We start from the raw sequence: 576,716 nt of genomic DNA on the forward strand, positions 1-576,716 counted from the left end.
ACTCTCCATTAGTTTCTTCCATATCACCAGGTGGCTCTAAATGACGGTCTACGGACTTAATTGTTTTATATCAGTGTCCTATCTATCTCTAGTAGTACATGACATTAGTCTATAATACTGACTTTGACAAGAGAAAATGCTTTCTGTCTTCGTTTGCGGTTGTTCTTCGCAACCGCTCACAGCGCCTTACAACGGATACGATCCAAAACAATTATAGGTTTTGGCGGTAATCCGAGCATTCCAGTCTAAATTTATTTTATTTATCTATGGTTATTTACTTCAGAAAGTTACCAGATAGTTACCATTCAGAAAATATATATATATATTCTTTTTATTTTTAAAGTTATCTATGTATGTAAAATGATTCAGTTACTATTTTATTTTTTTTTGTTAACTCTTAATAATTCTCTTTAAAATTAGAGTAACGTTGGTGCTACCTACCATATAAGTGTACTGTGTTTTGTGATGAAAAGTTTTTGTTAAATTTTTAAATCATTCCACGGTTTAAATTATATTAAGTAAAGACATGAAAACTTTTGATGTGATAATTATTTTTTTGTGTTTTAGTTTTATTTTTCTGATATTTATTTGACTATCTTTTCTAGTTCATTGTGTACCTGTATTTTCATTCTATTAGTCTTTATAATCTTCCAATATAGTTAGTTTAAGACCAATTATATGCCTTATTTAGATAAATATATTATTCATAATAATTATCATTTTTTTGCATGTTTCTTGATCAGTTTCTATAGATTGTAGATTTTTATATATTATAGAATTTGTATATCGATACCAAAATATATATATATTTTTTTATAAAGTCTAGTTAAGTTCAGTATATTTGATATAATAATAGACATGTCTATATTTTAAAATGTGCAATAAACTGTGATAATCGTGATCTTTGTTTATTTTTGCAAATAAGAAATAGTATATTACATGATTGTTGTACACAGCGTCCCAACTAGCAAAATTGAATTGTAAAAGGATTAAATTATTCTACAATAGTCTAATAGTGTTGTCTTAAGTACTGCATGTCTTTATTAAGCGTTTTACTGCAATAATTTTGTTTTATAATGCAAATTTTATATGTCTTGAGGGAATGTAACTGAAGACGTATTTTTTATCAAACTATATAGAGAATCTATACTAATATATAAAATCCTTAAATGACTGACTCACTGATTAATCACGATCCTGCTCAAACCACTCAACGTAAGAAGCTCAATTTTGGCATACAGGTTGATTCTAGGGTGTAGAGGTTCGATAAGAAGGGCACTGTTCGGTTTTTATATGATTCAAAATAAAAAATATATAAATTGTAAAATTAGTAATTTTTTAATGGTCATAATGCATTCTTTCAAAATCATCGAACAACTAAATCATTTCCATAGATCCAGTGACGTACCGTGACTTTGAATTTTGAGACCAAAAACTGAAACAATAATTTGTCAAAAAAATCATATTACAGCTATATGTTTTATTTTGCATAAAAATGTTAACTAATAAGTTAGAATAATTATAATTCTTCTCTAACTAAGTGGTTTTATCGCTAAATTTAACTAAAGCTAAGTACAACACCAATCTTAAATACGTGGACTATTATAACAACAAATACATCGTAAAAGACTGTTTTGGTAGCATTCTGAACTAGAATTCAAGTTAAACATTGTAGAAAATAATTTAAAGAAAAAATATTAATTCAGTTAATATTAATTTTCGTATACTGCTCAGATTTATCTGGTCTTCTATCATATATTTTGGAAATTAGAGAATTACCTGAAGATTTTCATCTAAAAATTGGCATTGATAGTGGTGGTGGATCACTTAAAGTTTGTCTGAATGTGCTCCCTGAAAATGATCCCGAATATTTCAAGAAATATAAAAGTGCTGGAATTAATAAACTATTCATAATTGGCTTAGGACCAAAGTTGTCTGAATGTTATGCTAACATTAAAAGCCTCTTTGAGACGTTAGATTTGCAGTCCATATGTGGAATTTGTTCCTATACTTTTGCCGCTGACCTTAAGCTTATTATGATTCTCCTTGGTCTTCAGTCAAATTCATCCACTCACACTTGCCCATGGTGTGATGTAAATGTAAAGGAAATGGAAATTAAAGGATCATTCAGAACTATAAAAAGTATTACAGAAAATACAAATTTATGGCAACAATCTGGAGGAAATATAACAAAAGCCAAAGATTTTAGTAAGCGTTTTTCTTTGAAATACTTTTTATGTATTTTTTAAACTGTTGTTCAATGAACCATATAAAAAAGGGCAATTATTTTTTAGAAAACTGTATAAACATACCTTTAATCATTGGCGACGAAGAAACACTTGTCTTAAAGTATATTCCCCCTCCTAAGCTTCACCTTTTGTTAGGCGTGGTTCAAAAACTATTTGATTGTCTTGAATTGGAGAATACCAATGTTGCAACAGAATGGATAAAAAAAGCGGGATCGAAACTAGATCATTGTAGAAAATGTAACGGAAATAACGCCAGACAACTTTTAAAGAAAGTGGATATTTTGAAGACGATATCGCCCGGTAAAGAATCCTATTCAAAGTTTTTAGAAGCAAAAACCTAAACATCTTTTTTTAGGAAATAAATATATTGCAGTGTTTTCTGCATTCAATCAAGTAGTTTCGAGTTGTTTTGGTCAAGCACTAAACAAACATTTTGAACATGGCATCGAACAATTTAGATTGGAAATACTCAACTTAGGTATTAAGATAACTCCAAAGATTCATGCAACTCTGCATTATGTGCCAGAGTTTATAAAAGCAAATCATAGAGCTCTAGGATTTTACTCGGAACAAGCATCTGCGAGCAGGTTCATTTTTCCTTTAAATTATTTTCTAAAACGTTTAAATAGTCTTTTACGATGTATTTGTTGTTATAATAGTCCACGTATTTAAGATTTGTGTTGTACTTAGCTTTAGTTAAATTTAGCGATAAAACCACTTAGTTAGGGAAGAAATATAATTATTCTAACTTATTAGTTAACATTTTTATGCAAAATAAAACATATAGCTGTAATATGATTTTTTTGACAAATGATTTGTCAGTTTTTGGTCTCAAAATTCAAAGTCACGGTACGTCACTGGATCTATGGAAATGATTTAGTTGTTCGATGATTTTGAAAGAACGCATTATGGCCATTAAAAAATTACAAATTTTATAATTTATATATTTTTTATTTTGAATCATATAAAAACCGAACAGTGAGGGATTTTTCGAAATTCCAGTTCCAAGAGGGTGAAGCCACCGCTCAAATATTACGATATTTTTAAAAAACGGTCAAGTTTCCGAAAAAACGCTTAAACACGTATATTTTATTTTGTTTTTCTTACATATTTTAAGATTTTTTAAAAATATATATAGGGTGTTTCGAAAAATCTGGTCATTGATTAATCACGATCCTGCTTAAAGCGCTTGACGTAAGAAGCTAATTTTTGGAAAATGGATTGACTTTAGGGCGTAGAGGTTCGATTTCAGTAAACAGAGATATAAACCACATAAAAAATTCATTAATAAAAAACGACTATCCACCATATTTTATTGATAAAACATTAAACGAAATACAAGCCCCAAATCATAGACAATGATAACAATACACAATATATACAACTTACAATTCCATACATACGAAGAGTTTTGGAAAAAATAAGGATAGGAAAACAATATAACATACGAACATCTTTCAAAACACAAAATACTTACACTTAGATCCATTTTATCACATACTAAACCAATGAATACAAAACAACCGAGAACAACAAACAAAAAATGTAATTTATATATTATATACCATGTGAGTGCGATAAATTTTACATTGGTGAAATATCTAGACCCTTAAATGTTCGAATTAAAGAACATAAAGATTATTTAAGAAAGGGAAAGATTTGTTAGCATTCATGAGACACAGGACAAATAACGCCAAAATTGTAATGAAAGAAGCGATAGCCTCTAAAAGAAAAATAAAAGAGGCTTTTTAATACAATCTAATAAAAATAGATGTATTGCTCATGCATCTGTAGATGTTAGTAATGTATGGCAATGGCTTCTTTGGTTTTAAAGAACATAACATAAATAAACATAACATACGTAAAAATTAAAAATAATCATACAGAAAATCTGGGGCTTTTTGGTTTTACAATATTAAGTAATTTTTATCAGGTAGTAATTGTTAATTTTTTGAAGTTTAACTTGATATAATGTCATTTTAACAAAACGTCAACGTTTTTTTGTAGACGTATCTGTTTTAAAAAAGTAAGTGTTCTCGAATTGTTGAATTGAAATATTTTAAATAGTTTTTTTCTTTATTCTTTGTATTTTTTTTGCTTCCGACGACGGAAAGAGATAGTGTTCGTGCTTAATAAAAGAATATTCTACATTTACGAAAATCACCGTTTAAACACTTTTCTATACACAAAAAAACAATTTTATAAGACCAAACTTGGGATATGTTTTAAGAGCATGAATAAGTGCTTTATCGAGTAGATTTAAGGTCTTTAATTTAAATCTACTTGATAAAGAACGTGAGAAATTTGATTAAAGCTTCTAGTTAATATTTTCAACTGTTTTTATACTAGCATCTAATAAGATAAATTATACTTATTATTTATTCACCGTAGATTTCAGTAGCGCGAAAATAAAATATCAGGTAAAGTACCTAGTTTTTCAGTCAACATATGGCAAGTGTGAAAGCAGGCGAGACATTCCTCGCTTGCAGTGCTTGTAATATTTGTCTTAATTTTTAACCGATTTTTTTGTAATTATTCAATCTCGAGAGCGAGACGCTAGTCTGAGCCTGATGGATAATCATTAGGATAATGTTATGAGCTAAAGGCTTTTCAATACTTACTAGTTTGGTCTATAATTATGGTCTGTTATTAACTAAGTTGTCACAACTTCTAAGATAAAATTATTAACCTTAAAAAAAACTATTTGCTATAAATATGATTTTGACTCCTTATTCCATTTTAGCATTGGCAGTTATAAAAAAGATGTGTTTTTTTTTCTTGAGAATTACTATGCGATGGCGCTGTTTGCCGGTGATCAGTAGGTCATAGATTGATTAAACATAAAATACTACTTACCCTTTTATATTTTAGGCGCCATTCAGTTTTGAAAAACTTAAATTAAACTCAGAAAACAGCAGATATTTTTCTGAACTATCTTCTGAGTTTGATTTCACAGTTTTTAGATTAGAGGTTTTCCAAAACTGAGTGGCGCCCAAAATATTATTAAGGTGATGTAAGTAGTATTTAATTTTACATCAATTTCCGACCTATTGCTCACCGGCTAACAGCGCCGTCGCATAGTATTAGTTGTTATCAAAATATATTTCTAAAAGAAAATTCTGAAAAAAAAACACTCCATCTTTTTTATAACTGCTAATGCTTACAATGCTACTAATGCTAATACTATAAAAAGTATTAAACATCATTACAGAAACAGATAAAAAACTCTCAAGATGGAGGCAGTTCATGGAGGAACTCTTCAGAAACGAAAATAGCGACGACATAACTGCAGGAACTGGCAATATAGGGCCCACCATTACACCGGAAGAAGTGGAAGCAGCTATCAAACGTCTGAAAAACAACAAGACTTCCGGACCGGATCAGATACATGGAGAAGTTCTGAAACTGCTGGACTCGGAGCAAGTTCAACTACTGACCACCCTATTCAACAAAATTTATACGGGTGGTCCAATCCCAAACGACTGGCTGCTATCAACATTTATACCGCTTCCATGTGGTCGCAAGTCGTGAAAATGCTACTTGGGTTGATTAAAAATTAGTGTTTTTAACACAGCCACTCTAGATTGAATTTTAAAATATGATTTCTTTGAAGCGAGAATGTCAAAAATTGACATTATAATATGTCATTCTATCCAGAGTGTCATTTTCTATCGAATAAAGTAAAAAAATACCTAGGGTGCCATTAAAAATCGAAAGTTGTAGTCACTTCCGGTGAAGCAGGATGTTGCCGAGAACAATTGAATACGTCAATCAATCCTGATTTATGTCATATACTAACGTACTAAATCTCGTTGATTTATCAGAAAAAATAAAAAAATTATAGGGGTTAGCCACTTTTGAAAAACAATCTGCATAGTATATTATATTATTTTACAAGTTACAAGCAAATTAAATCAATCTTTTGAAGATAAAACAAATGGTAATTAATTACTTTAAGACATAGTGACGAACACGACAACCGTGTAAATACTCGATATGCGCCGATATTTTTCCTATTTAAATAATTTAACGCGTCGATTTTTAAATGGAACTACTGCTCTTTTAATTGCTATTAAAGAAAGGCCAAACACACTTAAATCACTTTAACTGATAAAGAACCAGGTGTAATCCTGATGTTGTTGAGGTGTCAAAGTAAATGTACCTGGCACTAAAGTATGTAAATACCTGTATTAGATACAGTTAGGCGTTATTTAAGTGTTAAGGCTATTTTAAATTAGATCGCGTTGGCATTTATTATCTACTATGTGGAATACGTCCTACTGTTTTAGTAGATATAGAAAAATATGTTTTCGTTAATAAGTTCATTCAATAAGTACAGGGTGTCCCACTAAGAATAGCTCTCGGCTGCATCTCGGAAAGTATAGTTGCGGAAAAAAATATTTATAACTAAAGAGGCTATGAGAAATTGCTGGAAATTATTTTTCAGTTGACCGCTAAGGGGCGCAACTGCAACAAAAAATAAGAAAATGGAGATTTTACATCATTTTGCCTAGCACATTTAGCCTGTGCCAAGATGTCAAGAAAAAAAATATATAAACTTTGAGTACTTTATTTTTTAAATGCCTATACCACTGGCTTCAAAAAAATATAAAAATTAAAATCGCCGACGTACACTTGGGGTCTCTACACAAATTTAAAAAAAAAACTTTTTCAACCAAAGTAAAAAGCGCGCAAAAAGTTTCGTTAATAATAAATAACGACCATCATCACCAAAAGGTATGCTTACTGTTGCCCCCCTCCCTGTTTCTAAATCCAGGAGGTTGGGTCTTGGCACAAATTTAAATAAAAATAGACTTTAATCTAATAGAAGAAGCACAAAAATATTTTCTTTTCTAATATTTTAGTGATAAAATTTTACTTTATGATCATAAGTATTAATAAACAAGTAAAACTACAAACAATTAAGGAAGTACAATTAATAACTTTAACACACACTAAATTTAGACTAAAAAGGAAGAAAACAATTAGGTACTAGCTATAAGTAAATAAATAAATTTTAAACATGGTTACTGTTGCAGGAAGCAACACTCCTAAGGAGATTTTTTTGATAGTTTTTTGTGATCTCGGATTTGAATTAAAGTTTTTTGAGAACAACTTAAAAGAATGATGCATCTGCTCTGAGGCTTGCTCAGAGTAAAAGCCCAATACTTTCTGTGAAATACTAACAAAATCCAGTATATGGTGAACAACAGCGTGAGTTTTTGGAGTAAAACTGATTTTCGTATCTCTTATTTTTTTTTAAACAGCTGGCTACCACATCATTGAAGGTACAAAATACCTTTATGTATTTGTTGTCTAAAAAAAAATAAGCAAAGGGCTTAGTGTCCAAATAACAATAATAAAATAAAGCTTTGTTACAAAGTAAGTACCAGGATCTAGTGCTTTAAGGACGTCAACTTTTTTAAGCAAGTGTCTGGCATTATTTCCATTAAATCTGCTGTAATGGTCTAATTGTATCCCAGAACTTCTTAGCCAGCTTTCAGCAATTTCCGGAAAATCCTTTTTTAGAGAATCGTATATTTTTTGTACAACTCCCATCTAAATAAATATATAGTTGATAATTGGAAGATTGTTATCACCAGTTATTAAAGGAATGTTGACGCAATTCTCTAAAAATTTTAATTAAAATTTGCAAAAAATAACTATTAAAAAAGTCAATAAAGTAAACTTAGCAGTACACTTACTGTACTTTTTTATTTCTTTTAAATTTCCACCTGTCTCCTCGTTCTATAATGTACTCCATTTGGAAATAGCTTTTATGGATCTTAGTTCTCCCTTTGACTGTAAATATTTTGAGTTAACATCACACCAGGCACATGGATGGCATGATGATAAAGATTGAAGGCCCAATATAATCATTATCAACTTTAAATCTGCGGCAAATGTGTAAGAACTGACTCCACAAATAGTATGGTGTTGCAAAATCTCAAACATTGCTCTGATATTTTTGTAGGTTTCTATTATTTTGGGAGTCAATCCTATTATAATGCGTTTGTTTATTCCGGTACTTTTATGTTTTTCTTGTTTTATTTCGGGATTTTCGTAACTACATAAAGACATACAAATTTTTAAAGATCCACTTCCACTATCTATGCTCAGTTTTAATAATACTTATAATCATAAAGTAAAATTTTATCACTAAAATCTTAGAAATAGCTTTTTTTTTGTTTATTTTTATTTAAATTTGTGCAGAGATCCAACCTCCTGGATTTAGAAACAGGGAGGGGGCAGGGGGCAAAAGTAAGCAAACCTTTTGGTGATGATGGTCGTTATTTATTAACAAAACTTTTTGCGCGCTTTTTAATTTGGTTGAAATTTTTTTTTAAATTTGTATAGAGACCCTAATTGTACGTCGGCGATTTTAATTTTTATATTTTTTTGAAGCCAGTGATATCGGCATTTAAAAAACAAAGTACTCAAAGTTTATATATTTTTTTTTCTTGACATCTGGGCCCAGGCTAACTGTGCTAGATAAGGTGTATTATAAGTAATAGCTTCATAATCTTCAGTAAATTTTGAATATTTTTTCTAAAGAGCCATTTTCCGCTATCTACCAAAATAAAGTGGTGGGGGAAGGTTAGATCTGTTTTTATTTAAATATTAATAACTCTGGCCTGGATGATCGGAATCCAACAAGCGAGGGCTCGGTTAAAAGAGCGTTTCTTACTTTATATTGTACCATATAAACCATAGACTTAAAATAAAATATAGACTGAGCATCTCATTCATAAATAGCTGGAAGATGCGGTCAGACAATGTCTTGTTATTGTTGTGTCATTGTTTTAGGCTCTAACGAGTGCGACACGAGCGATAGATAGGTTGTCTCCGTCGTAACGGTCGTTCCCTGACGACTCTGACGAGGAATGCAACACTGTTTTTCGTTCCTCAGTACACCTGAACTCTCCGTACCATAGCCGGGTAATTTTTTTAATTTAATGAAGCTATAATTCAATTAAATATATTTTATTAAGATTTAGGAGAGGTTTTTTAAATAAAAGTTTAGAAAAAAACGTCCAAAAGCGATAAAAATAATAAAATACATGTTATAGAAAAAATTTTAATAATCGAAATTACCTATTTAATTTTTGAAATTAATAAATTAATTATTAATTTTAGTCAAACATTTACAACCCTAATATTAATCAAAACAGGATCTATTCTATAGATATAATGGAATCGGCAACATGGAAAGAGAAAAAACTTCATGATTGTTGTTTTTTTTTCTGGTAAGTGATGTCTTATTATGTAAATTAGAGAAAACAGAGATCTGTTTCATTAAAGCAAGCTTTTAGAAAGTGGATAAAATGAAAACTACATTTATTTAACCCGGTACTGTCTTTATTATACCGGCTGCGTCCCAAAAGTGACTCACCCCCATAATTTTTTTATTTTTCTAATAAAAAACAAGATTTAGTATGTTAGTATATGACATAAATTAGGATTGATTGACGCCTTCAATTGTTTTTGGTCACTTCCTGTTTCATCGGAAATGACTATAACTTCTGATTTTTAAATGGCACCCTAGGTATATCTCTACTTTATTCGATAGAAAATGACACTCTGAATAGAATGACATATCATATGTCAACTTTTGACATTTTCGCATAAGGTTTCATATGGGTTTAATTGAAATTGTAACACGCGGTTCATAACGATAATTTGACTCGAAATACCAAGTATCAATATATTCATAACAAAATGCTTTTTCGAAATATGCTAATCAGTCACCCTTGTTCCATTTAAAAAATTGACATATGATTAAAAATACGATTTGTGCATCTTTTAACCGGCCTAGACAAGACACGAAAAACATTAGACGATCAAAACTGTTTTTCCAATGCTCCTTGATTAAAACTTAGTGTTTTTAACACCGCCGTGGCACCCTGGATTGAAATTTATAATACGATTTGTTTTTAAGCGACAATGCAATATACCAAGGGTGCCAATTAAAAATAAAAAATTTTAGTCATTTCCGGTGAAACAGGAAATAACCGAAAACAATTGAATGCGTCAGTCAATCCTAATTTATGTCATATACTAACATACAAATCTGTTTTTTTTTATCTGTTTTTTTTATAGATAGTCATAGGTGACTTTTGGGACGCACCCGGTATATTAAAAAATATTGTTCCATAATGTAATATCATTTTAAAATTCTTGTATGTTATTTTAGATTCTGAAGATAGTTTTAGGATAAACTGGAATATATTTTTAATAAAAACATGATTAATTTTTTAACCGATGCCTAATATAATTTATCTTGAATAATAACAGGGTTATAATTATGATTTTGTTACAAAAACTTTTATATAAATGATTATGTAATAGAAAAAATTGAGATTTTACATTTTACTAATATATTATCTAAGTAAGCGCCTTTCTACAACAACGCCACTGACTCCCAATTGGTAAATTGAGAGTTGCCTACCGGTCGAAAGTCGTTTCGAGACTCAAATGGATCATTTAAGTCAAATTTCTTGCAAATTTGGCACTGGCGAACCATATTTTATAGTTCTTGAAGACAAAAAGTAATTAAAATAAACATTTAAGGACTACAAACTAAGAAAATGCAATAATTCAGCTAGAGAGAAGTAGCGGCAACAATGCTTTACTACATACGTGCGGCGCGTACTATAAGATAATAGAAGAAAGAATAGGCGACCTCGCCTCTAATCGATGTTGCCATATTGTAAAGGATTTATCCTATTTACATAGTATTCGACTTATAATAAAGTAATATAAGGACTATTTAATACATCTATGGAATATTAAAACCTACTTTATTAAAATGCAGTATTAATATCTCAATATATGTGTATAATAAGAAAAAACATATTGAAAATATTAAAGACGTGACAACATAGGCTGGACGAGGAAGGTTTGGTCGGCTGCGGTCGAGTGTACCCAGAAGTAAACATGTGTACAAAAATGATTGTTTGACCGCGTGTAGATGTAAATAGTGTAGTCTATATTTTATTTTAAGTCTATGATATAAACAATAATAATAAGCTTTTGAACATAGACGCTAGGAGGCGTTATCTTACAATATATCAAACATTGCGCGTTTTTTTTTAATTAAATGCAATAGTATATGTAATTTTAGCTCTTAATAAAGAGAAGTAAAAGCTTAAAAAGTCAGCGAAAACCGCATCTTGATATCTTCTTCAAACCAAAGATATTAGTAAAATTATAATAAATACCAAAAAATAAGTCCTTAATTGCCTTATTTTTACAACACGGTATCAGTAGCTCTCTTGATTATGCCCATACTAACAAAAAAATAAGATGTTAGATTTCGGTGTTGTAAAAAATTGTCAGTGATGCCATTGTTTATGAAGTTAGACTACTACAATTTGGTAGGAGAGTTTTAAAGAGAAGAAGAAAAAAATATGTGTAAAAATGTTTTACTTAGATGCTACAGGGTGTTCGCAATCGATTTATGATTGAATGTGTGATCCATTGGGATTTGGAGGAGTGTAATTTTCCCTTTTGGGATTATTCCAAGCACCTGAGTTGACAGAAAAAATCAACATAATTAAACCAAAGTAAAAAAGTTGAAATATTAAACTGTTTTGTTACTGGCCAGGCTGAAACAGTTCAAATAAATCTTAGTTAATAAATTTCAGGTAAGAATAAAACATACTCTTTATATTGTTGTTGTTACATAAAAATATGCAGCTTTCTTCAATGGAAATACATGGAAAAAATAAATAAATATGATTCGTTCAACTTTTGCTTCACTTCGTAAGATTTCTTGTTATAATAGTATGTGTTCTTTTACACTTTGTCGTGTTATCTAGACGTGCTTTTATGAAAAGGCCATACAATTCTCATATGACTTTCGGGCAATTTGGTAATTTCACACTTAATTTTGTCTGAAGGAACGTATACATGACCAGATACGGTTGTATAATAATTGAATATGTAATCCAACAATATTAGATGTTATAAGTAATTAAATCGTTATAAGAGTGTATTGAATTTACTTTCAATGTAAAACAATGTTGGTACTTTATAATTAAAATACCGTATTCATAAATAGCTATTTTCATATCATATTTGCTTATTTTAAACGTTTTTAAATTACTTTTTATTTGTTTTAATTTTTTTTTATTTTTTTTTCAAATGCTAACTGAAATGACGTTTAGAGATTTACCACGCCAAAATGATCATCCATTTCTCTCTAGCCGTCTCCAGCCGTCTTTGATGCCGTTTTTTTCAATCACACGGTATAATAAACCCAGCTCATAATCTGCTATTTATATGACTTATAATTTTTTACTCAAGAATCTACTTTGCCAGATTTATAACTCTACAACTTATTTAGGTGTATACAGGGTTGTTCATGATCTTGTTAAACTTGTCACTCACGCGTAGGGGGCGCGCCTAGCTTGAATTGTATGCTTTTATTTCGGTTAGAATTTCTTCTGTTCTGTTCGCTTCGTTTCGTTTCCGACAAGCTTTAAGTTAAGCATTTATTGAGAACTACTTAGGCGCGATCCTCAGTTGGTTCTTTATTCGATAAAAAATGATACTCTGAGTAGAATGACGTATCATATGTCAACTTTTGAAATTTTTGTTTAAAAAAATCATATTTTAAATTTCAATCTAGAGTGCCATGGCTGTATTAGAAACACTAATTTTTAATCAAGGAGCCTTGGAAAAATACATTCCATCCTCTAGTGTTTTTCGTGTCTCGTCCTGACCGGTGTAAAAATGCCCAATTCGTATTTTTAATCATATCTTAATTTTTTTCAAATTAAAAGTTGGTTCATTAGTATATTTGGAAAAAGCATTTTTTACGAATAATTTGGTACTAAATACTTGGTATTTCGAGTCAAATTGTCGTTATGAACCATGAACCGCATGTTATAATTATTTCAAATAAACCATATACGAAAATGTCAAATGTTGACATATGTTATATCATTCTATTAAGAGTGTCATTTTCTATCGAATAAAGAAGAAATATACCGGGGGTGCTATTTAAAAATCAAAAGTTGTAGTCATTTCCGGTGAAACTGGAACTAACTAAAAGCAAAAACAATTGAATACGTCAATGAATTTTAATTTATGTCACATACTAACATACCAAATCTGTTTTTTTTTATCTGAAAAAACAAAAGTTATAGGGGGAGCCACTTTTGAGGCGCACCCGGTAGTTTTAAATTAAATTTGCATTGAATTTTTCTGACTGTGGAAAAAATATTCTTGGATTGGTCTGAATTTTCTATTTTCATTTATTAATAATTTCATTTATTATAGTTTTATTTTATACTACACTAGCGTGTACCAGCGACTTCGTTCGCGTCGAATTAATCATTTGTAATGGCGATGACAAAGTAAAGCAAAAATTTCCATTAACATACAAACTGGATAACATTTTCTCACATTTATGTCAGCATGAGAAAAAACAATATGGCGATATTATTATATAACTTGGTAATATTTGAGGGGTAGGTTCATCTCGTTGGAATTTGACTTTCGAAAAATCTGTTCGCCAAAAATAAGCTTTTTACGTCAAGCAGTTTAAGCAGAATCGTGGTTAAGAAATTACCAAACTTTTTGGAATACCCTGTATGATTTTTTAAAAAATTTCAAAATATGTAAAAAAAAACAAATAAATTATGCTTGTCCAAGCGTTTTCCCGAAAGACTAACCGTTTTTTAAATAACAAATATTGTAATATTTGAGTGGCGTTTTCACCCTCTTGGAATTTGAGATTCGATAAACCCCTCCTTATCGAACCTCTACACTCCACAGTCAATCCGTTTGCCAAAAATCAGCTTTAAACGTCGAGCAATTTAAGCAGAATCGTGATTACTCAATGGTCATATTTTTTGAAACACCCTGTATAAATTTATAAAAAATCTTAAAATATGTAAAACAACAAAATAAAATATACGTGTTTAAGAGTTTTTCCGAAAAACTTTTTAAATAAAAAATATTTTAATATTTGAGGGATAGTTTCACCCCCTTAGAATTCGAGTTTCGAGAAAAAAAATCAGCTTTTTCCAAAAATCAGTTTGTTACGTAAAGCGCTTTAAGCAGGATAGTGATTAATCAATGACCAGATTTTTCGAAACACCCTGTATACATTTTTAAAAAATCTTAAAATATGTAAAAAAACGAAATAAAATATACGTTTTTTTGGGAAACTTGACCGTTTTTTAAATAAAAAATATTGTAATATTTGAGGGGCGGTTTCACCCTCTTGGAACTGGAATTTCGAAAAATCCCTTCTTATCCAACCTCTACACCCTAGAATCAACCTGTATGCCAAAATTGAGCTTCTTACGTTGAGTGGTTTGAGCAGGATCGTGATTAATCAGTATGTCAGTCACTTAAGGATTTTATATATTAGTATAGATTTTATTTTATTTATAAATTTATTTCTGGGGGAGGGGGTAACACCCCCATTACCCTCCCATATATGCGCCCCTGTCCAGTATAATCATACTCGTTTACTTATTTACATCCAATTCACTGTTTCACATCTTGTACACTGTCGCTGCTCCCTATTTCGTATCTGTGAAAGGGTACAAAAACTACTTAGATATTTTAAATAGTTCTTTTTTGTGCTTTGTTTTTTTTCTTTGCTTTACGAATTTTTTGTCCGTTAGGCAAATTTTTATTATTAAAAATGGATGAAGAGACTTGATATGGACTTGAGCACAAAAACGAAACCAGTGTACCGAGTAATAATAATCCCCACCATCATGGGCGTAGTCAGGGTGGGGCAGGGTGGGGCGCCTGCCCCCTCCCCCCGTGGACGGACCCTATTAAAAAAAATATAATTATATAACTAAAAAAAAATAAATTCAAATGATCCTACCCTACTTACTTCCTTAACCTCTTAACTGGGTATGGTCAGATACATTCGCATCCTAAAAAGTTGACCTAATTAAACTCTAATCGAGGCTGGTGACGAAAATTTAAAAACACACCTTGAGAAGGGCGCAAAAAATGCCGCCTACCTGTCACCAGGGGGGTGACAGTGAAATAGGAAAATTGGAAACAGTCATTAGTGTCATTCCTGTCATCTCCTGACGACAAGTATGGCCGCCTAGACAAGGACATCAATGTTTCTGTCTAACTATTGTCTAACTTCACAGTTTAGAATTGACAGATTTGTTCTAGAACAAATCGAACAAATTTCGAAGCCATTTTAATTCTCCCCGTTTAGTTTTGTTTTGTAAATTCAATTTGATAATTCGCCTGAAATTTATAAATATAAAGGTAATAAAGCATATAAAATATATATTACATGAAAAATCCTGGAGAAAAAGACCTTTCTGCAGTACTAGGTATGTCCCATGTATATTAAAAATAGGTAGTAAATAAACACTATTTCCATATTTTTTAGATGCAAGAAAATTTTGTTATATGTTTATGATCGGCGATTTTATTGAAAATGGAAACAATTTACAGCAAGGTAAGATCATTTTTAACTATAGCCAATATTAGTTATCTCCAGTATGTGCGATTTATTGTCAATAATACAATAAATCTGTCTGATACAATCTGATTGTTATCCGATTAAAAGTCTCTTTTCTTTTTGGATTCATTCACTTTTGGGAATAATGGAGCTTTTTAATTACTATATTGATATTTTTACATTGTTAATTTTAGTATAAAAAATGTGTTTTTCTGTTTTCAGGTTTGGTTTGTTATGGTATAAGGCTCCCGTTTTCATGTTCCTGCCCCCTTTTTCTGTTTCTGAAGGCTGTGAATCCGTGTATTTATTTACAAATTACTGTAAGTCATGCTTATACCTTACTAATTTACGTTAAAACTGCATATAATTAAGTAATTGATATAGAAATCATTCAATTCTTTATTTTTTTATATTTATTTAGTCACGTTGTCTCACATTTCAAATAAATATGTTTGAATAAATTTTTATTTTGTTTTATTTATGATAAGAAAGAGTACAAAATACATTTAAACTGAAAGAGGTGCCCGCCATTGAATAACCGGAAACGGAAATAAAAATGAAGCCATCACTTTGAGCCATCATGTCAACCTGTCAATTGAAAATTAGTTCTCCAGACGACAACGAAGGCTTTCGGTGGCGTATCGTGTTTCCACGATTTAACACAGAGTTGACACTTCTTTCTAGTTAATTATTTTATGCTTGTCACCACAAATTCAGAATGAAATTATTGACCTTTGTGGTGAGGTCATAAGAGAGGATATCATTGTGGATATTAAGAAGGCATGCGCATACAGTATACTAGCCGATGAAAGCAGCGATATTTCCGGAAAAGAACAACTCTCTATTGGCACGAGGTTTTTTGATGAAGAACATATGATGATGCGAGAAGAATTTCTGGGGTTCGTGGAACTAAGTGCCATGGACGCTATTTCTATAGCCTCAGCCATTGATAGTTTCCTAGCCAACCCAGGCCTTAACCCTGAAAAGTGCGTCGGACAAGGGTACGATGGGTGTTCCACTATGGCTGGAAAGGACGGCGCACAGTGGGCAAAAATCCAGAAGTATGTTGCAAAAATTATTTTATTGTACGATTTCAATCAAATTTGGTAAAAACATTCTATGCTAGTAGCCCGTGAACCCAGTTAGTTTTGGCAGACTTGAGAGTGGTTGGGGTGGTGGGGGGATTCATAAAATGGAAAAATCATCTTTTGACTAATACAGCTACCAAAATGCGGTAAGAATATTTTACATTTAACTAAATTTTACGATTTTTGGCAGAGCCAAGATGAAACAGACAAATATTGAGCAATTATTACTCCTCCGGCATATACAGGGTTTGTTAGGTTAGATCCTCTGTATTTTTTTTAATCGACGTTTTCGAAAAAAGTGTCTTGGATTAAAGTTTAATGATCTCGAATACATTTTTAAAAACAGTCTTCTTTGCATATACAGGGTGCCTTAGAAATCCTGTACGTGGCCCAACTTTCTTATTTCAAATTACTACCCAATTTTTTATTTGATTTTTATTTTCTCCTAAATATCCTAACTACTTTTATGTAGCATAGCCTATACCTGATTTGAAATAAGACAGTTGAACCACGCCCAGACTTTTTGAAGCACTTTGGATATGCAAAATAGACTTTTTTTGGCAAATTTATTCAAAACCACTTTCATTTGAGACAGTTTTCGAAAACGTCAAATAAAAAAGATAAAGGGGGTTTCAATGTATAAAAGAAAACCCTAAGTATACTAATCCAATCGAACTTTTATTCAAGATTGTTTGTCATTTGAATAAGTTGGGTCTCTAATAATACCAGACAATATGTGAACAATATTTTATTATTATATTTTAAATAAGTAACAATATTCTGAGAATTAAACAATGACGATTTCGAAAATAACCGAACTATAATATACCTATTAAAAATATCTAAATTTTATTTTACCACCTACTATTTACTGATATTTTGTTTTATAACAGCTGGAAGGAATGGTCACGAAGTGCACATTTTTAAATCTGAAGAAAAATCAATTTCATTTAATTTAAAAATTAGGTACTGTCAAATTTGTCAATTTGTCAAAAAAATGTCATTTGACATTTATGACATACCTCTTTGGAAATTCTGAGAAAATTACGTAACTATATTTCAAGTTCTTCTAGCTACTATAACAATTAATTTATGAGAAGTATCCACATTAAAGGATCTTACTATACACATACGCATTAAGACATACGCTTCCAATAAGTTTAATGTTGCGATTTTTTTATGATTTTTTTTGACTTAACTTTTCTAAGATAGAATATATGCCACTATCAAAAAAACCTTAAATGATTATGTTCAACTTTGACCTTTACCTAGTTTTTATCCAAAAAAAACAAAATAAAAGATACTTTTTTACTTACCTTGACATTAAATTTACCGCAACCGGGAATCTACGTTAAACACATTATGACAATTTCACAATAATTATTGACAGCAAGCTAAGGTCGTCCGATTCAGTTGTTATAATACTGTATCACTTGAATGCAACGCCTACTATTTAAAAAATTGTAGAAAAAAGGCAGTTATTGGACACAAATTAACTGAAAATGTAGGTTTTGCGCAAAGTTCGTTTTACAGCCCCTCGAAAGACACTCCGAATATGTTTTTTTTTGTTAGTTTTATGTGGTTTCCTCTTAACTAATATGTTTCCAATCTAATGTTATTGCCATAAATGCTAACTGTGGATGTTATTTTTTGCAACTTGGTTTGGACATATTGCCTACTGTGCGGCGGTGTACAAAAAATTCTTCGGGAAAAGTACAAGCACGGGCTGTATTTTCATTGTGCTAGCCACAAACTTAGTTTAGTGGTGAACGATTTAAACCAGTTAGCAGTGAGTCGAAATACAGTGGCCACAATAAAAGAAATAATAAATGTTTTTCGAGAATCCCCACTTCGGCGAAAATTCGTTCCAAACGTGCCTATGTTCTGTGAGACCGGCTGGTCTCAAAAATACAGAAGCATCGCCATTTTTAGAGAGCATTATGTAAAAATCGTGGCTGCTTTAAAAACACTCTCAACAGATGGCAATGCAGCTACGAGAAAAGCTGCTTTTCAAATGCATTGTGCTGCTTCAAATTCTGAGTTTATTGTTAGTGTCTGCTTAATAGCAAAATATTCTGCATTTTTGCAACCAGTTGTAAATGTTTAGCAGTGAAAAAGTTTGGACTTGTTACAATGTATGAACCATATAAAAAGAATTACAACCCTTTTAAAAACACACCGGGAAAATGTTAATGACGAAAGCGTAAACATAATAAAAGAAGCCGAAAAAATTGCCGAGGACATTAATACGGATTTTAAAATGCCGAGGGTTACAAATCGACAAACGCTTCGTGCAAATCCTCCAGCAGCTTCTTCTTTCGAGTACTGGACGAGATCTTTCATAATTCCGTATCTGGATTCATTGATAATGTCTTTAGAACAGCGATTCTCTAATGAAAATCTGCCAGCCTACGAGTTACTTTCATTACACCCTAATATTTTTCTTGCTTTACCATTTGCTGAGTTTTTAAAAAAAGTTAAAATCTTTTGTGACTACTCAACTTAAACGAGATTTTGTCTGAAGTGGAACTATGGTATAATCTGTGGAAAGAAAAAAAAATGTCAGACTCGGAGTTAAAAGAAATTGACCTAGTTGAACCAGTTAAAGAGGCGCAATCTTTTTACCCAGGCATTAAAAAAGCGCTCCAAATTTTACTCGCGCAACCTTGCACTATCTGCACAATAGAAAGATCATTCAGCACCTTGCGTCGGGTAAAAACTTACGGTCAACAATGTCGGAACAACGACTTGTTGGACTTTGCATGATGAGCGTCCATCGAAAAAGAGTTTTAAACGCGAAGGATCACTATGAAAAAGAAATTTTGTCCAAGTTTAGCCAGAACTCGAGAAAGTTAATGCTAAAATAAAATACTTACAAATTATAAACCCAACATGCTTTTTTAATAAATTTTTTATGTTATGATGAATTTCCTTGTTTTCTTGCCCCACCCTGGGGAACACCCTGGCTACGCCCATGCCCACCATGTTATATGGACGCGAAACCTGGGTGCCCTACCGCCGACATATGAACGCATTAAACAAGTTGCTATAACGCCACCTTGGGTGAAAAAGTTTATAATGAGAACTCAGGTTCACCAGGTTCCGTTATAAGTGGGTTCCAGCTAGCTCAGTAAAGAATTAAGTAAAATATATATGCACAGAACAAGAGATATCAAAAGGGAGGTGTATGGAAAAAGTGTACTGATTGAAAAGTCTAAAATGTACTGGATTCGTTTAATAAATACTAAATTTAAAGTTAAAACAAATTGCCAAGATCTATTATAAAATGTAGCAAAAATATTTAAATACGAAATAATGAAATATATATATATATATATATATATATATATATATATATATATATATATATATATATATATATATATATATATATATATATATATATAGTATATACTAGTAAAAATGAACTATCCGTAAAATAAATTAAATCATGAATAGTATCACAAAATATTGTTGTGACTAAACTGTGAACAACCCTGATGCGTATTTGTGATTATGATTAAATGACTATAAAGAATAAAATGAAATTTAAATTTAAAAAATCCCCTGGTATACCAAGTTCACATACGATCGTATATTTAATGCAATAAATTTTAATCAATCATAAACGCAATAAAATAAGAGATGATTAAAGTCTTATCTGTCATCCAGTAGTCGTTCCAGTCAGTACATGAGAAAATCCAGATTGCCGGTCTTCAGTGTCACAGTGGCATTCCTCGTCACAGTGGCATTCACGTCACAGTAGCATTAGTTGCAGTACGCAGTACCCCAAATCCAGTACAAAAAATTGTAACAATCTTAAGCTAAATCATCTTAAACTCTAAAGGAGTACAGCCAAGGAAAAGAAAGAAGAAAGAAGAAGAACCCTAAATATGATCTATTTTAGTGACATGTTCTGGTTTGGACATAATAAAATACCTTTCCACCATGTGGACGTTCCAAAACAAAATAGCGTCGCCACACGTTACTCCATGGAAAAGGGTTTTTTAAAAGTCGTCGTACTCATCTCGTACGACCATCACACACAGTCCGTGTTGTAAAATCCTGTCCCCTAAAATAAATAGTTGTACAAAAGAACATTACACAGCTGTACATGTCTCTTACCAACTGACGAATATATCCCTCTACAAGGCTTCTCTGGAATTCTGAATCACACACAGGCCAAAATCGCCCACAACTAGTGCCAAAACTGCACAACCAGTCTTCTCGACCCACAATAGAATTCCAGACAACTCCAAAGAAACAATCCCAATTCGGAACGGCAAGGCAAGGCCAAAAACTTCAATGGAGTTTTTATCAGTCAGTCAGGATCAGAAATGCTGCGTTTACCACGGCGGTTCGAAGTAGAAGAAAAACAGGACTTACAGGACGCGTGTTTGCAAAATCCGCAAAAGACGCTGGACTCCAAGATACCAACCCAAAGTCTAACACAGGCAACCAGTAAAACAAAAGACCCAAAATAAAATTTGACATAAAATTTCATTTAATGCATACGGATTGAGTGAAACATTTTATTACATCATAATAAAATTATAATAATCCCTATACGAACATAATATCTTCGGAAAATCATTAATACATTTTCCGATCATATATAAAAACCGTTTAAAAAGATCGAAAACCTAATTTACAAAGATCCATCTGTCAAACTTCAACGCCGGTGTCACACGATCAGCTGACAAACAATTGAAACGTCAGTCTATAAATCGTAATATAAACAAGATGAAAATTAGGGAAAAATCAACCATAATCAGGTAAAATCAATTGATTACACACAGGAAAAATACATAATAAAATCCTTAACCCATATGCATATTGTAGACCCAACATTTCCACTTGTTGCGTTGAAACAGACAAAAGATAATCACATCAAGTCTATGTTCAAGAATCCTCCGAAGAAATATGCCAAGAAAATATCCTAACACAAGCATAAGTCTAAATAAAGAATTAGTAACCACTGTAGAAAGAAAGGTAGTTTTAAACAGACAAATTGATATTATATTAATGAGGTTTTATATTACAGTTATCGGAGACAACTCCATCCTAAGAAATTGCTGTGGTGAAGAGACTTAATAGATAAGATATTATTAGAAGTTATATGTACAGTTAAGAAGTAAGCTAATTAAACGTTATTTTTTACTCAAGTTATTCAAGTAAGTTTTAGTTTTATTCCTAAAAATAAGCAAAATAAGTAAAATAAGTTACGTCATAAACCATCTTCTGATGCGTGTCAAATATTCGTCAGCGAATAATGGCAATAAGTAAGTAAGTATTATTAAAACACCGCTGACAAATTGGTTTCCGTTGGATCATTGCCACGGTGTTTACAAAAAATAACTATTTTATTTTGTAAATTTCCTTCACATTTCCTTCTAGTGGCGAAATACCCAGAAGTCTCTTTTGAAGAAATGAAAAGGTAAATATAAAAAATATATTATATAATATTTCAATTATGATGTCCGACGAATCGATGCTTCGCGAGAACAAGTTTCTTCAATTTGTCGGAGAGAGATCTTATTCTGGCTCTGAGTTCCACGTGCAGAAAACAAGATCGTCCTTCGCTTCTTAGAATCCATAATATATCCAACGTATACGAGCCCAAATAAGTACATTTAATTAAAGCACAAACATAAGTCCAGCCTACATCTCGCATCTACACACTTAAATCTGAAAAGAACCTCGCCATTAGTAAACACGTAGTCTTGAGTCTTGAACGATGTAAAGATGCCCATACACTTTTCTAAATTATCGCAGGTGAGCAAAAAAAATATAGTGGACACATTATGACTACTGATCCATTATATGTGATTTTTGCATAAAAAAGTCCCAACAACCTTTAGAAAATATTTATTTAAGCTAAATTTAAAAATATACAGCTCTAATACATAAAACAATATTAAATTTAAATTAGCATCATCAACAAATAATGAGAACTAAGTTCTAAACGAATCATCTGCTGATGATTAGAGAAACGCGCGTATAGTTTTTAAAAATAAAGTGTTTTGGTGTATTGTAGTGAATTAGTGTTTTATTTTGCTGTTGTAACATCAAAGAGGTTCCAACCCCAACTGTAATTTTCGTCATTAAATAGTTATTCAAATTTATATATTTTTATTATAACCATCTTGATTGACAATCCGTCAGACTAGTTCGTACGTGTATGACCAGCTTGAAGATTGAGAGAAACCCGCCATGGGTAAACACGACTGGTCGGACAATAAGAAATAAACAGACGAGAGACAGTGGTGTTCTTCAATAAGTTCCTCACGTGAACAAATAATGAGAACTAAGTTCTAAACGAATCATCTGCTGATGATTAGAGAAACGCGCGTATAGTTTTTAAAAATAAAGTGTTTTGGTGTATTGTAGTGAATTAGTGTTTTATTTTGCTGTTGTAACATCAAAGAGGTTCCAACCCCAACTGTAATTTTCGTCATTAAATAGTTATTCAAATTTATATATTTTTATTATAACCATCTTGATTGACAATCCGTCAGACTAGTTCGTACGTGTATGACCAGCTTGAAGATTGAGAGAAACCCGCCATGGGTAAACACGACTGGTCGGACAATAAGAAATAAACAGACGAGAGACAGTGGTGTTCTTCAATAAGTTCCTCACGTGAACTCCAATTCTAATGCCTCTTTTTTAGAAAAAAAATGATTGTTTTTTCATTAATTTAATTTAGACGGGGTTTTAGTATTTTAATAAAATGAGATTCTTTAACTTGCAGCCTTAATAGGTCTAAAAGAGTATTTTTTGGGTGTGGTCACGTGACATTTTTTTTCATTGAACGCACTGTCATTGCTAGTTTACCATTTTTGTTGTCTATTTTTTTACTATCAGCTTTACTCCTTTTTATGTCAGTTGTTTGCACTGTTTCTTTTGCTAATGTTTCTCTATCTGTTTTATTTTTTGGCTCTTTCTATATACCTATAGCTTTTAATCTTTTTTTGGTAAATAGATGCCATTTTATTTCTTAAAAATATTATCCGCTAAATGTTGATTACTTTGCTTCCAGCATGAAGCAATCCCTATGCGGCGTTTTTGATGGTTAGGCTGTAATAATTGTGCCTTGGCTATCTTTTATTAGTATGTAAAGGCCGTAATGCTTTGCCTCATAGTCATAAATTTGAACCTTAAGGTACCTCTATTAAATAAATAGAACAGCTAGGATCGGGTGATTGAGGTGATAAGGCATCAAAACATCAAATTTCCTTAAGGGACTACAAAACTTTTGAAAACGGATTGCTTTATGCAAAACAAAATCTAGTTAAATTAAAATTAAAGCTTAGATTGATATACCGGGTGCGTCTCAATAGTGGCTCACCCCTGTAACTTTTTCATTTTTTCAGATAAAAAAACGAGATTTGGTATGTTAGTATATTTTTTAGAATTTAGAATGAGTGGGAGGGGGGTTAATCACTTCGACCTTACAGATCCATTGTGTCCCCCTTTCTTGAATCATAACTCATCATACAGTCCCAGGGCTTCGACAAAAGCCAGTATCTGGGACGGTTTTATAGAGGGTAGTTCTCCATCTCCAATATCAGTCGTACCAAAATTCATGGCACGAATGGTTGTCGTCTCGGCGCACTCAGTGATGAGGTGTACTGGTGTTTCACCATCTTCCCCACAGAATCTGCATTCGCCGTTTCTTCTTAGTTTCAATCTACTGAGGTGTTCATTGAGGAGACAGTGTCCTGTTAAAAACCCCTTGACAATCCGAAAATTGTTCTTACTCAGACCCAGGAAGATCTGTGATTTTCCTTGATCATAAGCCCTCAGAAACTTCTTCGAGTGTCTTAGACCATTGCAAGATTTCCATTCCAGGTTGCGGATGGAATCTTCCAAGTTCTTGAGTTCCGCCTTGAGTTGGTTACCACTTGGAAAGCAGAACGGTTCTGGTTCAGTTAGTGGAGTGTTCGCTCCTTTCCTAGCTAGATTATTTGCTTTTTCATTGCCTTCTATCCCTTGGTGAGCAGGCACCCAGTGTAGGAGGACTTTGTTTTCTTTGCCTAATTTATTCAGCTTCTCTATGCATTCTTTGACCAATTTCGAATTGATTGATACTGAGTTGATCGCCTTTAACGCTGCTTGACTATCAGATAAGATGGCTATTTCTTGTTTCCGATAGTTCCTATCTAAGATAAGTTGTACGCATCTTTTGATAGCGTAGATTTCTGCCTGTAGGATACTAGGGTAAGTGCCCATTGGTTCGGAATATTTAGTTCTCGACCCAAATACTCCGATCCCTGTTCCCGTATTGGTTTTGGAAGCATCAGTATATCAAGTTATGGTATGGTCGGTATGGTCTTTTAACTGCTGGGCAAGCGTTTCGCTCTTCCAATCCTTCTTATTGCTCAATACTACATTGACATGTTTGTCAAAGTTGTACGTTCTTGGCATATCGTCCACTGGGAGTTGCAGGAGTAGTATTTCCTTTTTGAGGGTGTTCCAAGCCCCTGATCTGACAATTCTCCCAGTACTAATTCCGTTAGTGACCATTCTAATCATTGTCGCATTGGCATATCTACCAATGACAATGTGCAGTGGTGTTAGATCTAGAATGACTTCCATTGCTGCTGTTGGACAGGTTCTCATGGCTCCTATGATGCAAACGCATGCTAGTCTCTGGACTTTGCACAGGTTTAGCCTTGCCGTCCGTTGCTCTAGATTTGTGTACCAGGCAACTGCTCCATAAGTAATCATGGGTCTTACTATCATGGTATACATCCAGCGCAAAATGTTAGGGGAGCAGCCCCATCTATTTCCGGCCAGTCTTCTGCATATCATGAGAGCCTTTATGGCTTTGCTGGTAGTGTTCTTAATATGCCTGTTCCACAGGAGTTTACTGTCCAGGGTTATTCCCAGGTATTTAACTTCCTGTGTTGGCAGTATTTCCTTTCCATCTAGTTGGATTCTTTTCAAGTTTATGCGGGAATGTCAAAAGATGACATATTATATCTTCCTTCAGTCATTCTATTCAGAGTCATATAAAAATCAAAAGTTGTAGTCATTTCTAGTGAAACAGGAAGGAACTACAACCAAAAACAATTGAATACATCAATCAATCCCAATTTATGTTATAAACTGACATACCAAGTCCCGTTTTTTTACCTGAAACAGTAAAAAGTTATAGGGGTGAGCCACTTTTGAGACGCATCCGGTAGATTCGGCAGAACTGGAACCTGGATGTAGGTCCATGAAGCTTGATTAACTCCGGATCAAGACTACCTTGTTCTTGGTCTTGGTCTTAGTCTTGCAGTTAATAAGTAGTCCTGGTTTTGGTATTGCTACAAGACCCTTGCAAGTTTTGCATTTTTTAATAGATTTTAATTAGGTGCACTTTGTACAGGGTGAGTCAACGATAGAGTAAAGTCCATTATCTCATTTGTTTCGAGGTTTACAAAAAAATATTAAATACAAAAGTTATAGGAAAGGTTAAGATACACATTTTAAAATTATTATTGAGTATACAGGATCCTTCAAAAATGTGTGGCGGATATAATATATGTTTTTTTAAATGCAACACCCTATTTTTTATTTTATTTTTAGATTCTGTGTAAAATTCTATAACTTTTTTATATATAACGTTATATACGTAAAATTAATAGTTTTTGTAATATTTAAATTTGTTTATACAAATGTTAAATTGCAGTGTGGTAAAAAATTGTCAGTTGTACCATTGTTTCTCAAGTTGGAATACCAAACTTTGGTATGAGAGTTCTATAGAGATTAAAAAGAAGATATATGTTAAGATATTTTAGTTAAATGCTACAGGGTGTTCAAAATATATTTATGAATTTCAACTACTTAAAATTAAAAAATCTCAAATTTTTTAAATGGTACACCCTATATATTTTCATTTTTTCTGATAGATTTTGCAAAGCTCTTCAACTTTTATTAAGTATGTCATATACCTATTTTTAATAGTTTGCGATTTATTCCAATTTTTTCTATTTTTACCCTAATTTTTAACTACGCTATAACATCATAGTTGCCGTGACAAAACAAACATATTTATTACCTATTTTTAACAAGTAGTTTAATAATTAGTTACAATTGTTATTATTAGTCCAAATTAACTAACTTTACTCAAAAAAAAACTAAAATCGTAGTCGTGAATTTCTTGGTGTATATTATGAAAGATGACATTTGGATTTTCCGTCGGGCTGAATAGCCACAGATTAGGGTAATACTAACTAGATTACCGAATTGTTGACGACTACTGATATTGAAATTTTCTCCGACATACAGTAAAGTTCTTTTCTCGTAGTAATTCTGGTTTATAATTCATTTCGTAAAGCCAATATTACTACTGCCACAAAACCGTCCCATTACACACTGAAAATATTATAATATGAAAATGTTTTCTAGATAATCTACATCTATACTTATAGTACTTAGCAAAGTACTATATAATATATAGTACTGAACCAAAAAATATGTGTATTTTGGCTTGTTCGTGTATATCATTCACATTGACTAATCCATTTTCATGAAAATCTGAAATTATTACCTCTACCTCTACCATTTATACTTATTACAACAAAATAAAATTAAAATTCACCTTTTATTCTTAACTTGCTTAACAGACATATGAAATTTTGATAATTATTATTATTTTTTATCATGGTAACTATGATGTTATAGCGTAATTGTATTAAAGATATGGGTAAAAATAGAAAAAAATGGAATAAATCGCAAATTATTAAGAATATGTATATGACATACTTAATAAAAGTTGAAGAGCTTTGCAAAATCTATCAGAAAAAATCAAAATATATAGGGTGTACCATTTAAAAAATGTTAATTTTTTTAATTTTAAGTAGTTGAAATTTAGAAATATATTTTGAACACCCTGTAGCATTCAACTAAAATATCTTAACATATATCTTCTTTTTAATCTCTATAGAACTCTCATACCAAATTTTGGTATACCAACTTCAGAAACAATGGTACAACTGACAATTTTTTATCACATTGCAATTTAACATTTGTATAAACAAATTTAAATATTACAAAAACTATTAATTTTAGGTATATAACGTTATATATAAAAAAGTTATAGAATTTTACGCAGAATCTAAAAATGAAATAAAAAATAGGGTGTTGGGCCTTTAAAAAAACATATGTTATATCCGCCACACTTTTTTGAAGCACCCCGTATACTCTATAATAATTTTAAAATGTGTATCTTAATCTTCCCTATAACTTTTATATTTAACATTTTTTTTGTAAATCTGGAAACAAATGAGATAATGGACTTTACTCTATCGTTGACTCACCCTGTACATAGAAAATCTTTAAATAAATAGTATTTTTAGTAATTTAATGCAAATAAAATTTTAAAGAAAGAGATTATTACCATTTTTAATTTTTTATATCATACGTGAAAAAAAATCCAAAACCGCAAGAGTTTTGTATGCTTGGTCTTGGTTCTGCGGAAGTCTTGCATTGGTCTTGCTTTTTGGACAAGACAAAGACCAAGACCAGACTCGCTCATCACTAGTTGTTGCTTCGTATGTATTGGGCTTTAATTGACAAATTTATAACCCAAAAAGAGTCCATTTTCGGCATGATCGCCTAATTTTTTTTAAGATTATGCACCCTTCCAGTATTGAACCACGCGCCGCCACTGACTGGAGGCCGACGACGACGTTCAAAGAAAACGCAACGCTGGAATCAAAGATAAATATCAATCAAGTTATAAGTGGTCATCTTGTGTGCATTAACCACATATCTGAGTAATTAACAGGTTGGTTCGAACCTATTTATGGAGTCCTACGTCCGGACTATAAATGCACTGTCAATATTGAACCATCGGTTTTCTTGAGAATATATCGCTGTCTCTCGGCGGACTCGACCAAATTATCAATATTAACTTTGTTTTACCATCAAACGCGCTCTTTGTTGTTGTTAAATATCGACGGGCCGTTCGTTTGTATTGCGGAGCGGGGCGGTGTTATTTTTTAATTTATATACTGGATATAGCGGCTCCTTATATAAATTGGCTTCGAGTGGGCCGCATCGGCGACGATGGCTTTTAATGGCAGGTATATTAAACCGGCTACTATTTGGATATCGGAGATGCTGGACAGATTGTAGTCGACTCTAAAACACTCTCAAAGAAGGCGTAAATCGTAATGACAATAGAAATGAAACTGCAACATTTTTTTAACTATTAGGGTTTAACAATGGTGTATCACATTTATCTGTAAGAAATTTGTTGGGTACTCCGAACTTTTTCATAATTGCCCGAAGTGCATCTCTGTTCACAGAGTCGAAGGCTTCTTTTGTTAGGTTGATGAATGCAACATAAAGTTTACACTGTTGCTCTTTTACTTTTTCCTGTAGTTAGCGGACGGAGAATGGTGATGAATGGAGATGGTGAACTTCTAAAAGAGGAAAAGCAAATCAAAAACCGCTGGAAAGATCATTACAGCCATATTCTTAATGGACATCTTCCTCTCATCAATCGAAGCCATGGGCAGATTTTGTCAATCTCAAGAAAAAACGATAGACGCATTTTATATCAGTGCTACCGCATGGAAAATGAGCGGTTCGGCAATGATAAGCCATTGGCAAAAAGCTTTATTCACTCTCCCAGTTGTTAGACTTTATTGAAAAAGATAGGACTGAAACCTATACATATATATACAGGGTGTCCGAGAAATAAGTGCAAATATTTTAACTGGTAGTATGGTTCAACCCCAGAAACACGCCTATGAGGTTTTTTTTGCAAAAAAAAATGTTGAAAATTTAAATTTTTTCTTGACATTTCACCTGAGATTTCCCTACGGTGTATCTAAACCTTGCAGTGTTGCAACCTCCTATGTTATCGACATTCTACATAGTTCGGCGGAACATAGTTCTACATTTATAAATTCATAGACAAATTTCTACTCAAAAAATTAGGAATGGTAAATTTAATCTTTTGTCAGTGCTCATTATTAATAATTATAGAAAAAAAACACATTAATTATTTTTAGTACTTACCCTTTCAATGAAAACTTAACAAAAACCACCGAAAATTAACTAAAACATTACGTTTATGACGTTTACGAAAATCTTTGTTATGCTGCAAAATAACTTTATTTTGGAATAAATTTAATAAAATTATTCATATTATTCACAATCAGGTCACAAAAAAGAAATTCCTAAAATGTTTATCGTAATTTAGAATTCAATTCAAGAAATTTAGAAAACAGCCCAACGAATAATCGATTCATTTTTGTTTGTTTTCTTTCATGTTTCTCTGTTTTATTTGAACCATTGTTTTATAAAACACCTTGAAAATCGCACATTACTTTGAATACCTTTCTGAACGAATAAATGTTGAGAATTATTGTCTCTTATCGCCACTTTAGGAACTACTTTCAATCTAAGAAAATACATGTTTCACTCAACAATTTTAAATAGGTATTTTGTTTTTTCGCTATTTTTTCGATGTATTTCGACAATTCCATCGACAGCCTAACCGTCAACCAAGAGCGCCGCATGTGAACTGGTCTTTTGAGTGGCTTTGAGTCGCCGGTCGCCGCGCCGTCGTGGCGGGCTTGCGTCAGACGACGATGTTAAGCAACGCGTTGCCGTAGTTACAACAATTTCACATTCAAGACATTCGAAGCAATCAAATTCATATTAAATTTTAAAAATAAAACAGAGAAACATGAAAGGAAACAAACAAAACAAAAATGAATTGATTATTCGTCGGGCTGTTTTCGATGTATTCAATTCTGAATTACGATAAACATTTTAGAAATTTCTTTTTTGTGACCTTATCAATAACCAATTCATTTGTTTTGTTTGTTTCCTTTCATGTTTTTCTGTTTTATTTTTAAAATTTAATAAGAATTTGATTTCTTCGAGTGTCTTGAATTTGAAATTCTTGAAACTGTGGCAACCTCGCATGACGTAAGCTCGACACGGCGGCGCGACAAAGGAGCAGTTACCAGTGATGCGCGGGTCTCTTGGCCGACGCGACGGTTGGGCTGTTGATGGAATTGTCGAAATACATAGAAAAAATAGCGAAAAAACAAAATACGTATTTAAAATTGTTGAGTGAAACAGGTATTTTCTTAGATTGAAAGTAGTTCGGAAAGTGGCGGTGAGAGACAATAATTCTCAACATTTAATCATTCAGAAAGGTATTCAAAGTAATGCGTGCTTTTCAAGGTGTTTTGTAAATCAGTGGTTCAAATTGTGATGAGGCCTATATGAAAATAATGTGTTAAAAATGGGGACTGTTATTTTAGTAGTTATTATAATAGCATGTACAAGTAAAGCAGCACAGTGAAGTGTATTTTAGTTAAGTGTATATCGAAAAAGAGAACTGTCACAGTTACATCGATCTGTCATAAGTATCTTTTTTTAATGTTGGGTAAGTTTTTTAATTTAACTTTTTTTAACACATTATTAAACATTTAACTTTTAATTTATTTTATGTAATAATATCACAATCTTAAAAATGTAATGCATCTCTGCAAACTCCTCAGGTGTTGTGATTATATGACTTACTTTTAACATATACTTTCTTGTCCAACACAGTGCGTCGAATTAACTGAAATCCGGGCTTGATCCGGGTAATTGGATGTAGTTGGCGATATTTGCCGGCGGTTCTCAAGATGTTGCGATTATTTTTTTAAATTTTCAAAGTTTAATTTTAAAAATGGTAAAGAGAAAATATGTTTATTTTGACCAGATCTACCACCCCTTAAAATATCTGCACTCATTTCTGGGACACCCTGTATAGATCAGAAGAGAAACAGGATAAATCTAAGAAGGTCTTAGTGGAACCTCAAAATTCAAATATAATCTATTATATTTAAAAAAAAAGTCTTTGTTATTTATCTATTTTGATTTTTTAGGTATCATTATTTAGCTAGGGAGAGAATTTTCTATTGACGGTAAGTAATAACGATTTCTTATAGTTAGTATGAAAAAATATCTATTACCCGCTTTCAAACCAGAAGTGAAACAAGTTCAAATTGACTTTGAAGGCATCCGGAGCCGAATTCTCCACGTAAAATTAAGCGGGAATATTAAATTCGAGCTGTCAATGGCTGCTCGTTTCGGCCGCATCATTTATCTGATCGAAATGCTGAAACGTCGGTCCCGCCAGCTCCGGATCTATTCAGGAAACTGTTTCACGTTTCCCAAAGCGGCGCTATATCTCGATAATTACATTCTGTGTAGGCAGTGTAAGATTAACGATGCCTTCGCCGACGCTGATATTAAACGTTCGCCGGGATCATCGGGAGGAAGGATGGTGCGCGAATGGTTGGTTTTATGCCTCTTGCGCGTCATATATACTCTCATCAAAGGTTATCTAGCCGTTGCAAATGATTGTGGAAGTGACGAGCCTATAAGCGAATTCCTGGTCGTTATAAAGTACTGTATTAACTGGCGTACCAATGAGTCGGACCTGCAATTGGATATAATATTGTCTAAGGATTATAGTATCTACAGGGTTGTTCACCACATACGACACGGAGTATTGTAGCTAAACGATTATATTTTTACAAATTTCAAGTTTTGGGTTCGATGTAGGACTATTAGAGGTACAATTCAAAAATAATTTTACAAGATACAGAGTATCCCAAATAAGTAAAAAATATCAAAGTTGTATTTTTTTAAATGGAACACCCTATATATTATTACATTTTTAGTTTCTACGATTAAAATAAAGGTAAATTTGATTAAGGTTTATTATACTTAAACTTTACCGTTTTTGAAATATTTTCAATTTTGTGAAATTGCAGTAAAAATTTTAAGGCTTCATTTCTCCAAGGGTATCAAAGTTTTTAATACTAAATATTTACTGAAGTTTATTTATTGATCAGTTATTGTGTTGCAATAATAAAAATAATACTACCTTATACAGAGTGTCTAAAATTTATTTTAAATAATTTCTAGCTTTAAACGCCAATAACTTCTTTAATTTAAATGGAATGCCCTGTATATTTTAGGAGAGTCAGATGCACAATTTAATTGTCTATCAAATTGTATTATACCATTTTTTACCTATCCCTACAAGTTTTCGTAGAAAATGCATTTTCTTATAATTTAGACCTCATTTATACCTATGGAATATTGACATTTGAGATTGTTTTTAAAGATGTACCAAATTTTTAAAGAGTACAGATACTAATATTGTCGATATAATTCGTTTATTTCATTAAAAAAATTAAAAAAAACTGTTTAAATATTTGTTAAAGAGGACCAATTAATATGATTCCAGTATTCAAACTACATGAACTGACTGTTTGCGTTGATTAATAATAATTGCTCCAAATACTAAAAAACTGAATTTTGTGTTGAGAGGAGAATGCTCTCTCTCTCTCTCTCTCTCTCTCTCTCTCTCTCTCTCTCTCTCTCTCTCTCTCTCTCTTGACGATTCCATATGTGAAAGGAAAATCGGAGAAGATGAAGCTATGCAAGCAAATAATATAAAATTAAGCAATATAAAATTAAAACTGTTTTTAAGTCTGGAACTATTCTAAGGAATGTGCAGTGATCCCTAAAATTAATTCCTGTTCTTGATTCTGAACAAAAAGCTAATTAACAGATTCGTTTTTTAATATCATATTCAATTTTAAAATGAAGACTTCCAACTTCCAAAGCAGCGAAAATTAAAAAAAATGAGAATCGCTAAAAAATAAATTTATACTAAAAATTTTCATACTTACGAAAAGAAAATGCTTTGAAAAATCTTTACCTTATGGATTCCGAATTGAAAATTTTCGGAGGTTTGACATAACTGCAGTGGCGGACTAAGGGGGCGGAAGGGGCGGACTAAGGGGGGGGGCGGCAAGGGGTAATTTTCTTTGTTTAGAATATCGAATAATAATTATTTTTTATATTCGAATAATTATTATTTATTCGTGGACCTATATAGGACCTATATAGGTAAATACCGCGATTTTGTGAACCTTGATACCGTGATTTTTTGACCCTTACAAAATCGCGGTATTTACCTGGAACGGTCGCGAAAGTAAAGCGGCTTATTTGTGGAACCGGTATTCCTATCACTTTGTCATCATCTATTGCCATTAAATATATGCAAACATTCGCGGATTCGGGGATTGTTTTTTTTACGTCAAATTGCATTCGTTTTTCAATTTAAATGTATTATTATAAGCTTTAAAACAATTGATGTTATCGTTTTTGAGGCCTTTTTGGAGCTGGGGCCCTTAATCCTCTGGTCGGGGCCCTTCGGGCCCATCCATAAAAACGGCACTGCCGATGAATAACATATTTATATCTACAGTATGTCCGCGGATTGTCTTCATAAAAATTTTTGCTTCTTCTAAAATGGTAATTCCTGTTTATACTTTTTCAAATTTCCATACCGTTTTAGACTTTGAGTTTTAGAGAAAAATAAAAAAAACATGAAAATGTAGTTGAATTTTTGAACTAGTAAAAATAAAACGCCTTTCTATGGTAATATAATGTCGTTCTCATTTTTTGATAGATTATTATTGACAGAATTTTAAGTAAAGTTATATTTATAACGTTAAAAAACTACATTTTTATGTTTTTTTTTTGTTTCTTGTTAATATGACAACATAGGTATTAGATTAAATTTACAAGAAAGAAAATCCAGAAAAGATCCAGTGGTTCTCAAAATTTTATCAAATTTTCGAAGTAAAATAACTCCGTTATTTTGGACTTATTTGATAAACGATAAAGAAAAAATATGTTTCTTTTATCTAACATCCCTTAAAATACTTGCACTTATTTCTGTGACACCGATTCGATTTTTATTACAATTATTACAGTATATAAATACTTGAAATTTGTCAACCATTATTCATACGTCATTCAATCTTTACAAAATGTGCAGACCGGGGGCCACATTTAGCTTTGCCGCCCCGGGCCCCCGACAGGCTTAGTCCGCCACTGCATAACTGTGTTAACTGTTTTTTGTAATTGTAACACACAATGTCATTGGCATTGAACCTTTATTTCACCATTCAGTAATCCACGTTTTTTGTTGTAAACGTTAGTAGGATAGATAAACAAACTAAAACATTATATACGCTATGATAAAAAGGTTTAAAATTAGAAAAGGCCTTGAACTTGTTTTCTGATTTTAGAATGATAGGTACCTAATCTGGAAAGGGTATCTAACTAAATTATATATTTTACGCGCATGAAAACGTCGAAAATTTAGAATAAATTGCTATTTATATTTTTCTACTAATTTATATACGTGAAAATTTTTTATTTTTGTTTGAAAAGAATTTACTGCACTTTAATATAGTAAATATTTAATACTTGGAAAATGCGAATACTTCGAACTAGCGGCGGCTGGTAGAGTTTCGATGTTAAAATTTGGTGTTCCATGCCCAAAACCAATTTTTCCAAAACCAGAGATATAGCTCTGGTTTTGGGCATGGAATACCAAATTTAAATGAGTTAACTTTGGGTCCACCAGAAACATTTTTGTATTAAAAAAAACTTTTTTTAAATCAACAATTTATTGTGTGTTTACTTTTTTTAAAATTTTTGTCACAATTTTGCCTTTTCGTTCCCCTTGTGAAAATTGTTTCTCGATACCTACCAAGGCTAAGGTAATGTTCTCAATTGCATATCCTTCTTACATTTTCGTGCATTGTTTTTTCATTTTTTGTGCTGTTTGAAGATACATTGTTCCTCCATGATTGTAGTAATCCCATCTTAGATAAAGCGCCGTCTTAGTCTTATCATACTTCCCAGGTAACTCTATCTATAACTGTTGTTTAATTTATTGGTCCATTTTTTAAGTCCTATTTGCTAGGTGATTAGCCCATTGCCATTTAAAAGATTTAATGCTGCAGATGACTTCTGTTACCTGAATCTTCTCTCTAATCTACTCTATTCTCTTGTGCGGTCACTCTCTTTTTACTCAAAGAATACTAAAATACTGTAGCTCCATAGATCTAAGTATGGTATAGTAACAACCATGGATGGCTCTTTGTTTTAATTGAAAGTTGCTCATTCTAACTTTTCTGTATCTGGAAATTGTTAACAATGTTGTATCTACTAACTAAAAAACATTATCTATGGTACGCCTATCCGTTCTGTAAGCTACGGGGCATCTGAAAGGGGGGAAATAAAATTATCTGTTAAAAAGCAATTCATGGGTGTGCTATAAATATTTTAAATAACATTATTTATGCAAAAATTTCAAAAATACCAAGTCTTCATCTTATTCAAATTCTCAGTATTCAATTTTTTCATCAAATTCTTTATTCAATTCTTTATCAAATAGTTTTCAGTATTGAGATTCATCTAAAGAAGAAAATATATCTAATAATCAACGATTATTTTTGAATATTCTTGATTGAATAAGATATTGTTCATAATATTAATGAACATTGATTATTAACTGTTCTTTCATTGGGACAATGATTTTTTTCATTATATTAATGATTTGTTAATCATAGATCGATGCCTGATTTATTAATAGTATGAATCTAATTTCATCAATATAATGAAATCGTTCATCGGCTCAAATAAATTAATGATTTAATTCATTATATTAATGAACTTTTTCATTATATTTATGTCGACTTTTGGTTCAGTGTAATATAAGGATATTCAAAAACCGAGTCAAAAACCAATTCCAGAACATTACAGACAAACTTTCCACCCAAACTCATTTAAGACGACCGATCTGTTTTTCATTCCGCGTAAAAAACGATGCAAAACCGCCATCGAACTTTCCTTCAGAAGGAAATTAATGGAAATTTCTCTATATCGTTTCCGCGGTGACAAGCACAACTATCAATCAGCGGCTCAAACCAAACCAAATTACAGAATTCCGGATACAAAAACGGACGCTCGTATTCTCCCACCATCTCTCTCTTTCTCTCCTTTTCTGACTATCGTAGTAGATGGCGCGTATCCAGATTCCAGAACAGAGACAGGAGTTTCATCTGATCCCTTTCGCGCGGGGTTGCGCCTTCTATATTACATCACCGGCCGAAATCCAGTATACTTAGGTAATGGACAATTTGCATGAATTTTTAAATTAATTGAAACGTAGTTCTCATAAAAATTTTCAAAATTTCTAATAATTAATTAATATAATAATTAATTATTAAAATATACTTGATTTCGTATATTTTTCATTTTATTGATTTTATGGAAAGCACTGTTCATTAAAATGTTGTATCCTATGTGGCTTGTTTCTCTCTACAATTTGCTGTCTCACAATGTACCGTTTGTGTCGGGGAAGGGATCATAGTTTCATAGTTGTCGATTTTCGAAAGAAATCAGTACATGTATTTTATTTCGTATATTTTTCATTTTATTGATTTTATGGAAAGCACTGTTCATTAAAATGTTGTATCCTATGTGGCTTGTTTCTCTCTACAATTTGCTGTCTCACAATGTACCGTTTGTGTCGGGGAAGGGATCATAGTTTCATAGTTGTCGATTTTCGAAAGAAATCAGTACATGTATTTTATTTCGTATATTTTTCATTTTATTGATTTTATGGAAAGCACTGTTCATTAAAATGTTGTATCCTATGTGGCTTGTTTCTCTCTACAATTTGCTGTCTCACAATGTACCGTTTGTGTCGGGGAAGGGATCATAGTTTCATAGTTGTCGATTTTCGAAAGAAATCAGTACATGTATTTTATTTCGTATATTTTTCATTTTATTGATTTTATGGAAAGCACTGTTCATTAAAATGTTGTATCCTATGTGGCTTGTTTCTCTCTACAATTTGCTGTCTCACAATGTACCGTTTGTGTCGGGGAAGGGATCATAGTTTCATAGTTGTCGATTTTCGAAAGAAATCAGTACATGTATTTTATTTCGTATATTTTTCATTTTATTGATTTTATGGAAAGCACTGTTCATTAAAATGTTGTATCCTATGTTATAGGGCTTGTTTCTCTCTACAATTTCCTGTCTCACAATATACCGTTTGTGTCAGGGAAGGGATCATATTTTCATAGTTGTCGATTTTAGAAAGAAATCAGTACCATGTATATTATTTCGTATATTTTTCATTTTATTCATTTTATGGAAAGCACTGTTCATTAAAATGTTGTATCCTATGTTATAGGGCTTGTTTCTCTCTACAATTTCCTGTCTCACAATGTAGCGTTTGTGTCAGGGAAGGGATCATATTTTCATAGTTGTCGATTTTCGAAAGAAATTAGTACCATGTATATTATTTCGTATATTTTTCATTTTATGGAAAGCACTGAGCACTGTTCATTAAAATGTTGTATCCTATGTTATAGGGCTTGTTTCTCTCTACAATTTCCTGTCTCACAATGTCCCGTTTGTGTCAGGGAAGGGATCATATTCTAATAGTTGTCGATTTTCGAAAGAAATCAGTACATGTAATGTATATTATTTCTTTTATTTCTCATTTTATTCATTTTATGGAAAGAACTGTTCATTAAAATGTTGTATCCTATGTTATAGGGCTTGTTTCTCTCTACAATTTCCTGTCTCACAATGTACCGTTTGTGTCACGGAAGGGATCATATTTTCATAGTTGTCGATTTTCGAAAGAAATCAATACCATGTATATTATTTCGTATATTTTTCATTTTATTCATTTTATGGAAAGAACTGTTCATTAAAATGTTGTATCCTATGTTATAGGGCTTGTTTCTCTCTATAATTTCCTGTCTCACATTGTACCTTTTGTGTCAGCGAAGGGATCATATTTTCATAGTTGTCGATTTTCGAAAGAAATCAGTACATGTATATTATTTCGTATATTTTTCATTTTATTCATTTTTTGAGTTGAGCCCAGGGGGTGCCTAGGCTTTTTTTTTAATTGAAGAATAGTTTTAAAAAACACATTTTCTGAATAAAACGTTTACATGAATTTCTCTGTTTATAAATTTTATAGACTTGGTTATCAAACCGTGTTCCCGTAGATTACTTAAATACCTACAAATTTTTTAAAAAACAAAAATTAACATATTTTAAACACTAAACACTAAACAAAACTAGAAAACGTCATTTTTAATACATCACAAGCAAATAAAAATTAATACGTAACCATGCAAGAGTCATAGTTCAAGATTTTTCTGGGAAGTGCCCAGCAGTACCTAGAGGGGAGCCGGCACCCCCGGGCATCCCTGTAGTTACACCAATGGGAACAGTCTGTAGGGCAAATGTGTGGTTCTTTACATTAGACAATGACAAGAAGCTATGGAGGGTTCAGTCTCCAAATTGATAGTTTTTGAAAAGGCTAGGACTGGAGAATGTAACCTAGAGATCAGAAGAGGACCACAATAGATCTTAGAAGGTCGTAGAGGAACAGACCGATACAAAAATATACTTGTTGTTGACGTTAATATAAAAATAAAAATTTTATTACTAAAAAATATATTTAATTACATGAGAAAGAAGTAATATTTTTATGACTTCCAGCCGGCAAGCTATATTTAGTGCAGAACGGCCATCGATTTAATTGCATTTTCTCGATGCGTCGGTTTAAAACCATCGCCTGTCACAATAAAACCGGTTCTATATGCCGACGTTTCCCCCCCGAACGCGCACGATAACACCATTGTTTCGTCCGGAATCGAGGTTTATTGTGATTAAGTTGCACCTTCGTAACGAAAACCGTAAAATAAAGTCCATAAATTAAAAAGAGACGCCAATATAATATCCCACACGTAAAATCCGACCGAAATTCACCTCGACTAATCGACATTGTATGCGACGCCGACCGATTGGATAATGTATGCAATAAAAACGTATTATTACACACGGTGCCGGCTTAAGATCCACCCCTCTCCACTTAGCCAGACTCCTCCTGGCGATCCCATTGGTCCGCCGGCGAGTCGATCAGACTTGCACGGTGGTGGGGGATTGAGCGGTATCGCGCTCGGCACGCTCCGCGCGCTCGGCCGATACGATACGAATCGTGACATTATTCGGCCACGCTGTGACTGGGTATATCGTAGTAGACCGGTAGTAGAGACGTAACCTCGAATTTTGTGCGCCGAGTTCGTTGTTTGTGATTGAATAGACAGGGATTGTTGTTGTTGTGCCGGGAGACAGTGCGTCGCGCGGGAGGATTTGAGTTTGATTGGGGACTGTTTGTGCACTGTGCGGGGTGCGTTCAGCGCATTCTGCGCTCTTTGTTGGCAAAATTCGCGTCAAAAATAGAGACCCAGTGCCCGTGTACGCTATGGAAATGGACCCGCAGGAACGCGAAGGGGATTTGAGAGACGACAGTCCAGTGGTGAGTGACGATATTTCATTTTGATTGGATACTTGTTAAATACAAAGAAATACTGGATCAAAATCTATATTTCGGTATAGAAATAGTACATGTTATTCATTATACCCGATATCGTCAGTAAATGATAAAAATTGTGTATTTCTTACTGAATTTTATAAGCTTCCCAACCTTTTATAGGTAACGACCATGAAATTAAATTTATTTACATCATTAATCAACAAAAAAAAACAACGCTTTATTGTACAAAAAGCCAAAACAGCTTCATCGACAAAGCAAAACAAAAAAAGCACAAAAATAAATATACAAATAATACAAAAAATGTCATACAATACAAATCAATTCAAAAAAAAAAATTTACGTCATAAAATTACAAATAAAACATATATGGACATTGCAGAACACAGGCGTATCTAGAAAATTTTACAAAAGGAAAACTGTAAATGGATAAAATCATGTTATAATAACATAAAATCAAGAGTTATAAAATATTAAATACTAGACCTTTAACCAGTGTGTGAGATGATCAAAATATTAAAATTAAAATTCTAAATTGTTCATGATTAAACATCAACAAAAAGTCGTTTACCGCACATAGGGCTCTCTCAGTAAGTATGATTTCAGAGCTTTGCGAAATGCGGGAAAGAATGAAAGTGACTTGATATTCGAAGGCAAATGATTGTACATTTTCTTGGCATTGTACAGTATTGAGCCCTTAACTAGTTCTGAGCTCGGGGTTGGCAGATAAATATCGTGCTCCGCATTCCTAAGTGGATAGTTGTGAGAAGGCCTTTCCGGAATAGAGAATATGTGCTTGCGGATTAAGTAAACGGATTCAAAAATGAATAAGGAAGGAAGAGTCAGTATTTTGAAATTTTTAAAAAAATTCTGGCAGAGAGTTCTACTGTTTAGTCCCAATAAGTATCGAACTGCTCTCTTTTGAAGTTTGAAAATACGATCAAATTTTGTCGCGCAGCAAGTACCCCAGAATGGAAGGGCATAACGAAGATGCGACTCAAAAAGGGCATAATAGACCATTCTAGAGGTTGATGAGTTAAGTTCCTTAGACAAAATAAAACACTAAATCACCACAATACACCAAAACACTTGGTGTAGAAACAAAAAAAGTGTAAAAATAGTAAAGTGTTTTGGTGTATTGTTGTCATTTAGTGTTTTATTTTGCTGTGTAACTCCAAAGGTTTCAACCCCTAACTGTAAACATCATTAATATCACAGATAATAAGTTTACAAAAGAACAGTTTCATTGACTTCCTCTGCTGCAAAATTTTTCTGTCCCAACCACTGAAGGAATTTGTTATATTCCTTTTGGTAAATTGATTCACTTTTAGATCGAAGTAACGCTTGTCGTGCTTCTTCAGCTTTTTTTAATATTTCCTCCATTTTAATGGAAACTTACTCGAACGTGTGCCGAATTCGTGCTAAAGGCGTTTGTTTTGACAAAAACTGAACTCGATTTACAACAACCGTAAATTTATTGAACAGGTCATTTAATTACAATAGATACCTGGCAATAAACAAAGTTTCTACCAGCAGCTTTAATACAAATATACCGGAATATTAATAAATGCAAAGCTTATGTCGTTTTAAAATAGAACAAAATATACTAAATTCAGTAAGAAATAAAATTATCTACCGCGGGAATTATAAAGCGTTAATTAGGCAATTATTGTCCATCGGGACAGAAACTTTGCCTTCGGTAGTTAACGCTCTTATTATTCCCTTGATACATAAATAACTATTTTTTTCATCTGCTTGGTGTCGCAAATTTGCATTCACACTCATCAGAGTGTTTCCTATGTGTGTGAACTAAAGTCTATGAATATAATAGTAAGCAGTCACAAGACTGCACAACTAAATTTTAATTAGGTACAATTATAGACTACTGAAAGTCTCCGAATTTATTGATTAGGTGTCAGAACAACTAAATATAATAAAGTAATATTACTATAATAAATCCTAGTAATTTCTGACCAAATCTCTATAATGCAGTTTGATTTATTTGTTATTTGATTAGATATAAATATCTGAAAAAGAATTCTTCCAATATTTCTTCTAGAATCGTTTCATAACGAATAGGTTGTCAGTACCAAGCATAAAGCTTAATAATAGCATCATCAAAATCTAACTGTAACTTTCTAATAATTATTAATGAAAAAAAAACATAATTTCGAATTACATGACTGAATTAATTTAACCAATGTACTTCAGAATGATTAACATAACTTTTCATCAATGTAATATACCTTGAGACAACAACGGAAACAAGTAAACAAACAAGTTATTGTTTACAATATTTGTTGACAACTGTATTGTATGAATCAATCTATTAAGAACTTAATATCTTCTTTTTGTAATTGCTTAACAAAATGTTGTATCTTGAAAGTGTTTAGTTTACTCATATACTAGATTGCATTTAAACCATGTTGAATACCCAAGCAGCATTTGGACGTCGGGACAACGTTGTGTCACGCGACCAAACGTCGGGGCGCAACGTCGGCACAACCTCGTGCCAACCCTAGTCTGCACTAGTTTGGAGAATAATTTTTGGGTCGAAACGACGTTGGATACCGACGTTGGCTAGAAGCCTAATTTAGTACAAACTGCAACGTTGTTTAAAATCCTAATTCACAGAAATACAAAACTAATATGGCGTCTAAGTCGCGTTTTATCCTAAATTGGGATAATTATAGTAGAAATATTATTTTTATGATTTAGTTAGAGACATATGTCAGATGGCAGTGAAGGAAAACAAAACAAAAGTATTTAAGTGTGGAGGATGTTTGAAGATCATAATTATTGAAACACTTTAACCGACTCTGTAACTCGTTACCCAAGGCAAAAAAGTTAAACGCAAACAACTTTATTGATAAATGTATTGTTTCTACTTTGAAAAATACTAATGGGCCTTAAAATTAAAGAAGTTTTAAGAAATTTTCTTGAATTTTTTTTTAGTAAAATGAGAATAATTTATTCGTAGTCGAAAAAATTGTTTCCGCGTGTTTTTTAGGTTCAAATATTTCAAGTTAATGTATTCAAAAAGCAGGAATTGCTATTTTAGGAACGAAACATTTTTTTATTTAACAACATGGCGGGTTTCACTTTGTTGTTTTGGAGATTAAGATGGAGTAGTTCGAGTAGTCGCATACTGGACTAATAAAGTCGCAGTTCGGCCTTAACAGGTAGTATACTAGTCGCAAGATTGCCTAATTTAGTCATCCTAGAGTCTAGCTTGTGCCGCCCTCTATAATCTAAATAAACGAGGGAGTGGATAAACTATCGGTAATATATGTCGATGTATATTTAAATTTAGTTTTATATGTACCTTTCTTATGTCCCATTTTAATTAAGTTTTTTTTATAAAAACAAAAACAGCACTGAACTGTATGACTGAACAGAACAATGAAGTGAAAATTTAAGATTTAAGGTTCAATACAGTTGCAAAAAGGTAGTGACTCGACATCCTACCAACGTAAGAATAAGGAAATCTAAACAACGTTGGAATTAGTAAAACAGACGACGTTTGCATAACGTTGGAATAGGTCCTGAAACTGACGTCGGAAAACTCTATATTGTCCAACGTTGTAACTACGTTGTCCGAATCACCTAAAGATCACTTAAGCAAAAAGGTTACAAGACAACGTTTATTCGACGTCGCAGAAGCTTCTACTTTGCTGTAGTACTAGTCCAACGTCGGCACAACGTTATAAAAACGTTTAAATTTATTTTAATACCCAAGGTAGGGAGCTAACTATTTTTTGTAACTAATCCAACGTTGTGTTTAGTAAACATGTGGTCGCAAGTCGTGAAAATGCTACTTGGGTATGCATAATAATATGTGTCAAAGCAAGGAAATATAAAAGACCGGCTTTTTGTGACTAATAATATATCAAAATAAAAATAAAATTACACTAAATCACCACAATACACCAAAACACTTTTACTTTTACACTGGACGCGCGTTTCGCTAACGATGTTAGCATCATCAGCAGATGATTATAAACTCAAGTAATAATATATACCCATTATACCGCTGTACCTTCTAGATAACCAACATTTCCCAAGTTATTATTTTTAATATGAATTAAAAACAATCTCTATATAACAGAATCATCATGAAATAATTAATAAATATTAAAAAAATACTAAGAGAAGAATGTGGTGTGTTAGTATGTATAAATGAAGAAATCTGTGGTATTATGAACGTTATATTGTGTCAAATAGTAAAATAATAATATTTAACATGTTTTAATAATTATAATGTCCATTAATAACTTGTATCTAATGTAGTCTAGAGACTTTATAAGAGAGTTATGTAAATTGGATATTAAGGTTAATTTTTTTTAGAATCTCATTCAGTGTGAAAACTAAATAATTGATGACAAAATTAATAATAAATCAAAAAGTAAAATTGATTTTCATAATTTGTGCACTTACGAATCGCCGTTCTTCTTTACAGATTAAATTTCTTTTCTTGTTCAGTCTTGTGTTTCTAACAACTTTATAATTGTACCAGATTGTTTATTTATACTTTTATTTTAAGATTTTATAGATAGTGATAATTTATTGATAACAGTAAAACGAGGAGATCATTTCTTATTACTTTATGACAATTAATTATATTATGAAAGTCAAAAACAAACAATCAACGCTAAATAAGTAGGTTTAGGTAATATTCCTTTCTTTATTTGGATTTATATTATGTCTACCTATGACTACTTAAAATAAGAAACAAGAAAACTATCCATATATTTAATAAATATATTTTTTATACAGAACCATGCATATGTTAGTTATAATTTTTATATATCAGGATTATAATCATTGTCATTAGGTACCGTTTGTTATAAATGATTGACAAATGTCAATTTATCTAGTGACAGTATGTAACTACTGTTATGTATTAAAGAACATACTAGATTTTTTAAAATATACTTCGACAATATATTGATAAAATTATCTAAAACCAAGTCAACGCTATTTCATATATTTTTTATAATTGTGGCCTTCTATTTGAGAATTACAAAACATAATATTATAATAACTACGTTAGGCTACTATTACACTATAAAATTTCTTTGTCAAAGAATTAGACAGTGTAATATGTGTGATTTTATAAAATTCTGTATATTAACAATGTCAAATTTTTCACCAAATATCTTTTATAAAAGATCTTTAACAAAGAAATTTGATAGTGTAATATCGGCTTTTTAGGGATTTAATAGTCCTTAGTAGTCCATTATAGTACTCTACTATATAGCAGGTAGTCTATTGTATTGGTATTAATATTAGTCTGTTAGAGTAAACGATTAAATAATTATTTTTTTTCGAAATACCTATACTTAGCGTATTATTAAATTTTAATTAATTGTTATTGATTATTTTTATTAATTGTGTGATTAAAATAATAGGTACTAGTTGATACCTGACATTGCTCGCGATTTAATTTTCCCACGTGTCACAATAATTAATAGCTGTTTATATTTTTAATGCGTGTTAGCAATTGATAAATTGCACTCGTACAGTGAAGTTATCTGCGCAATTGCAAGATCAAGACTCTCTTGATCTTGGTCTTGCAGTTTAATTTGAAGTCTTGATCTTGCAGCAAGACTTTTTTATTAGATTTTTACTAGGGACACTATCTACATAGAAAATCTTTAAATAAGTAGTATTTCCTGAAATTTAATGCAAACGAAAATTTACAGAAAGTAACAATATTTGTCTGATATATTTTGTTTATTTTTCAATGTATTTCAGTCAGCATTGTCTCGTTTAAAATGTTCTGCAGAAGTCGGAAAACATTATTTGCCATGAATTAAAATAATAATTTTGAACAAGAAAGTATCTTTTTATATCACACCTATTTATTTAAATGATTCAAAACATGAGCACATTAATTAAAAGAATGTAGAATGCTTACTAGAGGGGTTAATCACCGCGATCTTACAGCTCTATTGTGTATTCCCCTTTCTTGAGTTATGACGAGTTATAACTCATCATACAGTCTCAGAGCTTTAACAAAAGCCAGTATCTGAGACGGCTCCACAGAGGCCAGCTCTCCATCTCCGACATCGGCCATACCAATGTTTATGGCATGAACGGTTGTCGTCTCGGCGCACTAACTGATAAGGTGTTTTGGTGATTCTCCATTTTCTCCACAGAATCTGCATTCGCCGTTGTTTCTCAGCTTCAATCTACTGAGGTGTTTATTGAGAAGACAGTGTCCTGTTAACAGTGTCCTCCGTGACAATCCAAAGATTGCTTTTACTTAAATCAAGGAAAATCTTTGATTACGTTCTGCGAATTTTTTTCGTGTCTTTTAGGCCTTTGGAAGATTTCCATTCCAGGTTACGGATGGAGTCTTCTAGGTTAGTTATTCTTAGTTATGTTAGTATCATAAATTAAATTTGGCAATAACCTTCATAAAAAACTTAACAAAAATAATAAATTTTAAATTAATTAACTGTTCGGGTTTATTTTTGATTAATGCCCCCTTTTGATTGATTCAAAAAATACCTAGTTGTTCTATGTCCACGGAATATTGCAACTCAATGTATATTTTGTAGGTCCGCTTTGGAAAAATACATTCTCCAAAAAAAAATCTCAAAAACTATGCGATGTGGTGTTTTTTTAACTAACCTAACATAACCTAACCAAGAGACAAAAAATGTAGTAAATACTAGAGGGACCATTTTACGAAAAGAAAATCTGTCGTCGGTGGAGTTGGAAAACATTTATACAAAAATTTATGTAGGGGCGGGGGTAGTTTTCAATTTTCCTTCCCGAATTTTTTCGATTTTCGTGAAAGTCAAACCTTAAAGCACTTAGCAAAACATAGACACCCAAAATCTCATTCAAATCGGAATAACGGTTCTTAATCTGAAAAAATGTCTTAACTTTTTTTAAAGCCTGATGCCCTCTAGCGTAGGTCTGTTCCAAATACCGGAACACCGTTTTAACACCGGTGTTGGGCTGACACCGGTGGCCAAATATGGGCTATCCGGTGTTTCGGTGTCGACACTAACACCGGTGTTCATCTACAACACCGGTGGTCATCTCTACACCGGTGTTCATCTCGACACCGACACCGGTGTTGGTCTGGACACCGGTGTTCATCTCGATACCGGTTTTGACTACGACACCGGTATTTTGGTAAACGGGTTAAAGAAGAAATAATGTTAATTAATAAGTTCAAAATAAACCTGATAATAATAATGTCGTATCGGTGCTTATTTTTATCGTTTATTAAAGCGCACCGATTTTAACTTAAAGCCTTCAAATTTAAATATATTTTTTGCTAGACTAATCGCTAAAATAAAGTGGAAGTGTCAGATAAACAACTATAAAGTAAAAATTTGTTTAATAAAAAACAAACAGAAAACAAAACAAAACATAAAGAAACAACAATTCGTATCTGTAAAATAAACTAAAAAATATTAAATTAGAACAGAATCTACAACCTAACGAGACCATCAACATCGACACCGGTGTTCATCGCGATACCGGTGTTAAGATAAACACCGGTGTCGAGATAACCACCGGTGTTGAAATAAACACCGGTGTATATCTTGAACACCGGGATCGGTGTTGACACCGCTACACCGACTGAAACACTGGTGATAATCAACACCTAACACCGGTGTTCAAATCTCAACACCTAACCTAACAGATCTACTCTAGCGGACCAACGAAGTACTTTTGTATAGAGGTAAATGGTGTCCAATGACCTTATTTTGACTTCAACATACGTAGTAGGTCTATGTCTACGGAATATTGGGACACCCTGTATATAGGTTTTGTGGAAAAAACTAATAGTAGGTACTGTTTTTCTATAAAGTTGAAACGTATTATGTGACAAATAATATTAATTTAATCCTATGAGATGTACTTTTGTTCGTATCTGTAACGTTCGCAGTATACCTATAACAATGTCCGGCTGTATTTGACAAGTGAAGTTAAAACTAAATACTCTTGAGGTCGCTCTGGCTGGCAACTCCGCTGCGACGGGTAGACTGTAAATATTAATAGAGTCAGGTAGGCAAATGTTGATTTAATCCTCGAAGAAAGTTATAAAAGACTGTGTTTACTGCCGGTACCAGAAAATATGGATTTTATTATTTTTGACCTGCGGCGCAGTGACACTCTTTGAAGTTCTCTCTTGATTTCGGCCCTTTTTCTTCTGGGAATCGTGTAAAAAGATGACGATTTTCGAAATAGTAGATAGGTACTTTGAATATAATAAATGTTTAGGCACTGAGGACAGTGGCGGCACCTGGTGGCGAAATTAAAGTGGCTCACCGGCACGAAAAATAGGCATCACCTTAAAATTTTGATGTATTTTAAAGTTGAATATATTATGTTTTAATTGACCGATTTTGATGATTTTTTAACCAATATGTAGCTAAATTATTTGACTTTTTAATATATTTTTCTAAATTAAAAATGGAAGTTCCCATCTGTCAATTATACGAGGGAAAACAAAATGTTGATATTTTGGTGAAAGTTTGAAACACCCTGTAGTATTTATTAAGGCAGTAAGGAATTTAAAAATCATATTAACATCTAGATACATCCTTACTTGATAGTTTATTCTTTGGTTCATCTGAATAGGTTTATTTTTGTTGGAGATATTTGCTTTTGAAGAAGACACTAACATTTTTTGTAATTTTTACATTAAATCCATGCCACAAATTAACTACAACAGACTCAGCGAAAGAACACCGAATTGCGCGTTCAGGTTTCTGTGACCTTCAGAAAGAGTTCATAGACAATCCGCATCAATGTATAGTTTGGGTTATTATTTGTTTGGGTGAAAATAATCTGCACCAATATGTTATCGAGGCATATAATCTCACAGTAATTTAATAGATTGCTCGTCATATTATATCAGTTCGTAGGAGATTAGGAAAAAAAAAGATATTTATAGTATAAAAAATTAATTTATTTTGTTTATTTAATTAAAAATGTGACAAAATAGCTTTCTATAAGGTTCTATCGGACTTTTTGACTATATAAATCTTTATTTGGAAAACTTTAATACATCAAATATTTTCAATCTAATAAATCATTTAATGATGTAAATAAGAGGAAATTTAAACATATTTGGTCAAATTCTATAGTTTTCATTATATCAAACAGATATTCTGAGAAATGTTTTCAACTCAAAATAAACTTTAATTATGTTTGAGTCACATCAATTAAAAGGGTCTTCATATACATCAATGTGATATTTGTCTAAAATTTGCAAAAGAATCGAATCTCTGGATAAACCCATTTAAAAGCCTTTGATCATGAAAGTGGAAAAATTTGTTCATTTTATTTACTGGAAATGGAAAAAATTATTTATATTAAATTTTGATGAGTTTTGCACTGAAGAAAACATTCAGAGGCTGTTTGATATAATGAAAACTATAGAATTTGACCACCCATGTGAAAATTCCTCTTATTTACATCATTAAATGATTTATTAGATTGAAAATATTTGATGTATTAAAGTTTACAAATAAAGATTTATATGGTCAAAAAAAGTCCGATAGAACCAATAGAAATGTAACTATTTTGTCACTTTTTAATTAAATTTTGTTAAATAAATTAATTTTTTATACTATAAATATCTTTTTTTTTATAAAATAAACACATTTGTATCCCATTTTAAATAAGATTAAGCTTTACCAAAACTTAGAAATAACAGTTCAAAAGTTCAACAAAAATCGTTACACCCGTTTTTAAAAAGAAACATATAACCACGCACTATGTCATTCCAGCAAGCGAATACGACACAGCATAGGTTTCCGGACTAAACGACTGGTGTATTTACACCACTCAATAGGCGTGTGGGGTTTGCCGAGCGGTTTCCGATGCAGTCGCTTTCTTTCGCATCTGTTATAGGTAATTTGTGTCCATGCCTTTGCTTTTGGTCCTACTCAACAAACCTAGTAAGTTGTGGTCCCGAAGCAGGCCTTCTGATCTTCATACATAAGATTTGCTTAATTTTTTTCTTACAGTCTGTTCACTTAAATTTACGTTCCTTAGGTGCAATTCCATATAAATTTAAAAAACTGACAAACAACGGTTTCTTAGCGATAAAGTTACAACTATTCAATCGTCATCTGGATTCAAAGTTCTCAGACGAAGGTTCCTGGACGTCTAGCTTATGAACTTATCTCGAGGAACTGTACTGCACTGTACTTCGCGCATACCTAAAATCTTTCAGCGACATAATTTTGATCTCTATCATCTTCAATTAAAGCAAATATAGCGGATCCAACTTCTGGACTTAAAATCATCTCTTCTAGATTAACTGCTAACAGCCAACAGACCATAATAACTCGGTATGATCGAATAAAAACGGCGTCAGCGATGTCAATGAAATGACGATCGATGACATTTCTCATATAATTTTACATATAAAAGCGATCTTCATTTCATAACCATCGCTGACGCCGTTTTTATTCGATTATACGGTATAATTTTTCAGTAATAGTGACATGACATAAATCATAAACAATATTTCGTAGGTCTGTTAAAAGTACTGGGACCAAAAGCAAAGGCATGATTTTAATGTAAAAATTACGAAAAAATGTTAGTGTCTTCTTTAAAAGCGAATATCTCTAGAAAAAATAAAGCTATTGAGATGAACCAAAAAATAAACTGTAGAGAAAAGATGCACCTAGATGATAAAATGATTTTCAAATTCCTTGCTTTTTTAACATATTTCACAGGATGTTCCCAACTTTTACCGAAGTAACAACATTTTGTGTTCCTCGTATAATTGACAGATGGGAACTTTCATTTTTGATTTAGAACGAGATACTAAAAAGTCAAATAATTTACCTACAAATTGCTTAAAAGATTATCAAAATAGATCTACTAGAACACAATATAAAACTTTAAAATACATCAAAATATTAAAGTGCGCGTTTTTCGTGCCGGCGTGGTAGATATTTAGAAACCATACCTATTTGTTACAAATTATGATGGTACTATAACACGGTTAGCGAAACGAGCATCCAAGGCAAAAGTCAAGTGTTTTGGTGTATTGTGGTGAATTAGTGTTTTATTTTGCTACATATGACGCTCTTGTTAGTTTTACAAAATCAACAACTCTAGTGCTTCTACGAATTTCTATATTTTGTACGGTATCTCTTAGTGCAGACTAAGGAACAGCTTTATAAGAGAGGAACTAAAAGTAGATTCGATCCTGAATAAAATTGAGCAATGTCAGCTTAGGTGGTATGGACATTTGATCAGAACGAACAACGACATACCAGTCAAAGGCGTGTGGGAAGCTAAAATGCAGGGAAAGAGACCAAGGGGAAGACCAACTAATATACATATATACATATTTTAATAGTTTTTAAAAATGTATACAGGGTGTTTCATAAAATATGACCATTGAGTAATGACGATTCTGTTTAAACTGCTTGACGTTTAAAGGTGCTTTTCGGCAAACGGATTGACTGTGGGGTTCGATAAGGAGGGGTTTCTCGAATCTCAAATTCCAAGAGGGTGAAAACACCCCTCAAATATTACAATATTTGTTATTTTTAAAACGGTTACTCTTTCGGGAAAACGCTTGGACATGCATAATTTATTTTGTTTTTTACATATTTTGAAATTTTTTAAAAAATTATACAGGGTGTTCCAAAAACTTCCCCACAGAATCTGCATCTGCCGTTTCTTCTTAGTTTCAATCTACTGAGGTGTTCATTGAGGAGACAGTGTCCTGTTAAAACCCCGTGACAATCGAAGATTGTTCTTACTCAGACCCAGGAAGATCTGTAATTTTTCTTGATCATAAGCCCTCAGAAACTTCTTCGAGTGTCTTAGACCATTGCAAGATTTCCATTCCAGGTTGCGGATGGAATCTTCCAAGTTCTTGAGTTCCGCCTTGAGTTGGTTACCACTTGGAAAGCAGAACGGTTCTGGTCCAGTTAGTGGAGTGTTAGCTCCTTTCCTAGCTAGATTATTTGCTTTTTCATTGCCTTCTATCCCTTGGTGAGCAGGCACCCAGAGTAGGAGGACTTTGTTTTCTTTGCCTAATTTATTCAGCTTCTCTATGCATTCTTTGACCAATTTCGAATTGATCGATACTGAGTTGATCGCTTTTAACGCTGCTTGACTATCAGACAAGATGGCTGTTTCTTGTTTCCGATAGTTGCTATCTAAGATAAGTTGTACGCATCTTTCGATAGCGTAGATTTCTGCCTGTAGGATACTAGGGTAAGTGCCCATTGGTTCGGAGTATTTAGCTCTCGGTCCAAACACTCCGATCCCTGTTCCCGTATTGGTTTTGGAAGCATCAGTATACCAAGTTATGGTATGGTCTTTTAACTGCTGGGCAAGCGTTTCGCTCTTCCAATCCTTCTTATTGCTCAATACTACATTGACATGTTTGTCAAAGTTGTACGTTCTTGGCATATCGTCCACTGGGAGTTGCAGGAGTAGTATTTCCTTTTTGAGGGTGTTCCAAGCCCCTGATCTGACAATTCTCCCAGTACTAATTCCGTTAGTGACCATTCTAATCATTGTCGCATTGGCATATCTACCAATGACAATGTGCAGTGGTGTTAGATCTAGAATGACTTCCATTGCTGCTGTTGGACAGGTTCTCATGGCTCCTATGATGCAAACGCATGCTAGTCTCTGGACTTTGCACAGGTTTAGCCTTGCCGTCCGTTGCTCTAGATTTGTGTACCAGGCAACTGCTCCATAAGTAATCATGGGTCTTACTATCATGGTATACATCCAGCGCAAAATGTTAGGGGAGCAGCCCCATCTATTTCCGGCCAGTCTTCTGCATATCATGAGAGCCTTTATGGCTTTGCTGGTAGTGTTCTTAATATGCCTGTTCCACAGGAGTTTACTGTCCAGAGTTATTCCCAGGCATTTAACTTCCTGTGTTGGCAGTATTTCCTTTCCATCTAGTTGGATTCTTTTCAAGTTTTCAGACTTCGCCTTCTGGTAAATGGCACTATCGCGGTTTTGTCTGAGTTGATACTCAGCCCGACAGTCCTACACCATCTCTCAGTGATACGGAGTCCTCTTTGGATAATATCACACAAGGTGCCTTCATGTTTCCCCCGAGCGATCATGACTATGTCATCTGCATACCCAATGCAGTGTATTCCCGCTAGAGTTAATTCTAGGACTAACATTAAAAGAAGCCAAAAGTTTAGCAAGAGACAAAAATAAATGGAAACAATTTGTGTATAGTGTAGCAATTAAGTGAATTTATTTAATTTAGTATACCTTACACCTTCGGGTAGAAAGGTTTTTGATTATATATATATATATATCTCTTAGTGCAGCTTTTTAACCTTTTTCAGTTCGCGGACCCCTAAAAAATCAAGCACAATTTCAAGGACCCCCCTAATTAAAAAAAAACAGAAATTTTAGGACAAATTATTTTACTACAAAAAAAAAATACATTTTTATAAAAATTAAAAATGCTGTATTAATGTGAAGGTTGGTGTTGCTTCCTTGCAACTAAATTAGTAATATTCGGGTTAATGTTTTTACTGTCATAATCTCAAATAGCATTCCAATTGTAATCTGTTTCTGTATTTGTTTTTGATGTATATGTTACGGTTAAGGTCCGATGTCCGGTTAATGTCGACATTACCCGGTTAATCTCGAGAATAACGCACAACAAAACAACCAAAAACATAACCTAACCCAAACATTAACGTGTTAATGTCGACATGAACCGGACATCGGACTTTAACCGTAACATACATATAGTAGAGACGGCTTTTTCACAGAGGTAGGTATGTGGATGAGAAATGCACTAAATGTTTCAGTGCTTCTTCTGATATTTCTTTATAAACTTTTTTTTTTAATTCACCCAAAAATTTGTTAAAGAAGTTTCTTTGAAATTATGTTTTAAATCTGAATCACATGATATTTCTATTTATTGATTTTCCTGTACCGTTGTCAAGCCGTTGATATCTGAATCATCTGCGTTGAAAGGGTCTGCTATCCAGTTTTTATTTCTGTCGGGTTCTGAAAAATATTCCCGAAAAGCTGACCTCAAACCGTGGATCGTGGAGGTGGTTGATTGTTTCATTTTCTACTTGCGTTGGCAACATTTACCCACCACATGATTCCAAAAACGCTACCAGTGTAGAAAAATTCAAATTTTCATAGATAAGACGGCGGACCTCCATACATATACTCGCGGACCCCCAAGGGTCCGCTGATCACAGGTTAACAAACGCTGTCTTAGTGACAAACCTAACCTTTGTTTTTCTATTATGTGCTGCTTTACTTGATCTTTTGGTTAGGGTTAGTCTTTTTTTCTGGTAGGATCTTATCAAAAACATTTTCTCTGTTTCTCTCACATGAATTCTCATGGAAAATACCATTAATATAATTTTATGGAACAACACTGAAAAAAAGGGTCTCTCAGTCGAAATGAATATGACTTTGACCCAAAAGATTGGCGCTTTTCAATAGGGCCAAGAACGACGTTTTTTACCCAAAGCATTAACTCTCTTTTCTTAAGCTTTAAAAAATTACTTTAGAGAATAGAAGAATCTATCTGTCCAAAGTATTTCACTCTTGACCCAAAATTAATATGCAAAGAAGTTCTTGCTACAATAGTCTCTTTGATTCATGCAAAAATTCTTGATTGAAAAGGGACATTTCTTGATTAAAGAGACACTTTTCTTAAACCAATAGCGAATACCATTGACTCAACTAAAATTTATTTTGATCTAAGAGAAGTCTATACATCATATACAGGGATATTACGAGGTATATTATTTCCTGATAAATTTAGGTCTTCCTAATCTGTAGTAAGTAAAGTGATATTATTTTCCTCGATAGTAGGTAGTTATTTCTGCTTCTTCACTCCTTGGTATTTTTTGGGATGGTTCATCACTCTACAAATTACAAAAAAATGTTACATCACGATTAATCAAAGTAAAGCAAACAAATTATTAAAATTATAAGCTTTGGTCACATTTTGAATTTTTTAATACAACGACTTGAAATTCTAAAATTTTTGTAATTATTTGCAGAAAAAAATCGATACCTATATTCTATATTAGAGAGTTTATAATCATCTGCTGATGATGCTAACATTGTTAGCGAAACGCGCGTCCAGTGTAAAAGTAAAAGTGTTTTGGTGTATTGTGGTGATTTAGTGTTTTTATTTTGCTATATTCTATATTCTTATTCTATCTATAGTCACGCATGCATTATCTAAACAGGTGCATTAGGTAAATGTCTCTTACCTTCAAATATAGCAAATAAATGCTCTAATTTCCATTTTTTCAGAAACTCCTTTAAAGAATCCATATATCCTAAAATTTGTCAATAAAAAATGACAAATGCATGTTAATAATGATCACTAATTTGTTATACGACATGCGTTTAAAAAGCAAATTATGCAAAATTCCAAGTGGAAAATTCCAAGCAACAAAACCCGTGCGTACTATGATGTGCCTATGAAATGCGACGTGCGAATGATCGGACTGCCGACTGATTGTATATACCGTCCTTCGTCATCGTCTTTACGTGTTTTTATTTTTCATCAAAAGAGTATTTAGCTATTGGAGAAATGGCCATGTTTCTTGATTGAAGTACTTCCTAGCGTATTTTTGTTATTATCTTAAAACAAAGTAACTTGCACTTGGTTGAATGAAAATAGATTCAAGAGAAATTTTCGAATTTATCAAGAGACGAAGTTTTCTTGAGTTAAGAGAGTTTTTCTTCAGGCAAAATATTTTCTTTTACGCTAAAATAAATTCTCTTGCCACTAATTTTTTTTTCAAGAACGATGACGACTTTAGTTCAAGTCTATCTTTTTAATCAGTGAAGTGCGATACTTCTTTAGTTTTGGAAAGCTCTTAAATTTCTTAATAAAAATCTAGAGCAGTATTTAAAAAAAGAAAGTGGATGAAGCAATTGAACAATGATGATAACACTATCTTGTAGAACAGAAAAAGTAGCAATGATAATGTGAAATTTATTTCGTTTTATCTATTCAAAATTCAAATAGAGCCATAACAAAATAAATATAAAATTACGAATACTGGTATATTTTCAAAGATATTTTCAGTTTCTAAGTTTTTTCTCTCGAATTTGGTACATCCAGTACATCAAAATCTATTCAATAAAAAGAAGCTATTGTAATTATTTACCTACACAAGAGGGTATTTTTAAACTCGTGCTCTTTGAACCAGATTGTTCCATTCATTTCCATATTTATACCTACGAAATATACAACCAAAAGTCATAAATAACAACTGATATCAATTTAAATATATTCTTATTCTAATTCATACCGTTGTTGTTATTTGTTCGAATCTCTTGTTATGTGTGTTCTTTAAATCTATATAAGGAGAACCCGTATTCATATGCAAAATGATTTATTTTTATATTTCGATATATATTTTAAAAGCTTTTACTTATATCCCTTTACGTTATAAGTATAAATAATCGTATTTTTCTTATAAAATACAGAAAACAAACCAAATCTGAGCTACTTTCAGTAGGCATTTCAATAAAATTCAGATTATTTATGTTTATCTAAGCCTTTCGACGTAGGATACATATAAAATTGGCGAGCCATTGAAAAAGTCATTGAAGAAGATTTAACTATAACCATAAAAGAGGATCATTGACAACTGTTCAGTAAGGAAAATCGTCCGTTGGACATCCGCAAGTTATATGGTCATTTTATGGCCCTGTAACATCTCAGTTTCAACTAGGATCAAATAGGCTGACGAACAACACAATTCAATTACTCGGTACTCGCTGAGTAGTTTATTGGCTTCAGCGGCTGTCTGGTGCGTCGTACGATGGTCCAGTTTTTGGATTTTAATCTGCAATTAAAAGGATTATCATTATTAAAGTCTATTGTGAATTAAAATATTATAATTTGACTTACAATCGTACAATAATGGGAGTTTTTTCCACTTATATGTCAGTCCTTTTCTACGGAAATACCTAATCGCCTGGAGTATTTTAATACCCCAATTAAGGTAAGTGTACCCCAGTAATCGGCAAAGTCACTTTCTTTGTCACATCACAGTTTTTGTCAAAAATTAAGGATATTTTATATAGCACAAAAATGTATTTCACAGATTTGATATTATTTGATCGATTTTGCAGTAGTGAGTGCTATGTTTATTCATTTTTTAGCTATTTATTGTATTTCTTACACCGTCATTTAAGAGAAGCATGCGTTTCATCATCATCATCATTTTTAGCTTATTCATCCATTTCCAATTATGGTGTAGCCTACTCTCTTTGTAGTTGGGCCAATTCTTGTCTATTGTTGGCTATGCGGGCCCAAGTTATCCCTGTTAATTTCCTAATATCGTGGTCCCATCTCAGGTTCGGTCTTCCTCTAGGTCTCTTAATTCCTCGTTGGTACCATGCTGTTATTTTTGTGGTCCATCTGTTGTCCGTTCTTCTTACCAGGTGTCCTGCCCATTGCCATTTGAGAGATTTTACTCTGCGGATGACATGTATTACCTGTTTTTTTGTCTTATCCACTCTATTCTTTTAGAGTTGTTTTTGAGACCCACTTTATTGCTGGCTGTATTTAGTTAATTAATTCGTGCTTGTAGTTCTTCAGGACTATTGGCAATTAGGACTATGTTATCAGCGAACCTTAGATGGTTAAGATATTTTCCATCTATTTTTAATCCTTTGTTGGTCCAGTCCCTGGTGGGAACACTGGGGTTGTCCAAAGCTATTAAAATATAAGGTTATCTCGTGACTCCATCCGTCACTATCGGAAACGGCATCAACTACGTCACATGTATGCGGCTCATCCCCCCATATATAAAGGGATAAAAACTGCCGATAGTCCAACAGCGCATTTCCCAATCGATATTCATTGTGTATGGCGTCCATAGTTTTCAATTGTTTGATGTTTGTTTTCTTTATTACATTGCCCATTTTGTCCATTGAATTTTATCTTTTATTCCTTTATCTATGATTTTATACGTTCTGTAGCATACCTGTGACATACGTGTTTATACGACGCCGTATATAGGTATATATTTATCCGTTGCGTATCTCAGGGACAAAATTTTACGACCTACATAGACAATGCTTTGAAATAAATTAAATCAAAGCGATTAAGCGAGTCGCTTGCTACTTGCCATTCCTCACCGAAAGAATATGTGCCCTGCGCACGCAACTTACTGCTAGGCGCTTGGCCAACCAAACCGTATTTTTGAATGCGAGTGATATTTCGCTCAAGCGATCACTCGGTTATTGCAATCGCTTGAAACTCGAGTACTCGATTATTGAAATTAATCGGTTTTTCCCATCACTAATTAAAACCGATCGATTTAATGTAAAAATCAAAGAGATTCGCTAAAAAAACGACAGTTGAGAGGAGCACTGTTGTTGTTCTCGTTTGTTGCCGCTGGGTTTGCCGATTATTTCCCAGCATTGACTAGCGAATGTAGTGTTACATTACAACGATTGGCTCAAGTCAATCTTTAGGCACAAATTACCTATAACAGATGCGAAAGAAAGCGACTGCATCGGAAACCGCTCGGCAAATCCGACACGCCTATTGAGTGGTGTAAATACACCAGTCGTTTAGTCCGGAAACCTATGCTGTGTCGTATTCGCTTGCTGGAATGACATAGTGCGTGGTTATATGTTTCTTTTTAAAAACGCGTGTAGGATTTTTGTTGAACTTTTGAACTGTTATTTCTAAGTTTTGGTAATTTGTATATCTTATTTAAAATGGGATGCAAATGTGTTTATTTATAAGGAAAAAAAAAAGATATTTATAGTATAAAAAATTAATTTATTTAACAAAATTTAATTAAAAATGTGACAAAATAGTTACCTTTCTATTGGTTCTATCGGACTTTTTCGACTATATAAATCTTTATTTGTAAACTTTAATACATCAAATATTTTCAATCTAATAAATCATTTAATGATGTAAATAAGAGGAAATTTCTCACATGGGTGGTCAAATTTTATAGTTTTCATTATATCAAACAGCCTCTGAGAAATGTTTTCAACTCAAAATGCCTTTAATTATGTTTGACTACATCATTAAAAAGGGTTTTCAAATACATCAATGTGATATTTGTCTAAAATTTGCAAAAGACTCCGAATCTCTGGATAACTCGAAATTATTTACCCATTTAAAAGCCTTTGATCATGAAAGTGGAAAAATTTGTTCATTTTACTTACAGGCTGGAAAAATTATTTATATTAAATTTTGATGAGTTTTGCACTGAAGAAAACATTCAGAGGCTGTTTGATATAATGAAAACTATAGAATTTGACCACCCATGTGAGAAATTTTTGTTAAATAAATTAATTTTTTATACTATAAATATCTTTTTTTTCCTAATCTCCTACGAGCTGATGTAATATGTCGAGCAATCTATTAAATTACTGTGAGATTATACAGAAAAGTCCACAGACTTCGAGACATAGGCAAATTAAGTCCATTTAGCGTGTGTCCAAATTTTGACAAGTTTTCAAAAATGACAGTTTTGTTTAGACTGACGTTTAATTTCACCTGACTTCTCGGTGAATGCTTTCTTTTTATGGGGGTACATAAAATCTAAAATTTACGGCCATGAAGAAATTCAAAACTTGGAGCAGTTAAGGCAGAAAATATTTAATGCCTCTGACACTGTCACCCCTGATATGTTATCCAATGTGAGGAGGGGATTTTATGATCGTTTGGGTTATTGTTTAATGCAAGAGTTCAATTTCATTATCCTGTTTTTTTACCGTTTACCCATTACCTACCTTGACGAACATGGGAAAACGAAGGTCCTTTTCAGGACCACAAATATTTTGATTGAGAAAATTGGAAACTTTTTTTGGATTAAAAAACAAAAGTTGTTATTATAATACCAATTTAAAAGTGTTTTAGTAGTTTTAATACACACTATGATATAAAATTTATTATTATTATAATGTACATTATTAATACTATTGTTCATTCGAAATGGCATTAAGGCCCAATTGCAACAATGATTTAAATTTTTCTTAAAGATAAGTAGAGCTTAGAATGAGCTGTATTTATATTTACTTTAATATTCACCTTAAATGAGGGAATTTGACTGACAATTTTAGTTCAATTTTTAATAAAATTTATTTAATATTAATAGAAATCCAAGAGATTTGAAACCTCTTTTAGCGATTTATAACATTCTCAAATGAATTACAGGTGCCCTTATTTTCTATGAAAATCACACAGCTTTTTTCATAGTCGCTGCAGTTGCTATAGCTATAAAAAACTAATTTTTTAAGGTGTGAAAATTGCGACACACGCTAAATGGACTTGATTTTTCATATGTCTCGAAGTCTGCGGACCTTTTTGTATGCCTCGATAACATATTGGTGCAGATTATTTTCACCCAAACAAATAATAACCCAAACTATACATTGATGCGGATTGTCTATGAACTCTTTCTGAAGGTCACAGAAACCTGAACGCGTAATTCGGTGTTCTTTCGCATCTGTTATAGGTAATTTGTGCTTTAGGTTTCAAACAAGAACAAAGCGAACTTACTTCACTACTTATGATATTATAAGATCTAAGATATGGGCCTTGCGCAAAGGAATCCCCCTGCACAATAACAGCACGGCAGCGCCTAGTTGCCGCTCAATCCGTTGTTGCCGGGCCTGTACCGGAGCACCTCTTTGATATCACATTATTGGGAACGCGGTGTGTGCCACCGCAGCGGCTTTATCATTGGATCGCGCCTCTCGCTAGACTCCGCCCTTGCCTTATCTCTCTACCGTTTGTCGCTGCCGCGGCTCCCACAGTGCGTCTCTGTGCTTTTATATCGAACGGGAAGTGGAGAAGGGATTTTGATAGAGTCGGATCGACTGGCGTTCGCGTTTCCGCTTCATCCAATCCGGTGATGAAATGGAGCATCGAGAATGGACGGTATTACTTCAGGGAAGCAGGTATGTATAGTCAGGGTATATACAAGGCAAGTCTTAAAAAAGTGCAAATATTTTTAGGGGTAGTATATTTCGACCAGAAACACGATTTTTTTCGCAAAAAAAATTGGAATTTTTTGAAAAAATTTTGTATTTTTTAGTTAAAAAACATAATTTTCTGATAATATGGCAACATACAGTGTGACCCACTCAAGACCGGGCACCCTCCATAAAATCTGTGTTTATAGTCCGATTTTGATGATTTTTTTTTCAAATATAAAGTTTCAAAAAATGTACTTTAGGGCTCAATGTCATGTTATTTCACAAAAAAACAAGGCCTACTTAATAAAGTTTTTGTGGTGAAAAATTTGCAAAATCATATTAGCGATTTTTTTTCAAAAAATTTTAGTACACCCCTACATTCGGCATCCCCCAAAACAGTTCTGTACCAAATTTCGTTTAAAATTATTAATTATTAATAATTCTGCAGTTAAATTAAATAATTCCCTATTTTTGCCAATTTAACGATGAGTTATCAAGTAACCCTTGAAAAAAACAATCCAGGTCAACGAGTTTTATTACAAACAATGATAAAAATACTACAAGCAACACAATAACCGAATAATAAGTTAAACATATTCAAATAATTCTAGTTGCTTCTACCAGCCCTCCATTCAGTTCAATACATTTGTCGCATCTTTTTCTTAGATTAACAGTTACATTCCTAAGCTGCTGTGGTGTAATATTTGCAGAAGCCTCTGTAATTCTAATACGTAATTCATCTACAGATTGAGGTCTAGACTTGTAAACTTGTTGCTGTAAGAAACCCCAAAGAAAGAAATCAAGGGGTGTTAGGTCCGGGGATCTCGGTGGCCACTCAGTTAGCGGGCTATTTCGACCTATCCACTTATTTTCAAAATTTTCATTTAACCATTCCCTGACAACTGCCGCGTTATGCACAGGTGATCCGTCCAATTGAAATTTTAAATTCAAACAGGTTTGGCATGGTAAATTATGTATTGCATCCCAAAAGTCATTAATCAGAAAATTCAAAAACGTTGGACTATTCAAATTTCTCTCAAAAAAATATGGACCAATGATTCTATCATCAAGTATGCCACACCACACATTTAATTTCTGAGAATACTGTCTTCTTGTATTGATCACCCATTCAGGGTTTTCGACTGCCCAGAATCGCGAATTTTGAGAGGATACTACTCCGTTTGTACTAAATGTTGCCTCATCACTAAATAAAATTTCTTTTAAGAAATTTCTATTATTTAAATACTCTGCTTGAGCCCATAAGCAGAATTCAATCGTCTAACATCATCTCCGTTTTCCAAAGTGTGTAAAATCTTTGGTTTAAAGGGTTTAACTTTATTAGTTCGCAAACATCTCCTAATATTTTCCCTTGGTATATCCAAATCAACACTGGCGCCTCTAATGCTTGCACGAGGATTGTTACGAAAATATTCTAATATTTCCTCATTCCGCCTATTTATTCAATGTTCCGGCCTTCTGTTTTTTAGTAAGTATTTTGACACACAACCAGTTTCATTAAAAACTCTATTTATTCGTTGAACCGTGCTTCTACTTACTGCAGGTCTGTCGGGATGTCTGTTGTTAAATTCTCTGGCAGCTTCTCCTGCTTGAAGATAGTTATCACCCACTAAACGAATCATTTCAATTTTATCCCTAATATTTAATTGTTCCATAATGCAAATAATATTTCTTGATACAACACTTTTCTGCGTGCTATTAAATTAATATTCAATTCTACGCTGCAAGAATTGACAGCTAATAAAACCCATTGTTGTGGATTGTTTTTTTCAAGGGTTACGTTATAACTCATCGTTAAATTGGCAAAAATAGGGAATTATTTAATTTAACTGCAGAATTATTAATAATTAATATTTTTAAACGAAATTTGGTACAGAACTGTTTTGAGGGATGCCGAATGTAGGGGTGTACTCAAATTTTTTGAAAAAAAATCGCTAATATGATTTTGCAAATTTTTCACCACAAAAACTTTATTAAGTAGGCCTTGTTTTTTGTGAAATAACATGACATTGAGCCCTAAAGTACATTTTTTGAAACTTTATATTTGAAAAAAAAATCATCAAAATCGGACTATAAACACAGATTTTATGGAGGGTGCCCGGTCTTGAGTGGGTCACACTGTAGGTAAGTAGTAGATTAAATTTACAAGAAAGAAAGTCCAGAAAAAATCCGGTGGTTCTTAAAATTTTAGCAAAAAATCATTTTTTTGAAAATTTTCAAAATAAAATAACTCGGTTATTTTGGATTTATTTAAAAAACAGCAAGAGAAAATCTGTTTCTGTTATCGAGATCTACCAGCCCTGAAAGTATTTACACTTATTTAAGACTCACCCTGTATACAATTTAAAAAAAATAAATTTAAATATTAGGCAGGAAATCATACAAATACGAGTTAGGTACCTATTCTATTTTCAAAAGAAATTGAATTTACAAAAAAAATTCGGAATGCATTCTATTCTCAAAAGTGTTCAAATGCAAAAACATTTAAAACGTAGCTACTCGATTATTAAATGTAGATATTCGAATTCAAAATATTCGAAATGTATTCGAATGTGAGAAGTACCTATTCGTCTGCAATTCGTTTGCAAAAGGATTTTAATTTTATTCGATTCTCAATAGTATTCGAATTCGAAATGATTCGATATATTCGATTCTTAAAACTATTCGAATTTAAACAACAATCGATTGTGAAAAGTATTCGATTCCAAAAAAGATTCTAATTGTATTCGATTCTCAAAAGTATTCGAATTCAAAAAAAATACAGGTATTCGAATTCGGAAGGGTTCCCTGTATCCTGTATTCGATTTTTAAAACTATTCGAGTTAAAAAAAAATCAATTGTGAAAAGTATTCGATTCCAAAAAGATTCTAATTGTATTCGGTTCTCAAAAGTATTCGAATTCAAAAAGATGCGAAATGTATTCAATTATCAAAAATATCCGAATTCAAAAGATTGAAATGTATTCTATTTTCAAAAGAAATTGAAATTACAAAAAAATTCGGAATGAATTCTATTCTCAAAAGTGTTCAAATGCAAAAACATTTAAAACGTAGCTACTCGATTATTAAATGTAGATATTCGAATTCAAAATATTCGAAATGTATTCCTACCTATTCGTCTGCAATTCGTTTGCAAAAGGATTTTAATTTTATTCGATTTTCAATAGTATTCGAATTCGAAATGATTCGATATATTCGATTCTTAAAACTATTCGAATTTAAACAACAATCGATTGTGAAAAGTATTCGATTCCAAAAAAGATTCTAATTGTATTCGATTCTCAAAAGTATTCGAATTCAAAAAAAATCAATTGTAAAATGTATTCGATTCCAAAAAAGATTCTAATTGTATTCGGTTCTCAAAAGTATTCGAATTCAAAAAGATGCGAAATGTATTCGATTATCAAAAATATCCGAATTCAAAAGATTGAAATGTATTCTATTTTCAAAAGAAATTGAATTCACAAAAAAATTCGGAATGCATTCTATTCTCTAAGTATTCGAATGCAAAAACATTTAAAACGTAGGTACTCGATTATTATTAAATGTAGATATTCGAATTTAAAAATATTCGAATGTGAGAAGTATTCGTTTGCAAAATAATTTTAATTTTATTCGATTCTCAATAGTATTCGAATTCAAAAAGACTCGATGTATTCGATTCTTAAAACTATTCGAATTTAAAAATATTCGAATGTGAGAAGTATTCGTTTGCAAAATAACTTTAATTTTATTCGATTATCAATAGTATTCGAATTCAAAAAGATTCGATGTATTCGATTCTTAAAACTATTCGAATTTAAAAAAAATCGATTGTGAAAAGTATTCGATTGTAAAAAAGATTCTAATTGTATTCGATTCTCAAAAGTATTCGAATTCAGAAGGATTTCCTGTATCCTGTATTCGATTTTTAAAACTATTCGAATTATAAAAAATTCGAAATCTATTCGAATCTAAAAAGATTCGTAATGTATTCGGTTGTCAAAAGTCAAAAGTATTCGAATTCATTCGAATTCAATAAAATTCGAATGTATTTCGTTCTCATGAGTATTTGAATTGAAAAAGATTTTAAAATTAAATGTATTAGATTCTTAAAAGTATTTGAATTTAAAGGTATTCGATTCTAAAAATCATTCGATTCTTCCTTCGCTATAAATAAGAGTAGTCGCCGACACAAAATTATGAGATTTTACTAGACAACCGACATATCTGGTTTTGATCAAGATGGGATCAGTTCGAAAATGATACTTAAAATTAGAAGATCAAACGAACTTACCTTATGCATATAATACTTAATTACAGGTACCTACTGAGTTGTGAAGGCACCTAATGCTGCTTGGGAATGTAAAAAGTTTTTAATCAACAGCCTTTGGTAAAAATTGGCAAAAGTTTTGGATATATCACCCCAAACTGCTGCTAATCTGATTATATCAATACTTACGCCTTAAATACTTATTGTATGCTTACGGCGCTCACTGTAGCCGCAGAAGTTGACACATGTCTAGTGCATTGGGCAGTAAATATAGATATATCCAGTCCACCTTTAGCAAGAAAAACTTTAATCCCTCTACTAGGTGAATTCGTCCTAGCCAAAGTGGTCCTGGTGTTTCTATAAGATTTTTTATGAGTTATGAACCAGCACTAAGCTTTGAGTGTGTGTTAAAATAGTGCAGTATTTAAAATTTTTGTCAAGATCTGAACTCTCTATCCAGTAGCCAAAGCCAGTAGAACTACGAATTTAGAGTAATCTCTTTTAATGAAAAAATATTTGGAAACAACTTTTAGAGTCTTTTAGAATCACGATTGGGTCTCATGTGGTACTGTATTTGGATCTATCATGGGCGTAGGTTAGATATTCCTTTAAAAAACCTTCTTATTCTATAATCACAATATATCATAGTATCCATTATACTAATCTGAGCAATATCAGTTCTAAATGAATTAAGGGGGTCGCAAGATGTCCCCCCCCCCCTACAAAACACAAAGTTAGAAAATGAAAAGTACTTTCTATCAAGCCAGAAAATATAATTTTTCATTATCGAATGAAAGAAGCAGACTGATTAGATTTAAAAATGGTTCGCTAATGAGTAAGGGATTAAATACGCTCTATATGCTCTATCTTTCTTAATTTGATGTAGGCCTTGAAGATTAAGGAAATATGTGAGGGAAGAAAATGCACTCCCCTGAAAAGAAAGTAGGGACACTACAACCAGGCTCTCCGGGTTTCTTAACCATATGGGCGCCGGAGAGGGGGGGCAAGAGGGGGCATTTGCCCCCCCCCCCTGGACCACTGAAACAGTAAAAATAAAAGCTATCTTTTTACATCCATCTGTAAAAAAATAATCATTATTATGAAATTTTTAGGTGTAACCTGTAAAATAATAAACATGTGTTTCAATTTTTGATTCATTTTTACCTTGCCCCCCCCCCTAAATTTCATTCTTCCGGCGCCCATGCTTAACCATGAAAGGAACTTTTGCATTTCTTGTTTTTTCTAGTTATGAAAAGGTCAATGTCTGATCTTTTAAGTGTCTCTACAATCTTTGAAAAGGAATCGTCAATTATTTCCCCCTCCTTTCCAATTTTTAATTTTCTGGGCTCTCCGTCTATCTCGATATTATTAGTTTTCTTATATAATGTTTGGTTTGGATTTGTTGTATTTTCTATAAACCCAGCGAGCTTTCCCCTAACAATACTTCTCCAACTAGTTTGTGATGCATTTGAAAATATTTTTTATTTTTTGATGGTAAGTAATTTACATGTTATCTTAATTACGAGACGAGGCGGAATATAATTAAAATTAGCAAATCATGACAATATTGTGTTAATTTAATGTACTTAATGTTCATACTTTAACAATAGGTCAGTCAAGTTTAGCAATTCCAAGTAGCATTTGGACGTTATCTAACGTCGGGTATATGTCGCGTTCAATAAACCCGACGTCGGGTTCCAACGTTGGTTCGACCGCCTGACGACCCTTATTTGCACCTAAATGGGGAATACAGATTCGGGTCGCCTCGTATCTGACCTAATAGGGAATGTAATTCTACCAATTACCAACGTCATATTACGTTGGATTTCAGTCACTTAAAATTCGTCGCTAAGCACTTACGTTACGTTTGGTTTCAAATTCGCTACCAAGAATACATAAAAATTTTCCCAAAGAAACATGTATACCTAATTACAAATGGATTCATAATCACTCCTCAAATATAACTATAAGTGCCTACCTAATTTCATATTATAATAATTCTGAATCATTAATCCAGATATCAGTTTTGTAAACGGAAGTAACTTTTTTGATATACCTGATTAAAATACTCCGGAAAACAACGAGCGCCTTCAAAATTAGGTAGATTTATGAAATAAAAATATCTATAAAAAAGTAACTCGCAAAATATTTTTTTATTTTCTAGCTGGTTTAATCATAAAACTGTACTGTGGTTTCCCCCAAACTCAACCTTATCAATATTATTCTAATAGAAATCGGAATGTAAATATAAATTTTAAAAACAAAAAACGATTTTAAAATGGCTGACAATCGCATACTTGTTAAGAATGGCGGATTTCTGTGTCCGACTTAATATGAACTACCAATATACCAATTCCGACCGGGTCTCCAACATTAGTCGTCTCACACGACCAAAGTCATCAAACCGGACGACCGGCAATCGTATTATGACGTTTATAATTCCAACGTACGCCACGTAAAATTTGCGATCAACGGTTTCGTAGGCGTAACCTCACTTTGCGTATCAGTGGTGATTTGTGGATTTGTGCAATTATATTTTAGTTTTTGTTTTCTCCTTAAAAAAATGGACAGCCACTTTTTTAAGATAGTATATATACAAAACTTAAAAGAATTGGAACCAGTACCTCACATGTGGGAGGAAGATGAGGTCTGCTGGTTTCCTAAGCTAAAAAAAGAAATTAAGATGCACCAGTGTAATGCAGTATCTCTTCCGGATAAAAAGCATTCGTGGGTGGAGGAACATCACTACTACTATTATTATTTTGCTCAAGCCTCGACCTCTTTCGGTAAAATGTAGTAGAATGTGTAAATCCCAAGCAGCATTTGGACGTCGGGACAACGTTGTGTCACGCGACCAAACGTCGGGGCGCAACGTCGGCACAACCTCGTGCCAACCCTAGTCTGCACTAGTTTGGAGAATAATGTTTGCGTCGAAACGACGTTGGATACCGACGTTGGCTAGAAGTCTAATTTAGTACAAACTGCAACGTTGTTTAAAATCCTAATTCACAGAAATACAAAACTAATATGGCGTCTAAGTCGCGTTTTATCCTAAATTGGGATAATTATAGTAAAAATATTATTTTTATGATTTAGTTAGAGACATATGTCAGATGGCAGTGAAGGAAAACAAAAGAAAAGTATTTAAGTGTGGAGGATGTTTGAAGATCATAATTATTGAAACACTTTAACCGACTCTGTAACTCGTTACCCAAGGCAAAAAAATTAAACGCAAACAACTTTATTGATAAATATATTGTTTCTACTTTGAAAAATACTAATGGGCCTTAAAATTAAAGAAGTTTTAAAAATTTTCTTGAATTTTTTTTAGAAAATGAGAATAATTTATTCGCAGTCGAAAAAATTGTTTCCGCGTGTTTTTTAGGGTCAAATATTTCAAGTTAATGTATTCAAAAAGCAGGAATTGCTATTTTAGGAACGAAACATTTTCTTATTTAACAACATGGCGGCTTTCACTTTGTTGTTTTTGAGATTAAGATGGAGTAGTTCGAGTAGTCGCATACTGGACTAATAAAGTCGCAGTTCGGCCTTAACAGGTAGTATACTAGTCGCAAGATTGCCTAATTTAGTCATCCTAAAGTCTAGCTTGTGCCGACCTCTATAATATAAATAAACGAGGGAGTGGATAAACTATCGGTAATATATGTCGATGTATATTTAAATTTAGTTTTATATGTACCTTTCTTATGTCCCTTTTTAATTAAGTTTTTTTTATAAAAACAAAAACAGCACTGAACTGTCTGACTGAACAGAACAATGAAGTGAAAATTTAAAATTTAAGGTTATGGTTCAATACAGTTGCAAAAAGGTAGTGACTCGACGTCCTACCAACGTAAGAATAAGGAAATCTAAACAACGTTGGAATCAGTAAAACAGACGACGTTTGCATAACGTTGGGATAGGTCCTGAAACTGACGTCGGAAAACTCTATATTGTCCAACGTTGTAACTACGTTGTCCGAATCACCTAAAGATCACTTAAGCAAAAAAGGTTACAAGACAACGTTTATTCGACGTCGCAGAAGCTTCTACTTTGCTGTAGTACTAGTCCAACGTCGGCACAACGTTATAAAAACGTTTAAATTTATTTTAATACCCAAGGCAGGGAGCTAACTATTTTTTGTAACTAATCCAACGTTGTGTTTAGTAAACATGTGGTCGCAAGTCGTGAAAATGCTACTTGGGATGCCTTTTTAGTGTTTTTTTAGGCATAATAAAAAAAATTAAGTTTTTTTTACAAAAACTTTTTATTAGATTATGTTCATGATGTTCATTAGGCCGCAAATGTTACTTAATAGGTTGTATTTACGGACGTAAATAGAGATACGTAAATTAGGTTATAAATATGAACATAAAATACAACAAAATATAATTGGACGTTACTTTAGGGTTATCAGTGAGACGTATCCTATTCGGACAACGGGTAGACGTCGGGCTAGTTCAAGTATATGTACGTCGTGCAAGCCAACGTGGGAACGACGTTGGGAAATTGATAAAAATGGTACGTTGTTATTTTGTACGTCGACGGATTTACCGACTCGGATCCAACGATGTCGCTTTTAATAGGAAAGCGACGTCACCGGTCGTATCACCAGCACCGGACCTAAGTTTGCACAAAGTCTGACGTCGTTTCAGGTCAGATTTAGTTCGAAGTCAGATAGATGCTACTTGGGGTGTTCGTTGATGAGACAGTGTCCTGCCAAGAACAACAAGTGTACTGTCAAACCAACGAAAATCTTTGATTTTTCTCGGTCGTAACTTCTTGCTGTAGGCTTAAATACCATACTATTTTTTTGTATAGACTCTTTCCGAAAGCTCTATAATTACCCTTTATAAAAAGAAAATGATTTTCATCATTATGCGATGTCTTGTTTTACGATAGAAAATATATTTACATAATAATTGAAAGACTTTATTAATGTTTAAGCTAATTTATTAATTTAATTCTGTTACAGTAATAAAATCGTAATTCTGTTAGAGGGGGATCATAATTTTCCCATAAAACATAAATGAAATTGAATAAGTTTCTACACGAAATTATTATTTAATGCATAAAATGTAATTGTTTTTAAGTGCGCGTTTAACATCCCAATCTTTAATTATACAACACCATTTAATGGGTACTGCAATCTGCATTTAAATATATGACTTAAGTTTCGAATTTTCTTCTTTTTTGACCTTAAATTTTATATACATGGTCGCTGATATATATGGGAACAGTCGATTATTAGGTAAAATATAAGAGGTACCGCAAAAAGTTAAATATAAAAGTTATAGGTTTTCTTTACAGGTACAGTTTATAGAGTTTTTTTTACATCAAGTTATTTATTGGTACATAATCATAATACACATAATACACTTGATATAATCTCATTTTATACATATACTAGCGTGTATCAGCGACTTCGTTCGCGTCGAATTAATCATCTGTATATAGTGATTATAATGCAATCCAACAATTTCCATTAACATACAAACTGGATAAAATTTTCTCACATTTATGTCAACATGAGAAAAAACAATATGGCAATATTATTATTTAACTTGGTAATATTCGAGGGGTAGTTTCATCTCGTTGGAATTTGACTTTCGAAAAATCCGTTTGCCAAAAATAAGCTTTTTACGTCAAGCAGTTTAAGCAGAATCGTGGTTAAGAAATTACCTAACTTTTTGGAACACCCTGTATGATTTTTTAAAAAGTTTCAAAATATGTAAAAAAACCAAATAAATTATGCGTGTCCATGCGTTTTCCCGAAAGACTAAACCGTTTTTTAAATAACAAATATTGTAATATTTGAGTTGCGTTTTCACCCTCTTGGAATTTGAGATTCGAGAAACCCCTCCTTATCGAACCTCTACACTCCACAGTCAATCCGTTTGCCAAAAATCAGCTTTAAACGTCAAACAGTTTAAGCAGAATCGTGATTACTCTATGGTCATATTTTATGAAACACCCTGTATAAAGTTATAAAAAATCTTAAAATATATAAAAAAAACAAAATAAAATATACGTGTTTAAGCGTTTTTTGGGAAACTTGCTCGTTTTTTAAATAAAAAATATTGTAATATTTGAGGGGTGGGTTCACCCTCTTGGAACTGGATTTTCGAAAAATACCTTCTTATCGAACCTCTATACCCTGGAATCAACCTGTATGCCAAAATTGAGCTTCTTACGTTGAGTGGTTTGAGCAGGATCGTGATTAATCAGTGAATCAGTCACTTAAGGATTTTATATATTAGTAGTATAGATAGATAGATAGATATTGGTAATAATACAAATAATGCTCTTACACGTCAAAAAATTAAAATAAATACAGGTTTAATCACCCATGCTCATTGCAACAAAAATATATAGATTGACAACCAACAGATAAATGAAAAAATGACAACATATGAAAATTTGACTACTAAGAGAAAATATTAAGCTTAAAATGATCCAGAATAAATTTACTAATACATCATACAGTTACACAAACATTGTAATCAAACTAAAGCTAAGTAACAGAATAAGTATAAAGTAATATAAAGATAAAATATAATATAAACATGTCAACAAAACAGGTAGGAGTCGCACAGTCAAAATGGGTCATCAAAGCTATTATTAAGGTATTCCTCCAGAAGACTGGCGGAAAATAGGTGGGGCTGCGCCCCTAACATTTTGCGCGGGATGTATACCATGATAGTAAGACCCATGATTACTTATGGAGCAGTTGCTTGGTATACAAAACTAGAGCAACGTACAGCAAGGCAAAACCTGTGCCAAGTACAGAGACTGGCAAGTATCTGCATCACAGGTGCCATGAGAACATGTCCAACAGCAGCAATGGAGGTCATTCTAGACCTAACACCACTGCATATTGTCGTCGGTAGTTGTGCCAATGCGACAATGATTAGAATGGTTACTGACGGAAACAGTACTGGGAGAATTTTCAGGTCAGGGGCTTGGAACACCCTCAAAAAGAAAATTCCACTTCTGGAAATTCCACTTCTGAGAAACACCTCACTGTAGTATTGAGTAATAAAAAGGATTGGAAGAAAGAAACGCTTACTCAGCATATAAAAGACCATACCATCACGTGGTATACTGATGCTTCCAAAACTAAAGCAGGGACAGGGATAGGAGCATTTGGGCTGAAAACTGAATACTCCGAACCAATGGGCACCTACCCCAGTATCTTTCAGGCAGAAATTTGCGCTATCGAAAGATGCGTACAATTTATAACCTTATAAACAGAAAATTGCCATTCTATCCGATAGTCAAGCAGCACTTAACGCGATCAACTCAGTAACCATCAATTCGAAGTTGGTCAAAGAATGCCTAGAGAAGCTCAACAAGTTAGGCAAAGAAAATAAAGTCCTCCTACTCTGGGTGCCTGCTCACCAAGGGATGGAAGGCAATGAAAAAGCAAATGATCTAGCTAGAAAAGGAGCGAACACTCCACTAACTGGACCAGAACCGTTCTGTTTTCCAAACGGGAACCAACTGAAAGCGGAACTGAAGAATCTGGAAGACTCCATCCGTAACTTGGAATGGGTGTCCTCCAACGGTCTAAGACACTCGAAAAAGTTCCTTAGAACTTATGACCGAGAAAAATCAAAGGTTTTCCTTGATTTAAGTAAAAACAATCTTCGGATTGTCACGGGGTTTCTAACAGGACACTGTCTCCTCAACGAACACCTCAGTAAACTGAAACTGAGAAACAACGGCGAATGCAGATTTTGTGGGGAAAATGGGGAAACACCAGAACACCTTATCACTGAGTGCGCCGAGACGACGACCATTCGTGCCATGAACCTTGGTACGTCTGATGTCGAGGATGGAGAGCGGGCCTCTGTGGAGCCGTCTCAGATACTGGCTTTTCTTAAAGCCCTGAGACTGTATGATGAGTTATAACTCGTTATAACTCAAGAAAGGGGAACACACAATAGATCTATAAGGTCGCGGTGATTAACTCCCCTCCTCAACATTCTACATTCATTTTACAAGGTATTCCTCAATTGAATAAAAGGACTTTTGTAATAAATAGCCCTTAATTTTTGTACAAAATTGTTTTGCATCAGCTTCTCTAATGTGTGATGGAAGTACATTCAGAAATTTTATACCATGATAGTCAGTTCCTCTCCTGGTCCTTGAAAGTCTGTGAAAATCAGGGAGTATATTATCGCGACTGCGAGTTAGGTGGTCATGTATATCACCATGAGTGGAAAAAAGTGATAGGTTGGACTTGACATATTCAAGGCATCTTAATATGTACAAGGAGGGAAAGGTCAAGACCCTGAGTTCCCCAAAACACCAACGGCAGCAATCACGATACCCAAGTCCCGCAATAATACGTATAGTATACACCTACGTTGAAGTCTATAAACCTTACTAGAATGGGCACAGTGTCCCCAGTTAAGAATAGCATATGACATAAGCGAAGAGAAGTAACCGTGATAGGCCGATAATAGAGTTGAAAGAGACACACATCGCGACAACACCCTTATTAGATACGTTATTCGCGATAATTTACCACATAGCTGTGTTACATGCTCTTTCCAGGTAAGTTTAGAGTCAAGTGTAACCCCCAAAAATTTCACATGAGCATTAGAGGGCACGTCAATAGTGCTCTGCCTAAGTGTAAAATTCAGATTCTGGGTTTTAGCTCTATTCAGGCTCAACCGATTTGCCAGAAACCAGTTCTCTAAATTTGTTTGAGTGGCACTAATTATTCCCTCCAAGGGTTCAGAGGGATGGTATTTATGAATGTTGGTCGTATCATCGGCAAATAGTATTACCGTTATTCATAAAACCTATCGATGAAAATATACATGAAAATTTACTTCCTGGCACACGACTATAGGATATTGGTACACAGGTACAGTATCAAGTTTATTATAGTGATTTTCTTAGCCGCGTATGACACAGATCGATACCCAGAGCGAGTTAAATTATTTTACAAAGAGGTAGATCTGCCCCGAATGGGGTAGCTGTGGCAACATTGCCGTTACCGCTTTTCCTGACGCTAGCTCGTGTGTCACGGCCTTGAATTTTTACTCCCAACGCGCGTTTTATTTCAAAAATTCTCTCAAAACTGGTTAATAATGCAAATGAATACTTTTTCAAAGTCTTTTTGTAAAATTCGAATAGGTAAAACCAAATTATGGATAACTTTAAATATCAATTTATTATCCACATTTTACACTTAATAATAATACGTCAAAATATTTTTATATTAGGTATATCTATACAATATGTGATACAAGATACGAGGCGTAAGAATCTCTTTCTCCGTTTCTATCCTATTCGTCTTCGCCTGTCGATGCCAATATGGCTTTGCCGTCTCGCCAGCTTTGCGTTTTTAATGTTCCGTCATTAAAATAAGTTCCTCGAATTCTGAATATACATACATGTATATAAAGAAGGGAAAGAGAATATTAAAGCGCAACTCCTTAGAGTAACAAAAACTAAAACACAATATTAATCTATGTTTAACAAAATAATAATATTCTAAATTCGTAATTTTTGGTAACCAAACCTTGATGATGTTTCCTTATTCTTCTAGTAAATTTGGATAGATATAATACTATCCAAATTTAAAACCTATTATAGTATAGAGAGTTCTTATGGAGGAAACTCAATCACATTCAAATCTATATAGAATGTCACTTTGTCTAAAGAAGTGAAGAGACATTTGACCAATGTGTAGTACCAGTCATGACCTATACATGCGAAATCTGGACACTTAAAACGGATATTATAAGAAAACTGCAGGTCGCACAAGGCTCAATGGAACGAAATATCCCGGGAAAAACCAAGAGAGATCGTAAAAGAATAGAGTGGATACGACAAAAAACCCAGGTAATAGATGTCATCTACATAATCAAATCCCTCAAGTGGCAATAGGCAGGACACCTGGCAAGAAGGACAGACAATAGATGCGCTACAAAAATTACAGCATGGTACCCGGGTACCCACGAGGAATCAAGAGACCTAGAGGAAGATCAAATTTGAGAGGGAACCATGATATTAGAAAATTAACAGGGATAACTTGGGCCCGCATAGTCAACAATAGACAACAATGGATCCAACTAGAAAGAGCGTATTTAAATATGTGAGAGAGGCTACACCATAATTGGAAATGGTTAAATAAGTTGAAAATGATGATGATGAAACCATTAAGAAACAGACATAAAAAGTGAAAACTTACTCTCTTTCTAACCTTTAGTTTCGGTATTGCGATGTTTAATTGTCGAATTTGACTTGCTGTATTTTTCGGACAGTTTGTTATTTTCGTTTTTAAGATCCACCATTAGCTGTTCTGTTTCTATTCTGCTTTTTTCGTTTCGCTCTAGTTGGGAGAGGAGTTTTTCAATATTCACCACAGCCTCTTGAGACACCGTTAATCCTTAAAATGAATGATGGTTAGAAATATTTTTAAAACTGACATTTTGGGTTAATTCTTAGTGAAGGGAAAACCCGATGAATCTCGATAATCGTATACTCAGGGTTCGAGCGATTACAATAATCGAGTGATAATAATTGGGTACTATCGTATGTACTATGTATGGGTACTATTGTATGTACTATGTATGGGTACTATTGTATGTACTATCGTGGGTATTTTCGCTCGAGTTATCCCATCACTATTATTATTGATACTCGATATGAATTTCGACATAACATATAGTAATATTCCTATAACACTAGTAAATAATCTAAACACCAGCAAAGGAAGTCTGTTTTGGAAATGGTTGAATAAGCTAAAAATGATGATAGTAGGGATAATCAGTATTTCTGCAGTAGATGAAAAAGCATCACAATTGTTACGCGACCACGCCCAAAAGAACACTATTTGGACTATAAAATATTCAATCTAAAGCTGCAAATTACCTAAAATAATAAATTAATTTTATTTTTCAGAAACTATTAGGGACAGAGTTTACCAAAAATGCTTTTTATAACTACTGGTGGGTAAATGAATTTCTAGATATATTACGAATTTTTTTGGAACTTTAGTTTCGGAGATATTCATTTAATCGGACATTTTTAAAAAAAATAATTTTATTTTTCAGAAACTATTAGAGACAGACTTTACCAAAAATGCTTTTTATAACTACTAGTGGGTAAATGAATCTCTAGATATATTACGAATTTTTTTGGAACTTTAGTTTCGGAGATATTCATTTAATCGGACATTTTTAAATAAATTAATTTTATTTTTCAGAAACTATTAGGGACAGAGTTTACCAAAAATGCTTTTTATAACTACTAGTGGGTAAATGAATTTCTAGATATATTACGAATTTTTTTGGAACTTTAGTTTCGGAGATATTCATTTAATCGGACATTTTTAAATAAATTAATTTTATTTTTCAGAAACTATTAGGGCCAGAGTTTACCAAAAATGCTTTTTATAACTACTAGTGGGTAAATGAATTTCTAGATATATTACGAATTTTTTTGGAACTTTAGTTTCGGAGATATTCATTTAATCGGACCTTTTAAAAAAAAATAATTTTATTTTTCAGAAACTATTAGGGACAGAGTTTACCAAAAATGCTTTTTATTACTACTAGTGGGTAAATTCTCTTACATATTTTATTAAAAAAATAAAAATTCGAAATGACATTAGTTAATGACATTTTTTAATTCGTGAAATCAGATGTCCCAGTCCGACGCTGATAATACTGGGTTACATGTCCACTGGCGATGAGAAAATGCAAGACCAAGACCAAGGTTCCCTTTTTTTGGTCCCGAGATAAAGGGTGATGACTAGGGTTCAGAACCGGGACTCGAAATTATTAACTGCCGGTTCTTTCGGTACTTTCGGGATTCGGTAATAATAATTTAAAACATAGTTTTTGTTACTTGCGAAAGACTTTTGATACTTTCTAGCGGTCGAAATCAAACTCTCCTAAATAAGTAATGATGCTATCTACTGTTTTTAATTCTGAAGATATTTTGAAGTTTCTATATAATGTTTATTATTTATTAGCAATTATATTGAAATTTAAATATGTTATTTTATTATTTAGTTGAATATTGCTGAATGTATTAGTTATATTTTTTTGTATTATGTTTTTATAGGCATTTACATTTTTAATTGAATTTTTTTTCTAATTTAGTTAAGTTGGTTTCGAGGTTGGTTGATGTTGTTTGATGTAATTTTTAAGTTACCTATATGTTGTTTCTTTTTTTCGCTTGTGTTCATTATTTGTGTTCATATTTACTTCCTCATGACAATAATTTGATATTATTTTCATTTGAAACTAATTTTTTTATCGCTTTTACTTTTGAGAACCATCCCTTGCTTGCTAATTCACGAACTCCACAATCGTTGAATGAAAATATTTTAGTACGATTCTGGAAACTCTTAATAATATTATCAATTAGAGCTCAGATCTTTTTGGCCATCACAGAACCGGGGTTCGGTAACATTAATTAAAACTTATTTTTTTGATATACGTGAGAAAGTCCTTTGATACTTTCTAGCGGTCAAAATCAAACACTTCTAAATAAGTAATGATGCTATTTCGTATTGTTCTTGCTCTTTTTTTCTTTTGAAGTTCCTGTAATATTTATTATGTTACGTTTGAATAGATATTTGCATTTTTAATTTCATATTTTAGGGCTTTTGTCTCAAATTCAGTTAAGTTGGTTTATGTTGTTTGATGTAAAATTTAAGTTAGGTACCTATACTTACCTATAAGTTAGGTACCTCTTTACTTGTGTTCATGTTAATTTTTTTATGACTAATTACTTAATAATTTGATATTGTTTTCCTTGAAAATCTATTTTTTATATCCATTTTACTTTGAAAGGCCATCGCTTGCTTTCTGATTGATGAACTGCTTGAACCCTCGAACAAAAATTAGTCAGTACGTAACGAAAGTACCGAAAAAACGGCAAATCCCGGTTCCTAAGAGGCGCGGTACCGAAATTCCCTGTTCCGAAAAACAGCTCCGGTTCCGGAAACTCTAGTATCGACTGACGGATGGACGGATGGATAGACAACAAAGTGATAAGGGATCCTTTTAAGGGATGTTTTCCTTTTGAGGCATGCAAAGAAACTCTAAAAACTAAATAATGATCATAGAGTCGATAATCTATACGTTTCGTTACTCTGATGCGGCCCACAGAGTCTACCACTTGGGGTTAGAGAAAGGGCCAGGGGAGAGATCAAGCGGCGCGACCGGCAGCGATAAAACGGGGAACAATAAGGCGCGCGAGGGCGTGGCCGCTCGCAGACCAATGGGTGCCGCGCCCGCTTCGCTTTTGTTTTTTACGAGCGTGCCGGAATTAAATCGCCGAATTTAATTAGGAGTCGGCCGCTTTGTCGGGGTGCTTTCGACCAGCCGAAGCCGCCTTTGTGTTTTTCGATAATAACAATATCCAGGAAATATCGCGAGTTTTGCCGTTTGGCGCTCAAATGTGGCCCAGCGGTAACTGTCTCTACCAAAGATATCTAACTAAACGGTACACTGATAAAAAAGGACTTAAACTAAAGTCGTCATCGTTCTTGAAAAAAGAAATTAGTGGCAAGAGAATTTATTTTAGCGTAAAAGAAAATATTTTACCTGAAGAAAAACTCTATTAACTCAAGAAAATTGGTTCTCTTGAAAAATTCGAAAATTTCTCTTGAATCTATTTTCATTCAACCAAGTGCAAGTTACTTTGTTTTAAGATAATAAGAAAAATACGCTATAGGAAGTACTTCATTCAAGAAACATGGCCATTTTTCCAATAGCTAAATACTCTTTTGATGAAAAATAATATCGACACGCAAAGACGATGACGAGTCGTACGTCGCATTTCGTAGGTCGCACATCATAGTACGCACGGGTTTTGTTGCTTGGAATCACTTCACTTGGAATTTTGCATAATTTGCTTTTTAAACGCATATCGTATAGCCAATTAGTGATCGTTATTAACATGCATTTGTCATTTTTGGACAAATTTTAGGATATATGGACAAATTTTAGATATATCATCATGGACAAATTTTAGGATATATGGATTCTTTAAAGGAGTTTCTGAAAAAATGGAAATTAGAGCATTTATTTGCTATATTTGAAGGTAAGAGACATTTACCGAATGTACCTGTTTAGATAATGCATGCGTGACTATAGAATAAGAATATAGGTATCGATTTTTTTATGCAAATAATTACAACAATTTTAGAATTTCAAGTCGTCGTATTAAAAAATGTGACCAAAGCTTATAATTTTAATAATTTATTTGTTTTACTTTGATTAATCGTGATTTTTTCGTGAACATTTTTTGTAATTTGTAGAGTTTTAGCCCCTAAAAACTAACTAAACTAACCCCAAAAAATACCAAGGAGTGAAGAAGCAGAAATAACCTAAATTTATCAGAAAATAATATACCTCGTATCTAATATACCTGTATATGATGTATAGACTTCTCTTATATCAAAATAAATTTTAGCTGAGTCAATAGTATTCGCTATTGGTTTAAGAAAAGTGTCTTTTTAATCAAGAAATGTCCCTTTTCAATCAAGAATTTTTGCATGCATCAAAGAGACTTATTGTTCTTGTAGCAAGAACTTCTTTGCATATTCATTTTGGGTCAAGAGTGAAATACTTTGGACAGATAGATTCTTCTATTCTCTAAAGTAATTTTTTAAAGCTTTTGAAAAGATAGTTAATGCTTTGGACAAAGAAACGTCGTTCTTGGCCCTATTTCAGTGTAGATACAACATTCCATTTATAAAACACCCTTTGTTTACTATCATATACAGGATACAGGGTTTGACAATAGTGCGCCGGGCATATATACACGGTGGTCCGAATTGTATTCCGGAAATTTCGGCAGCATATTTTGCAGATAAAAATAAATAAAAAGGTTCGTATAAATGTACCTATGTCCAAAAATGCTTAGTTTCGGAGATACAGGTTGTAGACGTTTCATTTTTATTTCGATTTTTTCCAAATAATTTTTGAAGTAACGTAAATATTTGGATGAAAATTGGTGACTAGGAGTTTTTTAACATGAGAAATTTGATTTTGATATCAATATTACTCCTATTTGTAGGGGGCGCCACCTACATGTGTTCTAACTGTTTTGAAGAGTAAGAACACTTTTCGTCCGTACTTGTATAAAACTACTTAGTGAAAAAATATACATCTCCATATCATCTAAGTGAAATTTGTCAAGAAAGATAAAAATTGGCTATACTTAAATCTAACTTTTCTAACATGTCTTAAAACCCGTTCTCAACGGGTTTTAAGACATGTTAGAAAAGTTTTAAGACGGTTCTCTCTCTCTTAAAACCCGTTCCGTCAACGTATCCTCGAAAATGTATGGTCAAGAAAAGTTGAACCAATAACACGCTTTACTTCATTTGAAAAATTCATATTTATAATTTTTGTTTGTTTTAATTTACAAAGTTTGGACGCGACAACTTCACATTTATAAGAGCGAAGACGATTAAACTTGTTTCCATGGCTAACTAAGTGAAATTGTTTAAAAATGATAAAAATTGGCTATAACTCATATGAAGGGTCGGCCGTAACAACGTTGTATGTAACATTTTGCTGAAATGTGATGTTTCCCTAAAACAACGTTTTATAAGCATATTTGAATGTATTGGCGCAACTGGAACCGAAAAATTTTGCCCGATGTCTGGCAATAGGGCGACCTTCAGTCAGTGCCAGCCTTGCATTCCCGATAATAACGTTGTACGTGCATTTAAGCCCTTAGTTAGAGGGCGGTGCAACTTTCACCAGCGGATATTTCCCACTTAAATAGGGGAAAAAAAGGAAACCAAATATAGAAAACTGGAAACAAAACGCAAGAAAACGTTCAAGAGATGCTGGAGAGCAATATTCTAATTTATCTAGTACTAAGATTTTATTTTGTAAAACCAGTTTTTTGAAAATAATGTTTGCGTTATGTAATTTCTTTCTTTAAACCTTTATTAATAAAGTAAATTTATTAAAAAATAATTTGGGCTTTAATTTAATATATTATTGCTTACGTGTAACAACGTTGTAAGTTACATGAACATACAACGTTGTTACATGCAGTTTTTACAATAATGACCTCTATAGTTGGATATTTCGTAATAAGCATTTTTAAAAATTATAAATCAGTATAGTTATAGCAACTTTAGTAAACTATACTAAATACGAAGTTTTATCATCACCTAAATGACCTCTTATCGTTTTTCGTGATTTATTCCATTCACTTCTTTTGTTATATACAACGTTGTTACGGCCGACCCTTCATATACTATAACTAATTTTCTAAAATAACTTTATAATATAGATTAATAATATATTTTGTCTTTTTATAAGTAATAAATCATAACAAAATTAGACCACCATTGAAAATCGTTCTCTAAAAAAACGTAAATAACTTTCACTGGTCAACGTATCCTCGAAACTGTATGGCCAAAAAAAGTTGAACCAATAATCCTACACGCTTTTCTTCATTTGAAAAACTCTTATTTATAATTTTTGTTTATTTTAATTCAAAAAGATTGAATGTGACAATTTCATATTTCTGAGAGCAACGACGATTGAACTTGTTTCCATGGCTAACTAAGTGAAATTAGTCAAGAAAGATAAGAATTGGCTATAACTCAGTAATTTTTCGAAGAAAATATATTATATCTTATATCGCTAAAAAGCTTTAGAAATGGCGCTTTTTATGAAGTCATGGCCAACTATGGTTTCCATTTAAAAAAACATATGTTTGTGTCATATGTCAATAATGACAGGCTTTAGAAAAAACGGAGGACACAGTCTCGTTAAGGATGTGATTATCTACAACTTTTATCTGAAAACTTTTTGTCTAAAATAGCTTATAATGGAATTAGGGACAATTTTTAAAATAGCCAAAATTTTTTTTTTTCGAAATATCTAGTAAGCCATGAACTTTTTCAAAGATATGAAAGGCGCATATTTATGATCCCACAAAACTGCAATTCTTTCCCCATTTAACCGACTCTCTATCTCCAGTAGTTTCCGAGATACCCATAGTGTATCTCGGAGAGAGAGAGATATAGAGAACATCGTAGGAAACTCACGCTGTATAGCTCCTAACATAAAAAAACTTAAGAATTTTGTTTAAGTGAAAATTTAAAGTATGGATTAGGATGTGTTTCAGGAAAATAATTTATCCTCAACAGGGTGGCTCAAAAAAATGTGACTGGATAGCGATGATTTTTTTTTATGATATGATGATTATGATGTATATTATTGTATTTTTGGCATCCTTTCTGATCACTATACGTAGTTCTAATATATTTTTGGATATGTTTTGATAGGTTCAGAGATATTTTATTATTTATTTATATATTATTATTAATAAATAAATTAAAAAAAAACTATTTTTCACCCTCTTTTAAAAAAAATATTAAAAATGCAAGAACTGTCGAAAACTATATTATTATTTAAATTAGGTATTCTGTACTTACTTTGCTATAAAGATCATAATCTTAAATCATATAGGGTGTTCAAAATCCTACGCCAAACTTTCTAAAACATAAAATAATTATTCTTGTTTTTTTTTAATGGAACACCCTGTATATTATTTTTTAAAATGAACATTCTTTGTGTTTAGAATATTTCAAAAATGTATATATATATATATATATATATATATATATATATATATATATATATTATTTCATATTGCTCTTTCAATGGTAAAATACCAGAGAAAAATTATTGGGTGGCTTTGATAAAAGCATTGTATAAAAGTTTACTGTGGAAAATGCTATAAGAAATATAAAACCGCGAATATCTGCGAAACCGTTAAACATTTTGAAATATTCTAAATGCAGAAAAACCTATTATTTTTTTAATTCTCTGTCTATTAAAAAAATAATATACCATTTAAAAAAATTAAAAAAAAATTATGTTATATTTTACAAAGTTTGGCGTAGAATTCTGAACACCCTGGATAAAATTTAAGATTACGATATTTGTAGCAAAGTAAGTACAGAACATCTACAGTAAAAGCCTAATATAGTCTTGATTTCAGGACAGTTCTTGTATTTTTAGTATTTTTTTTAGAGAGGCCGAAAAATAACATATATTTTTATTTATTTATTAATATCTCTGAAAGTATCGAAATAGATTTACTCATATCTTAGGATTATGTAAAGTGATCTGAAACGAAGACAAAAATGCAATAATATACAGTGTGTTTTATTTTAAAAAAGTCATCCTGGTCCACTCACCCTTTTTTGAGTCACCCTCTGGAAGTTATTATATTTTCCTGAAATACTTTCTGGTACACAGTCCCCTTTTTTATCGAACCGCTACACCGGCTTACAAAGATATATGGATTCTGGCACACAGCTTTAAACGTCAAGCAGATTAAGCAGAATCGTGATTACTCAATGGTCATATTTTATGAGACACCCTGTATACATTTTTAGAAAATCTTTGTGAGTAATGTCTGTATAGGTAGTGGCTGTTGGATATAAACTATTATTTTACAGGTCAAACTTAAAAAACCTACTTTTCATATTATTGTCGCAACGCAGGTGCTGTATTTCATCAAACTAATTAAAAAACTAATTATAATCGATCTGGGAACATCAGTTGCGCGTCGTCAAATTCGAGATATTTAATTGCATTTTAATACTGAAAGCTATAGCGCAGCTATAAAATTTATGTCGCATAAATGCCTTTTATGCTATAAACAACACAAATTAGTCGTTAAAATCTGTATAAACATTCGTTTTCTTAATATAATCGTTGTGCCGTTTTACTGCTACGCTGTCCTTGTCGCGGACAAATGCGAAATTTATCGACGTGCGCTATTATGCGGCGAATTCATCACACGCAGAGACATTTACATCACAATCAATAACTACTTTTAATAGTCGAATGTTTCCTAAGAACGAGAGAGACGCATAAAAATGGCGGATGTGTCGTCGCTGTCCCATGTTTATCTCGATTCGTTATGGGTTGCACAACGTAATAATTACTAAATGTAATTAATTATTACAACAATGGCTACTTATTATTCTCAATAACTATTAGAAGTAAATACTTATAATTAAAGAAATGCAATCAAAATTATTTTTAAATATAAAGTAAGCTTTAAGTCACCAACTGTTATTAGAATTATTTCCCCTCGATATACAGGGTGGTCCGAACTGTATTCCGGAAACTTCAGCAGCATATTCTGCACACAAAAATTAGTAAAAAAAGTTCGTATAAATGTATGTTCTAAAATGCTTAGTTTCGGAGATACAGGGTGTAGAAATTTCATTTTTATTTCGATTTTTTTCAAATAATTTCTGAAGTCACGTCAAATTGGAGTTTGATTTTGATGTTAATATGATTCCTACTTAGAGAGGGCGCCATTTACTTATTTTTTAACTGTTTTAAAGAGTAGTAACTTTTCGTCCATTCCTGTATAAAATTACTAAGTAAAAAAATATACATTCACGACATTTTTTAGGTAAAAAAATCTCTTACAAGTAATGGTTCTCGAGATGTTTTAAATCGAAATTATCAATACCTGTCATCATTGACATAAATTAAACATGTTGTCTAAATAGTTATTAGACTGAAATTATAAATTCGTCGTATATAAAACAATATTCTTTTCCATAGCGAGTTACGTTTTAAAAAATATTCAGAAGTTATTATTTCAAGGAATTTATTACGAGTAGAAAAAATATTGTCCTGGGTTGGCGTTGGTTTCTATGTAATTTGACAAATAAATAAAGCTGTCTCTTTAGTTGTCAGTTTTGAGCATAGACAAACAAATAAAAAGAGACTGGCAAATTAAATGGCAAAGAGAGGGACAACGTTCCCGTAGCGCAACTCAGAACGCACAATTTCGTTCTATTTATGTTGACCTGCGCATTGCGTCTATTGGGCCCACTATCTCATTCTAATATAACAAGAGAGAAAGAAGCAGCCATATAAAAAGTAATTTCTAAATAGAAATTAGAACAATCGCCTTTCGTTTTGGTCATCATGACAACCAAGATGACAACATCATGACAATTCGTCGTGTTTGTTAATTTTTCTTTTGGTGATTTACCTTTTTTTCTAAACTCTCCATTTTATTGACTTATGAATATGGATAGGGAACAAATTCCTTTGTTCCATATAGGTATTTATATTTTGTTACTTATAATTTTAGGTTATACTATTTGTTATTTTATTTGCTGCAGGAGCCAGTATCATCTATTTTCTATATGTATTGGTGCTCCCTTTCTCTGATAGATATGTTAAAGACACCCGGTAAAATAAAAGTAAGTAGTTATACCGTATGATCGAATAAAAACGGCGTCAGGATGGCTATGAAATGAAGATCGCTATCATTTTATATGTAAAATTATATGGGAAATGTCATCGATGTTCATTTCCAAGCCAACTGGACGCCGTTTTTTTTCGATCATACGTTATTTATCATCTTATTAAGAAAAAAGTAGAAGTAGTAATGTCAAAAATATTTCGAACCTCTCTTAACATAACAAATTATGTAATACAATTATTTTTTTTCATTTTTTGGGTAGGTAGTTTATAGCTGGTTTAATAGTAACCAGAAACTTTATTAATATACCTATTTTACTTTTGTTTTAGGATTAAAACTGGACTTGAAAATGGTTCAGGATCATGATTCTCGTAAAGTCTTCTTTGCTGGATATTCCCTTTGTTATTACAATTAGGCAGTTTTTTCGAAAATGAGATTTTTAATGCCCTTTAAAGAAATTGGCCGATCATTTCCTGCAACAGTCAGTTCTTCTGCAGTTAAAATTGGTAGGTGGGTGGAATAAACACTGTTATTTTTTGTTATTATATTATAAAAAGTTTATTTATTTTTATGTATAAATAAATATGTTTATAAAACAGTACAGTAAATTTTTGCTTTTTTTGTAATTTGCCTTGTAATAGTGGTATTCTTTCGTTCTGAAAGAAACTGCAAATTTTCACTTAAGCTGATTTATTCCCTACACCACGTTCCCTTTACGTGGTATAGGGAATAAATCAGTTTAAGTGAAAATTTTCAGTTTCAGAATGAAAGAATACTACTAATAATGGCTAATTTAAATTTTCCGCCAGCCAGAATGTGCGATAATGTCTTATGATACGTTTTATACCTATCTCTCTCTCTTTCATATAAAGCACATATAATAAAGAAAGATAGCAATAAAGATGTACGTCCTGCCATGGTTCTGCTAATTGGTTTCAAAATTGTTATTCTGAGTTGCGCTACGGGAACGCGGTCCCACTCTTTACCATGAGATTAGTCAGTCTCTTTTTATTTGTTTGTCTATGGTTTTGAGTCAATATTTTTTAATTCTCTTTCGTGTCGATTGCCGTTTGAATTGGAGCCAGAAATGGCTCAAAACGAAATAAGTAAATTACCAACAGATATTCAGGCTGAGGCGACAAACGCCATATCCAAACTACTTCCATTTAAATCCCGAATAATTTATGAAAAGGAATACAAAAATTTTCAAAAAGGGAAGCAATAATTAAAAAACGTGCGAGAAGAAAAACCAAGTGAAAACATACTTTTAGAATATTTTTCTGAAAAATCAAAGAAAATGCAGCCGCCTAGTTTATGGTCGTACTATTCAATGCTAAAAAGTACTATACTGGTCAATGTAAACAATCATATTTCGGGTAATGTCAATTGCACCATAAAAATTTGCATGAATACAAATAATAATGATGATTCTTTATAATTTGAATATTTTTAATACAGGATTACATAATATAGTTTTTAACCTATCCTCGCTGTTAAAGTATCATTTAATCTACCCTTGGGGTTAAAGTACTATTTTATATCTACTATTTTTGATCATGGTACAAAGAATACAAGGTATGATCGATAGCGGCTCCAATTTCGTTCAGTTCGCGCATACCACCTGTGACGTCACTAGGAAAATAATGAATAAATAAAAAATAAAGAAAGTTGACAGGAGATCTGTATTTTTTGGGGTTATGGTTAAGAATTGTTTATTTTTAAGACTTTTTAGTTCGTTTAATTTAATAATTACTAAAACCATCAGTTCCAAAAATACATTTAAAAATAATAATTATCTATTAATATGGATTTGGACGATAATAGGTAAGAATATTAAATTTATTTCTATATTCGGTATAAAATTGTTTATTAGGTTTTTAGTTTGCGATGTTTATGGTAAATAATTTTCATGTTCATTGCCTCTGAATTCAAATGAGGACAGAGATGAGGATATCTATGTAAAAGTAACCACAAGAGGAATTGTTACATCATTTAAAAAATGTTGGGAAGTTGAAGTTTCCCATCGAAATGTAGAAAATGCCAATGCAAATGAATGTATTGTAATTGCGATAGAAGTAATTCCAAGGGTGAAGTTTATTATAATTAGTGGAAGTAATTCCAAGGGTGAAGAGTTTATTATAATTAGTGACCTGTGCTTCTTTTTATATGTAGATGTTTCAGGTTTTGAGAATAAATCGGTTGAACGAAACCCAAAATTTAGAGGAAGTATTTGCATACCCAGAAAATGCCCATCAAGTATTATATAGCTCAAATTTCCTTTAATGGTAGGCAATTATTCAATGCGAATTAACTTTTTAAGTGACTGAAATATTAAATAGTTTACAATATGGTATATCACTAAAAATATATTACTTTTAGGTACAATTAGGGCCCGATACATTTCAAAAAGTAGAATATTATTTTATATTAAATGAGGTATTGTACCAACAATCAATTTATATTAATACCGGAGATTAAAAAATAACAGAATAAATAGTTCTTTTTTTTATACTACCTTTTTTTCTAAACTCTCCATTTTATTGACTTATGAATATGGATAGGGAACAAATTCCTTTGTTCTATATAGGTATTTATATTTTGTTACTTATAATTTTAGGTTATACTATTTGTTATTTTATTTGCTGCAGGAGCCAGTATCATCTATTTTCTATATGTATTGGTGCCCCCTTTCTCTGATAGATATGTTAAAGACACCCGGTAAAATAAAAGTAAGTAGTTATATTTATCATCTTATTAAGAAAAAAGTAGAAGTAGTAATGTCAAAAATATTTCGAACCTCTCTTAATATAACAAATTATGTAATACAATTATTTTTTTTTATTTTTTGGGTAGGTAGTTTATAGCTGGTTTATAGTAACCAGAAACTTTATTAATATACCAATTTTACTTTTGTTTTAGGATTAAAACTGGACTTGAAAATGGTTCAGGATCATGATTCTCGTAAAGTCTTCTTTGCTTGGATATTCCCTTTGTTATTGCAATTAGACAGTTTTTTCGAAAATGAGATTTTTAATGCCCTTTAAAGAAATTGGCCGATCGTTTCCTGCAACAGTCAGTTCTTCTGCAGTTAAAATTGGTAGGTGGGTGGAATAAACACAGTTATTTTTTGTTATTATATTATAAAAAGTTTATTTATTTTTATGTATAAATAAATATGTTTATAAAACAGTACAATTTTTGCTTTTTTATAATTTGCCTTATAATAGTAGTATTCTTTCGTTCTGAAAGAAACTGCAAATTTTCACTTAAGCTGATTTATTCCCTACACCACGTTAAATCAGTTTAAGTGAAAATTTTCAGTTTCAGAATGAAAGAATACTACTAATAATGGTTAATTTAAATTTTCCGCCAGCCAGAATGTGCGATAATGTCTTACGATACGTTTTATACCTATCTCTTTTTCTTTCATATAAAGCACATATAATAAAGAAAGATAGCAATAAAGACGTACGTCCTGCCATGGTCCTGCTAATTGGTTTCAAAATTGTTATTCTGAGTTGCGCTACGGGAACGCGGTCCCACTCTTTACCATGAGATTTGTCAGTCTCTTTTTATTTGTTTGTCTATGGTTTTGAGTCAATATTTTTTAATTCTCTTTCGTGTCGATTGCTGTTTGAATTGGAGCCAGAAATGGCTCAAAACGAAATAAGTAAATTACCAACAGATATTCAGGCTGAGGCGACAAACGCCATATCCAAACTACTTTTAAATCCCGAATAATTTATGAAAAGGAATACAAAAAATTTCAAAAAGGGAAGCAATAATTAAAAAACGTGCGGGAAGAAAAACCAAGTGAAAACATACTTTTAGAATATTTTTCTGAAAAATCAAAGAAAATGTAGCCGCCTAGTTTATGGTCGTACTATTCAATGCTAAAAAGTACTATACTGGTCAATGTAAAAAATCATATTTCGGGTAATGTCAATTGCACCATAAAAATTTGCATGAATACAAATAATAATGATGATTCTTTGTAATTTGAATATTTTTAATACAGGATTACATAATATAGTTTTTAACCTATCCTCGCTGTTAAAGTATCATTTAATCTACCCTTGGGGTTAAAGTACTATTTTATATTATCTACTATTTTTGATAGATATAAGGCAATTTTAACAGTTGCTATGGAAACAATAATTGAAATTGAATTTAATTATTTGAATACATTTACTGAGAATTTTAATTTATTATAGGAGATAGGAGATCTCAGTGACTTTTTTATATAAAAACCTATAACAATATTTGAATGGATGCGACGCATCAATGGAAACATCGCTGATGATTATTATTGTTTGTTTTTTGTTGCCTCCACTTTTGTTGTCGATGTGCTCCATCTTTAATCTTTTTATTCAAATATGCGAACATTTTTACTAATGCAGTTCAATCTTCGTGTCACTTCATTCATCTGTCAGTGTAGCATAGCAACAACAGTCGCTCATTTCGAAAAATCGAGCCAAGCTGCAGGTCTTTTTCCACAAATTGGATAATTGCATCGAGTCGAGATTCTCCAACTGAATTATAACAAATCTTCGGCAATTATCGGCCGTGCAAAACGTATATCGTGCGAGTGAAATAAAACGATATTTTATAATATGCGGGGCCCACATCCATCTCTCGATACCCTACAACTGTAATTTAAACCGCTCGTAATACGAATGATATTTCAAATTGAAATAAAGCGAGTAAATTGACGAGGATCGGCGGCCATTTGCGGTGGTTAGTTTGGCAAGTTATCTTGTCGAAAACATTGTTATTAAGAGATTTTCTTGCACAGAAAGTAACATTAGGATGAATGAAACTGAACCAAAAAAAAATTGGTAGAATGAAACAGGTGGTATTACAAGTATTTATATATCTTATGGTTAAAGGTGGCTCCACATATTCTGGTATTTGTCACAAGCATTTGCTAAACAAGCAGACATGTCTATCCACAAACAAACTATTTTTATTTACTGCAGGTTGTACAATTCTTAATGAAACGAAATATGCTGGGAATATCCAAGAAAGACCTAAAATAGTTGAGTGGATACGACAAACGACCTAGGTAATAGATGTCATCCACAGAATCAAATCCCTGAAATGGCAATGGGCAGGAAACCTGGCAAGAAGAACCGGCAACAGATGGACCACAAAAATTATAGCATGGTGTCCACGAGGAATTGAGAGACCTAGAAGAAGACCGAACCTGAATGAGACCATGGTATTAGGAAATTAGCAGGGATTACTTGGGCCCGCATAGCCAACAATATGGGCCTAACTACAAATTACCTATAACAGATGCGAAAGAAAGCGACTGCATCGGAAACCGCTCGGCAAACCCGACACGCCTATTGAGTGGTGTAAATACATCAGTCGTTTAGTCCGGAAACCTATGCTGTGTCGTATTCGCTTGCTGGAATGACAGTGCGTGGTTATATGTTTCTTTTTAAAAACGCGTGTAGGATTTTTGTTGAACTTTTGAACTGTTATTTCTAAGTTTTGGTAATTTGTATATCTTATTTAAAATGGGATGCAAATGTGTTTATTTATAAGGAAAAAAGATATTTATGTATAAAAAATTAATTTATTTAACAAAATTTAATTAAAAATGTTACAAAATAGTTACCTTTCTATTGGTTCTATCGGACTTTTTTCGACTATATAAATCTTTATTTGTAAACTTTAATACATCAAATATTTTCAATCTAATTAATCATTTAATGATGTAAATAAGAGGAAATTTCTCACATGGGTGGTCAAATTTTATAGTTTTCATTATATCAAACAGCCTCTGAGAAATGTTTTCAACTCAAAATGCCTTTAATTATGTTTGACTACATCATTAAAAAGGGTGTTCAAATACATCAATGTGATATTTGTCTAAAATTTGCAAAAAAATCCGAATCTCTGGATAACTCGAAATTATTTACCCATTTAAAAGCCTTTGATCATGAAAGTGGAAAAATTTGTTCATTTTATTTACAGGCTGGAAAAATTATTTAAATTAAATTTTGATGAGTTTTGCACTGAAGAAAACGTTCAGAGGCTGTTTGATATAATGAAAACTATAGAATTTGACCACCCATGTGAGAAATTTCCTCTTATTTACATCATTAAATTATTTATTAGATTGAAAATATTTTATTCATTAAAGTTTACAAAAAATAAAGATTTATATAGTTGAAAAAAGTCCGATAGAACCAATAGAAATGTAACTATTTTGTCACATCTTTAATTAAATTTTGTTAAATAAATTAATTTTTTATACTATAAATATCTTTTTTTTCCTAATCACCTACGAGCTGATATAATATGACGAACAATCTATTAAATTACTGCGAGATTATACAGAAAAGTCCACAGACTTCGAGACATAGGAAAATCAAGTCCATTTAGCGTGTGTCCAAATTTTGACAAGTTTTCAAAAATTACAGTTTTGTTTAGACTGACGTTTAATTTCACCTGACTTCTCGGTGAATGATTTCTTTTTATGGGGGTACATAAAATCTAAAATTTACGGCCATGAAGAAATTCAAAACTTAGCAGTTAAGGCAGAAAATATTTAATGCCTTTGACACTGTCACCCCTGATATGTTATCCAATGTGAGGAGGGGATTTTATGATCGTTTGGGTTATTGTTTAATGCAAGAGGGAGGCACTTTTGAACAATTTTTGTAATTTTTTAAATTTCATTATCCTGTTTTTTTTACCGTTTACCCATTACCTACCTTGACGAACATGGGAAAACGAAGGTCCTTTTCAGGACCACAAATATTTTGATTGAGAAAATTGGTAACTTTTTTTGGATTAAAAAACAAAAGTTGTTAATATAATACCAATTTAAAAGTGTTTTAGTAGTTTTAATACACGCTATGATATAAAATTTATTATTATTATAATGTACATTATTAATACTATTGTTCATTCGAAATGGCATTAAGGCCCAATTGCAACAATGATTTAAATTTTTCTTAAAGATAAGTAGAGCTTCGAATGAGCTGTATTTATATTTACTTTAATATTCACCTTAAATGAGGGAATTTGACTGATACAATTTTTGAATTTGAATTGTTTTTAATGATACTAACAATTTTAGTTCAATTTTTAATAAAATTTATTTATTATTAATAGAAATCCAAGAGATTTGAAACCTCTTTTAGCGATTTATAACATTCTCAAATGAATTACAGGTGCCCTTATTTTCTATGAAAATCACACAGCTTTTTTCATAGTCGCTGCAGTTGCTATGGATATAAAAAACTAATTTTTTTAGATGTGAAAATTGCGACACACGCTAAATGGACTTGATTTTTCGTATGTCTCGAAGTCTGTGGACCTTTTTGTATGCCTCGATAACATATTGGTGCAGATTATTTTCACCCAAACAAATAATAACCCAAACTATACATTGATGCGGATTGTCTATGAACTCTTTCTGAAGGTCACAGAAACGTGAGCGCGTAATTCGGTGTTCTTTTGCATCTGTTATAGGTAATTTGTGGCCTAACTACAAAGAGAGTATGTAAAGGAGGCCAACCATAATTGGAAATGGTTGAATATGCTGAAAATGATGATGATGATGTTAATTCGATGATTAATGACAAACATTCATACAAGATATATTTGGCAAATAGAAATATTTCCCGCTAGAAGTAGGTAAAAATGACCACAAATCAAAGGTGTAAATATTTGAAAAACAATTAAAGACCTGTCTATCCACACAATCGGTGTGATCAGACAGTACAAGTGTACTGTAGCTGCGTCTTGTGTTTATTGTGTTAAAAATGGAGTTCTCGAACGGCACCACCAGGCGGATGAAACTGCCATTTGAATTTTGGAAACACGGCGGAGTTTCTGCCAGTAGCGGGATAGATGGCGCTGCGTAGAAATTTCATCTAAAGTCCCTAGATATTCATCTAGGGACTTTAATTTCATCATGATTTTATCAAGTTATCCATAGAGTATAGTTTAATTAACGAATTCGTTTGATTCTCTGTGGAGTAATTGGAGTAGTTGGAGTAGTTGAAAAATAGAAATATTTATATAAAATGTTGATAATTTAACAGTGATGTGCTTTGTTACCTTATCAACAAATATTGGTATGAAGTTGCTTTCGCCAGAAACAATTATAATTAAATAATTTAATAAAAATTTAATTTCTAAGTGACCCGGATCAGTTAGATTAATAAAATTAATTGAAAAGTAAACGTCATTCCGTATTTGGTCAGTCTGTCAGTTTCTAAAGTGAAAGTGAATTGTGATTTGTTTTTATGGGAATATTTTACGGATTGTCGCGAATTTAGAGTATTTTGGACGATAGGATTGTGAAATTTAAAAGCCAAGTAGTTCAATATATAAGATTAATTAATCCCTGTGATAATTTTTATGAAATTTCTCATAATCAAAACAAATTCTTCAACAAAATGGCTGTCTCAGTAATTTAAAATATCAATTTAAAGTTCTATTTAAATGAGGAGAAGAACTTGTATAACATTTCATATTAAAACCTTAATTTTTAAGGTTGTGCAGTAATTTTAAGGGAAGGGTACGGTTTTAAAAAATATGAAATATACAAATTTGCAAAGACAAACAAGTAATTTTAAAAAGATTGGTTATTTATTTAAACGAGTATAATCATTAATCATTTAGTTTGAAAATATATTTTTATTTACTTATTTATACATTTTCTATACACTTGTATTATTGATAAGCTTTATATGTCCTGTTTTGTTTGTAAAAAAATGTTTCGGGTCATCGAGAATAGATTTACTAACAAATTTGTCCCTTTACTTTCTGTATTATACAACGCGAATTTTAAGATGTTTCTATTTGAATAGGTCATTAAAGTTGAGATTAAAGTTATACCAAATTAGATACACGTTAACTAATATGCCTTTTATATAATGATTTATTTATTTATAATTTATAACTTTTTTTATAATTATTTATAACTGATTGTATAAATTCTGATAACTTTTATATATACTTGTATAGTATTGAATGTGTTATATGTATTTTTATTAACAAATGTTATAATAAAATAATCAAGTTACAAATTTTTCGTGTTTTATTCTAATTTCAGGGATAATTTCAATCTAGATTATTAATTTATTTGTATCAAAATACATTATTTTTATTTTGTAAATGTTTTGTTACAAATAAATTAATAATCAAGATTGAAATTACCAAATATAAGTAAAAAACTTATGAACTGGCAGTAAAGGTCCATTTAAAAATATGGCGCGAACCTTTAGTTCTGCCAGTAGCCCGCTTGGATAGCGGCGAGCGCGTGTTTCCAAGCTTTAACATAGGAGTTTTCATTTCTTTCAGTTAGTTATTCTATGGGCACCACTATTGGGTTTTTAGATAATGATGAGCAAGACCAAGACTCTCTTGGTCTTGCAGTAAAATATGTAGTTTTGGTATTTGTTTTACTGCAAGGCTCTAGCAGGGTTTGCAAGTTTGCACTTTTATAATTGTTTGCGACGGGCCATTTCCACATAAAAAGTCTTTAAATAAATAGGATTTTTAGTAATTTAATGAAACATTGTCTCATAATTTATTTGTTTTTTTGATATATAATATTGAATGTATTTTTTTAATGATATGCAGAAGTCGGGAAAAGACAATTTTCAATAAATTAAAATAATAATTTCGAACAAATGGTAACATTCTCTTTAAATGTAGTAGACAATGATGCAGTATTGAAACTAAAAGAATTTTGGACTTCTATTGTCTTTATTTATTTTTGCTTACACAACATTTCGGTCAGAAGAGTCAGAAGTATCAGTGACTGTTATCAATTGTGAACTAATCGATATTAGTAGTGGGAACTATCGAATGAATACTATCGAAACATTCGATAGTTGGAATTCATTCGAATAATTCGATAGCTAGTAAAAAAACATTCGTTGAAAACTATTCGAATAAAAATTATCGAATAGATGCGTCATCTGCCTTGAAATATTGTATTCTAGTAATTCGGCAGCAAAAACCAATCATTTATAAAATTCATTCATTATGAAATTCATTTATTTGTAAGGATCGATTATAATAAAATATTAACTGGATTTTAGTTGTCGCCCGGCGACGTAGGTTTCTTTCCGAGAAACCCGACAGCGGTCGGTGGCAATGGTATGAAAAAAGCCGGCATCTTTGATTTTTTGCGGAGTCATATAAAGATAAGGACACATTATTTTTTTTATTGAGGTGCTAGTATTTACACAGAAAATACATTATGAAGGGCGCTGTTGCCATATATTGGTATTAGTTGATATTAGCAAAGAATATTATTGTTTGGCTTTAGTTAGTTAGGGATAGTATGTCTATATATTTTGCATTTTTTTTATTAATATTCTGTTGTTACACTGCAATAATACTTGTTATTTTGGATGTAGGAAAATGATTTTTAATGTTTTTAAGCAAAGACTGGTTTAATAAAAATAATAATAACAGTAATAATTTGTTATACCTATTAACAACAAAATTTAAAATAATTTAATATAAACATTTTTTTACGTAGTAGCAAAATATAAACAACAAATTAGATGTCAAAATTATTTATATTAGATCCTATTTAAAAATAATATAGTCTTTAAATTTTTTGTGTGGCAACGTTGGTTTATTAAATAATAATAATTACAGAACTAATTTGTTATATTAACAACAAACTTTAAAATCATGAAATATAAACATTTATTAATTTTCTAAGCATGCAGTGTAATGGAAGGAAAATATAAATAAAAAATTAGAAATCAAAATTATTTATATTAGGTACTTTATATTACTATTTAAAAATAATATTTACTTTTACTGGCATTTACTTTAAAAAAATAAATGAAATATTTCTTCGCAAAAAACTACATGTAAGAGAATTAGCATAAACAAAATACAAACATCGTTAACTTTTTTTTTAAATTGGCACGTGTAAAACTTTCAATTTAATTTTCTCACCCCATAGTTTTAGTTCGATAACCCCCCATTTACTTAACCACATTACTTAAATATGATTATTAAGTTCAACTAATTCATATTATTTAAACATCTAAAATACAAATATGTATTTTTAGAATTAATTCTAAGTTCACATCATCTTTCTTAAAAATTGCTACTTCTCAAAATTTCCCATTAAAAAATAGACCATATAAACCATATAAAATAAAATAATTGAAAGATCGGGCTACGGAAAATCACACAAGTTTTCGGAAAAATTTTGACACCTGCACACGCACACAAGCGTCAATTAAAAAAAACTACTATTTTAGTATTTTAAATATTTTAATAAACCCAAAATTGGCACATTATTTATAAGGTGAAGTTATACAAATTTGGAAGAACTAATAATGCACTGACGCACACAAAAATCAAACGAATTCTCTGACTAAATTTCATTTATCAAAAGCATTCGATAGTCCTGGCTCAACGATAACCATTTAGTTGCACGGCGAGGTTGTCACATATGCTTTAGTATACAAATGAATGAATGATTTTATTCGAATAAAACCATTCGATAGTTGAAATCATTCATTCAGTAACCATTCGATAGTCTAATTCATTCGATAGTTCCCATCGCTAATCGATATCCTAAAATTACTGAGCTTATATACTAGAGCCGATCATTCACCCGTGAGGAAGATGTGTGCAGTCAAGCAATATGGAATGGTCCGAGACCAATGCTCTATTAGTACCGCAGTCATCAAACCCAAAATCTGGCTTCGATATGTTAACGATACCTTTACAATCTGGAATGAACCGATAAACAGTTGGATTCCTTTCTCAATCGTCTCAATTCGCAAAGTAATTCAATCAGATTTACGATTGAGAAAGAGGTAACAAAAATATTCTCTAAATTCGAAGTAATATAAAATATGATAAAAAAACCGCGTTTATATATCGATGTTCATTTCCAGGCCAACTTGACACCTTTTTTCTCGATCATACGGTACTAAAATAATTAAATTTTTAACCATAAGTCAATTGATTTAAGTCTAACCATTTCTGTGTTTTATCTATCTAAGAAACGGTATCAACGACATCTACTTCAGCATGAAGATACAAAAGAATGATCGGTTCCGTTCAAACTCCATTAATATAAACGATGCGACTTGCTCGAGAATGCTGTTTTGTGTGATTTATGTTACGGCTATGTTACAATTTTTTATTTGTATCAGTATTATTAGATATAATAACAGAGAATAAATTCCTTAGCTGGTCAGCTGTCAGATACGACATTGTTTAGATTACTATCGTTCTTCTAGCGAATTCATGGCTTTGATTTACTATAACAGAACATTATAGAACACCAAACATTATGTCATGTAAAAAAATGCTTTAAATTTTTCTTGTTGGGAGCTAAAAAAATATTGGATCAATATAGCTACATGATTGTTGTGAAATAGTGTGTGAATAAACTTCTAAGAAGAGACTTATTCTGACACTGTTGTATTTTACCCTCGGTTTATAAAGTAATCGGTATATATGTACAGGGTTGTCCAATAATAGAGGACGTCAACTGTAACTCAGGAACCATTAATGATATAACTTAAGGAAGTTCGCCACTAGAGGGGGTAACAACGTTTTCTTCTTCTTGCAGGTTACCAGTTGATAATTTGTTTTGGAATTTTTTATTTTTGTCATTCTTTGGACATGTCCATACCTATACACTATTGTATGTTTAACTTCCATAATCTCTCTTTTGCGTTCCTTAGTTATTCATTCGAGTTTTGATTTGCCTGCTGCTCTCCAAGAATCTCTCTAGCTTCTAGAATTCGTTTTGTTGTATCCATAATTGGCCACACTTCACAGCTGTATGTGATTATGCTCTTGACAATTGTATTATATATTAAAGTTATTTACCTCAAGTTCATGTTTTTTTTGGAGTTTGTTAAGTCTTACAAACATTTAGAGAACGTCTTTGTCTCTCCTCAATGCATCCTGCAACGCATTCACAAGATATCTGTAGGAATATTTTTCTTGTTTCGATGTTTCCAATCTTGTTTTTGTTGAGCTGCTTCTTAGAGTCATTCCAGACTTAAAACGGATTTAATCTTCTATGGTTTGGCCACCGAATATTTTTACTACCGCCATTTTTTCAAATGAAATGAGGGTAGCTCATTAGCATATTTGAAAAAAGCATTTTTATACGAATAATTTGATACCAAATACTTCGCATTTCGAGTCAAATTGTCATTACATTTATGGATTCTCGATTGAAATTTAAAGTGCTATTTTTTTGTTCTAAATGTCAAAATACTAATTTTATTTTCATATGAACATAATATATGATATGAATGAACAGAATGTCATGCTCTATTAAATAAAGTAAAAAAATACCTACAATACCTTCATTAATTAAAAGTTCCGGTGAAACAGGAAGTGAACGGACTAATTGAGTACGTTTATCAATCCTCATTTATGTCTTAACATACAAAATCTCGTTTTTTATTTGAAAAAATAAAAATGTTATAGGAGTGAGCCATTTTTGAAAAACACCTGTAACATCATCGTTAAACGTACAGTACGTCTGTCTGTTCTGTAGCTACGGGGTATCCGTGAGAGAGGAAACGATATTCTCTCGATGGTTTTCGTAAAAAAATAGACGACGCGTCCCATCAATAAAAATTCAACAAATTTGCAAGTAGCCAATAAAATGAGTGGGCGGAGCGATTTGCGGTGACGCACTCGTCAAATCGACGTATAAAATATATTGCTGTTTATTTAAATGTTTTTTGTTCGCATTCCTTTCATAGACACAGATCCAGCAGATGTACTGTAATTATTGATGTCTTTGGTTTTGTACAAAAAGCATGACCAAGGCTAGCGTTATATCTACAATGCCAAAACCAAAACCTCCATGCAAGACATGCTTTTTGCTTTAGTTTACACGATTTTAGTCTGTTTGACGTTTTTCCTGACTGTTGGAAAAAATAACGAAAGGAGAACGTTTCGTCTCCCTTCAACACATTCACAAGATCTGGTAGTAGAGCTGTTTCGATGTTTCCAGTCTTGTTTTTGTTAAGACTCTTCTTAGTGTCGTTCCGAACCTAAAACAGATTCTTCTTCTTATTTTCTATTCCCCTGATCTATTCCGATTTTCATTTTAGATATACATACGTCTGGGGCAGCCCGAATTCGAGGTTCTTATAGTAATAATACTGATTTATTATCTACCACATTCCAAGAGACAAATATTATCTTATTATACTTTTCTGTGAACTTAGATTCTTTAATTTTTGGTGGTATGAAATGTATGAATTCGAAACAATACCAACAACCCGCAATCTACAGTCACGCCACTGCGCGAGATATTAATTTCAAACAATAGATCCACATCTTCCGAGTTGCATTTTCTATCTGAAGACGTTATCAGTGACACAACACGAAGGAACTGGATTGAAGTCCCATTCACTCTCTCCGTCCGTCCATTAAATAAAAATAATGATATCTGCTTCGGAATGTTATGTCGTGTGATTTATGTTGAACAAGCGACGATCCTTTATTTGTATCGATATTATTATGTATAATGTCGGAGAAAGAAATCTATCAGCTGTCAGATTGGACGGTGGTTTACGCGGGAAAGCGACCCGGGCCCCGATTAAGATAATCTGGTCGAGGAATCGCGACTCGCCGTGGGTCCGATACCCATCGCCGCATTCAATACCGTCCGATTCAATCATCATTCATTCCGACTAATCGATTCTAGTCGGGGATTTGACAACACCACACCGGCGCTGCGGATTCGGTTTTGGTTTGGTGTACCTTTATTGTTTATTCGCACGGTTGTGCCACAGTATTTATGCCACAGGCACTTATTTACATAGTTCTTTATTAACACGTTTTATGCTTTTATTAACGTCACATACATACTACGGGCGGGCAAAGCTTAGTCTTGGGTCGAGATTTCCGTATGTTAGAAGAGTACAATGCGTTTATAATGTACTGAACAAAGAGAGAACAGTAAACACGTTGCCAAACGTATGAAATAAACCGAGAAACTGTGCACATTGCTAAGAGATGTGAAAGGGGATATAGCAGATTTGTCGCAGTCGACCGGTCGACCCAATCAGTACCTCTGTCAGTACTTAAAGTTCTAGGGAAAGGTGTACACCATGCGTTCAGCTTCACGATTTAATTTCGTCTCGTGATACTTTATTTGTTTATTTATAAGCGAGTGTAACGTTTTTAGTTCGTTACATGTTTTTTTATATATAATATATGATGTCTGGCCTATCATCACCGGATTCCCTCTCGTTCAGGCCGGATAGTTTATTTGACACGTAATTTTTACGTTCCCTGGTCGCCAACCCTGTGATCGTTCGACACAACCCTGTTACTATTCTGTGAAGGCGCGCGCTGTCAACATCGCTTCTGTCAACTCTCCGTGCTTAACCTCTCTTTGTTTTGACGCTCTGCTTTATCCCAGCTTTTAGAAATGGTGATTATTTAAATCTTGCTGTATAATCTGAATCAGCTGCTATTTCAAAGCAACAGGTAAAGATGAGATATTATCCTTTTAGATTCGATATTATTATTGAATATTTTTGGGGTAGAGTTACGGATGTCCCAACTTGTATTTGTGTTTTGCTGACACGTTGGCGTCCCTTTTCTTTTGTCCTCCAGAATGTCACATGGAAGAAAGGACATGTTGTTTATTATTTATTGAGCCCTCGGAAGTATTTCGAGGTAGGTTTATTTTGTTTATTAGACCTTGTTTGGTTTTAAACAAGAGTTTCATATTTTTAGGGTCCAAGGTACGGACTGCGTCCAAGGTACGGACTGCGTCCAAGGTACGGACTGTGTCCAAGATACGGACTGTGTCCAAGGTACGGACTGTGTCCAAGGTACGGACTGTGTCCAAGGTACGGACTGTGTCCAAGGTACGGATAGTGTCTTATGTACAGACATTATCTTATGTACAGATGTCCTGTGGACGAGTGTCCCCAGTAAGAATGATTTTTTTTCCTACATATAAGTGCCACAGCGTGGAGGTAGCTTTGAGTCCCATGCTGCTTCGTTCCCAGCTATAAGCTAGTTAGTTACGGGTGTATCAAGTCATGGTGTCCTCATTCTGGCCCCTTTGGTTGTGTTGGATGGTTGAGTACAGAGAAATGCGAGACCACCTCACGATGTTACTGTTTTAAGCAGGATTGCATAAAGAACAGCTAAGTGTAGATTTAAGTTATAGTTTTGCATTTAACATTTAAAACATTTACAGTCTTAAAAAATAATGTACATCTTAAATAATATCGTATAGACTATGTTGAGTTAGATTGTTAAAACATTCATTAAGAACATTCAAAATGTCGATTTAGTAGTTAAAATATAATTTAGATCTTAGGTTTCATTGCATTATGTCTTGTAATAGTATTACTTTTTATAGATATTATTATTGCACTCTAACATCATATAAAAATATATATCAAATTAATAAAGTAATGCTACATTTCATACATTCTCTTAAACTTTACATTTCTTGTATTTTATCATAGTCGTTTTCATAGATATTTAGTACAACTCTTACCACCACTTTCTTTGACATATAACCACTACATATTCACTAGAACTCTACAATGTCATGTATCAGCAACGAACATCATGAATGAATATAGTCATTAGTTTTAAGTAATATACAACTGTGTTTTCTTTCTCTGTACATGCCTGGCGCCCAATATCTATTTTTTTGTTTATTGTTATTAATTAGTTTTCTTTCCAGTGAAATACCTTATCCACGACTGCTCTCCGATGAAAAGCTGCCGTTCGCAGTGGTGGTTGTTTAAAAAACGCTACACGAGTCGTTGTAATTTTCCCTATAGTTTGAAAATTTTGAAGTGCAAGTTAGAAATATTTGCATTTTTGGTAAAAATAAGTAGTGGAATTGAGTTGATGTTCTACAGTGGTCGCGCTATTAGAACTCTGAATTCAGAAATCGATATCTCGAAATCTATTAGAAACAGTTGATGGTAGTTTTTCAAAAACTTTCTTAATATTTCTGCTATATTTTCTTCGCAGACAGTATGTGAAAATATTTATACATAAAAAATTACACGATTGCTGAACATTGCTATGCACTCTGTTTCTGCTGAACATTGCTATTACTGGAGTTTTGGAAAAATATATTTAATATTCTAATATTTTGTGTCTTTTCCTGGTCGGTTAAAAGTTTCCCAAATCGTATTTTTAATCATAACTTATTTTTTTTCAAATGGAACAAGGGTGGTTTATTAGCATATTTGAAAAAGGTATTTTTTACGAATAATTTGGTACCACATACTTGGTATTTGGAGTCAAATTTTCGTTACATTTATAGCCATGAGACACTCAATAACACTATTTTTTTTTATTGAAAATATCAAAAGTTGGCCTATGATATGTCATTCTATTCAGAATGCCATTTTCTAACAAATAAAATAAAAAAATACCGAGTATACCATTTAAAAATCATAGTCGAATAGTTTTCAAGACCTAGACCAAGACGAAGATTACTATTATATTGCAAGACCAAGACCAATACCATGGGAGTGTTGGTCTTGGTTATTTATCGGATTAGTCATTTGATCATCAATAAACGTAATTTTCACCCAATTTAAGACAGATTAAATTTAAACCTCGAACACTTTTGAAAAGAATACTATATTAGTGTCTGTCAATATCCTGACAAGGCTAATCAATTTTATACCGATTTAAAAATTTGGCTCTCATAATAGCACTACCTTTCTGAATTGGTACGAGCCACCACTGGCTTGAAGAACCTCACCAATAAGGAGTATAGTAATCTAAAACATATATATAATTCCAAGTAAAGACCTTTAATTACACATTAAATTACTTTGCATATTAAAACACATCCCTTATACTTATTACAATTATGGAAATTCTGAATTTGCCTTTTCAACTTCTAAATATATGACGTGTTAGCCAAGTGTCGTTAATAGAATACTATTACATACACCGTCTGCGACACCCAGTAGGTAGCTTTTTCAAACCATATGCCATTTAATAACAACCTTATTTAATTATGAACGGCAGAATATAATTACAGCGACACTAGAAAGTTTGATTCACTTTCAAAATAAACTATTATTTTCTGTTAAACTTTATTTACATCACGGATTCAGCGATATCTATGGTGAAAGTTGCTATTAAAATAGTAGCGCAATATGGTTAAGGCATAATGCAGTTGATTTGTTAGAGAGTGTGACTTATTAATGTTAGTTGCGGTGTTATAATTAATTCCATTAAACTGGAATGCTTGTTTATGATTGTTGTAAATCATGTTCTGAGTATACACAGTAGTTAATTATTAATTTTAATTATTCTTAGATAGCTGCTGTAAAGAAATATAATGAATTAAACAAGTTTCACTTGATGGACATCTGTTACATAATATGTTTAACTTTATCAATAACTACAGTATGTCCCCCAATTGTCTTTACAAGAAGAAAAGCTTTTTTATTATTGACATTTGGAGAAAAATGCATTCTTCATACAAAAAAAATACTTGTTCTAAAAGGGTTAATCCGTTTATACTTTTCCAAATTTCCGCACCGTTTTAGACAAAGTTAAAAAAATCATGAAAATATGGTTTAATTCAAGTCCTAAAAATCAAAAGTTGTTTCTATAGCAATATTCCTACTCACCAAGAGTGTGTTCCATTGGACCCTCCACTGCGGCCGCGAGAGCCTATTGTGGCTCAGTTTCTACAAGCTCTTTAATAGAAAAAGAGCATTAAAGTTCATCCTCAAGACCCAAAACCTTCTAACATAGGCTGTTATATCCGAGGATGGTATGTGTCCTAGGTCTGATAGGTTTAGCATCGTTTTGCCAAACACCTCAAACCTGGTCATCATCTTCCACACAGAGTCGGCATTCGGCGTCTTCCACCAGTCCCATCTTCTGTAGGTGTGATCTCAGCTGGCAGTGGCCCGTGTATACTGCAGTGAGCGTACGCGCTCCATTCCTACCAGCCTTTAAGAGTTTACCTGTTCTACGTTTGGATGGCCCTGCTAGGATTTTTTTGGCATGTTCCATTTCGGGACTGTCATTCCAGTCCCGAAACGTCGCACCCCTAACCCATTCACAGAGCTTGTTTCTTGCGAGATTTTTTGGAACGCCGGTCGGTTCTGGGCCCATGAATGGCGAACCTGCACCAGTTTTGGCGAGGGGCGAGCTTTGTTCCTATCTCCTAATGTATTGAGTAGATTCTTACAATGAAGAATCTTTATAGACGTGCTTATCGTTGTCTTAGGTGCTTTCACGCGGCTTGACTATCCGAAAATATTCTTATTGTTTTCCAGGTGTATTGCTGTTCTACCAGCAGTTGCACAGAGGTTTCAACAGCTTACAGCTCAGTTTGAAAAATTGTGATGTGTTTTCCAAGACTGTGGTAGATCTCAGTCTTGCAACTGGTTGGACTGCTGCACTAAAATTCTGCGCCAGATCCTTTTTCTTTCTTGGATCCGTACCAGCACATTTCCGCATGAAATATGCCATTTCTCAACTTATCCCATTCGTCCCTGTCCCACAACAGGATGCTATAGGTGCGTGTCAAGACTTAGATTGGTGGTGTGAGATTTGAGACCATTCCCAGAATCTCAACCGACTGTAGTTCGTCTACTACCCGATTTTGTTGGTAATATACCTAATTAAGGTTTCATTTTTTGATAGATTTGAATAGAAGAATAAGTGGGAGTGGGGTTAATCTCTGCGACCTTAGAGATCTACTGTGTCCCCCTTTCTTGAGTTATAACTCATCATACAGTCCCAGGACTTCCTACGGAGACCCGTGTCCCTCACAGTCGAGGAGCTACGACCCAGGCCGGGTAGACGAAACGGTAGCTTATGTCGCCTGTTGGGTTTAGAGGTAGGAGGTAGGCTCCCGACCCTTGGAGGAGGTGGTAGCTTGTATGTCATTTGCCGAGGATGATCTCACGCAAGTATCAGCCACCTCTCCTGTAGTTCTCTATGGGTTTGGCCCCTTGGAACTTTCATTGTTACTGTTCCCAGTGTCGCTAGGGGGTTTCCCCACAGCTTCACCGGTGATGTTTTTATTACTATTATTACCAGATCTCATAGTGTTCCTATGAGTCGCTAGAGACAGTCGGTCCACTTTTACAGAGCCCCGCATGTAGAAGTAAGGGGTAAAATACAATGGGGTGCCCCCCGGTGCCCCAAGGTTGAGGCTGTCCGTAGCCCCGCCCGGTATCGTTATATGTCTTGGTGCAATTCCCTGGCCACGACACTACAGTCAGGGACAAGAGGATGAGTGAGATGCTTCTTAGACCAAGCCAAGTGCTAGGGGGGATTCCCCCCAGCACCTGACCAGGAGCTTCCCCACCAACGACAAGGTCTTGCATCTCCTAGGGGAAGTTTTTGATAGATAGTTATTATTAATTTTGATTAACGTTATATTTTTTGTTGTTGTTAAAGTATCACATTTTCCGATAACAATTATCATCCTTTTCGTAGCATTGAACTAAATAAATTTTGTAGTTCTTCAACATTTTAAAACAGCAAAAAAATATGACGTCAATCAAAATTCTGTCCATCACATAATGAAAACGAAGTTATATTACCATAAAAATATGTTTTGATTGTTAGGACTTGATTTTTTAATTTGATGACGCTTAAATGTTATATATAAATGGATTTTGGGTGGTATTTGGTCAGTAGACGGAAATGTCTGCAAAGATGCTGATTTGAGGTTTAAGATAATCAAAGCCTGAGATCGTTGTGTTAACTAGGTACATGTTAAAATATTGATTGATAACTCTCTGCTCGAACACAACTATCCGTGGTATGATTTTATCACAGTAAACACATTCACATATAATAATTTACTAATTTTTGAAATAAAATCTTACATCTGAAGGTTGCGAATTTATTTGACAGCAAGAGACTGAGATGTTGTACACGCACAACTACAGAACTAAAAGCTTCCAAGAATTTATACTTAGGATTTTATGATATAAAAAGTTTATACATGTTACGTGTGTTTAAACTAAAATAATTAGACGGTTCTCGATTTATAAATCATCGGCATTTGAAATTAACAGCAAACATAATTTCTTTAATTTTATTATTCCGAGAAAACATCTTTACGACTGTATGTACAGTTCGACATTTATTTAGAACAGCATTAGACAAACGCGGTACGTAGGGGAGACCCGAGTAGAGTGCACTGTATCTTTACTTAAATTCACTGACGGACATACGAAAGAAGTCACTATAATTTTTGCTGTGTGTGTTTTCTAAAATTAAAAAAGTTTGTAATCTAAAATTTACACTGATTTCTTCAGATTCATCTAAGCGATTACTACGGGTGAGAGAGACTGGTGTTCATTAGCGTAACTAGGAATTTATTCTTGGAGGGGGCTAGGTCTTTTTTTTTAATGAAGAATAATTTAATAAACGCATTTTTTGAATAAAACTTTTACATAAATTTCTCTATCAGTAAATTTCATAGACTTGGTTATCAAATCGTGTTCCCGTAGATTACTTAAATACCCAGAAATTTTCTAAAAAATAAAAATTAACACCGTTTTTGAACGCAACAAAATAATATTAACTAAACACAACTAGAAAATGTTATTTTTACTACATCACAAGCAAATAAAAATTTAATACTCTGTAAAGAGTCATAATTCAAGATTTCCCTGGTGAGTGCCCAGCAGTATCTGGGGGGGGGGGGTGGAACCACCGGGCATCCCTGTAGTTACGCCAATGCTGGTCTTGGTTAGGCAACCAAGCATGAGTCTTATTTAAAAAAATTCAATTTAAATTAATGGAATATCCTAGCAAGGTAGTCAATTGTATCTATAGAGAAAGCCTCATAATAATAAGCTTATACAACAATACACTTTTATTTATTTCTAATTACAATTTCTTTTGGTGGATGATAATCAAAGGCCAAAATGACTTTGTTAACTCTTTCTACTATTTACCACCACTAATTTTGACGTTCTGAATGCTTAAGCTTCATTCAGAACATCGCAATTAGTGGAATAAATTAGTGGTTTCAATTAAACTTTACACTTTTTAGTTTACGATCATTCACAATGTTTAAAACAAACAATTAAAATTAATAGGATATCCTAGCAAGAGCTTGCGTTAGTCAGTTGTATCCATAGAGAAAGGCTAATGTTTAGCTTATAAAACAATGAACTTTTGTAGTCAGTTGTATCCATAGAGAAAGGCTAATGTTTAGCTTATAAAACAATGAACTTTTGATTTCTAACCTCAATTTCTCTTGATGGCAGATAATCAAAGGCCAAAATTTTGAAGTATCATTAGTGGAAAAGTCAAATGTTTGATAACTTTTTCTACTAATTGAAAATGTCTACCACTAATTTTGTCGTTCTGAATGCTTACATTGATTTAATAAACTTCTACGCTAATTGAAAGCACCAATTTATTCCACTAATTGCGATGTTCTGAATAACGCTTTGTAGCCTTTTTTTAAACAACTACCACTGCGAACGGCAGCTTTTCATCGGAGAGCAGTCGTGGATAAGGTATTTCACTAGAGATAAAATTAATCAGTAATAATTAACAAAAGATATATAGATATTGGGCGCCAGGCATGTACAGAGAAAGAAAACACAGTTGTATAATACTTAAAACTAATGACTATATTTATTCATGACGTTCTTTGCTGATACATGACATTGTAAAGTTCTAGTAAATATACAGTGGTTATATGTCAAAGAAAGTGGTGGTAAGAGTCGTACTAAATATCAATGAAAACAACTACGATAAAATATAGGACATGTAAAGTTTAAGAGAAAATATGAAATGTAGCATTACTTTAATTAATTTAATATATTCCATATGATGCTAAATCGAAGATGTTACAACCTGTAGATTCTAGAATCTATGTTTGATTATCCATCTATTAAAATAATGCAATAATATCTATAAAAGTAATACCACCACAAGACGTAATGCAATGAAACCTAAGATCTAAATTATATTTTAAAGATTATATCGACATGAATGTTCTTAACAATCTAACCACTGAACATAGTCTGTACGATATTACTTAAGATGTACGTTATTGTTCAAGACTGAAAATGTTTTAGATGTTAAATGCAAAACTAGAACTTAAATATACACTTAGCCGTTCTTTTATGCAACCTTGCTTCAAACAGTAGCAGCGTGAGGTGGTCTAGCATCTCTGTACTGTCTGTCGGCGATCCTGTTGGTCAAAACAACAAAAGGGGCCAGGTTGAGGACACCATGAATCCTTACAGCCGTAGCTACTGACTAGGCTTAGAAATGGGAGTGAAGCAGCATGGGACTCAAGCTACATCCACGCTGTGGCACTTAGATGTAAGAAAAAATCGTTCTTACTGGGGACACTCGTCCACAGGACATCTGTACATAAGATAATGTCTGTACATGAGGCACTACCCGTACCTTGGACACAGTCCGTACCTTGGAAATAGTCCGTACCTTGGAAATAGTCCGTACTTTGGACACAGTCCGTATCTTGGACACAGTCCGTATCTTGGAAATAGTCCGTACCTTGGAAATAGTCCGTACCTTGGACCCTAAAAATATGAAACTCTTGTTTAAAACCAAACAAGGTCTAATAAACAAAATAAACCTACCTCGAAATACTTCTGAGGGCTCAATAAATAATAAACAACATGTCCTTTCTTCCATGTGACATTCTGGAGGACAAAAGAAAAGGGACGCCAACGTGCCAGCAAAATACAAATACAAGTTGGGACATCCGTAACTCTACCCTAAAAATATTCAATAATAATATCGAATCTATAAAAGGCAATAACTATCTTTACCTGTAGCCTCGAAATAGCAGCTGATTCAAATTATACAGCAAGATTTAAATAATCACCATTTCTAAAAGCTGGGATACAACAGAGCGTCAAAACAAAGTGAGGTTAAGCACGGAGAGAGTTGACAGAAGCGATGTTGACAGCGCGCGCCTCCACAGAATAGTAACAGGGTTGTGTCGAACGATAACAGGGTTGGCGACTAGGGAACGTAAAAATTACGCCTCAAATAAACTATCCGGCCTGAACGAGAGGGAATCCGGTGATGATAGGCCAGACATCATATATTATATGTAAAAAAGACATGTAGCGAACTAAAAACGTTACAGCTTTACATTTCAAAATTAGAGGAACAATTTAGAAGTTCTGAATGAGGCTTCACACCTCATTTTTTAGATAAATATTAGATATCTTAGATCTATATTTCTTCTGTCAATATTATCTTATTTCTTTTAGATAATAACACCCCCCTCCTCCCACCTCTATTGGTCTTGCATTTGCTCATCACTAGCAATTACGCATCCATTCATTTCTATATTTTTTGATTGGTTACTTTTTATCTTTAAGATTTTCAGAATTATATATATATCACTTTATCCAAAACATTACATTACCTACCTGCTTAACTTAGTAGGAAGCGTTATTTATAAGTCATATACCTGATGCGGCATAAATATAAGTCAAAGATCATGGAAGAATTACTAAAAAAAATTTAAAAATCAAAATTAAAAAATTAAGAAATAAAAAAAACAAAAAATAAAAATTTAAACAATGCGAAACTTAAAATTAAAAATCCAAAATAAATAAATAAATTAAACATTTCATAACGTGATGCTCTTCCTCGTGATCAGACAGGGAAGACATGATAAATGGTATAAAGGAAAATTAAAACAACTTTCGTTGTACGTCATCAATGATACCATGCGTCGTCTTATGGAGTTTGCTGGTGGTCGTATTATGATGTGCAACCAAAATTATCACCGGGTTAATTACCGGGATCTTTGTGTCCCCCTTTCTTGGGTTATATTATATCTGTAACATTATTTTGTCCTTTTACCCTTCCTATACACAGTGGCGCATCTAGAGATTGAGTCTGGGAGGGGTAGTGAGAATATTCAAAAAAGTACTAAATTGGAATTAAATTTTTGCTGGAAGGTATTGTAACTGTGGAAAAAATCTACTTGGATTGGTTTGGATATTCTGTTTTAATTTGTATTATTAACTTTTTTGTAACAGTTTTATTTTATACCAAATTTTATCTTATTAATTAATTTCTTTCTGTTTAATTTTAATAATTTCCTGTTTCACAATGTACCGTTTGTATCCGGGACGGGTTCATAGTTTCATAGTTGTCGATTTTCGAAAGAAATCAGTACATGTATATATTATTTCGTATATATTTTTCATTATATTGATTTTATGGAAAGCACTGTTCATTAAAATGTTGTATCCTATGTTATAGGCCTTGTTTCTCTCTACAATTTCCGGTCTCACAATGTACCGTTTGTGTCCAGGAAGGGATGATAGTTTCATAGTTGTCGATTTTCGAAAGAAATCAGTACATGTATATATTATTTCGTATATATTTTTCATTATATTGATTTTATGGAAAGCACTGTTCATTAAAATGTTGTATCCTATGTTATAGGCCTTGTTTCTCTCTACAATTTCCGGTCTCACAATGTACCGTTTGTGTCCAGGAAGGGATGATAGTTTCATAGTTGTCGATTTTCGAAAGAAATCAGTACATGTATATTATTTCGTATATTTTTCATTTTATTGACTTTATGGAAAGGACTGTTCATTAAAATGTTGTATCCTATGTTATAGGGCTTGTTTCTCTCTACAATTTCTGTCTCATAATGTACCGTTTGTGTCCAGGAAGGGATGCTAGTTTCATAGTTGTCGATTTTCGAAAGAAATCAGTACATGTATATTATTTCGTATATTTTTCATTTTATTGACTTTATGGAAAGGACTGTTCATTAAAATGTTGTATCCTATGTTATAGGGCTTGTTTCTCTCTACAATTTCTGTCTCATAATGTACCGTTTGTGTCCAGGAAGGGATGATAGTTTCATAGTTGTCGATTTTCGAAAGAAATCAGTACATGTATATTATTTCGTATATTTTTCATTTTATTGACTTTATGGAAAGGACTGTTCATTAAAATGTTGTATCCTATGTTATAGGGCTTGTTTCTCTCTACAATTCCTATCTCACAATGTACCGTTTGTGTCCGGGAAGGGTTCATATTTTCATAGTTGTCGATTTTCGAAAGAAATAATTAAAATAAATTAATTTCTTTCTGGGTGGGGTAATTACCCCCATTACCCCTCCTGTATGCGCCCCTGCCTATACAACTCAACCTTCCACTACTAACATGCCCTGTTTTAATTAAAAATGTATTTAAAATGGAATTTAGCTAATTTGGCTGAGTGCCAGATAATTAAACGCTCTCAAATAAATTGCAACGAATGATATAAAAATGCACATTGCACGCTTGGCCGCCTTCCAGTCATTATTTACTTTTTGCGTTATGGGAGAGAGAGAACTATCGTAAATGAATTAGAAATGTTGTGAGGTCCGTTCCTAACAATGTAAACAGAATATCAACAAAATTATAAACACTGATTCTAATGCCGGGGTCCAGGCCAAGGCGACAAAAAGTAAACAAGATTTTGACACAAAAACAAGACAAACTTGCGACAAAAAATGGAGAATTCTGACAAGACAAACTTGAGACAAATTGTCCACACCGCAAAGACAAAAGTACAACAAAGTCAAAAGTTTAGTTGTTGCGAATGAGTTTTATTCACTGGTCACAATCACATGTTTCTGATCAGAATCTTTACATAATATTTCAACCAGATAAACACTACTGCGAGTAGTTGAATCAAAATTTGTAACATAAATTCGATAGAAATTACAAAAAAATTAATCATGATATTATGGAAATCTTTCTAAAGCTCTGAATTTTTCATACAAGATTGTTCAAATAATATTTTTTTAAACAGTTTTATAAAATTCTTATTTATTCTGACTTGGTAGAGCATACATTTTAAATGCGTGTTTACCAATCAATTAGCATCCAAATGTGAATAAAATATATTTTTAACATATAAAAGTTTTAATTATATTTAACGTTCTATTCTTTACAAGCGTTTCTCAATCATTTCATTTATTTCTATAATGGTTTACCGTAATTCTCAATTGACCTTTGTAAATTCAAGAAAAAGAAAGTTAATATCATTCATTGGTAGCTAATTGATTCTAGATAGTGTTTTCCATCTAAATTTGAGTTAAAACTTAATTATTTGTTAATTTAATAAAGCCAATCGATTACATTTAATTACGTCATTAATTGAATAAGTAACTTGTTGCATAACTTCTTAAATAGTCAAAGAATTCTATAAAGAATTTATGATAAATTTATGTTTGCATGTCACTGTTTTGAGACCTAACCTAACCTAATACAGTAACAATCAAAGTTTTCCCATTCTGCTAATTCTGCATCAATAAGCTGTGCAAGATTTTCTGGATTGTTTCGACGAGCTCTAATCCTTCTTTTGAGCTAGTCCCACAAGTGTTCGATAGGGTTTCGATCTGGTGAACATGTAGGCCAGTCCAAAACTATGACACCTGCCGTTTCAAGACATTCTCTAGTCAATCTGCTGGTATGGGGGGTGCACTATCGTAGATTAAAGAAGAAGTTAAAATTAGACCCAATTGCAGCTCTCCAAAAACTAACGATTGGTTCTAGCACCAAATCAACATATCTCCGACCCGTTGTAACAGTCAAGTTTCCTCGCAACGACCTCTGTGTGCTAGCTCATAAATTATCGCAAATAACTATTATTTTTGCATCATGTTTATTATAATTTTATTGTTAAATAGTATTTTATTTAAATTTTACAATTATGCAACCCGATATACACCGCGATATTATTCAGCTACACATTATTGTCACTGATGCCGACCAGCAGTAAGCTTTTTGTCCATCTCTCTATATCTTTGATCATCACCTCCGTCACTTGTCACTGTTAGATCAAATCAGATGTTTTTGGATTTATTTATCCTTTGTTTTGGTTATTGAAATTTTATAATTATCAGATAAAATTTCGTAGTTAAATTGGTTATTTTTGATGTGGAAATTTGTGAGTAATTGTGGGAATTTGTGAGTTTAGTTCGTTCATTTACCGGATATGGAATATGGCTGAGGAGAAAATATTCTAGAACATCATTTTTTATTTATGCCTTTTTGTGAGTTGGACTAGTCAAGATATATAGTTCTCTATCTATATCCTGGAGGGAGATTTCCGGTTGAAATCTGATTTTGTGAAGGAAATCGAATCCTTGCATCACTTCTTGTGTACTCCCCGACCGAGAATATCGTCGTGAAGAACTGGCTGCCGTTTCGTGAAGCATTCCCTGTTGGTGAATAGCAGGTCTTCGTAAAGAAGGATTAAGGCTTCCGAAACACCTTTGGTCAGGCAGAGACGTGGTTGGATTTTGATGACTTTTATGTACCGCCGACCAATTTCCGCAATGGGATTAAAATAGCCTAATTTTCCGACCGATATTCCGATTCCACGTGCCCAAGAAGTCCCCGAATAATTCCAAGAGCAAGAAGACCGATCCAGACCGTAGCACAGAACAGTCTAGAATTCCATCCGTTCCTGTTGTCCGTGTAGAGGTACCCGTTGGACATCATAAACCCTCGTTGAGGGTTTTTTATGTTCACCTTTTGAAGTCCTACACCTACCTTTCATCTGTACCCCTGCTGATATTCGTGGGCCCCAGTGACATTCATCGAGCTGCTGTGCACCGCCGTAGCCACTCTGTAGCTATACACCGTAGCTCAGCCGGAGGAAGTTTTCAAGTATATCACATCGAGTAGAGTAAGACTGTTTAGATATTTGTATAATTTTAGATTTGATTTATAGGTATAAACCACCCTGATTGTATCTAGTATTAAGTTAGATAAGGGGGTTTGACGTCATAGGTTTAGTCATTACATTTAATTACATTTAATTTCTTAACGTATTACATTTTACGTTTCATTCGTTTTTTTTATATATATATTTAACTTTTTAATATTTTAATAAATTGCTTAAATATTTTTAGTAGTATTATTTACAGTCTAGTCTCATAGTTAAGTTAGAGTCACTTAAGTACAAATAATTATAGAATATTTGAAGTTCATGATAGTTGCACTCAACAGTTCGAGGTTAGTGTTGAAGTCTACTTAATAGTTACATCTTTATTGCCGAGTTCATAGAGTATAATCTCGTGGCGCCCTTTTATTAATATCTTTGAACCCCGACCACCCGGCTGTTAAAATTAAAAAGCTAGTGGCCTCTATGCAACTCATTACCGATTAAGTAAACTTGTGTTTTATTGAACTTCAAATTAGAAAGGGCGTGGCAATTCTTGGCGCCCAACGTGGGGCCATTCTTGGCGCCCAACGCTTAAGGCAGTTCTTGGCACCCAACGCTTAGGGATGATTTAAAAGTTTGTTGAAGTGGCAACAATGGAGTTTTTGCTCCCAGTATAATACCTCCCCAGAACATTACAGTTCCTCCTTTCTATCTTGGTACAGATTTGGAAACTTGAAGTCTCGCTCATCCTCCTGGAGCTTCGAGAACCCGAATTCGATGGTTATCTGAACTTAGACTAATTCTGATCTCATCCGAAAAAAGAACATTTTGTCAATTCTCAGTTGTCGAGTTTTGATGTTGAAGGAATCAATTTAGTCGGTCAACTTTATTTTGCCGAGATAACTGTGGGATCCGTAACTCTCTCCTACTGTAATACCCTCGAGCACGAAGCTTTTTTCTTATGGTTTCAACTGAAACGTTCACACCTGTAGCTGTCAGAAGTTGTCTTTGTAGCTCTGGATGAGAAACAAATTGGATTTATTCTAGCAATTTGGCACACAAGGCGGTCTATGTTGTTCAGTTGTGACTCTTTGTCTGGGCCTATCCTTGGGTGTTCCTAATTCCAAGTACCTTGCATATGTTTTCAATACAACACCCTGGGTAACGCCTACTATCTCTGCTACGTCTCTTTGGAGCATTTCTTGTTCGGCGGTTCGAATAATTCTTCCCCTCTATACGTCTGTTAATCCAACTTAAGGCATTTTTTTTATTTTTGTAGATCGAATGAAAATTACCGGACAATCGTGATTTTACTACTGAACACAAAATTCAAAAGAAAATAAATCGCCGCAGTCCTTTATTTTTTATTATCATGTTTATAGACAACAAAAAGCCTTATCTTAAAGTTGTATACCAATTTTTATCCTTGCAAGAAATTTAGTCAGAAATACAGATTGATTCCATATTCCATATAAGTTTGGTTGTGTGCACGGAAAAAAATCATTTCTATATTCAAGAACAATCATACATTTAAAATTTTACACTTTCTTTAAGGATAGTATTCTTTCCATGAGTACAACAAATATTTTGAACTATTTTACTTTTACACTTGCTTTTTAAATATAGTTATAGTAACTTTAAGTAATTTTGAATCTTAGAAAAGAATAAAATGACTTATATTTAAGAAAAACTTATATTACTATCAAGTGAATAAATCCTTTAGCAACGAAGAAACTATTACTAAATGAAGTATAAATGCTTTTATATAATAATAAGTAGTATTCTTAACTTTTTTAAAACTTTTACTTGAAATCTGTGTATTAAGACTTTAAATAAGTATATTATTCTCGGCGCGAGAATAACACCCCATTTCCAAGAGTTACTATTCTTATATTAAGTGACCATCCATCCCCAACAGCAACAACGCAACAGTGCATTCCTGATTCCTATCTTCATTTCATTGGGTTTCTGTTTCTCTTCTACGACACGAGACGCGCGGGGTACTTTATATAAAGTTTTTTGTTATCGTTTGTGCTTGTGATATGTTAAAATGGAGGACCTTCTTCAGGCATGGGAGATGACGGATTTGATCCCATTTTAATATGCATTATTTCTTATACATTTGTGGTAAACTAGGTATGTACGGGTTTGGAATGATTCAATTATGTTTTAACAATTTTTATTAGCGTTTCTCGTTTTCAATTAGCGATGCCGCTGTTCAATATCTACCTATATTGGGAAATTACACAGTTTTATTGTATTTTCTTATTACGAAAAGCATATTATTTGGTAGGTGATGTTTGGCTAATCTAATTTAAAAAGTATTAACGATATTCGGGGTTATTCTGGTGATATTTCAATATTCCATAGCTATTGTAAATGGAAATTAAAATTTTTAGCATGTCCCAACTCTATTATATTCATGTATGTTACCGGGCAAACCCGATTTTAGGATAAACTAGTTTTTCTTAGGACGAATATTAACCGGGATCGAAAAACTATATGTATAGTTTATATTTTATATGTTCTCACAAAATTCGGTAACGTGTTTCCTATGCTTTCGGAGGTTCGGGTTCGATCTTGTTAGAAACTCTTGTTTTGGTAAAATCTTTTCTTAATTTCCATTTACAATAGGTATGGAATTTTGAAATATCACCAGAATAACCCCGAATATGGTTAATACTTTTTAAATTAGATTAGCCAAACATCATCTACCAAATTATATGCTTTTCGTAATAAGAAAATACAATAAAACTGTGTAATTTCCCAATATGGGTAGATATTGGACAGCGGCATAGCTAATTAAAGACGAGAGACAGTAATAAAAATTGTTAAAACATAATTGAATCATTCCAAACGCGTACATACCTATAGTTTTCCACCAGTTTATAAGAAATAATGCGTATTAAAATGGAGTCCCCCTAACCTCCTACCAATATCATCAAATAATGTAGGATTATTGCTAAACTAACCTTGAAATTTTGGGATCAAATCGTCATCTCCCATGTCTGAAGAAGGTATTTTCACATATCACAAGCACAAAACATAACAAAAAAACTTTATAATTTTATAAACTACCTATAGTAGTCGGCGCGTCTAGTAACTAACCTAAAAGTAAGAAGAGGCTTTATTTTATAGTAGGTGATATTACACTTGAATAAAGTAATTATTACATGTACACAAAGAATTTCTATACTTAATGCAATAATTTACTAATTTAAAAATAAGTATAAGTAGTACTCGAAACAAGCTTTTATCTAGAATTGTCTGGAGTGTAGTTATAATCTTAATTTCAATACTAGGTAAATCTTAAATAAAAGATAAATTTTCTTAGCTTCTAAGGATAAGGTTTTCTTGAAAAGAAGTATAACTAGATTTGCGGAATGGGGAAACTAGCATATCGTTGATTCAAGATTAATAATCACTAAGCCAGTTTAGCTTTTTTTCCGTGTGTATTTCAGGGAGGCTACTCCATAATTGAAAATGTTTGAATAAGCTGAAAATGTTGATTAAAAATACAATCTAAATGACCGGTCAAAATATTAATATCCTCTGATCTGTTTACACGAAATTATACAATTTAAACGTACACTTAGCGGTATCGATTTATTTTAATAGCACTTCCCAAGAAACGTGTTTGTCTGATAATTAGCTAGTCAATTTCACAGTTGACTCGCATGACATTTTAGATATTATTAGATCAAATTGACAAAAATTATTGAAAAATCGCGCAAGATCGCTTAAGCAAACAGCGATTATGGGTGTGTTTAGCGGATTCGAAAGCAAAATAAAATTAATAGCTATAAAAATTCCACGGCATATGCAGCTTAATTCAATTATGAGGCGTTTGATAAATCACATACGACTGACGCAATTTTGCGGTTTAGATTATTAGTTTTATAAATGAAATACAAACAATGATTTATTAACACATAAATATCGCGTTGAGATTTGATTTTTAAAGTTTAGTACATACAATGTCATTTTATATATCCATTTTTGATTAATCATCATTTAAAAGGTTACAAACATATTAGGTTAATTTACGAATCAATTCTGCATTGTTATATTACCGTATGATCGCAAAAAAACGGCGTCTAGTTGGCTTGGAAATGAACATCGATGACATTCCCCATATAATTTTACATATAAAATGACAGCGACCTTCATTTCATAGCCATCGCTGATGCCGTTTTTTTTTCGATTATACGGTATACTGCTCGTATCAAAGAAATTCTGCTATTAAGTATATCACAGTCCAAGCTTTGAAAAGTATAATTAACTATTTGTTCTCTTTTTCAGGTGAGTGAAATTACTTCAAAATATGAAGAAAATCTGAAAATTCATTATATTAATGGGTAAGATATATGTGTAATATGAAAATAAGCCATTAACACTCCATATACCTGCGGTGCGTCTCAAAGTGGCTCACCCCTATAACTTTTATTTTTTCGATTAAGAGAACGAGATTTTGTATATTAGTATATATATCAACTTTAGATTTTTAAATTACACCCTCGGTATTTTTCACTTTATTTGATAGAATGTCATTTTCTTCTGAAAATAATGTCAACTTTTGAGATTACCGCTTAAAAAAATCGTATCTTAAATTTGAATTCCGACTATCATGGCTGTGTCAAAAACATTAATTTTTAATCGAGGAGCCTTGGAAAAACAGATTTGATTGTCTGTTTTTTGGTGTCTTGTCCTGGCCGCTTAAAAGATGTCCAAATCGTATTTTTAATCATATCTCAATTTTTTCAAATGGAACGAGACTAGCTCATTAGCGTAATTGGAAAAAGCATTTTTTACGAATAATTTTGTACGAGACACTTGGTATTTCATATCAAATTGTCATTATGAACCGCATGTTACAATTTCAAATAAACCCAACCCAAATCAAAAGTTGACATATGATATGTCATTCTATTCAGAGTGTCATTTTTTATCGAATAAAGTAAAAAAATACCGAAGGGGCCATTTAAAAATCAAAAGTTGTAGTCATTTCCGGTCTAACAGAAAGTGATCGAAAACAATTAAATACGTCAATCAATCCTAATTTATGTCATATCATAGATAAATGCAACAAGTTTAGATAGGAAAGCCCGTAAAAATTTTAGGTCGCGAAATTATTTTGGGTCGCGACCGTTATATGCGATCTGGCGCTGCTATAGCGGTCGCTAAGAACAACGGCAAACAAAAACAGAAATAATTTTCTCTTGTCAAAGTCAGAATCTTCAAAAATCAAAAAATCTTTCAAAAAATCTAAACCGCTCTCATTAAAAAAATTCCGAAAAGTGTTTATAACGTCCATTTTCAAAGTAATTATTGCTATCTTGTGAGTTTAATTCAAGTTTTATTTACTCCAACTGGTGATAATTGTGAAAAAGTGGCACTAAAAACTTAAAAAGCTGTGTTGTGAACTGTGAAAACCATCGTGGATCGTGGCATAACGTCGGTTTCCAATGTTTCATAGGTATTTCATACATATCCTTATATAAAATAAAGTTTCTTGTATGCAACACACTGTATTTTATCTATAAAATTAAAAGCAAATAATAATAAATTTGAATAAACAATATTTGGCGATATAATTCCGGAAAAAGCCGAACCGCTTCGAACTTTTCAAATGTTTTGGGTCGCGACCGTTGCAAGAATAGCGCCAAATAGTGTTTACATTGTCCTTATGGGCACTTTCCAATCTAAACTTGTTTCATTTATCTATGTGTCATATAGTAACTTACCAAATCTGTTTTTTTATCTGAAAAACAAGTGACAAGGGTGAGCTAGTTATTTGGCCACTTCATCTGTCTTTTATTTACCCTTGTGACCCTCGTGCCCTAGTACCCAAGCTAATGTAACATTGCTACGCTCATCCAATGTATTTAAAACACACACACACACACACACAATCCCACACTAGTCTAGAATTGGCCTTCATGAAACCAAGTGCCTTTAGGCTGCTTGGATACATGGACATTGGAGAACACAAAAAAAGACATATCCATAAAATTTTACGATAGGAAAATTGTACATGGATATAATCATTTAAGAATTATAAAATATTAAATACTAGACTTTTAACCAGTGTGTGAGATGATCAAAATTTCAAAATTCAAAATTGTTCAAGATTAAACATCAACAAAAAAGTCGTTTACCGCATATCTCTCCGTATATCTCTCTCCAGTAAGTATGATTTCAGAGCTTTGCGAAATGCGGGAAAGAATGAAAGCGACTTGATATCCAAAGGCAGAAGATTGTACATTTTTTTGGCATGCTCTTTGGACTGCTCTTTTTTGAAGTTTGAAAATACGATCAAATTCTGTCGCGCAGCAAGCCCCACAGAATAGAAGGGCATAACGAAGATGCGAGTCAAAAAGGGCAAATAGACTATTCTAGAGGTTCTAAATAGGCAGTGCTTAGTTTTTTTCATAAAGCTTCGATGTGCAAGACCCATTTTAACGAGTTGTCTACAACAAATCCTAAGAATTTCACAGAGTCCACGACGTCAATAGTGGTGTTATTAAGTACAAAAGGTTGTATAGTACTTTTATATGACAAAACTCTCAAGATAGTTATGATTAGATAAGCTTACGTTGATAAATATTTTTTGTTTTGGCCCTAACACAATTAAATAACTAGAGTATGACACAAATCAATAAAGCGTTTTCTCTATTAATACTCGAAACGATAAATTGCCCGAATGTAAACTCTGAATGAATACCGGTCGGTCATTTATAATTTTCAGGAAGATTTAAGCCGAAACTAAAGAGCTTATTCGCAGCGCGACAGTGACTTAGCGTATCAAATAATTCACACCATCCTTCATGTTGTTGCAACGCGTCGCTCCTTCGTCGGTAATTTGATAGACGGTTGCATTCGTAGACTTAATAATAATGGGATCCCAGTGTCCCGAAATAGATCCGCTGCCTCTACTACAGACAAAGCTTTTTATAATCGCCATTAATCAAAACACCAGGCACCTACGCATTCCGTTTTCCCTCTTTCTCTAGCCAGTGCGAGAGGATCACTTCGCGATAAAGAGGAGACGCTGAAAATAGCGCGCCGATTATTCTTAGAATGCGAATAAAGTTAATTGCCGGTTTATACGGACAGACGGCAAAACGATTTAATTGGAAGTTTTATTTTGGATGTGCTCGGTCTTTGGCGCGCGGAGGAAAGATGTTGGTGACTTTTCTTTGAAATATTTGCCCGTTTAGTTCCAGATGTTCTAACTTAATTAATAGACGATAGATTCATTATTGAAATTATTCTGTATTTACAAAATAAGACATTAGCTTACCACAATACATCAAAACACTTTAGAGAAGAAGATAATTACCGGCGACTTTATAGATCTATTGTGTCCTTTTTTGAGTTATAACTCATCACACCCAGTCTCCGGGTTTTAACAAAAGCTAATACCAGAGACGGTTTTACAGAGGTTAGTTCTCCATCACCGATATCAGTCATACCAAAGTTTATGGCACGAATAGTTGTCGTCTCGACGCACTCAGTGATGAGGTGTTTTGGCTTACGTGGATAAATATTCCTTATTTGGCCCTAGCACAGTTAAATAACTAGGGTATGACACAAATCAATAAAGCGTTTTCTCTATTAATACTCGGAACGATAAATTGCCCGAATGTAAACTCTGAATGAATACCGGTCGGTCATTTATAATTTTCAGGAAGATTTAAGCCGAAACTAAAGAGCTTATTCGCAGCGCGACAGTGACTTAGCGTATCAAATAATTCACACCATCCTTCATGTTGTTGCAACGCGTCGCTCCTTCGTCGGCAATTTGATAGACGGTTGCATTCGTAGACTTAATAATAATGGGATCCCAGTGTCCCGAAATAGATCCGCTGCCTCTACTACAGACAAAGCTTTTTATAATCGCCATTAATCAAAACATATGCACCTACGCATTCCGTTTTCCCTCTTTCTCTAGCCAGTGAGAGAAGATCACTTCGCGATAAAGAGGAGACGCTGAAGATAGCGCGCCGATTATTCTTAGAATGCGAATAAAGTTTATTGCCGGTTTATACCGACAGACGGCAAAACGATTTAATTGGAAGTTTTATTTTGGATGTGCTTGGTCTTTGGCATGCGGAGGAAAGATGTTGGTGACTTTTCTTTGAAATATTCGCCCGTTCAGTTCCAGATGTTCTAACTTTATACATATAGACGATAGATTCATTATTGAAATTATTCTGTATTAAGAAACAACGACGAATTCAGATTCTGTGGGGAAAATGGGGAAACACCAGAAAACCTCATCATTGAGTGCGCCGAGACGACGACCATTTTTGCCTTAAATTTTGGTGTGACTGATATCGGAGATGGAGGACTAACCTCTGTATGTAATGTTGAAGAGATACGGCTTGAGAATGCAATCTAGAGATAACAAGGTAATCACGATAGATCAGTATAAAGTTTCTAGGCAATATTTGATTCTCTTTATCTCTTATACATATCAAATTTATAAATAATGTATGTATATATGTATTTATCCGAAATACAATCGCATTATAACGATAATTGACTAAACATTAAAATCGCTATCGTCTCAGACGCGTTGTTTTAGAAGTCCTCGATCGCAATTTTAGTCGGTGCCTCGAAGCCATCGATCTGCAGTTCTCGGAATGTCATTCGGTCGCACACAAATGCGAGTATTAATAAAACGCCTACCATAACTCTATACAGCACATTCGCCAGCGGATGCTGAATTTAATAAGAACTATTCCGAGAAATTAAGGCTCCAATTTAATTTTAGATTGTCCTTTTGATGTTCTCTTTGCTCTTCCCGCGCTCGGCGCTCTCTCCGCACTTTTTATTTCGTCTCGCGGATTCGCAACATTTCGAATTAGCTCAAACTGAGGAAGGAGCCGCCGTCGCCAGACGCGCTCCGTAAATTTTTTGGGTGGCAACATCATCCATCATACGGGAATACTGTCACTGGATCGATCTTTTTTATTTCTTTTGATAAAAGCACAAATTAGGTTATATCCCAGTCAAATTAGTTAAAAAAGGCCTATCGCATCGGTGGAAAAAAATCCCACAGTTTTGAAAATGGTTTTAAACGATTCCTCCAAACTTGGTATAATATGTGTCAAAAGTCCCCGAGAATAGACTATGAGCTCGAGAAGTGGGGAGAAGTTAAATGTAATTTTTTTCGCTTTTTTGTTTATATCTCGGCAACTATGACATCTACCGAAAAACGCTCTATACAGGGTCCGGCAATAGTGCGTCGGGCATCTGTAGCTCCTAGAATAAAAAACTTGAGAATTTTGTTTAAGTGCAAACCTAAAGTATGTACCAGGATGTATTTCAGGAAAATATTTTAACTTCTATAGGGTGGCTCAAAAAAGTGTGAGTGGACCTGGATGATTTTTTTTAAATGGAACACCTTGTATATTATTGCATTTTTGGCTTCCTTTCAGATCACTTTACATAACCTTAAGATATGAATAAATATATTTCGATAGTTTCAGAGATATTAAAAAATAAATCAAAAATATATATATTTCAGCCCTTCTTAAAAAAATTATTAAAAATACAGGAACTGTTCTCAAATCAAAACTATATTAGGTATTTACTTAAGATAGTCTGCACTTACTTTGCTATAAATATGAAAATCGTAAATTATACAGGATGTTCAAAATTCTACACCAAACCAAACCAAACCAAAACAATTTTTCTTCGTTTTTTTTCAATGGAACACCCTGTATATTATTTTATCAATAGACGGAGAATTAAAAAATGAAGATTTTTTGTATTTAGAGTATTTCAAAATTTTTAACGCTTTCGCAGATATTTGCAGTTTTATATTTCATATGGCATTTTCCACAGTAAATTTTTATCAAAGCCACCCAATGATTTTTCTCTCGTATTTTACCATTGAAAGCGCCATATGAAATAATACTGCGTATATCTGCGAAACCATTAAAAATTTTGAAATACTCTAAATACAAAAAATGTTAATTTTTTAATTCTCCGTCTAATAAAAAAATAATATACAGGGTGTTCCATTTAAAAAAACAAAGAAATAATATTTTATATTTTAGAAAGTTTGGCGTAGAATATTGAACATCCTGTATGATTTACGATTACCATATTTATAGCAAAGTAAGAACAGACCATCTAAAGTAAATACCTAATATAGTTTTAATGTCAAAACAGTTCTTGTATTTTTAATAATATTTTTAAGAAGGTCTGAAAAATATACATTTTTGATTTATTTTTTAATATCTCTGATACTATTGAAATATATTTATTCATATATTAGGGTTATGTAAAGTGATCTGAAAGGAAGCCAAAAATGCAATAATATACAGGGTGTTCCATTTAAAAAAATCATCCAGGTCCACTCACACTTTTTTGAGCCACCCTATAGTAGTTAAAATTTTTCCTGAAATACATCCTGGTACATACTTTAGGTTTGCACTTAAACAAAATTCTCAAGTTTTTTATTCTAGGAGCTACAGATGCCCGACGCACTATTGCCGGACCCTGTATATAAAAATAAAGCTGACAAAATCTATACTAATATAAAATCGTTAAGTGATTGACATACTGATCAATCACGATCCTGCTCAAACCAATCAACGTAAGAAGCTCAATTTTGGCATACAGGTTGCTTCTAGGGTGTAGAGGTTCGATAAGAAGGGATTTTTCGAAATTCCAGTTCCAAGAGGGTGAAACCACCCCTCAAATATTACAATATTTTTTATTTAAAAAACGGTCAAGTTTCCGAAAAAACGCTTAAATACGTATATTTTATTTTGTTTTTTTACATATTTTAAGATTTTTTAAAAATGTATACAGGGTGTTTCGAAAAATCTGGTCATTGATTAATCACGACCCTGACCTTATTTTTAATAACATAGATTTTTGTTATTTAAATTTTATCATATATTATACGATATTGTACAAAATTAAAAAAATAATTTTAAAGACCTACTAAATTAAAAAAGTAAGCCATACATGCATTATTATAAAAAGTGAATTAAAATCACTTTTTTTATTGAATACAAATTACTTGGCTAAAACGGATAATGTGGAATAATATAGATAATTTTAAAGTACGGGGATTTATGTTAAATGTATGTGGATAACATTATTGTATTCAATTATTGTAGGTTGAGAAGATTCAGAAATCATCACACTTTCATTTAAGACTCTTTGAAATTCTGCGAGGGAAGACTGATACTATATTGGCGAAATTAATTGGGTAGTGCAGATAGATATTACGCTTACGTTAACTGTACAGGGTGGGTCAAATTCGACGCTTTTAAATGGAAACACCCTTTACTATAGGAGATGGACAAAAACTAATATCGGTGTCTGGAGCTCAATTTTTGTCAAAAACATGATGGTGAAAACCGCATATCGATATCTGTTACCGTTTCGGAGTTACGGGGTGTTTTTCAAAAATATGCATTTTTAACAAATCGCTGTAACTTTTTTGCTATGGAAAATTTTGTATTTTTATGAAAACATTTCCAAAGCACCTTTTTACGTAGAATTTAATGGTTTATGGGGGGGGGGGGAGTTTCAACCATATTTTGCAGTTCTTTCCGATTGCACTTCCTTCTTCGACTAGAACTCACCAGTGTATTACTTAAATACCTAAATACAAAATTACTTAAAAGTTCCCGATTTTTAAGAGAATAATAAAATTTTATGGAAAATCGTAAAAATATAGCAAGACAAAAGTGGACGCACTGTCTGGCTTTGCCAGTCGAAATGGTCACGTCTATCACCATCACGTCCAGACGCACGCACATCCGTAACGACCGCAACACGGTCATTAAGTACGGCGTCCATCGAACGTAAAATTACGTTTCACACAGTTTGCCAATAAATATAATAATACGGATATCTCGGTATAAAATCAAGCTATTAGACAGAGCATTATACAGGGTGGCCCATCGAAAACGTTCCGCAAGGCATAACAGCCAGGGTAATTTTTTTTTCAGAAAATTCAAAAACACGTCAATTTTGTTTGTGAGGGGGACAACTTTTGCCCCAAAAATGATTGCAATATCTTCAACCCTCTAAGCGGGGGTGTCATCCGCCAATTTTTTTTAAATAGGAAGGGGTGTCAAGTTGTACCGCAATGAAAAGAGCTTTCTATCCTCTATATTTTCCGGCTTAATTTTTGAAAATCGGTCGAGTCATTGAGAAAATATAAAGGATTGAAATTTGAAAAGTTTATTTAAACATTTATCAGAGTAAATGATAAGGATAAATTCCTTCGACCAATTTGCTGTTTTTTTCTTATTATTTCTAGATGTTTACGCATTTTTTCATTTTGCCACAAGGTTGAACGATCAGGTGCGGTAGTTGCTGGATATGCGTTGAAGTTCTTCTCAATATCGTTAAATTTTTTAACAATTATTATGGTGTACTCACTTGCAGAAAAAGTGGAAATAATCGAACTTTATTTTAAAAATAATGAATGTGGCAATCGGGTTGAGCAGATATTCAATGAACGCCATCCTGACAACCACCTTTATGGCAAAATTGTTCGCGAGTTAGTAGCAAAATTTCGTGAAACTGGTTCCGTTATGACTAAAAAGAGGCAGAGGGAAAATCCTATAGTAAATGAATATTCGTATGGATAGTACGCTGAGTACAAGAAAATTAGCCAATGAAACCAGCGTGAATCGTACAAGTGTCCAAAGGATATTAAAAAAACGCAAGTTCCACCCGTACAAAATTCAGTTGGTACAAGAACTCAACGAAGACTATTTTGATCGTCGCTTGCAATTTTGTGAAACTATGAGTGAACGAGTGGCGAATGATAATAATTTCCTATTTATGTGTGTTTTCTGAATGAGTGTACTTTCTTTTTGAACGGTGTAGTTAATCGGCACAACTGTCGGTACTGGGCTGAAGACAACCCCAGGGTTTTTCACGAGGTGCACACACAAAACCCTCAGAAATTGAACGTGTGGGCTGGCATTTTTGGAAATTCTATTTTAGGTCAGTTTAACGATATTGAGAAGAACTTCAATGCACAAGTCATAGAACAGTTATCTAGCAACTACCGCACCTGATCGTTCAAACTTGTGGCAAGTGAAAAAATGCGTAAGCATCTAGAAACAATAAGAAAAAACCTCAAATTGTTCGAAGGAATTTATCCTTATCATTTACTCTGATAAATGTTTAAATAAACTTTTCAAATTTCAATCCTTCATATTTTCTCAATGACTCGACCGATTTTCAAAAACGAAGCGGGGAAATATAGAGGATAGAAAGCTCTTTTCATTATGGTGCCACTTGACCCCCCTTCCCATTTGAAAAAAGTTGGGGGATGACACCCCCGCTTAGAGGGTTGAAGATTTTGCAATCATTTTTGGGGCAAAAGTTGTCCCCCTCACAAACAAAATTGACGTGTTTTTGGATTTTTTGAAAAAGAGAAATACTCTGGCCGTTATGCCTTGCGGAACGTTTTCGATGGGCCACCCTGTATATATTATTAGCTACAATTAGGTGAAATGTTGTCTTATATTTTGATATTTTTATATTATGCATTCTTAGTTACGTAGACTGACACTAAACCAATGCATTTTTTTCGATTCGATATTGTACAGGGTGGTCCGATCTGTATTCCCGAAACTTCGGTAACATATTTTGCAAAATGCTTAATTTCGGAGATACAGGGTGAAGAAGTTTCATTTTTATTTCGATTTTTTTCAAATAATTTTTGAAGTAACGTCAATATTTGCATGAAAATTGGTGTCCGGGAGTCCTTTGACATGAGAAATTTGATTTTTATATCAATATGACTCCTATTTGTAGGGGGCGCTACCTACATGTGTTTTAACTGTTTTGAAGAGTAATAACTTTTCTTCCGTACTTGTATAAAACTACCAAGGGAAAAAATATACATTTTCGTGATTTTTTACGTAAAAAATGTCTCTTGGTAAAATCGCTACGACCAACCGTTCTCAAGATATTTAGACTGGAAATAGTCAATACATGTCATTATTGACAAAAAATAAACATGTTGAGTAGATATAGTTATTTTTGCTTAAAATTATAAATTTGGGAACTTTTTATTTTTTTAAATTAATGATATAACAGATGATAAAACAGTTTCTGTTGAACTTTTGGCACAAAAAATGTCAAATTTATGATTTTAGTTTAATAAATTAATATTTAGTCAACATGACGACAGGTATTGATAATTTCGATTCCAAGTATCTCGAAAACCATTACTCGTAGCGATTTTTACCAAGAGACCTTTTTTACGTAAAAAACGTCGTAAATGTATATTTTTTTACTCAGTAGTTTTATACAGGTATGAACGAAAAGTCATTACTCTTCAAACTAGTTAAAATATATGTAGGTGGCGTCCTATACAATTAGGAGTCATATTGACATCAAAATCAAATTTCTCATGTCAAAAAACTACTAGACGCCAATTTTCATCCAAATATTGACGTTACTTCAGAAATTATTTTGAAAAAATTGAAATAAAAATTAAACTTCTACTCCCTGTATCTCCGAAACTAAGCATTTTAGGATATACGAACTTTTTTACTTATTTTTATCTCCAGAATATGCTGCCAAAGTTTTCGGAGTACAGTTCGGACCACCCTGTATAGATCTTTTCTGGGAATTCACAATATTTAAAAGATATAAAATTATTGGTATTTTTTGAGAATTTTTTATTATTATTGTGGCAAGCAAATGTAATCTGTGGCTGTGGTTCCATAGTATTTTCCTTATAGGGTTCAATTTCCGTCAGATATAACATATTAAAATAATGTAGGCGTAATGAAGCGATATGATGGGTTTTTCCAACCAGCCTAGCCTCGTAAAACAAATGGTAGTTATGATACGGCAGTTTTTGATATACAAATCTTATCTGAATTTCTTATAACAATAATCTTAATTGTGAAAATAATTAGTACGTTGTACACATCCGATTAAAAAATATACAGGGTGACTTTTATGAAGTGTTACAAAGAACAAGCAAACATTTTTATGAAGAATGCATTTTTCTCAAAATGTCAATACAATGTCAAGATGTTTGCATCCTAACTTGATTTATTAGATATATGCTATTTTATTAAAATTAGGAAAGGATTTGAAATGAATAAGACATCAGTAGTAAAATTGTACTTGTGTAAAAAACTTATAAAAAAAGGCGGGATTTGTAACAATATGACAATAAAAAAGCATATACTAAGGGCTGGCAAAGGTTAGTCTTGGGTCGAGATTTCCGTATGTAAGAAGAGTAAAATGCGTTTATAATGTACTGAACAAAGAGAGAACAGTAAATATATGTGGCCAAACGTATAAAATAAACCGAGAAACTGTGCACATCGCTAAGAGACGTGGAAGGGGATAGAGCAGATTTGTCGCAGTTGACCGGTCGACCCAATCAATGTGCGCGTTCAGGGAACACAGCGGCTGATCGACCGCTGAGTATTTTGCTCAGCGGCTGACTGTTTTTGCATGTAAAAAGAGACCGTTTAGGGAAACCGCTTACTCAGCCACTCAGCCGCTGACCGTCCCTGAACGCGCCCAATACCTCTGTCAGTACTTAAAGTTCTAGGGAAAGGTGTACGTCATGCGTTCAGCTTCACGATTTAATTACGTCTCATGATACTTAATTTGTTTATTTATTAACGAGTCGTTGTAATTTTCCCTATAGCTCGAATTTTTTTAAGTGCAAGCTAGAAACACTTGCATTTTTGATAAAAATAAGTAAAATTGAGTGGGTGTTCGATAGTGGTCGCGCTATTAGAACTCTGAATTCAAAAATCGATATCTCGAAATCTATTAGAAATAATAGATTGTAGTTTTTTCAAGAACTTTGTTAATATTTCTGCTGTATTTTCTTTGTAGACAGTATGTGAAAATCTTTATCAATAAAAAAATTACACGATTGCTGAAAATTGCTATGCTCTAATAGTAAACGGATGGATTGTTTACAATTTTTGAATGGAAAAAACAACCTTATCGAATTTTTCTTATGTAAACATATTGTAATATATCCGATCTTGAAAATAAAAAAAAGTTTCAATATCTAAAGTGGTTCTTGAGTTATGGCCTGTTATGTGTTACAAACTTGAGTTTTTAAATTATCGCGATTACTGACGTTTTCTCGTTATAAAAAAAATGACACCTTAACGATATCCTTATAATTCCATTTCAGTTGATCAGAAACATGTCTAATGATTTTATCTAGTTATCTCTTGAAAAAAAAAGTCTTTTAAAAATAAGCGGTTTGCGATCGTGATTTTACTTTACTTGATTGGGAAAGGCGTATCGGCAACGCCGCAACAGCCCACCGTCGCGCGTCGCGTCGGTCGGTGGCATTTCTCTCACTCCGACTTAATAAGATCCCTATGCGATTTACTTCCACACATGTAAATGTCGACCCAAAAGTAACAGTTGCCAGCACGGTATAAGAGAATCAGACGGATTTTGCTGCAGTAACGTAACTTGTAATGAATATTATATAGGGATAGGCGACTTTTGCTGCAGTTTGGGACTATGTTTATGTTTATGTTTATGTAGATTTCACGGTCCACGATTAACAATAATATAATATCGTTAATAAACTTTTAATAAATAAATAAGCTACAACCTTAGCATTTTTCTGTTTACATTTATTTTTTATATCTTGAGTACCTTCGTCTTATGTAGCAATACTTATCGACCCAAGAGATTCCAACACTAAATATATCGAATATAGACCTTTTTTGATCTGACTTACTTGCTATCGACTTATTATCAACAGTTTTAAGTATTGCCATTAAAACCTCATTATGAAATCAGACCCAAAAAATTCCCATTAATCCTTGTTCCACTTACTCTTTCTTATATATTTATCAATACAGGATGTTGTTGATACCGTTTGATATAAAGAAAATTTGATGCTGAATCATAAGCAACGGGCGTCCATACTTTCCCAATTATCACCGTGACTTTAATGGCTTCTCGATTTAGATAAACCAAACCTGTTTTGAAAACAAATTTTTGTTAAATAAATTTCACTCTAAATGTTTAAATAATGTGTTATTGCATTAATAAATAATTTGAAATATCAATATAATTTCAGTTAAGAGGATGAATTACTTTTCCAAGAAATGTTCGAGTCTGACGTAGGATGATCGTGACTGTATTTTTTAAACGTTTTAAAACGAATATTTTTTTTTAGATAAATACTTTTTTTTAAATTGTATCGGGTGAATGACAAGTATTTTTCTAAGCATCGTGTTTCTGTATCAAAATACAGGTGGATTCAATTCAGACGTTTAAGAAGTTAAGCTTTTGGCTCGTGCTTCTCAAAACAAGTCACAATAACAATCAAGCGAACAAAAGTTCCCAACCTAAACACGGCATTTGAAAAAAAATGCCTATTCTCGTGGAGGCGTCTGCCACGAAATAGAAATACTATAGGCGTGAAAATAGATTACCCGCACCAAAAGATGAAGAAAAGAAAATATTTTTTTTTCGATAGCAACTGTTAAAATTGCCTTATATCTATCAAAAATAGTAGATAAAATACACACACCGGAAAAATCTAGGGATATCATTTTATTAAAGTTAAAAATAAATGTTTTGAATAAACAACCACATATTTGTAGGCCGATTCTTTCTACTTCGATTGAAACGAAGTAGTCACACTAGTTATTTCTAAATTTGGGATATTTGCAGAAGCGTTTGTGCATTTTTTGTCAAATGTATAAAAAGCACCTAGCATCAATTGTTCGAATTTAACCTGTACTGGCTATGTTTTTATGATAACTGGCCAGAATTCATTCAAATAACTCTGTTTAGTATTAAACGACATTATGGAGCGTAGACATCTTAACAGAGATGGGTATGCTCGAAGCTGGAATGCGCCAAATCGACGTAGCTAGAGCATTAAATACAACGCAAAGTGTAATATCGCGATGAAGTGCACGCTGCCGTGAAAGTGGCGATGTTGCTGAAAGGTACACAGGGCGACATCGCATTACTATCCCTCAGCAAGATCATTTTTTACAATTAAATGCTCGACGCTGACCGACTCTTACAGCACCAGAGCTTAGTTTAATTCTGCAGGAAACACATAATGTAACCGTTAGTCCGGACACTGTTCGCAATAGATTCAGAGAGGTCAACTTAAGAAGCAGGCGCTCTTGGAGAGTTCAACCTTTAACGAGAGGAAATCGAGAGGTACGATATTTGTGGGCTCAAGATCATGTTCAGTGGTCGAATGAACAATGGGCCAATGTACTTTTCACTATGAGTCACGCTTTGGAATTCATCCGGATTCGAGAAGGCTTACGGTATTGAGAGAACCGGGAAATCTTATTCGGTTGGATCATGTTCAGGAAGTGCACCCTTATCAAGGTGGAACAGTTATGGTCTGGGGAGGAGTCCAGTTAGGCCGAAAAACCGATCTCGTTTTTCTTGAAAGGTTTCTAACAGGAATCACATATCGTGATTTAATTCTTGAGCCTGTCGTGTTACCATATGCCAATGATTTTGGGAGAAACTTCATTCTCATGCATGACAATGCACGGCCTCATACAGCTAGAGTGGTAAGTGAGTTTATCAATGCTCATCAATTAAACATCTTACCTTGGCCGGCACAATCTCCTGACCTCAACCCCATCGAGCACGTATGGGACGCAGTCCAAAGAAGAATTTTGAGAATGGGTATGCCTCGTGAAACTCGTAGGGATCTGGTTCGGGCCGTGAATGCAGCGTGGCAGGCTGTACCTCAAGAAGAGATCGACAACCTGATCAGGAGCATGGAGAGACGATGTAGGGCTGTAATGAACAGTAGAGGAGGCCATACCCTTTATTAAGTAAAAATGGTTTTATTTATCTAATGGTAATTCACAGTTTAGAATAAAAAAAATAACACAATGATTGTCAGTGACTTTTATAGCATTAAAATATATAGCACTTATAGTAGCTTTTCTTCTTCTTCTTCGGGTTCCATCTCCTAATGGAGGTTGGAAATCATCATGGCAATTCTAACTTTGTTAACGGCTGCTCTGAATAACTGGTTTGAAGTCATTCCAAACCATTCTCTCAAATTCTTGAGCCATGATGTTCTTCTTCCTTGGCTCCTTCTGCCCTTTATCTTTCCTTCTATTATGTTCTGCAGCAGGGCATATTTAGGTCCTCTCATTATATGTCCAAAGTACTCAAGTTTTCTCTTTTTAAGGGTGTTAATCACCACTTCGTCCTTTTGAATTCTGCGTCGCAGTTCTACATTTGTAACCTTGTCAGTCCATGCAATCCTGAGCATACGCCGATAACACCATCTTTCGAATGCCTCAAGCTTCTCCATTTCGGCCTTTTTAAGTGTCCAAGCCTCTGAACGATAGAGTAGAGTTGCAAATATGTAACCCCTTAGTATACTTAATCTAAGCTTTAAGTTGATGTATCCACTGCTGCATATAGTAGCTTTTACCTTGGCTTAAAATCCCATTCGAATCGTCAAAGGCACTTGAAAGAATATTGTAATAAATCGAATCTATGTTGCAGATAGTCTGTGTCCATATCGAACATAAAACATCGATATGGGTACAGGAAAGATTTATAAATTTATCATAAATAATGCAGCGGAGCCCCAGGACGCCGAGGACACTATTAGTGGTGTGCGGTAGGAAATTGATTTATCATCGGGTACCCCGGGTCGCCTCCATAATATAACACGTTCCCGTATTAATAATATACGGTTCCATTTTAATATTGTCACCAAGTATTTATAGCAGCGCCATTTGAATATTTGTTTTGTCTCGGCGGACGATGCATGCGCCCGCCGCGGATTTGAATAATTGAATGGGTAAAATGAGGTGCGGTGTTTTATCGCGGCGGGGGGCGCCGGAACCCCGCGAGCCCCGTCGGTGGTCATCGAACCAAGAGGGGTGTAGGCTTGCATTGATGAATTTCGAAGGGTTATGATTGAAAATCATTCTAAAGGAGCTATAATACAGACAGATAGAATATGTCTCATCATATGATTTAATTCTAAAAACACAATGGACTTGATAATGCTCAGCAGGAATGAAATGTGGATTGCAACCTTTAACAGGGTTATTGACAGGACATTGATATCATAGACTAATATCATGTACTAGAGATAGATTGGACACTGATTTAAAACAAGTAGGTCCGTCGTTTACAGCCACCTGGTGATCTGGAAGAAACTAATGGAGAGTTTTGGCATAACATAATTTTAGCGTTCCGTTACTTATTAACGCTAACTAATAATAAATTGTACCTTGTAAAATATAAAATAATACATATAGACTTTTTTACAACCATTTTATATTTTATTAGATCATTAGAAGTATAACACAATCAAAACAAAAATAAAGTTAAGAATACATACATTTTAAACACCAACAATAGATCACATAACAACTATTTTTTTTATTTAACAAATAAATTATAATATACTAAAAATTATTATAAACTACTAATTAACTGTTACTAAAAATATTATATTATTGTACTACCAACTATGTACTTACTTATTTATGATTAAACTATTTTTTTTTGGTTCATAAATTTGATATTTCTAATATGTCAAAATGTCTTTAATAAAAAAGTTTAGTCATTTTCTTGTTAGAGAAAACGATGATCGACTGTAAAATATCAAAATGCACAAACTAATAAAACAACAAACTACAAATCACTGAACTTTCCGACAAACCAGGAATATCTGAATAAATAATTATTTAAAAAACGATTTAAAAATAACTTGACGGATCACCAACATTTTGTCAACTAAACCAAAACTAGACCATAGACGGTAGCCAATATAGAGGCTGTCATGTCATTTTCATATATACGGAAGCAACTAAATTTGTAGGTCTATAAAATTACCATTGAGTGTTTAGATTCTATGCCTGATTGACATCAAAACTCACCATATACAGTCTACAACCCATTATACTTGAGAATTTTCCTGTTGTAGGAGGGACAACAAAAAATGTTCTTTCTCCGATGGTATATCCTCTTTCACGGTTGGGGTTTGTCCCTCCAAACCTTCTTTGATTTGAGGTCAATTCCTGTTGTGAGAATCTGACCATGGCCCTCCTCCCTCGACGACTCGTTAACTCGATGTTATTACAGTTCTAGCAAAGATGGTGGTACACCGCAAGGGTTAGTAGGTCCACTTCTACAGAGCCCCGCATGTAGAAGTAAGGGGGACGAGAATACATTGGGATACACCCTGGTGCCCCAAGGTTGAGACCAGTAAAGACTAGTCTTCTATCTAGCAACGCATCCCTTTAACCTAGTCCCGCCATTCTAAGATTTAGGTTTTTGGTGAGGTTGTCTCCTCTTTTGTACATCCTCTGATACATGACCACAAACAGTAGAGGGTGCCTGGTAAGACGGACAGGGTATTCTCATCCGGCATTGTTATAAATCTTGGTGCAATTCCAAGGTCAAAACACTACAGCCAGGATCAAGACAGTGAGATGCTCCTCATATGGTCCAGTCAAAGTATCAGAGGGGATTCCCCTAGCACCTGACTAGGAGCTTCCTTACTAACGACAAGGGCTTGCATCATCTAGAGGATGATGCCAGAGTAACTATAGCCTTCATGGATCGACAATACATCAAACTTTTACCTTGGTACATGGTACTCAAGATCACGTAATTTTTCTCCTATTGAACATGTCTAGGACATGATTGGCCGCAAGCTGTTGAGCCTGCAGTACTTTCGACACCCTTTAGCAGCCCTTTCTGACATATGAGTGAGCCTATATTTGTATCAATGATTGGCATAAAAATTAGCGAGTCGCCAACAAAATATTGAACCAATTTTTTGCGCCAAGTTGTAAAATGACGCTCAAGTTCTTACTAGTAATCATTTAATAGAAAATAGGATCTGTGTGAACATGTATTCTAAAAATTATTAAAAGATTTAATACGTTTCTTGAAAAATCTTAAGTACTGTGTGCGCCTCCCGATGCAACTCGAGAATATCCTCGTGCTGAATTTAATGGTCTCGTCCGTTTCTCGGTACAGGCAAGAGGTGCAAAGTGCCAGCCACATAACATTTACATTCTTAAAACGACTTTGTTTTGAAGTCGCTCGTCCTCTTAAGCACAGATGTTCCCATCTTTGTGACCTTTGTTTTGCGCGCCGGCTTATAGTAAACTACTTTTGACAAAGCGAAGTGTCCGTTAAACATTTATTTACTTTAAATGAAGATCTTGGAGCTTGATGGCTTGGAAACAGTTACGTTCATTTACTAAAAATTTTACAATTTTTTTAAAGTGTCTAAATTTGGCGAAATGAAAAGTTCTTATAAGGAGTTTTGTAATGCTACTCCAATATCTACTAAGAAGTAGCGTACCTCATTCTCTTAAACTAATAGATTTTCCCACACTATTATTACCTTCGAAAGCATTAGAGAAAATAATAAAATATCTGAAATATCGACATTATTTTTTTGCGCTCTGTCTCTGTCATTGTTTGTCACGATTCGTCCAGCACGGCTCGAATGTCCGATGGGATGGGCGTGAATAGCACTCGGCCATTGTATCATAGCGTGTAATAAATAATTTCCAAAGGGAAAAAGTGAAGAGATTCAATCCGATAAAGTTGACTGGCGATGGCGGGGGGAGTCCAGTGCGTGGCCAACTGTAGAAACGTGAAGTGTACACAAAGAGAAATCTATACTAATAGATAAAATCCTTAAGTGACTGACATATTGATTAATCACGATCCTGCTCAAACCACTCAACGTAAGAAGGTCAATTTTGGCATACAGGTTGATTCTAGTGTGTAGAGGTTCGATAAGAAGGGATTTTTCGAAATTCCAGTTCCAAGAGGGTGAAACCACCCCTCAAATATTACAATATTTTTGATTTAAAAACGGTCAAGTTTCCGAAAAAAACGCTTAAACACGTATATTTTATTTTGTTTTTTTTTAAAAATGTATACAGGTTGTTTAGAAAAATCTGGTCAGCGCTTGACGTAAAAAGCTGATTTTTGGAAAACAGATTGACTTTAGGGTGTAGAGGTTCGATAAGAAGGGATTTTTCGAAACTCGAATTCTAAGGGGGTGAAATTATCCCTCAAATATTAAAATATTTGTTATTTAAAAACCGGTGAGTTTATCGGAAAAACTCTTAAACACGTATATTTTATTTTGTTGTTTTACATATTTTAAAATTTTTTATAAATATATATAGAGGGTGTTTCATAAAATATGACCAATGAGTAATCACGATTCTGCTTAAACGGCTTGACGTTTAAAGTTGATTTTTGGTAAACGGATTGACTGTGGGGTGTAGATGTTCAATAAGGAGGGGTTTCTTGAATCTCAAATTCCAAGAGGGTGAAAACGCTTGTTATTTAAAAAACGGTTAGTTTTTCGGGAAAACGCTTGGACAAGCATAATTTATTTGGTTTTTTTACCTATTTTGAAATTTTTTAAAAAATCATACAGGATGTTCCAAAAAGTTGTGTAATTTCTTAACCACGATTCTGCTTAAACTGCTTGACGTAAAAAGCTTATTTTTGGCAAACGGATTTTTTGAAAGTCAAATTCCAACGAGATGAAACTATCCCTCAAATATTACCAAGTTATATAAAAATATCGCCATATTGTTTTTTCTCATGCTGACGTAAATGTGAGAAAATTTTATCCAGTTTGTATGTTAATGGCAATTCTTGCTTTGCTTTATCATCACCATTACAAACGATTAATTCGACGCGAACGAAGTCGCTGGTACACGCTAGTATTATATAGTCCATATCAAATAAACTTTTGACTAAAAGCTTATTTTTGGACAAGTTTTGGACTGCACTATGTTTCATGTGGCAATAAAATTTGTATTTTTTGAAACCCGCGCCTTCACGTCAAATATTTACATATTAGTCATGGGAAAAACCGATTAATTTCAATAATCGAGTACTCGAGTTTCAATCGGTTGCAAAAACCGAGTGATCGCTCGAGCGAAATTTTGTCGAAGATACGCAATGGATAAATATATACAGGGTGTTTCAAAATAAATGCGAAAAACTTCAGGGGGTGATTTCTTGTTCAAAATAAAGGGTAGTTCGCTTCATAAACGTTGGGTCAAAAGTCAACCATTAGGGAGATATCGCGGTACAAAGATGGCGGAAAAATCATGTTCTTATTTTTTATCTTGAAAACGAAACGAGATAGACTAATGAAATTTTATGGAAGCATTACTGTTATGAAAACACACTTTCTGGTAATTTTTTCACTTTTTTAAAATGAGTGGAAGGGGTTGAAATAAACTACCCCTATCATTCTTGTTAACGAAATTTAAAGAAAAATCTTATGAAACACATGCAAAAAAATTAATTTGGATAGTTTAGTTTGTTTAGAAACTTTTTTATCTCTTGTATTTTTTTTTATAAAATTCACTGATTTGAAATTAAAAAATAAAATGTAAAGCATTACATGTCAGGACTAAAAATATTTTTAGATTAAGAATCTAGTGATAATAATGATAATAATAATAATCTAGATAATAACGTATTGCAGTAGGGTAATGTCAAATAAAACAATAATAGAAACAACCTAAAAAGTGACAGCGGCCGACTAGATTTTTTCCTAAAAAAATTACAGCTGCCCACTAGATTCTTTATCTAAAAATGTTTTTTGTCCTGACATGTAATGCTTTACATTTTATTTTTTAATTTTAAATCGGTGAGTTTTATCAAAAAACACAAGAGATAAAAAGTTTCTAAACAAACTAAACTATCAAAATTAATTTTTTTGCATGTGTTTGATAAGATTTTTCTTTAAATTTTATTAAGAAGAATGATAGGGGTAGTTTATTTCAACCCCTTCCACTCATTTTAAAAAGAGTGAAAAATTACCAGAAAGTGTGTTTTCATAACAGTAATGCTTCCGTGTAAAATTTCATTAGTCTATCTCTTTTCGTTTTCAAGATAAAAAATAAAAACATTATTTTTCCGCCACCTTTGTACCGCAATATCTCCCTAATGGTTGACTTTTGACCCAACGTTTATAAAGCAAACTACCCTTTATTTTGAACAAGGAATCACCCCCTGAAGTTTTTCGCATTTGTTTTGAAACACCCTGTTATACGGCGTCGTATAAATTTGCTACCTGCAATGTATGTAGAAAATTCGCTCGGCTTTTTATCGAGTATGTCACATTAAAATCGGATTTCAATTTATTTCATTCTACGATCGTTTGCGTTCGTCGTCGCTTGGCACTCGTCATTTGCATCGCTCGTTCATAATCGAGCGATGTCGGTTATTTCAACAATCGAGTACTCAAGCGAATTTTCGTTCGAGTTATCCCATCACTAACATTTTTCTCTTTTGAATAATTTCCCGTCCTAAACATCTTCAGCGCATATTTTAAATTTTAGGTTGCTATAGCAGCGCCAACTTAAATCTTCTTCTTTTTTTTTAAAGTTTATATACAAGATACACAATTTATGAATATAAAATTGCAGTTTTTTTCGTTTATTTTTTTAGGCAATTAAAGAAAATATCCTGTGATATTCCGATAATGCCTTGTGCGTTTATGGTAGATAACTACCATTGTTTTACTTCGGCAGTAATAAGCGACCGTATAAGTGCGGATAATTGCGGCAAAAGAAACAGGCAACCGCTGCTGGATCGTATATGTATATAGCGGCGTCGACCAATGAAATTTTCGACATTCCCATAAAACCGTCTTCTCTGTTATTATCGTATATATCAATGGTAAGATCTCTTTGGGCAGTCCGGTGGCCATTTTGAATATTCTTACTAATTGCATCCGTCAAATATACCGGTGATATTTAAAATTCACCTGAAATTATGGTTTTAGCATATACACACAAAACAAGTCATAATGTTATTAAAATATCTTTTTGGTTACTTTCATTTTTTGATTATATCGCTTCATAAATGATTATTGCGATGATAATTAACCACTATTATAAAAATTATCAGTGATATAATCGTCACATCACGATGAGTTTTGTTTTTTTAATTATAATTATACAGGCTGTTTCAAAAAACATGTGCCATCTCTCGTGGGGAGATTCCTCACGTAAACATAAGATTTATTTTTTATATCAACTAAGGTCCAATTCTGCTTTGTTTCCTAGCTACATGGGGTTATAGTCAGGTCAATCTAGACATTTGAAGGTACATACATTTACAACAAGCTGAAAATGCGTGTAATTGTTTAGAACATAATTAAAAACAACATTTTAAAATTCCGAATCGTTCTGGTGCCTGGAAAAAAAATGATGCGAGGTCAAATGTCAAAAAACTTGAAAAAAAAATGTTTTCGCGATTTTTAACAAAACGGTAAGTTTTATCATAAAATTACCTCAGACAAAAATTATAGATCATAAAATTCTTTATAAACACTGTTTCTGAGATATAACAACTCAAAGAGTTGTAATTTGTAATCGTCATAATATGCACACGTTTCCACGCCACCTATGAGGTAGTGTACTTAATAGTAGTGGGAACTATCGAATGAATACTATCGAACCATTCGATAGTTGCAATTCGTTCGAATAATTCGATAGCTAGTAAAAAAACATTCGTTGAAAACTATTCGAACAAAAATTATCGAATAGATGCGTCATCTGCCTTGAAATATTGTATTCTAGTAATTCGGCAGCAAAAACCATTCATTTATAAAATTCATTCATTTATGAAATTCATTTATTCGTCAGGATCGATTATAATAAAATATTAACTGGATTTTAGTTGTCGCCCGGCGACGTAGGTTTCTTTCCGAAAAACCCGGTCGGTGGCAATGCTATGAAAGAAGCCGGGATCTTTGATTTTTTGCGGAGTCATATAAAGATAAGGACACATTATTTTTTTTATTGAGGTGCTAGTATTTACACAGAAAATACATTATGAAGGGCGCTGTTGCCATATTTTGGTATTAGTTGATATTAGCAAAGAATATTATTGTTTGGCTTTAGTTAGTTAGGGATAGTATGTCTATATATTTTGCATTTTTTTATTAATATTTTGTTGTTATACTGCAATAATACTTGTTATTTTGGATGTAGGAAAATGATTTTTAATGTTTTAAAGGAAAGACTGGTATAATAAAAATAATAATAACAGTAATAATTTGTTATACCTATTAACAACAAAATTTTAAATAATTTAATATAAACATTTTTTTTTACGTAGTAGCAAAATATAAACAACAAATTAGATGTCAAAATTATTTATATTAGATCCTATTTAAAAATAATATAGTCTTTAAATTTTTGGCAAACGTTGGTTTATTAAATAATAATAATTACAGAACTAATTTGTTATATTAACAACAAACTTTAAAATCATGAAATATAAACATTTATTAATTTTCTAAGCATGCAGTGTAATGGAAGGAAAATATAAATAAAAAATTAGGAATCAAAATTATTTTTATTAGGTACTCTTATATTACTATTTAAAAATAATATTTACTTTTACTGGCATTTACTTTAAAAAATAAATGAAATATTTCTTCGCAAAAAACTACATGTAAGAGAATTAGCATAAACAAAATACAAACATCGTTATTTTTTTTTTAAATTGGCACGTGTAAAACTTTCAATTTAATTTTCTCACCCCATAGTTTGAGTTCGATAACCATTTACTTAATCACATTACTTAAATATAATTATTAAGTTCAACTAATTAATATTATTAAAACATCTAAAATACAAATATGTATTTTTAAAATTAATTCTAAGTTCATCTCATCTCTCTTAAAATTGCTACTTTCAAAATTTCCCATTAAAAAATAGACCATATATACCATATAAAATAAAATAATGAAAGATCGGGCTACGGAAAATCACACAAATTTTCGGAAAAATTTTGACATCTGCACAAGCACACAATCGCCAATTAAAAAAACTACTATTTTAGTATTTTAAATATTTTAATAAACGCAAAAATAGCACAGTATTTATAAGGTGAAGTTATAAAAATTTGGAAGAACTAATAATGCACTGACGCCTGACGCACACAAAAATCAAACGAATACTAAATTTCATTTATTAAAAGCATTCGATAGTCGTGGCTCAACGATAACCATTTAGTTGCACGGCGAGGTTGTCACATATGCTTTAGTATACAAATGAATGAATGATTTTATTCGAATAAAACCATTCGATAGTTGAAATCATTCATTCAGTAACCATTCGATAGTCTAATTCATTCGATAGTTCCCATCGCTAGTACTTAGCGCGTTTTTTAACGTGGTTTCCCCATTATGCCTATTCCACATGTCTATTGTGATTCTGTTTAATTGAAAACTATTGCATAATAAAAGATATTAATAAGAATAGGAAATTATAAAAGCGGTGGAAATAAAAATCTGATTCATAACCTTCAAATATGTCTTCTTGTTGTTCTTCTTGATCTTCGTCTTGTTCGTTTTCTGCATCCTGGATGTAAGTAAATTGTTTTTCAAACATTTTAAAAACTGTTGTTTTACCTCTCCTGTAAAATGCAGACGTCGTATCACAGCCAATTATTGCGTGTAAAAATAGTACATGATTTTGACTCTTTTGCAAAACTGGTTGGGCTGTTTTGTTCTCTGGCATGTACAAATTGTCGAGGCTGGTTAATGAATATTTTTGTACATATCATCATCATCATTCTCAGCTTATTCAACCATTTCCAATTATGGTGTAGTCTCTATATAGTTGGGTCCACTGCTGTCTATTGTTAGCTATGCGGGCCCAAGATATTCCTGGCAATTTCCTAATATCAAGGTCCTATCTCAGGTTTGGCCTTCCTTTAAGTCTCTTAATTCCTTGTGGGTACCATGTTGTAATTATTGTGGTCCATCTGTTATCAGTTCTTCTTGCCAGGTGCCCTGTCCATTACCATTTAAGGGATTTGACTCTGTGGATGACATCTATTACCTGGGTCTTTTGTTCTATCCACTCTATTCTTTTACGGTCTCTCTTGGATATTCCCAGCATATTTCGTTCCATTGAGCGTTGTGGGACCTGCAGTTTCCTTATGATGTCCGTTTTAAGTGTCCAGGTTTGGCATGCATAGGTCATGACTGGTAGTACACATTGGTCGAATATTTTCTTCTTTAGATAAAGTGGCATTCTAGATTCGATTCCATAAGTACTCCATGCTAACTTAATTCTTCTGTTGATTTCTAGTAGAAGAGATCCCGAGCTGTCAGTGGCGAATCCTCCTTGAATGCAAGGCCTCCTTAATTGTTTTGTTCTAGTCGCAGGTTGCAGATCGGGAAAGTTTTTCGCGTCTCTGTTTCGCTGACGAATAGTGTTGATTTTATTTCGAGTTTCGAGTTTTGGACTTCTGAATAGTTTTATGGATTTTTTTGTGAAAAAAACTAGAAGAATGGAGTTTAATCTATACTAATATCCTTCTAATATATAAAGTCCTTAAGACTGACTCGCTGATTAATCACGATCCTGCTCAAACCACTCAACGTAAGAAGCTCAATTTTGGCATACAGGTTGATTCTAGGGTGTAGAGGTTCGATAATAAGGGATTTTTCGAAATTCCAGTTCCAAGGGGGTGAAACCATCCCTCAAATATCACATTATTTTTAGTTAAAAAACGGTCAAGTTTCCGAAAAAACGCTTAAACAAGTATAGTTTATTTTGTTTTTTTTACATATTTTAAGATTTTTTAAAAATGTAGACAGGGTATTTTGAAAAATCTGGTCATTGATTAATCACGATCCTGCTTAAAAGCCTTGACGTAAAAAGCTGATTTTTGGAAAACGGATTGACTTTAGGGTGTAGGTTCGATAAGGAGGGATTTTAACTCGAATTCTAAGGGGGTGAAACTACCCGTCAAATATTAGAATTTTTTTTTAAAAACCGTTGAGTTTTTCGGAGAAACTTTTTAACACGTATATTTTATATTGTTGTTTTACATATTTTAAGATGTTTTAAAAATTTATACAGGGTGTTTCATAAAATATGACCATTGAGTAATCACGATTCTGCTTAAACTGCTTGACGTTTAAAGGTGATTTTTGGCAAAAGGATTGACTGTGGAGTGTAGAGGTTCGATAAGGAGGGCTTTCTCGAATTTCAAATTCCAAGAGAGTGAAAACGCCCCTCAAATATTACAATATTTGTTATTTAAAAAACGGTTAGTCTTTCGGGAAAACGCTTGGACACGCATAATTTATTTTGTTTTTTTACATATTTTGAAATTTTTTAAAAAATCGTACAGGGTGTTCCAAAAAGTTAGGTAATTTAGTAACTGCCAAAATATATTAATATCGCCATATTGTTTTTTCCCATGCTGACATAAATGTGAGAACATTTTATCCAGTTTGTATGTTAATGGGAATTCTTGTATTGCTTTATCATCACCATTACAAATGATTAATTCGACGCGAACAAAGTCGCGAGTACACGCTTTTGGAATCCATTAACTTTTAATTTTTTCTAAACCGTAACTTTAAATTGGCTTTTTAGAATAAGCTATTGTGGTCAATATTTTCATAACTTACACAACATTTCCTGAAGACGTATGCTTGCTATTACTCTCATAAACTAAATGTATTTCACCAAATTTACGATATTTTTTACAACTACCTACAGTCTACCTCTTTAATGTTCTCGATGTAAACGCATTTACCACTCTCATGGCACTTCATGCAAAGAAACGACGAAAATAAACTTATTTCTGGATCAAGCATATAATAAAATTAATATTATTTACGAGTCCAGTTATTCACAGCAAATATATAAACCAGACCGTGTATACGAATCCATTTATTATAAAATCTCTCTTTCTAAATATATTTTATTACTTCGCGACTATCGTCCACTAAAAGTTATTAATTTATAGATATTTTTAGGCGCGAAAATAATTTTACGGCCATAGTAAATAATTAATTTACATTCACGTTAATATTAAAGCGGACCAGTGCACACATGTGTGCAACACACTTGGCAGGCAAATGGTCATCATAAAAGTCTCCTTTATAATACTACTGAGAGTAGGTCTAATATCAGAAGAGCAGGCCTCAATTTTAACCCTCAAGTGGTGAATTTTTGTACCGCTTATTGGACTGTTCCATTGCGACCTTTTCAGATCTATTGCCACGCGTTTCCTTTGAAGGAAATTGATTTAAAAAAAAATGTTAAATTGTTAAATTTTAAAATTATTAAATTGACAAGAAAAATTATGAAATTAAAAATTTATAGAGAACCGAAAAAAAAAAACGTCTTATTAAACTGTGGTGTGTGCGTGCAAATAACACCCTAGCTCTGCCGAAGAGATGGGGTGGGTTTATACGCCACTGGCTTTGCACAGATAAATAGAAAACCCCAAGATATTCTTGGAATCTAACAAGACTTGTTATTAAAAAAAATATTAGAAAGATAAAAAATTAAGGGATGAAAAACACTAAGATAAATTAATAGAGTATTGTATAATGATATTAAATTAAAAAAAATGAACCAAATTTGATGACGTTGTTAATACTAAATTTAATTAAAAATTGAAAAACTGAACCGTATGTATGTACCTTGAACTCTGGAACCTTGAATCAATATAAGATAAAAAAAAGGTAAGAAAGTAATAGGAAAACAAATAATAGGGGAAGATAAAATCTAAATCACACTTTTACTACTGCATTGACATAAATATTCTTAAGTAATCAACCACTAAATATAGTCTGTACGCTATAGTTTAAATGTACGTTACTGTTTAAGACTGAAAACATTTTAGGTGTTAAATGCAATACTAGAACTTCAGTAAACGTTTACTTGTTTCTGCTTCAAACCTGATCCAGCGACGTAGTTGCCAAGCTCAGTGCTTCAGAAGGATACCACTTCCAGAGAGACGTACTGGAAAAAGTCTGTCAGAAAAAGCAAGCCAGAAAAATGCTTCGTAGAAAAATCCTCATATAAAAGAAAAATCCTGGTCCAAAAAAAAGTTCTGGTCTCAAAGCCTGGTGGAAAAATCCTGGTCTTAAAAGCCTGGTCCAAAAAAAAACCCTTGCTGGGCTTCACAAAAAATCTAGTTTTTTTTTCTAATAGATGGATGTTCAAATTGCTGGATTCAGAAAGCAGAAATTACTGGAACAGGTGGTGGTTTTAAGTTCCCTTTCCCAAGAAAATCGACGATGACGAAGAAATAAATCAAAAGGCTTTCCCAGCCACGAGCAGATTAAAATCCCGTATAAAACGGCTCAGAGATACTTTTAAAAGGTAAGGTACAGCTCAAATAGCAAAAGTATCCCTTATAGTTCTAGTCCTGATTATCCCCAACAAAACGAACCTAAAAGGAAAATAACTCAGCTTTACCTGTAGCTTCGAAATGGCAGCTGATTCAGATTACACAGCAAGATTTAAATAATCACCATTTCTCAAAAACTGGGACTAATGGCGTCTGACAGGTCAAACAGTCTAACCAAAAGTGAAGTTAGATCACAGAGAATTGACAGAAGCGATGTTGACAGCGCGCTCCCACAGAGCAACAACAGAGTTGTGCCAAACCATAACAGGGTTGTGCCAAACAGGAAAATTCCAACAAAGTGCACTGACTAAAACACCTGCTTTGAAGCTGAAGGGGAAAAATGTGGGAAACCTACATCGATCAGATAGAGTTCCGCTCCAGAAATTTGACTTATACTGCAAAGTTGCAATTTAATATTCTGGGAATTTAGAAACATTGCCAAAATAAACATTACTTAGAATTAAAGTAAATTCAATAACCATTCAAACACAAACATACAAACCTTATGCCGGTGACGATGCATACACAATAATACGGAAAGGATGACACGATTATGCAATCAATAGGAGCTATCAGAAAATACAAACATGGGAACCTAAAGGAAGTACTGCCCAACCTGACAACAGCGAGGAGTGTGCGCCGAATTCACGCATCTCAACTGATCTGACAAAAATTCAAATATAAATGACATTATTAATAATAATTATTAACCAAACAATTTGCAGAAATAAACAAATGATAAATTTCAAAAAATATGCAGGTAAATAACTTCAACGGAGAGCTATTGGCTGTAGAGATGGATTACTTACGTAGAAGCGCTAGAGTGTCCAGATTACAAAAAGAGTGAGAAACGAGGAAATCAGAAACAGAACATCGGCACAAGAAACAGTAATTCAACGAATAGAGAAAAGAGGTTTGAGATATAGGATCAAATAATATTTTAGAGACAATCCACACTTGATCGGAAATCTTCTAAGATAATACTCGGGCAAGCAGTACCGCAGAACTACTAGAAATTACGGCAAATAGGCTAACATTCAGAAACATAAAACAAGTCCAGAAATTAAAGGTAATATTTTGGTAAATTTGATTATATTAGCATTAGATAATAAATTTTAATTATATTTTTAGATTACTGATTGATTACTAGGACTTGAGATATGGCATGGAAAGCAAAATAAATTAAGCAAAGGAGAGTAAGAAAGATAATGAAATATAGCAGTAATGAATATTTGTTTATAAAAATTAAATGCAATAAATTTATTTATCAGCATAAATAAGAGTTTGATCTAACTTGTAAGAAAAATTGGTATATATTTTTAAACCTAGTTAAAGCTAAATTTGGACTGTTACACTATTGTGGTCTTCTTCTGATACTTAGGTTACATTCTCCAGGCCTGTCCATTTCACTAAGTTAAGCAACTTAGAGACTGAACCCTCCATATCGTTCTTTGTGTCAAATTTCTATCATTGCCTAGTACAAAGACCCGCACATTTGCCAGGTTGCCGAAAAGACGTAAAATGAGTCGTTTCTTCTTCAGATTGAAAAAAAAACTCCACTCCACATGGTTTCGTCCGTCAATCTCATCAGCTTTAGATGTCTATTCAGCTTACTTGACGTATACAGCTAGTACCTTGTTAGTAGACCACTACAGTTTTTGTCATGAATTTTGGCGAATATTCTACTATGAACTTCTTTGCATGATATTTTAATTGACGACAAGGCAGAAATACAACAGGTAGACACATTTAAATATGTAGGAGCTATAGTTGATAAAAATGGAATCGGTGGGACAGAGATACGACAGAGAATTCAGAACGCGAGGAGAGTGGTAGGGGCACTCAACAAAATCTTATTGGGACAAACCTATTAATATAAAAGAATAAAAACATATTGGTACCAAACAATGGTAGAATCGGTCTTATGCTATGGGAGTGAGATATGGGCCCTAAGAAGAAGATAAACGGAGAATATTGGCTGTAGAGATGGATTACTTACATTATATAGAAGCGCAAGAGTGTCCAGATTACAAAAAGAGTGAGAAACGAGGAAATCAGAAACAGAACATCGGCACAAGAAACAGTAATTCAACGAATAGAGAAAAGAGGTTTGAGATGGTTTGGTCATCTAATGAGGATGGAGGACACAAGATGGCCAAAACGTGTATTCAAATGGTCACCCACTGGAAGAAACAAAAGGGGACGCCCGCGTCGGTCCTGGAACGATGGTATACGACAGGCGATGAGAGATCGGAATATCGAAGAAGATCTCGTGTACGACAGAGATGCTTGCGATTGAGACTGGGAAGGCAACATATATATATATATATATGTATAGTATACGTATATATATATAGTATATATATATATATATATATATATATATATATATATATATATATGTATACGTATATATACAATATATATATATATATATATAAAGTTGATTAATATAATATTAATCCCAAATATATATATCTATATATATATATATATATATATATATATAATATATATATATATATATATATATATAACTTCTTTGCATGTCTCTACCCTGGTGAATTTCTCTGCCATTCTATAGATTTGTTGGCTACTCACTGTATTGTATATAGGTACTTTTGTAGAGATACAGGAAAGTCGCCTATACCGTATCGTCTTCTAAATCGTACCCCTCCATTATCTCGTTTATAGTTACATTGGCGAGACATATTGTGGTATATTATTTAGTAAGCTCAACAAGGGCGTCCAGTAATACTTACTACCTTTTTCAAGTAGCACGAGTGCTTAAAGAAATAATGCATATCAAGATTCTTTGTATTGATACTCTAATATTTTGATGACTTATAGCCTTGTTTATATATTCTCTTATGGTAATGATTTTTTTATGTCTTGAGGGAATGTAATTGAAGATGTGTATTTTTTCTCAAACTGGAGAATATTTCGTTTCATTCTACATAGCTATATATCATCTTACTTCTAAAACGACCGCTATATAAATTATTTTTATATATTCAATCATGTTGCTAAACAGTACCTCTGTATGGTGGCACAATTTGTACCAGTACGATTTAGGAAAGTAGCAGGTTTAGCAGAGAAATTTTACGGTAGAGCGGTAAGTATAGGAAATGTCACAAATGCATTTTGGAGGTGTAACATTTGGTCTGCAGGCAGAAATGTTTACACAGATGCTGATTTGAGGTACAAGATAAGCAGCAAACTGAATTGACAGTGGTAATCGCAGAAGCACAAATTACCTATAACAGATGCGAAAGAACACCGAATTACGCGTTCAGGTTTCTGTGACCTTCAGAAAGAGTTCATAGACAATCCGCATCAATGTATAGTTTGGGTTATTATTTGTTTGGGTGAAAATAATCTGCACCAATATGTTATCGAGGCATACAAAAAGGTCCACAGACTTCGAGACATACGAAAAATCAAGTCCATTTAGCGTGTATCGCAATTTTCAGACCTTAAAAATTAGTTTTTTATAGCTATAGCAACTGCAGCGACTATGAAAAAAACTGTGTGATTTTCATAGAAAATAAGGGCACCTGTAATTCATTTGAGAATGTTATAAATCGTTAAAAGAGGTTTCAAATCTCTTAGATTTCTATTAATATTAAATAAATTTTATTAAAAATTGAACTAAAATTGTTAGTATCATTAAAAAACTTCAAATTCAAAAATTGTATCAGTCAAATTCCCTCATTTAAGATGAATATTAAAGTAAGTATAAATACAGCTCATTCTAAGCTCTACTTATCTTTAAGAAACATTTAAATCATTGTTGCAATTGGGCCTTAATGCCATTTCGAATGAACAATAGTATTAATAATGTACATTATAATAATAATAAATTTGATATCATAGTGTGTATTAAAACTACTAAAACACTTTTAAATTGGTATTATATTAACAACTTTTGTTTTTTAATCCAAAAAAAAGTTACCAATTTTCTCAATCAAAATATTTGTGGTCCTGAAAAGGACCTTCGTTTTCCCATGTTCGTCTAGGTATAACCGTCATGGGTAAACGGTAAAAAAACAGGATAATGAAATTTAAAAAATTACAAAAATTGTTCAAAAGTGCCTCCCTCTTGCATTAAACAATAACCCAAACGATCATAAAATCCCCTCCTCACATTGGATAACATATCAGGGGTGACAGTGTCAAAGGCATTAAATATTTTCTGCCTTAACTGCTCCAAGTTTTGAATTTCTTCATGGCCGTAAATTTTAGATTTTATGTACCCCCATAAAAAGAAATCATTCACCGAGAAGTCAGGTGAAATTAAACGTCAGTCTAAACAAAACTGTAATTTTTGAAAACTTGTCAAAATTTGGACACACGCTAAATGGACTTGATTTTCCTATGTCTCGAAGTCTGTGGACTTTTCTGTATAATCTCGCAGTAATTTAATAGATTGTTCGTCATATTATATCAGCTCGTAGGTGATTAGGAAAAAAAAGATATTTATAGTATAAAAAATTAATTTATTTAACAAAATTTAATTAAAGATGTGACAAAATAGTTACATTTCTATTGGTTCTATCGGACTTTTTTCAACTATATAAATCTTTATTTTTTGTAAACTTTAATGAATAAAATATTTTCAATCTAATAAATAATTTAATGATGTAAATAAGAGGAAATTTCTCACATGGGTGGTCAAATTCTATAGTTTTCATTATATCAAACAGCCTCTGAACGTTTTCTTCAGTGCAAAACTCATCAAAATTTAATTTAAATAATTTTTCCAGCCTGTAAATAAAATGAACAAATTTTTCCACTTTCATGATCAAAGGCTTTTAAATGGGTAAATAATTTCGAGTTATCCAGAGATTCGAATTCTTTTGCAAATTTTAGACAAATATCACATCGATGTATTTGAAGACCCTTTTTAATGATGTAGTCAAACATAATTAAAGGCCATTTTGAGTTGAAAACATTTCTCAGAGGCAGTTTGATATAATGAAAACTATAAAACTTGACCACCCATGTGAGAAATTTCCTCTTATTTACATCATTAAATGATTTATTAGATTGAAAATATTTGATGCATTAAAGTTTACAAATAAAGATTTATATAGTCGAAAAAAGTCCGATAGAACCAATAGAAAGGTAACTATTTTGTCACATTTTTAATTAAATTTTGTTAAATAAATTAATTTTTTATACTATAAATATTTTATAAATAAACACATTTGCAACCCATTTTAAATAAGATATACAAATTACCAAAACTTAGAAATAACAGTTCAAAAGTTCAACAAAAATCCTACACGCGTTTTTAAAAAGAAACATATAACCACGCACTATGTCATTCCAGCAAGCGAATACGACACAGCATAGGTTTCCGGACTAAACGACTGGTGTATTTACACCACTCAGTAGGCGTGTCGGGTTTGCCGAGCGGTTTCCGATGCAGTCGCTTTCTTTCGCATCTGTTATAGGTAATTTGTGGCAGAAGGTTATAAAACACTGGTCAGGAAGTTTTCGATATTTATTAACAAGTTAAAGCCTGTGATTGTTTTAAACCATTCTAGAATTATCGTCACGTTAAGTATTAATATGTAGATATGATTCATTCATATTTCAGATGGTAAGTACGATATAGAAAGCCTAGTGGTACGACTTCGGCAACCGGTTTCCTGAATGGTACCGTTTGCAGGGCTTTTGAAAACCCAATATTTCTCTTGAAATAAGGCTAATAAAAATACGAAAAAAAATTATACAGGGTGAATCTTAAATAAGTGCAAATATGTTCAGACATAGCAGATCCTGACGAAAAGAACTATTTTCTCTTTATAGTTTTTCAAATAAGTTCAAAATATCCCAGTTATTTTACTTCGAAAGTTAAAAAAAATGATTAATTATGCAAAAAGCATAAATTATGAGAACCACTAGATCTTTTCTAGGTTTTCTTTCTTGTAAATTTAATCTACTACCTATGTTGTCATATTATCAAGAAATTATGTTTTTTACTAAAAACTAAAAAAAAATCTAAATTTTCGCGAATAAAAACTCATAATCGTGTTTCTGAGCTCGAAATACACTATCCACAAAAATATTTGCACTTATTTAACACTTACCCTGTATAAGATGTAGACAGACCAAATTAAATAGGTACTCGCAATCAATAATCATAATTACCCATTTCGAAAAATTAGGTAATTTTTTTAATCAGTCAATTAATTTTGTCTTTCAAATATGGTTTTGCCTATACTTCTCAATTTATCTCGAAACTACTATTGAAGATGTTATGAATATTCTTTTTGTAATTCTATTGATCAATTTATAAGGCACGTGAAACAATATTAAGAAGTTACATTTCTAGATCACATAACTGCTTTGGGACCTTTCAATGCTTTAAGGTGTTAAACCAAATTTATTTTTAGTATATTTATATACTTTACAGCTTTGTAAGAAATTCCACATTGCCAAATAAATTGTTCTTGTGTTATCCTGTTTTAGGACTTCAAAGGTTTCGTTATGACAGCTTTCCACAGCTTTGAAGCTTCTTCACAATACGCTTAAAAGGAAATTCAATTTATTGGAATCTGATTCAGATGGGTAGACATTCATACCAGGGCCTGTTCTTGGGTGGTAACTGACTCATAAAACACTTATTCTATTATGATTTCAGAGAATTCTTATGAAAATAGTGAGATCAAACAAATGTCTTAAAATACTGAATACATAAAGCTAGCAGGTATATACTTAGAATTTTAACAGACGTAAAAAGTTTTTTTTTCAGTTGATATTTAAAAAAATCATTGAAAATTATTTTTAAATTCTCTGCCAAAATGCCTCACAGAATATTACTTTTAATTATTGACATAATTTTTTGAAGTGTCCTTTTGTGTAGCCATTTTGAAATAGTCATGTCTGCCGTCTGCCGGCGCGATCCTAGGGCTTAAAGCGGGGGCGGCCAATCGAAAGGGTGAAATTCAGACACTAAAAATAATATAAGGTACAGAGACATCATTTTAAGTGTCTCACTCGATTTATAATTTTCCTGTTTGGTATTTAAAGATAGTAGAAAAATTTTCTAACGTAATTTTTCGCGAGGATGCCGATTCTCTATACCAACATTTTTTAAAACGTCAATTTTGACAGATACGACGCCATCTTGATTTTTTTTAAATGGAAACCCCATCATATTTTAGCATGGTCCGGTAGACATATTTTAGCTAATTTCAAAAATATATACTTTAGTATACTTTGCACTTACCGTTTTCTATATACAGTGGATTTAAAAATGAATTGTCCCAGAATCATTTTAAGTGTCCCACCCAATTTAAAATTTTCGTCTTTTCTATTTTAAGATAGTAAAAAGATATTTTAATGTAATTTTTCGCGAGGATACCGATTTTCTACATTAAAATTTTTTAAAACGTCAATTTTGACAGATACGACGCCATCTTGATTTTTTTTAAATGGAAACCCCATCATATTTTAGCATGGTCCGGTAGACATATTTTAGCTAATTTCAAAAATATATAGTTTAGTATACTTTACACTTACCGTTTTCGATATACAGTTGATTAAAAATTAATTGTCCCAGAATCATTTTAAGTGTCTCACCCAATTTAAAATTTTCCTCTTTTCTATTTTAAGATAGTAAAAAAATATTTTAATGTAATTTTCCACTTGAGGATGCCGATTTTCTACGTTAAAATTTTTTAAACGTCAATTTTGACAGATATGACGCCATCATGATTTTTTTAAATGGAAACCCCATCATATTTTAGCATGGTCCGGTAGACATATTTTAGCTAATTTCCAAAATATATAGTTTAGTATACTTTACACTTACCGTTTTCGATATACAGTTGATTAAAAATTAATTGTCCCAGAATCATTTTAAGTGTCTCACCCAATTTAAAATTTTCCTCTTTTCTATTTTAAGATAGTAAAAAAATATTTTAATGTAATTTTCCGCGAGGATGCCGATTTTCTACGTTAAAATTTTTTAAACGTCAATTTTGACAGATATGACGCCATCATGATTTTTTTAAATGGAAACCCCATCATATTTTAGCATGGTCCGGTAGACATATTTTAGCTAATTTTAAAAATATATAGTTTAGTATACTTTTGCACTTACCGTTTTCGATATACAGTGGATTTAAAAATGAATTGTCCCAGAATCATTTTAAGTGTCTCACCCAATTTAAAATTTTACTCTTTTCTATTTTAAGATAGTAAAAGATATTTTAATGTAATTTTTTCGCGAGGATGCCAATATTCTACATTAAAATTTTTTAAAACGTCAATTTTGACAGATACGACGCCATCTTGATTTTTTAAATGGAAACCCCATCATATTTTAGCATGGTCCGGTAGACATATTTTAGCTAATTTCAAAAATATATAGTTTAGTATACTTTACACTTACCGTTTTCGATATACAGTTGATTAAAAATTAATTGTCCCAGAATCATTTTAAGTGTCTCACCCAATTTAAAATTTTCCTCTTTTCTATTTTAAGATAGTAAAAAAATATTTTAATGTAATTTTCCGCGAGGATGCCGATTTTCTACGTTAAAATTTTTTAAACGTCAATTTTGACAGATATGACGCCATCATGATTTTTTTAAATGGAAACCCCATCATATTTTAGCATGGTCCGGTAGACATATTTTAGCTAATTTCAAAAATATATAGTTTAGTATACTTTACACTTACCGTTTTCGATATACAGTTGATTAAAAATTAATTGTCCCAGAATCATTTTAAGTGTCTCACCCAATTTAAAATTTTCCTCTCTTTTCTATTTTAAGATAGTAAAAAATATTTTAATGTAATTTTCCGCGAGGATGCCGATTTTCTACGTTAAAATTTTTTAAACGTCAATTTTGACAGATATGACGCCATCATGATTTTTTTAAATGGAAACCCCATCATATTTTAGCATGGTCCGGTAGACATATTTTAGCTAATTTTAAAAATATATAGTTTAGTATACTTTGCACTTACCGTTTTCGATATACAGTGGATTTAAAAATGAATTGTCCCAGAATCATTTTAAGTGTCTCACCCAATTTAAAATTTTACTCTTTTCTATTTTAAGATAGTAAAAAGATATTTTAATGTAATTTTTCGCGAGGATGCCAATATTCTACATTAAAATTTTTTTAAAACGTCAATTTTGACAGATACGACGCCATCTTGATTTTTTTTAAATGGAAACCCCATCATATTTTAGCATGGTCCGGTAGACATATTTTAGCTAATTTCAAAAATATATAGTTTAGTATACTTTACACTTACCGTTTTCGATATACAGTTGATTAAAAATTAATTGTCCCAGAATCATTTTAAGTGTCTCTCAATTTAAAATTTTCCTCTTTTCTATTTTTAAGATAGTAAAAAAAAAATATTTTAATGTAATTTTCCGCGAGGATGCCGATTTTCTACGTTAAAATTTTTAAACGTCAATTTTGACAGATATGACGCCATCATGATTTTTTAAATGGAAACCCCATCATATTTTTAGCATGGTCCGGTAGACATATTTTAGCTAATTTCCAAAATATATAGTTTAGTATACTTTTACACTTACCGTTTTCGGATATACAGTTGATTAAAATTAATTGTCCCAGAATCATTTTAAGTGTCTCACCCAATTTAAAAATTTTCCTCTTTTTCTATTTTAAGATAGTAAAAAAATATTTTAATGTAATTTTCCGCGAGGATGCCGATTTTCTACGTTAAAATTTTTTAAACGTCAATTTTGACAGATATGACGCCATCATGATTTTTTTAAATGGAAACCCCATCATATTTTAGCATGGTCCGGTAGACATATTTTAGCTAATTTTAAAAATATATAGTTTAGTATACTTTGCACTTACCGTTTTCGATATACAGTGGATTTAAAAATGAATTGTCCCAGAATCATTTTAAGTGTCTCACCCAATTTAAAATTTTACTCTTTTCTATTTTAAGATAGTAAAAAGATATTTTAATGTAATTTTTCGCGAGGATGCCAATATTCTACAGTAAAATTTTTTTAAAACGTCAATTTTGACAGATACGACGCCATCTTGATTTTTTTTAAATGGAAACCCTATCATATTTGAACATGGTCCGGTATACATATTTTAGCTAATTTCAAAAATATATAGTTTAGTATACTTTGCATTTACCATTTTCTATATACAGGGGGTTGAAATCAAGAATTCGTCTAATTTTGATGTATTTGAATACGTATGCCATTCACTTACAACTGAGTGGCATTCGTATCCAAATGCATGAAATTTACATAAATTGAGCTATCTTATGATAAATGACTAGCATTTTAAAACTAAATTTTCAAAAAAGTTTTTTATATACAGGGTGGACCGAACTGTATTCCGGAAACTTCGGCAGCATATTCTGCAGATAAAAATAAGTAAAAAAGTTCGTATAAATATATATGTCCTACAATGCTTAGTTTCGGAGATACACAGTGTAGAAGTTTCATTTTTATTTCGATTTTTTCCAATTAATTTCTGAAGTAACGTCAATATTTGGCTGAAAATTCGTGTCTGGGAGTTTTTTGACATGAGAAATTTGATTTTGATGTCAATATGACTCTTATTTGTAGGGGGCGGCACCTACGTGTGTCTTAACTGTTTTTTACTTATTTTTATCTGCAAGATATGCTGCCAAAGTTTCCGGAATACAGTTCGGACCACCCCGTATATAAAGGTCATATTGAAGAAGAATCAAAGTATAAATAAATAAAAAAATTTAAGCGTCGTAATTGTCAAATTTGACACTTTCACGAATTTTAAAATTCGAAAATTGTAAACTGGATGAGTCATTAAAATAATTCTAAAGATTTCATTTTTAAATGCACTGTATACCGAAAACGGTAAGTGCAAAGTATACTAAACTATATATTTTTGAAATTAGCTAAAATATGTCTACCGAACCATGCTAAAATATGAGGGGGTTTCCTTTAAAAAAAATCAAGATGGCGTCATATCTGTCAAAATTGACGTTTTAAAAAATTTTAATGCCGAAAATCGGCATCCTTGTGAAAAACTACATTAAATAATCTTTTTACTATCTTAAAATAGAAAAGAGGAAAATTTTAAATTGGGTGAGAAACTTAAAATGATTCTGGAACAATTCATTTTTAAATCCACTGTATATCGAAAACGGTAAGTGCAAAGTATACTAAACTATATATTTTTGAAATTAGCTAAAATTTGTCTACTGGGCGGTGTTAAAATTTGATGGGGTTTCCATTTAAAAAAAATCAAGATGGCGTCGTATCTGTCAAAATTGACGTTTTAAAAAATCTTGGTGTAGGGAATCGGCATTCTCTCAAAAAATTACATTAGAAAATCTTTCTATTATCTTTAAATACCAAACAGGAAAATTATAAATCGAGTGAGACACTTAAAATGATGTCCCTGTACATGAGTTATAATTGCCAAATAGCTTTCATTTATAACTAAGAAACGTGGAAAATTGTTAGCAAACATTTTTCCCGTGGCTAAAATGCCGGCAGACAACGCGAAGGAGGCATGAAATTTTGACAAAAAAATCATCGCATACATGCATGCCGATTGGCGGAATGTCATGTTTATTTATTTAAAAAGCCGTATCCAAAAGGGCGAACAAAAAAATCGTGGCCCAAGTGCGATATAACTCTCTACAGGGTGAGTCTTGAATAAGAATTGCAAATATTTTCAGAGGTGATAGATCTCGATAAAAGAAACATACTTTCTCTTTACTGTTTTCCAAGTAAGTCTGAAATAACCATTCAAGTTTGAAAATTTAAAAAGAAATTGATTTATTTTTAAATAATTTTGTGAGCCACCTGTTTTTTTTTCTGTATTTGCATCCATTCTTTTAGTGTCGTAACCATAGAGTAAAACCGTAATGGAAGGTTAAGAAATAATTATACCGTGGGTAAATTTGTCGTGAACAGGCAGTTCTAAAAAGTTTTCTAAAATATACATGAAAATTAAAAAAAAAATACACGATTTTCAACAATTTTTTTGCGAAAAAAAACTCGTGTTCCTGGGGTCGAAATATATCACCCCTAAAAGTATATTGCGTACTTATTGTATTTTATTTAAGACTCACCCTGTATCAGTGTTTTCAGGAACGAAGGATACCAGAATAAATTCGTGTAGAAAAATTTACTTTATCGTATACAGGATATTTTTTAAGGCGTCACCAAAATCGTAATATTTAAAATATTATATCTCCTTTTTTTTAAATGCAACACCTTGTATATTGTTTTTCTTTCAGATGTAGAATTAAGGTAAACATTTTTAAGGTAAACATTTTTTGTATTTAAAGTGTTCTTAAATTTTTAGCCGTTTTGCAAATATTTTCTGTATTTCATTATATATGGAATTTCCAACGATAACATATCAGACAAAGATTATATTAGGTGGCTTTCATAAAAATTTACTGTTTAAAGAGCCATATGTAATATAATACTGCGAATATCTGCGAAACCGTTAAAAATTTAGAAACCCTTTAAATAAAAAAATGTTCACTTTTTAATTCTGCATCTGACAGAAAAATAATCTACAGAATGTGGCATTTAAAAAAATTGAGATATACCATTTTAAGTATTCCGATTTTGGTGACGCCATATAAAATACCCTATACAGGGTGTCCCAGAAATGAGTGGGTAATAAATGAGGCTCCAACACAGCAGCTATGCTATCCGGTGAAATAATCCTCTTTCAACAATAAAATGAGTGCGAAATAGAATAATGTATATAGAATGATGTAAAATAATTAAAAAAAAATAAAACTAACTTTACCATAACTTTTTTGTGACACCCTGTATATAAGAAAATATTTTAGGATAGGCCCCTTTATAAACCTTGAAACATATGAATAAACCTTTTTTCACATCTTCGACAACGACGACGATATTGGACTTCCTCGCACTAATGGGCCCCCCTGTATATTTAAGGTGGTTTAAAGCTAGGTGTGGCACTTTTCTTCCCTCAAAAGACAAAAACTCAATATTTTGTCTATAATATTTTGAATATTGTTGTTTTACGACCACTTATAATAAAAAATAAATAAAAAAACATAATAAAATACAGTCCACTAAATTTATAAGAGATTATGCTATTATAAAATTCTTTCAATTAAAAAATATGAATAATTTGCGGAGACTTTAGATGTACAAAATATTTACTCTAAAATTGTTTCAAAAATAAATCTATATAAATTATCTCGTAAACTATTATTCGAATGAAAATTTAATGGCAAATCCCCTGACCAAAAAAAAATTTCATGCGCATATTTGAGACAACCTGTATATCTAAAAAACTATTTTTAAAATCTGCCCACATGCCAACAAAAATAATATTTAATTAATTACATAATATCTCAGCTTCTAAAATAACCAAATATAATTAAATGTTAATTGATAATTACTATCAGCTTGCCGATTTATATCCGATGGAAATCTAAAAAAACTCAAAGAACAATTTTTTGAATTATTACTACAATTAATAGCAGCCATAGACTTAAAATAAAATATAGACTGAGCATCTCATTCATAAATAGCTGGAACATGCGGTCAGACAATATCTTGTTATTGTTGTGTTATTGTTTTAAGTTATAACGAGTGCGACACGAGCGATAGATAGGTTGTCTCTGTCGTAACGGTCGTTCCCTGACGACTCTGCCGAGAAACAAAACACTGTCTTTCGTTTCTCAAGTACACCTGAACTCTCCGTCTCATAGCCGGGTAATTTTTTTATTTTAATGAAGCTATAATTAAATTAAAAATATATCGTATTTAAACTTTTTTATATTTTATTAAGATTTAGGACAGGTTTTTTAAATAAAAGTTTTAGAAAAAACGTCTTAGAGTCCAAAAAGGATAAAAATAATAAAATACACGTTATAGAAGAAATTTTATAATCGAAATTATGTAATTTTTGAAATTAATAATAAATTATTAATTTTAGTCAAACATTTACAACCCCTAATATTAATCAAAACAGGATCTATTCCACAGATATAATAGAGTCGGCGACAGGGAGAGAAAAAAAAATATGATTGTTGTAATGTTTTTTCTGGTTAAGTGATGTCTTATGTAAATTAGAGAAAACATAAATCTGTTCCATTAAAGCAAGGAAGATGATAGGAAGTGGATAAAATGAATACTACATTTATTTAACTCGGTACTGTCTTTATTATACGGGTGCGTCCCAAAAGTGGCTCAACCCCATAATTTTTTTATATTTTCAAATAAAAAAACAAGATTTAGTATGTTAGTATATGACATAAATTAGGATTGATTGACGCATTCAATTGTTTTTGGTCACTTTCTGTTTCACCGGAAATGACTATAACTTTTAATTTTTAAACGGCACCCTCGGTATATTTCTACTTTATTTGATAGAAAATGACACTCTGAATAGAATGACATATCATATGTCAACTTTTGACACTTTCGCATATGGTTTAATTGTAATTGTAACACGTGGTTCATAACGACAATTTGACTCGAAATACCAAGTGTGTGGTATCAATATATTCATAAAAAAATGCTTTTTCCAAATATGCTAACGAGTCACCCTTGTTCCATTTGAAAAAATTGACATATGTATGATTAAAAATATGATTTGTACATCTTTTAATCGGCCTAGACAAGACACGAAACCCATTAGACGATCAAAACTATTTTTCCAAGGCTCCTTGATTAAAACTTAGTGTTTTTAACAACACCATGGCACCCTGGATTGAAATTTATAATACGATTTGTTTTTAAGCGACAATGTCAAAAGTTGACATATGATATGTCATTCTATTCAGAATTCTATTATCATTTTCTATCGAATAAAGTAGAAATATACCGAGGGTGCCTTTAAAAATCAAAAGATGTAATCATTTCGGTGAAACAGAAAGAGACCAAAAACAATTGAATACGTCAATAAATCCTAATTTATGTCATATACCTACTAACATACAAATCTGTTTTTTTATCTGAAAAAATAAAAAAGTTATAGCGGTGAACCACTTTTGAGACGACCCGGTATATTAAAAAATATTGTCTCATAATGTAATATCATATTAAAATTCTTGTATGTTATTTTAGATTCTGAAGATAATTTTAGAATAAACCGGAATATATTTTTAATAAAAACATTATTAATTATTAACAGGGTTATAATTATGATTTTGTTACAATGTAAGTAAGTAAATAATGTAATATAAGAGAAAAAATTCAGATTTTACATTTTACTAAAATATTATCTAAATAAGCGCCTTTCTACAACAACGCCACTGACTCCCAATGGGTAAATTAGAGTTGTCTACCGGTCGAAAGTCGTTTCAAGACTTAAATGGATTATTTAAGTCAAATTTCTTGCAAATTTGGCACTGGCGAACCATATTTTATAGTTCTTGAACAGAAAAAGTCAATAAAATAAACACTTAAGGACTACAAACTAAGAAAATGCGTTAATACAGCCGGGGACATAGCGGCATCAAAGCTTTACCGCACACTTGCCACGCGTACTACAAGGTAATAAATGAATGAATAGGCTCCCTCGCCTCTAATCGGTGTTATCATATTGTAAAGAACTTATCCTTTTTAAACAGTATCCGACTTATAATTTAGTAGTATAAGGACTATTTAATACATCTATGGAATATTAAAACCTACTTTATTAAACTGTAGTATTAATATCTCAATATATGTGTATAACAAGAAAAAAAAAATTGATAATATTAAAGACGTGACAACATAGGCTGGATGAGGAAGGCTCGGTCGACTGTACCCAGAAGTAAACATGTGTACAAAAAAGGTTGTTTGTCCGCATTGAGATGTAAATAGTGTAGTCTATATTTTATTTTTAAGTCTATGATAGCAGAACACAGTAATGCACTCATTTTTTATCAATCCGTCTCTGTGCTGGAACGCAACGCTCGAACCTCGCAGCTCGACGGACGGAATTCAACTGAAACGCTTTGCAAGCTGCCGATATTCGACAGCTTGCAAAAACTGGCAGAAAATATTTGCGAGAGTGCAACTACTCTTTTTCTTAAACTATGGTAATATCGCGCCTTTGATAACTGTCTGTCGCTGATTTAGCCACGATATTTTTGTCTGCCCTTTTATATACGGCTTTTAAAATAAATAAATATGACATTCCACCAATCGGCATGCATGCATGTCATTATTTTTTTTTTAATTATGGCCTCTGGAAAAATTTTCATGCCTCTTTCGCGTTGTCTGCCGGCATTTTAGCGACGAGAAAAATATCTGCCAACAATTTTCCATGTTTCTTAATAATAAATAAAAGCTATTTTCGCAATTATAACTCATGTCCCACAAAATATTTTTAGTGTCAAAATTTCACCCTTTCGATTGGCCGCGCTCGCTTTAATTCATTGCTGGTCACAGAAAGGCTCATGAAAGAAAACGCCTTGCGTGACCATCTTCTGATGCGTGTCAAATACTCGTCAGCGAGTAATGGCAGTAGCAGTAGTCATTGCTGGTCATTTTGCTTTTACTCGGAAGTTAAGTTTGTCGTCAATAATATTTTCTTGCTTTTATTAATGTATTTTCTTAAGAAGTTTGTGGTTGTGTTTAAATAAAAACAGTTTTTCTCCAAAGAGTGTTTTTTTTCAAGTAGGGTTCCATCATGGTACAAAGAATACAAGGTCTGATCGATAGCGGCTCCAGTTTCGTTCAGTTCGCGCATACCATCTGTGACGTCACTAGGAAAATAATGAATAAATAAAAAATAGAGAAAGTTGACAGGAGATCTGCATTTTTGAGGTTATGGTTACGAATTGTTTATTTTTAAGACCTTTTAGTTCGTTTAATTTAATAATTACTAAAACCAGCAGTTCCAAAAATATATTTAAAAATAATAATTATCTATTAACATGGATTTGGACGATAATAGGTAAAAATACTAAATTTATTTCTATATTCCGTATAAAATTGTTTATTAGGTTTTTAGTTTGCGATGTTTATGGTAAATAATTTTCATTTTTATTGCCTTTGTTGCATTTAAAAAATGTTGGGAAGTTTATTGTTTCCCATCGAAAAGTAGAAAATGCCAATGCAGATGAACGTATTGTAATTGTGATAGAAGTAATTCCAATGGTGAAGTTTATTATAATTAGTGGAAGTAATACCAAGGGTGAAGTTTATTATAATTAGTGACCTGTGCTTCTTTTTATATGTAGATGTTTCTGGTTTTGAGAATAAATCGGTTTAACGACACCCAAAATTTAAAGGAAGTATTTGCATACCCAGAATATGCCCATGAAGGGTTATATAGCTCAAATTTCCTTTAATGGTAGGCAATTATTCAGTGCAAATTAACTTTTTAAGTGACTGAAATATTAAATAGTTTACAATATGGTATATCACTAAAAATATATTACTTTTAGGTACAATTAGGGCCCGATACATTTCAAAAAGTAGAATATTATTTTATATTAAATGAGGTATTGTACTAACAATCAATTTATATTAATAACGGAGATTAAAAAATAACAGAATAAATAGTTCTTTTTTTATACTACAAAAATAAACTATAGAATACAACAGTATTTAAAAAATAATTAAAAGTGATGTTCCGGCCGAGATTCGAACTCCGGTCTCTCGCTTCCCTAGCCCGACTCCTTATGCACTGCTCCACAGTAACTTGCTTAGCGATAATTCAATGACGGTATATAAACAAAAAAAAACAGGTTTATAACAATATCTTGACGATTTGAACTGGCGCGCGGAGCGTGCTGACCAATAGCGCCTGTTATCACCTGTGACGTAGCGACCAACCTGCGCAATATCATACCTTGTATTCTTTGTACCATGGGGTTCCATCTTATTAAAGGCTATATGCTACTAAGATTATATAATATTATTTTATTAATTTTTACTGAATATAGTACTGAATCATTCTTCAATTTCTCTTTTCAACAAAGTCTCTTACGTACCTAGTACCAACTTCCTCTTTCCTCTTTCAGGTTCGAGTCACCGCTTCTTCCTCATCAAGAGCTACATCAATCACAACTAGGCGTTGGCTATTTTTATAACCAGGCACCTGAGATATCCTTCGCCTTGATTTCGAAATTAAACCTAAAGCTTTATATAAAGAACGAGACATACCTGTAATTAAATAATCCATTTCGAAACTCTTCGTGACAATGAAAGATACCTCACAGGCTTGCCAATATAAACTTTTGGCATCGTACGAAGTCTGGATAATATTCTGAATTAATTGCCGTGTACATAACTGTTCCAATTAAATACCGGTACTTGTAATCCGTAATTTTACCAAATTAATTGATATCGCTGTTTCATAGTCACTATAATCATTTATAAATATGTACTTATAGGAATACCTGATGAATAAGTGAAATTACATGCCAGTTAGTGATAATTAGGTGCAAACGTTTGGAATTATTAGTAAAGTTGTCATGTTTTCATTTAATTTCGTTTGGATATGAACAGATTTATACTTAAGCCGAAAATACCTGAAAATATTGAACCACTGCGGTTTTTTTAGCTATTTGATTTTTTTGGTTCTATACTCTAGAACTTTTTGCATTTTTTTTCAGTGAAAACCAAACCAAAAAATACAGCAACAAATATTTGACGTTGGTGTTAAAGAATTAGTAAGAAAACAAAAAGAATTAGAAGAAAAGAATATCGAAGAATAAGAATTAGAAGAAAAAAAATCAAATTTGCAACAATACTTCACGTCCATTTAACACGACATCTCTACTCGAAGATTTCGTTAAAAAAGTCCTTGGAAAGAAAAGAAAGAAAAAATCACCCGGTACATACGTAGCCAATTAAACGAGGTAGCCGACCCAAAAGCATTTTTCAATGCAAGTCAAACATGAAACTTGCGGGGTTCTCAACAAATATTTGCTCACGTGTGCCGCTGCCGCCATACTTGATCGTCTTAACCTGCTTAACACTTACACGAAATAAGGCTCGATCCTTTTCCTATTGCGACTTTAAACATGGTTTGGGTTTTAAATGGTCGACACGGTGCCAGGTTGTAAGGTACTGCTGGTACGATCGCATCAAGAACAAGCCTACCTACAATACTACTATTAGGTACTACTACGCTACGATGCAAATTGAAAACGAAGTGACTCATAGCACAGCATAGAGATTTTAGGATGATCGAAATTGAGTAAAAACTTTTTTTAGAGATATTTAATGGTTATTCACTTATCTAAACAAAATTTATTCGAAAAATTAGATTGGTCCATTTCACGATGAGGGAAATAATCTCGAATATATTTATCCAAAAAAATCCTTATGGGTTTTTCGCCACTGCACTGCAAGAAAAATCTACAAAATAAAATAGTTATTTTTTGTAAACACTTCTGGCGTTAAACCTAAATGGACGCTGCTTGTCAGAAGTTGTGTTTACAGTAATAAAAATTTGCCTAACAAAGAAAAAAATGCTTAACGTTTCGGAAAGTTTTCTCTTTCCTTCGTCGGAAGCAAAAAAATATAAAGAATCAAGAAAAAAACTATTTAAAATATTTAAATTGAACTATTCGAGAACACTTTACTTTTTAAAACAGATACATCTACAAGAAATCGTTGACGTTCTGTTAAAATGACATTATATTAAGTTAAACTTCAAAATTAACAATTACTACCTGATAATTACTTAATAAGGTAAAGCCCAAACTTTCTGTATGATTATTTTTAAATTTCACGTATGTTACGTTTATTTATGTAATGTTCTTTAAAATCAAAGAAGCGATTGCCATACATTACTAACATCTACGGATGCATGAGCAATACATTTATTTTTATTAGATTGAATTAAAAAAGCCTCTTTTATTTTTCTTTTAGAGGCTATCGCTTCTTTCATTATAATTTTGGCGTTATCAAAATTTATTCTGTGCCCTGTGTCCCATGAAAGCTGACAAATCTTAGATTTGTGAAAATCTCCCTTTCTTAAATAATCTTTATGTTCTTTAATTCTAACATTTAAGGGTCTAGATGTTGCACCAATGTAAAATTTATCGCATTCACAGGGTATTTGGTATATTACATTTTTTGTTTGTTGTTCTGTATTCATTGGTTTAGTATGTGATAAAATTGATCTAAGTGTATTTTGTGTTTTGAAAGATGTTTGTATGTTATATTTATTTATGTTTTTTTTTTATTTTTTTTTATCCAGTTTCAGATATCCATTTTATTTTATAACTTAAAACACGATGACTGATGTCGTGATTTGGACCGATTATTCTCTCCACTCGCCTTTTATATTAAACGTAAAAAAGTGATGCAAATTTCATGCGCACCGTTCTCCCGGCACTCGGATACTCTTCCCATCTTGTGTGCTCATTATCCGACAATTATTCTGTCAATTCTGCAATCGCTCAACAGGTGAATATATATAGCGAAATAGCGAATATAATTTGAGCGAAAAAAGAACACCCCGACTCACCGTATCATTAAAAGAATTTATTTTTGGCAGTGGTATTAAAAAAATCGGCATTTCGGCTACTGCACTGAATATCGCGTGTCGATTCTGAAGGTTTCCTTTATTTTTCACTTTATAGTCTGCTGGACGGGGACCCTATAATCATGGTTATTAACTTTCTTGCGGCCCAGATAGTGCCGAGTATTAAGAGCGAACGAATTATTTTGCGAACTAATTTTATAAGAATGTTTAAGAATTTCTATTCTTACGTCGAAAAGAAATTCACTCGATTAATGTAACTTCATTGCGTATGCAACCGACTACACGATGGGTTCTGAAATAATGACAAAACTCTCAATCTTGTAACATGCTAATTGCATGCCTTTTGTCATCTTTTGGCCATATCATCCTCTCATCGGAATATTAGATCTAATTGGTTAAAAATTTGCTCTAGTATATAAGCTCAGTATACTTGGTAAATGATCAGTGTCATATATTGATATATCTGATCCAAACGTTGTGTAAGTAGTCAGAGTATTTCTCCAGTTTTAGATCGGTTTTCATATGACTCTTCATAGAAATAGGGCTATAAGTACCGCATTGGTATCATCACGTGTAGATGTGTTCTTCAGACTGCCTTCCTTATTCTTTCTACTCCTTTAAGGTACCATTTACCAAAGAGACGTTTCGTTTTACTTAATAATATTTCTTTTTAAAAGGATTATAATTATGTAAAAATGAAGCCTCTATCTAAAAATACAGAAATTTAAAATGTTTTAATTATTAAGGAGTTTAGTAAATTATGGTGTTTGTCTTAAACACTATAATGTTGGGTTCCAAATTTCGTTTTAGCTCGGCATCACAAATGTATAATTTACTACTTGGAAATTCTTTTCTCTAGTAACTTATGTAAAATATCTACTCTTCGTGAAATTAGATATACCCTAATATTACCACCTTTAAAAATTACTATAAATATGCAGTTTTTTCGTCCAGCTACTATGCTTAATAAATTAACATATTTAAAATAAATATGAGTATTATGGTGTGTGGTCAGATAATTCAATAATTTTCAAAAACAACTTTTTGAAGACTTTTTGGTTTTTGAAGGCTCATGGTTTGATTGGTTATATTTCTTCATTTGTTTCTCTCTTTCGCCTTTATTCTCCACCCATCCACTCTTATCCTTCTCAAGTCCTCTTCTACATCCTTTTTCCATCTGATTCTCGGTCTACCCCTTCTTCTGTTTCCACCTATTTCACGTTTCATTATCATACTAGGAATTCTTGGTTCCGCAATTCTTTCAATGTGCCCCAGCCATCTCAGTCTTTGTACTCTTCCTACTCCCGTTATACTCGGTGCCCGATATAGTTGCTTTAATCCTTCATTTGTTCTTCTGGTCCATATGCTGTCTATCTTCTTTCCTCCAAAAATCTTTCTCAGTATTTTTCTTTCCCAAATTTCTAGCCTTGAACTTTCCGTTGCATTGAACGTCTACGTTTCACATGCATACAGCACTATTGGTCGTATCATTGTTTGGTACACTCTGATTTTTAAATATAGAAATGTTTTGATGTAAATGCATGTCAATTTGTTGTCATATAAAATCATTATTGGAAACGTTATCATGGACCTATATCACAGCTTAAGTAAAAAACAGCTCGGACAGTGTAGCGTGCCGCTTTGATCTTTTTACGCTCGGATTTGCGATTCGAAAGAGGGAGAACACTAGAGCGGCGAGCTCTCTCGCCACAACCAATAGCCGCGTAAGCGGCAGTCAGCCCAGAGATGTCTTAAAAAAAATTTTACACGTGACGTAAAAAATTATTCGACTGGTGCTAGAACATAATTTAGATACACGTTTTTTAAATTGTTGACTTTAAGAAAATATGCATTCTCAAAGAAAAACATTTAAAAAACAAATTAATTAATTTATTTCTAGAAATAACAGCAAAATGTAATAGGTACATTGATTACTTATAGTTATTTACGAATGTTTCCAAATTAGGAGCTTTCGGTTTTTGTTTGATACATTTAAGTTCTTATTAATATTCTTTAAGGTATTAATAAATTAACTTTTGCGTATAATTTTAACAAAAAATACATTATAGGAAAATTTTGACAAGGATGGTTGAATTTAATTGTCTGAAATAATTTAACGAATTTACATAATATATTTTCATTTAAGGAAAGTTCTTCAAAATTGTTCTGATAAATTTTATAAAAAACTTTTTAAAAACAAGTTTTATTTAAATACACTAAAAAGAATAAAATAAACTTTTTCTTTAAAACTTTTATTATGAACATATAACGTCATTACACAATTTTAATATTAATATATAAAAGCTTGCCGCGAGATTTGAGTGTACAGTTGCACTCATAAAAATCTGGTACGACAACTTTATCTTGTAATTCCTGGTCTAGTGGTCTATCATAATACAAACTTTGAAAATGAGACAGGGTAGACACAGGTTTTAGTTAATTTACTTGTTTATCGATGTAGAGAAATCTCGCGACAAGCTTTTATATAAGATTAAAATTGTGTAGTGGCGTTATAAGTTCATAATAAAAGTTTTAAAGAAAAAGTTCATTTTATTCTTTTTAGTGTATTTAAATTTAAATAAAAGCTTGTTTTTAAAAAAAGTTTTTTTTTGTAAAATTTATTTTCTACTTTTTAGTTATGCTGGTTTCTCAGTGCCACACATTTAAACACAATTTTTTTCTTAAATAACTTTCTATGGGCATCCTAATAATATGTATATCGATTTTCATTAAAAAAGGAGAACTTAAAAAAAAACGACAGCTGTCAAATTTGACAGTTCAAATGTGAGACAAATAAAATGAAAACCGACTATGTGGTAGGGGGCATCCAATATATCGATTTTTATCAAAATCGGACAAATTTGAATTTTTTTTTACAGCTGTCAAGTTTGACAGCTCAAAATTTTTTTCTTTCATTTTAACCCATGGCCATCATCGATTTTTATCCAAATCGGACAACTTTGAAATTTTTTTGACAGCTGTCAAATTTGACAGCTCAAAATTTTTTTCTTTCATTTTCGCCCATGGCCGTCCTATATATCAATTTTTATCAAAATCGGACAACTTTGAAATTTTTTTGACAGCTGTCAAATTTGACAGCTCAAAATTTTTTTCTTTCACTTTACCCCTTGGCCATCCTATATGTATATCAATTTTTATGAAAATCGGTTGACTTTGAAATTTTGACATGTCATTAAACTGTCATTTTTTCAAGATGGCCGTCCATATATTTTTTTCATATGTATATACCCACAATATACCTATATATATAATTTTAGCCCGATCCATTCATAAATAGAATTTAAAAAAATCAAAAACCTCAAAAATGCCGCCATTTTGACAGCTGTCAAAAATTCGGGTCATGCCTTGCAAAAAATGTATTGTCATCGGGTCTGAACCTACATGCCAAATTTCAATCTCCTACAATCAAAGGAAGTGGTTCTAATTTAGCTTACAAGATTTGCCCCGCAAAAACATACATACATACATAGATAGTTACATACAAAGCTTATAAAAATAGTCTCCAATGAGGACACTAAATAAAAAAAATGGTCACTTGGCATTAGCAAGCCTCCAAATAAGTGGTCTTTATCGTTTTGAAAAGCTCTAAAGTGTGAATACTTTTGAATTGAACATTAATTTTGAATTGAATTGAAAATTAAACAGACTATATTTTGAATTATTTCCATAATTATTTGTGTAACCAGCAGCCGCACATCCCGGAAAACCTTTTCCCATTCCAACAATAAAAATAAAATTGAAATAAAAGCACAAATACCTATGGTTAAATATAAGAAAAAATCGAATTAAAATCTTCCGTAATACGGCCCTACTCGTCACCGGTGGAAGTTATGCATCGACTGAATGAGGCTGACTGTCGCTCGCTTAATTCAGTTAAGCATCGTCGGAGTGGGGCGTTTTAAATTCGAGCGTGGGAAAAATTGGCGAGTGTCCAAGCTATATTATTCTGTAAGCTGTGCCTATATTATGTTTCTAAAATTATGATCTCCATATCTCCATCTCCTTTATCTATCATATATCCAAAAATCAATATCTATCATAGATAAAGGAGTTACTTTGCATCGCATCCGTTATATGACAGACTGCATTTTCTTTTGTCAAATTGTGGAGCTCTAAAAAATAAAAAAAATTGCCCGCGTTGAAAAAGTTCTGAAAAGTGTTTAAAACGTTCTTTTTAAAAGTTATTGTTGCGAGATGTGAGTTTGATATAAATTTTATTTACGCAAACCCGCGATAATTGTAGAATAGCGCTATTAAAAAGCTTGAAAAAGAGCTGTAGGAAAAACTGCATAATCAACGTGGGGTAAAATCGATTTCCAAACAGTGTTCTAGAAAAATAATTCCAATGTTGACATTAATTCCGGAATAAGCCGAACCTCTTCGATATCACCAGAAACTTTGGATTTCATCCGCTGCTAGAACAGCGCCAAAGAGTGATTACATTTTCCTTTTTCCTTATGGACACTTTCCAATCTAAACTTGATACATTTCTATGGGTTATATTTTTTCCAGACTTTTTCTATTATATCATAAATTTCCTACTAAACTATGAAGTTTTTTTAACAAAAACAATAAACCATATGTTTCCTCACTTTATTTATCTAAATCATATTTATTATATGAAGTTTACATAATAAATATCCATCTCACTCACTTGAGAATTCTTTTTTCTCCATTAAACAATATTTATTAGCCTCAGACCAAATTTACACACAGACAGCGTGCCTTAAGATAAGGGACCCCATTAAATCTATCACCATAAACCATGATTCACGTTTTTTCATCTAACATCTTAACAGCGTTGCCACAATCCATTTGTTTTCATATTATTTAATGGTAATTTTAATATCTAATCAGTGAAAGCCAAATCAAGCCAATTTTTTTTCAAACTATTTGATTTTGTTGTAACATAAATCTTACAAATATTTGCCTGGAATTTGATATCTGTAGATTTATCTGCATCTATCGTCAAAGTTTAGAAAATTATAGTTCTGTAAACTTTCCTATCGTAGTATTCCACCACCATAGATATTTTTCCTAACTTTAATAGTTGCTTTATAGGGATAAAAAGTAATGAAAAACAAAGATTTATCTAGAAAATGAGCAAACGCTCCACTAATTGGACCGGAACCGTTCTGCTTCCCAAGTAGAACCCAAGTTATAGCAGAACTCAAGAACTTGGAACACTCCATCCGTAAGCTGGAATGGGAATCACCTAACTGTCTAAGACACTCGAATAAATTTCTATTAAGAACTTAGAATCGAGAAAACTCAAAGATTTTCCTTGATTTTAGAAAGAACGATCTTCGGATTGTCACGGGGTATATTGAAGATATGAAACAATGTTCTGTATATAGGGAAAATAAGAAAACACAAGAACACCTCATTAAAAACTAAATTACTAAACTTTGGTACGACTCTGATATCGGAGATGGAGAACTAACCTCTGTAAACCCTTTCAGAACAACCTGAAACAGTAATGATGAGTTAAAACTCAAAAAAGGAGGAAATAATAGAATATTTGCCAAAATTTATGTCAGATCTAATAAGCAATGACAGAAAGTCTTGAAAACTTAGAATCTATGTTGTGTCATGGTTTGGTCAGTTTTGTGGAAAGTTATCTTGGTTTTAAACTCCCTTTTAGTGACGGCAACACTGCAGAAGCCTGAAGAATTCACCGCCTTCATTATATAGGACGGCGACGCGTGCCCTACTGTTTTCCGTCGCACCAGACGGAGTTAAGGCAGGTCGGAAGTGACGTCACGGACTTAGTACCCACGCTCTCCACACGCACCCAAATAGCTTCAGACAGATTATGATGAATAAGATTGTCCTTTGTCCGGGCGTCTGCTTTATTTCAAAACCAGTCTATTGATTTAAAAAGAATGGAGAAAAAAAACTGTTACATTTTAATAGGGTTTGATGGGGATATTCGGACCTTGGTACTACAATGTCTCTCTGTAATTAATTCAAAAAGAAAGAAAATAGTTCTGATTTATTTATTAAACAATATAATAGAGCTTTATGAATACCTTTAATGTTCTTTGACTCAGTAAAGTAAAAATTTGGACTTCTTTCAGTCAAATCCTTCACGATATTATCACTGACCCTTATACCGTTATCAAGTAAACGGTCAGGGAAAAAAAGCAGGCATGTCAATTTCTCTCCAAACTGAGAAAAGCACGATTTAGTGTTTAAAACATTACAAAAATAGACTATAGGAACTTATAAAAATAGCGTAATAGGGATTTGTTGCTCAACAATGAGAGTTATAATTGGTTACTATATCAAGGTGATTTCTATACTTGGATTGCTAAAGAAGTTATTGCTGTTTGATATAAAAACGGCTTCTTTAAATTTATTTTTTTTTTTCTTTTTCCAATGAGGTTTCTTGTGGACGACCTGAGTTTGGTCTGTTTGGACCACACATGGTCTGCAATAGCTGATTTCATTATTTTACTTCTTTGTACATATTTTTTGTGCTCGCTAAGACATACAGTTAGAGGGCGTTTAGTCTCTCCAATATACGAGTCTCTCCATTCATAAGGTACCTGGTAGATGCACTCTATCTCTTGTTTCCATGATTCCGTTTTTTTTGTTAGGTCGCTTCTTAGAGTCGTTTCATCAGATTTGAAGACAGTTTTAATGTTACACTTTTATAATATCTTTTCTGATGTTTCTTTTACACATGGGATAATCAAGGAAGAGAGAAAGAGCATCTTCAAATTATGCATCAATGATTCAGTTTTACAATTCGAAATAACTTTGTTGGAACTTAAGTAAGTAAATCCGTTTTAATATTATTTAATTCAACTTTAAGTGGATGTTTGATCTCACAAGTTGATATATTTATATTCAGTTTGCTAAAGAAATCATGAAAATAGGGCTAACAGTAAAAAAATATAACACTTTTAACTTGATGAAAAAATGCTCCGTTGCATTTTTTGCATCTGAGAGTAGAAACGACAGACAAAAGTTTTTCTCTTTCTCAATCGTAGATTTGATGGAGTCATTTTGTGAATTTTGAGAAAGGTATCCAACTGTCTATCGTTTCTGTTTCAGATTATGAAGTTTGAGCAATGTCAAGCAGGTTCTAGACACTCAATAGTAAGTTTATGGGACTACAAATTTAGTTTCTTCCGCATCGCCAGACGGCGCAAAAGACATGAAAGTACAGGTTTCTAATTTATATACGAAGATGACATGACAGCCTCTATATTTACTACCATCTATGGTCTAGTTTTGGTCTAGTTGTCAAAATGTTGGTGATCCGTCAAGTTATTTTTAAATCATTTTTAAATAATTATTAATTCAGATATTTCTGATTTGCCGGAAAGTTCTGTGATTTGTGTTTATAGTTTGTGCATTTTGATATTAACGGTGGATCATTATTTTCGTGTTAGATACTAAACTTTTTATTAAAGACATTTTAAACATCTTAGAAATAATACATATATGAACGAAATAAAAAAATGTTTAATCATAAATTTAGTAAGTACATAGTTGGTAAAATAGTATTTTTAGTAACAGTTAATTAGTAGTCTATAATATTTTTACTATATTATATATTTATTTGTTAAAACAAAAAAAAGCGCTATGTGCTCTGTTGTTGGTGTTTAAAATGTATGTATTCATAATTTTATTTTTAGTTTTGAAAATGATACACTTCTAGTTATTTAATAAAACATAAGATAAGTCTATATTTATTATTCTATATTTTACAAGGAATAATTTTGCGCTTGAATAACGTTATCGTTTTAGTTAGCGTTAATAAATAACGGAACGCTAAAATTATGTCATGCCAAAACTCTCAATTAGTTTCTTCCGGATCACCAGGTGGCTCTAAATGCTGGACCCATTTGTTTTATATCAGTGTCCAATCTATCTCCAGTACGTGAAATTAGTCTATGATGTCAAATCGCAAAATATTGATGGATATAAGTTTAAAGAGATCTAAAATGAAGGATAGACATCACATAATGTCTCTTATTATGGTTAATTTCTGCGAGGGAGGTAAAATTTAAAAAATAAATGCAGGAATTTTTATTTGGAAAATTGACTTTATTAATATAATTTTATATAAAATATACCCTTTTGTAAATGACAGTATAAATTCATTAAAAAATATAGCGGACTGGGAACTTTTATGCATGAAATGATAAAAAATAAATTGAAGCACACAAATATTTTTCCATATTTCTATGAAAATATGAAACCAAATTAAGATGCCTACGAGATAATTACTTCTTTTTTTTCAATAACTTATGTCTTAAAATTAATAATGTTTTATTAATTAAAATTTAATTTTTTTTTCAGGTAAGTCCAAAGTCCAAAGTCCACTACTCCATTCATCCGGACCAATTTGTGAGTAATTAAAATATTTTCACTTAGGCACTAATTGCAATTAAGATTATACTAAGCAAATTCAATTTTAAATGTATTCTATAGATTCCTTTACAGAAATATCCTCACAGTAAAAAAATACAAACGACAATATGTCATCAAATCCAGAGGAATGTTGTAGAATACGTCGGGGTAGATAGAATACGTCGGCGTCGGTAGAATACGTAGCGGGGTTAATACCGCGACCTTACAGATCTATTGTCTGTTTCTCTTTCTTGAGTTATAAAGAGTTATAAGCTCATCATACAGTATTAGGGCTTGCAGAGGTTAATTTCGCATTTTTGATATCATACGAAAATTTATAGCATGAACAGTTGTCGTCTCGGCGCACTCAACGAAAAGGTGTTCTGGTGTTTCCCCATTTTCACCACAGAATCTGTATTCGCCGTTGTTTCTCAGTTTCAATCTACTGAGGTGTTCGTTGAGGAGACAGTGTCTTGTTAGAAACCCCGTGACAATCCGAAGATTGTTCTTACTTAAATCAAGAAAAACCTTTTATTTTTCTCGGTCGTAAGTTTTGAGAAATGTCTTCGAGTGTCTTAGACCGTTGGATTCCCATTCCAGGTTACGGATGGAGTCTTCCAGGTTCTTGAGTTCCGCTTAAAAAATTACTTACTTACCTAAATACAGAGAAAACAATAACAATACAATAACAATACAATAACAATACAATAACAATACAATAACAATACAATAACAATACAATAACAATACAATAACAATACAATAACAATACAATAACAATACAATAACAATACAATAACAATACAATAACAATACAATAACAATACAATAACAATACAATAACAATACAATAACAATACAATAACAATACAATAACAATACAATAACAATACAATAACAACACAATAACATAAATATAACACACAACTACATATGAATAGACAAACCAAAACAGCACAAATATTAAAAATGTTTAAAGAATTTAGGAAAAGTCGCTGCCTGACACAGCCATATACACTCATTAAATAAATTAAAAACATGAGCTAAAAATATTTCTGCTCTAAAGATAAAAACGAAGCAAGACACATAATAAAATAAATCAATTATATTAACTAGGTGGTAGAGTGTTGTATTACTTGTAAAACTGTTTTGAATAAAATCTTAAGCTGAAAAGTAAGTCAAACCAAAGGAAATGCACTTATCTGGATTCGATATAGATCCAATCAATAATAGGTAAGGTTTAGCTAAGAAATCTTATACGCCGTGATTCGGTTGTAATCCAATTTGATAAAATTGCATTATAACGTAATATTCCTTTTATAATTGAATATAATACATAATATTTGCAAATGGAAACCTCTTAAATTGAAAATCATATTAAGGAGCACGTATTATTAACAAGGAATAAATGTAGGTTTTATTTTATAAAAAGATTACTAGCTGTAGATTTAAAAATTATAATAAATAGTGTATATAGTTTTCAAATTTGTTTTATAAACTATTAGTGATGAAAAAATCTAAATCAAAGACCAAATCACCCTTGGCATGGGTCTTGCAGTTAATAAGTAGTTTTGGTCTTGCTGCAAGACTCTTGCAAGCCTTGCATTTTTTAATAGTATTTTTCGTAATTTAATGCAAATCAAACTTCAAAGAAGTCCGCAAAAGTTTTGCATGCTTGGTCTTGTTTTATGTGCAAAACCACCAGACCCAGACCAATCTATAAACTATACATTACACGTATTATTTTATATGCTATAAACTAATGAAAATGTTAAATCGTTCTTATTTTTGACATATCCTTTAAATATGTATCTTCTTCAGAGTGTCTTTTAGAGATTACAGTAATATTTTTGCATAGGTAGAAATTATTTTGAAAAAAAAGACATATTTTATTCCAATTATTTATGGTTGGGAAATCCATACAGTTGTATGAATGAAATAAATTAACAAGGGTGAATTGTAAGGTATCTTGGCTTTCAGATCATTTTCAAAACACTTGGCTATTTTATTATGTTCTATACGCAGTTGAGAGGTGTTGTTGTTGCTCAGCACTCTCGTATTGACAGCATTGCTAGTATTAGGATTAGTTAGATTCTTCGTAGTGGCTATCCATTCAATCCGTCTGTTTTCTTCTGATCCTTAGGGTTGTTCTTCTGATCCTTAGGTAACATTTTCCAGTTATATCCTTTTCCAAAATTTTAGGAACTTAGAGACTGGACCCTCCATATAGTTTTTTGCCAATAATAGCCTAAAATGTGTTTTGTTGTTTCTCCTTCTTCTTTTTCTTCTTGAGGTGCCTTTTCTCAGCGAAAATTGGCGATAATTACAGCGAATTCTTCTCGTCTTTCTGTTGTTCTAACGAGTGTTTAGAGATTCATTTCTGTCCAATCCCTTATACATATTTTTCATCCACTACATCTGTCTTCTGCCTGGACATCGCTTCCTTTCCATTTTACCTTTGATGATAAGGATTGTTTCTTCTTCTTCAGATTGAAAGGACCTCCACATGTGTTTTTCCGTCAATCTCATCAGCTTTAGATGCTGGATATTTAACTTACAATACCCTGTACATAGCAGACCAACTACTGCTTTAACTGTCTTTGCTTGTCAGGTCTGTCAATTTTGGCGAATGTTCTACTATGAACTTTTTCGCCTCTCTCTGCTTTGGTGAATTTCTTCACAATTTTAGGATGGCTATCCACCATTTTGTGGCAATTCTTGTGACTGTTAATGAGCCTGATTTGTACATTTTATCTGCCTTTTCGTTACCCTTGTGACCCGTTGTTAGTAGAAGAAGTTTTTCCCCAAATTTAGAAACCTTTGTAACGATATTTACTAGCCTGAAATTGTTTGAAATTTCTATAAAAAATATTAATTGATTATAAACACGTAAGCGCATTTACCTTGCACCAATTTCTCTACTAATACCTACGAAGCGAGCCGATCCTTATCACAAAAACTTTTTAATAGTTCTAACCTTGCCTGCGTATCGAAATGGGTATAATTTTAAATAATTTTAATATAACAATTAGAGTTTTCGCTTTATAAATAATTCATTTATTGAAATGGGTAAAAATTACTGATAGCGTGAATCGAGTAACAGCCGGGCAGACATTTTTAAATAATTTTACATTTCGTATTACGTCTCATTGCTATAATTCATATCGTCGAGTAAAAGAGTTAAGTTGAATTATTCATTCGCTCCAACTCTGTTTATATTATTAGGTATGTATTTGTTTTGGTTGTATTTATTTTTTTGTCAATTTGAACGCAAAATAGCATAACAAATATAGATGAAGATGTGAAAAAATTGAAAATGTGTTGAAACAAAAAAAAATGTCTTCGAAATTGAAGATGTGAAAAATTGAAAAAACATTATAAAATTATAAAGCTAGAATAGTATACGGTTTTATATTACCTAATTAAAAAATTTTTGAAGTTTATAAAAAACAACACATATTCATATAAATATATATGTTACCGTAAATGTCCAAAATGCGGTAAATCCTAGGATAAGCGCGGCAAAACCAAGGATAAGCGCGCTAAACCTAGGATTTACCACCCCCCAAATAACCACGTCAACCAACTCGAAATGCGGTAAAACCATAGACTTAAAATAAAATATAGACTACACTATTTACATCTCAACGCGGACAGACAATATTTTTTGTACACATGTTTACTTTTGGGTACAGTCGACCGAGCCTTCCTCATCCAGCCTATGTTGTCACGTCTTTAATATTATCAATATTTTTTTTCTTGTTATACACATATATTGAGATATTAATACTACAGTTTAATAAAGTAGGTTTTAATACTCCAGAGATGTATTAAATAGTCCTTATACTACTAAATTATAAGTCGAATACTGTTTAAAAAGGATAAGTTCTTTACAATATGACAACACCGATTAGAGGCGAGGGAGCCTATTCATTCATTTATTACCTTGTAGTACGTGTCGCACGTGTGCGGTAAAGCTTTGTTGCCGCTATCTCCCCGGTTGTATTAACTCATTTTCTTAGCTTGTAGTCCTTAAGTGTTTATTTTATTGACTTTTTCTGTTCAAGAACTATAAAATATGGTTCGCCAGTGCCAAATTTGCAAGAAATTTGATTTAAATAATCCATTTAAGTCTTGAAACGACTTTTGACCGGTAGGCAACTCTCAATTTACCCATTGGGAGTCAGTGGCGTTGTTGTAGAAAGGCGCTTATTTAGATAATATTTTAGTAAAATGTAAAATCTGAATTTTTTCTCTTACATTACATTATTTACTTACTTACATTGTAACAAAATCATAATTATAACCCTGTTAATAATTAATAATGTTTTTATTAAAAATATATTCCGGTTTATTCTAAAATTATCTTCAGAATCTAAAATAACATACAAGAATTTTAAAATGATATTACATTATGAAACAATATTTTTTAATATACCGGGTCGTCTCAAAAGTGGCTACCCTATAACTTTTTATTTTTTCAGATAAAAAAAACAGATTTGTATGTTAGTAGGTATATGACATAAATTAGGATTTATTGACGTATTCAATTGTTTTTGGTCTCTTCCTGTTTCACCGAAATGATTACATCTTTTGATTTTTAAAGGCACCCTCGGTATATTGCTACTTTATTCGATAAAAAATGATACTCTGAATAGAATGACATATCATATGTCAACTTTTGACATTGTTGCTTAGAAACAAATCCTATTTTAAATTTCAATCCAGGGTGCCATGGTGTTATTAAAAACACTAAGTTTTAATCAAGGAGCCTTGGAAAAATAGTTTTGATCGTCTAATGGGTTTCGTGTCCGGTTAAAAGATGTACAAATCGTATTTTTAATCATACATATGTCAATTTTTTCAAATGGAACAAGGGTGACTCATTAGCATATTTGGAAAAGGCATTTTTTTATGAATATATTGATACCACACACTTGGTATTTCGAGTCAAATTGTCGTTATGAACCGCGTGTTACAATTACAATTAAACCATATGCGAGAATGTCAAAAGTTGACATATGATATGTCATTCTATTCAGAGTGTCATTTTCTATCGAATAAAGTAGAAGTATACCAAGGGTGCCGTTTAAAAATTAAAAGTTATAGTCATTTCCGGTGAAACAGGAAGTGATCAGAAACAATTGAAGCGTCAATCAATCCTAATTTATGTCATGTACTAAATCTGTTTTTTTATTTAAAAATTTAAAAAAATTATGGGGATGAGCCACTTTTGGGACGCACCCGGTATAATAAAGACAGTACCGAGTTAAATAAATGTAGTTTTCATTTTATCCACTTCAGTTTTAATTTTATCACCTTCCTTGCTTTAATGGAACAGATTTATGTTTTCTCTAATCTACATAAGACATCACTTAACCAGAAAAAAAATTACAACAATCATTTTTTTCTCTCCTGTCGCCGATTCTATTATATCTGTGGAATAGATCCTGTTTTGATTAATATTAGGGGTTTAAATGTTTAACTAAAATTAATAATTTATTATTAATTTCAAAAATTAATAATTTCGATTATAAAATTTCTTCTATAACGTGTATTTTATTATTTTTATCCTATTTGGACTCTAAGACGTTTTTTCTAAACTCTTATTTAAAAACCTGTCGTAAATTTTAATAAAATATAAAAAAGTTTAAATACGATATATTTTTAATTTAATTATAGCTTCATTAAAATAAAAAAATTACCCGGCTATGATACGGAGAGTTCAGGTGTACTTGAGAAACGAAAGGCAGTGTTGTGTTTCTCGGCAGAGTCGGCAGGGAACGACCGTTACGACAGAGACAACCTATCTATCGCTCGTGTCGCACTCGTTATAACCTAAAACAGTAACACAATAATAACAAAACATTGTCTGACCGCCTGTTCCAGCTATTTATGAATGAGATGCTCAGTCTATATTTTATTTAAGTCTATGCAGTAGTAGTAAAAGCTCTCCACAATTCTCGAGAATTCTTGGCCACTCACCGTTTTGTCGCCAATCTTGTGACTGCTTTTGCAACGCTGCAGAGGCCTCTTTCCACTTTCTCATTTTAATATATTTTTTTATTCTTGTTTTAAGGTTACTGAGACAATTTATAAAAACCTATAATTATTGTTCTCCAGAAACATTTGTTCTGTAGCTACGGCCTTGTAACTACCTAGAGAGACTATAAAGTGCATCAGTATTTATTCTAGAAATACTTATAATATATATGATTAATAGCCGCTAATAAAAATTATATTTAATTAACCTTGTACGAAAATACACTAAGGACAAGTGTCAACATAATATAAACGCAATAATAGCATGTAGTGATTTGACTTCAACGACGAGTTTACTAATCGTTAGGCATATTTTGTAATATTCCGCGTTCAATTAAACAAATCCAATCGAGTGCTATTGACTAATTGATCTTCGCCGAGGAAAAACCATAGAACTTAAAAGTTAATTAAAGAATAATGCGTTTCCTTCCCACGGTTAAATTCAATTAGCAATAATAAAAATATTTTATTAATACCAGCTGGTGTTGATAAAATGACGAGTCGATTGCAGGTGATTGTTTGGGTTCAGGGAAATCGGCAGTAAAAACGAGACGAAATCCAATATTATTCATGTTGCAATTTAAAAATAAATTGATTATTGATTTTGCTTGCTTACGTGACATTTACACTTTATCAAAATAACAGTATTTTTATTTTAAATTAATTTCTGCAAGCTTGACGAAGAGCTAAATTTTGGAAATTTGGAACCATGGAAATTACTTATGTTCATTTGTGTTCATGTTAATTTTCTCGTAACTGATTAGTTAATAATTTTATATTATTTTCTTTAAAAACTCAATTTTTGATGGGTTCTACTTTTGAAAACCAGCTCTTGCTTAATGATTGATGAACTGCACAATCATTGAATAAAACTTTGCTAGTACCGAAAGTACCAACAAAAGTCCTGGTTCCTTAGTCCTGGTTATCTTTCCATGTCAATGTAGTATTGAGCGATAAGAAGGATTGGAAGAGCGAAACGCTTGCCCAGCAGTTAAAAGACCATACCATAACTTGGTATACTGATGCTTCCAAAACCAATACGGGAACAGGGATCGGAGTGTTTGGGCCGAGAGCTAATTACTCCGAACCAATGGGCACTTACCCTAGTATCCTACAGGCAGAAATCTACGCTATCGAGAGATGCGTACAACTTATCTTAGATAGGAACTATCGGAAACAAGAAATAGCCATCTTATCTGATAGTCAAGCAGCGTTAAAGGCGATCAACTCAGTCTCAATCAATTCGAAATTGGTCAAAGAATACATAGAGAAGCTGAATAAATTAGGCAAAGAAAACAAAGTCCTCCTACACTGGGTGCCTGCTCACCAAGGGATAAAAGGCAATGAAAAAGCAAATAATCTAGGTAGAAAAGGAGCGAACACTCCACTAACTGGACCAGAACCGTTCTGCTTTCCAAGTGGTAACCAACTCAAGGAGGAACTCAAGAACTTGGAAGATTCCATCCGCAACCTGGAATGGAAATCTTGCAATGGTCTAGGACACTCGAAGAAGTTTCTGAGGGCTTATGATCAATAAAAATCACAGATCTTCCTAGGTCTGAGTAAGAACAATCTTCGGATTGTCAGGGGTTTTTAACAGGACACTGTCTCCTCAATGAACACCTCAGTAGATTGAAACTAAGAAGAAACGGCGAATGCAGATTCTGTGGGGAAGATGGGGAAACACCAGTACACCTCATCACTGAGTGCGCCGAGACGACAACCATTCGTGCCATGAATTTTGGTACGACTGATATTGGAGATGGAGAACTACCCTCTATAAAACCGTCCCAGATACTGGCTTTTGTCAAAGCCCTGGGACTGTATGATGAGTTATGATTCAAGAAAGGGGGACACAATGGATCTGTAAAGTCGAAGTGATTAACCCCCCTCCCACTCATTCTAAATTCTAAAAAAAAATTCTGGTTCCTTAGAGGCGTGCTGCCGAAATTCCCGGTTCAGGACATTTTCCGATAACTATTATCACCCTTTTCCTAGCATTGAACGAAATAAATTTTGTGCTACTTTAACATTCTAAAACAGAAAAAATTATGACGTTAACCAAAATCCTATCAATAACAATCTACCAAAGAATGAAAATGAAATATAAATAGAAACACATTTTGATTTTTAGGACTTTGGAATAATTCAATTACCTATATTTTCATGTTTTTTTTTAATTTTCTCTAAAACGGTATGAAAATTTGGAAAAGTATAGACGGAAATAACAATTTTAGAAAAAGCAAAACATTTTATGAAGAATATATTTTTCTTAAAACGTATATAATGAAAGGGTTTTTTCTCTTTTAAAAAGTCAATCGGAGGACATACCTATAATAATATTTAAAAATTAGAAATATTTAAAAGATCCATGGAATAATTCTGTTAAAAATTATCTAAATTCAAAATTCAAAAGCTTTTAAGGGCTTCAAAACGACGTTCACTGGTAATAAACAGTTACTCTGGTAACCATTGCCGACCCTATTTCTTGGAATAAGATATCAAGACCTTAATAGAAAAATCGATTGAGTTTCTATTTGAAATCTTTTTCTTAAAATGCAGTGTCGCACCATTTTTTACCAATACTTTCTTTGTGTTTTTATTTTTAATTAAATAAGATAATGTTAATAGAAAAATAATATAAATAAGATTAATATTTGTTAAAAGCTATTCGTACGTACCTATCAGTCAAAAATTGACCTCCGATGTAGGTGTCGATGTAGATGTAGATGTAGAGAGGGGGGGGAAGTTTATCCTCGCGACCTAATATATCTATCTTGTTCCTCTTTCTTGAATATATGATATAACTCATTTGTATTCGCCGCTGTTTCTTAGCTTCAATCTACTGAGATGTTGATTGAGGAGACATTATAGACAGTTAGTGGAGTGTTTGCTTCTTTTCTAGCTAGATCGTCTGCTTTCTCATTACCTTCCATCCCAAAGTAGGAGGACTTTATTTTCTCGATGGCACTCAGTGATTAGTGTTCTAGTGTTTCCCCATTTTCTCCATAGAATTTGTATTCGCCGCTGTTTCTTAGCTTCAATCTACTGAGATGTTGATTGAGGAGACATTATAGACAGTTAGTGGAGTGTTTGCTTCTTTTCTAGCTAGATCGTCTGCTTTCTCATTACCTTCCATCCCAAAGTAGGAGGACTTTATTTTCTTACAGCCTAATTTGTTCAGCTTCTCTAGACATTCTTTAACAAACTTCAAATTGCGGTTACTGAGTTGTACCTCAGATTAAGTTAATTGCATTTAGTGGTGGTAGTCTCTGAAATTTTAGGAAAAAATGAGTAGTTTTACAAACAGCGACGATTACTGTTCCTCTTGATGTGTAAGATGAAGGTCCTCAAATCCGAAAAAGGAAGTTGGTACGACTTGGTTTAAAAATGAGGCTCAGGGAGAATTCAGTACTATTTTCAACGAATTAATCATAGTATGACAGATGTAATTATAAATCAGCATGTTTTGGTAATTGTATTCTATTGAAGTCATCCAGAACATAACACTATCTGTCTGTTCCACTGCGACTTTTTCAGATTTATTGCTGCCCTCTTAGGATCTCTAGATTACATTCTCTACTCCAATCCTTTTCAAAGAGTCTAATAACTTGGAAACTGAAACCTTCATATAGCTCTTTGTCAATAGTCTATCATTGTCTAGTACAAGAAACCGCACATTTGTCAGGCTATCGTACTGACATAAAATGTATTCTTTTGTCTCTTCTTGAAATTAAACAAATCTGCACTAATGGCTTCAATCTCTTTTTCTCAATCAGCTTTTGATGATTTTATCTTACAATACCCTGTTAATGGACCTGGAAATTGCTTATCAGGTCTGACATAAATTTTGGCGAATATTCTACCATGAACTTTTTTGCCTGTCTCTGCCCTAGAGAAATTCATCTCCACTATTCTAGAGATTTGTTGGTTTGGTCTGTATCCCTTGCTATTTTTGCCACATTTTCCTTGATTTAAGTAAGAACAATCTTCGGACTGTCACGGTTTTTTTAACAGGACACTGTCTCAATGAACACCTAGTAGATTGAAGCCAAGAAATAACGGTGAATGCAGAAACTGTGGACAAAATGCAGAAACAGCAGAACACCTCATCACCGAGTTTGCTGAGATAACAACTATTTGTGCCATAAACTTTGGTACGACTGATATCGGAGATCGAGAATTAACCTCTGCAATACCGTCTCAGATACTGCCTTTTGTCAAAGCCCTCATAAGTTATAACTCAAGAAACCGATAAATCTGTAAGGTCGCAGTGATTAACTCCCCTCCCGTACTTTCTACTTCCCTTAATAAAAAGGAACAAGTGACAAAATAATAAAGTTTGGAAACTACAAAAAATTCTCCGTCACTGACTTATTAAAAACATCCATGTAGACATCCAACCGAGCGAGTAACAGGTTTAGGCGCCAATAAGGTTCGTGGTTCGTTCGATTTCAATGGCACTACTTTCGAGAACCGCCACGTAATACGGGGAACCATCCGCCTAATTTATTACACTGATCCGATTTGTAGGAAGTGACGTTTCGTAAACGAGCCGACGACGCAGTCCGCTACTTCCTCAGGAATTTGATACCGAGGTGAGTCAACAACAACAACAACTGTAGACGCCAGAAGAAGAAAACAAATACGAGATTAGAAGAAGGAATCGAAAAATTCATTTTAACGAATTTATCTCTCGCTTTGTGATTTGATAGGAGGGTAGAGTTCCAATTATTTTCCATGTTTTGGGCTTTGTTAGATTACAAGTTGTGTATGTATTAACGATTAACTGATTAATTGATACAGTTACCAGACTTAATTTCACAATGGAAAAACAGCAGTTTATGAATCGTCTTAAAATATGTCTCAATATTTAGTATGTAGTATTAAAAAAAGAAATATACTACAAATGAAACTGTATTAGTTAAAATCAGAATCGGGGTGTAAAAAATCATGATTAAAAATAAATAAAAAATAAATATATTATTTTTATTTTAATCGGATTTTTATATATTTTATTCAATTTTCTATTTATATTGGATTTCCATCTAATTAAGGACTCATTTCCAGTTAAAGTCCGATTCTTACATGGAAAAATCAGGCAAAAGAGTTTTGTAAATTTCTTTTACCTTTTGGCGGTACCTTGTATATTTTATCTAATAATCGACCGTTCCCATACATATCAGCGACCCTGTATACGCAACAAGGGCACAGACATCAAGCCAATCATATAACTTTATAATACATAATACCCTTCTCATACCCCAAACCACATTTATATCCTCCTCCCCATTACATTCGAGTTCATAATAGCATATACAGGACTTAATATCACGCGGTAACACTACCGTGTATGCGGTTGGCCCTTATCTTCTGTCCCATCGCGCCCTACAACACACGGAGGCATGCCCATTGACGCTGCCGGTGCCGGAATAGTGGGCACAATACAAATTTAGGGTGTGTTTATGTTGGGTCGGATTGCATCGGACCACCCTTCGACCACTTTCAGATTTCAGTCGCCGGTTCGGGGTTGGATGCGAACAATCTTCTCGTTTTTGGCGCTAATTGTGATCTGTAAATAGATCGGTAGATCGGTAGTGTTTAATAGACACTGATTTGTGAAGTTTTAGTGATGTTTGTTAGTGTAAGTTTCTAAATATATTAATTATTATAGGGTTACGGAAAAAGTGTATGAGGAATAGATTTATTTATATAGGGTAAAGTCGGGTGAGATGGCCACTGTTTTAAATAGGAGGCGCGGAATGTTTAACATAGCTTAATTATCATCCGAACTGATAGGAAACTAATTACAATTCAAATACTTATAATTTATTTATTATTGTAAATTATTATTAATTTATTTATGTAAAATGGCAATACTTGAAAACGATAAACTTTTTATGAGAACGAAATAAAAAAAAGTTCTTAATACCTATTTTGATTCTCATAGTACCTCTTTTGAATTTTTACCTCAATTTTGGCAAGTCTTTAGATAGAAAGTGCAATTTTCATGAAACCATTCCTTACATTAAAACTAAAAGAGTTTCGGACTCCATTGTCTTTATTTATTTTGCTTATACAACGTTTCGTTTGGTTTGGTTTGTTTGGTTAGGTTTGATGATGATACCATGATAAATAAAGACAATGGAAGTCCGAAACTCTTTTAGTTTTAATACTGAATCATTGTCTACCACATTCAAAGTAACTCCTTACATTTTATACACTGTAACCAATCTTCTTTTTTCGGGTGTTGTAGCTTTCTCCACAACCTACACGTTTGGTTCATCCACTTCAGAAAAGATCACTATCTTCCTCGTATTGGACTTCCATATCCTCCTCATCTTCAAGTAAACAATATATGGCCATCCCTTCCTGCTATTTTGTGGCCATCTCTCCCAAAATGCTAGGAAGAGATGGCTCAGATGGCCAACGGGAAAAACAGAACTAACCGCATATTTTTAACTGTTTCTGATGGTTAAGATTATCTAATACACATTGTACTAGACAATACGTTCACAGTACACTGTAAAAAATCAGCCTGAGTGAACACATATTTCTCAGGGAGTGAATTTTTTGAGTGAAATAATTGAGTACATTTTTATCTAAAATAGAGTAAATTCATCATTTTACTCTAATATGATCTCTATTTAATCAATAGCTATTGAATAAGCTCATGTTCGAGTTATAACCCCTATCTTTGAGTAATGGAATAGAAAAATTCACTTAAAAACTCATGTTATAGTTTTACACAATAAAAATTTGAGTGAAATCACCCAGTTTAGAGTATTTTCGCTCATTACTAATCATACGTCATACGCGCTTCTTCGATACCGATAAGCTATTTCCCTGTTCCTCAGTTTTTAATTATCTGTTCGAGTCGTAGGTTGTCTTGTTCCTTCGAAGGTGCCCAGGTTACAAGTCCATAGTGTATGTGTGTGTGATGTAAAGTGTGACAGTGGCCGCGTGGCGTGGTGAAGCGAATACGAACTCATAACTCCTAAATATGTTTTATGTTAAGAACATTTTTTTTCACATCGCAGAAATCCGCCTAACATATATTCAAATTCGACTGCGTCTACTGATTGCCGCAATGCTCGGATGTTTCCTGGACTAATTAGCGTAGCGAAAATCTAGGTACTTTCCCTCAATCTGGAACTGGGAACTGGAACATTTGGCAGAATAACATTTTTTTTTAATTTTCAGGAGGAAAAGTATCTGGATTTTCCGGAGGATTTTCGTTATTAAAAGTTAGTTTAGAAATTAGAAATATTCGAGAATGTTGGTAGCCGAGCTGACGAATGCTCTTAATAAAGCGGATTTTTGCGATGTGATGCAACTTTTCTAGACATCTAGCTTAAAAAGTTCCTGTATTTTTTCCAAAAAGAGTTGAAAACTTTTTAAAATGTTTTTGATATTATAATAATAGTGTTATATTTGGTTTTATTTGTTTTTTTGTCAAATAAAAATGACAAATAAAAATATTTTTGAAGGTTCTACAGTTTTTTATTTGGTTTGTTAAAAAAAACGAAATATTCTAAATGATTTTTTTAAAAGCTATGTAAGCTAACTTGTTATTTTATTACAAGTGACCAGATGCCTCCCAAAAGTGAATTTTAGGAAATGGACATGTTCGAGACCATGTCCTAAACTGAAACTTACCTTTGAAAGGCACCTGCCCACCTGTTATAAAATAACAAGTTAGCTTACATATAGCTTTTAAAAAAATAATTTAGAATATATTTCTCAATACTGAGTGAAATTAATACTCAGATATGAGTACTAATCGAGTTAAGTGTAACACAAATTTGAGTAAAAGTCACTCAATAAAAGGTGTCTTGAACTCAACACTTAGTGAGTTCACTCATTTTAAAGTGAATAAATTATCAAAATCGATCAAAATCCTACTCAAGGTAAACAATAATGAGTAAAAAAGGAGTCTTTCGTCTAATCTCGATTGAGTGAAAACACTCAGTGCTTTTCACTCTGAGAATTGAAGATTCACTCGGTTCTGTAGAGTGGAAATTTCACTCAATCGGGTGTGGACAGAAATTGAGAAAGTATTGAGTGAAATCTGAGTGAAATTTCACTCATTTGTTTTTACAGTGTAGAATGTAAGACAAACCTATTGTATAATTTTATAAGGAAGAGAAAATGTTTTTTTGGTGTTTTTATATCACATTTATATAAGCTATAATACAGTGACTGTGCTTATACAATAATGCTCTTTATAGTTGACGTTGACGTCAGGCAGCTCCATCGGAAAACGCGTTTTTTGAGTATTAGCCGTTGGTCATCTCTCCCGGCTGACCATTTCACCCTACTTTACTCTATTCTTCTCGAAATTTTGATATTATGAATTAGGTCAGAATAAAGAGAATGACAAATCAAAACAACATTTCTAGTTCTCTGCATTAAATGTCAAATCCCAACTCTTGCCAAATGTAAAAATGACAATGCTATAGTACATATGTTAAAGGAATTCATCATCATCATTTTCAGCTTATTCAACCATTTCCAATTATGGTGTAGCCTCACTCACATATCTAGATAATTCTAAATATTGCCAATTGTTGACTATGTGGGCCCAAGCTCTTGTCTTCATTCTCTTGTCCTGCCCATAGCCACTTCAGGGATTTGATACTGTGGATGCTGTATTACTACTACACACATTACATACTATTACCTGAATCTTTTGTCGCATCCACTCTATTTTTTGCCGGCTTTCTTGGTTATTTCCAGCACATTTCGTTCCATTGAGCGTTGTGCGACCAGTTTTACACTCAGACAGTTTCTTTATAATGTCCGTTTTAAGTGTCTAGGTTTTGCATGCATAGGTCATGACTGGTAGTACACATTGGTCGAATGTTTTTTTTTTATTTAGATAAAGTGGCATTCTAGATTTAAACATGATTAAGATTCTAGCTGTGTATTAGTTGCCCCAAATATATATTCTTCGTTAAAATGATTATCTGATAATATAAAGAACGGTATACTTAATTTAGTAAAATAATAAAAAAATATTTGTATTATATTTAATAGCTTTACTGCATCTGCATTGGCCTGTTGTGGCTCAATTACACAAAATTATGTCGGTGTTTGAATCATATGTTGCTAATGTGATCATTTAAGTACTTAATTAACAATTTCATTAAAGGTTTTGGAAAAATTACTCGAATATGCATGCCATGGTAAAACGTATCTATATATTTCGTTATTATTTGGACAGGTTTTCAAATGACATTTCATTTTGATATTTAGTTCTATTTCTATATTATGAACCATATTTACTATAAATTTTTGCAAAATATATTTAGATTCAGCCTTGTGCTAAATGAGAATAGATATACATATTTTATAGTACCTAATATTTTAATGTTTATTGTGACATATTTTACGCATTTTGTGGAAAACTGAAGGATTTAGCGTATTATATTATAAATATATCAAATAGTGGGCTCTCCCACAAACTTATTGTTATCAATGTCATAGTAACTTTGAAAAATACTTATACTACAACTACTTAATCTGTTGTTTGAGATCATATAATTATTAAAAAATAACATTTTGTTCAATTGTTCTATTTTATAATTTAACATTTTTTACTACAATTTTCCTTGGTTTTTATTGGTGACCAAGAAAGATCGTAAAAGAATAGAGTGCAAAAGAACCTGGGTCGATAATAGATGCCATCCATATAGTATAAAATCATGGGCAGGACACCTGGCAAGAAGGACGGCTGGCAGGAAGGATGGACCACATAAATTACAGCATGGTACCCACGAGGAATTAAAAGATCTAGAGGAAGACCAAACCTGAGATCTTCTTCTTCTAGTGCAGATCCATTAATGGATGTTTGCGATAACATTTTCCATTGCTTCTCTGTTCCGGGCGGTGTGTATTAGCGACTGAACATCGAGTAGCCCTGTCCACTGTCTAATATTCCTCAGCCAAGACATTTTCTTCCTTCCGATACCCCTCCGGCCTTCGATCTTACCTTCTATCAACAAATGCAAGAATTGATATTTGGGGTTTCGCATTATGTGCCTCAGGTATGCGGTCTTTTCCTTTTTAATCAATTCAAGTAATTCACGCTCTTTGTCAACGCGTCTGAGAACTTCCTCATTTGTCAATCTAGCCGTCCAAGGTACCTTCAGGATTCTGCGATATAGCCACATCTCAAAAGCCTCAAATTTGTTGATGGTAGCTGCTTTCAATGTCCAACCTTCCATACTATAAAGGAGCACCGACCACACATAACACTTTACGAATCTTAATCTAAGGCTAAGGTCAAAATCAGAACAAACAAGTACTTTTCGAAACCTCAAGAATTAAATCAAACCGAAAACCTGAGATGGGACTATGATATTAGGAAATTAGCAGGGATAACTTAGGCCCGCATGGCCAACCATAGACAACAATGGGCCTAACTACAAAGAGGGTACCTAAACATATGAGGAAGGCTACACCATAATTGGAAATAACTGAATAAGCTGAAAATGATGACTAAAATTTTTACTTTAATTCAAATTAATACGGAATAATTTAGTAATACTAAAATATCTCATTTTTTAATACCTTTTCAATCCATATTTCCTTTTATGTACGGAATAATACAACTTTGGTCGATATTTCTAAACAATAAATCACTCTGGTTCAGGTATAACAAAGACCTCATTATTTAGATCATTTATTTGCAATAAATAGACGAAAATATACCACCTAATAAAGAAATAATTATCGAGGCAATGGAATATTTTACAAAGTATAAGGAATATTTTTCTTATAGGTACTATGATTTTAATATGATTTATTAAAAGTACACTAGCACGGAAATTTTTCCAAATATATGGAGTTGTCTAATATCAAACTTTCTCCGATATTAATGAAATCATCAAAATGAAATCATGAGTCAACAATATTTTTAGATTGTAACAAAAAAATTGGCACCGGGAGGTACGTATAGCCGCCCATACTAAAATATGTTAATATCTCAAAAACTGCGACTTTGACTGATTTTGATGTTATTACAAATTTTCTTGCAAATATTATTCCTAATCTTAATTTGAAAACCGCGTTTCGCTAGCTACTGTAATTTTGGAGTTACGATTTTTAAAAATTTTTAACCCCCTCCCATACCCCCTTACCAACCCCCACCCCACCAAAAACTAATGACCAGCTTCTCGCGTGCCACAGTATTTTTGTGCCAAATTTGGTTAAAATCGGTTCAGCAGTTTTTGAGTTATCGTGTTTCATATAGGTCATTTATGACCGAAATAACTCATTTTGAGTGAAATTAAAAAAACTTTTTTTTTGCCGATCCTAAATAGCCTACCATACCTATTCGTATGGTCGGCTAAAAATAATTATCCCCAAATTGCCCAACGCGAGGATATGTGAGAATGACAGTTATTGTCTGTCATCTCAAGTTAGAAGTAAGTTGTATTTTCTGTCATTTTGCGGATGACATCTGTCAAATCTCCCCTGATTCGTTGTGGATGAATGTGTAAGTATCGAGGAATAGAAAATTAGAAATTCAATTTTTATTTTCAATATTTTATCTTTCCTGTCTTTATTTCTACAAGAGGAATGTGGTGATTAGAAGTGATGTTAATGAAGTTTGTCTCCATTGTTCCCTGTCTTGTACTTTATGTACTAGCGATATTCTATAGTTGTACATAACTCCTGAATTTTCTATCGGGAAGCAAGTCTACAGTCGGAGGAACTACGCTCCCATCCTATAAAGAACCTGCACAAGCTGGTGCAGGGTACAGCGTTAAGAGACTGAGAACGGATAATGTTTTAGACATAGGAGAGCCCCATAATATTGTGAAAAAAATCCTAAATTAGAAAACCAAAGATTTTGATCATCCTCATCATCATTTTCAGCTTATTCAACCATTTCAAATTGTGGTGTAGCCTCTTTCACATATCTAGATACTCCCTTTGTTGTTGGGCCCATTGTTGTCTATTGTTGGCTATGCGGGCACAAGTTATCCCTGCTAATTTCCTAATATCATGGTTCCATCTCAGGTTTGGTCTTTCTCTAGGTCTCTTAATTCCTCGTGGGTACCATGCTGTAATTTTTGTGGTTCATCTGTTGTCCGTCCTTCTTGCTAGGTGTCTTGCCCATTGCCATGCACTTGATTACCTGGGTCTTTTCTCGTATCCACCCTAATCTTTTACAGTCTTTTTTTGGTTATTCCCAGCATATTTAGTTCAATTGAGTGTTGTGCGACCTGCAGTTTCCTTATAATATCCATTTTAAGCGTAAGTCTCGCATACATAGGTCATGACTAGTACACATTAGTCGAATGTTTTCTTCTTTAGATAAAGTGGCATTCTAGATTTAAATATGATTGAGTTTCTTCCATAAGTACTCCTTACATGCTAGCGTAATTCTTCTGTTGATTTCTGGTAGTAGAGATCCCGAGCTGTGCATTTTTTTTCAATAAAAGGGGCCGTCCTCTGCCGGAATCACTGCAACTTGGAAGGCCTATTGTGTTTGTCCCCTTTCTATATCTGCACCCATTCTCCTATCCCTGTACCCTGCACTAGCTTATGTAGGTCCTTGATAGGATGGGAGCATAGTTCCTCCGGTTCTAGCCTAGCTTTTCCAAATAAAAAGTGTCGCTTGCGATCCAGAGCCTCGCAATGACATATTATGTGCTCCGCTGTTTCAGGATCTTTATCGCAGAGTCTGCAGCAAAGACTTCCTTGATACAGGTTGAGCTTGTTCAGGTAACACTTGACAGCCATGTGTCCTGTCAAGAGGCCTGTTGTAATCCGCACTTTATTCCTACTAAGCATTAGCAGTTCTTTTGCGGTTTTAGGGCTAGGTCATTGGATAAAAGCCTTGCTGTGCCTGTGCCCCTGTCTGTTTCTCCAATTGACATTCTGCTTTTCCCTGATCCAGAGTTTTAGTGCACTACGGGCCATACATTTGGGTATTCCCAGTACTGGCTCTGAACCAAGATAGGATGCCGATGATCCTTACCTAGCTAGCTCATCGGCTTTTTCGTTGCCTTGGATGCCGCTGTGGCTCGGCACCCAGAATAATTTAATTCAGCTGTGTATTAGTTGTCCCAAATATATATATTCTTCTACTATTGCCAGTGTTGTTTTATATATCTAAAAAAAAATCTGTCTACTAGTTCGTTGTACATTACTTTAACCTTTTCTAAATTTATTTTAAAACCTACTTTATTTCTGGCTGTATTTAGTTCACTAATTTATGCTTGTAGTTCTTCAGGGCAAAAAAATTGATATTTGAATCAAAAAAATTATTAAAAAATTAAAATTTGGAACATAATTACCCATTGAATATTTGGACAACCCAGTAGAATAATACACGCACTACTAGAACAGATTTCTAACCAACTGAACAATTTTTAACCACCGAGAATGCATCTTGAACCAATCTGAGTACGATACAGGCATTTGTTCGGAAAGCGTCAGGTCCTAAATACATATTTGCCCAAGTAGGTCATGACAACAGGTCGGGATCCGAGGAATTAATAATTATTGACTGAGTAAAGTCAAACAGAACTTAATTAAAAAGGGTTTCAGGGTCTGTTTCTCGCTTTTTAAATATAGGTTTTAACATTTTTCTGCTGCTATACAGGGTGTCCCAGAGTGTGTGCATTTTAAGAGGTGGTAGATCTGGCCAAAAGAAACATTATTTTCTCTTTACCATTTCTAAAATAAATTAATAATAACCGAGTTATTTAACTTTGAAATTAAAAAAAAATAATGGCAACATTTTAAGAGCCGCCGGCAGCAATCGATAATCAGCTCTAAATACCAAGCAATTACCCGGATCTTAGCTTGTTAGACGCCCAGTGTTGTCACATCGACTAAAAAGATTTAAAAACGACTTGGAAAATTCAGAATTGGATAACCTTAAATTCACCAGCTAAACAGATCAGCTGATTTACATCCAATGCATTGAGAAGTTATACTGGAACCAAACAGCACAAATAAAATTGTCCGATACCATGTCCAATCCCATACAAGTTAGAAGGGGGGTGCGACAGGGTTGCGTGCTATCTCCACTCCTATTTAATTTATACTCAGAAGCTATTTTCCAAGAGGTTCTGGAGGACGTGGAAATGGGAGTCAAAGTTAATGGAGTGTGTATTAATAATATCCGCTATGCCGACGATACGGTCTTAATTGCAGACAATATACACGATCTACAACAACTGGTCAACAAGGTAGGAGAACAGAGCAAAGCAATGGGTTTAAACATCAACATCAAGAAAACCAAATTTATATGATAATATCCAGAAACCCAGATGTTTTTATAAACTCCATCTTAACATTTAACTCAAGGCCTATAGAAAGGTAGATAAATTTAAATACTTGGGCATCTGGCTATCCGAAGATTGGACATCAGACAACGAAATTAAATGTCGCGTCGAACAAGATCGATTATTCTTGAGGTTTCGACGGTTTACGGTTTTGCAGATATTCGCGGTTTTATATTTCATATGGCATATTCCACAGTAAATTTTTATCAAAGGTACCCAATGATTTTTCTCTCGTATTTTACCGTTGAAAGAGCCATATCAAATAATACTGCGTGTATCTGCGAAACCATTAAAAATTTTGAAATACTCTAAAAACAAAAACAAATATTTTTTTAACTCTTTATCTAATAAGAAAATAATATACAGTGTGTTCCATTAAAAAAAAATAAAGAAAAATTATTTTATATTTTAGAAAGTCTGGCGTAGAATTTTGAACATCCTGTACGATTTACGATTACCATATTTATAGCAAAGTAAGTACAGACCATCTAAAGTAAATACCTAATATAGTTTTAATTTCAGAACAGTTATTGTATTTTTAATATTTTTTTTAAGAAAGGCTAAAAAATATATATTTTTTTGATTTATTTATTAATATCTCTGAAACTATAGAAACATACTCATATCTTAGTATCATGTAAAGTGATCTGAAAGGAAGCCAAAAATGCAATAATATACAGGGTGTTCCATTTAAAAAAAAATCATCCCGATCCACTCACACTTTTTTGAGCCACTCAATAGAAGTTAAAATATTTTCCTGAAATACATCCTGGTATATACCTACTTTAGGTTTGCGCTTAAACAAAATCCCAAGTTTTTTATTCTAGGAGCTACAGATGCCCGACGCATTATTGCCGGATTTTTATCCAGCAATGAAGTTTGGTTCACTATTCCTTTACACCCTGTATACACTATGAAAACCTGAAATACTTTTGTATTATTCATACTGCTGACAGATATAATATATTGGTATTAAATTTTATTTTCGTGTTACAACAATAGTTATTATAAATCTATGTAGATTTAAAAATGACTCCAGCCTTGTACGAAATGAGACAGATTTACTGCCCGGGTATATTTTATTGTAATATTATGTTTATTGTGACATATTTAATGGATTATTTTTTGAAAGTTGGAAAATTTAAAGTACCTAATCATGAATCCTTGAAATTATAAATATTTTATGAATAATTTCATGATCTTCCATTTTCTTGTTAATGACAAACAATGGTTTGACTTATTCCCCCACTCCCCTTTACCTAGTTCCTAAATAGATATCTGTTGACTAATCGTTTCATTAAATACAAGTGCTAAGTACCATATGATCGAAAAAAAATCGGCGTCAGACTTGTTTGGAAAATGCAGTCATTCTATATATTCTATATATGTAAAATTCTATGGCGAATGCTATTAGTCGTGACTACCAGGGCAACTTGACGTCGTTTTTTCAGAGTGCATACAGTATGAAAAAACATATATGACATGTCATGTCATATATGAATATATGACATGGCTCCCAATGTCTTTACTTATTTTAATTTGGTCTTTTGGTCTTGCACCAAAAAGCAAGACCAACTTAGAAATTTTATGTAAGTAAAAAATAAAAAAAACAATTAAAATTCAAAATTCTTTTAGCATCAAAACTGAATCATTGTCTACCACATTCAAATAAGTATTTTGACAAAAAAGATGTTCAGGATAACGAAGAAAATATTTGAAAACCATTGGAACCTATTACACATCTAGATGCTCTATACTTTTATCTTCTAAAAGCAATATTACTTCTGTTAATTCCGCTACACATTCTGTAGCTCTGTATTATAGTTTTGTGTAAGTTTTGAAATTAATGTTCATCAAGTAATGATTACTCCAAGTTGTGTGAGTCTAAACCACTCCAATCTCTTATGTTTTTCAACCAAGAATAATTGCGTCTTCCAAGTCATTCTCTGCCTTCTTCTTATTCCCGTAAGTCATCTTATTCCCTTCAATACATTTCAGGAGCTTTGCTCTACCATTTCGCATGATGTAGCCCATGCAGGTATGCAGTCTTTTGTTTTTTTATATTATTTTTTTTTATATTAACCAAGAAAATGATTCACTTTCTTTGTTAAGTTTTCCAAGAATCTCTTCATTGCGTACGTATTATTTTTAATACGTACGTAGGTATTTTTAATAGTCTTCTATAGATCCACATTTCAAAAACATCTGACCATCTCAAGGTGTTCACTTCAAGCGTCAAGAGAATTGGGTATATAATACATTAACAGTGAACAAAACATAAACACCGTCTACAATCTACCCGAAATGTTTCACAAACTATTTCTGGAAATATTTCGCGAAACATTTCGCTTGTAACATTGCAACATGCTTGTAAATTCAATGCTGTTCTTATGTTGCGGGGAATCTCGGCTGCAAACTCCGAAATAGATCGAAATAAACACACGCTGTGATTAACTATAACAAGTACCTATATAAAATTGCATAATAACATCTACAATTTTATATACTAATTCATTATAATCAAATTAAATACGAAAAATATTCTAATTTTATTCTTGTAGATAACATAAATAGTTTTGTTCTTAAATATCTACTTTACATATTATTAAACGCGTGTTCAAATATTAATCTTGTTGAATATATCAACATAAAACGAAATATAATTAACGAAATATCATCGTAAAAAGAGATATTTTAGAGAAGTCTATGTTAAATATTTCACTGAGATTTGTGAAAAAAAGTTCTTTGTCTCGGGCATAGATACTGCCAAGTTTTGGTAACAGTTCGAAACGAAACGAAATTGAACGAGATAACAGGAAACACCCAAAAAATCTCCCCTCGTCCTTCTCCGCAATGTTACGAGTAGTTTTGAGGCGCTTTTAAGAAACGAAAGTTGGCCGAGGCAAACCGAAATAGGCCAAGACAATTAAGATAAGCCGAAACACGATAATTAAGCGACGAACAGCTGTTTCGTTCAATTCTCCGAATAGTGTATACTGCATATAGACGTAAGTTGATGTTGAATGAGCAGTTACATAACATACATTTATCATTGTATTTAACATTCATCTGACCTGTTCTACGCTCGATCTAACTTCCAAGTCGGGATCCCAGGTATTTAAACATTATACGTATATTTATATGTCCGGTGGTGGAATACTTATCTTAGGAACACTGTAGGGTGACTCTAGTTTTCTTCAATACAAAAACTAAGAGCTTCATGAAAGGAATTCATTTATACCCGGCACATTACAGTCCGCATCGCCTTTCTTCGAAATACGATAGCTCATTCATTGATTAAAAAAGGGAGTGTGGCATTTCTTCATATTAAACCGCCTGATAAGACTTCCTTTATTTGATCGTGTTACAGAACGTAATCGAGACAAGATATAAGGATCCAAGTAAATTGTATGACTGTATAATTTACGCCTTGGCGTGGATATTTAAAACCTTTTAAATTCACTGATTGGATGTGTATATTTTTCGTGACTGTTTTCTTAATTAAAGTATTAAATATTCTTTCCTTCGATCTTTGTATCATGTATACCATATATCCAAAGATATTATATATTTTTGCATATATCCATATTGATTTTAACCATAATATTTTTACAATCTACAAGACAAAGACAAGAGTACTATTAAACTGCAAGGCAAAGACTTGACAATACTATATTTAATATTCAATTTTGACTTACTAATATTATAAAACACGTAAATCATTCTATATACCGAGTGAACTCTTTTAATTGATTCTCTATTTTTTGTTTCAGTCGCACAACGATGAGGAAATGAGCGATGGGGAGCCCCACTCGGGGGGTGACAATGATGACCCCGACAGTTGTGACGAGATGCGACGTCACGGGGGCATGCTCGCCGATCACAACGACGTGCTGGCCAAGCTCAAGATGCAAGTTAGGGAGATCAATGGGAGGGTAAGCAATGGTTTATTCCCCTATTCCATTCAGGTAAAGATAACGATGAAAACTAAGCTAGTTTTCGTAAGCTTAGTTGAATTTATTGAAATATTTTTTATACACACATACATTTATATTGGGACAGCATTAAAATTGTCCGTATTTGTGATGTTATTAATATCTTGACATTACACGAAGTCTTGATTTTAGGTAATCTCATTTTGTTATACTTAGGTATTTTAAATAGTTTTTCTGTTTTCCCTTTTTGTCTTTTCGCTTCTGACGATGATGGGAGAAGACACCAATCCAAACTAAACCTTCTGAAGCGTTAATCATATTTTGTCGGTTGGGCAGATTTTTTCTACTAGTAAAAAATCACTGATAAGCTGGTTTCTGTTTGAATTCAACACATTGGTATTTACAAAATAAAACTATTTTGGAGATTTTTCTTCCAGTGCCAAAAAATACTTTAAATAATGTCTATACCTAAGTTTGTGGCAGATTCATTTCTTCAAAAATGACTTCTATGTATACTAGTGATGGGAACTATCGAATGAATTAGACTATCGAATGGTTACTGAATGAATGATTTCAACTATCGAATGGTTTTATTCGAATAAAATCATTCTTTCATTTGTATACTAAAGCATACGTGACAACCTCGCCGTGCTACTGAATGGTTATCGTTGAGCCACGACTATCGAATGCTTTTGATAAATGAAATTTAGTATCCGTTTGATTTTTGTGTGCGTCAGTGCATTATTAGTTCTTCCAAATTTTTACAACTTCGCCGTATAAATACTGTGCTATTTTTGCGTTTATTAAAATATTTAAAATACTAAAATAGTAGTTTTTTTAATTGACGATTGTGTGCGTGTGCAGGTGGTCAACATTTTTCAGAAAATTTTGTGATTTTCCGTAGCCCGATCTTTCAATTATTTAATTTTATATGATATATGGTCTATTTTTTAATGGAAAATTTTGAGAAGTAGCAATTTTTAAGAGAGATGAGATGAACTTACAATTAATTTTAAAAATAGATATTTGTATTTTAAATGTTTTAATAATATGAATTAGCTGAACTTAATAATCATATTTAAGTAATGTGGTTAAATAAATGGTTATCGAACTCAAACTATGGGGTGAGAAAATTAAATTGAAAGTTTTACACGTGCCAATTTTAAAAAAAAGTTAACGATGTTTGTATTTTGTTTATGCTAATTCTCTTACATGTAGTTTTTTGCGAAGAAATATTTCATTTATTTTTTAAAGTAAATGCCAGTAAAAGTAAATAATATTATTTTTAAATAGTAATATAAAGCACCTAATATAAATAATTTTGATTTCTAATTTTTTATTTATATTTTCCTTCCATTACACTGCATGCTTAGAAAATTAATAAATGTTGATATTTCATGATTTTAAAATTTGTTGTTAATATAACAAATTAGTTCTGTAATTATTATTATTTAAAAAACAACCGTTGCCAAAAAAATTTAGAGTATATATTATTTTTAAATAGGATCTAATATAAATAATTTTGACATTTAATTTGTTGCTTATATTTTGCCACTACTTAAAAAAATGTTTGTATTAAATGATTTTAAATTTTGTCGTTAATAGGTATAACAAATTATTACTGTTAATATTATTTATTGAACCAGTCTTTGCTTAAAAGCATTAAAAATCATTTTCCTACATCCAAAATAACAAGTATTATTGCAGTGTAACAACAGAATATTAATAAAAAAAATGCAAAATATATAGACATACTCTTAGATTAACAATAAAAAGACATACTATCCCCAACTAACTAAAGCCAGACAATAATATTCTTTGCTAATATCAACTAATACCAATATATGGCAACAGCGCCCTTCATAATGTAGTTTTTCTGTAAATACTAGCACCTCAATAAAAAAAATAATGTGTCCTTATCTTTATCTACTCCGCAAAAAATCAAAGATGCCGCCTTCTTTCATAGCATTGCCACCGACCGCTGTCGGGTTTCTGGGAAACAAACCTACGTCGCCGGGCGACAACTAAAATCCAGTTAATATTTTATTATAATCGATCCTGACGAATAAATGAATTTTATAAATGAATGGTTTTTGCTGCCGAATTACTAGAATACAATATTTCAAGGCAGATGAAGCATCTATTCGATAATTTTTATTCGAATAGTTTTCAACGAATGTTTTCTTACTAGCTATCGAATTATTCGAATGAATTGCAACCATCGAATGTTTCGATAGTATTCATTCGATAGTTCCCACTACTAATGTATACCTATTTTTTTTGTTTATTTTGATTAGAATTCTAACGGGAATCAGTTAATTAATACCTGTTAGCTATCAGGCTTTTATTTTCTCAAATTCTTTCCAATGGAAAATCTAAAGATTTCTGAATAAAGCAGGCTATCCAGTTTTTTCCGATTTACCTAACTTGAAAATTCTTTAAATTTAATAAATAAGAATAATAGTGATAATTTATTTCAACCCCTTTAACACTATTTTTTTTATAAAGATAAAAAATACGCAGATAGTGTGTTTTTATAGTAGTATGTAATTTCCATAAAATTGCAATAACCTATATTCTATCCCTTTTCGTTTAAAGATAAAAAATTAATATACATTATTATGATGGTAATTAGGGAAATTAAAACAACTTTCGTTGCTCGTCATCAATGACACCATGCGTCGTCTTATGGAGTTTGCTGGTGGTCGTATTATGATGTGCAACGAAAGATATTTTAATATAAACGTGGTATCGAATCTAAGGTTTTCTGCATTTGTTTTGAAACACACTGTATATTAATGAAGTTCCTATACCAATGGGTTCTTAGAATCAGGGCCGGATCTACCTACGGGCTGTTTGGGCTGCAGACCAGGGCCCCGAGGTTACAAGGGGCCCCCAGGCCCCGCGAAAAACAATAGACCCATAAGTGGGAACTGTTGAATCGTGAAATAAAATTAAAATTCAGGTTAAAAGTTTAAGCCAGACAAGATGGCCTTGCCACTATGATGCTGTCAAAGCCTTAAAAAATAATTATGATGACATTATGAACATTTTCAAATGTTTCAGCGAAAATGAGGTTGAGAAAGTTGATTTCCGGAAAGAGGCACGAAATTTATTCAATAAAATGGCGAAACTCGGGACTGCAATTTTGATTATCTTTTGGGAAGAAGTTTTGGAGAGATTTCATTTAGTTAATAAAAAAATACAGAGCCCTGGTTTAGACATTTGTGAAGGCAACAAGTTAATTGTTTCTTTAAAAGACTTTGTGAGCAACATACGACATCAATCAGATCAAATGTTACAGGAATACGACGAAAAAGCTAAAAAATTAAGTACTAGTGTAATAATAGACTACAATTACATAAACAAGAGACGCATTATCCCAAAATTTTCAGATAAGTCTACAGGTGAATTCTCAGTATACGGAGCAGAAAGATTTAAAGAGACACGTTAAAAGTTGCGTTGAATAAGCTGATTATGGATTTAAATAAAAGGAGACAAGTCTATGAGACATATAGCAAAAAATTCAAATTTTTAATGGATTTGCAAGACAAAAATATCGAAAACATAGATTTGGAAATTGCACGTAACATTTTGAATGAGTGCATTCAATTAAAATCGTACTTACTCCAATCTATGTCTGAGTCTTACACCTCTTGCAGTGACATTTTTATGCTCATGTATGAAAATAAACTTATTAACGTGTTCCCTAACTGCTATACCATTTTAAAGATTTTTTTAACATTGCCAATCACTAGCTGTGAAGCAGAACGCTCCTTCTCCAAGATGTCCTATGTAGAAAATAAATATAGGACAACAATGTCGAACCATCGACTAAATAATTTATCACTTCTTTCCATAAATTGTGATCTCACAAAAGACTTGGAATGTGATGACCAAATAACTGTCAATTTCTGTGACTACAACCTATCAATTTATTTTACTAATTCATAATAAGTAAATAAATAAAATTGTTTTATTGTTTTTTTTATATTCTTATAAAATATCACTATTTCGGTTTCTCTCTCACCCAAAGTTTGCCTGGAAGAGATTGCTACCACAGCAATAAGGTCGCCTTTTGTACAACTAATACTTGCGTAGATTTAAGTAACATTTATGTTACTTAAATCCACATATCACAAATACCGAAGTCTACAGCAGAATAGGCAGAGAAAGAGAATTGCTCAATATAATAAAAATAAGAAAAACATCATACTTAGGGCATATATTGAGAAATGAAAAATACCACGTCTTACAATTGATAGTTAAGGGTAAGATTGAAGGAAAGAGAGGTCTCGGCAGGAAGAAACTATCTTGGTTGAGAAACATCAGAAACTGGACTCACCTAACTTTTGAAGAACTTATAAGGAAAGCCGAGAATCGTGAAGATTTTGCCAATGTGATCGCTAACCTCCACGAAAGAGACGGCACGTAAAGAAGAAGAATAATAATATATCATTATAGAAACAGTTTTTTGATATGTCTATTAGTTGAGTGCTTATGTAGGTCTCTAAGTAGTTTCAGCCCAGGACCCCACAAATTCACGATCCGCCCCTGCTTAGAATATGTAATACATACTTTGAATACAAATGTTAACGGGTGAGCATATCAAAAAAATTGAATGAATAAATAACAAATAATATAACATAAGCTCAGAAAAGCACAACAAATCCGCAAAATTTCAAATCTAATTCAAATTTGTCAATTGAAACGTCAGAACTGTCAAAAATGGGGGTTCATAATGTCCATTCCGCGTCTCTAATGCATGAGTGTTGAGTGTATGAATATGGATAGCACTTATAATCCTTCCTTAATATTTGTATTCAAAGAATATTATCATTTGACTTTTGTTTATATCTCATATTTCCTACGCTGCCTTGGTAATTAGAATTAGTAACCCTATTAGTTGATCTACAGGGCGATTCATGAGGAAATATACTTCAGGACCTAAAAATATACATAAAAATCTATATCAATGAGTGTGTATTTTTTTTAATAAAATCTGTGATAATGTAAATATTGGAGTGAAAATAACGAATTCGAATCTCATCTTAGTATAGCTCTAACCTGTAGGAGGCGCCACTTACAGATTTTTCTACTCTTTCGAAAAATTACAACTTTTTGGTGTTGCTCTGAATTACATTTCTGAGTAATACAGATGCCTGTTAAACCTGTTAAAAGTTGATATGAGCAACTGTTTTCGAGGTAGTAGGCAGTTATTTATTGAAAATAATAAATTTAAACGCATCTTGGCTACAAAAGGTTTAGATTGAAGGGTTAATTCATTTTTTTATTAATTTTTAGAATAAAGATTTAACATTTTCTATCTCAAAAAGGAAAAGCCTTGCGGACAAATACTTATATAAATATTATTTTGTTCATTTTTGGGTCCTGAATACTTACCTAAGTATTGATATTTCCTGATGAATCACCCTGTAGAATTAACTTAATATTCACCAAAATTAACCAACCCTCTAATTTCAACTGATTTATATCAAAATAAACCCTCCTTCTCTCTTCTTTCCAGGACGACTTCGAGAACCAAAGGAACCAGCTCAACTTCCCCTCGTTAAACAATCGCGCCCAGGACGGCATCCCTTTCCCTGTGCCCTTCCCCTTTCCCCACCCGGCCGCTACGTTCCTGCCCCCCATGGCTGCCCCCCAGCCTCAGGCTCCCTCTTCGGGCAGCTCGCATTCGTCGGAGGGCAGCGCCTCCTCGCAGCACACTTGGTCGTTCGAGGAGCAATTCAAACAGGTGCGTCAGGTAAGATCTTACGGTTTCATACGACTGCTACCTTTTAGTTTTTGATTTGTGTTTTTGTTATGTCATATTTGTGTATAGTTGAATTTGATAGTTACTTTATAAGTGTTTTAAGAAGCATTTTATCCAGGCCAGAATATTTAAACGCGACGACGTAGTTTCTTAAGTTAAGTGGATAAAATGCAACTATCGTATTGTATTTACCATAGATTTAGTAAGAACAGATATCACATTGTGCATTTTAACCCGATCAAACAATCGGAAGTTGACTACGTACTGTAAAAACCAACTGAGATAGAGAAGGCGACATTGCCACATCTCAAATTTGCGCCTATCTACTTAGTTTGATTTGCAGAAAAGGTGACTTTAAAACCTTCACCGGATATCAATAAATCTCAATTTCTTAATTAAATTTATAGTTTATTTTTAAAGAAGCATGCGTAATAATATGTTATTAACCAGAGGATATATGCATTACTATTAAAGGACATATTTACTGATTAATGTGCTGAAATGTCTAGAACTATTGGCAACGTCGCTGCTAGTCTTCCAGAATGAAATGAGCCGTCCGTCCCACCACCCCTCGCGACGGCCTTTGATCCGTTACAGCGTACTACGTTTAGCTACGGTGTGTTTGAAGTCGGAATCAAGTCCGAAGTGAATTTTTCAGTGTTTTTCAGTAGTTTTTGTTTTTGTTTAACGTACTTTTGAATCTGCGAATTTTCAATATGGTAGGACAGTGTCAAATGTGTGGAAAAATAAGCTCAAATTACCCGAATTTGTCTTTTCACATGTAGGTATTGTTTCCGCCGTAATCGTACATAGGCGTCCCACGAGGGAGCCTCTCACAATTAAAATAATTTCTAATTATATTTGTTGAATTTTGATCTATTAAAACAAGAACGTAGTAGCCGGTAATTGAATTATAATTCGTCTCAATTACTACCTAACTGTTGTAGATCATAACAAATTTGAATATAAACGTTGCATTTGAAACTTTATTATAAGCGAGAAAAAGTGATATTTTTTTTAAATTGCGTCATATTTTGGTTATTATATACGATTGTACGTATATAATACGAATATTTACAACTGTAAATAAATCTTAGGCTACTAGTTTTATACATACCTATATACAGAGTGACCCAGGCCTCCAAAAAAGCTTTTTACCTATTACGTTTTTGGTTTGTGATTTTTATTTCAATTTTTTACATAAGATCGGGGCCATTGTAAAGCACATTTTCAAAATATTTTTGTCAACATACAGGGTGATTCAAACCGCAATACATATGCTTAATACAGTTCATGAAGATTGGGACATTTAACTAAAATTTGATTGTCTGATGAAGCTACCTAAGTAATGGATTTGTAAATAAACGTAATATTCATTATTATGCGATAGAAATCCCATACTGTAGCACACAGATTTGATACTTTTAATGATAAATGCCTTCTATTGAGAGACTAAAAGGTAATTGCCTCGTATCAGAGTCATCATAATACGAGAAGACCGAAAGTCAAATCTTGTCTTATATTTTCAAAAAAACACAATTTTCTCATTAAAATAAATATTGATTTTAGGTATAGGAAGTTATTAATAATACAAGATTAAACAACTATTACACAGTACTTCACAGGAAGCTATCGAATGCGAACTAACTAAATCGTAACTAATTACTAATTTTGAAAAGTTCTTTTTAAGATCAAAAAGGGTAAAACTAAAACCTAAACTATCATTTCAGATTAAACGGGAAGTTCTAAATAATGTTGCCTATTCTAAACAAGAAAAAATTATTTATAAGTTTTATAACATCTCTAATTAAATTTGGACGAAAAGAATATTTCTGTTTGCTGCAGGTAATTTTCTCAGGGAAAATACGTAAATAAAAATGACTTTTTAAGTCAAAAAAAGTCAAAAGGACAAGTTATTCCAAAAAAGGACTGTCCTTTTCAAAAAAGGATAGGTGGCAACCCTAGGTATTTCTGGAATGGAAATTTAATGGCAAATCTACAACTTTAGTTTGAAAATATGTTCTGGCCACCTATGTTTACAAAAATGTCTAAAATGTGCTTTACCATTGCATCCATATTCTAAAAAAAATTGAAAGAAAAGTCACCAATCACAAACCTAATATAGAACTGTTTCGGAAGCCTGAGTCACCCTGTAAATATTCAAAAGTAACTGAAAGTTTATATAGAAGTAACTAACAGTTTAAATTGAATATCGACGTTGGAGCGATTTTCGAAAACTACCTACTAACGTTTCAACATAAGTATATGTGGGATATTAATTATATTATTATATTCGACCTTATAACAAAGCTCATCTAACGAAAAGTGTTAATGTAGTATATTAATATGGAGTAAAAATTTTACTAATTACTTTACTTTTACTTTACTACTTAAATTCGTTCCAAAAAACGATACGCCACTGGCCATTAGAACAATCCAAATGCGCCTAGTTGCCGGGGTCGGAAATTTTAGACTTCCTTGTCTCTTCTGTCCTTGTTCGACACATTGAAATGTTTGATACACTACCAACGAGTATTTATGAATGCGATGTTCGGTCTATCTTTATAATGTCTTTGGTATTTACTAAAAGTGGGTTCCAAGGGAATTTTGTGGTTCACAAACTTTCACAGTTCTACAAACTGTTTTAAAAGAAAAAATATTTAATTACAAATATTAATTAAAATTCATCCTCAAATCCCAACCTTTTAACACAGGCTGTTATGTCCCAGGGTGATATGTCATCAAGGTCTGATAAGTATAGCATGGTTTTGACAAACACCTCGTCCTCGTCCCCTGCTCCCAGCATAGCAGTCACATCTTTTGCAGGTTTGGTATCATCCTGCAGTGGCCCATATACAGGGTGGTCCGAACTGTATTTCGGAAACTTCGGCGGATATACTGCAGATAAAAATAAGTATAAAAGTTCGTATAAATAAATGTCCTAAAATGCTTACTTTCGGAGATACAGGGCGTAGAAGTTTCATTTTTATGTCGAATTTTTCCAAATAATTTCTAAAATAACATCAATATTTAGATGAAAATTGGTGTCTTGAAGTTTTTTTAGATGAGAAATTTGATTTTGATGTCAATATGACTCCTATTGTGTTTTAACTGTTTTGAAAAGCAATAACTTTTCTCTCTCTCTCGTCCGTACCTGTATAAAACTACTGGTTGAAAAAATATACAGTTCCGTGATTTTTACGTAAAAATGTCTCTTGGTAAAAATCGCTACGAGCAACCGTTCTTAAAATATTTTAGAATGGAAATAACCAATACAGGTCATTATTGACAAAAAATGAATATATTGAGTAGATAGTTATTAAAAGACCTTTTTTTACGTAAGAAACGTCGTAAATGTATATATTTTTACTCAGTAGTTTTATGTAGGTACGGAAGAAAAGTTATTACTCTTCAAACCAGTTAAAAATGTGTAGGTGGCGCCCTCTACCCGTAGGAATCGTATTGACATCAAAATCAAATTTCTCATGTCAAAAAACTCCCAGGCACCAATTTTCATCTAAATATTGATATTACTTCATAAATTATTTGAAAAAAAATCGAAATAAAAATAAAACTTCTACACCCTGTATCTCCGAAACTAAGCATTTAAGGACATACATTTATACGAACTTTTTGACTTATTTTTATCTGCAGAATATGCTGGCAAAGTTTCCGGAATACAGTTCGGACCACCCGGTATATGATAATTATGTTGATAATGTTCACTATTCTGGGGATCTAAACAGTCAATCGACAGTCAAAAGACTCACAGTACTGCTAATCTAAATGTGACGTTTCCATTTAAGTACAGTTAAATAGATATATCCATAGACTTATAAGTCTATGGAGATATCTGATTGTAGGAGGAAACGGTTGGATTTTTTTAAGGGCAATTCAATAAAAATGCAATTTTCGTAAAAAAGTGGAGGAAATAACTAGGCAGTTATTTCAGCCACCTATTTAATTATTGGAGAACCATCCCTGATGTTGTTTATAGTATGTTAAATTAAATTAAATTTTAATTTAGTCTATACCGTGCTGGGAACTGTTACTTTTGGGTCGGCATTTACATGAGTGGAAGTAAATCGCATAGGGATGTTACTAAGTCGAAGTGAGAGAAATGCGACCGACCGACGCGACGCGCGATGGTGTGCTGTTGCGGCGTTGCCGATACGCCTTTTCCTATCAAGTAAAGTAAAATCACGATCGCAAACCGCTTATTTTTAAAAGACTTTTTTTTCAAGAGATAACTAGATAAAATCATTAGATATGTGTCTGAGCATCTGAAATGGAATTATAAGGATATCGTTAGGGTGTCAAATTTTTTTTAAGGAGAAAACGTCAGTAATCGCGATAATTTAAGAACTCAACTTTTTAACACATAACAGGCCATAACTCAAGAACCACGTTAGATATTGAAACTTTTTTTTTACTTTCAAGATCGGATATTAAACAATATGTTTACATAAGAAAAATTCGATAAGGTTGTTTTTTCCATTCAAAAATTGTAAACAATCCATCCATTTACTTTTAGAGCGTAGCAATTTTCAGCAATCGTGTAATTTTCTTATTGATAAAGATTTCCATATACTGTCTACAAAGAAAATACAGCAGAAATATTAACAAAGTGCTTGAAAAAACTACAATCTATTATTTCTAATAGATTTCGAGATATCGATTTTTGAATTCAGAGTTCTAATAGCGCGACCACTATCGAACACCCACTCAATTCCACTTATTTTTACCAAAAGTGCAAGTGTTTCTAGCTTGCACTTAAAAAAATTCAAGCTATAGGGAAAATTACAACGACTCGTTAATAAATAAACAAATTAAGTATCGAGACGTAATTAAATCGTAAAGCTGAACGCATGACGTACACCTTTCCCTAGAACTTTAAGTACTGACAGAGGTATTGATTGGGTCGACCGGTCAACTGCGACAAATCTGCTATATCCCCTTCCACGTCTCTTAGCGATGTGCACAGTTTCTCGGTTTATTTCATACGTTTGGCAGCGTGTTTACTGTCCTCTCTTTGTTCAGTACATTATAAACGCATTGTACTCTTCTTACATACGGAAATCTCGACCCAAGACTAACCTTTGCCAGCCCTTAGTGTAATTCTTATTCCAGCTCTATTGATTCATTTGACAAATAAAGATATAAATAAACACCGAACTCTCGCGTAGGTTTGATAGAATACGCAGAAGAACCCAAAGGAAAAAAATCGTATAAATTTCGTAGCGACCCGATGTCTGTGTGTGTATAATTTCTTTCCATTCTACCGGCTGGCGCTTTATTCAGAATCGCTGAATTAAATCGCCGTAAATTTATACAGTCAGATGCGGGATCGTACATCTCCGAGACCGAGTTGATATTAAAATATAATAACTCCCACACCGTTATAATTCACGTCGGGTCTGTCTGGCTCACTGGCGGGAGTTCTCCTTATAATAACGTACGACACCCTACGTACCACCTAATTTGTTTTCGAAATTCGAAAATTAATTTGCAAGTAAATCACTTTCGGATCCGCGCGGTCGCGGGGTTCAGAAAACTCTCTTTGGGATTAAATTTATTTTTGTTGGGACGTCAATTATAAAAGGAATTACCCGTACGGTGTATGTGGAAGATATAACCCAGTATCGTTCAGGCGGAAATCTACGCTAAAGATGCGTACAACTTATCTTAGATAGTAACTATCAGCCTTACGATCATTTAACTTAGTAACCAACAATTTGAAGTTCATCAAAGAATGCCTAAAGAAGCTGAACAAATTAGGCAAAGAAAATCCTCTTATTTTGTGTGCCAGACCACCAATTGATAGAAGGTAATGAAATACGAATGCTAAGATGTTACATATTTACAATAGTGCTCTATGGTATACCGTGCTGGCAACTGTTACTTTTGGGTCGGCATTTACATGTGTCGAAGTAAATCGCATAGGGATCTTATTAAGTCGGAGTGAGAGAAATGCGACCGACCGACGCGACGCGCGACGGTGTGCTGTTGCGGCGTTGCCGATACGCCTTTCCCTATCAAGTAAAGTAAAATCACGATCGCAAACCGCTTATTTTTAAAAGACTTTTTTTCAAGAAATAACTAGATAAAATCATTAGACATGTTTCTGAGCATCTGAAATGGAATTATAAGGATATTGTTAGGGTGTTATTTTGTTGTTAGGGGGATATTTTAAAATATGTTTACATAAGAAAAATTCGATAAGGTTGTTTTTTTCCATTCAAAAATTGTAAACAATCCATCCATTTACTTTTAGAGCAAAGCAATTTTCAGCAATCGTGTAATTTTTTTATTGATAAAGATTTTTACATACTGTCTACAAATAAAATATAGCAGAAATATTAACAAAGTTCTTGAAAAAACTACAATCTATTAATTCTAATAGATTTCGAGATATCGATTTTTGAATTCAGAGTTCTAATAGCACGACCACTATCGAACACCCACTCAGTTTCACTTATTTTTATCAAAAATGCAAGTGTTTTTAGCTTGCACTTAAAAAAATTCAAGCTATAGGGAAAATTACAACGACTCGTTAATAAATAAACAAATCAAGTGTCACGAGACGTAATTAAATCGTGAAGCTGAACGCATGACGTACACCTTTCCCTAGAACTTTAAGTACTGACAGAGGTATTGATTGGGTCGACCGGTCAACTGCGACAAACCTGCTATATCCCCTTCCACGTCTCTTAGCGATGTGCACAGTTTCTCGGTTTATTTCATACGTCTGGCAACGTTTTTACTGTCCTCTCTTTGTTCAGTATAAACGCATTGTACTCTTCTTACATAGGGAAATCTCGACCCAAGACTAACCTTTGCCAGCCCTTAGTAGAAGCTGCCACTGTAACAAAACAAATGCTTAAAAAGATAGATGCCTTCGAGATGTGATTTTACAGCACGGTACTCCGGATATCATACGTTGACAGAATTACCAATTAAGAAGTCTTACGAAGAGTCTCAAAAGATCTAGAATTGTCCCAAGAGGTGAAAATCAGAAAACTCCAATATATGGGCCACGTAATGAGAGGTACAAGATACAAGCTTCTACAACTAATTATCCAGGGTAAAATAATAGGGAAGAGAAGCATAGGAAGAAGACGGATGTCGTGGCTCAGAGTATGGTTCAACTGTACATCAAACGACCTATTCAGGGCAGCAGTTAACAAAATAAAATTAGTCATGATGGTCGCCAACCTTCACAAGAAGTCGGCATCTTAAGAAGAAGAATAAAATAGCAAACCAATAGATGGTTTGCTATTTTATTTTTTTTGTTTGCTTCTCCTTAAGGTTCTTCAGCTATAGAAGCTGGAAAAGAAGCGAACACTCTACTAATCGGACCAGACCTGTTCTGCTTTCCAAGTGGAAAACAACTTAAAACAGAACTCCAGAATCTGGAAGACTTCATCCGTAACCGAGAATGGGAATCTTCCAACTGTCGAAACGACCAAGACACTCGAAGAAATTTCTCAGGACTTAAGATCGAGATTTGATTTAAGTAAGAATTATCTTCAGATTGTGACGATGTTTCTAATCAATACACCTCAGTAGATTGAAGTTAAGAAACCATGGCGCAAGCAGATTCTGTGGAAAAAATGGGGAAACACCAGAATACCTCATCACTGAGTGCCCCGAGACGACAACCATTCATGCCATACACTTTGTGCCAGGTTACAAAAGCCTGCAGTCATGGATTATTGTTAAAATAGAATAAGAAATTTAATACATATCATAAAATACAAATAACAACACATAAATAAAGAAGAAAAGCGAAAACTATATAACAATGAAAAAACATATATGTTCCAAAGATTAACGCATATGAGTATGAGTAGTGAGCAGCAACTATCTCAACAGTCTACACTACATTTACTATAAATAATAAGTCTGATTGGTAATAATATGAAAGCGAGAGCGAATCAGAAAAGAAATCCTTCAAATTATAATATGTTTTTCTAATTAAATCATTTTTGGGTACATTTTTCATCTCTAATTTCTAAATTTTTAAAATGTCTCTAATTCCTTAAGTTTAATAATTCGTACATAGCCCCCTGCTATGCCTGCTTGAACAACCACTTTCGCAGCCATTTTAAAAACCACTATCGAATCAATTTTTGTTTATGTGTGTGAACAAATATCCGTTTCGATTTTGGTTCATCAGTTAAAATCGACACCTGAAAATGTGCCTTTACTTATTATATATCATAAAATAAACTACTATAATTTAACGCCGTATTCATAATTATGAAGAATGCGTATTTAAGTAGTAGTTATCAATAGAATCGCCTAAGCCCTAAACAACATACATATAATAAAAAATATCTATTTATACTGTGATATATAAAATATTGATATACAACATAGGATAAATAGATGGAGAATACCTCAACCATCTAAGATTGGCTGATAGTCCTAATTGCCAATAGCTCTGAAGAACTACACGCAGAAATTACCTAGTGAACTAAATCTAGCCAGCAATGTTGCCTGAAATTGTTGCCCGTGATGTCGGCGATATTTGGTTTCAGCAAGACGGTGCTACGGCACACACAGCGGGCGAAACAATAGCTTTATTGAGAAATCATTCTGGTGAGCCGATCATTTCGCGTAATGGACCTGTCAACTGGCCATCTAGGTCGTGTGATATCACATCCTTGGACTTTTTTCTTTGGGGTTGTGTTAAATCAAAAGTCTTCGTCGATAACCCAGCTACGATTCAGGCTATAGAAGTCAACATTACTCGCGTCATTGGGGAGATACCGGTCGCAATGCTAGGAAGAGTGATCGAAAACTGGACCTTCCGAATGGACCACGTACGGCGTAGTCGCGGCGAGCATTTAACTGAACTTATTTTAAAAAAATAAATATCAAGGATTGTTCTTTCAGGTCATAATAGAGATTACGGATTCTGCCATCCAATTCCATTTTATATGTTTTATTTAGAATTAAAGAAAAGGTCTAAATGAATCACCCCTTATTTGGGATAACTCATAGACTTAAAATAAAATATAGACTGAGCATCTCATTCATAAATAGCTGGAACATGCGGTCAGACACTGTCTTGTTATTGTTGTGTTATTGTTTTAGGTTATAACGAGTGCGACACGAGCGATAGATAGGTTGTCTCTGTCGTAACGGTCGTTCCCTGACGACTCTGCCGAGAAACACAACACTGTCTTTCGTTTCTCAAGTACACCTGAACTCTCCGTATCATAGCCGGGTAATTTTTTATTTTAATGAAGCTATAATTAAATTAAAAATATGTCGTATTTAAACTTTTTATATTTTATTAAGATTTAGGACAGGTTTTTAAATAAAAGTTTAGAAAAACAATTTAGAATCCAAAAGGATAAAAATAATAAAATACACGTTATAGAAGAAATTTTATAATCGAAATTAGGTAATTTTTGAAATTAATAATAAATTATTAATTTTAGTCAAACATTTACAACCCCTAATATTAATCAAAACAGGATCTATTCCACAGATATAATAGAATCGGCGAGAGGGAGAGAAAAAAAAATATGATTGTTGTAATTTTTTTTCTGGTTAAGTGATGTCTTATTATGTAAATTAGAGAAAACATAAATCTGTTCCATTAAAGCAAGGAAGGTGATAGGAAGTGGATAAAATAAAAACTACATTTATTTAACTCGGTACTGTCTTTATTATACCGGGTGCGTCTCAAAAGTGGCTCATCCCCATAATTTTTTTATATTTTCAAATAAAAAAACAAGATTTAGTATGTTAGTATATGAAATAAATTAGGATTGATTGACGGCATTCAATTGTTTTTGGTCACTTCCTGTTTCACCGGAAATGACTATAACTTCTAATTTTTAAACGGCACCCTCGGTATATTTCTACTTTATTCGATACAAAATGACACTCTGAATAGAATGACATATCATATGTCAACTTTTGACATTTTCGCATATGGTTTAATTGTAATTGTAACACGCGGTTCATAACGACAATTTGACTCGAAATACCAAGTGTGTGGTATCAATATATTCATAAAAAATGCTTTTTCCAAATATGCTAATGAGTCACCCTTGTTCCATTTGAAAAAATTGACATATGTATGATTAAAAATACGATTTGTACATCTTTTAACCGGCCTAGACAAGACACGAAACCTATTAGACGATCAAAACTATTTTTCCAAGGCTCCTTGATTAAAACTTAGTGGATTGAAAAAAACTGGATTGAAATTTAAAATAGGATATGTTTTTAAGCGACAATGTCAAAAGTTAACATATCATCAGAGTGTCATTTTTTATCGAATAAAGTAGCAATATACCGAGGATGCCTTTAAAAATCAAAAGATGTAATCATTTCGGTGAAACAGGAAGAGACCAAAAACAATTGAATACGTCAATAAATCCTAATTTATGTCATATACCTACTAACATACAAATCTGTTTTTTTATCTGAAAAAATAAAAAAAGTTATAGGGTTGAGCCACTTTTGAGACGACCCGGTATATTAAAAAATATTGTTTCATAATGTAATATCATTTTAAAATTCTTGTACGTTATTTTAGATTCTGAAGATAATTTTAGAATAAACCGGAATATATTTTTAATAAAAACATTATTAATTATTAACAGGGTTATAATTATGATTTTGTTACAATGTAAGTAAGTAAATAATGTAATGTAAAAGAAAAAATTCAGATTTTACATTTTACTAAAATATTATCTAAATAAGCGCCTTTCTACAACAACGCCACTGACTGCCAATGGGTAAATTGAGAGTTGCCTACCGGTCCAAAGTCGTTTCAAGACTTAAATGGATTATTTAAGTCAAATTTCTTGCAAATTTGGCACTGGCGAACCATATTTTATAGTTCCTGAACAGAAAAAGTCAATAAAATAAACACTTAAGGACTACAAGCTAAGAGAATGCGTTAATACAGCCGGGGAGATAGCGGCAACAAAGCTTTACCGCACACGTGCGACACGTACTACAAGGTAATAAATGAATGAATAGGCTCCCTCGCCTCTAATCGGTGTTGTCATATTGTAAAGAACTTATCCTTATTAAACAGTATCCGACTTATAATTTAGTAGTATAAAGACTATTTAATACATCATGGAATATTAAAACCTACTTTATTAAACTGTAGTATTAATATCTCAATATATGTGTATAACAAGAAAAAAAATATTGATAATATTAAAGACGTGACAACATAGACTGGATGAGGAAGGCTCGGTCGACTGTACCCAGAAGTAAACATGTGTACAAAAAAGGTTGTTTGCCCGCGTTGAGATGTAAATAGTGTAGTCTATATTTTATTTTAAGTCTATGGGATAACTAATACACGGCTCGGGATATCTACTACCAGAAATCAACCGAAGAATTAAGTTAGCATGGAGTACTTATGGAAGAAACTCAATCATATACATTATAAAAGAAGAAGAGAACATTCGACCAATGTGGAAACCTGAACACTTAAAACGGACATCATAAGGAAACTGCATGTCGCACAACGCACAATGGAGCGAAATATGCTGGGAATAACCAAGAAAGACCGTAAAAGAATAGAGGTCAGTGGGTATATTTTAGTTGCGATCTGAGAGATTTAGGTTTTTGACAAAATCGACAGGGGGGTACCAAGGAATGTTTTCGAAAAATTTTGGAAAATCGATTTTGTTTATTTTCTAATATGTTGTAGCGCTGAATGTGTACTTTACAAAAACGGTATCGTTTTTGAGATTCACACCTTTTGTTCCAGAGATATTTGGTGTTAAATGTTTCGAAAAACAGAAAAAAATATTTCTTTTGTAGATTTTCTCAAATAACTCAAAATCTGTTAGAGATATCAGAAAACGGTTTTCAGCATTCAATTCTACATAAAATGAACTATCGGTGGGTATATCTTAGTTGCGATCTGAGAGATTTCGGTTTTTGACAAAATCGACAGGGGGGTACCGAGGAATGTTTTCGAAAAATTTTGGAAAATCGATTTTGCTTATTTCGTAATATGTTGTAGCGCTGAATGTGTACTTTACAAAAACGATATCGTTTTTGAGATTCACACCTTTTGTTCCAGAGATATTTGGTGTTAATTGTTTCGAAAAACAGAAATAGATTAGATACGACAAAAGACCCCGGTAATAGATGTCACCCACAGAATCAAATCCCTCAAGTGGCAATGGGCTGGACACCTGGCAACAAGGACGCACAACAGAAATTACAGCATGTTATCCACGAGGAATTAAGAGATCTAGAAGAAAACCAAACCTGAGATGGGACCATGATATTAGGAAGTTAGCAGCAAAGCTTACAATAGACATGCCCGCAAAGCTTACAATAGACAACAATGAGCTCAACTACAAAGAGAGTATCTAAGTATATGAGGAAGGCTACGCCATAATTGGAAATGCTTAAGCTGAAAATGATGATGATGATATAAAATATGTTTGCAGTTTGTTCAAATGATTCGTGTGATTCATTAAAAAGGATCGTAATGCCCATCACTAATCCAAAGTGGTGATTAAACTGTGTAATTTTTAGTAGGCAGACAGTTTATCTTGCTGTATGAATATACCAGATACTCTGTTTCGAAAGTGTTTCCAAATAAACATTAATATCAATTAAGCTCCTATTCACTTTCCCTTTCAATATATCTCTCAGCGTTCGATTCAGAAACTCGATAATTTCCAATATATATCGGTCAACTGAATAAGATCTAAACGAAATGCGCGCACCTACTAGTCGGCTTTGTGAAATAAAATCCTTTGTTTTCTTAGCTTTGGGCGGCGGCGGTACGGCGCTCGTCGTTTGTTTTTCCGACCGGTCCAGATCAAAGTTGGTGGTGTCGTTAATTCCGAATCAAAGGAACGATCGCTCGCGGGATGAATTAAGACTTTGCCGCCGCGCGTACACAGTTGGATCGTGTCCACCGCATCGCTTTCATTTACTTTAATAATATTTTGATACGTTTTATCGGCTAGATTTTCCGATTCGTTCTCTATTGGTGCTGGTGGTGGTCGGGCGGCAAGATTTTTACATGTTCGCGTTGGGTCGTAAACGCCACTCGGTATGACTGATGGCACGACGGTCTCCTTTGCTAAAATTAATTCGTTTTTGATGAATTGTAAACTATCAGTTTTAACGATTTACGGATTTTTATTAGCGTATTGTCTTAAAATATGTGTTTACCAAATTCCTCGATAATTTTAAACTGTGTGTTTTTTTTACCTTTTAGAATTGTAGATTATATGGGAGGAGGGAAGAATAGATTCTTTGTGTCTCCCTTTCTTGAGTTATCCTCATAGAGTCTCAGGGCTTTGACAAAAGCCAGTGTCATCTCCTCATCCAATATCGGTCGTAACAAAATTTATGGTAGAAATGGTTTACTCAGTGATGAGGTGATATGATGTTTCCCCATTTTCCCCACAGAATGTGCATTTGCCGTTGTCTTTAGCTTCAATCTACTGAGGTGTTCATGTTCATTAAAGAGTCTGTCCTGTTAAAAAACCCGTGACAATCCGAAGATCGTTCTTACTTAAATAAAGGAGAATCTTTAACTTTCCTTCGTCGTAAGTTCTGAAAAATGTCTTCGAGTGTGTTAGTCCTTTGGAAAATTCCCATTCCATGATACAGATGGAGTCTTCCAGGTTCTTGAATTCCGCTTAAAGCTGGTTTGCACTGGGGAAGCAGAACGGTTCTAGGTATTTTCTGTTTTATAATTTAAGTAAAATAGAGAGTTGTCCAATTACAGGTGCGGCTGTTTTAAAAAATATGTTCCATCTCTCGTGGGAAGATTCCTCACGTAAAAATAAGATTTATTGTTCATATCAATATAGGTCCGATTTTGCTTTGTTTCATAGCTACAGGGTGTTAAAATCTTAATATTTTTTTGATTTGTTATACTTTTCTTCCAAGTAGAAACTTTTAGCGTTTCGAATGAAATTTTGAGGCTAAAAAAGTGTTGATATTATCACAAGGGACGTGCATATGGGTTACCACTAGAATATTTTTCTAAAAAAAGCATGACACCACTGGCTTTTTATTCTCTTCTTAGCAAAATAGCGTAAGCAGTTTAAAGCCGATTAAAAGTTCTTCTTCTTTTAGTGCATATCAATGCATGGATGTTTGCGATAACATTTTCCATCACTTCTCTGTTTCTGGCGGTGTTTATTAACACCTGTACATCGTGTATGCCTGTCCACTGTCTAACATTCCTCAGTCAAGACATTTTTTTCCTTCCGATACCCCTCCGGCCTTCGATCTTGTCTTCGATTAACAGATGCAAGAATTGATATTTGGGGTTTCGCATTATGTGCCCCATCAGGTATGGGGATTTTATCTTTTTAATCAATTCAAACAATTCGCGCTGTTTGTTAACACGTCTCAGAAATTCTTCATTTGTTAACATAGCCATTCAAGGTATCTTCAGAATCAGCGATATAGCCACATCTCGAAAGCCTCTAGTTTATTAATGGCAGCTGCTTTTAATATCCAACCTTTCATATTTCATACCATAAAGGAGCATCGACCACCGACCACACATAACACTTTACGAATCTTAATCTGAGGTTAAGGTTTAAAGGAGGAAGTTTAAAGACCATTAAAAATTGTCTCTTGATATTTTATCGATTTCGGCCTCCTTGATGAGATAAACGCAATTTTATTAATTTGCCTTGATCCAGGTCCAATAGCAACCTTTAAAAAAAATAATATCATTATCTTGCGAAAGTCTTAAATAAATACTCATTGATTTCTCATCCACAAATATGAAAAAAGTTCCTATAAACATGGGTATAGAAATGAATAGTTACAGGAGGTTAAACTTTTTAAAATTAGTTTTTTTGTAATTAAATGCCATTATTTTTTATTTGAAATTGCTGTAGGTTGGACTAGTAGTAATAATTTTTTTTATTTCAATTGTATTATTGTGATTAATAAAATGTGTTTAACTCATCAAGGAGGCCGAATTCGACAAAATATCGATAGATAACTTATTGGCATTAAACGGCCTATACAATTTTGATGTCAAAAGAAAAAATTCAGTTGCGCACATGTATTTTTTTGAAAAATATTCCATTGATAACCCATATGCACGTCCCTGATTAATTTATATACATTTTCTTGCATTAAAATATGTAGCACTTATAGTAACTTTTACCCTCAAAATTTCAATTCGAATCATTAAAAGTACTTGGAAGAAAATTATAATAAATCGAAGAAATATTAAGACTTCAACACCCTGTAGCTACGAAACAAAGCAGAATCAGCCCTATGTTGATACGAAAAATAAATCTTATTTTTACGTGAAGAATCTTCCCACGAGAGAATGGCACATATTTTTTGAAACGCCTTGTAGAGTGCCAATGGGGTTTAGATCCACTGACAAACTTCCATCCATTGATTTTACTTAAACTAGTAGTAATAACATTTGGTGTAAAATCATCACAAAAGTTTCTGATCACAAAAATAGTTTTTCTGTAATAAATAAATATCCACAAATCAATTAAGCCTAACCTCTAAATTCGATGGGAAAAATAATCCTACAACCATAAGATATGTCTATTAATCCCAAACATTCTCGTTACATCCGCCTTCTCTAAGCTCCGATCGCCCTGACCACTTCATTATGTCGCTGATTGAGTCATTTAGTATTTCTCCCCCTTTTACCACGAGATTAATACACATGTGACGAGCCGAAGGGAAACTGACCACACGAGCGTGTTACGCGCTAAGAGTTTGTCTACGACAACGCACTGCGATAACCGGATTTTAGGAGAATATGCTCATCAGAGCAATAAGAAAATATGTGGTAATAATATAAGACTAATATTTATAATGTCTAAATTAATTTACCCTAAAATATGTATAAAAAAATATTTATAAACTAGTGCCTCCAATAGTTGCTTAATAAATGTTTATACCTCTGTGGCGGATTCGTCTCTCCAAAAAAGTCCAATGGGTATTTCGCCAGTGGAAGAGAATCTACAAAATAAAATAGTTATTTTCTGTGAACACTGCTGCGATAATCCAACGGAGACAGCAGTGGTATACAAATAAACAAATTTGTCTAACGGACAAAAAATGCTTAACGTTTCGGAAAGGTTATGTTAAGTTGTGAAGAGATATTTTCCGTCGTCGGCAGCAAAAAAAATACAAAGAACCAAAAAAAACTATTTAAAATATCTAAACAACAATTCGAGAGCACTTTAGTTTTTTTTAAACAGATCCCAAGTAGCATTTGGACGTTATCTAACGTCGGGTATACGTCGCGTTCAATAAACCCGACGTCGGGTACCAACGTCGGTTCGACCGCCTGACGACCCTTATTTGCACCTAAATGGGGAATACAGATTCGGGTCGCCTCGACGTATAGTAGTTGGCATAGTAATAGGCATCTTGCATTATCCTGCTGAAAACCGCCACCCCTCTGGAGATAAAACATGAGCCGTTTCAAGAAGAAAACCATTTAAAATATCACAATATTTTGCACTATTAACAGTTTCACTGACTTCCGAATCTGTTAGCCAATTTGCGAAACCCTAGGCGCGGATTCTGTCGTCCTTTAGTGGCAAAGCGTTTAAATTGTTTTCGCGAATCTTACGCGGTCTTCCTGAAACTGGTCCATGCTTCATATCTGTGCCATTTTTTATCCTCTTTATTGTCTCATATAACTGCACTTTTTCCAAGTTCAGTCAATTGCACTAATTTTTTAACGCTTCGAACAACTTTTCTATACAAATATTCCACCATTTCTCTTTTTTTTTAGTTGCGACATTATTTCTCAAATCTTAAGCCGGTTTACAATCAACAATATTTGACAGGTGGTGTTGCCATGCGATTTTGGTTATAGCCTACTATTAGCACAACCTACGTGATGGATTACTGTTGTCTTAGAGTGTTACAGAAAAAAAATACATTAAAATTAGGAAAAATATAAAATTAGATACTTTTTAGACGGACTATAATACAGGGTTGTTCACCACATACGACACGGAGTATTGTAGCTAAACGATGAGATTTTTACAAATTGTAAGTTCTGGGTTCGATGAAGGACTATTAGAGGTACAATTTAAAAATAATTTTACAAGATACAGAGTGTCCCAAATAAGTAAAAAATATCAAAGTTGTATTTTTTTAAATGGAACACCCTGTATATTATTACATTTTTAGTTTCTACGATTAAAATAAAGGTAAATTTGATTAAGATTTATTATACTTAAACCTTACCGTTTTTGAAATATTTTCAATTTTGTGAAATTGCAGTAAAAATTTTAAGGCTTCATTTCTCCAAGGGTATCAAAGTTTTTAATACTAAATATTTACTGAAGTTTATTTACTGATCAGTTATTGTGTTGCAATAATAAAAATAATACTACCGTATACAGAGTGTCTAAAAATTTATTTTAAATAATTATTAGCTTCAAACGGCAATAACTTGTTTAATTTAAATGGAACGCCCTGTATATTTTACGAGAATCAGATGCACAATTTAATTGTCTATCAAATTATATTATACCATTTTTTACCTATCTCTTTAAGTTTCCGCAGAAAATGCATTTTCTTGTAATTTAGAACTTATTTATCAATATACCCATGGACTATTGACATTTTAGATTATTTTTAAAGATGTACCAAATTTTTAAAGAGTACAGATATATGACAGATACTAATATTGTCGATATAATTCGTTTATTTCATTAAAAAATAAAAAAAAAACTGTTTAAATATTTGTTAAAGAGGACCAATTAATATGATTCCAGTATTCAAACTACATTAACTGACTGTTTGCGTTGATTAACAATAATTGCTCCAAATACTAAAAAACTGAATTTTGTATGGGCATTAGACAGTGTGATAAAAAGTAACACCTTAAAAATGATATTTCATTTTTTAATAAATGCTTATTTATAACAACAAAGACTTTAATTTGATAAGATTATTATTATAAGATTAGATTATTATTATATTGATTTCTGACTCAAAAATCCACATTTATTTATAATAATTTATTAACGAACACAATTAAGTATGTCATTAATTAGTATATGGGCGGAAATAATGGTGTTATATTTAATTAATGGTATACTCTTTTATAAAGATTTAAATAGTTTTCTTTTTGCATACAAATGGGGTAGTAATATTATCGTTTTGCTAAAAACGATAATATTACTAGTTTGTACATTTTGTACATTTGTTGCTTTAAAAACAATCTTAAATGTCAATATTCCATGGATATATTGATAAATGAGGTCTAAATTATAAGAAAATGCATTTTCTACGAAAACTTGAAGGGATAGGTAAAAAATGGTATAATACAATTTGATAGACAATTTAATTGTGCATCTGATTCTCCTAAAATATACATGGCATTCCATTTAAATTAAAGAAGTTATTGCCGTTTGAAGCTAATAATTATTTAAAATAAATTTTTAGACACTCTGTATAAGGTAGTATTATTTTTATTATTGCAACACAATAACTGATCAGTAAATAAACTTCAGTAAATATTTAGTATTAAAAACTTTGATACCCTTGGAGAAATGAAGCCTTAAAATTTTTACTGCAATTTCACAAAATTGAAAATATTTCAAAAACGGTAAGGTTTAAGTATAATAAATCTTAATCAAATTTACCTTTATTTTAATCGTAGAAACTAAAAATGTAATAATATACAGGGTGTTCCATTTAAAAAAATACAACTTTGATATTTTTTACTTATTTGGGACACTCTGTATCTTGTAAAAATATTTTTAAATTGTAGCTCTAATAGTCCTTCAACGAACCCCAAACTTACAATTTGTAAAAATCTCATCGTTTAGCTACAATACTCCGTGTCGTATGTGGTGAACAACCCTGTATATTGTGGCTTCATTCATCGATCCCATCAATTTACAATGACAGACAACTACAGTTTTTCAGGTCTGCCGGAAATTTTGGCTAATTTTCTACTATGAACTTTTTCGGCTGTCTCTGAATTTCTCCACCATTTTAGATATTTTCTGGCTATCCACTCTTTTGTTGCCATTCTTGTGGCTAATTTTGCGGCAAAAGGGTTCTGGATCTATAAATGACCTTTATAAGCCTTGTTTGGCCATTTCATCTACCTTTTCCTTGCGTTTGTGATGCTTGTGAGCTAGTCCCAATGGTAACAAATTTAGTTAAAGTGTGTGAGACATGAATTCACTATTAAAATCATCATTTTTTTTTCATTGAAGTCGCTGAAACTTACAGAATAAGATAAGAACGTTTTAATATCACTGAAAGCCTTTTCCACTTGGTAGTTTAGGTTAGGTTAGGTTGCTGGGGTTTGGGATCATGTTTGATTCCTCACTCGGAGGCCTTGAGCCCATTGCGATACCCCTGTATGGTTGTACCAAACCTTCCTCTCATTCTTTCTTTGCGTTAAAGCACCTCCAGCTCTTTGCAAAGTTTCCGATGTCGCTGATGTTGGCTTCTACTGCTTTCTCTAGTCCCTCCAAAAAACTTTACCCTAAAGTTTTAAAGCGTCGGTATTCCAGTGCCGGACAGTGGCATACCCAAGCAGCATTTGGACGTCAGGACAACGTTGTGTCACGCGACCAAACGTCGGGGCGCAACGTCGGCACAACCTCGTGCCAACCCTAGTCTGCACTAGTTCGGAGAATAATTTTTGGGTCGAAACGACGTTGGATACCGACGTTGGCTAGAAGCCTAATTTAGTACAAACTGCAACGTTGTTTAAAATCCTAATTCATAGAAATACAAAACTAATATGGCGTCTAAGTCGCGTTTTATATTAAATTGGGATAATTATAGTAAAAATATTATTTTTACGATTTAGTTAGAGACATATGTCAGATGGCAGTGAAGGAAAACAAAAGAAAAGTATTTAAGTGTGGAGGATGTTTGAAGATCATAATTAGTGAAACGCTTTAACCGACTCTGTAACTCGATACCCAAGGCAAAAAAGTTAAACGCCAACAACTTTATTGATAAATGTATTGTTTCTACTTTGAAAAATACTAATGGGCCTTAAAATTAAAGAAGTTTTAAAAATTTTCTTGAATTTTTTTTTAGTAAAATGAAAATAATTTATTCGCAGTCGAAAAAATTGTTTCCGCGTGTTTTTTAGGGTCAAATATTTCAAGTTAATGGATTCAAAAAGCAGGAATTGCTATTTTAGGAACGAAATATTTTCTTATTTAACAACATGGCGGTTTTCACTTTGTTGTTTTGGAGATTAAGATGGAGTAGTTCGAGTAGTCGCATACTGGACTAATAAAGTCGCAGTTCGGCCTTAACAGGTAGTATACTAGTCGCAAGATTGCCTAATTTAGTCATCCTAGAATCTAGCTTGTGCCGCCCTCTATAATCTAAATAAACGAGGGAGTGGATAAACTATCGGTAATATATGTCGATATATATTTAAATTTAGTTTTTTATGTACCTTTCTTATGTCCCATTTTAATTAAGTTTTTTTTATAAAAACAAAAACAGCACTGAACTGTCTGACTGAACAGAACAATGAAGTGAAAATTTAAGATTTAAGGTTATGGTTCAATACAGTTGCATAAAGGTAGTGACTCGACGTCCTACCAACGTAAGAATAAGGAAATCTAAACAACGTTGGAATTAGTAAAACAGACGACGTTTGCATAACGTTGGAATAGGTCCTGAAACTGACGTCGGAAAATCAATATTGTCCAACGTTGTAACTACGTTGTCCGAATCACCTAAAGATCACTTAAGCAAAAAAGGTTACAAGACAACGTTTATTCGACGTCGCAGAAGCTTCTACTTTGCTGTAGTACTAGTCCAACGTCGGCACAACGTTATAAAAACGTTTAAATTTATTTTAATACCCAAGGTAGCGAGCTAACTATTTTTTGTAACTAATCCAACGTTGTGTTTAGTAAATATGTGGTCGCAAGTCGTGAAAATGCTACTTGGGTAGCAGGTGCTCTATATGGTTTCTTCTTCCTCTCCGCATTCTCTGCAGGAGTCGTCGTCGGAAACTTTCCATCTCACGAGGTTTACCCCCGTGGGATAGTTTCCAGTGACGACACCTACAATTATGCGTACTAGGTCCTTTTTATGTTCAAGTAGTTGTTTTGTCTTTTTGCTATCTACCACTTTCCACTTGGTAACTATCACATATTTGAATACATTTGCTTAATCTCTCCGTATAACTATATCTTTATCACTCTGAGGAACACCCTAGCCATCGGCCTATTTAGATTTATTATCCGTTATATCGGGGCAGTTTCCAATGTGTGGCCCTCGGTACAAATCGACGACTTATAGATGAGGGGTGACCGGTACGCTGCGTTGAGTTCTCATGATCGGCACCGCGCGTAATTATTGGACGCTTCGAGGAAGGACTCGTTTTCCAGATGTTTGGAGAGCTTATTCCGGAATGAATAACAAATCGTTTTGTTCGCTTTACAAGTTTTCTCTTTTAAATTGGATGGTGTTTTACATAATCCCGATTTAGAATTTTACAGCAAAAAATACATGCTTCTCCTTTATTCTCAACTCAGGACGAACTAAGTAATGATGAAAGTTTAAATTGTATGACGCGGTTTATGTATTATCTTATTTAGTTATTATTGCAATAGTTATTTCAAAGATGTACAAATGAACATATCCATTGATAGCTCACGTTAAAATGTTTAATTCAGAGTGAGCATAGCCTAAACACTTTACATAAAAATTTATCAAATTTTTATGACTGAGTAGTTGTGATTATTGCGAATATTTAGTTTCTCTCCCACATTCCAACAGAAACATCAACTTTTCAAAGCCTAACAAATGGTAAGTTTCAGTAAACCGATTTCCGAAGTCGTAAACAGCTTTCTAGCCTAGGAAGCTGTAGTGGGCTTCCTATATCGTACCTACCAAAACGGCGTCAGCGATGGCTATGAAATGAAGGTCGCTGTCAATTTATATGTAAATTTATATGGGAAATGTCATCGATCGTCATTTCCCAGCCAACTGGACGCCATTTTTTTTCGATCATACGGTATATCTGCGATATATTCATACAAGCATATTATTAATCTGTAGCATAGTTTAAGTATGGTTTAAAAAAATCATGTCAGACTTTAACTAGTTATAAATAACACATATTCATCTTTTGAGCCACTAAAATGAACACACAAATTTTATTGCTTCCTTAAATTTATACAGGGTGTTTCAAAACAAATGCGAAAAACTTCAGGGGGTGATTCTTTGTTCAAAATAAAGGGTAGTTTGCTTCATAAACGTTGGGTCAAAAGTCAACCATTAGGGAGATATTGCGGTACAAAGATGGCGGAAAAATAATGTTTTTATTTTTTATCTTGAAAACCAAAATAGATAGACTAATAAAATTTTATGGAAGCATTACTGTTATGAAAACACACTTTCTGGTAATTTTTTCACTTTTTTAAAATGAGTGGAAGGGGTTGAAATAAACTACCCCTATCATTCTTGTTAACGAAATTTAAAGAAAAATCTTATCAAACACATGCATAAAAATTAATTTGGATAGCTTAGTTTGTTTAGAAACTTTTTTATCTCTTGTATTTTTTTGACAAAACTCACCGATTTGAAATTAAAAAATAAAATGTAAAGCATTACATGCCAGGACAAAAAATATTTTCTGATAAAGAATCTAGTGGGCTGCTGTAATTTTTTAGGAAAAAATCTAGTCGGCCGCTGTTACTTTTTAGGATGTTCCTAATATTATTTTATTTGACATTACTCTATTGCAATACGTTATTATCTAGATGATTATTATTATCGTTATTATCACTAGATTCTTAATCTAAAAATGTTTTTGTCCTGACATGTAATGCTTTACATTTTATTTTTTAATTTCCAATCGGTGAGTTTTATCAAAAAAACACAAGAGGTAAAAAGTTTCTAAACAAACTAAACTATTCAAATTAAAGCATTTGCATGTGTTTGATAAGATTTTTCTTTAAATTTCGTTAACAAGAATGATAGGGGTAGTTTATTTCAACCCCTTCCACCCATTTTAAAAAAGTAAAAAAATACCTGAAAGTGTGTTTTCATAACAGTAATGCTTCCATAAAATTTCATTAGTCTATCTCTTTTCGTTTTCAAGATAAAAAATAAAAACATTATTTTTCCGCCATCTTTGTACCGCGATATCTCCCTAATGGTTGACTTTTGACCCAACGTTTATAAAGCAAACTACCCTTTATTTTGAACAAGGAATCACCCCTTAAAGTTTCTCGCATTTGTTTTGAAACACCCTGTATAGGGACTAAAAATTACGAATCTATTTTAAATATTTCTTTTACAAAAACATTTTGTTATTTCAAATACAACACCCTGTATTTTTTAAAACAGATCGAAGCAGATTTAAATGCTCTTTCAAACTATATTAGGGTTTTATATACCTATCTAGCTCAGATTTTGAATATTTAGCGATTTTTCAATAAAATGGCAATATTCTAGTGACTGTAACTATTTTCAAAATAATCGACGTTAATTTATGGGCATTATTATTTAGATTTATAACAGTTTACTTAAATTTACCTACAATAATTTAATAAGTCTAATAATTCATTATCTCATCGAGAAAAATAAAGCAGTATATGCTGGGAGAACAAATTGATATGTTACTAGTGATTCTATTTTGTGAGGAAAATTGTCTCTTATGCTCAAAGATATCCAAATAGGAATCTTCCTGATAAGCGTTCCTTTGAAAAACCTATTTCACATAGTGTGGTTTATAAAAAAAACCTAGGAAACCTGTAATTGAAAGTGAAGTAAATGAATTTGCCGTAATTGGCTCTTTTATAGAAAATCCAGATATCAACAAGTTATCGTAAAATAAATCAAAGAACTACTTCTTCGTTTTTCTTGATAAAATAAAAAATACATATTGTAGGTAAATTAAATAAAAGTAAACTGGCTATACATTTAAATAAAGTCCATAAACTAATTTCGATTTTGAAAATAGCTACTAACTGTCACAAGAAAACTGTCATGACGACATCTGACTTCGTGGTTGCCATTTTATTGAAAAAATATTTTGATTCAAAATCTGAACTAGATAGGTATAGGAAACTCTTTTATATAGTTTGAAAGAACATTTGAATCTGCTTCGATTTATTTTAAAAAATACAGGGTGTTGTATTTGAAATAACGAAGTTTTTATGTAAAATAAATATTTAAAATAGACCAGCAATTTGGATACCCCTGTATACGTTAAACGAAGCAATCAAATTTTTCAGTAAAGTTTATTTCTCTGACTTAAAATTCAGCACAAGAATTAATTCTGAAAAGCAATGTACAGGGTGTTGACAATTTTTTTATAATAGCATGCATATTTAAATATCTTCAAAACCAAAGCTTGTAAACATATTTAATCCTTATAATAAATACCTTATTTTGTGTTCAAGGATCCAAATATGAAATAAAATACTGGGTGTTCCATAAGAAAAAATATAACTTTGGTGTGGATCTTCATAGTTCTGACATACCCTGTACATTTCAAAATAATTTTAAATTATGCACATTGACCCACATAAACCCATAAAATATTTTGTTTCTACACCTTTTCGTTTTCGTATAATCAACCGAGGCGAATGAGGTGCACCACCCTGTATAACAACTATAAGACTGGTTGTTATCGACAATTCTGACGATCCGATTCGGGCAATAATCCAGAGAAAAAAAATGACTCACACTCCACAACCGTCGTGTGTTCCTTCGTTCACGGTGCCGAATACTTAATTTAAAATATATATACCGTCTAATTTTAACCTCTAACCCCCTGTCAATGAATGGCAAGGCGACGGACGCACCGCTTCCAGATTATGAGATCTAAACATCTGTTCGACACATTTGGCGTGTAGGCCGGGCCTTGATTAGGTGCAGCAGCTCGCTCTCTGATGGAGTTTTGATTATTTAGTTAATTCATTAATTTACCCCAAACAATTTGGCAATTTCCGCTGTCGAGAAACAGAAGAGAGAGACGGAGGGCCCCGGGCATTTTAGTCGCAAGCGGGAGACGACCGACGCGACGACGCGTTCGGGTGATATGTGGCAACGTGTCGTCGAGATATATACAGTGTGTTTAAGATATTTGTGTCCTTAATATACCAATAATATGCCAAGATGATATGAAATATCTCAGGATTTATTATTTTTGTTATAGTTAATTTAATTAGCATAGAATATCATATCGTGCATTTGCCAAGTTATTATAATTATTACAGAAATAAAGATGACTAATACTGATATTAACAATTTGTTAGAAAATTGTTGAATATGTGCTTAAAGAGAAACTAAATAAAACAAATTGACTTGGTTTTACATGAGATCTCACAGTTTTTATAGTGGAAGAATTGTGTTGCGAGACTTGGTATTTTTTACATTCTATATTTTTGATGGGGTCAATTTTGTTAGCAAGAAATATAAATGCTAAATATTTAAATATTTTTGTTCACAAAATTTAACCATCCAAGAAGGATATATTATATTTTTGAGGTGAATACCCATATAACACAACACAATCCTTAGATATCTTGAGGAAATCCACCAAGGATATAGTAAATATCTTAGGGATATCCAAAAACCAGAGGAGGATATTTATGGGATATCCAGATGGGACAAAAAAAGTAATCTTCAAGACATCCCTAGGCAAGCCTTTTTCGATTATTTGGGATATTTATAGGATAATACAAGGATGATGTTGGGAGCATTATAGAATATTTTTAGGACATTATATGAGGACTGTTATTTGACAATACTTACTTCATCCTTAGTTTATAGTAAAAACGTTCGCGATTTAGTTTTATTTAGCCACATTTTGACGTTATTCATTGGATATTTTTATTAACAGCTCTAAAATATTCACCTCTTTATACTGGTGAATTTCTCCACGTATTTTGATAACGTCATATGCAGCGCCACTGAACTTTCTGGACCTACGAATGGCATTGATGAGCGTAAAGCACTCTTTAGTATATTATACAGTGTTAGCATTTTAATTTTTCCACTTTTAACAGTCTATAACATTTCTGTTATTGGAGCAGCTATTAAAAAAAGTGTATAGGAGTTTTATTCCTATAAATGTTATACGATGTCGAATGTCGCAGTTATTACTTTAAACTATTGTGGTATAATAACCCAGGGTCATTCAAAGAAGTTGAAGATGTAATATTTTGGCCAACTGTATAGAAAAAATAATTTGAATGACATAAAGGACATAAAGGAACCTACGTTGTGTTAAAAATATTTTTTTATTGTGATTACCTCGGATGTGCGCTTGACAGAAGCAATATTAGGGAAATTTGAGGAGAATAGGTTATGTAAATCAAACGCTAAATTTGTAAATAGCCCTACTTATTTTATTAAATGAAATGAAAGAAGTGCCGTACTCAGCATGGAATTCACGAGTAAAAGAGCACGGCATCGGCAGCGGAAACCTTGATCAGTATTCCAAAGAATCCAAGTATGCTATTCTGAACTAATAAAAGAGAAATAATGATAAATACAAGAACTGTCCTCATACCAAGGTTTGTAGTTTAATACATTCAAAACTGAAGACGTTTGTGTTTTAGCGAGTGAAGCTAAAGTTGAAGGTTTGGTTCAAATATCTTTAGAGTATTAGTACCAGTTCTGAAAATATTTCCATTTATTTAAGACTCACCCTGTATAATAAACTTCTAATCTGTAGGGTGCCCCATTTAAAAAATATAATAATTGATACATACAATAAAACATGACTAAAAACCGTAGTTCATGTTTTTAATGAATATTCTATCTCGAAAAATAAAAAAATCACAAATAATTAGTAACAAAAATATTAAACTATCTATCGTCTATCATATTATCAATAACCTTCCTATATTTTAACCGATTTTTTTGTAGCATATTAACTCTTTGTGCAGATTAAGAAGATAATCGAAAGATTAAATCTCCCAAATCAATATTGCTCGTTTAGTGGAAAAAATCCTCGACCAATTCAATCAACCGCAAAGCCTGGCCGCCGCGCCCCCAGCCTAAAAGAAGCGCAAATGACAGACGTACAAAAGGTCCAATACTTCTTATTGCCGACAGATTTACCCCGAAACGACATCCAATCATTTATCCGCAAAATAGATTCCTCCGTCCGTCTTTTCTCGTCCGTTTTCGGATTTTACAATCGCGGAACGTGTTCGCTTCTCACGCCACTAAAACCGAAGCAAATCTAGCTGGAAATTGCTTTACCTATTCCCGAAATTGTTGATTTATTGCAAATTGCGAGGAGAAAAGTGCGAGGCGCTTTTTCTTGCCGCATCCCTTTTAACGCCCCGCTCGTAAAATACAAAGCTTCCTTTGATTGCTCCAGGCGCTCAACGTCTGGCACCGATCTAATTTTTCCTTGAATCGGGGTGGTTTTCTTTTGGTGGTTAAATTAAAGAAACGGTTATTTTAGTAAATACATTTTTGGTACTGTTTCCGTTTCAATATAATTAACTACTCACTAAATAATCTTGCACTCTTTTTTGTCATAAAATAATCAAACTAATTTTAGTTATACAGGGTTGTTCACCACATACGACACGGAGTATTGTAGCTAAACGATTAGATTTTTACAAATTTCAAGTTTTGGGTTCGATGAAGGACTATTAGAGTGACAATTTAAAAATAATTTTACAAAATACAGAGTGTCCCAAATAAGTAAAAAATATCAAAGTTGTATTTTTTTAAATGGAACACCCTGTATATTATTACATTTTTAGTTTCTACGATTAAAATAAAGGTAAATTTGATTAAGGTTTATTATACTTAAACCTCACCGTTTTTGAAATATTTTCAATTTTGTGAAATTGCATTAAAAATTTTAAGGCTTCATTTCTCCAAGGGTATCAAAGTTTTTAATACTAAATATTTACTGAAGTTTATTTATTGATCAGTTATTGTGTTGCAATAATAAAAATAATACTACCTTATACAGAGTGTCTAAAAATTTATTTTAAATAATTTCTAGTTTTAAACGCCAATAACTTCTTTAATTTAAATGAAACGCCCTGTATGTTTTAGCAGAATCAGATGCACAATTTAATTGTCTATCAAATTGTATTATACCATTTTTTACCTATCCCTTCAAGTTTTCGTAGAAAATGCATTTACTTATAATTTAGACCTCATTTATCAATATACCCATGGAATATTGACATTTTAGATTGTTTTTAAAGCAACAAATGTACAAAATGTACAGGCTAGTAATATTATCGTTTTTAGCAAAACGATAATATTACTAGCCCATTTGTATGCAAAAAGAAAACTATTTAAATCTTTATAAAAGAGTATACCATTAAAATTAAATACATATAACACCATTATTTCCGCCCATATACTAATTAATTACATACTTAATTGTGTGTTCGTTAATAAATTATTCTAAATAAATGTGGATTTGAGTCAGAAATAAATATAATAATAAGTTATCAAAATTAAACTCTCTGTGGTTATTTATTAAAAAATGAAATATCATTTTTAAGGTGTTACAAATAAACAAATTAGATCGACAATATTAGTATCTGTACGCTTTAAAAATTTGGTACATCTTTAAAAATAATCTAAAATGTCAATATTCCATGGGTATATTGATAAATAAGTTCTAAATTACAAGAAAATGCATTTTCTACGAAAACTTAAAGAGATAGGTAAAAAACGGTATAATATGATTTGATAGACAATTAAATTGTGCATCTGATTCTCGTAAAATATACAGGGTGTTCCATTTAAATTAAACAAGTTATTGCCGTTTGAAGCTAATAATTATTTAAAATAAATTTTTAGACGCTCTGTATAAGGTCGTATTATTTTTATTATTGCAACACAATAACTGATCAATAAATAAACTTCAGTAAATATTTAGTACTCCATGTCGTATGTGGTGAACAACCCTGTATAAAAGCCAAAGCAATAAGACTCTATGTCTCGTTCTCAAATCTTAAAGTAGATGGTATATATAAAAACCTGACGTAAACCTTTTATAAAACTTCTGTGAGCTTGCAGCTCTGTCCACCATCCTAAAGATTAGATAAAGATTTGTTTGAGGCCATTGTTTTGTGATCATTTATGTGACTGCTTTTGCAGAGTCGCAGAAGTGCTAGGTCCTATGAATGGCATTGAAGAGCCTTGTTTGGTCAATCGATCTGCCTTTTCATTACCCTTGTCCCGATACCCAGGCTAACAAATCGGAGTTCAATGTTACACTAATAGATAAAAAAAACAATTAAATTTTAGCTTAAAACTAACTAAAATTATAAAAGGCGACCATTGAACCCAAAGAGACCTGGTTTGTAATATAAAAGCCAGAGCAATAAGACTCACTCTTAAGGAAACAGATTATTCGATATTATCTAGATAAGATCTGGATGTCTTAGATACCAAATGGGTGAAAAATTTGTGCCATATAAAATTATCCTGGTAATCTGAACATAAGATTTTTTTTATCTAAGAATATTTCCATAATTACTGCAGGAATTCTTAAATGCCTATCTATTTCCTTCTGCCACATACTTCACTGTAAATGTATTCCATGCAAAAACACTCTCTTATCAAAGGTATCGGTATCGCGTGAAATAATAGACCTCCACGTTTTAAACGGCTCTTATGGGCCTCATTAAGGAACCAAATCAAAGCAGAGCGGTACGCAATTATAAAGTATTTACAGACGTAGATGGCGCGGAGGAGTCCAACCCGGCAATTCATCATAAGGACATGCTCATTTGCCATTCGTATTTTCATTTTTTCTTTCTTTTTTTCCGTTCGCCGTGCAGTTGAGTGTCCTGCGTCGGTCGCGGAGACAACATTGAATTAATATTTGTCCATAAATTAATGAAGAATTGTACCATACGATCGAAAAAAAAAAAACGGCGTCGAGGTCGGCTGGGGAATGACGATTGATGATAATTTTGGTGTGGTCAAGCCCTAGTCTTCATTTACTTGGCCCGTACTTTTCTTTATTTTTTAATGGAGCGTTAAGAAGGTTGTGATTTATTTTTAGATTGGGTAAAAATGCACTGAAAAAAAGGATCTCTCAGTCGGAATGAATATGACTTTGACCCAAAAGATTGGCGCTTTTCAATAGGGCCAAGAACGAAGTTTCTTTGCTCAAAGCATTAACTATCTTTTCATAAGCTTTAAAAAATTACTTTAGAGAATAGAAGAATCTATCTGTCCAAAGTATTTCACTCTTGACCCAAAATTAATATGCAAAGAAGTTCTTGCTACAAGAACAATAGTCTCTTTGATTCATGCAAAAATTCTTGATTGAAAAGGGACATTTCTTGATTAAAGAGACACTTTTCTTAAACCAATAACGAATACCATTCACTCAACTAAAATTTATTTTGATCTAAGAGAAGTCTATACATCATATACAGGCATATCACGAGATATATTATTTTCTGATAAATTTAGGTTTTCCTGGTCTGTAGTAAGTAAAGTGATATTATTTTCCTCGATAGTAGTTATTTCTGCTTCTTCACTCCTTGGTATTTTTTTGGGGTGGTTCATCACTCTACAAATTACAAAAAAAATGTTACATCACCATTAATCCAAGTAAAGCAAACAAATTATTAAAATTATAAGCTTTGGTCACATTTTGAATTTTTTAATACGACGCGACGACTTGAAATTCTAAAATTTTTGTAATTATTTGCATAATAAAATCGATATACCTATATTCTTATTCTATCTATAGTCACGTATGCATTATCTGAACAGGTGCATTAGGTAAATGTCTCTTACCTTCAAATAATATAGCAAATAAATGCTCTAATTTCCATTTTTTCAGAAACTAATTTAAATAATCCACATATCCTAAAATTTGTCCATAAAAAAACTACCACACCACACACCACTATGATGTAGCATTAAAAAATACACACAACCCTAAATTTTTACCCTTCTACCATCAACCCCTATTTTTAAAAGCGATGGCAAAACAAAGTTTGCCGGCTCAGCTAGTATTATATACAATGTTTTTAGTTGATAAACATATTTAGTTTGATAGTGACAATGTGATTAATATTCTGTTAAATAATGAAGTTGTTCAATAACTTAATAGCAAAATTAATAAAAAATTCACTAATTAGACTAGCAAAATTTATTTTTACAGCAAACTTCCAAAAGGAAATTCAGAAATAAGATAATTGAAATATTTAACCTCTGTATTCGTTTCTATTTAAGAACACCCCTATCCTCTCAAATTCATCTGTCGTCCCAGATATCCCATTATCGCACCCACGTGTGTTCCCGTGATGCGTTTCCAATAGGACCCCTTTCTATATAAACGACGCGATTAAGACATTTCTCGAGAGGGTCCGCCGCACCCCCGAAATTTCCAGAAATAGGCAAACGGGGACCTTAATATCGACTTATTTTTGAACTTTTGACATTTGCGATCGATTAAAACCGGGGATCTGTCAAATTAATGCCGCGCCATTTGCCCGAAATCTTTACACGTATTTATTTACTTACCCCCTAGCACCCTCGCACGGTGTTTTGATCTTTGCTCCATCTTTTCAACGGGATATATTTAGATTCCAGCTTTTTTTTCGGGATAGAGCATTAATTTATACGTATTTAGGTGTGTTTTCGGTGTTTCGGTGTTTTTTTTCGACCAAAAAAACGATTTAGGGTATTAAGAGATCGAGGAATGATGGAAATATTAGTAGAAAGTGTTAAATTTAACTTTTTTTCGGTTGAGGAGTCACATTGAGGTGCTTAGAAACTAATGCCTAGAGATCTAGCTAAAAAACGTTAACGGAGAATTTAAAATAAGATGTAGGTGACCTTACACGGAAAAAAATTATTTCTATATTCAAGAACAATCATACACTTAAAATTTTACACTTTCTTTAAGGATAGTATTCTTTCCATGAGTACAACAAATATTTGGAACTATTTTACTTTTACACTTGCTTTTTAAATATAGTTATAGTCACTCTAAGTAATTTTAAATCTAAAAAAAAGAATAAAATGACTTATATTTAAGAAAGACTTATATTACTATCAAGTGAATAAATCCTTTAGCAACGAAGAAACTATTATTAAATGAAGTATAAATGCTTTTATATAATAATAAGTCGTATTCTTAACTTTTTTAAAACATTTACTTGAAATCGGTGTATTAAGACTTTAAATAAGTATATTATTTTCGGCGCGAGTATAACACCCCATTTCCAAGAGTTACTATTCTTATATTAAGTGACCATCCCCAACAGCAACAACGCAACAGTGCATTCCTGATTCCTATCTTCATTTCATTGGGTTTCTGTTTCTCTTCTTCGACACGAGATGCACCGGGTACTTTATATAAAGTTGTTTTGTTATCGTTTGTGCTTGTGATATGTTAAAATGGAGGACCTTCTTCAGGCATGGGAGATGACGGATTTCATCCCAAAATTTCAAGGTAATTTTAGCAATAATCCTACATTATTTGATGACATTGGTTTGAGGTTAGGGGGACTCCATTTTAATATGCATTATTTCTTATACACTGGTGGTAAACTAGGTATGTACGCGTTTTGGAATGGTTCAATTATGTTTTAACAATTTTTATTACTGTCTCTCGTTTTTAATTAGCGATGCCGCTGTCCAATATCTACCTTTATTGGGAAATTACACAGTTTTATTGTATTTTCTTATTACGAAAAGCATATAATTTGGTAGGTGATGTTTGGCTAATCTAATTTAAAAAGTATTAACTATATCCGGGGTTATTTTGGTGATATTTCAAAATTCCATACCTATTGTAAATGGAAATTAAGAAAAGATTTTACCAAAACAAGAGTTTCTAACAAGATCAAACCCGAACCTCCGAAAGCATAGGGTACACGTTACCGAATTTTGCGAGAACTATATAGTTTTTCGATCCCGGTTGATATTCGTCTTAAGAAAAACTAGTTTATCCTAAAATCGGGTTTGCCCGGTAACATACATGAATATAATAGAGTTGGGACATGCTAAAAATTTCCCCCTAACCTCCAATCAATGTCATCAAATCATGTAGGATTATTGCTAAACTTACCTTGAGAGTTTGGGATGAAATCGTCATCTCCCATGCCTGAAGAAGGTCCTCCATTTTCACATATCACAAGCACAAACGATAACAAAAAAACTTTATAATTTTATAAACTACCTAATCGGCGCGTCTAGTAACTAACCTAAAAGTAAGAAGAGGCTTTATTTTATAGTAGGTGATATTACACTTGAATAAAGTAATTATTACATGTACACAAAGAATTTCTATACTTAATGCAATAATTTGCTAATTTACAAATAAGTATAAGTAGTACTCGAAACAAAATTTTATCTAGAATTGTCTGGAGTGTAGTTATAATCTTAATTTCAATACTAGGTAAATCTTAAATAAAAGATAAATTTTCTTAGCTTCTAAGGATAAGGTTTTCTTGAAAAGAAGTATAACTAGATTCGCGGAATGGGGAAACTATCGTTGGTTCAAGATTAATAATCTTTAAGCCAGTTTAGCTTTTTCTCCGTGTAGTGATTATCTTTTTCTTCTCTTAGTACAGGCTTTGGTAATATATTAGAAAGTAAGAACTCCTGAGCAAATACTAAATACCCTTAATTTGAAAAATTAAAATTTATATCAACATTCATATAACCTGTTATCCAAAACACTAAATTCAAAATGACTTATTGGGGGTTATCTTATCCCAGACTATACGATAAAATCTTTAAAATGTATGTTATAAAACCCTCTCCACAATTTTATTATAAGATTATAGTTCCTAATCCTATTCTGACAAAACAGTTAAAGATTACAATGTATATAAATTAATAATAACAAAAATGCTACTACCCAATAATCTTCTATAGTCTTCTATAACAGAACTGCAAATTATTTTGACTTTTATTGGATATTTTGAAAATTATGCGCCGTAAACTTGAAAATACCGTGAATTATAGATCTCCGGACCTTTTTCGCGAGAAAAAGACGCACTAACGGATTGGAAGATGAAAGTATTGCCATTTTGCTGAATGGAAGGTTAGACAGTCGTAAATGTTCAATAATTTTCGAATTAGCTCTGTCTGGGTGGCAAGAAATTAAAACCCTGTTCGATTTTACTACGTGCATCTGTTTATTGTTTAATATCCATATGATGAGTATTTGAATATGTTCTAAGTAAAGCGTACAATACTAGACGTAATAATCAAAATATACAGGTTGTTAATTTGTTTATTACTCGCGGCAAGAGCTTTATGGTTGAAATATGGCAACCTCGGCCCGGTCGTCGAGAGAAGACGCGCGACGATTCGACAGCTTAGCTTAGTACTCATTTGAAATGTAGGTAGTGTTGCCATTTGCCATTCTGTTCCCCAATAAGTAACCGTCCAGTTAACAATCTGTATATAAAGGAATATTTAAAAAAGGTATAGCCGGATTAATATGGGGAATCTGTCCCCGCGGCTTTTTTAACTCGCACTGGCGGATCGATTTGGTGTCGAATCATAATAATTCACCTAAATTTATAGCTCTTTAATTTAAAGGGTTTTCGAGATTTTCTAAAAAACCTGCCTTTTCAATTTTATTTTTAATTTATAGTAAAATTTAAAATTAAATAATGATTATTTTTTTCTAATTCTTAAAAGTCTAAAACATGAGAAAATAATATGATCATGATTCTTAAGCGAAAAGCCGATTTTTCGCCGAGGAAAGGAAATTAAAATCTTAATTTTTTTAACCTTCGTGAAATGTTACTCACTATAAATAGTCAGAAAATGTCTTTTATACTCATTTACACTCAGGAATTTTTTAGAATTTTTTGAAGTGGTGGAACAACATGAAAAAAATTAAAAACTCATTTTTTTCTATTTTTTTTTAAATTTTTTTATAATAATAAGATAAATAAATAAATAAATAAAAAATAATTAATAATTGAATAAATAAAAAGAATTTTTTTATAATAATCTTTATGTTTATTTCTGACAATGAAGTATTTTTAATGAAAAAATAATTTCTACTCACTTTTTTTAAACTAAACGTATATTTTTGTTTAGTTTAGCGTTAAAATTACAAAGTCAATACAAAATATGAAAAAATTAACAATTATTAGTCCATAGGAAATGGTTTATACAGAGTGTTACAATATTAACCCACATAAAAAATCATATTTTCGCAGATTCAGGTCAAAGTCACACCTTAACTAGTTTCCATAAAATGTATGAGCCTAGAAGCATCATAATATTGTAAAAGAATTTGTTATACAGGGTGCCTCAAAAGTCAAAAGTAGGTAATGAACATTTTATAGAACTAGTGTTTTCTTAAAAATCGATTTTTAAGACTTTTGAGGCAATTGCATGAAAATAGGATAAGAGCTGTACCTTCATTTTATTTGTAATTATTTTGAAAATACAATATTTTATCAACTTTGTAACTTATTGAAAAATATATATTTTTTATTTATTTATTAATATCTCTGAAACTATCCAAATATATTTACATCCTATCTTAGGATTATGTAAAGTGTAAATTATAAATATCAAATTATTGTGTAAGGGACAAGCTTTATAAAACAATTTATCCAAATAATTCGAATACGTACTTACGTATACGTTTTGGTTTTTACTGGTTTCCTTTGCCCGCTTTCAAAAGCGTCACCAACAAAATTCACGTGGACGCACCACATTACGGGCAACAAAAATGGTCAAAATTGGGTTTGCAGAGAGTCGGGCGTCACAAAATTGCGACCATGTTTTTTAATATTTTGTAATAATTTTTGTTTCACTATATTAAGGAAGGTTCCGGACATGCTCGTAATTAGTTTTAAATCGATTTGAATACATTTAATGCTGATTAAATACTTATAAAATCATCTTTTTTTAGAGTGTTTTAGGGGTAAATTTGAAACAGTTTGAGTTGAGTTTGGGGAAGGAAATATAATTATAAGCACGTCTTAATATGTATACAAATAAATAAAAAAAGATTCGTGAAGAAAGGTCACATGGTTTTTGCAGCATTTTGTGACAGTCAAACCCTTACAAATGCTAGGCTAGCGCCAGTGGGAAGGAGAGCCTTAACCATTTTAGAACAAACAAAAATGTTTATGAAGAATGTATTTTTGACAAAATGTCAATAACAAAAAAGTTTTCCCTCTTGTAAAGACAATCTGGGGACATACTGTATAATATAATATAATATAATACATACGAGTATAATATACCGGGTGCGTCTCGAAAGTGGCTCACCCCTATAACTTTTTTTATTTTTTCAGATAAAAAATTGAGATTTGGTATTTTAATATATGACATAAATTAGGATTGATTGACATATTCAATTGTTTTCTGTCACTTCCTGTTTTGCCGGAAATAACTACAACTTTTGATTTTTAAATGGTACCCTCGGTTTTTTTTTGCTTTATTCGATAGAAAATGATACTCTGAATAGAATGACATATCATATGTCAACTTTGACATTTTCGCATGTGGTTTATTTGAAATCATAACATGCGGTTCATCACTATAATTTGACTCGAAATGCCAAGTGTGTGGTATCAAATTATTCGTAAAAAAATGCTTTTTCCAAATATGCTAGTGAGCCACCCTCGTTCCATTTAAAAAAATTGAGATGTGATTAAAAATATGATTTGGGCATCTTTTAACCAGTCAGGACAAGACATTATTAGACAGTATTTTTCTTAAATGTGAGCGTCGCTAAAATGTTGCTCTTTTGCAGACTTAATATTATTGAAAATCGACTACTAAATTTAATAGTAATGAATATTTTGTTTGTGGATAAAAAGGTGTTTTCTTACATACATACATACATATTCGCTATCACAGGCGGCATTTATTGAAACCTCCACTTTCATCATTACCTTTCGTTTAACGTCTGTATTTTCAAATATGTATTTTCCAATAAGAAAATCCTTAAGTTTCTTATTTAAAATTGAATTACGGCCCTCTGCGGGCGGACCAGCGCCGTAAAAAAATTAAACTCCTCTCTCACAAACACACTCGCACCCGCCAGCCTTTATTTGTATGCATCATTCAGAGCTTTTGTCGGTAAATCCTGGCGAGGCGTTAATTTTTAATAACCATAAATCAGATTAAAGAACTATAAAAATATCAAATTATATTAGCTTAAATTGCAATATTGTAGTCGGACACGAACGCGCAACGTTTCTCTTTCTTTCGCGTCTCCTCCCGTTTCCCTTCAAGGTCCTTCAAAAGTCGATTGTGTTTTCGCTTTTAAATTGCCCATCTTATATAGAGTTCTTAGAAGTTTATGGGGCTCGAATGCTTCTCGAATTTCGTTTTCGCCTCTGTTTTACGACGCACAAAGTTTGAAAGCGTCGGTAAGCAAAATTCAACACAATTACAATTAATAATGTTAATGACGAATTAATTAGTAGTGGGAACTATCGAATGAATATTATCGAAACATTCGATAGTTGCAATTCGTTCGAATAATTCGATAGCTAGTAAGAAAACATTCGTCGAAAACTATTCGAAAAAATTATCGAATAAATGCGTCATCTGCCTTGAAATATTGTATTCTAGTAATTCGGCAGCAAAAGCCATTCATTTATAAAATTCATTCATTTATCAAATTCATTTATTCGTCAGGATCGATTTTAATAAAATATAAACTGGATTTTAGTTGTCGTCCGGCGACGTAGGTTTCTTTCCTAGAAACCCGACAGCGGTCGGTGGCAATGCCATGAAAGAAGCGGGCATCTTTAATTTTCTGCGGACTCAAATAAAGATAAGGACACATTATTTTTTTTATTGAGGTACTAGTATTTACACAGAAAATACATTATGAAGGGCGCTGTTGCCATATATTCGTATTAGTTGGTATTAGCAAAGAATATTATTCTTTAGCATTAGTTAGTTAGGGATAGTATGTCTATATGTTTTGCATTTTTTTATTAATATTCTGTTGTTACACTGCAATAATACTTTCTATTTTGGATGTAGGAAAATGATTTTTAATGTTTTTAAGCAAAGACTGGTTTAATAAATAATAATAACAGTAATAATTTGTTGTACCTATTAACAACAAAATTTAAAATCATTTAATAATATAAACATTTTTTAAGTAGTAGCAAAATATAAACAACAAATAGAAGTCAAAAGTATTTATATTAGATCCTATTTAAAAATAATATAGTCTCTAAATGGCAACGTTGGTTTATTAAATAATAATAATTACAGAACTAATTTGTTATATTAACAACAAATTTTAAAATCATGAAATATAAACACTTATTAATTTTCTAAGCATGCAGTGTAAGTGTGTGGAAGGAAAATATAAATAAAAAATTAGAAATCAAAATTATTTATATTACTTTTTATTGCTTTATATTACTATTTAAAAATAATATCTACTTTTACTGGCATTTACTTTAAAAAAATAAATGAAATATTTCTTCGCAAAAAACTACATGTAAGAGAATTAGCATAAACAAAATACAAACATTGTTAACTTTTTTTTTTAAATTGGCACTTGTAAAACTTTCAATTCAATTTTCTCACCCCAAAATTTGAGTTCGATAACCATTTATTAACCACATTACTTAAATATGATTATTAAGTTCAACTAATTCATATTATTAAAACATCTAAAATACAAATATGTATTTTTAAAATTAATTGTAAGTTCATCTCATCTCTCTTAAAAATTGCTACTTCTCAAAATGTCCCATTAAAAAATGCAATCAAATTGCAATCAAACCTATCCATAATATACCATATAAAATTAAATAATTGAAAGATCGGGCCACATTGAAAGATTGACCACTTCGCACACAATCGCCAATTAAAAAAAACTACTATTTTAGTATTTTAAATATTTTAATAAACGCAAAAATAGCATAGTATTTACAAGGCGAAGTTATAAAAATTTGGAAGAACTAATAATACACTGACGCACACAAAAATTAAACGAATACTAAATTTCATTTATCAAAAGCATTCGATAGTCGTGGCTCGTGATGCAACGATAACCATTTAGTCGCACGGCGAGGTTGTCATATGCTTTAGTATACAAATGAATGAATGATTTTATTCTAATAAAACCATTCGATAGTTGAAACCATTCATTCAGTAACCATTCGATAGTCTAATTTATTCGATAGTTCCCATCGCTATAATTAATACATTCACCAACTTCTTCTGTATTCTGTACTTATATTACTTCTACTACTACTACTCTCGAATTTTGTTTGTAACTTCTGCAGTTAATTTCGTTCAGAGTACTAAGAAAAATAAATAGACAAATAATCATATCAAACGAAACATCTGTCGTTAATTTTGATTTTTCACCAAGGTCGAAAGTTAATCCCTTAATCTAATTTCTTTAAATTAAAATTAAGTCTAGACAGTACAGAAAGAGAATCGTTTACTTAATTTATCAACCGATGAGTCCCCTATCCATGTCCGTCTTGAAATTAAACTTAATTGATCTTAATTAAGTTAGAACTACAACATCGTTTCGAGCATGGTACACAGGTTTTGATTTTCTAGAAATTTAGGGTTATTAAATTAGTAATAATTAGCCAATTTATTAGATTAAAATAGAAGAAAAACTCATATTTATAAAATTATCAGTATCAAAATGGGTTTGTTCTCCAATTAGCTACTGAAATCTGTCTATTTTATTAGTACAGGGTGGTCCGAACTGTATTCCGGAAACTTCGGCAGCATATATTCTGCAGATAAAAATAAGCAAAAAAATTCGTATAAACGTATGTCATAAAATTATTAGGTAGAAATACAGGGTGTAGAAGTTTTATTTTTATTTCGATTCAAACAAATTGAACATGTGAAAAAACTCCCAGACACCAATTTTTATCCAAATATCGACGTTACTTCGTAAATTATTTGGAAAAAATCTAAATAAAGATGAAATTTGTACACCCTGTATCTCCGAAACTAAGCATTTTAGAACATACATTTATACGAACTCCTTTACTTACTTGTATCTGCAGAGTATGCTGCCGAAGTTTCCGGATACAGTTCGGACCACCCTGTATATCTATCCATTAAAAATTTGAAGAGTAGAGGCACAGATTATATAGATTATAAACTTTGTTTTTTCTTTATTGTTTATCGTGGTTCCAATTTTCGGAATCGGGTACTAGTTAGGTTACTAGTTTGCGCATGTAGCACGCCCACTTATGGCTTCGAAAATTGTGCACAGCACCTGACCGGCACAGTTATTAGAGAGATATCGGAAAACCGAATAGCGTCATACAGTATTTACGCGTACCTTATCATGGTTACGATATGCTCGAGTTAATTTTTAACGCAACGCCCGCTAATAACGTTACCGCCTGACGTAATTTGCGGATCAATTACACCCTGTGATTACACCCAAGAACGGTAAGGTTAACTGTTCTTGAAGTCTTGAATTACACCAAGCGCTATTTCTAAATAACGTTTAAAAATTGCTTAAATGGGCATGTGCGGGTATTTGACAACCCGGGCCGGTCGGCGAGATCTTTTATTTTAGGTTATGTTTGAATTGTTTTGAATTATTACTTTAGTTTTATAAGGTAATTTGATATTTAAGTGGCTGGGATTAGTTATAATTAAATAAATATTGCCCAAAATATGGATTCCACCTCTTTCAATATTAAAGAACCCATAAAGAGGCTTAGGTTTACAGCAGATGACGACTTAGCCCTTCTAAGAGAATTTGTTGCCCTAAACCCACTGGCAGACATTGAACAATTGTGCTTATTTCCAAAGTACTGGAAATAAGCACTTTAGCCCTTTAGTTTTAAAATACCTAGTAAACAAAACAATTTCAAAGTTTTAGATTCAAAGTTAGGTTAAGTTTAAATAGCGGATGCGACGCGAACAGAATTCTTTCCGATCCGATAACTATAAATGAAGAGAGTTAATACCATCTTACATAAAGGAAGTAACACCTGGCCTTATTAACGTCAATGCACGCTATTCGGTTTAGCGATATCTCTCTATTACGCTGTTTATTGTTATTTTACGCGAGTTTATCTTTGCGCACAGGAAATTTTACTCGTTTGCTCATCGTCATAAAAAAACAATTTTCGTACCACGAATTAGGGATAAGATTTTTATCTGTACTGTATACATATAGTATACCTAATCTGTGGTAGAGGTAAGGAGAACCATCACATATGAGACTTTTTTTTCTTGAAGACGACTTCAAAAACACTGTAATATGTTTGCAAACTACTCTGTTGTTCATTTAGAAAGTGAGAAATTCTTTCAGTATCTGTATAAATTAAATAAAATTGCTAATATATGTGTGTAATCGTTCTGTCAACTAAATAACGAAAGGAAATAATATTTTTGTTAGTTAATTTTGTTAATTTAACTCCATCTCTTCCAAGAAAAACACGAATTAAAATTAAGAGCAGACGAAAAAACAATAATCGGTAGTACCGTCCTGTGATTTATCCGGCGAAATGTTTTTATAAATTAATTGGCCAGATTTTATTATGTGTCGTGGCAAGAAATGCACAACTGGCAAACACATGCCAAGAATAACCGGATGCGCCGTGCCAGCGATTGATTTGAAGGAATTCATATTGGGCCACTATACCGTTTGCTTTCATTTTTATTTGATTTTTTCGTATATAACGCGGATCCTTACGGCAAAGTTTACAGAAATTATACGGATTTCCTCTGGAGTCTTAATGCTCTTGCTTATTTTTGCGACTGTTACTTAAATTAGTTGATTTATGCAGGGTCTTTTAAAAAAAACATGTGCCATCTCTCGTGGGTAGATTCCTCACGTAAAAAATAAGATTTATATTTTTTATTATTTTTATAATAACATAGGTCCAATTCTGCTTTGTTACGTAGCTACAGGGTGTTAAACTTTTATTATTTTTTCGATTTATTATAATTTTCCTCCAAGTGCTTTTATCGTTTCGAATGAAATTTTGAGTGTAAAAGTTACTATAAATACGACATATTTTAAAGCTAAAGAAGTCTCGACGTATTTACTATTTACCAGGGACGTGCATATGTGTTATCACTGGAATATTTTTCTGAAAAAAAAATACGTACGCCACTGACTTTTTTTCTCTTGTTTGCGATTTCGGCCTCCTTGATGAGATAAACGCAATTTTATTAATTTGCCTCGATCCATGTCTAATAGCAACCTGTAAAAACAATTAGTATCATTAACTTGCGAAAGTTTTAAATGTGGCGGAAGATCACATGGCATAAATAAATAAATAAATGTCTTTATTGTCAAAAAATTTTACAATTTGTAGACAAAGGCAAAGTAAACAAACAAAGTAAACAAACAAACAAACAAACAAAAGAGAATTTGCCCCAGTACTTAACAGAAATTATTAAAAAAAATAATTTCTAAACAATTAAAAAAATAAAAAGATTGTGACGTTTTTGTTACCTTCCCCTCTTTAGAGGATTTTCATTTATTATTGATTCACACTGGATTAAAGAACGTTTGTTACTTATTATACAGGGTGGCGCACCTCATTCGCCTTGGTTGATTATAGGAAAACGGAAAGATGTAGAAACAATTTTTTTATGGGTATATGTAGAGAGAAAATGTGTTTATGTATGTAGAGAGGAAATGTGTTATATGTTATATGTGTTATATCAAGAGTTACGATTTATTAGGCGAACTGGTGTAATAAGTCCAAAAGCTTACCTAGTAGTCTTATACAATTCTTCTCTCGTCCCAATGGTTCTTCCCTTATATATAAGGTCTTTTAATTTCCCACATAAAAAAGTCGAAAGGACTTAAATCACAGGATCTAGCAAAGCAAGATATGGGCCCCATGTTCCAATCCAATTCTCTCTAAATTCTCCATTTAATAGTTCAGTTGTAACCCTGGCGTTTTAATTGTAATTGGTAATACGTAATACTAATATAGAATGTTGATTTAACCTTTCAAAAGTCATTGATTATGCAGATAAATAATAATATAGAATATTAAATTGTGATTAAAAATAATTTTAGGCAACTAGGTCAACATAAAATCAAGGCCTGCTTCGATACAAAGATAAAAAACCTAACATTTTTCTCATTCTTAGAAATAAATACACATAACTTTATATCGTTGGAAAAGGGTAAACGCCGGCATTTTTTTTAAGTTCTTACCCAACTATGATTTCCATTTAAAAAATTATATTTTTTATCATTTCTGACAAAAAGAGCAAGTATAGAAAAAAAAACTGACTACGCCACTGGATTGTGCATAAAAAAGTGCCGAACGTTTTTACAGAATTTAATTATTCCGAGAAATACAAAAGTTATGGGCAATTTTCCAAATGGTAAAAAATTCAAAAAGACCCCGTATCTCTGTTGGCAGTGAAAATATCAACAGGCGGTTTACGCCATTAAACGTGTCTTAGAAATCAAGCCCATGACATCTATGTCGGTTTTGCTCTATCTAGTCAGGAAATAGGTTTTCTCTGTTAAAACAGACCAATTTCGACCACCCTGTACAAGGTGTTGATAAACGTTTTTATTATAGCATGCATATTTAAATATCTTTAAATATCTCAAAAACCAAAGCTTTAAAACATATTAAACCCTTATAATAAATGCCTTATTTTATTTTCATTAATCCAAAAATGAAATAAAATACCGGGTGTTCTGTAAGAAAAAATATAACTTTTATGGATCTTAGTTTTGACAAACCCTCTACATTTCATAATAATTTTAAATTATGCACATTGCCTTTCCACATATTACCATTTTTTTAGAATTTAGAATTTAGAATGAGTGGGAGGGGGGTTAATCACTTCGACCTTACAGATCCATTGTGTCCCCCTTTCTTGAATCATAACTCATCATACAGTCCCAGGGCTTTGAAAAAAGCCAGTATCTGGGACGGTTTTATAGAGGGTAGTTCTCCATCTCCAATATCAGTCGTACCAAAATTCATGGCACGAATGGTTGTCGTCTCGGCGCACTCAGTGATGAGGTGTACTGGTGTTTCACCATCTTCCCCACAGAATCTGCATTCGCCGTTTCTTCTTAGTTTCAATCTACTGAGGTGTTCATTGAGGAGACAGTGTCCTGTTAAAAACCCCGTGACAATCCGAAGATTGTTCTTACTCAGACCCAGGAAGATCTGTGATTTTTCTTGATCATAAGCCCTCAGAAACTTCTTCGAGTGTCTTAGACCATTGCAAGATTTCCATTCCAGGTTGCGGATGGAATCTTCCAAGTTCTTGAGTTCCGCCTTGAGCTGGTTACCACTTGGAAAGCAGAACGGTTCTGGTCCAGTTAGTGGAGTGTTCGCTCCTTTCCTAGCTAGATTATTTGCTTTTTCATTGCCTTCTATCCCTTGGTGAGCAGGCATCCAGTGTAGGAGGACTTTGTTTTCTTTGCCTAATTTATTCAGCTTCTCTATGCATTCTTTGACCAATTTCGAATTGATTGATACTGAGTTGATCGCCTTTAACGCTGCTTGACTATCAGATAAATTTTCTTGTTTCCGATAGTTCCTATCTAAGATAAGTTGTACGCATCTCTCGATAGCGTAGATTTCTGCCTGTAGGATACTAGGGTAAGTGCCCATTGGTTCGGAGTAATTAGCTCTCGGCCCAAACACTCCGATCCCTGTTTCCGTATTGGTTTTGGAAGCATCAGTATATTATGGTATGGTCTTTTAACTGCTGGGCAAGCGTTTTGCTCTTCCAATCCTTCTTATTGCTCAATACTACATTGACATGTTTGTCAAAGTTGTACGTTCTTTTCATATCGTCCACTGGGAGTTGCAGGGGTGGTATTTCCTTTTTGAGGGTGTTCCAAGCCCCTGATCTGACAATTCTCCCAGTACTAATTCCGTTAGTGACCATTCTAATCATTGTCTCATTGTCACATATATCCATAAAATATTTTGTTTCTACATCTTTCCGTTTTCGTATACCTAATCAACCGAGGCGAATAAGGTGCGCCACCCTGTATATTATATCTACAGCATTTTATGCTCTAAGGTTCATATGACCAACCTCGGCCGTTATTGCAGGAACGAGACATGGAAATATTGCTAATTTAGTCGTAACACGTGCTTGTTTTTATCGATAAATTAACAAGTAATTTTTGTTTTGAAGGCTCCCAGACTAAATCGTTAATATGAGACGGGGCGATCGGTCACGATCTAGTTGTTGGTCGATCGAAAAAGGCCAGTCTCTTTTTCTCGCCAGTTGTTCCGATTTTCGCTTTGTTCCGCTTTGCGTCATAAAACTTACAAGGAACAAACAAATCGTTCGGTGTTTGCAGAAAATGGAGGTCAACTCTATTTTCTATACATTATTCACATGAAAAATGAATGATTTTGGTCTTCTATATCCTCTATTAGTAATAGTTTAGTCAGTACCTTTGATTAAGTATAGAAAAAATACAGTATACTTGGATTAAAATGTCAGGGGAGTATACTACCCCATTGATCATGGCGCTGCCGCTGGCGTGAATACAAAATCCCCAGTGAGCGACGAATTCATGGTTACTGGCGATACTCGGAAAAAACACAGCACTCACTCTCATTATTTCTCTGAAAAAACTTCCAATACTATTTGAAAAAAACTGACATTAATTCAATCGAAAATCTTCAAATAAGCTGTCTACCTTTTATTTATGGTATGAAAAAATTTGGTCCTATATTTCTCATAAGTCAAAATAAACAAATAAATAAAGCTTTATTGTACAAAAAGCCAAAATAGCTTTATCGACAAAGCATTTAAAAAACAAAGGAAATCACAAAAATATACAAATAATCAAAAATATCATACAGTACATACTATTCAAAAAAATTTCGTCATTAAAATCACAAACAGAACAAAAAAAAATTTAAAATTGTAAATGGTTATAATCACTTAATAGTTATTATAAAATAAAAATTCACAATTGTTTGGTCTCTCCAGTAAGTATGATTTCAGAGCTTTGCGAAATTCGGGAAAGAATGAAAGCGACTTGATATCCAAAGGCAAATGATTGTACATTTTTTTGGCATTGTACAGTATTGAGCCTTAACTAGTTCTGAGCTCGGGGTTGGTAGATAAAGATCGTGCTCCGCATTCCTAAGTGGATAGTTGTGAGGTGGCCTTTCGGGAATAGCAGATATGTGCTTGCGGATTAAGCAAACGAATTCAAAAATGAATAAAGAAGGAAGAGTCATACGGAAAAAAAGCTAAACTGGCTTATTTTCAAGATTATTAATCTTGAACCAACGATATGCTAGTTTCCCCATTCCGCGAATCTAGTTATACTTCTTTTCAAGAAAACCTTATCCTTAGAAGCTAAGAAAATTTATCTTTTTTTTATCTTTATATTTAAGATTTACCTAGTATTGAAATTAAGATTATAACTACACTCCAGACAATTCTAGATAAAATCTTGTTTCGAGTACTACTTATACTTATTTGTAAATTAGCAAATTATTGAATTAAGTATAGAAATTCTTTGTGTACATGTAATAATTACTTTATTCAAGTGTAATATCACCTACTATAAAATGAAGCCTCTTCTTACTTTTAGGCTGGTTACTAGACGCGCCGACTAGGTAGTTTATAAAATTATAAAGTTTTTTTGTTATCGTTTTTGCTTGTGATATGTGAAAATGGAGGACCTTCTTCAGGCATTGGAGATGACGATTTGATCACAAAATTTCAAGATAAATTTAGCAATAATCCTACATTATTTTATGCCATTGGTTGGAGGTTAGGGGAAAATGGAAATTAAAATTTTTAGCATGTCCCAACTCTATTATATTCATATATGTTACCGGGCAAACCCGATTTTAGGATAAACTAGTTTTTCTTAGGACGAATATTAACCGGGATCGAAAAACTATATAGTTCTCACAAAATTCGGTAACGTGGCCCCTATGCTTTCGGAGGTTCGGGTTCGATCTTGTTAGAAACTCTTGTTTTGGTAAAATCTTTTCTTAATTTCCATTTACAATAGGTATGAAATTTTGAAATATCACCAGAATAACCCCGAATATGGTTAATACTTTTTAAATTAGATTAGCCAAACATTACCTACCAAATTATATGCTTTTCGTAATAAGAAAATACAATAAAACTGTGTAATTTCCCAATATAGGTAGATATTGGACAGCGGCATCGCTAATTAAAAACGAGAGACAGTAATAAAAATTGTTAAAACATAATTGAATCATTCCAAAAGCGTACAGATCTAGTTTACCACCAGTGTATAAGAAATAATGCATATTAAAATGGAGTCCCCCTAACCTCAAACCAATGTCAGCAAATAATGTAGGATTATTGCTAAAATTACCTTGAAATTTTGGAATCAAATCCGTCATCTCCCATGCCTGAAGAAGGTCCTCCATTGTAACATATTACAAGCACAAACGACAACAAAAAAACTTTATATAAAGTACCCGGCACGTCTCGTGTCGCAGAAGAGAAACAGAAACCCAATGAAATGAAGATAGGAATCAGGAATGCACTGTTGCGTTGTTGCTGTTGGAGATGGTCACTTAATATAAGAATAGTAACTCTTGGAAATGGGGTGTTATTCTCGCGCCGAGAATAATATACTTATTTAAAGTCTTAATACACCGATTTCAAGTAAAAGTTTTAAGAAAGTTAAGAATACGACTTATTATTATATAAAAGCATTTATACTTCATTTAATAATAGTTTCTTCGTTGCTAAAGGATTTATTCGCTTGATAGTAATATAAGTTTTTCTTAAATATAAGTCATTTTATTCTTTTTTTTAGATTCAAAATTACTTAAAGTGACTATAACTATATTTAAAAAGCAAGTGTAAAAGTAAAATAGTTCCAAATATTTGTTGTACTCATGGAAAGAATACTATTCTTAAAGAAAGTGTAAAATTTTAAGTGTATGATTTTTTTCCGTGACGCGCAGAACAGAACTGACAGTGGTAGTCGTCAAAGCAGCATTTAAATCAAAAATAGTAATATAATTTAATCAGGAACTGTATTTTCTTTACACTTACCTGTGAAATATCATTCCAGAATATTTATTTTTATCAACGTCTTCGCGACCAGCAACAATTACGTACTTCAAACGAAGATATGTCTAAATATTCAAATAAAATGATACAAAAATAGTCTGAAATTGCTCAGTTCAATTGACACTACTGACTGAGAGAGTGAGAGACGGCACCAATATATGGGACTATTTCCAAGTAGCTTATACCGCCTTCCTCATTTTCAACTTTATTGATCAGAGTATAACAGCTATTGTACCCTGACAATAACTCTGAGATAAGGAAAATTATGTTTAGGAATTCATCCTGCAGTAAACATTATTGCCTCAAGGTACCTTTTTGCCGCCGTCCATCTAGTTAATCGCAATGTTGCCAGCTCTCTCATCAGAGTCTGAGAGCAATGACGGAAAAATACAATGTCCAATAACGCCATAAACCAAGTTGTTAACAGTTGTCAGCAAAGTTTTTGGCAGTGCCGTGCCAGAAGGTTAATATAAAAAATGTAGAATTAAACATCTAACTTATTCAATGGTTTTTAATTTTATCAGCGGAAAAAAATAAAATATAAAAGCAACCTTTATCAAATCATAGCCGCATTTTCAAATATTTCCTCTAATTCCTTCTTGCTCAAAATATTGCATTTCTGTTTTCAAGGATTGGACCATAACCATAGGTGTTATTTATTTTACAGTTGGTCAGTTTGGTTTGCTTTCGTTTTTTAGAAGAATGGCATTTTTAAATGTAACACCTCAACAGATTCTTAAAGCACGAAAGGAAGTTCCAGTGGTATTAGAGGAAATTCCTTTAACGCGATCTCTTCTTGAGAAAAAGAAATAACCCCTAGCTCATCTGATGGCTCAAGAATTTGGTCCAAACTGGAAAGATGATGAGTGCTTAGCGTGGTACAAAAAGAATATATTGCTTGAAATTATGCAACCAATTATGTACCATAGATGGTACTGCCGAAACAGAAGACGAACAACAAGATCAAGAACAAGGCGAGCCTTTCGATTGCCTGGAAGATGACGTAGGAATGCACGTTTAAGTTGCCCATTTTTTGAAGTCTTTGTAAATTTAGATCTTGTAAACGTGAGATTTCATCATTTTAATAATTATTTGTTACGTTACAAAAATCTCTTTAGAATCTTGAGTGCATACCGTATACAAGTAAACACTGTATCACACACAATTCTATCAATATAAACCTACGTGTATGTCATATGTATATGTTAGAACTAGATGAACACTTCGGTTCACTTTAACATATTTTGTTTCTCCTGTGTCTCCCTTGTAGAAACATAATTTCATTTGGACGTGCTGTATGGGACTCTTCCGGATCGGGATGGGACATAAAAATAGATGTTTCCTAATTGAGAAAAAGGTTTTAAAATATGTATATGAATTTCTTCCTTTGTAAAAATAACATTCTGTTGAATATGATTGAGACTTCAGAATATCTAAACTTCCAAAAGTTGGAGCTTAGATGGGATTATCTAGTTGTTTTGTTCTACAAATTAATATCGAATCGTATCGACTCACCAGATTGTTTGGAAAATCTCGACTTTCACATTGCTCCAAGACATTTGAGGCCACAATCGCTACACTAAAGAACATAATATTCAACTTTTTATGCACAAAATTGCCTTGCAAATAGAATTTCCAGAGGTGCGAATGCGTACGACTTGGACTATTTTTGTAATTCCTTAAGTATATTTAAAAACCGTGTAAATGTAATTGTTTTCAAAAAAGGAATTGTAGACTGAATTGAGTGAATGAATTGTGCTTGGCCTTTTTTATTTCTTTATTATTTTTTATGGTAGTTTATGGAATCTATTATTTCTTTATTTTATATTATTTTTGTATTATCTATTCAAATTTTATTTTTTGTTGAATGCCTCTGGCGTTAATAAAATGAATAAATAAATAAGTAAAAAACCGCTAGATCTAGCTGGAAAACCGCCAAGTTGGCAACACCGGTTAATCGGTTTAAGACCCTTTTGCGATATTAACCAATTTTTAATGCTCTTTCAGTCAACGCATAGGCGTACGCCTCGGTTAAGCCCGATATTTCTATTTATCCGTTCTGTTTTCCGATCTTTCATCTACCTGCTCCGATATCATATTACCCAGAACTGACAGGGCTAAAAAGTTCTATTGCATACGAAGGAAATTTAGGTACCCCCCCCTACCGAATCCTGGGTTGGGTTATCTAAACCCTCTATTTCGACCCGATATCTAATTCAGTTTGTGATGATGTGTTTCGGAGGGTTTAACCTTATTGTTGTGTGTTTTGATTTGGACGAGTTTCAGGTTTCGTAGTCGGGGGTTTTATCTTATCGCACGTGTCATCAGTGTTGAATTAGTGTTTTTGTCGTGATATAAACTATTCGTATAATTGAGATGTCAGTCCAGACTGATCTGTACGAGGTATGTAGTTGCATGTGCACATACAGTATGTTGCCGGATTGTCTTTACAAGAGGAACACTTTTTTATTATTGATATTTTGAGAAAATTACATTCTTCATAAAAAAATTTGCTTTTTCTAAAATGGTTAATCTAGTTTATATACTTTTCCAAATTTCCATAACGTTTTAGAGAAAATTAAGAAAAAACATGAAAATATGGTTGAATTCTTTTCTAAAAAATCAAAACGCGTAATATCAATTCGATTTCATTCTTTGGTAGATGATTATTATTAGTTTTGATTAATGTCATATTTTTTGCTCTTGTTAAAGTATCATATTTTCCGATAACTATCATCACCCTTACCGTAGCATTGAACAAAATAGATTTTGAGCTTTTTTAACATTTTGAAACAACAAAAAATATTACGTTAATTACCATTCTATGAATAACAATCTACCAAAGAATGAAAACTAAGTTATATTACCGCGTTTTCGTTCGCGTTTTCATATAGAAACGCGTTTTCGTTCTTAGGTCATACAATTCAGCAATATTTTCATGTTTTTCTTAATTTTCTCTAAAACGGTATGGAAAAAACAATCAAACATTTTTATAAGAATGCATTTTTCTCAAAATGTTAATATTTTTAGCCGACCATACCAACAAGTATGGTAGGCTATTACCCAAGCAGCATTTGGACCTCGGGACAACGTTGTGTCACGCGACCAAACGTCGGGGCGCAACGTCGGCACAACCTCGTGCCAACCCTAGTCTGCACTAGTTTGGAGAATAATTTTTGGGTCGAAACGACGCGCGACGTTGGATACCGACGTTGGCTAGAAGCCTAATTTGGTACAAACTGCAACGTTGTTTAAAATCCTAATTCACAGAAATTCAAAACTAATATGGCGTCTAAGTCGCGTTTTATCCTAAATTGAGATAATTATAGTAAAAATATTATTTTTATGATTTAGTTAGAGACATATGTCAGATGCCAGTGAAGGAAAACAAAACAAAAGTATTTAAGTGTGGAGGATGTTTGAAGATCATAATTATTGAAACACTTTAACCGACTCTGTAACTCGTTACCCAAGGCATAAAAGTTAAACGCAAACAACTTTATTGATAAATGTATTGTTTCTACTTTGAAAAATACTAATGGGCCTTAAAATTAAAGAAGTTTTCTTGAATTTTTTTTAGTAAAATGAGAATAATTTATTCGCAGTCGAAAAAAAATTGTTTCCGCGTGTTGTTTAGGGTCAAATATTTCAAGTTAATGTATTCAAAAAGCAGGAATTGCTATTTTAGGAAGGAAACATTTTCTTATTTAACAACATGGCGGCTTTCACTTTGTTGTTTTGCAGATTAAGATGGAGTAGTTCGAGTAGTCGCATACTGGACTAATAAAGTCGCAGTTCGGCCTTAACAGGTAGTATACTAGTCGCAAAATTGCCTCATTTAGTCATCCTAGAGTCTAGCTTGTGCCGCCCTCTATAATCTAAATAAACGAGGGAGTGGATAAACCTCGGTAATATATGTCGATGTATATTTAAATTTAGTTTTTTAAGATGCACCAGTGTAATGCAGCATCTCTTCCGGATAAAAAGCATTCGTGGGTGGAGGCAAGACATCACTACTACTATTATTATTTTATTTATTAGCTATCTGTAAAATGTAGATGAATGTCTAACTGCCTTTTTAGTGTTTTTTTAGGCATAATAAAAAAAATAAGTTTGTTTACAAAAACTTCTTATTAGGTTATGTTCATGATGTTCATTAGGCCGCAAATGCTACTTAATGGGTTGTATTTACGGACGTAAATAGAGATACGTAAATTAGGTTATAAATATGAACATAAAATACAACAAAATATAATTGGACGTTACTTTAGGGATTATCAGTGAGACGTATCCTATTCGGACAACGGGTAGACGTCGGGCTAGTTCAAGTATATGTACGTCGTGCAAGCCAACGTGAGAACGACGTTGGGAAATTAATAAAAATGGTACGTTGTTATTTTGTACGTCGACAGATCGTTGGATTTATCGACTCGGATCCAACGACGTCGATTTTAATAGGAAAGCGACGTCACCGGTCGTATCACCAGCACCCGACCTAAATTTGCACAAAGTCTGACGTCGCTTCAGGTCAGATTTAGTTCGAAGTCCGATAGATGCTACTTGGGTACCGGGTTCGTCTGGAAAGTGGCTCACCCCTATAACTTTTTTATTTTTTTAGATAAAAAAACGACATTTGGTATGTTAGTATATGACATCAATTATGATTTATTGACGTATTCAATAATTGGATTTGGTCACTTACTGTTTCGCCGGAAATGACTACACTACAACTTTTGAATATTAAATATTATTAAATGACACCCTCTGTATATTTCTACTTTATTCGATAGAAAATGACGCTCAAAGTGGAATGACATATGATATGTTTTGACATGTTCGCTTTAAAAAATCGTATTTTAAATTTCAATCTGGTGTGCCATGGCTGCTTTAAAAACACTAATTTTTAATCAAGGAGCCTTGGAAATATATATTTGACCGTCTAATATTTTTCGTGCCTTGTCCTGACCGGTTAAAAGATGCCCAAATCCTATTTTTAATTATAGGTATCTCAATTTTTTCAAATAGAACAAGGGTGGCTCATTAGCATATTTGGTAAAGCATTTTTTTACCACACGCTGAGTATTTCGAGTCAAATTGTTGTTATGAACCGCATGTTACAATCTTAAATAAACCATATGAGGGTGCCATTAAAAAATCAAAAATTTCTATAAAAATAGTTTCCGGTAAAACAGGAAATGACCAAAAACAAATAAATATGTCAATCAACCCTAATTTATGTCATATATAAACTAAAAGCTAAAGGGGTGAGCCATTTTCGAGATGCACCCGGTAGGTTGATTTATGTCATAAAGCTAAATAATGCCATTTTATTACCTTATTTATAAAAAATAACTACACAAGACAAATAAAATAAAAAAATAATACACAGTAATCCCATTTAAAAAAAAAACGTAAGTTTGACCCATATTTCGAAAATGACACCTTCCAACGAAAAAAATAGTTACGCCACTGGATTCTGCATGAAAAACTCTACGAAACTCAGTTTTCCACCTTTTCGATGGTGTGGATGCACCCTGACGGTAAAGTCGGTGACGCAGTCGGACATGTGTGAACGTGCCCTTTGCAATTAAAAGCAACCATATATATTTTATTGTAACTGAGACCGTTTGACGGAACGGAACTGAGACGTGACTGACCTGTGTGAACATACCTTTATCGAATCAAAGCACTATAAATTGTTATAAACAAAATTCTGTAGTAAAAAATTAACATTCTTTGATATATCATTTAATATAAAATTAAAAAAAATCAGATATACATATATTTAAATTCTACTCATGAATTTTGTATATTTTAGTTAGTTTATATTGGATACACGTACAAACGTACATATTATATCTAAGTTATCGTGTGAATTCGTTTTAATTTCCTATTTCAAAAAGAGAGGATTATGTGAAAAAAAAATGAATGCTTAATGGTTCGGTGTTTTTTTGTGTAAGATTATCGGATTTTATTAATCGCACGTGCCATCGATGTTGTATTAATGTTTTTGTCGTGATATAGACTATAATTGAGATGTCAGTACAGCACGATCTGTCCGAGGTATGTATGTATTTGTTTTTTTTTATTTATGAAAAGTAAAGGGGTATAATACATTTTGGGAAAGCTTATCTTCACCACCAATCTGCTGTTGGTGCTGGTACGTATTTTCATGTACCAATAGATGTGTATATAGTATACCAATAGTATAAAGGATTGTAATGTCCATGTCCAATGTAAACAGAGTGCAAATATTTAAATCACGATTTAAATCTTGATTTAAATCGTGATTTAATACATTGACACATTACTGTTTTGAAGAGTAATAACTTTTCGTCCGTACCTGTATAAAACTACTGAGTGAAAAAAATATACATTATCGTGATTTTTACGTAAAAAATGTCTCTTGTTATAAATCGGTACGAGCAACCGTTCTCAAGATATTTAGGATGGAAATAGTCAATCCATGTCATTATTGACAAAAAATAAACATGTTCAGTAGATAGTTATTTGACTGAAATGATAAATTTGAGGAGTTTTTATTTTTTTTTAAATTAATCATAATTTTTTATAGAGGTACTACGGACGAAAAGTTATTACTCTTCCAACCAGTAAAAAAATATGTAGGTGGCGCCCTCTAATAGTAGGGGTCATATTGACATCAAAATCAAATTTGATCAATGATTGTGTTGCAATAATAAAAATAATACTACCTCATACAGAGTGTCTAAAAATTTATTTTAAATAATTTCCAGCTTTAAACGGCAGTAACTTGTTTAATTTAAATAGAACGCCCTGTATATTTTAGGAGAATCAGATGTACAATTTAATTGTCTTATCAAATTGTATTATACCATTTCTTACCTATCCCTTCAAGTTTTCGTAGAAAATGCATTTTCTTATAATTTAGACCTCATTTATCAATATACCCATGGAATATTGACATTTTAGATTGTTTTTAAAGGAACATATGTACAAAACGTACAGGCTAGTAATATTATCGTTTTTAGCAAAACGATAATATTACCAGCCCATTTGTATGCAAGAAGAAAACTATTTAAATCTTTATAAAAGAGTATACCATTAATTAAATATACCACCATTATTTCCGCCCAAATACTGATTAATTACATACTTAATTGTGTTCGTTAATAAATTATTCTGAATAAATGTGAATTTGAATCAGAAATTATTATAATAATAAGTTATGAAAATGAACGTCTCTGTTGTTATGAATAAGCATTTGTGAAAAAATAAAATATCATATTTAAGGTATTACTTTTTACCATAGTGTCTAATACACATAAAAAATTCAGTTTTTTAGTATTTGGAGCAATTATTATTAGTCAACGCAAACAGTCAATTAATGTAGTTTGAATACTGGAATCATATTAATTGGTCCTCTTTGACAAATATTTAAACAGTTTTTTTTTATTTTTTAATGAAATAACCGAATTATATCGACAATATTAGTATCTGTACTCTTTAAAAATTTGATACATCTTTAAAAATAAGCTAAAATGTCAGTATTCCATGGGTATATTGATAAATGAGTTCTAAATTACAACAAAATGCATTTTCTATGGAAACTTGAAGAGATAGGTAAAAATGGTGTAATACAATTTGATAGACAATTAAATTATGCATCTGATTCTCATGAAATATACAGGGTGTTCCATTTAAATTAAACAAGTTGTTGCCGTTTAAAGCTAGTAGTTATTTAAAATAAATTTTTAGACACTCTGTATAAGGTAGTATAATTTTTATTATTGCAAGACAAAATTCAGTAAATATAAATACTCGAGTATGAAGCATTAAAATTATTACTGTATTTTGACAAAAACCAAAATATTTCAAAAACCGGTAAGGTTTAAGTGTGATAAACCTTAATCAAAATTACCTTTATTTTAATCGTAGAAACTAAAAATGTAATAATATACAGGGTGTTCCATTTAAAAAAATACAACTTTGATATTTTTTATTTATTTGGGACACTCTGTATCTTGTAAACATATTTTAAAATTGTAGCTCTAATAGTCCTTCAACGAACCCAAAACTTACAATTTGTAAAAATCTAATCGTTTAGCTACAATACTCCGTGTCGTATGTGGTGAACAACCCTGTATAATAATTCATCACGGACGTACATATGGGTTATCACTGAAATATTTTTCTGAAAAAGCATGTACACTACTGACTTTTTTCTCTGGTTGGCGAAATATTGTAAGCAGTTTAATGCCGATTAAAAGTTGTCTCTTGATAGTTTGTTGATTTCGGCCTCCTTGATGAGATAAACGCAATTTTATTAATTTGCCTTGATCCAAATCTAATAGCAAACTTTAAAAAATTTAATGTCATTAACTTGGGAAAGTTTTAAATACGATTCCTCATCAAAAATCTGAAAAAAAGTTCCTATAACAACGTGAGGAATGTTTTTTTTTTAAACACCCTGTATACACTTTATGACAGTTTAGTAATAGTTTTGTACTTTTGTGCGTAGGCGTAAAAGTGCTTTACTTTTATGTCTAGTCGTTAAAATTACCTTTTTATCTTGTCAATCGCGTCGCAAACGCAAAAATTAATACTTAAAAAAAATCATATTTGCTAACTGTTTCAATAATTTTTACATTTCTTCTCGTTTTTTAATAACAAGCCAGTAAAAGTTCACTAATCTGAACGAGACGCAGGTCAGTGCGTTTCTTTCACATCGCACAAAGCACAAACTAGTTAACACTTTCATACAATGACATAAAAATCTTACAACCTTAAACTAGGTGCTGGTTACCACCGGTACTCTAATCAGAAACGTCAACAGCCAACACAAACGATCTTGTTTTTCTTTTATATGTAAAATTTATTAACAATACGCGCTCGCCTATAAGACTGAGAGAGGTTCTTGTTTGTCGGAATAATGCCAGCTTATTTAATTTCAGTCCTTTTTCCTTCTGCCTGCCCATTTTTTTATCAACTCCCAGTCTCTATTTGATTTGGCGTTTATTAGACGACGTGTGTGGCATCTGAGAATCTTTGAGTCTTGTGACTATTTACTCTGGTTTTATAAAAGGAGACTGCTAGAGCTGGTAGATCGATATAAACAGGTTCTTTTTGAATTCGGGTTCTGTGTTTGTTAAATCAATTTGTTGTGATGGTATGAACCACTCGGAGATACTTGAATTTAATGCATTGATATTTATCTTTAAAATTATAGCATATACAGGGTGATTCAAGGCGGTGCACAGTGCTTCGTCCCATGGACAAAAATCTGAATATGTAATTTTATACTTATAGCAATGTTCAACCATCCTGTATATTATTTTTCATAAACAGCGTTTTTTGTTAGCAAATATTTTCACTAAAAATAAATTTTGCGATCATTATCTTATCAGTGAAAAGAATAACATTCATAGTAGTTCTGTATATTATGGAGCTAAACGGTACGTACTTAATTGAAAGCCACTATGGATATTGTTAAACAAGGTATGTGCTTTGAATTTATTTCTAAACAAGTTCGTGATTGTTTAGTTTTTATTTATTTTTAAGATGATTTCTAAATGGGTATAAAAATTTTACGTTTTCAAACTTCAAAAAGGCATTTAAAAAAACATATCAAAACATATCGTATTTATTGAATATTTTTGTTGTCATATTCATACACTTTTAATTTTTGTGTAGTTCACTTGCGTCTGCTTGCGACGAACTTTATTTTATAATACTTTTCAGATGGAGTAAAATTGATAAGCAATGCCGATCTGGTTAATACTTGGCTTGATCATAAGGACAAGAACTGAAAATTATTTGTATTTCAAAAAATGTGTTCTTTATTAGATATTGATGAACCTTCCAGTCAAATGAGTCACCACTTGTGCCTGAAAAAGCCCACTACGTTGGAGCGAAACGTCGCATAAAAAAGTTTCCATCTTTCAATTTATTATAAAACCTCATACCCAAGAAAAGGAAAAAATAATATATGAATATGGTCTATTAAAGAGATAACTATTAACATCCGAACCACTCATACCAACAAAAAGAACAGTAACAACGCGAAAAAGTAACATATTAGAAAATAATATACAAAAATATCTGATATGTGAGGATACTTCATCTACCTGTGATTTGGATACTATAAATTTGGAAGATTCTGTCAGCAGTGATTCTTCCGAATCAGAGTAGTTACGATCTATGCATTTTGTTGTCCTAAAGTAAATTTATGGTATCTTAAGTTTTTTTTAAAGGATTTTACACTTAAATTTCGTGGATTGAAGGCCGGAAGGAATTTTATCCAAAAATAAGACAATATGAAGATTTCTGGCAGTTTTGCAAAATAAAAATTGTTAAAATATGAAATAGGAGTACTTATTGTTTTCCCAACATCTATTTTTTTCACTTTAACGGTGTTTAAAACCCTTTATAGGACCCTACTAATAATTTTGTAGTTTGATCAAATTGACTTCAAAAATATACAGGGTGAGTCTTAAATAAGTACAAATAGTTTTAGGGGTAGTATATTTTGACCCCAGAAACACGATTATGATGTTTTTTTCGCGAAAAAAAAAATAAAATTTAGGATTTTTTGAAAAAAAATTGCAAATTTTTTTAGTTTTCAGTTAAAAATATAATTATTTGTTTCATTCAGTTTTCATTTCAGTTAAAACCACCCTCGTTTCATTAAAAAAAAATTGAGAAATGATTAAATATACAATTTGGGCATCTTTTAACCGATTGAAATTTAAAACACGATTTGTTTTTAAGTGTAAATGTCAAAAGTTGACATATGATATGTCATTCTATTCAGAGTGTCATTTTCTATCGAATAAAGTAGAAATATATCTATGGTACCATTTAAGAATCAAAAGTTGTAGTAATTTCCTGTGAAACAGGAAGTGACCGAAAACATTTGAATACGTCAATCAATCCTAATTTAATTTCATATACTAACATACCAAATCTGTTTGAGGTTTTAGGAATGAGCCACTTTTGGGACGCAGCCGGTATTCTAGAAAAATTCCAACCCTCGATATCACATTTTAATCTCTTTTTATTCAACTTAGTCATCAAAATCATCAATTCAACCTTAATCTTGTTCAAATAACTTATAAATCACACTCATCCTTCCCCTTAATGCTGTTTAATTATAACCATAAAACTTTCGTTTTACAACCAATCCTAAATATTTCCTATAAAACTGATTTCTGTAAATTTTATTTTGAACCTACAAAGAAACTTTTTATATCTCTTAATATTTATAGCGGTGATTTATTATTAAACACACAGATATAAAAGTTAAACAAATACACTCATAAAATAATACCGTAATTATAGAATATTACATAGGTTTCGAAATGGTTAAGTTTATTAGAAGGAACAGAGGATTATTGGAATTTTATGAACATATGCCGCAACGTGTCCTACATAAGCTGAAGAATATATTAATTAAAATTAACATCTGTATGCAACATTATTTAATAATATTTCTAGACTGGAAATAAAGCTTCATTGGGGACCTGGAAATTAGTGGAGTAAATTACTTGGTTTCAATTAAACTTTATATTAAAAAGTTTGCGATCATTTACAACGTCTAAAAATACAATTAAAATTAATAGAATATTCTAGCAACAGTTTACGGTAGTCAGTTGGATCCACTGAGAAAGCTTAAATTCGCTTATAAAACAATAAATTTTTAAAATTGCCTTATATCGCAAGGGTAGATTAAATGATACCTTAACAGCGAGGATAGGTTAAAAACTTTATTTCTTCTCGCACGTTTTTTAATTGCTTCCATTTTTGAAAATTTTTGTATGCCTTTTCATAAGTCATTCGGGATTTAAATGGAAGTAGTTTGGAGATGGCGTTTGTCACCTCAGCCTGAATATTTATTTTTACTTTATAATAAATAAATACTATTAGTTGGTAGTTTACTTATTTCGTTTTGAGCCATTTCTGGCTCCAATTCAATCAGCAATCGACACGAAAGAGTTTTTTCTCTTGTCAGTGTCAGAATCTTCAAAAACTATAAAATCTTTCAAAATGCAAACCTCCCCCATTGAAAAAATACCGAAAATTGTTTAAAGCGTCAATTCTCAAAGTAATTATTGCTATCTTGTGAGTTTAGTTTAAATTTTATTCACTCAAACCCGTGATAATTGCGAAAAAATTGCATTAAAAACTTAAAAAGCTGTGTGAACTGTGAACTGCAAAAACCATCGTGGATCGTGGCATAACGTCGCCGTCGGTTTCCAATGTTTCATAGGTATTTCACATACATGTTCTTATATAAAATAAAGTTTTGTGTATGCAACACACTGCATTTTATTTATAAAATTACAAGAGAATAATAATAAATTTGAAGAAACAATATTTGGCGACATAATTCCGGAAAAAGCCAAACCGATCCGAAATTATCAAAAGCTTTGAGTCGCGACCGTTGCAAGAATAGCGCCAAACAGTGTTTACATTGTCCTTATGGACACTTTGCAATCTAAACTTGTTTCATTTATCTATGCCTCAATAAAAATATAATAGGACAAGAGCTAGCACAGTCGGGAAAACGAGAATTATAAGAAAGCCTGGTTCTTTAATATATCTTTTGCTATGCCTCTCCTGTGCTCTCCTGGGCAAAGTGCGAGCCCTCTGGCTACCGGTAGACTACTGCGGTTTACTCATAGAGAAAGTTAATAGTTTAGAGAGTGGTAAATCGCGTGGTAAAATGTTGGGAGATTGCGCTTTTGGCGCCCTCTGGTTGGCTACAGGAACGAACTATGAAAGAGAGGGAGATTTAAATTATTATTATACTTATTATTTTACATAGGTTTGTGTCCAGCCTCGCCAGTTCCTGAAAACAGTGAAATAAATGTTGAAAACGAATATGGGATGCGCGAAGTAGTGAACGCAACGTCTACCGGCAGCCAGACGGTCCGCACTCTGTTCATGATATTAAAGGATATAAATACAGCATTTATAATCCTTTTACACCTTTTTTATTCAAAGTCTTACAGACTAATATATAAAATTTGACCATCTCCATTTATTTCACTCATTTTTGGTTATGGGCACTCTTAATTTTCAATTTATTCTTTTTTTTATGGGAAAACGATTAAATGGGGAAGAATTGAATGGGAATGGAAAGAATGACCAATAATTGTATTTTGCGTATTAATTTATAATACCCCTAAATTCTACTAAATATCTAGCTACATTGTACTTACAGTTTAAACCAGCTACATTGTATTAGTTAGCACATATTTACAGTTTTATGATGGCTATTATTTCTTTACATCGTGCTATCAATTGATCTGCTCCGACTTCAGTACTATACCTCGAGATGGCTCCAGGAATTATTTATCTTTACAGGCCTAGAATATGAAGATTCACAGTAGAATTTTTGGCTTTTACTCTCTGCCTATTAGAAACAAACCTACCTATATAGGTTCGTCCCAGCCTCCTTAGTTCCTGAAATACAGGGCGAATTTGTGATGCGCAGTAGTGAACAGATGTTGGATACAGATATGGGATGCGCAGTAGTGAACGCAACGTCTACCGGCAGCCAGACGGTCCGCACTCTGTTCATGAGGGCATAGCAAGCGATATACTAATGAAACAGCTTTCTTAAAATTCTCGCTCGAAAACAATGTTAGCTCTTGACTATAAGTAAAACAGCGAAATCGTTATGGAAATGAAAATAGAAAATGACACCAATCACAAGCAAATTGTAAATCCGATGAACGGAGGCACTAAAATGCAATAAATTTAAAAACTGCAAAATTTTCTAACCAATCGAAGCCTTTAAATTCAACCAATAAAATCAATTATCATCGGAAAACAGATGCATGAAAATCAAGCTTTATTCCACTAATTTGAAGTAGTAAGATTATGTTTCGTTTTATTTAATTCAATTAATTCAATTATATTAAACTATTCTATAGTTAGTTATGTCTGTAAACCATAAATTGACATTCGTACTGCCAACACTTGACAAAAAGACGAAATAGGATATGACAGTAAACCGAAATGTATTCAAACAGCGCTTATAAATTCTCGTATGGCAAGCCTTAATTTGTAACGAATACAAAGCCATGCTAATAAATCACCTATCAAGAATACATACATATTATGGTGCCATATTGCTGAAAATAAAAGAAAAGTTAGGAGTTACTTTCCATACCAAATACGAGGTGTTTCGTGTTTCTCAATTTTTTTATTTTTCACCCGATTTTCATGATGTTTTATTAATTTTTAGATCGATTGTTATTGTTTATTATACAGGTTCGCTTTTATGTATGGAAAGGGTCGATTATTAGGTAAAATATAGGAGGTACCGCAAAAAGTTAAATACAAAAGTTATAGGATTTTTAAATATCTATTAGCGAGTAATAAATTTAAGTATACAGGGTCGTTCATAAAGTCGTGGCACATCAAAGTTTCATTTTTTTAAATAGAACCCCCTGTATATTATTATATATTTCAATTCTTCTTTCAATTCTAAGGAAAAATCGAAATACACACAATGTACTTCAAACCAACCATTTCCAAGTTATTGACTTTTGAAAATGTCACTTAAATAATTCGATTTAATTAATTTCGATGTGTTTGGTTGGATTTAATGTTGCCACTGCCGAAACTGTGATACTGTTGTAATGGGTTTTGAAATTCCTATTAGCTACTAGTAATTCTAAGTATACAGGGTGGGTCATAAAGTTGTGTCACATCAAACTTTTTTTTTTTTTAAATGAAACCCCCTGTATATTATTGCATTTTTCAATTCTTCCTTCGAATCCTCGAATCCCAATCGAATACAAAATATACATAAATTGAAGAATTGAAATGATAAACGAAAATTTTGTAATTTCCAGACTTAATATACTCTTGATATACCTACTACTTGATATTTTATACATCTGTAAATGCGAACTTGAGAACTAATGTCAAATATTATTACGTATCACAGTTTCGGCAGAATTGCATCATCAAAATGAACATATCGAAATTAATTAAATCAAATTGTTTAAGTGAGATTTTCAAAAGTCAATAACTCGGAAACGGTACATTGTGTGTATTTAGATTTTTGCTTAGAATTGAAGGAAGAACCGAAATATGCAATAATATACAGGGGGTTCCATTTAAAAAAATGAAACTTTGATGTGCCACGACTTTATGACCGACCCTGTAAAATCGGTATTTTTGGGGCTTACTCAACCGGGGCTCACAATGCAAATTCACCTCAAATATCCATTTAGTTGGTCATTGGCAAGCACTCTCTCATTGTACATGAAAATAAGAAAACAAACATTTACTGATCTGGATAAAATTGATAGTTAAATAGTAAGACCCACCCGGAGGTACTCCGCCCCCTAGCCACTGTTATCACTGACATTCTATTCAATATATCCCATTCCATATCTTCCATCTAATTCAAATATTATTCGGATCTATTGGTTAATAATCTTCAACAACTAGCTAGTGTCGCCTGAAATAGTATAGGGGCTTCCCCCGTACGCAAATTTGCCGCTAAACAGATTCGCATCCCAATCGATGAGGCTAATAGGGGTCCTCACCAACGCCCCACCGCACAGTGCTTCGGACATATGGCTCTAGAGGACAAAAATGCAAAACTACTCTTTTATTGTAGGCAATTTATTCAAACTAGGTTTATTTGACACAAATGATGAGTACTCTCATTGCACTAAATGATGATGTTCTTAGTCCCACGTTTATGAAAAAAATCTTATAAATAATAAAAATGTTGGAGCTGTGTTCCATCTAAGGAAATAATAATTTATAGTATGAAAACGGTGTAAGTATTACATAAATCCCTGTGATAAAAAAGAATTGAAGTAACATTGGAACATGATTCCTACAGTATAAGCCCAATATAAGATAAAAATGTTTTTCTTTAATGAAAAAGAAAATTAATGTTATATTTAATTAAAAAAAAACTTAAGATACTATAAATTTACTTTAGGACAACAAAATGCATAGATCGTAACTACTCTGATTCAGAAAAATCACTGCTGACAGAATCTTCCAAATTTATAGTATCCAAATCACAGGTAGATGAAGTATCCTCACATGTAAGATATTTCTGTACATTATTTTCTAATATGTTACTTTTTCGCGTTGTTACTGTTCTTTTTGTTGGTATGAGGGGTTCGGATGTTAATAGTTACCTCTATAATAGACCATATCTATATATTATTTTTTCCTTTTCTTGGGTATGAGGTTTTATAATAAATTGAGAGATGGAAACTTTTTTATGCGACGTTTCGTTCCAACATAATGGGCTTTTTCAGGCACAAGTGGTGTCTCATTTGACTGGAAGGTTCATCAATATCTAATAAGAACATATTTTTTGAAATACAAATAATTTTGAGTTCTTGTCCTTATGATCAAGCCAAGTATTAACCAGATCGGCATTGCTTATCAATTTTACTCCATCTGAAAAGTATTATAAAATAAAGTTCGTCGCAAGCAGACGCAGTTGAACTATACAAAAATTAAAAGTGTATGAATATGACAACAAAAATATTCAATAAATACGATATGTTTTGATATGTTTTTTTTAAATGCCTTTTTGAAGTTTGAAAACGTAAAATTTTTATACCCATTTAGAAATCATCTTAAAAAATAAATAAAAACTAAACAATCACGAACTTGTTTTAGAAATAAATTTAAAGTACATACCTTGTTTAACAATATCCATAGTGGCTTTCAATTAAGTACGTACCTTTTAGCTCCATAATATACAGAACTACTATGAATGTTATTCTTTTCACTGATAAGATAATGATTGCAAAATTTATTTTTAGTGAAAATATTTGCTAACAAAAATCGCTGTTTATGAAAAATAATATACAGGATGGTTGAACATTGCTATAAGTAAAAAATTACATATTCAGATATTAGTAAATTTTAACTTTTTTTTCGATTTTTGTCCATGGGACGAAGCACTGTGCACCGTGTCAATCGAGAAGCAAGAGAGACCTCAAACTCTCAAGACCATCCTCGAAGGAACGACATCACAAGAGGTTTTCCTACTTCCATAGTCAAAAGACTCGCTACTTCCAAATGTCAGCTCTGTGACAAAATACAACACTACAGCCGGCCGGCCTGTCTACTACTGACCCGCCGCGGCGCCGCCGGCAAGCTAAGCCTGCTCTTACATCACAATTTTACCTGATCACAAATATTTACATCGCTTGCCAATGAATCATACTATTTTCTCTAATCGACTATAGAGTGTTATTTTAGCATTACTAGATAAAAAAATAGAGAGTTTCCGAAGGAATGCATATTGTTTATTAGAATAGTGAATAAATAAAAGCATTACTATGACGAACTTATTTTCGAAGTTATATTTAAATTTACTACCCTCTAATAGATATTTATAAACCCTATAACTTTTATATAATCCTAATAATCGACCGTTTCCAGGCATAACAGCGACCTTGTATAGAATTACGTTCAGTGAACTGTAAAAAGAAACTTGAAATTTTTTCTGTAAACTTTGGAAATATGTAAACATTAAATATCTCTTAATATAATAATTTTGTAAAATTACATTATTCTGTGAAACTATGCAAAAATTTATTATAGGCTTGCGATGGTGCATTTCAGTTCATTTCAAAAAATTCCGACCACGGCGCTTTATACGGCAGAAATCAGAAATTTTTACTATGTATTGCAGCCGTCCTGGGTACAGTTCATCCTAATCGCATTAAAATAATTTTGAAATCGTGACTTCGTTATAATACAATAAAAAAAATTATTAAAATGTTAATTTTTTCCTAGTGCAGTTATGGAAACTATAATATAAAACACTCAGAGGTGTACGAGGTTTGCGTGATATAACGCTGTTTCGGGTAGTAAAAAATAAGTGAAAAAGAATTCGAACTAGGCGTACCGTAGGAACGTTCGTATTGTGTTCTGACAATTTCAAATGTTAATAAAATCGCCGAAAAAATGTTGACACGTAAAGGTGCGTATTCATTATCCGCACGAACGAACGAACGAACGAACGAACGAATGTTCGCTAGTGGTATGGACGGGGACCGCACGATAGAACCGCACGAGAAGACCGCACGCATTTCTTCATTCGCGCGCCAGTTCAAATCGTCAAGATATTGTTATAAACCTGTTTTTTTTTTGTTTATATACCGTCATTGAATTATCGCTAAGCAAGTTACTATGGAGCAGTGCATAAGGAGTCGGGCTAGGAAGCGAGAGACCGGAGTTCGAATCTCGGCCGGAACATCACTTTTATTTTTTTTTTTTAAATACTGTTGTATTCTATAGTTTATTTTTGTAGTATAGAGAAAAAGAACTATTTATTCTGTTATTTTTTAATCTCCGTTATTAATATAAATTGATTGTTAGTACAATACCTCATTTAATATAAAATAATATTCTACTTTTTGAAATGTATCGGGCCCTAATTGTACCTAAAAGTAATATATTTTTAGTGATATACCATATTGTAAACTATTTAATATTTTAGTCACTTAAAAAGTTAATTTGCATTGAATAATTGCCTACCATTAAAGGAAATTTGAGCTATATAATCCTTGATGGGCATATTCTGGGTATGCAAATACTTCCTTTAAATTTTGGGTGTCGTTCAACCGATTTATTCTCAAAACCAGAAACTTCTACATATAAAAAGAAGCAGAGGTCACTAATTATAATAAACTTCACCCTTGGTATTACTTCCACTAATTATAATAAACTTCACCCTTAGAATTACTTCTATCACAATTACAATACGTTCATCTGCATTGGCATTTTCTACTTTTCGATGGGAAACAATAAACTTCCCAATATTTTTTAAATGATGTAACAATTCCTCTTGTGGTTACTTTTCCATAGATATCCTCAACTCTGTCCTCATGTGAATTCAGAGGCAATGAAAATGAAAATTATTTACCATAAACATCGCAAACTAAAAACCTAATAAACAATTTTATACCGAATATAGAAATAAATTCAGTATTCTTACCTATCGTCCAAATCCATGTTAATAGATAATTATTATTTTTAAATATATTTTTGGAACTGCTGGTTTTAGTAATTATTAAATTAAACGAACTAAAAAGTCTTAAAAATAAACAATTCTTAACCATAACCTCAAAAATGCAGATCTCCTGTCAACTTTCTTTATTTTTTATTTATTCATTATTTTCCTAGTGACGTTGTGACGCGTTGTCCTAGTGATGTGTGACGCGTTTCCTAGTGACGTTGTGACGCGTGACGTTGTTCGCGCATACCACCTGTGGGTGGTATGCGCGAACTGAACGAAATTGGAGCCGCTATTGATCATACCTTGTATTCTTTGTACCATGACGTCTAAACGCCTTTGATGTACCGACTCGAAGCGGATGGTCGAGCGCACGAACGAACGAACGGCCGCATGCGTTCGGTCCCCGTTTAAATATACCGCACTTTCATTCGTTCGTTCGTTCGTTCGTTCGTTCGTTCGTTCGATCGTTCGTTCGGATAATGAATACGCACCTTAAATCTGAAAGCGCACGCAGGCGAACGCCTTTGATGTACCGACTCGAAGCGGATGGTCGAGCGCACGACCGAACGAACGGCCGCATGCGTTCGGTCCCCGTCTAAATATACCGCACTTTCATTCGTTCGTTCGTTCGGATAATGAATACGCACCTTAAAGGAGGGCGTAATTACGCGGTTGTTGGGTGCAATAACATCCAATAACTCAATTTCCCGGATATTCAACTCTCCCGAAACAACATTTTATAGCTTCATAGTTTTTCACACCGATTTGATCGAAAGCAAAAATGGATTGAAGCAGTTCGATGAAACAAGTGAGTAAACAAAGTGCCTATTCCATCAAAAAATTAAATAGACTTATACATATGAGAAGCTTAAATTTTTTATAAATATCTTCTAAAATTATAATTATGTACCTTCAAGAAATTTTGTTATAGCCGAAATAGACCAAGTTATGTTCGATCAAACTATGCTCGCTACCGTAGTTTACCTCATCTAAAAAGTTTTATTAGTTTCCATAATAAATTATAATTAAAGTTAGACCTTTTGACATTCTCATTTCTTTCCATATTTCTGGGCGGTCTCAAGGTGGGTACCTACTTTTGTGCCTATTAATTATTAGTATCACCCGCCACTATATAACGTGGGATATCCATTGAGAAACAGGTACGCGTAACATTGTAACCAAAAATGATTGTAAACTCGCCTCAAGTTTAATGAATTGCAATAAAAGGCCCTGGTTGCCACGAGATGATTGTGCGAGATGAATTATTTGACAAGTTAACATATGTGCGTACGTTATAAAATACGGGCGAAATTTAATTTGCAATGTTGTAAATTTTTCAACGCTATTAAATCGATTCGTCGAATTAATAAGTCCCCTTACAAACCTATCCCGTTAGGTATAGGTTTATAACGGTATTTTTCTTTGTATAACATTTTTTACATTATATTATACAGGGTGATCCGAACTGTCTACCGGAAACTTCGGCAACATATTCTGCAGATAAAAATAAGTAACATAGTTTGTATAAATGTATGTTAATTTTAGTTTCGGAGATACAGGGTGTAGAAGTTTCATTTTATTTCGATTTTTTCGAAATAATTTCTGAAGTGTCAATAATTGGATCCAAATAATTTCTGAATGTCAATAATTGGATTGAAACTAACGTCGATATTTGGATGAAATGAAAAAGTGGGGAACTTTTTATTTTTTTAAATTAGTCATAAATTTTCCATTGAAAAAATGACGATAAAAATTTTTTTGTTGAAATTTTGGCACAAAAATATTTCAAATTTATGATTTCAGTATAACTAATTAATCAACATGTGTAATTTATGTCAATGATGACATGATATTGATAATTTAGATTCCAAATATCTCGAGAACCATTACTCGAAACGAAATTTTTATCAAAAGACCTTTTTGTCTAATAAAGGTCGTAAATGTACTGTTTGACCAGCGGATCTGAAGCTGAAGGAATGCGAGAAAAAAAAGCGATATTGCCACGTTTATCTATAATATATTTTTATTATATATAATGTATTTAGCATATGTTCTGACGTATATTACTAAGGAATTTTAACGTGGTTCATATTGTTCGATATGTTTTATTTAATAACTTATTTCTTTCATTCTGTATAATCTGCTTATTATGAAAATTTTTCAACGATATCATTGGCAAAACGGCATCGCCGCGCATGGCCGCCTATTCATCGAACATGATTGGCGAGAGTACGTCACAAGATTTGTTACCACGCGGTTGCCATGGCTTTTACGCCTTTCCTATTCGCTTGCTTTATCCCCAACTTCACGATCTCTTCTGAAAAGAGTAGGAATATTGAATACTATTGAAATATCCAGTGGCGGTGTCATTTTTTTGATCATTATTACTTTATTTCATTATTTTATACCGGTTATCCTAAACTTTATTCCTATATTTTTCGTTATTTGATAGTTAAGTTGTGTTTTATTGTTTTGTTATCTTGTTATAATGTTTTTCGTTCGTAGTTTTTAATTATTAATATCAAGTTTGATCGTATATTTGTGTTTTAAAACGAATAAATTTGTTAAGGGTAAGACGCTACATAGTCAGACAAGAGAAATAATAGCTAATTTATATAGGTAAGTTAATAATAACGTGGATGAAATCTCATTTGGTGTATTTCCTTGTGTTCATAATAGGGTTTGCGATGAAGAAGCTACAGAGAGTTCGCTTGAGTTGCCGCTTAAACGTAAACTTGAGCGGATATTTCTTTATACCGGAGTTAGCGTATCGGCTATAAAAAAATTCACACAGAAGATAAAAAAAAGGCTGAAAACTAACCCCGATAAAATGATATCCTCTCTGGAAAGAAACGACCACGTGAGACTGCTGTCGAAAAGCTCAACGACTTTTTCGAAGTGGTCAGGAATTTGATAAATAGATTTTATCTCGAATTCAAACTCGTCCCCACAATTAGAAAGCTTTTGCAAAAATTGCAGGAAGAATCGAATTTTCCTTTTGCAGGGAAACGCTTAGGGGGTTATTAAAATCAAATGAATTTTTTTGGCGTAAATGTTAAAATAACAGATAAATATTAATGGAGCGGCCCATTATATTGCAGAGAGAGATATAAATATATATACGCGAAATTCGAAAATATAGCCAAGTATTATCTATTTGGATGTAACATATGGGTAGACAATGACCTAACCTTTAAAAACTGCTGGCGGAGCGATACCATATCTGGTGTAATAGGCAATATCAGATCTACTGATGAGTAAAATTATGTTTTGTTTGCGCTTCCAAAGTTAACTATTTTCAAGATTTTTTTGCTGGAAATAGTTATATCTAAAATTATGTATTATAGAAAAAAATATAGTTAGTATAGATATATAAATAAATATACCTCAAGACTCAGTCTTGATCATCTGCTGATGGCAGACATGGTTAGTGAAACGTGCGTCCAGTGTAAAATTAAAAGTGTTTTGGTGTATTGTACTGATTTAGTATTTTATTTTGCTGTGTAATACCAAAGGTTCCAACCCCCAGCTGTAATTATTTCTTTCTATTATTGTGTTACAACACAATAATAAAATGATTCAAAATATTTAAGGGAGCTTTAATAAAAACTTTTAGTGTTTATCTGCTAACTCAACAGTAACGATTCAAACAGCATAAAGTTTTTTGAAAAAAATTATTAATCTGAGTATTATATTTATGATACACATTATTTTCATATAACACCGTACGCCCATGCCTATTTTATGAATGAAATTGGGCGTGTTTTGTTTACAACTGCGTTCCCCTGCCGATTCCCCGTAGCTACAGATCCGTTGGTCACACTATATATACAGAATACAGTTCAGACCACCCTGTAGTCATGGCCGGAACAGCGATTTTTTAATAACAGGTACAAGCTGTTCCAGTTGCAAAAGATACCTGTTCCAAGAAACCTGTTCCAGTTCCAAACTATTCCAAAACGAAAATTAATACCGTACTTGCGTCATTCTGATTCGGTTGCTATTTTTCTTTTTAAATTTATGTAAAAGAATATTGTTGCTTAAATAATGAGAACTATTGGAGATTTTTCTGTTTTCTCTAAATTTAATCTACTGCCTATGTTGCTATATTACCAAGATATAATGTTTTTTAACTAAAAATTAAAAAAAAACTATCAAATTTTCGAAAAATATAAACTTTTCAAAAACATGTTTTCCCGAAAAAAACTCATGAGAATCGAAATATACAAGCCCTAAAAATATGTGCACTTATATAAGACCCGCCCTGTATAAGCACTATTGAATAAATATAGATTTATAATTTTGTTATATACTTAAAAAGCAAATTCTTGGAAGAGTTTAATTTTTTTTAATATCTACTACGAGTATATTTATAATACAAAACAATAACCGACTGTTCTTACACCGTATTTTTCAAAAAAAAACTATAAAGCGATAAGTATATTGCATTTGGCAACATTGCCAGCATTTCTTTATAATAAAAAATGTTCCTTATCTATTCTGTTTCTGTTTACATTAAAAAAATAAAATATTTAAAAAAAATATTATAAATTTAAAATTTATAATAAGAATTTAGTTGAATTTTAATGAAATATTTTAAATAACGGCAACAGCCACACTTGTTTTTTACGCCTCTGTATCCCGATAACAGATAACACCTGAACGTCCGCTAGACTTGGCTAGACACGTGATCTGTGGCTAGACTAGCGAAACATTGAGCGAAACCGATAGACGACCTCGATTATCAACTCAAACCAGTTCTTATTACTTAACTGTTTCAAACAGTTCAAAGTTCCTAACTGTTCCAAGCCCCTGTTCCAGGGCGCAAACTGTTCAAGTCTCAAACAGTTCCAAGTCACTAACTGTTCCAAGCGCTAAACTGTTCCAAGCACTAAACTGTTTCAGGTCGCAAACTGTTCCAAGTCTCAAACTGTTCCAAGTCCCACTGTTCAGGTTGGATACAGTTTATGGCTTGGAACAGTTTAGCGCTTGGAACTGTCTGGGACTTGGAACAGTTTGGAACTTCGAACAGTTAAGTAAAAAGAACTAGTTTCAGTTGAGAAACGAGGTAGTATATCGCTTTAGAGACGCGGTCGATTGGCGTTATATTATCGAGCTTGAGTGCGAGTGCACTAATATAGTGCATAGACGTCAAAAAAACAAGGGTGGCGGTTTTCGCATCGTTGCCGATATTTGATATATTTAATTAAAATTCAACTAAATTTTTATTATAAATTTTAAATAGGAAATCAATAATTAAAAATACAGAAAGAATAGAATATCTAATATATTTACTATTTTATATATTATGTAAAATAGTAAAATACATATATAAAATAAAAACAATTTACATTCCTAGATAATAAAAACAAGCGGTTCCTTTGTCGGTATGTATACATTTTTTGCGTAGAGTTTTGTTTAATGTAAACAGAATAGGCGAAGAGACTTTCTTACCATCAAAAAAACGTACTGGCGATGTTGCCAAATGCAATATAATATATAATTATCTAATTTTGAAAAATACACTATTAAGAATCTAGTATCACAAATATAGTAGATAACATAATTTAAAAAATTCCGAGATAAATTCTTTCTCTTCATCTTTATTTTATTCTTTGGATGATACAAAAATTAAAGGCAATCTACACATTTATCACTTTTGATTCTTCCAACATGATTATTAAAAGTATCAAATGTAAATGAGCCTTAACATAATATAAACTATAAAATCAAATTAAAATTTTCTAATTAATCTCAGAATTAATCTATTATATTGCAGATTTCTTCCTAGTATTGGATTATAATTCTTAGACGAAACAATTAATTTCAATCCCAAATCAAAACCAGAGAATGGTTATTTATTACAGACACCAGTCTATAATTATCGTGCCAAAATTTTATTAATTACTTTATAAAAACAATGTAGTTATTAATCACGAATTCGGATGGGTTTAATATGGATCTGATTCAGACTATACAAGGCGGTCCAATAAAATATTGTTTTGCCATGTCAATTATTTTAAAATATAATAAGTAAATAGTGAATAGAATTTAAGTGTTATAATAACTACAACTTTACTTATAAAATTATTTTAAATTGTATGTTTTCCTCTCAATATTGATTTACATAGGTACACTTCTAAATACTATTCTGTAAATGTTGTTTTGTTTTAAACCCCGTTTATACATAACACAGATTAAATAAGACAGATGTAACACTTCCACATGCCCTTCTTTCATTATGTTAATGTGCAATGTTGTCGAGTTATGTGCAATGGTGTCGAACTACATTTTATTCTTTTTTATGAATACTAAAATACAAACATATCAATCAACCAATTAATAGACTAACTAAAATAAAGAAGAATATTGACAAAATTTGGAGAGAATAATGTGTAGGCTAGTCTTTATTCCGTCTTACCCGACAGGTAAAACGTTATGTCTAGACAGGGCTTTACCATGTAATATTTTAATGATTTTCATTTAATTTTCCCCTAATAAAATTAATAAATAATTATTTTAATAAAATTATTGGGAAAGACACATTTAAATTATATAAATATAAAACGGTCAATAATTATTTTATTATTGATAACCTGGGGCATTGTATTTTATGTAGTTGTTGATAGATGGATATTCCCTACAAAAGCTTTATATTCGGATATAATAAATTATTTATGAGTGATACCTGTGTTTAACAATACAAGGACATTTGAATTTCATTTTTCGTTCGCAAAAAGGTGTTGTAAATTAAAAAAAAATTAATAGGTATAAACTGTAAAATGAAGGCCTTTAAACAGCGCTATAAATTTAGGTACACACACCGGAAAAGTCTAGGGATATTACAATTTTATCCAGCCATCGTCAGTAATTTTATTATTTGCATTTCTGATATAATAAAATTAAAATAAACAAATAGTTTACAGGACGTATTGGAAATAAAAATGCGAAATTTACCGAATTTTTCAAATTTACCTTGATTTTTATTGAACTTAAAAAAATACACACATTTTTTTTTATTCTAAACTGTGAACTAAAAAAAAATAAAACTATTTTTACGTAATAAAGGGTATGGCCTCCTCTACTGTTCATTACAGCCTTACATCGTCTCCCCATGCTCCTGATCAGGATGTCAATCTCTTCTTGAGATACAGCTTGCCACGCTGCATTCACGGCCCGAACCAGATCCCTACGAGTTTCACGAGGCATGTCCATTCTCAAAATTCTTCTTTGGACCGCGTCCCATACGTGCTCGATGGGCTTGAGGTCAGGAGATTGTGCCGGCCAGGGTAAGATGTTTAGTTGATGAGCATTGATAAACTCACTTACCACCCTGGCTGTATGAGGCCGTGCATTGTCATGCATGAGAATGAAGTTTCTCCCAAAATCATTGGCATATGGTAACACGACAGGCTCAAGAATTAAATCACGATATGTGATTCCTGTTAGAAACATTTCAAGAAAAACGAGATCGTTTTTTCGGCCTAACTGGACTCTTCCCCAGACCATAACTGTTCCACCTTGATAAGGGTGCATTCCTGAACATGATCCAACCGAATAAGATTTCCCGGTTCTCTCCATACCCTAAGCCTTCTCGAATCCGGATGAATTCCAAAGCGTGACTCATCCGTGAAGAGAACATTGGCCCATTGTTCATTCGACCACTGAACATGATCTTGAGCCCACAAATATCGTACCTCTCAATTTCCTCTCGTTAAGGGTTGAGCTCTCCAGAGGCGTCTGCTTTTTAAGTTGACCTCTCTTAATCTATTGCGAACAGTGTCAGGACTAACAGTTACATTATGTGTTTCCTGGAGAATTAAACTAAGCTCTGGTGCTGTAAGAGTCGGTCGGCGTCGAAAGGATAGGAAACGATATTGTAGAATCTTGTTTTAGGAGGAGGTTAATCACCGCGACCTTACAGATCTTTGTGTGTTCTCCTTTCTTGAGTTATAACGAGTTATAACTCATCATACAGTCTATCTGAGACGACTCCATAGAGGCCAGTTCAGAACGGTTGTCGTCTCGGAGCACTCAGTAATAAGGTGTTCTGGCGTTCCCCCGTTTTCCCCATAAAATCTGCATTCGCCGTTGTTTCTAAGGTTCAATCTACTGAGGTGTAAAATAAAACACTACAATACACCAAAACACTTTTACTTTTACACTGGACGCGCGTTTCGCTAACAATTTTAGCATCATCAGCAGATGATTAAAACTAGGAAAGAGGGTTCATGATTAGGTTGTAGTAATTTTCGGGCTCCCCTGATAACCATTTTGGCAAAATATAAGTCGCAGAACCTACAGCCGAAAAAAATGAGCGCATAGATTTATCCGGCTTATGAATTTTAGGCAATGCATACAATTTTGGTACTGAGGGATTGGATAACGTTATTTTTTTAGAGTTTTTTTAACATCTGCTACGCTTTATCTTCGACAAAGTATTCTTTTTTAGTTTAGTATGGGGACCATTATCGATTAAGTTGTTAACTTTATCGTAATAATCTTTTTTATTGAATGTAACAACCTTATTTCCCTTATCTGCTTTTAGGTAGAAACAATCTTTGATCCGCAAACTCTTGACAATCTTGTGCTCCTTGTTAGATATTAATGATTTACTTGAAAAAATATTTTTAGATATTCAGTTTCTACAAGCCTCTCTTGTAAATACCTTGGAAGCTTCGGGTAAGTGCTGAATAGCAGTTTCAACACCCACGACGATTTCCTCCAAAGCACTACCGGAGTTGGGCAAAGCAAACTATAAACCTTTGTTTAATAAATAAATTGAGCTCTTGTTTGTCAAAGGTCTGCGAAGAAAGATTTTCTACTATGTTAATGTATCTCTGAAAAACATGTTTGTTTTTAGATTTTTTTATTTTTTTAAGCTAGTTATTTAAATTTGACATTTTCTTAACCAATTTTGAGTTGACAACCACAAACATATTTCTCTGAAAGAAACACTCATACTCTACAATAGTAAGCTTATAAGTAAGTCTTTTATAAAGTCCGTAGCCTTGAATTTCAGGCATACCTGCTTCGTTTACTATACAGAAATTTGATTTCTAAATCAAGCCATTTTTGTTTTCCAATTTTCTTTACCTTATCGCTAACACATTACTTTTCGGAATATCAACTTAAATGAAACTCGGAAAAACTGAATTGGCTTTACATGAGTTTTAATCATCTGCTGGTGATTAGTGTTGCACAAGACAAGAATTCTTGTCTTGAAAATCAATTTCTTGTCTTGTCTTGAAATTCAAGAATTGACAGCTATATGCATTTTTTGTTGCGGAAACGATACGATTTAAAAAGTAATTAAGTACTGTTTTTTGCAAAACTATTATTTCCTAAAATGCCTGGAATTTACAATATTATCACACATGACTAACGTTGATATTGTTTCGCTCGCATTTTTCCTGAATAATCACACCAATAAAAATACTTTTACCGTAAAAAATAGGTTAACGCAAAACGCACACATATCACAAAAATAGATTTTGTTTCGGCTTGGAGGCAAATTAAAGTTACTCGCCTCGATACAAACAATAAACCGTTCATGAATAATTCATAGTCACATATTAAGTGCGATATCTATACCGATAGAGGTTTATTATTTCCATAAAAAAATAGTACATTTTCAAGGATGTTTTATAGTTATAATTGCTTTTCGTATGACACGTTTAATAGTTTTCATTACAGTAATTTTCGTTTTATTTCGATAAGGCTTATCGGGCCGCACCGCAAATGAACGCTTTTATGCGGGCGGGAAATTATACTATATGCATGTATCGAGGCTTTATATAAATTTATTTGTTTCCCAAGCAAGTCCAGGTGATAATTATTGTAATTCGAATCGACTGGTTACTGCGTTGCGCTTCGTTTAATTGGATCTAAATAACACGTAATTATTTTTATAAATTATCATCGAGAATAGATAACGTTATAGCTAGTATGTTAAAGAGTTTATTCACCTCAGCTGTGCCTCAGTGGAAGCTAAATCAACTATTGTTATTTGTTTGATTCTTATCAGCCAAGAGTCACACTTGATCTATGGTTGCATTAAGTACATCAAATTACCAGTACACCAAAGGCACCAGGAGGCAACTTAATGTATTCTCGTTTCCATTTTCTACATGAGGGGCTCTGTAGCCTGAAGAGCTAGTACATGAGGGGCTCTCTTAACCCTTGCCGTGTATCACCAGCTATGCCAGAACTCCAATGTAAGGACATCGAGCTGGCATGGCGCGGCGTGTTCATCAACTCGAGGGAGGAGGGCCACGGTCAGGTTCTCACAACAGGAATTGAGCTCAACTCCAAGGAGGCAAAAGAAAAAGATTATATGTCCTCTATTATAGATCCGGGACAACACCGCTATTAGGTCTAAGAAGAGACCAAATTAAAGAGGTGGTACCTCAGCCGGAGACAAGCTCATCGACTGTATAATGAGTTATAACTCATCATACATGGGGATCTTGCTGTTGTAGGGGGACAGACTATTTCCCATCCTCCTGTGTCAATAGATGTTCATCCTCTGAGAGGTGAGGGGGTTCATCCTCTGAGGGTTGGAGTTGGACCCATTGTTGTCTGTTTTTGGTTATGCGGGCCCAAGTTATCTCTGCTAATTTCCTAATATCATGGTCACCTCTTCTAGGTCTCTTAATTCCTCGTGGGTACCATGCTGTAATTTTTGTGGGCCATCTGTTGTCCATCCTTCTTGCCAGGTGTCCTGTCCATTGCCACTTGAGGGATTTGATTCTTTGGATGATATCCATTACCTAGATCTTTTGTTGTATCCACTCTATTCTTTCACGGTCTTTCTTGGTTATTCCCAGCACATTTCGTTCCATTGAGCGTTGTGCGACTTGCAGTTTCCTTATAATGTTCGTTTTAAGTAACCAGGTTTCGCATGCATAGGTCATGACTGGTAGTACACACTGGTCGAATGTTCTCTTCTTTAGACAAAGTGGCATTCTAGATAAAAATATGATTGAGTTTCTTCCATAAGTACTCCATTCTAACTTAATTCATCTGTTGATATTTCTGGTCGTAGATATCCCTAGCTGTGTATTACCCAAGTAGCATTTTCACGACTTGCGACCACATGTTTACTAAACACAACGTTGGATTAGTTACAGAAAATAGTTAGAAGCGTACCTAGGGTATTAAAATAAATGCAAACGTTGTTGTAACGTTGTGCCGACGTTGAACTATTACTACAACAAAGTAAAAGCTTCTGCGACGTCGAATAAACGTTGTCTTGTAACATTTTTTGTTTAAGTGATCTTTAGGTGATTCGGACAACGCAAACCTTTAATGCCCAACATTGTAACTAATGTTGGGCAAAAAAGAGTTTACCGACGTCAGTTTCAGGACCTATTCCAACGTTATGCAAACGTCGTCTGTTTTACTAATTCCAACGTTGTTTAAATTTCCTTATTCTTACGTTGGTAGGACGTCGAGCCACTACCTTTTTGCAACTGTATTGAACCATAACCTTAAATCTTAAATTTTCACTTCATTGTTCTGTTCAGTCAGACAGTTCAGTGCTGTTTTTGTTTTTATAAAAAAAACTTAATTAAAATGGGACGTAAGAAAGGCACATATAAAACTAAATTTAAATATACATCGATATATTACCGATACTTTATCCACTCCATCGTTTATTTGGAATTCCTATAGGGGGCGGCACAAGCTAGACTCTAGGATGACTAAATTAGGCAATCTTGCGACTAGTATACTACCTGTTAAGGCTGAACTGCGACTTTATTAGTCCAGTATGCGACTACTCGAACTACTCCATCTTAATCTCCAAAACAACAAAGTGAAAGCCGCCATGTTGTTGAATAAGAAAATGTTTCGTTCCTAAAGTAGCAATTCCTGCTTTCTGAATACATTAACTTGAACTATTTGACCCTAAACAACACGCGGAAACAATTTTTTTTCGACTGCGAATAAATTATTCTCATTTTACTAAAAAAAATTCAAGAAACTTTTTAAAACTCCTTTAATTTTAAGGCCCATTAGTATTTTTCATAGTAGAAACAATACATTTATCAATAAAGTTGTTTGCGTTTAACTTTTTTGTCTTGGGTAACGAGTTACAGAGTTGGTTAAAGTGTTTCAATAATTATGATCTTCAAACATCCTCCCCCCACTTAAATACTTTTGTTTTGTTTTCCTTTACTGCCATCTGGCATATGTCTCTAACTAAATCATAAAAATAATATTTTTACTATAATTATCCCAATTTAGGATAAAACGCGACTTAGACGCCATATTATTATAGTTTTGTATTTCTGTGAATTAGGATTTTAAACAACGTTGCAGTTTGTACTAAATTAGGCTGCTAGCCAACGTAGGTATCCAACGTCGTTTCGACCTAAAAATTATTCTCCAAACTAGTGTAGACTAGGGTTGGCACGAGGTTGTGCCGACGTTGCGCTCCGACGTTTGGTCGCGTGACACAACGTTGTCCCGATGTCCAAATGCTGCTTGGGTAGAAAATCATAATAACAACATATACTAATTTAACATTGGTACAACACTAGAAACTAAAAACACTACAGAAAAAGAAATTAGAAAAGAGCGAGAAGCAAAGGTAGATAATGTGACAGGGAATCTTAAAAAATAGTATTATCAACATTGAATATTATGTAGTTGTAAAAGTATAAAATATGATTGAGAAACAGTATCTGCGGATTTCACCATCGACTGAATACGAATAAAGCAACCTCGTTCGAACAAAGACTCAATCCCATTCCAATTTTTCACTCTCCCTCCGCACACGGCGACAGTAAATTATCGCCCCGATAACAGATCAGATATTAAACAGCACCGTACCACCGCCGCCTCACACCTCATATATGATTCCTAATCAAAACATTAAGCCCGGCGGCCCTCCCGTGATTTATACGCACAGACTGACCATCGCCCGATCGCGCCCATCTCACCTCCGTCCTTCTCGTTTAACGTGAGCTCAAGGGGGATGGAGCTATCGCGAGAGCAGATGGCCGGAGGTGTTGCATCTTAAAGTCTTAAATAGTTATTTCGAAGCGCCCGAGCTGAAGTTATCGAGCGCTCTATCGCGGTCTACACGGGTTAGTGGTTTTAATTTGGAATATGTCAACGATACTGATGATAGATGAACGGAGTGGGCCGCGCGATCGCGGTAAAAAGGGCGAATTAATTGTTTTTTAGAGGTGTGTTATAGATTTACAGGGCGGACAAACTACACTTACGTTTTGATGCTTCCAAAACCAAAGTGATGCTTCCAAAATCAAAGCAAGGATAGGGATAGAAGTATTTGGGCTGAAAAGTTAAATATTCCGAATCAATGGGCACCTACCCCTTGATCCTTTAGACAGAAATCTACGCTTCCTAGACAGGAACTATCGGAAACAAGGAATAGCTATCTTATCCAATAATCAAGCAGCCTTAAGGTCGATTAACTCAGTAACCATCAATTCAGTTCATTTTTAGTGGCAGCTAGAGGTGTACAGTTCCAATGAACTATTCCCACCCCGGAATGAAATGAACTAGTTCCCGGTTGTAGCATTTTCATTTTCCAAATGCTACGTTGTTGTATTATAGACGAATTTTTATTATTATATCGATATTTTCTTTAAATTTCTACAACGCTTAAATTTCGGAACGCTCTCTATCGAAAATATTGGATCGTACCCTGGTGTATCGACAAGACGGGAAACGTCAAAATCGTCACCCAGTGTTGCCATTGGCAGGGAATTTCCCTAGATCTAGGGAAAAAATGAACTTGGCAGGAAAAAAGGGAATTTTTTAGTATTTCAGGGAATTTTTTAGTATTCTAGGGAATTTTCAGAAAATTTTATTAAATTGTGTTTCTTAAATCGAAATACATTTTTAAAGCAAATATATCTTGCACCTATTACTGACTAGGTAGTGTATATAGTGTATTCGTTATAATATTACTCGGATTATATTATTTTTTGTTCAATGTTTTTGTTTTGTTTATTTTGTGTTCTATATAGTAATATCATGTAATATTATTATGTTTACAGAATGGTTTTTAATATAATATAATCTACAAATTATAATAGGTAATATTTTTTTATTCAAAATCTCAACTAAATAGTTTACTATACTTATTTATTTATGAAGGAAACCCGTACTCGTACTCGTAGATACCAGATAAAATACCTGCACATTAAAAAAAAACATTTAAAAACTTTTTTAAATAGGAAACCGGGAAAAATCTAGGGAAATAAAACGTTTTCTAGGGAAATTATAGGGAATTTTGGAACTGAGAATCTAGGGAACTTCTAGGGAATTTTTTGAGATTATGCTAGGGAAATAAAAATATTTAACCTGGCAACAGTGTCGTCACCTCGGATTTGGCCGTTGCCGAGGTCACCGTGCCATTTTTGAGAACATTTTATTTGGCTGGTATTTTTCACAATATGGGAAAAATATTGTGATTTTGTTGTCCCATAGATGGATGGAGATCCCATATATAGTTTTTGATTGTTGAGATATTAATGGATCTATAGTTTTGGTAAGATTTTCTTTGACATTCCATTCGTTAGAAAAAACCTTCACATGCCTTTCTTTTAGATTCCAGTTTTTTTTTTTGATGAGAAGTGTCCAGCCCTTATTTGAGAAGAAATATTAAATTATTGATGGTGTACCTTCACAATGAGGTAAATTAATACCTTCGTAAATTTTTCGAGTTTTTTTAAATGTAAGGTTAACTTATACCGTGCATTTCTTTTTAGGTTTTTCTCAACGTTTTTCTTTGGATTTTTCTACAAGTATTTCTTGACGTTTTTCTACAGTGTTTCTACGCTTGTGTCTAGAAGTTTTTCGCCAAGTTTTTCTACAAGTTTTTCTTTGAGTTTTTCAATCACCGAGTTATCAGTAGCAGCTTGTTCGGTTAGATTTCAGCCCTGCACCCCTCTGAGGACAAGTTGGATGCAGTGATGTTTTTTTTATCATTAAGAAGATCCATTTTTTGGTATAATTTGGTATACAAGGCCAGTATATTTTTTTATAGTAAACTAAAATTTTATTAATTTGATTTTAAATAATCATTAGTGTGTTAAGAAATTAACTATTCTTAACATTTTACATTTAACTGGTTAAGTACTTGCCTTCGGCATTACTTTAACCCTTAATTTATAAAATTTAACGTTCTATTACATTTTATATATTTTTTTAACACTTTAAGTATTTGCCTTGAGCATTGCTTAAATTTTACTTGTATTTGATTATTAAAATAACCATGTTATATTGATTGATTATTCGGATTTAACATCTATTTATGTTAACCTTTTATATCATTACGATCTTTGACCTGTAAGGGCAATCTTGGGTACAGATTTTAAACTTTTTCCCTTGACTATATATTATAAACAAAAAGGTTCATGAATCTTCGAAATAAGTCAAATAAAACTTAAATATTTATCATTCAGATATAACCAAGACCGTCTCTAAAAGTATTTTTTTTTATATTATAATTGTTTGAATAATATTTGAAGACATAATTTGATTTTAAGCAAGTTTTAAGATAGAGTTTCTTAAACATATTTCTTGTATATTAATGTACATAACTGCTGTGCCGAATAGGTACCGAATATTTCTAACAAGTAATAAATCTTTTTTTTTTGGGGTATTTGAATTGTTTCATTGGTTGATCCAGTTTCTCAAAATATTTAATAGCTATACTAATTTTAGTTTCCATTCAATTAATACACTTGTACAAATTTTCCTACTTCAGTTTGTACTATCCTTTGTAAAGTATCAGCATCTTTTTGAAATAAGTGGCGCCCTTTGGCATGCAGTGTAAGATATAGGTGGGTATCATATTTTTAGTCAAGTACAGAAGCAAAAGGTTGTTCCCACCGCCTCCGATATAAGAGTAGCCGTTCGCAATATTTTGACTTAAATTTTCAATAAAAGGAAAGTTTTTGTCACACGGTTTCTCAAAGAACTAGTTCCTCAGGATCTATTCCGATATCGAGACTGTGACCGATATATAATAATGTGCGACGGCGATGGATCGGCCAGCGCGATCGTAGCCCGATGCTAGACAGGAGTGGGGAGTGCCAGCCGTATGTTATCGGATCTAGAGGAACTAAATAAAAGACTAGTTTACGTACAGATCGGCCAGCGCAATCGTAGCCCGATGCTAGGCGGGAGTGGAAAGTGCCAGCCGTATGTTACCTCTCCCGGACCGAAAGGGCTAAGAGGAACTAGTGGAACTAATTAAAAGACTAGTTCGCGGGAATATATTCAGTCGGCAGATTCGAGATATAATACAAGGCGATCACGATGAATTCGGCCTTGTCTATTGCCACAGCCGGCGTAATTACCATAGAAAATTGTGGTTACTGTTTTTGATTTTTAGTTGGTTCTTTGAATATTTTATGCGAATGTTTCACTTTATGTCCCTAAAATTGAGAAATATCTTATAAAACAAAGTAGATATTCTGAATTTTTAGACAAAAACTAAAAGTTTGAAATGAGGAAAAATGCGATTTTTCGAAAAAATTTCGTATTATTTGCTCCAATTGATTTGTGATTTAGTTTTTTAAACTCTGAGTTGAGTTTCTTGCGACAAAGAAAAATAAAAGATTTTCCTCGAATTAAGTGAGCACAATCTTCGGTTTATCATAGGTAATGTCAATGTCAACACCTCAGTAGATTGACACTGATAAAAAAACGCCGAATGCAGATGCTATAGGAAAATACACCAGAACACCTTATCACTGACTGCGTCCAGACGACAATAAAGTCTATCCAACGACAAAATCCTTGACAGTGATAGATGTGTCTGTCATTTTAATTTCAAAGTAGTTTATTTTATTTTACAAAGAAATAAGTTGGTACAATTGGAACGCATAATTAATATTGTGATTAATATATTTAAATTTTAAGCGACAAGTGATTACTTCAAAATATTGTGAAAAAAAAACTGTATAAAAATGAAAAATCTAATCTTGGTTAATTAACTTAAATCTTTTTTTTTCTGCAGTACTAAAATGTATTATTTACCTATCGTGTGATGTTATTTTACAGGTACTCCAGTTCTTCATATCATATACGATACCTACAACTTTATATGTGGCTCTCTCAACAACTCTTTGGCCATAGTCTCTGGCAAACTGTATTTCTGGCGGTCTCTGTGCACCGAATATTAACTGTAAACTATGGTCTCGGTCAACACTTAATTTTCCCTCGAGTTTTCTTCCACTTCATTTTAAAAAACACGAAACAAGTAACAACACAGTCCAAAATGCAAAATGCAAAAAATTTATCATTTCTATTTGACATAATTTGACATAAAATTATAACCTATAATTTGGCAAGAGTTTGACAACTCTCAAAAATCTTAAGTCGAGTTCATACGCATCGGAGTCCGTTTGTCGTTTATCGTTGCGTCAAGCCAATAATATTGAAATATGATCTGTCGTTTTTGAAATAAACCAATAAAGCTGGTTAAAAACAACAAAAGACGACGCATGACGTAACTTAAAAAATATTAGACATTTTTTTAGTGAAATAAATGGATTGGTATAGAAGTCATCTGCTTTTTTTCTGTCATCGTCTGTCGAAATTTTACATGAGAAAAAAAAACAGAGTATAGTTCGTTTTTTTAATCAGTTTTAATCATCTGCTGACGATGCTAAAAGAGATGGTTAGCGAAACGCGCGTCCAGTGCAAAAGTAAAGTTTTTGGTGTATTGCGGTAAATTATAATAAACTATGGTACGATTAATAATGGAGATGGAGAATTAACCTCTGTAAAACCGTCTCAGATACTGAGAAAATTTATATTGGTGCAAAACTTAGATCTTTAAATTTTCTAATTAAAGAACACGTGCATTATTTATAATTACAGCGCACATAGCATAAAGATTATTTAAAAAATGAAGATTTTTATCAACAGCATCATGGGATACAAAACCCACAGTAAACTTTAACAATGCAAAAATTGTAATAAAATTTGAAAGAAAAATAGAGCTTGAAACAACTCAGTATTATTATCTAAATGCATCTTGATATATCTCTTATAAAAGCCAGCCATCATAAATTAGTATAGAAATCATAAATTAACATATTAAGTAAAATGCATACGAAAATAAGGAAGCGCACTGTCAGTAACCCGAGTTTTTAATTATGTTTAATTTTTGTTGCGAAACTAGTTTTTACAGATCCCGACAAGCGGGCAAGCGCGTGTATTATTAAGACATCTTTATGTCAACATTAATTATACGCAAAACATGAACATTAAGCATAAATATGCACATTTGTTACGAGATATTTCAAGAATACTGGAAATATTCTTGCTTGGTTAAAGTAGGGTATGTTTAAAATAACCACATATTATTCTTCTGTAATGCGAGTGTGATAGTTTTGTCAGATAGCATCTGATAGAGTTATTTAATTTGATTATTAATATTCTTAATTTGGGAAACTAAATGAAACGGGTAAAAACACAAATTCTGTCATCATCATTATATACACTATATTTTGTGTTCAGTGGTTTTCGCTGTGTAAAATATTTTGTGTTTTGAATTATGTTTTTCTATATCCTTCTTACCTTTTTTGAATCTTCTGGTCTGTATGGACTTGTAAGTTGTTTATGTTAATTGCGGCTCGTTTGTTTGATAAATATGATTTATAATTATATATCTCTACAGAGTGTTTTTCAAAACTGGCTCACCACTATAACTTTTTCATTTTTTTTTCAGATAAAAAATTTGAAAAAATGAAAAGTTATAAGGGTGGGCCATTTGTGAAAAACATCAGGTATATCAAAGTATCTCTTTAAAATAATGAAGAAAGTGAAAAGGAGACACTATTTTCTATAAATCAAAAAATCAAATATGGTTAACTTAATTTGTTTTTCCATGATGTGATCTATGCTATTCAAGTGATTTGGATCTCTTCCACAACTCCCTCCAAAGTTTTAAAGGGCATCTGGACACTCATTTCTTCAAACGTTAATTGTTATCTATTTTTTCATCTATCTTTTGTTTCACATATATACACTTTTTTTTCTGTATTTTTTTTATATTTTATTAATTATTACTGTATTTCATATTAATATGTCTAAATTGTCTTTTGTATGGGTAAATACCTGTTAGGCAATAAAGTTATTATTATTATTATTATTATTATTAAACCTAACATATCGTGCAACTTGCTCATTCATTCTCTCAATTGCCTTTGCTTTACTTAATACAAATCCAATCTTATTAACCGCGATTCAAAATATATCATCGCGTGAATACGGACGCATCCTGTAAATCGGAGCCGATGGATGCTATTCCGATTTACGCTCGTTTTGTTTTAATCGATTTATCATACGTATAAAGGTAGGTGTTTAATATTAATGAGAAGAATTATTAGTCGCGAATTCACGTGTATCGGGGATCGGTGAAGGTGTTGAAGACGATTAAGAACCGGCCGGGTTATTATACCTCCCGATACCGATCTCGATATACCTATGAGGTAGGCATGTACCTTTTGAAGAAATATATCGATATACAGGTGTTTCTAGTCTAGGGTTGCCAACTTTCAAAATAAAAAATAGAGGACACGAGTGTAAAAAAACGGGACAGACGAAAACAAATCTAAACCTCGCACACATGTCAAGAATTTACTCAAAAGCTTTATAAACGTTATACGGTTAGGGTTAGTGTTTTTATTTTGCATTGTACGGATAATGGTCTTTTTTATTTTCTTAACGCATCCACCAGTACTTCTTGTTCGTAAATATATATTTTCTGTATGAACGAATACAACTAGCGAAAGAGATGCTGTTGCTAGATTAGCAATTTTATTAAGCACTAGCGTGTACCCGCGACTTCGTTCGCATCGAATTAATCATTTGTAATGGTGATGATAAAGCAAAGCAAGAATTTCCATTAACATAGGAACTGGATAAAATTTTCTCAAATTTATGTCGGCATAAGAAAAAAACAATATGGCGACATTATTATATAACTTGGTAATATTTGAGGGGTAGTTTCATCTCGTTGGAATTTGACTTTCGAAAAATCCGTTTGCCAAAAATAAGCTTTTTACGTCAAGCAGTTTAAGCAAAATCGTGGTTAATCAATTACCCAACTTTTTTTGGAACACCATCTATGCTTTTTTAAAAAATTTCAAAATATGTAAAAAAACAAAATAAATTATGCGTGGAGGTTTTCCTGAAAGACTAACCGTTTTTTAAATAACAAATATTGTAATATTTGAGGGGCGTTTTCACCCTCTTGGAATTTGAGATTCGAGAAACCCCTCCTTATCGAACCTCTACACCCCACAGTCAATCCGTTTGCCAACAATCAGCTTTAAAAACGTCAAGCAGTTTAAGCAGAATCATGATTACTCAATGGTCATATTTTATGAAACACCCTGTATAAATTTTTAAAAAATCTTAAAATATGTATAACAACAAAATAAAATATACGTGTTTAAGAGTTTTTCCGAAAAACTCACTCAGGTTTTTAAATAAAAAATATTCTAATATTTGAGGGGTGGTTTCACCCCCTTAGAATTCGAGTTTCGAAAAATCCCTTCTTATCGAACCTCTACACCCTAAAGTCAATCCGTTTTCCAAAAATCAGCTTTTTTCAAGCGCTTTAAGCAGGATCGTGATTAATCAATGACCAGATTTTTCGAAACACCCTGTATACATTTTTAAAAAATCTTAGAATGTGCAAAAAAACAAAATAAAATATACGTGTGTAAGCGTTTTTTACGGAAACTTGTCCGTTTTTTAAATAAAAAATATTGTAATATTTGAGGGGTGGTTTCACTCTCTTGGAACTGGAATTTCGAAAAATCCAAATCCCTTCGTATCGAACCCCTACACTCCAGAATCAATTGAGCTTCTTACGTTGAGTGGTTTGAGCAAGATCATGATTAACCAGTGAGTCAGTCACTTAAGGATTTTATATATTTGTATAGATTGGACAGGAACGAATGTCCAAAAACTGGTTAGAATAGCAAAAAGACGAGAATAATTCGCTGGAGTTATCGCCAATCTTCGCTGGGAAGAGACACCCCAAGAAGAAGAAGAAGTACATTGCTTTAGTTTCGTGTAACTAAATATTACTCCATAAGTAATCATGCGTTACGAAGGACCAAAACTGTCATTTTGATATTCTTTATTTCATAACATTTAATGTCTAGATGTTTCACCAAATAACATTTTTCGTCTTCACTTGGTATTTTGTATATTACATTTTTTTTTTTTTCAGTGTTAATTGGCTTCGTGTAGCATGTTAAAAAAATCGGATGCCAATAAAAACTAGACACCTCCATAGTTTTTTTACTATATGTTTGGACGTCACTCTATATCGATATTCTGGAACGTCCCTATTTTTCAATGCCGTTCTCCATATACCTACGGGGTATATTCGATTGGTATAAATTTATTTGATATGGAAACACGCCAGCTCTTGATTACCCATAACGCGTCGGCCGGGTTAGTTGTGTTTTATTTTCGCTGCGAATTTCCTTAATGATTTATCGATGGAGTTCTCTTTTACGTTTCTTTTTCGTTCGTCATTAAATTTATGTTTTAATATTATTGCACCGGCATAAATTTTGCAATTTCGATTTTTTCGAAGCTTCGTAACGAGCCAATGCAATGGATGGATGTATTTTAAATTTCTTATATTTGCATCAGGTGTCGAAAGATTTTCAATCAGTATACAGTGTGCTAGTAAGAGTTCTCTGTTATTATAGTTGGATATTACAACAGCAATATAAAAAACTAATTCACCACAAAGGATCAAAATACTTTACTTTTAAACACTGGACGTTGATTAAATCCGAGTTAAAATCAGTTTTAATCATCTGCTGATGATGCTAAATGGTTGTTGGGAACATGGGAAATCCTATGCAACTTTTGAAAAAGATAAACATAGAAGACCCTGTACAGGGTGTCCCATTTTAGTTGAAATCTTACGGTATATCCGTTATTAGTGAAGATAGAAGGGTGCGGTTGGTACCTAGGTTGGCACAAACCTGTCTCACTTTTTTATCAAATGGAAGATGCTGTAAACAAAATTTTCTTAGCCCTCTCCTTTTCTGAGCGACCCTGTTGCAATTTGGGACACCTCCTGTATCTGTTATTGTTAAAGGTATCGAGTAGGTGAAAATTGTTTATTGCAGAACTTTTTATGTAGAATACACTGGTGTAGTCTGTTATTCTACGAAAATAATATTTTTAAAGATATGAACTAAAGTTATGTTTTCTTAAATGGAATAACCTATATATTTAAAAATTATATGATCTGGCTTTCCATAAGCTTCTGAAAAATATATATCACTATATTTATTTTCACTATTTACTGCAATATTTTGTAAAACTTGGAAAATAAGTTCGTCATAATAATGCTTTTATTTATTCACTATTCTAATAAACAATATGCATTCCTTCAGAAACTCTCTATTTTTTTATCTAGTAATGCTAAAATAACACTCTATAGTCGATTAGAGAAAACAGTATGATTCATTGGCAAGCGATGTAAATATTTGTGATCAGGTAAAATTGTGATGTAAGAGGAGGCTTAGCTCGGCAGGCGGCAGGTCAGTCAGTTGTTGATAGGCCGGCCGGCTGTGTAGTGTTGTGTTTTGTCACAGAGCTGACATTTGGAAGTAGCGAGTCTTTTGACTATGGAAGTAGAAAACCTCTTGTGACGTCGTTCCTTCGAGGATGGTCTTGAGAGTTTGAGGTCTCTCTTGCTTCTCGATTGAGACGGTGGGGCGTTGTGTGAGGACCCCAATTAGCCTCATCGTTAGGGATGCGAATCTGTTTAGCGGCAGATTTGCGTCCGGGGGAAGCCCCTATACTATTTCAGGTGACACTAGCTAGTTGTTGAAGATTATTAACCAATAGATCCGAATAATATTTGAATTAGATGGAAGATATGGAATGGGATATATTGAATAGAATGTCAGTGATGTCAGTGGCTAGGGGGCGGAGTACCAGTAGGCCATGATTGATAATAAAAGAAACTAAAGAATTATTAAAAGTTTACTGTTATCTGTCTCTTAGAGCCATCGCCACTAATAAATTCTTTATATATTAGGGAAACTTCACTCTCTACCGCCATTTGTAGATCTTGGAAGCTATCGTACCGGAAATATCTAAAATTTTCGGTACGATAATTCCTTTAGCTATAATTTACGTCAAATATACTGTCAGCAAGATGGGGCTCCCCCTCACAACTTTGAAAATATTAGAATTTTTTAAAATTATTATTTCTCAGATCGATTTATTGATTCCTCATTCCCGGATTTGTCCGTTCCCGATTTTTAATTTTGGAGATTTTTGAAATATGAAATATATTGTGGGAACTAGGTACAACAATGTCGAATACCTGGAAAATGCTTTAATAATGCAAGCTTTTAGATATTTGCAAACCCATCCCCTTATAATAAATTCCGTTATAAAAAAAAAAGAAAAATATATTTAGAGATTAAGTGGTAACAGTTACCACACGTGTTCCATTCGGAAAGCTAACTTTAGTCCATATTTTCAAAAATATTTTTTTCGTAGAAAAACAAACTACACCACCGTATTCTACGTAAAAAGTTCTAAAAGAATAAGTTTTCATCTTCTCGATGTTATCGAGGACAATAACGGAGATACAGGGGCTGCCCCAAATTGCAAAAATTTCGAATAGATCCTGTAACTCAGAAACGAATGAAGGGCTATGAAAATTTATTTTGACAAAAAAGTGGGACAGGTTTGTGCAAACCACATCCTCCTATCTTTACTAATAACAGAGATACCGTATGATTTCAACCAAAATGGGGCACCTTGTACATACATCCCTCTTTATACAAATTTAAGCATAAAATTAGCTCTAACGATCGAATCGCAGTTCTTCAATTAAACCTTTTACGAGGTTTATTTTACTTAATATTAGTCGCGGAGCGCGGCGAGCGCATTTTGTCATATACCGGGCCCGATGGCGAGAGACATTTGCATAAAATTATCATACCATTAGTTTGAGCGGAGGAAAACACCGAGAGTAAATCATACGCGATCGAGGCAACGCGAAACGTAACAAGAAAAGCCGAGCACCTATGGCTAATCAAGCACCGGAATATTACCATATCAAATAAATCGAGACCATACTGAATATACTTAACGTACTTATACTTGCTTAGAATAATGATATATGAACGTATGTGTTAGCTTACAATAAAGGAGACTGTTATTAAGTAGTAAGGAAATTGATGAACCGATTATTGAGGCAACGGCCCAGCTACGTCGAAACACCGGTTCCCATCAGAACACCGAAGTTAAGCGACGTAAGGCGATACTAGTGGATGGACGGGTGACCGGTTCGAAACTCTGCGTATCGTGCTGTTGTCCAATAAAGGCAAAAGTGTAAAATCTATTGACACACACTGCTCATTCACGCCGGTTCGAGGCCGGATGAGATCGGATATCTCGTGAGTAAGAGTCGATTTAGACACTTGCCAAATCGGTAGGCCATTGACCATGATATGACCGAGGACCGCGGTTCGGATTCCACGTAAACAAAGTAGGCCCCGTCCAGATTAGCCCTGGCAGTCAAAAAAGGAGACGTTAACTTCAAATCTTTACTTTACTTTTGTAATTTATTGAAGAAATAAACGTGCGTACATCAGATTGTACGGAGATGTAAACAATGCTTGAAATAGTTGTCAATACTGTATTAGAGGATTTTAGGATTGGTACTAACAAATTATCGATCGAAAAATGTTACCTTATTGATATCAATCAACTCATTGATATCAATCCTTATGGCTTTTCTTTATTTTCTTGAAAATTTACAAGGTCTGTCCTTGGTATTGATGAAATAAACATATTTTTTTAATGTAAAAAATTACTATTTTTCAATAAAACTGTAGTGTTTTATATGAAATAGGAACTTTCATATTATTTTGGGCTTATTTTCATCCCGGCATTCAAACAAAGTTACAAATTGAACAAAATCGGCGAAGTAACTTTTAATTATTACAGAATGCCAGTTTTGAGCAATTTCAAAGGTTATCATCATCATTTTCAGCTTATTCAACCATTTCCAATTATGATGTAGCCTCCCTAACATAGTTAGTTACTTTCTTTGTAGTTGGACCCCTTCTTCTAGGTTCCCTTCTTTTTGTGGTCCATCTGTTGTCCGTTCTTCTTGCCAGGTGTCCCGCCCATTGCCACTTGCGGGATTTGATTCTGTGGATGACATATATTACCTGGATCTTTTGTCGTATCCACTCTATTCTTTTACGGTCTTTCTTGGTTATTCCCGGCATATTTCGTTCCATTCGACGTTGTGCGATCTGCAGTTTCCTTCTAATGTCCGTTTTAAATGTCCAGGTTTCGCATGCATAGGTCATGACTGGTAGTACACATTCTTCGAATGTTTTCTTTTTTAGATAAAGTGGTATTCTACATGAATAGAAGATGTCCAAGCCAATGTTCTAATAGATGATATATACACCTATGGAGAGAGTACAAAAATATAAATATCTAGGCAGTTGGTTGACCGAAAACTTGGATCAATCAGCAGAAATAAAAGCTCGAATAGAAATAGCCAGAGCATCCTTTGTAAAACTCAAAAAATGTATCTGCAGTGGAGACATCAACTTAAAGCTTAGATTAAGAATGCTAAGGGGTTACATATTTGCAACTCTACTCTATGGTTCAGAGGCTTGGGCACTTAAAAAGGCCGAAATGGAGAAGCTTGAGGCATTCGAAAGATGGTGTTATCGGCGTTTGCTGAGGATTGCATGGACTGACAAAGTTACAAATATAGAACGGCGACGCAGAATTCAGAAGTACGAAGAGATGATTAACACCCTTAAAAAGAGAAAACTTGAGTACTTTGGACACATAATGAGAGGACCTAAATATGACCTGCTGCAGAACATAATAGAAGGAAAGATAAAGCGCAGAAGGAGCCAAAGAAGAAGAAGAGCATCATGGCTCAAGAATTTGGGAGTATGGTTTGGAATGACTTCAAACCAGTTATTCAGAGTAGCCGTTAACAAAGTTTGCCATGATGATTTCCAACCTCCATTAGGAGATGGAACTCGAAGAAGGCATCCTGCATTTGAATATGATTGAGTTTCTTCCATAAGTACTCCGCGCTAATGTAATTATTCTGTTAATTTCTGGTAGTAAAGATTCCGAGCTGTGTATTAGTAGCTTATGTATTCTTCTACTATTTCCAGTGTTGTGTGTTTTATTAGAATATCTTTTCTGTCTCCAAGTTTTTTTTGCTTTTTGCTTATAGGACTATAACTTCTTCAGGACTATTGGCAATTAGGACTGTCATCAGCGAATCTTAGATGACTAAGATATTCTTCAAATTTTAGGTGAATTTTATTTCATATTGAATACCTTCTCACAAACATTTTGTTTAAATAGAACTAATTTGTGATACCTTAATATGCGTTTTATTATCAAAATTTATTGCGAGCCCTTAACTAAATCTAAACTTTTCAATAAACTTAAGAATTCAATAATTAAATTAGAAAACTTTCAGTTTAGTTTCTTTTTTTTTTGTTTAATTCCACATTATTACGGAAAATGCATTTAAATATCGTCAAAAATATTTACACATCTTTATGTAGTTTTTGGTTTGTTTTGACGCTAGTAACTAATCAGCCTATAAAATAAAACTATGGTTTAAGAGACGTATGAACGATGTCTTTAGGGTACAATATCTTTAGGGATCAATTCCGTAATGAATCCATGCAGCAAGGACTTTGACTTACTGTATTTGGTTGAAAGGGAAGAACAATGGAAACTGTAAAGAGAGAGTAGAGAGACAATGAGCATTATGGAATAAATACCACACTAGACACTCTTTCCACTGAATTTTCTAATGCGAGAGCGGATTACTGTATAACCACAGTATAACGCAGTAGTTGGAGCAGAGTTACTACTAATACACTGCTAGAACACTGCCGGTAGGCTTAAACACTGCTAGGTACAGGTCTAACAGTGTTTATGAAGATTTTTCCCTCTCCCTCAAAAATGTTTAGCTTGTATACTCACTTCGTTTACTTTCAAACTGACGGTAAAATCTAAAACCTCCAAAAATTAATCTGGTGCCAGTTTGCTCCACCCAACAGACGCGCAAGTCGCTTCGTTCGGAATCAATTAATCGAAACCAAATTAGTTTTTCCATCTCCGCCGTCTATCCGTTGCTCCGCGCACAAACACGCAATTAAGTCTTTAAATTAACACTAATTTTATTGAAATGTATGCGCCGATGACATCGCTGATAACTGGGACCGCGAGCGAGAGCGAGCGAGACGGATAACAGAAATAAATATCCGAACGGAGGCCTGGAAAGATAAATATCTCAGAAAACCACGAAATATCCACAAGATTACCGACATAAAATGTGATAGAACAAAAAAAGAGAGTATAATGTCTTGTTATAAGTCGTACACTGATAAAAAAAGTTAGACTTGAACTAAAGTCGTCATTGTTCTTGAAAAAAAAATTTAGTGGCAAGAGAATTTATTTTAGCGTAAAAGAAAATATGTTCCCTCAAGAAAAACTCTCTTAATTCAAGAAAACTTGTTCTCTTGAAAAATTCGAAAATTTCTCTTGAATCTATTTTCATTCAACCAAGTGCAAGTTACTTTGTTTTAAGATAATAACAAAAATATGCTAGGAAGTACTTCATTCAAGAAACATGGCCATTTTTCCAATAGCTAAATACTCTTTTGATGAAAAATAATGACACGCAAAGACGATGGCGAAGGATGGTATATACAATCAGTCGGCAGTCGGATCAGTCTCACGTCGCATTTGATAGGTCGCATCATATTACGCAAGGGTTTTGTTGCTTGGAATTTTCCACTTGGAATTTTGCATAATTTGTGATCGTTATTGTTATTGATCTCACAAATTAGTGATCGTTATGTGTATTTGTCATTTTTTATGGACAAATTTTAGGATATATGGATTCTTTAAAGGAGTTTCTGAAAAAATGGAAATTAGAGCGTTTATTTGCTTTATTTGGAGGTAAGAGACATTTACCTAATGCACCTGTTTAGATAATACATGCCTGACTATAGATAGAATAAGAATATAGGTATCGATTTTTTTATGCAAATAATTACAAAAATTTTAGAATTTCAAGTCGTCGTATTAAAAAATTCAAAATGCGACCAAAGCTTATAATTTTAATAATTTGTTTGCTTTACTTTGATTAATCGTGATGTAACATTTTTTTGTAATTTGTAGAGTGATGAACCACCCAAGAAGCAGAAATAACTACCTACTATCGAGGAAAATAATATCACTTTATTTACTACAGACTAGGAAAACCTAAATTTATCAGAAAATAATATACCTCGTAATATGCCTGTATGCCTGTATATGATGTATAGACTTCTCTTAGATCAAAATAAATTTTAGTTGAGTCAATGGTATTCGCTATTGGTTTAAGAAAAGTGTCTCTTTAATCAAGAAATGTCCCTTTTCAATCAAGAATTTTTGCATGAATCAAAGAGACTATTGTTCTTGTAGCAAGAACTTCTTTGCATATTAATTTTGGGCTAAGAGTGAAATACTTTGGACAGATAGATTCTTCTATTCTCTAAAGTAATTTTTTAAAGCTTATGAAAAGAGAGATAATGCTTTGGGCAAAGAAACGTCGTTCTTGGCCCTATTGAAAAGCGCTAATCTTTTGGGTCAAAGTCATATTCATTTCGACTGAGAGATCCTTTTTTCAATGTATTATTCTAAAACTTACTTGCTTCATTAAATTGAAGTACATATTTTAAATCAGATTAGATTTTTGTGGCCTATTTCGTTGCACTTTTTTCATATCCAATGCGGTCCTCTTCTGATTTCTAGGTTACATTCCTCCAGTCCTATCCTTTTAAAAAAAATATAGCAACTTGAAGACTGATTCCCCAATATACAGGGTATTCCGAAAACTTTGGTAGCATATTCTACAGGTAAAAATAAGTAAAAAAGTTCGTATAAATGTACGTCCTAAAATGTTTAGTTTCGGAGAGACAGGGTTTAGAAATTTCATTTTTATTTCGATTTTTTCAAAATAATTTTTGAAGGAACGTTAATATTTAAATGAAAATTGGTTTCTGGAAGTTTTTTGACATGAGAAATTTGATTTTGTTGTCAATATGACTCCTAAACTCCTAGGTATAGAGTCAGGCACCAATATTTAGACTTGAACAAAAGCTTTAAACAAACATCATGGGCATAAAATGCAAACGATAAGGAAGTGATTTACGAGAAAAAAAATATACTGTGCTTAGTACGGGAGTATCTGGAAAGAATTTAGTTTTCACGTTAAGATTTTGGTTAAAATAATATTACCGACTATAAACCATTAAAGGTCAGACCAAAGACGAAATCGTGTTTTATACCAGTCCAAATAAATATTTTTGGCCTCTGCTCAATATAATAAAAATACGGCGTCAGCGATGGTTATAAAATGAAGATCGCTGTCATTTTATATATAAAATTATATAGGGAATGTCATCGATATTCATTTCCAAGCCAACTGGAAGCCATTTTTTTTTCGATCATGCGGTATTATATACTATTTATTATGATTATTAAATCGGAATTAAAATATGGCTATAAAATATTAAATTGGTATTAAGAAGTCGTTAATAAATAGTATATATGAATTGGATTGATAATTTAATATTATTGGTAATTAATGTCAGAAAGTGTTGATAAACAAACGAATGAACTGTATATTTCTTTTTCTGGTCCCTTTAGTAATTGTCCGGCCAAATTATCGCCGTTAATGCCAGTTACGATTCTTGTTTTTATGAAACGTAAATTGTGCATGTGGTTCGTTCAAATGAACGAATCGTGGGAGTCGATTCAATATGAGAAATTGAATTGTGTGATTCGATTCACTAAAAAGAATCGTAATGCCCATCACTATTGTAGGTTAACCACTTTTTTTCTGGATTTTTTTTGTAAATGCATTTGCAGCCAGTGTTCTGACCAATGAACGACATTGATGAGTCTTGTTCGGCCATTCCATCTGCCTTTGTAATCTTTGTGCTTTAGTACGTAGTATTTACACGGTACATAGTATTTGGAATATGGAATACAATACATCTTAAATTGACATCCTAAGATTCTTTTAAATTAACTATTTTTTATTAATTAAGATGCTTTAAATCCGCACTTATTGATGAACCACCACTTTAAGCTTGTATGGGTTTAATTATAGAAAATATACATTTTAATTGATAACAAGTATATTGGTTGTCGCGAACACCGGTTGCTTTGCGTCTAAGTAATTTATCAAAGTAGTTCAATTTTTACATGAATTTAAATGCGCTAATTAATTTTCTTAAGTGGTCGATATTAATCTGTATATATAAGCAATTATCCTATCAGATACATAGATTTCCGACATTTGAAATTATAATTGTCATTTGCGAGGTAGCTATACAGTAACCTTATAATATATTTTTTTATATTAATGCGTTAAAAAATGTTTTCGTGTATTGTCATTGGGTACTTTTAAAAAATGGATAAGGCTGGTTTTGCCAAGGGTTTTGCAACTTGACGCCTCAAATATACAGGGTGTTTCAAAACAAGTGCGAAAAACTTCAGGGGGTGATTCCTTGTTCAAAATAAAGGGTAGTTTATTCATAAACGTTGGGTCAAAAGTCAACCATTAGGGAGATATCGCGGTACAAAGAGGGCGGAAATATAATGTTTTTATTTTTTATCTTGAAAACGAAAAGAGATAGACTAATAAAATTTTATGGAAGCATTACTGTTATGAAAACACACTTTCTGATAATTTTTTCACTTTTTTAAAATGAGTGGAAGGGGTTGAAATAAACTACCCCTATCATTCTTGTTAACGAAATTTAAAGAAAAATCTTATCAAACACATGCAAAAAATTAATTTGGATAGTTTAGTTTGTTTAGAAACTTTTTTATCTCTTGTATTTTTTTGATAAAACTCACCGATTTGAAATTAAAAAATAAAATGTAAAGCATTACATGTCAGGACAAAAAACATTTTCTGATAAAGAATCTAGTGGGCTGCTGTAATTTTTTTATGAAAAAATCTAGTCGGTCGCTGTTACTTTTTAGGATGTTCCTTATATTATTTTATTTGACATTACTCTACTGCAATACGTTATTATCTAGATGATTATTATTATCGTTATTATCACTAGATTCTTAATCTAAAAATGCTTTTTGTCCTGACATGTAATGCTTTACATTTTATTTTTTAATTTCAAATCGGTGAGTTTTATCAAAGAAACACAAGAGATAAAAAAGTTTCTAAAAAAACTAAACTATCCAAATTAAAGCATTTGCATGTGTTTGATAAGATTTTTCTTTAAATTTCGTTAGCAAGAATGATAGGGGTAGTTTATTTCAACCCCTTCCACTCATTTTAAAAAAGTGAAAAAATTACCAGAAAGTGTGTTTTCATAACAGTAATGCTTCCATAAAATTTCAATAGTCTATCTCTTTTCGTTTTCAAGATAAGAAGAAAATAAAAACATTATTTTTCCGCCATCTTTGTACCGCGATATCTCCCTAATGGTTGACTTTTGACCCAACGTTTATAAAACAAACTACCCTTTATTTTGAACAAGGAATCACCCCCTAAAGTTTTTCGCACTTGTTTTGAAGCACCCTGTATATACAGGGTGTCTCAGATTTTAATCGGGAAAATTTAATAGACGATAGAACTTGCAAAAATAAAACAAAAAGTTCATATCAACTTGTAAGATTTAAAGCTTCCTTTTCGAGATACAGGGTGTAAATGTTACTTAAAAAAGAAAAAAAAATTAAGATATTTCAAAAAATAATTAATGGATTTGGATATAACTTGACCCGTTTATAATACTTACCATGGGACTTAATTTCATGTAATTAGATTTAAGTTTAATTGCCAGGGGCGGCGGTGGGGCATCACTGTTAAATTATTTTAAAGGAAAAAATAGGCACGCCACTGCTTTTTTAGAAGTTTAATATTATTTTTGGATTTAGTAATTAAAAATATTATTTTTTTGTCTCATGACTTTTTCGCCTATCTTGCTTAGTTCTTGCGAAAAAAATTAAATTCTAATTGGTAATTAATATTATAATTGGTATTCTAATGGTACCCTGTATCTCGAAAAGGAAGCTTTAAATCTTACAAGTTGATATGAACTTTTTGTTTTATATTTGCAAGGTCTATTAAATTTTCCCGATTAAAATCTGAGACACCCTGTATACAGGGTGGTCCGAACTGTATTCCGAAAACTTCGGCAGCATATTCTGCAGATATAAATAAGTGAAAAAGTTCGTGTAAATGTATGTCCTAAAATGCCTAGTTTCAGAGATACAGGGTGTAGAAGTTTTATTTTTATTTCGATTTTTTCCAAATAATTTCTGAAGTAACGTCAATATTTGGATGAAAAATGGTGTCTATGAGAGTTTTTTGACAAGAGAAATTTGATTTTGATGTCAATATGACTCCTACTGATAGAGGGTGCCACCTACATGTGTTTTAACTGTTTTGAAGCGTAATAACTTTTTGTCCGTACCTGTATAAAATTAACGAGGGAAAAAAAATATACATTTTTGTAACTTGTTACGTAAAAAATATCTTTTTCTAAACATAAACGTAAAAAATATCTCTAAACCGTTCTTAAGATATTTACTGTTTGACCAGCGGATCTGAAGCTACGGAAGGAATGCGAGAAAAAAAAATCGATATTGCCACGTTTATATATAAAATTGCAAAATTGCCAGACATGAACTATAAATTTAATATATTTTTATTATATATAATGTGTTTAGCATATATTCTGACGTATATTACTAAGGAATTTTAACGTAGTTTATATTGTTCGATATGTTTTATTTAGTAACTTATTTCTTTCATTCTGTATAATCTGCTTATTACGAAAGGTGAAGATATTTCAAAGATATCATTGGCAAACCGGCATCGCCGCGCATGGCCGCCTATTCATCGAACATGATTGGCGAGAGTACGTCAAAGGAGTTGTTACCACGCGGTTGCCATGGCTTTTACGCCTTTCCTATTCGCTAGCCTTATCCCCAACTTCACGGTCACTTCTGAAAAGAGTAGAAATATTGAATACTATTGAAATATCCAGTGGCGGTGTCATTCTTTTGATCATTATTACTTTCTTTCATTATTTTATACCGGTTATCCTAAACTTTATTCCTATATTTTTCGTATATTTAATAGTTAAAATGTGTTTTATTGTTTTGTTATCTTGTTATAATGTTTTTCGTTCGTAGTTTTTAATTATTAATATTAAGTTTGATCGTATATTTGTGTTTTAAAATGAATAAATTTGTTAAGGGTAAGACGCTACATAGCCAGGACAAGAGAAATAATAGCTAATTTATATAGCTAAGTAGAATAATAATAATGTAATTATTAGAATACTAAAATAAATATTGGCTAAAATGAAAAGCACCCATTTTACCTAAATATTTTAGCTAAACTAAAATAAATGTAAATAAACGTGGATGAAATCTCATTTGGTTTATTTCCTTGTGTTCATAACAGGGTTTGCGACGAAGAAGCTACAGAGAGTTCGCTTAAGTTGCCGCTTAAACGTAAACTTGAGCGGATATCTCTTTATACCGAGTTAGCGTATCGGCTATAAAAAATTCACACAGAATATAAAAAAGACTGGAAACTAACCCCGATAAAATGATATCTAGCCCTGGAAAGAAACGGCTACGTGAGCTCGACGACTTTGATTTCCAAGTGGTCAGGAATTTGATAAATAGATTTTATCTCGAATTCAAAGTCGTCCCCACAATTAGAAAGCTTTTGTAAAAATTGCAGGAAGAATCGAATTTTCCTTTGGCAGGGAAACGCTTAGGGGTTTATTAAAATCAAATGGATTTTTTGGGCGTAAATGTTAAAATAACAGATAAATATTAATGGAGCGGCCCATTATATATATATATATATATATATATATATATATATATATATATATATATATATATATATATCGCCATATATATATATATATATATGATATATATATATGCTGAAATTCGGAAAAATATCGCCAAGTATTATCTATTTGGATGAAACATGGGTAGACAATGACCTAACCTTTAAAAAAAGTGCTGGCGGAAGGGATACCATATCTGGTGTAATAGGCAATATTGATCTACTGGTGAGTAAAATTATGTTTTATTTGCGCTTCCAAAGTTAACTATTTTCAAGATTTTTTTTGCTGAAATAGTTATATCTAAAATTATGCATTGTAGAAAAAAATATAGTTAGTACAGATATATAAATAAATATACCTCAAGACTCAGTCTTGATCATCTGCTGATGATGTTAACATGGTTAGCGAAACGTGCGCCCAGTGTAAAAGTAAAAGTGTTTTGGTGTATTGTGCTGATTTAGTGTTTTATTTTGCTGTGTAACACCAAAGGTTCCAACCCCCAGCTGTAATTATTTCTTCTATTATATTAACAACACATAATAATAAAATTATTCAAAATATTTAAGGGAGCTTTAATAAAAGCTTTTAGTGTGTTTATCTGCTAACTCAACAGTAACGATTCAAACAAGATAAAGTTTTTTGAAAAAAAAATTATTAATCAGAATTTATATTTATGATATACATTATTTTCATAAAACACCGTACGCCCATGCCTATTTTATGAATGAAATTGGGCGTGTCTTGTTTACAACTGCGTTCCCCTGCCGATACCCCGTAGCTACAGATCCGTTGGTCACACAATAGAATGGAAATAGTCAATACATGTCATTATTGACGAAAAATAAACACGTTGAGTAGATAGTTATTTCACTGAAATAATAAATTTGGGAAATTTTTATTTTTTTTAAATTAATCATAAATTTTTCTGCAAAAATGTGATAACAAAACAGTTTCTGTTGAACTTTTAACACAAAAACTTTTAAAATTATGATCTCAGTCTAGTAACTATTAAGTCATCATATTTAATTTATGTCAATTATGACAGGTATTAATAATTTCGATTCCAAATATGTCAAAAACCAATACTCGTAGCGATTTTTAGCAAGAGACATTTTTTACGTAAAAAACATCGTAAATGTATATTTTGTTACTCAGTAGTTTTATACAGATACGGACGAAAAGTTATTACTCTTCAAACCAGTTAAAAAATATGTAGGTGGCGCGGCGCCTTCTACTAGTAGGAGTCTTATTGACTTCAAAATCAAATTTCTCATGTCAAAAAACTCCCAGATACCAATTTTCATCCAAATATTGACGTTACTGCAGAAATTATTTGGAAAAAATCGAAATAAAAATGAAACTTCCACACCCTGTACCTCCGAAACTAAGCATTTTAGAACATACATTTATACAAACTTTTTTACTTATTTTTATCTGCAGAGTATGCTGCCGCAGTTTCCGGAATACAGTTCGGACCACCCTGTATATGAATTTAAATTGTGAAATAGTGTAACAGTTATTAGTTTTGTTTAATATGTCAGATTATTAACATGTGCTGTCACTAACAGATGGACGAAATATATTCCTGGTTTATAGCTAAAATACACTTGTTTTGCTTTCGTTTTTTTTTTAGGAAACAGTTAACTAGAGTTACAGATGTACGTATTCCCGTGTGATTTATTAATTACCAAACAAAATAAGCTGTTTAAGTGTCGCTAAATCACTCGCAGCGTCCCCGGTATCCGTCCAATTCCCTGCTTCCGTTATCTTCTGCCGATTGTTAATCACTTAGGCAAATCTAAAAATATTAACGAACACACTAATGTATATGATACTAAATTGCTACTGTTCCTGCATTAGGGGAGAGCGGGTACAGTTGTAACAGTTTTTAGAAATTTATTTTTCAAAAATAGAATGAGAAATTTCGCGAAGTGTACTTATTATCTTTAGATAGCCTAGACATTTATCATCAAAATGCACATAAGAAATCGAAGGTATATTCACCTATGTAGTCTTAAAAAAGGCAACAGTGGTGTGATGACATGTGTTACAATTGTACCCCGCGGTGGTACAGTTGTAACATAGAGGAGGGACAAATGTAACGTGTTTAGTATATTGATTTTTCATCTGAAGCAAATAAAATTTTAGCTCCTAGAATCTGACAAACGTTAAGATATGATTTGGATGCATTCAAATAATAATAATTGCTAGAAAATGAATGCCAACTTTTATTTACAATATGTGAAAAAACTGGTGCAGACAACAATCTTCAAAAGTTATACCTATTCTATAGAATTTTTTCTAAGAATAATTCTAACCTAGTCACAATCGTAGATTTTTCCAAACAGCGTTCTAAAAAAAACTAATGCGCCTATAAAAAATACAATATTAAAAACAAGATAATTAAAAACTTTAAAAAAATATCAACTTGCGAATTTCCCTTTTTTCCAAAAATGCTTTTTCTTGTTCGGGGGATAAAATTCGAGTATGTGGATTGTAACCACTTTAGGAGTTTCACCAGCTTGTATTTTTTTTAAATAACGGAAAAGTGTTACATGACAGAGGTCCAAACTTCTAGCAACTTGTCGAAATCCAAGATTTTCGTTCACAACCAAATCCGCAGCTCTTTTTATAAGTTGTTTTGTAGGTCCCTTATCACTATTAATTATTTTTACTTAGGCATGTTAATTAAAAAAATGAGTACATCTAACGAAACAATGGGTAGGTATCACTGTAACATGTTACAGAAGTCCCTTTGCAATTGTTACAATTGTACCGAACTGACAACCCTGCACTTTTATTGAAATTAAAAAACTAGAGCAAAATTTACCTTAAACTGAACCATATCATGTTAAATATACATGCATAGGCTACAAAAGTATATACCTACCATTGACTGTAAACTATCAGATATGATAGTTATTTAAGAACTGATAAAATGGCTTAAGTTTGGCTTTTGTGTCGATAAATAGATATAGCTCTATTGTTATGTCACTGCACCATTGCAAAAGTCTCAACTGTCGTCAGATTGTACTGATTCTTGAACTTGAATAACTGACAAGGTGCCATAATAATGTATTTGAATTTAAAAAAGTTATGGTACCTGTTACATTTGTACCGCGTTACAATTGTACCCGCTCTCCCCTACAACACTTTGTTTCGAAACGTTTGAATTATGCAGATGAAAATGGATGGAAGCTAGCCGCCATATTATCGTTAAATTATGAGCCTTGATTGAGATTACTTCCTATTAGTAATAAAGGTTTCGCGTAGCCTTAAGCAACCCGGTGTCTAGGAGCATTGGCGATCGCAAGAAAACAATATATTTAGAACATGTTAATGCGCCCGAGTATTAAAAATCGAATGTTTCTATGCTGCGCCGACGGCCGTAATCATATAAATTAAGAATGCGCACTTTTTTTCGGAAAAACAAAAGGATAATGAGTGAGTGGGCAAACAATTCCTAGACGATAATTAAGAATGGCCAGTAGTAATATTTAACTGCGAGTTGTCTTGTGAGGCTCTTTTATATTATTATTCCGCGTAACCTCCGCGCAAAAACGTTAGAAACTAATTATATTTCTAATTAGAATTATCGACATTAATTTAATGCGATTGGAACACATGTTCTAAGGAGGAGAGTTAATTTAATGTACAGGGTGGGTCAAATTCGACGCTTTTAAATGGAAACACCCTTTTCTATAGGAGATAGACGAAAACTAATATCGGTGTCTGGAGCTAAATGTTTGTCAAAAACATGATGGTGAAAACCGCATATCGATATCTGTTACCGTTTCGGAGTTACGGGGTGTTTTTCAAAAATATGCATTTTTAACAAATCGCTGTAACTTTTTTGCTATGGAAAATTTTGTATTTTTATGAAAACATTTCCACAGCACCTTTTCACGTAGAATTTAATGGTTTAAGTATAATTTTTGTAAAATTAATAATTTAAGAATTATCAAACAGAAAATTTGATTTTTTATATGGGACACTCTGTATATTTTTAATTTATTGAAAATAATTTAAAATTATCTTTCCAAAAATATAACACACTTAATATTTTGCTCGATTCCTCTATCGATAGTATATAAAAATTCGCCCGCTTTAAATAAGTAGGCTTTGAACGGCACCGGCTGTAATGCAAAAAAATTCTAGCTGTGAGCATTAAGCATCAATTAAAACGAAAATAATATTTGCTATGAGAGATGCAGAATTTTATAACAATTTAAAATATATTTAACCAACATCAACACATTTAAACTATATCTAATAACAATAAAAATAAATAGCAAACCAAAACATGAGATTTTGCTACAGGTGTTCAACATATCAACCGTCTACTGTTATGGACAGTTGCAGTTTTTGAACATTTCTCGCGGAATTCATTAACTCAGTAGGGGTGAAAGATACCCTCTCATAACTGCTAAGTATTTTTAATTCTTGTCTAGATTATACGGAAGAATAAGGAACCTTTATCCTTCCGCAAATATATCCATAGGATTAGATCCATGGGCACTAAGTCAGGTGGCCTCGACGGCCAACGGCTGGGATCTTGGTTAGCTACTCAATTATTCTTGAAATTGGCTGCAAAAATTTGCTGATAACTTCAGCGTTCAGAGGCGGTGCGTCGTTTTGCTGGAAAAATATGTTTTCGAGTTCCATTAGGGGCATATCATCGATAAGGGGTCCAAAGCCTACTAGTTAAAATTGGCGAACTTTTAAAAATTCTGTATTTCGAAGGGGATTATAACAAAATATCAAGTGTGCTATATTTTTGGAAAGGTAATATTAAATTCTTTTCAGTTAATTAAAAATATAAAAGGTGTCCCAAATAAAAAATCAATTTTTTTGTTGATAACTCTTAAATTATTAATTTAAAAAAATATATACTTAAACCATTAAATTCTACGTAAAAAGGTGCTTTGGAAATGTTTTCATAGAAATACAAAATTTTCCACAACAAAAAAGTTACAGCTATTTGTTAAAAATGCACATTTTTGAAAAACACCCCGTAACTCCAAAACGGTAACAGATATTGATGTGCGGTTTTCACTAGTAGTGGGAACTATCGAATGAATACTATCGAAACATTCGATAGTTGCAATTCATTCGAATAATTCGATAGTTAGTAAGAAAACATTCGTTGAAAACTATTCGAATAAAAATTATCGAATAGATCCGTCATCTGCCTTGGAATATTGTATTCTAGTAATCCGGCAGCAAGTTCATTCATTATAAAATTCATTCATTTATAAAATTCATTCATTTATAAATCTATTCATTTATAAAATTCATTCATTTATAAAATCTTAATTCATTTATGAAATTCATTTATTTGAAATCATTCATTCATTAACCATTCGATAGTTTAATTCATTCGATAGTTCCCATCGCTAGTTTTCACCATCATGTTTTTGATGAAAATTGAGCTCCAGACACCGATACTAGTTTTCGTCCTATAGAAAAGGGTGTTTCCATTTAAAAGCGTCGAATTTGACCCACCCTGTACAGTGTGTACCAACCAAATGAAATCTATACTAATATATAAAATCCTTAAGTGACTGACTCACTGATTAATCACGATCCTGTTCAAACCACTCAACGCAAGAAGCTCAGTTTTGGCATACAGGTTGATTCTAGGGTGTAGAGGTTCGATAAGAAGGGATTTTTCGTTCCAAGGGGGTGAAACCACCCCTCAAATATTACAATATTTTTTATTTAAAAAACGGTCAACCGAAAAAAACGCTTAAACACGTATGTTTTATTTTGTTTTTTTACATATTTTAAAATTTTTTTAAAATGTATACAGGGTGTTTCCAAAAATCTGGTCATTGATTAATCACGATCCTGCTTAAAGCGCTTGACGTAAAAAGCTGATTTTTGGAAAACGGATTGATTTTAGTGTGTAAAGGTTCGATAAGAAGGGATTTTTCGAAATTTGAATTTTAGGGGGGTGAAACCACCCCTCAAATAGTAGAATATTTTTTATTTAAAAACCGGTGAGTTTTTCGGAAAAACGCTTAAACACGTATATTTTATTTTGTTGTTTTATATATTTTTACATATATTTATAATATTTTAAGATTTTTTAAAAATTTATACAGAGTGTTTCAAAGCAGCAGTAAGTTCAATAATATGTATGCTATTCTTCTAATATTTGGATTTTCTGAGGCTTATAAGGCTGCATACAAGAAAGCTTAAATGACCAAGTATACTGGGTGCGTTTCGAAAGTGGCTCACCTCTATAACTTTTTTAATTTTTTAGATAAAAAAAAATCGACATTTGGTATGGTTTGGTTTGGTTTGTGTTAGTATATGACATAAATTAGGATTCATTGACGTATTCAATTGTCTTTAGTCACTTCCTGTTTCACCGGAAATGACTACAACATCTGATTTTTAAAGGACACCCTCGGCATATTTCTACTTTATTCGATACAAAATGACACTCTGAGTAGAATGACATATCATAGTCAACTTTTGGCGTTGTCGCTTTAAAACAAGTCGTATTTTAAATTTTAGTCTAGAAAGCCATGTCTGTGTTAAAGAGTCACTAATTTTTAATCAAGGAGCCTTGGAAAAATAGATTTGATCGTCTAATGTTTTTTGTGTGTTGTCCTGGCCGGTTAAAAATGCTCGAATAGTATTTTTAATCATATCTCATTTTTTTCAAATGGCACAAGGGTGTTTCATTAGCATATTTTGAAAAAGCATTTTTTTTGCGAATAATTTGGTACCAAACACTTGGTATTTCGAGTCAAATTGTCGTTATGAACCGCATTTTGCAATTTCAAATAGACCATTTGCGAAAATATCAAAAGTTGTCATAATATGATATGTCATTCTGTCGAGATGGGTTCAGGGGATCATCTCTCGAATGGTTTAAGTCGTATCTGAGCAACAGAAGTCAACTTGTGAGGGTGGATACCACGTTGTCTTCTAGCAAGCCAATAGAATGTGGAGTAACACAAGGCTCAGTATTAGGCCCTATTTTGTTTCTTCTTTTATTAACGACATTGCTAACATAAACATCAGTGGCAAAATATGTCTTTTTGCGGACGACACTAGCTTTACTTGGAGCAACAAGGACATCACGGCACTTCATAGGATTATATCAAATGACTTAATCACCATTAAATCTTGGTGCGATTCGAACCTCCTGAGTCTCAACATTCCTAAAACTAAAGCTTTGTTGTATAATAATATAAAATAACTATAAAAACTCGTTGCAGCCTTTTGTACTTAACAACACCACCATTGACGTCGTCAAGTCTGTAAAATTCTTAGAGCTTGTTGTGGACAATTCTCTAAAATGGGACATACATATCGAATCTTTGTCGAAAAAATTGAGCTCTGCCTGTTTTGCATTAAGGTCTGTTTCTAAGGAGCTTAACTTGTCAATAGCTAGAACTGTTTATTATGCACTTTTTGAGCCGCACCTCAGGTATGCCCTTCCATTCTGGGGTACGTGTTGTGCGACTCAATTTGACCGCATTTTCAGGCTCCAGAAGAGAGCTGTTCGATATTCACTGGGACTAAACAGCAGAACTCATTGCCGGGACTTTTTTAAAAAATTAAAAATATTGACTCTTCCTTCCTTATTTATATTTGAATCCGTTTGCCTAATACGTAAACATGTATCAGCTTCTCAAGAAAGGCCATCTCACACTTATCCACTCAGGAGCGCGGAGCAAGATCTTTATCTACCTACCCCACGCTCAGAGTTAGTTAAAAGTTCAATATTATACAACTCGATAAAAATGCACAATCACCTGCCATTTGAAATCAAATCCATAACATCTTTTTTTTCATTTCGAAAAGCATTGAACTCTTATTTAATAGACAATGCTTTCTACGCCGTAAATGAATTATATTTTGAAAATCAAATTTGATCTTGTAAACACTGGTCTAATGTTTGCTATTGCTATATCTAATGACATCGAAATGAATTTATTTAGAGGTCATTGATATTTTACTATAAACTAGCTAAATATTTTTGAATATTATTTTTATTTTTTGTTCTTTGACATTATAAACATTTATAAATGTTTATTTTAACAATAAGACTGACAATATTATTTGTATAATGTTTTGTATTATCTTTTGTTTGTTTGTTTGTGTACCTTGTTTTTTTACTTTGTTTGTTAGTTTACCTTTGTCTACAAATTGAAAAATTTTTTGACAATAAAGGCATTTATTTATTCTATTCAGATTGTCATTTTCTATCCAATAAGATAGAAATATACCGAGGGTGCCATTTAAAAATCAAAAGTTGTAGTCATTTCCGGTGAGACAGGAAATTTTCAAAAACAATTGAATACGTCAATCAATCCTAATTTATGTCATATACTAACATACCAAATATCGTTATTTTTTGTCTCAAAATTTAAAAAAGTTATAGGGGTGAGCGACTTTCACCCTCCCTTACAATCAATCTACAATCCTTATATTGCACTAATCAGGATAGAAAAAAAAGGAAGATTGCAATAACCAAATATCGTGTAAATATATAGAGATGCAACATCATTTTGGAGGAGGAAATATTATCAGTGTATTAATTTTTTAATTAATTTTAATCTACTTCTTTCCCTGAACATTTTTTTATAAATAATTATAGTTAAATCTCTACATTTTTATTGCCACGACAAATAACGTTAGCATGTAATTAAGGAACGTATAGTTAATTGATAAAATCGTTTCAATTTCGTGCGTAACTTTTATGTATAATGACGACAATAAACATTTCGTGTTTCATTAAACGTTTATTGCCAAACGCGTTATTTTTTAATTCTGTTCGGTAATTAAGTCGTTTCCTTATGTTTGAACCATTTGGTAGGAAATTAAAAGGAATTAATCACTCAATACATGGCTCGCATTGGCGCTAACGACCGCAAGCTGGAGAAAAAAAAACTAATTAATAAGAACGATAGCTCGCTATTTTTCCAACTCGAAACATATGAATATATTAATGAAAAGGATAAAAGAGTTTTTGATAGGTTTAGTTTAGACAGTGGCGGTACCTCAATAAGGGCACGTCTGAATAAAACTATTAAAGAAGGAGTATAATGATATCCAATACACACCACCAAATTTGACTTAACTTTTTGCAAAAACTATGGTATAGAGTTTTATGATAAGGCCTAATATATGATAATAAAGAATAAATGACTGCTGCGACTTATTTTCTATTGAATTTTGTGTTCACTAGTAAAATCACGAATGTCCGGTAATTTTCAATCAATGTTGGATTAACAGATGTACAGAATGGAAGAATTATTGCTCTTGTTGAACAAGGAATGCCCCAACGAGACGTAGCAGAGTGTTGTATCGAAAACATATGCAAGATAATTGGAACTAGGAACTCTCAAGAACAGGCCTAGACAAAGTCGTCAGACCTTTGTATGCCAAATGGCTAGAAGAAATCCCATTGTTTCTCAAGCAGAGCTACAAAGACAACTTTTGGCAGCTACAAGAATAAGGATTCGTGTTCGAGGATTGTACATTAGGATAGTTACGGCTCTCACAGTTATCTCGACAAAATGAAATTGACCGGCTAAATTGGTGCCTTCAACATCAACATTAGACAATTGAGAATTGGCAAAATGTTTTTTTTTTCAGATGAGACCATAATTGGCATAAGATAACCATCGAATTCGGGTTCTCAGAGCTCTAGGAAGGCGAGCGAGCGCGAAATTGGGGATAAATTTAACTTTTTCAGCAAATCCACTCTCAGAGAATGTCTTGAAACCGAGGGTGGCATAGTTTTGGACCGGCCTGCATGTTCACCAGATCTAAACCCTATCGAATACTTGTGGGACCAGCTCAAAAGAAGGCTTCGTTCATCGAAACAATCCAGGAAATCTCGAAGAGCTGATGGGAAAACATACCCCAAGGGAACGTTGATAATTTAATAAGAAGCATGCCAGCGCAGATAGAAGCTTGTATAAGGGCCAGAGATGGCAACACGGATTATTAAAATAATCAATTTTCTTTTGATCATTATAAATTTAAATCTTGTTACTTTTCGGAAACCAAAAAAATACCATTGTGTTTATTTCGGGAACTTATTATTTCTTTTATTGCTATATGGGATTATTTTTCATTAAAAGTCTTTGGTAAGGATTGAGTTTTTTATTCATAAACACAAAATGTTCATACGTCCCAAAAATTATGAAAAATAATCTTCTTCTTCGTCGTCTCTTCATGTCTGAAGAATCGTGACGTTATGGCTATGTGCAGTTGGTGATTTTGATCTTCCATCGTTGGCGATCTTCCGCCTCTCGGAGATTTGATTGAAATGGCTGACCTGTGATATTTGCTATTTGGTCAAGCCATCTCGATGGTGATCGTCCTCTGGGTCTTCGACCTTCTACTTTGCCTTGTACTATGATTTTTTCAAGGTTGTCTTCGCCTCTGCGAGTGATATGACCGAAGTATTGCAGGATGCGTCTACGGCAGATGGTGGATAATCGATCTGTGATGCCGAGTTCATTAAGAATTGACTGGTTCGTTCTTCGAGCTGTCCATGGGATACGGAGCATTCTCCTCCAGCACCACATCTCAAATGCATCTATACGGTGTCTATCAGCGCTCTTGGCGGTCCATGACTCAGACCCGTATAGGAATATGGAGAACACCAAAGATCGAACAAGGGTTTTTTTAGTGTTTTTTAGTAATGCTCCTATCTGTCCATATTTTTCTTAGGCTCATCATAGCCGTCCGTGCCATAGCTATACGCCTTCTTATCTCTGCTTCGCAGCCCCCATTATTTGTTATTAAAGACCCTAAGTATATAAATTGTTCTACTCTTCCCATATTAGGGAGGAGGTTGTGTAATCGAACTGCACCACTTCTATCAATCAGCATGAGTTTGGTTTTATCAATGTTTATTTCTAGACCAAGATTATTGCTTTCGATGGTAACTCTTTCCAGCAACCGGGCCATTTCTTCCTCACTTTTCGCTATCAGGGTAGTATCGTCCGCGTACCTGAGGTTGTTTAGGATTTTACCGTTGACTAGGATTCCTCCTTCCTCGCCCTCCAAAGCACGTCTCATGATGTATTCACCATAGGCATTAAACAATCTGGGTGACAGTATACAGCCCTGGCGTACCCCTTTTCTAGGTTTGAAAGGTTCCGACGTTTTGTTATCTAGGTTGACAATTGCCGTATTATTGTCATATAAATTGTTAATAAGAGCCACTAGATGATTCGGAACTCGCATTTCGGTCAGAACCCTCCATAGGCTTTTCCACCTCACACAATCGAAAGCCTTCTTGTAGTTTATAAAACACAAGAACATATAAATGAAAAATAATAGATGTTTCCATATAAGCTTGGTTGTGTCTATTCATGCATAGTACTCGAAATCGACATCATAGGTCTCCATCCTTGACAGTTCCGTTGACATATTTGAATTTGATTTGAAATGTGGTGGATTTGTTCGTCTTTAACTTATTTTATATTATTTATTCTACAATCGTTTTTTACCTGATTTGTTCTATCGTGTAGCCTGATCACTTTGTTCACTACTCATTAACCCCCACCATATTCGAAATTATTTTTTATTAGATATTTGAAATTTGTGGAATCATAGAGTTTTGGGGCTTTGATAAAAGCCAGTATCTGAAACGGCTTTACATAGGTTAGTTCTCCATCTTCGATATCAGTCATACCAAAGTTTATAGCACGAATGGTTGTCGTCTCGGCGCACTCAGTGAGGTGTTCTGGTGTTTCACCATTTTCCCTACAGGATCTGCATTTGTCGTTGTTTCTTAGCTGCAATATATTAAGGTGTTCATTAGGAGACAGTGTCCTGTTAAAAATCGTGTGAAATTTCTTCGAGTATCTTAGACCGTTGGAGGATTTCCAGGAACCCATTCCAGGTTTCGGATTAGAGTCTTCCAGGTAATTGAGTTCTGCTTTAAGTTGGTTTCCACTGGGTAAGCAGAACGGTTTTGATCCAGTTAGTGGGCAGTGTTTGCTTCTTTTCTAGCTAGTTCATTTTTTTTTCATTATCTTCTATCCCTTAGAGTAGTAGGACTTTCTTTTCTTTGCCTGATTTGTTCAGCTTCTCTATGCACTAGTTGACCAACTTCAAATTGATGGTTGCTGAGTTGATCGCTCTTAAGGCTGATTATCGGATAAGTTGGCTATTTATTTTTTACGTTTGTTATGCCCCATTAGTACACCAACTATTGACTGACTTGCTTATAAGGTCTGCTGTAAACCAACTCACTACAAAGATATAACAATCGTTTTAGTATAATCTGTCGGTATAAGTATCGTTACTTAAGACAGTATCGGTATCTATCAATCTTATAACAGAAACCTTTTTAATAGGTGTTTTTAATTATCCCTTCATTCTTACTAAAACGAGATTAGTACCGATAAAATCGCCGGCCGATAAAAATACCGAGCTCTATCCTTTCTAGTCAGATTGATTATGGTCGATTTAACACACGGGCAACGTGAACCGATGATGCGGTCGGTGTCAGCGGATGATCGTTCGCCTCTTGATGAGCGTTAACAGCCGGTTGATTGATGCCGCCGCAGCCATACCGCCCCCGGCAGCCCGATCGAAGCTCCACATAACAAATATCGCTATTAATTACCGGGGCTTTTGTTGTTCCCGAGATGTTTAATGCTCGCGCGTTTAATATGGGTCCGAATAATGCCCGAACCTGAGGTAGGGATTAATTATTCGTGTGATGTTGGTTAGTGGTGGTACTGTGGAATAGAGATACATCTCACGATAGAATTTATAATATTGGATCAAAAGGGTATTGATAATATTGTCATAAGCATCGAGAGACATCTTGTTAATATTGGTGGTAAAATAAAAAATGGAAATTCTAACGTAGACGTTGGTAAAATTAAAATAAATATCCATCTTTTCTCTGAAACCCTGTATTTTATCTTATTACTAGCGTGTACCCGCGACTTCGTTCGCGTCGAATTAATCATTTATAATGGTGATGATAAAGCAAAGCAAGAATTTCCATTAACATACAAACTGGATAAAATTTTCTCTCATTTATTTATTATTATATAACTTGGTAATATTTGAGGGGTATGTAGTTTCATCTCGTTGGAATTTGACTTTCGAAAAATCCGTTTGCCAGAAATAAGCTTTTTACGTCAAGCAGTTTAAGCAGAATCGTGGTTAATCAATTACACAACTTTTTGGAACACCCTGTATGATTTTTTAAAAATTTTCAAAATAAGTAATAAAAAAACAAAATAAATTATGCTTGTCCAAGCGTTTTCCGGAAAGAGTAACCGTTTTTTAAATAACAAATATTGTAATATTTGACTGGCGTTTTCACCCTCTTCGAATTTGAGATTCGAGAAACCCCTCCTTATCGAACATCCCCCACAGTCAAATCCGTTTACCAAAAATCAGCTTTAAACGTCAAGCAGTTTAAGCAGAATCGTGATTACTCAATGGTCATATTTTAAGAGACAAACTGTATAAATTTTTAAAAAGTCTTAAAATATGTAAAAAACAAAATAAAATATACGTGTTTAAGCGTTTTTTCGGAAACTTGACCGTTTTTTAAATAAAAAATATTGTAATATTTGAGGGGTGGTTTCACCCTCTTGGAACTGGAATTTCGAAAAATCCCTAATCCGTATAATACGTTTAAAAGTTTAATTGGTAGTATAAATGAATCAAAATCTTAAGAACAGGAAATTACGACAAAACTTATTTAAGACAAGCAAGTATATGCACATGCACTACTGGCGACTAAACATCGATGAATATATTGGAAGAAGCAAACTGAATGAAGAGTTTCAAACATAAACTTGAATGTTTCAAAAACTGTTATAGTAAAACTTAGCCACTTTAAGGACTGAATCATAATCATTTTACTACTGATCTACAGAAAACAGAAGATACAGAGAAAGAATCACACATAGAGCCGGATACTTTTAATATTAGACAGTTAAAGCAAGGCACAATACGTATACATATCTCTCGACACGAAACGCAGAAACCTACGTTGCGTCTGCCGTTGCGTTGTCGTGTAAACAAGAGTTAAAGCAAGTATTTTGACGTACGTGACGCAAATGAGCTTCTTTATGAGAACATAAATAATTTGTAATTCTAAATTATTTTGTGAAACAATTTATTTAATTTTAAACTGAAAATGGATATCTATTATTCCATTGATTCCACATTAAATTTATAAAAGTAATATCGAAAAATGAAGAAAATTATAAATGGAAATTATTTTATTACAGAAAGCAGTCCTTACAACTTAAAATGCTCTTAGTAATAAAGAATATTGGAAAACAGACACAGTTTTATGATTGTTTATTAGATTCCATCTTTTAGAATCCTCATATATGGAATTTGGCTAAGAACTAGCATTTAATTAAATAGATTCCAAAATGAGTTTATTATGATGCTTAATATTTTCATACTAATTTATTGTAATAAAATAGGCCCAGTTCTGTTACACTCGCCCCAAAATTTATGAAGTAACTTAATTACTAGCCAGTTGTGGAAACGAGTTGTTTGTGAATTTGTACGTTCGGCATCATTCGAGTGAAAATCGAAACTCCTTCGGCTCGATACGTTTGCGTTTTGTACGTACGTAAAGGCACGTAAAGATACGTATCACGTATCCGCAAACGCAAGTGAATTTCTCACTGCGCAAGCGTACATGTCAAACGATACGTTTACGTCTACGTCTTTGGCCGTGCTTTAACTGTCTATTAACCATTGGAAAACATAATTAAAAATCTTGGAAAGTACTAAAATACAGGAAGACTAGCTATACAGAATAAGGACAGCTGTAGTATATATATACGTAATACTCTAGAGGTAATGTCAGTGTTAACAAAAACTAGAAGGGTATAAAATGAAACAAAATCAGATGCCATTACCCTTTCCATTTAGGATTTCCTAAGTTTTGGGATGGTCTTGGGATGATGTTCTTGACACTGTACATCAACAAAAGTATTTTTGTCCGATTCCTCATGCGGCTACTGTTTCACCTATTTAGATGAGTACTTTTCTTTAATGTGTAGTCTCTATCCTTAGGTGGAATATGAAGCATTTTATATTGTTTAGTTATATACTTTTATAAGCCAATATCTTCAACAACCCCGTAGTATTATGCAAATACAGCAATTGTTTATATGTCATTTTCAAACATACGTCAAGTCATAGATAAAAGAAACAAGTTTAGATTGAAATGCTCGGCTTGGCGCCAAAACTTTTAATTGCTTTGGAGCGCATACGCTGTAGGGCGCTGCTATATCGGTTGCTAAGAACAACCGCCAAACAAGAACATAAATAATTTTCTCTTGTCAATGTCAGAATCTTCAAAAATTATAAAATCTTTTAAAATTTAAACCGCCCTCGTTGAAAAAATACTGAAAAGTGTTTAAAGAGTCCATTTTCAAAGTAATTATTGCTACCTATCTTGTGGGTTTAATTTAAATTTTATTTACTCAAATCCGTGATAATTGTGAAAAAGTGTCATTAGAAACTTAAAAAGTTGTGTGAACTGTGAACTGCAAAAAGGTATTTTATACATGTCCATATATAAAATAATAGTTATTTACAGTACGTTAAGTGTGTTTATGAACATGATTACAACAACGAGTGTGAACAATTAGAACGACGAGGCCGTAGACCGAGTCGTTCTAAGTTCTAATCACAAGTTCTAATCACACGAGTGTTGTAATCATGTTTAAACGCACGTGTCATGTACAACGTTTTATCTACAACCGATAAATAAGAAAATGCAGTTTTAATTTTCGTTTATTAGTCGCCCACCTTTAACACCTTTAACTATGACATTTGTCACATTTTTTTCTGAAAAGTCAGTTTGCCCTGTCAAGTAAACGTGAACACTTTTTGCCCTGAAAATCATTTTAAAAATTACGATGAGCGATTCCGAAAGTCTCCCTTCAGATGTAGAAGTTGCCGCAGTACATGCCACGGAATCATTATTGCCGGAAAAGTTAATATATTTAGATATTCGTAGTTGTTTTTCACTATTACAAAAACTAGTTGTGTTATAGATTCATAACACCACTAGTTGTGTTATGAATCTCATAACGTAACTGAAATACTAAAAAAATAGTGATGTAAAAACGTTATAACTAAACGGTTGTAGATAAAGTTTCTTATATTCAACACACTGTATTTTATTTAAAAAAATTAAAAGAAAATAACACTTCTACAAAGACTAAACAACACGTGTAGAGTCTATGGCCTGAAAATGAACCCTAAGAACACTAAATTTATGAACATCACTAAGAGAGAAGATGTCCAAGCCAATGTTCTAATAAATGATATACCTATGAAGAGAGTACAAAAATATAATTATCTAGGCAGTTGGTTGACCGAAAACTTGGATCAATCAGCAGAAATAAAAGCTCCAATAGAAATAGCTAGAGCAGCCTTTGTAAAACTCAAAAAATGTCTCTGCAATGGAGACATCAACTTAAAGCTTAGATTAAGAATGCTAAGGGGTTACATATTTGCAACTCTACTCTATGGTTCAGAGGCTTGGACATTTAAAAAGGCCGAAATGGAGAAGCTTGAGGCATTCGAAAGATGGTATTTCGGCGTATGCTGAGGATTGCATGGACTGACAAGGTTACAAATGTAGAACTGCGACGCAGAATTCAGAAGGACGAAGAGGTGATTAACACCCTTAAAAAGAGAAAACTTGAGTACTTTGGACACATAATGAGAGGACCTAAATATGCCCTGCTGCAGAACATAATAGAAGGAAAGATAAAGGGCAGAAGGAGCCAAGGAAGAAGAAGAACATCATGGCTCAAGAATTTGAGAGAGAATGGTTTGGAATGACTTCAAACCAGTTATTCAGGGCAGCCGTTAACAAAGTTAGAATTGCCATGATGATTTCCAATTTCCATTAGGAGATGCAACCCGAAGAAGAAGAAGAAAAGAAAATAATAATAAATTTGAATAAATAATATTTGGCGAGATAATTCCGGAAAAGGACGAACCGCTCCGAAATTACCAAAAGCTTTGGAGAGCGACCGTTGTAAGAATAGCGCCAAATAGTATTTACGTTATCCTTATGGGCACTTTCCAATCTAACCTTGAGTCCTTTATCTATGCGTGAAGTTTACAGTTATTGTGAACAGTGTTCATGCACTCAATTCAAGTTTGTAGCTGTGCTTGTCGTCGATTCGGCAGGTTTCTACTATATTAATAAAAATAATGCTAAATATGAATTTTTACTTCGTAATATAATTTATTTATATACAATTCTGGCTTTGGGTGTCGATATTCAGTGTCAATATGCTCAGTACAATATGATGTATTGAATAAAGAGAGAAAATCAAGTATTTTTCCAAGCGACCAAAGATCTGGCGTCGGATTATGTGGTTAGGCAATAAATACTTCGAATTTTTCTCTCTCCTACTTACAAGATCACCATAGCCATTCACTCCTAGACATGACTTCTCTTGCCGATATGGTAAAAGAAGACCTCTGCCCTCTAATATCAGTTTTCATAAAATCTACAAATTTAAATTAAGTCCAATTTTATTCAAACCGCGATGACAACGTCGATAATAACCACACAAAAATCAGTAACAGAACAAGAGAATAGAGAGATACATAAATATTGGAAACCCGAAAAGATAAACATCTCACCGCACGTCCAAACATACACACATACGCTGAATAAAAAAGGTAACGAATTCAGACACAAGAGAGGATCAAATCACTTGACTTCCAACAAAGGCGCCCCGAGCGTGACCTCCCTAAGGAGGGATCGTTCCCATTGTGACGTCCCCCTTTTATATCGTTGAATGGGAAGCCGGAGGGGCTATTGTGGCCGCACAATAACAGCGTAAAATGGTCTCACAATGCGGCAAAGCCTCCGATAATTAGGCAGATTATCGCGCATGGACGCGTCGACTGAGTGAATCGCTAGTATTTCGTGGTGATTTTCACGATTCGGCGGGCAACGTGTGCTTGGATGGGTGCGTATGGTCGGTGGGTTTGTTGAAAAACTGACGGTTTATTATTTGGGAGTGTTATTCTATTTTAAAAAAGAGATGAATGGAAAGGATTAAATTTTAATGACAATTTATTTAAAAAAAATAGGAAAGTCGTTAAAATATGTTAACAATACGAATGATGAAGTGAAGTAAACCTGCATTTAGTAAGTCCAACTAAAAATTGCTTACAGACTAATATCCTATCGACATATTTACGAAGAGAGTGCATATTATATATGCTCTCTTTAGTTCAGTCATTGGGGATCAAAAAGGGGGTCTGCTTGGAAAAAAGTCCGGAAGTTTTGAAACTTTGCAGGTTTATAGGTTTTGGGGTCCCTAACTAAAATCCATAAAATGCACATTTCCAGACTTGCCGCCGGTGCCGCCATCTTGCCAAGATGGCGCCCAAAATCGGTATTTTGTGAATATCTCGAAAACTATGCGTTTTTCGCGAAAATTTGAGGAGAGCAAAATTAAAGAGAATAAAATTTACTATAAAAAAGGTTTTACGAAAATTTTCGCTAAAGTCAACCGTTTAGGCACAAAATCCCTGGAAATTTTACAATTTTGCGTAAAATATGATATATTATGTATAGTCGATTTTCCGAAATCAAATGTCGATTAGGGTTCACTAAAACTAGTTTTAGTTTAGTTTCTTCAATTTTGTCATTAATTCGCTCATTAATTTATGAATAATTAATTGTCGTGCTGGACAGCATTCATTGCGAACTTACCGCCAGGTTCAGCATTGGTCAGGTGGTACCAAAGATGCCGAAGAATGGGATTGGAAGAAAACAAAAACAGGCATTACTCCAGTCACAACGTTGAAAGATCCAGCTCCAAAATCCCTATTGGCATTTTTATCCTGTAAATGCAAAACCAACAACTATGGTAAAGCCTGCGGATGCAGAAAAGCAGGATTAAAATGTTCAATGATTTGTGCATACTGCAATGGGAAATACTGTGACAACGTCACTGAAGTGTCACTCGACGAATCCGATGAAGAGGAGTTGGACTTGCCTGTAGATATCCCTCTGGCGGCTGAAGATGAAGAGTTGGACGTATTGAGAGACCACTCTGATGAGCCCAGCACAGCAGACACGATCGACTTTGACATCAATGAGCCAGATCCGTCGGGAATTGTGCAGATAAGTTAAAGTTTTTAATTTATCTAGTGGAGTAGGCCTCCGGGGAGACCACGTTAAAATAAACGCGCCATATACTTTACCGCTTGAGTGGTGTGGAAACAAGTACACATTTTCAATAATTAAAATTAATTATTCATAAATTAATTAGCGAATTACTGATACGCCACTGGTTTATGAGAAACTTGAAGAAACTAAACTAAAACTAGTTTTAGTAAACCGTAATCGACAATCGAAGCTGGCTCTTTAGTTGTCAGTTTTGAGTCAATATTTTTTAATTCTCTATAGTGTCGATTGCTGATTGAATTGGAGCCAGAAATGGCTCAAAACGAAATAACCAACAGATATTCAGGCTGAGGCGACAAACGCCATATCCAAACTACTTCCATTTAAATCCCGAATAACTTATGAAAAGGAATACAAAAATTTTCAAAAATGGAAGCAATTAAAAAACGTGCGAGAAGAAATAAAGTTTTTAACCTATCCTCGCTGTTAAAGTATCATTTAATCTACCCTTGTGGTTAAAGTAATACTTTATCTACTATTTTTGATAGATATAAGGCAATTTTAACAGTTGCTATGAAAAAAAAACATATTTTTGTGTTTGTAGTTGTGCTGAAAATGAAGTCTTCTGGATATCCTTCTGAACGGTCAATTTTCCTATCTTTTTCCTTTCCTATCCGAATTTTCGCTTATACCTAATGTATCTTTTTCTTGATAGTTTTATTGTATTAGCATTACTAAACACAAAAATTAATTTCGGCTGTACGCCCTCGTTTTGTCAGTCTCTCATCGCGATTAAAAAAGTCGAGCAACGGCCATAGAGCAACCGCTTTCCTGTTCCTCCGGGCCGATCGCCGAGATGGATGATTCCGCCGGACAGATTAGTTAAGCGGGGTTATTAATGAGCCCGTTTAACCTCGACTCAACCCCACCTCGCCAAACACAATGCTCGTTGGTGTTTTAACACCGCATTACCTACCGGCGCAATCGCCGAGCGGAATGGGATAGTTTTGATCCTTCGAGTCCAGTCGATTACTTTCAGATTAAAATTTCAGTAGAAACGAAATGGACTTTGGTTGGCTGATAGTCGTAGCGCTTTTTTGTAGATTTTCTTTTGAAAAATTATTTATATTGAACGAAATTAACATTCCAGTACTCGAGTGTAGTGATGGGTTGTTATTTAATTATCTGTTATTTTATAACAATTATTTATAAATAACATAACGCAACCGTTACTACTTCTAAAAAATAACAGATATAAAATAACGACACGTAGAGATCGGCCGCTCGTGAAACGAAAAACGAAGTCGCCGCTCTACACCACCATGAAATTCTATGCTGCTCGAAGCAATTCCAAAAAACAACTAGTATGGATGGAAAACATGTTATTTCGTCAACCATCGATACAGGCGGCGAGACAACGGACAACGGAGGTGGGGAAAGCGCTACGGCGAACGTAGCTGCTTCGGTCGAAACCGTCGATGGTCGTATTGGGTTTGCAACAGCTTAAAAATAATAGGATATAAAAAGAAGCAGGTTTTTGAAACAGTTGCGGGCAAAACGCCTGGCGGTCGAGATAACAGGAGTGGGAAAGAAACGCTGCTGCATCGGTCGATTGTCGATGGAGGCTCGCAACGGGTTGGAGAAGCAGTCATTTTAGATATGTTGGTTTTCAACCTGTTATGAGCATAACAGGGCGGCGGTTAAGATAATCGGAGTGATGGAGGTTTGAAACAGGTTGGGGAATAACGCATCAGTTATTTTAGATACATTCTGTTTCAACCTGTTACGAGCATAACGGACGGAGGTCGAGATATTATGGCGCTGTATGTTTCAGTACTTACTTATTAAGTTTCAATATTTAGGTATTTATTTAGGAATAATATTTTAAGATTTTTTAAAAATGTATACAGGGTGTTTTGAAAAATCTGGTCATTGATTAATCACGATCCTGCTTAAAGCACTTGACGTAAAAAGCTGACTTTTGGAAAACGGATTGACTTTAGTGTGTAGAGGTTCGATAAGAAGGGATTTTTCGAAACTCGAATTCTAAGGGGGTGAAACTACTCTCAAATATTAGAATATTTTTTATTTAAAAACCGGTGAGTTTTTCGGAAAAACTCTTAAAACACGTATATATTTTATTATGTTGTTTTACATATTTTAAGATTTTTTAAAAATATATACAGGGTGTTTCATAAAATATGACCATTGAGTAATCACTATTCTGCTTAAACTGATTGACGTTTAAAGCTGATTTTTGGCAAACGGATTGACTGTGGGGTTTAGGTTCGATAAGGAGGGGTACTCAATCGAATCTCAAATTGCAATATTTGTTATTTAAAAAACGGTTAGTCTTTCGGGAAAACGCCTGGTGCAAAGCGTGAGAAAATTTTATGTGAGAAAATTTTATCCAGTTTGTATGTTAATGGAAATTCTTGTTTTGCTTTATCATCACCATTAGAAATTATTAATTCGACGCGAACGAAGTCTAGTGTGTAGTTGGTTTACTTATGAAGAATATACTACACATTTTCTTATATTGCTATTTTTTGACCGCCAATGGTAAAATCATAACTAAGAGCTTCTCGCCCGTCGAGTGAGATGCACCCTGTACACTGCTACGCAATTCAGGATCTACCCGGATCGAGGGGCAGGGCGTAGGTAGATCGGAATGTATAGGTATAGACGAGTGGCGGAATTTTGTAATTTGTAAACAACCACCGTTTTTAGAGAGGTATTTTAGATAACAATCGATATTTAGAAATGTTTTGACACCCGGGAAATACTACCACCGAGCACGTCATTGTTGCAACTTGCAACTGCGTTAATACGCCTGGCGGTGACCGCCTCATACTCTTTCAGATATTTAGCAGTAAAATAAAGAAACCTGTTATTTTTAAGCTGTTATTTTAAGCTGTTTTTTATAAATAACTATAACAGTTTCAACTGTTATCTAAAAATAACAGTTTTGCCCATCACTACTCGAGTGGGTGTATTTTAATACCCTACAGGGGGTTGTTTTGCTTAGATATCTTGACGAGGGAATGATAAAATTACATGCATTCGTGTAATTGAATTAAATGGCCCTACTTTAAGAAATACTTCTTTTGGATGTCGAGGAACTAATAAGTTCTAATAAAGTACATGTAGATCTAGATGTAGATTGTATGGTAGGGAGGAACTTAATCACCACGACCTTATAGATCTATTGTGTCCCTTTTTCTTGAGTTATAACTCATCATACAGTCCCAGGACTTTGACAAAAGCCAGTGTCTGAGACGGTATTACAGAGGTTAGTTCTCCATCTCCGTATATATCAGTCGTACCAAAGTTTGTGGTAGGAATGGTTGTTATCTCATTGTACTCAGTGATGATGTGTTCTGAGGTTTCCCCATTTTCTCCACAGAACTCATATTCGCCGTTGTTTCTTAGCAATCTGCTGAGGTGTTCATTAAGGAGACAATGACTTGTTAAAAATACCGTGACAATCCGAAGATTTCTTTCCTTCTTTCTCAGCCTGGTTCCATCCAGTGTTGGATATAGGCCTCTTCTAGGTTTTTCCATGCTTCGCGATCTCTAGCCAATCTTATCCGTTGTCTTCCTGCCAATGTTCTCACATCATCGACCCATCTCTTTTTTGGTCGGTCCACACTTCTTGTTGTTCCCCTAGGTCTCCATAGAACGACTTTTTGGGGCCATCGGTCTGGATCCTGTCTTGCCACATGTCATTAACAACATCTATTACTTTTGTTTTTTGACGTATGTATGTGGGTGTTCCTCATTTTTACCCTCAAGATGACTCCTAACATGATTCTTTCCATGGCTCTTTGTGCAACTCGTAGTTGTTCTGCTGTTCTTCGTGTAATTGGCATAGTCTCTAAGCCATACGTAAACACAGGTAGGATGCAGCTGTTGTAAGTCTTTTTCTTTAGATCGATGGGCATCTTTTTATCCTTCAAACTATTTAACTTTTCCAAATGGATCCTGCGTTTGATCTCCGTATTTTGGTTCTCTTTGCCCAGCTTGATTTAATGACCTAAATATATAACAACGTTGTCTACGCTATTGTTGCTCATTATCTTGGCCTTCTTCAAGTTCATTTTAATTCCATATAATTGGCCATTCAGCTCCCTTAGCATGGTGTTAAGTTCATGAATGTCGGTGCTCAGCAAGACAATATCGTCATCTGCGAACCTATGATGGCTTAGGTGTACCCGATCGATGTTTAGACTTCTATTTTGCCATTCTAATTTCTTAAAGACGTTTTCCAGTGCCAGTGCAAATAACTTGGGAGAGATGGTATATTCTTGTCTCACGCCCTTGCCGAGTGGTATTTTTTTCTATTTTGAGGTCATCATCTAATTTAACTTGGAAAGTTACATTATCATAGATATTTTTAATAATGGGATACATACTGTATGGAATCGATTCTCGCGTCCTCCATTGCAGTTTGAAATGGCCAGGTTTCGATGCTGTCAAAGTCTTTTCGTAGTCTACAAAGGCCAAATGTAGCGGTGTCCGAAGATTGTTCTTACTTAAATCAAGAAAAATCTACAATTTTTCACGGTCAAAGGTCCAGAGAAACTTCTTCGAGTGTCTTAGACCGTTGGGGGATTTCCATTCCAGGTTACAGATGGAGTCTTCCTCATGGAGTTACGCATGGATGTTCTTGAGTTCCGCTTTGAGTTAGTTTCAACTTGGGAAGCAGAGCGGTTCTGGTTCAGTTAGTGGAGTGTTCGCTCCTTTTATAGCTAGATCGCATCGTTTGCTTTTTTTTAAGGTAATGACCTTCTATCTCTACGTGAGCTGGAAACCAGAGTTGGAGGACTAGATTTTTTTCTTGGCCTAATTTATTCACCTTCTCTAGGCCTTCGTTGGCCATCTTCGAATTGAGGGATGCTGAGTTGATCGTTTTTTAGTAAGTTTTTTCTTCATAGATTTGTCATTTTATTACATCACCATAAAACATTTCATTCTCTCTCAGTCGTGATTCCAATAGGACCAATTACAATTACAACGTAATAACAGACAAACCGAAAGCACAGAAAATATAAACTAAATAAATAAATGATAATAATCGTAACACGGTTGTTCGATGATTCGTGCAACAATACTTAAAACCTAGTGTTACTCTAATAAACTCTAGCTTTAATTACACTTTGTTGTGTTCTGATCTTAATGCCCCGATTTGGTTTCTAACGATTTAAAATTAGAACCCTATACGAGCGCAGACGATTAAGTTTATATTAATGTTCGCGGCATAGAAGGGAGGCGTGACCGACCTTTTGGGAGCCAGATGAAATGTAATTAATTTTCGAATAGTTCTATAAAACACTGTCTGATTATCTATTTTATATTTTTTTTTTGGCCAGAGTAGGTGCCTCCTCCTAGGTGCCTTCTCTGTTAAGGTTGGCGATTAATATGACATATGACTCTCTGTCCAGAGCTTGGTGAATAAGGGTGTTTCCGTTGGTGTGGGCCCAATGTCTTATATTACGTAGCCATGATTTCTTTTTCCTCCCTATGCTACGTTTTCCATTTTTCGATTGTTTTTTTCTATTATGAGCTGCATTTTTTCATATTCTGAATGCCGCATTGTGTGTCCAAGGTAGGAGTCTTATTTATTTTAATTGTGCCTGTTAGGTGTGCACGAGTTTTCATTCTGTTTAAAACTTCACAGTTTGTTGTTCTGGAGATCCAAATTATCCTCAGCATCTGACGATACGTCCACTTTTCTAAAGTATTAAGGCGTTTGATGTCTTCTTCTTTTAGCATCCATGTTTCGCATCCATATTGAAGCAGGAGCCATATATAACATTTTACATATAGCTATTTTCGGATGACATAAGAGTAGTACAGGCCAATTAGAGTACAGAGTAGTACATATTTGGTTAGAGTAGTTCATTGTTGTATTTTTCTGATATTGTAGAATGTATAGGAGGGATAGTTAATCACCGCGACCTTACAGATCTATTATGTCCCTCTTTCTTGAGTTATAACTCATCATAGAGTCTCAAAGCTTTGAGAAAAGCTGGTATCTGAGACAGTTTTAGAGAGGTTAGTTCTCCATCTCCTATATCAGTCGTACCAAAGTTTATAGCACAAATGGTTGTCGTCTTGATGCACTCAGTGATGAGATAGTTTGGTATTTCCCCATTTTCCCCACAGAATCTACATTCGCCGTTGTTTTAATCTACTGAGGTATTCATTGAGAAGATAGTATCTTGTTAAAAACCCCGTGAAAATACGAAGATTGTTCTTACTTTAATCAAGGGAAATCTTTGATTTTTCTCGATAGTAAGTTCTGAAAAATTTCTTCGAGTGTCTTAGACCATTTGAGATTCCCATTCTAGGTTACAGATCGAGTCTTCCAGGTTCTTGAGTTCTGCTTTAAGAAATACTTTTTATATTTGTGGACGCCATCGTCAAGGTCGGTTCAGAGAAGAACCCTTGATGATTATTTCTCATGTTTCAAAAAACGTTTCCTGGGGACGCCAACAATAGTATTTTTTGTTTACTAATTTTGATACACTATTGCAATCGTGGAGGCTCCTTCCATGTCCCCCAAAATGTGGAGCATTTGCTGTCATGTATAAGATGCCCTCATACATGTACCCTTGAAAATTTATGGACTAATGGACTAAAGAATTTTAAATTATAATTGTACATTATGTACCTATATGGTCCGGATACGAAAAAGTAAGTCCGCTTTAAGTTAGTTTCAATTTGGGAAGCAGAGCGGTTCTGGTCCAGTTAGTGGAGTGTATACACTCCTTTTTTAGCTAGATCGTTTACTTTTTCATTGCTTTTTATCCTTTGGGGGGCAGGATTCCAGAGTAGGAGGACTTTATTTTCTTTGCCTAATTTGTTCAGCTTCTCTAGGCATTCTTTGACCAACTTCGCATTGATAGTTACTGAGTTGATCGCTTTTAATGCTGCTTGACTACCGAATAAGATGGCGATTTCTTGTTTCCTATAGGTCTTATCTAAGATAAGTTGTACGCATCTTTCGATAGCGTATAGCTGTCTGAAGAATGACGTGGTAAGTGCCCATTAGTTCTCAGTATTTAGTTTTATAAACTTAAACTTTTACTGTTTAATAAAAGTTAAAAACCACAACAACCACTCCTACAAGTTATATAAGTTTAGCAATGTATTATTAGTAGTTTTATCTAATAGGTTTCTCGTTATATTTCGCCCTATATGGGCGAATTTAATTACTATCATTTATAACAATACCAGTTAATCTGATCCGTGAAGAGCATGGCTGGGAGGTGTACCATATTTCAGTACTACCTATTAGACCATAAATTGTAGCTGCCATAAACCGTCCACGGTATAATTTGTACCTTTTTATCATTGTTAGGTTTTAGTTCAATTTGTTTTTCAAATTACTTATTAAGAATTCATTAATTAGACATATTCAGATACATTAAAATTATTAATTTTAAGAAGTTAATGGAGATTTGGCTGATTTTATGACTATACAAAAAATATAAGTAAATAGACAAATTTTAATATTATATTTTTGAAATGGAACTTCTTTACGCGCGCAGGGTGTAAAAATTCAACGCCGTGACACACGAGCTAGCGAGATGACACGCGGGACGAGAAGTGGTAACGATCGAGAAAGTGGTAAGCCAATGAGGAAGCTGAGATGGGTCTTGAAGCGTCGTAACTCGGGCCCTATTTGAGCTAGAGGATCAAAATTGAATGTAGATGGGGCTCGAGAAGCCCTATATTTTCATGATATATTGCTGACGTTTCGCACACTATGAAACCTCAACACCAATGGCGAAAATATCGTCCGATTTAAATGAAATTTGGTAGGTCGATAGACTGAACCAAGCCCAACTTAACCGTGAACGACTCGTGTCACTGTGACAGTTAGTTTTGACGTAAAAAACGTCAAAAGTTAATGTCATCCGATCGCGATCAAATTTGGTGTGTAGGCTATATGAGAGACGGTGCACACGGCCCCACCCTGCAAAATTGGATACGACGTTTCGTTTACATCTTCGTCAGGGTGGGACTAAGGATTTGATATTGAAGAAAAATATGGGTCAATTTCGGCATAATTGGGGACGGGCTAGAAGATGACGCCCTCGACGTTTCGAATGGATGACTCTAAATGGACAAAATCATCAGGATTTTTACTGAATGAATACTACAAATACGTAGCGATAGACTTTTTATTATATAAATTTGTGTATTAATTTATATGATATAATTGAGTGATAAAATTTAAGTGAAGATGCAGTCGACAATCACCACACAGGCTAATAAAACTACTTTTTCAAATTTGTCAAGCTTTCGAGAATTTTATTCCCATCATCAGGACAGTTTGACTGAGCCAATTAGCAAAAACAACATCCTCTGCACAAAAAGGCCTTAAAACTAGCATCATATGACATTGGATTAAAAGGAAATTTCCTTTATAAAATATTAAAATACATATCCAACAACACTACTTTTTAAAACATAAAAAAGTAAAAAAAAAATTAAAAATCGTAAATTAAAAAAAGAATGTTTTAAAAAGTAGTGTCGTTGGATATGTATTTTAATATTTTATAAAGGAAATTTCCTTTTAATCCAATGTCATATGATGCTAGTTTTAAGGCCTTTTTGTGCAGAGGATGTTATTTTTGCTAATTAACTCAGTCAAACTATCCTGATGATGGGAATAAAACTCTCGAAATCTTGACAAATTTGAAAAAGTTGTTTTATTAGCCTAAATGGTGATTATTGACTGCATCCTCACTTAAATTTTGAGTATTTTTTAATTGAGTAACTATATTATTAACAAATTGGTGTTTTAGTTCAAGGCTTAGCAGACATAGCAAGTAATAGATACATACTGCCATTACTCGCTGAAAATTTGTAATAATATCAAGTCGCAGTTTTTGAGATAAAAAAAATATCAAGTATGGGCGGCTATACGTGCCTCCCGGCGCCATTTTTTTTCTAATAAGAAAATATTATGTTGCACCAATAAGTAAATAAGAGAATAACATTAAATAAGAGAATAACAGTTGGGTTGGACCCTGTGTTGTTACAATAGCAAAATAAGACACTAATTCACAATAAAACACTACCTTTACTTCATTTTTAGTTAACATTGTTATTATTAGAACTCCATCCTTAATATAATTCTGTACTAATATTGATTTCTTTCTATTTCAGCTGTACGAAATCAGCGACGACCCAAAAAGAAAGGAATTCCTCGACGATCTTTTCTCTTTTATGCAGAAACGTGGTAAGCAAGAATATTTTATTGCGTCTACAAGGCCCTTAAAATAAGTTACGGTTGTTTTGGTACAGTTATTTTAGGGGCTTCCTTCTTAGAATCACCAATTTTATCTGTAGGGCCAAAAGACCTTCTTGCCTGGGCTGTTAATCCAAGCAAATTTTAATACCTCACAACGGGGATTATACGAATTTTTAATCTTTGAGTACGTTTACAAAACGCTTCAAACAATATTTACTCATTGTCAGTTTAGAAAGTCGAATTAAAATTTTAATAATATACTATTGCGAGTTAATAAATACTTATTATCTAACATGAACAAAAATAAACAAGAAGATTAACAATAATAATTATAACGTAAAAATGCTAGATTTCTTTGGCTTAAAACCTACATTCTGGCATTTTAAAAAGCGACGAGTTTGTGATATTTTGATATGTCAGTCTTTTCCTTTAATTCTAGCATCATATCATGCTGTACGTAGCCCAAAGAGTAGATGGCTTTTTCTGCCTTGCCATGTCGCTAAAATATGCCATCAAGACTGTCTCCGAAGCAATATTCTTACCATTTCTTTCGGCACACCATTTTTCGTATACTTTCAATGCAATTTTATATCGCCCCCTACTTTTCTCTGGAAGTAAACTGGCTTCTGCTCTTTTTGCAGCTTCTGTAAGTTCTGGTGGAGTACCACTATTAAAGTAGTCTTCATTATCAGAACCTTCCGACAACATTCTGGCTTTCTATGTTATATAAATTCGAAAAAGCGAACGAGAAATTCAAAACTGTCACTTAGTTGTTTGTTTTGCTGTTCAAGGTTTGCGGCATAACAACCACTGGTACCGGTAACTATAGATATGGAAATGCCAAAACAGAACACGACAAATTTTCGCATATTTTTTTTTTCAAAATAAAATACTGTCCCTACTTTTTTAATTAACGATGTGGTTGTAAATAAAATAGTATACAAACCTCTGAGGAAAGTTTTCATTATTGTCTCGAGATTTAATTAATCTCTCGACAGTAATGAAACACTTCCCTCCAATCGGTATGTAATGTACTATTGCACTGAGGTTCGTTCAGTGACGTAATTGAGTACTAAGAAGCGTTTTTTGGAAATTCATTACCGTAGGAGGTAAAATTAAGGATGAGAGAATGAACAAAAACTTGTGAAAAATTATTCTAGTAGTATGAAATTTTGCAAAGACTAACTGGGCACTAAGAAGCGATTTTTGAAAATTCGTACCATAAGGGTATGAAATTAGGAAATATTTTATAATTTTTTAAGAATCTGTTTAAGAAGTATGAAATTTTGACAAAAGTTCTTTAAGTAACGCAGCTCAGCACTATAGAGCGATTCTTGAAAATTCATCCTCTATAAAGCTTCGTTCAGAACCTCGCAATTAGTGGAATAAATTAGTGGTTTCAATTAGCGTAGAAGTTTGTTTCTCTAATTTCAATGCAAGCATTCAAAACGTCAAAACTAGTGGTAGACATTTTCAATTAGTAGAAAAAGTTATCAACCTTTTAATTTTTCCACTAATTGTACTTCAAAATTTGCGAGAAATGTCATTTTGGCCTTTGATTATCTTCCGTCAAGAGAAATTTTGGTTAGAAATCAAAAGTTGATTGTTTTATAAGCTAAACAGGCTTTCTCCATGGATATAACTAATGGACTAACGCAAGCTGTTGCCAGGATATTTTATTAATTTTAATGAGGAAAATGCATGTTTTTAAATAATGGTTTTAAAAAATAGTTCATATAATTACAAATTGAACAAAAAAAAAATCGTTGATATCGGTTAAGAAATGCCTCCAATATAAAATAATTAAATATTGTTAATTTAAATGGCCGGGCAAACGCTCTCTACCGCGCCTTGCCGCTGTGACGTCACCCGCCGTTCTTCTGGTTGAGTGGAGCCAGACGCGTGTTTATTTTACACAGTTTGCTTTTAAACGCTGTTGAATCCGTGTCAAAATTTTAGTTATTTGTGTTAATTAATACATAATTAGTAATTAGTGATATTTATAAATAGTAATGGATGAGCGAAAACAGAAAAAAATACTTCAAGGCCATGAGAAGAGATGAAAAGAAAAACGTTAAATTATCCTCTATTTTTACGATTTATTGTTGTGAAGATCATTTTGATGTAAGTTCATATATTTATGTATATTGTCTTACATAGGTATATGAAATTTGAATGTACAGGGTTATTCATTATATTTTGACACCCACATACAGCCTTAACTGCAAGTTTTAGAAGAAAACATTAAATAAAAAAGTTGCATGATTTTTCATATACTCTCTTTTAAAATTAATTCTAGTTATACAGGGTGTTTCAAAAAAGGTGGTCCAGAAAATTGTAGGTATTTTTCGCTTTTCAACTGTCAATATTTCGTAAACATTTGAAGATAGGTATAGGATATTACACATGAAATATATCTAGAATATCTAGAAATTTCCGAAGAATCCAAAAATATATAGTGTGTTTCACTTAAAAAAACTTAATTTTGGCGTTTGCTTATGGGACACCTTGTATAATATTTTCATTAATGATACACAATTTATTTCCTATAATTTCGTAAAAAAAACAATCTTTAAAAATAACAAGGGTAAGGGGATGTCAATATATAAAAAAAAACTTTCTTTTTCACGCTATGCTCTGGAGTTATTTTTCCACGTACTAAAGAAATATTTTTGTCTCTTTTCACTTCTACATAACCTACAGCATTATCTCCATACGTCTCCCTACCTGATCTGAAAAATAAGTTTATAACATTAATTTATAACTATATAAAAGTTCCTAACAGTAGGTACCTACTTATACTTAAATATGCCTCAGTACTACAAAGAATAAATGTTACATACCTCTCTGTTTTTTTCCTCGTAATTCAGCACCAATAAATTGGGAATTTGTATTTATGAAAGCAGCCAACATAAAAGCATCGACTTTTGGCGATCTGTTATCTGATTGTGCTTTTACAAACCCTGAATCTGCCATTACTTAAAAAATTCTCAGAACACACAACACATACAAATACTAACTGCAGAAAAAAGCATAAAAAACTCCTTCAATCAACGCTAAAAGCAACAAAAATGTCTTAGTACGCCACCTAAGTACGTACATAAACGGAACACGTCTGGCTGCTGCTGGCCATCGTGCGTCGACGAGAACGGCGGGTGACGTCAGACCAATAGAATATCGTTTCAATTCGCGAGGCGTCGTTTGCGTTATCCATAGTATTTTAATGGCCCATTTTATAAAATTGTGGTACTGCTTTCAAGAAAAAAGTTTTTTTTTGCATTTATACATATATTTATTCTAATAAATTGAACAGTTTCTGGCGAAAAATAAAATATATGCATCTTCCTCATTGTGTTTTTTAAACATTGTGAATGATCGTAAACTAAAAAGTATAAAGTGTAATTGAAACCACTAATTTATTCCACTAATTGCGAGGTTCTGACAGTGGCGTAGCTAGGTAACCAAGGGCCCTGGGGCAAATTAAAAATGGGGCTCCACTGCTATATAAACTGATTAGGTTTTATCAAATAAAAATTTAAAATATACAAATACTTTAAAAATGCTACTCGTAAGCTACTTAAGCTCTTTTTTGTGCACTGCAGGGCAGATAATAACAATTTTAAACAGTAACAACATAAATTACAATTAATACGTGGTGTAGGTTTGGCTAATAAAACGAAATAGAGAAGATTCAATTCAAGGGTTTATTATATAAAGGTCGGGCCTACCAACTGACTAAATAACAATTATATTTACAATTTTTTCCTAGCTTTAGTTTTCGCAAAAGTATCAATGACTTTGTTTAAATCTAGGCTTGATGCGGTTTTGTTTTCAATTGCTATTAGCGATAAATGTCGGAGTCGAATTTGGCCCATATTATTTCTTAAATAATTCTTTATATTTTTACAAAGGGTTAGGTCGCATTCTAGCACTCCATATTTGCTCATTATTTCCTTACATAATTGGTGAACAGTCCATGCTTGAGTTAGTTGAGGTAAAACTAAGTGGTAAATATTGGTAAATTGAAGTGAAAAACTAGGGACTATTATATCTGAATATTTTCTTTGGAATTCGTCACACTTTTGTAATAAAGTTGCTTCATCAACATGTAATAAAAATCGAATATATGACAGACTGCACTCATACCAATAAAACGTGTATCTAATTGAGATATTAACTTTTCATTGCCTTTTTTCTTGAAAATGGGTATCAATACCATATTTTCTTGCAGTTTCACTGGCTTTGCACTTGAATAATTCGAAATAATTTCTATAAATTTGCAACTTTGCTTTGGTCTCTTCTAAAAATTAATGTTGGTGAAAAGTGGGGTTGCAATCAATTTCCAAAAGTTCAGTTCGATCGGGATTTCTGGTAAGAATTCTAGGGTCCCCTGAGCTTCAGGGCCTCGGGGCACTGCCCCGCCTAGCCCCTAGGTAGCTACGCCACTGGGTTCTGAATGAAGCTTTTTAAGTTTTGCCACTAGTCATTTTGGCCTTTGATTATCACCCGTCAAAAGAAATTGTGATGTTGAAATAAAAAGTTTAATGTGTTGCTAAGATATTCTATTAATTTTAATTTTATTTTTTAGACATTGTGAAGGATGTGAAGGATCATGACTTTTAAAGTATTAATTTATTAAAAGTATAATTAAAGAAACCACCAATTTATTCCACTAATTTCGAGATTCTGAATCAATTAAATTATTTAAAAACTGTGAATTGCTAATTTTATTTCAATGTGAAAATATGGCAGGTAGTGATTTTTAGTTCATCCCCAAAATTTACCATTACTTACTGATTATAGATGATTTATAGGTCAGTTTAAATGTCAAATCGCAAGACATGTATTAACAAGCAATTCGACCGGAAATAGTTTTCTTTTATGTGCTCCTACTATCTTGTCGCCAAATGTGTCTCTCGTTTATATATCCATTTCTACAATACAGTACTATTCGTAACCGTCCCTCTATTTCCAATTATTTAGAAAAGTACGACAATAAAGCCATTAATCACAATACGGACACGTTTTTAAAGTACTTTACCGCGCCCCACAATGTCGATTGCGATTGTTGGATGACGGCGGGATATCAAAGGAAACAGGTACTTTCGGGTCCTGTAGTGGCAATTTTAAGAGGAGTTTGATTTATTTACATAGAGATTTAGTTGGGTAGTATTGGTAGTACCACCGTGATAGGATTTTATATTGGTATAAGCAGTTTTTCTTAGAACTGAGATTTTATTTGGCCGTTTTAATTTATGCTATCTTGTAATTTGTGAACAATTGATTGATATACGACAATCGATTTAAGGGAAAGTAGCCTAAACAGTACCGCTTTGCAAAAAAAATTAAAAACTTTCCAAATTTTTCAGACTGTGATTATTGCTATGAATATTTAGTTTGGTCTCTTCTACATTCTATACAGGGTGAGTTTTAAATAAGTGCAAAAATTTTAGGGGTAGCAACATAGGTAGTACCGTATGGTCGAGAAAAAACGGCGTCAAAGGCGGCTGGGGAATGACTATCGATGCTATTTTTGACGAGGTCGAACTCTACTCAAAGTTAATTAACTTTATTTTGATTTTTTTAGTTAATTAAAATTCTTCTTCTTTTCACTTTAAAGATCTTCAAAAAAATTAAATTTTAATTAAAATTAATACTAAATGTAGAAAATCTAGAAGATAATAGTACGTTTCCGGATACAGAAATCTATATCCAAAAAATATTTTTTTCTGATAATTTGAACTATACCAGTTCTAATTAATAAAAAATCTATATTAGGTAAATCCAGTAAATCGTAATTAATACAGAATGCGTCTTTAAAAGTAAAGAAGAGAAAAATCAAAAAGGCTCTAACCTAACTATCGCCCGTCCCAGTCCCAGGCATTTCGATAACGTCTAGAGTTAACAAAAATTGGATTATTCTACTGTTAAAATGCATGTTAAAATGTATGGATTATCCTTTTGTAATTGTCTAATACAGGCTAGACCCTTCAGATTTACTAATACTGTAGCTGTAAACCAATATGTGTGTTCAATTACTAGTAATAACCCGTTAGTTCATGGAAGAAGTATCGTGTTTATCAACAAAGTTAATTGTAGGCCTTTAAATTTTGCTTAATATGGTGATATTTTGTAATAGTCAACTCATAATTGTTGATATTTCTGGTGGATGATGTTCAATTTTATACATGTATAAAATATAAACACACTAAATTGAAGTACTAGAAACGGTAAGGTGAGATATTTTTAAGAATCTGTATTATTACTTATACATTACTTTTTTACTTATAGAATATCTACCCCTGTGTATAACCTCTAAGAAACAAATTAAATGAACAAAACTATGTCAAAGAAATAGATAGAGGTGATTTAAAGAAAACCAAATAGGTGATGCTGTAATCAAACCTTTGTCGATATTGACTTACCGAAATGTATAGTCATACGTTATGTTTGTACAATTTGTTTTTGAATTTCTTCTAGGTTTCTGCATCTTCAGTCAGTGAAAGTAGAAATATCATCAGCAGTTTTTTCAGTCCATAAGATTCAACATTTAAAAATACAGGGATACTTAATCATTAATTAATCTAATTCATTTTTTTGAGATATAGGCACTATAAGCAGCAAAATATTAGCCTTATAATCCCGGAAGATGTGGGCAATAAATTAAATGATAAAGAATTGTAAATTGTTTATACATATATAAATCACTTGTTTTAAAATAAAAAAAATTGGCATTTTAAATTTTATATTGTATTTATTTATTAAATGATAAAATTAAAATACTTATATACTACATGATCTAACACTGTAAGTCTTAGTTTCTGTGGTTTGGTTTACTATTTGCCGAGTACTATGGGTATAGTTCATTAAATTAATAGATTCTATTCTTATGATTGGCATATGCATATTAATTGTTTTCTTAAGTTATGTTACAATGAAACTCACTTTATAAACAGTATAATATAGGTCTGTATTTTCTTTCGAATGGTATTACAAAATATTTTTTACTGTGGACCCTACTAATCAATATGCTATGCCTGGTTTAAGAGTCTAAATCTGTACTTATTACATTTAATTTAATAACAAACCTAAATTATTTGTCTAAGTTCTGCGACTAACTAAAAAAAACAATTATGATTTTCGAAAGTGATTAATACAGCTTTTTCCAAAATTATATATTACTTCTTGATGTATGTATTATATTAATTCATTTATTTACTTCAATTGTTCCAAAGTGTATATTATTTCCTACAATCTACCAGTAGTTACGTTAAAAGTTAGGTATGTAAATAAATGCCTAAAATTATTGAGATTGAATAACGTAATATATAAGTAAATAAAATTGACAATACACCAATAACATATTTTAGCAATAACCATTGATTCCTGCATGGAACTTTGTGATTACAGCATCACCAATTTTGTTTTCATTAAATCCTCTATGCAATAGATTATTTCTTGGACACAGTTTTGTTCATTTAATTAATATGCTTCTTGGAAAACAGAAACTTGGGCATACACAGGAACAGATACTCTATAAGTAAAGAATACAGGGATTACAGGATAAGTAAAGAATACAGGGATTTCGTAAAAATTACTATCTCACTTTATTGTTTCTAGTACTTCAATTTGGTTTGTTTATAATTATGTATAAATTGAACATCATCCACCAGAAGTATGAACAATTATGAGTTGAATATTGTAAAATATGACCATATTAAGCAAAATTTAAAAGCCTAAAATTAATTTTGTCGATAAACACGATACTTCTTTCATCAACTAACGGATTATTTACTGGTATTAAACACACATTTTTATTTACAGCTACAATCAATGCAATATTAGTAAATCTGAACGGTCTAGTGTGTATGAAACAATAATAAAAGGCTAATCCGTATATTTTAACAGCACAATAATCAAAAATTTTGTCGAAATGTCTTGGTCGGAGGGGTCGGAGGCTTGTCGGACGACGAGATTTAGTTAGAGTCTTACTGGCCTTACTCTTTTTTATTTTGAAAAAGGCGTTTAGTGCATTAAGGATGATTTAATATCGATTTTTTATTGAGTAGAAATGGTGCAGATCGAAACATTTGAAAAAACAATTTTTTGGAAATAGATATGTGTATCTGGAAACTTTCTATTCTTTTCTGGTTTTTCTATATAAGGTATTAATTTTTGACAAATTTTATGTCAATTCTCAGTAACTGACGTCTAGAGTTCTATCTCGTCAAAAATAGCATCGAGAGTCAATCCTAAGCCGCCTTTGACGCCGTTTTTTCTCGATCATACGGTACTTGTAATGTGTGTCATCACTTCTTCACAAGTACACCAGACCATAGAGAAATCCATGATCCATAAATGTTTAGAGTCCATAACAGACGATATTCAATATTATTCTACAAATTGTTGTCTCTCTAGCTTAATAATTATGCTAAATGCCTCCCGGAGACATTAATTGACAGGAGTAGTAAAAATAAAAAAATATGAATAATATTTTAGACATTATTAAACAAAATTATATGATCTCAATATATCAAACATTTGAATATTTCTTCTAAATTGTAGTCCATTTAGATCAAATAAATGCCAAATAACTGTCTAGCGGGAATCCGACTGCTAATATAGACACTATTAAACCGTCTAATCATGGTGTTTTATGCCGGGTAACGCCACCGTGACCGTGACTTTACTTTTTTATAAACGGTAGTCGAAAACGGTCTAAATCAATAAGGGCCTAATAACAGGGCGAGCGGCTCTCGGACATTTTTGATACACGGATGATTGGTGTAATTTTCCGAGCGATTACCTGGCTCTCGCGGCTACCTCGTATACGCACATCGTGTTTATCTCAAATCTTTCCTCTCGCCGACCGACCTCGATGATTTATTCGAATTTAAACGGTTTATTACCTGTAATTTGCTAACTGCCACATATTTTCGGAATATTTCGAGAAAAAGTTGCATAATAAATGTTGGATGGGATCGGAGTCTGGATTTTGGTTAGAGGTGGAAGTTGTTATTATCGGGGAGACAGACGATGTTTTAATATACATATTATAATCAATCTTTGGCCAGGATTTAAAGATAATAAAATATACTAGATGTTTAAAATCAACGCCTATATATCAATATCTCAAAGTTGAAGTTGGTAAAATGCTTGCGAATATCAATATCGCTACAGAGATGATAAATCATATTTTAAAGCTAATTCAAATTTAATGAGCTTCTTAACAGAAAAAATCATAATACTGTGTGACAATAATTGTGCCCATCAGGTGCAAATGAAGTAAATTGTATGTGTAATGGAGAGAAGAGAGCACTATACAGTTTGGGAAAAATGCTTGTAGCTTAATTTTTTAAATTTAATATTGTAGCGTTTTTTTAAAACATTATCACTGCGAACGGTAGCTTTTCGCTGGTAGAGCAGTCGTGGATAAGGTATTTCACTGGAAAGAAACTAATTAACAATAATAACTCGAAATTATAAATATTGGGCGCCAGGCATGTACAGAGAAAGAAAACACAGTGGTATATTACTTTAAACTAATGACTATATTTATTCATGATGTTCTTAGATGGTACATGACATTGTAGAGTTCTAATAAATATATAGTGGTTATATGTCAAAGAAAGTGGTGGTAAGAGTCGTACTAAATATCAATGAAAACAACTACGATAAAATACAAGACATGTAAAGTTTAAGAGAATATATGAAATGTAGCATTACTTTAATTAATTTGATATATTCCATATGATGCTAAATAGAAGATGTTGCAACCTGTAGATTCTAGAATCTATGTTTGGTTATTCATCTGTTAAAATAGTGCGATAATAATATCTATAAAAGTAATACCATCACAAGATGTAATGCAATGAAACCTAAGATCTAAATTATATTTAGTATTAATTATTATATTAAATATTAAATCGACATGAATGTTCTTAACAATCTAACCACTAAACATAGTCTGTACGATATTATTTAAGATGTACGTTACTGTTTAAGACTGTAAATGTTTTAAACTAGAACTTAAATCTACACTTAGCTGTTCTTTATGTAATCTTGCTTTAAACAGTAACAGCCTGAGGTGGTCTCGCATCTCTGTACTCAGCCATCCAACACAACCAAAGGGGCCAGAATGGGGACACCATGAATTGATACAGCCGTAACTAACTAGCTTATAGCTGGGAACGAAGCAGCATGGGACTCAAGCTACATCCACGCTGTGGCACTTATATGTAAGAAAAAATCATTCTTACTGGGGACACTCGTCCACAGGACATCCGTACATAAGATAATGTCCGTACATAAGACACTACCCGTATCTTGACCCTAAAAATATGAAACTCTTGTTTAAAACCCAACAAGGTCTAATAAACAAAATAAACCTACCTCGAAATACTTCCGAGGGCTCAATAAATAATAAACAACCTGTCCTTTCTTCCATGTGACATTCTGGAGGACAAAAGAAAAGGGACGCCAACGTGCCAGCAAAATACAAATGCAAGTTGGGACATCTGTAACTTTACCCTAAAAATATTTAATAATAATATCGAATCTATAAAAGGTAATAACTCATCTTTACCTGTAGCCTCGAAATAGCAGCTGATTCAGATTATACAGCAAGATTTAAATAATCACAAATTTCTAAAAAAACTGGGACTAATGGCGTCTGAGAGGCCAAACGGTCAAACCAAAAGTGCCGTTAAATCACAGAGAGTTGACAGAAGCGATGTTGACAGCGCGCGCCTCCACAGAATAGTGAAACGATAGCAGTGTTGGCAACTAGGGAACGTAAAAATTATGCCAAGCGTACCAACAAAATGATCAGGCCTGAACGAGAGGGAATCCGGTGACGATAGGCCAGACATCATATATTATATGTAAAAAAGACATGTAACGAACTAAAAACGTTACAATATCATTAATTGGTGACAATTAGTGATGAGTAAGAAATCGCAAACAAGGATTCAATCGCAGCGATTTTAAAATGACAATCGCAACCTGCGATTCCATACATTTTCTCGTTATAAAAAAATGGACACCCTAACAATATCCTTATAATTCCATTTCAAATGCTCAGAAACATATCTAATGATTTTATCTAGTTATCCGTTCGAAAATAAAAGTCTTTTAAAAATAAGCGGTTTGCGATTGTGATTTTACTTTACTTAGGGATAGAGAAAGGCGTATCGGAGAAATGTGGCAACGCCGCAACAGCACACCGTCGCATTTCTCTCACTCCGACTTAATAAGATCCCTATGCGATTTACTTCCACACATGTAATTACCGACCCAAAAGCAAGAGTTGCCAGCATGGTACAAATATTACAGAATTTATTTAGCTACTTGGGTTCGAATTGATACATAATACGATCATTTCGTTCTTTATTCGAAACTCCATCGTTATTGTACACCATCTCCTCGACAGGAATCCGAAATACGCCGAAATTTCTTCGGAAGAAAAACCGTGGAGTCATTCAATAACGATACGTTTTAAATTTAAACGCGCGTGCCCCACATCTAATCTCGACGAGAAAAAAGGCAGACTGACAGACGGGACAAACAGGGATGGCACCATCCCAGAAAAAGCCTGAATAAATAAAGACGGAATATAAAAACGACTTAATGTTGGAAAGGGTGCGCTTATTGTCGTCACACGTGGTTGACGCCTGACTGGACCGTCTGCGTTTGATGGAAAGAAATTATCTCATTTCCAGCGATTTAACAAGGTTCTTGACAAACTGTCCGTACAAGTAGTTGAAACGTTTATTTTTGTATTCTTCGTCAAATTAAACAGGAGAACACTTTGTAAGAAAGTTATTTTAAACTTCAAATTTTATTTTTATCAAGTTTACTTTTTTCTATAAGGGGACGTCCATCAATTACGTCATCAGACATTTTTTGCGACTTTTTGACTCCCCTTCCCCGTTGGTGAGCTATTGTGAGATTTGTCTCTCGACCCCTCCTTTAGTCCCATGTGAGATCTTTTGAAATTTGAAATTACTGACCTTGGTTAGGTTATCTATAGGTTAGGAAATCTTCCATCTCACGAGGTTTGCCAGTAACGACACCTACAAGTTACGTACTAGGTTCTTTTTGTGCTCTAATAGTTGATACACCACAAATATCTACGTAGTTGGTTGACCGAAAACTTGGATCAATAAGCAGAAATAATAGCTCGAATAGAAATAGCCAGGGCATCCTTTGTAAAACTCAAAAAATGTCTCTGCAGTGGAGAAATCAACTTAAAGCTTAGATTAAGAACGGTAAGGGGTTACATATTTGCAACTCTACTCTATGGTTCAGTGGCTTGGACACTTAAATAGGCCGAAATGAAGAAGCTTGAGGCATTCGAAAGATGGTGTTATCGGCGTATGCTAAGGACTCATTGCATGGACTGACAAGGTTACAAATGTAGAACTGCGACGCAGAATTCAGAAGGACGAAGAGGTGGTTAACACCCTTAAAAAGAGAAAACTTGAGTACGTTGGACACATTATGAGAGGACCTAAATATGCCCTGCTGCAGAACATAATAGAAGGAAAGATAAAGGGCAGAAGGAGCCAAGGAAGAAGAAGAACATCATGGCTCAAGAATTTGAGAGAATGGTTTGGAATGACTTCAAACCATTTATTCAGAGCAGCCCTTAACAAAGTTAGAATTGCGATGATGATTTCCAACCTCCATTAGGAGATGGAACCCGAAGAAGAAGAAGAAGTGGCCACAGTCTTCGAGCTATAGCGCAGTCTTCACAGTGTTCCCACGTTTCTTGCTGCTTAGTATTGATGGTAGTTCCTTTAGCTTTCTTCAGGGTGTTGATCGTCACAAGTGGTGTTGGATCATCTCCTCTGGCCCCCTCTTTGGAAAGTCTTTCCGCTTACTGGTTTCCCACAGCATTGCCTGGCACCCAGCACAGACACAGAGTGGCCCCGCCTTGATGCAGGACACTGCTACTTGGCAGTCCATTGCAGTTTTCGATCTCCCTTATTGCATAGTGATAGTGATGGGCAAAACTGTTATTTTTAGGTAACAGTTGAAACTGTTATAGTTATTTATAAAAAAACAGCTTAAAATAACAGGTTTCTTTATTTTATTGCTAAATATCTGAAAGAGTATTAGGGCGGTCACCGCCAGGCGTATTAAGCAGTTGCAAGTTGCAACAATGACGTGCTCGGTGGTAGTATTTCCAGGGTGTCAAAACATTTCTAAATATCGATTGTTATCTAAAATACCTCTCTAAAAACGGTGGTTGTTTACAAACAAGCGCTGTTTACAAATTGCGATATAAAAAAAAGCCAAAATGCCGCCACTCGTCTATACCTATACATTTCGATCTACCTACGCCATGCCCCTCGATCCGCGTAGATCACGAATTACGTAGCAGTGTACAGGGTGCATCTCACTCGACGGGCGAGAAGCTCTTAGTTATGATTTTACCATTTGCGGTCAAAAAATAGCAATATAAGAAAATGTGTAGTATATTCTTCATAAGTAAACCAACTAAACACTAGAGTTCGAATTAATTTTACACTTAAACTAGCGTGTACTTGCGACTTCGTTCGCGTCGAATTAATAATTTGTAATGGTGATGATAAAGCAAAGTAAGAATTCCATTAACATACAAACTGGATAACATTTTCTCACATTTGCCAAAAATAAGCTTTAAACGTCGAGCAGCTTAAGCAGAACCGTGGTTAATCAATTACTCAACTTTTTGGAACACCCTGTATGATTTTTTAAAAAATTTCAAAATATGTAAAAAAAAATAAATTATGCGTATCCAAGCGTTTTCCCGAAAGACTAACCGTTTTTTAAATAATAAATATTGTAATATTTGAGGGGCGTTTTCACCCCCTTGGAATTTGACATTCGAGAAACCCCTCCTTATCGAACCTCTACACCTCACAGTCAATCCGTTTTCCAAAAATCAGCTTTTTACGTCAAGGGCTTTAAGCAGGATCGTGATTAATCAATGACCAGATTTTTCAAAACACCCTGTATACATTTTTAAAAAATCTTAAAATATTATTCTGAAAATCTTTCAGAATAAATAAATACCTAAATATTGAAACTTAATAACGTACTGAAACATACAACGCCATTATATCTCGTCCTCCGCCCGTTACGCTCGTAACAGGTTGAAAAACAATGTATCTAAAACAACTGATACGTTATTCTCCAACCTGTTTCGAACCTCCATCGACAATCGACCGATGCAGCAGCGTTACTTTCCCACTCCGATTATCTCGACCACCGCTCTGTTATGCTCGTAACAGGTTAAAAAAACAACATATCTAAAATGACTGCTTATTTTCTATACGTTATTCTCCAACCCGTTGCGAGCCTCCATCGACACTCGACCGATGCAGCAGCGTTCCTTTCCCACTCCTGTTAACTCGACCGCCAGGCGTTATGCCCGCCACTATTTCAAAAAAGCTGCTTCTTTTATATCCTATTATTTTTAAGCTGTTGCAAACCCAACACGACCATCGACGGCATCAACCGTTGCAGCCACGTTCGCTGTTGCGCATACCCCACTCCGTTGTCCGTTGTATCTCGCCACCTTTGTCGATGGTTGTCGAAATAACATGTTTTCGATCCATACTAGTTGTTTTTTGGAATTGCTTTGAGCAGCATCGAATTTCGTGGCGGTGCAGAGCGCCGACTTCTTTTCACGAACGGTCGATCTCTGCGTGTCGTTATTTTTTAAAAGTAGTAACGGTTGCGTTATGTTATTTGTAAATAATTGTTATAAAATAACAGATAGTTAAATAACAACCCATCACTACATAGTGATGATTTTTAAAGCGCCCAAGCTGCCAGAGTATATCACGATATCTCCTATTAGTCTATCAAAGATCAGAAAAACCTCTGCTTGTAGAACATTACAGGCATCGGATAGCCTTAGAGATCGTCTGATGTCTAGTTCCTCTGAGAAGATGCTTACACCTGTGCCTCCTGCAGTCACGGAAGCATCTGTGTAAAAATTACAGAAAAAAAAATACCGGACAAGGTGTGTTTTGCTATACACTATGAAATAAATTAAATTTTACTTTGAAGTGGTATTTAGATAGTTAATGACGCTTTTGCGCGATTCCTGATCTGAATTAAAGCTTTTAAGTCTATTAACGAGGTGGAAAAAGTCGCACGCACGCCTCTGTCTATTATCTTTCGGTCTCGGACTTTCCGAGAAGTACAAACAACTGCCGGAGTATTTTAATAAATTTAATAACTCCACGATTCCCCACGGTCACGACATAATTAGGACAATTTTCAGAGAGTTTGCGCATATTGATGCCCGCCTAATTATAATGTTTTAACCGAGAAACAACGATAAAAGCGTTTCACGGTGTTCCATTTTGAATATTTGTATTTTTATAAGAAACATTCGAAAAGTGTTCTCACGTGAATAAATTTTCAATTTTGTCGATCATTATTTAGAGGATTCAATAAACTGTTAAATGAAATTAAATATTTCCAAAATTAAGTCAGACATAATTTTAAAATAAGTGAGACATAATTTTAAAAAATAATTTCGCTAACTATGTGCATCATAAGCAGATGATTAAAACTAAACTAATATCTACAAAATAGAGCGTTTATATATTCGCTCAGTTGGCTCTGAGTGGGTATGGCAAAACTAACTAAGCGAGTCAAAACCAACTGAACGTAACAATTAATTACCGAAACTAGAGCAGTAGAAAGAGAGAATTGGAAGGAATTGGGCCATTGTCTCTGTTCATACTATCTTTACATTTATTAATTTTGACACTCATAGGCATCTAATTCCCTTTAATTTGAAACTTGTTTAACTAATTTTAAATTATCAATATCTATACAATGTTCTTTATCAACAATATCAGCAACACAAGATTTATCCGGTCTACCATATCTTATCTGAGCTATATGTTCTTTAAATCTAATTAATCTTGATCTTCTAGTTTGCCCAACATATTTCTGATTACAATCTTTACATGAAATTTCATAAATACTCGACCTTTCCAGTAGAGGTGTTTTATCTTTAGGATAACCTAATAATTGTTGTATTAATGTAAATTCTGTATGTAATAATTGTTGTAAATTATGTAAATTCTTTTTAAACCACGGGATACCTCTCTATCAAACGGTATTGAAAAATATTTTGATGTATCTTTCTCCACTTGAAAAATTCGAATTTTCAGCAATCGCAAACTTATACCTACGTTTTCTAATTATCTTATCAACTAATGAAGAAGCATATCCATTACACTCATTATATCTCATATCTTTCGTTGGTAAGTGGAAAACTAAGTAATCTATGAACTTAGAAATTTAAACTAGCCATCTTATGTTCAACACTATGTCACGACTCATTAGGAATGTATCTGCACGTAGTGGTATTTTTTCTATAGATATCAAATTCCAGGCAACCTATCCTATATCATACCATTGAAATACTACTAATTTCAATGGTATGATATGGATAACTCTCCTATATGGAGGGTTGTTTGGTGTCTCTAAGTTGCTTGACTTTTTGAAAAAGATAGGATTTGTGAATATGAACTAAGGATCAGAAAAGGACATACATCGAAGAATTTAGATTATAGTAAGAGCTAATTGAACTATGACAAAATGATTAAAATCAAAGCAATTAAAAATACTCATTCGTGCAGCATCATGCCGATTGATATCAATTGATCAGTTATAGATGCTTGATGCTTTTGATGTTAACTATAAAGGTAGATATTTTAGTTTTGGTGTTTCTGTTTTCTTATCATCTTATCAATTTATTGTAATTTGTTCCAACTTCCATCAACTCTCTATTATACCTACAATAAAGTGACTTTACTGACAACTTAGTAAATGTTACTCTTACTGCTATTGCTAAAAATTACTAGAAAAAGTTGACAGATTTCTTTAAAATGCGACTTTCACTAATCCCATGCGTATCTATTAGCATTTCGTCATTGCATACTGATTGTTAACAATTAATAATATAACTACATATTAATAAAGGAAAACGTTCACAATCACGTTTAAATACAAACATTGTCTCCGGCTCGTTCTTAGCACACCTAAAACCGACTCGACCACATTTTATTACCCTCTAAATATGCTCGAAAACATGTGTTTCCCAAAATTTAATTACAAAGTATCAGGAGCGACACGACATCTGCGCTTGGCCGGACTCAAGCAATAGGCGGAAGAGATCTGGCGTAAATGTAGTTTATATACTAATAGCTGCGAAGAAGTAATTACTTTTAAAAGAATCAAAAAGGAAATAAAAGTCTATATTCATTCATAATTTTTTTTTATTAGCCAGTTGGACATGGGTTGTATGATAAAGGACTAAGAGAATTATTTTCTATTGTGTTTTTCTTTGTTTTAATACCTATTACGCGTTCGATGGTATCCATGGTATCCAGAATCTTCTTATCTCGTTCATAAAAATGCTGTCACACTCCCCACCAACAAAATCAGTAGGAATCTGGTTCTGGAAAGAATGAATCAATGATACTTAATATTTATATTTCAATATAGTAGGTTATATCTCACAGGAAAGGAAGAGATATAAAAGGAGACGTCCTTGACCAGAAGCAGAATCACAATTTTTTTTTTAATTTAGTTGTCATATACTGAAGTAAGATCCAGTTCTAAAGATACAAATAAACTAGACAATTACTGAAACTAAAAAAGAATAAATAACATAAAAAAAAGGATGATGAGGGTAAGAGATATCTCTATTAATTTTTGTCCCAGAAAGCTTGGTTCTTTACTGGGGCAATAACTGTTAAATACATGGATCAACGAATGGTTGCACTCTAATCTAGTCAAGAAAAAGCAGCTTTAACAATAGAGTTAGTGACTACAAAAAATTGTGAGAGGTTAGCCCTTTATGGAATTCAAGAAATAGGAACTATATTTACCTACTTATACAAATTATTAATTAATAATAATATCAACCCATAATATCCCATTTACCATTATTCAATGTAGAATGTAAAATGTATGGAAGGGGTGTTAATCACAGCGACCTTACAGATCTATTGTGACCTTCTTTCTAGAGTATATATAACTCATCATACAGGTTTAGGGCTTTGACAAAAACCAGTATCTGAGACGGGTTTACAAATCTTAGTTCTCCATCTCCGATATCAGTCGTACCAAAGTTCATTGCACGAATGGTTGTCGTCTCGGCGCACTCTGTGACGAGGTGTTCTGGTATCCACAGAATCTGCATTTACCGTTGTTTCTTAGCTTCAATCTATTGAAGTGTTCGTTGAGGAGACACTGCCCTGATAAAAACCCCGTGAAAATCCGGAGATTGTTCTTACTTAAATCAAGGAAAATATGTTATTTTGTTCGGTTGAAAGTCCTGGAAAATTTTAAGTGTCTTACACTGTCGGAGAATTCCCATTCTAGTTTACGCATAAATTCTTCCAGGTTGTTGAGTTCTGTTTTAAGTGAGTTTCCACTTGGGAAGCAGAACGGTTCTGGTCCAGTTAGTGGAGTGTAGCTCCTTTTCTAGCTAGATAGTTTGCTTCTTCATTGCCTTCTATCCCTTGATGGGCTGGCATCCAGAGTCGGAGGATTTATTATCTTTGCCTAATTTGTTCAGGTTTTCTAGACATCCTTTGACCAACTTCGAATTGATCACCGAAAGCTTGAGGAGATTCCTTAAAATCACAATGCCACCCGGACTCCTGTTTTCCGACCCAGTTTGGGGATAATAACTAATAACACCTTTGGAACAAATGGAAGGGACTGCTTCTATTTATTTAATGGAAAATATAAATATTCACAGACTTTAACTAAGTCTGATTTTCATCTTATTTATCCAATTCTCAATGTCATTGTTGGCTTTCTCTAGTTTGTTTAGAGTTGCGGTCTTCTGTTTATATTTTTAATACCATATTAAAAGACAGAGTTTTTTTTAATTTATAATAAAAAGGATTGAGGCAGACAGAAATTTAGACTAGAAAATCTCTGACTGATTGTGAGTCATAATAATACGACGAATTAATTTTTCGTATTCGTTATTTCCAGCGATAAATTGTGAGTGTTCACAATTCTCTTCTTACGAATTCAGTAAATATTAACTTTACATTAAGTCTCATTCGAAAATAATCTTTTTATTATAGCTATAAAATTGTTAATTGAAAAGTCGACGATTAATTCGATTTTGAAAGTAAATATTTACGTACTGCGGCACGGTGTTTTTTTTTCTTTCATCCTCTGTTCAGCGTATAGATTATAGACGAAGAGGTACTATTATTGGGTATTTGTGGTCTTTTTATGTACGAGTGTGCAGGGCCGGATCTACCTACGGGCTGTTTGGGCTGCAGCCCAGGGCCCCGAGGTTACAAGGGGCCCCCAGGCCCCGCGAAAAACAATAGACCCATAGGTGGGAACTGTTGAATCGTGAAATAAAATTAAAATTCAGGTTAAAAGTTTAAGCCAGACAAGATGGCCTTGCCACTATGATGCTGTCAAAGCCTTAAAAATAATTATGATACATTATGAAAATTTTCAAAAGTTTCAGCGAAAATGAGGTTGAGAAAGTTGATTTCCGGAAAGAGGCACGAAATTTATTCAATAAAATGGCGAAACTCGAGACTGCAATTTTGATTATCTTTTGGGAAGAAGTTTTGGAGAGATTTCATTTAGTTAATAAAAAAATACAGAGCCCTGGTTTAGACATTTGTGAAGGCAACAAGTTAATTGTTTCTTTAAAAGACTTTGTGAGCAACATACGACATCAATCAGATCAAATGTTACAGGAATACGACGAAAAAGCTAAAAAATTAAGTACTAGTGTAATAATAGACTACAATTACATAAACAAGAGACGCATTATCCCAAAATTTTCAGATAAGTCTACAGGTGAATTCTCAGTATACGGCGCAGAAAGATTTAAAGAGACACGTTAAAAGTTGCGTTGGATAAGCTGATTATGGATTTAAATAAAAGGAGACAAGTCTATGAGACATATAGCAAAAAATTCAAATTTTTAATGGATTTGCAAGACAAAAATATCGAAAACATAGATTTGGAAATTGCACGTCATATTATTGATTACTATCCCGATGACGTAGACGAGCATTTAGTGAATGAGTGCATTCAATTAAAATCGTACTTACTCCAATCTATGTCTGAGTCTTACACCTCTTGCAGTGACATTTTTATGCTCATGTATGAAAAAAACTTATTAACGTGTTCCCTAACTGCTATACCATTTTAAAGATTTTTTTAACATTGCCAATCACTAGCTGTGAAGCAGAACGCTCCTTCTCCAAGATGTCCTATGTAGAAAATAAATATAGGACAACAATGTCGAACCATCGACTAAATTATTTATCACTTCTTTCCATAAATTGTGATCTAACAAAAGACTTGGAATGTGATGACCAAATAACTGTCAATTTCTGTGACTACAACCTATCAATTTATTTTACTAATTCATAATAAGTAAATAAATAAAATTGTTTTTTTATATTCTTATAAAATATCACTATTTTGGTTTCTCTCTCACCCAAAGTTTGCCTGGAAGACATTGCTACCACAGCAATACGGTCGCCTTTTGTACAACTAATACTTGCGTAGATTTAAGTAACATTTATGTTACTTAAATCCACATATCACAAATACCGAAGTCTACAGCAGAATAGGCAGAGAAAGAGAATTGCTCAATATAATAAAAATAAGAAAAACATCATACTTAGGGAATATATTGAGAAATGAAAAATACCACGTCTTACAATTGATAGTTAAGGGTAAGATTGAAGGAAAGAGAGGTCTCGGCAGGAAGAAACTATCTTGGTTGAGAAACATCAGAAACTGGACTCACCTCACTTTTGAAGAACTTATAAGGAAAGCCGAGAATCGTGAAGATTTGCCAATGTGATCGCCAACCTCCACGAAAGAGACGGCACGTAAAGAAGAAGAATAATAATATATCATTATAGAAACAGTTTTTTGATATGGCTATTAGTTGAGTACTTATGTAGGCCCATAAGTAGTTTCAGCCCAGGGCCCCACAAATTCACGATCCGCCCCTGCGAGTGTGTTTCCTAACCTTAAAAGAGTTAAACCAAAAATTACTATTTTTTAAAAAATATTAAAACTAGTATTTGCAGAACACTATAGTACCTAAGATAAATCCTATTCGTATTGCTGAAATCTAAGGATATTATATTGGATCAGAATTCGTACAAAAATTTGTTCGTACATTCTTATCCTAGTGGGGTCTTGGTTTTGGCCTTGCACAAAGCACGAACATCCCATGTTGCCGGTTGTCATGAGATTTTTCTTTGCAAATCTGGTATTATATTATCATTTTCGATTTTATTTTTTTACTTTAATACGAAATTTGTATTATGACAATTTTATTCAGTTTTAAATGTAAAAATTACACAAAAATGTTAGAGTCTTCCTCAAAAGCGAATATCTTAAAAAAATAAAGCTATCGCTATGAACCAATAAACAAACAATCGAGAAAGGATGTACCTAGAGGATAAAATTATTTTTAAATTCCTTGCTGTCTTAACCTCTTCCACAGGGTCTTTCAAACTTTCACCATAATGTCAACATTTTTTTTGGCGCGTATAATTGACAGATGGGAACTTTCATCTTTAATTTAGAAAGAGATACTAAAAAGTCAAATAGTTTAGTTACATATTGTTTAAAAAACATCAAAATCGGCTCACTAGAACAAAATATATCAGTTCGATTATCAATCCCCAGTCGTCTTTAACGCCATTTTCTTTCTATCATACGGTATTATTGATTCTAATGCTAACGTTAATTACAATAACGTAATCGTCGGAGAGTCGGAGGAATCCGTCTGCGACGCGTATCATCGTGAAGAGCTCCGAAAACGTCAGATGGCGGTGTGATTGATGAGCAGCCATTTATAATTAGCGGCGGACACTTCCGGTGTGTTTGTGTTGGCAGCCCCTATATAAGCGTTGCCTGTCACTCACCGGCTCCTTATAACGTCTTATTGCCAACTGCACATGTGTTACATCAACCCCGTCCTCTATTAATCAAACGCAGAAACGGCGTTCTATCGTTGATGACTTTCTCTGATTAGATGATTATTTATAGATGTTCTTTATACATTATATACATTTAAAGTTTATTTGACCTCGCCAAAATTATCATCGATTGTCGTTCCACAACCTTCTTTGACGCCGTTTTATTTTTTATTATCTGTAATATTCTGTTTTATACAGATGAGCAACAAGTCGCAAACTGCGATTCAATCGCAGCGTTTTTAAGATTGCAATCGCAACCTGCGATCGGCTCTCATAGGAAACTGCGACAGCGATTTATTCTATTTCCGAGTTTCAATTTAGGCAAAAAATATTAGTAGTGGGAACTATCGAATGAATACTATCGAAACATTCGATAGTTGCAATTCATTCGAATAATTCGATAGTTAGTAAGAAAACATTCGTTGAAAACTATTCGAATAAAAATTATCGAATAGATCCGTCATCTGCCTTGAAATATTGTATTCTAGTAATTCGGCAGCAAAAACCATTCATTTATAAAATTCATTCATTTATGAAATTCATTTATTCGTCAGGATCGATTATAATAAAATATTAACTGAATTTTAGTTGTCGCCCGGCGACGTAGGTTTCTTTCCGAGAAACCCGACAGCGGTCGGTGGCAATGCTATGAAAGAAGCCGGCATGTTTGATTTTTTGCGGAGTCTCTTTTATTGAGGTGCTAGTATTTACACAGAAAATACATTATGAAGGGCGCTGTTGCCATATTTTGGTATTAGTTTATATTAGCAAAGAATATTATTGTTTGGCTTTAGTTAGTTAGGGATAGTATGTCTATATATTCTGCATTTTTTTATTAATATTCTGTTGTTACACTGCAATAATACTTGTTATTTTGGATGTAGGAGAATGATTTTTAATGTTTTTAAGCAAAGACTGGTTTAATAAATAATAATAACAGTAATAATTTGTTATACCTATTAACAACAAAATTTAAAATCATTTAATATAAACATTTTTTTTAAGTAGTAGCAAAATATAAACAAGAAATTAGATGTCAAAATTATTTATATTAGATCCTATTTAAAAATAATATAGTCTCTAAATTTTTTGTGTGTGGCCAACGTTGGTTTATTAAATAATAATAATTACAGAACTAATTTGTTATATTAACAACAAATTTTAAAATCATGAAATATAAACATTTATTAATTTTCTAAGCATGCAGTGTAATGGAAGGAAAATATAAATAAAAAATTAGAAATCAAAATTATTTATATTAGGTGCTTTATATTACTATTTAAAAATTATATTTACTTTTACTGGCATTTACTTTAAAAAATAAATGAAATATCTCTTCGCAAAAAACTACATGTAAGAGAATTAGCATAAACAAAATACAAACAGCGTTAACTTTTTTTTAAATTGGCACGTATAAAACTTTCAATTTAATTTTCTCACCCCATAGTTTGAGTTCGATAACCCCATTTACTTAACCACATTACTTAAATATGATTATTAAGTTCAACTAATTCATATTATTAAAACATCTAAAATACAAATATGTATTTTTAAAATTAATTGTAAGTTCATCTCATCTCTCTTAAAAATTGCTACTTCTCAAAATTTCCGATCGAATTGGAAGATCGGACTACGGAAAATCACACAAATTTTCCGAAAAATTTTGACCACCTGCACATGCACTCAATCGTCAATAAATAAAATTAAAAAATAACTACTATTTTAGTATTTTAACTATTTTAATAAACGCAAAAATAGCACAGTATTTATACGGCGAAGTTATAAGAATTTGGAAGAACTAATAATGCACTGACGCATACAAAAATCAAACGAATACTAAATTTCATTTATCAAAAGCATTCGATAGTCGTAGCTCAACGATAACCATTTAGTCGCACGGCGAGGTTGTCACATATGCTTTAGTATACAAATGAATGAATGATTTTATTCGAATAAAACCATTCGATAGTTGAAATCATTAATTCATTAACCATTCGATAGTCTAATTCATTCGATAGTTCCCATCGCTAAAAAATATTACTATAGTTGCGACTTGCGATTTTGTTGCGATTTTGCTGCTATTGTAAGTTTGTAAACTGGAACCGTGATAACCTTTTATCTTCGAGTTTGAGTTTTTAAGATTTGCAATTTGCTATTTTGTTGCGTATGTAATTTTGTGGTCCATTGAAGCATTTTATAGTAAACTGCGAGTGATTTTTTTCTATGATTTTATTTATTTATAGAGAAGGTATTATTTTCTAGGGCCGAGACACCGGCCGAGATCAATAATATACCGGGTGTTTTTCAAGAGTGGTTCGCACATATAACTTTTTTATTTTTTCTGATAAAAAAACGAGATTTGATATGTTAGCATATGACATAAATTAAGATTGATTGGCGTATTGAATTCGTTTTGATCACTTCCTGTTTCACCAGAAATGACTACAACTTTTGATTTTTAAATGGCACCCTCGGTATTTTTTGCTTTATTCGGTAGAAAATGACACTGTGAATAGATTGGCATATCATATGTCAACTTTTGAGTATATTAAATTTCAGTCTAGAGTGCCATAGTTGTGCCGAAAACACTATTTTTTAATCAAGGATCTTTTTGAAAAAAAAAAATTAATCGTCTATTGTTTTTCGTCTGTTGTCCTGGCTGATTAAAAGACGCCCAAATCGAATTTTTAATCATATCTCAATTTTTTCAAATGAAACGAGGGTGGCTAGATATATGATATGTCATACTATTCAAAGTGTCATTTTCGATCGAATAAAGTAATAAAAATACGGAGGGTGTAATTAAAAAATCTAAAGTTGAAGTTATTTACAGTAAAACTGGATTCAATACAAATCAATTGAGTACATCTATCAATCCTGATTTATGTCATATATTAACGTACCAAATCTCGTTTCTGTATCTGAAAAAATAAAAAAGTTATAGAGTTGAGTCGCCTTAAAAAATAGTTCTTTAAGATCTTTTAAGAATTGGATAAAGAATTAGATAACTGAGAACCGTAGAAAGGGTATATAGGTATTGGTATTTGTAGTTTCAGCATTTGTAGCATATTATAATATTTTAATACCTATACTATGCGTTGCAGATGTTAAAAAAAACTTAAAAACTAAACAATTGATTTGTATTAACTTTTTTTAACTGGAACAAAATTATTATACAGGGTGTTTCAAAACAAATGCGAAAAACTTCAGGGGGCGATTCCTTGTTCAAAATAAATGGTAGTTTGCTTCATAAACGTTGGGTCAAAAGTCAACCATTAGGGAGATATCGCAGTACAAAGATGGCGGAAAAATAATGTTTTTATTTTTATCTTGAAAACGAAAAGAGATAGACTAATAAAATTTTATGGAAGCCATTACTGTTATGAAAACACACTTTCTGGTAATTTTTTCACTTTTTAAAATGAGTGGAAGGGGTTGAAATAAACTACCCCTATCATTCTTGTTAACGAAATTTAAAGAAAAATCTTATCAAACACATGCAAAAAATTAATTTTAAGTTTAGTTTGTTTAGAAACTTTTTATCTCTCATATTTTTTGATAAAACTCACCGATTTGAAATTAAAAAAATAAAATGTAAAGCATTACATGTCAGGACAAAAACATTTTCTGATAAAGAATCTAGTGGGCTGCTGTAATTTTTTAGGAAAATCTAGTCGGTCGCTGTTACTTTTAGGATGTTCCTAATATTATTTTTATTTGACATTACTCTACTGCAATACGTTATTATCTAGATGATTATTATTATCGTTATTATCACTAGATTCTTAATCTAAAAATGTTTTTTGTCCTGACATGTAATGCTTTACATTTTATTTTTTAATTTCAAATCGATGAGTTTTATCAAAAAAACACAAGAGATAAAAAAGTTTCTAAACAAACTAAACTATCCAAATTAATTTTTTTGCATGTATTTGATAAGATTTTTCTTTAAATTTTGTTAACAAGAATGATAGGGGTAGTTTATTTTAACCCCTTCCACTCATTTTAAAAAAGTGAAAAAATTACCAGAAAGTGTGTTTTCATAACAGTAATGCTTCCATAACATTTCATTAGTCTATCTCTTTTTGTTTTCAAGATAAAAAATAAAAACATTAATTTTCCGCCATCTTTGTACCGCGATATCTCCCTAATGGTTGACTTTTGACCCAACGTTTATAAAGCAAACTACCCTTTATTTTGAACAACGAATCACCCCTAAAGTTTTTCGCATTTGTTTTGAAACACCCTGTATACACCTAGTACAATATTTAAATATTAAAATCGCAATCGCAGGTTACAGTCGCAGCGATTTAAAAATCGCAATCGCAGTTTTAATTGCGATTGGAGAATCGCAATTTTGCTCATCTCTATGTTCTATTACCGATTCTTTTATTTTAGATAATTAATGTTAAATTATTTTATCGCCCATTTAAATATTTATCTGTAATATAGACGACTGTTTATCTCGGTAGCCGAAATAAAACGTGGGGAATGTAGAAAAATTCCGAAACTATCTCGAATAACTTCTCCATAAAACGATAAATTACATTATATTGCCGTGAGTGACCTTGGACGGTGTCCAAAACCGTACTTCTTGGTACTGATGCGAATTTTATTAGACTTTACGACCGCACCAATAAATCCAGTATTGCGTTAGCACTCGCTTCTTGTCTGCCATTCATAAAAATGCTCCAAATTTTACTTTCTCTAAACTATATTGAGTTGATGACACCAGTATATATACAATTCATACGAAATAAACTTTCAGTCACGTGACTAAGCTTGACCGGCACAGTGTTGCCCAATCTTATATATTTTCTTTTAATCAAAATATTTTAGGAAACAAAAATAAATTAATTATTTAGTATTTATATCAACAAAACCCACCTTCTTAACAGCTTTTACGGGACACAAAAGCGCAATTAATACCGCTTTTCCGTTGAAAATATTCTAATAAAGTTGCGATGAGTTTTTTAAGGCTATTAAGCTATCTTGTACACTTCGCACTAAAAGAGGTTCTAAAAAGATTAATGTTCGACTGCAAGGTCTGCTAGTAAACATTTTTAGGCTTAAAGTATCACAACACTATTTATTTAAACCAAAAACTCGTAATGCAAAACTAAAGTGTCAAAAGGAATGACAATGTCAGGAAATAAATAAATCAATGCACGGCAACTTGACATAAATAATAGATAAATATAGATAGATGTCAATAGGAAACTAAGGGTGTATTCCGTTGCTTACCTTGGTTATGGTTTTATGTTCCGTTTCTATCGGTTTCCTGAAAGCTTTCTTATTACGGAACACCGTTCTTGAAAAATTCGGTTTTAACTGCCACCAAACTAACCAGCGCGAGAAGGCTGTTTTTTCTGGTTTTGTTTGTCAATCAATGTCATTTATGTGACAGAAATCAAGCAAATATTGGAAGTTCGAGTGGAATTCTCATTTAATTTCTAAAATTTGTAATAATATTTTGTATTTACATCCAAAAGCAATGGAGGTAGGCTGTTAAGGTAAATATATTTCATTAACTAAATAGAAGGACTTTTTAGGACCATTTAAACTTATCATGCAGCCATTGTTTCTTAAAGTCAGGAACATTTAAAGAAAACATGAAAAACCAGACAACACTACTAATCGTGAATGTTTTGTGAGCTATAAAAATATAAATATTGATTAGATTTGTTTATTTATTATTGATCTGTTTTAATATTGGACCTGCAAATCTTCACTTGAGCTGTCTAACGAGTTTAACAGTTTATTAATAAAGTACTTAGTAAGAAAAGAAGAAGCAATCGTAAAAGCAGAGAATAGGGACATTGAAAATGCATAAAAGATAAATTTTATAATAGAGGTATTGAAATTTACAAAACGTCAACATTTGACATATAAAGCCAATAAAGTCAATTACAGTTGAGGGTTGGAACCTTTGGTGTTACACAGCAAAATAAAACACTAAATCACCACAATACACCAAAACACTTTTACTTTTACACTGGACGCGCGTTTCGCTAACCATGTTAGCATCATCAGCAGGGGATTAAAACTTTTTCAGTTTTAATCATGTGCTTTTAGTGTATTGTGGCGAATTAGTATTTTATTTACACTATTTTACTATGCACACTATGCAAAGTCCAGAGACTAGCATGTGTTTCCATCACAGGAGCCATGAGAACCTGTCCAACAGCAGCAATGGAGGTCATTCTAGATCTAACACCACTGCACATTGTCATTGGTAGATATGCCAATGCGACAATGATTAGAATGGTCACTAACGGAATTAGTACTGGGGGAATTGTCAGATCAGGGGCTTGGAACACCCTCAAAAAGGAAATACCACTCCTGCAACTCCCGGTGGACGATATGCCAAGAACGTACAACTTTGACAAACATGTCAATGTAGTATTGAGCAATAAGAAGGATTGGAAGAGCGAAACGCTTGCCCAGCAGTTAAAAGACCATACCATAACTTGGTATACTGATGCTTCCAAAACCAATACGGGAACAGGGATCGGAGTGTTTGGGCCGAGAGCTAATTACTCCGAACCAATGGGCACTTACCCTAGTATCCTACAGGCAGAAATCTACGCTATCGAGAGATGCGTACAACTTATCTTAGATAGGAACTATCGGAAACAAGAAATAGCCATCTTATCTGATAGTCAAGCAGCGTTAAAGGCGATCAACTCAGTATCAATCGATTTGAAATTGGTCAAAGAATGCATAGAGAAGCTGAATAAATTAGGCAAAGAAAACAAAGTCCTCCTACACTGGGTGCCTGCTCACCAAGGGATAGAAGGCAATGAAAAAGCAAATAATCTAGCTAGGAAAGGAGCGAACACTCCACTAACTGGACCAGAACCGTTCTGCTTTCCAGTGGTAACCAACTCAAGGCGGAACTCAAGAACTTGGAAGATTCCATCCGCAACCTGGAATGGAAATCTTGCAATGGTCTAAGACACTCGAAGAAGTTTCTGAGGGCTTATGATCAAGAAAAATCACAGATCTTCCTGGGTCTGAGTAAGAACAATCTTCGGATTGTCACGGGGTTTTTAACAGGACACTGTCTCCTCAATGAACACCTCAGTAGATTGAAACTAAGAAGAAACGGCGAATGCAGATTCTGTGGGGAAGATGGTGAAACACCAGTACACCTCATCACTGAGTGCGCCGAGACGACAACCATTCGTGCCATGAACTTTGGTACGACTGATATTGGAGATGGAGAACTACCCTCTATAAAACCGTCCCAGATACTGGCTTTTGTCAAAGCCCTGGGACTGTATGATGAGTTATGATTCAAGAAAGGGGGACACAATGGATCTGTAAGGTCGAAGTGATTAACCCCCCTCCCACTCATTCTAAATTCTAAAAAATTCTAGTGTTTTATTTTCTGTAGAAGAAGATTTATGAAGAAGTATTGTAAGTTTCTTGTAAAGAAAACTAGTTGCTAGTTGTATTTCAGTCCGTTTGGTGCAACTCAACCTTAAGAATTAAGATTTTTTTTATTGACAAAATCAAAAACCAAAAGTTGACACCGACTGTTTAAATTAACCGTAGTATCGTTAACACATGAACTTCAATACGAAACACCAAATAAAACGGTCAAAAATCTGGACATTTATAGTTATGACGTTTGGAAGTAATAACCGACTTAGAATTTCTTTTATGACCATATAGTATTGTGTTTGATATTTTCGAAAAAAATATGTCTAGGTCTTTACACCGATTTCGGACACTTTGATTTATTAGGAAGGAAATGTCCTCGTAAAAATCGGACAAAGAAAACAGCTGTATTGAAAATTGAGTCTTAGAAATTTATTTTTAATATCTAATTCGTGAAAGAAAAGAAGTCCGGAGCTGTGTCGTTAAAAACTTTATAGTTCGATATTCTAAGTTAAAATTGAACCATTACTTTTTCGTTATAAAAATCGCCTTATTTTTTATATTCTCTCTAACCCTTACAGTTAGAATATAATAAAAGAAAAACTATTTTTAACTCTTCATTATGAATCTGAGTTCACTATAAATAATGTCTATAATTTTGTGGTGTCTACGTTATAATAGGTATTTTTTATACAAGACGATAAAATGGCATTTTATCGTCTTGTATAAAATTTATCGAAGACGATAAAATGGTATTTTATCGTCGACCGAAAAGATTAATTCACTAGCAATGAAATCGCGAGTGAATTAATTTCGGATACGTGATGTTATCTGTCTACCGCACTCCAAACATTCAAAAATCTCATTGCTTTGTTGCCTCTTTACTTTTTGGTTGTCGCTGTTAACTGAGTTTACAGTTCTTCTCCATTAGTTCTATTGTGAACTGCTTCTTCCTAATGATTCTGCATGTTAATCCCCTTTAAGTTTTCGTGAAAAATGTCCTTGTACCTTTTGAGTAGTCCATCCGGCCTCCTCTAACCGTCTAAAAGCTCACCGTAAAGCAGAGATTTTAAGCGGGACTTTGTAATCATGACTTCAATACTCTCGCAGTTAGCTTTTTCAAGGACCGATACGTTTGAGAGGCGATGGAACCATTTTATTCTTTAGAGTTGTTTAAGATGTCTCTGTTGCAACTTGTTTAATGCGTTCATGTGTCGGCGGTACGGCACCTTGGTTTCGCTTCCATATAACATCGTGGGAATTATTATTACTCGGTACACTGCAAGTTTCGTTTTTGTGCTCAAGTCATGATTGTAGAAAACCCTGTCTTTTAATTTCCAGAATGCTCTTGAGGCGCTGCTAATCCTGTGTTGAATTTCAGAATCGATATTGGCCTTTTCCGAAATCAAACTGCCGAGGTAATTGAATTCCGCTACATATTCCAATAGTTCTTCTCCGATTTTTCTAGCATTGTTGTGATCTTCCGGGGAAGTGCACATGATTTTAATTTTACTGATGTTCAGCTTAAGTCCCAAAGCCTCGTATGCCCATGTATATGTGTTCAACATTTCTTGTAATTGCTGTAACGTATTTGCAACTAGAGCGCAGTCATCAGCGTATTGAAGTTCTGTGATGAATTTTGTACGTGTTTTTGCCCTCAGTCTTTTTATGTTGAACAGACCGCCGTCATATCTGTATCTAATGCCCAATCCTCTCTCCTGCAGTTTGCTGTCCACTATAATGGAGAGCGCTGCCATGAATATGTTGAATAGGAGAGGCGCTAAGACACATCCCTGCCTAACGCTTGTGTTTGTTAGGAAAGGATCGCTCAGTGATCCCTGATATGACACCCTTGATTTGTTGTTGATATGGAGGCTTTTACACACTGTAAGAAATTTGTTGGGTACTCCGAACTTTTTCATAATTGCCCAAAGTGCATCTCTGGAGTCGAAGGCTTTTGTTAGATCGATGAATGCAACGTAAAGTTTAGACAGCTGCTCTTTTACTTTTTCCAGTGGTTGGCGGATAGAGAATATGGAATCGACGGTACCGCGGTTGGTGCGAAATCCCGTTTGCGATTCTGGGAGGATTTTTTCTATATGTGGGTGCAGGCGGTTTGACATAATTTTTGCAAGAATTTTTCCTCCGATAGTCAGTAGTGAAATTCCTCGGTAGTTTCAGCAGTCTGATGCACTTCCTTTGTTCTTAAATATATTCACTATATTCCCGTTGCAAAAGTCCTGAGGTACCTCTCCGCTTTCCCATATGACATCGAAGAGAGCCTTAAGATGACCAATAGGTTCTTTACTTGCACACTTATAGATTTCCGCCGGAATAGCGTTTCTGTAAACACCACTGCGCTAAACAACCACAACCACCGACAAAAAATGCAGTAAAAAATTAGTAGAAAAAGTTAACAAACTTCTAACTTTTGCCACTAGTTATACTTCAAAATTACCGAGTAATATCATTTTGGCCTTTGATTATCATCCGTCAAGAGATTTTATGTTTAGAAATGTTCTTTTTATGGTCTAATTAAATAAATAAGGGAAACAAGTTTAGATTGGAATGCTCGGTTTGCCGCCAAAACTTATATCTGTTTTGGAGCGCATACGTTGTAGAGCGCTGCTATAGCGGTTGCTAAGAACAACTACAAACAAGAACAGAAATAATTTTCTCTTGTTAAAGTCAGAATCTTCAAAAATTATAAAGTCTTAAAATTTAAACCGCCCGCAATGAAAAAATACCGAAAAGTGTTTAAAGCGTCCATTTTCAAAGTAATTATTGTTATCTTATGAGTTTAATTTAAATGTAATTTACTCAAAGCTGTGATAATTGTGAAAAAGTAGCATTAAAAACTTAAATAGCTGTGTCAACTGTGAAATGCAAAAACCATCGTGGATAGTGGCATAACGTCGGTTTTTAATGTTTCATATATATTTCATACATGTCCGTATATAAATTGTTAACATAGGATACAACATTTTAATGAATAATGCTTTCCATAAAATCAGTGAGATGAAAAATATACGAAATAATATACATGTGCTGATTTCTTTCGAAAATCGACAACTATGAAACTATGAACCCTTCCCGGACACAAACGGTACATTGTGAGACAGGAAATTGTAGAGAGAAACAAGCCCTATAACATAGGGTACAACATTTTAATGAACAGTGCTTTCCATAAAATCAATAAAATGAAAAATTTACGAAATAATATACATGTACTGATTTCTTTCGAAAATCGACCAACTATGAAACTATGAACCCTTCCCGGAGACAAACGGTACATTGTGAGACAGGAAATTGTAGAGAGAAACAAGCCCTATAACATAGGATACAACATTTTAATGAACTGTGCTTTCCATAAAATTAATAAAATGAAAAATATACGAAATAATATACATGTACTGATTTCTTTCGAAAATCGACCAACTATGAAACTATGAACCCTTCCCGGACACAAACGGTACATTGTGAGACAGGAAATTGTAGAGAGAAACAAGCCCTATAACATAGGATACAACATCTTAATGAACAGTGCTTTCCATAAAATGAATAAAATGAAAAATATACGAAATAATATACATGTACTTTCGAAAATCGACAACTGTGAAACTATGAACACTTCCCGGACACAAACGGTACATTGTGAGACAGGAAATTGTAGAGAGAAACAAGCCCTATAACATAGGATACAACATTTTAATGAACAGTGCTTTCCATAAAATTAATAAAATGAAAAATATAGGAAATAATATACATGTACTGATTTCTTTCGAAAATCGACAACTATGAACCTATGAACACTTCCCGGACACAAACGGTACATTGTGAGACAGGAAATTGTAGAGAGAAACAAGCCCTATAACATAGGATACAACATTTTAATGAACAGTGCTTTTCATAAAATCAATAAAATGAAAAATATACGAAATAATATACACGTACTGATTTCTTTCGAAAATCGACCAGCTATGAAACTATGAACCCTTCCCGGACACAAACGGTACATTGTGAGACAGGAAATTGTAGAGAAATCAAGCCCTATAACATAGAATACAACATTTTAATGACCTGTGCTTCCCATAAAATCAATAAAATGTAAAATATACGATTAATTAAATAAAGTTTCTCATATGCAACACACTGTATTTCCTTTTTAAAATCAAAAGAAAATAATAATAAATTTGAATAAATAATATTTGGCAACATAATTTCGGAAAAAGCCGAACAGCCCTGAAATTATCAAAAGCTTTGGAGAGCGACCGTTGTATGAATAGCACCAAATAGTATTTACATTGTCCTTATGGGCACTTTCCAATCTAAACTTGTTTCTTTTATCTATGGCTAATTTTTAGTCTTTCTTTATGGATACAACTGACCACTGCAACCTATTAGTTGCTAGGATACTCTATTAATTTTAATTGTATTTTTATTGCAGTGGGGAATGATTGTAAATTCTTAAGTAAAAAGTATAATTGAAGCCACTAATTTATTTTACTAATTTCGAAGTTGTGAATGAAGCTTTAGGCCACGTTAAATCAGTTAAATCAGGTGGTTACTCAATAACTGTTCAATGTCAATCGTACATTGTAGATATAATCTAATAATGTTTTTCTAATTGTTAGTTAAAATTAAAAAGGCGACTAAAATATGTTTTATTTATCAAGCCATAAAATGTTAAATATTGCCTATCAATCTGATCAATAGCAGTTGTGCACTTAGGTCCCTATCCATTTATAAATCCAAAGAATGAGAGAAGTCTATTTTAAGTGAGTGATTATGTATTTTGAAATAATTTAACATTAAACATGCTATAATTTTCTAAATTAATGATTTTTCAAATTCAAGTTTTGTATTAATATTTTTGACATGGTTTGAAATCATGGGTGTAGCGGTTTGACTTAGGGTGGGAATAACAAAATGGAAAAAATCAGTACCAAAACCTGTTTTACCTTAAACATTACTCAACAAAATAGTAACTTCATTTAGAGAGTAATCAGCGAGAGATTTGGCTAAATAATCTTCATAAAAGTTTCCAATTCATTTTTCACTTTTTGAACCAATCTGCTTTTCATCTACAAGATTTTGGATACGATTATGATGGAGCTCTGATAAATGATAAAAACAAAGGTACTAAAAAAGAGTCTGAATCGGAGAGTTGTTCGACTCTTTTTATGCACCAGCGATAAAAGTAGCGAGGAACAAAATTTTATATTTCTTTGTTTGTTTATCGTCTATTCAGTCGAAGTTTTTTAAGAGAGAACTAAATTTTTTAATTATTGTTCCAGGTATCTTGTATAAAATATAATCAAAAGTTTCTGATTTCATAGCGTGACCCTTAAATGAGGAGCAGACTTTCTAGTTGCATTTTGAGTCCATTTTTTAGAATTTTGGCATACAAAGAAAGGCTACCACACTTTTTGCAAGAAACTTACCGAGGAACTAGTATACTTGAAAAATTAAGAAAAATGCATAAAAATAGTACACCTACATGTGAAGAATCTAGTTTTAATGATATCTGAAAAAATTGAAAGGAACTGTAGGCTGTCCTTATTTAAACATGAAATTTCTCTTTATTTTTCTGCTACCACGGTCCGTATCCCCAAATACTATGCCTCTTTTTTACACTGTCTTTTTTTGTCACACCTCTATTTTTTATTTTGAAAGTTGGCAACCCTACCTTTGCGTAGGCCCCCTTTCTTGAGCTATAGCAAAGAGTAGATAAGACAAGAGACGACAGTGAACATAGAAGTCGAATTTCGCGAGAGAGACGCAGATATATTAAAATCTAAAGGTCCCATCAAGTCCCATTTTGTCTGTTGCCAAGTATATTTCTTTGAAAAATAAACAAGATTTTCTGAAAATAAATTAATAATATAAGAAGGATATAAGTAACGTATGTTAATACGGAAATGTAAATTTTTAGTTTAGGTTGGTTTAGGTTCTTTTTTCGCAATATACTGATAATATCAAAGAAACAGAATGACTAACTAAGTTGATCGATTTCAAAGATAAACAGATAAAATCTGAGAATCTGACAACGGCGTATTTTATTAATTCTAACCTATGATTTTAGGACGCTAATCAGCTGTGCTAATCAGGCTTAAACATAAACAAATCTGATTAGTAGTTTTCTTGCATTTTTGCCTTTTTAAAGTGTGTTTTCAGAGTTTTTCGATATAATATCGTTTTGAGAGTTTTTAAGGTTTAATTTTGATGAATACTGAACAGGACACGAGTAGCAGGAAAAGTCGAGGTGGTGGCAATGTGTGTGCTTATAAAGACTGCAAAATTCTTCGACTGTCTTATATTCTTCGACAAACATAATATTTCACTCTTTTCCAAAGGATCCTGAAAAGTATTTTTATAGAAATATATTATATAATTATGTTATTAAACTAAATGTAATCCATAGATCGAAGACATGGTTAGAAGCTTGTAATATATTTTTACAAAAAAAATTGAGCAACTATTTTTTTTACATAAACTCCACATTGTGATATTACACTTGTTCAAGTCCATATGTAAAAAAATACACGTAATTAAAACATTTCTTACAAATCGACTTGATCACTTTATCTTGTTTACCAACGATATACAAAATATTGCTTTTATTATTTTTATCCCCGACAAATATGTTTCTAATTATAATTTATTTTATATAATATTTAGAAAACTCATTTTTTTTCGTTTCTATTTATTTCTTTACCCATACAGTAACTATTTATAAGCTATACAGGCAAGTTTTAATAATAGTCTATTTCAAATTTCCCGCGAAAAAATTACGAAAATTTAAAGGGACAAGCGAGACGAGGTCACTCTCCCCACCACTCAAACATGAAAGGTACCGAGCGAACTGTCGTCTCTTGTCTTATCTACTCTTTGGCTATAGCTCATCACACAGTCTAAGAGCTTTGACAAAAGCCAGTATTTTAGACGGTTTTACAGAGGGTCGTTCTCCATCTCCGATATCAGTCGTAATAAAGTTTATGGTACGAATGTTTCCTTGCCTGTCCAGAGCCTGCAAGAAATATATTTATAAATATAAAGAACTTTAACAGCGCACTAAAAATAAAACAATCACCTCAAGGCTATAATAATAATATGCGCTTTCCAATAACTCTTAATGATTCTTGCGTCCAGCGTCCAGACGCGACGAAGCATCGTATATACCGCTTCCTTTCCTAGTAAAAAATTCAATACCTCGACGTAGTAGTAGACCCTTTTGCAGTCTCGCGAACCCGAAGCTTTATTTAGCATAATTAGACTCGCGTAATGTCGGCTACAATGTACGAAACGTCACAATTTCCCACACTCTGACTCGGCCACAGACCGGCAACAATGAACTTATAATCGTAACGAACGCCAATAAAAACGAATAAAAAGAGGCCGTATTTACATGTAGAACGTGCTCGGAGAGAAGGTGCCGGGGAAAAGGCCCCATACAGCGTTAAGGCTGGGATTACAATGTTGCCTCTTATTGGAATGAAGGTGGTAGTTTGGGCGCCGTATTGGTTTCCACAGGAAATTCCAAAAGGAAACGAGAAACATTTTAATAAAGATGTCTAATATTGATACGATCACTATAAGTGTTGATAGAGAATATTGATTAGATAATAATTGACAAAATTGATAAAAAAGTTGTAAACCTCTGACGAAGGCTAGGGGACTCAAAAAACTCACAATCTTTTATGATGAGTTGTTCTTTTTGTGAGTTTTTTGAGTCCCCTGCCCCTCGTCAGAGGTTTTACATTCATATGTACTCACACTGGGTTGGAGAACGTTTAGTGATAAAAAAGTTGTTGAATAGAGGTTTTCATAGACACTAATTTAAACAACTGACTTGGTTTCACATGACAAATGAAAACTCACAACTCTATATGGTGAAAGAACTGACCTCAAGGAGAATAAAGAAAATAAAAATTCAAGCAATAACCATATGCGTTTTTGAAATAAGCAATGTTTATTAGCATTCCTTCTTTAATTTTATGGCAACATTTTATCTCCTACTAGATTTTTATTCTATATTATTAGCTATGCAAATTACAAATTTTTCTTCCGATTCGGTATATCACATTATTTAAATAAAGTAATAAAATACGAATATGGTTAGGTATAAATATTAGGTACATTAAAATATTGAGAAAAATGAAAAATTATATGTGTAATTATACATGACATCATCATTATCATTTTCAGCTTATTCAACCATTTCTAATTATGATGTAGCCTCCCTCATATATTTAGATACTCTCCTTGTAGTTGAGCCCATTGTGGCCTATAATTGGCTATGCGGGCCCAAGTTATCCCTGCTAATTCCCTAATATCATGGTCAGGTTAGGTCTTCTAAGTCTCTTCCCATACAGCACGTCCAAATGAAATTACGTTTCTACAAGGGAGACACATGTTATTTTGTTATTAGCGACTTTTGTGCTAAATCTCATTCATCTACACCAAGACTATTATTTTATTCTACTAGCTAAGCCGTTTGGGAATTCATCACTCGGTAAGTCTTTAAACTTGATATTTATTTTTTGCAAGTATGCAGCACTGTCTAGTGTAAAGGTCAGGTGCCGCCACTGGATCACATCCTAGACGTTTTTAACGATCTTAGTGACAGTTTATTGACAGTCTCAAATTCACAATTGAGAGGGAGGTTGATAATTCCTAGTCATGAGGTTAATTAGGAGACCTGACAATAAAATAGTCACCAAATGGTATAGAAAACCTACCAAGTGGTAGATAGATTAATTATCACTCAGACCACCCAACGCGAATGAAACTGGTCTCATCCGTGCTCTTGGTGACAGAGTTTCTCGTCTCTCGCACATCTCATTCAAATATGTGTGCTTGAATGACCTCAGATCTTTTTTCATTGATATTGATGAGAAACAAAATATGTTAAAGTGAACCTAAGTGTTCATCTAGTTCTAACATATACATAATATGAGATACACGCAGGTTTATATTGATAGAATTGTGTGATACAGTGTTTACTAGTTGTATACCGTATGCACTCAAGATTCTAAAAAGTTTTTTGTAACTTAACAAATAATTATTAAAATGATGAAATCTGACGTCGGTATATGAGACATACAATGTATAAGTCATATGTATGTGTGATACTTCGTATCATAGTTGTGCCTATAGTACACACCTTGTAAAAATGTGACGTATACACATAATATAAATATCTATATAGACACTTTGTAATAGTGTACTGTTGTGTCTACATTCTAGCATGAAATGAAGGTGTACGCACGCGCGGAAAGCCTCAGCGTAGATACACCGACCAAGTGTATCTTATGTGTCCTCTCTCTTTCTCCTTTCTAGCAGTGGTATGTGTTAGCAGCCATTATTGTTTTATCATTCGGAAGCTCTGTATAAATGTTCTGTTTGTGTGTAGTTTAAAAAGAGATTTAAAGGTAAGCACAAGTTTTTAATTACCTTGTTACACATTCCTAAGTGTATTATTAATATTATAGCAGCGACTCTTCCCTTACTGATACACAATTTACCAAATTTTGACTCCAATGAATGAAAATTTCAAATATTCTCGTATAATGATAAAGAGGTTAGGTCTGCAATATATTTTTTTAAATTTGGAAATAATAAAAATCTAAATGGACCAGAGAATGAAAGATTTAAACTCTTCAAAGAACTTCTTACACTGTTATTCGGTAAGTTATTGATGGATCAATATACAGATATGTTTAATATTCAATAATCAGTTTCATATAAAATTTAAGGGTGAGATTGTTAATCTGAAAATAAAATACAACAAAGTCCAACATAGTGCTCGATCAATGAGTATGCTAACAAACCAACTGCTTGGAAGGAAAAGAGGAGAAAAATGACTAAACGAGGTCCACCAAATCGTGGCGATATACCATTTTAGTATGTTGTTATACTAGGTACTTACTTATTTTTAATACATTTTGATACAAATTCTGTTCTTTTTACAGTGTTTTATTACTTCTGGTTTCTGTAATGTAAATAATTATTATTATTGTGTTATTTGCGATATTGCGTTTCATGATATAAAGAAATATAAGAATTTTATTTTTTAACCACTTAATCCATTTTATGGAAGAAAAATTACATTTAATACAAAACAAAAATGGAACAATTTTAAGGCTACTTCTCTTGAACTTACGATCGAGATACTTTTGAAAATACAAAGTTTTGCCTTCCTAATTTTCGTTCTAAAAAATATATAATTGGTGTCATTGAATAAATATTTCTTAAAAAGAACGAAAAGTTAGGCATCAAAACTTATTATTTCGTAAATTCGTTCATAAAAAGTAGTTTTATCTAGCACAAGATGTATATACGAAGCAAAATACATACGAATACACGCGGTAGTCACAACTGCAATGTGTAAACAGAGTTTAAACGTAATACACAAGCACTGTGTATCCTACGGCACACTGTGTATCCCTTACTTTGTGTATACGTAAATGCTATACTGTGGCTACATTTTGAGGCGGTACGTTTAACCTTTGTGCATACGTGTTGAACTACAATGTGTAAACGTAGCATATTTACATCGGGGAATTGTGTCATCCTGTGTCTACGTCTAATAATGTAAACACATCGTAAATGTGATTTGATGTGCTGTATGGGTTAATTCCTCGTGGAACAATGCTGTAACTTGTATGGTCCATCTGTTGTCCGTTTTTCTTGCCAAGTATCCTGTCCATTGCTATTTAAGAATGTGGATGACATCTATTACCTAGGTCTTTTGTTGTATCTCTATCCCTTTACAGTCTCTCTTCATTATTTCAAGCATATTTCGTTCCATTGAGCGGTGTGCGACCTGTAATTTCCTTATGTTGTCAGTTTAAAGTGCCAGGTTTCGCATGCGTAGGCCAAGGCAGCATTTTGAGACCCACTTTATTGTTGGCCTTATTTAGTTTATTAATTTGTGCCTGTAGTTAGTTCAGGACTACTGTCTGTAACACTACTGTCTAGTATCTGTAACATTTTTTGTTAAATTTTTGCCACCCTTGTTGCATGATGTGTAATATATTTAATGTTACACATCTTTTTCTTCAATAAAGACGATTATTATTATTCCCCATCTAATTACTGGCAATTAGGACTATGCCATCAGCGAATGATAGATATTCCCCATCTAATCCTTTGTTGGTCCAGTCCAGTTGACGGAAGATTTCTTCTAGTGTTGCTGTAAACAGCTTCGGGGATATTCCGTCTCCCTGTCGTACTTTTTTGCGAAGGGGAAACTCTGGGGTTATTTTATACAGGGTCCGGCAATAGTGCGTCGGGCATCTGTAGCTCCTAGAATAAAAAAACTTGAGAATTTTGTTTAAGTGCGAACCTAAAGTATGTGCCAGGATGTATTTCAACAAAATATTTTAACTTCTATAGGGTGGCTCAAAAAAGTGTGAGTGGACCTTGATGACTTCTGAAATATAAAATAATTTTTCCTCGTTTTTTAAATGCAACACCCTGTATATTATTTTTCAGTAGACGGAGAATTAAAAATAAACATTTTTTGTATTTAGAGTATTTCAAAATTTTTAACGGTTTCGCAGATATTTGCGGTTTTATATTTCATATGGAATTTTCCACAGTAAATTTTTATCAAAGCCACCCAATGATTTTTCTCTCGTATTTTACCATTGAAAGCGCCATATGAAATAATACTGCGCGTATCTGCGAAACCGTTCAAAATTTTGAAATACTCTAAATACAAAAAATGTTCATTTTTTAACTTTCCATCTAATAAAAAAATAATATACTATTTAAAATAACAAAGAAAAATTATTTTATATTTTAGAAAGTTTGGCGTTGAATATTGAACATCCTGTATGATATACGATTACCATATTTATAACAAACTAAGAACAGACTATCTAAAGTAAATACCTAATATAGTTTTGATTTCAGAACAGTTCTTGTATTTTTAATAATTTTTTTAAGAAGGGCTGAAAAATACATATTTTTTTATTTATTTTTTAATATCTCTGAAACTATCGAAATATATTTATTCATATCTTAGGGTGTGTAAAGTGATCTGAAAGGAAGCCAAAAATGCAATTATATACAGGGTGTTCCATTTAAAAAAAATCATCCAGGTCCACTCACACTTTTTTGAGCCACCCTATAGAAGTTAAAATATTTTCCTGAAATACATCCTAGTACATACTTTAGGTTTGCACTTAAACAAAATTCCCAAGTTTTTTAGTCTAGGAGCTACAGATGCCTGACGCACTATTGCTGGACCCTGTATAATAAAGCTTTGGCTTCTTTGTATATATTGGCGAATTTCTATATAAGGCCTGGCAATACCTTGTTTCGCTACGGCTTCTGTTATTGCCTTCTAGAGAAAGAATGAAGGTTATTTGGAGGTTTCTCAATAAGTCCAGATAATATTCACGTGACCCTTCAATGCTTCTCTAAAGAAAAAAAAAATCTTTCTTTATATGGAAAACCAACTTGAGTATATTTGCCTAGTACACTCTCTCAAATAGTGCCGTTCGGATTCGGTGATATACTGTATAGGTCCCGTATACTTGCGAAACACTGATGACACAAGTATATGCAAGAGGTATCCTAAACTCTGCACAGAGTATAGCAGTGTAAGAAGAAGAAAAAGGAGTTTTTTCTTTGGTATTGGTCGCGTGACAATTTTTTTTCTAACATTAGAATGTAGAATGTATATGGAAGGGGGATTAATCACTTTAGAGACTTTACAGATCTATTATGTCTCCCTTTCTTGAGTTATAACTCATCATACAGTCTCAGGGCTTTCACAAAAGTTAGTATCTGAGATGGTCTTATAAAGGTTAGTTCTCCATCTCCAATATCAGTCGTACCAAAATTTATGGTTGTGGTCTCGATGCACTCAGTGATGAGATGTTCTGGGTTTTCCCCATTCCCCCCCTCCCAGAATCTGCATTCGTTGTTGTTTCTTAGCTTCAATCTACTGAGATGTTCATTGAGGAGACCTGTTAAAAACCCCATGGCAATCTGCAGATTTTTCTTAAATCAAAGAAAATCTTTGATTTTTCAAATCTCTATCGTAAGTTATGTGAATTTGTTTAAAAAAAAACTTTTCTAAGATTATGTGCACCATCAAATTATCGAACCACGCGACGCCACTGCATATACTACAAATTAATTGCTTTAATAGAACAAATCTGTTATAAAACTTCCCCCGTAATATATAAGACGTAATAATGAAGTTAAGTCAAGTGCGAAAAGGCCATTTAGGAGGCGGAGTTGGCAACTTTATGAGCCACCAGCTCGATCTCGAGGAAAGAGGTTCGCGCCATTTTCGCCTTATCTCCTTTATTAACCTCAATAAGGTATAAATTTAGTCAAATTAATGCGCTACTAAATAATCGCTTCGAATCTGCCCCTTTTATTTTGAACTGTGATGCCATGTGTTTGGTTATTTGATTTTGTTGATATTTAAGGAAATAAAATAAGTTTTTATATGCATAGACAGGGAGACTCGATATCCCCAAAGCTGTTTTCAGCAACACTAGAAGAAATCTTCCGTCAATTGGACTGGACCAACAAAGAATTAAACATAGATGGAGAATAACTAAACCATCTAAGATTCGCTAATGACATAGTCCTAATTGCCAATAGTCCTGAAGAACTACAAGCAGAATTTCACGAACTAAATACAGCCAGTAATAAAGTAGGTTTCAAAATGAATTTAGCAAAAACTAAAGTATTGTACAACGAACTAGTAAACTGAAAAGACAATCCAATAAATAACACAACACTGGAAATAGTAGAAGAATATATATACACACACCGGAAAAATCTAGGGATATCATTTTATTAAAATTAAAAATAAATGTTTTGAATAAACAACCACATATTTGTAGGCCGATTCTTTCTACTTCGATTGAAACGAAGTAGTCACACTAGCACATGTTTGTGCATTTTTTGTCAAATGTATAAAAAGCACCTAGCATCAATTGTTTGAATTTAACCTGTACTGGCCAGAATTCATTCAAATAACTCTATTTAGTATTAAACAACATTATGGAGCGTAGACATCTTAACAGAGACGAAATGCTAAGGGTCATGGGTATACTCGAAGCTGAAATGCGCCAAATCGATGGAGCTAGAGCATTAAATACAACGCAAAGTGTAATATCGCGATTAAGTACACGCTACCGTGAAAGTGGTGATGTTGCTGAAAGGCACACAGGGCGACATCGCATTACTACCCCTCAGCAAGATCATTTTTTACAATTAAATGCTCGACGCCGACCGACTTTTACAGCACCAGAGCTTAGTTTAATTCTCCAGGAAACACATAATGTAACCGTTAGTCCTGATACCGTTCGCAATAGATTAAGAGAGGTCAACTCAAGAAGCAGACGCCCCTGGAGAGCTCAACTCTTAACGAGAGGAAATCGTGAGGTACGATATTTGTGGGCTCAGGATCACGTTCAGTGGTCGAATGAACAATGGGCCAATGTTCTCTTCACGGATGAGTCACGCTTTGGAATTCATCCGGATTCGAGAAGGCTTAGGGTATGGAGAGAACCGGGAAATCTTATTCGGTTGGATCATGTTCAGGAAGTGCACCCTTATCAAGGTGGAACAGTTATGGTCTGGGGAGGAATCAGTTAGGCCGAAAAACCGATCTCGTCATTTTTCTTGAAAGGTTTCTAACAGGAATCACATATCGTCATTCAATTCTTGAGCCTATCGTGTTACCATATGCCAATGATTTTGGGAGAAACTTCATTCTCATGCACGACAATGCACGGCCTCATACAGCCAGAGTGGTAAGTGAGTTTATCAATGCTCATCAATTAAACATCTTACCCTGGCCGGCACAATCTCCTGACCTCAACCCCATCGAGCACGTATGGGACGTGGTCCAAAGAAGAATTTTGAGAATGGGTATGCCTCGTGAAACTCGTAGGGATCTGGTTCGGGCCGTGAATGCAGCGTGGCAGGCTATACCTCAAGAAGAAATCGACAACCTGATCAGGAGCATGGAGAGACGATGTAGGGCTGTAATGAACAGTAGAGGAGGCTATACCCTTTATTAAGTAAAATTGGTTTTATCTTTTTTTTTAATTCACAGTTTAGAATAAAAAAAATTCACAGTCCTTTACAAAGATGCAAACTGGGGGGGCATTGAAAATGATGAATAAAAACGTAAAAATATGATTAGTGTTAATATGAGTGTATTACATACATATGTTTAAATAACGAACTTAACAAAAAACAACAGATTTAAAGATTCACTGAAAAGTAGTAATGTTAAAATTAAATAAAACATTATCAATAATAATTATGCGATCGCACCTATCCGTAAAACAAGCAAGCAAAAAAAAAATTCTTACGGAAAGTTACACTTTACGATATAATTTTTTAACTGTTAAAGGCAAACCCCATTTAAACACAAAACTTTTTAATACCTACTACTGTATCTAAAAGACTTTTTTTAAATTACTAAATTCATAGCCACGCTTCTGTTTTTCTTGGCTGTTGTGCGTCACGTCACAGATTAACAGGCCCACATTTGCACCACAAGGCGATGCTGCAGACCACTAGGTAGACCGGTCGTAAAAATTTATGTTATACAACTTGTAGTCAATCTACACAAATATTATCAAAACCTTTTTTTCTTTTAAAATGTGTTCAGATTTTGTAAAAAGTATAAGTCAAAATCCCAAAACTTAAATTTGATATGAGTTTCTTAGTTTTTAACTAATATAGTGGCGAATTACAAAAATTCCTTTTCAATGAAAATTAATGAGTTAAATAAAATAATTTAATAAATTACTAGCTTTTTCTCGCGACTACGTTCGCGTTACACCTCGAATCGTTCATGCATTGATTTATGATTTTTTACTTCTTTATAGAGAGCTAGTGAGCATAGATGTTTTTTATTTTTCATATTTTTTTATTTATTAAGAGCACTAATACTCTCTTTATAGGTTATTTTTTATTCTTTGAAGGATAATTGAGGAAGATATATTTCGTTATGATGTCACTAAATAAACCCTTGTATAAAATTTTATACTGTCTGGTTTATAATGTTATAATATTGCATTTTCGTACAAGACCAAATAGTAAGGAATTTTCATACAACAAACTGTTCCGAGATAATTTTACTCTCTAAGAGGATGAATTTCCTAAAATCGAAGAAGGATGAATTTCCTAAAATTTGTGTAGCTAATTCACTAATGTCGTTTAAACGAACCTTTGTGCTAATATTTATGTATGTAAAGCTGGCGGCATGAACTCACTCTAAAATATCTAAAAAGGTAATATATAATCTAACTGACACACCACTGACAATGACAAATAATTTATTTCTGGAGGTATTGTGTGTAGGTGTTTTTCAGGTATGTGTTAGTATTTAGTCGTTTTTTACACAAAAGAAATAGCCATTAAGCACTATAAAAAATACTTCATAACAAATCTACAAATCATAACAAATCTACAAATCTACCTTTCATTTAAAAAAAGAATCATCAAGATTGGTAGAGCGGTTTCGGCATGGGGATGGATGCAACAAAAAACCCTTTGAGCTTTTATATATGTATGGATTAATTATTTTCCAACATATATTTTACTTTGCAAATTTTTTATAAATATTCAGACTCGCCAATATCGTACTCCACCATGTCCAGCCTGTTTAGCCAAACGTAGGCCGATTCCTCTTCGGCGGCGTCGTGACCCTAGCCGAAGGAAGAGTCTTGAAGACGCTCATCCGCGCATAGGAATAAGTTGACTGCGTAGCGTATTGCGTATTAATCGATTCTGAAACTTTCTATCTCGTGTATGACATGTTACGCAAGTTTATTATTTAATCTCGATTTTAATAGATAAATGTGTGAAATGCCACCTGAATATCTTCCGCCATGATTTTTGTTATGGTAAAGTGATTTGTATAATCTTTATTCAATAACGTATATTTTCCTCCATTTGGTGATTTTTTAATTTTAAGCGAAAATTAAGTATAACATTTTAGGAATAAGAAACACTGTAATATTTAAAAGAATAAGGAGAAATTAGTCTTATTTTGAAAGGAAAATATAGAAAAAACTCTTTCTATAGAAAAAGTCTTTATACTAACCAGAATCTTGGCATTAGTGGGGCATTATATGAGAAATTTTGGTATTTAATTTGAATTTTTGGCATTAGTATACAGACATTTGTCAGCGGTTTACTCCTTGTAGATAATCAAAAAGTTTTTTGATAAAATTTGATTTTTATGTCAGATCATTTCTATGAAAAATTACATTAGATTTTTATTAAAGACGCTGGGTAATTAAAACATTGACTAATAAAGCTTGTCCACTTTAAATAAGGGGTCACGAAATATCCTCCTTGGAGTGTTTGGGTTAAGGGGTGTATAATAAATTAATCGTTGTTTTATAATAAAAACCATAAAACATTTATTTGTGAGTAAAATAATGCAATGGTTGGATATCTCTCCTTTATAATTAGGTGACTAAAAATACACTAAAATAATTAGAAAAAAAATCTTGTACTTATTTAGTAATTACGTCAATATTAATTAATTGACTTTCTAGTCTATTTTATTTTATGTACAAATATATTATTAAATTTTAAGCATTAAGTAATAAAACACTTTGTGCCCTCTTATATCGTAAAAGGTTACGAAATATACTCCTGGTTACACCCCTTACAGAAAACAGTGTAAGGGGTGTAAATAAATTGTATAATCACTGTTTTTTATAATAAAAACTATAAAATATTTCTTATTTGTGAGATTAAAAAAACAAAACAATGCATTGGTTAAAATAAGTACATTCAATACTGTTTTCAATTGTTAATTCAATAATGTGTTATAACATAATATAGCCATTACTATTATACTATTATTATTAAAATAATATGTGTGTAACATATTTCTTTAACGAATTAACCTGTAACAGACATTTATATGCCCAGTATATTTTTGTTTAACAAACCAATCAGGAAAAATCCAAAACCTACCGTTATAGGAGGTATAAGACGATTAAACTTATATAATGACAACTACTTATCGGATAACAAATTAATTACTACTGTCAGCTAGTTCAGCTACTGTCTAGGTAGAATTTACCTAGAGTACCTACACCTACCTATGATGATGTAGGTAGATTAAAGCTTATTTTGACGTTACCTCTCACTTCGGTGTCACAAGCTGAATTTTTCAGGGATGGAAGTACAGTACATCACAGTACATGATATGGGGACCCTTATTCCGAAAGTAGTACAAAATTAAACAGGGTAAAAAGGCACTATCATCAAAAATCGATATATTAATACCACCGTATAGAGAAAACAAATACTTATTTTTTGATCCAGTACAGAATAAAGTCTTCGTAGGGAGTAATTTTTTATAATTATTTACAAAAAAACATTTCCATTAGCGCTTATGACCAAAAAAAAACTTTAAACATGAATAATCATTTCAATCATGCGAAAATTTGGTTTAAAAAAGATTTTTTTAATGTAACTTTCATTTAACGAAAAACGAAGGCCTAAATGAAAAAAAGAAACAATTTAAAAGTTTCGCTTATGTCTTGACAAGGTATCAAAGCAAACCCCATATTCTTTGCTTTTAAACTAATAAAGATATATCAATAAACAATTAGCGATGTAATGGTTTTTGCGCGCGCTGGCCGACTGCCGCCGCTGCGCCGAGATTTCCTATATCCTTGTATATGACGTTATGGTGTGGCAAATGTAGCATTTTAATTCGATTTAGGCTCCCTTATATAGGATAACAGAAACATTTTCAATGTTAAAAATGTGTGTATTTTTTTGAGTTCAATAAAAATCAGTCCCGTATAGACAACAATAGACAACAATGGGCCCAACTGCAAAAAGAGTATCTAAATATGTGAGGGAGGCTACACCATAATTGGAAATGGTTTATTAAGCTGAAAATGATGATGATGCATAGTCTCATAATAAGAAATTGGACATTCCGATATTCGATTATACTTCCGGGAAATTTTTTGGAACAGTGATACCCAGTAGTATTTCAAATTGAAAACTCAATGAAGATCTAAAAAGCGGGAACTATTATTTATATTTATTTACATTTCTATTTGTCAAATACATTAAAAGTCAATCTCCGTGCCAACCGTATGATCGAACACATACATTTATATTTCTCCGATTTTGTTTTCATTCAATGTCTTATTAATTAGTTTATGAGTAACGCTATTTTTTATTTCATCTGTCTGTGAGCATAGGCTGCCAAAATATGAGACGAACAACGTGTGAAAGTAATAATTAGATCCTAATTATAGACAAAGGTTTGTAGTGGTACAAATTTTTGAAAAGGGGCATATTGTTCTCTCTCAACCATTTTAAACATATCTACACTCAGATGCAAAAAAAACGCAACGGAGAACAAATTTAAAGTGTTTCGTTTTTGCTGTTTTTAGCCCTATTTTCATAATTTTTTAGGAAACAATGAGTTTTGTTGACTATTGTCGTAATTTCATATTAAACTGCATCGGATACTCTATATCGAGCTCTATATGAAATGCATCGGATACTCTATATCGAGCTCTAACTAAATTAAAAAAAAAACGTCAAAGAATAGCCACACAGTCCTGGTTTTAATAAACATCAACTAACGATAGTAAAGAAAACATCTGTAATAATAAAGTATACAAACAGAAAAAGAAATGTAAAAATACCAATGACCTCTAAATAAAGTAGACCCGGCATTTCATTCATAAAAAGGAAAAGATCAGAATCAGACATTCGTTTCTTGCTCTATGCGAGTGGGAACAAGACGGGCTGATCGCAGTCATGAAGGATTCCCGTGAGAATGGCAACGCTGTTCAGAGATCTTGAGAAAGTGTGTCATGGGCGTAGTTACTTTGATTGTAAATATATAATTTAATATTACATCCGCGTAAATACCGGGAAAAAAAGCGGCGTCCAGTTGGCTTGGAAATGACGATCGATGACATTTCCCATATAATTTTACATATAAAATGACAGCGATCTTCATTTCGTAGCCATCGTTGACGCCGTTTTTATTCGATCATACGGTATGATTTTTGGATACGATATATTGTTGTGCTCGATGGCTCTTCAAATTTTGAAAATGACTACTTCTGTACTCCAATAAATTGAAAATAACTAATTGAAATATTATGATATGCACATTTCCATAGTATAAAGTCTGTAAATTGCTCCAGTAGTAATATAATCCATCAAGCATTCAATGAATACGAGCCGACGACGACTTTTATAAAACATTTATGTGAATTAATGGTTATTATTTTGCTTGAAGCAACGGTGGAAAATGAGAATATTTTAAAACTGTCGTGACTAATTACAATTTTATATTAGGTATAAAAATATTACTATATAGCAACAATAATAAAGATCTTTGTTAAACAAAAGAAAATTTCTAAAATATTTACTTATTTCTGGAACAGTTTCTTCGCGGATAATCGGGACCTTGTACTGAATAAATAATTAACTTTTCATTAGAAATTACCAAACAAAAAATAAGTAATGCTTATAAAACATATCAAACAAAGATGCATTCATCTTTTAAACTATATAATTTTTTATAGCATTAATAAACAACACAAAAAATACATTGCTCTATTACCACAAACATTATACCATCGAAAAAAGAAACGGCGTAAAAAATGACAATCAGTGATAATTTTGGCGAGGTGATATGTCATGACCCCTACTCTTGTTTATTTTTTAATGGCACTTACTGGCAGTAGTAGGCCTTAAGGTTGTATTTGATTTTTAAATGGTGTAGTATAAATTCGAAATTTTTTTTTGGATATCGGTTTGTGTTTCTGGAAACGTCATATCCTTTTATAATTTTTCTATAATTAGTATTAGATTTTGACAAGCTTTATGTCAATTTTTAATAAATGACATCTAGAAATAGACCTCGCCAAAATTATATTCGATTGTTATTCCCAGCAGTCTTCGATACCGTTTTTTTTTCGATCATTCGGTATTTAGTATGTAATATCCAACGTACTCTTCCCTTAACTTTTTTCAATCATTATATAAATCTATTTTGATTTTACACTTAAAAATCATCTTTAACAACTAAAAATCCTAATAACAATCAGTATGATAGAAAAAAGGCCTCCAGTTGGCTTAGAAATGAACATCGATGACATTCCCCATATAATTTTACATATAAAATGACAGCGATCTTCATTTCATAGCCATCGCTGACGCCGTTTTTTTTCTCGATCATATGGTATTTCGCTTATGAACATTTTTCGTAATTGTGGCATCTTTAATTTTTTTATATATCTTTTCAACAAATTAATCGCATTTGTATACTTGGTATTTGTATACTTGGTTTTAATAATTAAAAATTATGAGCAAAATATTCAATAAAACCAAACGTGACGAAACTAACTTAATGTAATTCATTACTTATAACGGTACATTCCAAAACTGTGTGATTTACTAATACATATTTCCAAAGATTTTTCTCTATTTTACCTTTCGGCACCGCACTGATGTAACATAGCCTTACTCACCTTCGAAATGAAACTTCTAGGTTTAAATCGTCTCTATTTTTGCAAATTAAGCAAGTTCGCACCATTGTCTTATTGTTTATCAATAAAATCACTAAAAACAATACCACAAAACACTAAAATATCTGGAAATCACCTCGTAAAACATTTCGAAAAACTACAACACATTGGCAACGCCGTAGAGCAATTTATGAACGAATTCGAACTGGATGTTTTGTTGGCTGCCTAAATTTAGGAGTGAAGATAGTAAAATGCGTACGTTTTCGGCATCAGCTGGCGTTGCGACGTTGTCGATTGTTTTATGTTAAATTTCTTAATTTCTAAAAATTATAATTACAGAAGATTTAAACCTTTACTTATTAACTTTACTACCTTTAATTATTATCGGTTTAAAATATTCTACGACGTATCTATATTTGGAATTATGGAATTCCTGGTTTACAATGTGGGTTAGCTATCCCCGTACGTATACGTAGGTAAGATTTCATTTTAAATGCGGCCGGTAGTGGAAATTTGGCATACATGCAATTTTCTAAGGCAATGATGGATTTCGCCAAAATGTAAGTCGCCGGGTCTAATTTATTTCGATGTCATTGAAAAATACCCTAATACTCGTATTGCTTCCCCTGGCTGCTATAACTGCCTGTATACGTCCCTTGATACTGTCATTGAGGCTGTATATATCATATTGCGTTATGCTTTCATATTCTTCTTTAAGAACCAAGCGAAGTTCATTTAATGAAGCTGGTCCCCCTTCGCGACATCTAATCCTCCTAACAAACATTTCCTAAACGTCGAACATGATGGGTAGTTCGTAGTAGTAGATATATAGTTCACAATAATCATCAAAACTGCAAAAAAAAATTTTGCAAAAAAAAAATTCAAAAAGAAATTATAATTGAAAAAATTGCAAATTATTGTATGGCAAGTTCTTTTCGCTCCTAAACATTAACCAAGGCATGTATTGACATGAATCAAAAAACAAAATGCTCAGGAGACATGGTTCTGACCGTAAAATTATATTTTAGGAAAATTTACACAGGAAATCATTGCACAGGGTGTGTCAAAATTAGGGTAAAAAAACCGCCCCTCGATTGTTTGTAATGAGGAGTTGTAGTTTACCCAAACCAAACCAAACTATATCGGTTGTAGGCCGATTGTGATGATTGTTTATTACAGTTCAAGTTTGGCACCTTTGGTGTTACAAAAGCAAAAAATAAAGCACTAATTCACCACAATACACCAAAACACTTTACTTTTGCACTGGACGCATGTTTTGCTACCCATGTTAGCATCATCAGCACGTGATTAAAACTGTTTCAGTTTGCTTTTGGTGTATTGTAGTGAATTAGTGTATTATTTTCTGTAGGAGAAGATTTATGAAGTATTCTATTACTTTCTTCTGTATTTTCATAAATTTAATAAGGATTCTATATATCTATCATTGTCAATACGAAGGCGCCAACTAGGTATTAAAAGTACGAAACTGCATTACCTCAATGCTGAAATAAATTGTAACAACTTTACACCGAAGATGCGAAGTAAATCGAGGCAACTGTTGCTTCAGCGCGCGAACAATAATAAATAGTAACGTCTGTGTTACGAAACGTGGCGTTAACGAAAGACGGGCCTCGGCATTCCACCTGAATTATTTGGGATTAGCAGGACGGCCGAGAAGCCCATCTGCCAAAACAGATACGAACGGGGGTCGTGCGACGTTGCCAGCGTTATCGCTGCAGAAAATCGACTGCGAGACATCAAGGCGCTTTACCATATCCTCATAATGTGTAAAACGTTTTTAAATAAATTAAATTTTGTAATACTTAATATAATTTCCTTCTCTTGGCATCCTAGCATTTGAGAGACCGACTACTGAGATATTCTAGAAATAGTCCACGGGCAAGAGTGTTCTACCACCATCGCTTTTTCGAGAATAAAAATTTAAGTTTAGCAATGAGGTCTTGTTCGTTTTGAATAAATCTTTTGCAACAATTTTTGGACAGCAACAATCGATTTTTAATTTTGACATTGATCGATGTCCGTCAGTAAAATTGCAACCCCAAATCAAATGACAAAATGACAATGACAATTACTAAAAAGAATATGCGGTAATTTACGTAATGGCGTAATGACGTCACCAATCTCTTTCATCTGGTTGTCAAGTGATTGGGAGAGTTCGACAATATACATATGACGTGACGTTGAACGATGGGTGAACATTCTATAGGTATATCAACATGGCTGGCTAATATATTAGCATCATCATCATCATCATCATTTTCAGCTTATTCAACCATTTTAATTATGGTGTAGTTCTCTCTTTGTAGTTGGGCCCATTGTTGTTTATTGTTGGCTATGCGGGCCCTATTTATCCCTGCTAATTTCCGAATATCATGGTCCCATATCAGGTCTTCTTCTAGGACTCTTAATTCCTTGTGGGTGCCATGCTGTAATTTTTGTGGTCCATCTGTTGTCCGTTCTTCTTGCCAGGTGTCCTGCTCATTGTCATTTGAGAGATTTGACTCTCTGGATGACATCTTACCTGTCTTTTGTCGTATCCACTCCTATTCTTTTACGGTCTCTTTTGGTTATTCCTAGCATATTCCGTTCTTTCGTTCAAAACACTTTTACTTTTACACTGGACGCGCCTTTCTCTAACCATGTTAGCATCATCAGCAGATGATTATAAACTAAAGTACAATCTACAAGTTGAGCGTTTATATACTCGCTCAGTGGGCACCGAGTGGGCGGGGCAAAATCTAGCCAACCGAGTCAGAGCCCCCTGAGCGTAACCTAGTTAATATTGATAGAGATTACAATATTTATTGTAATCAGAAATATGTTGGGCAAACTAGAAGATCAATATTAACTAGATTTAAAGAACATTTAGCTCAGATAAGATAAGGTAGACCGGATAAATCTTGCGTTGCCGAACATATTGTTCATAAAGAACATTGTATAGATCTTAATAATTTATAATTAATTAAACAAGTCTCAAATTACAGGCAATTAGATGCATATGAAAGCATCAGAATATATAAATGTAAAGATAGTATGAACAGAGACAACGGTCCAATTCCTTCAAGTTCTTTGTTCCTACTACTCTAGTGGCGGAAATCTAACTGTTACGCTCAGGGGGCTCTAACTTGGTTGGCTATATTTTGCCCCGCCCACTCGGTGCCCACTGAGCGAGTATATAAACGCTCAACTTGTAGATTGTACTTTAGTTTATAATCATCTGCTGATGATGCTAACATGGTTAGCGAAAGGCGCGTCCAGTGTAAAAGTAAAAGTGTTTTGGTGTATTGTGGTGATTTAGTGTTTTTATTTTGCTGTGTAACACCAAAGGTTCCAACCCTTAACTGTAATAAGTACCCCATGTTAACTTAATTTTTCTGTTGATTTCTGGTTGTAGAGATCCTTAACTATAGTTTTTGCTGAATTCATTTTGAGACACACTTTATTGCTGGCTGTATTTAGTTCATCAATTTGTACTTATAGTTCTTCAGGACTATTGGCAATTAGGACTTTGTCATCAGTGAATCTTAGATGGTTAAGATATCCTCCATCTATTTTTAATCTCTTGTTGGTCCAGTCCAGTTGACCGGAAGATTTCTTCTAATTTTACTGCAAACAGCTTTGGGGATATCGCGTCTCCCTCTCATACTCCTTTGTCAGTTGGGAACTCTGGGATTGTTTTATACTTTATCATTACTCTTGCTTTGGCTTCTTTGTATATATTGGCGAAAGTTTCTATATAAGATCTGTCAATACCTTGTTTCGTTGGAATATATTGAGTCGAAAGCCTTCTCAAAGTTTATAAAGGCTATTCTTTTGTTCGGCTGATAGTTCCTCTTAGTGTATATATGTGATCAATCGTGCTAAAGCCGCTTCTAAAGCCTGCTTGTTCTCGTGGTTGTGCAGCGTTCAGTGTGTTTTTTGTAATCTGTTGTTTATGAATTTTTGTGAATATCTTGTATGTAGCTAATATTATATTTTACATAATTTTTTTCTGAATCGATTCAACCTCAATTCGGTCATAATTTTGGTTCTTGACACCATTATTAAAGAATCTTCAAGCGCGAATGGGTTTTTGTGGCAACATCGATCGAGCCGCTCTCCCAAATGGCAGAAAGCCATAAAATCGACCGTTTTGCAGATTCGGGACTGCGGGCCACTCGTACTCGAACATTATTCCAAATGCAATTATGAAAATGTGACTTAATGTTCTCGAGATTTATGCCCCAACTTAAATATATTAATTTACGATCTTATCCTCGCTCACGGGCACCGAGCGTTCCGCTTTTATTATTTCGAGCTGCCGCTCTTTTTTCTTTCTTTCGCTCGCTCTGTATAGTTTTCCAGTTGGCCTTTTTTCATCTTCTTCTTCTTCGCTTATCGTCGTTTCGTATTGGCAGAGAGACCTTATGGCCCAGAGCGCGGCTAATCAACCGAACAGATTAATAATTAAGTTTGGTTTTTAATACGTTCGATTTATTATTTTCTGCCTGATAGGAAGTGTTGATGCTTCGAAAAGCACATGTTATACTCATTACAAATATTATGCTATTCTGTAAGACATTATAGATCGTAGATTTGTAGATTATATGCAGGAGGGAGGAAGTTTTATCGCAACGATCTTATATAGATCTATTGTATCCCCCTTTCTTGAGATAGAGCTCATCATACAGTCCCAGGGCTTTGACAAAAGCCAGTACCTGAGACGGTTTTACAGAGGTTAGTTCTCCATCTCCGGTATCCATGTAACTTATACTTTTATTTCAGTTAGGAACATACTGCACGGAATATATAATAGTCTTTGCCATAATAATAATGCAATGCAATTATATCTTTTCTTTGCATTGCCCATATTTATATAATCTTCATAATTTCTTTACAATATTCTGCCCCTTTTTCTTCTGTTTTCTGTTTTTTTTTCAGGCAGGGTCGCCATGTAATACTTTTATAAAGTCTGGGTTGAGAAGTAATCAAACACCTTAGTTCATGACAAAAGTATCTTTATTATTAATTGTTAATTACAGGCATTGACCGATGACTGGGTTATAGATTCTGCTGTGTATGCAATAGTTGCAACATATTTCCTATTGCCAAATATGTAACAAACCAACAATTTATTAGATACAGGGTGGTCTATGCTATCATATTACAATATCACATATAGGGTGGTCTACCATCATATTACAGAATATAATGCTGGGTGTTTCGCAAGTGGAAAAAACTACAAAATAAGTATATATACTAATATTTTTTGTAAACTCCACTGCGTTTATTCCAAACAGAAGCCAGCTTGTCAGTGGTTTTATACTAGTATAGCAAATTTGTCTAATCGACAAGAATGCTTAATGTTTCAGGAGGTATATATTCTCCCGCCGCCCGCACCATTAGAAGCAATAAAAAAACAAAGAACAAAAAAAAACTATTTAAAATATGTATACAGGGTGTTTCAAAACAAATGCGAAAAACTTCAGGGGGTGATTCCTTGTTCAAAATAAAGGGTAGTTTGCTTCATAAACGTTGGGTCAAAAGTCAACCATTAGGGAGATATTGCGGTACAAAGATGGCGGAAAAATAATGTTTTTATTTTTTATCTTGAAAACGAAAAGAGATAGACTAATAAAATTTTATATGGAAGCATTACTGTTGTGAAAACACACTTTCTGGTAATTTTTTCACTTTTTAAAACAGAGCGTGGAAGCAAGCTGAACTCACCCTCATCATTCTTGTTAACGAAATTAAAGAAAAATCTTATCAAACACATGCAAAAAGAATTTATTTGTTTAGTTTAGAAACTTTTATCTTTATTTTTGATAAAACTCACTGATTTGAAATTAAAAAATAAATGTAAAGCATTACATGCTATCAGGATAAAAAACATTTTCTGATAAAGAATCTAGTGGGCTGCTGTAATTTTTAGGAAAAAATCTAGTCGGCCGCTGTTACTTTTTAGGATGTTCCTAATATTATTTTATTTGACATTACTCTACTGCAATACGTTATTATCTAGATGATTATTATTATCGTTATTATCACTAGATTCTTAATCTAAAAATGTTTTTTGTCCTGACATGTAATGCTTTACATTTTATTTTTTAATTTCCAATCGGCGAATTTTATCAAAAAAACACAAGAGGTAAAAAAGTTTCTAAACAAATTTTTGAAATTCATCAAATTCAGGGACGTAGAGAACCATTCAGTTCGTAAGTGATTATACTTAAAATTTTATAGCAATAAATCTACGAATGAAATGAGAAGATTTATCTTCATATGAGAAGACAATTCTTAACCACGCCAGGTTTATATTAATTATCAGAACTAACAAAATGCTCTTTTATTTTTCGATTAATTTATAAGACTATATTTTTATTATATGTTATTGCATGTATTTCTTGACATAACGGTTTAGCAGACGGCCGATCAAAGAAAGGTCGTGGCACACTCTGGACGTGTTTTTGGTAGGCTCGCTCGACTGCGAGATATAGATATCGTCTATCGCCTTCTTGTTAATTTTTAGAAAGAGAGTTAATATTGTACTGGGTCAAGCAGTACTGGGTACTGGGTCTATTAAGAGAGCATTGTAAGCTTTAAGATACGCGCACACTGACCAGCGCCGCATGCGCCGCGCATATCGCACTTTTTTTCTTGTCGCACATACTGGCCCATACCGAACACGCCGCACGCGCTGCATTATTCGCTATTTTGTTTCTTTTTGTCCCTACTACACCTGTATTTGCCAATCGAATTTCTCATCAGTCGCTTCCGGAGTCCTGTCTGCGGTGATAAGCGTTTTTTTTTAATATTTCTCGACAATGAATGACCACGAACAAGAAATAATTATGAGCTCCTTGCTAATAGAAGAAGAAGAAATCACGAGAAAGAATCGAAATTTATAGGTTCGCAATATTTGCAAAAATCCACATTATTTCCATATTTAATTAAAGATGAACTAAATATTTTTCAATATTTCAATATGAGCCATGAAAAATTTTCGAACTTTCTTAGCATATTGAATTTCTAATCTCCTCTTCGGCTACATATATACGTAGATTGGAAGAAATTGCGTGTGACGTCAGCAGCACTAGCCGCATTTACCCAATATCATTCTGGCCCAACAATGCTGGCCGCATTTTTGTCGATGCGGCTCTGGCTAGTGTGCGCACCTTCATTGAAAGTAACACAAACAATATTTGTCTTCGGTCGATGCGGCGCGTGAGGCTTTGGTCAGTATACGCGTACCTTAATGGATATCTAAAACTAATGGGATTGAGGGGCGAAGCTATGGTGCAGGTTCTATAAATCTGGAGAAGAAACGACAGAACACATTCCATATTGGTGTGACAGCCTGGCAAATGGGCGGTTCTTTGTACTAGGCAATGACCTAATGTACAACCTAAGTAAAAAATCGCAGTAGAACAGGTCAATAGCCAGCTCGAAGAATCTGATCCAATCTTGTTAACTTAAATTTCTGGTGTTTTGTAAAATAAAATCAATTTTCATTTTTCCGAAATTCGTGAGCTGATAACACAAAAGCGCAAATTTTTCTTTACTGCAGACGATAACCCAAAACATTTCCAATATAAAAAAAGATCGACGCGCACGCACACTCCTCCGCGACACCACCGCAAAGCCGAACCACCAGACCATTAAAGTCGTAAGTGCAACAATATGCGATGCGATTCCTTTGATCGAAGGCGAGATCGAAGCTGAGACCAGCGAGCGAGCAACAACAACAACGCGGACCGATTCACATAAAACGTAAAATGTCTTTTGGCGGTGCGAAAGGGCGCATCGCCGACAATGTGCGGGACGTCGTAAACGCGATGCCCGTTGCCACATTGAAACGATAATTCAGCCCGGGTTGACATTTATGAATTGAAAAGATGTCGGGAGACGCGGCGGCGACGAATACGGTACGGCTGACCCCCGCGCGCGAGATTGACGACGAGTCAACGCAGTAAAATCGGAAATAAGTGATTTAGGACCGATTCACACACTAAAGTCTGTGCAACGAGTGAAGAAAGATTTCGAGAGACGATATCTAGAAAATTATAGAATAAAATAATTTACCTGTGAATTCATCATCATTATCATCCAGCCTTTTATCTTGTCCGTTGCTGAACATAGGCCTCCCGTAACAGTGCCCAAGTAGGTACAATACTCCGATTTTGGGTTGCTTGCATCCAATTTGTCTCCACTCATATTAGGTCGTCTGTACACCTGCTTGGTGGCTACCCTCTATTCAGATACGCCTCGTCTCGTGGTCTCCATTCGACGACAGTTCCCTTTCAAATGATTTACCTGGTCACATCATCGGTCACTCCAGTATATTGTCTTATTAGCTGCACATATACGGAAAGGCTCGGCCTTGAGGCCGGGCCTTTCACCCAAAATACCATAGTTTTCTGAAAACAGAATTAATTAATAGAATATCCTAGCAACAGCTTGCGGCAGTCAGTTGTATCCATAAAGAAGCACAATATTAAGCTTATAAAAAAATCAACTTTCCAACCACAATTTCTATTGGCGGAGGATCAAGACCAAAGTGACATTCTTCGCAAATGTTGAAGTATAATTAGTGGAAACACATAAAGGCGTCCGACAAGGGTGTATACTCTCACCCATCCTCTTTAATATATATGGGGAATATATTATGCAGAAAACTCTGGAAGACTGGGATGGAAGTATCAGTGTAGGAGGAGCTAAAATCAACAACTTACGATTTTCAGACGACAAAACATTAATTGCGACCAATGAAGAAGAAATGGCGAGTCTAGTGTTGCGAGTAGAAAATGAAAGTGCTGAGGTGGGACTAAATATCAACCGCCATAAAACTAAATTAATGTTCGTGGGCAGAGGAAAAACCCCACAAAGAATGGTATCGAAGTGGTTCATAATTTTGTTTATCTAGGATCAAACATAAATGACGAAGGTAATGGTAAAATAGAAATAGAATACAGTTACACAAGACGCAGAATACAGTTAGCAAAAACTGCCACAACGCGTCTTACAAGAATATGGCAGAGCAGAGTGATAACAATCCACATAAGAAAGAATTTGCTGCATACAGTACCCAAGTAGGAATCCTGGACTATCAAAACATCGGAAAGGCGCATGATAGACAGCTTCGAAATATAGTGCTACAGACGTATGCTGAGAATATCTTGGACAGCTAGAAGAACTAATCTGTCAATAATTAATGAGCTCAACATAAGCACCCGACTGTTGGCTATCTGTCTGAAACGCATCCTCGAGTACTTTTGCACATTGCTCGAAGACCTGCCGAAAACATGGAAAAAATTATTAGAACTGGTGATATAGTCCAAGGAAAAGGATGTACAGTCTGACAAACGGATCTGAAACAACGGGGTAACCGTGAGGGGATCGCAATTTTCTAAAATCATGACCGATTTCATTCATAAAATATCCACGAGCGTGCGGTGTTTCATAAAAATATATCAGGAATTTTTGTAATATTTTTCAGTAAAGTTTATAATATTATTTTACTTTAAATGTACCTACATTTTGTTTAGTCATTTGCCAAATATAGTAATATTTGTTAAAACGCGTGTACTAATTACAATAAACACAAATCAAGTTAAAGATATAAAACACAATACAATAACCCCGCCACTGGATTTTTCAATAGTAGTGACTGTTTCTACTATTCCTAGAGAGGGGCATAAAGTTGGGGGTAATGGCAGCAAGATGTGCGAGAATCTCGACCAATCAGACTGGTTGAATCCGGGATGCCATGATGAATTTTGTCAGCGTTGCCAGCTTACCCTAAGCGGACATTATCTTAAGGAAATACTTTACCTTTTATAATAGGCAGAATGAACGAAAACTGTTAATTAGATAAATATACATTATTACAGTAAGAACTACGTCAACATATTAGCATATATATATAATTATATATGCTGAAATGAACTAAAATATATTCAATTTATATGTAATATCGAGCAATTTTGCTTTTCTATAATTAAACGTGACAACATCGACTTTTTTTGCCCGAATTCCTTCCGCTGTTTTAGATTCGTTTGTCAGATATTAAAGATCGGTCCCCAACAAGCTGGATCGATCAAGTAAGACAAGCAACGGGTCTACCTCTACACTCAGCTATCCATCGAGCTGAACACATATTAGCCTGGAAAGATCTTATAAAACAAAAAGTTTTCCCATAGAAGTCACGACCCTCAGCTATGAGGAACGATTGGAGAGAGGATAGAATTAGTGGAAAAGTATAAAGTTTCTTAACTTTTTCTACTAATTGAAAATGACTACCACTAATTTTGAAGTTCTGAATGCTTACATTGGGATAACAGTAACAAACTTCTACGCTAATTGAAACCACTAATTTATTTTACTAATTTCGAGGCTCTGAATGAAGCTTTAAGATTAACTTCCGTAAAGAAAAATTGTGGTTAGAAATCAAAAAATGACTCTTTTATAAGCTAAATATTAGGCTTTCTCTATGGATACAACTGACTAACACAAGCTGTTGCTCGGATATTCTATTAATTTTAATTGTGTTTTTATAACGTTGTGAATGGTCGTAAACTAAAAAGTATAAAGTGTAATTGAAACCACTAATTTATTCCAATAATTGTGAGGTTCTGAATTAAGCTTTGGAGCGAAGCTGCGACCAATATTAGGAAACGCGCAAGAGACCTTCATTTGTTGGTAAACAAATAATGTTATAAACTAGAGCAAGTTTCAATGCTTTGAAATATATTTGAATTCTGAATTAGGCAATAAACATGAGAAAATATGCTTAGTAAAAATGTATTCTCATACAAACGAGAAACCATTTGGCTAGACGATTTTTTCTTTGTATTATCGAATATTATTATTCATATATGTTTGCCTTAGCATCATTTCTTCCAAAACGCCGAACATGAAAACACAAAAGCCCATTAATTAACGACCATTAACCGTTTTTATGACTCTTCCCGGTAATCGACGGCGCAGAATATTCCACGAACCGTACCGAAAGTCGAGAGAAAAAGACCACGATGTAAATAAAAATGGCGCTATAAAGCGGCTATTATTCGTTTATTGCCGCCAACTATTTGCATGTACATTAATGGACTTGTTCTCACCGGCCGGAGCGGCGTGAGAGACCACCTGCGCACGATTTGTCAGCTTTCCAGCCAATAAAATCCAATTAAAACAATAAGAGAACGTTGCTGACAACAACATGGTGGCAAAGCGGAGGATTGTTGTACTGAACACGTACGAGAAAGTTGGGTTTGTAATTGAATTTTCGTTTCCAAATTGTATCGATGAAATTGCAAACATAAAAAGTGAGATTGTAATTATTATTGAAGAGGAAATAACTGAATTAGAGACCTTATATTTGAGTTCCAATTCGTGTTTAGAATCATGATTCTATTTTTGAAAGGTTCGAAATTATTGTTTATATAATTCTAAGGCAATCGATATTTTTTCGATTATACAACTCTTATCGTTTTTAGTAAAACGATAATATTACTAGCCCATTTGTATGCAAAAAGAAAACTATTTAAATCTTTATAAAAGAGTATACCATTAATTAAATATACCACCAGTATTTCCGCCCAAATACTAATTAACTACATAAATAATTGTGTTCGTTAATAAATTATTCTAAATAAATGTGGATTTGAATCAGAAATCAATATAATAATAAGTTATGAAAATGAACGTCTCTGTTGTTATAAATAGGCATTTGTCGAAAAATTAAATATCATTTTTAAGGTGTTACTTTTTAACACACTATCTAATACACATATATAATTCAGGTTTTTAGTATTTGGAGCAATTATTATTAATCAACGCAAACAGTCAATTAATGTAGTTTGAATACTGGAATCATATTAATTGGTCCTCTTTAACAAATATTTAAACAGTTTTTTTTTAATGAAATAAACGAACTATATCGACAATATTAGTATCTGTACTCTTTAAAAATTTGGTACATCTTTAAAAATAATCTAAAATGTCAGTATTCCATGGGTATATTGATAAATGAGTTCTAAATTACAAGAAAATGCATTTTCTACGGAAACTTGAAGAGATAGGTAAAAAATGGTATAATACAATTTGATAGACAATTAAATTTTGCATCTGATTCTCATAAAATATACAGGCTGTTCCATTTAAATTAAACAAATTATTGCCGTTTAAAGCTAGTAATTATTTAAAATTAATTTTTAGACACTCTGTATAAGGTAGTAAAGTTTTTATTATTGCAACACAATAACTGATCAATAAATAAACTTCAGTAAATATTTAGTAATAAGAACTTTGATACCCTCGGAGAAATGAAGCCTTAAAATTTATACTGCAATTCACAAAATTGAAAATATTTCAAAAACGGTAAGGTTTAAGTGTAATAAACCTTAATCAAATTTACCTTTATTTTAAGCGTAGAAACTAAAAATGTAATAATATATAGGGTGTTCCATTTAATAACAACAAAAAATACAACTTTGATATTTTTTATTTATTTGGGACACTCTGTATTTTGTAAAAATATTTTTAAATTGTAGCTCTAATAGTCCTTCAACGAATCCAAAACTTACAATTTGTAAAAATCTAGTCGTTTAGCTACAATACTTCGTGTCGTATGTGGTGAACAACCCTGTATATTATATAAAGATACCTGTTAAAACCAAACCAAATCAGATTTATTATGAAAAAATGTTTTTTTAGCAAATTTCACTACCCTGTATCTCAGAACTCAGAAATTAAGATGTTTAGGATATACATTCATATGAAGTTTTTCTCTTAGAATAGGTCCAAGAATCACCCTCTTAAATATTAGCATGTCATTAAGGAACACTCTGTATAAGTACTAGAATATTTTTGATGAATGATCTAAAAGAACTAGAAAAAAGTTTAACACGTTAAATGTAGCTCGAGTAATTTGTTATTTTACTCTTTAAAAAACACAAAGCGAAGAAAGCTAAAGGCGCCTGCAAGATTGTTTCTCAGCCCAGGTCCCTCTCTTATATTCGTAATCAAGCATAAAACGATTCTTTGCCCAATAATTAATGCTTTATAATAAGGTACTTCTAACAGCTCCACACACTCATGTATCCAAAGCTGGCCTTTTGATTGATATGGCCAGTCAGGGCGCGCGATCATTTATCATAAAAATAATTAGACGGAATTAATGTAATTTTCCGTGATTCGGCCCGAGGGCAGCACCATTAAAATGTCGATACGCATTTAGGAATGCCAACGATATAGAAAACGCGCGTTGATGGAACGAGTTGAGATTAAAACGTCCGTCGAGGAAACCTAGTAACAAATTGCTCAATTACATTTCAAATGGATCGAGTAAAATGCGTTTTCGCTAATTGATGTGGACAAGGACAATCATTGCACGTTGTGATTAACACTTGTAATGATTTATCATTACAACTTTTATACGAAGAGGGTGTGCGTATACTTAATGTTATCTTTTATGTATCTTTTAACAAAAATAAACGTGATTTAGCGTGAAGCGTCTTTAGCGACCAAAACAAAATAACAGGATTATATAGGAGTGGCCACACCAAAAGCGCGTAGCGTTCGGCGTGTCTCGCAAAAAAACGCAAATGAAAACAAATCAGTTTGTTTTCTGTAACATCTTTAGCGTTTTCTAAGATGAGACCCCGTCATAGGCGGACGTTAAATTTAATAATACAATAAAAATAAATTAATTAGTATGCATTTTTTTTTCATTTTAGGGTATTATCTAAATATATTTTTATAAAAAACATCTACTGTTTAGGAAGATTCTATTAAATTCAAAAATTTGAAGGAAATGTTTGAAAAAGTGTAGTTTGAAATGTTGAAAAAGTAATAAATTAAAGGAATATTTTCCTACGCGTAAAAAATAGTTTTTTATGCGTAAAAAGTGTTTTTTTCTGCGTAAAAAAGTTTTTTTTTAACAGAAACAAATAGTTTTTGACCCGTAAAAAATAGTTTTTTACGTGTAGAATTTAGAATGAGTGGGAGGGGGGTTAATCACTTCGACCTTACAGATCCATTGTGTCCCCCTTTCTTGAATCATAACTCTTTTTTTTTACGTGTAACAAATAGTTTTTTTACACGTAAAAATATTTTTTTTGGGTAAAACAGTTTTTTACTAGAAACAATAAGTTTTTGACGCGTAAAAATTAGCTTTTTACGTGTAACAAATGTTTTTTTACAGGTAATAATTTGATTCACTTTTACAAAATTTGTATTAAAATATCAATATTTTTGATAAACACGTGGACTGCTCACAAATACACGTCGCGTCACTAGGTATTTTTAAGCCGTTAACACGTTCCGTTACAACGAGCTCGTGTGTCAGGGCCGTCTCACTAGCTCGTATGTCACGGCTTTGAATTTTTACTCCCAGCGCGCATAAAGAAGTTTCACTCCAAAATGTTTCATAAATCATGTCCTAAAATTGCATTAGAAACTAGCAATATTTACTATTCTATTATATAATTATAATTATATAAGTACTAACCACAACACTACAACATAAAAAACTATACACATATAAACTAAAATTCGTAAAATAAATGGCAAATAATAATTATTATTTTTACACACACCACTGGCACTAATAGCAGTAGTAGATCGTGTTTGTCTCCGAATATATGCCCCGGCCCGTCCACAATTCAATCCCAGCATCTTTTATCTTCGTCTCTTCAACGCTAACGGCGCCGTTCTCGCCTATCTCTTTCCCACAGGATTGATTGTTGGACGGGCCGGGAATCCACGAGCTTGCGACGTTACTAATTGACATCTTGATAGAAAATGCAGAATGCAGACCTGCCGCATCTTTTGCGTGTTTTTAATGGACACAAATCGAAAAAAGCGCTTAAAACACTAAAACGCTAAAAACGCTTTCTGTGTGGCCGTGGGCTAAGGGGCGGTTTACACCACAGTTCAAATGGAACGTTAAAATATTGTCGCGACCTAGCTTGGGGGTTGCTTGCTAAGATCACTTATACCAGACAATCCGAAGATTGTTTTTACTTAAATCAAGGAAAATCTTTGATTTTCCTCGGTGCAAGTTTTAAGGAACTTTTTCGAGTGTCTTCGGCCGTTGGAGGATTCCTCGGAGGATTCCCATTCCAGGTTACGGATGGAGTCTTCCAGGTTCTTGAGTTCCGCTTTAAGTTGCGATCTAGTTAGCACAGTTAAGGAGTGTTTGCTCCTCTTCTAGCTAGATCGTTTGCCTTTTATCTTGGTGGACACCCAGAGTAGGAGGACTTTATTTTCTCTGCCTAATTTGTTCAGCTTCTCTAGGCATTCATTGACATTGATAATTGTTCTGTTAAGTTAAAAATATTAATAACGAACGACTATAAGATTTTAGAGACGGTCAGCGATAGCTGAGAATTCATAAAATCGCTTTTTAGATTTCAGAAGTTCCAACAGTATACTTTCCTCATATTTCTACCTGTCACACGGATGAAACGTTAAAATTATTAAACAGCACCGTTCGGTCATGAAAGTCGTCCGATAATGGTAGACGCGTCACAAACTTGAAATTCGCACACTATAATAACGAATTCCTCTCGTGATCTATTACGGGCCATCTCGTATCGAACAGTATACACGGCGTAATTGCCTCGTCCCTGTAATGTACAAATCAAATAATTTTACAATTTAAAGATAGTTGCCGTCTTACCGAGATTGTTGGGTGCTCCTGTCAGCCGTTGCGGACCTTTCGTGCGCGTATCGAAATTTATTATAAACGTAAACGGTTTGGCACAAAATAAAACAGGAAGAACACACAATCCTGGGGCTTTCTATTCTTCGAAACGATGTATGATCGGAAAGTCGTAATTAGGGCAGAGTCGTAGTGTACTAGCTTAAATAATGTCTATACCTTTGTAGCGGGTTCATTTTTTGAAAAGAGTCTGTTTTTTTTCGGCACTGGAGAGAAATCTACACAATAAAATATTTATTTTTTGTTCACCACTCTGTTGAATCGAAATGGAAACAGTTTGTCTGTGGCGTTTGACTAGTAAAACAAATTTGCCTAACCGACAAAAATTCTTAACGTTTCTTAACGTTTCATTCTCCTTCCGTCGTCAGAAGGAAAAAATGCACAAAGAAATTAAAAATATTTAAAATATGTAAATACAACTATTCAAGAACACTATATTTTTTAGTAGATACGTCTATTGTGAACTGTTAACGTTCTTAAAATAATGTAATGATAATGTAAGGAGTGCGACAGGGTAGTATATTGTCGCCTCTGCTATTCAATGTGTACTCGGAACATCTATTTAGAGAGGCACTGGCTGGCACAGAGGATGGGCTGGTAATAAACGGAGAAATAGTAAACAATTTGAGATATGCAGATGATACCGTTCTGTTGGCCGATACTGCTGAAGGTCTCCAAAGGCTTATAGATCGTGTGGCGAATACATGCAGCAGATACGGAATGAAGATGAACTGTAAGAAGACTCAAACGTTGATCATTAGCAAGAACTACATCAACAACTTTCTGTTCACTGCTAATAACGTCGTTCTCCCAACGGCCGAGACAGTTTCATACCTGGGCTGCACCCTGACTAAAGACTGGGATCACTCTCGCGAAATAAAACACCGAATCGAAATCGCGAGAGGGACATTTAACAAAATGCGAAATATACTATGCAACCTGTCCCTCAACGTCCGCACTAGAATCAGAATCCTGAGATGCTACGTGCTCTCTACCCTTCTGTATGGAGCAGAGGACCCTTACCGACGCATCATGCAAGCGTGTGGAGGCATTTGAGATGTGGTGCTATCGGCGCATGCTTAGAATTTCGTGGGTGCATCGCGTGTCAAATGAGACTGTACTACACCGCATCAACAAGGAGTTGGAGTTTCTGGTGAATGTCAAACGTAGAAAACTGGAATACTTCGGACACATCATACGGAACGAGAAATACCGCCTACTCCAACTCACACTGCAGGGGAAAATAGAAGGCAGAAATGGCTGCGAAATCTACGAACATGGACCAGATTGACGTCAACAGCTTTGTTCAGAACGGCAGTGAACAAAGTAATATGGATCAATATGATAGCCAACATCCAAAGAGGATAGGCACTTTAAGAAGAATGATAATGTGAAATAATGCAATAAATACATTTTGTTGTGTAGGTTAGGTTAGGTTGCTGGAGTTTGGGATCCTGTTTGGTTAGTTAAGAGCCTTGCGCCCATTGAGATCTCCTTGCCCATTATTGTACCAAACCTTCCTCTCATTCTTTCTTTGCGTTAAAACACTTCCAGCTCTTTGTAAAGTTCCCGATGTCGCTGATGTTGACTCTGCTGCTTCCTCTAGACCCTCCAAAAAACGTCCCCTAAAGTTTTAAAGCATCGGTTTTCTAATGCCAGACCGTGGCACAGCAGATACTATATGGTTCCACTCCGCATTCCATGCAGTAGTCATCGTTGGAAATCTTCCATTTCACGAGATTTACCCCCGTGGCGTGGGGAAGTTTCCAGTGACGACACCTACGATTATGCGTACTAGGTTCTTTTTGTGCTATAGTGGTTGTTTCCTCTTTTTGCTATCTACCACTAGCTACAGACTTCGAGCTGTAGCGCAGTCCTGACGGTGTTGCCACGTCTCTTGCTACTTGGCCTTGATGATAGTTCCTATAGCTTATTTCTGTGTGTTGATGGTCACAAGTGGTGGATCATCAGCCACAGCCTCTTCCCTGGCCCCCTCCTTAGTGAGTATAACCGCTTCTTGGTTGCCCACCACTTCGCTGTGGCCTGGCATCCAGCACAGTGTGGCCTGTGGCCCCGCCTTGGCGCACCCAGGACAGTTTTCTATCTCACTGATTGCACGGTGATGCTTTTTCAGGCGCCCAAGCTACCAGAGTATTTCACGATATCTCCTATTGGTCTATCAGCGATTTTCCCTCGTATAGAACTGGCCGCTTCCTTCAGAGAAGATGCCTCCTGAAGTCACGGAAGTAACACAATAGGACAAACACAATAGGTCTTACAGGTCGTTGTGTTTATGGCATATGATCGGCTCCTTAATATTGAGAAAAAACATCCTCTACATGTCACGAAAATTGCTGTTCTGAACAACCTCTGAGTAGTAGTAACAGACAATGACAAACGAGATCTCAGTGAAGTCTGTCTCATTATAAGGTTAAGTACAATCGAACAGCATTTAAAAGGGTGGCTGCAATAACCAGGCAGCTCTATTTTTTTACGAAAATGAGATTTTTACCGAATTGCCGTTTATAAAATAGTCCCAATGGTTCTCTGCAACAATCAGATATATCTCCATTTAACAGTACATAAATGGCAACGTTATTTGGAGCTGACTTGCTTTTGGTTTGTAGTAAGAACCAGGGTAGTTCCAGGAACTGTTTGCAGCAAGCAAAATTTCTTAAAATATAGCTACTTAATTATTGCAGCCATCCCTTCAATTATTTTTGCTAAAGTTAATACTCGAATTAAGAACTTAAAAACAAGAAGGATGTCCATTGCATCAGCTTTTAGTTTCTCGTCTTGATGAGAACACTATTGCGAGAATACTATTTTCAGCAAAATGCCGTTTAACCATCGCAACTTTTCCAAAAGTTGGGATATTCATAATTATTTTTACAAAATGACTCTATTTGGTACATTCAAATTTTTGTAAACGAAATGTTACATCGAATTTGACAATGGCACAATCGCATTTTGCTGGTATTTTAATTGTAGCTTCTCTGATAGGCCGTATTATAAATTTTGCTAATTTGAAGGTAGATTTTTGCAAATAACTTTTAAATGACTATTCCAAATGAAATAGTCCAATACAACTTTTGCATAAAATTATCTGGGGAGATAATATTTGATCCTTTCAAAATTTACATGTTGTTTCCTATGTCCCGTGTCCCGATGCACCACAGGTATGTGCTGTAGTTCTTTCGGACAGTAAATAAACTTATTAATTTAGCTAGACCTAGATTAGTTTCAAAATTTATATAAAACATCTTTCATAAGTGAATCTATATTTATTTTTAATGTAATATTAAATTGGCTAAAGATCGCTTTAATGTAAAACTTTATTTAATTAATAATTTTCTTTATTGTCGTGACAGTGATAAATAGGATCATTCTCTTAAATTCCTATTATTAATTTTATATTTTTCTCCACAATTTTCCAAGTAATATAACAAACATCAGTTCGCTGTGCCAAATAAATCCCTATAGAATTAATAAAAACGACTGCAAATAATTTACTCAAATATTTTTGATGTTATTCATGTGACAATGACTCAAACAAATACATATTTAATAGCTTTTTATATAAATTTTCTGAAATACTTGGCTTTACCAAGAGTATTGAGATTGATTTTAGCAAGTATTATCAAAAACAAACACAATAAACAGTACGTTTAACAGAAATGCCACGATATTGTGAGAAAACTAATATAAATTCCTGTTTAAATTACAATTTTCACGTAACTGTATACTGTTGCGCTAATCTGCATGTGTATAGCTTGTTAGCACTATTTTCGGAGTTATTTCCTATTTTTAGCATTACTTATACTACTGATATCGTCTAGAGAGTTAAAAATATTGACATTGAACAACACGATGCCTGTTTTAGATGTCGTAAATTTAATAATTAGTCTGGAAGTACTAGATTAAAAAATTTAACGGCATAAAAACAATTCATAAATCACGAAAGGGGTCATATTTTTAGTTCCAATCGTGGTTTCGAGGCTTTCAGCATCAATTTGTCTTGCTGTTGCAGCGAGTGAGATTTAAAACTGTTTTGGAAAATGACAGAAAACCTGTATAAAAGTCAGTTAAAATTATTCATAGTAGAAAATCATGTTGAATGTTTCTGGTCATATACTTTATTACAACTGTCCAAGTAGCATTCTCACGACTTGCGACCACATGTTTACTAAACACAACGTTGGATTAGTTACAAAATTAGTTAATAGCTGTCCATGGAATTTTAAGCATTCTTAGATATGTCCATGTTTCGAACCATTCAAAGCGATTCATCTCTTGAACTTTGTGTGAATTTGAAGTGTCCATGTTTCTGCTCCGTATAATAGGATTGACCAAACATAACACTTAACGAGCCTATAGTTCTCAACTCAAGGTCCAATCTGAGGTTCTGGAAGACGTTCTTCATTTTTAAAAATGCATTTCTCGCTTGTTCTATTCTGGTTTTTATTTCCACGTCGTTGTTCGGGGTGTTAACTATCCAGGACCCCAAATATTTGAACTTGTAGACCTGTTTTACGGTATGCCCCTCTATTTTAATAGGAATTGGTACATTTCGGTTCTTTCCAAATACCATGAGTTTAGTTTTAGAGGAATTGATCTTCATCCCGTATTTCTTACAGGAGCATTCAAGTCGTTCCACTAAACTCTGGAGACCAGTATCTGAGTCGGCAATAAGAACTGTGTCATCGGCAAATCTAATGTTGTTAATGACTTCTGTTGAAGAGAAAGCTTCCCGAAAAATTCGCTTGATAATAAACAACGAAGGAGACAGCACACATCCCTGTCTTACTCCTCTCTGTATATTGACTGGATTGGAATTGTCATTTTCAACTTTCATGTGGACTGTTTTCCTGACATTGTCATTCGTTTTGATACTTTAGTTTTATATTACGAGTTTTTGGTTTTAATAAATAGTTGTTGTGTTACTTTAAGCTTGAGCACCAAGAAGATCGAAGACAAACTATTATATAAAAAAGCCCAAGCTAAAGTACGAAGAGAAATATGCCAGAAGAAAAATCTTATATGGGAAAAGAAGTGTAATCAACTAAACACATATATAGGAGGTAGAAGAAGCACAGAAAGTTGGAAATTTATAAAAAATGTCAGAAAGGGAAAAGGCAAAGAAATCATCTCCCCGATTACACCACAAAAATGGGAAGAATACATGGAAAATCTTATGACGGAAAATAGAGTCGAATTTATGGACTGCCCTGACGTGACGACAAATATAAGAACAATAAGATCCCCGATTAGAATATCAATGGACGAAGTAATTAAGGCATGTACCTCACTAAAAAATCGTAAAGCACCCGGACCGGGAAATATACAGGCAGAGTTAATTAAATCAGGACCGAAAAAACTGTACGAACACTTAAGGAAAATATTCCAGGACTGCATAAACGGAACGGATGTACCACAAGAATGGAATGAGGCTTACCTCTCAACTATATACAAAAATGGAGATCATAGTGCAGAAAACTACAGGGGAATATCAGTAACAGCCACCGTGAGTAGAATATATGGAAAAATTTTGAGAAATAGGATCGAAAACGAATACCAAGAAATAGAAGCCGAAGAACAAGCAGGATTTAGAGCCGGAAGATCGACGGTGGACCACTTATTTACAGTCACTCAAGTAATAAGTAAAAACTGCAATATAAACCAATAGCGACATCTTGTGTTCGTGGACCTGCAGAAGGCATACGACAGCGTTCCCCTTGTGAGACTTTGGGAAGCTATGGAAAAAACCAATATAAATGTAGAGCTAATAAAAGCAGTGAAATCATTATATAAACAAACAAAAAACTAGAATAAAAAGTCGGCAAAAAAGTTAACAACAGGATTTAATGGGACCAAAGGTCTGAAACAAGGGTGCTGTATTTCACCAACACTGTTCAAGATATATCTCGAACAAGTTCTCAAAGGTTGGAAGCAAAAATGTAGAAATATGGGAGTACCCATTGGGGATAACATGCTCTACACACTTTGCTTCGCGGAAGATCAGGTGATCATAGCACAAGATTACGATGACATGTAAGCTTATAGAAGAATATCAGAAATGGGGACTCGAGATCAATACTAACAAAACAGAATATATGTGTATCGGAGGAGAACAACAAGATCTAATGCTAGAAGAAGGGAAGAAAATTTAGTGCTGCACAAAATACAAATATTTGGGTATGCAAATCACAAATGATGGACTGTTGGATACAGCAATTAAAGAACGAAACCAACTTGGAAGGAATACTATCACGGTATTGAATGGAATACTGTGGGACAGAAGCATAAACAACAAGAACAAAACTTTAATATACAATACCATCATAAAGAGTATAACCACGTTCAGCTGTGAAGTCTGGCCAATTAAGGAAACAACAAAACGAATGCTGGAAGCTACAGAGATGGATTTTTGGAGAAGATCAGCAGGCAAATCAAGACTCGAGCGAATAACTAATGAACGCATAAGAGAGATTATGGAAGTTAAACATACGATAGAGGACGACATAAAGAACAGTCAACTCATATGGTACGGGCATGTCCAAAGAATGGCAGAAATAAGAATCCCTAAGCAAATTATAAACTGGAAACCTGCAGGAAGAAGAAACCGGGTAGACCGAGAAAGAAGTTGGCAGGAAGGATTGACACGTTTATGGAAGATGAAGATCTCGGAGACGGTGCATGGAGAGACAGACAGGCATGGAGAGATGGCATCAGGAAGACGTAGAAACTGTTTTTAAACCGATTAATATATATATATATATATATATATATATATATATATATATATATATATATATATATATATATATATATATATATATATATATATATATATATATATATATATATATATATATATATATATATATATATAATCATTCGACTGCAAGGTGTGCTAGTAAAGCATTTTCAAGCTTATATATATATAGTAAACATTTTCAAGCTTAAAGTATATATATATATATATATATATATATATATATATATATATACTTTAAGCTTGAAAATGTTTACTAGCACACCTTGCAGTCGAACGTTGTTCTTTATAGAACCTCTTTTAGCGCGGAGTGTACAAGATAAGAGTTTAATAGCTGTAAAAAACTCATCGTAACTTTATTAGAATATTTTGAACGGGAAAGCGCTAGTAATGGTAGGTTTTGTTGATGTAAATAATAACTGTTTATTTATTTATAATTAATTTATTTTTGTTTCCTAAAATATTTTGTTTAAAAGAAAATATATAAAAGTGGGCAACGATGTGTCGGTCAGCCTAAATCACGTGACTCAAAGTTTATTTCGTATGAACTGTAGGAACATTGCAGATTAAATTTGTATTTAAACGACCAAAATCTAACACGTTTTTACAGTTTTTGTGCTAAAAACCTTCACAAATATTCGTTAATTATGAAAAAAAAAACTGTTCCCACCAAATTCGTAAATTGATTTCCTAATATTGATAAAATATTTTTGTGGCATATATTAAATATCGATGAAATTATCTCTTATTTGTTCCGTCTAAATTTTAACACGTACATTAGAAAGCAAACAGAGTATTTTACAATTTAAGGTTTAACCAACGTAAATATCCGCCATAATAAAAAATACAACGTTTTTAGCATTAATTTCGATCCGAATAAACAATATGGCATTGTTCGAAATCGGGTACTTATTCTAATGGCGTAACGGCACTTTATAAAAAGCTTTCTTTTAGATGAATCACATCGGTACGCTAGCTGCGTTACACACTGACCGTCTCTCAGTTTGTAAGACAAGAATACGCCTTTGTGACGACGAATTACCGAAGGTGCTAATTTAATGAAGGCGCTAGATTTCGTATATAAAAAACCTTTTAATCGTTTTGTTTGTATACCATTTTAATGTGGTAATTTTCCTCTGCATATATGTGTGTATGTATGTTTGGTTTCTTGAGAGACGTCGTAGTTACTCATTCAATGTTTATGTTTAATTTACGATTTCTTTTATTAATTCTTAGTGACAGTTCAATTAATTCATCATCATCATCATCATCATCATCATCATTTTCAGCTTATTCAACCTCCAATTATAGTTGTTAACTCTCTCACATATCTAGATCCTTTCTTTGTAGGTGGGTCCATTGTTATCTATTGTTGCCTCTGCGGACCCAAGTTATCCCTCCTAATTTCCTAATATCATGGTCCCATCTAGGTCTCTTTATTCCTCGTGAGTACCATGCTGTAATTTTTGTGGTCCATCTGTTGTCCGTCCTTCTTGCCAGTTGTCCTGTCCATTGCCACGTGAGGGATTTGATTATGTGGATGACATCTATTTCCTGGGTCTTTTACCGTATCCACCCTATTCTTTTACGATCTCTCTTGGTTATTCCCAACATATTTCGCTCCATTGAGCGTTGTACAACCTGCATTTTCCTTATAATGTCCGTTTTAAGTGTCCAGGTTTCGCATGCATAGTTAATGACTGGTAGTACACATTGGTCGAATGTTTTCTTCTTTAGATAAAGTGACATTCTAGATTGAAATATGAATGTGTTTCTTCCATAGGACTCCATAGTTATATTTGATTATATTTATGTCCCGCCAAACTGAACACAACCGTCCTTTTATCAAAGCAACAAACTTCTCTATGGATAAAGCTAGAATATTAATTTTTAGCGATCAAAAAGACATACTTATAACTGGCTATATTGCTAATATATCTAAAATGATGATCTTATAGTTTATGAATTATCATTAAAGAAAAGTTGTTTAATTTTGACAGTGACACTTTCGCCGATCATCAAATATCTAAGGCAGTGCCTTCTATTAAAAGATCAGCCTGCGGGCGAGATTTATGACGTCACGCTAGTTAGATATAACGGATTAATAAATATATTGTACAATACATGGAAAACATAATTATTCCTCAGATTTTTGGTTTGTATTTTAAAAATGATATAGTTTAAATGAAATATACATAATATACAGTTAATAACTACAACATATATACCTATTTATAGTAATAAATACTTTGGCAAATAAACTATGAACCATACAAATGCAGCAAATGTTTTACAATGTACAAATAATGTATAGGTACCTACATAAGATAATGGGTAAAATGTAAATATATTTTAAATTTTGGGGTTTGAAAATCGATCTAATTTAACAAAAAACATTTAATATCTACTAATAGTGATGTATTATTATTTGCATTCACAAAATTTATATGTATATTTTGCAAGTATCAATGTTCGAAAAATTATATTTACAAATAATACAATATTATCTAAAAAAGGCGTCAGCGATGGCTATGAAATGAAGATCGCTGGCATTTTATATGTTAAATTATTCTAAAATTTTTGATTTTCTTGGGATTTTAGGTTCGGGAAAAACGCTGATTAAGTTTTCATTTGGGTTTTCATTATTTTTATTTGGTTTAAAAAAAACGTTTCGGCTAACTATAGCCTTCACAGTGTTGTGTCATATGAGAAAAATGGTGTCGAATATAATCCAAAAAATTACATATACAATATAATTCACACCTCATAATGTTTACTGCAATTAATAAACTAATATAAACTTATCAAAAGATGACCACATATTTTTTAAAATTATTATTCTTAACACTAAAACTATCTACATTGACTATGGAGTACGCAGTAAACATTATGTGCGTGGTGTGAATATTTTATATGTAATTTTTTGGATTATATTCGACACTATTTTTTTCATATGACACAACACTGATGGAGGCTATAATGTTAGCCGAACCGTTTTTTTTTAAACCAAATAAAAATAATGAAAAACCAAATGAAAAATCAATCAGCGTTTTTCCCGAACCTAAATTCCAAAAAAATCAAAAAATTTAGAATATTTAGAATCAAGGTTCAAGAATATCAAATTTTCCAAGATTGTAAAATTCTAGTTAATTATTTTATGTGTACAGTTATTTAGGGAATGTCATCGATGTTCATTTCCAAGCCAACTAGACGCCGATTTTTTTCGATGATACGGTATAATTCTTACGTAAAATGTAAATAACATTAGACCAATTAAAACAAAGAAATATGAATTTCTTAGTATTTTTAGTAACACCTTTATTCTTAAAACTTAATTTTGTATTATGCAAATATACCAATTTTATTGTTATTTTATTCATATTGTATTCAGCCATCACTTAAATATTTGATATTAATTTGGTATTATAAATAATCAATACTATTCATTAAAATTACTGAACAAATATATGTTATGCTTAACATACATTATATATTATCAAACAAAAACACATTCTTCTTTTTAAACTGTATCAGTCTTGTCTTTACAAAAAATTTTTTAAAATTTGAACTCAAAATAATAATCTTTTCATGATCTCTAATACACATATTCTTTATTTTTCCCTAGATCATAATACCTACTTACGTGTTTGAATCTATCGAAGCTGAACCAGCAACACTTGGAGTGGAGATTCCACAATATGAATAAAATAAACATAATTGTCCAGTTTTCATTAATACCATCATGGGAGAATATTATTTTTAAATTTATTAAAGATATTTTCAATAAAATTCTCTTGATTTATAACTCGTACCCACTTTTCTTGCTCTTCCGGACACTTTAGGCTGCCTAGTATAATAACTATCCTTAGTAACTATCCTTTCCACCAGGAACACAACAAAGATGAGGCATAGCACCAAAAACACACTCCACTTAAGCTTTATTGATGAATTGTTAGAGTCTTAAAAAACACACAAAAATCACGATAAGTAAAAAATGTATGGGCACTTTTAGGTTAAATCACTTACACAACGTGTAATTTTTAAAATTTCTATTTTTTATGCGAAACCGAGGTGACCATATATCTGGTAGTAGTTTATGTCACTTCAACACCAAAATAATTAGTTTTTTGCACTACAATAATAAATAATACCAAAAATCAAAGAGTTAAAACCAAAAATCAACCGACAAAATATGAAACGGAATCTAACCCAATATCTAAGTATGTACAGCTGATGAAGTAAACAAAAGTCCGCCCGTAGGCTGATCTTTTAATAGAAGGCACTGTCTAAGGTACCTCTAAAAGTCTCACAAACTACAAACTTTGAATTTTAGTTAGCATTTAGCCTATAAAGGAAGGAACAACTGACTATCCAACCGACACTAAATTGCACGAATGGGTTCTGATTGCTTTGGATTCAGTTTTTTCAGCAATTCTCCGTTTTTTTTTTTAATTTTGACTACTAGTCCAATCAGTGGGGGCCATTATAGGTCTCTGTCATACAAAAGGTGGTGTAGTAGTATTTTTTTAATATGTTTTTAAGGTTTAGGTCTTGATGAAAAATCCAAGTTTTCGACCTTGGGGTGCGACCGCTCGAGCCGCCGCGCCATCTTGAATTAAAGATACAAAAAATTGTATTTTTTAAAATATACCCGCAGCGGTTAATCTTACGATCAAAATGTTGGAATAAAAGTTAAATATCGATATTTTTTCGATGTATCCAGTATAACGGGACATCGTAAAAAGGGCGGAACAATTTGGGTGGAGTAATAATTTGGTCGGAGGCAAAGACTTTGGAAATGATATCTTTGCATAACGTTTGCGCTGCCATTGAGAAATATTGCGACGTTCATCTAAACTCGTCCGAGCAACACGTCGATACCAGGGCTACACGCATTAGTCGAGACAACGAAGACTTGAAGAAACTCTTAAAATGGTTCACTCAGCATGCTGAAACAAATTCGCTTTTTTCCATCAGCACAGGAGTTGTCGGGGATGATAAGATTAACTGTCATTTGGCCAGAGAAAAAGGTATCGAGGTCTGGTGATGTCGAACATGGTTGTCACGTTCGAAAATTTCGGGTCCATCATACTTAAACGCAAAGACAAGGTCATCCCATTGGCAGCAGTCAACAGCAGCACAAAAGTCGGGAAAGCAACAATTTCCATCAACCCACTCATGCTGTTTCAAAGAATGTGCATTGCGAAGAAATCCGACGACGAGTTGAAAGACTATCTTGAATTTGAGCTTGCTCCATTTCCTTTGTCGCTTTTTTCAGAGGAAGGAATGCGCAAAAATACGAAATCTTCATTGTATAAAGTTTTTACACAACTTCCAGAAAGTGTGGAATTCGGAGATAACCAAATCAATATATTGGATGGAGGATACCTTTTGCATTAAGACATTTGCACACATTTCCGAAAAGTACGTTCAATATGTACGAAATCACTACGGTTCACATGTAGTCGTTGTTTTTGATGGATATCCGAGTGATGGAGCCAAAAGGAATACCAAGGCCGCAGAAAGACTTCGCCGATCGAAGAAGCATATGTCTGCGGATGCTCTCTTCGATGAAACAATGCCCGTTCAAGTTTCCCAGGAATTATTTTTAGCTAACGAAAACAATGACTTTTTCGTTTAATTTCGATGCTCACCAAAAAAATGGAGCAGGCTGCTATTACTGTTAACCAGGCGGAAGAAGATGCTGATGTGTTGATTGTCAGAACAGCGATTTCCTTGTTTGTGCCCAAAATTTGATGCAGTTTTCGTAATTGGCGAAGAAGTTGACCTTCTCGTTTTGCTGACAGCATTGGCACCGTCTCAAGGAAACATCTACCTCAGCAAACCAGGAAAAGGCAAAATTGCTGAAAGAATATATTTAGCTAATAGTTTAAAACATGAAAAAGTAGCTGAGAACATTCTGTTTAGCTGAGAACATTCTGAAAACAGCAGGACTCAGTGACACCATTGGCATTTTTAAACGTCAGGGTGCAACACCAGAGGACATTGAAGATGCTGGAGCACGCTTTCTCGTTGCTTTTTATGGTGGCAACTTGGAAGAAGACACCTTACCAACGTCAAAGAAATCCGCTACCAACGTTTTGCTAGTCAACCACAAAAAGTAAATCCAATCTTGCTTCATTGCCACCAACGAAGGATGCTGCGCGGTATCATTCTTTCAGGACATATCATCAAGTCCAGAAATGGTATGGAATCGAGAAAAAACCTGAAGATTGGGGCTGGAAACTGGGCAGCAATGGGCTTGTTCCACTCACCATGACAAAACAAGCAGCACCCGACAACTTATTGAAATTCACATCATGCACTTGTAAAAAAGGATGCGGCGCAGCATGTGGTTGCAGGAAAGCTGGGTTAAAGTATTCCGTTGTATGTAGCTTCTGCAGTGGTCAGTCATGCGAAAATGTCCCGTAGGTTCACATCGACATTGAGGACGAAGATGACCAAGACTTAACAATGGAAGAGCAATATATTCCCACCGATTACGATGACACCGAAGACAATACTGAAAACGTTATTAATAACCTACTCGGACAATCAAAGAAAAGAAAACGCTAATAAATCGCTATGGCACTATCTTATTTTTCAGTTTTTTTTTATGTTGTGCGTTATATTTTAATGAGATATATGGTTATAATATTTTTTTTTCGCTCCGTGGCACCGTGGCACTACCTCACCAGCCGCTGTTGTTTATACCTATGCAAAAAATAGCGAGAATTGTGGAAAAATTACAAAATTGGGGAATTTTTCTATTTTTTTGGAAAATATGTTCAACTTTTCGTCACTGTACCTTCTATCCAAGGTCGAAAACTTGGATTTTTTGTTAAGACCCAAACCTTAACAACATATAAAAAAATTACTACTACACCACCTTTGTATGGCAAAACACCCCACTGAGTGGACTATACTTCGAATGTCTTGATTTTAAAAGATTGGACGTCTCATATTAAATTTTCAGTCAGCTTCTGTATATATCTGCTCTAATACTTTAAGTATTTTAATTTCAAAACAAAACAAAAACAAACAACGCTTTATTGTGCAAAAAGCCAAAACAGCTTCATCGACAAAGCACTCACAAACAACAAATTCACAAAAAAATACAAACAACACAAAATACACAATACAAATAATACAATTCAAAAAAATTTAAGTCTTTAAAATTACAAAAAGAATATACATGGACAATTTTAGAACAGTACGCAGTAAATAGATATAATTTTAAAATTATAGAATATTAAATACTTGACCTTTCGATTGCTGTTGTTGGTTTGATGACTGCGGAGCTTACTTCTTCATTTATCTACTGATATTATTTTGAAAGATATATTACCCGAGAAAAAAAAAATTAAGTTGACCTACAAAAAGAAACAAGATGCCATCAAAAAAAAATTTTTAAAAGATGTCAAGTCTAGCAACACATTTCTCATTTCTTTCACTACAAAACGTTTCGAGATCCCATCTAAAACCAAGTCAGCTATTTCAGTTAGTGTCTGTTGAAGCACTTATTTAACAACTTCGTTATAAATTGTTGTTTAATACATTACCTATCGGCATTTATAGTGACCACATCAATATTAAACATCTTTATTTCTATTAATAATTAGTTTATTAATAATATATAATAATTTATTAATTTAATTATCTTAAAATGCCTAACTCTTGGTAAATTAATAACTATATTGATAGATAGAAAATGTTTGTGTGGCATTTCTGTTAATAAAAATACGAAAAATATCAGCAATCAAAGGGCAGTACCCTTCAGTTTTGCCTGTCTGGCATTCTTAGTTCGCATGCTGATAATTGTGTTTGAACCAGTTCAACGCGATATCAGACGCAACATTTTTAACACAAATAAATACGAAAAAAGAACTTTTCCCATAGAAGAGAAAAATCGTATAGTAATTTAGATGTATTCATTCCATCACGAACCAGAAAATTGTTTATTAAAATTAAATAGCATCATAGAAGGGTCTAAAATATTGTAAACCAAAAATTATTTTGTTGGTACTGCTATAAGAGGTGTTTGTGACATCAAAGAAGTTTTCCGTGGACTATCGCCACAATGCTTTATAAAATTGTCAATCTGTGTCTTTCGTTACTCACACTCGTTTCTACAAAAAAGAAAATGAAAAAGAACGTGGAAGAATTGTGGAAGCGATAAACATGTTTAACTATTTTATGTTTATTTACTGTTAGCTTATGTTTTGAAAAAAAAAATGTTAAAAATGGTTGTTTTATTTTAACAAGTTTTGGATATAAATATTTTTAAGAAAGTAAGAAAGACAACGTATACCGTTGGCATATTTTTTTGGTAAACTAGCCATTTGGGTCAGGTTTAAAAAAATGTTTCACCTGTGCCTCTTTTATACCCTCTCGTACTCTATTTTTTATTTTGAAAGTTGGCAACCCTAGATATACCCCGCCTTTTCTTCCAGAACTGCGATTTAAACTTTTAATAAATTCTGACCAAAATCATTCAAAATTGATGCATTATTTGTAGAAGATATTTTTAACGTTCTCGGATTAGAGGCACATAAATAATCGTGCTCTAATGAGCCCCGATCTGCTAGAATAAAAAATGTCTATTAAATAGGCCCACATCTCACCGCCCATTTAATCTAGTGATAAACTGGTCCACCGGTTTAATAAATTACGTGAATAAATACGCTTGTCAACAGATTATTTTTAAAGAGGCAATTTTTAACGGGAATGCGCAAAAATAATCGCACGCGCGAGAAATGCAACATTGTTGATTTCGAATTAACAAGCGTTGGATTTAACATAATAAATTTGAACGGTGTACTTGTCAAGAGAAATAGATGACATGTTTCTTAACGATAAATGACATTTTACTGTTCTTTCTTATAATTTTGAAAATCTTTGTATTTTTGTTAGAATATTTTTGTTAACTGACGGACATACTAAACGAGACCGATATTTTGTGCTACATTTTGTGACATCATATCTCTTGATCCGCTAATGGATTTAAAAATAAATATATTGCCGAGAGTAGCCCCCCTAATTAACTAATTTTTTAACACTCACTCTAAAAAGTTTCCTAAAATTCTAAAGTAGTACTATAAGTATCCCTAGAACTTCACATTTTGAATTTTAGTCAGCGTTAAGCTGATAGCAAAGACATTATAAAGATAGACCGAACATTTCATTCATAAATACTCGTTGGAAGTGTATCAAACATTCCAATGTGTCAAACAAGGACAGAAGAGACAGAGAAGTCTAAAATTTCCGACCCCGGCAACTAGGCGCATTTGGAATGTTCTAATGGCCAGTGGCGTATCGTTTTTTGGAAGGAATTTAATTAGTAAAGTAAAAGTAAAGTAATTAGTAAAATTTTTACTCCATGTTAATATACTACATTAACACTTTTTCGTCAGATGAGTTTTGTTATAAGGTCTAATATAATAATATCATTAATATCCCATATATACTTATGTTGAAACGTTAGTAGGTAGTCTTCGAAAATCGCTCCAACGTCGATTTTCAATTTAAACTTTCAGTTACTTCTATATAAACTTTCAGTTACTTTTGAATATTTACAGGGTGACTCAAGTTTCTGAAACAGTTCTATATTAGGTTTGTGGTTGGTGACTTTTCTTTCATTTTTTTTTCAGAATATGGAGGCGATGGCAAAGCACATTTTAGACATTTTTGTAAACATAGGTAGCCGGAACATATTTTCAAACTAAAGTTGTAGATTTGCCATTAAATTTCCATTCCAGAAATACCTAGGGTTGCCACCTGTCCTTTTTTGAAAAGGACAGTCCTTTTTTGGAATAACTTGTCCTTTTGACTTTTTTTGACTTAAAAAATCATTTTTATTTACGTATTTTTCCTGAGAAAATTACCTACAGCAAACAGAAATATTCTTTTTGTCCAAATTTAATTAGAGATGTTATAAAACTTATAAATAAATTTTTCTTGTTTAGAATAGGCAACATTATTTAGAACTTCCCGTTTAATCTCAAATGACAGTTTAGGTTTTAGTTTTACCTTTTTTGATCTTAAAAAGAACTTTTCAATATTAGTAATTAGTAACGATTTAGTTAGTTTGCAATCGATAGCTTCCTGTGAAGTACGGTGTAATAGTTGTTTAATCTTGTATTATTAATAACTTCCTATACCTAAAATCAATATTTAATGAGAAAATTGTGTTTTTTGAAAATATAAGACAAGACTTGACTCTTTCGGCCTTCTTCTTGTATTATGATAGCTCTGATACGAGGCAATTACTTAACAAATAATTGAAATAAAAATCACGAACCAAAAACGTAATAGGTAAAAAGCTTTTTTGGAGTCCTGGGTCACTCTATATAGATATGTATAAAATTAGTAGCCTAAAAATTATTTACAGTTCGTCCCATTCTGACAAAAAGTTAAACACACCGTACAAATAACTCTAGGAAGATGTATTTGTACGGTGGTAAAAAATTGTCTAAACAACGCCGAAGGGGCAGATATAATAAAGCAGTAAAATGTAAAAAAGGTTTGTTTACACCTTTGTTTATTTGTTGAGCAAAATTCCTTTAGAATATCGTATATAATGACCAAAATATGACGCAATTTTAAGAAAAAAAATGTCACTTTCTGGCTTATAATAAAGTTTCAAAAGTAACGTTTATATTCAAATTTGTTATGATCTACAACAGTTAGGTAGTAATTGAGACGAATTATAATTCAATTACCGGCTACTACGTTCTTGTTTTAATAGATCAAAATTCAACAAATATAATTAGAAATTATTTTAATTATAAGGGGCTCCCTTGTGGGACGCCTATGTACAACTACGGCGGAAATTTGTACCTACCTGTGAAAAGACAAATTCGGGTAATTTGAGCTTATTTTTCCACACACTTGACACTGTCGTATCATATTGAAAATTCGCAGATTCAAAAGTACGTTAAACAAAAACAAAAACTACTGAAAAACACTGAAAAGTTCACTTCGGACTTGATTCCGACTTCAAACACACCGTAAGCTAAACGTAGTACGCTATAACGGACCAAAGGCCGTCGCGAGGGGTGGTGGGACGGACGGCTCATTTTCATTCTGGAAGACTTGCAGCGACGTTGCCAATAGTTCTAGACGTTTCAGCACATTAAACAGTAAACATGTCCTTTAATAGTAACGCATATATCCTCTGGTTAATAACATATTATTACGCATGCTTCTTTAAAAATAAACTATTAATTTAATTAAGAAATTGAGATTTATTGATATACCTTTTCTGCAAATCAAACTAAGTAGATAGGTAGGCGCAAATTTGAGATGTGGCAATGTCGCCTTCTCTATCTCAGTTGGTTTTTACAGTACGTAGTCAACCTCGGATTGTTTGATCGGGTTAAAATGCACAATGTGATATCTGTTCTTCCTAAATCTATGGCTGATAGCATTATACATTAAATGAAAAATAATGGTTATTAAAGTCGGGCCTCTAATTGTTACCGGTAACTGACTATTCAGTAGACAAGAAATTACAGGAATGAGTTTTGATTGCTTTGGTTTCAATTTTTTAGTGGTTCTCCTGCTTTTAGTTATTACTGAGTTGATCGCTTTTAGTGCCGCTGGCTTGACTATCGGATAAGATAGCGATTTCTTATCCGTTTCCTGTAGTTCCTATCGATAGTTCCTATCTTATAGAATGACATATCATATGTCAACTTTTGACATTTTTGCATATGGTTTATATGAAATTATAACTTGCGGTTCGTAATGAAAGTTTGACTCGAAATTCCAAGTGTGTGGTATGAAATTATTCGTTAAAAAATGCTTTTTCCAAATATGCTAATGAGCAACTCTCGTTCCATTTGAAAAAATTGAGATATGATTAAAAATACGATTTGAGCATTTTCTAACTGGCCATGACAAGACACTAAAAACATTAGACGATTAAATCTATTTTTCCAAAGCTCCTTGATTAAGAATTAGTGTTTTTAACATAGCCATGACACTCTAGATTGAATTTTAAAATACGATTTTTTATTAAGCGAGAATGTCAAAAGTTGACATATGATATGTCATTCTATTCAGAATGTCATTTTCTATCGAATAAGATAAAAAATACCGAGGGTGCTATTTAAAAAGTCATTTCCGGTGAAGCAGGAAGTAACCAAAATCAATTGAATACGTCAATCAATCCTAATTTATGTCATATACTAACATACCAAATCTCGTTTTTTTTTTTATCTAAAAGAATAAAAAAGTTATAGGGGTGAGCCACTTTTGAGACGCACCCGGTATAACGAGTTTAATAGATTATTGAAATTTTGAAAAAAAAATCAAACAGGATGAAAGTAAATTATTTATCACCACCAATTTTTCAACAATTATTTAAGAAAATAAAAACAGAGAGAATAAAAAATTATTTAATTCTAGAATAAAAAATTAAAATTTAATAGCAAATAATCATATTTGACCATAAATAATGTAAAATAATAAAGCCTAACATTAAGTTACTAACGTGCAATTCACGATAAATTCGTTTTACAACGCGCCCAGGCCGCGTTCCTTCGCCTTGCCAAGTGCCGCTCTTAAAAACCCAAGACAGATATTAACTATTTATATTATTTCTGGGCCACATTAGATTTTTATTTGTCTCTTTCTCCGCGAGCGCATCTAATTTGATCACATGTCTGCTATAATCAGTCATCGTCTGTCAGCTGTCACCGGGCTATTTTAATATCGCGCGAGATGATGCCGGCATGCCCACCAGGTATTATTACAATGTCTCTTTTTATCTAAATTTATATTGTTTTGGATGAAAATCAAGATTTTTATAGGTCACTCTAATCAGCGTTGTTTGTCGGATTTTCTTCTCTTTTTTCTTTTCTTTTTATTTTCGCTATTTTCAAACTTGTTTTTATTTCGGTTTATTGATGTTGGATTAAGGGGATAAGTCTCGTAGGTGTTGTCGTTTGATCGAATGAGCTCATTTCCTGTATGTTTGGATGAGGTTAATGATGGAATGGACTTTTTATAGGTCAATTTACTCAAAAAAAATTCGAACTATTTTTATTCAGTAGAGATTTGATGATTGAATGTTGAACACTAAACAGTAGATTATATTATACTTATGTGGATAAGTAAGTAACTAGAAAAACTGTCGTAAACATACCAACGACGTACTATCGTTGATTGAAGGAATAAGAAGATGCGCAACTTTATGGGCGATTTTGTGGCACAAAACCTGTCAGGGATGTAACTGGCTTTACCGTCAGCCTGTCCGAGAATTCCAAAATTTAGTTTAGCTCTGCGCAGCGGATAAAGAATACTGTGCCGTAATTCTGCTTTCAGTCGACAGAGTGAATGGCTGCCGGAGACGGTGTTGCTAGAACTATGATTAATCCGTAGATTTACGGATTTTGGGTACAGTACGTTAATAACACGGAATTCATATAATTAAGCAAAGAACGGCGTCAGAGTTGGCTTGGAAATTTATTTATTCGTGTCCAAATGGGTATATGAAAAAAAATCAAGAAATACAAAAATATATATATATAAAATATACAAAACGGCTAAATTAATAAAAAAGGTACATCATACATTTAAAAAAACATAGTCAAACAATCAACATAAATACGAACAAAACTTGTACAGAATTAGACAAACTACAAAAAATATATATGCACACAGCGGTTATACAGTGTGTCAATTCTAAAACTTCCCACCCTTAATATCTTTCTAGCACTTAAAAATATGAAAAATCGGAAAGACACGTCAATTTTACTTGTAAGGGGGACACTTTAAATGAATTGTTTTAACCTTTTTATTTCAACCCCCTAGGAGGGGTAGATGTCACCCTTACAATCTTAAATAGGAATGGGGGTCAAGTGGCACATCGTTTGAAAGGGCGTTTAATTCTCTTTTCAGTGGTATCCTACTTTGTTGCTTTTTGTCCATAGGTTTCCGAATAATCGCGTTTCAATGTTGCAAAACTAGTGGTTACACAAAAATTATTGCAATGGATCTCCTTGTAGTACAAATGATTAGAAGATTAGGTTACACCGCTTACGCCCTATCTTATAAGTTGTTCGAAATGTTTGCATTTTTAATAATAATAAAAGTCTGTTTTCACACTCCTCCTTAACATTTCTGAAAACTTCACCGGGAATTGAAAAAAAAAATAAAAAAATAAATAAAAAAAATATAAAATAAAATATAAAATAATATTATAAAATTGATGTGTCTTTTCTAATTTCCCTTTAAAACCATAAATATCAGTAGGTTGTGTTTTATAAACAATGGATTTAAGATGTCCCCAAAGAAAGAAGTCTAAGGGTGTTAAATCCGGTGATCTTGGAGGCTATTCAATTGGCCCCCTTCTGCCAATCCATGTACCCAGAAATCTCTCGTTTAACCACTGTCGGACCGGAAGAAAATGACGAGATGGAGCACTTAGAAAAATATAATGGCTACGACCATGTTGCCAACTAATCTTCTAATCATTTGTACTACAAGGAGATCCATTGCAATAATTTTTGTGTAAACACTAGCCTGAAAACCAAAATCTCAATGCAGGCATGTTTAATTGTTTCTGCAACTTTGAAACGCGATTATTCGGAAACCTCTGGTCAAAAAGCAACAAAGTACGATACCACTGAAAAGAGAATTAAACGTCCTTTAAAACGATGTGCCACTTGACCCCCATTGCCATTTAATATTCTAAGGGTGACATCTACCCCCCCTAGGGGCTTAAAAGAAAAACGCTAAAAATATTCTTTTAAAGTGTCCTCCTTACAAATAAAATTGACGTGTATTTCCGATTGTTCATATTTTTAACTGCAAGAAAGATATTAAGAAATTCATTTACCCACTAGTAGTTATAAAAAGCATTTTTTGTAAACTCTGTCTCTAATAGTTTCAGAAAAATAAAATTAATTTTTTTAAAAAGGTCCGATTAAATATATATCTCCAAAACCTAAGTTCCAAAAAAATTCGTAATATATCTAGAAATTCATTTACCCACTAGTAGTTATAAAAAGCATTTTTGGTAAACTCTGTCTCTAATAGTTTCTGAAAAATAAAATTATTTTTTTTTAAAATGTCCGATTAAATGTATATCTCCGAAACTAAAGTTCCAAAAAAATTCGTAATATATCTAGAAATTAATTTACCCCCTAGTAGTTATAAAAAGCATTTTTGGTAAACTCTGTCTCTAATAGTTTCTGAAAAATAAAATTAATTTTTTTTAAAAATGTCCGATTAAATGTATATCTCCGAAACTAAAGTTCCAAAAAAATTCGTAATATATCTAGAAATTAATTTACCCACTAGTAATTATAAAAAGCATTTTTGGTAAACTCTGTCTCTAATAGTTTCTGAAAAATAACATTATTTTTTTTTAAAAAGGTCCGATTAAATTTATATCTCCGAAACTAAAGTTCCAAAATTGGTGGGAAGTTTTAAAATTGACACACAGGATACCCAGTACTTGGCACACTCCAGAGCGTTGGTATTTCCCTCCGCCAGATCACTCTGATTGCATATGTTTGGGAGATTTAGGCATACGAGAAGATGCCTCATATTTTGTTCCTCTCCGCATTCACAGGATACAGGTCCGTCAAGGTAGCCCCACTGGTTCATGTTTGATTTTGCCTAAATGGAAATGAAGATGGCTGTTATTTCATATGTAAAATATTATGGTAAATGTCAATAATCGTCATTTCTAAGCCAACTATACGAGTTTTTTCGATCATACGACATATTCAGTACCTATAAAAGAGTTCTTATTTTTGTTGTTTATTCTAATAAATTGTCAATACATAAACTCGGATTTTTCATTGCAGAATATGTTACATTATGAAGAATATGTTACATTACAATTGGTACCACCCTGTATATTGCTCTAAGAAGTTGCTGTAGATAACTACAAAATACTTTTCAATGGGCTTAAAAACTAACCAATATTGGACACCCCCTGTATCCAACAAGACGTTAAGACTTTTAATAAACATTTTTTTGGCAATATAAAGCGTCCTTACCGAAAATAAATAACATTAATCATAAAGCCTCTAGGTCAAAATACCGATCTTAATACCAAGACGACGCGTCGCTGTCCTGCCGCTACAGAACGTCTTTGTTTTTAGATCATAACGACCGCCTTTCTATGAATTCTCCTTTGGATTTGGTTTGTTTAATCCACGTGTTCGATTCAATGAGCACAATTTCAATTAATTGTTATTATACGTGCCAAATACTGTGAACGTCAACAAGTTGAAAAATTAATTAATATAATTATAGCACAATACGTCTGGTACGTCTGAATTTATTAAGTTTGATTTATGATGACTCTTTTTGAAAATAGCTTCTGGATGTACGAGTATGTATACTAAGGGCTGGCAAAGGTTAGTCTTGGGTCGAGATTTCCGTATGTAAGAAGAGTATAATGCGTTTATAATGTACTGAATAAAGAGAGGACAGTAAACACGTTGCCAAACATATGATATAAACCGAGAAACTGTGCACATCGTTAAGAGACGTGGAAGGGGATATAGCAGATTTGTCGCAGTTGACCGGTCGACCCAATCAATACCTCTGTCAGTACTTAAAGTTCTAGGGAAAGGTGTATATATATATATACGTCATGCGTTCAGCTTCACGATTTAATTACGTCTCGTGATACTTAATTTGTTCATTTATTAACGAATCGTTGTAATTTTCCCTATAGCTTGAATTTTTTTAAGTGCAAGCTAGAAACACTTGCATTTTTGGTAAAAATAAGGGGAATTGAGTGGGTGTTCGATAGTGGTCGCGCTATTAGATCTCTGAATTCAAAAATCGATATCTCGAAATCTATTAGAAATAATAGATTGTAGTTTTTTCAAAAACATTGCTAATCTTTCTGCTGTATTTTCTTTGTAGTCAGTATGTGAAAATCTTTATCAATAAAAAAAGTTCACGATTGCTGAAAATTGCTATGCTCTAAAATTAAACGGATGGATTGTTTACAATTTTTGAATAGAAAAAACAACCTTATCGAATTTTTCTTATGTAAATATATTGTAAAATATCCGATCTTGAAAATAAAAAAAAGTTTCAATATCTAAAGTGGTTCTTGAGTTATGGCGTGTTATGTGTTAAAAAGTTGAGTTTTTAAATTATCGCGATTACTGACGTTTTCTCGTTATAAAAAAATGACACCTTAACGATATCCTTATAATTCCATTTCAGATGCTCTGAAACATGTCTAATGATTTTATCTAGTTATCTCTTGAAAAAAAAGTCTTTTAAAAATAAGCGGTTTGCGATCGTGATTTTAATTTTCTTGATAGGGAAAGGCGTATCGGCAACGCCGCAACAGTACACCGTCGCGCGTCGCGTCGGTCGGTCGCATTTCTCTCACTCCGACTTAATAAGATCCCAATGCGATTTACTTCCATGCATGTAAATGCCGACCCAAAAGTAAGCGTTGCCAGCACGGTAGAAGTGAGAAACATCATCAATAGGGATATAAACATTGATTTACCTTTAGATGTAGTTTACCTTATGTCGTAGTAAGCTTCCAGAAGTGAAAGTGTTTGATGTAGGGTTGCCAACTCTCAAAATAAAAAATACGATGACGAGAGGGTATAAAACGCCACAGGTTTGAAAGCCAACTATTCCAATCATTGTTGGTCGCTCCACACATCCTACATAAAACAAAAAAAAAAGTTACGTGTAGGTTCAAAATTTCAAATAATATTTTCACCTAAATGATCAAAATAAAATATCAAGTTGAGTGGTCAATGGTATCCGTGCTATTTTGTATTGTTCCCGATATTTTAGTTTTGATACCTGTCAAGAATTTTTCAACACTCTCATAGCGGTCAATGGTTGGCAAACAAATTAAATTAAAAAGTAATCAACCTAGTTCGCGTATCTATTGTGGGTTTTTAGTTAACCGGAAAGTAGAGCGTAGAAAAATAATACTGTTTTTACAATAAAAAACAGCTTACTAAAAATGATAACCATTCTTTGCGATATTAGTGTGATAAAAGCTTCAAAGCCAAATAAATGGTCTCTTCTCTACTCAATTATTTTTAGCAGTAAAGAGATCATTGCGAGCTTTTTTGTTATTAAACTGCTTTAGATATATAAATTTATATTGTTAAATTTTAAATACCCACAGAGATCTCTCAGCGTGGTTCAGCTATGCTCAATATCCCACACTTAATTTTATTTTTTTTAACTAGTATCTTTTGACATTATCTCTCCACAGTACTAAAATCTATCTTTACCTATGGTGCGATTTTCCGTCGATATTTTACATCTACTCCATTTTTAGTACCATATACGAGATGGTATACAAGCTTTATTGGTGGCTATTGATGGCTCTTTGAGCACCGAATATTAACTATAAACTGTGCCCTGGTCTGCAGTTAATTTTCCCTCCATTTTTCCTACGCTTAACTTCATAAAACATAAAACACACTTAATAACACGAACCAAAATGCAAAAGCAATTCGCTAATATTTACATACATGACATGTAATGCTTTACATTTTATTTTTTAATTTCAAATCGGTGAGTTTTATAAAAAAAATACAAGAGATAAAAAAGTTTCCAAACAAACTAAACTATCCAAATTAATTTTTTTGCATGTGTTTGATAAGATTTTTCTTTAAATTTCGTTAACAAGAATGATAGGGGTAGTTTATTTCAACCCCTTCCACTCATTTTAAAAAAGTGAAAAAATTACCAGAAAGTGTGTTTTCATAACAGTAATGCTTCCATAAAATTTCATTAGTCTATCTCTTTTCGTTTTCAAGATAAAAAATAAGAACATTATTTTTCCGCCATCTTTGTACCGCGATATCTCCCTAATGGTTGACTTTTGACCCAACGTTTATGAAGCAAACTACCCTTTATTTTGAACAAGGAATCACCCCCTGAGGTTTTTCGCATTTGTTTTGAAACACCCTGTATAAACCTGTATACCGAACGGCTCTAGTATGGCAAGCTGTACCTTGCTACTCCCAAGGCGTTAAACGCTATATACGGGAGCTATTATTATTAACCTCAGGAAAAGATCACAGTAGATCTGAAAAGGTCGTAGTAATGCCGATAGCCACCTCAAAGATTCTAATCTAATAATCCTTTATTTAGATAAAAAAAAAACGGAAATATACAACATGGACGTCCCGATATATACGATATTTTACGTAGCTAGACGTACGGTCGTAGTAGATCGAAAACATTTGTTAAAAGAAGCATAATTACGGGCCGGTTACGAAAATAGAATCCTAAATCATAATCTACGGACAAACTCTAAAATTAAATAAATCATCGTGAAACGGTGAAGAGGCCGCGCGGCATCGACGACGGCGACCGCGGCAAAACAAAACCGAAATGTCAAACGATGATTCAGGTTATTAACGAATTTTTAAAACGGTCATTAGCGTCCGCCGGCCGATCATTTCCACATCTATTTTTACGGAAATCATTTATTTGAGGCTAGTCAATGCACCTCAGAGGTTATTTAAGGTTAAGTCTCTGTACGTTTGGTGATTCTATTGGTTTCTCATTAGTTCAGATTCTTATCAAACTATTATTGAAATCATCATCATCATCTTGAATCATTTGATGCTTATTCGACCATTTCCAATAATTGTGGTGCCTCCCTTACATATTTAGATACTCTCTTTGTAGTTGGGTCTATTGTTGGCTATGCGGGCCCAAGTTATCCCTGCTAATTTTCTAATATCATGGTCCCAGGGTTTGCCTTAAATAAGTACAAATATTTTTAGGGATAGTATATTTCAATCCCAGAAACTATCTATGAGGTTTTTTTCGAGAAAAAAAATGTAAAATTTGGATTTTTTTGAAAATATTTCTAATTTTTAGTTAAAAAACATATCTTCATAATATGGCAACAAAGGTAGTAGACCAAATTTACAAGAAAGAAACCCCAGAAAAGATCCAACGGTTCTCAAAATTTAGGTGAAAAATCATTTTTTTTTAATTTTCAAAGTAAGATATCTCGGTTATTTTGGACTTTATTTGAAAAACGGTAAAGAGAAAATATGTTTCTTTTATATCTACCAGCTCTGACAACATTTGCACTTATATAAGACTCACCCTGTATAGCAGACATAGGCAGTTTTCTTCCCAGTCATTGCCAGTCGCTGGGCAGTAAAATGATATTTTGGCAGTACATGTACATTTTTTACCCAAGTGAGCCATTCCCTGGTTATACACTACTGGCAAAGGAATATTAGCAATAGGAGGTTTTCAATGCGATAAAAAAAGATGGTAAGGCTGCAAAATACACTGCAGTGCAACAGAGACGGATAAAGTGTCTTTTCCCTACCATCGTATAGGGGAAGTGATCATAGAAGTGATACGACGAGAGAGCCCCTGCGCGAGGGGGCGCCGGGCGGGTCTTTAAGACGCTTGTGTGGGGGCTACCGCCTACTAATAGAACAGAATCGAAAAAATAGAAACAGGACGGACAGTGTTGCCATTCAATTAAATCGAAATTATGTTGGCTTGTCAAAATCCTAAATCTTCTAATCCCATTATCTTGCCTACTTAATGAAATATTAAATAAAGTACGAAACAATTTTAAGAATGTTTTCTCTAGGCACATAACTTCTTTCTAAAACGAAAAGTAACATGCAAAACTTTGATATCATTTCTAAAATAGCAAGTGCAATTCTATGAAATGGCAATACTGTACGATCTTCCTAGCAGTCGCCCCGACACAGTCGGTCGGCGGCGGCGCTTGACAAAGCCGCGGCTGTGACAAAGGAATTTGGCCGAAAAAAACTTTATAAGGAGTAAACGAACAGGGTTGCCGGGTTTGTTAGATTATAATTCCATACGAGAACAAAATTCTCGGTAGATTTTCAACAAAAATTAAAAGTACAGAAACCAAATAAAATATAATATAAGTCCAAAATTATCATTCCTATGTGTCGTAATAATAGATCACTCAAATAAAATAGAAATATAATAAATATAACAAGAATTAGAAATAGCTAGGTATATTATTTAATATTAAAAAAAATATTGAATTAAATAATATTAATATATTAATAAAAACATATAAAACTATAACAACTAGGGATAGCAGTCACAAATTAGTGTAGCAGTCACTTTTTACCTTTGTACAAATTTTGATCAGTGATATCTAAAATTAATTTCATTTCAATGGGAAAGCTGTAGCAACTCTCAACTCTTTTTTCATATTAATATATTTTTTTTGACGGGAAAATCACTAAAATATTTGTCCGAATTTAGGTTGTTTCTTAACTTAAATTTTGTTTTTTGTTTACATTTTTTGGGGGAAAATATGGGTTCAACTTTAGTAGATGAATGAAATAAAATCTTTTCAAAAGATATCAACTTCTTCGGGCATGTCGCCAATACCGCGCCTAATAAGGAGTAATAAGGAGTAATAAGGATTTTTAGGAATATCTCTGTAACTCTGCAACTAGACAGAACGATGACCTGTATGTGTGTTATTACTAAATAAAATTTAATGAAACAATAATAAAGTCAAATTATACAGATTCCAACACGGCAGTCGCTTAATTTTTAGTCAAATAAGTCAGCTTTTTATAAGTGCTTCTATTGTAAAAACTAAAGACGCAGTTGAATATATCGTTAGATTTTTCTTTAAATCGGTAGATCGGTAGCTTACAGACGAAACCGGTAGACCTGGCAACTCTGTGATGAACTGACGGGAGTCAGAATAGCGAGGTGCGGAGGCGCGGGAAGGGAAATAAAATAATGGCGATAAATAAAGGGCAGGGAGATGGGTATCATGAGTGGATGGGAGGTGGCGGAATTTCCAAAATTTGTTATCTTATTGGAGTTTGTCTAAGTAGACAGTCGTAGTGGAAGTGGAAACGGGGAAGTTGTTGTCCATCTCTGTTTAAGCATAGACTTTTTATAGGCGTTTCATTTCAATGCATGTAATTCCTATGCCTAGAGATCCATTGCCGGGCCTGTATAATGTAACAGCGTGTTTTTTGTAATCATGGTATAAGGTAACAAGGAAAAGGAAAAGTGTGGTCTAAGTTTCAAACGAATTTTTATTTATTCGAAATTTAACTTGGCAATAGTGTGGCAATAGTTTCGACGTCGTCGATAAAATGCACACCAACTTTTATTGATTTCTCTTTTCTCTATAACATATCATTAATATCAGACGTACCACAGAACCTTTTCTTTCCTCTCATCGACAATCGCAACCCTCGCAAGTAATTAAGCCGGCCAGCTGCGTTAATCCGCCTCTTAACTCTGTGGATTTTACGATCGTGGCAGATCTTCAAACGGTCCGACATTTTAATATTAGTCCCGTTCATGTTCGTAGAAACACAAATATGTTACGGTCTAATGTGACGTCACATCGCACGATATGCATAAAGACTTTTTCCGAGAAGTATATAAGGCGCGGCCGCGTATTTATAGGCTGGAAACAATGGATCGTGCCATAGTAGGCCCAGCCTAGACCTTGAACCTCGTCTAGATGGCCCTTAACATTAAATAATTGCATTATTTAGATCTAAACAAGATTTCGAGCAAGATTTGGTGAAAATATCAATATTGCGTTAGTAGAGGAAGAAGGAGGTCCACCTCCATGGTACAAAGAATACAAGGTATGATATTGCGCAGGTTGGTCGCTACGTCACAGGTGATAACAGGCGCTATTGGTCAGCACGCTCCGCGCGCAAGTTCAAATCGTCAAGATATTGTTATAAACCTGTTTTTTTGTTTATATACCGTCATTGAATTATCGCTAAGCAAGTTACTGTGGAGCAGTGCGTAAGGAGTTGGGCTAGGAAGCGAGAGACCGGAGTTCGAATCTCGGCCGGGACATAACTTTTTATTTATTTTTTTAAATACTGTTGTATTCTATAGTTTATTTTTGTAGTATAAAAAAAGAACTATTTATTCTGTTATTTTTTCATCTCCGGTATTAATATAAATTGACTGTTGGTACAATACCTCATTTAATATAAAATAATATTCTACTTTTTGAAATGTATCAGGCCCTAATTGTACCTAAAAGTAATATATTTTTAATGATATACCATATTGTAAACTATTTAATATTTCAGTCACTTAAAAAGTTAATTTGCATTGAATAATTGCCTACCATTAAAGGAAATTTGAGCTATATAATCTTTGATGGGCATATTCTGGGTATGCAAATACTTCCTCTAAATTTTGGGTGTCGTTCAACGGATTTATTCTCAAAACCAGAAACATCTACATATAAAAAGAAAAGCACAGGTCACTAATTATAATAAACTTCACCCTTGGAATTACTTCCACTAATTATAATAAACTTCACCCTTGGAATTACTTCTATCACAATTACAATACATTCATCTGCATTGGCATTTTCTATTTTCGATGGGAAACAATAAACTTCCCAATATTTTTTAAATGATGTAACAATTCCTCTTGTGGTTACTTTTCCATAGATATCCTCAACTCTGTCCTCATGTGAATTCAGAGGCAATGAAAATGAAAATTATTTACCATAAACATCGCAAACTAAAAACCTAATAAACAATTTTATACCGAATATAGAAATAAATTCAGTATTCTTACCTATCGTCCAAATCCATGTTAATAGATAATTATTATTTTTAAATATATTTTTGAATCTGCTGGTTTTAGTAATTATTAAATTAAACGAACTAAAAAGTCTTAAAAATAAACAATTCTTAACCATAACCCCAAAAAATGCAGATCTCCTGTCAACTTTCTTTATTTTTTATTTATTCATTATTTTCCTAGTGACGTCACAGGTGGTATGCGCGAACTGAACGAAATTGGAGCCGCTCTCGATCATACCTTGTATTCTTTGTACCATGGTCCACCTCAGTAGAGGAGCAGGACTAACACCAAGAAAATATTAAAAGCCTAATAGAAACCGTTAATCAGCAGGAAAAACAGGTTGAAACAAAAAAAGCTGCTAAAAACAAAACAAAAACCATAAAAAGCTCCAAAAATATTTGTGATTTTGAGGTTTTTGTCCGTTTTTAGGAGATAGAGAGTCGGTTAAATGAGAAAAAACTTCCAGTTTTGTGGGGTCATAAATATGCGCCTTTCAGATTTTTGAAAAAGTCCATGGCTTACAAGATATTTTGAAAAAAACTAATTTCTGCTATTTCAAAAATGGTCCCTTATTCCATTATAATCGATTTTAGACAAAAAGTTTCCAGATAAAAGTTGTAAATAATCACTTCCCTAATGAGTTTGTGTTCTCTGTTTTTCTAAAGCCTGTCATTTTTGGCATATGACACAAACATATGTTTTTTTAAATGGAAACCATAACTGACCATGACTTCATAAAAAGCGCCATTTTTAAGCTTTTCAGCTATATGTTTTTTTCGAAAAATTACTGAGTTATAGACAATTCTTATCTTTCTTGGCTAATTTCACTTAGTTGGTATGGTATTCTTATTCTGTTATGATTTATAACTTATAAAAAGACAAAATATATTATTAAACGGTTCTTTGCAATTTACATTATACAAACTAAAACTTAAAAAATAATATCACACTTTAAGTTATTTTAGAAAATGTTCAAAAAATCCGCTATTGTTTTGAGTACATAAATGCATCTCATTAAAACTGAATTACTAGCTATTCTCACAGAACGACCGGTCGACTTAATTAAATTTCCCCCGTACCACCTCTTCGAGTGCCTCTCTTAATTCATAAGTTCTCTTGTAAACCTTTTGTTGTTACCGCATAAAAAAAAATCTAAAATCAATAGGTGAGGTGATCGAGGAGGCCCATTCAATGGGTCCACCTCTTCCTATCCCTGAGTTTGCATAATTATGATATAAATAATTTTTATCATTTCTTTCATTATGGAGGTGGGGGTCATAATGAAAGTCATGTTGGAACCACCCTATTGATGCGCGATTATCTAAATTTAACTTTTCTTGAAATCCGTTCTCTAAAAAACTAAGTAGCGTTCACCGGTCAACGTATCCTTGAAAATGTATTGCCAAGAAAAATTGAACCAATAATCCTATAGTCTGTCCAACGAGAAGATCCTTGACAGTGATAGATGTGTCTGTCATTTTAATTTTAAAGTAGTTTATTTTATTTTACAAAGAAATAAGTTGGTACAACTGGAACGCATAGCAGGAAATTATTATATTTAAAATTTGACTCACTTTGACAAGTGATTACTTCAAAATATTGTCAAAAAAACTGTATAAAACTGAAAAAATGTAATCTAGTTATTTAATTTAATAAAAAACAGTATGTGTTAATACAAAACAAACAAGAACAAGACACCACATACCGAGAAAATATAAAAAAGAACTATTTCTTACTTTCAAGCTTTATGAAACTTCCAGCATTTATGATTATATTTATCAATATAACTTACGTACAAATACAAATTAGTAATATTCCGCAGGAATAAATAAAATAACATAAATAAAACAAACTATTTTATTATTAATAACACTTAGCAAATTTTATAGGTACCTTAAAGGTTGATTAATTAACTTTAATCTTAATTTTTTAAACCAGTACCTTTGGCATTACTAAAATCCATTATTTACGTATCGTGTGATGTCGATATTTTACAGCTACTCCAGTTTTTAGTATGTGTTTAGTATGGTTCTTTTATTATATATATTTATTGGTGTCTAAGACTTTTTGCCTGGGCAGCGTGTATTAACCATAAACTGTGCTCTGGGTCTACAGTTAATTTTCACTCGATTTTTCCTCCAATTGACTTCAAAAGACACAAAACACACGTAATAACACGAATCCAAATGCATCATCTTCCAAAACGCAGGGTATTTTACAAAACTGACAACAGTTGACACAAAATCATAACCTCTAATTTGGCAAGACTTTGACAAGCGTCAAAAATCTAAAGGCGAGTTCATACGGATCGGCGTCCGTTTGTCGTTTATCGTTCCGTCAAACCAATAAAATTGAAATACGATCTGTCATTTTTGAAATAAACCAATAAAACTGGTTAAAAACAACAAGAGACGACGTATGACGGATTTATATTTAAACCCATCCATAGTTAACTTAAAAATGATTAGAAACTTTTTTTAGTAAAATAAATAGATTGGTATTGGACGTCATCTGCTTTTATTCTGTCATCGTCTGTCGAAATCTTACCTGAGAAAAAAAACAGAGTATACACGCTTTCCTCCATTTGAAAAATTCATATTTACAATTTTTGTTTATTTTAATTTACAAAGTTTGGATGTGACAGTTAAACATATTATAGCTTATATCACTAGAAAGCTTAAAAAATGGCGCCTTAAAAAAGTCATATAGCCAACTATGGTTTCCATTTAAAAAAAAAAAACATATATTATATGTCAAAAATGACAGGCTTTAGAAAAACAACTGATGAGGACATGGATGTGATTATCTACAACTTTTATCTGAAAACTTTTTGTCTAAAATAGATTAAAATGGAATTAGTAATGGAATTAACTAAATTAACAGACTTAGAAACCTATTAAGACAGCGGAGAAATCTCAAACAATAATAATATTAATATTTTTTCAAAATAAATCTACTGTTGTGCATTTAATTATGAACTGTTACTTATTAGTTGCCTTGTGATATTTATTTGTAATGAATCACCAATTTAGAAACACAATCCACTGTTTTATAATTTTTTCTCAGTTCTGTTTCTTGACCTACATGTCAGGAACAATGACAATTCTCGTGTTGTGTTTTGAAATTTTTACATATATCACCGCCTGTTACATGGACGTGGTGGAGAATCATAAATTCCTCTAGGTGCTCTAGGTTAGAACGAGCTGGTAAACATCTGATATTAAAAAATTGATGTTGTTCTTCGCTCAGAGTAACAATGACATAAGTAGCTATACCCTATCGCCTATCGCCAAGCGAAGTCTTGGGGGTCGGTGTTTTCCTGTCTAGAATCTAGTCTAGTAAGTCAGAGAGAGAAAAATGCTAAGTATTAATTGCACAATTACTTAATTCGACGCTAGATTTTATGCGCTTTGGAAAATACTTGCTCTTCGTTCTTTATTCAGTACATCTTATTATACTGACCGTATTAACCGAATTCTTCGTAGACACAGAAATTGGCACCCACGGACTGCCGACTCGGTATGTTAACCTAATAACTAATATTTGGGATTGGCGAAACACCATTTGAGTTATTAATTTGATTATTTTCTACGGAAAACATATTATTTTCTACCTGTATATTATTAGTAATGTAACAGTCAAATTTCCTCGCAACGACCTCTGTGTGCTAGCTCATAAAATATCGCAAATAGCTATTATTTTTGCATCATGTTTACTATAATTTTATTGTTAAATATTATTTTATTTAGTATTTTACCATTATGCAACCGAATATACACCGCGATATTGTGGCGATATTATCCAAGCTACAGCTCAACTACCTCTACACTCCATAAGCTCAACAATATTGTCACTGGAAACGGCCGCCCAGCATTAGAATTTTTGTCGACCTCTCTTTATCTTTGGTCATCACTTGTCACTGTCAGATCAAATCAGATGTTTTTGGATTTATTTATCCTTTGTTTTGGTTATTGAAATTTTATAATTATCAGATAAAATTTCGTAGTTAAATTGGTTATTTTTGATGTGGATCGCAGTGTGCAATTCGTTCATTTAATTGTGGGAATTTGTGAGTTAAGTTCGTTCATTGACCGGATATGAAATATGGCTGAGGAGAAAATATTCTAGAACATCATTTTTTATTTATGCATTTTTGTGAGTTGGACTAGTCAAGATATATAGTTCTCTATCTATATCCTGGAGGGAGATTTCCGGTTGACATCTGATTTTGTGAAGGAAATCGAATCCTTGCATCACTTCTTGTGTACTCCCCGACCGAGAATATCGTCGTGAAGAACTGGCTGCCGTTTCGTGAAGCATTCACTGTTGGTGAATAGCAGGTCTTCGTAAAGAAGGATTAAGGCTTCCGAAACACCTTTGGTCAGAGACGTGGTTGGATTTTGATGATTTTTATGGACCGCCGACCAATTTCCGCAATGGGATTAAAATAGCCAAATTCTCCGACTGATATTCCGATTCCACGTGCCCAAGAAGTCCCCGAATAGTTCCAAGAGCAAGAAGACCGATCCAGACCGTACAGCACAGAACAGTCCAGAATTCCATCCGTTCCTGTTGCCCGTGTGTAGAGTTACCCGACTTCATAAACCCTCGTTGAGGGTTTTTTATGTTCACCTTTTGATGTCCTACACCTACCTTTCATCTGTACCCCTGCTGACATCCGTGGGCCCCAGTGACATTCATCGAGCTGTTGTGCACAGCCGTAGCCACCCTGTAGCTATAGACCGTAGCTCAGCCGGAGGAAGTTTTCAAGTACAATCGAATAGAGTAAGACTGTACAATTTTAGTTTAGATTTAGTTTGATATTTGTAATCCACCCAGGATATTGTACTTAGTTTAAGTAAGGGAGATTATGACGTCATACTTTTAGTTAGTTTTCTTGATTTAAATTTTATTCTACTTTTCAACGTTTATTCATTTCCATTTCTTTAAATATTAACTTTTAATATTTTAATAAATTGCTTAAACATTTTTAGTAGTATTATTTGCAGTCTAGCCTCATAGTTAAGTTAGAGTCACTTAAGTTAACTCACGAGTTATAGCATATTTGAAGTTCATGGTAGTTACACTCAACAGTTCGAGGTTAGTGTTGAAGTCTACTTAATAGTAACACCTTTCATGCCGAGTTCATAGTGCATAATCTCGTGGCGCCCTTTTATTAATATCTTTGAACCCCGACCACCCGGCTGTTGAAATTAAAAAGCTAGTGGTATCTATGCAACTCATTACCGATTAAGTAAACTTGTGTTTTATTGAACTTCAAATTAGAAAGGGCGTGGCAGTAAGAAACTCTTTTACTGTCTTTTTTTTTTCAAATGCGATGGAAGTTTTGTTGAACTTACTACCACAACATGTTATCCTTCAAGGCGAAACCAGATCTGTCATGCACAGGTTATTTCACGTTTAGGAGCGCATAAGCCATAAGCACAGTGCTGAAAACTAGAAACGATGTCGATGTCGTCTACGTTTATACACTTTTCTTAAATATCATGTTTTTAATTTTCTTCCTTTTCAAAAAGTTGCCTTATTTCTTTTGGTAACATATTGTATTTTATGAGTTCCTGTTGTTAGTTTGCATCAAGGTTTTTTTAATTCTCTTGGATGTTCTGATTTGGGATTTTCTACTAGTTTCGTAAGTGTGTATTTGTTTGTTAGTTTTCAAAATGATAATTGTTTTTATTAACTTATTTATGATCTTGTTTAGAAGTAATATATTATGATATTTTATTATTGCCTGACGTTCCCCAAGTAGCATCTATCTGACTTCGAACTAAATCTGACCTGAAGCGACGTCAGACTTTGTGCAAATTTAGGTCGGGTGCTGGTGATACGACTGGTGACGTCGCTTTCCTATTAAAAGTGACGTCGTTGGATCCGAGTCGGTAAATCCAACGATCTGTCGACGTACAAAATAACAACGTACCATTTTTATTAATTCGCCGCGTCGTTCCAACGTTGGCTTGCACGACGTACCAATACTTGAACTAGCCCGACGTCTACCCGTTGTCCGAATAGGATACGTCTCACTGATAATCCCTAAAGTAACGTCCAATTATATTTTGTTGTATTTTATGTTCATATATTTAACCTAATTTACGTATCTCTATTTACGTCCGTAAATACAACCCTTTAAGTAGCATTTGCGGCCTAATAAACATCATGAACATAACCTAATAAAAAGTTTTTGTAAACAAACTTAATTTTTTTTATTATGCCTAAAAAACACTAAAAAGGCATTTAGACATTCATCTACATTTTACAGAAAGAGGTCGAAGCTTTTGCAAAATAATAATAGTGGTAGTGATGTCTTCCCTCCGCCCACGAATGCTTTTTATCCGGAAGAGATGCTGCATTACACTGGCGCATCTTAATTTCATTTTTTAGCTTAGGAAACCAGCAGACCCCATCCTCCTCCCACATGTGAGGTACTGGTTCCAATTCTTTTAAATTTTGTATATACTATCTTAAAAAAGTGGCTGCCCATGTTATATTTAAAGAGAAAACAAAACAAAATATAGTTGCACAAATCCACAAATCACTGATACGCAAAGTGAGGTTACGTGGCGTACGTTGGAATTATATACGTCATAATACGATTGCCGGTCGTCCGGTTTGATGACTTCGGTCGTGTGAGACGACTAATATTGGAGACCCGATCGGAATTGGTATATTGGTAGTTCATATTAAGTCGGACACAGAAATCCGCCATTCTTAACACGTATCCGATTGTCAGCCATTTTAAAATCGTTTTTGTTTTTAAAATTTATATTCACATTTCGATTTCTAGTAGAATAATATTGATAAGGTTGAGTTTGGGAGGAACGACAGTACAGTTTTATGATTAAACCAGCTAGAAAATTAAAAAAATATTTTGCGAGTAACTTTTTTATAGCTATTTTTAATTTCATAAATCTACCTAATTTTGAAGGCGCTCGTTGTTTTCCGGAGCATTTTAATCAGATATATCAAAAAAGTGACTTCCGTTGACAAAACTGATGTCTGGATTAATGATTCAGAATTATTATAATATGAAATTAGATAGGCACTTATAGTTATATTCGAGGAGTGATCATGAATCCATTTGTAATTAGGTAGTTTGGTTAGGTTTTTATGTATTCTTGGTAGCGAATATGAAACCAAACGTAACGTAAGTGCTTAGCGACGAATTTTAAGTGACTAAAATCCAACGTAATATGACGTTGGTAATTGGTAGAATTACATTCCCTATTAGGTCAGATACCGATGTCGAGGCGACCCGAATCTGTATTCCCCATTTAGGTGCAAATAAGGGTCGTCAGGCGGTCGAACCGACGTTGGTACCCGACGTCGGGTTTATTGAACGCGACGTATACACGACGTTAGATAACGTCCAAATGCTACTTGGGTTAGATATTATATTTATCACGTCTAATTGCAAGGATTTCCTTCAGCATTGAATATTGAATGCTGAAATTGCTTGCCCACCAAATTGAAGAATTCTCTTGGATGTTCTGATTTGGAATTTGCTTCTAGTTTCGTAAGTCTGTATTTGTTTGTTAGTTTTCAAAATGATAATTGTTTTTATTAACTTATTTTTGATCTTGTGTAGAAGTAATATATTATGATATTTTATTATTGCCTGACGTTCAGTTCTTTTGTTTTTGGATTACTTCTTCTGCTGGTGTTAGTCTATAGTTTAAATATTATCTTTACTATTTTCTTTTGTTATCTTTCTAGTATGGCTATTTTTTTTCTATTGTATTGGTTGGTAGTCTGTTGGTTTTTTCATTTTTGATGGTACTCTTTCGTAGTTACATATTATATTTTTTTATTTTTTGGATGTGAGAATTGTTCTCTCAGGTTTATTCTACCTCTTTCAATAATCAACGAGGTTTTGGTTATTTAGATATTATATTTATCACGTCTAATTGCAAGGATTTCCTTCAGCATTAAATATTGAATACTGAAATTGCTTGCCCACGAAATTGAATACATACCTTTAAAAGAATTATTATTTCCTCGATTCTTAGACATGATGTATTATAACTGTATGATAAATTTACTTTTTTTCGATTTATTTATTTTTTGTATCGCAAACCAGCAGCGACTGGTTTCTTATTTCCAATTAATATTCTGCTCTAATATATTGTTGGCAGAGTTTCTATATTATTTACCAGTCTGAGTCTCTTCCACCTACAACACTGACAAGAATAATAATTGAAACGCGATACAATGAAAGATTTTGGACAGTTGCCACTTCGATTATGAACGGCGCTTTTTATTTATATTGTAAATAATTTGTCAAGGCGAACATAAAGGCGTTTGATATAAATTAAATTTTTCCTAAATTCTTTTGCCGCAGTCAAAATATGCGTCCGTGTCAAAGTCAACTTACGGACACATTTAAAAGAAAGGAAATAACAAGACATAGATCTATGTTCCGAATGAAGTCAATACAATTTATCATTCCTTTAATGTAAATTTTGATTTTGATCATTGATTTAATTAACTAACTTAGATAATAATTGTACAACTTAACTAACTAAAGATAATAGAAAGTATATGGGTAATATTCCTTCATGTAGTTATTTAATAAAATAATACTATACAGAAAGTATAACAGAAATATTGTCGCGACCCCGTTTTAGAGGGTTGCGGCTAGGGACGTTTTAGGTATCGAAGATCATTAAAACAATCAATATATATAAAAACAAAATATAAATTTATTAAAGAATTAAATACATTAATTTAGGTAGGAGAAATGTCAAGCAGAATACCTTTTGACCAATAAAATATACTTAGAGAAAATATATAAAAAATATAAACTTACTTTACTGTCATTATGATACTTGGAGAACGCAACTCAACTGAACAGCATGACTTCTTCATTCGTTCTCCCCCGAGAGAGCCCCCGACTCCCCTCTGATTTACTTTTTAATTATTCTCCCATATTGATATTTACAACAATAAGAATTAAACAAAGTTCACCTTCAGATCTTAGTATGACGTCAACTTTTTCTAGTTTAATTTTCATTGTGCAAATATTATGTTTATAGAAATATATTTTATTTAATATACTGGGTGATTTATTTTAATGATAAATACTTAAATTCTTGCTCTTGACATTTCCCCCGGTCCTGAAAAAGCTGGTCCCCAGCGTTAAATATAAAGAAAATATAGATATTAAAATAAATTACCTGTGAATATAATAATAATGCAATAAATAAATGAAAATTGTGTTGTGTTATTTTATACATATAAAATAATAAAACTTAATACTCATAAAATAGACTAATATAGAATAATATTTCTTAGAGGCAATGTAATATAGTGATATAAAACAATGAAAATAATATTTAGTGGGATTGTAACTTGAAACATTAATTAAATTAATTTCTCGTACTCTTTAACCCTTTACATTAATAAAAAAAAATCTTGATACCACTTTGTACTGTTGGGAGCAAATTTTCTGCTGGGATCTTCCAATGAACTTTCTTGGGGTGCTTCTATCAGCTAAGCAATGCACACACCAGCTTCTACCCTTGCCTATAATCCATGTGTTCCTAGTTGCATGGGTTTTTCTGTTTTCATTTCCATGCATTATTTAAATATCATATGCGCTGAAGGTCAATAGCGCGAGAAAGACTGACTTTTAAACTTGCAGAATCAGCATACTGTCCATTTGCTTCTTGTTTACTATGACGTTTCTTTGTTTATCATGCGTTTAATTCTGACAATAAACGTTCTATCCAATATTTTCATTCTGGAGTTGTTTTTAATATCTGACCATTTCTGACATCATGTGGATGCTGGATGGTAGTCGTTACGTTACATGTCTTCTACTGTCTATAAGTGTATCCTGGTTACTTAAAAACGAACTTCAGTAAATGCAACCAAACGTTGTGTTCAATTTCCATTTTATAGCAATACGAGGCAAGAAGGGCAGGCGGCGTGTTTAACATGCAACTCTGCTGGATAGAGCAAACGTCTGTCGCTGGAATGAACGGCATCATCGTATTCTCGTTCTTGGTGTGGTATCGGTAGATATACAATGTTGGATAAATTATGATGAGGTGTTAAAGAGTCGCGATGTCATGTCGCGACCCCGTTTTAGAGGGTTGCGGCTAGGGACGTTTTAGGTATCGAAGATCATTAAAACAATCAATATATATAAAAACAAAATATAAATTTATTAAAGAATTAAATACATTAATTTAGGTAGGAGAAATATCAAGCAGAATACCTTTTGACCAATAAAATATACTTAGAGAAAATATATAAAAAATATAAACTTACTTTACTGTCATTATGATACTTGGAGAACGCAACTCAACTGAACAGCATGACTTCTTCATTCGTTCTCCCCCGAGAGAGCCCCCGACTCCCCTCTGATTTACTTTTTAATTATTCTCCCATATTGATATTTACAACAATAAGAATTAAACAAAGTTCACCTTCAGATCTTAGTATGACGTCAACTTTTTCTAGTTTAATTTTCATTGTGCAAATATTATGTTTATAGAAATATATTTTATTTAATATACTGGGTGATTTATTTTAATGATAAATACTTAAATTCTTGCTCTTGACAATATACAAGTATACAGATATCAATTAAAGTTGGCGTGCATGTCACCAAATACGTTGAAACTATCAACAAATTAAATTTATAATAAATTCTTTTTTTCCATAGCAACTGTTAAAATTGCCGGATATCTATAAAAAATGGTAGATAAAATAGTACTTTAACCGCCAAGGGTAGATTAAATGTTAAATGATACTTTAACAGCGAGGATAGGTTAAAAACTATTTTTTCTCGCACGTTTTATAATTGCTTCCATTTTTGAAAATTTTAAATTACTTTTCTCATAAGTTATTCGGGATTTAAATGGAAGTAGTTTGGATATGGCGTTTGTCGCCTCAGCCTGAATATCTGTTGTTAATTTACTTATTTCGTTTTGAGCCATTTCAGACTCAACAATTCAATCGGCAATCAACACGAAAAAAAATATTGACTCAAAACTGACAACTAAAGAGACAGCTTTATTTATTTGTCAAATTACATAGAAACCAACGACAACCCAGCACAATATTTTTTCTACTCGTAATAAATTTCTTTTAATAAAGAATATTTTTTACAACGACGCGACGATACTATTTTATCGTCTTGTCACAAGCCTTGTATAAAAAATAACTATGAAACGTTGAGCGCACTTTTTTCTTTTTCTTATAAGTATCCTATATCCTGGTTAAAAAAAGACAGCACACTTCAAGATTTGCACCACCGAAAAGTAAAAAACAAATTTTAATTCTAATAAACATAATCTTAAACATTTATGACTCCAAGGATTTGCTATTGTGTAATTATTTCCTTTAATCATTCTAGTAGCTAATTCTTCAGAATCGGACCGAATTATAGAAATATTCATTTTTTTTAATTTTATTTCAGGAACTCCTATAAATCGTCTACCCATAATGGCCAAGTCAGTCCTAGATCTCTACGAACTTTACAATTTGGTGATAGCACGAGGTGGACTAGTAGATGTAATCAACAAGAAGTTGTGGCAAGAAATCATTAAAGGGCTTCACTTACCATCCTCCATAACGTCGGCAGCTTTTACGTTACGAACACAGTAAGTACTAATTTATATGAATATAAAACAATATATATAAATATTTGTTTGAAAGTGGTATAGATAATGATTAATTTGAAAGTTATTTGAAATCAAATTTTGGAATATAATATTATTTTTGGACTGATAAGTATTGTCTCTAATATTCCTTGAGTGAAATTGTTAAGGTGCGTATTCATTATCCGCACGAACGAACGAACGAACGAACGAATGTTCGCTAGAGGTATGGACGGGGACCGCACGATAGAACCGCACGATAGAACCGCACGAGAAGACCAAATCGTCAAGATATTATAATAAACCTGTTTTTTTGTTTATATACCGTCATTGAATTATCGCTAAGCAAGTTACTATGGAGCAGTGCACAAGGAGTCGGGCTAGGAAGCGAGAGACCGGAATTCGAATCTCGGCCGGAACATCACTTTTTATTTTTTTTTAAATACTGTTGTATTCTATAGTTTATTTTTGTAGTATAAGAAAAAGAACTATTTGTTCTGTTATTTTTTTATCTCCGTTATTAATATAAATTGATTGTTAGTACAATACCTCATTTAATATAAAATAATATTCTACTTTTTGAAATGTATCGGGCCCTAATTGTACCTAAAAGTACCTAATATATTTTTAGTGATATACCATATTGTAAACTATTTAATATTTCAGTCGCTTAAAAAGTTAATTTGCATTGAATAATTGCCTACCATTAAAAGAAATTTGAGCTATATAACCCTCGATGGGCATATTCTGGGTATGCAAATACTTCCTTTAAATTTTGGGTGTGGTTCAACCGATTTATTCTCAAAACCAGAAACTTCTACATATAAAAAGAAGCAGAGGTCACTAATTATAATAAACTTCACCCTTGGTATTACTTCCACTAATTATAATAAACTTCACCCTTAGAATTACTTCTATCACAATTACAATACGTTCATCTGCATTGGCATTTTCTACTTTTCGATGGGAAACAATAAACTTCCCAATATTTTTTAAATGATGTAACAATTCCTCTTGTGGTTACTTTTCCATAGATATCCTCAACTCTGTCCTCATGTGAATTCAGAGGCAATGAAAATGAAAATTATTTACCATAAACATCGCAAACTAAAAACCTAATAAACAATTTTATACCGAATATAGAAATAAATTCAGTATTCTTACCTATCGTCCAAATCCATGTTAATAGATAATTATTATTTTTAAATATATTTTTGGAACTGCTGGTTTTAGTAATTATTAAATTAAACGAACTAAAAAGTCTTAAAATAAACAATTCTTAACCATAACCCCAAAAATTGCAGATCTCCTGTCAACTTTCTTTATTTTTTATTTATTCATTATTTTCCTAGTGACGTCACAGGTGGTATGCGCGACTGAACGAAAGTGGAGCCGCTATCGATCATACTCTTGTACGCTGACGTCTAAACGCCTTTGATGTACCGACTCCGAAGCGGATGGTCGAGCGCATCGAACGAACGAACGGCCGCATGCGTTCAGTCCCCCGTCTAAATATACCGCACTTTCATTCGTTCGTTCGTTCGGATAATGAATACGCACATTAAATCTGAAAGCGCACGCAGGCAAACGCCTTTGATGTACCGACTCGAAGCGGATGGTCGAGCGCACGACCGAACGAACGGCCGCATGCGTTCGGTCCCCGTCGAAATATACCGCACTTTCATTCGTTCGTTCGTTCGTTCGTTCGTTCGGATAATGAATACGCACCTTTAAGTGTCTCTTGGTCTCTCTCATGTAAGATGCATCACATTTATTTTTATAGTTACTTCTTAACGATATTGTTTCTATTTTTATTCAGTCTTGTTTATTCGCTGACTGCTTATTTTATAGTAATGGATGCACAGCATTATTGTTTCCTCATGATTTTTTTGCTTTGTCGATCCTCTTCTATTACAAAATCACTTATCATAAGCCGATGAAACATTAGAACATACATACCGGGTGTTGCATCGTCGAGCGGGACATAGGAAATCCCATGTAAATTTTAATGGGGTCAATTATTGGCTTCCCTAATTATTTTAGAGAATAATTCTATTTAGGTTTATTGAAGAGCACTAAAAACCCACATTCAAAAGAATAACTTTAGATAATTTTGGTTAGCCCGTTTACGAGTTATCGCCGATTTCTTTTTAAATATTTCTCCTTTCTTATGGCCCTGTATTTACTTATGAGCACCAGTCAAGGTAAAAGATAACTATCAAATGAAGTTGTCATTTCAGAAATTTATCTATTTATTATTCGAAAATATTAGCCATGAATTACACTACCGAAGAAAAAGTATTGATGATTAAATGGTATTATCAAGGAAATAGTTATCAAAAGGTGTCGGACATGTTTGCTGCTCTGTATCCGAATAGACCGATACCTGGAAAATCTACAATCGCAAGGAATATCCAGAGATTTGAGACCAAAGGTACTCTAATAAATAACTGCAGATGTGAAGCAAGACAGGAACAAAGAGAAGATGCAAGAAATGATACCGACTTGGAAGTTTTATTGTGCGTGGAAGAGAACGATGGAAAGATCAGCACAAGGAAACTTGAGGATGAAATAGGAATAGATCACACTACAGCGTTTCGAATTTTGAAACGACATAAATACTATTCCTTCAAACATGAAAAGCACCAAGAGCTACGAGATGAGGACGAAATACGGCGGCAGGCGTTTTGTTTTGATATGATGGAAAGAGCAAACACGGATGGGGAATTTTTAAAAAACATATGTTTCACTAACGAATGCACGTTTACCTTAAATAATAAACCCAATGTACAAAATTATCGATATTGGAACAAAGAAAACCAACACAGGTTTGTCGAATTTGGGGAATTTTTAAAAAACATATGTTTCACTAACGAATGCACGTTTACCTTAAATAATGAACCCAATGTACAAAATTATCGATATTGGAACAAAGAAAACCAACACAGATTTGTAGAAACAAGGACGCAATATCCACAGAAAGTAAATGTTTGGGCAGGGATATTCGGACACAATATTATCGGGCCATTATTTCTTACGCGAAATTTAAATGTAGAATATTATTTGGAACTACTCGAAAATCATATTTTATCTGCTTTACATGATGCCGCTAGGGAAATCAGGAAGTTTGGTACCAAATGGATGACTGCCCGGCACATAGTACCCTGGCTGTTCGGGAATATTTAGACAATAGTTTTAACGGAAACGTTATTGGCCTAAATCATACAGTAAATTGGCCAGCAAGGTCTCCTGATATTTCGCCAAACGATTTCTTTCTCTGGGGCCATTTAAAAAACAGGATATACAAGGATCTAGACGCGTTAAAAAATGCTATTTTTGCCGAATGCAATAGAATTTCAGTTTACCAACTAGCGAATGTAAGAAGAGAATTTTATGATCGCCTGTGGGTTATTGTCTAGCAGTCGATGGAGGAATATTTGAACATCTTCTTAAATCCTAAAGTTCTAATAATTTAATAGTACCTAAATTAATAAGTTATTGAATATTGTAATAATACTATAATTAACCTTGTAATTGATTACTTTATTTTACTTTAATTCATATTAATTTGTATTTTTAAATACATCTTTAAGATTTCCGATGTAGGAATGAGTTTTCAATAATAATAAAGCACTAAATAGGTAAATTTCTGAAATGACAACTTCATTTGACGGTTATCTTTTACCTTGACTGGTGCTCATAAGTAAATACAGGGCCATAAGAAAGGAGAAATATTTAAAAAGAAATTGGCGATAATTCGTAAACGAGCTAATCAAAAATATCTAAAGTTATTCTTTTGAATGTGGGTTTTAGTGCTCTTTTAGTAAACCTAAATAGAATTACTCTCTAAAATAATTAGGGAAGCCAATAATTGACCCCATTAAAATTTACATGGGATTTCCTATGTCCCGTCTGACTATGCAACACCCGGTATATACAAACAATGTTTCATATGTATCTTCAACCAGTCTTGCTACTTGAAAAAGATACCCAACGTGTACCGTCAAAGCAATTATCAACCAGATATTGAAGAGGTACCATTTAGGATCCGGTGCAGTATAAAAATAGTCCTTCCAATTGTGCAAAATTACGTAGTAATTCTATGTTCACGGAATATTGTGACACCCTGTATATTGATACAATCTCAATTAGTTAATTAGTAGCAATAAAGTAATTTAAATATTTTTTTTTTATAAATTAAGTCATCAAAACTAACAAATTTTATCAAATCAAAATCAAATAAAATAACTGAACAAATACAGAGATAAAAATACCACAAAACAATAATATTATTTAATCAATTAATTCCTTTCAAATTCCGAGGGGAAACATAATCCGACATAAAAGATTGCGATTTGTTTGTTTAATAAATATTAAATTTCCCGTAATCTCTGAAATGTTTTCATTGTTACTCAGAATGGGCTAGGCCAATACTAAACGTTTTGGTGAAAACAACTTGTTCCGACGACGCCGCACACTGTTGATTTATCTCATGAAGTACCGACCGCGCCTAATTGTTAAAACAATTCCAGTACTAAAAATTAATTTTATCGTTCATTAAATCAATATTAATCGCACGAATATATTAGGGATTTTGGATTTACCGTTGGACCCAAGATTTTTTTTAAATCATGTAAGAATTTACCTAAGTTAGTTATCAAATATTGTATTTTACTTTGAATAAAAAGATTAAGGAAGGGGCATCTCAAAAACTTAGATTGAACGACGACGCACAGGGACCTAAAATGGTCGAAAAAATTAAATAAAATTATTCCAGTTTATCACTGCCGTTCCAATTTTATTAAAAACGTGCAAAAATGTGATGTAGAGCAGAATCAATAATTTGTTGTTTTATGTTACGTTATCAATAAATGTTGGTAGTTATTGAAATTGCTAAAAATATATAATTCTAATAAAAATAGATAAATTATAATGATTATTTATTAACACAAACATCCGATACGCTACTGAAGCAGGTAAGTCAAATTGACGCATCTAAATTCTTTGACATCTAATCTTTGAAAAGTAGTAAATGAAAGTAAAAATGCCAAGAAAAAATATTTTAAATTAGTTAATTTTATGTGAATTTATTCTTATATTTATGGTAATTTTTCGTCGACCGAAAAGATTAATTCACGAGCGATTTCATCGCTCGTGATCTAGCCATCTCAATTCGAGCTCTGATCTCAATGTCTGGGTTTAGGTCTTCACTAATCCAACTGCCCAAATATCTAAACTTTGAGACTCTTGCTATTGGTGTCCCACCTACGACTACCTCCGTTGCCTGTCTTGCATTTCTATTTATCACAATGACTTTTGTTTTGTTTGTATTTATCCTGAGACCCATTGAGTCGCCCACCGAGGACAGTCTATCAAGAAGTCTTTGCAGGCCCTCAGTGGTGTCTGCAATAACGACGGTATCATCAGCATATCTCATGTTGTTAATCAGCCTGCCATTCACTTTTATGCCGTCTTCTGATCCCTCAAGCGCATTTCGAAATATTAGTTCGGATACATATTGAAGAGCATAGGGCTCAATACGCATCCTTGCCTAACTCCACACTTGATAGGTATTGCTGTTGTTTCAGTGTCCTGTAGTTTTACTGTAGCTACTTGTTGTTCGTATAGCTTTTGGATAATTTTCAGGTCTTGAGTATCCAGGCCTCTTCTTTCAAGGATGCTCAGCAATTCCCTGTGGTTGACGCAGTCGAATGCCTTCGTGTAGTCTATGAAGCATAGGTGTACCTCCTTTCGTTGATCTCTGCACTTCTGCAAAAGTACCGATAGCGCAAACAGGGCTTCTCTCGTCCCCAGTCCCTCTCGAAATCCCATTTGCTGTTCACTTATGTCTAGCTCACATTTTCTTCGGATTCGATTATGCAGAACCTTTAAAAACAGCTTTAGGACTTGACTCATCAGACTTATTAAACGAAATTTAATCTACCCTTGCGGTTAAAGTACTATTTTATCTACTATTTTTGATAGATATAAGGCAAATTTAAAAAGTTGATATGGAAAAAAAGTCCAAAAAACCACAAGATTTCAAATTAACTTCAAATGTGCCAATTAAAACGTCGAGCAGAGCTGTCAAAATTGGAGATTCATGATGTCGATTCCATTTCTAATGGATGAAATACATGGAGAGTATTAAGTATTATAATCCTTCCTTAATCTTTTTGATATTAAAGGTTTGAATACATTAAATGTTAATTACAGTTAATTAATCACAGGGTCGTCTTTTTAAACAAACAATGTTCTCCTAAATATGTTGTCGTGATTGATTTTATTAGCCTAATTAGTCGGATCAACTTTCATAGTGTTTTAACTAACAACAGCATATATTCCAACTTAAAATATATCATGTTACATAGCATGTGTTACTTACCGAGAGAATTTTTATCGACTTTTGTATTCGGTAAATTAATATTTATGTTGGTAAAACGCTGATACGAATAAAATAACTCAATTAATGTTAACGAAATGCTATTAGAAATTTTGTAACGTTTCTAATTTCCGATAATATAATAGTATCGTAATCGTTTATCAAATCATTTGAATTTTTATTCTTGTTGATAAAAAATGAGAATAAGGTAATAATTTCTACAAATAAAATTTTGAAATTACCATTAACATCATTTTTTGGTAAGTAGTTTTTGGTATGAGCAAATGCAAGACCAAGTTCAAGAAAAGGTGACTTAAAACGTGAAATAAATAAGTAATTTAAGTAATTTAATGCAAATGAAACTTTATACAGTATGTCTCCATTTGCCTTTACAAGAGGAAAACTTTTTTATTATTGACATTTTGAGAAAAATACATTCTTCATAAAATTTTTTGCTTGTTCTAAAATGGTTAATCCCCTTTATACCTTTCCAAATTTCTATACTGTTTTAGAGAAAACTTCACACCAATATGTTCCTATGGTAATATAATTTCCATTTCAATCTCTGATAGATGGATTTATCCCATTGCCTGGAAACTTATATGGTGAAATTTTGATAAAATAATTTTGAGTAATTCAACCAAAAACACGCTTTAATGTCGACTAGTTACCATGGCAACTGAAAAATTTCCGGAAATTTTTTCGAGGTTACTAAACTTTAGGGTGAAAATTGCCAGTTGAAAAGGTATATACATAAGATCTCCTAATTAATGTGAATAAAAATACAAAAATCGTTAGAAAATTACCCATTTGAGTTTTATGCTCTTAATAAGTATAGGTTATTAATATTTTTTTGGCCGTTTAAGGAAATAGAAAAGATATATTCTACATATCCAATTTCTTCGAAAAAGATGGCCAGTTCAGAAAAATATATATTCTGCTTTAAAAAACTAAAGCTGGTATTTTTTATTTAAAGACAAATATGCATGGATTTTTTTATATGATTTTTTACCGATATGATCATGTTGGAAGTACTTCAATGCCAAATCTTTATATAAAATCGTTTAATAGGAACAAATGAATAATCAGAAACACATTTTCTTTAGACCCCACTAAAAATACCCTGTATTAATGTAAAAACACAATGATTGTTGATAATCAAAATACCTTTTCTGTGAAACACAATTTATTTGAGAAACTGCGATTTTCGTCCGGAAAATTTTTTAATTTTATTGAATGTACCAAAATTACAAAAAAGTATAAAGTGTCAAATCATTGTACTCTCAGGAGACTACGTTCTTTCAAAATCCTAAGAAACAATAAAAATGCAGGTCCGTATTTAAAAGTAAAGTTGGCTATTCTGTATCTTTACAAATTATCAGCTAATTTGAAATGGTAAAAGAGCACTATAAGATAGCCCTGATCGACTGACTATTACTATGTTCAGTAAGTTTAATGAGCTGTTCCTAAACCAGTAACTCTTTCAGGCCAAATTCGAAACAGCTTTCAAAAAATGCAGCAATGATTGACATTTTTAAAACTTTTTTGAGTGTCAATTCCTATTCAGCCCAAGGCTGCAAGATTAAACCATGAAGATAAATCTTCGTATCTAACTACGGTTTCCGAGTACCAATCCTTTCGAATGGGTAGATTCCTGTATAGTGTTTAATGTATAGATAATGAATGGTTTGAATAAGATTTCCCCTTCTTTTTCCATCAACTTTCTAAACAAGCGAACCGGACACATATTGTGATTTTCGAAATTTCTAATCAACCATTTACTATATGAATATCTTGTGGTTTTTAGAAAATTGGATTATATTCTATCCGACCTTTTACATCTCGAAAAAGTTAAAACAATATTTTTTGAAGTATTCTGATACAAGCCGAATGAGCCTTCCCTCATCTCATGCCATCTTATCTCATGTTTAACTATGTCAATATTTTTACTTGCTATACTACACATATATTGAGTATTTTAATACCACAGTTTAATAAAGTTTGTTTTAATCATTCCATAATGCTGAAATAGTCCTTATACTACCTGAATATAAGTAGGATTACTGCGCTTAAAGCATAAGCGTTGACAGCTCTGGCCAACACTAAATTAGACATCAGGAAACGGATTAAAATTTTATTTTATATTTTGTAGTAAATTTGTCGCAACGTGTTAGCGGTAAAGCTTTGTTGCCGCTATCTCCCAGCTGTATTAACGCATTTTCTTAGCTTGTAGTCCTTAAGTGTTTATTTTATTTACTCTCTGTTCCAAGAACTATAAAATATGGTTCGCCCAGTGCCAAATTGCCAGAAGAAATTTGACTTAAATAATCCATTTTTATAATGACTTTTCATCACAAAATTCAACAAACTGTTTCCATATTACTTGATTTTTGATTTTCCGGGTAAGTATCTGGTTTATATTTTCACATTTCTTCTTCGTGAACTTGTTGGTTTTACTTTTTCCAAATCGCGACATTTCGCTATACACTACTTACTCTACGTACAGACAATGCTTAAAAACTGCGTAATGGCTTAATAACAGAATCGCAAACAAAAATGAGATTTTTTTCATTACATTTCCACAGTTATTACTTACATTGTAACACAACTTAACAAATTGAAATTTAATTTTTTTTATTCATGTTGGATTAATATTTTTTTCAAATTTATTCTAAAAATTTTCTTCAGAATCTATAAATAACATAAATTTCATTTTAAAATGATATTACATTCGGGCACAATATTTTTTTAATATACCAGGTCGTTCTTCGTGGCTAATTTCAAAACTTTCGTGCCTCAAATTCAGAAAAAAATTTAGATCTTATGTTAGTAGGTATAACATAAAATTAAGGGATTTACTGAAATTGTATTCAATTGTTTTTGGTCTCTTCCTCTTACCAAATTATTAAATCTTTTGATTTTAAAAATTGTTATCGGTATGTTGCTACTTTATTCGATAAAAATGACACTTCCTGAATAGAGATGACATATCATATGTCAACTTTTGACATTGTCGCGTAAAACAAATCCTATTTTAAATTTCAATCCAGGGTGCCATGTATATGTTAAAAACACAGTTTTATATGTTCCATGGTAATATAATTTCCATTTCAATCTCTGATAGATGGTTATCCCATTGCCTGGAAACTTATATGGTGAAATTTTGATAAAATAATTTAGTACTCACTAAAAACACGGTATGTCGCTAGTGGTAGGAAAAATAATTTCTAGAGGTTACTAGTTTATTTGGTTGCCAGTTATATGCATATACAGGGTGTTTCCTAATTAATCTAAAAAATAAAAAAAATCGTTAGAAAACGGCTTAAGGCGGGCTCTTAATAGGTATATTTATTTTTTTTTCTCGGCAACCGATTTGATGAACAAGAAAAACTCAAAAAATCAATTTTGTTGAAAAAAAGATGGCCAGTCAAAGAAAAAAAAAATATATTTTCTTTAAAAAGCAGTAGTGTACCATTTATTTTAAGCAAAATATCGATTTTTTTTTAATTTTTAACACCCTGTGATCAGAAAGGAAGTACTTTAGACCCAATGGTTATATAAAAATCGTTTTAAGAACACATGAGGAATTTTAGACTAATTAGAAAACACCCTGTATATTGTCAACTTGACAATGATTGTTGATAAATCAAAAATACCTTTTCTGTGAAAAAGCCCGATTTTCGCAGGAAAAAATTTTAAATTTTTATTGAATTTGGACCTGCGTCTGCAAATACCGGTATGTTTTTAATATTCTATCTATCTAAATTTTAAATATCATAGTCAGAAATGGTTTTATTATTTATTAACTGTAAAAATCGTATACTTATAAGTTTTATCAAATATTGTGATTTACTTTCTACCTTGTAGTCAAAATTTATATTTAATAAACTGTAAAATATATATATTCTTATGTTTTAAATTGTAAAAATCTAATCATTTAGCTACAATACTCCGTGTCGTATGTGGTGAACAACCCTGTAGATAATGAATGGTACGGAACCCTTCGTGCGCGAGTGCGCGAGTCCGACTCGCACTTGACCAATTTTTTCCGTCATATAACGTCAAGGGATATACCCAGAGGCGCAACTAGGGGGGGGGGGCAGGGGGCTTAGCCCCCCCAGATGTCCAGTGCTTGTCGTATAAAATTGGTTTTAACCTCACATGAATCTTATCTTATAGTGACCTAAGCCCCCCCAAAAGACTTAAGCCCCCCTAAAAGTATATGTCTAGTTGCGCCCCTGGATATACCTCTTAAAACGTTTCGCATTTTTTGTTGGTTAGGGATGTTTTCAAAATTCTACTGACAAGCGAGGGCGAGGAGTGTCAAAAAATGATGAAATGACGTAATTTATGGATGGCAGAATGGCCCCTTATTCTCGTTTCTCTCTCACTATAAGTCAGAATAAGCCCCCCGTTCTCATTATATCATAAGAAGATTGAAACCCGTACCCGGGCATCGACATAAAATCGACGATAAATCAATTTTATTAAATATAATTAAGCGGAAAGCTCGTCCGCGCAGCATATAATAATTGAACTGGATTTAAGAACGAGCCGCGCACACAACCGGCCGCTCTCTTTTTGTGAACGCGAGACGGACGGGCCCGGCCCGCTGATTTTATTGGCCGCCCCGACGTATCCGTTTTATAGCGTATGATTTGAATTTTTATTAACGCCACGGCCGTAAATCATCTTTTCAGTTGTCCGATTGGCCGTGGTAAAAACCACCGCCCGCTTTACGGAGAGGGCGTTGTTTTGTTATTTTTTCCGGGCCCGCTTCGATTTTATGTCTCGGCGGCATCGGCTATCCCTCATCCATAAAACGGGTCTGAGCGTATTATTTCTTCTGTTGCCTCGAATAATCGTCGCGCTGCGGTGTAATCTTTTTGTTATTATCTTTCTGGGCCGGTTACTGTCTTATCCCAAGTAACTTTTAAGTTCCTTTAGGTTATATATTCTCAAGGTTAGTTATATAAAGGTTTAATAAATGTCTCATTGGTATCTTACAGTGTTTTGATTTATATAAGTGTAGCGTTGGTTACTTATCACTAATAGTAACCTTGAAATGTTGTTTATAAATTTCCTTATAAAACTAGAGGTTCTTGTTACTAAAGGTTTCATAATAAGGTTTTATAAAGGTGTTCACATTTATTTTATATAACTTCTGGTATTAGGTGTTACAAAGGTACGCAAGATATACACTATATAATTATAAAGGTGTTATTAAGAACCATTATGTAACCAATAATACTACAAGTTATATAATTATTCTCTCAAATCGTTTTTTTGCACCTTTCAAATGTTTGCATGCTTTATATAACCTGTAGCTACCGACTATCAAACCTAATGACATAACCTTAAATTTTTAATATAATCAAAACAAATAATATATTAGCAAGCAAAGCAATTCGGTATTATAATGAATAATAAAAAAATAATCTGTACAAAAATACATCTAGGTTCAAAAGAAAGGTTCTTCAGAATTTTGAAAAAAATTGGAATAATCCAAACCTCATTCAAACTATATCTACCAATATTGAAAGCCAACATGCAACTTTACCATCCACAAGCAGAGATCAGGATCAACCTGAGATATTTCCAACAGAAAGTTGCCAAAACGATCAGGAACAGGAAGATGCCTGGTAAAGGCATTCTCTAACATAAGAGAATGAGCTTTGCGCTTTAACATTACACATTCTGCACTAAAAGAGCTTTTTTCTATAGTCAATTCATTCATAACTGTTCTACCAAAGTACCAAAGGACCCTAGGACTGTTTTGCAAACTCCTACCACTTTAAATATAGATCAAATTGAACCAAAACAGTATCATTTCAATTTTACGAGGTTATGTTTTGTTTTCTGCACATTTTCTGTCAAATTGCTGTAATGTCAAACTTCGTTCGCAGGGAGTCGCTACAGTCGACACCACGGGTTACATAAAGGTTTTCTGGGTGACTAAAAGTAGCCATAAACACCCCGGCATTTATAATGGTGATTCGTATCACCTTTAGTTGTATAAAACATTAAAATTGGTGTTTTAAATAACCCAAACTCATTTACGCAACCTTAAGTAACCAAATTTATATAATGGTTGATGAGTATGTTATAGACCCTAAAGTAATATATAGCACTTTAAATACAATGGACGTCATTATTATTGATGTCTTCATTTTTGGCTACAATGAGAATATCTAAGATAACGTTGAAAACTGGTACAAAACTATATTTTGGCCAGTTGCCAGTTATTTCTATGTATTAAAAAGTCGTATGTTCTATTATTTATATTAATAAATTTGACTTTCATTACAAAAATTTTACCATATTTTTTATGTTTATAAAAAAATCTATTAAATAATTCTGCTTTTGGAGGCGCATGTGTTTTTTGGAGGTAAAATTGATTTTCACACAGTAAATTTAAAAAAATTAGCATATGTATTTAGTACTCTGGCTAGGCACAATCGATTTTATTAAGCCAGTAATTTCTATAAAGTAATTTGCATAACGCAAACGCTTTTGTAGGCTATGACAGGGATGGCATCATTTTGTCTCTTGTGTCTGGTCTGGATTATCTGCGTAGGACAACTTGGAGCAATAAGATCATATCTGCTTTTTATGTTAAAAAAGAGGCAAATATTAAAGTAGTTAGTCAGAAAGAAACAAGTTTATTTTTAAAAAACACGCATGCGCGATATTTCTATGGCGGTAATCTCTGCGAACTTTCTCAACACCACTATATAACTATTATATACCCTTTTTCAGTTTTATAGCGGTAACTCGATAGGATATATAAAGGTCTTGAGAAAGTTTTCAGGATTTTGGTTGCACACCTTGAGTGTTGAGGATTACCACAGGAACAGTTATAAAAGGTACCGTTTAGGGCATATAAGTGTTATATTATGGTTTCCAATAACTCACGACAACCATTCTAGATGCGTTTAGGTTATATAATATGGTGTTGGGAAGTTTCCTAACACACTTATAAAAAAAATGTTTCTTGGGATTATAAGGTGTGGAATTTTCTGAAGATCTGTTCATATAACGAGCGGTCAACATTGATTGAAATAGTTGTCTGTTCTGGTTTTGCACCTATGGTTAGCAAGAAATTTAAGAAATTTCAATATTTATTGGCTGTTATAACTAGCACCGAAAATAAAACGCGATGAGAAATAATAGTATACCGGGGCGTCTCAAAATTGCTCACCCCTATAACCTTTGAGGAAATTAGGATTGACTGACGTATTGAATTGTTTTCGATCACTTCCCGTTTTACCGGAATTGACTACAATTTTTGATGTTTAATTGGCACCCTCGGTATTTTTTTACTTTATTCGATAGAAAATGACACTGTGAATAGAATGACATATCATATATCAACTTTTGACATTAATTTTATTGTTATCATTACTATATGTATATTATTACTTATTACTATAGTCTGCCTGGCCACAATTTGACATTTTGTAAAACGACTGAAAACAGGCACTCTTTTTGGAGAAATGTACCTACAGAAAAAAATCGTCATGGTTTAATATGCCTAATTCTGGCTTTTTGCAAAGTGACTGAAAATAGATACGCTTTTTGTAAAAAAAATCTTTCTTTTGTTTAAAAAGTCGGCGTTTTATTATATACCTAGTCTTTTTGCAAAAAGACAGATTATTTTGTGCGTCTGTGACATATACATTATATCATTCTAGGCACCGAGTCACTCCTAAAATTAATCTTATTCATTATGTTTATTATTGGAATAAATAAGTAAATATAGAATAAGAATATATTATATGAATATAATATAAATAAGAATAATGTTATTCATTATGTGTAAATATCGAATTTATGTTAATATTAACTAATTAACTATAATAAAGAAAAAGCATCAAAAAGCTAAAACGATGATACAGTTAGGTAATCCGGCGCATTCGCCAAAAATCACAATATTGGTGGTATCAAAAGTGGCTCACCTCTATAACTTTTTTGTTTTTTCAGTTAATACAACGATATTTGGTATATTAGTATTTGACATAAATTAGGATTGATTAACGTATTCAATAGTTTTCGGTCACTTTCTGTTTCACCGGAAATGACTACAACTTTTGATTTTTAAATGGCACCCCCGGTATTTTTTTACTTTATTCGATAGAAAATAACACTCTGAATAAAATGACGTATCATATGTCAACTTTTGACATTTTCGCATATGGTTTATTTGAAGTTATAGCTTGCGGTTTGTAACGAAAGTTTGACTCGAAATACCAAATGTGTGGTATCAAATTATTCGCAAAAAATGATTTTTCCAAGTATGTTAATTTGCCAACCTCATTCTATTTGAAAAAATTGAGATATGATTAAAAATACGATTTAAGCATTTTCTAACTGGCCAGGATAAGACACTAAAAACTTTAGACGAGCAAATCTATTTTTCCAAGGCTCCTTGATTAAGAATTTGTATTTTTAACATAGCCATGGCACTCTAGATTGAATTTTAAAATACGATTTTTTATTAATCGTGAATGTCAAAAGTTGACATATGATATGTCATTCTATTCAGAATGTCATTTTCCAGCGAATAAAGTAAAAAAATACTGAGGCTGCCATTTAAAAATCAAAAGTTGTAGTCATTTCCGGTGAAACAGGAAGTGACCAAAAACAATTGAATAAGTCAATCAATCCTAATTTATGTCATATACTAACGTACCAAATCTCGTTTTTTTATCTGGAAATATAAAAAAGTTATAGGGGGTGAGCCACTTTTGAGACGCACCTGGTATAAGATAATAATATTATATTGTTGTTACTATAATTTAAAAACGTTTTGTAACAAAATAACGAGATTAGCGAATTAACAAATATCTTTTTTTTTTCAGATACATGAAATACTTATATCCATACGAATGCGAAAAAAGAAATCTGAGCACGCCGGCAGAGTTGCAAGCGGCTATTGACGGTAACAGAAGAGAAGGAAGAAGGAGTAGTTATGGACAGTACGAGCCAATGTCCAGGTAAGATAGTCAGATAATATCCGCATAGACTGACCGCACCTAAAGAAGACCAGACGGGTCATCAATCAGCATTTTCGAAAATGTATAATCTCCAGTTAATCTTGGCTTGGCTACTCTTATCACCTTAGAGCCTTATCATTGGGATCTTGGGTTATTATATTTTTATAGCTATGTTCCGAGAGTGAAACGTTAACTAATACATTTTTTACCTTATTTAAAAATAAGTATAGAATATGTTACATTTTTAGAAAGCTCATAACAAGGCAAATAAAATAAAAGCAATATACAGGTAAAATACACTAAAATGGGACATTCTTTTATGTTTAGTTTTTGAGTAGATTTACAAAGACGAGATATATTTGACGTTAGATTTTAGATATTGGCTATTCCACGGGTTTTCCTGTGTAGAATTATTGCACAGGTGAATCAAAAATATCAATAACTCTGACTGAAAGCCTGTTCTTCAAAACCTGCAAATTCATTTTTAGTGCAGTTTATTAAGATAACACGATGGAAAATAAAAAAAAAATTATCTGGTTGAATTAAATTAAATAAAAAAACTTTTTTAAACTTATAGGTTGATTTATGTTATAAAGTTAAATAATGATATTTTTTATCTTATTGTTACGTTTTTTCGTCGGTTCCGTGTGGATAGAAAGTCACAATTTATTTAAACACTATTTATTTAACACTAATTAACAAAAATAATAACGATAAGTTGCCAAGTATATTACTTTGAAAAATAAACAAGATTTTCTGAAAATAAATTAATAATATAAGAAGGATATAAGTAAAAAGTAAAGTATGTTAATACGGAAATGTAAATTACTAGTTTAGGTTGGTTTAGGTTCTTTTTCGTAATGAATGAATATCAAAGAAACAGAATGACTAAGTTGATCGATTTCAAAGATCAACAGATAAAATCTGACAACGGCGTATTTTATTTATTCTAACTTACGATTTTAGGATCAGGCTTATAAACCAATCTGATTAGTTGTTTTCTTGCATTTATGCCTTTTTAAAGTGTGTTTTGAGAGTTTTTCGACATATTATCGTTCTGAGGTTTAATTTTAGTATCATTTTTTGTTGCGTACTAATTTGTAATTATTGTTAAATATGAATACTGAACAGTACACGAGTAGCAGGAAAATACGAGATGGTGTGGCAATGTGTGTGCTTATAAAGACTGCAAAAATAGGTTTTATTCTTCGAAAAATAATAATATTTCACTCTTTTCCAAAGGATCCTGAAAAGTATTTTTATAGAAATATACTATGTAATTATGTTATTAAACTAAATGTAATCCATAGATCGAAGACATGGTTAGAAACTTGTAATCGCGAGGATTTATTAAATAAAATTTGCAACTTCTTGACAAAACACATAGGGTATGTAAAAAAATACACGTAAATAAAACATTTCTGACAAATCGACTTGGTCACTTTCTCTTGTTTACCAATGATATACAAAATATTGCTTTTATTTCTTTATTCCCCGACAAATATGTTTCTAATTATAAATTATTTTATATAATATTTCTCTAACTCATTTTTTTTTTCGTTTCTATTTATTTCTTTTACCCATACAGTAACTATTTATAAGCTATACAGGCAAGTTTTAATAATAATCTATTTCAAATTTCCCGCGAAAAATAATTAAAATTTAAAGGGACAAGCGAGACGAGGTCACTCTCCCCACCACTCAAACATGAAAGGTACCGCGCGAACTGTCGTCTCTTGTCTTATCTACTCTTTGCTTATAGGTTGATATATTATGTTATAAAGTTGAATAATGATATTGTTTATCTTATTTATGGAAATAAGTATAGGGTATAATATATTTAATCAAAAGCTTATAATAAGATAAATAACATAAAAAAATCATATAGTGTGTTCCCTTTAAAAAAAAACAAAAGTTTGACTCATATTTTGATAATGGACAGCACCTAGCGAAAAAATTAGTTACGCAACTGGATTCCACGTGAAACACTCTAGACAACTCGTCACCTTTTCGATAAGTTAAGGGTGTCTAAAAATTCAAAATTTTCAAAATTAGCCCTGTATTTTAGAAACTAAGAGGGCTAGGACAAAAATATGTGTAGCATCTTTGTTTCATTAAAAAAGCACTACGTATAATGTAAAAAACAGCATCTTTGCATCTCTACTCATAAACAAGAAATTCTGTAAATCATACAAATATGGAACACCCTGTACATCATAGCATGCCTTTTTTGACATTGTCGTGTTTATTTCATTTTTTACACCGTTTTTTTTACACCAAATTCTACAATGTTCTATTTAATATATTTTAATACTGATGGTACTAGTTGTTCGTAGAGATTCGCCAGTAACCCGTGCCAATAACACTATGAAAAGGCTAAGGTAGTTTGCTTCTATATATTGTATGTGTTATAGTTTATTTATATTGTGTGTTTAATTTTTGGTACAAAATTATCGGATATTGATATTAGTGTCATTAGATGTAGATACATTTTAAAACCATATTCCAATTATAGGCTGTAATAGTAACATGATTAAAATTTCGTGATCCAATGTCCGTATTCGTTTTTATTTGGAGTTTAATATTATTTTTAATGATGAATGAGTTTTTTTTTCTAGTTCAGTAATTAAATGCAGCACACAAATACATTTTACCCTTGATTTTACTCTTAAATCGAATTTGTCAGGAGTAATTTCAACTTCCGTTTACAATTTTTTTTATACCGGGTGTTTCTCAAAAGTGACTTACTCCTATAACTTTTTTATTAGTTCAGATAAAAAAACGAGATTTGTCACAACCTCATAATTATCTTACTTATTCTAAAACTGTTTTCTCGGATACTCTGTTTATGTACCCATAAAACTTTCAAAAACTCACAAAATTTATGTACACAACACCATAACTTCTTTTATCTTGCAGATCACCTAATCCACCTCACCAAATCAGCCCCTTGACCTTAGTATCGGCCGCTCAGCAACAGCATCTCGCCAGGATGACGTCAGCAATGTCTGGAGGAATGGGTTTGCACAATGGAGTGCACCATCCGAGTCATCCGCAACCAATCAGTCAACCGTTGAACGGCGGTCCTCTTCCCAATTTGCCAAACTTGGCACCCAGCGAGTTTGAAGTTAGAATGATGGAATACATGAAGCTGTTGAATAAAGAAATCAGGTATGTATTTTATGTATTTCTCTCTTGTGAAGAAGGCGGCAATTAAATATAAAGGAACATACAGTTAATTTGTTTTTGATTGATTAAGATTTTCATGTTTTGTAGAGTTTACTATATTTTGTTCTAGTGGGCCGATTTTGTTGATTTTTAAGCAATCTGTAGCTAAATTTTTTGATTTAGCTTCTTTTTAAATTAAAAATTAAATTTCTTATGTGTCTATATTTTACGAGTGAAAACGCAATGTTGTTATTTTGGCGAAACAAAGTGTAAGTCATTTCTAAAATCAAATGACTTGAATAATTAAAATGATTAAATCAAAAAAGACTTACCTCAGTTTTCTGTGAGTTTGCAGCTCAGATTGCGTCCTCTCTAGTTTTATATTGAAGTATATGTTGTTTTGTTTTATATCTATTTTTTATTTTATATCATTCATTAATAATATATTTATACATGGCTACTATACAGGGTCCGGCAATAGTGCGTCGGGCATCTGTAGCTCCTAGAATAAAATACTTGGGAATTTTGATTAAGTGCAAACCTAAAGTATGTACTAGGATCTATTTCAGGAAAATATTTTAACTTCCATAGGGTGGCTCAAAAAAGTGTGAGTGGATCGGGATGATTTTTTTTAAATGGAACACCCTGTATATTATTGCATTTTTTGCTTCCTTTCAGATGACTTTACATAATCCTAAGACATGAGTAAATATATTTTGATAATTTCAGAGATATTAATAAATAAATAAAAATTATATATTTTTAAGTCTTTCTTAAAAAAATTATTAATAATACAAGAACTGTCCTGAAATCAAAACTATATTAGATATTTACTTTAGATAGTCAGTACTTACTTTGCTATAAATATGGAAATCGTAAATCATACAGGATGTTCAAAATTCTACGCCAAACTTTCTAAAATATAAAATTATTTTTCTCCGTTTTTTTAAATGGAATACCCTGTATATTATTTTTTCGATAGATGGAGAATTAACAAATGAAGATTTTTTGTATTTAGAGTATTTCAAAATTTTTAACGGTTTCGCAGATATTCCCGGTTTTATATTTCATATGGCATTTTGCACAGTAAATTTGATTTTTGCACAGTATAAATGATTTTTTTCTCGTATTTTACCATTGAAAGCGCCATATGAAATAATACGGCGTGTATCCGCAAAACTATTAAAAATTTTGAAATACTTTAAATACAAAAAATGTTCATTTTTTTAATTCTCAATCTAATAAAAAAATAATAATAAGTTCCATTTAAAAAAACGAAGAAAAATTATTTTATATTTTAGAAAGTTTGGCGTAGAATATTGAACATCCTGTATGATTTACGATTACCATATTTTATAGCAAAGTAAGAACAGACCATCTAAAGTAAATACCTAATATAGTTTTGATTTCAGAACAGTTCTTGTATTTTTAATAATTTTTTTTTAAGAAGGTCTGGAAAATATATATTTTTGATTCATTTTTTAATATCTCTGAAACTATCCAAATAGATTTACTCATGATAATTGAGGGCAAAATACAGGGAAAAAGGTCAATAGGTAGACGTCAAAATTCATGGTTGAAAGATCTCAGAAGATGGTTTGGTTGCTCATCAATAGATATCTTCAGAGCTGCAGTATCCAGGACTATGTTAGCCATTTGGATCGCCAACCTCCGCGCGGAGACGGCGACTTAAGAAGAAGAACGTCCTGGTACATACTTTAGGTATGCACTTAAACAAAATTCTAAAGTTTTTTATTCTAGGAGCTACAGATGCCCGACGCACTATTGCCGGACCCTGTATAAAAGAAAGAACTTTTCAGTGACATTACAAAAACTATAAACACTATTCTATAAGTGTGTTGATTAGGACCCAAAAGCTATGACATGCGTATAAAGCCAACATTGATATAACTTATTTCAGTCTTATTTTAAAGCGAATATTGCCAACAAAAAAAAGCTATTGAGATGAGTAAAAAAACTATCGAGAAACGATGCACCTTGCGAATCAATCGGTTCTTTAATTTGGTATACCATTTCAAAGAGTGTTTCAAACTTTCACCAAAATAACAACATATTGTTGTCCTTCATATACTTAATAGACAGATGGAGACTTTAATTTTTTAGTAGTTAAGAGTTAATAATTTATCTACAAATTGCTTTTTTTGGCATAAATACAAAGTGCAGCAGTTTCAGTGATTTCTTCTAAAATTTTAAGTTTTCATATAGATGTGGCTCATCAACGAGACATTACAGTGACATTTGTGTCTATCATTTTAATGCAGACGTAAATTGTAATTTCTGTCATTTTTTGGGTGCCGTCTATCGCAATATTCACTGACCGGTTGGGCAGACTTTAGTTATTTTTTTGGTACATACATTCTTGGTCTTGCAGTTAACGTAGTCTTGGTCTGGGTCTTGCACAGTCCAGTTTTGGTCTTGGTCTAGCTGCAAGACTCTTGCAAGTCTTTCATTTTTTTAATATATTTTATTAGAGGCACTTTCTACCTACAAAATATTTAAATAAATGGTATTTTTAGTAATACAATGCAAATAAAACTTTGAGCATATATTATGTCTGACAATTTTTTTTATGTTTTATTACATTATATTGAATCAGCATTTCTTTCTTTAAAATTGTATGCAATAGTCAGGAAAATACTATTTGTAATAAGCAAAAGCAATAATTTTAAACAAATAAGTAATTTCTTATAACACATAAACGTGAAAAAAAAATCAAACCCGTCAAAGAAGCATGCTTGATTTTGGTCTGTGCACTGGTTGGTCTTTTGGCACAAATAGCAAGACCAAAACTATGACTGGTGTATGATCTGCAATACCAAGATCGCAAGACAAGTGTCACTCATCACTAAGGAGGAGTAATTAAATAACAATTTCGATGTTTGTAAAATGCAAGGAAAGATATTTTGGAAAAAAGGAAGGAAATCTTGGTCAATTGTTGCATTGGTCGGTTTTGGTCTTGCAGATCTAACGTTCGTTTTGCTTTTTGTGCAAAACCAAGACCAGTTTCTCTCATTACCACAATATTTAATATTCGTTCACAGTTCGATTTCTTTCAGGTCGTCAGCGGGCACGCCCACCTGCCAAGGCGAAGCCTCCCCGCCCAACGCTACCTCACCGCTCACTCCGTTCGAGGTGCAGCAGCGCATGACCCTCTTCAGCCTCTACAACAACAACCAGCCCGCGCAGATCGAGCCGCAGAAGGAGCCGATGAACCTCTCAGAGCCCGCCGCGCAGCAGCAACAGCCTCTGATTAAGAGGGAGCCCGAGTGTAGGGAGAGTTCGCCGCCACCCAAAAGGACGACGAGGGAGGAAGAGGAGCAGGTCAAGGGGTCACCGCCTGAGTCGCCCATGCGTCCGGCCAGTACTCATATAAAAATTAACAGTAGAGGTACGTATATGGTACTGTTTTATTCGTATTGAATTACACAGGGTCCGGCAATAGTGCGTCGGGCGTAGCTCCTAGAATAAAAAAGTTGGGGATTTTATTTAAGTGTAAACCTAAAGTATGTATGAGGGTGTATTTCAGGAAAATCTTTTAACTTCTATAGGGTGGCTCAAAAAAGTGTGAGTGGATCAGAATGATTTTTTTTAAATGGAACACCCTGTATATTATTGCGTTTTTGGCTTCCTTTCAGATAATTTTACATAATCCTAAGATAGAGTAAATATATTTCGATAGTTTTAGAGCTTTTAATAAATAAATAAAAAATATATATTTTTCAACCTTTACTAAAAAAATTATTATAAATACAAGAACTGTCTTGAAATCAAAACTATATTAGGTATTTACTTTAGATAGTTTATACTTACTTTGTGCTATAAATATAGTAATCTTAAATCATACAGGATGTTCAAAATTCTACGCCAAACTTTCTAAAATATGAAATAATTTTTCTTTGTTTTTTTCAAACAGAACACACTGTATATTATTTTTTATTAGATGTAGAATTAAAAAATGAACATTTTCTGTATTTAAAGTATATCAAAATTTTTAATGGTTTCGCAGATACACGCAGTATTATTTCATATGGCTCTCTCAACGGTAAAATACTAGAAAAAAATGCCCTATAGAAGCCACCCTATAGAAGTTAATATATATTCCTGAAATACATCTTAGAACATACTTTAGGTTTGCACTTAAACGAAATTTACAAGTTGTTTTATTCTAGGAGCTACAGATGCCCGGCGCACTATTGCCGGACCCTGTATATCATCTAAAGACTCAGATGCAAAAAATTCTTTTTGGACCCATTTTCAATATTTTTTAACAAACTGTATATAAATATATGAAAACTACTTCGTAAACTCTCTAGTTTTGTGTAAACTTTAGTGTTTGCCTTATAATACAGGGTTAATCGAAGGGTTTTTTACCCTATTTGTAAAACACCCTGTCCAATAATTTTGTGGGTAAATTTTCCTAAAACATTACTTGACATTTTTTTTTCAACAGTAAGAGCGCTTTCACACCGGCAAAATGCTGTCGGTGCTGAAATCGATTGCGATATAAATAGATTAGCTCCTTTACATACAGGGTGTCAACACAGCGTGGGGGCTCCAGAGATTAGAGGCTCATGCATTAGAAGTTTCTGTATGTGTATAATCAGCCAAATACTAAAGTTTAAAAAAAAACTGAGTTTATCAATAAATTAAATATTCAGATATACCGTAAGATCGAAAAAAAACGGAGTCAGCGATGGCTGTGAAATGAACATCGCTCTCATTTTATATGTAAAATTATATGGGGGATGTCATCGATCGTCATTTCCAAACCAACTGGACGGCCTGGACGCCGTTTTTTTTTTCGATACAGGGTGAGTTTTCTACGATGTTCTCTATGGGTATCTCGCAAACTACTGGAGATAGAGAGTCGGTTATATGGGGAAAGAATTGCAGTTTTGTGGGGCCATAAATATATGCCTTTCAGATTTTTGAAAAAGTTTAGGGCTTACTAGATATTTAGAAAAAAAAATTTCAGCTCTTTTAAAAATGGTTCCTAATTCTATTATAATCTATTTTAGACAAATAGTTATCAGATAAAAGTTGTAGATAATCACATCCATAATGTGATTTTGTTCTCCGTTTTTGTCTAAAGCCTGTCATTTTTGACATATAAGACAAACTTATGTTTTTTTTTTAAATGGAAACCATAGTTGGCCATAACTTCATAAAAAAGCGCCATTTTTTAAACTTTTTAGCGATATAAGCTATAAAAATGTTTTTTTTTTCGAAAAATTAGAGTTATAGCCAATTCTTATCTTTCTTGTCTAATTTCACTTAGTTGGTATGGTATTCTAATTCTGTTATTTATTTAATTATTATAATTTATCTATATATATAAATCTGACTGTCCTGACTGATACTGACTCATCAACGCCCAGACCAAACCCTTGACCCTAGAAAGCTGAAATTTTGCACAGGGGTTCCTTTTATGATGTATACGTAAGATAAGAAAGGATTTTTTAAAATTCATCCCCTAAGGGGGTAAAAAGGGGGGTGGAATATTACAATATTTTTTATTTAAAAAACGGTCAAGTTTCCGAAAAAACGCTTAAACACGTATATTTTATTTTGTTTTTTTACATATTTTAAGATTTTTTAAAAATGTATACAGGGTGTTTCGAAAAATCTGGTCATAGATTAATCACGATCCTGCTTAAAGCGCTTGACGTAAAAAGCTGATTTTTCGAAAATGGATTGACTTTAGGGTGTAGAGGTTCGATAAGAAGGGATTTTCGAAACTCGAATTCTAAGGCAAGTGAAACCACCCCTCAAATATTAGAATATTTTTATTTAAAACCGGTGAGTTTTTCGGAAAACTCTTAAACACGTATATTTTATTTTGTTGTTTTACATATTTTAAGATTTTTAAAATTTATACAGGGTGTTTCATAAAATATGACCATTGAGTAATCACGATTCTGCTTAAACTGCTTGACGTTTAAAGTTTTTGGCAAACGGATTGACTGTGGGGTGTAGAGGTTCGATAAGAAGGGATTTTTTGAAACTCGAATTCTAAGGGGGTGAAACCACCCCTCAAATATTAGAATATTTTTTATTTAAAAACCGGTGAGTTTTTCGGAAAAACTCTTAAACACGTATATATTATTTTGTTGTTTTACATATTTTAAGATTTTTAAAAATTTATACAGGGTGTTTCATAAAATATGACCATTGAGTAATCACGATTCTGCTTAAACTGCTTGACGTTTAAAGCTGATTTTTGGCAAACGGATTGACTGTGGGGTGTAGAGGTTCGATAAGGAGGGGTTTCTCAAATCTCAAATTCCAAGAGGGTGAAAACGCCCCTCAAATATTACAATATTTGTTATTTAAAAAACGGTTAGTCTTTCGGGAAAACGCTTGGACACGCATAGTTTATTTTGTTTTTTTTACATATTTTGAAATTTTTTAAAAAATCATACAGGGTGTTGCAAAAAGTGGGGTAAATTGATTAACCACCTGCTTGATGCAAAAAGATTATTTTTGGCAAACGGATTTTTCGAAAGTCAAATTCCAACGAGTTGAAACTACCTCTCAAATATTACCAAGTTATACAGGGTGTAGAGGTTCGATAAGATGGGAGTTAAGTGCAAATATTTTCAGGGGTTGTATATTTTGACCCCAGGAACACGTCTATGAGTTTTTTTTCGCAAAAAAAAGATGTTGAAAATCGTGCATTTTCTTTTAAATTTCCCTGTATACTTTTCGAAAACTTTTTAGAATTGCCTGTTCACCGCAAATTTTCCCGCGGTATAAATTCTTAATCTCTGATATTACCATAGTTACACCTTTACTCTATGGTTACGGCACTAAAATGGATGCAAATACAGAAAAAATCCGGTGGCTTTCAAAATTTTTCAAAAAAAAAATCAATTTTTTTAAAATTTTCAAACTTAAATAACTCGGTTATTTTGGCCTTATTTAAAAAATGGTAAAGAGAAATATGTTTCTTTTGTCGAGATCTACCAGCCCTGAAAATATTTGCACTTATTTAAGACTCACCCTGTATAATAATATCGCCATATTGTTTTTTATCATGATGACATAAATGTGAGAAAATTTTATCCAGTTTGTATGTTAATGGAAATTCTTGCTTTGCTTTATCATCACCATTACAATGATTAATTCGACGCGAACGAAGTCGCGGGTACACCCTAGTAACTTATAAAACGACAGAATATTTTACCAAACGGTTCTTTACAATTTACATTAAACAAACTAAAACTTATAAAAATAATATCACTATACATACAATTTTAAGTTATTTTAGAAAATGTTCAAAAAATATACCGCATACAATCTAAAATGGATAGGTCAATTGATCGAGGAGTCTACATAATAATGATATAAATAATTTTTAACATTTCTTTCAGAGATGTGATTATCTTCAATTTTTTTTTGAAAACTTTTTGTCTAAAATATATTATAATGGAATTAGGGACAATTTTTAGAATAGGCAAAATTTGTTTTTTTTTCGAAATATCTAGTAAGCCATGAACTTTTTCAAAATTCTGAAAGGCGCGCTTAATATTTATGACCCCACGAAACTGTAATTCTTTCCCTATTTAATCGACTCTCTATCTCCAATAGTTTCCGAGATACCCATAGAGAACATCGTAGAAAACTCACCCTGTACACCAGGCTGTATACAGGAAGTAAGTATGTTGGAAAGTAACATTATAGTTGTAAAAGTCTGAAATCTCCTTTGATAATTGATCCTGATTTCTGTCTCTTGGTCTCGGGTACCTGTCACTGCCCGAATTTCGACATATCGACTGATTAACGATCCGAACGAATTTCTAATAAAGGAAATTAGCGTTAAATTAACCAAACCGCGCTCGTATATTCACCGGTCTCGATCTATTCGAGTCAACGAGACTATAATAAATTATTCTCACCGGTTTAATTGATCTTTCTAAATACGATGGCAAAAAGAAAACGACGCAACTTCACACATACTGAGACGCCGAGCGGCATAAGAGGACAAAATCGCAATCAATCAACCGGGCGCGCTATGCAATGTCCTAAAATTAATGATACGTTCCGATTTAATAAAGTCCGAGTTGCGTCACTTTGGCAGCTAGCGAGAGCGGCGCGAAATTAACTGATTCAAATGAAGCAGGGGGTGATTTATAGGTTTCGGGCTTCGACAGTGCGCTTAGTTGCGGTCCGTGACGAAACGCTGAATAACCCCGTAACAATACCTGATCGCGCGCAATTACTATACTTCTGAAGGGAAAACACTCTCCGGGATATCTGTTGAAAAAATCAATTATTTTCTCTTGTGGCTCGATTAGCGTGTTTTTCTTCTATACCTATCCATATTTTCAAAATCACAGCAAGTCGAACAACTAATTTTGAAACAAACTTTTACTCGCGAATGCTAGCATTCAAATTCTCTTTGCCTTTTGATTATCTTTTAGCAGCTGCCCGTAACTTACTATTCGGAATTAAGGTTAGAGCTAGTAGTGGGAACTATCGAATGAATACTATCGAAACATTCGATAGTTGCAATTCATTCGAATAATTCGATAGCTAGTAAGAAAACATTCGTTGAAAACTATTCGAATAAAAATTATCGAATAGATGCGTCATCTGCCTTGAATTATTGTATTCTAGTAATTCGGCAGCAAAAACCATTCATTTATAAAATTCATTCATTTATGAAATTCATTTATTCGTCAGGATCGATTATAATAAAATATTAACTGGATTTTAGTTGTCGCCCGGCGACGTAGGTTTCTTTCCGAGAAACCCGACAGCGGTCGGTGGCAATACTATGAAAGAAGCCGGCATCTTTGATTTTTTGGGGAGTCATATAAAGATAAGGACACATTATTTTTTTTATTGAGGTGCTAGTATTTACACAGAAAATACATTATTAAGGGCGCTGTTGCCATATATTGGTATTAGTTGATATTAGCAAAAAATGTTATTGTTTGGCTTTAGTTAGTTAGGGATAGTATGTCTATATATTTTGCATTTTTTTTATTAATATTCTGTTGTTACATTCTGCAATAATACTTGTTATTTTGGATGTAGGAAAATGATTTTTAATGTTTTTAAGCAAAGACTGATTTAATAAAAATAATAATAACAGTAATAATTTGTTATACCTATTAACAACAAAATTTAAAATAATTTAATATAAACATTTTTTACGTAGTAGCAAAATATAAACAACAAATTAGATGTCAAAATTATTTATATTAGATCCTATTTAAAAATAATATAGTCTTTAACTTTTTTGGCAACGTTGATTTATTAAATAATAATAATTACAGAACTAATTCGTTATATTAACAACAAACTTTCAAATCATGAAATATAAACATTTATTAATTTTCTAAGCAGTATGCAGTGTAATGGAAGGAAAATATAAATAAAAAATTAGAAATCAAAATTATTTATATTAGGTACTTTATATTACTATTTAAAAATAATATTTACATTTACTTTAAAAAATAAATGAAATATTTCTTCGCAAAAAACTACATGTAAGAGAATTAGCATAAACAAAATACAAACATCGTTAACATTTTTTTTTTAAATTGGCACGTGTAAAACTTTCAATTTAATTTTTTCACCCCATAGTTTGAGTTCGATAACCATTTACTTAACCACATTACTTAAATATGATTATTAAGTTCAACTAATTCATATTATTAAAACATCTAAAATACAAATAATATGTATTTTTAAAATTAATTCTAAGTTCATCTCATCTCTCTTAAAAATTGCTACTTCTCAAAAGTTCCCATTAAAAAATAGACCATATACCATATAAAATAAAATAATTGAAAGATCGGGCTACGGAAAATCACACAAATTTTCGGAAAAATTTTGACACCTGCACACGCACACAATCGTCAATTAAAAAAACTACTATTTTAGTATTTTAAATATTTTAATAAACGCAAAAATAGCACAGTATTTATAAGGCGAAGTTATACAAATTTGGAAGAACTAATAATGCCACTGACGCACACAAAAATCAAACGAATACTAAATTTCATTTATCAAAAGCATTCGATAGTCGTGGCTCAACGATAACCATTTAGTCGCACGGCGAGGTTGTCACATATGCTTTAGTATACAAATGAATGAATGATTTTATTCGAATAAAACCATTCGATAGTTGAAATCATTCATTCAGTAACCATTCGATAGTTTAATTCATTCGATAGTTCCCATCGCTAGTTAGAGCAGCTAACTGAAATTTGACTTGGGACATTACATTTTAAAATCAGGATATTTAAAATAAATTGGTTTTAGAATTAAAAGAAAACTAAGTAAATAAAAAAAATCACGAAAAAAATGTTGAAACCAAAACAATCAAAACTCATTCGTGCAAATTTTTGGCGATCCATACTCAGTTACCTAGTTGCGGCTAGACGCTTCATGTTTTTGAGCTTAAGTATAATGGTAAATAATTTAATTTTAGTGTTTCTCAATTGCTATCGTTTTCTTGTAATTTTAAGACTAGTAAAGCAGCTTAAATATGGAGCATGGAGGTGATTCAATGTTCTTAAACGTTTTAAGAAGTTCCAACTTCCTCTAACGGCCTTCCTATGGTACAATAGAAAAACTTTTACTGACAACTTTTAATAAATGTTACTAGGGACTGCTAACAATTACTAGTAAAAGTCTAAATATATTTCTTATCTTAATATATTTAAACTACCACATTCACTGGCCCAATGCGTAATTAACATTTCCTAGTGATCACTGTAACATATATATGTCTTAGTTTGAATGTGGTAGACTATGGTTCAGTATTAAACTAAAATAGTTTCGGACTTTCATTGTCTTTATTTATTTTGTGTTACTAAATCTTAACATAAACTGGTTATTCACAGTAATTTCTGCCATATTCTCTTATTGTTCCAGGTGATTCCAGGAATGGCGACAATTCGTTAGTGGTAAGCATGGAGATCAACGGCATCACATATCAAGGGGTCCTGTTCGCGCAGAGCTCCCAGGCAAGCTCTCACGCAGCGATAGCTTCCTAAGTTACTTAATATATTTGAATATGTGTGAATCAGTGGACGATTTTTTATATTTATTTTAGTTCTCTATGTTTTTTACATAAAATAGTGCGAGTGTTGATATTTTTAAATTAATTATAAACTGAAGATCCTAAGTCAATCCTTAATAGTAAATTAAACATTAAAAGAATATTATGGTTTATAAATATATGTCACACTATAGGGTGTCCGTTATGTACAAAGTTGATCATTTCTCCCACAACGCCCTCTATATTTTTAGTTTACTGTTTAAACAATTAACAGACCATTGCGAACCCTTAATATTCACAATAAACCTTGCCCCAAAGACGGGCTAAAAAACTTTTTGCAAATATTTTTTTTCTCTTGATCTTGTTCTCTCGCAGCCATGATAATCAGCAATTATCTTACAATTTTTCGATAAACCTACTCCTTCAAAAGTTATTCGTACCATTTAAGTACAGCTGATCTATTTTAATAAACATTGTTTATTAAAATAGATCAGCAATACTTGTAAATACTGGTAAAGATGCCCTACTAATTAATTTACTAAAAAGAAACTTTTTTAATCATGCCTACTGAATATAAAATAAAATGTTCCGAAAGCGCTCACTGGTTGCTGCTTTGCAAGTCATTAATACCGACCAAATGGGCATAATGCATGCTTTTCGAATCCCTGCAAGGACTTTGAGACGTAGGGAGGCAAACAACAACACAGAAAAAGCAAGCATAGGGCCATCCTCAACTTTTGGATATTGGTTAAAAAAATAAAAAATAACCTTAGATATTTAACCAATATGTATATGTATTTTTTTGCGGGGCATTTCTCCCATGTTGGAAGGCCATCTCTCCCGCAACGTAGGGAGAGATGGCCAATTTTCTATTTTTTTATTGTTCTCTTACTATTATAATATATATTATAGTAAGTATATACTTACTTATTATATTACTATCTTAGTTCTATTATGAATTATTATTAAAGATAGTTTAGGATTGCATCAGTAGTTTCATTGAAAATTAACTACCAATATGTATTATTAGCCCCAAAAGAAAAGTGGGGCATCTCTACCGGACTTACCGTAAGGGTTTACAATGGTCTGTTATTGTTTTTTAGACAATAAACTAAAAATTTAGAGGGCGCCTTAAGACGCGATCAACTCTGTAAATAAGGGACACCCTAATGCCACCCTAATATTCAGTATGACTTCCAATTTCCAATGATTTTTTTCTAGATTCTACAATAAGTACCCAGCTGAAAAAATTAAACTATTTATAGTAAAATTAGAACCTTTACGTCACATTAAATTTCTGCTGGCAGAAATAATATTTACCAAACAAAAAAAAGGTATTTTTCTTTTTACCTTTCTGATACTATTCAAAAAGTATATTTTTTCTATTATATCGACTTTCCCAAAAACAGATTTATATTTGAAACCAAACAAGTGATTACTTATTACGGTTTTCTGATACCTGAAGTTATGAAAGTAATCATTTTTCAAGATAATTTTAAAGAAATGCCGTACCAATTTTCAAAGCATCATAAATATTAAAATTAAAAGTCTAAAATTGACTTATAGGATCTTCATTTTTCGTATGTTACTCTCTTCTAATGTTTAAAATTGTGATTTTCAGCTGTTAACATTAACAGCTGTAGGCCAGTTTGTGTAATGTTTTTGTAAATACCAAAATGTAAGGAAATAAATTGTTTCAGTCTTCTGCAAAGGAAAATTGTACATTAGACATTAGAAATAAGGTACTTTAGTGGGTTTGTAATACGGAACGTAGACAAAGTTGCTCTAGGTATGACTGCATTGTAAAAATTTTCGAATATAAAGACAATACAAATAAGTTTTGCATAGTTTTGACCATGTATGATTTTTTTTTCTGTTTACCTATACTAAAATGTAATTTATATTTTTATATTAATATACAGGGTGATCCTCGCTGACCTTGTATTAGAAGTTTCTAGAGAACTTTTAAGACATATAAGAATCTCGAGTCATCATATTAATTCGAGTGTCAAATATTATGAACATTAATACTTCCCAAGTAGCATTTTCACGACTTGCGACCACATGTTTACTAAACACAACGTTGGATTAGTTACAAAAAATAGTTAGCTCCCTACCTTGGGTATTAATATAAATTTAAACGTTTTTATAACGTTGTGCCGACGTTGGATTAGTACTACAGCAAAGTAGGAAGCTTCTGCGACGTCGAATAAACGTTGTCTTGTAACCTTTTTTGCTTAAGTGATCTTTAGGTGATTCGGACAACGTAGTTACAACGTTAAACAATATAGAGTTTTCCGACGTCAGTTTCAGGACCTATTCCAACGTTATGCAAACGTCGTCTGTTTTACTAATTCCAACGTTGTTTAGATTTCCTTATTCTTACGTTGGTAGGACGTCGAGTCACTACCTTTTTGCAACTGTATTGAACCATAACCTTAAATATTAAATTTTCACTTCATTGTTCTGTTCAGTCAGACAGTTCATTGCTGTTTTTATAAAAAAAAACTTAATTAAAATGGGACATAAGAAAGGTACATATAAAACTAAATTTAAATATACATCGACATATATTACCGATAGTTTATCCACTCCCTCGTTTATTTATATTATAGAGGGCGGCACAAGCTAGACTCTAGGATGACTATTAGGCAATCTTGCGACTAGTATACTACCTGTTAAGGCCGAACTGCGACTTTATTAGTCCAGTATGCGACTACTCGAACTACTCCATCTTAATCTCCAAAACAACAAAGTGAAAGCCGCCATGTTGTTAAATAAGAAAATGTTTCGTTCCTATAATAGCAATTCCTGCTTTTTGAATACATTAACTTGAATTATTTGACCCTAAAAAACACGCGCGGAAACAATTTTTTTGACTGCGAATAAATTATTCTCATTTTACTAAAAAAAAAATTCAAGAAAATTTTTAAAACTTCTTTAATTTTAAGGCCCATTAGTATTTTTCAAAGTAGAAACAATACATTTATCAATAAAGTTGTTTGCGTTTAACTTTTTTGCCTTGGGTAACGAGTTACAGAGTCGGTTAAAGTGATGAAGTTATCTTCAAACATCCTCCACATTTAAATACTTTTGTTTTGTTTTCCTTTACTGCCATCTGACATATGTCTCTAACTAAATCATAAAAATAATATTTTTACTATAATTATCCCAATTTAGGATAAAACGCGACTTAGACGCCATATTAGTTTTGTATTTCTGTGAATTAGGATTTTAAACAACGTTGCAGTTTGTACTAAATTAGGCTTCTAGCCAACGTCGGTATCCAACGTCGTTTCGACCCAAAAATTATTCTCCAAACTAGTGCAGACTAGGGTTGGCACGAGGTTGTGCCGACGTTGCGCCCCGACGTTTGGTCGCGTGATACAACGTTGTCCCGACGTCCAAATGCTGCTTGGGTTATAATATAATAAACAAATAATTATTCTCGAACTGAGGTTATTATTTATATAATTTTCTGTTTTCGACAGACGATGACAGAAAAAAGGTAGATGACGTCCATACCAATCCATTTATTTCACTAAAAAAAGTTTCTAATATTTTTTAAGTTAACTATGGATGGGTTTATACCGGGTGTTGCATCGTCGGACGGGACATAGGAAATCCCATGTAAATTTTAATAGGGTCAATTATTGGCTTCCCTAATTATTTTAGAGAATAATTCTATTTAGGTTTATTGAAGAGCACTAAAACCCACATTCAAAAGAATAACTTTTGATATTTTTGATTAGCTCGTTTACGAGGTATCGCCGATTTCTTTTTAAATATTTCTCCTTTGTTATGGCCCTGTATTTACTTATGACCACCAGTCAAGGTAAAAGATAACTGTCAAATGAAGTTGTCATTTCAGAAATTTACCTATTTAGTGCTTTATTATTATTGAAAACTCATTCCTACATCGGAAATCTTAAAGATGTATTTATAAATACAAATTAATATGAATTAAAGTAAAATAAAGTGATCAATTACAAGGTTAATTATAGTATTATTACAGTATTCAATAACTTATTAATTTAGGTACTATTAAATGACAACATCATTTGACAGTTATCTTTTACCTTGACTGGTGCTCATAAGTAAATACAGGGCCATAAGAAAGGAGAAATATTTAAAAAGAAATCGGCGATAACTCGTAAACGGGCTAATCAAAAATATCTAAAATTATTCTTTTGCCATGTGGGTTTTAGTGCTCTTCAATAAACCTAAATAGAATTATTCTCTAAAATAATTAGGGAAGCCAATAATTGACCCCATTAAAATTTACATGGGATTTCCTATGTCCCGCTCGACGATGCAACACCCGGTATATAAAACCGTCATGGCGTCGTTTATTGTTATTTTTAACCAGTTTTATTGGTTTATTTCAAAAATGACAGATCATATTTCAATATTATTGGTTTGAGGGAACGATGAACGACAAACGGACGCCGATGCGTATGAACCAATGAATAAAAAATAAAAAGGAAGGAGGCTTTCTATATTTCACCTACAGAAGAAACAGGGACGGAAGTCGCCATATTGGAAAACTTCTGATGACTACAGCAGAATTTGTGATATTAGGCGTCATTTTTGTGTTGTAACGAATGAGTCATCAACTGGTCATCAGCGATAATTTTAGCAATTTTTAATAGTTTGTGTGCAGTGAACTTTGTATAAACTTTATTACAATGGTGATTAGATGTTCAGCTTTCAAATGTAAAAGCCGCATAGCGATAAGAAAGAGCCAGGAGTTACGTTTCATAGGTAAATAAACAATCCACTCCACCTTTTTAGCGTTTTCTTAGTTTTCTTATTGAATATTACATGTACTTGATATGTGCTATACTTTGATACTAGTTTTGTACCTTTTATTAACATTTTAATACATTTTTTTCATAACTAATCAGTATGATACCACCGTATACACCATAGGCGTAGTCAGAACATTTATCAAAAATATAAATATCCCTTCAACCGGCTATGTTAAGAAAAATATATGCCACGACACTGTTTGGAAGAATGGTAACAGTTTGGTGTCGGGTGCTATTTGTCCTTGTATTCTTTATTCATTGGTCCTTGGGTATTCATTTAAAATATAAAAGTTGCTGCCAACTTCTCGTACTTGGAACGAACTAAGGAACTTAATTGTGAAACATTGATGTACAAAAAAGCTCCAATCAATATTTCAATTCTCTAGAAAATTCTAATGGAAACCAAGTCAACCAGGAACACCCTATATATAATATTACTTAGGACTGGTACAGGGTCGTGCAACCAAAATGAGGTGAACTCTTTTCTATTATGTATTTTCCCAAAAATTTCATTCAAACTATTTGTAGCTTTATTTGACAGGTACTGAAAATGTAGTTTTGCATTTTTTGTCATCAATACGAAGTATAAAATTAGGTGGTGTATAATATGCAGTTTTTTAAATAATAAAAGTATTAAAGGGTTAGATACAATTATTATCAATCTTATTTTGGTTGCACCACATCCAGCATGGACATTTTTTAGTCTCAAGTTTTAATAGTTTTATTGGACCTATAGCTATAGTGTTTTATGTTTTGTCCAAATGAAAATGATTGATTTTATTACAATGTAGTCATGCGTCTGTCAACTTTGTCCGAGTCTAGTGTTGTTTAGTGTATGTTCAAAGATATAATAGTGATTATAGAGGCATCTGTATCATTGTTGAATATGTTCTAGCAGTACATTTGTGAACAATCACTTAATTGTCTACTTAAATCTAGTAACAGTATTGTAGTGTCATTTTGTATTATTTTTTTGTTCTGTGTGTAATATGAGAATGGCTCTTAGAATGATATATCCGTATTTTAATGTTTATTTTCCGAAATTATTTCGGAAATGTGAACAAATTACTGTCACTTGATGTTAACAAATAAGACATATCTTTTACTACATTTATACATTACGATAAATTCGTAGTATTTGTACAGGGTGTCCCACTAATTATAGCTCTCGGCTGTATGTCGGAAAGTATTAGCCGTAGGACTTACGGAAAAAAATCTTTATAATTCAAGGAGCTATGAGAAATTGCTGGAAATTATTTTCAAGTTTGTAAAACGGCCGCTAGGGGGTGCAACTTCTACGGGAAATAAGAAAATAGCATTTTTACAGAATTACATAATAGGTACTATAAATAATAGCTTCATAATTGTCAGTAAACTTTGGATTTTTTTGTTAGAACCATTTTCCCTATCTGCTAAAATAAAGTGGTGGGGGAAGGTTAGATCTATCTTTATTTAAATCTTAATAACTCCGGATTGGATGATCAGAATCAAATAAACGAGGGCTCGTTTAAAAGAGCGTTTCTTACTCTATATTATACGATAAAAAAAGTAATAATAAAGTTTTGAACGCTAGGGGGCGCTTTCTTACAATTTAACAAACATAGCACGTTTTTTTCAAAAAAAATAAATACGATAGTATATGTAATTTTAGCTGATAGTTAAGAGTAGTAAAAGCTTAAAAAGTCAGCGAAAACTGCATCTTGATATCTTCTTTCAAACAGAAGATATTAGCAAAATTATAATAAATACCAAAAAATAAGCCCTAATTACCTTATTTTTACAACACGGTATCAGTAGCCCTCTTGATTATACCCATTCTAATAAAAAAATAAGATAGAAACAATTAGTTTATCTTAAAATCGACGAAATACCAGAATACCATAATACCAGATGTATTAATATCTAATAATTAAGATATTAATAACAGTGAACAAGAAACGATGATTCAGTAAAGTCATTCAGTTGCTTTTGACATAATAGTATAAACGTCAAATTGTTATTAGATCAACATTTTGATAGTCTTAGTAGAATTTTTTTATCTTTTAATGGTTTTTTTCAAAATGCCTTTATTATTTGAAGTAGTTGAAGTTGTTGGCATTTTGAAAAAGCAATCAAAAGATAAAAGACTATCAAAATGTTGATCTAATAACAATTTGACGTATATACTGTTACGTCAAAAGCAACTTTTTTCTAAAGCCTACTATATAAGGGCTTATTTTTTGGTGTTTATTAAAATTTTGCTAATATCTTCGGTTTGAAAGAAGATAACGTTCAAAACCTTATTATTATTATTTTTATGGTATAGTATAGAGTAAGAAACGCTCTTTTAAACGAGCCCTCATTTATTTGATTCTGATCATCCAGTCCGGAGTTATTAACATTTAAGTAAAGATAGATCTAACCTTCCCCCACCACTTTATTTTAGCAGAGATAGGGGAAAATAGTTCTAACAAAAAAACTCCAACATTTACTGAAGATTATGAATCTATTATTTATATTACCCATTATCTAGACAAAATTCTGAAAAAAATCTACTTTCTTATTTTCCATAGAAGTTGCGCCCCCTAGCAGCCGTTTTACAAACTCATTTCATAATTTCCAGCAATTTCTCATAGCCCCTTTTCCGAGATACAGCCGAGAGCTATTCTTAGTGGGACACACTGTACAGAGCCTTTTTCAAATGATATTAAGAGAAAATCATGATTACTATTTCGGACTATCATTCAAATGAAATGAAATAAAATTTAATATAGGAACTATTCATTTAAGATGCAGATATATAACTTTTTCTAAGGGCCATTCTGAAGATTTACATTACTGTATTTGTTGTATATTTGCCAAAAGACTGTTATTTTATGTATCTATATATACAGTATGTATACAGGGTGTTTCAAAACAAATGCGAAAAACTTTAGGGGGTGATTCCTTGTTCAAAATAAAGGGTAGTTTGCTTTATAAACGTTGGGTCAAAAGTCAACCATTAGGGAGATATCGCGGTACAAAGATGGCGGAAAAATAATGTTTTTATTTTTTATCTTGAAAACGATAAGAGATAGACTAATGAAATTTTATGGAAGCATTACTGTTATGAAAACACACTTTCAGGTAATTTTTTTACTTTTTTAAAATGAGTGGGAGGGGTTGAAATAAACTACCCCTATCATTCTTGTTAACGAAATTTAAAGAAAAATATTATCAAACACAGGCAAAAAAATTAATTTGGATAGTTTAGTTCGTTTAGAAACTTTTTTATCTCTTGTATTTTTTTGATAAAACTCATCGATTTGAAATTAAAATATAAAATGTAATGCATTACATGTCAAGACAAAAAACAATTTCTGATAAAGAATCTAGTGGGCTGCTGTAATTTTTTTAGGAAAAAATCTAGTCGGCCGCTGTTACTTTTTAGGATGTTCCTAATATTATTTTATTTGACATTACTCTACTGCAATACGTTATTATCTAGATGATTATTATTATCGTTATTATCACTAGATTCTTAATCTAAAAATGTTTTTTGTCCTGACATGTAATGCTTTACATTTTATTTTTTAATTTCCAATCGGTGAGTTTTATCAAAAAAACACAAGAGGTAAAAAAGTTTCTAAACAAACTAAACTATCCAAATTATTTTTTTTGGATGTGTTTCATAAGATTTTTCTTTAAATTTCGTTAACAAGAATGATAGGGGTAGTTTATTTGAACCCCTTCCACTCATTTTAAAAAAGTGAAAAAATTACCAGAAAGTGTGTTGTCATAACAGTAATGCTTCCATAAAATTTTATTAGTCTATCTCTTTTCGTTTTCAAGATAAAAAATAAAAACATTATTTTTCCGCCATCTTTGTACCGCAATATCTTCCTAATGGTTGACTTTTGACCCAACGTTTATGAAGCAAACTACCCTTTATTTTGAACAAGGAATCACCCCCTGAAGTTTTTCGCATTTGTTTTGAAACACCCTGTATATACGATTTGTGAGTTCTTATTTATTAAGCGAAATGTAATTTATATAGTTAGGTCTTTTATTATTACGTAGCAATATTAGAACTTAGGGTATTTAGAAATGTTAGGAAAGTATTTAAAATTGTTAAAATGGACGATAAGAGTATTTTGTAGAATGTATTTGATATTTCCCGACAATTAATTTACTGGAAAAATTAGGCAGTTATTTTTTTTTAATTTAAATCTGTTAATTTTGGAATAGTAGAAATGATCTGATTATATCTCAGGGAATTTGATTTTTGTCACATATTCCTGGCCGTTTCATGTTTGGTTTATTAAAGTAGTTTTTGTCACATTTTTTTTCTATAAAACAAACTGTAATCCTGTACATATATGAAGTATCAATAAAAATGGTTGTAATGAATATATTAATTTTTTTTTCTTCTGAAATTTGTATACTGGGTGTTCCCCGACTATATTAAGGATATTGAGCTATGAATTTCGACTCCAAAAACAGGTCTATGATGTAAACGATTTATTTTTTGAAAATTTGAATTTTTTTGACATAGAAAATGTAATATTTTGTTAATATGGCAACATAGGTAATAAATTAAATTTACAAGAAAGAAAATCCAGAAATATATAATTTTAGCAAACAATATTTTTTTCAATTTTGAAAGCAAAACAACTCGGTTATTTTAGACTTGTTTTAAAAACGGTAAAGAGAAAATATCTCTTTTTTATTGAGATCTGTCAGTTTTGAAAATATTTGCACTTATTTAAGATAAACTTTGCATTAAATATGTCCAATTGTAAAATAACAAATTTATATACTTTAAACCACTTTTAAACAGTTTGCCAGGCTTGCCAAGCGGCTTCAAAGTTGACAAAATGGTGACGGAATTAGTAACTTAAAAAATATTGCGTCAGGCGTATTATTTTCTTTGTCTCGTCCTAGTACTTTTAAAATGACGTCCACATTTTCATAAAAGTGTCCCCCCCGCGGGGTGTAAACTAAATAATATAACAGAAAATATAAGTCAATTACTTATTTAGCCTCAAAATTAAGATCATTTTTTGACAAAATGGTGAAGGCAGTTTTTAAAATTGTAGTTTAAAAGGTGTTCGAACGTGTGGTAAATAACCATAATATGTTCGAAAAATAGCGGATAGTTCATTTGGCTTAGAAATAACGATTGATGATATTCTCCAAAAAAATTATTTTAATTAATTTTTTCTTCTAATTCCCTGGAATTTTCTGTTATCTTTTCTTCTAAATTAAGTATTTTATTATTAAAGCTGGCCTGTATGTCTTTAGAATTTTCTGCGATCTTATCTTCTAAAATATTAATTTTATCACTGATTTTCTCTTCTAAATTAACTTCCAAGTCAATTATTTTACTATTCAAATTGTTCAAGTTGTCGTCTAATTTTTGAGAATTCTCTGTCATTTTATCTTCCAACTCAAAGCAAAATGTGTCAGGATCCTCACCTTCCTCCACCAAAACGTCTCTCAGTCTAGCTTGCAAAATGCTTTTCTTTCCATCTGTCTCGCACTCTCTCTCTTCCAGTATACATTTTAATTCCGACACTTTCAAGTCTTTCAACAATTTTTTCGGAGCCATTGTCTGTCTTTTTATTTTCCTGGTCTATCACACACGCCACACTTGACACCAATTGTTAAGTTTTTCGTCGCTTCCGTGTGGATAGAAAGTCATAATTTATTTAAACACTATTTATTTAACACTAATTAACAAAAACAATAACGATAAAAGACTTATAGAACTATTTACAAACGATTTATAACTAAGAATTCATTTTGAACTTTAGCGCGTCAACTGTACATACTGTTTATTTATAACTACCCTCTCTAGGCCACAGCCGCCGGCTTTTATACCTACAATTAAAGTTTACTAGAATAGTCCATAGAACGTTAGGTCACAGAATATCTAGCCACGCAACAGAAAAATACTCGAAATGAAAGAGCTAAAATTGCACAAATAGAATACTAGATGGCGCGACAATATCATAATCAGAATATAATTAGAAATTTTGAACTTTCGGTTTTGGATCGACGGCTCGTCGACGGCCTTATAGCTCGGCTAAATATGCACAGTTGCCAGATTCAAAAAGACTTGAATTGGCATCCCATTCTTTTTATTTTGTATAATGCAGTATGTGTTTCTTTCTATTCTTCTTTTCTTGTCAGATACACTTATATTAATTATTCCTTTGGCTATTAAAATAGTTTTAAGTATATTATTACAAAACATATACATTTTTAATATACACTATACCTTATAATGTTAACTAAGAAAATACCTTTAATTACCTTTAAAATTAATAATATACAGGGCGATTGATAGTGATATTTATTAATGCTGGAACGTTAGCAATGAAATATGGAAATAATTTATTAAAATGCAGTACAAAAAATGTTAACTGACTAAAAAATACTATAATAACAAATTTCTTCCGTTTGCCACGTTATTTATATATCATAGACCTCGGTAGATTTTAAAAAGTGACACAGGTACAATTAATAATATATTAGTTCGGCATAAAAGTTGCTGTCACGACATCGAACAATAAATTAAAATTCATATAATAAATTTAAATTATTAATTAAACAAATCTTTATAAAGAAACGCAAGTATACCAAATTTGGGCCCAATCGAACTCCAGGAAATGATATCATAATAGTGTACTATATTATGGTACCACTCCATATACTTTAAGGTACCATAATATTGCAATGTCACCGAAGATCCGTAGTATACCAAATTTAAGAACAATCGAACACCATGAAATGGTATCGTAATATGGTACTATATTAAGGTACCACTTTATATACATCATAGTTCAATCATAGTACAATGTAACCGAAGATACGTAGTATACCAAGTTTGAGCCCAATCGAACGCTAGGAAATGGTATTGTAATATGGTACTATATTAAGGTACCACTTTATATGCATCATAGTACCATCATATTACAATGTCATCGAAAATACGTAGTATCCCAAGTTTAAGCCCAATCGAACGCCATGTACGTAATATAGTACTATATTATGGTACCAGTTGATATGCTTCATGGTACCATAATAATGCAATGTCATCAAAAATACGCAAGTATATATCAAATATGAGCTCAACCGAACGCCAGGAATTGGTATTAAAATATGGTACTATATTAAGGTACCACTTTATATGCATTATAGTACCATCATATTACAACGTAACCGAAGATACGTAGTATAACAAGTTTAAGTCCAATCGAACGCCAGGAAATGGTATCGTAATATGGTACTATATTATGGTACCTCTTATTATGCTCCATGGTACCATAATATTACAATATCACCGAAGATACGTAGTATCCCAAATTTAAGCCCAATCGAACGCCATGTACATAATATGGTACTATATTATGGTACCAGATGATATGCATCATAGTACCATCATATTACAATGTCACCGAAAATACGTAGTATACCAAGTTTAAGCCCTATTGCCGCCATGTACCTAATATTGCTATGTCATCAAATATGGTACTATAGAAGGTACCACTTTATATGCTCCATGGTACCATGATATTACAATGTCACTGAAGATATAGTATACCAAATTTAAGCCGAATCGAACGCCATGTATCGTAATATAGTACTATATTATGGTATCACTTGATATGCTTCTGAAAAAAACGGCGTCCAGTTGGCTGGAAAAGGACGATCGATGACATTTCCCATATAAATTTAAATATAAAATGACAGTGATATTCATTTCATAGCTATCGCTAACGCCGTTTTTTTCCCGATTATACAATATGAACTTGGTATGAACACAATCGAATGTCAGAAAGTAGTATCATAATAGTAGAACAATACTTATTATATTGTCGCCGAATTACAATGAAAATTCAGGATTCAATTATACAATCAAACGTCAGGAAGTGATTGTATTTTAGCTCATAAGATTTCATTCCAACTAACATGGCAAACTGAAAAAAACAGCTCTGATCTATTTTAATATGTTTAAATGATGTAGCAAATTTGAAGGTAGGCTTTATCAGGAAGTATTACGATATGAATTACACAATGGCAACACTGCACAAAATTCTTTTAAATTTTGTTTGTAGAAAACTGTTTTCTTTTAAATTTATTGCCCTCTATTATGTAGTAGCGAAACTACCACATCAAAATATCTGATTTGGAGACAGACTTTTAAAGCCTGTCTCCTTTTGCTACCTACAATTTTATACATGTAACGAGGCTTCTGTTGCGTAGCTAGATATTCTGTGGTTAGGTGCATAGAGAAGGTTTTCGAATGTTCTCGTATGTACTACTCCATTCCAGTGGGACTCGATCCTTCTCGAATCTTCGAATGAAGCATTGCGGTGTCTATGCGATGTTAAGGTCATCCGAGGACGGGCCATATTGTTAGGTTAGGTCGAGTCCACAACGGTCCGCAACAATACAAAATCACAGCGCTTTTCATTTCGAAGCCATCTCTGACGCCGTTTTTTTTATCGTATGGTAGTTTTTTTTACGTGCGACTCTTCGCTGTAATATTTTCCGGATCATTTTTGCATTTTGATCAGTAACGTCATCCAAATTATTTTTAGCGCTTTCTCATACTTTTTCGTGCAATTCGTATTCAAAAAAAGAAAACAAAAAAAATGAGTGAAACCAAAACAATCAAAACACGCTTACAGCTTACAGCGTGTTTTGATTCCTGATATCAGAGCTAATATTTTATTAATTAGATATACCGGGCGCGTCTCAAAAGTGGCTCACTTCTATAACTTTTTTATTTTCTCAGATAAAAAAACAGATTTGGTATGTTAGTATATGACATAAGTTAGTATTGATTGGCGTGTTCAATTGTTTTAGGTTACTTCCTGTTTCACCGGAAATGACTACAGCTTCCATCCGTACTTTTTTTTACTTTATTCGATAGAAAGATGCCCTGCCCATGATGATGCCCATGCAAATCGTATTTTTAATCATATCTCAATTTTTTCAAACGGAACGAGGGTGGCTCATTAGCATACATATTTGGAAAAATAATTGTTTACGAATAAATTGGTACCAGACACTTGGTATTTCGAGTCAAATTGTCGTCATGAACCGGATGTTACAAATTCAAATAAACCATATGCGAAAATGTCAACAGTTGACATATGCTGTGTCATTCTATTCAGAGTGTCATTTTATATCGAATAAAGTAATAAAAATACCGAGGGTGTCATTTAAAAATCAAAAGTTGTAGTCATTTCCGGTGAAACAGGAAATGACAGAAAAGAATTGAATACCTACGTCAATCAATCCTAATTTATGTCATATAATAACAAACCCAATCTCCTTTTTTTTATTTAAAAAATTAAAAAAGTGGTTATGGCTGAATCGCTTTTAATGCGCACCCGGTATAATAATAATAAGGTTTATTGTCTAACAGATACAATTATTCATTAATAAGACAATTTAAACATCAAAACAATAATGTTTATAATGTAAAAATATAAAGTAAAAAAAAATATACACAAACCACCAACCCACTAAAAATTTAATTACAATAAAAAAACTTTGCAAAGACTTTACAGACTTTGAAAATTGATTCAGTTCACTCAGCAATTTTTAATGTTTTTTATGTCACTTTTCTAGAATTATCAACAGTTTTGTGTAAATCCAGTTAAAAAAACAATTAGACTAAAAACTAAACCAAACTAAACTTTCAAAATCACAATAATTTTGAAGAAGAACACTTTATGCACTTTTCCTTAATTTTTGAAGATAACTGACTTTAGCAAGAGAAAAAAAAGTGTTCTCTCCAGTTAATACCATCAAAAATAAATCCTCATCTGGAACCGACTGGCTAACTTTAAAAATGTTTTCGAATCTGCCAGAAAGCACTCTGAATCACCTAACTACTTTAATAAACATGTCATTCCAAAATGGTATTTTTCTAAAATGTCCTCGAAAATGTCTTAAGACGGCAATAATCATTCCTCTGCATAAATGGGGAGACGAAGATGAAGCTTCTAACTATCGCCCAATTGCACTCCTTCCAACGCTATCTAAGATCATAGAAAGGTTGGTTAAAGGAAGGCAGGTATATTTTCTGTTTAAGTACAAAATACTTACTGAACATCAATTTGGATTTCTAAGCAACAAGTCCACAAATGACGCTATGTTTTCCCTCCTTAATAAAGTTTACTCCAGCCTAAATAACCATCATTCTACAGCAACAATTTTCTGTGATTTTTTTACGGCGTTCGACTGTGTAAATCATAAGATCCTAATTAATAAACTGCAGCACTATGAGTTCAGGGGAACATCTCTCGAATGGTTTAAGTCGTATCTGAGCAACAGAAGTCAACTTGTAAGGGTGGATACCACGTTGTCTTCTAGCAAGCCAATAGAATGTGGAGTACCACAAGTACTTGGCCCCATTTTGTTTCTTCTTTTTATTAACGACATTGCTAACATAAACATCAGTGGCAAAATATGTCTTTTTGCGGACGACACTAGCTTAACTTGGAGCAACAAGGACGTCACGGCACTTCATAGGATTATATCAAATGACTTAATCACCATTAAATCTTGGTGCGATTCGAACCTCCTGAGTCTAAACATTTCTAAAACTTAAGCTTTGTCGTATAAAAACCCGCTGCAGCCTTTTGTACTTAACAACACCACCATTGACCTCGTAAAATCTGTAAAATTCTTAGGGCTTGTTATAGACAATTCTCTGAAATGGGACATGCATATCGAAGCTTTGTCGAAAAAATTGAGCTCTGCCTGCTTTGCATTAAGATCTGTTTCTAAGGAGCTTAGCTTGTCAGTGGCTAGAACTGTTTATTATGCACTTTTTGAGTCGCACCTCAGGTATGCCCTTCCATTCTGGGGTACGTGTTGTGCGATTCAATTTGACCGCATTTTCGAGCTCCAGAAGAGAGCTGTTCGATATTCACTGGGACTATACAGCAGAACTCATTGCCAGGACTTTTTTAAAAAATTAAAAATATTAACTCTTCCTTCCTTATTTATATTTGAATCCGTTTGCCTAATACGTAAGCATGTATCAGCTTCTCAAGCAAGGCCATCTCACACTTATCCACTTAGGAAGACGGAGCAAGATCTCTATCTACCTAACCCACGTTCAGAGTTAGTTAAAAGTTCAATATTATACAACTCGAAAAAAATGCACAATCACCTGCCATTTGAAATCAAATCCATAACATATCATTTTCTTCATTTCGTAAAGCATTGAACTCTTATTTACTAGACAAGGCTTTCTACGCCGTAAATGAATTATATTTTGATAATCGAATTTGATCTTGTAAACACTGATCTAATGTTTGCTATTGCTTTGCTATTGTTACATTTACCAGTGACACCGAAATAAATTTATTTAGAGGTCATTGATATTTACTATAAACTAACTAAATATTTTTGAATATTATTTTTATTTTTTTTATTCTTTGACATTGTAAACATTTATAAATGTTTATTTTAAACAATAAGACTGACAATATTATTTGTATAATGTTTTGTATAATCTTTTGTTTGTTTGTTCGTTTACTTTGTTTGTTTGCTTTACCTTTGTCTACAAATTGTAAAATTTTTTGACAATAAAGGCATTTATTTATTTATTATTTATTTATTTATTTATTCTAAGAATTAGAAAAAAAAATCATCATTAATTCATTTTGAATTTTACTATAAAAATGAAAATAAAATTGATAAAAGAGTTTTTTTGAAAATCTCGGAAACCGTTTGACTTAAAGAGCTAAAAATTTAGGTGAATTATTTTGATTCGACACCAAATCGATCCCCTGAGTGCAAGTCAAAAAAGCCCCTGAGCACAGAATATACTAACGAAAAAGAAGCCCAAGTTCCTTGTAATAAATCGGTTCCATTTTCGTAACGCCATCTCTCGACATAGCTGACATTATAGGTTAGCCAAAGGGGTGCGGGGCCGGGGGGAATTATAAAATTCACTTTTTTATTTTAATTATTTTTATTCGCTATTTGCAATTTTATTTTTGAAACATATTATGTGAAAGAATCACATAATATGTCTTAAAAATAAAATTACAAACGGAAACAAAAGGAATTAAATAATCTGAAAATCTACAAAGTTTATTGATAAAAAAGTTAGGCTATGCAAATTGATAAGTATATTAAGTATAACCTCTTTGGTATAACATTGTTAAACAAACATTAACAAATCATAACATATCAGATCATAGAACTAAAAAAGTACTATTACATAAAAACAGGTGATACAATACTTCAAAATTAATTTTAACATAATATCAAAACCGAAAAATCAAACAGCAAACACAACCACACTTATCACAACAGAAATTAACACACACTTCCGCGGCAAATGTCCAAGAAAGACTGATCATTCTGATTGGTCCTGGTCCGGTCGTAGCTCACGTCGTATTGTCGGTAAGCAAAATCCCTGTCCAAAAATTTTGACGATCAGCGCCATCATCCGTCATAATTGGGAAACTTTTGCTAGAACCATTTTTAATATTTCACTTACATGGCCCTGCCCCTGAGTGTAAGTCTAAAAATTCCTATATTAATTCGGCTATAACCTTTATTTCATTTATATCTGGGAGAAACCACAGAACACACTAAAGAAGAACGCTAACTCCCATGCATTTTTTAGTTTCAAAACGGTTTCAAATTTGTAAAGAAATCTGTAATCTGTATGTTGAAGTGGCGCCATCTAGCCACCCAGGAAAGTAACAAATGTGGCGGCAAATTTAAATAGATGCAATTTATTTTTAAGCAAGACGTATGACTTGTTCGCCAGTTAGAGCCAATCAGGTTTCTACAAAATAATGTGTAGTCATCTGATTGGTCCCAAGTTGGCAAACAAGTCAAATGGTAAAAAACAAGGATTTATATATAAAGGTTAAACCAGGTTAAACTATTGTAAAGTGTTAAATGGTTTGCTTATATCATTAATATATGTGCATAAAAACCTACAATAAATAATTTATTTTAATTTACAGAAAATTATACCATAAAACATTTTACAAACAAATAAAACAACAGATTAAAAAGTATAATATTTATTATAGTACCAGATTTAAGAACACAACAAATATCGTTGGAATACAAGAGAAAGTGACGTCCATTAGAAACAATGTTTTATTTATGTGTATTTTTTACATATGGACTTGAACAATTGTGTAATATCATATTGTGAAGTTTATGTACAAAAATATGGAGTTGATCAATTTTTTTGTAAAAATATATGGCGTTGTAAATATTACATTGTTAAAAAATAAAATTCACGAACATTTGGACTTGGTTAGGTTACCTCACCTCGCTTTCTCGGATTATTAAATAAAATTGTTAGATAAATCAAAAACCTTTAACTTAAACCTTACCTTTAATAGAGATCTTAAAAATCAAACACAAAACAAAGTTCAAAAAAATTCAAAAATACAAAATCACGATTTTAAAATGAAGATTGCAAAAACACAGCCAAACAACCAGCAAACAGCGAAACGCACATCTCCGTTCAATTGCAAAACACAACTGAAGAAGAAGGAGGAAGCCGGAAACGGAAAACTGATTTGACATACAGAACAATGACAGAACATAATTAATAGGCCTATTTAGGCAACTATAAAAACAATTTTGTACGCAATTGTTAGGCAACTAGAAAAATTAAAATAAAAATACGCCATCTAGCGCCCCAGGAAATTACTACCCCAAAAAAAGATCGTTCAAGGTTGTATATCTCAGTTGACTGGCCCTGGGAGAAACCTTGTTTCGTCATTGATCTAGGGATTCTATCAATATCTAAAAAACTCCCGCCCTCTATTATACAGCTACCGAACTACAAGCCAATCGACCCAAACGAAACCTCATCCAAACAAGCACGCGAGCGCCATCTATTCGCGGGATTAATTCGCGCAACCGCGTGTTTCGCCGGTTAGACGCGCACCGGCATTCAAAGTGCGCTTTTTCAAATCAGTGAATCTTGAAAGACCGCCGGTCTCGCTGATAGACGCCACCGACGCCGACGTCTCTCCGCAATCGCCTCGTTCGTCTCGCGTAAACAATTCTATTGACACAGGCACGTATGTCACATGCGTCTGTTGTTTAAATTCCAACGTACATTCGGTAGAAAATAAAATGATTTATCATAGACTCGATTAAAAATTGAGGAAAAAAATATATTTTTGAATTGAATAAAATAAAAAAGACTTTTTTGTGATTTTGTTCTCTGGTTCCTTACTCTTCTCTTCCAGCGATAGCGAAAATAAGGTAGGTAGAGTTCTTTAGTGATAAGCGAATGCAAGACCGAGATCAAGACTTCCTTGGTCTTGCTCTGGCCCTTGCAGAGTCCAAAAAAATAATAAAAAAATGAAAAAATGTTTCTTAAAAATCTGATTTTCTTCTTTAATTTTCACACTTCTTGTGATAACGAATCATCAGATGGCTACATTTACTTTTATAAACATTATCTTTTATTAACAATAATTTTCTATGTAAACAAAAGGTAAATACCGGACAGGGTGCAAAAAATCAAAATTGAAAAAAAAATATTTTTTTTATTTTAATAGGATTTTTTAGATTTTTACAAATTGTAAGTTTTGGATTCGTTGAAGGACTATTAGAGCTACAATTTAAAAATATTTTTACAAGATACAGAGTGACCCAAATAATTTAAAAAAAATATAGTTGTATTTTTTAAACGGAACACCCTGTATATTATTAGATTTTTAGATTCGACGATTGAAATAAAGGTAAATTTGGTTAAGGTATATCACACTTAAACCTTACCGTTTTTGAAATATTTTCAATTTTATGAAATTGCAGTAAAAATTTAAAGGCCTCATTTCTCCAAGGGTATCAAAGTTTTTAATGCTAAATATTTACTGAAACTGAAGTTGATTTATTGATCAGATATTGTGTTACAATAATAAAGAAAATACTACCAAATACAGAGTGTCTAAAAATTTATATTAAATATATAATTACTAGCGTTAAACGGCAATAACTTGTTTAATTTACGTGGAACACCCTGTATATTTTACGAGTATCAGATGTAACAAAATTTTCGAAGAGTACAGATATTAATATTCTCGATATAGTTCGCTTATTTCATAAGCGAAAAAATAAAAAATTGTTTAAATATTTTTTGTTAAAGATGACCAATTAATATGATCCCAGTATTGAAATTACTTTAATTTACTATTTACGTTGATTAATAATAATTGCTCCACACACTAAAAAACTGTATTTTGTATGTGTATTACACAGTGTGGTAAAAAGTAACACCTTATAAATTTTATTTTATTTTTGACGAATGCTTATTTATAACAATAGAGACTTCATTTTCATGACTTATTATTATATTGACTTCTGATTCAAATCCATATTTATTTAGAATAATTTATTAACGAACATAATTAAGTATGTAATTAATTAGTATTTGGGCGGAAATAATGGTGGTATATTTAATTAATAGTATACTCTTTTATAAAGATTTAAATAATTTTCTTTGGGATACAAATGGGCTAGTAATATTATCATTTTGCTAAAAACGATAATATTACTAGCCTGTATATTTTGTAGATTTATTGCTTTAAAAACAATTTAAAATGTCAATATTCCATGGTTATATAGATAAAAGAGGTCTAAATTATAAGAAAATGAATTTTCTACGAAAACTTGAAGGGATAGATAAAAAGTGGTATAATACAATTTGATAGACAATTAAATTGTGCATCTGATTCTCCTAAAATATACAGGGCGTTCCATTTAAATTAAACAAGTTATTGCCGTTTAAAGCTAGAAATAATTTAAAATAAATTTTTAGACACTCTCTATGAGGTAATATTATTTTTATTATTGCAACAAAATATCTGATCAATAAATAGACTTCAGTAAATATTTAGTATTAAAAACTTTGATACCCTTGGAGAAATGAAACCTTAAAATTTTGACTGCAATTTTACAAAATTGAAAATATTTCAAAAACGGTAAGGTTTAAGTGTAATAAACCTTAATCAAAATTACCTTTATTTTAATCGTAGAAACTGAAAATGTAATAATATACAGGGTGTTCCATTTAAAAAAATACAACTTTGATATATTTTATTTATTTAGGACACTCTGTATCTTGTAAAAATATTTTTAAATTGTAGCTCTAATAGTCCTTCAACGAACCCAAAACTTACAATAGGTAAAAATCTAACCATTTAGCTACAATACTTCGTGTCGTATGTGGTGAACAACCCTGTATAGTAAGATCACCGGTTCCCACATAAAATATTTTCTTTAATATAATAATTAGATATAAGTAGATGCTCCTATTAACATTTTGTGTTTTCTCGTCTAATTTTAAAGACAAATCCCATGTTGTCGGCGTATATTCCTTACCTAAGCCGCTAATATGAATGTAAACAGATAAAATACATATGAAGTTTCTGTTCTTTTGCGATTTTTCTATGTGTTTTTGGCTAAGTTCGAGTAGATATGTAGAAAAATAAACGACGCAAGGAAATTATTAGCATAAAAAGCGAATTTCAATCTCTATTTTTGGACTAATTTTCTATTTTAAACTTCAATTGATGCGCTGACAAGTTAGTTCAAGGACTTAACAGAAACATTGTTATGGTACAGATCAACGCTCCTTATGACGTTAATAATAGTCAGGGTAAACATTTTTTTTCAGGATTTTTTGACGTATGAGATATTACAAATAAAAACCAATGATATTTTTCTTTGCATAGCGCCGATATTGATTAAGATATACAGGGTTATTCATGCTACCCTACTATATACAAACATAGAAAAAACAGTGGACAACTTTTGAACATTATGGTTTTTCGAAGTACTCGTATTCCCTACCAAGAGAAATGCATTTTTGCATTCGATGGAACCAATTTTGAAAGCAGTTATTTCACTCGCTTGTTGGTACCTTCAAATTTGCTTGGTACCTCAAGATGTTGACTACATCTTCTAGTATCTTCTGGGGACTGGAAACTTTATAACCACTTAATTCATTCTTAATTTTTGGAAAAGTAAAAAAGTCGTTAGTCCAACAATTCGATGTTTTCTGGCATTAAAAATTCAATTGTGTGGGACCTTTCATTGTCTTGGTGGAGGATCATTCGTCGTTAAGGGTTGGCTTTTCACAACTGAACACCCATACAGCACGTTCAAATGAAATTTCGTTTCTACAAGGGAGACACATGAGAAACAAAATATGTTAAAGTGAACCTAAGTGTTCATCTAGTTCTAACATATACATATGACATACACGCAGGTTTATATTGATAGAATTGTGTGATACAGTGTTTACTAGTTGTATACCGTGTGCACTCAGGATTCTAAAGAGTTTTTTGTAACGTAACAAATAATTATTAAAATGATGAAATCTGACGTCGGTATATGAGACATACAATATATATAAGTCATATGTATGTGTGATACTTTGTATCATAGTTGTGCTTATAGTACACACCTTGTAAAAATGTGACGTATACACATAATATAAATATCTATATAGACACTTTGTAATAGTATACTGATGTGTCTACATTCTAGCATGAAATTAAGGTGTGCGCACGCGCGGATAGCCTCAGCGTAGACACACCAACCAAGTGTATCTTATGTGTCCTCTCTCCTTTCTCCTTTCTAGCAGTGGTATGTGTTAGCAGCCATTATTGTTTTATCATTCGGAAGCTCTACATAAATGTTCTGTTTGTGTGTAGTTTAAAAGAGATTTAAAGGTAAGCACAAGTTTTTAATTACCTTGTTACACCTTCCTAAGTCTATTATTATTATTATAGTAGCGACTCTTCCCTTACTCGATACCCAATTTCCCAAATTTTGACTCCAATGAATAAAAATTCCAAATATTCTCATATAATTTTTTTTAATTTGGAAACAATAAAAATCTAAATGGACCAGAGAAAGAAAGATTTAAACAGTTCAAAGAACTTCTTACACTGATATTCGGTAAGTTAATGATGGATCAATATACAGATATGTTTAATATTCAATAATCAGTTTCATATAAAATTTAAGGGTGAGATTGTTAATCTGGACATAAAATACAACAAAGTCCAACAGAGTGCTCGATGAATGAGTATGCTAACAAACCAACTGCTTGGAAGGAAAAGAGGAGAATAAATGACTAAACGAGGTCCACCAAATCGTGGCGATATACCAGTGTTTACCATTTTAATATGTTGTTATACTAGGTGCTTATATTTTTAATACATTTTGATACAAATTCTGTTCTTTTACAGTGTTTTCTTACACCTGGTTTCTGCAGTGTAAATAATTATTATGTTTTTTTTATTCTTTTCTTTGACCTCTCAATATATATTTTATTTTGTTTTTTCTTGGCTTTAGGTCAGGTAAACAATGAGAAAAACGGTTTTTTTATATTAAAAATTTCATTGATGTTTCGACCTGGTAGGGTCTTTATCAAAATTTATTACTTGAACGTAGATTTCGGCCGTTTTGTTGTTACCTATAGTACACCTTATCTAGGCAAAATTGTGTTAAAACACCATTTTCTTATTTATTGTTGCAGTTGTGCCCCCTAGCGGTCGTTCTACAAACTTGAAAATAATTTACAGCAATTTCTCATAGCCTTATTAGTTACAAATATTTTTTTCCGCAGCCCCTACGGCTAATACTTTCCGAGATACAGCCGAGAGCTATTCTTAGTGGGACACCCGGTACAGTATCGACGTTTTTCCTGGACGACAGCCGTTGTTGGCGAACCTGTTCTTAGGTTATCACTAAGACCAATCCGTCCACGTTTAAATTGTCCATACCAACGAGAAATTGTGGACTGTTGTGGTGCTTCATTGCCTAAAACAGAAACCAACTCGGCAAGTCATTCTTGTTGAGACAACTGTCTGTCAAAATTGTAAAGAATTATTAATTCCATTTTTGATAGACTACAAAACTACAAAAATTCTGTTTTATAATATCAACAGTATTCTACAATGAAAATTGCTGTATCATAAATCGCCATATTTAAAGATTTGTTGTATAGTAGTTGTATATGAACCATTTTATAGTAATAGTCGCATAAAGCTACATAAAATAATCGTATAAGAGTGGTATACACTTTTATAAAACCATAATAAATTATATAACTTGAACTGCTAATATAGAAATTTAATTCCACACTGTGTTCAACAAACGTCATAATGTGACTACATTGATCCACATTATGACGAACACAGCGTGGCGTGGAATTAAATTTCTATATCAGCAGTTTACGGCAAGAATCTTATATAATTTATTATATACCTGTACTGCAAGAAATTTATTTTCTTTTTAATAAAACTGTTATACTACTAAATTGTTGTATAGAGGAGAGCCCTTTATAATAATATGGGTCCAGACCAAGGCGACAAAAAGTAAACACGATTTTGAGACAAAAACAAGACAAACTTGAGACAAATTGTCCACACCGCAAGGACAAAAGTACAACAAAGTCAAAAGTTTAGTTGTTGCGAAGGAGTTTTATTAACCATGTGTGATTTCACTGGTCTATGTATGTATTTCACTGTTGACAGCACACGCCATCAACACTGCGCCGACAACTAAAATATACAAACAAAACATAGACACTTTGATCTTTAGCGACTCGAGACGGGACATTGAAAAGTCTCCGAATTTTGAAACAAAACAAAAATGTCGCAGAAACGTATTGGATTTGTCGTAAAACATAAATGTTTCGCTCTTGTCGTTGTTTTGTCTGCTTGGTCTGGACCATATAAAATCACTTAATTATTGTTTTGTAGCACGTTATAAGAATTTCAAAATACTATAAAATATATCTATAGTTGCTTATTTGATTCTGTCGAGTATGATCCGCACTTGATATATTCAAGAATGTATACATTTCAGTTGAAAAATATATATTATAAATAACGTTTATACTACGTTTTGCATATAATATTAAGCACATTAAATGATTCTAAATGGAGCAATTTTTGCTGTTTTTTCGCTAAATTATAACGAGATACATAACAAATCTGGTGTTGTCCGTGTGTTCGTTATCTCAGTCGGCTAATGCCAAAGCAAACAGATAAAATCTAATATGAAGTTTATGTATATTTACGTTTTCCAAAAATTTAATCATTTTTTTGTATTATAACATAACATAGTCAAACGAAAAAAAAATCAAGGTTGTGTGTGTTGAAAATAATAATATCTAAGAACAAAAATGTTCAGCTTTCTGCTCATTTTTGGTGACTGAGTTTAAAGTAATTTTATTTTTGAACGTGATAGGTAGATGTCAGGGCAATGACACCAGTTCAAGATTTATCGCAATAATTATCGCTTAAATTGACAGTGTTTATGATAATAATAAGAGCAATTTAATATTTAACATCGCGTTTTTTGTTTATATGCTAAATTTGCGTAATATATCATTCATTTCATACATTCCAACTACAGTGCAACATCTTTAATTGGAACACAACAATTGCGATGTTATAGTCGGAACTAGAGGTGGGCAAATATTGGGGGTTCTATATTTGCCCACCTCTCGTTTGGTTTTGAACGAATATCATTTGAATGAGTATTAAAATGGACAGCACGGATCCATAAAATTAGATACCTCGAAACGGATCACGTATCACGTGATCGTATGCGAGCACGGACCAATAAATAGAATATCTCGAAAACTATGCGTTTTTCGAGAAAATTTGAGGAGAGTAAAATTAAAGAGAATAAAATTTCCTATAAAAAAGATTTTATGAAAATTTTCGCTAAAGTCAACCGTTTAGGCACAAAATCCCTGGAAATTTTACAATTTTGCGTAAAATTTGATATATTATGTATAGTCGATTTTACGAAATCAAATGTCGATTAGGGTTCACTAAAACTAGTTTTAGTTTAGTTTCTTCATTTTTTTCATAAAACAGTGACGTATCATTAATTCGCTCATTAATTTATGAATAATTAATTTTAATTATTGAAAATGTGTACTTGTTTCCACACCACCTAAGAGGTAAAGTATATGACGCATTTATTTTAATGTGGTCTCCCCAGGATGAATTTCCAGGGATTTTGTGCCTAAACGGTTGATTTTAGCGAAAATTTTCAACAGGTAGTTTCCGCAGTCTGATGCACTTCCTTTGTTCTTAAATATATTCACTCTATTCGCGTTGCAAAAGTCCTGAGGTACCTATCCGCTTTCCCATATGACATCAAGGAGAGCCTTAAGATGACCAATACGTTCTTTACTTGCACACTTATAGATTTCCACCGGAATCGCGTCACAGCCAGCTGGTTTGTTGTTTTTAAGCTGTTTTATGGAGTCCTTTATTTCCTGTTCTGTTATTGGAATGTCTAATACATTGAGGCTGTTATACTGAGGTATTATGTTGAGTACTTCTATATTGGGGTTGTTTTCTTGGTTAAGGATATGGCTATAATGCTCTTTCCAGCGGTTTCTGATTTGCTCTTCCCCTTTGCCATTTTGTGCCATGATTGGGCATCTTGCCTTTTTAGTTGGACCGTACACTTTTTTTACAGCCTCGAAGAATTTACGATAGTTGTGATGCGTGGCATACTCCTGAATCTGACTAGCTTTTTGCTTTTAACCACCAGTTATCCTTTAGTTGGCGCAGGTTTCTTCGGAGCGTGTTGTTGGCTGCCTTAAAGTTGTCTGCTAGTCTTGGATTTTGTGGATTTGCAGTGACGGCTTGATGTGCTCTATGCTTTTGTTCCAACAAAGCCTGTATATGATTTTCGTTAAACTAGTCTGGTTGTTTCTTTTTGTTGGATTTTCCCAGTACTGCTTCGCTGGTTTTGTGAATCGCATCTCTTAGTTGTGTCCAGCCATGTTCAGCATCCACGATTGAGATTGAAGTTATCGGTGGAGTTCTTGTCTAATTTCCAACCGTTCTTGTCTAATTTCTTGATTTTCAAGAATTTTCTGAAGCCGGTCCTGTTCTTCTTGTTTGTCATGCTCTCGTTGAACTTTGAAATCTTCAAGAATTTTCTCAAGCCGGTCCTGTTCTTCTTGTTTGTCTTGTTGTCGTTGAATTTTCAAATCTTCGAAAATTTTGTCTTGCCGGTCCTGTTCTTCTTGTTTTTCTTGTTGTCGTTGAATTTTCAAATCTTCAAAAATTTTGTTAAGCCGGTCCTGTTCTTCTTGACGGCGTAATTTTTCTACTTCTTTTTCTTCTGTTTTCTCTCTTCTCATATTCTCCATAAAATCGCGCAATAATTTACTTACTTCTTCCATTTTCTTCGATTGCTCCCTTGTACCAACCATAAAAATACTCTGATTCGGTCTAAAAATCTTCCAATCCACTTAATTTCTTCTTAAAATCCTCTTGAATCGCACTTCCGACACCAATTGTTACGGATTCCGTGGGTCCACTATTTAAGTGATTCTTTGATGGCTTCCCGGAGGGCGTCGGCGGTATCGTTGTTCTCTAGACCCCGTACGTTCAATCTGGTCATGTAGCTTTACTTTTTACAGTGTGGATGTTTTGGTTTGAACTGGATTTTCATTTTTGAGATTAAAATTCGGTGGTCAGTGCCACATTCGGCATCTACTCTGGCTTTTGTGAGACTGACATCTTTTAGGTGCGTCCTTCGAACGATTACGTGGTCCAATTGGTGCCAATGGCCTGATCTCGGATGTTTCCAGGTACCTTTAAATTCGTCCTTCAGCATGAACCACGTATTGGTGATGCAAAGATTATACTCTGTGCATGTTGTTAATAAGCGTTCACCATCGCTATTTACGTTTCCTATTCCATGTTTTCCCAATACGTCAGGCCATATTTCCTGTTGTTTGCCGACACGGGCATTAAAGTCACCTAGCAAAATGATTCGTTCGTGCTTTGGAATTTGTTGGAGTATATTTTGCAGAGCTCGGTAAAATTTATCCTTATCCTCAATTTTAGCGTCTAGGGTAGGTGCGTAGGCACTTATGATGTTGACGTAAGTTTTGTCTGATGTGTGTTACCTGACAGGTAATACACATTGGTCGAATGTTTTATTCTTTAAATAAAGTAGTATTCTAGATTTGAATATGATTGAGTTTCTTCCATAAGTACTCAATACCAACTTAATTCCTCTGTTCATTTCTAGTAGTAGAGATATCGAGCTGTGAATTAGTTGTTCCAAATATATCTACTATTTCCAGTATTGTGTTATTTATTAAAATGTCTTTTCTGTCTAATAATATTTTATTGTACAGTGTGTCCCATTTTGGTTGAAATCATAGGGTATCTCCGTTATTAGTGAAGATACAAGGGTGCGGTTTGCACAAACCTGTGCCACTTTTTCGTCAAACGGAAGATGCTGCAAACAAAATTTTCATAGCCCTCTTCATTTCTGAGCTACAGGGTCTTTTCGAAAATTTTGCGATTTGGGACACCCCCTGTATCTCTGTTATTGTTAAAGGCATCGAGAAGGCGAAAACTGCTTATTGTAGAACTTTTTACGTAGAATACAGTGGCGTAGTCTGTTTTTCTACCAAAAAAAAATTTTTGAAAATATGAACTAAAGTTATGTTTTTTCAAATGGAACACCCTGTATATTTATAAATCATATGATCTGTCTTGCTATGAGCTTCTCAAAAATATATATCACTCTATATTTATTTTCACTATTTACTGCAATATTTAAAATATATCATTTTCTGATTAGTAGGCCGTGATAAATAACAAAAAATCAAAATGGTATTTACTAAAATAGTCATACATATTAAAATTTATCTGGGATTGATATATTTTACTTTCGAAATAACTGTTACCACTGAAACTGTGAATATATTTTTCTTTTTTTATAACGGGATGGGTTTGCAAATATCTAAATCTTGAATTATTAAAGCATTTTTCAGGTGTTCGAAATTGTTGTAGTGCCCACGATATATTTCGTATTTCGAAAATCCTCAAAATCAGAAATCGAGAACGACGAAATCCGGGAATCGAGGAGGCTATCAATATGTGTTCATTGGTTCCAATTCATTGATTTGAAAAATAATAATTTAACAGTATTCTAATATTTCCATAGTTATGTGGGGGAATGTTCCCCATCTTGCTGAAAGTATATTTGACGTAAATTAGCTAAAGGAATATCTAAAATTTCCGATACGATAGATTAGTCTTACGTATACACGTATTCCAAGATTTACAAATAGCGGTAGAGACTTAAGTTTCCCTAATATATAAAGAATTTATTAGCGGCTCCCAAAATAAAACAAAAGACAGATAGCAGTATACTTTTAATAATTCTTTAGATTCTTTTATTATCAATCATGGCCTACTAATAAATATGATCTTTTAATAAAAACTTTTAAATATTGCAGTAAATAGTGAAAATAAATATAGAGTGATATGTATTTTTGAGAAGCTTATGCCAAGACAGATCATATGATTTATAAATATACAGGGTGATCCATTTAAAAAAACATAACTTTAGTTCATATTTTCAAAAATATTTTTTTTGTAGAAAAACAGACTACGCCACTGTATTCTACGTAAAAAGTTCTACAATAAACAGTTTTCACCTTCTCGATAGCTTTAACAATAATAGAGATACAGGAGGTGACCCAAATTGCAAAACTTTCAAAAAGACCCTGTAGCTCGGAAACGCAGAGGGCTATGAAAATTTTGTTTACGGCATCTTCCGTTTGACAAAAAAGTGAGACAGGTTTGTGCAAACCGCACCCTTCTATCTTCACTAATAACGGAGATAACGTATGATTTCAACCAAAATGGGACACCCTGTACATTACTTTAGTTTGTGCTAAATTCATTTTGAGACCTATTTTATTTTATTGCTGGCCCTCAATATGACTAACAAACTAAATTCAGCCAGCAAAATAACGAAAATTTGAAATATTTGGTAGTATATTTAGGAATTGTGGGTTTCGTGAATTATTTTGATATTTATTTCTACAGCACCACATTAAAATATGTTTTAATAAAGTTTTCAAATTAAACCGAATCACAGACCAGGTTTTATTAAATTTTGTAAACACATACATTTCTAAAATAACACGATTTTGAAACGACGAATTTTTTGAGCAAGTAAAATTTGTTGTGCTAGACTTGACCGACTATTTATGACCGAAATAATACGTCACAATTTGAAAGTTACGATTTTTTCGTGGAAGTGTTTATGATTTAAATAAATTCGTGTGGTATCTAAATCGATTAAGAAATGCTATGCTAATATAAAGTAACATAAAATTTCAAAAGAACACTAATCAATGCATTATTTACTCCATAATAATAATAATAAAAGGTATTCACTAATTTCAAAAATTGAAACAAATGGTATAGGGCGAAGTTTAGCTAGAGAGACCTATTTTACCCCTTAACCCCACTACCACCATATACAGGGTGGTCCGGATTGTATTCCGGAAACTACGGCAGCATATTCTGCCGATAAAAATAGGTAAAAAAGTTTGTATAAGTGTAGGTCCTAAAATCTAGTAGTGGGAACTATCGAATGAATATTATCGAAACATTCGATAGTTGCAATTCATTCGAATAATTCGATAGCTAGTAAGAAAACATTCGTCGAAAACTATTCGAAAAAATTATCGAATAGATGCGTCATCTGCCTTGAAATATTGTATTCTAGTAATTCGGCAGCAAAAACCATTAATATATAAAATTCATTCATTTATCAAATTCATTTATTCGTCAGGATCGATTTTAATAAAATATAAACTGGATTTTAGTTGTCGTCCGGCGACGTAGGTTTCTTTCCTAGAAACCCGACAGCGGTCGGTGGCAATGCCATGAAAGAAGCGGGCATCTTTAATTTTCTGCGGACTCAAATAAAGATAAGGACACATTATTTTTTTATTGAGGTACTAGTATTTACACAGAAAATACATTATGAAGGGCGCTGTTGCCATATATTCGTATTAGTTGGTATTAGCAAAGAATATTATTCTTTAGCATTAGTTAGTTAGGGATAGTATGTCTATATGTTTTGCATTTTTTTATTAATATTCTGTTGTTACACTGCAATAATACTTTTTATTTTGGATGTAGGAAAATGATTTTTAATGTTTTTAAGCAAAGACTGGTTTAATAAATAATAATAACAGTAATAATTTGTTATACCTATTAACAACAAAATTTAAAATCATTTAATAATATAAACATTTTTTTAAGTAGTAGCAAAATATAAACAACAAATAGAAGTCAAAAGTATTTATATTAGATCCTATTTAAAAATAATATAGTCTCTAAATGGCAACGTTGGTTTATTAAATAATAATAATTACAGAACTAATTTGTTATATTAACAACAAATTTTAAAATCATGAAATATAAACCTTTATTAATTTTCTAAGCATGCAGTGTAAGTGTGTGGAAGGAAAATATAAATAAAAAATTAGAAATCAAAATTATTTATATTACTTTTTATTGCTTTATATTACTATTTAAAAATAATATCTACTTTTACTGGCATTAACTTTAAAAAATAAATGAAATATTTCTTCGCAAAAAACTACATGTAAGAGAATTAGCATAAACAAAATACAAACACTGTTAACTTTTTTTTTAAATTGGCACGTGTAAAACTTTCAATTCAATTTTCTCACCCCAAAATTTGAGTTCGATAACCATTTATTAACCACATTACTTAAATATGATTATTAAGTTCAACTAATTCATATTATTAAAACATCTAAAATACAAATATGTATTTTTAAAATTAATTGTAAGTTCATCTCATCTCTCTTAAAAATTGCTACTTCTCAAAATGTCCCATTAAAAAAATGCAATCAAACCTAACCATAATATACCATATAAAATTAAATAATTGAAAGATCGGGCCACATTGAAAGATTGACCACTTCGCACACAATCGTCAATTAAAAAAAAACTACTATTTTAGTATTTTAAATATTTTAATAAACGCAAAAATAGCATAGTATTTACAAGGCGAAGTTATAAAAATTTGGAAGAACTAATAATACACTGACGCACACAAAAATCAAACGAATACTAAATTTCATTTATCAAAAGCATTCGATAGTCGTGGCTCGTGATGCAACGATAACCATTTAGTCGCACGGCGAGGTTGTCATATGCTTTAGTATACAAATGAATGAATGATTTTATTCGAATAAAACCATTCGATAGTTGAAACCATTCATTCAGTAACCATTCGATAGTCTAATTTATTCGATAGTTCCCATCGCTACTAAAATCCTTAGTTTCGGAGATACAGTGTGTAAAAATTTCATTTTTATTTCGATTTTTTCCAAATAATTGCTGAAGTAACGTCAATATTTAGATGAAAATTGGTGTCTGGGAGTTTTTTGACATGATAAATTTGATTTTGATGTCAATACGACTCTTTCTGGTAGAGGGCGCCACCTACATGTGTTTTAACTGTTTTGAAGCGTAATAACTTTTTGTCCGCACCTGTATAAAACTACCGAGGGAAAAAATATACATCTCTGTGATTTTTTACGTAAAAAATATCTCTTTGTAAAAATTGCTACGAGCCTAACCTTTCTCAAGATATTTAGAATGGAAATAGTCAATAGGGGAGCGGGGGGCATGTTGTTACAATTTTTAGATAATTGTCAATATGACAAAAACTATTAAATAATTTATACATTTGGTTGCTTTTATCGTTAGTATGTCTATTCAGCTATTAAATTATGATTGAAAAGTTATTAAAATTTATGTAATTTTTTCACAATGAACCCCCGATTTGGGACTAGTTGTTACATCTTCGGGGCACGATGTTACGGTAGATAAATAAACAAAATCACCAATAATAAATCATTTTCTTATTATTTCAAAGCGTTATAACAAAAGAGATCACTTCAGATAGTCTTTTAACATTTATGAGTAATTATAATATCTACCTAGTAGATAAAGTTAATACATCGCGTGAAGAGCTCGGACTGTCACTAAATGTAAAAAAGACAAAATTTATGATAATATCCAAAACAACACAAAACAATTCATAAATTCATATAAATAACCACACCATAGAAAAAGTTGACAGTTATAAATACTTAGGTACAATTGTAAATAAAAATAACGACTGTTCTGAAGAAATTAAAACTAGAATAGGACAGGCGAGAACAACATTTATGAAAATGAAAAGAGTGCTCTGTGGCAGCGATCTCAGCTTGGATTTAAAAATCAGAACGGTGCGATGCTATGCTTTGTCGGTGCTGTATTATGGTGTAGAGGCTTGGACTCTGAAGAAACTTGACATAGGGAAACTTAAGGGTAAAATGGACCGATAAAGTGACCAACATGGACATCCTGAAAAGAATAAAAAAGGAAAAAGAAATTATCATAACGGTAAAACAGCGTAAACCTCAGTACCTTGGACACGTCATGAGAGGTGAAAAGTACCACCTACTCCAACTGATATTACAAGGAAAAATTCAAAGAAAGAGTTGAAGTGTAGGAAGAAAGAAAAAAGTGTAGGAAGAAGGCGCCACTCATGGATGAGAAACTTACGTGACTGGTTCGGGTGCACCACAAACCAACTATTTCGGTCGGCTGTGTCACGAATACGTATAGCACTGATGATTGCCAACCTTCGCAACGAAGCAGGCATTTGAAGAAGAAGATAATATCTACAGCATGGAGAAAAAGATCCAATTTATCATTCTGGGAAATATGAACATCTTCGGAACTGAATTTCCAGCAACATTTATATGCAAGTGTTATAAGTGTTCCTCTTTCGGCAGATGTGATCGCACTGACCTGTTTTTAACCACGGGCAGCAACTATTTTTTTTAGGCCTCTGTACCGTTGTGACACCTGTTCCGTCAACGTTCCATATGCGCAAAGCAGTGAATTCATATTTTTGGAGAAAGCCTTGCAGTTTGCCAAAAAAAAATCGTTGGTTCTGTCGAACGTCGTTCCTCTACTCAAAGATGTACCTTCTGGTGTTAGTAGAGATAATTGAGGATTTCTACCCATAAAACTTTTAAACCAGTCCGGCCCAGCCATATTATTTTTAAGCCAGCTGGGGGGAATATTTGTTAATTCGAGTTTTACAGCACATTGGTAAGCTAGTTTTCGGACTGCTCTTGGTAGTAAACCAAAATATATTTCTCTTGAGTAGATAAGAAGCTAATTTATGTTGTTTCTTGCGAGAATACCAATCTAGGTTTAACGTAGCCCAATGAACAACTTGCGCTGTTTTTGTTTTTTCTGACATACCTGGATAAGGACATTTCGATTAAACATTTCGCTTGCTTTATGAATGCACGTTCTTTCTGCAGTGGTTCTGCTACAGTAGATTCATAAACTTCTTGACTAGTTGTACCTCTTTCTGTATTTCTTTGATAGTTTCTCATTCTGAAAAAAAAAAACAAAGAATATTTAGAATTTTTAAAATATGAAGACGAACGGTACAATACAAGGCATGGTAACTTTTTTGGGGGTAAGTTGTTACATGTAACAACTTACCCCAAAAAATTGTAACTACCTGCCCCATGGTACGTTTTTAAATATAAATTGAAGTCAGCATTAATGGATATCGATAGTAGAAAAAAACAACACTGTAAATTAAAGGTAGATATATTATGAACGTTCAAGGTTAAAATTTGTGAGAAAATAAAAAATATAGACTTCAGGAATCAAAAATATTGTAAAAGATTTTTTACTTACTTGGATCAAATCGAGACACATGCACACAACTTAGCAGCTTGGCGCTTGACGGGTCACTGATCATTTTTATGTAATGCACGATGTTATAAGAAAACAAATGAGTCCACTTATATCCACCAAAGAGTCTAAAATCTCAAGTGTGTAACAAGGTGCCCCCCGCTCCCCTACATGCCATTATTGACGAAAAATAAGCACGTTGAGTAGATAGTTATTTCACTGAAATAATAAATTTGGGAAATTTTTATTTTTTTAAATCAATCATATTTTTTTCAGCAAAAAATTGATGATAAAACAGTTTGAGTTAAACTTTTGGTACAAAAACATTTTAAATTTATGATCTCAGTCTAATAACTATTTAGTCAACATATTTAATTTATGTCAGTGATGACAGGTATTGATAATTTCGATTCCAAATATGTCGAAAACCATTACTCGTAGCGATTTTTACCAAGAGACGTTTTTTACGTAAAAAGCGTCGTAAATGTATATTTTTTTACTCAGTAGTTTTATACAGGTATGGACGAAAATTTATTATTCTTCAAACAAGTTAAAAAATAAGTATGTGGCGCCCTCTACTAGTAGGAGTCATATTGATATCAAAATCAAATTTCTCATGTCAAAAAACTCCCAGATACCAATTTTGATCCAAATATTGACGTTACTGCAGAAATTATTTGGAAAAAATCGAAATAAAAATGAAACTTCTACACCCTGTATCTCCGAAACTAAACATTTTTGGACATACATCTATACCAGTAGTTCCCAAACTTATTTTTCTCGTGGACCACTTTCAAAATTTTACTGGTTTCGGTGGACCCCCTGCTGCTACATTTCTACCACATTCTTAAAGTCGCCAAAAAATAAAAATTGTGTCACTTCTGAGTTCTGTCCCTATATTCCGATATGTAAAATAAAAACGAAAAATGGTACATTTTATATCACTTTATTTATTAAAAGAATAGAATTACAAGAAAAAATATTAAGGTAATATAGGTTCAGGTCATAATTTTAATTAATGGGAAGGATGTATCTGATGGAGTGTCAGCAAACGATCAATGTTTGGCTTTATTTTTGTGAGCAACAACCGCAAATCCCCCGCTCTGTGATGTTTAATTTGCTCCTTTTTTTTGTTAAGAGGTTTGTAACGGCACTAAAACTCCTTTCGACAAGGTATGACGAGGGAAAAGCTATTAAAAATTTCCTTGCGATTTCCCACAGTCCAGGATATTTTTCGGGTATTTCTGCTTGCAGCCAAAATGTTGGGTAGCCTTTTCTAAATTTCACCTTCAGCTCCTCATTAGTGCTTAGCTCGAGCAGCTCCTCTTGTAATACAACATTGGCCACTTCCGTTTCATCAAATGGATTTATGATCCATGGTGGTATATCCATCGTCAGTATATCTTCAAACCTGGTTTTGAAGTCATCATGCAGAGCACTTAAATGTTGACTGTAGGTATGGATATCCTCATCAATACATTCTACCTGCGACAAGTTTGGAAATTGAGAGAATTCGCGCCGACTAATGTTTTGCTTCATAAATTTCAATTTCCCAAGAAAAGCCGAAATTATCCCCTTTGTTTTTATTAAATTCAGGCTGTCCCCTTGTAACTGCAAGTTAATATCATTAAATTTTTTAAACAAATCTGTCAAATACGCAATGTCTGCTTTGAATTTGATCAAGTTTTCTTTTAAATCTGGATCTCTACTTTCTAAGAACTCTAATATGGAATCGAAAACAGAGTAAAATCTCGTTAAGCATGCACCTTTCGACAACCAGCGTACTTCAGTATGTAAGAGCAGTCGTTGGAAGTCTTCATCATTTTCGTCGCACAATTGAGCAAATAAACGCGTATTCAATGCATTGCTTCTGATTTTGTTGACAGCTTTTATTACAAAATGAAGAGATTGGTTCAACCTGTCACTTAAATGTTTTGCCACAAGATGTTGTCGGTGGATTACGCAATGAATAGCTGTAAGTCCTGGTATAATTCTTTTGAGATGACTTATAAACCCACGATATCGCCCGACCATTGCAGGAGCTCCGTCTGTTGCCACTGAAATAATGTTTGTAAATGGGATCGATTTTTCCGTAAAAAAATTACTCAGGACATTAAATATTGATTCGCCTTTAGTGTCAGTCTCCAAAGTTCTGGCAAATAGCAATTCTTCGTGAATTTCTTCCTCAACAATAAATCGGACATATGCCAATAGTAATGCTTCATTACTGGGTAACGTTGACTCGTCCAGTTGTATAGAAAAATGAGTTTTTTGCAGATGATTGCACAAAAAGCTTTCGATATCAGAGCTCATTTCATCAATGCGTCTTTGTACAGTATTGTTACTTAATGGAATTCTTTTTAGTACGTCAAATGGAGATTTGTGCAAAACAGTTTTTAAAACCTCTTCAACAGCGGGTAAAATTAATTGTTCTCCGATAGTGTGCGGTTTTCCAGATTTTGCTATAAGTAATGAGATATTGTAAGATGCCCGCAAGCCATCATCGTTACTTTGAGATGTTGAAGCGAACATACTGTGCATGGTGGGTCTCTTTCCATATTTTTCTTTCAATGTTTGAAAATATTTTAAATCTTTACCTATTTTATCAGTATGACACCTTTTTAGATGATCTTCGAGCTTTGATGGTTTCATAGAGTCATTGCTCAAAACTTTGTTGCATAATAGGCACATGGGCAATTGTTTGTCTGCCTCTGATGGAACAAAACCATATTTCAAATAATCGATACTATATTGTCGACATTTTTTCTTTGCTGTAGCCATGTTTCGTGTCAGTTACCTTACCTGTAAAAAAATGTTTTAGTAACCAAGTTTTTTTCTGAATATAGGTATCACACCGCAGCCTTTGTCAGCACGCGGAAATAGAATTACGGCTTGTAAAGGGACCAACTAATAAACCGCTGAGACAAATACAGACGTTTTCACAAAACGGTATCAATTTTAAAGTACATAATTTACCACTAATTTTTAATAGTATAAATAAAAATTGGTGTACTCAGTATCGAATACTGATCATATTTGTGTAGGAAAAAATAAAAGTCGAAATCCCAAAATTGTCCATAAAAACGATAACTAACATTTTATTAAATCAATGAGTTCACGCGCTCCGTGTATTTGCGTATTTTTGTCTGCGGCTTCATTGTTAAAACGTGACAAACTGGCATCGAAGTCCAAGCCCGCCCTTTTTCCCGTCGCCCGCGCACCGCTCGCTCTTTCCGAAAAGGAATAGTTTTGATAAAATAGTTACTTCAAAACCAATTTAAAATGATTATGAAATTACTGTTTTATAAAATTAGTAGTTATTTGCAAGAAAAATTACAAAATTAATTGCTCTGCAATATTGCTTATTCGGCCTTTTTAGAGAGGCAGTGTTTCTCTCGTGAAAAAAACAATTGAATAAAACGTGCTGTGTTTGTCTTCAAATCGAAAGAGGACAATTAAAATATCTGTAAGTTACTAAGTTACCTATCTATACAGGCCGTTGTGATCAACCGACTAGTACACGTAAACAAAATACTTAAGTACTATAACAAAAAAAGGTAGGTTACTTACTTTTCTCCGGCACTAGCAAACACAGATATAAATTTTCTCACAACTTTTTTCCAAATTCCGCCTTTTTTCGAAATTCCGGAAACAAATGAATGCGTTTGCCTTTGGCATCAAGTATTTATAGTGGTGATCAAGTTCATGTCTGAACAAGCATTAAGCATTGTCGGGCGGATAGCGCTTTGCAAGTCTGTACACGAAATTGTACGTAATATCGAATACGCAAGTTTGGACAAGTAACAGTCGCTTGCCTTATTAAAATATTATCTGCTTAGATAGGTACTTAAAACAATGTAGGTAGGCCCTTATAAAAACTATGCTTACATTTTTGCTCTTTACTATCAAAAGCAGATAAATTTTCGTGGACCCCCATTAACATCTTATGGACCCCCATTTTTTGTTCACGCCTACGTAGACCCCCAGCAAGTCTCCCGTGGACCCCTGGGGGTCCACCTGGACCACTTTGGGAATCACTGATCTATACGAACATTTTTACTTATTTTTATCTGCAGAATATGCTGCCGAAGTTTCCGGAATACAGTTCGGACCACCCTGTATATTATGTAGCTCATTAATAGCTAAATATCCCTTTATATTAAGGTACTGTTTGAATTTATTTCAATAATTTCTTAAGAGTCCATTTCAATAGTCCGAAAAAGTAGCAAAATAAGCGTTCGGCATTTAACGTTTTATGTAAAACTGGCCAGGCATTTTTACACAAATGAAGAAGGAAATTAAAGATAAAGGATTATACTATGTCGGTATTGTAGCACATTTTTAGATAACTTCTTTATTTTTAAGATTTTGATGGTCAAACATCAACAAAATATACCTTATGTTTTGACTAAATTTTCTCGAAAATAAAGAAATAATTTAAAATTTCGTTACAGTACCGACAAAGATTGAAGTTTTGTGATTACAGTGATATATAATTTATATGGTTTTGTAACAAATTGCTCTCTATTTTATGGCAAATGCTGAAGCTTTGCAAGCCTTCATCAAAGCACGTGTGTTTGGACTTTTGGACGTGGCTTAACACGACAGAATCGGGCCAATGTTTAGGCAGATTGCTGAAATATAATATACAAGGTGTCCCAGAAATAAGTGCAAGTATTTTAACTGGTAGTACAGTTCAACCCCAGAAACACGCCTATGAGGTTTCTTTCGCGAAAATTTTTTTTTGAAAATTCGGAATTTTTTGAAAAAAATTTTTTTTTTTAGTTCTTAGTTAAAAAACATAAATTCTTGATAATATAGCAACATAGGTAGTAGATTAAATTTACAAGAAGGAAAATCCAGAAAAGATCGAGTGATTCTCAAAATTTGAGCAAAAATCATTTTTTTGGAAATTTTCAAAGTAAAATAACTCCATTATTTTGGACTTATTTGAAAAACCATAAAGAGAACATAATATGTTTCTTTTATCGAGATCTATATACCACCCCTTAAAATACTTGCACTTATTTTTGGGACACCCTGTATATTTCCTTCGGCCATACACTCGCTTTATCCGACCCCTGAACAGTACAGTGTAATATACTCTTAACTAAACTGTATAAAACTATGCAACATAATATATTTTAATAATTTTATTTATTATACTTTTCCTTCATAGCAGTTTATGGTTACCTGTTTCATCGTCTTTAACAGTTTCCTTGGGCAGATGGCATCGAAGGCATTGTTGTTTTTTATGTCAACTTATCTATTATATTATTTTCTTTAATATTATGTTTTTAATTTTCTTCTTAAGGTTTCTATAATTTGATTGTGTTTTCTTCTTTTGGTAACATAATTATTCTATTTTGAAGTCTTGGCTGTTCTGAGTTTCGTCTGTTTGAGTTTGTTAGTTTCCTATTTTTATTAACTTATTATTTGCTATTAATGCTATTAATTAATAATTGTCTGTCAGTATTGTCTGTGTTATAATTGACTCGAACTTTTTTTTTTAATTTTCCTGATATTATGTTTTTTAGTTTTAGGAATGTGGCAATTGTTCTTTTTTTTAGGTTTCTTTTTTTAAACTGTTTATATGTGTGTCAATTATTTTAAAATTGCATGCTTTTGAGGTAATACGGTATTCGTCAGAGAATTTTATGAAACTTTTTGTGTTATTGTAATTGCAATAACAGAAATGAAGTCTAATAATTTGGAATGCTTTTATTCGCCATGCACGCTAAAATTTCAAACTTTTGATAAAACCGATTTTTCAAAACCGAACATAACGTTTCTACAAAGGTTAACGACTATTTTATTGATAAACTCGTCTTCGATTGTATTGTTTTGATTTCCTTCTATCGCTAATTGCGATTTGTAAAATTTATTAATCTGTTTGTTGTTATAAGAATGAGACTGATATACCGGGTGTTTCTGAAAAGTGTCCCTTATGAGATTGATGCTAATGATACATCCTCGTTCCATTTGAAAAAATTAAAAATACGATTTGGGCATATTTTAACTGTCTAGGACAAGACACGAAAAACATTAGACGATCAAATTGAAAATTAGAGTTTTTCACACAGCCATGGCATTCTAGATTGAAATTTAAAATACAATTCCTCTTTAAGCCTAAATGTCAAAAGTAAACACATGATAATATGTCATTCTACTCAGAGTATCATTTTCTATCGAATAAAATAAAAAGAAATACCGAGGGTGCCATTTCAAATTGTAGTGAAAGTTGTAGTCATTTCCGGTGAAACAGGAAGTGACCGAAAACAAATGAATACGTTAATTAGTGCCGATTTATGTCATAGTACTAACTAGCGTGTACCCGCGACTTCGTTCGCGTAGAATTAATCATTTGTAATGGTGATGCTAAAGCAAAGCAAGAATTTCCATTAACATACAAACTGGATAAAATTTTCTCACATTTATGTCATCATGAGAAAAAACAATATGGCGATATTATTATATAACTTGGTATTTGAGGGGTAGTTTCATCTCGTTGGAATTTGACTTTCGAAAAATCCGTAAATAAGCTTTTTACGTCAATCAGTTTAAGCAGAATCGTGGTTAATCATTACCCAACTTTTTAGAACACCCTGTATGATTTTTTAAAAAATTTTAAAATATGTAAAAAAACAAATTATGCGTGTCCAAGCGTTTTCCCGAAAGACTAACCGTTTTTGAAATAACAAATATTGTAATATTTGAGGGGCGTTTTCACCCTCTTGGAATTTGAGATTCGAGAAACTCCTCCTTATCGAGGGTGTAGAGGACCCCACAGTCAATCCGTTTAACAAAAATCAGTTTTAAACGTTAAGCAGTTTAAGCAGAATGGTGATTACTCAATAGTCATATTTAATGAAACACCCTGTATAAATTTTTAAAAAATCTTAAAATATGTAAAACAACAAAATAAAATATACGTGTTTAAGAGTTTTCCCGAAAAACTCACCGGTTTTTAAATAAAAAATATTCAAATATTTGAGGGGTGGTTTCACCCCCTTAGAATTCGTGTTTTGAAAAATCCCTTCTTATCGAACCTCTACACCCTAAAGTCAATCCGTTTTCCAAAAAGGATCGTGATTAATCAATGACCAGATTTTTCGAAACACCCCGTATACATTTTTAAAAAATCTTAAAATGTATAAAAAACAAAATATATACGTGTTTTAGCGTTTTTTTTTCGGAAACTTGACCGTTTTTTAAATAAAAAATATTGTAATATTTGAGCGGTGGTTTCACCCCCTTGGAACTGGAATTCCGAAAAATCCCTTCTTATCGAACCTCTACACCCTACATACATACATACTGCCATTACTCGCTGATGAGTATTTGCCACGCATCAAAAGATGGTCACGCAAGGCGTTTTCTTTCATGAGATTTTCTGTGACTGAAAAGCCCGATACGTTATGTTATCTGCCTACCGCTCTCCGGACATTCAAAAATCTCATTGCTTTGTTGCTTCTTTACTTTTTGGTTGTCTCTACACCCTAGAATCAACCTGTATGCCAAAATTGAGCTTCCTACGTGGAGTGGTTTGAGCAGGACCGTGATTAATCGGTGAGTCAGTCACTTAAGGATTTTATACAGGGTGTTTCAAAACAAATGCTAAAAACTTCAGGGGGTGATTCCTTGTTCAAAATAAAGGGTAGTTTGCTTTATAAACGTTGGGTCAAAAGTCAACCATTAGGGATATATCGCGGTACAAAGGTGGCGGAAAAATAATGTTTTTATTTTTTATCTTGAAAACGAAAAGAGATAGACTAATGAAATTTTACGGAAGCATTACTGTTATGAAAACACACTTTCTGGTAATTTTTTCACTTTTTTAAAATGAGTGGAAGGGGTTGAAATAAACTACCCCTATCATTCTTGTTAATGAAATTTAAAGAAAAATCTTATCAAACACATGCAAAAAAATAATTTTGATAGTTTAGTTTATTTAGAAACTTTTTATCTCTTGTGTTTTTGATAAAACTCACCGATTTGAAATTAAAAAATAAAATGTAAAGCATTACATGTCAGGACAAAAAACATTTTTAGATAAAGAATCTAGTGGGCAGCTGTAATTTTTTAGGAAAAAATCTAGTCGGTCGCTGCACTTTTAGGATGTTTCTAATATTGTTTTATTTGATATTACCCTACTGCAATACGTTATTATCTAGATTATTATTATTATCATTATTATCACTAGACTCTTAATCTAAAAATATTTTTAGTCCTGACATGTAATGCTTTACATTTTATTTTTAATTTCAAATCGGTGAGTTTTATAAAAAAAATACAAGAGATAAAAAAGTTTCTAAACAAACTAAGCTTATCCAAATTAATTTTTTTGCATGTGTTTGATAAGATTTTTTTTTTAAATTTCGTTAACAAGAATGATAGGGGTGGTTTATTTCAACCCTCCACTCATTTTAAAAAGTGAAAAAATTACCAGAAAGTGTGTTTTCATAACAGTAATGCTTCCATAAAATTTCATTAGTCTATCTCTTTTCGTTTTCAAGATAAAAACTAAGAACATTATTTTTCCGCCATCTTTGTACCGCGATATCTCCCTAATGGTTGACTTTTGACCCAACGTTTATGAAGCAAACTACCCTTTATTTTGAACAAGGAATCACCCCAATGAAGTTTTTCGCATTTGTTTTGGAACACCCTGTATATTAGTATAGATTCTAGTTTATTTTACTACACTGTACTACACTTTTATTGTAAGTTTCTAGAAGACTATCATAATATTTTTGTTAACATTTTGGTGCTTGAAATATTGTATGAAATTATTTGATCAAACACTATACCTAATTTAAAAACTAATATCACAGAAAAAATAAAATTTCTAGGTCATTTTTGATAAAAGATGATTTTTAAATTTAATATTTCGTCTCGTATTTTTATTTTTTCTGAAATCTGTCGTGGGAAAAATGGCAGGTAGCCAAGGTCCATTAAAAATTGTGAGTAAAAAAAAAATAAGGAAACTGTTGCTTTCATTTTTTTTCGGATAAAAGTGCTTTGTATAAATTTCGCCTTGCAGCTGCTTCTCTTAAAATTTAAGAAAAAAAAATCCCGATAAACAAGAAAATAAATATTTTAAAACCACTTTAATATCTCCATATCTTAAAGCTGAGAAATTTATTTCTTAGTAAGTGACGTTCGAAACTAAAAACACCGAAGTATAAATATATAAAAATAACGTATATAATTAATAACGTGATAATTATAAATTATAATATATGAAGTGGATAAGATTTTAATTATTATGACATAAGAAACATTTATTTTTAATTTAGATAAAGGAAAATCTTTAGATTACATTGCCGTTCAACTAATAAAAATAATATAATGGCAAACTATTCAAAAACGCGGTCAGAAATGTATTTACTTAAACCTATTATACCCTTAAGGTAAGCGCGCATTTATTCGCATCGGACGGACGTATCGGACACACGGAACGGACGAAAATTATTATTTGCCTTATTTTAAATGAGACAACGCACATACATACGTATCGGACGCATCGCAGACACGGAAATCCGTTCAGAATTATTAGAAAAGAATTAAATCCGTATATACGATGCGTGCGGATGACGTCATTCGCAAATTCGATGAAATGCGTGATGTAAACAGGAATCGACTTGCAGAATTTTATTTGTTTTTAACGTTATTTTGAGCAGGTGCCTAAAAGAGTGAAAATGGATGACGGACTATTAATTGCTTTAGTGCAACAATAAAATGAACTTTATAATTTCAAAAACAAAGAGTACAGTAATCAGCAAGGACGCCAAAATATATGGGAGGAAATTGGGCAGATAATGAAACAATCAGGTACGTAGACGCAATATAATAGAATAAATCTTTAACATATAGGTATATTTAAACAGCAGAAAAATCAGTTTAACATCTTTTTAAAAATACGGTTCATATTTACATTGTGGACCCAAATTCGTTTTTTTTTCTTGTTCCTTTGCTCTTCCTCTTCAAATGCCACATGCAATTGCAAATAATAATTCTTCATCAGATATACTACTCATTTTAAATTTGGGAAGCGAACGTGAAAAACAGAAGTTTCGCATTAGCCCGCTTCGAGGATTGCACTAAAATGAAAATACGGGAAGAAAATCCGAATATAATATGCGATGATAACAAATATATTGCGATTCGTCCGAGGCGTCCGTTGCGTCCGGTAAGAACAAATGCGCGCTTACCTTTAGATTAAGATTATATCATATTATGATATGAAACAAAAACGGTGTCAGATGTTCCCCATGGATCAACATTCAGCAATAATTTGTTTCTAATAGCAACAAATGATCTAGTCGAAGAAATAAATAAAAATGTTAAAAAATGCATATACAGGGTGGTCAGAACTGTATTCCGGAAACTTCGGTAGAATATTCTGCAGATAAAAATAAGTAAAAAAGTTCATATAAATGTATGTCCTAAAATGCTTAGTTTCGGAGATACAGGGTGTAGAAATTTAATTTGTATTTCGATTTTTTCCAAATAATTTCTGAAGTAACGTCAATATTTGGATAAAAATTGGCGTCCGGAAGTTTTTTGACATGAGAAATTTGATTTTCATGTCAATATGACTCCTACTTGTAGAGGGCGCCACCTACATATTTTTTAAATGGTTTGAAGACTAATCACTTTTCGTCCGTACCTGTATTAAACTACTGAGTAAAAAATATACATTTACGACGTTTTTTTAGTAAAAAAGGTTTCTTGGTAAAAATCGCTACGAGTAATGGTTCTCGAGATATTTGGAATCAAAATTATCAATACCTGTCATCATTGACATAAATTAAACATGCATGTTGACTAAATAGTTATTAGACTAAAATCGTAAATTTGTAATGTTTTTGTGCCAAAAGTTCAACAGAAACTGTTTTATCATCATTTTTTCGAAGAAAAATTTATAATTAATTAAAAAAAAATGTTCCCAAATTTATCATTTCAGTCAATATTGACATGTATTGACTATTTCCATTCTAAATATATTGAGAATGGTTGCTCGTAGCGATATTTACCAAGAGACATTTTTTACGTAAAAAATCACAGAAATGTACGTTTTTCTTACTCTGCCATATGAAGAGCTTAACTAGGGTGTTTTTGATAATTCTGATACTATCAGAATATATTTCTAAACCTCAGAATATATTTCTTAACTCATTTTTGACGTATTGTATTCCTCATTATAATATAATAATATATATTCTTGCAAATGTTTATATAGAGATTATAATTTTATAACATGGACTTGTTAATATTTCAAAAATACCCAATCTGTGATTGTCTTGGTTTGATGCTAATTTTGCATAACCCGTTGCTTATTTTTGACTTGGTAAAGCATTCTCTTAACAATATTGTAGCGTTTTTTAAACAACTACCACTGCGAACGGCAGCTTTTCATCGGAGAGCAGTCACAAGGACAAGGTATTTCACTGGAAAGAAAACTAATTAAGAACAATAAACAAAAAAATAGATATTGGGCGCCAGGCATGTACAGAGAAAGAAAACACAGTTGTATATTACTTAAAACTAATGACTATATTTATTCATGACATTCTTTGCTGATACATGATATTGTAGAGTTCTAGTAAATATACAGTGGTTATATGTCAAAGAAAGTGGTGGTAAGAGTCGTACTAAATATCAATGAAAACAACTACGATAAAATACAGGACATGTAAAGTTTAAGAGAAAATATGAAATGTAGCATTACTTTAATTAATTTAATATATTCCATATGATGCTAAATCGAAGATGTTACAACCTGTAGATTCTAGACTCTATGTTTGATTATCCATCTATTAAAATAGTGCAATAATATCTATAAAAGTAATACCATTACAAGACGTAATGCAATGAAACTTAAAATCTAAATTATATTTTAAAGATTATATCGACATGAATGTTCTTAACAATCTAACCACTGAACATAGTCTGTACGATATTACTTAAGATGTGCGTTATTGTTTAAGGCTGAAAATTTTTTAGATGTTAAATGTAAATCTAGAACTTAAATATACACTTAGCTGTTCTTTTATGTAACCTTTCTTCAAACAGTAGCAGCGTGAGGTGGTCTAGCATCTCTGTACTGTCTGTCGGCGATCCTGTTGGTCAAAACAACAAAAGGGGCCAGATTGAGGACACCATGAATCCTTACAGCCGTAGCTACTGACTAGGCTTAGAAATGGGAGTGAAGAAGCATGGGACTCAAGCTACATGGACGCTGTGGCACTTAGATGTAAGAAAAAATCGTTCTTACTGGGGACACTCGTCCACAGGACATCTGTACATAAGATAATGTCTGTACATAATGCACTACCCGAACCTTGGACACAGTCCGTACCTTGGAAATAGTCCGTACCTTGGACACAGTCCGTACCTTGGACACAGTCCGTACCTTGGAAATAGTCCGTACCTTGGACACAGTCCGTACCTTGGACCCTAAAAATATGAAACTCTTGTTTAAAACCAAACAAGGTCTAATAAACAAAATAAACCTACCTCGAAATACTTCCGAGGGCTCAATAAATAATAAACAACACGTCCTTTCTTCCATGTGACATTCTGGAGGACAAAAGAAAAGGGACGCCAACGTGCCAGCAAAACACAAATACAAGTTGGGACATCCGTAACTCTACCCTAAAAATATTCAATAATAATATCGAATCTAAAAGGATAATATTTCATCTTTACCTGTTGCTTTAAAATAGCAGCTGATTCAGATTATACAGCAAGATTTAAATAATCACCATTTCTAAAAGCTGGGATACAACAGAGCGTCAAAACAGAGTGAGGTTAAGCACGGAGACAGTTGACAGAAGCGATGTTGACAGCGCCTCCTCAGAGCAATAACAGGGTTGTGTCGAACGATAACAGGGTTGGCGACTAGGGAACGTAAAAATTACGCGTCAAATAAACTATCCGGCCTGAACGATAGGGAATCCGGTGATGATAGGCCAGACATCATATATTATATATAAAAAAGACATGTAACGAACTAAAAACGTTACAATATCTTTATCCCGTTTTAAGGAGATGACAAAGTTTGATTCATTTTTTTGAAGTGTTTATTTGTACAGTCAACAAAACCAATTGTCGTACAAAATAAGTTTACCATTTTTATTGATCTAAAACAAAAAAGTAATTAAAATGGCGATAAATGTAGTTAAACATGTATAACGTAACTTATTGATTGAACAAAGTTTATTTAAGTAGTTTTTATGACCATGTTTTTGTAATATTTCGTCCCATATTAATTGCATAAATTTAAACTATTATATTTATAGCATTGTTTACTTCCAATGTGCTCGTCAAGGACAAATTTACTATCATTAAGAATGTGAAACAAGTAAGTAAATAAAGTAATTGATAATATTGTTTTAATTTTTTAAATTTGCGAGTGCAAATTCCTATTTTAATCAATAAATTTTGAATTATTTAATTCGATGACATTAAATTGGTACATAGGGTTTGTGTTATTCTACTGTTTATACAGTCTAAAGTTTACTTGCACAAATTTATGGTTTATATTGAGTGTTTCAGTACCCTTGTTTCAACAAAGAATCCGAGTTTCATACGGAGAATGAAGTATCTCTTGACTATGTCATATGTAAAACCCCCCCTCGTATGTAAATGTTAATTAGAAAAAATAAGGCAAATAGTCAGACAATATAACAATAAAACTGTTTTTAAGTCTGGAATGACGCTAAGAAGCCTCTTCACAAAAACCCGACATAGTGCATTTACCAGATACCCATCAGGGAATGTGGTGAGTCGTATATTGGAGCGACAAAAAATGTCCTCTAAATGTGAGACTTAATGGTGCGTCCAGACCTGAGGAGTCGAGTGCGAGACGAGCGCGAGACATTCCAATTTTGCGGTGTTTTTCAAAGGATGGAGGGGTCTCGCAAGAGCCTCGCGACCGTCTCGCGAGACAACCTACGGAGCCTCGTTGCTATCCGTTCCCTGTCGGTTTTTCAACGGCCGATCAAAGAAAGCTCGCAGCCAAGTCTGGACGTGTTTTTGGTAGGCTCGCTCGACTGCGAGATATTAGCTCTGATATTATAGTGCATATTGAAATGGAGACTTTCAATATGCAAGAAGATCAGCTGAAATTAATCGATTTATATAAAGAAAAACCAATATTATGCAATCCAAAAGATAAAGAATATTAAAAAAAACACGATGCGTGAGTAGATATATTATGTGAATAAAACTTGGGAAAAATGTAAAAAAATTATTTCTCTACTGGCAACATACAGGAAGGAGATTATTATAGGAAGATTAATTATTATTGAATCTTGTTACCTAGTAAATTAAATATACAGGGTGAGCCAACGATAAAGTTCATTATTTTATTTGTTTTGAGAATTATTAAAAAGTGTTTTAGAATTATTAAAAAAATAGAAAAACTGTAGAGAAGGTTAAGATACACATTTTAAAATTATTATAGAGTATACAGGGTGATTCAAAATAGTGTTACGGATATAACATAGTTTTTTAAATGTAATACATTATTTTTTATTTTTTTATTTTTAGATTCTGCGCAAAATTTTATAACTTTTTTTATGCATAATGCGAGGTATAATGTTATATACCTAAAACTAATAGTTTTTGTAATATTTCAATTTGATTAAACAAAAAATGTTAGATTTCAGTGTCGTAAAAATTGTCAGTCATGTTATTGTTTCTGAAATTGGAGTTCTAAAATTTGTTAAGGATAGTTTTATAGGGACGAAGAAAAAGATATGGGTAAAAACATTCGAGTTACATGCTACAGTGTGTTCAACATATATTTATGAATTTCGACTATTTAAAATTAAATAATCTCAATTTTTTTAAATGGAACACCGTATGTATTATCATTTTTTTAATAGAATGTACAAATTTTGCATCACTGACACTTTTTACCGTACCGAAATCTAACATTTCTTTAAACAAATTGAATTATTACAAAATCTATTATTTTAGATATATAGGTAATATGATATGCAAAAAAAATTACCGAATTGTACGTAGAATCTAATAATAAAATAAAAAATAGGGTATTCCCATTAAAACATACCTATATCCGTAACACTTTCTGAAGTACCCCGTATACTCTACAGTAATTTTCAAATGTGCTTTTTAACCTTTCTTATAACATTTCTATTTAACATTTTGTTCTAAAAAACTCGAAACAAATGAAGGGTAAAAGGGGAAAAAATCGACGATGAATAAAATACGACAAACCAAATATCATGTTAAAGATACAAAAATTTATTACTAATTCGTTATTATTTGCTGCAGGTTTTTCATCGTCTCGCACTCGTCTTGCTCTTGCCTCGCTCTTGTCTCGCTCTTGTCTTGCTCTCGTCTCGCACTCGACTCCTCAGGTCTGGACGCACCATAACGAACACAACAAACACGTATAAAGGCTGATTCATGGTACACCGTGACGGGCCGGGGCCGTGCGACGGTGAAGGCACGGCCAAATATTGTCAAATGTTATTTATACGTATGCATTCATGCTAAGCCGGGCACGGGCCGAGCTTCGCCGAAAGGCGTCCGTGCCCCGTCCGTGCCCGGCTCGGGTACGGCCCGGTGTACCATGAATCAGCCTTAAGGCGATAAAACAGTGAGCCCAGGTACCAGGTAAAGCAGGCATAAGACCATTACTGTCCTCCATTCACGCAGTTGTGCAGCTCTGAACTGTCCAAGAACGCGATACTCCCCTCCATTCAATTGAGTCATAAAGTTCAGAACAATTCCGCACCGAGGACCCCCTTCCCCTCGAGCACCTTCCTATAAATTAGTGCTCGGCGTTCCCAGCTATTTAAGTGAGGTTAAGATTAAGATTTAAAAATTATGGAGATATGGAAAAACCAATATCCACTTTATCCACCTCAAAACATCCTTTGGAATGAACTTTTTCAAGTTTGACAATGTTTTCAACTTGTAAATTGACATATTTAGACACCAGTCTATCGCGCACAGGTCCTTTCAGAACCGTTCTCGAATAGCCCAGGGTTTAAAGCTCTGGAACTTGAAATTCGCAAATGGAGGACAGCACATGTATGGCCCAGAAGCACAATATGAAGTGGTCGGAAGCTCAAATTGTTCCCTAGAACCCTCATTTGGGAATAAACATAAATTTAAAGACCTTTTTATAAGCAATAATAATCATTTAATTGATTGATGCTATTATTGCTTGATTAAAATCATTAATTTTAATCTTTGGCAAACCAAGTTTGGAAATATATACAATATGTCAACCACCGTTGTTTTGAACCTATGATTGTAAGATTTGGTATATGTTATTTAGAACTTAATTGAAATTTAATGTAAAACAGTTTTTTAAATACGAACATAACAAACACGTATAAGGGGATAAAACAGTGAGCCCAGGTACCAGGTAAAGCAGGCATAAGACCATTACTGTCCTCCATTCACGCAGTTGTGCAGCTCTGAACTGTCCAAGAACGCGATACTCTCCCTCCATTCAATTGAGTCATAAAGTTCAGAACAATTCCGCGCCGAGGACCCCCTACCCCTCGAGCACCTTCCTATAAATTAGTGCTCGGCGTTCCCAGCTATTTAAGTGAGGTTAAGATTAAGATTTAAAAATTATGGAGATATGGAAAAACCAATATCCACTTTATCCATCTCAAAACATCCTTTGGGATGAACTTTTTCAAGTTTGACAATGTTTTCAACTTGACAATTGACATATTTAGACACCAGTCTATCGCGCACAGGTCCTTTCAGAACCGTTCTCGAATAGCCCCCCATACAGCACATCAAATCACATTTACGATGTATTTACATTACTAGATGTAGACACAGGGTGACACAATTCCCCCGATGTAAATATGCTACGTTTACACATTGTAGTTCAACACGTATGCACAAAGGTTAAACGTCCGCCTCACAATGTAGCCACAGTATAGCATTTACGTATACACAAAATAAGGGATACACAGTGTGCCGTAGGATGGACAGTGCTTGTGTATTACGTTTAAACTATGTTTACACATTGCAGTGTGACTACCGCGTGTATACGTATGTATTTTGCTTCGTATATCTTGTGCTAGATAAAACTACTTCTTATGAACGAATTTAGGAAATAATACAAGTTTTGATGCCTAACTTTTCGTTCTTTTTAAGAAATATTTATTCAATGATACCAATTATATCTTTTTAGAACGAAAATTAGAAAGACAAAACTTTGTATGTTCCAAAAGTATCTCGATCGTAAGTTCAAGAGAAGTAGCCTTAAAATTGTTCCATTTTTGTTTTGTATTAAATGTACCATTTTTCTTCCATAAAATGTATTAAGTGGTTAAAAAATAAAATTATTATATTTCTTTATATCATGGAACGCAATAGCGCAAATAACAAAATAATAATAATTATTTACACTGCAGAAACCAGAAGTAAGAAAACACTGTAAAAGAACAGAATTTATATCAAAATGTATTAAAAATATAAGTACCTAGTATAACAACATACTAAAATGGTAAACACTGGTATATCGCCACGATTTGGTGGACCTCGTTTAGTCATTTTTTTCTCCTCTTTTCTCTCCAAGCAATTGGTTTGTTAGCATACTCATTCATCGAGCACTCTGTTGGACTTTGTTGTATTTTATTTCCAGATTGACAATCTCACCCTTAAATTTTATATAAAACTGATTATTGAATATTAAACATATCTGTATATTGATCCATCAATAACTTACCGAATATCAGTGTAAGAAGTTCTGGGAAGTGTTTAAATCTTTCTATCTCTGGTCCATTTAGATTTTTATTATTTCCAAATTAAAAAAAATATATTGCAGAGCTAACCTCTTTATCATTATACGAGAATATTTAGAGTTTTCATTCATTGGAGTCAAAATTTGGTAAATTGGGTATCGAGTAAGGGAAGAGTCGCTGCTATAATATTAAGGTTAGGTTAGGTAGGTTTTAAGGTAACAAGGTAATTAAAAACTTGTGCTTACCTTAAAATCTCTTTTAAACTACACACAAACAGAACATTTATATAGAGCTTCCGAATGATAAAACAATAATGGCTGCTAACACATACCACTCCTAGAAAGGAGAAGGAGAGAGGACACATAAGATACACTTGGTCGGTGTATCTACGCTGAGGCTATCCGCGCATGCGCACACCTTCATTTCATGCTAGAATGTAGACACAACAGTACACTATTACAAAGTGTCTATATAGATATTTATATTATGTGTATACGTCACATTTTTACAAGGTGTGTACTGTAGGCACAACTATGATACGAAGTATCACACATACATATCACTTATACATTGTATGTCTCATATACCGACGTCAGATTTCATTATTTTAATAATTATTTGTTACGTTACAAAAAACTCTTTAGAATCTTGAGTGCAGAAGGTATATAACTAGTAAACATTGTATCACACAATTCTATAAATATAAACCTGCGTGTATCTCATATGTGTATGTTAGAACTAGATGAACACTTAGGTTCACTTTAACATATGTTGTTTCTCATGTGTCTACCTTGTAGAAACGTAATTTCATTTGGACGTGCTATATGGGCCAGGGTTTAGAGCTCTGGAATTTGAAATTCGCAAATGGAGGACAGCACATGTATGGCCCAGAAGCACAATATGAAATGGTCGGAAGCTCAAATTGTTCCCTAGAACCCCCATTTGGGAATAAACGTAAATTTAAAGACCTTTTTATAAGCAATAATAATCATTTAATTGATTGATGCTATTATTGCTTGATTAAAATCATTAATTTTAATCTTTGGCAAACCAAGTTCGGAAATATATACAATATGCCATTATAAATTATCAATACCAACATTTTTTTGACTGACTTAACATAATTTGTATATTAGAAAAATAAACATTTTTACAGGACTTAAATTTATATTAAGTCCCTATTTATGCCAAAATGAATAAAGCTAAACCATTTTATACCCAAATAAAATTAAATTACTGATATAATAAGAAAACATTTAACAGTTGTAAAACAGGTATGTGTGTTGCAATTTTGAACAAATTAGCTATTTTTCTTAAGTTTAAATTGACTACCCTGTAATATCAAAACGGTCAAAATCAATTTTCGCCACTGTGGACCCGTGGACATAAAGTATTAAACTAACAACGATACTTGAGCCAAATTGCGTTTACGTGTCGTTTTAATGTCGTAGGCGGCATTCGGTAAACTAAAGCATGTACTGAGATCTGATCTTCCAATATGTTTAAATAGAAAAGTCTTTAACCAGTGTGTCTTGCCTGAGTTGCCTGTCCTTACGTACGGAGCTGAAACACTTACTTTGACAAAAAAGAACATACATAGAATACAGGTCGTCATGCAACGGAAAATGGAAAGGTCCATGTTGGGAGTTACACTTAGAGATAAAATACCCCCCAAAAAAACAACGCTTTATTGTATAAAAAGCCAAAACAGCTTCATCGACAAAGCATTCACAAAACAAAAAAGCACAAAAACAAATATACAAATAATAAAAAAAAATGTCATACAAATAATAAAAAAAAAATGTCATACAATACAAATCAATTCAAAACAAATTTACGTCATAAAATTACAAATAAAACATATATGGACATTGCAGAACACAGGCGTATCTAGAAAATTTTGCAAAAGGAAAACTGTAAATGGATAAAATCATGTTATATATCATAAAATCAAGAGTTATAAAATATTAAATATTAAATACTAGATCTTTAACCAGTGTGTGAGATGATCAAAATTTTAAAGTTCAAAATTGTTCACGATAAAACATCAACAAAAAAGTCGTTTACAGCATATAGGGCTCTCTCCAGTAACTATGATTTCAGAGCTTTGCGAAATGCGGGAAAGAATGAAAGTGACTTGATATTCGAAGGCAAATGATTGTACATTTTCTTGGCATTGTACAGTATTGAGCCCTTAACTAGTTCTGAGCTCGGGGTTGGCAGATAAATATCGTGCTCCGCATTCCTAAGTGGATAGTTGCGAGAAGACCTTTCCGGAATAGAGAATATGTGCTTGCGGATTAAGCAAACGGATTCAAAAATGAATAAGGAAGGAAGAGTCAGTATTTTGAAATTTTTAAAGAAATTCTGGCAGTGAGTTCTACTGTTTAGTCCCAATAAGTATCGAACTGCTCTCTTTTGAAGTTTGAAAATACGATCAAATTTTGTCGCGCAGCAAGTACCCCAGCATGGAAGGGCATAACAAAGATGCGACTCAAAAGGAGCATAATAGACCATTCTAGAGGTTGATGAGTTAAGTTCCTTAGAAACTGATCTTAGCGCAAAACAGGCAGCGCTTAGTTCCTTTGATAAAGGTTCGATGTGCAAGTCCCATTTTAACGAGTTGTCTACAACAAGTCCTAAGAATCTCACAGAGTCCACGACGTCAATAGTGGTGTTATTAAGTACAATAGGTTGTATAGTACTTTTATATGACAAAACTTTAGTTTTTGAAAGGTTGAGGCATAGGAGATTAGAATCGCACCAAGATTTAATGGTGCGTAAGTCACTGGAGTATATAGTATTATATAGTGCCGCAGTCATAGTATTACATAGTGCCGTAACATCTGGGCCCCTCCAAGTGAAACTCGTATCGTCCGCAAAGAGGCAGATTTTACCTCTAATGTCTAGATTTGCAATGTCGTTGATAAACACCAGAAACAAAATAGGGCCAAGTACTGAGCCCTGAGGGACACCACATTCTATAGGCTTACAAGAAGACATAGACGTATCAATCCTCACAACTGCTTTCTGTTGCCAAGATACGACTTAAGCCATTCGAGCGGCACTCCCCTGAATCCATAGTATTGCAATTTGTTAATTAAGATATTATGATTTACACAGTCGAAAGCCTGAGAGAAATCACAGATACCAATCATACCATCTTAAATGGAATTGGGCAGGATATGTGGCTAGGATAACAGATGGACGGTGGACAAAGAGACTTGTGGAATGGAGACCAAGACACGAGGCGGATAGAAGCAGAGAACGACCTCCTAGTCGATGGACAGATAATATTAAGAGAGTGGCTGGAAACTGGATTCAAGTGGCACAAAATAGAAAGAAATGGCTTGAGTTAAGGGAGGCTTTTGTTCAGCAGTGGACGGAATAAGCTAAATGATGATGATGATGATAATTTTATTTATTGGTACAGATAGCGTAAAAAGAGCAAATGGTAGAACATAAAAAGTTAAGTAACTTGACGCATATATCTCAATGTTACGCCTGCTGTGAAACTCAAATAATCCATCAACAAACTCTAATCTCAATACGAACCTTTTAACCCAACCCTCATAAAAAGTCCATATGTAATAATACTACTGTTCATAAATGAAAGAAAAACCGAAAAAAGAAACAAAAAGCGAAGCCATTATAGCCGAATCATATATCATAATGCCAAAAGATGGCAAAAGAAAAATACGCCCCTATTAAATCTGTCCCTCAGAGTGTTGTTTTTTATGTATTTACGACAGAATATTATTTTCTGACGGTGTTTTGAATGGGGATGTGGGATCAAATGGTATTACTTTGGGGAGTTTCTGATATAGAAAGTTATTATACATTTAGGGAAAACATACTGGAATAAATGAGCCGTTGAAAACCAGAGCGGTCTAAGTCAAAAAATGTAGTTTCGAGATATGTGGCTTCAAAGTTAACGGCTTACTGTAAAATACTCATAGATATTAACATTGTACCTTTGGAATTGTAACAAAATGTGTTACCTACTTAAATTTTCGCATAAAAGTGGATGGTATTTTTTGTTAGTTTATTTTGTATTAACTAATTTTTTGACTTGGACTTCTGGCTTTCAATTGATTGAGAGCATAATCTAAAATATGTCTTGATCTAAATAAAAAAAACTATATTTAAAAACAAAACTGTGAATATTATGTCTATATAATATATGTCTATCTACATAATATGTCTTACAAATATTAATCTATACTAATATATAAAATCCTTAAGTGACTGATTCACTGATTAATCACGATCCTGCTTAAACCACTCAACGTAAGAGGCTCAGTTTTGGCATACAGGTTGATTCTAGGATGTAGAGGTTCGATAAGAAAGGATTTTTCGAAATCCAGTTCCAAGGGTGTGAAACCACCCCTCAAATATTACAATATTTTTTATTTAAAAAACGGTCAAGTTTCCGAAAAAACGCTTAAACACGTATATTTTATTTTGTTTTTTTTTACATATTTTAAGATTTTTCAAAAATGTATACAGGGTGTTTCGAAAAATCTGGTCATTGATTAATCACGATCCTGCTTAAAGCGCTTGACGTAAAAAGCTGATTTTTGGAAAACGGATTGACTTTAGGGTGTAGAGGTTCGATAAAAAGGGATTTTTTGAAACTCGAATTCTAAGGGGGTGAAACCACCCCTCAAATATTAGAATATTTTTTATTTAAAAACCGGTGAGTTTTTAGGAAAAAAAACTCTTAAACACGTATATTTTATTTTGTTGTTTTACATATTTTAAGATTTTTTAAAAATTTATACAGGGTGTTTCATAAAATATGACCATTGAGTAATCACGATTCTGCTTAAACTGCTTGACGTTTAAAGCTGCTTTTTTGGCAAACGGATTGACTGTAGGGTGTAGAGGTTCGATAAGGAGGAGTTTCTCGATTGTTTTTTTCTCATGCTGACATAAATGTGAGAAAATTTTATCCAGTTTGTATGTTAATGCGAATTCTTGCTTTGGTTTATCATCACCATTAAAAATGATTAATTCGACGCGAACAAAGTCGCGGGTACACGCTAGTAAGATAATATAACGGTTTAACAAGTTAAGAAATATATTCTGATAGTATCAAAATTATCAAAAACACCCTAGTTAAGCTCTTCATATGGCAGATTATTTTTTAATAAAAGTTCTGCGTCATATTTGTCCTGGATTAAGAAGAGAAAAGATATATTTATTGCTATTACACCTTTAGGTTCTTAAAAATACTGGATGTACTGGCGGTATTTACTAAGATAATTGTTAGATATTTTACTTTTTTTGCATTACAGGCAACCAAAATGAAGGACAGGTAATTGAAATTTTTAATCTGCCTCTGCCTTATTTACCAGCTGGATTTATGCTCAATATTTAAATAGAAATTCTGTCTAAATTTTGTATGGGTCAGATATTTTAAAATGTAACCACTGTATTTCGAACAAAGACACTTTTCGGGGCAAAACTTTTCATTATCATTATTACGAAAAATTAATTTTTGACTAGTAACTGTCTTATCTAATCAACTTTTTGAAGCAAAATTAGTTCTATTAATCACACTACACCGTAAGAAATATACTAACGAAATGCCAGAGTGGTTAACATGTGGTTAAGTCTGATTTTTGTTCCACTCTGGCTTTCTGATGCATGGTACAAAGAATACAAGGTATGATATTGCGCAGGTTGGTCGCTACGTCACAGGTGATAACAGGCGCTATTGGTCACCACTCTCCGCGCGCCAGTTCAAATCGTCAAGATATTGTTATAAACCTGTTTTTTTGTTTATATACCGTCATTGAATTATCGCTAAGCAAGTTACTGTGGAGCAGTGCGTAAGGAGTCGGGCTAGGAAGCGAGAGACCTGAGTTCGAATCCCGGCCGGGACATAACTTTTTATTTATTTTTTAAATACTGTTGTATTCTATAGTTTATTTTTGTAGTATAAAAAAAGAACTATTTATTCTATTATTTTTTAATCTCCGGTATTAATATAAATTGATTGTTGGTACAACACCTCATTTAATATAAAATAATATTCTACTTTTTGAAATGTATCGGGCACTAATTGTACCTAAAAGTAATATATTTTTAGTGATATACCATATTGTAAACTATTTAATATTTCAGTCACTTAAAAAGTTAATTTGCATTGAATAATTGCCTACCATTAAGGAAATTTGAGCTATATAATCCTTGATGGTCATATTCTGGGTATGCAAATACTTCCTCTAAATTTTGGGTTTCGTTCAACCGATTTATTCTCAAAACCTGAAACATCTACATATAAAAAGAAGCACAGGTCACTAATTATAATAGACTTCACCCTTGGAATTACTTCTATCACAATTACAATACATTCATCTGCATTGGCATTTTCTACTTTTCGATGGGAAACTTCAACTTCCCAACATTTTTTAAATGATGTAACAATTCCTCTTGTGGTTACTTTTCCATAGATATCCTCATCTCTGTCCTCATGTGAATTCAGAGGCAATGAACATGAAAATTATTTACCATAAACATCGCAAACTAAAAACCTAATAAACAATTTTATACCGAATATAGAAATAAATTTAGTATTCTTACCTATTATTATCGTCCAAATCCATGTTAATAGATAATTATTTTTAAATATATTTTTGGAACTGCTGGTTTTAGTAATTATTAAATTAAACGAACTAAAAAGTCTTAAAAATAAACAATTCTTAACCATAACCCTAAAAAATGCAGATCTCCCAAATACGTTTTAATAAAAATTAATTTTTAATTAATTAAAACGTATTTGAGATCTCCTGTCAACTTTCTTTATTTTTTATTTATTCATTATTTTCCTAGTGACGTCACAGGTGGTATGCGCGAACTGAACGAAATTGGAGCCGCTATCGATCATACCTTGTATTCTTTGTACCATGTTTCTGATGTGACTCGTTGCGTCTTTACGATGACAATTTTGAGTGAGATATATAAAAGTTTTTATATAATGGAAAATAAATTTCTTGCAGTTTTGAGGTATATAATAAAATTATATAAGAGTTTCTTGCCTTGAACTGCTAATATAGAAATTAATTCCACGCTGTGTTCGACATAATGTGGATCAACCTGCTCTCACTACCGGTTTCGGGGCCCTACCCCAACATCAGGTGAGCTTGGGTCGTTTTCACAATATGTCGAGCACAGCGCAGAGTATATAAACACGACTTGTCGTAAAGTAGCGGTAAGATATTAAGTCCCGCATCGCGAGATAGCGGCCTGCGTGCAATGGTAGTACTTTCGTACCACCGAAGCACAACTATCGATAGTAAATAAAGGCTTTTTTCGGCTAGCCCAAATTATATAATGGAAAATGAATTTCTTGCAGTTTTTAGGTATATAATAAAATTATATAAGAGTTTCTTGCCTTGAACTGCTAATATAGAAATTAATTCCACGCTGTGTTCGACATAATGTGGATCAACCTGCTCTTACTACCGGTTTCGGGGCTACTAGCATTGCACGCAGGCCGCTATATTGCGATGCGGGACTTAATATCTTACCGCTACTTTACGACAAGTCGTGTTTATATACTCTGCGCTGTGTTCGACATATTGTGGAAACGACCCAAGCTCACCTGATGATGGGGTAGGGCCCCGAAACAGGTAGTGAGAGCAGGTTGATCCACATTATGTCGAACACAGCGTGGAATTAATTTCTATATTATCAGTTCAAGGCAAGAAGCTCTTATATAATAGCTATTTATGTAACTAGTACCTAAAATGATGTTTTTTAGGACGAATCATTACTGTTTGCGGACGAGGCGTTAGCCGAGTCCGAAATAGTAGATGAGTCCTAAAAAACATAATTTAGGTACGTGTTACATACACTATTTTTTGTCATACGCTTTTTACAGTTTTTTAGAACGCATATTTGCAAATTTTCCATATTTGAAATTATAATGTTTGAAAAAGTTGGCTTATAAATTCATATCTTAGTAACGAGTTTGTTTATTTCATCGCATTTTGACATGTCATTCGAAATTTGTCACAAAATCACACAAATTCATCAACAATTTTAAAATGTTCCAAAATCCCGAACATATTGCTAATAAGGCCAAAGAAATCGTGTTGGATTTACTTCCCTGTGAAGTCTCGTGCCATTTACCAGAAAGAATATGATGTTTTTAATGAATGGAAAGACAAAAATGGCGTATTCGTTGTAAATGAAGATGTATTGCTAAATTATTTCCACGAAAAGTAAGTACCTAGGTACTTACTTTAAACAAATAACTTAGCTTTTGATATTGTTAGTATTTAATAATTTAATTATAAATATATGTATAATTTTATGTGATTTTGTGACAAATTTCGAATGACAAAATAAAACAACCAAATAACGAATTTAGACATTTTAGTCCATAAAGGTTGCCATGACGACCTTTACGGCCTAGGCCGAAAAAGAAACATTTTACGGACTGAAATGAGTCCGTAAAATAGCTGTTTTTGGGAGCGTATGACAAAAAAGTTTTTATAGACTAACATTTTTAAAACCTCGTAAGTAGATAGAAAACAACAGAAATCGTAATATATTGAAATTCGAAAATCCAAAAAAATTGACTTAGTCCACTTCTTCTCGGGGGTGAATTTACAAAAAAGTACAATTCGTTTTTAGATCTTTCAAAGTAAATTATATCAAAAATTCAAATTTTTACCAAAAATTCGAATTTAAAAGCCTATTTTCTTGGACTATAACACCAAAAATCCCAACCTATGTTGTTTTAAATAATGACAACAGTTTGAATAGATTATTTACTTTGAATAAGAAGACTAATCAAGGAGCATAATGCTATCCATGTATTCATGCATGGTGGGCGGAAAAAGGACTCTAGGGAGGGGATCCTTGACAGTTCTGTTTGGCGATTCATTTGACACATTTGAATTTGATTCGAAATTTTGTGGATTTGTCAGTCTTTACGGAGCTTATTTTATGTTATTAATTATTTATTCTACTACTGATAGTTGTATAAAGGTAGTAAATCTAGATGGAAATTGTGGCAGAACTTAAATTAACAGTGACACTATCGCGATTTATCGAAAAAGACTCTAAAAGAGTTGGTTGTGTAGCGTGCGGTAGATCTCGGCAAAAATCGAGTAAAATAATGGAACAACTTTTCGCTAGTAAGTGAATCATTTATGAAATTCACTTAAATTAACTAATTATATATTTTTTCTTGCATTTTTGCTTTTATTTACTACTTGTCAAATATTAGATGTCAAAGAATTTAGATACGTCAATTTGACTTACCTGCTTCAGTAGCGTATCGGATATTTGTGTTAATAAATAATTATTAAAACTTATCTATTTTTATTATAATAATATGTTTTTATAACAACAACCAACATTTATTCACAACGTAAAATAAAAAAAATATTGAGTCTACCCCACGTCTACCCTACATCATAGTTTTACATTTTTTAAATAAAATTAGAACGGCACTGATAAACCGGAATTTAAGTCGGCAATATTTGAGTCCCATGGCGGTGGACCTAAGATTTTTGATGCTCCTTCCTTAGTCTTCTTATTCAAAGATTATTTAAGAAAATATATTTAATCATTTTTGTTTGATAGTCTAAGGATATTTTATTAGAACTTTGCTAAAGTCAATAATATATTATTTAGAGCAACAAAAAAATAATGGAAATATTTGACCGATCTCCCTGGAACAAACGAGGATATTTTCATAACCCATACATTTTACTGTCAGAAAAAGGAAAGAAGAAATATTATCCCCATTATATCTCTTCATTGAAATATTTTCCCCTATATATACATACGAAGTTATTTTTGTTCGCGCTTAGAATGGATGACTGAAAATCGATCATATGAAATCGATATTTTATTGGATATTAAGTAATTCTTAATATTATTTTTAGTTTTTCAATGAGGTATATTTAATATGAAGTAATTTAAGTAATTATAAGTAAATAACAATTTTTTATTGTTTATGAATAGTTTAATATGTGATAATTTTAAAGTGGTACTTAAAGAATCTAGAAATCTGAAATTAATATAAAGCAAGGGAATATTAATTTAAGTGATAAAAAGGACATAAATAGCTATATTACCAATATATCTAAAAATTATGCCTGAGAGTTAATATTATCGCTAGTTAAAGTTTTTTTAATTACAAGAGTGACAGACTCAGCGATGATCAAAATTCTAAAGTACTTCTGTAGTGATGAACAAATATGCCAAAGACTTAGACTCATTTGGTCTTGGTTTTTCCGAACCCAGTGTTGGTCCAACCCTGGTGCAAGACTCTTGCAAGTCTTTAATTTTTAGGATAGATTTTGTACTAGAAGCAAATTCTACATTCTACGCTCTACGCTCTACATTCTACGCTGTACGTTCTACGTTCTACGTTTTACGTTCTACGTTCTACGTTCTACGTTCTACGTTTTACGTTCTACGTTCTACGTTCTACGTTCTACGTTCTACGTTCTACGTTCTACGTTCTACGTTCTACGTTCTACGTTCTACGTTCTACGTTCTACGTTCTACGTTCTACGTTCTACGTTCTACGTTCTACGTTCTACGTTCTACGTTCTACGTTCTACTTCTACGTTCTACGTTCTACGTTCTACGTTCTACGTTCTGCGTTCTACGTTCTACGTTCTACGTTCTACATTCTACATTAGTTACTCATTGTCAAATAATACCCCAAAATTTCGTCTATACAGGATGGTTCGAACTGTATTCCAGAAACTTGGGCATCATATTCTGCAGATAAAAATAGTTAAAAAAAGTTCGTATTAATATATGTCCTAAAATGCTTAGTTTCGGAGATACAGGGTGTAGAAATGATTTAATTTTATTTCCATTTTTTCCAAATAATTTATGAAGTAACGTCAATATTTGGATGAAAATTGGTGTCTGGCAGTTTTTTGACATGAGAAATTTGATTTTGATGTCAATATGACTCCCATTTGTAGGAGTCGTCACCTTCATGTGTTTAACTGTTTTGAATAGTAATAACTTTTCGTCCGTACCTGTATAAAAATAGTGAGTGAAAAAATATAAATTTCCGTGAATTTTTACGTAAAAAAATGTCTGGAAAAACTCGCTACGGGCAACCGTTCTCAAGATATTTAGAATAGAAATAGTCAATACGTGTCACTATATTGACAAAAAATAAACAGATTGAGTAGATATTTCACTGAAATAATAAATTTGGGAAATTTTTGTTTTTTAAATTAATGATAAATGAAATAAAACAGTTTCTGTTGAACTTTTGACTCAAAAACATTTCAAATTTATGATTTCAGTCTAATAACTATTTAGTCAAAATTTATGTTTAATTTATATCAATGATGACAGGTATTGATAATTTCGATTCCAAATATCTCGAGAACCATTACTCGTAGCGATTTTTACCAAGAGACCTTTTTTACGTAGAAAATCCTGTAAATGTATATTTTTTACTCAGTAGTTTTATACAGGTACGGACGAAAAGTTATTACTGTTCAGATCAGTTAAAAAAATATGTAGGTGGCGCCTTCTACAAGTAGGAGTCATATTGACGTCAAAATCTAATTTCTCATGTCAAAAAACTCCTAGACACCTATTTTCATCGAAATATTGATGCTACTTTATAAATTATTTGGAAAAAATCGAAATAAAATTGAAATTTCTACACCCTGTATCTCCGAAACTAAGCATTTTAGGACATTATATTTATACAAACTTTTTTACTTATTTTTATCTGCAGAATACGCTGCCGAAGTTTCCGTAATGCAGTTGGGACCACCCTGTTATAGATTAGAATTATTATTTCAAACTACAATTTCATTTTTATAATTATTCTCTTTATCATTAAAATGGATAAGCTAGTTTCTATTTATACCCAATTTTATTTTCGGCAAATATGTAGAAAACTGATTAAAATTTTAATATGTATTGATAATTTTAAAACATGCGAAAATTATTATTTTATATTATGCATATTATATCTATCACCATAAATCTAATTAATATGTTTAATTACAAATTCGCTCTCATAATTAGCTCAATAATACAGTTTATTATTTAATTATATGACCATTTTGATTTTGTAGGTACCTACCAACCTATAGGAGCGACATTGAATAATTAATTTCAAAATAATAGGAGCGTATAGCAATAAATAAACAAAATTCTGTTTAATATTTATGTTTAATAAATATGAGCTTTTGTTCATTTATCAATTTAATATTATAGCTTTATTTTTTAAATTTGCTTTCACACTCATTAAAATAACAAATATATTAGATATATTAAGTATATTGTTAATAAAGTTAATATTTAATGATTATACATACAGGGTGGCCCATCGAAAACGTTCCGCAAGGCATAACGGCCAGGGTATTTTTGTTTTCAAAAAATCCAAAAACACATCAATTTTGTTTGTGAAGGGGACAACTTTTGCCCCAAAAATGATTGCAAAATCTTCAACCCTCTAAGCGGGGGTGTCATCCCCCAACTTTCTTCAAATGGGAAGGGGGGTCAAATGGCACCGCAATGAAAAGAGCTTTCTATTCTCTATATTTCCCCGCCACGTTTTTGAAAATCGGTCGAGTCATTGAGGAAATATGAAGGATTGAAATTTGAAAAGTTTATTTAAACATTTATCGTAGTAAATGATAAGGACAAATTCCTTCGACCAATTTCAGGTTTTTTCTTATTATTTCTAGATGTTTACGCATTTTTTTCACTTGCCACAAGGTTGAACGATCAGGTGCGGTAGTTGCTAGATAGCTGTTCTGTGACTTGTGCGTTGAAGTTCTTCTCAATATCGTTAAACTGACCCACAATAGAATTTCCAAAAATACCAGTCCACACGTTCAATTTCTGAGGCTTTTGTGTGTGCACCTCGTGAAAAACCCTGGGGTTGTCCTCAGCCCAGTACTGACAGTTGTGCGGTGTAACGACACCGTTCAAAAGGAAAGTACACTTATCCGAAAAAACACACATTAAATAGGAAATTATTATCATTCGCCACTCGTTCACTCATAGTTTCACAAAATTGCAAGCGACGATCAAAATCGTCTTCGTTGAGTTCTTGTACCAACTGAATTTTGTACGGGTGGAACTTGTGCTTTTTAATATCCTTTGGAGACTTGTACGATTCAGGCCGGTCTCATTGGCTAATTTTCTTGTACTCAGCGTACTATCTATGACAACTTGACCCAATACGAATACCTCCATAGCTTCATTAACTACAGGATTTTCCCTCTGCCTCTTTTTATTCATAACGGAACCAGTTTCGCGAAATTTTTCTACTAACTCGTGGACGATTTTGCCATAAAGGTGTTTGTCAGGATGGCGTTCATTGAATATCTGCGCAAACCGATTGCTACATTCATTATTTTTAAAATAAAGTTCGATTATTTCCACTTTTTCTGCAAGTGAGTACACCATAATTGTTAAAAAGTTTAACGATATTGAGAAGAACTTCAACGCATAAGTGACAGAACAGCTATCTAGCAACTACCGCACCTGATTGTTCAACCTTGTGGTAAGTGAAAAAATGCGTAAACATCTAGAAATAATAAGAAAAAACACCAAATTAGTCGAAGAATTTATCCTTATCATTTACTCTGGTAAATGTTCAAATAATAATAATAATAATACTTATTTGCAAAATGTTACTGATCACATTAGCCTTAGTTAATTATTTATTACTTTATTATAAAAAAAAGCATAATTATTTTTATTATTTCTTAAAAATTTTTGGAAAATTCGCCACTGGAAAAAAAATTATTTAAAATATCTAATTAGAATTATTCAAGAACACTTTATTTTTTTTACACGAAAAATCATATACTGGGTGTGTCTCAAAAGTGGCTTATCCCTATAACTTTTTTATTTTTTCAGATAAAAAAACGAGATTTGGTGTGTTAATATATGACCTAAATTAGGATTGATTAACGTTTTCAATTTTTTTCGGTCCCTTCCGGTTTCACCAAAAATGACTACAACTTTTGATTTTTAAACGGAAACCTCGGCATTTTTCTACTTTATTATATATAAATAAAATAAAACGATAAAAAATTACACTCTCAATAGAATGACATATCATATGTCAACTTTTGGCATTCTAGCTTAAAAAAATCTTTTAAAATTTCAATATTGAGTGTCATAGCTCTTTTTAAAACAAAACTTTAATCAAGGAGTCCTGGGAAAAATAGATTTGATCGTCTAATGTTTTCTATGTCTTGTCTTGGCCGGTTAAAAGATGCCCAAATGGTATTTTTAACCATATCTTATTTTTTTTTTTCAAATTGAAAGAGGGTGGCTCATTAGTATATTTGGAAAAAGTATTTTTTTACGAATAATTTCATGCCACACACTTGGTATTTCGAGTCAAATTGTCGTTATAAACCGCGTGTTACACTTTCAAATAAATCATATGTGAAACTGTTAAAAGCTGACATATGATATGTCTTTCTACTCAGAGTATCATTTTCTATCGAATAACGTAAAAAAATACCGAGGATACCATTTAAACATCAAAAGTTGTTGACATTTAATAGTTTCAGCTTGGAATTTTATAGTGTACGTAATTCGTGTTGGAAAACCATATTACGCACTCATGGAACACTGCACTCGTGCGTAATATTATTTTTTCCAAGTAGCTTTATTTTTTGTGTTTGTTTTTAAAATTTATTTTATTTTTGCTATATCTTTTTTTATCTTGCCATGTATAAATATTTATATGTAATACACCAATAAACTGATAGTATATTTTTTCTTTTGTAGATTTACTATTAGGTATTTTTGAAATACCCCACGTTCCCCTGCACCTTGTCGCACATTGCGATCGGTAAAAATGCGGCTTCTATTTACCCCGGCTTCCACTCCTGGTTTCATCGAAATCCGGCGTATCGGACGAGGCGGCTTCTGGCTTTTGATAGGCGATTTTCAAAGTGCCGATGCTAAGTGACCGAACTTATATTTTATTCTGTAAACTTTGCTGGTACAGAATACACTCTAAGGCATGACTTTGTTGCGCGTATTATACATCAAGAAATAGCAATATAAAACATACATGGTGTTCCATTTAAATTAAAGAAGTTATTGCCGTTTATAGCTAGTTATTATTTAAAATAAATTCTTAGACGGTTAAATAAAGACGGTTATACTAACTAGCTATAAAAATTATACTACATAATATGTAGTATAATTTTTATTATTGCAACACAAAATTTAGTAAAATTTGGTTTCAAAAACTTAAATACGCCTGGAGAAATAAAGCATCAAAGTGATTACTGTATTTTGACAAAAACCTAAATATTTCAAAAACGGTAAGATTAAAATGCGGTATACCTTAATCAAATTTACTTTTATTTTAATCGTAGAAACTAAAAATGTAATAATATGCAGGGTGTTCCATTTAAAATAATACAACTTTAATATTTTTTATTTATTTGGGCCATTCTGTATCTTGTAAAAATGTTTTTAAATTGTAGCTCTAATAGTCCTTCAACGAACCCAAAACTTACAATTTGCAAAAATCTAAGAGTTTAGCTACAGTACTCCGCGTCGTATGTGGTGAACAACCCTGTATATTTTTTTCTTATTAATATCTCTTAAACTATCAAAATATATTTAATAATATCTTATAATTATGTAAAGTGATCAGAAAGGAAGTCAAAAATGTCATAATGTACGGGGTGTTCCATTTAAAAAATATCTCGATCCACTCACACTTTTTTGGGACACCCTGTAAATATAAAATATTTTCCTAAAATACATCCTAATACATACTTTAGGTATGCACAAAATTCCGTTCAATTCAAAAAAGTTTTTTTATTCTAGGAGTTACAGATAGATGATAGAAATTTTAATCATAACTTCAGTCAGTTCATCATTTACTACTTTCTTTTGTAATCTACGGACATAAATTGTTAATTAATAAACTTAACGTAGTACTGATACAACTTATTAAGTTTATTAATATTTTTTCATGTAACTACTTTGTTTATATCTTAAACAACGAAGCTGAAATGAAAGTTGTAAAATATTAAAGAGTAAATTTAAATTTTACTTCCAAAGGAGTTCCAGGAAGGGCCTGTTAATATTCTTCCCTTCAAAAGAAAATTATAAATAATTGGTATTTTTATGAGAGCCAAGAAGCCCTGCGAAGATTGGAAGGAGCAAATAAGTAACTGGGGCAGAAAATACTCGTTAATATTCCTAGCTTTATTACTTGTATTAAAATTTTTATAAACGGTACTAATTTTTACGTTAGTTTAAATTTTCTCGTACCAATTTAACATTTGCGTAGAAGAAAAATGTCTTTTAGAGTGTAACGTTTTTAGTTCGTTACATGTCTTTTTTATATATAATATATGATGTCTGGGCCTATCATCACCGGATTCCCTCTCGTTCAGGCCGGATAGATTATTTGACGCGTAATTTTTACGTTCCCTGGTCGCCAACCCTGTGATCGTTCGACACAACCCTGTTACTATTTTGTGAAGGCGCGCGCTGTCAACATCGCTTCTGTCAACTCTCCGTGCTTAACCTCACTTTGTTTTGACGCTCTGTTTTATCCCAGCCTTTAGAAATGGTGATTATTTAAATCATGCTGTATAATCTGAATCAGCTGCTATTTCGAGGCTACAGGTAAAGATAGTTATTACCTTTTATCGATTCGATATTATTATTGAATATTTTTAGGGTAGAGTTACGGATGTCCCAACCACCACCGTACATAAACTGAGTGTATTTACGGTGTCCCAACTTGTATTTGTATTTTGCTGTTGGCGTTCCCTTCCCTTTTTTTGTCCTCCAGAATGTCACATGGAAGAAAGGACATGTTGTTTATTATTTATTGAGCCCTCGGAAGTATTTCGAGGTAGGTTTATTTTGTTTATTAGACCTTGTTTGGTTTTAAACAAGAGTTTCATATTTTTAGGGTCCAAGATACGGACTGTGTCCAAGGTACGGACTATTTCCAAGGTACGGACTATTTCCAAGGTACGGACTATTTCCAAGGTACGGACTGTGTCCAAGGTACGGACTGTGTCCAAGGTACGGGTAGTGTCTTATGTATGGACATTATCTTATGTATGGATGTCCTGTGGACGAGTGTCCCCAGTAAGAATGATTTTTTCTTACATATAAGTGCCACAGCGTGGATGTAGCTTGAGTCCCATGCTGCTTCGTTCCCAGCTGTAAGCTAGTTAGTTACGGCTGTACCAATTTATGGTGTCTCATTCTGCCCCTTTGGTTTGTGTTGGATGGCTGAGTACAGAGATGAGAGACCACCTCACGCTGCTACTGTTTGAAGCAAGATTACATAAAGAACAGCTAAGTGTAGATTTACGTTCTAGTTTTTATGTTTTAGATTTTCTATATTTTCAGTCTTAAACAGTAACGTACATTTTAAATAATATCGTAATGGACTATATTTAGTGGTTAGATTATTAAGAACATTTATGTCGATTCAGTAGTTACAATGTGATTTAGATTTTAGGTTTCATTATATTACGCCTTGTAATAGTATTACTTTCTATAGATATTATTATTGCGCTATATTAACAGATGAATAACGAGACATAGATTCTAGAATCTACAGGTTGTAACATCTTCGATTTAGCATCATATGGAATATATCAAATTAATTAAAGTAATGCTACATTTCATATTTTCTCTTAAACTTTACATGTCCTGTATTTTATCGTAGTTGTTTTCATTGATATTTAGTACGACTCTTACCACCACTTTCTTTGACATATAACCACTATATATTTACTAGAACTCTACAATGTCATGTATCAGCAAAGAACGTCATGAATAAATATAGTCATTAGTTTTAAGTATTATACAACTGTGTTTTCTTTCTCTGTACATGCCTGGCGCCCAATATCTATATATCTTTTGTTAATTATTACTGATTAATTTTCTCTCTAGTGAAATACCTTATCCACGACTGCTCTCCGATGAAAAGCTGCCGTTCGCAGTGGTAGTGGTTTAAAAAACGCTACAAGAGTTTAATTTAATATTTTTAATAAAACTAGAGAAGATCTTAGATACTCTTACATCATTTTAGAGTAGGACATTTAGCTTAAATTAATTATTTAGATCAACTCTCAGACACTTCCTTATTTCTTAGTCAAACTACGATACCAACCTTCCATACCATCCAAACCTGCCATACAGGGTGTCATAAAAAATTCCACACACACACACACACACACATATCTTTTCAGGACTGATAGGTCTCGGTGAAACAAACATATTCTCTGTTTACCGTTTTTCAAATAAGTCCAAAATAGCTGAGTTATTTTACTTTGAAAATTAAAAAAATACATATTTTTTTCACAAAAGTGTTGATTTTTGCGATGTGATTGAAAATATAAAAAAGTCATTTTAACGCCTAGGCATAAAAGTAAAGCACTTTTGAGGGGAAGATTGAAGGAAAACGTGGCATCGGAAGAAAGAAGTATTCTTGGCTTAAGAACATCAGAGACTGGACTGGTCTCGATGCCCATTCACTCTTTAGAGTCGCCCAAGATCGAGACGAATTTGCCAGAATTGTCGCCAACATTCATTAAATGAATACGGCACACTAAGAAGAAGATTTTAACTTCCACAGGATGACTCAAAAAAGTGTGGGTGGATCTGGATGATTTTTTTTAAATAGAACACCCTGTATATTATTGCATTTTTGGCTTCCTTTCAGCTCACTTTACATAATCCTAAGATATGAGTAAATCTATTTCGATAATTTCAGAGATATTAAGAAATAAATCAAAAATATATATTTTCAACTCTTCTTAAAAAAAAAAATATTAAAAATACAAGAACTGGTCTGAAATCAAAACTATATTAGATATTTACTTTAGATGGTTTGTTCTAACTTTGCTATAAATCTGGTAATCGTAAATGATACAGGGTGTTTACAATATTTTACTCCAAACTTTCAAAAATATAAAATAATTTTTCTTCGTTTTTTTAAATGGAACACCCTGTATATTATTTTTTTTATTAGAAGGAGAATTAAAAAATGAACATTTTTTGTATTTAAAGTATTTCAAAATTTTTAATAGTTTTCCGGATACACGCAGTATTATTTCATATGGCGCTTGCAATGGTAAAATACGAGTGAAAAATCATTGGTTGGCTTTAATGAAAATTTACTGTGGAAAATGCCATATGAAATACAAAAGCGGGAATATCTGCGAAACCATTAAACATTTTGAAATACTCTAAATACAAGAAATGTTTATTTTTTACTTCTCCATCTATTGAAAAAAACGAAGAAAAATTATTTTATATTTTAGAAAGTTTGGCGTAGAATTTTGAACATCCTGTATAATTTACGATTTCAATATTTATAGCAAAGTAAGTAGAGACCATCTAAAGTAAATATCTAATATCGTTTTGATTTCAGAACAGTTATTGTATTATTAATACTTTTTTTTAGAAAGACTGAAAATATAGTCTCGGCTGTAACGTCAAACGTACAGCCTCGCAACAAAACGTGTCATTTTTACTCCTAATACAACTACCAAATATCTACTATATTTTCAATAAATTTTGAGAATTACTGTATTTTTTCTGTATTACCGTTCTACTAAATTTAATCTACTAACTAAAAATTAAAATAAAAAAATCCAAAAAAAAATCCGAAAAATACGAAATTTTCCAATCTTTTTGGGAAAAAAAGTTCATAGACATGCTCCAGGAATCGAAATAGGGGTTATCCCTAAAACTATGTGCACTTATTTAAAGCTCACCCTGTATAAAGCTTGCCCTACCAAGCTATCTACTATATTTTCCATAAATTTTGAGAATTACTGTATTTTTTCTGTATTACCGTTCTACTAAATTTAATCTACTAACTAAAAGTTAAAATAAAAAAATCCAAAGAAAAATCCGAAAAATACAAAATTTTCCAATCTTTTTGGGAAAAAAATTCATAGACATGCTCCTGGAATCGAAATACCTATATGAACCCTAAAACTATATTCACTTATTTAAAGCTCACCCTGTATAAAGCTTGCTCTGCCAAGCAATGTTTAATAATTTATATAAATTTTTATATTTGTATATTTTAAATTCTTTTTGTGTCATCATATTTCTTTTACAAGTATTAGGCCTCTAGCATCACGTCGGTTACGGTTATCGCCGCTGTCACCATTTCACTGCCTGAGAGAAATTTATTAAGATAATTAATGCTGCATTCACCATTTTGTCGAGAAAAATATTTGTACACTTCAAGAATTTAGCTATATACTATCTTTTTCTACTTAAGAATGCGAAAAATACGTTAGGAATAATACTTATTATTAACTTAAAATATAATATATTGTGTTATTAGGAGTAAAAATGGCACTTTTTGTGGCGATGCTGTACGTTTGAATACAACATGCTATTTTTTTTTAAACGCCACAAATAATTTTTTGAACAATTTCAGCCATCCCAAATAATATCAAAAAATTTAAAAATAATACCATGTATGAAATTATATACCGAGAAACTATGGTAACGCTCGATGAATTTGACACTTTATATCACTTTATATTACTCCAGCCTAAACAACCATCATTCTACAGCAACAATTTTCTGTGATTTTTCTAAGGCGTTCGATTGTGTAAATCATGAGATCCTAATTAATAAACTGCAGCACTATGGGTTCAGGGGATCATCTCTCGAATGGTTTAAGTCGTATCTGAGCAACAGAAGTCAACTTGTGAGGGTGGATATTGTAAGTAAGGCGATAACTAAAATCACATAAATAATAGTTAAAATTATTTATGTTTACAAACACTAAAAATTCATTTTAAAAAGTATTTTTTACTCAATAACTATTTTTGCTAATAGTTCCAGTATCAGTAATGTTTCTTCCGTTGTAGGAAACAGTTTGGTGGTGTGACCGTGAGTGAGGACGGACTCTGGGGGCTGGCATGGGCTGCTTTCCCAGCACTCTGCTGGAGCAGATCCAAAAAGGCAGTTCTGCCAGCCTGGACAAAGCGGATAAAAGTGTGGCCAAGACAAAATTCTTGGAAGTGAACAGTGTTTCGACTGCTGGTGCTGCCACCACCACGACCATACACATCAACAGTGTTCCAAGAGGTTAGTGAAATTGTTATTACTTAATATTTCTTTTGGTGCATTGAGAATATAAAAACCCTGAGTATTCTGTTCTCCACAAATCATTCTATTTGTATTTATTTTATCTACACGACTTCATTGTTACTTATTTAATTTATATTATATACAAGGTGGTCCAGAAAAAAAAATAAATAAAAATGTTCGTATAAATTTATGTCCTAAAATGCTTAGTTCGGAGATACAGGGTGTAGAATTTTTTTCGATGTCAATGTCAATATGACTCTTACTTGTAGAAGACGCCACCTACATGTTTTTTAACCGCTTTAAAGCGTAATAACTTTTCGTCTGCCTGTATTACAAACTGCTGAGTAAAAAATGTACATTTCCACCTGTTTTTTTATGTAAAAAAGGTGTTTTGGTAACAATCGCTAAAAGAAATAATTCATATCAGCAAGAACATTATTATAATAAACTGGATACTGTACGAACCTAGATGTGTACCAATATCCTCTGGTTGTGTGCTAAGAAGTAAATTTGCCAATTATTGGGAAAACTGGAAATCGTCCGATTTTCACCAAAATTGGTATACACCCTATTTTGAGGTAGTAGATTACGAATCTGAACTTTTTTCTTGGCGGTCTCTTACCGTTTTTCAGAAAAACGGAAAATAATTTTAACATTGAATTTTTCTTTATTTTGGCCCTATAAAGTAATAATTTCACTATATTTTCATTATATTATAGTTTATCTAAAAGCCACACTTGATTGAGGATAGAAAAATGTCCAAAATTTTACTGAAAAACACTTTTCTTAACAAAATATCAAAGAAAATTGAGACCAAATGGAAGTTTGACATTTCATATATCCGCCTTTCTCTCTCCTATGTAATGAGAGAGACAAATATATTTATTCTAGACCTAATCTAGAAATTTGAAAATTTACAACGTTGTCATATCTTCTATTTTTTTGGGTGATTAGGGATTTTAAATAAATTACCTATTATGAGATTTGACAATAGTTACAGTACGTCTGTACGTTCTGTGGCCACGGGGTATCCGTGAGAGGGGAAACGATATTCTCTCCATGTTTTTCGTCAAAATTAGACGACGCGTCCCATGAATAAAAATTCGACAAATTTGCAAGTAGCCAATAAAATGAGTGGGCGGAGCGATTTGCGGTGACGTACTGGCAAAGAGTAGATAAGACAAGAGACGACAGTGAACAAAGAAGTCGAATTTCGCGAGAGAGACGCAGATATATTAAAATTTAAAGGTCCCATCAAGTCCCATTTTCTCTGTTGCCAAGTATATTTCTTTGAAAAATAAACAAGATTTTCTGAAAATAAATTAATAATATAAGAATATAAGTAACATATGTTAATACGGAAATGTAAATTTTTAGTTTAGGTTGGTTTAGGTTCTTTTTTCGTAATGTACTGATAATATCAAAGAAACAGAATGACTAAGTTGATCGATTTCAAAGATAAACGATAAAATCTGACAACGGCGTATTTTATAACCTATGATTTTAGGACGCTAATCAGCTGTGCTAATCAGGCTTAAACATAAACATTGCGGAAGGGTTAATTTTTTGATATAATATAACAATATAATATAACAACCATCCGCATGGAAGTTGTAACCAATGCAATCAAAACTCTTTCGTGCAACTTCGTGGTCAGATCTCGTTGGTAAAATAGCAATTATGGGAAGGAGTCGCTCTTCTGTCAACCGCCTTTCGTAATCCCAGAATGAGCGAAAAAACACGCTAAATTTAGGTTTAGCATTGGCAACGTTGCTTTAAATGCCAGAAACACATAATCCAACATTTTCTTATATTTTTAATTTATTTTCAGAAAATCTTGTTTATTTTTCAAAGAAATATACTTGGCAACAGACAAAATGGGACTTGATGGGACCTTTAAATTTTAATATATCTGCGTCTCTCTCGCGAAATTCGACTTCTTTGTTCACTGTCGTCTCTTATCTTATCTACTCTTTGGTTAGTAGTTAGTTTATAATATAAAGGGCGGTAGTAGTCAGAGATATAGATATAGTAGTATTTTGGTGTAATGGCTACAGCTTCCAGGGCTATCCGGCCGGTGATAGAACTAACGCTTTTTTAATAAAAATTAAAAAAAAACATTATAAATTTATAAAGCTAGAATAGTATACGATTTTATACTAACTCTAATTTTTTGAAGCTTATAAAAAGCATTCATAAAAAATTATATATCCTTCAAACCCTTCAATTTAATAGCTGTTAGAAGTTTCATTTCAAATATGCGCACATTGTGCACAGACTGTTTTTTTTTTCAAAATGCCAAAAGTATAAAATTAAAAGATATTTTTTTTTTAATTTTCAAAGTTAATTTACTCGGCTATTATGGACTTATTTGAAAAACTTTTATCGAGATCTATACCGGCACACAAAATAATATGTGCAATTATTTATAACTCGCCCTGTAGATCACCGAGATTCTCGACGCGTTCTTTCAGCATCTACTTATCTGTGCTTTTGTTTCCCACCGAGAGTTGATCGTCCTACTTAACTCTCACTTTCTTCATCAAACAATTTACTAATCTTCCAGCCAGTTTAGCTAATTCCCCCGGGGAAATATCTCTTATCCCCTCCTAAACTCGCCCAAACCCTTTTCTGTCTAAAATTAAATTTTAATACAATGCCAGGTTGACTATTAACAAGACATTATCCCTTTGACGCTCTCCCCCGAAAAGCGACTGTCGAGCTTTGCATAAATATCCAGCAATTAGTTTTAATCTGTGGCAATTTTCTTTTTTTCTCGAAAAATCGCTGTCTTTTTAATTAGGTTTTGGCGAAAAAAACAGACGCTTTGAAGCTTTTGTTTTGGAATCAGTTTATGAAATCTGTTTGGAAGCGTGTGTATGTATACGGGTTGTCTCTTCTGGAACGATGGCAAAGTTAAACAATTTGACATAGCATTTAGATCGATATAGACCGTGTTGTATATCAGATATGCCAAATTCCACAAGATAAGACTTAAAATAGGTGTTTACTTGTTTAACTATAATAACTTTACTTTTTATAAATAATGATTATTTATTACACATTAAATGTGAATTTGTGTAATAAATAATAATTATTTATAAAAAGTAGAGTTGTTATAGTTAAACAAGTAAACATCTCATACGGTTTCTCGATAATCTGTCGGACGTTTAATATTTGCTCTTTAGTACCTTTGCCGGGCATGAAACCTGTTTGCTCTTCAGATATTTCTTATAGAATAAAATATTTTAGACGGCTATTGATAATGTGAAGCAGTACTTTGCTAGTGTGATTAATAAGTGCTATCGTTCTATAATTAGCTCAGTCAGTAGGGCAACCTGTCTTGAAAAGTGGTATAAACAGTGATTCGCACCATTCTAACGGCCATCTACCAGATTCCCATATGATAGAGCATAGTTTGTGGATGATCTCTGTACCTAGCTCTCCGATCGCCTTTAAACACCAAGCCTCTACTCAATTATAATTTAGCTTATTTAGGACTTAGAATTCTCAACAGATTAAGTTTATTAATAGTTCTTATAAAATTGACATCGTCGATTTTTCCCCTTGCCCTTTAAATGTTTTATACAGGGTGTTTCAAAACAAATGCGAAAAACTTCAGCGGGTGATTCCTTGTTCAAAATAAAGGGTAGTTTGCTTCATAATCGTTGGGTCAAAAGTCAACCAATAGGGAGATATCGCGGTACAAAGATGGCGGAAAAATAATGTTTTTATTTTTTATCTTGAAAACGAAAAGAGATAGACTAATAAAATTTTATGGAAGCATTACTGTTATGAAAACACACTTTCTGGTAATTTTTTCACTTTTTTAAAATGAGTGGAAGGGGTTGAAATAAACTACACCTATCATTCTTGTTAACGAAATTTAAAGAAAAATCTTATCAAACACATGCAAAAAAATTAATTTGGATAGTTTAGTTTGTTTAGTTTGTTTTTTATCTCTCGTATTTTTTTGATAAAACTCACCGATTTGAAATTAAAAAATAAAATGTAAAGCATTACATGCCAGGACAAAAAACATTTTCTGACAAAGAATCTAGTGGGCTGCTGTAATTTTTTTAAGAAAAAATCTAGTCGGCCGCTGTTACTTTTTAGGATGTTTCTAATATTATTTTATTTGACATTACTCTACTGCAATACGTTATTATCTAGATGATTATTATTATCGTTATTATCACTAGATTCTTAATCTAAAAATGTTTTTTGTCCTGATATGTAATGCTTTACATTTTATTTTTTAATTTCAAATTGGTGGGTTTTATCAAAAAAACACAAGAGATAAAAAATTTTCTAAACAAACTAAACTATCCAAATTAATTTTTTTGTATGTGTTTGATAAGATTTTTCTTTAAATTTCGTTAACAAGAATGATAGGGGTAGTTTATTTCAACCCCTTCCACTCATTTTAAAAAAGTGAAAAAATTACCAGAAAGTGTGTTTTCATAACAGTAATGCTTCCATAAAATTTCATTAGTCTATCTCTTTTCGTTTTCAAGATAAAAAATAAAAACATTATTTTTCCGCCATATTTGTACCGCGATATCTCCCTAATGGTTGACTTTTGACCCAACGTTTATAGAGCAAACTACCCTTTATTTTGAACAAGGAATCACCCCCTAAAGTTTTTCGCATTTGTTTTGAAACGCCCTGTATATTCAAAACCTAAATTAATATCAAAGTATAATCAAGCTGACTATAAGAAAGATATCCATAATATCTTCTTATACAGGGTGAGGCTTAAATAAGTGCAAATATTTTCAGGGCTTGTAGATCTCGATAAAAGAAACATATTTTCTCTTTACCGTTTTTCAAATAACTCCAAAATAACCGAGTTATCTTGCTTTGAAAATTTCCAAAAAATATATTTTTTGCTTAAGTTTTGAAAACCACTGGATCTTTTTCTGAGGTTTCTTTATTATAAATTTAATCTACCACCTATGTTGCCATATTATCAGGAAATTATGTTTTTTTACTAAAAACTAAAAAAAAATAAAACATTTCAAAATTATTTTTTTGCGAAAAAAAAACATAATCGTGTTTCTGGGATCGAAATATACTACCCAAAAATATTTGCACTTATTTAATACTCACCCTGTATATAGTACGAGATAAAGCATCAACCACAATGGTTTCCTCATTAGTCATGAGCATATGCAATACTCCCTTGGTTTTTCAAAATTCATTCGAAAATTAATTTAAGAATAAATTAAACAATTTTTGTACTGTAGAAAATCTTCAGACTGGTAGAATTTCCCTTTTATTCCAACCGAAACGCCCTAAATTTCCATTTGCTCACCTCGAAAGGAAGTAAACACAGAATATATTTTCAGCGGGTTGTATCCAACAAAAATATGGGCTAATTAACAGTCTCTCCACATTTTCGGCTCGCCTCGAGCTGTGAATAGGGATGGGCGATAGGGGATTTTACCCACCGACATTACTATATGTCGATAATTATCGAGAGTTATTAGTTTATCGATAACAACCTCATACCGAAAATGTTAGTCCCTATCGTTATTCGATATCATCATCATCATCATCATTTTTAGCTTATTCAACCATTTCCAATTATGGTGTAGCCCCCCCCCCACATATTTAGATACTTTCTTTTCCTGCTAATATCCTAATATCATGGTCTTATTTCAGGTTCGGTCTTTTTCTAGGTCTCTTAATTCCTCGTGAGTACCATGCTGTAATTTTTTGTGGTTTATATGTGGTCCGTCCTTCTTGCCAGGTGTCCTGCTCATTGTCACTTGAGGGATTTGACTCTGTGTATCCTTGTTTATATATTCTTAAAGTTGCCCAACCGACTAGACAAAATGTGCTGCCAACTGGAGGACAAATCGTGAACCTTTCGGGGCGGAGTCAAAAATATCGATTATTTTCGTTATTTTCCTCAGAGTAATGTAATAATATAGCCCAGGGTTTCTGCGAACTTTAATAGTGATCAGCTGATTAAGAAATTTAAACGAAACTTTTATTTTATTGTAAATTGTGGATTATTTTTGCCTGTTATTTTAAGAATTCTAAACCGTATTAACATACAACCGTACAACATATCGAAATAATGATTTCTTTCATAATTTCGATATGTTGGTACATTATTATAAATTACGATAATGCTAATTGCTGTTAATTAATATTTAAAAAAAGTTACATACCTATTTTAATTTGATTTAATGCAGGTTTATAAAAGTCATTTCATTCTTATATTTTATTCTAAATTGAGTGCTTTACGAATTTTATGATATTTTTTTGAAAACATGAAACTTTTTACATTTTTGATGCCAACTAATTGGCGTGGTATTATTGGTAGGGAAATTAGCCAAGAAAGAAAAAGAATTGGCTATAACTTGTAATTTTTCGAAAAAAATATATTATACCTATATCGCTGAAAAGCTTAAAAATGGCGCTTTTTATGAAGTCATGGCCAACTATGGTTTCCATTTAAAAAAAAAACATAATGTTTGTGTCATATGTCAAAAATTACAGGCTTTAGAAAAAAAACAGAAAACACAAACTCATTAGGTATGTGATTATCTACAACTTTTATCTGAAAACTTTTTGTCTAAAATACCGTATGATCGAATAAAAACGGCTTCAGCGATGGCTATGAAATGACGATCGATGATATTTCCCATATAATTTTACATAGGTATAAAATGACAGCGATCTTCATTTCATAGCCATCGTTGACGCCGTTTTTATTCGATCATACGGTAGATTATAATGGAATTAGAGACAAAGTTTTAAAATAGCCAAAATTTGTTTTTTTTTCGAAATATCTAGTAAGCCTTGAATTTCTCCGAAAAATCCGAAAGGCGCATATTTATGACCCCACAAAACTGCAATTTTTTCCCCATTTAACCGACTCTCTATCTCCAGTCTTCTTCTTATCACGCCCTCTCCTGCCGAAGGTTGGCGATCCAAATGGCAATTGTGGCTCTGGAAACTGCAGCCCGGAAGATTTCCGCAGACGAGCGTTCAAACCATCTCCTCAAATCTTTTAGCCATGAGTTCTGGCGTCTTCCTACTGACCTTTTCCCTTGCACTTTGCCCTCTATTATGAGGCGCAGTATTTCGTATCTACCACCTCTCATCACATGACCCAGGTATTGAATTTTTCTTTCCTTGATGGTGTTCAGTATCTTTTTTTGTTTCTGCATGCGCTGGAGTACTTCATTGTTGGGGATCCTTTGTACCCATGAGATTCGCAGCATCCGTCTGTATATATACATTTCGAAGGCTTCTATTCTCTTCTCGGTCTGTGAATCCAGTGTCCAGCTCTCACATCCATAGAGTTACACAGAGAAGACGTAGCATCTGGCCATTCGAGTTCTGAGATCCGCATACTGAGGTCTCTTCTTGTAAAAAATGATTTCATTCTCACGAAGATTTTTCTCGCTTGCTCAATTCTTGAAAATATTTCTCTTTTCGGGTCGCACTGACTATTGATGTTAGCTCCTAAATACTGGGTAGTATATCTATCTCCAGTAGTTTCCGAGATACCCATAGAGAACATCGTAGGAAACTCACCCTGTATAGTATTTAGAAACTAACTATTATTATTATTTGACTAGATTAATTTGATTAATAAAACTCGATTAATTTAATTTAAAATAAATTTGATCAGATTTTTTTTTCGTATATTTTACTACCAGAAAACCAAAATTATATGATAACGCACTTTTCAACGAAGTTGAAGGAAGATATAGTGTATCTATCACAATACTTAATAGAATTACTACAATTAGAAGAAAAACAAAAAGAAAAAATACCCAAATACCTTCACCTACTACTCATCTACAAAATAAACTAATATAATCTCTTATACAAACACTACACAACTACTTCTTCACTACTTCAACCCCTACTACACTGAAAAAATTATCGAACACTAATTAATCAAACAAAAAGAAAAAATAACCAAATTATCCCTTCACCTACTACTTAACTGCAAAATAATAAACTATAAAAACACTACTAAACTATTTCTGGTATTCTACACTAAACATTATAATTAAACTTAATAATATTAATCTAATTTTACACTACAACCACTAAAACTACAAAAGAAATAAGAACATTTGTTAAAACTAGAAGAAACAGAACCTCGATACGTGCAACCAGTATAATAGATCAAGCGGACAAAGAATATAAAATACTTTAAAAATGTGCATTCAGAAAGAAAAAATATCTCGAAAATTATCTAAACAAACATTTTTTTTTCTTATCAGTGAAAAGCATCGGCCTCGTCGGCCTTGCGAAATTTGTCGGATATTTACAATGGTCGAATTGTATAATTACCAGCTTTTATAGCATATCTAATAGACAAAAAGTATCTGGTCGATTTGTAACCAATTGGCACAGTCCGAAAATTATCGATTTTTATTTTCTCTGTTTTTATTGGTCGGTTCAAAATTCAGAGTAACAAAAAATATTTTTCTGTAGTAAAAGACTGTGAAATACGCCCCGCCATCTGGTGCTTTACATCCATAAACGTCTTAAGGTGCGTATTCATTATCTGAACGAACGAACGAACGAACGAATGAAAGTGCGGTAAATTTAGACGGGGACCGAACGCATGCGGCCGTTCGTTCGTTCGTTCGCTCGACCATGCGAACCATTCGTGCGGATAATGAATACGCAATAAACGAACGAACGAATGTTCGCTAGTGGTATGGACGGGGACCGCACGATAGGACCGCACGAGAAGACCGGAGGCATTTGTTGGCGAACGCCTTTGATGTACCGACTCGAAACGGATGGTGGAGCGAACGAACGAACGAACGGCCGCATGCGTTCGGTCCCCGTCTACATATACCGCACTTTCATCCGTTCGTTCGTTCGTTCGTTTATTGCGTATTCATTATCCGCATGAACGAACGAACGAACGAATGTTCGCTAGTGGCATGGACGGGGATCGTACGATAGAACCGCACGAGAAGACTGGAGGCATTTGTTGGCGAACGCCTTTGATGTACCGACTCGAAACGGATGGTCGAGCGAACGAACGAACGAACGGCCGCATGCGTTCGGTCCCCGTCTACATATACCGCACTTTCATTCGTTCGTTCGGATAATGAATACGCACCTTTAGGTTGAGCTACTTTAAAAATTCATGTACAAGGCTCGTATCTATTCTATCCCTTTACGGTCTCTCTTGGTTATTCCCAGTATATTTCGTTCCATTGAGAGTTGAGCGACCTGCAGTTTCCATATGATGTCATAAGTCATGACTGGTAGACACATTGGTCGAATGTTTTCTTCTTTAGATAAAGTGTCATTCTAAATTTTATTATTTTATATTAGTTTACTTGTTTAGAAAGACTTGTTTACTCTTTAGTATAACTGTTATTTTCTAGTTAGAACAACATTAATCTCCAAGGTCAATAATAGACATATTATTTCATTTAAAACAGAATGTTTATGTAAACTTTCAGTATGTAATCGAACCTTATCAAGTATATCAATCTGGCTGGTTTTGTAGCTTAAGTATTCCTTTAGAAGGCCTTGATAAAAAATTTTGCTAATTTTTGCGAGTTTGGCAGTTACAATTTTTTTTAATCGAATAAAAATGTTGTTTTTTTCACTTTCAACACCCTGTATCTTAGAAACAATGCATTTATGGACCTATGTTTATAAGAACTTTTCTCCATAAAAGGACCTCTGGAATCACTCCCTCGAGTATTGACATGTTATTGAGGGACACCCTGTAAAAACTTATGTATTTATATTATATAATTCAATCTTAATCTTGCCAATAAAAAAACGCTAGGTATGTATTAAAATTTGAATCAATTTCTTTATTTTCTCACGTTTTAAATGGCGGAAGAATGCAAAAAAAAATAAAAATATTATTGGCCAGGTTTTGAGGTAAAATACCCCATAGTGAGTCGGGTGCTTATGTTGAGCTCATTAATTATTGATAGATTAGTTCTTTTAGCTGTCCAAGGTATTCTCAGCATACGTCTGCAGCACCACATTTCAAAGCTGTCTATCATGCGCCTTTCCGATGCTTTGATTTGAGTAACTATTAGTATACTAATTGTAAGTATTTTGGTCTTATACCAGTATACTTTACTTTATATTTTAACTCTGAAGTGTTCAACTAATCTTTATATTTTTGAAAAGACAAATAAAATAAATATACTCACAAAGAGGTAACAATGTATCGACAGGTATACTTAAAAGTTATCGATACCTATCTGTATATCGATAGGTATCGTAGGATGTCGTAAGAAATCACATCTCTAGCTGTAAAGGTTATATATACGTAGAGACACTGAGTCTTATATTAAATTAGCTGGGTTAATTGCGATACCCATCCTCGGGAAAGAATCGCTATTAGCACTTCGAATACAGATTGTTTCGGACCTTTTTCTTGGTGTGGTTCATTTTGTATGTAAAGCATTACTGTGATAAAAAATAAAACATTTTCTGTGCCCCATTACGTCCAAAGGTTTAAATAATATATTTTAGCTTTGTTGGAGAAATCACGTGAGTTTTCATTGTTTTGCCATTTTAGAGGATTAGTGATTACACTGGGACTTAAAAATTATATTTGTAGGCAATGTGTCTGATTTGATATGATTAGATTAAGTCAGATTACCACATACTTTGAAGTGGCTATCGGGCTGTATCACTTCGACCTTTACAGACATATTGTGGTGCTCCTCAGATCTCTATGTTACATTCCTCTAAGGTACCCGCCATATAGATGTATTCCAATGGTTTATAATTTCCTAATAAAAAGAACTATACCTTTTTCAGGCTGTCGCATTGACATACTGACATAAAATTTGTTTTTTTTTGTTTCTTTTTCTGATTGACAAAATATGTTCATGACTTTATCCGTCAATCCCATCAGCTTCAGATGCTCGCTCGATATTTATATTCTTGATCTTTCCAGCGGGCACTTTCCCGGGTTTCTTCCCATGCCAGCTTGACGACACATTGATGGTGTCTCTTAACGTTAGGGGTGGGGGTAGTTTTCGTCCTTCCCGTACTTTTTCTAGATTTCTGTGATAGTAAAATGTTGTAGAAGAATGTAGAATGTTTAGGAGGGGAGTTAATCACCGCGATCTTACAGATCTATTGTGTGTTCCCATTTCTTGAGTTATAACGAGTTATAACTCATCATACATTCTTAGGGCTTTAACAAAAGCCAGTATCTGAGTCGGCTCCACATAGGCCAGCTCTCCATATTCGACATCAGCCGTACCAAAGTTCATGGCACGAACGGTCGTCGTCTCGGCGCACTCAGGGATAAGCGGTTCTGGTGTTTCCCCATTTTCCCCACAGAATCTGCATTCGACGTTTTTTCTCAGTTCAGCCTACTGAGGTATTCCTTGAGGAGACAGTGTCCTGTTAGAAATCCCGTGACAATCCGAAGATTGTTTTTACTTAAATCAAGGAAAACCTTTGATTTTTCTCGGTCGTAAGTTCTGAGGAACTGAGGAAGTAAAATCTTAAAACGCTTAGCAAAACATAGTTTCCGAAAATCGCATTCAAATCAGAATAACGGTTCTTAAAATATCTAAAAATATATTTATTTTTTTAAAGTTTGATGCCCTCTAGCGAAGAAACGAAGCACTTTTGTATAGAGGTTGTAGCGTTTTTTTAAAACAACTACCACTGCGAACGGCAGCTTTTCATCGGAGAGCAGTCGTGGATAAGGTATTTCACTAGAGAGAAAATTAATCAATAATAATAAACAAAAGATATCTAGATATTGGGCGCCAGGCATGTACAGAGAAAGAAAACACAATTGTATAATACTTAAAACTAATGACTATATTTATTCGTGACGTGCAATTTGCATATTGAATGGAACAGTTATATAGTATTCGCCTCTCCAGGTGAAAACAACGCGTTTTGCACAATGGACAAAGCTCTGGGACTGGAACCAAAAACGGAATTTCAAGATCGATCCTCTTTCACGGACGAGTAAGATAAAACTCGCTATTTGTGTAGCTCGGACGATTGCGAGACCGTAAAACTCAATTATCCTCTATTAGAACGGTTTCTCGTTCGGCGCGGCACTGGAGATATCTCTTCGCAGGAACGACCGTGTAAATTGTCAGGAGAATGAAATTTAAATAAGATTATCGTTCAGGAAAATTCAGGAAAAGTCCGAACATCACAGTTCTGCATTTGGATTGAAGAATTGAACATTTGGACGATAGAAAGTAATAAAAATAGTCCAGTAAATAAGAACAGGAAAAGACCCAAGTCTCGGAGTAATTCGTCGACCTTAATTTTTTAGACTGATTGTGTATCCCCCTTTGGGAGGGTAGTTGTAGGGAATAAAATTGTAACACCGTAACTTTGGCCGAAAAAAATACACCAAATGGCTGAAAAATCAGTTTTTTGCAAATATCTGCCAAAATATGCAATTTACAAAATTTTTCTTGGAACATAAATGAAGTTCAAATGTGTTCCAACCGAGATTTGACGGTTATCGGACGATCCTATTTGCGTACCAACCTACCTTGGGATCGTATTAGTTACGATTTCAGAACGGTAATTTCGGTACATGGTCCAAATTGAGAACTGTTTGAGTTGACTTGCGCATTAAAGTATATTGGCAGTGACGATCGATTTTTAACAGCTGATTCTGGTCCTGCGTCCGGCTGATGCTTCTGTTTCGATTATTTATTACGAATTCGAATACGTGTGCGTTATACTTTTGCTTGTGAGTTTGTGTGGACTAAATCGTTCTTCTTCTTCTTCTTCTTCTTTTAGAAGGCGTATCGCCGGTTTAGTTCCGGTTTCCTTCTCGTCTAAACAACTCTTGCGAGGTTGACTGCCAACTGTCTTGCCAACGTTTAGGTGGTCGTCCAGTAGGTCTTCTGCCATGGGGTACGTTGTTGCGAATTATTATGGCCATTCTGTCGGGGCCATTCTATTGACATGCTGGTTCCATTCTCTTCTCTTCTTGTTTGGCACTTTTCTCTTATGTCTACATTTCTCTGTCTGTCCCTCAATGTGTATCCAGTTATCATTCTTAAGGTCTTCATTTCAGTAGTTCGTAGGATTCTCTTTGTTACTGATGTTTCAGCTCTGGTTTCCGCACCATATGTCTTCACTGGTCGTATGCAGGTTTTGTATATTCTTGACTTACATTCTGTACTCAAATGTTTGTTTTTCCATATGGGATATTTAAGATGTCCTGATATTGCGGCAGCTTTATTGGCTTGTTTCCTTACTTCTTCTTCCAGGAATCCTGAGCTTGTAATTTTGCATCCGAGGTATTCGAATGACATTATCTGATCAATAGTTTTGTTTTTTATTACCAATTTGTACCGTAGAGGCTCCTTTGTAATGGTCATGTATTTGGTCTTATTTGTGGAAATTTGCATGTTAAGTTTTCTGCCTGTCTGTTAAAAGCTTGTAGCATTCTTTGGCGGTCGTCCTCTGACTCTTCAATAAGTACTGCGTCATCGGCATAGCATAATATGTTTACTTTATGCATTCCCATTCGATATCCTAATCCAGTATTCTTGACGGTTTTTATTACTTGATCCATGATTGTGTTGAATAACAGAGGGCTGAGGCTGTCGCCTTGGCGAATACCAGTTGTAGTTCGAAGATGCTGCGTTAAGGTAAAGTTTGTTCTTATTTGGGTTGTTGTGTTTGTGTTTAAGTCCTCGATAAGTTCTGTGAGTTCTTTCGAGACATTACTGCTTTCCAAGATGGTGATGATGTCTTTCAGTTGGACTCTATCAAAGGCCTTTGTTAAATCTATAAAACATAGATAGGTTGGAGAGTTATATTCTAAGGATTTTTCAACTAGTTGCTTGAGTATGAATAGTGTATCGGTAGTTGATCGGTTTCTTCGGAATCCTTGTTGTTCCTCGCTTATTGGCACTATTGAGAAGATTTTGTCCGCAATGATCTTAGTCAGAAGTTTTAGCGAGGTGCTCAGTAATGTTATTCCTCTATAGTTTGCTGGGTCTGTTTTATCTCCCTTTTTAAAAATGGGTATTGTTATACTTTGTTTCCATTCTTCTGGTATTTTCTTATTTTGTAATATAATGTTAAACAGTTCTGTGTATTCCTCTATGATAGCCGTGCCTGCGTTTTTATTAGCTCGTTTGGTATTTTATCTTGATTAGGAGATTTTCTATTTTTTTTAAGTTTCCTTATTGTCTCTTCTACTTGCTTGTAAGTGATCGGAAATTTTAATTAATTTTTTATTTATAAAATAATGTTCTAAGATTCTACCACTGCAATGAAATAACAGGAAACTACGCATAACAGGATCATAAAAGAGGGGATAGGTAAGTGAGCTAGTGAGTATACAGTTGAAACAACACTTACCAACAATTACTGGATTCTGATTCTCCACTTCAAGAATAATAATTATTATTATTATTGCAAATTGCAAACAAAAATAATATAGGGTTATGTTATGAAATTCTAAACAAAAACAAAAAACCGATCGATACACGCACGCTTGACACTTTTGACAGTCCCGAAAACAATCCACAAAGCGTTCCAACGTTGATACTTTTTGCACCGTCACGAAACTATTCGAAGTCCGCGCATGCTAACAAAGTGCAAGAAAACCGATTCGAGTATGATTTCGAAACGATCCCGAAATGCTGGTTGGAACAAACCTTATGATTTAATTTTATTGCCATCATGATGCCAATAAAATTAAATCATAAATTACTTCCTTATTCTATCTCGTTCTTACACATTGGCCTTCCATTATATTTCACCCATCTATGAAGTTTTGTTTGTGAAGAAATATTAATATTGAAAATTTTCTTAGTTACTTTTGTCTTAGATGCTTTTCAAAGTTCTTATTAAAAATTTAATATCAACAGGCCTCAAGCTTCAATATCACCTGATATTTTATTTATACCTTGTCCCGGTTGATTTCAAATGAAAAACAACCGACATCAGAAAAATAAGATATTACCAGTTCGCAATGTTATTAATCATGTTTGACGATTATTTAATGAACAAAATAATTTAGTTTTATTAATGTTTTTTACTTCGATTTCGAGACGGTTTCTCGTTTTCTTTATTTTTTCTGTATTTTATGAAGTCGCTCGGCTTTAAGGCGTTGCGTCTTATTGAATAATTTATGACGTTTGAATTTTAATGACAAAACGCAGCTTAGTATTCGGTCGAACTGCCTTTTATTTATTAGATTTTTTTGCTTCGGTGCAATATTAAAATCAAAGATGTTCGATGATAGTATCTTGGGTTTAAATTAGTTTTGAAAAGCAAATAAAATAAGTATTATAAAATAAAATTAAAAAAGTGATTATACAATAATAATATACTAATTTGTTAACAAAAATTAAAGTAATGTACAACGAACTAGTAGACAGAAAAGGCATTCTAATAAATAATACAAAACTGGAAATAGTAGAAGAATACATAATATTTTGGACCAACTCATACATACTCGAGATCTCAAGTACCAGAAATCAAACGAATAATTCAGTTTGCATAGAGTACTTATGGAAGAAACTCGATCAGATTCAAATCTAGAATACCACTTCATCTAAAGAAGAAAACATTCGACCAATATGTACTACCAGTCATGGTCTATTAATGCGAAACCGAGACTCTTAAAACGGACCTTATAAAGAAACCATAAACTACTATGCATACTAACATACTGCCATTAGAATTTAGAATTTAGAATGAGTGGGAGGGGGGTTAATCACTTCGACCTTACAGATCCATTGTGTCCCCCTTTCTTGAATCATAACTCATCATACAGTCCCAGGGCTTTGACAAAAGCCAGTATCTGGGACGGTTTTATAGAGGGTAGTTCTCCATCTCCAATATCAGTCGTACCAAAATTCATGGCACGAATGGTTGTCGTCTCGGCGCACTCAGTGATGAGGTGTACTGGTGTTTCCCCATCTCCCCACAAAATCTGCATTCGCCGTTTCTTCTTAGTTTCAATCTACTGAGGTGTTCATTGAGGGAGACAGTGTCCTGTTAAAAACCCCGTGACAATCCGAAGATTGTTCTTACTCAGACCCAGGAAGATCTGTAATTTTTCTTGATCATAAGCCCTCAGAAACTTCTTCGAGTGTCTTAGACCATTGCAAGATTTCCATTCCAGGTTGCGGATGGAATCTTCCAAGTTCTTGAGTTCCGCCTTGAGTTGGTTACCACTTGGAAAGCAGAACGGTTCTGGTCCAGTTAGTGGAGTGTTAGCTCCTTTCCTAGCTAGATTATTTGCTTTTTCATTGCCTTCTATCCCTTGGTGAGCAGGCACCCAGAGTAGGAGGACTTTGTTTTCTTTGCCTAATTTATTCAGCTTCTCTATGCATTCTTTGACCAATTTCGAATTGATCGATACTGAGTTGATCGCTTTTAACGCTGCTTGACTATCAGACAAGATGGCTGTTTCTTGTTTCCGATAGTTGCTATCTAAGATAAGTTGTACGCATCTTTCGATAGCGTAGATTTCTGCCTGTAGGATACTAGGGTAAGTGCCCATTGGTTCGGAGTATTTAGCTCTCGGTCCAAACACTCCGATCCCTGTTCCCGTATTGGTTTTGGAAGCATCAGTATACCAAGTTATGGTATGGTCTTTTAACTGCTGGGCAAGCGTTTCGCTCTTCAATCCTTCTTATTGCTCAATACTACATTGACATGTTTGTCAAAGTTGTACGTTCTTGGCATATCGTCCACTGGGAGTTGCAGGAGTAGTATTTCCTTTTTGAGGGTGTTCCAAGCCCCTGATCTGACAATTCTCCCAGTACTAATTCCGTTAGTGACCATTCTAATCATTGTCGCATTGGCATATCTACCAATGACAATGTGCAGTGGTGTTAGATCTAGAATGACCTCCATTGCTGCTGTTGGACAGGTTCTCATGGCTCCTGTGATGCAAACACATGCTAGTCTCTGGACTTTGCATAGGTTTAGCCTTGCCGTCCGTTGCTCTAGTTTTGTGTACCAGGCAACTGCTCCATAAGTAATCATGGGTCTTACTATCATGGTATACATCCAGCGCAAAATGTTAGGGGAGCAGCCCCATCATTTAACAACATACTGCCATTACTCGCTGACGAGTATTCGACACGCATCAGAACATGGTCACGCAAGGCTCTTTCTTTGGTGAGCTTTTCTGTGACTGAAAAGCCCGATACGTGATGTTATCTGTCTATCGCACTGCAAACATTCAAAAATCGCATTGCTTTGTTGTCTCTTTACTTTTTGGTTGTCGCTCTTAACTGAGTTTACAATTCTTCTTCATTGAGTTCTATTGTGAGCTGCTTCTTCCCACTAATTCTACAGTTAATCCCCTTTAAGTTTTCGTGGAAAATGTCCTTGTACCTTTTGAGTCGTCCACCCGGCCTCCTCTTACCGTCTACAAGCTCACCGTAAAGCAGAGATTTTGGTATGCGGTTTTCTTGCATTCTGCATACGTGACCAGTCCATCTTAACCGGGATTTTGTAACCATGACTTCAATACTCTCGCAGTTAGCTTTTTCAAGGACCGAAACGTTTGAGACATGATGGAACCAACGGATTCTTAAGAGTTGTCTAAGGTGTCTCTGTTGCAACTTGTTTAATGCGTTCATGTGTCGGCGTTAGGGCACCCAGGTCTCGCTGCCATATAACAAGGTAGGGATTATAATTGCTCGGTACACTGCAAGTTTCGTTTTTGTACTCAAGTCATGGTTGTAGACAACCCTGTCTTTTAATTTCCAGAATGGTCTTGAGGCGTTGCTAACCCTGTGCTTGATTTCAGAATCGATATTGGCCTTTTCCGAAATTAAACTGCCGGGGTAATTGAATTCCGCTATATATTCCAATAGTTCTTCTCCGATTTTTATAGCATTGTTGTGATCTTCCGGGGGAGTGTACATAATTTAATTTTGTCGATGTTTAGCTTAAGGCCCAAAGTCTCTTATGCCCAGGTATATGTGTTCAACATTTCTTGTAATTGCTGTGACGTTTTTGCAACTAGTGCGCAGTCATCAGCGTATTGAAGTTTTGTGATGAATTTTGCACGTGTTTTTGCCCTGAGTCTTTTTATGTTGAACAGACCGCCGCGCGCTGTAGTATCTCTATCTAATGCCCAATCCTCTCTCCTGCAGTTTGCTGTCCACTATTATGGAGAACGCTGCCATGAATATTGTAACGTTTTTAGTTCGTTACATGTTTTTTTTATATATAACATATGATGTCTGGCCTATCATCACCGGATTCCCTCTCGTTCAGGCCGGATAGTTTATTTGACGCGCTTGGCATAATTTTTACGTTCTCTAGTCAGCGACCCTGCTATCGTTTCACTGTTCTGTGGAGCGCTGTCAACATCGCTTCAAGGCGCCTCTCCGTGCTTAACTTTACTTGGCTTTGACCGTCCTACTGTCACCATCAAAAAATCCTTGCTTCGAGAAACTGCAATTATAAAAATCTTGCTGTATAATTTGAATCAGCTGCTATTTCGAAGTTACAGGTAAAAATGAGATATTATCTTTTTTGATTCGTTATTATTACTGCGTATTTTTAGGGTAGAGTTACGGATGGCCCCAACCTAACTTGTATTTGTATTTTGCTGGCACGTTTTATTCTCTTTTGTCCTCCAGAATGTCACAGGAAGAAAGGACAGGTTCTTTATTATTTAGTGAGCCCTCGGAAGTAATTCGAGGTAGGTTCATTTTGTTTATTAGACCTTGATTTATTTTAAACAAGAGTTTCGTATTTTTAGGGTCCAAGGTATGGGCAGGTGTCCCATATCTATGTATTGATTCCTAGGTTATGGTCTAAGGTACGGGTAGTGTTCCCTTGTACCATTATCCTATGTACGGATGTCCTGTGGACGAGTGTCCCCAGTAGGAATGATTTTTCTTGCATATGAAGTGCCCCAGCGTGGATGTAGCTTGAGCCCCATGCTGCTTCGTTGCCATCTATAAGCTAGTTAGTAGTTACGGCTGTATCAATTCATGGTGTCCTCATTCTGGCCCCTTTTGTTGTATTGGATGGCCGAGTACAGAGATGCGAGTCCACCTCACGCTGTTACTGTTTGAAGCAAAATTACATAAAGAACAGCTAAGTGTAGATTTAAGTTCTAGTTTTACATTTAACATTTAAAACATTTTCAGTCTTAAACAATAACGTACATCTTAAGTAATATCGTACAGACTATGTTCAGTGGTTAGATTGTTAAGAACATTCATGTCGATATAATCTTAAAAATATAATTTAGATCTTAGGTTTCATTGCATTACGTCTTGTAATGGTATTACTTTCATAGATATTATTATTGCGCTATTTTAACAGATGAATAACCAAACATAGATTCTAGAATCTACGGGTTGCAACATATTCGATTTAACATGATATAAAATATATCAAATTAATTAAAGTAATGCTACATTTCATATATTCTCTTAAACTTTACATGTCTTGTATTTTATCATAGTTGTTTTCATAGATATTTAGTACAATTCTTAACACCACTTTCGTTGACATATAACCACTATATATTTACTAGAACTCTACAATGTCATGTACCACCAAAGAACATCATGAATAAATATAGTCATTAGTTTTAAGTAATATCCCAAGCAACAGAGATAGTAGCAGGTACGTTCCTGGGACTACAAAAGCGACCATCAAGTAGACTGCCACTATCGACGGCTACGTTGCCGCCACGTAGCCGCCACGTAACTGTTACTAAAATGGGGAAGAATTTAGGGTAACTGGGTAGTATACCGGGTGGTCCCAGGGACTAACGCTGCTACTATATTTCGTAACTATAAAGTGAAAGGGTAGTAGCGGCCACTATCCTGCTACGTACCGGCATGGTCGCCCCTACGTAGCCGCCTGGTAACTGCTACTATATAGTAGTAAAACATTCTTCTAGCGACCTCTACTTTTAAAAAAACGTTTTGAAATAAAATAATAATATGATATGACAGTCGCGGTGCATGGCCATGTTAAATTTAAGTTAATAATGGCGTGTTATGTTTATGATGAAAATGATGGTTTTTAATCGCGTATTTCGGACACTTCCAGGACTAATATAATAACGTACGTCACTTTACTGACAAATATTACCGAGTTAGATGGAAATATTTTAACGCGCCTTCGAATTAATTCAATTTTGTAGATATTTAAGGACAAAAAATAATATCAAAAATATTAAAAATAATATTTCGTAATGCACGAAAGTATATTCGAGTTCTAATTGGAAAAATAAATGCTTAAAGCACTATAAAACTTGGGAAAATAAAGAAAAAATGAAAATATATTAACAAATAAATTTAATTAAAAAATATCTGACAGTAAAAAATGGCTGACGCACACTTCGCTACGATAAAGTTATATAGGCTCTTCCCTATGAAGTAGCAGGGACTACCCGTTTTTTACTTTAAAAGATCCGCTACTTCCAGTGATTAAGTTGTTACTACCCAAAAGTTACTTTGCAGTATCGATTACTACTTTGGAACTTTATTATTCTCAAATTTAAATTTTGTACACTATGGTAACTACTGGGACTAGAAAGTTACTTTAAACACCCAAAAAGTCGGACAATCAGGCATTTTGTGACAATATAGTTCCATATGTTTCTATAAAGTTCCGCCTCCCTCTCATCTCAAAACAATTTAAGAACACTATTATGTGTCTTGTCCTGACTGGTTAAAAGATGCCTAAATTGTATTTTTAATAATATCTCAATTTTTTCAAATGGAACGAAGATGACTTATTAGCATATTTGAAAAAAAAAATTGCGAATAATTTGATACCACACACTTGGTATTTCGAGACAAATTGCCGTTATGAACCGATGTTACAATTTCAAATAAACCATACGAGAAAATGTCATATTATGATATGTCATTCTATTCAGAGTGTCATTTTCTATTGAATTAAGCAAAAAATATTGAGGGTGCCATTTAAAAATCAAAAGTTGTCTTTTTCGGTGAAACATGAAGTGACCAATAACAATTGAATAAAAAAAATGATGAATGAGAAAATCGAATTTTTACTTTCACCCTAATCTGATTTACATCAATTCCAGTCTCCAAAATCTCATTTAATTCTGTTACAAAATCATGTAAAAAATCTTGTAATGGAGGCTTTGACTCGCCACAATAAATAGCTGCCACCATGGGTTGATCGCAAGGATATTCATGCATTTTTAGGAGTATTGGCCAAAATTCTAATGGAGAACTTTTAAATGGAGGCAAGCCGTCAACATTAAAAATTAGAGACACCGATGCTAGGTTGGTCTCTTCGGATAAACGTCGTGCTACTAACAATGGCACAATATCTCGGTGTACTCAATAAAGTCCTGCTGTTTCCTGGCAATGGTGTTAAGCCTTCATTTTTTAGTATACCAAGTAAATCTGTTAAAGCAATGGCTAATTTGGTGTTTTAAGGCCCATTGTCTTAGTTCCTGACTGATGTTACTTTTTTCTCTGAGCTCTGTTTTATCTTTAAGTTCATTAGTAGCCACCAACTCGACATTCCTAGAAAAATGCAGCTACAAAAACTTTACAAATATATAGAAAATATGACAATTATACATAACAATATGTATATGAATTTCCAAAAATAGATTTAAAATAATTTATTGTCATATCAAAGCCCAGTCATACTTCTCTAAATTTAATCCAATAAACCCTTTATACTGGTGAACTTGTCTAGGAAGTTCCACTAGCAGCGCATTAAACAAACAATTTTACTGATCTTTATTTTTGTGGTAACGGACAGGATGGGTAAATACGCGATCTGCTACTATAAAGAAATATTTTTTAGTTTCCACAACTTTATAGTAGCAAGACGTCAATAGGAGTATTGTACCCGTTACTTTATAGTAACAAACCATAGTCGCAGCTACTATTTTGGGACCAACAATTAGTACCCAAATACCTCGTAACTTTAAGACCCAAAATATAGGGTACTGCGACTATTCTGCGACTAAGCATGGGACTATATAGTAACAAGTACTTCATACACCCATTTCAGTAGCACAGGCTGGTAGCCGTTCCGTATTTATTGTCACTATGTAGATTTTGCCACTTAGTGGTAACAATAAAAGGATTTGCTTAGTCCCAGTTACTAGACGCAACAACCCATTCGCTACCTTAATTTTGGGTGTTTAAATTCCAAATGACTAGTAACAGGGTGGTAACAGATACTATCCAAAAATACTTTGCAGTGGTATTACCGGATATAGTGACAAATTTGGTAACAGGGTGCACCCAGGAACTATGTTTTGGTAGCCAGTCTTAAACCGAAGGGATTTGGAACTATCTGTGTTACTTGGGATACAACTGTGTTTTCTTTCTCTGTACATGCCTGGCGCCCAATATCTATATTTTTTTGTTAATCGTTATCGATTAGTTTTCTCTCTAGTGAAATACCTTATCCACGACTGCTCTCCGATGAAAAGCTGCCGTTCGCAGTGGTAATGTTTTATAAAAAACGCTACAATATGTTGAATAGAAGAGGCGCTAAGACACATCACTGTCTAACTCCTATATTTTTTTTTATTTCCCAGGAAGGGATCGCTCACTGATCCATGATGTCACACTCTTGATTTGTTGTTGCTATAGAGGCTTTTACACACTGTAAGAAATTTGTTGGGTACTCCGAACTTTTTCATAATTGTCCAAAGTGCATCTCTGTTCACAGAGTCGAAGGCTTTTGTTAGGTCGATGAATGCAACATAAAGTTTAGACTGCTGCTCTTTTACTTTTTCCTGTAGTTGGCGGATGGAAAATATGGAATCGACGGTGCCGCGGTTGGTGCGAAACCCCGTTTGCGATTCTGGAAGGATTTTTTCTATATATGGGTGCAGGTGGTTTGACATAAATTTTGCAAGAATTTTTCCTCCGATAGCCAATAGTGAAATTTCCCGGTAATTCCCGCAGTCTGATGCACTTCCTTTGTTCTTAATATATTCACTATATTCGCGTTGCAAAAGTCCTGAGGCATGATAGGCATGGAATATATTGGGATTAACCAAGAAAGACTGTAAAAGAATAGAGTGGATACGACAAAAGACCGAGGTAATAGATGTCATCCACAGAATCCAATTCGAAGGAAGAACGGACAAAAGAGGAACATGTCATATTTTAAGAATGATAGCCCTCAGCTAACATCTAGTTAGCTAGTTACGTGAAAAACACTATCACACTCAGTTTTCACCTTTTTGATAAGTTATAGGATACCCGAGATACGAGGGGAGGCGAAAAATGCAAAATTTTCAAATTCGCCCTGTATTTCAGAAACCAAGAGTGCTAGGACAAACCTGTGTGTAGCGTCTTTAGTTTCATTAAAAAGTATCATAATGATGTGAAAACCGTATCTTTGTATTTCTTCTCATAAACGAGAAATTACCCTTAAAAAAACAAAAAATGGGACACCTTGTACAAGAGTCGTCTGAGCTCAGCTTTAGGCGAATTAAAAAACTATACAATAATTTTACTATTTAAACAAACAATACATAGATGGAAATTTTATAATTATTATATGCCCGTGCACTTTAGAGAAAAACATTAAATAATACACAGTATTTATTAAACATAAACAGTTAAAATGCATAGGAGAAAAACAATATCCTATTTAATTTTTGTTTTCGTTTTCAAAACGTACATACTAAAGTGCAAATAGCGCCGATATTGACATTGTTAACCATAACATTTAAAATTTTTCTACACTTTATATGTTTATTTTTATAGCTGCCATGCCGTTTACGATTTCGTCCTGTACGGAGCGTTTTAAGTACACTTTACGTCACAAGCGATTCCAATTTAACGTTTAAAACAGTAAAATTTACAGAAAATAAAACAGAATAGTTTGTTAGGTATTTATTCTAATAACAAAAGAATGTTATTATTGTTAGTACTGTATTTACGGTTCAATAATTATTTTAGTTTGCTTAATTAATTTAAACATAATTTTGTCCACGTTTATTTCATAATGGACTAATGTTATTGACATAATGGACTAATAATATACCGTGCGATCGACCAAAAATATCGCAGTAGGTCTAATGTCTGATGTGTGACATTATATTGGAAATTTAATTATTCTCTACAAAAATTTGTACAGTCGAATATAGTAGTTGTAGATATTAGAGATGGGCAAAGATTGAACGAGTCGTTCATTTGAACGGGTATTAAAAATGAATCCTGAGATTCGATTTACTGCTTAGAATACGGTTCGTTCAATTGAATCGTAGCCAGCACGGATTCATAACATTTAAACAATGAACCGTAAAAAAGAGTCGTGAGAATTGAATCGGATCATAATGCGATCGTTCATTCAAAGAGTCGTGGGAATTGATTTATTGCTTACAATACTTACATTGCGTACAATTAGTACAATTGAATCGTGGCCAATTCGTTTAATTGAATCATCCATAAGATTTGATCGATGAGCCGTAAAAAAGAATCGTGAGAATTCAGGCACCAATATTTAGACTTACTTGAACAAGAACCCTAAACAACATCATGGGCATAAAATTCAAACGATAAGAAAGTTCTTTACAAGAAAAAAAAATTATTTATACTGTGCTTAGTACGGCAGTATCTGTAAGGTATTTAATTTTCACGTTAATTTTTGTTAAAATAATATTACCGACTATAAACCATTAAATGTTTATTACATTAAAATTAACTCCAAATAAATACTGTTGGCCTCTGCTCAATATGAAAAAAAAACGGCGTCAGCGATGGTTATAAAATGAAGATCGCTGTCATTTTATAAGTAAAATTATATGTGGAATGTTAATAATGTTCATTTCCACACCAAACTGGACGCCATTTTTGTCGATCATGCGGTATTATACAGGGTTGTTCACCACATACGACACGGAGTATGGTAGCTAAACGATTAGATTTTTACAAATTGTAAGTTCTGGGTTCGTTGAAGGACTATTAGAGCTACAATTTAAAAATATTTTTACAAGATACAGAGTGTCCCAAATAAGTTAAAAATATTATAGTTTTATTTTTTTAAATGGAACACCCTGTATATTATTCTATTTTTAGATTCTGCGTTTGAAATAAAGGTAAATTTGACTAAGGTTTATCACACTTAAACCTTACCGTTTTTGAAATATTTTCAATTTTATGAAATTGCACTAAAAAATTTAAGGCCTTATTTCTCCAAGGGTATCAAAGTTTTTAATACTAAATATTTACTGAAGATTACTTATTCATCAGATATTGTGTTGCTATAATAAAAATTTCACTACCTTATACAGAGTGTTTTATTTATATTAAATAATTACTAGCTTTAAACTGCAATAACTTGTTTAATTTAAATGGAACACCCTATATATTTTACATGAATCACATGCACAATGTAATTGTCTAACAAATTGTATTATACCATTTTTTACCTATCTCTTCAAGTTTTTGTAGAAAATGCATTTTCTTATAATTTAGACCTCATTTATCACTATACCAATGAAATATTGACATTTTAGATTATTTTTAAAGATGTAACAAATTTTCAAAGAGTACAGATACTAATATTGTCGATATAGTTCGCTTATTTCATTAAAAAATATAAAAAAAAACTGTTTAAATATTTTTTGTTAACAAGGACCAATTAATATGATCCCAGCATTCAAACTACATTAATTGACTGTTTACGTTGATTAATAATATTTGCTCCAAATAGTCAAAAACTGAATTTTGTGTGTGTATTAGACAGTGTGGTAAAAAGTAACACTTTATACATTTTATTTCATTTTTTGACGAATGCTTATTTATAAAAATAGAAACGTTCATCTTCATAACTTATTATTATATTGATTCTGAGCCAAATTCACACACACATTTATTTAGAATACTTTATTAATTAAACTAAAACTAATTTTTGGTCGGAAATAATGGATATGTATATTTAATTGGTATACTCTTTCACAAAGATTTAAATAGTTTTTTTTGTATACCAATGGGCTTGCAATACATTTTGTACATATATGTTGCTTTAAAAAAATCTGAAACGTCTATATTCCATGGGTATAGTGATAAATGAGGTCTAAATTAAAAGAAAATGCATTTTCTACGAAAACTTGAAGAGATGGGTAAAAATGGTATAATACAATTTGATAGACAATTATATTGTGCATCTGATTCACCTAAAATATATAGGGTGTTCTATTTAAATTAAACAAGTTATTGCCGTTTAAAGCTAGTAATTATTTAATATACATTTTTGAACACTCTGTATAAGGTAGTAAAATGTTTATTATTGCAACACAATATCTGATCAATAAATAATCGTCAGTAAATATTTAGTATTAAAAACTTTGATACCCTTGGAGAAATGAAGCCTTAAAATTTTTACTGCAATTTCATAAAAATGAAAATATTTAAAAAACGGTAAGGTTTAAGTGTGATAAACCTTAATCAAATTTACCTTTATTTCAATCGTAGAATCCAAAAATAGAATAATATATAGGGTGTTCCATTTAAAAAAATACAACTATAATATTTTTTACTTATTTGGTACACTCTGTATCTTGTAAAACTATTTTTAAATTGTAGCTCTAATAGTCCTTCAACGATCCCAAAACTTACAATTTATAAAAATCTAATCGTTTAGCTACAATATTCCGTGTCGTATGTGGTGAACAACCCTGTATATTATTTATTATGATTATTAAATCGAAATTAAGATATGGCTCTAAAAATATTAAATTGGTATTAAAATCTAAAAATTTAATGAATTGGATTGATAATTTAATATTATTTGTAAAATGATCAGTCCAATTACGCCAGTGTCAGAAAGTGTTGAAAACAAATGAAAGAACTGTATATTTTTTTTCTGATCCCTTAAGTAATTTTCCGGCCAAATTATCGCCGGTAGTGCCAGTTACGATTCTTGTTTTTACGAAACGTAAATTGTGCATGTGGTCCGTTCAAGTGAACGAATCGTAGGAGTCAATTCAATATGAGAAATTGAATAGTGTGATTCGATCCACTAAAAAGAATCGTAATGCCCATCACTAGTAGATATCAATCAGAATATCGTTACTTTTTAGTGTTTTTAGATTTTCAAATTAGCTGATAATTTGTGAGAGATATAGAGACCAACTTATTTTTTTAAATACGGACCTGCATTTTTTATTTCAGGTTTTGAAAGAACTCGGTCTCCCGAGTACAATGATATGCGACACTTAATATTTTTTTTTGTTTCAGACATTTGAACACAATTTATTTAAACTAATTTCAAGTTCGGCTCTGTTTTTTTTTAAATATTTATTCTATTCATCGTTACAATATTGATAAGCTTTCAAACTTAACAATGACGTGGGGTAGAACATTAAATACGAAAAATCAAAGGCAATAAATAATATAAATGTAATATATAATATAAATGTAATAAATAATATAAATGTAATAAATAATATAAACATAATATAAACAATAAAATAATTTCCCCGAAAGATGAATTCGAAATGGTAGAGCATAGTCCGGCAGCCGCTGCTCGGGTAAACCCAAAATTTTGGGATTAAGTTTTTTTGAAAACGAAGTTATCTTCTATAGGTGTCCTACTTTTAATATCCGAGTGATGACAAAGTGGCATCTTTGGGGAAATTAAGATACAGGGTGATTCTTTATCAATTATGTGAAAATTATGAGTGTTATTCGAGTTATCGAGCTATTTTGTGTGTTTTTAGCGTGAAAAAATGTGTTTTACATTGACTTATTTAATAATGTAGGTCTTTTCATAGGCATAAGGTATAAGTGATAAGGAAACATCTTATATACAGGGTGACAAAAAAAACATAATAGCAATATAATTAATTGTTATACTTGACGTTACTTGTAAAAATGAAATCAAAATACATCTCAACATTTACAATAAACAGTACAAAATACATTCGGAAGTAAAAGAAGAATCTGTTCAAAGAGCTATAAATAAAATTGAACGAAAAATAAATTTGCGCAATAGGGAGGGCGGTAACCCTTTTTTATTATTTATTTTATCCACCACTCGTCTATAATTTGATTATTATACATGAGTTTATGAAATAATAATTATATTCATTATTCACTAGTGAATAATGGTTTCATTATTCATCGCTTCCACGGATATCTCGATCCAAACTCCAAACAAGAGCTGTGCTCGATCCAAACCGGCTTGATTTTGTTTTAATTAGTTAAAGCTAAATTAGTTAGCTACCTAGTTAAAGAAAATTTCAATGTTTTGTTTTTCATGTTATTTACTCATTATACCTACTGGTTCAATATTTTTTGACATTAAAAATAAAAACTTATATTAATATTATCTAAATTTTTTTAATAGTCCTAGATAATGTATAGTATTCTACTCGCGTATAATGGCTGTTATTAACTTGGATGATTTATGACACTCGCCTGCGGTTCGTGTCCGCAACTGTCAACTTCATCCGCGTGAATAACATCCACCATTATATGCTCGTTGAATAATATACTATTATTAACCTGTTACATTTTTTGTAACTTCAAAATTAACGACTTTAATAAAAAAAATAAAAAAAACTTTATTATGATGGTAAAATGTTAATAGCAGTTGTTGGGTTTTTGAAAGCCGTACGACGTACGATGCGTACAAGGCCTTAGCGCAGGACCTTGATCGCCGCCGGCGGGGAGCGCGTCGCTGGCAGAAGGCAGAAGTCACGTAGGCCCACAGCGCAGTAGAGATAGGCGGTTATTGGTAAAAAACCAGTTATAGGTTAACCGGAATTATCTTTAAAAGATAATAACTTGACAAAATTAACCGACACAAATTAACCGGTTATTCAAATAACCTAACCTAGCAAAACTAAATATTTAGTTTTCCTATAGGTTTACTTACCTCTACACTCCATAGGTCTACTTCAAATTTAGATAATAAACTTAGTTAAATCGCATGATTAAATAGAGATTGTAGCAATGTAAGTATGTATATGTACAAAATGAATTTAAATAAAATTCTAACCTCACTTTTTTGAGTAGACATGGATATGATATTAAATATTAAAACTAGTAATTACTTAACGTTCAAATAAACCACACAACTCACAAGTTCTACAATCTACAACCAAGTTATTTTAATCAAATACCAAAGAAAAATAAGGAGACTGAATGAATAGATAATGAAAGATTATCTTCATTCATTACTTGAACTTCAATTTTGTATTCTTTAGTCTAAGCTTCAAGAGAGACTTCAAACTACAAATAAAATATATTTACGGTGAAACGTGGGTGAAACTGGGCGAAACCATGGAAGACTTTTGAAGAACCGTTGAAAATCCGTTAAAGTCGGTTAAAATTTAAATATAGAATTTAGAGAATCTATTTGAAGTTAGGTTCGTATCACTTGGCTAGCTGGTGGCTAGTAGTAGTCTATGCCATTAGTACTTTGTTTTACGGCCTGACCTGTCAGGGCCATTCGGCCGTTGTTTTGATTATTATCATCAGGGTTCGCCTGATGCCTGATTTAATTTTGACATTTGATGTTTGATGTCATATATTTTCGTTTTGGGAGCGGGAGCGGGATCTCCCGTTATCGTCGTAATATCTGGAAGATCCGTGCCGTTCGCTTCTTCGAATAACCGGCTATAGGTTATTGAACGTAATGCAAGGTTATTAGGTTAACTGGTGAAAAAAAACTACCTTTAAATAACCGGTTATTTTAGAGGAAAATACCGGTTATTCAAAAAACCGGTTACTTTTGCCCATCTCTACAGCGCAGCCGAAAAGCTAGAAGTGTCTAGTCCTAGCCATAGACAAACTAACAAAAGCAAGACGCGTCAACGCTGTACTGCAAAAAGTTTGATAAGAGTTTATTACCGCGCTTGCTTCAACTGGCCTTTTAGACGAGGACGGTTTACTTATGGATTGTGTATTTTGTAGTAGCCTTTTAGACAAGGATGTTTAATTAAAAAGCGTTTATTAAAATCAAATAAATTTATTTCCATCGGTAAAATAAACAATAATTTCTGGACATAACAGATATAAAAACAAAAGTTAAATAAACGAAAACGTATTTCTCTTATTAAAATAACAAAAAAGATGATAAAAAAAACAGTTATGGTAAACGAAATAAAAGCATTATTCTTCAAAAGGTACAAAAAAATAATTATGTATATTATAATATTAATAATAGGAACAACAAGAAACATCTTAAAAATATAAAACTTTTTCAAATATAAAACAAAAACATAAACTTCACATTTTCACAAGAATTTGCAAAAATATTAACATTTCGAGTCTATTATAAAATATAAAGCACGAAAATTCAAATCATAAAAAGATTAAAAAGATAAAGATTCTTATAACTTACAGTCAATTTGTAGGACCTTCGTTTTGTCTACGTTAGCGATGTAATCCAATAATATATATAATCACAGTAATTATTATGTTCTTCATAAATGTAAAATGTATTAAATTATTTGTTTTCGTTTTGTACGCTAATAAAATAATAGTAATAACCAAACAAAACGCAAAATCAGGAATTCAACAGTTCGTTCAAGGATGGTTCAAGGCAAAAACGTTTTTCGTTTTATTTAGGTTAGGTTTGACGAGTGCGTCTGCGC

The 576,716-nt window shown here is 32.9% G+C and overlaps 2 protein-coding genes and 1 long non-coding RNA gene across 6 annotated transcripts in view; all 3 read left to right on the forward strand.

The window, feature by feature from the left end:
* Positions 1–39,742: 39,742 nt before the first annotated feature.
* On the forward strand, positions 39,743–473,353 carry LOC115879810 (protein dead ringer). 4 transcript variants are annotated; one of them, XM_030896811.1, is made up of 9 exons: positions 39,743–40,038; positions 199,376–199,570; positions 205,065–205,301; positions 334,573–334,645; positions 443,127–443,310; positions 458,551–458,685; positions 461,605–461,856; positions 464,916–465,262; positions 472,765–473,353. In XM_030896811.1, the coding sequence occupies exons 1-9, from the start codon at positions 39,985–39,987 to the stop codon at positions 472,884–472,886; spliced, it is 1,599 nt and encodes a 532-aa protein (XP_030752671.1). In that variant the 5' UTR covers positions 39,743–39,984; the 3' UTR covers positions 472,887–473,353. The 4 variants fall into 4 exon arrangements, with proteins under 4 accessions (XP_030752671.1, XP_030752673.1, XP_030752672.1 ...); XM_030896813.1 differs by having other exon boundaries at positions 464,931–465,262; XM_030896812.1 differs by having other exon boundaries at positions 205,065–205,292.
* On the forward strand, positions 147,243–148,597 carry LOC115879811. Its single transcript, XR_004049761.1, has 2 exons — positions 147,243–147,317; positions 148,513–148,597. It is a non-coding gene; the product is annotated as an uncharacterized LOC115879811 (long non-coding RNA).
* Positions 473,354–491,641: 18,288 nt separating the features above from the next.
* LOC115879817 (high affinity cAMP-specific and IBMX-insensitive 3',5'-cyclic phosphodiesterase 8) overlaps positions 491,642–576,716 on the forward strand; it is a 511,035-nt gene continuing 425,960 nt past the window's right edge. The window contains exons 1-2 of the mRNA XM_030896822.1: positions 491,642–491,946; positions 545,944–546,163. Coding sequence (XP_030752682.1) covers positions 545,995–546,163 — 169 coding nt within the window. The 5' untranslated portion in view covers positions 491,642–491,946; positions 545,944–545,994. The remainder of the gene's footprint in view (positions 491,947–545,943; positions 546,164–576,716) is intronic.

This window comes from Sitophilus oryzae, unplaced genomic scaffold, assembly GCF_002938485.1.
Source record: "Sitophilus oryzae breed Bouriz unplaced genomic scaffold, Soryzae_2.0 scaffold_1588_pilon_pilon, whole genome shotgun sequence".
Classification (NCBI taxonomy): Eukaryota; Metazoa; Arthropoda; class Insecta; order Coleoptera; family Curculionidae; genus Sitophilus; species Sitophilus oryzae.

Excerpts from the sequence above, each read along its gene's own strand:
- LOC115879810 (XM_030896811.1), top strand. The coding sequence starts at position 39,985 with ATGGAAATGGACCCGCAGGAACGCGAAGGGGATTTGAGAGACGACAGT. Across the intron at positions 199,571-205,064 it reads TATTCCCCTATTCCATTCAG|GACGACTTCGAGAACCAAAG; the intron begins GTAAAGATAACG and ends TCTTCTTTCCAG. Across the intron at positions 205,302-334,572 it reads AATTCAAACAGGTGCGTCAG|CTGTACGAAATCAGCGACGA; the intron begins GTAAGATCTTAC and ends TTTCTATTTCAG.